Source organism: Myxocyprinus asiaticus, chromosome 12 (genome assembly GCF_019703515.2).
Source record: "Myxocyprinus asiaticus isolate MX2 ecotype Aquarium Trade chromosome 12, UBuf_Myxa_2, whole genome shotgun sequence".
In the NCBI taxonomy this organism is placed as follows: domain Eukaryota; kingdom Metazoa; phylum Chordata; class Actinopteri; order Cypriniformes; family Catostomidae; genus Myxocyprinus; species Myxocyprinus asiaticus.
The window spans coordinates 34,107,859-34,595,710 of NC_059355.1; the positions used below are offsets into that span (position 1 = coordinate 34,107,859).

Below are 487,852 nucleotides of genomic sequence, written 5' to 3' on the forward strand. Positions count from 1 at the left end.
GAGATGCGTACTTTGAATGAAAGTACTATAAATCCGACCACTCATACACTGGAAACTCCACAGACATTGAGAATCATTCACTACACGTTGTATCAGATTACAGAGCAGAGCGCTAATCTACTGTGAACCACGCAGCACATGTAAACTATATATTTCTATAATTAAATCACAGCATTTGCGCATTAATCTCAACTCAACTTTATTTATATAGCATTTAAAACAACAGAGTTGACCAAAGTGTTTCACAGTAATAAAATGTAAAGCATAACCTTTGAAAATTGTCACATACACAATCATCAGTAATCTAAAACACAAAATACAAACACTCCAAAACTGTGTCCAACATTTAATTTGTCAGAATCAGAGGCCAGTGTAAAGAGACGAGATTTCAGACATGACTTAATAGTCTCTTGGTGTGTCTGAATATCCATACTTCTCTACAATATAGTATGCCAAAAACAGTATGCCAATGGAGTAGTATGTTCTAATCCAAAGTATTCATGAAGCAGTAAGTGAGAAGTACCTGGATGACCTACTATTTCCAGTCAGATTCTGAAGTGCGGATCAACTGGACACTTTACGATCCCATAATCCCTCAGGAGCTGAGGCAACGTCACATTCAAAATGCTGGATTTAAAAGAACAGCTGTGAATCGTAAGTCGGACGGCTCTTCTTATCTGTAAGTGCTATATATACCAAGATAATTGTTCCCTGTGCTTAAATTAGAGATCAACCGATAGTGGATTTTACCAATACCAATAATTAAGTTCCTGCCGATAACCGATTAATCATAGTCATTAATCATAGTTTTTAATATTGATACTGAATGAAAAAATAAAACTCAAAGTAAAACAGTGCTGAAATGTATTACAAAAATAAACAGTACTGACTGAACCATGAAAATGTATTGTACTTTTTTAAATGATATAAATATATAAATATTAATATATATGAACTAATATTCAAATTTTAAAGTCAGCCGATTTTTAAATTGATATTGTTTCCTTTGCCCACAAGAGGGCGCAATAAATACATAAACTATTCAGCACCATTATATCATTGCATAGAACATTCCTATCCTGGCTGTTAAAAAAGTGCATTTCATTTTCAACTAATGTGCATAAAATAAATAAATAAAAAGTTTTTGTCGGCCCATATTCTTAAATGTTAAGTCAAAAGTAAAATTGGGGGGGGGGGCAATTCAATAGACAGTTCACATGGTGATACACTTGCACTGATTCCTACTACTCCAGACTCAAGCTTTATAATAACAGCAAAATACCACATTGTTTTTTATTCAGTACAGTTGTATGCAGGGTAGCAATATTCACAGATAGCAGTGGTATTCGGCTGAACTCGGTGGTTAAGCGGCTCAGACTATGGCCAGGGGCTGTTCAAATAGACAGAACACAACAGAATGGAACCGAACGCAAGGATCTCGAGACACACATTTCCAAGTTGAACATCATTCCTGACAAAGATTTAAACAACTCATCACTTAATCTGAGAAATGCTTATAAGAGAGCAAGATGCAACGGCCAAAGACCTCCACCCACTGTAAGGGGCTGTTCACACCGAACGCTATTTTTGCAAACACGTTCTAGACAAATGTCTTTGTTTTGCTTTGTTTTTGTTTATTCAGCATCTCATGCAAGAGCACTGTTTTTTAGATGATGTGTCTAATTAAAAAGAACTTTAAAAGCATATTGAGACACCTGCTTTCTGTTAAACTGTATTTGTTGCACTGTTTTTAGCCTTTTTGTGAATGTGAAGTCATTGTATAACAGTGACGATAAAAATCTGAATTGAAATCAGATGCATTTCTGATTTGTTTATACGTTTCTCTCGGCTGCATGAAGATATTAATTTGCTTTCTCACGTCACTAGCTTTAAATATGCAACTTAGCTGGCTAGCGAATGCATAAACGTGACCAGCTGGATATAAACTAATGCAAACAGATGGTAATAGATGATAACAATTGTGACATTTAAACATTTGTGTAGGACTTGCGTGTATTTTTGTCACATTGTTCAAACCTCTTGAGGTTAGCTTTAATGTTAGCATCCTCTCAGCCTTGTCAGCAAATATACTGCTGTTCTCTACTAATGCAGCATCTAGTCAACAAATTAATTACTTTATAATGATATGACAATGTGTACTGTAGTGTACTGTATACATACCTTTTTGTTGATGTTTTAAATTCGCATATGAAGTGTTCCGCTCCATGCAGATTGTAGTCTCACATGTCAAAACAAACACAAGGCATCGGTGAAGTGATAGTTTTTATTTCGCCTCTAGAGACCACTCTCATACTGTATAACAACAGCGGACCCATCCCAGCTGTTCCAGCACCGGACGCAATGGGGGAAAACTATCGGTGTGGATTTTAGCCAATAACCGATAGTTCCAGAAATCTATTATCATGCCGATTAATCAGCAAAACCGATATATTGGTTGACCTCTAGCTTAAATGGTGCTTGTTTAACAAAACCTGAGGGGACAGTTTTCACGGTTGTTGTTCTTACGTCATATATTCTGTTCACGAGACAATGCCCACATACCCAGATGAAGTATGTCTGAAATCTATTCATACTACTTGCATGCATACCTAAAAGAAAATACTGTTTTACCAGCAGATGAGTGCGTCCTTCATCAAATACACTACATACTGTGACAGTATGTGGTTTCGGATGCAGTACCTGTGTTGCAAACTGTTTATCCGCAAAGTGAAGCTTCCGACAAAAAATACACGTCATAATAAAAGCACGTTATGTATAAATATAAGCTAGAGCCCTGAAACTGAAGGAATTGTGACAACTGTATAGTAAATGTAATATTCACTGTAATGATAAGACTAAATAATAATAATAATAACTAAGCAATATATCACAAGCAAGACTGCCGTTGAATAAAAGTTTGGCAAAAAAATGCAATTACATGTTGAAAAGTTCTATTTTCACCATTTCGATGATGAAATTAAATTAAACTCTGGAAAATAGTAATAATAATAATAACTAAAAGGAAAACATGATTTGGTAAAGAATAATACAGATTCAGGGTGCTACTTAAAAACACTTAAGCAATGCATCCTTGATTGAGAAACATGAATTTCTTTTAATTTATTATTTACATTGAAATGTAACTTTTTAAATAAGGTAAACAGGTGTGTTCAATAGTACATTATCATATTAGCATATTTTTGCTGTGATATCGAAATTGGTATCGAGAACCATGAAATTTCACTGGTATCGGTACTGACTACAGAAATTTTGGTACCGTGACAACACTAGTCTCTACGTTCAAATTAAGCTTGCATTGCTTCAGGGAAACACAGCCTTGGTTGGTTAACTGCGTCTCCTGTGACCATTTGTGATCAGATTTGGAGGGGAGGGACTCTGTTTTATGACGACATACATCAATCACTATGCCACTGTGTTACTGCACGATAATGAACTGCAACAAAGTCAGAAGAGATAAAGAAAGCGCAAAATACTACGCAATATTTCTCCCAGGTGCAGAGTGTCCCTGCATGTTGATTTCAGACACTATGGAGAAGATCCGTAAAGTTCTAATGCAGGGCTCTTCAACTACTTTCTTGCGGGGGCCAGATTATTCAGATGCAAACTTTGCGGGGGCCAACATTTTTTCAGTATTCATCGTAGCTAGCACTTTCATTGCAAGTAAAGTTACTTAAAAAAAAACACCTTTAATACTGTGCATTTATTCATTAGTCACAGGGTATACTGTATATTGAATTATAATTTTTTAAGGTCTGGCCATAAATTCCTTCATAAGATCTGGCTGAAAAATAAACACAACTTATATTCTTAACTAACAAATCATTTTTGATCAACTTTACTTTGAAAAAAACAAAAAAAATCATAATAATAATTTTAGCATTTTAGCGCTATTTTTTTACAAATGATGAAAACCGAGGAGAAACATTTAGATCTGCTAAAGCCCTCTCACATTATCAACCCACACATGAAAACAATGGTCATATAGAAATATGATGTTTACTTAAGAATGCATTTAAATTCTGTTTTCTTTTTGGGAAAAAAAAGAGATAAAATGTCTATTCTTCCATTTTCTTTATAAATCAGAATCAGCTTTATTTCCAAGTATGATTACACACACAAGGAATTTGTCATGATGACGGAAGCTTCCGGTGCAAGAGAATGCAATGTATATACATACATACAAACAAATACATTTAAACATATATACATATAATGACATAAAAAAATAAGATATAACAGATAAAAAAAGAGAAATATACAATAGCGCAATAATGCTGTTAGAATATTTTATATACAGTTATACAGTTATGTGCAGGTGATGCAATGTATTGAAGAAGAGGTAGGATATGTTAAAGAACATAAAAGAAATATGGATATAAGTAGGAATGGATGGATTGAATATTCCACTACAGATTACAGAATACATGCTGTAAAATGTAATTTGAAATGTATTCCATTAGATTACTCAAGGTCAGTAACGTATTCTAAATACTTTGGATTACTTCTTCAGCACTGGTAGATTTTTTCACTTGTTTTGACTATAAAAACTCTGCCAGTACAGTAAGACAAAATACACATATTAAAAATACATTCTCTGAAAAACCTAAATATCTGATGCAGTGTTGTTTCTTAAACAAGATAAATCAAACTGATCTTGTTTTAAGGATTTTTTGATATTTGTACAGGAAAACAATTCAAAAATTATTACCAAGAATACGATTTTTGTCCTAATATCAAAGGTCTTACTACAAAAAATAAATTATGATCCAACGTGAATTTTCTTGATAAAAAAATATGATCATGCATGGTAACATGTGCATGTAAAATGGCTAGAAATAGCATTTTAGCTTAGCGTAAAGTGCTGATTGTACATGTGCTGGAGGTGAATTTCCCCATTCTCACTAGCTGCTGCCTGTCTGTCAGAAAGCTGGTGATCCACTGACAGTTAGAGGCAGGAACAGAGAGCTGGGTTAATTTATTCCATAGGAGAGTGGGGTTGATGGTGTTAAAAGCCGAACTGAAGTCAGCAAATAGTATCCTTGCATAAGTCCCTGGTCTGTCTAGATGCTGAAGTATGTAATGCAGTCTCATATTGACTGCATCATCCACAGACCTGTTTGCTCTATAAGCAAATTGAAGGGGATCCAGAAAGGATTCAGAAAGTATCATCCTATTCAGAGAAGAAAATTATTCCTGCAAATATTGTGAATTTGCACACAATAGCCAGTGCAAGAGCCAGAAATTTGTGTAGATAATCACTGGCAAATGAAGAAAAAACTGAGTTCATGCGGTTCGTGATTGAGTGGGCTGACTCACAGCTGTATAGAACCAAATATAATCAGGATATTTGTAGGTTCAGTTTCATGTATCATTGTTTTCAAGAGCACTACAGACACTGAACTGATGAGACATGCCCGTTTGACACTTCAAGAATAGTGAATAAAAGCAAACTTTTCAGCACATTTTCGGTTTTCATAATCAATTTCTCTTTTGTTGCCTATGTGCTGACAACATTTCTGTAACAACTGCGGTGATCATTTAAAATCTGTAGATTTGGTCACACATAAATACATTTGATTGAAAAAGACACAATCAAATGTTCACCAAAACAGTGCGATCCATGTTTAGTAAAGCAGCGTAACTAAACTATCGCCTAAAAAGCTTTAAGTTGGCATGAAATAAAAATTCACCCTATCTATTTTCTAAATGCATGTTATTGATCTTACTGTGAACGATTCATCCATGCATATGTTTTTATTTATTTATTTATTTATTTATTTATTTTACCTCGTAATCTTTCATCAAAATGTAATAACTCAATCTTCCGTTGAAACGACAGACTTCTCTCTGACATATGCAGGACTTCTCCAATCATTTAGTCAGATTAAACCCTGCTCCTTTCTTATAAATAACACAACCTTGTGTAGAGTTGAACGAAGCTTCAATCACATGTTGGCGAAGATGGCAAGGTGTATTTTCGTCTGTTTTCCTTCAAAACTATCGTTCCTTAACCCAAACTTCCTTGGTTACGGGTCAGCTGGCTTGAATTTACATTTATAATGAGGAGGAATAATGGCGAATTCACGTTGTGTTCGAGACATTTCATGCCTGAATTGCTGAGGTGATCACTAATGAATACAATGCTTCGGATGCCTCTGGAGTTTATTTATATTTTTTAATGCAGTTATCTTGGGATGCACAGCATGAGTAAGTGGTTTTTTTTTTCCTTTATATTTAGTGTATTGTGATTCAAAATGTTAAAATATGGTTATCTTTTTACTCACTTGTTTTTCAATGGCTACAGCCTCTTCGTAAGCAAAGACCATGATGTGCTCCTGCGTTTATGTTGTCAGTTTGATAATAAATTTGTTGAGATTGCTGCTCAATTTCACAGATAACCGGCACTGACTCCACAGTGGTAGGGGTGTGTGTCCACTGCAAACTCGCAACGCCCATATTTTCACAATCTAATCAACAACCAATGGATAAACTCAAATCCCTGCCCTACATTTTTTTCTTGTTCGATAAGCTGTTTCACTCTGAAATACGTCACAATATGGAAGTAAAGTTGGTTGCAACTTCCATTTTATGCTGACTTTAAACACGCGCTCCGGTCTGGACAACTGATGACGACTGAATGCTGTTGCACTTGCCAGTGAGCATTGTTAAACCAAAGTCTTTCTAGCAAGTCAGTCCACTGGCATCCATCTTTGGAATGCTCCTGGGAGACTATTTCCAGTCATGCCAGTGCAGCTCCTATCTACTTGAATGGGGGAACACCAAAATCTCAAAAATGGTTGGTTAAGATTACAATCAAAGAACATATTTCAAATCAGCAGTAAAATCTGACAATGCTGGTATCATAAATTGTGCTTCTATACCTCAGATTACCCTAAAAACGTATTCACATTCTCGAGATGATTGACAGGTGATGTCTGTATTTAAAAGGTGATTGGTTCTTTTACCTGTAAGGCAGGACATCCTTTCTACATCCGTTGACCATTGGGTGCTAGAACTTCTTGGTTGGGTGTTCCAATTTCTCCCATTCCTTTTAATATAAGTGTCCCATCTCTGCTAAATAGTCTCTAGTTAAACTCATCATTGATTGCTGAGGCTCATGCCTGCAAACGCTGAGTTTTGCACAGAGAGCACTCTGGTATTTCAGATGGTGAGGCAACTGTATCACTCGGAGGGCCAGATAAAGATGATTGGCAGACCGGATTTGGCTTGCGGGCTGCTAGTTGACTAGCCCTGTTCTCAAAACTTTTTAGACTGTTTAGACCTGTATTTAGTGCTGACCACATGTGATCGGATCGCCAAAAGCGCATCTTAATACCAGGTGTAAGCGGGGTTAATAAAGCATTAACCTTCGAAACCTCATCTGTTTCTCATCTCACATGTGCCTCTTATAACACAATCGGTTAGGTTACTTTTAAGGCTTAGGGTAGGGAGGGAGGTTTTTTTTTATTTAAATCTTGATAGACTATTAACCTTAAAAACCTCATCTGTTTGGGATAAAATTTTACTCGATTTTAGCACCACATAGTGAACATTTCACTATCGAAACTTCTGCAGTGTAAGGAACCACATAATGTGATTTTGCAAAAATGTCACCACAGTCACGCAATTTTCATGAGATCAACTGCCAATTTTGTTTTCATGGGGTCTTTAATTTATCGCTGTGTAAAAAAAAAAAATAAGTGAAACACGCAAGCATTTATTTTGCTCACTAAGATAACTCAAACATAGCAATGACTTCTTTTTTCCCCACAAAAAGGTCTGTTGTCCTTAATAATTATGCGAGCGTGCTGACAAAAACAGATGCTATCCAGACAAAAAGATGACCTAGTAATTTCAGCGTACGAATAGGGCTGCACTTGTTTTGGGAAATTAGTTCTGAAAAAATGTGGAGCATCAGAGGGGAAGGATAATCTCAGATTATTTTCACATGGATTGCTTGAAGAGCAGCAATTAAATCTGCAGATTGAACTGGAGCACAAACAACTTAAATTAATTTTCTAGCAAAGGAATACCCCTTGGAACAAGGCCTGGACTCTAACCCATTTCAAAGTGCTTAAGGAAAAATGACCTCGCAAATACCTCACACCACTTAATTTATCTGCTGCTTTTAGCAGAATAAGCAAGAACTATGCTATCCATTTTCAACACGTACAGTTTGGCATCATCACTCTTCTTATTGCAAGACTGCTGTTGAAATCGAGGAATCAAAGCGAAATAAGCTAAATTATTGATTTACTCACTTGACTGAGGGAAAACGATGGCTTCAATGAAAAGCTCCTGTCAGGCCAGACGAGTTCTCAACACTTCTGAGCGACACCACAGAAAGCACAGAGACTCTTGTAACTGACACAATCGTTTGAGAGCCTGAGCGTGACATCCTCATCAAAGGATAAAGCTCCTGAAATTGGCGTGAGAGCCTCTTCCGTTTCTTTTATTATATTTTTATTGCTTGTTATCGCAGAACCGAGCACAAACGCCCTGCTTGTCCTAAAAAAAATGCCAGTTTTTTGTTCCAAGACAGTATCTTTCAAAGTCACCAGGGATATCTGCGGTAGCCAGGATGGCTTTGTTGTTGCTGGGAGTTCTTTACCATGGTGACGGTATGTCAAATGCTCCTTTCTGCTTTAAGGCACTTCGGGCAGAGAGCATTCATGAGGTCTTTTTTTCTCTTATGAAGTGAGCATGACAACAAAAGAGAAATGACTTGCTATTAGAACAGGGTGAGAAGTGGGTCAGTGGCCTATTATACAGAGGTTGGCGCACAATGTAGGATGAGTGAACTCCTTCTATTGCACAGAGAGATAGCAACATATTTAAATACCGACTGCAAGAGCACTAGCATTATTTGCCAATCTGTCAGATTTTAAAGTAAATGAACAGGAAACAACTAAGTACAATAAAGATCCACATTCATTGTTGCATTTTGCAGGGAGCTTGTGATAAAAATGAGAATCGCACATTGTGCTCAAACATTTGTTTAAAACGAGCAGTCACAATTACACTGTTTTACAGGAAAAGTTTCATCAGAATGATTGGCATCACAGTCCTGAATATAAATAGTGCGTAAAACCTCTTGATGTCATCATCAGACCTGCTTAAGATGGGGCATGTGTGTGTGTTTCTCAAATTAACACTTGCACATTATCAAATAAGATATGAAAGCTTAGTTGGAGATGAAAAGGGTTAGTTCCCCCCCAGTAGAGAAGGTTCAGCAATATTGGGTGCATCAATAGTGCCCCCTAGTGCAGCCATTTATTTGGCTTGGTTCCTGCATCAACTATGAAATCTTGGGGCTTCATGACACTTTCAAGGAATAATTCACCTGAAAATGAATAATTTACTCACCCTCATGCTGTTCCAAACCTGTATGATTTACTTCTGTGGAACACAAAAAGAGATGTTTGGCAGAATGTTATAGGAACTGAGACTAAGTCGCCAAACACTTTCATTGCATCTTTTTTTGTCCATGCAATGAAAGTGAATGGTAACAGAGATGGAACATTCTGTCTAATAACTCTTGTCTTCTATGGAAAATAGAGAGTCAAATGGGTTTGGAACAAAGTGAGAATTTACATTTTTGTGTGAATTATCCCTTTTATGCTATCTCAACCCATAGCCTATGCACTATACTTTGCATTGAAAACTTACAACTTTAGATGGAGGCTGTAGACAGTGACACAACAAATCTGAACCTATGAGGTTCATTAAGTCAGGTTGTTATTGGTGTCTGTGAGTTTCGATGTTTTTCATCATCACCTCAAGCAGTCATTTTAATGGTACGTGGGTTGAAGTCTTGGTAATCAAAAACGACCTTGCTCCTCATTACACGTTGCACCACAGACTGTGTGACTAAAGGTCTGAGGACACTTTCTGGTTTAGAAAGAAGAATTAATCTTTCCAGCGGTGGAGTTTCATGTCATGCAGAAGACAACCTCAAAGCAAGATGCAAAAATGCAACTTTCAGTATTGTTTTGATCACAAAGACTTCAGTGTTTTATGTCCTTTTTGACCTGTGAACATGTCTTAAAATGAAAGTCACATTCTGCTAATGACAAGAATTACTTCTGAATTTTTAAAAGGGTACCTATTAACATACTTTACTATAGAGGACTTTGCTGTGGATCAATACGTTAATCCATCCTAAATCATTTGGAGTGCAGACAGCAACCTTATATGTGCGTATTCTATGTATGTCTATAGATCCAAGGTGTCCGCGTTTGGCTAGTCTATCATAGCCAGACCTTTGACTAAAACGGCAAAGTTTTTGCAGGATTGTAGTTTAAATTGGCCAAGAACCACCCATTTATACAGAATAGCCACCTAACTGACATGTAAATTGTCAGATGTGTATGACTTTCTTTCTTCAGCAGAAAACAAATGATGATTTTTTTAGAAAAATATCTCAGCTCTGTAAGTCTTTACAATTAGGCATGTAACGATCCATACAATAAAAAATTAAAAATAAAAAAGCGCCCACAAATGTTTCGCTCAAACTTTTTCAAGGATTCAAAATAAATGTCTTTTAAATCATAAATGGCACAACGGTGTCTGACATTGGCAACAAAAAGTAGAGCTCTATAATAAAGTAACTGAAGCAGCACTGCATTTAATTAGTTTGATTGTAGTGAGGAAAAACTCATATGAACTGAAAATGTTCAAGATATATATATATATATATATATATATATATATATATATATATATATATATATATATATATATATATATATTTTTTTTTTTTTTTTTTTTTTTTATTTAGAAAAATGTATTTGTCTACATTCAAGTCATTTATATTTGTATAGCACTTTTCACAATACACATCGTTTCAAAGTAGCTTTATAGGAAATCATGCCTTAATGTCTTAAAGCTCCTAGAAAGCAAGCTAAAGTGACTGTATCAAGGAAAAAACTTATTTTAATGTTATTTAGTAGTGAAAAAAATAAATAAATAAATAAAACATGAGAGGAACCTCACATCTGATTTTACAATATATATGTACATAACATATTGCAGCATTACCTTTTTTTTCCCAGTGTCAAAAACGACTTGTTCAATGATCCGTTCTAAAGGATTCATTCTAAACTCCTCCTTTCAGAGAGCCTACTCTGCTCTGATTGGTCAGATGTCCCAGTCTGTTGTGATTGGTCTACTGCTTAGTGTAGTGTTTGAGGGCAGGTCAAAGCTGTTCGCGAGCAGCCAATGATGACCAGAGGCGGGTTTTTTGTTACCAAATTACATAGGTTAGTACAGGAAGTAAGTCTGGAATTACTAATGACTCGTTTCAGGTGTTCAAAATCGGTTTCAGGTGTTCAGATTTTTTTATTTACAAACAGCTATATAACACACTACATGAAAGGTAATATTTGAAAAACCATAATAGGTGCTCTTTAATAATGGCCATAAAATAATATACAACAATATAAAATAAAAAACAAAAAATAAAATAAAATAAAATATAAAAATACTTTTTATACTATACTTCACACTCCTGCTGTTGCCAGGTGTAGCCTACTTCCCTTAAGATCTAATTTGTATGACAAACTCTCCTTGGGCTGACGTTTTGTGCTAGTCATATAATATTTATAATGGATGATATATGAATAGAGAGACACAGGGCTTCTTTCTCCCCTCACCTGGGTTTATGTTCATTGTATATTCTGACTTTTTTGCCATTGGCACACAAATGCCAGCTTTACAAATATTTGTTTGCTTTGTTCAGGTCAAAAAAAGAGGACGTATGGTCACCCTAGACTGTTGCATAATAATACATGCCATAATAAATTATTTCCTTTACCAATTATTTTATTTATTTTACATGAAAATAATGGTTAATTAAATGCTAAGAAATGGAGAAATCAAATAGTTATGCATGATAGGAATTATTATAATAATTACTATATATTAATAAATATATTATAATAATAAATCTCTCGCTGCTCCCAAGAACGCACCGATGATGAGAAGCAAAACAAACATATTCAGAACAGAAACAAAATCCCTCAAAACTATGGTAATAACAGATTGTTGAATGATTTTATTTAAAATAGTAAAGGTAAATACAGTATGTTGTTATGTTATCTATTAAGAACAAAAAAGTGTCAGAAACATTCTTTGTTTTTAGAATAGAATGGTGTTCTTTTATCATTTTCACATCTGCCCGCCCCTGTACGTGGTTGCTCGCTTTACATAACCATCAGACAATCTCTTCTTATCCAAGTGAGCTGTAATAATCTGCCTGTAGATGGTGATAATGCACTGTTTTAGTTTGTGATCTGCTGTTACAAAAGAAGAAGAAAGATGCTGCATGATTCTGAGCAGCAGCCAGAATACGCTGTAAGTTCGTCAGACGTTTTGCCGGCAGAAGTTTGGCTTCTACATAATAAAGAAGATTATGCGTTTGGTCACACTACACCACTTCTTGCTGGAAAAAGTACTTCGCTACTGGAAAAGCTACTCTGTTTTAAAAGCAGCTGAGCTACTGTCAAGCTACTGAAAAATGTAGTTAAGTTAGAAGCATCACTACTTGTAGTTAACTACTCCCCAACACTGGTGATTTTTGGAGCTACTATCACTTAGTAATCACTATTCACTTGCATTGTATGGACCTAGATAGCTGCTGAAGAAAGAAAGTCATACACATCTGGGATGGCATAAGGGTGAGTAAACGAAGAGAGAATTTTCATTTTTGGGTGAACTATCCCTTTAAAAGCATTCATTGCATCAATCTGGAACCTTCCCTGCTAAAAAAAATAAATAAATAAATAAAAAACAGCATTGTTGTCACCAGCTTATGTTTTGTTTTGGCTGCTAGTCCCCCAGAAAGGGATGCGGGTGTGCTGGTGACCCCACCAGGCTTTTAAACTAGCTTATCCAAGTTCTTAAGGAAGACCATGCTGGTCAAACAGCTTCACCAGCTAGGTTTTGCTGGTGAAAAGCATCGCTATGCTGGTCCACCAGCTAGACCAGCACCAAACCAGCACTAACCAGCATAAACCATGCAGCCTAGAACAGCGGGTTAAGCTGGTTTTTGTATCAGGATTGTGAACACAACTTTGTTTCTAGGCAGACTGTTAAAAAAAAAATCCTGTGTGCTTTTACTTGGGGAAGTTCCATTAAACCAGCCAAACATATCAGCACTGCCTGGTCCGAGACAGACAATTAGTGCACAGACTGTGGGTGGTACATGGGCGTGCCTGAGGCTTGAGACTAGTGGGTGAGTCTGAATCAGCAACCTTTGCTCCCTAAAAATTCCCAGAATGCACCGTAAAAACCAGGGAGCATTGTTGCTCACTATGTTCCCTTACCGGAAACGTCATCATGTCTTCTGAAGTCTGTCAAGTCATTAGAAGATGAGCACAAGGGTAAAAATATGACAAAAGCCTTATTTTCTCTTTAAAGAGATGTTGTTTGTAATATTTTACATCCATAATGACCATGAAAGGAAAAGAAACGTTGTTAAAAGGTTAAAAATACTCTTCTTTATTTATGTCCTTTATATTTCATAATAACTCTGTACGTTTGAATATCTACAGTGCATGACAGTGTCATTTATACAGAAATGTTGTTGATTAATACTAGCTGTGTTTTAATGCGCGAGCTCGTAATCGTGTCGCAAATGATTGAGTCCCAACTATCCCAATGTTAAGTGGATGAACACCCTTGCCAGTGCCTGAATTCGTGTAAACGGTATTCTGATTCATGACATAGGGAGCTGATTGAGACGCACTGTAGTGTTTAGCTTGTTAGCCTAGACCAGTTAGTCCCTGCTGGTAGATGCCATAACTACACCATCTGCACTCTACAAAAAACAGCTAATATTTCATTATAATTTAGTAAAATATGTTTTTTTCTTTTTTTGCAAGGCTTTAAAGCGTGAAATGGATTCATAGTTTTCTCTGTCTGATACTTTTGCCATTAGCCAATCAGCGTTGTCATTATGTAATTTTCCTGTGGTTTCAGAGTAATTAGACACATGCCATTTTGAGTGGCAACATGTCCCATAAGCAAAGATGGCAGATTTCAAATTGCACCCTTCTGGGGGTACATGCGCCAACCAAACAACTGCCATTGAGATGGATGGGAGTGCTGATGGATTGCTTTCTCCAGGTATTATAGACCTTCTTGTTTAGACCCCTTTGTTTTGAAATAATAGTCCAAGAAAAGATTATTTGCTGAGGTGCAATGGTTGTTCCTGAAATATCAAATTGTTAGCCTTATGTTAAGCATGGTTTTCAAGAGGTGTACAAGAGGGATAATAACAGGATTCTAGATAGGTCACCACGTGTTCCTACTTCCATGTAACCGAGAGTACATGTCATACCTCTTTAACTAGAGCTGCAAATCACTGTAGAAAATGAACTGTACATAATCACCTGCCATTTGAAGATTATTTTCCCCCTACTCATCTGTTAGCATTGATAAAGGTAACTTTTTTCAGATGGGCATGTTAAACATGGCTACCTAAACTCTAACAGTGACTTGCCTATATAGCACTTGTCAGGACAAACATGCTTGCCTTGTATACTCACACAATGACATGCAAGGATGCATGCACAAGTCGAGGGGTTACTGTTGTTGGGCGCATGCTGGGACATCTCTCTCGAAGTGTTGAATAGTTATGCATCATCCAAAGGCTGTGTCATGTATTATTCACAAGATGTCATAGGATTACCATTTCTGTGTTAATTGATTATTCATTAATACAGAATTATGCATTTCCATTGTTGGGAAAATCCTCACATTTGTAAGATGCTGAATATTGTTGATGCTTGTGGGGGATAGTTCATCCAAAAATGAAAATGTTGTCATTATTTACTCACCCTCATGTTGTACCAAACATGTCTGACTTCCTTTTTTCATGGAACACAAAAGTGTGCGAATATTTTTAATGTTCTCCTATGATGTTTTGAAACATGATGTTTAAGACATTTGCTTCAGTTCCTTTCTTGGACTACTTACCTTAGCATAAAATAAAATACCCATTACAAAATATCTTTATAGACTCACAAAAATGTTGTGTATGTGGTCGGAGTACTTTATCAAGGTTTAGAGACTTTGGCAGACTTGTTAAATAAATAAACAAACCATTCCAAACACCTAGTTGAATGCAGTTTCAATGCAGACTTGCAGTGATTGCACTTATGGTGTTAACCAAAAGGCATTGGGCATGAATCATGTGTCCTCCACTTCCAGGAACTGAATGAAATGTGTTGAGGGCAGAAGATCTGTTAACAACAGCTGTATAAGATGTCAAGGAACAGAGCACTGACGGCTCTATTGTGAGCCAACTGTCCCTCAAAATCTTAAAGCATCAATCACACTGTCACTGACGCACTGTTATAGATCCTCTGCCTCAGCATCTTAAAAGGTCTACATCAGTGCAGCTTTTTCCAGTTTACTGAGGCTTACAATATTTTCACTGTTTAACAGTCTACAAAATTGATGATGTTATCAGTAAAAAGTAATTAGGTGCTGCTCTCAGGAAAATTTATTAAGAAATGTATCAAAAGTTTAAAAGGTGTTTTAATTTAGGGATCTTCTTCAAAGCAATTACGCCACACAATTCAAGTATGATACTGATTTGGATCTAGGTTGTTAAATACATTAACTTGTGTGTGCATATGGGTGTCTTGCATTCAGAACAGGAGTGAAGAGTAAAGAATTTGTCTACACCATGCTGATGCTGGTGTGATGGTGTCCCCACAGACTGGTAACACTGCAAACAGATCAAAGGTTTTGCTGCTGAAATCGGTTTGTGCTTATCAAAATTCAAATCACTGCCCCCCAGTGGTCGAAGCTGGAAGTGTTATTAAACGTATGGACACATGTGAGCTACAAGTGAAATGTCCACAGAGTGGCGCCAAAAGCGAGTTTAATTTTTAATTGTAAATAATGTAATTAAGTCAACACGAATGCATATTTTCTTAACTCTACTCCCTAACCAAATCCCTAATCCTAAACCTACCCGTCAGTGGAGTAAAAATCTAATTTTAAAGCGAAAATGCAACTCCTGAATCTCACTCACTATTATTTATGTGAATATTATGACTTTCTGGTTCCAATGGGACCAGAATCCATGTCTCTGAGGTTGCTCAAGCGGCAACACACTATCTGTAGAACTAGAGGAAAATGTTTTCATGCATGAACTGATGCAAAAATGCCTAATAGGGGATGGTGCTTGTTAGTTGTAGGTTGTAAGTTATTAATAGGGTTGAACTTTCGGAAGCAACATGTAGATTTCCCTGTGATCATGCTGGTCCCCACCTGGATTCTTAACTAACCTAACAAGTGATAATTCCTTGGTCATCTAGTTTCCATTCTAATTGGCCAGCTTTACCAGCTAAGCTTCTCATGGCTATGCATTCACCAGCTAGACCAACACAAAACCAGAATTAATGACCCTGTGAATTCTCTTTAAAAGCATAGTTTTCTGTCCTGTGCTGACGTATTTCCTAAAGCCAATAGGCTTTACTTATGTCACAGCCACAAACCATGATTTGCTACTAGCTAGTCTCTTAGGTAGTATTAGGGGAAGGGAACTTCTTGTTGTAAAGATCATTTGATTGGACAAAAATCTGACAATGTGATCAATATTTTGGTCTGTTTTCCCTGAATAAGATTATACATTTTAAAAGTGTACTTCTAAGATTTTCGTCAACATTTTTGGAGTACACTTGCATATACTATAGGTGACCTCAAGGTAAAAGCCACAAAACTCTAATTAACCAGTCTGGACCAGCACAGAAATTCATGCTGGTGTAAGCTGGGGGGTATTCCAGAAAGCAAGGTTAACTGATTGTGACATAAACCCTGAACTTTCGGTTGATTAACCCAAGCATTGCTTACTCAAAGTCATTAGCCGCTATTCCACCATCGGGCCGAACAGTTCTCATCGCAAAACTGTACCGTTCCATGCAGTTACAGGTTTTTTTTCCACTGTGGTGTTGTGAAATCTGTTGGCAACTGCGTCAGAGGTAAACACTGGAGCAAATGCGGCGCGCTATGGAGGATGATCGCATATTCCAGTTTTTATGACTTCTTTTCCCCCTGGTTTTACTCTGCTAATAAACAGCAAAGACACACGCCGTAGATTGTAGGGTCACACGGACCATGTCACAAAAAGTATAGTAGAGAGAAAAAGGCAAGAGGTTTACCATCATTTGCTGAGTGCTTGTGTTTGCCACCAGACACAAACATGCAGAAAGGTAAAGTTCCCAGACTAGCTAAACAGGATATTTATTGACAAAATGTTCTAAGTATTATATGAAATTGTATATGAGAATATATTGATGTATTTCGAGTTTAAATAAGCTAGTAATCTACTTCCCTGATGAAAAAGGTATGTAGAAAAATAAATGTAGACTTCAATAATAGTTAAACCATCATAATAAGATCATGAAGATACACTAAATGAGTCGCCATGTACTAAAGCCACAGTTAGCTAACTGTTTCGAGAATTTCGGGCCAAGAACTTATTATAATTATGCTGTGCCGAACCGTGCTCAAGTGGAAATACTGTAACCATTCTGTACCATGCTCAAAACAATTCAGCCTGACAAAAGCAGCTACTGGTTCCAGAATACCAGTTCTGGGTTAGTTCACTCAACCATGAGTTTGAAACTCAGAGTCTGTGTGCATTCACGGTGAACTCTACGAGTCAACGGATGCTAAGAAGAAATGCGTGCCATATTTCAGTGATGTAGAACATGAAGTTTGGTTTTAATGACTGCAAACGACCATTATTTTGTCTTTAGTCATAACAGAGCGCAACAGTGCCCCACCCACTTATTCAGTGTCTGGGTTCCAGAAGTATTTTTCCCATTCTTTTTTTCCATAGGCTTTTCATAAAATCCTCCATAAAAGAGATCTAAGTCATGAACCAAACCAACCACCTTGGAAGGTGAATCACAACATCACAAACTTTGTTTTGAGGGAAAAAAATTTTTTTTAAATCAGACAAAAAGACAAAGGTACAAGGCTGTGTACTTTCCGTGTTTCACGAGGGTACAAACTACAATCCCATGAAGCATTGCGAATGATGTAATTGAATAAATAATTATGGGAATATAACAAACTATTTATTTTAGGCTGTTGGTTACAAGTATAGAAACAATATATTTTACTTATATTGCGAAATATTCTGATATGCACAATTATATGAGTATTTAAGGATAAAGGAAGACTGACTCGATTACGTCACTCAAAGTGGGTCATGGGAGTAGGCGGTCGCTCCGAGGCAAATTTTGCAGGCTTCCTTGGCCACAGTTCTCTGATTGGTGAACCGTTTTCTGCGGTACCATGGGTAATGTAGTTGTTTACCAGGAATTCCGCTATCAAACACGCTATTTAAACAGTGAAGTTGAAATAACACAGACAGATGGCTTCGACAGAAGCATATACCATCGCTGAACAACCTCGTAGCTTAAAGTAGATCTATCTTGAAATGTTTATAAGTTATCATTGAAAATCAATTAGTCTATGGAAAACTGAATGGGATTTTTACTTCTGGAACCAGACTGTTACATTCTATAGTAATAGGGCTTGCATCTGTTTAGTAGAGTTTGCTTGATGGAAAGTATATTGAATGAGTTATTTTTTTCATTCATTAAACTATAAAGTTTTACCGGACTTGTAAAAGTGTAATTCAACATTTATATTAGACCTCTCTCGCATATATTAATGTTTAGGCTAATGTCAACTGTTATGTTGTTTGTTTGCACTGAACTGATAGATAATAACATTAATATTATATTCATATTATAATAATATCCTATAAAGGTTTACTAGATTTTTTGTTTTTACGGTTAATTTGACTGGTATTTATCATGTTGTGCATGCAAATTTTATTTTACTGTATGTCATTTTATTTTTAAGACCATTTGATGTATCTAGTTTAACATTGGGGTTTCTGAAAACTTACTTTGAATTAGCATCATATTATCTTCCATTTCCCACAGTTACTGATGGTGTCATTGAATTCATGGATCTTCTTTCAATTGTAGGATCTCCCACAGTTGTCATCATTTTCCATAAATTTAATGTAATGCTTTTCAGTAGGCTTGAGATGATTATTCATGTGCATTATAAGATGAAGATCTGCTGTAACAGATGTGGACAATAATGGAAGGCCCACAGAGTTATTTGTCCATTATGTCATTTTCTTATTTTGTGTGGCATTAAAACTTGCTTGCTTTCCTGTCCCTTAGAGGCCATGTATTCTCATGTACAGTAGGGTCAATCTACCTCCAGCAACTTGGTACTTAATGAAATTATGTTGTTTTAACTGAAGATCATGTGACTGATTATACATTATAGATGTTCATGATCACATATTATCTATTTAGTGAAGAAGAATAATGAGTGATTAATTTTATTGCTTAAACTTTGAATTGACAGATATTACCTGCAAACTGATACTATGGAATGTCATTTTATAGATAACATTAATATTCATTGACTGAAGTAACTGTAAAAAGAATGTGTGTACAGTATAATTTAATTCTATAATATAGTAAAGATTGATGTATATAATAATAATGCTTTAAAAGTATAATATTAAGCATAATCTGAGCTTCCAATCAAAGGAGAAAGCATGTGCTGACAACCTCTGAAACTTATTGACATTGACCAGAAACAAACTAATCCTGGAACATAACCTGCTTTGGGGTAGGTTATGTTCAGAGAGTAAGTTAATATGGCTACTAACATACCCTGAAAGTTACCTCAGTTTTTGGAACCGCAATTTGAGATTATCCACTTATTCTGAGTAAATTTACCCAAATAAGTCGCTAAACCTACTTTCTGGAATACCCCCCTGGTCTTTTCAGTAGGGCAGACACAGATGAATCAATTTGCTGCCAGTTTCATGCATCATGTTAATATGTTAAAGTGGTCATTTAGTCTTCAGTGAAATGGTGTACAAGGAAACTGACTGGCGCCAGTGCTGAATATCAGAACCGGAGTACTGTCTGTCTCAGTGCCCCTTCCACAGGGTAAAAGCTGCTGGATACGGGGGAAGGTAGCTAAACTGTCTCCAATTTAACGCCTCATTATGCAAATTGATCATCTCAATTGACCATCACTCTGGTAATGGCAGAGCCAGACTGCAGGGGAGTTTAGATATTCCTCCTGAAAACATCAGTTAAATGTCCTGAGAGCTAAAAATATGATTTGGATGGGAATTGAAGGAGACACTCTAGATGGTTTTCAATGGGGCATGACTATGAAGAGTGGCAAAGAAGAGAAGGGTTATCTCAGTGACCTGATAGTCAGACACCCTGAAATGTCACTTGTAATTTGGTTTAAAAGGACAACATACAGGAAATTGTATGGAAAACAGATGCAATGAATGTGAATGGAGAATAAGACTAAATTCTGCCTAAAATCTACTTTTGTGTTTCACATTAGAAAGATAGTTATATGGATTTGAAAAAAATATGATGAGTAAATGATAACAGAATTTTCATTTTTGGGTGAACTATTCCTTTAAATATGATTGTTTTGTGATATCCTGTTGCTGTAAATTAATGCAAATAATGTGGAATTGTGATTATTTGCATTTTAACACAGGCACCATGTGGACGAGCTGGCTCAGGTCTTGATTGCATTGATTGGCCTGGCCAGCTCTACCTAATCTAGGATTGTTATGATACAGCTGTGACTTGTTGTTTACAAGGCATTTATCAAGTGTTGTCAGTGTAATGGGACAAATTTCCAACTATCATTTTTATCACTGACTGAATCAGCCCTGTCAGATCCAGATGATGAACCAATCTGGAAACTATCTTCAATAATCTCCTACCTACCCAGTACCTAATATACCTTATATGATCCATTTTAAATTTTGAAAAAACAATCAAATTGTTTTTATTATTATTATTATTATTATTTAGTAGAGCCAAGAATTTTATGAATGGTTTAAATTATTGATTAGGGTGCATATACTGAACAGACCGTTCAATAAAATATGCACAGTACAGAATGTTATTCAAGTAAACATGCTGTCTGCACTTTGATGTTATAATGGACTATGCATTTGTGTGTGCAAGGTCCAGGAAAGACATACTATTGTTTCTTTTAATTGACCACATATTCTTGACAAATTCCATTAAGGTATAATATTTCGTACCATAAATTCATTGAGCTTACTACTGTTAAAATTACATTAGTGTCTTAGCAATCAGTGTAATATTGGCATAAAAGCTTGTGAGGAAATGTGCGTATCAGTGTATGTGACATATAACATAATTTGAATTTTCTAACTAAATTATTTAACTGGCCATTGATTGCAATAGAAAAAGAACTCAACGAGCATATGTTGAACCAGAGAAAGCAACAGATGAAGATAAGAGTATGTGATGAGTCAGTGTGTTCCCCAGTTGTCTGAGTACAGATGCTTTATATTCTACCATATCGATTTCCACTTCTTTTTGAAGTTGCTCCCAAAAGTGAATCATTCCAATTACACAAGACAGCACTGACAGAAACATTTGAATTATTACTGCAGTCAATCCATTGGCCTTGTTTGGGAGTGAGGGGTTTGGATATTGCATTTTTGCTCAGTCTCACCGGTATGGAGGCACATGTTGTCAAAGGAGATGGCATTCAATCTGTAAATGCTTTATCTGTGCAACACCAGATCTGATTGTGGAACAATAGCTTTTTACAGGTGGGAGCAATCACTTCACATTATATTTTTCTGGCCGACAAATGGGCATAGGTTTAATATTACGGTGTTGTCAAGAACAAGAATTACCTACACACTCTGCTGTTTTTAGCTCCTTGAATCCGTGTATCATCCGTTCTTTTCATATTCAATTAAGAATCCCAAATCGGAAAAAACGACTTATTTCATTAATCATTTACAAAACCAATATTAAAAAACAAATAACAACTTGTTTTTTGTACTTTCAATTTTATGCTCAAGTAAAAAGCAGAAAATTAGAAAAATGGCCACGGGACACTGCGTTTTGATATTTTGACTGTCCATCTAAAAAGAAACAAAAAGATGTGAAAAATGAATTCACTTATGTGGGTGGCCCTGAAATGCCCCTTTTTTCTTATTGGTCATCTGTTCTTCCTTAGCGCTGTGAGACAGAAGAACGGTGCAGATGAATTTGTCTCAATTAATGTTAAATTCTTTATCATTTATTCTCCAAAACACACCACGTTTATTCCAACAGTGCTATCTCTCTCAACACAATGCATATAACACATAACAATCAAATGTTCACTGAAACAATAAAGCTGATTCTGATTCTGAATTCAGTCACTGATGAAGGGGCTTCGCCTTCGTGCCAGCATGTTCAAACATGCAACTCTGCATTGGGACAATCATTGGCACGTGAAGCAAATGATAATAGCGAGAGATATGAATATAGGCCTACTGTATTTGCTCTCTCTAAATATATTTTTATCCCTCGCTTTGTATGCCAAATGTAGGCCTATATGCCAAATGTCTTCTTACAGTGCATGCATGCCACAAAAACTGTTCTATAAATTTAAGTGGTACAATGCAGCGCAGCTGATCAGTTCTGGGCACTGCTGAATAGTCCGTTTACTACACTTGAGAATCAGCTGCAGTTGGGTATGGCATTTGCAGTTAGGGTGGCCACTAGCTTGACATCCCAATAAAACCAGGACAGTCCCGATTTTACAAACTGCATACCTGATGGACTTAAAGTTGGGATGCCTTTTGTCCCAATAATCAGTCTTAGCTATAGTTTGATTGCTTTAAATAAGCGTTTTAAATTGGCATCATTGTTTTGTGCTTTTTCAGACATGAGAGCCCAGTAGAGAGTAACGTCTCGGTTACTGTCGTAATCTCGGTTCCCTGATGGAAGGAACTCGATGTTGTGTCGATGTACTGACACTAGGGGTTGCTCTTGAGAGCCCTGAACACCTCAGATCTTTGAAAAAAGGCCAATGAGAATTGGCGAGTGTAATTTGCATGCCACTCCCCCGAACATACGGGTATAAAAGGAGCTGGCTCGCAACCACTCATTCAGGTTTTGTGCTGAGGAGCCAAGACAGGGACCTGGCCATTTCAGCGGGTAGTACAGCGTTGTGGCAGGGGGGACACAACGTCTCGTTCCCTCCATCAGGGAACGGAGGTTACGACAGTAACCGAGACGTTCCCCTTCTGTCACTCACTTGACGTTGTGTCGATGTAGTGACACTAAGGGTCCCTATACGAAATGCCACAAATAGCTGATCCGTGTTACGTGGACTGCCGGTGCCGGTACAAGCAAGCTGCTGCGTGCGTAGTAGCAGGTGCACCGGTCTGCACGTAGCCTCCCCCAACGCCCCAAAAAACGTTGTATAGTTCTCCACATCCCTGGGGGGGAAGAGACATATCTATTAAAAAAGCAGGCCTTTTCTCTCTCTGTTTTCTCCCCACAGAGTATTCAGTTATTCGGCTGGGGCCATTTTGACGCTCAATATATGCGCAGAGGAAGGTGTTCTTTTCCTATCCTATTCTTTCAGGGGGAAAAGACCCCGCGGAAACCACATCCTGCCCAGAGGGGAGGTAAAATGTGGCAAGCACGTCATGTGGGCTCAGAGCCGCATATGGAAGAGGCGCGGTGGTAGGTCCTGCCTGAAAGGGGAGGAGCTCTACAAACATGGCGACCAGGACAGAGAGGGCTCTGTCGAAGGGAGACACAGGTCTGCCGACAGGGAGACCATACAGCAGAAAATACATCACAGGGGGTTACCGGAGTAACCGGCACCTGTGGAGCACCTACCTCAGTAAGGGCATATTAGCACACGTACTGGTGAATTCCTCTGCTGAATTCGCGAGCCACAGGGCTAGGGAGGAAGGACATCCAGGGTTCACGGGTTCGTGAACTCGCATGGGAAAAGAAGCGCACATCTTCGCCTCTTTGGAGGAGAAAGGTGCTATACGCAAGCGATACACCTGGCCAGCTGTCCGTGTTCCCGAACATACCTGTTCGTACCTGACATAACATGGGACAAAACCGGCTCAACCCAGAGATTGTGAAATCTCGAAGGTATTGAGTGTCGCCCAGCCCGCTGCCCTGCAGATGTCTGCTAGAGAGGTGCCATGAGCCAGTGCCCACAAGGATGCCAGACTCCTTGTGGAGTGTACTCGTACTCCCGAAGGGGCGGGCATGGCCTTGGCCTGGTATGCCATAGCGATGGCATCCACGATCCAGTGGGCAAGCCTCTGTTTGGAGACAGCGTTCCCTTTCCGCTGTCCACCAAAGCAGACAAAGAGCTGCTCAGAGCGTCTAAAGCTCTGCGTGCGATGCGCCAAGTACGTACCGACAGGCACAGCAATGACAGGGCTGGATATGCCTCTTCCTGGGGCAGTGCTTGCAGGTTCACCACCTGATCCCTGAAGGGGGTTGTGGGAACCTTGGGCACATAGCCCGGCCGGGGTCTCAGGATTACTTGAGATTCACCCGGACCGAACTCCAGGCAGGTATCACTGACACAGAACTCTTGCAGGTCCCTGACCCTCTTGATGGAGGTGAGTGCAATCAGGAGGGCCGTCTTCAAGGAGAGGGCTTTCAACTCGACTGGCTCTAGTGGCTCAAAGGGGGCTCTGCGAAGGACCAGGAGGACCACGGACAGATCCCATGAGGGGAACAGGCGTGGCCTAGGAGAATTCAGCCTCCGGGCGCCTCTCAGGAACCTGATGATCAGGTCGTGCTTCCCTAAGGACTTACTGTCCACTGTATCGTGGTGTGCCGCTATGGCGGCCACATACACCTTCAAGGTGGAGGGGGACAGCCGTTCCTCCAGCCTCTCCTGCAGGAAGGAAAGCACTGACCCTACTGCGCATCTCTGAGGGTCTTCAGCTCGGGAAGAACACCAATTCACGAACCACTTCAGGTGCCCCATACCTAAGAAAGAAGGTCCTTCCTCAGGGGAATTCACCAGGGAGGGGCTGTCGCGAGGAGCGTGAGGTCTGAGAACCAAGTCTGGGTGGGCCAATACGGGGCCACGAGGGTGACCTGCTCCTCGTCCTCCCTGACCTTGCACAGGGTTGTGAGTTGCGACATGCGACGGGAGCGTAAGCCACCTTGGCGATTTATATACGCTACTGTCGCTGTGTTGTTCATCCGGACCAACACATGCTTGCCTCGGATCAATGGCAAAAGCCTCCGCAGGGTGAGCAATACAGCCAGAAACTCGAGGCAGTTGATGTGCCAACACAGTCGCGGTCCTGTCCAGGAGCCAGCGGCTGAATGCCCATTGCACACAGCACCCCAGCCTCGCTTTGAGGCATCTGTCGTAATGACAACCCACCTGGACACTTGCTGTAGGGGAACTCCTGCCCGTCGAAATGCAAGGTCTGTCCAAGGGCTGAACAAGTGGCAGCAGATTGGCATGATGGCCACGCGATGTGTGCCGTGGCACCATGCCCATCTCGGGACTCTGGGGGGTCAGTGACGGGGGAGGAGGGACTTTTTGACTGTCCTTGTAGTCCGTCACAACCACCTGGCCGTGCAAGGGGCCCGCGTTCACGGCGTCTAAGTCACAGGTGCTCAGTGCCCGGTTGCCGTGATAACGGTGGTCATAAACACTGGCTATGTGACCCAGGGAGTGAGGAAACTGCTCTTTTGAGAATGTGGGTACCGCAACCCATTCAGGGTGTGGCGAACATAAAAGAAAAGGAAACCAAGGATTTACCTCCCGGCCCTCCACCGGGGGATGGAGTGGTCTGGATACCAGCTCTGGGTTTGCAGCAGACATCTCGCTCCCTGGGTCATCCGTCTCAGGGGCGCTTAGGAGCCTTCCAGGTCCTCGTGTCGGCCCGTGAGGCGGGGGGCATCAGCTTCCTGTGGGGGGCTCTACGCTGGGGCCGAGAACTGGGCTCGGGCTGAAGCGGAGCCGCCTGGGCTTTCGCCGCCGCAGGAGGACGCCCTCGGTGAGCAGACGGGATATGGGATCTTGAGCTGTGCCGGGGCAAGATGTGTTGTATAGCCTCCATCTGCTTCCTCACTGCCGAGAACTGCTGGGTGAAGTCCTCGACAGTGTCGCCGAATAGGCCGATCTGGAAGATAGGGGCGTTAAGAAAGCGAACCTTGTCCACGTCCCTCATCTCGACCAGATTCAGCCACAGGTGGCATTCTTGGACCACGAGGGTGGACATCACCTGCCCGAGTGCTCGCGCCGTGACCTTCGTCGCCCAGAGGGCGAGGTCAGTCGCCGAGCACAGCTCCTGCATCACATCGGGATCAGGACTACCCACGTGCAGTTCCTTTAGTGCCTTGCAGGAGGGCCATGGCATGCAGGGTAGAGGCGGCCTGACCAGCGGCATTGTAAGCTTTGGCCATCAGAGACGACGTCGTCCTACAGGCCTTGGAAGGGAGTGCCAGATGATCCCACCAGGTGGCTGCACTTTGCGGGCACGGGTGCACCACAACCACCTTATCCACCTGAGGGACCTCCGTATACCCATGGGCCGCCCTGCCATCGAGGGTAGTGAAAGCGGACAAGCTGTGATGTCAGTTTGGGCAGAAAAAGGTGCCTTCCACGACCTCGTCAGCTCGTTGTGCACTTCCAGGAAGAAAGGGACCGGGGGGGGGGGGGGCGTGGCTGTGAGCGGCGCCCCGAACCCAGGAACCAATCATCTAGCCGCGAGGGCTCAGGACAGGGTGGAAGATTCCACTCCAACCCGACACACGCGGTGGCCCGGACAAGCATGGCGTCATCTCGCCGTCAGCCTCAGACTGGGCAGGCTGACCCAAAGGTGGCAGCCCAGTCGAGTCCTCGGCGTCTGACATCACCAGTACGCTCTCCAATGCAGCGATCGAGCACTCATCCTGCTCCGGAGCTCCGAAAGGGACACTAAGCTGGCCCTGGGGCGAGCTAGTCATCTCTCGGAACTCAACGGGGGCAAACGGGCATGCTGGGGAATGGGAGGTCTGCGGGGATTTACCCGGTGGAGCCGTGCCCATTGAAGCCCCCAAATCGCCTCCAGCACCAGCCGGGCCAGCCTCATACCCGGAGTTAAAAGACGAGGCGTGGGGGGCGGCTAGAGTGGCTTTCCCCCGGAAGAAGGAAAGCTGCGACCGCAATGTTGCCATGGTCATATTCTCGCAATGAGAACATGAACCATCCACGAACGCTGCCTCAGTGTGATCGCTGCCAAGACACGTGAGGCAGCGCCTGTGGCCGTTGGAAGCGGAGAGATAGTGACCGCATCCAGGAATCACACAAAGACGGAAAGGCATCTTTATAAAGACACATCTTTAAAAAGATGTTCAACGCCAATGTGTGTGCTCTAATAGAGAAAATATGCTCTTTGGCAGGAATATACACTCTTTTAGCGCTGTCGAAGCGCCCAGGGGAGAAATCTGCACTCGTCGTGCAGAAGGAGAGAAAGCCACAGAAAATGCACTGTATATCCAACAGCATACACTTCTTAAAAGGTGAATGGAATAGCAGTAGTATTCAGCTCGCTGATAGTACAACCGCTCGGCTCCGAAGAAAAATCTGAATGAGTGGTTGCGAGCCAGCTCCTTTTATACCCGTATGTCCGGGGGAGTGGCATGCAAATTCCACTCGCCAATTCTCATTGGCCTTTTCTCAAAGATCTGAGGTGTTCGGGGCTCTCAAGAGCGACCCCTAGTGTCACTACATCGACACAACATCGAGTGAGTGACAGAAGGGGAACGAAAGAAAAGCTCATTGCAATTTCATTAGGGTCATTTTCTTGAGCGGCTAAGGGCACAAAACTTCCCTCACCTCCACCGCCTCCCACATCTGCTGCTGTCTGTCTGCCCAGGTAACATTTTCATTACCTGCTAGAGGCCAAAATCGAGGTGAAAATGGATCTTATGCTAAATAGCGCATAATAATATAATATAATATAATATATAAATATATATATATATATATATATATATATATATATATATATATATATATATATATATATATATATATATACACTACCGGTCAAAAGTTTTGAAACACTTGACCGAAATGTTTCCCATGATCTTAAAAATCTTTTGATCTGAAGGCGTATGCTTAAATGTTTGAAATTAGTTTTGTAGACAAAAATATAATTGTGCCAGCATATAGATGGGAACTCCTTCAATACTATTTAAAAAGCATCCCAGGGTGAAACCTCAAGAAGTTGGTTGAGAAAATGTCAAGAGTACATTTCTGAAAATTCTAGGCAAAGGGTGAGTACTTTGAAGATGCTAAAATATAACACAGTTTTGATTTATTTTGGATTTTGTTTAGTCACAACATAATTCCCATAGTTCCATTTATGTTATTCCATAGTTTTAATGACTTTACTATTATTCTAAAATGTGAAAACAAATTATAATAAAGAATGAGTAAGTGTTTCAAAACTGTTTCAGTTTTTCAAGGTAGTTTATACACTACCGGTCAAAAGTTTTGAAACACCAGATGTTCGCTTCCGTACATATCTGTAATACGCGCTCATGAGAGGGATGACATAAGCTCGTTGGTAAAGTCACGTGTCCACATCTGGATGGCATGAGGGTAAGTAAATGATGAGAGAATTTTCATTTTTGGGTGAACTATACCTTTAAAAGTAATTACCTTAATTGAAAGTCAGTAACTGTAATCTGATTACAAGAATTAAAAATGTAATGTGTTACAGTACTTTTTGATTTAAAAGTAATCAGATTACAGTTAATAATTACTTAGCAATCAGATTACACACAACACTGGATGTTACATACATTACCTCTAATGATCACATCACATCCTGTCTGAAAGTTATATTAGGCTATGTCCCCTTTATAAATGGCACCTCACCTTTTTATTTTACCTTTATCTCTCTGACTTGAAATAATGTACTGTTAATACACGTGACATGCAATTTTCACCTCACCAGTATTATGTAAATGTAGAATACCTTATGTTGTGCAGTGTCACTCTACATTACATTACACTGAACATTATTATCTGTTCAGCATCCAAGCATGAGTCACCTCTGAGAAGAGAAATAAAGACATGATAACGCTTATCTAGATTAGTATATTTGCCCAGTGTCTCTGTCCTCTTTCCGACTTATTCAACGCACAAAAACCCATTGCAACAGAGCCCCACTGCGGCTGACCTTCTGAATGAGAAGTGCTCCCATGCATTGACAATGAATATGCATTAGAGAGATTACAAAGAGGTGACAAGGCAGGAGCTCTCATCCAAATACCAGCACAGCTGGCGGCCAGCTTTCCTGAGCTACTCCTCACCTCTTACATAACAGCCCAGCAAGATGACAGCACCTCACCATCCACTCATCCAAGCCAAAAGACCTCTGTTTTGAAAACCCAGGCCTTGGTGGTGATGTGTACTGATGCTGACTTGCCTTTGCTTCGACAAGACCAGTGACAGGTAGAACTCACTTGAACTGCATGAGGAAGTTAATAATTTCTCGATGTAGTAACATGTATCAGTGTGTGGATGATACAAGCTTTCATTCGTTTATTAACTCATTATTATGATGTTAAAGGAGGGTTTAAAACTAGCGCAACCCCCCTTCAGGGAAAGCTTCCACCATCTGTCAGACCTGGAAAGCCCAGGTGGTTTCAAATGTGGACTCAAACCTCTGTTGGTTGTCCTTCACTGTCAAAAATGCACCTGAGTGGAACATCCAGGGATGACCAAGTACTGGACAGGACAGTGGCATTTGCCAGCCCAAAGACTCATTTGCACCCATGATCGATTATGGTCATTAGTTGTGTTGACAACATATTATCATTGATTGTGTAGAAGTGCGAGGTGAGGGTTAGGCGTGATGATGTTGAATAGTCACAGGGAGTATAGCAGAAGCATTTTGAGCTGTTAAATAGTAAAGAAAAAAGTAATTTCTCAGAATAGAATCTCTTGTGATTCTACTGATAAAGAAATGTATTATTCATAATTCAAGTTCATAATTCAATGAGCTCCTGCTGAACAATGTATTTGTCTTTTGCACATACACATGCATAAACATGATAGGGTGGTAGGCTAATCTTAATATCTTTTCTTGGCTGATGCTGTTTTATCACAAATAATTTGAAGGCTGTAAGCTATAAAAGGTATATGCTAAATAAATTCTTATTGTTCAATTTTCTCAAGATTTATAGTGAATGAGGACTTAGCTACATTTTGGTCTGTTTCTCACCCAAACCCATCGTATCACTTTAGAAGAAATGGATTAAAACTCTTCATATGGATAACTTTTATGCTGCCTTTATGTCCTTTTTAGTCTTGAAAGTTTTGGACCCCATTGACTTATATTGTATGGACAAAAACACATCATACATCTTTCAGAATATCTTTGTGTTCAGCTGAAGAAAATCATATGAGTTCATGGTGATGATGGTGAGCATGAGGGAGAATAAATGGTGAGAGAATTATCATTTTGGGTGAACTATATCTTTATGTATTGTCATTGACCTTCATTTACCACTAATTCATTTGATATTAATATGTAACATATCTAATTCAATCTATCTTATCCTCACTCCCTGGACAACAATTGTCCATCCCGTAATTCATTTACTGTGTATGGAGACCACAAAATGTTGGCATCTGATATTTTTAAACACCTCCACTTGAAAAACAATCTGGGCACTCTGACTCATAAAGCAATGTACCAGCTGTGAGAGAGACCTCTGAAATAGTGTGAGTTTGGCATAGAACAGAGGACAGGCTTACACTGGTGAGCACCAGCAAGGATGGGTCCTATCTAAGTCCCTGCAGGACTGAGAACTCACAGTGGGAGGAATATCTCAACTCCATCTGGCCCAGCAATGTGTGTGCCTTCATGCCGAACCGAACCAAGGTCTGTAAAACTTTGGCACAATGTGTGAGGCGTTTCATAACACTAGCATCTGCAATGGAAGATTGAGAGATCTGTAAGCATATGTTTGTGGGTATCTGCATTTAAATATGCCATATGGCAATGGCATGTAGGTCTGTGGGTTTTACTGTTTTCTGAGATACATGTGTAAATGTTAGCATGGTGAGTGCAGAGATAGTTGCTGCCAAATTCAACCAGCTATTTCTCCTGGCTGTTGTGTTGTGAAGTGAAGACAATCTGCCATCTAGTGGTCATACTTAGAGCACAAGAATGTGGTTCTGTCCCAATACCCACACTTGAGGTCTTGGCCACCTGAGTGCGAGTGCACACAACAGGAAGTAATTGTTCAAGACTGTCCCATGTCTAAAACATGCCGAAGCTCAATGCACTTAACCCACACTAAATCCACACTAGCGCAAATACCGCTTCGGAGCGGTCTTTCAGGCTAAGTGTATGCCAGAGTTCATCACATTAAGGAGCCCACACCCCGCCTACCCGAGCGATGGGTGTATTTTCGCCATGATGACGTCAAGGAAAGCTTTTCGACATAAGTTATTTTTATAATCAGATTGTGAAACGTAAGTGAAGCATATCTATATAAATGAATATATTCAAAATTATATAACGTGTTTGAAATGACTTAATAGCAGCATCATAATTACAAAATATTATTTACTGTATGTGTATATTTATATATCTCTTTGTTATCCTTCTTGCCCAATAATCACCTTATTTTGTTTGTTCTTGCCTAATACTGCTGGTAATTTGTCAGCCAGTGAGGCATACAATATACAGTCTTGTAAATGTTGTTTTTTACATTTAAAATTTATTAACTACTACCACGGTTTCTTTCTAAATTTTGTGTATTTAAAATATACGTTTTAATGCTTTTTATTTGTTGTATGAAACCACGTGCTGATAAGTTGTGTAAAGCAGTCTTTGGTTGTCTTATATAACTGACAAGCCAAGCCAAATCATATCATTTATATAGTTTGCAATAGTAGCTTTTAATGGGTCACACAGGTTTACAGAATAATTTATATTTTTATTTTATTTTTTTTTAATCAAGTTTTATGCAGTGTATTGAGAAACAAAGTAGAAAGAAATGCTTATATTTGAGTGAAAAGACAAAAACAGCTGTTGCATCACAACCAGCACCAACATCGTAAAGTCTACTAGTGTCCCAACGTGCAATCAAAAATCATACACACTCAGTCTTCACGTCTACTTGCACACTAGTGGCCAAACACCGGAAATACGTAAGACAAGTATGTAAGTAGGCAAGACCAAAACCGCAAGTGGGGGTATTGGGACAGGGCATGTGAAAGCACAAAAACATTGGATAAATGGCTTAAATAGCTTTTATTTATTAATGTTTAGTTTGTTCCTTACATGTATGTCTTCGTATAATTATCAGTCCCCCTAATTAAGCAGTTTTACGAAGCGCGTGCATATACCAGACCAATATTGTGTTAGAACTTAATTTGTGGAAATAATATATAGTCATATTTGTTATTATATTGTCTAATTTACATATTTATGACCATGACTTGTTAAAAATTTAACACACAAAAATGAAACAACTCAAAATGAAATATGATCCGTTCCGAGGCTGTAAAACTAATTCGCACAACCTGTTTTAGGCCGTTTTTCCTTTAAGCAGGAGTATCCTGAATGTGTTCGTAGTTTAGACAAATACATTTATTTCCAGAAATATATCTAATAAGCGTACGTTACACTTTTGTAACGATAATGGAGGTCTTGTTGGTGCACGTCAAGCGCCTGTTTAAAACTAAAAGTTTGTGAAAGTGTACCAAAAGCTATGAGTTGCCTACCTAGACACCAACAAACGTGCGCGTTTGAAGACCAAAAATGCTGACTAACTAGGGACCTCGCTAATTTTTTTAGCCGGAGCCCTCGTGTCTTGCTCGCTGCTGGTTGCCAGTGTGTTTCGCGATTTCGCGCTCTGAATGGTATTATTTTTGCAGTAATTTATAGGTTCAAACGCACTCGTTTTTGGTACCACAAATATTAATATTCATAAGGTCTTGTTCTTTGCTCTGACGGTTGATTGTGGAGGGCAGCTGCGAGGACGAATATGTCTGGAAAGAGTTTTCGCGTTAGCGACGGAGACTGGATTTGTTCCGATAAGAAGTAAGAGATGTTGAATAATTATATATTAAGAAGTGAAATGGTGAATATAGGATTATATTTGTAGTACACAAACTCAAACGTGTGGAAACATGAACGGTGGCTGAGAGAAGCTCACACGCTACTGTTAGCATAGCTGTCTGTTAGCTTTAGCTCACGTTTATAGTGTGTGAATGGGCCTTTAACTGTTATTAAATGTGTTCATTTCTTTCACATCCAAATTTAAAATGTTCAAATCTTTGGTGAATTAATTTCCATCCAATGAATTTTTTGCACATATACATGTGCTTTGACAGTTACATACTCATATTTCTTATGTTAGCTAGTCAGCAGCTGTGTGCTCCGATTTAAACTGCCATTAAGTCGGCTTTATTAGTAACTGCAGTGCTTCTGGACCATTAACGAAACGTTTCTTTTAAAGTTTGAATGCGCTGTGTTTTACTGTGTACATCACTGAAGCTTCTCGCCATTGTTGAAAAGTGGGAGTGAGGTGACCTTTTCTTTGTGTGCACGATTCACGAATTTAGACTGATGCTAATAATAACTAAAGACCTAACAAGTCTTGTTTTTGTTTTATTGAAGGTGTGGAAATGTCAACTTTGCTAGGAGAACCAGTTGTAACCGATGTGGCAGGGGTAAGTAATGTATAGTTGTGTGTGTATAGTCATGGGCATTTGTGTATTGGGCAAGTGGGACACCAAGGACAGTTTCCACAATGTGTGCCTAAATGCTCTGTATTTTAAGACATCTTAACATTATAAAGCATAACTTGTTAATACTGTGGATCATTTTAACAGAAAAAACAGTTGAAGCAAAGATGATGAAAGCAGGGGGAACCGAGATTGGAAAGACCCTGGCTGAGAAGAGCAGAGGTCTCTTCAGTGCAAATGACTGGCAGTGCAAAACGTGGGTACTATGGTGAAATTTCTCAATGGGATATTTCACCCTAAAATGGAAATTCATCTTTTACTCACCCTCGTGCCATCCCAGATGTGAATGACTTTCTTTCTAATGCAGAACACAAACAAGAACTTTTTAGAAGAATTCAATGCAAGTGAATGATGACCAAAACTTATAGCTCCAAAAAGCACATAAAGGCAGCTTAAAAGTAACCCATACAACTCTGGTGGTTTAATCCATGTCTTCAGAAGTTATACAATCAGTTTTGGGTGAGAACAGACCAAAATGCAACTCCTTTTTCACTGTGCATGTTGCCATTGCAGTCTCTAGGCACGATCATGATTTCAAGCTCGATAGCTCTTTCTAGTGCGTGACGCATGTGCAGAATGCTAGACGGTACTAGGAAGTGTAATCAAGTTTGAAATCATGATCACAAAGGAGACTACTCATGTCAAGATTTATAGTGAAAAGGGAGTTGCATTTTGGTCTGCTCTCACACAAAACTGATTGGATCATTTCAGATGACATATGGATTACTTTTACACTGCCTTTATGTGCTTTATGGAGCTTCAAAGGTTTGGTCACCATTCACTTGCATTGTAAGGACCTGCAGAGCTGATTCTTATAAAAATCTTTGTGTTCTGCAGAAGAAAGTCATCTTGGATGGCATGATAGTGAGAGAATTTTCATTTTTGGGTGAACTACTCCTTTAATCTAGTGGACCTGTTAGTTTACACTGTCGATGTGCATTATAAAAATATTCATAATTAATAATCAATCTTGTCCTCAGAAATTATAATATTGATGATACTGCAGTGTTGATGTAGTATCAGTGTAAGGAGTAAATTCACTTGAAAATATTTGAGGCCTTTATGGTAAAGTGTACTCCTTCCTCTATGTTGCATTGATCTTCCTTGGAAAAGCAACTTGGTAATAATCTAGTCTTTCCTGTTTTGCATAGGAGCTATATTTTACTGCTGAAAAGATTTTCAAATCCAACAAGCTTTGGATTCTGCAGCTTAAAAGTTATTTGAGAAAAGGATAGAACTTTCGTACAAATTTGACATTATCAACAGATTTCTTGTTTAATTCTCAAAGGACATGCAAAAGTAAATATATGTTTTTAATTCTTATGAATTTCAAAGACAGAAAATGTGCATATCGCTCCTAAATGTTTAGGTAATATGTGTTTATTTCTGATCAGCATTCGAATGCATCTTTTGCACTAAATGGAGAAATTGTTAGACTCAGAAATTGGTAGGACTAAAGTTTTGAATTAAATAGCTCATCTAGGGGAGATACTAGTGGCTTGATTACCTATGCAAGAGAAAAGATGCAGAATATAGGCCTAATATCTATCTGTTTGCTGTTTTCGATACCTTGTGTTCCAGACTGTTACTGAGAGATGGTCAGGTCATGAACAACTGGTTTATAAAGGGATTGCCTTCCCATACTTAATAGGTTGAAACTGTTCTAAAAGCTCAAAGTAACTGATATCTACACTTTATTCTACAAATCTAGATGTGGCAATGTAAACTGGGCCAGAAGATCAGAGTGCAACATGTGTAACACCCCTAAATATGCCAAACTGGAGGAAAGAACAGGTATGTCATCGTCTTGATTTTGAAGTACTAGCTGTTAATAATTTTTTTTTTGTTTTGTTTTTGTTTTTAAAGATGTTGAGAAACAGCGCATATTATGCAATGATAAATGATTCAAACAGTGGCAAGCTACATTATGGTCACATGACCTCACTAAAGACAGTGCTGTGAAAAAGTATTTGTCCCGTTCTGATTTTTTTTTTTTTTCTGTTTTTGTGGATATCTCTTACTAAATTGTTCAAAAATTCAAACAAAATCTAGCATAAAACAAAACAATCTGAATTTTACATGATAATGTTACTTATTGATGCAAAAAAGTTATCTAACACCAACTGGGTCTGAGTGAAAAAGTATTTGCCCCTTAATTACTAAATCCCCAAACCTATGAAACTGCATTCACAATGGGGAATGGACTAGACACACCGAGGCCTGATTACTTAAATATAACTTTTTCAGCAGCATGAAGTTGGCTAAAAGGTTTCACCCAGTAGCACACTATGCCAAGGTCGAAAGAAATTCCAGAAATGATGAGGTGATTGAAATACATCAGACTGGGAAAGGTTACAATGCTATTTCAAAGTCTCTGGGACTCCAAAGACCCACAGTGAGAGCCATTATCTCCAAAAGGAGAAAACTTAGCACAGTAGTGAACCTTCCTAGAAGTGGCCAACCTCCCAAAATTCTTCCAAGAGCACAGCGACGACTCATCCAGGAAGTCACAAAAAAGCCAAGGACAACTTCCAAGGAACTGCAGGCCTCTCTCGCATCAATAGAGATCATTGTTCATGACTCCACTATCAGAAGGACACTGGCCAAAAACGCCATCCATGGAAGTGGCGAGGCGAAAACCACTGCTAACCCAGAAGAACATTAAGGCTTATCTGAATTTTGCCAAAACACACCTTGATGATCTTCAAACCTTTTGGGAGAATGTTCTGTGGACTGATGAGTTGAAAGTGGAACTGTTTGGAAGACAAGGGTCCCGTTACGTCTAGCGTAAATCAAACACAGAATTCCACAAAAAGAACAGCATACCTACAGTCAAGTATGTTTGTGGTAGTGTGATGGTGTGGGGATGCTTTGCTGCTTCAGGGCCAGGGTGACTTGCAATAATTGAGGGAAACATGAATTCTTCTCTCTACCAGAAAATCCTAAAGGAGAACATCCGGTCATCAGTCAGTGAGTTGAAGCTCAAGTGCAACTAGATTATGCAGCTAGACAATGATCCAAAGCATAGGAGTAAGTCCACCTCTGAATGGCTCAAAAGAAGCAAAATTTAAGTTTTACAGTGGCCTAGTCGAAGTCCTGACTTGAACCCGATTAAAATGCTGTGGCAGGACCTTAACCGGGCAGTTCATGCTCTAAAACCCTCCAATGTGGCTGAACTAAAGCAGTTCTGCAAAGAAGAGTAGGCCAAAATTCCACCACAGCGTTGTGAAAGACTGATCTCCAGTTATCGGAAGCATTTGGTTGCAGTTGTTGCTGCTAAAGGTGGCACAACCAGCTATTAAGATTAAGGGGGCAGTTAGTTTTTCACATGGGTGATATAGGTGTTGGATAACTTTTTTGCTTCAATAAAAAATATATATATATTTGAAAACTGTATTTTGTGTTTACTCGGGTTGCCTTTATTTTGTTATATCTTGTTTGACGATCTAAAACTATTTAGTATAAAAAATACACAAAAATAGAAGAAATCAGGAAGGGGGTAAGTACTTTTTCACATCACTGTAGAATGTTTAATGCAGCGAGTGACAATCACTTATCCTCATAAATAAATGTGGTTGTTGTGCATTTTAATCCAATTTTGTGTCAAAATTACTTTTGGCAGTCTGTTCAAACATTGAGTTAAGAAATTATGGTTGACATAGCTTATTGAAATGGATGGCATTGTGGGTTGCAGTATTTCATGCCATTTTAGATGTTGATACTTGACAGTGTACATACTGCAAACTGGATAAGTTGTATAGTTTGCCATTCTGAACATACCCATTAACTGAATGTGATTGATTATTTGTGACGTAACCAAATGTGGTTAATATTAATTCTTGGGTCATGTTAATGTTGGATGTGTTTTTAACAGGATATGGTGGAGGGTTTAATGAGAGGGAGAACTTGGTGTACATTGAGCGAGAGGAGTCTGATGGAGAGTATGATGAGGTTAGCGTTTTCTCAGTGCACATCTCATCAGTTTCACAGTTCATCTCCATCTTAAAAATCAGTGAGAAGAATATTTTACGTATGAGTTAAACTTGAATTTTAAAAATGTATGCTGTTGGTCTTCTGCACAGTTTGGGCGCATTAAGAAGAAGTATCGTGGGAAAAGCAAAAATGAGAATGAAAAGAAAGAGGAACCTAAGAAGGATGATAATAACGATGATGATGATGACGATGAAGATGATGACGAAGATGGAGATCTTTCAAAATACAAACTTGATGTAAGATGTTTTCTATAGTATTTGTGGTGGTAATGATTAACCATTTTTGGGCATTCCTTTGAATCATCGCACGCAGTAGTACATCGCTTATGCACTCCTGGGACAGAGCTGGAAAGAAAATGCTTTCAGTTATATGGTAGTGGTCCTATATTTCTGGTGCTGAAATAAAAAAAAAAACAGATACTGCCATGAGGATATTACCCACAAGACTGAAAGTTGGCACCCTGTGCAGACTTAAGACCTCTGTTGTGTTGGTACGCACACTACACAACTGATCTCGGACTGGGTGTGTCAGTTACAAGTCTATTCCTCCCCTAATGAAGCTACGATCTGAAATCCATTCTTACACAATCACACGCACTTACCAATGTGAGTGTTTATCCATGATTACTAGGGATGGGACGATATGGTTATCTCACGATTCGGTTCGATATACGATATGAGGTTCACAATTCAATATAATCTCGATTCGATATAATAACACTTAAATTACAAAATATTACAGAACATTTTACATTTTCTGAAAAACTGTTTGAGAAAAAATATATTTCTCCTCAAAATAAAGTTCTTTAATACACAAATGTGCAAAGTTTAAATAATAAGAGTTGCTCACATACCTTTCTCTATAAGAAAAGATCACAAACAAATAAGCTTTCAAAAATAGGGTGGTACATTCAGGCTGATCAGGTGCAGAACAAGCAATAGAACTGAACAGAACCTGTCCAGAAAAAAGTACGTGAAAGTGAATATTTTAATCATTTGTTTGTCATCATTCTACATTCTATTAATTAATATTATATCATGAAATGGTAAATATAATAATGATATGAGCTATCACTGTTTGAAATGTGTACAATTTACAAGTAAAACATTGAGTTTTCATTTGTGTAAGACATGATAAAAAGGTACTGTCACTTTAAGAGTTTCAACATGCATTTTGCAGTGTTCCGGTTCAGCAAACATCAATGAGAATCTCTGTTTCTTTAGCACATCCATGCTGTATGAGATTAAATGTAATATTTTTTTTAAACGTTTTTTTTTTTTTTTTTGTCTGACTATAAAGATCAGAAAGGATGTTAAAAGACACATTATTCAGTTTAATTGTGGAGTCGCGTCATCTTCGATGGACACACATTACATGGAGGATACGGTCCGTTTTAATCAAGCACTATTCATCAAACATTTCTAAAAGCTAAATTCAAGCACTTGAAGGACCTTGTGTGAACTCTGTAAACCAGGGGTTGGCAACCTTTTTGACATGGAGTGCCATTTTTTTATTTTCCTGGTCAGCGTCTGTGCCGATTTTCAGCTCTCATCCGCGCAGACTGACCGGAGCAAAGCGGGCTCGTTTTCTCACACGATTAACCGAATATGATGGGGGGAAGAATATTGATCGACAGCAGGTGGGAGACTTGGGCAGCAGGTCATTCTAGTCGTCGTCTGATATCATCAAAGACGATGAGCTTGAGTTTACTTTGAGTTGTTTTTGTGCGCTTGGCTATAGACAGTTAGATCTTTTTTGAATGATTTTAATGTGATTTTTGAACGTATTTATTTTCACCCCATTAGGATGATGATGACGACGACGACGACGATGATGATGATGAAGCAGATTTGTCAAAGTACGATTTGGATGCCAATGATGAAAAGAAAGAGAGTCAGTCAGGCTCTTCGCACTCATCCTCTCGCTCGTCCAGTTCAAGCTCCCGGTCTAGGTCCAGGTAAAAGGGTACAGGTCAAGGGTAACTCCAAGCAAAATGTCAGTATCAGCTCATCTTTTTCTTTTTTCATTAATTGTACTCTATTTAATTCTGATATGACAGTGTAAATTATACACTCGTGTTTATGTACAATAACAACACTTGAATTTACTTTGATTCAAAAATATTTAGTGGTTTAGCATTTGTTTGACAATATTACATATGAAATTTATACGATAGCTAGATGAATTTATAAATAAAGTGATTACATTTTGGAAGCAACCATCTAAAGAAATCTGTCTAAGCTGATCTTTGTGTTTTTTTAAATACTTGTATTTGATAGTGGCCTTTTCTTGCATTTTTATCAGAAGCTCTGTAACTTTCTTGGAAAAATTGGAAATGTGGTGTTTTTTTGTTTTGTTTTTTTGTTGATGTCGGTGTTTTGCAGATCCCAGTCCAGGAGCTCATCTAGTTCCAGATCTCGCTCTCGTTCCAGGTCCAACTCCAGGTGAATGAGGTGACATGCACTCTCCAGGGGGAGAGTGTGTGTGTGAAATGGCAGTGGCTGTAGTGAACTCTTTGTCTGAACAGAAGTCGACTTTTGATTACCATAAAATCCTTAGCTTATCTCTGAGATGTAGCTTTACAAATTTGTGAACGAAGGATTCTTTTTTTTTTCTGTGTGTAGCTGTTGAGAGCTTATTTTCTTTAAAAGCTGATGATTATTCAGTGTCACAAAGATCAAATTTTATCTTCCAACACTGTGACATCTAGCTGGCAATAGAGCCTCAAGTTTTACCAAACCTCTGACAGTTTTAGCTTCATTCTTGGAAAAGTTGTTGGTCAGATGACTGCAGACTTAAAAATAGTAATATTTACTTCTGGGATGGATGGATATTTCCTCCCATTTCAGTTCTTGTAGTAATGTTATTGTAGCAATCTACATAGAGATATTTGTTGACCTCGTGTGTATGCTTACCTTATCCCCTTTGAAAGATCCAGCTCCAGATCTGGCAAGGGCTCTACTTCCTCGAAGAAGAGGTCCCGTTCCCCATCATCATCGCCTGAGAAAGGCCAGAAGAGGAGTCGCTCCAGGTCGTCCTCTGGTGACTGCAAAAAAAGACGTGCTCGATCACAATCGTCTGAAAGGTTTGGGTTTCTGTGGTGTACAAAAAAGGGGTCCTGGATACCAGGCGTCCTTCTGCATTATAAACTGGGCTCTTAGAGACTGATAAAACAGAACATGTCTGAAAACAGCAACAAGCCAGATTATTTCCAAAAATGTACAGTACATTTTTTCACCTTTTTAACAAGATCTTGAACCAAATCACTTAAATGGTTGTGGTCTTTCTCTTTGTCTCTTTCTTTCTGTCTCATTGTAGGTGCAGAGGCTCATCTGGATCTTCCCACTCTGGCTCAAGCTCGAAACAGAAATGATTAACAAAAGAAACCTCTTTCTTAAACTGCATGTTGTTTTTCCAACTCCAGTTCTTTTGTGCTATATCAGCTACCCAACTGTTTGAATTCTCATTAATGATTTCCATCAAAACACTTAAACATCTGTTCAAGTAACCTCTTCTCAAAAGTTTTCTGCCTTTAAAAAAGAAATATATATATATATATATATATATATATATATATATATATATATATATATAGAGAGATATATATATATATATATATATATATATATATATATATATATATATATATATAGATAGATAGATAGCCAAATCTCTTAACCATACAACTAGTGTAAAATCTGTTTTTTGTTTTTGATTTCCGGTTGGTTTATAAAGCAGCAACATTCAAGTCTGTGACTGTAAATGGCACATAATCTTTTGGACGTCACCATTTTTGTTGGGGAAATTATGCAAATTATAATGCAGAATTAGTTTAATCCATCCATTCATTGTCTAGACAGTATTACAGTCAAAATAACCCGTTTATTAACAAAACAATGTTGCTTTAAGGTAACTTACCAGATGCTGGTTTTATAGTTCTGTGATGAGGAAAAGCTCGTAAGAAATTTTGTTGGTTTAAACATTACTTAACAAAGCCAGCATTTTTAGGGTGTAGAGACCTTGTCCTCTGAGTTGTAACATTGCCTCTTCTTATTGTGTGTGTTACAGGTAAGTATGTTTTTTATATATATATATATATACTTGTGGAGATTTTCAATTGGCCAGACAGATGAAATGAAGTGAATGTTTTTTGGTTTATTTTTGTTGAGGCTTTTTTTTTTTTTGTCTGAATTTGTAATCCTTAATTTGATGATTTATTACTTGTACTGTGCAAAGTACTGCTAACCTGAGTTGGTGGTTTGCTTATCTCTTTACTATAGTCAGCAAATCAAAATCAAATGCAACATTCAAACATGAAACATCCTCCCTGTCCTTACTGACAAGTATCATATGAAACATGAAAATATGCTGTTCATTAAAACAACATCTGTAATCAACATGAATAAAACAATTGTTAATCTGTAGATTTTTGTTTACAGGTTTGATTTCATCATGTGACTATAGAAATTAAATCTGGTTTCATATACTGATCAGCCACAACATTAAAACCACTGACAGGTGAAGTGAATAACATAGATTATCTCGTTACAGTGGCACCTGTCAAGGGGTGGGATATATTAGTCAGCAGGTGAACAGTAAGTTATTGAATTTCATGTGTTGGAAAGCAGGCAAAATGGGCAAGTGTAAGGACCTGAGTGACTTTGACAAGGGCCAAATTGTGACGGCTAGACGACTGGGTCAGAGCATCTCTAAAACGGCAGGTCTTGTGGGGTGTTCCCGGTATGCAGTGATTAGTACCTACCAAAAGTGGCCCAAGGAAGGACAACCGGCGACAGGGTCATGGGCGCCCAAGGCTCATTGATGCAGTGGGGAGCGAAGGCTAGCCCGTCTGGTCCGATCCCACAGAAGAGCTACTGTAGCACAGATTGCTGAAAAACTTAATGCTGGCCATGATAGAAAGGTGTCAGAACACAGTGCATCGCAGCTTGCTGCGTAGCCGCAGACTGGTCAGCGTGCCCATGCCGACCCCTGTCCACTGCCGAAAGCGCCTACAAATGGGCACGTGAGCGTCAGAACTGCACCATGGAGCAATGGAAGAAGGTGGCCTGGTCTCATGAATCACGTTTTTTTTTTGTACACTGATGCAGTTATTATAGTTAACAAAAACAAATTCAAAACATTTTCGTTAACTGAGATAAAGAAAAATTGAAATAATTGAGTAAAACTAAACTAAAATACTTTTTCATGACTCCAAAACTAACTAAAATAATATAAAAATAGCCTTTTAAAATGCCCTGATTAATTTTAGTTTTTGATACACAGTAGGGTGAATTTGGACACTTTTGGAAATGTTACTTTTCTTGGCACTTTTATATTTTATATTCAATGTGTCATTTCAGTTTAGTTTAGTTTTAATAAAAATAAACACTCAGAGTAAAGGCTCCTTTGATTTGTTTTTCTCCTAAAACACTAAATGGCAACAAAAACTACCACCGTTCTTTCCTAAACACCTGTTTGTCACTATACACTTCAAAATTTTCCTGTTCCATGATAAAGGATGATTTTGAGGCAATTTTGATCTAATTTTAATTTTTTTAAACATTACAAATTTATTTGTCTAATGAAAATCCCTGAAATTAACACATTTCTTTTGAGACAAAATACTTATCTTTTTCTGTTTTGTGTAAGATCATTAAATCAAACATTTTTCAATAACTGTCCAATAAGTGAAATGATAGCATTTGGGGTAAAAAGCCCCCATGTTGCAGGGGCTAAAGGCCCCTATAAAACACATTGTTTTTCTTAAGTGGGGGGGAATAGATTTTTCCTGAAAAATTTTCAAAGTGGGATCACATTGTCTCATCCAATCATTTTAGAGATTAGTTTGTTTATAGAATACTTTAGATGTAATAAAATGCCAAATGTTTTAGAAAATAACAAGAAATGGTTGACTTTTTCTGAAGTAGTTATTTTGAGTAAGCATCTTCTTAATTTGTTACTCAAAAAAAAAAGCATCTTGGTGTCTCAAAATTATTTGCATTAGTTTGTGCATTAAATTGTGCCCTATAACTATTGCCCCAAGTGAGGGAGAATTTTACCCCAAGCATGGGGTAAAAGGTTCCCTCATCAGCTTTTCTTTCTTTTTTTTTTTTCTTTTTTCTTTTTTTTTAAGAATTTTAATCAAAACAACCTTCCATTCTCATTTCTTTTCACACGAATTATGTTGCTCCATCATTATTCAATAAAAATAAATAAACAAAATTGACCGTGATACATTTTGTGACCAGAAAAAAAACTACATTTCCTTAAGGGGTGCCTTTAGCACTGTTGTACCCTACTGGGAAGAAGAACCTTAGAAGACCCTTTTATGACCAAATCCCAGAAGGCAGTGTTGGATAAGTGGGACAGAGGAAAAAAATATTTTGGAAATTATCTACAAATTATTTTGAATTATTTTTTTATAATTTATTTTACACTTTCACAGCATAAATCATCATATAAACTTACTCAACTTTTAAGTCAACTTTTGTTATGTATCACAAAGATTTGCCACAAATTTCTGTTGTTTTCTTTACACTTGCTTTTCCCACCAGTAGTCATGAAATGAGCTCTTCCACACATCCCGATGAAACTAGAAAATGAAAACTAAACAAAAACTAACAGACAAAGTGTGAAAACTAACGGAACTAAACTAAATTGAAATTACAAATTGAATATGATATCGAAATAAAAACGAAATTAAAAATCCAAAACTACAATAACTCTGAACCGATGAGCCTAATACAAATCTGGGCCCATTTCCATTCAAGAGGTGATTGACAAAATCATTGACTAAGGGTCACCTTGGCAAACACAATCTAGAGGCATGCATGAAATTAAAAACCCAACTGTAAGGGCTACCAACATATGGCTCACTGATTCTTGAGATAAGGGACAAAACATGTCTTACATACAAAAGTCATCTTTATGTTAAAAATCAAGAAATTCATAACAATAAAAATACTGGAAAAGTTCAATCTAAAGGAAATGTGTATACTCCGGGCATTTATTACTTAGGCTATATTTTTAAATAATTTAATTAAAATTGTTTAAAATGCATGCTCTTTACTTGGAAGCACATGTAACTTAACCTGTCCTCAGAAAGAGATCACAATGTTAAACTGCTAAACAAAGTGTTTAAAAATGCAACAAATTCCTAAATATAAATATCAAATGAAAGATAGGGATCTGTAAGATATCAAACAATACATAAAATAAACATACATTTTCCATTAAAAAATACTCTATCAAAGTTGTGTCCTCACTTTGCGTCAACTCCAGATTTTTTTATAATCCTGAATATACCAGACAATGTCATGGTCAGCTATAACTCTGATGTACCTCTTTCACACTTCCTGTTCATGGTGAATACAACAGTAGGACCAGTGTTGGGGAGTAACGGAATACATGTAACGGGATTACATATTTAAAATACAAAACATAAGTAACTGTATTCCACTGCAGTTACAATTTAAATCATTGGTAATTAGAATACAGTTACATTCAAAAAGTATTTTGATTACTGAAGAGATTACTTTGCATTTTATTGTCATTTGTTTCATTTAATATTTAGTCATTTTTCAGATGGAAAACATTTATACATAGAAATGATGCGATCCAAAGTGCATTTGCACAGTGGTGAAACAGTTTCTTATGATGTGTTACATTCATACAAGCAGACAGAGAAGTAAGTTTTAAGTAAGTTTGGAACAGAAGAAATAGTAATAAACCTTGTGTAAATTGTCAGCTTTACGCTAAGCTAAAATGCTATTTCTAGCCATTTTACATGCACGTTACCAGACACAATCATATTTTTTTATCAAGAAAATTCACATTGGATCATAATTTATTTTTTGTAGTAAGACCTTTGATATTAGGACAAAAATCATATTCTTGATAATAATTTTTGAATTGTTTTCATGTAAAAATATCTAAAAATCCTTAAAACATGATCAATTTGATTTATCTTATTTTAGAAACAAAACTGCATCAGATATTTAGGTTTTTCAGAGAATGTATTTTTAATATGTGTATTTTGTCTTACTGTACTGGCAGAGTTTTTATAGTCAAAACAAGTGAAAAAATCTACCAGTGCTGAAGAAGTAATCCAAAGTATTTAGAATACGTTACTGACCTTGAGTAATCTAACGGAATACGTTACAAATTACATTTTACAGTATGTATTCTGTAATCTGTAGTGGAATACATTTCAAAAGTAACCCTCACAACCCTTAGTATGACACATGGTCTGGTGCGTTTTATATTTTTTCATATATTAAACAAACAATGTTTAAGTGTCTGCGGTCACAGCTTCAACATGTCAACTACGTCATTCTCATTATTATAATTTCTGTTAGAATTGTGGGATACATTTTGGCATTTTAGTTTATAGGTTATAGAGGCCGCTTTAACTGAGGAAAAAACTAAATGGCTCCAGTGTATGTATTAACACATGATTAAGATGGAGATTCAATTTTCTCTACTCTGTCAGAATTTTCAAAATAGTGTGAAAACAGAAAAAAAAAATGGATAGAATGTATTTTATCACTTAACTACTTTACTGAACACCATTATTAGATAATTAAAGACTTTACACTGTTATTGAATGGATCAAATTAAAATAGTTTGCTTTTTTGTGTGTCTGACAGAGTTAACACAAAAGACAGTAAGATGTAAGTTATGAAGTAAATAAATGTCAGTTTTCAGAAAAAAGGCATTTTTATAAAACCTGTTCCCTTACATGGTTCCTTAGCTGACAGCTTTGTCTACAAATATATCCAGTTCAAATTAATTTAGTAGCCTATTAAAAAATACAATTTTAAACATTTTTTTCTCCCTTATCTCAAGAATCAGTGAGCTAAAAGTATATATATTCCCAAATAACCCTCAATGCCCTAAAGTTTATTTTTATATACAGAACCTATTGTGTTACAGTGAGGCACTTACAATGGAAGTGAATGGGGGTAAATTTTTGAATGATAAAATACAAATTTTTGCCACAAGACATGAAAGATATGCATGTAAAAATGATTTTAGTGTTAAAACTTACTTGCTAACCTTTTCTGTGTGAAGTTATAGCAAATTTTACAACTTCGTTACCATGACGATGTAATGTAAACAATCCATAAAACGACTGTAAAAATGACAATTTAAACAACTTTACAGCTCAAATAATACATGAGTTTTAACAGAAGAATTAATGCAAGTGCTTTTATAAAATTAGAAGCTTCACATTTCTGCCTTTAAACCCTTGAAAAATTGTCCACATTCACTTCCATTGTAGGTCTATTTCGTTTTTCCCGTCTATCTCATAGAATAGTATTTTGTATATTAATTGCCTAAAGAGCTCCACACGGACGAATGACCCCTACAACTGACATAAATACACCTGCGCTGAGGTGATAATGATGATTTGAAGAGAGTCGTTTCTCGTGCGCTAGGTGGCACTTGTTGCGTTCCAAACCAGCTCTGAGCCGGTGTTAATGCAGAATGACAGGGGTTTCTTGCTACAACATTTGTCTGTCTGACTGACGTGACTTATTAAACATGTCCTATGTTATAAATGAATACACTCCCTTAGAGTGTGGATTAAGGTAATATTTCTTATTTATTTTGGGGAGATACATAGGAACAGCATGGTGTTGGCACTGCTGACGGCACGCGGGACAACAACAAAAAAAGTAAACTAAGGGTCCAGTTTTGTGTCTCGTGCACTGCAGGAGTGACGCCGTGTCAAGTAAAGAACTTCAACCTTTAAAAAATGCGTCTCGAGACACGCACGTTCTGTTATTTTCGTTTTTAGCGCCTATAAGAGAATGCGCATACGAAAGTGAGCACCAATTCGTCTAATGTTCTTGACTTAAAACAATCTTTTCCCCTTTGTGTTTTAGTCATGCTCTTTGTGGTCGTGCGATATTTCATCTGTTGTCTTTCTGAGCATTTTTACATTTCCATAAGGGTCACGCCTCTGTTTATAACGCGCGCCAGTTCAGCGCGCGCTCCAGCAGCAGAGCGCAGAAAGTGAGACAGAAGTGAAGAAGACTTCACTGTGGGACTTTACCTGCTTCAAAACGCTACTGGGGCCATGAACACGCTCCCTGAAAAAGGATGACATCTAAATGCGAGTCTTCAGATGTTCTGCATCAAAACCTTTCTGCTGGAACCATGATGCTGGAGTCTAACGTCTCCAAACCTTTACAGGACAGCGCCGGCAAGAGTGGCAGCTGCGGATCCGTGTCCGTGGTTTTTCCCATAACTATGATGGTCACCGGAATGGTCGGGAACTCCCTTGCGATGCTGCTAGTTTATAATGCGTACAGAAGAAAGGAAAACAAAAGAAAGAAATCCTTTCTACTTTGCATCGGGTCGCTGGCGTTAGCTGACCTTTTCGGCCAACTGCTCACAAGTCCAATAGTCATTTCGGTCTACAGAGCAGGTCTGAAATGGGACCGAGTTGACTCGTCGGGAACCTTGTGCGCCTTCTTTGGGGTGTGCATGACCACTTTTGGGTTGTGTTCTCTCTTTCTAGCCAGTGCCATGGCCATTGAGAGGTCCTTAGCCATCACAGCTCCTTACTGGTACTCAAATTACATGAAAACAACCGTGACCAAGCAGGTTCTGGTCATTATCTGGTGTCTGGTTTTGCTCTTTGCCTTATTGCCTGTTGCTGGGGTTGGGAAATACACTTTGCAGTGGCCAGGCACTTGGTGTTTCATAAGTACTGGGGACAAGGACGTTACGGGAAATACGTTTTTTGCCACGACTTTTGCAGTGTTGGGGATATTTTCTTTGCTTGTCACATTGTCCTGTAATGTTGTGACCATCCGTGCATTGGTTACACGTTGCAAATCTAAGTCAAGCTCGACCCAGTCATCCAAGCAATGGGAGAGATTAACCACAGAGACTGTTGTTCAGTTGATGGGCATTATGTGTGTTTTGTTGACATGTTGGTCACCTCTACTGGTACGTATCATATCAGCTTTTCTAGATACACTTACTGTAGTTATTACATGTAAACATACAATGTGTCATTCCAGTCCAGCTTGAAGTACTGTAATGCCAAAACTTAAACGTGCTTTTTTTTATATAATTTCCTATTAATTCATATGTACACAAAAAATAGTTTAGCCTATTATTTTTAGATTAAGGCATTTCTGTTTCATAAAATTATATCAGACTGAATTCAGTAATGTTTAGCTAAATTAAATGTATAGTTATTTTATTTGATTAAATATTACTCAATTCAATTTGATGGAATTTTGTTGTGAAATTGCAATGCGTAAACCATAAAATGATTATTACAATTATTATTAAAATAACGTACTTTTTACAAATATCATGAAAGTTTCATTCAAGAATATCAAGTTTTCTTAGGTTACTCCATGTTTGTGTGTGTGTGTGTATATATATATATATATATATATATATATATATATATACACACACACACACTACCGGTCAAAAGTTTTGAAACACTCATTCTTTATTATAATTTTTTTTTCACATTTTAGAATAATAGTAAAGTTATTAAAACTATGGAATAACATAAATGGAACTATGGGAATTATGTATTGACTAAACAAAATTCAAAATAAATCAAAACTGTGTTATATTTTAGCATCTTCAAAGTAGTCACCCTTTGCCTAGAATTTTCAGAAATGTACTCTTGACATTTTCTCAACCAACTTCTTGAGTTATCACCCTGGGATGATTTTTAAACAGTATTGAAGGAGTTTCAATCTATATGCTGGGCACTTATTGCCTGCTTTTCTTTATTATTTGATCCAAGTCATCAATTTCAAAAACTTGTTTTTTTTTAATTAAATTTTAGATTTATAATGAAATAAATTAATATGTTGGCACAATTATATTTTTGTCTACAAAACTAATTTCAAACATTTAAGCATACACCTTCAGATCAAAAGATTTTTAAGATAATGAGAAACATTTCGGTTAAGTGTTTCAAAACTTTTGACCGGTAGTGTATATATGTATATATATACCGATCAGCCACAACATTAAATCCACCTGCCTAATATTGTGTAGGTCCCCCTCGTGCCGCCAAAACAGCACCAACCTGCATCTCAGAATAGCATTGTGAGATGATATTCTTCACACCACAATTGTACAGAGCAGTTATCTGAGTTACCGTAGACTTTGTCAGTTCAATCCAGTCTGGCCATTCTCTGTTGACCTCTCTCATCAACAAGGCATTTCCATCCACAGAACTGCAGCTCACTGGATGTTTTTTGTTTTTGGCACCATTCGGAGTAATTTCTAGAGACCGTTGTGTGTGAAAATCCCAGGAGATCAGCAGTTACAGAAATACTAAAACCAGCCGTCTGGCACCAACAATCATCCATGCAATTATCTAATCAGCCAATTGTGTGGCAGCAGTGCAGTTCATAAAATCATGCAGATATGGGTCAGGAGCTTCAGTTAATGTTCACATCAACCATCAGAATGGGGAAAATTTTTTATCTCAGTGATTTGGACTGTGGCATCATTGTTGATGCCAGACGAGCTGGTTTGAGTATTTCTGTAACTGCTGATCTCCTGGGATTTTCACGCACAACAGTCTCTAGAATTTACTCAGAATGGTGTGAAAAACAAAAACACCCAGTGAGCGGCAGTTTTGTGGACGGAAATGCCTTGTTGATGAGAGAGGTCAACAGAGAATGGCCAAACTGGTTCAAACAGACGAAGTCTACGGTAACTCAGATAACCGCTCTGTACAATTGTGGTGTGAAGAATATCATCTCAGAATGCTATTCTGAGATGCGGGTTGGTGCTCTTTTGGCGGCACCAGGGGGACCTACACAATATTCTATATATATCGAAATCCCATTAAAATCAGAAATGCTTGAAAACATTTTTTTGGCATGAGTAGCACAAAATAATAATAATTTTTTTCCCACATTTTCTGTATTGATTGTGGAAGAAAATCTGTAGAATTCTGCTAAATGTATTTTAATATGGAAAAATGTGTGAAATGGAACTAAAAGTACTACACTGTAGTGTCTTAAATCATGATTAAATTTACCAAAATATTCAATAAATAAACTCACAAGGAGTATGTGATGTGTGCAACACTATGAATGATGTGTTCAAATTCTGTGGAAATCTGCAGAGCATTATTTGGAATATTTGTGAATGCAGATTGCAAGGAGTTTTGAAGGCTGCTTTTTCTTTTCATTTTTAAATGAAAAATGATGACTCTATTTTGGTGTCTCCTTCCGTTTATATAGGTCCTTATGTTGAAAATGATCTCGACTCACACATCCTCACATTACTGCAAGTCTGCTGCTTTACCCTCCCCACCGATGGACTGCAACTTCTTTCTCATAGCCATTCGTCTGGCCTCACTCAATCAGATTTTAGATCCATGGGTTTACCTGCTTCTGAGAGAGATTCTCTTGAGGAAGTTCTGCCAGGTGGCCAGTGCAGTATCCAAGTGGTCATTGGAGGGGCAGAAGGAAACTCAATGCCCTCTGGATGGCCTAAATAAGAACGACAATATTCAGAAACAGTGCCTGAACGTGGAGAACAGCAATTTAAATGGAGGAAATGAGGAAGAATGACTTGAATAGTTCACAACGTACACTGCCTAAAAAAAATAGGTTCAATGGTACAGAAACTGAATACATTTCCAAAATGAGGAATAAAATGGAAAATGGGTTAGGGAGTTTCTGAATGATATATCTGTGGATTGTTATATCGATGAATGTATGGTGAAGTCAGCATGCTATCATGCAAATGCTTCACTCTTTCTGGTTTAGCCTAACTGTCACAGTCAATACATTCAAAGGGATTTTGTACATGGTTACCCAATTAGCATCCTTTGAAGTGAAAGAAAACGGCTCCAAGTCATATATATTACCAATAATGAACAGCAATACTAGTAAATTAGGCTTAATAAAATCAGAAATTGATGTTTGCCAGCTCCCATGGAGACTGATTTTTTAAAACTACAGTGTTGGTAATGTTAGTACGATATAGCAAAAACCTATTTATTCACATGCCAACTACAAGAAAAAAAGGAAAATTTCTTTATGCTAATTTATGGTCTGTTATATAAATGAGTGGTTTATTTTGCACTTGCAGTAAAGCACTGAATGGTCTCAAATTCATTTCTCTAAACTCCTGCTGTGTACATTAAGCTGAAATTTCACAGCTCGCTTTAGATACATGTTTAGATTTATTGTATGCACCTCTCAATGTCACATCTGCAAAGCACTTTTAAAGGCTGATTACAATGCTTGGCCTTTATTCTTTGAGTTTTTGGAGCTGGATTCCTGAGTTAAAACATTGAATATCTCTAATGTAACATTGTAGTGAAAAGATTTCTAACCTTGGAACAACTCCTTTTAGGGTGCCAATTTTAATAGCCAATTCTCATTTCTTGCCATACTTTGACACTCCAAAATTCATATTTAAACTGTAAAGTACTGCAATAAGGTACTGCATTTTTGTATTTGCAATATTTTTGATAGTATTAGCTGTCTTAATAATAAAACCAATGCCGTTAAACTGAAATGGAAAGCAATTTCGCCTTGTCAAGATTACGATAAGACATACTTGGAAATTGCTTTTTTCACACCAGTTGTCAGGAGGCTATTAAAACACTGTTCCACTTTTATTTCACATCCTCTTCATGGTAAATTATGTAACTTACTTTGCAAGATATATTAATCGAGTGCTCTGAGTGGTGCAGGTGTTTCATATTATACTGAACCTGCTGAAAAGATTGTTCTTGAAGCAAAATGTATCATTTTTGTTTGGCAAATTTTACTTAATTGGACATGCATAAATTATTGCCAAGGATGCTGCGGTTGAAGCTGTTCTTTTAATTGGGCCTTTCATTTGCATAATTATGCATCTTGTTGAGTGTGACTGAACATCATCTCAGCATATATACATTTGCACTGTTCATTTGGTTATTGGTAATAGTGAGGGCCCTTGGATCATAAGTTATGCTACGCAGTGCATTATATTCATGGCCCTCAGTGAATAAATGAGCAATTTATATTATCCTCGCTGAGGTGCAAATGCTTAGATTGACAGGGATCTATCATGTTTCATCCAAATTCCTATTTTAAAGCTTTATTCAAAGGATAATTTGGCCAGAAATTAGTTTAAAAAAAGATGTACTTTTTTTCTGATTAGACCACTGGGTCATCCAAAGTTTACAAAACTCTGGCCTTAAAGAATATTAGTCTTGAGAATATGCCCTTCTGACCACAGCTCTTTGAAATACTTTCAAGACACTGAAAATGTTTGTACCAATGCCTTCACACAATGCCAAATCAAATCAAATGAGCCAGGAATATGCCCACGCAGTGTTCGAAAAAGAGGGAGAGGCGTTGTAATGTATTTTCGTAGAGGTCAGATCTCTATGAAATTGGTTGATGTGAAAATGTGGTATGACCAGAAAATACATTTGGAACTCAAAGTTGCATTAAAGGGGGTTAGAAATGGCTAGTTTTCTATTTTCATCTAAAAGTGCTGCCAGCAAATCAAACAAATTAAAATAATAATAATTAAAATTAATTTTACATGAACACTTGCTAGCAATTTGACATATGTTCTCAGGGAGTGATTTCAGAGAAAATAAAATGAAGATGGCCCTAATGAGTCAGACATGCAACAAAATAAAGAAATCATTCAAATAATAAGTCATTAAAATAATAAGTGCTAGGGCTCCGACTGCACTGTCAGATGCCTAGTCTTGCTTTACTTGCTGTTGTCCACTTGTGTGCTCCTTACACTGTGAACAAAACAATGAAAAATAGGAAGACTGCTTAATCTTTTATTGCAAAATTAGTAGTCCATGTATGAGTAAAAACCAGGTCTGCTTTCAGCTTGTCCGTGCATGGAGCTGAAAAAGAAGGTCCACCTTGTGACCATTCAGTGCTTTCTATGTATGAATGTGACTGTGATTATGTCCTGAATTCTAATAAAATCTAACCCTACAGCTGTTCAGGACATTTGTGTTTCCAAAGGCATTTTATCTGAGTTTCTTTCATATAGAAAGGTCTAGAATTCCAATGGGTGACATAATGGTAGAACCAAAGACAGAGAGTCAGTAAATTCAAGACAAATCTGCATTTTGTTTTTAAGCCGTTGTTGTTTCAAAGGTCCACAACCACGTTTAAGAGCATGTCATAAAATATAAATGGAACTAGATGACACGGCCAAAGCTGATTAATGGTTTAAGATTGACCACTGATTTTGTCACTAAATCATAATTTATTGTATATGTGCATGCAATAAGAGCTGTCAGGTAATGCTTGCATGTAAAGCCACCAGCAAATTATACTGTAGATCACCCAAAAAGGAAAATTCTGTCATAATTTACCCACCCTCATGTTGTTACAAACCCTTATGACTTTCTTCCATGGAACACAAAGAGAGGTGTTAGGCATTTCTCTTAGGAGCAAACAGCCTCAGTCAACATTCATTTTCAGTGTATGAACAAAATATGTAATGAAAGTAAATGGTGACTAAGGCTATGTCCACACTTATAAACTTTCATTTGACAACGCATCTTATTCGCTATGTTTTGGTCTTCTGTCCACACTGAGACAGCGTTTTTGTCCAGCCAAAATGGAGCTTTTCAAAAACGCTCTCCCAAGTGGATAAATTTGAAAACAGCATCTTCGCGTTGTGGTGTGGACAGGGAAAACAGAGATATCTGAAAAAGATGAGTATTTGTTGTCATGTGACGCAGTCATGTGATCCATCCAACCCAAAACAATCAAGATGGTGGCACACATTGTAGCAGTGTTGTTGTGTCTGCTATTTACTTTGAAAGCATTGTTAAAGGTAAATGTTACTTTGTACAACCTTTACATTGCATTCCTTCAAATGCGACTGGAAGTTTATGTGGAATTGCTGTCTGGCAGCGAAACACGAGGACAATTGTGTTTCAGACTGTTCAAGGAAATTACGCATGGCCACGCTTCTTGCATTGTTTTCGCATGCGCAATGAGAGGATTTAAGCGTTTTTATAAGTTTCAGTCAGGATGAGCAACTTTTGGAAAATGCTTTAAAACAGCAGTGTGGACGGAGAGCAATTTGAAAACGAAAACGGCATTTTTAAATTTATCCAGATTAATGTGGACGTAGCCTAAGGCTAGCATTCTGCCTAACATACCCTTTTGTGTGTCATGGAAGAAATAAAGTCAAAACTGTTTAGAACAACATGAGTGTGAGTAAATAATAACAGAATCTTCATTTTTAGGTGTCCCTGTATTGCCAAATGCCATATCAAAAATGCCACAAGTGTGGCACTTCTGCATTGTAAACTTCAGGGTCTCATGAAGGTATTAAGAGTTTTACATTTATTTATGTTGTAAGACCATATGTCAGCTACACTAAGCTCCTGGACTCGGTTCACAGCCAGTGCTGTCATTAAGCTTGTATCCACAGATGGTCGTGGCTCTGCTTGTGTGTTATTGATAAGAAATGTTTGCAAATGCTTGTGACTGTTTGACATGCTCTGGCCAGAAATGTACTTGTCGTGTAATGGTTCTTCTAAAGTGTATCATTATTTGATTCTGTGTTGGCTGTGTTGTCCATCCACTGGGATGGACTGTGTTTCATGTCATTATGATAATTTTATTGGGGAGGGGGTTGGGGTACACTGAAGTGTTTCAGTTATTGTAAGCACCCCCATTTTCCACAATAACCATTGGAGTGGTTTGAGGTGGTTAACAGTTCCCATTAATTGTGTTATTGAGGGCTAATTTCAAATGACATCTCCAATATATTGTGTTAATAAGGGTTTATTTTAAATGGTTTCTCAAATCCATTGTGATAAAGGAAAAGTTATGTGTGAATATAATATTTTGCTCATGACCATGTGAAAATCATTGTATTCTTATGATGTAAACAGTCACCGATACCATTGAGCTCTCATTGTAATTTGAAATATGAGATGATTGTCTCGTTTGTGATCCATCTATAAACATTGAAATACATTGTCTCTATTATGGACAAATTGCCACACAAAATAAAAAATCCATATTTAACAGACTGGGATAACTCGGAGTTTGCCTGCATGTCTTGTCTTGTATTGCACTGGCTTGCATATATTTAGGACTGTTCATTTAAGTACAATTTATAAAGGTTTACTTGAAAACCATTGTATTTAAGACTGTTACAATTATAATTAGGATTGTTACCATTTTTTTTAAGCTGCATTCACATCGTTTCGGAATTACGAGATGACAACATGAAGATTCTGCTCAGAGCTGTTCACGTCCTCTATTAGTTTCTGTGGCAGCACTCACATCCCCAAAATGGCTTTGTTGTTTCCAGCATAACACAACCCTAATTTCGAAAAAGTAGGAACAGTGTGGAAATGCTAATAAAAACAAAAAGGAGTGATCTGTAAATTCTTTTCACCCTATGCTCTATTGAAAGCACTACAACAACACATTATTTTATGTTTTACCTTAAGAATTAAATTGTTTGTTTTAAATATACACTCATTTCAAATCAGATGATTGCAACAAGCTCCAAAAAAGTTGGGACAGTCGAGTGTTTACACTGTGTAACATCACCATTTCTTCTAATAGTAGTTTGTCAAGTTTTGCAAGCTGAATTTTCCCCCATTCATCCATTATGCAGATTTTCAGCTGCGCATTTGTACGGGGCTTTTTTTGCCGTATTGTGCACTTCATAATGAACAACACATTCTCAATTGGAGACAGGTCAGGACTGCAGGCAGCCCAATCTAGCACCCACACTCTCTGCTTACTTAGCCATGCACTTGTAATCCTGGCAGTATTTAGTTTGACTTCACTGTCTTAAAAACCATCATTTTTCTGTAGATATCATGACATTGGCTCAGGAATAATTTGGTAAACCTTTGTCAGTCAACACCATTTGTGGCTGCATCCACAGGTGCAAGTTAAGACTTTGCTATGCAAAGCAGAAGCCCTATATCAACACTGTCCAGAAGCTCTGCTGACTTCTCTGGGCTTGGTCTCATCCAAAATGGAAAATAAAACAGTGTAATCTTGTTTTGTGGTCCAACGAGTCCACTTTTTAAAATATATATAAAAAAAAAAAATAGCTGTCGTGTTCTCAGGGCCAAAGATCATCCAAGCTGTTATCAGCATCAAGTCCAAAAGCCAGCGTCTGTCATGGGATGGGCGTGTGTCAGTGCCCATGACATGGGTAACTTGCACATCAGTGAGGGCACCATTTATACAGAAAGATATGTACACATTTTGAGGCAACATATACTGCAACCAGATGGCATCTTTTCCAGGGATGTCTCTGCATTTTCCAACAGGACAACATCAAACCACATACTGCCCAGACTTGACCTGTCTCCAATTGAGAATGTGTGCTGCATTATGATGTGCACAATATGACAACAAATGCCCTGTACAATTGCACAGCTGAATACCTGCATAATGGATGAATGGGGGAAATTCAGCTTGCTAAACTTGACAAACTTGTGTCTTCAGTGACCAAATGCTTAGTAAGTCTTATTAGAAGAAATGGTGATTTTACACAGTAGTATTCATTCAGCTGCCCCAACTTGTGTTGCAATCATCTGATTTAAATGAGTGTATAAAAAATAATTCACAAGGTAAAACATCAAATAATGTGTTGTTGTAGTGCTTCCAATAACACAGGGTGAAAATAATTTACAAATTCACTCCTTTTTTGTTTTTATTAGCATTTTCCACACTGTCCCAACTCTTTCAGAATTGGGGTTGTATTTCTCACTACATTCATTCATTAATTCACCTCAAAGTGTTCTTGCAAAGTGTTTAAGAGCAAGGAAAGCACTCCAGGTCTCAACGGCATAATAAAATAGCATTTCAAACAGAAATACGTGCAAACTACCTTTAACTGTTATGGCCACGAACATAGTGGTTCTTTTTACATGGCGTCACAATTCGAAGCTTTCATAAAATTCAGAGTTTGCAAATTGTAATAAAAAGTTGGAATCTAGTGATTAAGGTGATTCCGACATGACGGCGTTAATTAGGAAGGTTAATTTAAGTTGTGTTTATATTCAAGTCTCTAAACTAAAATTGGGTTGAAGTCCCTTGGATTATACAGCTCTTTGTCATTTGTTTCCAGTGGCATGCTGAGCGGTTCCAGAGACTGTTTAGCCTGAGATGGACCACTTGTATTAAAATGCTTGGGAGAAATTGGAACACCCAATATGGCAGATGTAGAAAAGGTCCTGCCTTACAGGTGAAAGAGCCTTTTACATTTTTACCTTTTACCTTCACCTTTTAGATACAGACATCACTGTCAGTAAACTCGAGGATGTGCTTGTGCATTAGATGAACCAACTTGAAAAATAGCTGTTTTTTTGTTTGTTTTTTTTTGCGTGATCTGAACTAAAGAAGCCCAAGTAATGATACTGTTGTTGTCAGATTTTTACTGCTAATTTGAAAAATGTTCTTTGATTGTAATCTTGACCAACTGCTTTGAAGATTTTGGTCTTTACCAATTCAAGTAGATAGGAGCTGTACTTTTTTGCCGATTGTATCCATAGTAATAGTGGCCCGGGAGCGCTCCCAAGATGGCCGCAGGGTGGACTGACTTGCCTTGAACACTTTGGCGGTTCTCATTCAGGTAAGACTTGAAATATTCGTTGTGACTCAGTTCACACATTTCTGACAGACATTTATGTTGTGGTTTATGTCTTGTTCTGTTGTTTTCTTTTTAATTGGTGACATTTTTGCTAATATCAATTTGTTCCATTAATTACAGAACCGGTATCAGCTTTATATTTTATTACTGTGTTAATGAGTTTGTCATTGCCTCTGCAATTAACAAAAGCAGCTATGATAACATGCCCTCTGGCTGTCTTGTCATTCAGTTATGAATGGCCAGTCATTTGATTTGTTCAGCGGTCAAAGAAACTTCAACCTTAAATTAAATTAGATTTAATGAGATTAATGAGGAATCTCATGGGTTGTTTTGATAAATATATATGAGTAATAATTATTCATGTACTTGTGTATCCAAAACCTTCCAGTCTGTCTTAAAATATTTGGATTTTATACAAAGTAATAAATGCTGAATGCCTTTCAAATGATTTTTTCATTATTTTGTGTAATTTTATTTCAAAAAGCTTTCAAAACTTTTTTAAGGGAGGGAAGAGGAATCTTACAGATCTCATATAGTCATTATATTCCTTATGAAAGGGGAATAAAAATAGCCACCACAACACAAGATAAATGATCAAAAGGCTGTCCAATCCATTAGTGGATATAATGAAGACCCAACCGCTATTTCAATACCGCACAGCTAATGTGAATAATGGTTCTGGCCATCCGGATCTCTGCAATTGTATGTGTGCCAAGATGTCTATGCCAGAAATCAATAAAATTCCTTCATTTAAAATATTTTGAATTTCAAATAAAATGCACATGCTTTTTCATTATTGGTCAAAGTACATCCGTATTTCCTCTGCTATTGCATTCTTGTTAATGACATGAAAAATCCACCTCTCCCTCCTGCAATATCTTTGTCAAGCATTTGAGATCAGTTTGTAATTTGTGACTGGCAAATGGTAAGGCACACAGACATCACACTGGTGTCCTGAATTATTAAGGTATAATCTATAATGTACCAGTATGCAAGATGTTTCAGGATGGCACCATTTGCCTCAAATGAGTTGTATTATTTTGCAGGGCTCTCTAAAAGTAACAATGACCAACAGTTTGCCAGCTCTTGAGGATCCAATTTGTTCTTTCATGCAATATGCAGCCTTTAAGAGGGAAAGCAATCTTTTATCCATTGAAAACTGTTTTGACGTTGCTTCTGTGGCATGCTGTTGTCATGGTAATATTTTAATCTTCAAAAAAAAAAAAATAACATCTTTACAAAAGCTCTCAAAGGTTTAATTTGAGAATATTTTAAAAATGTTCTTAGTTTTGTAATTAAGTTTTATAAATGATAAACTAATTTCATTATCTTTATATAATGGCATTATGTGGTGTAATAAGTGATAGGACAGGTGGATCCTTTGATCTCTCTCTCTCTCTCTCTCTCTCTCATATAGCGTGAAAATGTGAGAAAAGACACTTTATTGACATATCAATTTTGTGGTAGCTCAATGATCTCAACTTGGCTAAAAAACGGCCATTAGATTACCCTGACAGGAATCTAGTCAACAAAAACATAAAATGATTTAAATGTGATCAATATTGTGTAGTTAGTGAGAGACTGGTCTGACTGAATTTGCAGAAAGTCAATATTTTCCTTCTTTGGTAGACTAAGACAACAGCAGTCATCAGTTACACTCACTGCAGTGGATCGATTGTCATGGTAACATCAGTGTTTGCTGATTACAAGAGTAGAACCTGCTTTACACTTCAGAAAACAACAGCGGGACTCAGCGGAAACTGTCAAATAGATGTGCAAGTTTGTAAGAAGTCATACTTATACTGTACATAGTCAATAATCTGAGTCATAAACTGCCACATAACTTGTGGAGATTGATTATGAACAACAACAAAGTAATATTCTACCTCTATCCTTTGCTCTTTGCAAATTAATGTCTCAAATTAAGGCTGCCTTAGAATTCTTGATTCTGATTGGTCAAACCCAGCATTTTGTGGTCAAATATGTTTGTATAATGACCTATATCATTTGTATAATAGCTGCAACTGACTGTTGTCCCAGGCAACCAATTTCATACATAGCTTCATGTATCTTCTATCACTCCACAGTCATGATGAAATAATTTCTTTTTAAGTTTATTTATTTATTTATTAACTTGCAATTATTACCTTAAGGGGCTCTTTCTTGTTAATCTAACCCTTAAAATTTAAAGTGATGTTAAATACAATTTTTGACTTGAATCAAACCAGTTAATTTAGATTTTACCACATAAGGCAAATTTTTAGGTGAAATTTTTTTCATTGTAGGAATCTGATATGGATAACCTCAGGAATCAATGTTGTAACACTAAGTAGATTTGTTTTGCATGGGCATTTCCAAAACCTTCAAAGCAATATCTTATATAATCTACATCTGATCTTGTGAGCCTCACTGTGGTTACTGAACAATGTTTCGAAAGCAGAGCTTATTGTTCAAATGGTTTCCCATAACTTAACCTGATTTGACACTCCAGTAGTCAAACTGGTGCTAGTATGATGTTGGTTAAACATAAGTCTTTTTATTTCAGGATCAGAGATGAGGGGACAGTGAATTATTGGAGAGAGAAAGGGAACAGGATTAAACATCAAAAGCCAGACACTAACTCAAATAGTCTATGATCTAGGAAAGAGCAATTCATATAAATTCGATATAACAATCTAATACATGTATCCTTAATTGGTGCTTACAGTTGCTGCAATACCACAAAATCTGTCTGTAATAATTACTTTGACTCTAATATAGTGTTTGCTACTTTTTCAGTGTTTGTTTACACAGTGATTTCTATATGCAAATGCATTTTGTTCTGTAATTGAAGAGAATGAACATGCACAAAAAGAGGCAATTAAGCTGGTGATTTATAACTGCTATCTTCACAATGTCCATTTGACTGATATAACCGTAAACTAATCAAATGAGCATTTGTCTTCTCAGGCTTAGCTTTGAATCCCATTTTTTCCCTCGTGCCAGCTCAAATGCAGGTCTGGCTTGGCATTCCAATGTCCATGCCATGCTATAATTGTCAAGCAGGGTTTACAAAGGAAGAAAAAAATATGTTTTTTCATGCATTCAGGCAGTGTGTCTGATTACAGGCTGAGAGCTGAAGCCCCAAATAGGGTCTAGCAATGCCTATGATATGTACTAGATGCTTGCTCAAGAAGAGTGATGAAAGTAATACGAAGCCATTAGACTGCTGTGCCTCAAGGCTCAATGCAGCAGAGCTGTGAACGGTCCATGCATCATTCTAATTTAACAGTTCACTAGTGGCTTTGATGCCAAAATTCCAGCTACCTTACAGTGTACAATAGTATAGGTCAGTGCTACTCAACATGTGGCCCTTGAGCTCTTTTATGTGCCCCACATGATGTCATTATCATCATGGAAACTGCAACTGCAATAATTGCAAAAATGTCTTCTATGTTACTATGGAGCAGGGCTGGGTGGCATAATCCTTGTAGCAGCATAAATGTGGTGACCGGTAGAGATTCTGCTGTAGGCTACTTTTTCCACAGTATATAAATAGTGTGAATTAAAAAATCTGACATAAAGCAGAAAAATATTGCACTTTTCATTCATTGGGCCAAACGGTTCTGAGCACAGTGAATAATGGTTTTAATAGCATTTCCACTTGAACACGTTGAGGCCCGGATTTCTCAGCACAGTTAGCTAACCGTACTCAGGGCAGAGAACTGTGCTGGTGAAACGGCTTTAGTGATGGGGTGACTCACGATTTATTATTTGCCCAGTCATTTCATTCTGATCTTGATTTCACAGCACCATCTTCGAAAAAGAAACTCTAACCATACCAACGAGCCTGTGTAAGGAACAGCACGGTTCTGCAGCCAGAAATGGTAGAAATGTACCTCTAATCTACTCTGCAAACTGTCTCTCCGATACAGAATGGGAACAATTGGAATGGGAGCAACTTCATTTTGATGCATTGTGTAGCCCTCTATAAAGATGCAGTTACTGCGTAAGAACTCAATGTTCTGTCCATTGTCAAATAAATAAATAAATAAATATGAATATAAATATGCTTTTGTTTGTTGTTAAATGTTGTACTTAGTGAGTTGCCAAAAGACCACACATGAACACTTTTGAAATTGGCTCCTTGATTACAATCAAGACAATCATAAAAACAGCAGTGGGCTATAAAATTCCTTTAATGCTGACTTTCAAGATAAATTATCCATCACACGGGAACCATTGGAAACACAGGCAGATGACCTCATTAATCAGACTTCATGGACAAATCTATTGCTCTACAGCTGTGAGGTCAATCCACATCTAAACTCTGTGTCCACGTGTACAATTGCCAAGTTTCCATTGTCCATAATTGAGTGTTACTATGCATCTCTTGGCATACTAAGAGCTAATTTGCTAAAGCTATGTTTTGTTGAAGAGTTGTCTAGAGGGACTAAAAGCCCTTTGGTTGCCAGTAAGTCTGACATAATTAGAAAGTAACACTAATTAGAAGGACAAATGGAGTGGAATTGATAGCTCATGGGGTCAGAATTAATACCAGGCTGCTAAGGGGCCCGAAAGCAATTAGATGTGGACTACAAAGACACCCACAAGTGCAGTTTCATCAAATCTGTCAAACTGTGAGGAACACTGGAAGGTGTGATTCAGGACTGGAATAGTATGAACTCAGCAAACTGCTGATCTGACACTGGACATTCCCTGGCTCTCAATTACTTTACTAGAGAAGCAAAATTAATGGACAAACACAAGAAAGAGACGATGAACGAATTTAAATGAGAGTCGATCAATTGGAATTTATGCAACAGTTAGTTCTTGTCATCTAATCTTATTGGACAATTGGCGTTCCAATTATAGAAAGAAAAACTGGCCATATTTCGCCTAAAATGTAAGTTACTCAGTAATAACTCACATTAACTATGGATGAATCATAGCTGGGCTGATATTCAGTATATTTAGCCACCATGCTTATTAATTTATAGATCACAGCTAATAATGTTTTGTAGAAATTTCACATCAACAACATTTTCCCTCACTTGGAAAAAATTCCATATCTTGGATCTAAAATACAGCCTTTTTGCAGTGGATCAGGACAAGAACAAACAGGGACCCTAAATAACTATTTGATCACTAATAGGATAGGATGTGTTCAATGGTGAATATGAAAGAGATGATGTCATAGATTGTATTAAAGGAATGTTCTGGGTTCAATACAAGTTAAGACCAATCGACAGCATTTGTGGCATAATGTTGATCACCATAAAAATTAATTTCGACTTGTTCCTCCTTTTCTTTAAAAAATTTAAAATTCGAGGTTACATTGAGGCACTTACAATGGAAGTGAATGGGGACAGTGAAAGTGAATGTGGCCAATTTTTGGAGGGTTTAAACATAAATGTGAAGCTTATAATTTTATAAAAGCACTTACATTAATTCTTCTGTTAAAACTCATGTATTATTTGAGCTGTAAAGTTATTTAAATCGTCATTTTTACAGTCATTCTAGGGTTTTAGGGTTTGTTGACATTACATCGTCATGGTAACAAAGTTGTAAAATTGGCTATAACTTTACACAGAAAAGGTAATTTAGTGATTTTATCACACTAAAATCATGTTTACACACATATTCTTTATGTTGTGTGGCTATACTTTTGAAAAAGTGAGTATTTTAAAGTTCAAAAATTGGCCTCCATTCAGTTCCATTATAAGTGCTTCACTGGAACCTCGATTTTTGCTTTTTTTTTTTTTTAAGAAAAAGAGGAACAAGTCGAAATGTATTTTTGTGGTAATAAACATTATGCCACAAATGCTGTCGATTGAGCTTTGAACCAGGAAAATTCCTTTAAGTATTTAAGGAGACCAAATTTGTATTAAATCAGCTCACAATAGCAGTGGTTTATTTATAGGTTATTAGTATACAACATTGAGGCAATGAAAACATTACTCACAAAACTATTTTTTCATTTCTTTTTAATTATTTCTGGAATTCTCCCAAGGATTAAGGAAGTCTGTGAGCATTAGAATGTGATGTCTATATTGTGACTTTGAGTGGGTGTGTGGGAATACTGGTCTTGTTCATATACCACTGAGCTCAGACAACATGCCTAAAATGAGTTAAACTGAGGACACTTGATAACAAATTTACCTCCATGTGAATTCCAGGGGAAGCATTTGAGATTGCTGTCTGAAATTAATCTGAATGTTCTGCCAGTTGTTCCAGTGGTTTCTAGCTTGGGAATGTCCTTCCATTTGCATTCTTGTCCTATTATGACATAACGTCTCTCTATTCTTCTCACTTAGTGGAAGATACACCAAATATACACTGATGGGTATTTTTTTGTTTTTAGGTCCATATGTATTCACCATGGAGGAAGAAGAATATGCCGATCCAATGTGGATGAGAGGCATAAACGTAGCACAATCAATGTATTTTCAAACTAAAATATTTTTATGTGGACTTTAGAGTGAGTCTGTTCACGAGTAAAGCCCCACAGATTTTTATATATTCAACATTGTTTGTCTTGATTTTGTTATGTCCTTTAAAGCAATGTTTCCAGATTTGTTGACATATTCCATTTTTATTTTTCCTCTCAACGAATTTCAGATCAGTTCAAATTTAAAAGATTCCTCAGAATATAATATGGTTTAGGGTACGTTAACATGACAATGATGTACTAAAAACTGAAAAGTTTTTCTTTGGCATTTTGGAAAAGTTTTGCGTACAGACGACAACATTGTCAAAACAATCCCGTTCACGCGGATCCGTGAAAATGACTAAAAACGCTGTATTATGCATGCCAGGCCAGTAGTTGGCGATGTTACTTTGTAAAGAAACACTACGCGCCTGCGCACATAAACATTCTTCCACAGAGCGGTGAATACAAACAATGAAGATCGTGAAAGCATCGAGCAATTTAGTTGGGACAGACGATGAGGTTGCTTTATTACTACAATTACTTCGCTGGAGAAGCGTCAATAAACTCAAAATCTTGAGCAGCACAAACACAGTCCTGTAGTCCGCCATTATAGTTTTGAATGTCTCGCGCATGCCTATAGACTGAACTCTCAAGATTATTCAATAAACTCTGCTCATTTTTACCATCACTTCATCTCCTGCCTTCTACGGCATAACGCCATCGTTTTCAAAAACGTGCACTTTGAAACCCGTTTTCAAAAGTTTGCGTTTTCAGGCTCCAAAACACCGTTGTCGTGTAAACGGCCGTTATCGTCTCCGTGTAAACATACAAAAACGCGAATATGTGAAAAGGATGACATCATGCGTACACGTATTACGTGTTATATAAAGAATGATGGACTGATAGGCATCAATTTGAGATGTATATTATCAATATGAATACTGGTGTTTGTGCAAAAAACAATAATCAACAATTTATTCATTTGGAGTGTTTTGTATGGCGTGTGAACATTGTACAGTAGGCAGAACCTGCAATTTGAAAATCCTGAAATTAATGTATGGATTCAGATGGGAAAAAATGTATTTGTATTTTAAATGTTATTTATTTACTTAATTTTATTTGATGTACATTTACCCTGCAATTCATTCACCCACCGCTTATGTATATAGCCTATAGACAGAGATGTGATGCCATGTACAGTATTCAATGATATGTTTAGAATATGAAAACATGAGGCAGTGAAAATGCATGTAGGATCCAGTGTACACAAGACCTCTGTCTCCGTCAGAAAATATCCATATATCAGAGTTCTGTCTGACATCCAAAACCAGTCAACATCAACAGCTTATGTTAACTTACTCTCCTACCAGCCCAAGAGTCAGCAGGGGCAATACAGAAGAAGGCAGGAGACGAAGTGATGGTAAAAATGAGCAGAGTTTATTGAATAATCTTGAGAGTTCAGTCTATAGGCATGTGCGCGAGACATTCAAAACTATAATGGCGGACTACAGGACTGTGCTTGTGCTGCTCAAGATTTTGAGTTTATTGACACTTCTCCAGCAAAGTAATTGTAGTAATAAAGTAAACTCGTCGTCTGTCCAGACAAAATTCCTCGATGCTTTCGCCATCTTCATTGTTTGTATTCACCGCTCTGTGGAAGAATGCTTATGTGCGCAGGCGCATAGTGTTTCTTTACAAAGTGACATCGCCAACTGCTGGCCTGGCATTTTTTAGTCGTTTTCGCAGATCCGAGTGAACGGGGATTGTTTTGACAATGTTGTCGTCTGTACGCGAAACTTTTCAAAAATGCAAAAGGAAAAACCTTTCCGTTTTTAGTTCATTGTTGTCATGTAAACGTACCTTTAGTCTGCTCTGCCTAATTAAAATATTTCATCCTTAAGTGACATGACAGAGTATTGCTTTTTTTTCCAGTAATTGTCATCTCAAGTCCACAATACTCCTGTAAACATGTCTGACTTTATATATCTGGAAACAAATACGTTTGGTCTTAAATGTGGACATATTTATCCTTTAATCCACATTTATCCTCTAAAAGTGAGCATGGTGTTATTTCAAGAGTATTTTATAACTAATGCAAATCAAAACAAATGTAAAGCTAATGAGCTAATGCTCTAGATTATACAATGTAATTCTAAAAGACCTCATAGAATTGCTGTCTGAATCAATGATTCATACAATCTGTGTGACACAGAACGTAACAGCTGTGTTTCTTTAATATCAACGAGGAGATCAAGAATTTGTTAATGAAGCAATTTAGTTCACTTTAGACCTTTTGTTATCCAGTGAGCACAATAATCAGTATTACTCAGTTTATTACTTCCAAAGGAGAGGTTGAAATTAAATCCAAATTTGACTATATGGCTTAAAGTCATTAGTAGTCTTTATTAAAATAGTGAACACATAATTAGACATTTCGGCACAACATAACAGAATACAACAAAAGAAAGAAACTTTAGAGAAATGTGCTACAGCATTCTAATTTGATTTATACAGTATGTAAGGGCATTTTGTTACAGGAAACATATAGTACTACTCTCAAAACTTTTTTTTTTTATAAAGTTTATTTGGCTTTGGTTTAGTTTATTTTTTCTGTAATTTGACTCTCAGCAGTATTTTCTCAGAAGATTTTTAAAAAACAGGACCATTAATCATCAGCTATAATTATTTTTAAAATATTATCACTGTAAATGAATTTAAAACAAGCAGTTGTAAATGTCAATGTACAGCAAGTTTTACTTCTGGACATCAGTTTGGCTCTGAATACAAACACTTCAGTCATCATTCTTTTGCTTTTACAATGAATGGTTGCTTAGAAGCCTTTCTAATCATTACTCTGATTTTTTCATGTTACTTTCATTTTTTGAGCAAAGTTTTGAAGCCTGTAGGGGGCAACATTAATCAGTTAATCAATTAATTATGCTTATTTAGCTTTATTAAGGACTTCAGGAGAGTAATGTGAAAGAAAAAGAAAGGCATTTATGCTCTTACTGTATATGTTTTAGTAAATGATTTTAGCCCATTGGTCCACTAATTCCAATACTTATTCCCAATAAAATGTTTGATTCAAACTTCCATTAGCTTCCCTCCTAGGCATATCACAGTGCCAGGATACTCACTAACTGGAATGAGCATGATCAGTTTTCATGTTATGGACTGTAATAATGTAATATAGAAGGTTGATGTGCATATAATGTTATTTCCAATGTGTAATGATTTTACACCCCAAGAATTCAGTAAATAACTCTCTTCAGATTCCTTTTTGGATTAAACAACAACATGACTGCATTTGGTTCATAAAATGTGTCATAATTGCATAATAGGCAGAAGCAGCATTCAGGACCAGTATATTAAATGTGTTAAGATACTTTTCTCTAGTCTATGTTATTGGAGGAATTGTCATAAATTTGCGAACATTGGTGTCACATTTACTAAGTATTTCAGTGTTTTTAATTATCATAATTGTTTCAACTTGAATTGAATATTGGATTAAAATCAGATGGTTTGTAAAAAGTTTAGAATTATTATTATAGTTATTTTTGCTATTTAAAACATATTACAATTTCTTTGTTTTCATATGTGTTCCACAGTTGCCATCTTTTGTTTTGTTTTTAGCAGTAAATGAATCATGATTATAAGCCTCTAGATTACTCCTTAGATTTAAAGACATTTAGGGATTAGTCAACTCATTACCTCTGCAAGAGAAATATTTTACTATGTTGTTATTTGACTTAATAACACCATTGTAATCTTGCAATAATAATGATGCTTTTCCAAATTTCTTGTTGTGCTCCTGTCCTATGATTCTCATAACTGATTTACCAAATGTTCATTATGGTCCTTAACTGCAAACTATTTGATTGATCTGCACTTTTCCATAAGCAAGTAATGAAAATTGAATAGGGAGTTTTAAAAGAACTAGGGTGGCCAGACGTCCCATTTTTCCTGGGACAGTCTGGTATTTAAGCTTTTTTTCTAGTGTCCTGACTAATTCTGAAAAAATCGTGTTTTGTCCCATATTTCCCCTCTCCTAAAATTTCTCTATCACCTATGTGCTTTCTCAGTCACGTGAGTATTCTAATCAAAGGTAGCCAAGGATACAGCTTGTAAAACCAATAAAATCACACTGTGTTATTTGAAGTACATGATTGGATTAAACTATCCAATCACAATCTCCTATCAATAGACGTCCAGTTAGTGAACTGATTGAAGAGTCAGTTTGAAAGGGCACACAGATAAAAACTGCGTCTGGAAAAATGTCAATGAAACGTGCATGTACATTTAATGAGGATCTTCAAAAAGAGTTACAATTTCTAAAAAAGGAGTCATAGACAGAGCCTAGTAAAGTGAGGTGTGAGATTAGTGGAGCTCACTTTTCCATTGCCCATGGAGGCCGCACCTACATCATGCAGCATGTCCATACAAAAAATCTGGATGCTGCTAAAAGTAAGTGTGCCACATTAAGTTTTAGCAATTTTTTTGTGAAGCAAAATTCAGAATCTGACAAGGTGCATGCAAGCGAAGGACTTTTTGCTTATCATTCTGTTGTGCACAGCCATAGATCTTAATTTTGGACTGGACTACTCTGCCTTTTACGATAAACTCTTGAAAGACAAGTGCACACTGAGAAAAACTGCTGCCAGTGAAAAGTACAAGGTGACAACTGTTACAGATGCGGATGCACCCTCTACTTCGCACCCTCTACATCCGCCTAAGTAAGGATACATACATTTCATTTTTGCTGGGAGGGGGCTGTCCCATTTTCCACAAGCAGGAATCTGGTCACCCTATAAAGAACAGAACTAGCCAGTGAAATAGGTTGTAGAATGAGTCTGACAATTTACTTGATTTTTAGCCCATTCAGTCCTCTTTCCAAAATGCCTCTTAAATTTCAACACAACTTTGTAAGAACCTGATTTTATTGGGGAAATTTCATTTCTCTTCCTTGCTATTATTTTAAATGTTCTCCTTTTGCGTAATGCAAAGGACGGTGCAAGGCTTCTTACTCAGTCTTCCCAAATTACACCTTCCTTTCTCTCCTGGTCTCTAAAGGTCTGTCTTGCTCAGACAAAGAAGGAAGCTCAAGGCTCAAATGTAGCCAATATGTACATGCAAGGCAATCACTCACCAGTTAAATCAAGCAGATGCTCTAACCTGGTGAGCAATTCACAGAGTAATGGACTGTAAATCCCATTTTGTCTGAGACCCTTACCGGACATTTGACTAGAATGAGACACCCAGGCCCCCTGTTGTCACATTGCTCTTGTTGTCACAGCAAAGCCCACAACACATTTTACTATTACTTTTCTCACTTACTGAGCATCCACTGTGGACAAAAATCTGTCATGCAGGACTGTGACTGAAACACAAACCAGAGATATTAACTTCACACCCTCACTGATTTTGACTAGAAATTATATGATTTTATTGGACAAGCAACATTCAGCTGACATTCAGTGCATCTTGATGGAGACTCTGAACCTCAGAATTCCTCTTGATCCTTCTCTCCTCTATCTAGGAAACATATAAGAGTTACACATAGCAAGCCACCTCAAACCATTTTTATCTGTTAGCCTCAAGTTACTGACAGCCATGGACGTCACTTTGGCTTAAGAAGTGGTGGGCAATAATTTTTTATGGGGTTAGCCACACACTGAGCACAAGAACAGTTGACCACAGCTGTGCTCATAAGGCGACCGCTTCACCTCAATGGCGTTCCATCCTCCACCATACGATGCACAACTCGTGGATTTTATGCTCAGAGGTACACTTCCTCTCGCCAAAGATGTGATAGAGGAAGTACCGACATGAGAGGCACAGAATAACTTCTACAGCCATTCATATAATAGCTCAATCGAAGGTACAAATGCGAAAGCACAATGACCTGCTGCTTGAGGCCTCAAGGGCAACTGGACAAAGAGTGTGTGAGTGCCCAGTCAGCAGTTTTCCATCCTAGGAATAAAACTCATCTTGGTAATCATGTCGGCATCTGACTGACGAATGCGTTCAGTCCACTCTCCTGCACTTGTATGTGTTAGTACCAGCGAGAACTGGGCTTAAGGCCACTGTAGCCGCCCGTCACCCTAATAGGCTTGCTACGGATGAGACCTCTCCAGTGCTGGCTCAGCCTGATGGTCCCTCATCACACTTGGCAACAAGGTCACCTTCGCCTCATAGTGACTCATCGCAGTTTAAACCACGCTAGCCATTGAGAACCTTATTTGCTCATGTTGACGTCAGCATAGGCAGAGTGCCAAGCTTCACCAGCCAATTGAATTGCCGTGATTGTATGGTCTCAAACCCTGAAGGGTTCTCCCATAGTGTCAGCTTCTGATGCAGCATCTTATTACAATCTTTCAGGGAACCAAGGTGATGTTTGTAACCAAGACATTTTCAAAACACAGTAGCTTTTTCAGTAACTAGCTACTGTCCAACGAGTAGCGGTATAGACCAACAAAACGCTACATCACTGTTTTTAATGTCACATTATTTGTACACATGAGCTAAGGTAAAAATCAAACACCCTCTCCATTGGATCCACTCTTTCTTAACGTGACTCATTGTAGTGAATACGTTCGTCCTAAATGATACTCTCATATTTTTTATTGCAAAGTCTGATTTATTCTAACAAATTGATTCATTCGGATGGTTTGTGCAAATGAACTGATGAGCTGCAAATAACCACACTGGACACAAAACTATTTTTGAGGGGTTTTATCTGTAGACTGTATATTAAAAAGGGGAAAAACAATAAAATTCTCATTACACATATTTTCAAATGTAACACATATTACACTAATCCACTAAACTGGAAAACACTCTGGGCTATAAATCATTAAATGAGACATGATTAATTCTAAATTTACATACCAAATGTCCTTTCATGTGCACCATAACATGGTCAAACTCCACACATGCAATCCATATGCATCCTTCAAAAATTATCCATAGCAAACACTCAATTTTAACATACAACTCTTCTGCACACATATTTAATGCAATTTATGAGCATTTTGTGTAAAATTGTATATTTATCCAAAGAATTCTCAACTGATGAACAAAACCTGGAGCTCTCTTGCACAATACATGTTCTCACGTTCTAACCAGCACATGTGTGTAATACAGCGGAAGTCGCAAAACTCTTAAAGGGGCCACCTCCAATTTATGACCAGAGTTAAATTACATGAAATTTCTCCACTTTGCTACATTCTCCCCTGCTAAAGTTATTCTCCCCAATGACTTAATACATATTTTATACTTCCCAGGCTTGTTAGCACCTGTGAGAAGACTTCAGGACTGAGTGAAACAGCATTGCATGCTGATTTTGGCTCATTAAACGAGTTTGAGTATATGCCAGTATTGGCTCTTTTAGTTCTTCTTGGTGCTGGTATAGGCTTTTTCATCTCTGGTTCAGACACTATAGGAGCCGTGCCAGTGTCAGGCTCAACTCTCTCTGGACCAGACACTCTAGGAATTGTGTCATTGCTAGACTCAACTCTCTCTGGTACTTGTTGTTCAATGTTCCCAGAAATCAGTACAAGTTCACCTATAACGGCTGACATGGTTTTCAGGGTTCACATTCTCTGTCTCTTGCAGACTAGGATATGTGGCCTCTTTTAAGACAACAAAATCAGGATCAGAATGCACAACCTCAACCTGCTCAGAAACATGTTCTCCCCTCAATTGTGGTGTTGTGGGTGAATGAGTTTCAGTCATCTCGGGCTCAGGAACAGAGTTAACACAAGGGCGAAAGTCAACTCTATGGACTTTCTATATAGGACCACCCTCAGTGGCTCAATGGTATGTGTGGTACCCTGCACATCTATGATGCTATATCCAGTTGGACCCATGAATCCTGTATTTTGTTCCTACCCAAAGGTATGTGATGCAAGTATACTTGCTGACCCACATCAATCACAGGGCAACAGATCTTGTCATTCAAAGGGGCAGTCTATCAGCAGCCTTGTGTTTGGCATATTCCCTGGCTTTCTCATGAGCTTCTTTCAATCTATCTTTGTAAATCACTAACAAATCATGTTTTCTGTCCACAGTTTGCTCTTGACCTAGCAGTGCATCTACTAGAAGATGCAGGTTGACTTCAAACAGCAAGTAATGTGGCAAGTATCCAGTGGTTGCATGTGGTGTTACATTATTAGCATAAACCAACTCAGGAAGGTGTTCTGACCAACGCTTTTACTTTTCAGGGGGAAGTGTATGCAATAGATAATGGAGCATTCTGTTAAAGTGCTCACACTGAGCATTACGCTGAGGTTGACAGGGTGTGGTGTGGGTTTTCTTTACACCATACATTTTACACAGCTCAGAAATCACGTCTCTTTCAAAATTTCTGCCCTGATCAGAATGCAATCATTCAGGCACACCATATTTCATGAACCACTTTTTCAGAAGGATCTTGGCAGTGGTATCAGCCCTCTGATCCTTGGTTGTAAATGCCTGTGTGAACTTTGTGAAAACATCAGTCACAATTAACACGTTCTCATGGCCATCAGAGGCAGGTTCAAGTACAGTAAAATCTACTGCCACTACTTCAAAGGGCCTTGAAGCCAGAAATGGCTTCATAGGACGATGTATCCTTGGCTGCGGCATCTTGGTTAAGATGCACCTTTGACATTTTGACACCCAGAAGCATCATTGCCTCAACAGGTTTAGCATGCACTCAAAGCCCCGATGTCCCATACTGAAATGAACACTTTCAAGGACCTGTTATTTTAGAAATGAGGGTATGAGCAGCTGTTGACATTCACCACGATGTTGGTCATTCACAATGTGATAAAGCAAGCCATCCAGCTCTCTAACACACTTCCACTGCTTTATCAGTGACAGTACAGACTTTGATAGACCAGATCTCTCGCAAGTGGTGGGCTTTTGTTTACGTTCCCAAAAGGTTCTGAAAAAACTTCAGTTCAACTGTTGTATAACCTGGCGGAGTAGGCATACTTCCGTGGGGGTTACTACCTTCCTCTACTCCACACTCTAAAGCAAGAATCTGTCTAACCCTATAGCACTTTTTACCAGCCGTCACTAAGTCAGGCTCTAAGGCTGTTCCTTTGTTTATGATATTGCAGATGGGAATACAGTCAACGTATTCTGCATCCTCAGGAGTGGCAGGCTCCCCTGCTGATGGCTGCCTAGAGAGGGCATCAGCAGCTGCATTATGCCGTCCTGGGTGGTTTTTCACCTCAAAATCAAAGACGGTTAATTGAGCGATCCATCGTGGCACAGAGGGTTGTTATCTGATTGGCACTCTGATGACCACAAAGAACTAAACTCTCTCTTTGTGACACCAAACTGCTTGATACACAGGTTCACAAAATCATGGAGGAGGGGGGGAGGGGGGAGGCAATTCTAGAAAAACCCTCAATTAACTTTCTGTAGTAACTACAAAACCTTAAAAATGAGCGTAATTCATTAAATGTACTGGGAATTTTCATTTGCTTGACTGCTTCAACTTTACCTGGATCAGTACCAATACCTCGAGCTGAGATCAGATGACCTAAGATAGTTGTTTCGTGCTGCAAGAAATGACACTTTTCAGGCTTAAATCTGAGACCTGTTTCTTTTAGTCTGTTGAAGACTACTTCCAGTCTCTGCAAGTGCTCAGGGAAAGTGGGCGAGTCCACTAGTATGTCATCAAGGTACACTAGCATGATCTGAAAAATTAGATCACCCATGGAAGCCTGCATAAGACGTTGAAACATCGAAGGGCCATTGCAAACCCCAAAGGGCATCCGAGAATACTCAAAGATCCCAAATGGAGTTGTAAATTCAGTCTCATGCCTGTCTCGCTCATGGACAGCAATCTGATGATATCCATTAGCTAAATCAATTGAAGAAAATAACTTTGCTCCTTGTAGCGCATCAAAGCTCTCATCTAGGCTTGAATGAACATCATTAGCAGGTCTTTGAGTTCAGCTGCCTGTAATCGACACAAAGCCTGAGACTGGCATTAGTTTTCCTTACTAGCACGATAGGTGAAGCATAAGCACTAGTGCTATCTTGGATCACTCCTTTCTTAAAGAGCTTGGTGATAAGTTCTCTGACTTCCTTATACTCAGTGATGGGCACAAATACATGAAAATGTATTTAAAATAAAAAAAACACCTCAGTTTAAATGTATCAAAATAAAATACCAAATACTGTGTGGAAAAAATGTATCAAAATAAAATACAGTATGTTGTATCTTGAAAATACACAAAATACATTTAAAATTGGCCATTCATTAAAGTAGGCCTATCACTATTAGGTATTATACTGTATGAGTTTATGATTACATTATATAAAATAATATAAGTATTAAATGTAAAAGGCTTTACACATTTATAGTCCTGTTGTGCAAAGATCTGGGCAGCAGAAATATTTTTCATTTAATAGTCTGTCATGATATGACATATTAGATATGTCATACAAACATACTTGTTGACTCAAAAGAGCAATAAGCTTCTCATCCAAATGCAGTTTTGGTCGGCTTTCGCAAGGTTATATTTTAAAATGGACCAAAACTGGAAAATGTACATCGTGGTTATTTTTATCCGTCATTAGTTACTTTTGCATTATTTCTGCATTGAAAAGTACCTGTTCTCACAGTCACGGAGCTTGCTCTCTTCCTGTGTCTTTTCTGCTGCAATACAAAAGAAATGATCATGAAGATGGGTTAGTGCATAAGTGCATAATTGTTTATTTAACCTATCGAGGCTTGTCGTAGAACGCATGTCCACATGCAGCTTTCAGTGAGTAAAGAAATGCATCAAATAAAAACAGACTGCTGTGGCTCATTTTATTGCATGAAAAAAACTTAGTGACAGAATCTGAGTGCGATGAAAACATTCTTATCAGCTTGACGTCTCACCCCTTCTTCAGTAAAAGAAGAAGCTCATTGGACACTTGACAAGAACACAAGACCCTTCCTCAGTGACAGAATTATTTTTTCAAACAAAACAAATGTATTTTTTCAGTCTTTGAAGCCATTAACTCAGCAGGGAGTCCTGACAGTCAAGTGATTAACACCTCCTGCTGAGGGATGCTAATGTGTGCTCTGTCTCCCTCTGCCTAGCCGGTGATTATGTTAGTGAAGCTAACACCCAGTACTGCCACTCCCTAATACGCAATTAACATTACGCAGTCTGCTTTGGGCACTAACTCCCTAGGGGGGCACCATCTTCCCTTAGGGGGGCACCAGAAACTCCACTGGCTGCCCTTACGATCCCGGAGCTCTGCGTAGGGCATAAATTTGACCAAATGTACACCAACACAGGTGATAACACCTGAAAATCATTGGAAAAATCAGCTAGAGAGACGCCGCCATAACACCAACAACCGATTAGCTAGCAAGAATGACTAGCTTGCGCTTATGTCCAGTGCTAGTGCTAACACATTTTCCCCTTGCCAGTGCTCTTTTATTTCTTCATGTAAACTGAAGGCAAAGCTGAATGATGTTCCATTTTTAGCTTGTTAGCTAGCGATCTAGCTAATGATAGCTAGTGAACTCACTAACGATAGTTAGACTAGCTCGCTAGCTGGCTGCTGACTAGTTTTGATTTCTTCACTGATGACACACATTGCTTTGGCTGGCGAGAAGTATCATAGCTACCTTAATATTTTAATGGAAATTAAATAACAGTTGCCAGCTATTATTATGCTTTTTGCGACAAGTAGAATCGACCATCACATCCTCATTCTTACCTTATCTCATTACATATTTCCTTGCAGGAACACAGAAAATTTGCTCACCCAATGCTAGATGGAGCTGTTCTCTCTGACATCTGCAGCTCGCGTGCATGAAAGATGGGGTTGGGGGGCATACCTGAATTAGCTGATACAGGAAATCAGCAGCTTAATAAAGAGGTTGACCGGCACAAAGTATTTTATGTATTTTGAAAATACACACATACCAAATTTAAATGTATTTAGAAACAAATTACATTAGATTTGTTTCAAAGACTTTAAAATACAAAGTACAAAATAGTATTTTGTATTTCAAATACGTATTTCATGTATCTGAAATGCTGCCCATCCCTGCCTATACTGAGTCGGCAGGATACGTTTATAAGGCTGGGCCACCGGTATATCATCCACCACGTGAATCTCATGTTGCACTTTGTCTGTAAAACCAAGGTCTTCATCCTCGTGAGCAAAAACATCAGAGTACTTCATCAACAAACCACACAGCTCTGCCTGCTGTTCAGGAGTACCACCAATGTGTAGCTTGTTGAGAAACTCTTTGGAGCTGTCCTCCAATAACTGACTGTCTTTTGTGTTTGCACTGACCTCTTTAATATCTGTAGAAATTCTCTGAAATCTCTCCTCACACTTCAAATTGGACTTCACAATCTCGACACGAGACAGAGTACCAAGTCTGGTTCTGGCCTGTAACCAGATACATCTTCTGGGGAGAGGTTCACAACCTGTACAGGAAACAACAGTTTCTCTGAAGACACAAGAGAGGGAACAACAATCAGACCGCCAAGTAAGGGTGTGTTTGGTGGTTCTAACAGGAAGTCCCGTGAACATTAATTAACATATTCTTTGCTCACTTGACAATTAACGTTGTAATTAATGAAGCAGGTATGTGTACCATATCTTTTCCAGGTACTCGGACTACGCTTAACTTCTCTAGACTGCTGGCACTCTGCATCTGCTGAAATGCCTCCCTCCAATCAGACTGCAACTCTCCACCTAGGGTAGTATCAAACTCTTCATGAACCATTTGTTTACATCTGGTAACGATGTTCATGCCAATGAGGGCTGGAAAAGCAGAAGAGTTTTGTGAGTCTCTGACTACTAGAAAACCACAATCTGATAGGGTAACACCCATGGTTTCAACCACCAACTCAAGATAACCTAGGTAAGATATGTCTAAACCGTTGGCAGCTGTAATCTTCAGCCAACCTGCTGTGGACAGCATATCTTCATCCTCCCCAGACAGATGTTTTCTGAAGAAACTCAAATAGTACTGACTTGGCTTCCTGTATCAAGTAAACAAGAGGCCAGTACTCCACTAATCTTTAGATTAGCGACAGGACATTTTCCCACAGCACGCTGGAGTAGTCGGTTACGACAAGTATCAGTATTGGCTGAGCCTATGTACTGCCCTCGCACTGCCGATTTAGCATTCTCTGTGACAGTCTGATTACTTTTCTTTACACACCTCTTAGTGTCTCCATTACACCATTACACCGGAAATATATTGGCTGGCCATCATCTGTAAACCTTGGCTGCATCTTGACTTTACTATGAGCTGTAGGTTCTGACTTAATGCACTGCAAAGTGAGTTTCTTGACAGCTTGTGTTAGCTCTCCTATAGCTTTTCTTTGTTCTGCTACAATTTTTAAAACTTCTTCAAGAGTAGTGGGTTTTTTTCGCAGGTACACCAACAGCAGCGCACTGAGCTTCTGCTTTCTCAGACACAACATTTCTGTTTCTGACTAAATTTGTGACAAGAAATTTAGGATCTTCTAGAGACCACATAAGGGCTTCATCTCGCACTTCAATTAGTGTTAACTATGGATTGTCTCTCACAAGCTTACGAAGCGTCCTTCTATGGCCTGCATCCCTAATCCCCTCAATGAACTGATCTCGGATTGCCAAATTCACATTTTATATTGCATTTGATGACTGCTTCAGGATAGAACTCAGAATCTGGGACAAAGCATGAGAGTAAGTATGAATGCAAAGCCAATGTTTTGAGGGGTGGTGGTAACACTGAAAAATATAACACAACCAACTTAATCAAGCACCTCCAGAAGCATCATGCTAAAGAACACGACGAGTTTAACAAAACAAAAAAAGCGGACACTTCGAAGAATCAGTTAACTTTGTCGGGTGCATTGCAAAGATGCAAGATACAAATAGGGCATTAGGCAACCCACATGATTCAGCATACATCACCTTAATACATGCTTATATCATTCACAGCATTTTATGGATTTAACACATGCTTAAATCACTCAAAGCATTCTTTGCATTTTTAACCAAGCTTCAAGGACATGTACAACAGTTCAAACAATACAATTCTCATTACACATAGTTTCACATATAACACATACTGTATTACACTTATCCACTAAACTAGAAAACACTCTGGGCTATAAATCATTAAATGAGATATGACTAATCCTAAATTAACATACACAGTGTCCTCTCATGTGCACCAAAACGTGGTCAAACTCCACACATGCAATCCATATGCATCCTTCAAAAATGATCCATAACAAATACTCAATTTTAACATAGAACTCTTCAGGGTAGGGTTGCACCAGCTGTGCATAAGGTCTCATGTAAGTTGGGACGTAGAGTTCACACTAAGGGCTTAGTAACTACTAGTTAGTTTGTAACTAAGTCAGTGCTTAATTTGGTTGCACCACCTGTTCTTAAGACAAGACTTAACTAGTAGGTCGTAAGCTCTCCATAAAGTAATGCGTAGTCACATAATATGACATTTACCTGTAATGATCCAATAAATCAAAATCAAATTTGTACACAGAACTGTTAAAAAGCCGTGAACCTTATTTTCTCATGGAACTGTCAGCTGTAATAAATTATATCCCCATTAAAATATGATACGTAATAAAAGTAGATTTGCTAGTAAATTTGCCCTGTGTAAATAACAATATATAGGAACTATATCTAAAAAAATAAGGGGTGATAAATAAATACTAATACAACAGACTGGAAAAATAGACATTTATTCATTTTAATATCCTATATATTTTGAATGTGTTGAAACATGACACCAGGCGATGCACCCTGAAAACTGCACCGAAGAGTCGCTTAAAAGTACGCTTTTTTGTTCTCTCTCTCGGAAATGTAAATAAGTGTAAATGTCAACATCATACTGTATGTTGAAAGGATTGACGCCTGTCACGCAAAATATGAGCTCAATGATGTCATAAAATATCGTCTGCTTTTTTATTCCAACTGTTACTCCTGGTCGGAGGCTTCCTTAAATATTTAGTTTATACGTAGGTTTGCGTTCTACCTAAGTTTAATGGTGCAACGCTCAAATATTTAGTAGTGCGTAAATTGTGACTTAAGCCGCCTTTTCACTGGCTCCGACATTCACATACGACTGTCGTATTTCTCCCCCTAGTGGTAGTCGTGATGAATTGTCATTTTGCTCGCAATGCACTTTGTTAATTGAAGGACATGTGTTATTTTGTTGAGCAGGTGAATGAATTCAATAAAATTCAGGATTAATATTCACTTAGTATTTATTATTCATAGTATCATTTATCATTATTACTGTTTTTATAGTTTATATTATAATAATTAACAGCAACAACAACCTTAATTCAGCAAATATGAATCAGAAATTCATAGATGTGGTTTTAAATATGAAAGTTTTGAGTGTGCAGAAATAAATGACACATGTACACATTTAATCACTTTTACTGTAATTCCAAAAGCTTTTTGTGATATTTGCAATGTAAACAATAATATCTGACTTCTACATTATTAATTGTCCAAAATACAGAAGTAGCAGGTGTTTAGAAAAAAGTTTAAGACAAAATCTATTGATATTTCTCACTTGATAGTTTTGTACGAATACATTTTCCTTCCGGTCACTTCCGGTCGGGCGGTCGCATACTGTCTAGTCCCATGAGTTGAAATATTTTAATGCAGGATCAAATCGGATCCGAAAATGTCCCATCCGGAGACGGTCGGAACCTCACTCAGCCCCCTCCATTGGAAATTAATGACTTCCGGTCTATCGTCTGTGGTTTGTCCGATGCAGTGAAAAGGCGGCTTTAGTGCCCATTTACCACAACTAGGCTAAGTTGTAACTTTCGTATACTGTAGCTGGTGCAACCGGCCCCTGAACACATTTTTAATGGAATTTATGAGCATTTTGTGTAAAATTTGATATTTAACCAAATAATTCTCAACCGATGAACAAAACCCAGAGCTCTCTTGCATAATACATGTTCTCACGTTCTAACCAGCACACATGTGCATAACACAGCAGGCGTTGCAAAAATCTCAAAGGGACCATGTCCAATTTATGACGAGTTAAATTACATGAAATTTCTCCACTTGACTACATAAAAAGCAGCATCCTAAGCAAACAAGAGATTTTTAGTCTGCTTATGGAAAGCTTTGTAAAGAATTATTAAAATGTATCCAATGTATTGTTCCAAACTGCTACATCAGAGAAACATGCCTGCTGATACAACATCCTGAATATTGATCTCATTGAGGGGTTTTTATTATTAATTATTATTTATTATTAAATTCATTCTGATTTTGATCATTCTGAACAGACCGAGGAATAATCTGCAGCAATTAAAAATATTATTGTAAATATGCATAAGAAGTGTGACTCTTAATGACACATTCATTAAAAAAAAGGCATTCTGAGTTTGTTATGTGAGACATTACACGTTCAGTCCTTCCCATCTGTTTATGCATTAAAGGGTCTCTGTTGTTTGCTGAGTGATGAGAAAGAGTTTCCTTGACAACTCCACTCCCTTTGAAAGCCAGAGGCATGTATTTCAACAGCTGGCAAATGTCTGGACACTGTCAGTGTGCCAGGAGACGACAAATTAATATTTTACGCACTGGCCAACTGCCACCTCTGCAGCATAAAATACAAGCAATCATAAATACAATATCATTTTTAATTACATGCTCAACAGGTAGAATTACCATGCCTAACCATGCCAAGACAATAGTTAAAAATTAAAGGGTGACAATTATTATTAATATTTTATATGCTAAGCGCATGAACTTCACAAACTTTATAAGCCTTTAATAAAGCTCTTCGTTTGGATAGTGTCAGTTCCAGACCCTTGCAGGCTCTGTAAGTTATAAATACATCCTTAACCCATGATTATTCATGGCAGATGGATTGTGTCAAAGTCTTATTTACTGTCATTGAGGTTTATTATTTATTTAGCGGATAAGCTGAATGTCCACAGAGAGATACAGTTATACTAAGCAATTTGTTCTCTGTCACTACATAAAGGAAATAAATCGAAAAAGAAGGAAGAAATAAACTTACTAAATAAAATGAACAGCAGGCTGTTTATGGCTTTTAAGAACCAGATTAAACTTGAAATGGGTTGTCTTATTTATATCTGTAAAATACATTTGCTGCTTAAATATATTTTTATGATCTAAAATTCTATATTTATTTAAACATTCATTCATTCATTCATTTGTTATTTTGTTCACACAGTGATTTCCTGCATGTAACAGGCCATTTGTGCTACAGAAATAACCAGATGTTCCTTTGTTGCTATGGTTACTCTGAAGGTATAATGTGCTCTTTGAAAACAGGTAGGACAAGGAAAAGATTTTACATTTTGTAAATCCCAACCTCTAGAATACTAATTTAGTGTGATATACTTTTTCATTCTATGAATTTATGTTATTATATTATGACATTATGAAAAGTCACAAAATCATGACCTTGCAGAAACCATGAATCGATTATTAATAGTTCAGTTTATTTGTGGGATGTCAATATTTAACCATGATTTCTATCAGTTTTTCAAAATGAAAAATCTAAACCTATATTTCTTGGGAGCCCTGCAACATAGAGTTTCAAAAGAGGTCAAACAAAAATGAAACATTTACACCTGTGAAACATTTATATTTATTTTATTTACTTGGAAATACAGCATGCTGTAAGCTCTAGAAGCACTCTCTATATTCATTATTTAGGTTGTCAAGATTTCTTTGAAGTTTAGAATATCTACAGTATAAGCACAATGTACCTCATAATTAGCTTCTTATTTCACTGGTCACAGAACAACCTGTCTTTGCTTTTTGGTTTCAGTTCCTCAGCATTGCCATTGACCAAGTATTTGAGGTTAACTAGAAGATAGGAACAATTTGTAGTCCCCTCTATAGAGTCTATATCTATATTCTCTGCAAACATATGTGTGAAATTTTAATCAAAACACAGAACTAAAGTGTCTATTTCTCCCTCTTTGCTTTTGCATTGATTTTTAAGAAATACTGTAGAATACAAATACATGTTCACCACAGCATGGTGTATCCATGTTTCAGATGTTTACCAGACCATCACCATGGATTATAATGTCATTGCAGAGGCAGAACATTGAACCAGCTGTAGTTTAATTATGTCATTGTGAAGAAAAAATAGAAGGTAAACTTTCTCTCCACCAACCTTCAGATTGATTTGCACTAGTACCTATTTATTTAAAAATGTATTTTTGTATAAAGGTTTTCATTCTAATGGTTTCTGGACCTGAAACGATCAATAATTGCCCTGACATTTTTAAATGTATAGAACAATATGTCATAAGCTTAAGCTCAAAAACACAAAGAACAGAGATCAAAAGTTAATCCAAAAATAATTTATTGTTATGCCCCCTTTAAAACTAATAGATATTGGATGATGCATGATGTAATACATGGCAGAGACAAGCGATACACATCATTTCAGATGTCCAATACATTGTCTTCAAAGTAGTCCATTGTAAATCATGGATAGACCCATATGCTTCTGCCCTGGAAGTGAACTGAATTCAAATGAGTCCATTCCTGGACGTTTAAACTCATAATCTGCAACCGAATGTCCTCAATTTGGAGTATTACAAGAAAAGACTCATTTGAATGATGGTTTAGGTCCGCCAGGGTCTGCATGAAAGAGCTGGGTAAGAAGTTAGCATTCATGTCATGATGATAGGTAAAGATGTGTATGTGGCAAGAATCAACTGCATACTGATTAAGCATCCAGACTAAACTTGCAAAGGTTTAAGGACTTTAGCTTTATTTATTCATCTGTTAGGTTCTTTTGAAATTTTAATTTCTTTAAATATTTTTTTCACTTTGTTTCTTTGTTATTGTGTTCTTTGCTGCCTTCTTAGCCAGTCACTAAATAAAATTTCATCTCAATGAGCTGATAAAATAAAGGTTCCTAAACTATATTAGAGAACTTTCTGACATTGCTTAGTATGGTTAGGTTGCATAGTATGTAAATAATTGTTAAAATAATTGTTAAAATACTTCCTTTCCTCTGTTATCTAAGAACAGGTGGAGCTGATGTAACCAGGAGTTCAGGGCACTGCTTAAATACATTAGTGGCTGAGGAGATCTTCAGAATCTACAATCAACAGTGGAACAAAAGCTGTCATGGAATAATTTATATAAATGTTCAGGTAGCAAGGCGAGCCTGGAATACAACAGATGGCTTGGGTAATATTGAACTCGAGTTCAGAAGGGGTGTTCTTTAGCTGGCTAATAGGATAAATAGTTAAATTCTAACCATGTTTCAAGGTCCAGTAGCTGAACTGTTGGTGCAAAAATGTATTGTCTCATTTTTAAAATGTTTTTTCAGAGATAGATTGGTAATCGGTTTAACCGATATTTTTACCGATATTCTCCCTCTTCCACTTCATCAGTTACCGATAAATGCCACCATTGTTAGGTCTCTAACAAAGAAAATTTACAATGTATTACTCTGTGTGTTCAACAGGATACAACTATGTTCATAAGTAAAGTAACATCATTTTGTAGAATATTATTTGCATAAATTATTCTTTTTTTTTCTGTTTATCAAGGCAAAGCAGTCCATTGTCCTTCAGAGGTTATGATTAATAATTTACTTAATGTGTCAAAAAAGAGAAATAAAAACAATACATACTTTACAAAAAGATTGTATTCATTAACATGAACTTACTGATCTTGGTGAATGCTAATTTCAACATATACTAATGGATTTTTAAAATGAAAATATTTATATATTAACATTAGTTAATTGAAAAAAAAAATCTTTTTAGGTTAGGTTATTTTTGTACTTTTAACAAAGCTTCTTAAGAAACATCCACTCATAACAAGGAAGTGGATGTCTGGTGTCAAAAAAGTTCAATGTTCAATAGGCATTTAATATAACACTGGCCTTAATTAAATCAAACATAATCACAATGAAACATAAACAGTTGTCAGTGTGATGAATGATCATTGCAAGTTGCTCATGCTGTACCCCTATTGAGCTGTTTAGATCTGGTCTGCTGACTTCATAAATTATTCATTAAGATTTTCAACACAATTTAGCTAAATGATGTAATCTAAATAGAGAAGCACAAGCTTGATTCGAGACACAAGTGGCTTCTGTGTGATGTGCAGACCAAAAAGCCTCTCTTAGTAGAAGACGATTTCTCTGATGTCCTTTTGAGAAATCATCGAGAAATAACTTAATGTCATGTTGATTAACATTTTTATCTTTGTTTATTCTTTTGCTCAAACAGTGAATTGCAATGTTTATACAACTATAACTGATATTTTATTTGTGTATACTTTAGAACTTTTGGGAAGTGAAACTATTACATAAAAAATGTGGTGTTATTTAACGCCTTTGCTGTGACCATATTTGGTTGATAAAATATTTCTGTGACAGAATACTCTGGCTCTGTTAACATGCACTGTCATCTGTTATCTTACAGAGTGGTTTATTCAGAGGGCATTGTCTAGACACAATAAGATGTATTCTGTTACATGTTTGCTGTGTATTTGTCTTCAGACTCTCCAATAGGCCTGTCAAAGCCCTGATGTCCATAAATAAGATTAATATTTACAGCTGGTTGTATTGAGAGTCAAGTGAATGGTGGACTTGGCCAGCTCAAATAGCTTCACTATTCTCAAGAGAAAGTCTTCATCTCTGCAGAATGTCTAAACCAATTTCAAGAAGGGGTATTAACATTTAGTGGTATGGCATATTAGGTTTTGGTGCCTCTGGCACATGCCACTGGAAGTTGTGGCACATCTGATGGCATATCCGGTTTTTAGTGGCACGTTCCACTGAATTTAGTCACATTTCCAGTCGTTAGAGGCATGTGCTGCTGAATCTGTGGCACGTCTGGTTGACTGACACATGCCATTGTATTTTAAGGCATATTGTAGATGCTGTCAATGATATGCGCTGGTTTAGTCAACGGTTGTGATCGCGCACTGACATACTTATTAAGCACGTTGCTTTATGACATTAGCCTTTAGCAGGCTACCCGCACCTAAATTGAATAGATAAGCAAAAAGGATTGTTTTACACTGTAGTTTAGGTCTGTCTCGTGTTCTGCTGTAATGCGTTATGCATGAAATGTATTTTGTTTTCTTGTAATAAAGCCACTGTCATTTCATAACACATGTTGGTCTTTTATTACTTTGCTTAAACAAAGTATTGTTTAAGCAAAGTAATAAGCAAAGTAATAAGCAAAGCATTTTTTTTTATTTTTTATGGTCACTGCTCTGACAGCTTAACTATTTAAACTGCTTAACTTTTCATTATATTTGTGTAGTTAAGAGATGTTATTGTGATCACCAATGTGTGATTGTATTCTGAGTCTATGTAGAGTGGTGGCTACAACTGTAAAATTTAAAGAGAGAAAAAGGACAATTGCCACCAAGAATTTGTAATAAGGTTTGGCTTAGATCACTTGTAGACTAGCAATGTGGAATATGACAAGATTATACAATGGCACCTTTTGTCCTTTGTCTGGAATTACATATGAAACTGTATGTAATTACATACAGTTGAAATCATAAGTGTCCTGGTCATCTATGAACTGGCACCTCACAAATCTTTGATTTATCTGTATTTTAAATTGACTTGTAATCATTCCTACACTGAGACTCCTCCATTTAGTCAACAGTACTTCCATTAATATATACTGTATAACCTATCCAGCATACACGAAAAGAAATAGGCACAAGAAATATAAATGTAAAATAATATTTCACTGGCAAAAGTGTTTGGGTGCCATGGTGTGTAAATAGTGTGTCAATAAGAACACTATACCAGTTTTCTGGGAGTCGAGGTTGAGGTCAAAGAGAAGAGAAGAAAGTGGGAGACGAAGTTTGGGACACATGCGTTTATTTATCTTCATCAGGTCACATAAAGAGAGATTATCTTCACACGGAGATGTTATCTTTGCCTTTATCTGTTCACACACACATATATGTTATGTGTGCACCTTTGTCAAATGCTTAAGAGAGAATGAGTGCTTAAATACACAGTTTTATGTACACCACCGGTCAAACGTTTTGAAACACTTAACCGAAATGTTTCCCATGATCTTATAAATCTTTTGATCTGAAGGCGTATGCTTAAATGTTTGAAATTAGTTTTGTAGACAAAAATATAATTGTGCCACCATATTAATTTATTTCATTATAAATTTAAAATGTAATAAAATTAAAAAAAAGTTTTTTGAAATTGATGACTTGGACCAAATAATAAAGAAAAGCAGCCAATAAGTGCCCAGCATAGATGGGAACTCCTTCAGTACTGTTTAAAAAGCATCCCAGGGTGATACCTCAAGAAGGTGGTTGAGAAAATGTCAAGAGCACATGTCTGCAAATTCTAGGCAAAGGGTGGCCACTTTGAAGATGCTAAAATATAACACAGTTTTGATTTATTTTGGATTTTGTTTAGTCACAACATAATTCCCATAGTTCCATTTATGTTATTCCATAGTTTTGATGACTTTCTTATTATTCTAAAATGTGAAAAAAAATTATAATAAAGAATGAGTAAGTGTTTCAAAACTTTTGACCGGTAGTGTATATTGTTGCAAAAACATGCAATGCACACAAGGTAGACATTGTTGCAGAGAGACATTAGTGCCATTCCAAATACAGAACTGTCCCTTTCACCTCTCCCTAACTGCGAGCTGTGTCTAAACCATGAACACAATATCAAATAAAGTGTTCTCTACAAGAGGAAAACAAAATGCCATCATGTCCATGTCAGCAGAGGTCTCACAGTGGTACCCTAGAAAATACAGATAAATTAAAAATGGTTCAAACAATGCACATGACAGCATCCCTGATATTTTGAACAGCACTGGAAAAACCTGCTTCTACATGAAGAAAAAAATCCATAGTGTTTTCAGGTTTAAGGCCATTTTAAGAATAAATCAGGTATTACCAAGAAATACTCCAATAAAAAAAGGTAACATTAAATTTACAACCATAAAAATGTTTAGCAATACACTATCAAACACAATAAGTTTCAAGGGGAGATATTTTTGAATGATCCGTTTTCTCCACCTGGAAAAAATGGCAAGCTTTGAAATGGTGTTAAGAATGATTTTAATTCAATTCTGTATGCATCAATCACATGGGTGCACTATTATCCAGCGATACTTCTTTCATTAGTTAATAGCTAATCCGGTTAGTTAAAACAACACCGACAGTAGCAACTTCAAACAAGCCATTTACAAAGTTTTGTGTATATGCTGCTGACATCTTAAGTGTTAGACGAACACGTTCCAAAACAGATTATTGATGGTATCAAAATGCAGCGGCATGTGTTAGTGCCACAAAATCACTGGCATGTGCCACAACTTCCAACGGCATGTGCCAGAGGCATCAAAATGTAAGATGCCATACCACAAAATGTTAATACCGCTACTGCCAAATTCACCTGATCTTTATCTTAGCAGGATGCTGTATTTTGGGATGAATATCTCTTGGGATGTATAGGATAATGTGCATGTTTACCCCATCTGTACTGGAGGGAGGAGACAACACTCAGTGTGGCATTTGAATGAATGGATGTCTCTTCTTTCAGTTAAATAAGCCAGTCATCTTTTTGTTTATTTTAGAACGATTATATGCATTAGCTGGATCAGCCTACATACATTTTCTTTTTTTTTTAAATGTTTAATTAGCATGATTTGAGCTAGAACCAAAATTTATTATGCCAATATTGTAAGATTTTATTGCTAACCATTCAAAATATGTTACTGAACCATAATCTTGACAAACAGCTTTGGAGATTTCAGTCTTTCCCCATTCAAGTAGATATGCTTATGACTGGAAATAGTGGCCCAGGGTGTGGCAAATATGGCCGCAGAGTGAATTGACTTGCCTTAAAAGAACTTTGGCATAGGGCATACAATATAAATTGGACCAGATCCATTATTATTGTGGGCAACTCTTTATCAGTGAAGTAAAGAGCCTCTGAAATCATTAATTGGATGGATTTTCTGGATCACTCCACTAGGCCATCATTCTAAAGGCTGACTGCCAGTATCAGTGTCAGCTTTCAGGTATGATAAAGGCCACAGACAAATGGCATTAGCTATTAGTAGATAATACTTTACAGTATCCTGCCCAAAAGGCTACAGCTATTGAAGCAGAACAACAGGGTATATAAACTACAGCAATCTCATACAGTACATCATTATAAAAGGCAAATCTGATTCAAATACGGTTGCTTTAGTGTGTAGTGAAGTGTGTAATTTCTACCAAAGAGAGCTGCAAAAATAATGACTGTTTTCAAATAGGTTTCCTAAACGCATCTGGGATGGCATGAGGGTGAGTAAATGATGAGAGAATTTTCATTTTTGGGTGAATTATCCCTTTAAGACTACTGTATTACCACAAGGCATCAAGAGTTAGTCATAATTTCTCTACTGACTGATATAGCTCATTACATTTCTGCTCAGCTCATGTACTTTTTAATCTACTTCAATCAGTCTTTTCATTTCTTATGTGGGATGAAAAGTTTGGTGAATGCTCTCGTCATTAAAATGTATGTGTTTACTTAGAGGAACATTTTTATATATATATATATATATATATATGTGTGTGTGTGTGTATGTATGCAATGGACTCTAGGATATGGCATTCTCCCATTTTACCCGTATCAATCAACATACTAGCTACTCTCTAATTTTAAATGAAATAATAATAATAAAAAAAAAAAAAAAAAAGAAAAAAGTGAAAATAACTGTGCTCACATACGTATTACCTTTCTGACCTGTGGTTACCTCCTCCTCTTGTATGGCATAAAATGCTGAATATAATGATAGAACAATAGCTGATCTTAAAGAATCATTCGTCAATTAAATCTCTCGGAGGCATGTTCAATATTGCATTTGTTTGCATATGATCTAAAGCCATGTTTTATGCATAAATTAAATAAAGAGTACCGGATGCATAAATAATATCATTAGAATTTTAAATGTAGCCGAGAAGTGTTAATGTGTTTTAGAAAATAACTTTGATATGTCCTTTGCTTTTGTGTCTGAATGGTTATTTGAGGTGAGGTTACGTTTGATCAGCACCAGGAATAACTAAAATGAAATTCTGAATAAAACTGGAATTCATGATTTGGAACATTATGACTCTATTTTTTTTTTTTTTTTTATTTGCACATGACAGCACCCAGCTCTTCAAAGGTTGAGCTTGTAACAATATCAAATTAGTTCCTGTATCAGCATGCTTTCCAAAAAGCTTTTGAAGTAACAACATCAGTCTCGGATATATGCTTCAATAGATGTAACATCTGATAAATTCATAGCAGAATCCAGCATACTGTAGATGCCATAAGATTTAAACCCATCCAGACAGAATCAATGTGAAGCATGGAAAACATTGATATTGAAGCAGGATTTGATGCTTGCTGCTTTGTTATGTAAAAAAATGTCTTATTTTCTGTCATTTCTCATTCCTCTCGCTGGTATCATTATTTCTCTGCTTTTTTTTTTTTTTACCCCCAATATTTTTATTGAATTTAGTATAGACAAACAATGTGCTGGTAAATTAGATACAAGAATGTGTCTACATTACTATATTAGAAATACCCCCTCCCCAAGGGAAAGAGAGAAAGGAAAAAAAAAAGGAAAAAAAGGGGGAAGAGAGAGAACATATATGTTCACATATACATATATAGAAATATGTATATAAACTTTTTTTTTTTTTTTTGAGAAAAACAGAGTATCACAGAAATTAACATCGGGAAGTATAGAGATCTTGATTTCTGGAAGAAGTGCTAGTCAGCTTTGTCCTGAGGCTGCATGAAATGATACAGCTGATAAATTAGATTGTAAACCATCAGATGTGCTCTCAATTTGCTTCACCATTTGACTCTGTCAGGAGTCATTTCAATATGGTATTGCTGAAAGCAATAAGCCTAAAAGTTAACTGATAAACTCTAATCAGAATTCATTATCCTTAAATAATCCACCCTCACATAGATCCAAACCTGTATTACTGTTCTTCTTTCCAAAACTCAAAAGGAGACATTTTGAAGAATGCACTGCTCTTTTCCAGAACACTATTCAAAATTTGTTGGATGAACTATTGCTTTAAAACAGCTAGATGAATCATTTCAAGTTTGTAAGAAGATTCTTTGTGTTGGTCATTTTGATAATTTTCCTGTTGTTGCAAGGAAAGTCTTTTGTGAAAGGTGAATAAAGGACAAAGTACAGTACTAACTCAGTGCTGCTTAGTGCAGCAGAGGTTGTATTTCATGATTTATGGTAGTGCATGAGTTAAAACTTATACATATATATGTTTTCTCCCCTCTGTCCACTGAGATAAGTGGCCCGTTTTATAGTGTTTTGTAAACACCTCACAATTTCAGCTACTGCGGCCGGTGTGACCTCTGTAGAGGTGAAATATAGGCTGAAGAACCACAGTGGAGAGTTAAGCATTCCTGCTGCTGCGGTTGTAGAATGAGGTACATTAATTTCACATTTTATATGAGCTTTAAATGCTGTTTCTGTAAATCTCTTTATAGTAGATCCGAAAGACATTTCTAATCATTCATCTGCCCCCATGGATCCATGCAAACATACACACCTCCTCAACATAAACAATTCTACATCTGTAAGCATCTGGCAGAGATGTTATATTCTCTTGGTACCACTAAATTCATTTTAAATTAATATTATTTAATAGAAAACTATATTTGTTTTGTGCTCTATAAGTTTGGTGCTATTTATTCAATAAATTATAATTACTGAAAAAAACTACTTAAAATGACCTATTGTTCTTTGGGAGTTTAGTGTAATAAATTACCTATAAGAATACTGAAGTTAGAGCCATTAGACACTCTAAAGATCATAATCAATGCTTATTTATTTATTCTATATTTCACAAGACAGCTCCATAATTACAAAGTCCTAGAGTGTGAATAAAGAAAGAATTTTCCACTCTCTTGTGTTAAAACGGTTTAATCTAGCATTCTTCAAATATTTATTCTCCTGTGTATGATTCAAGTTGATATTTGCTGTACTCAGGAAAACATGGCCAACAGCATAATTGGAAAGAAGAAAGAAAGAAATGCTCTCTCTTCTTCCACAAGAGGAAGATCTTTTCAAGTTAAGCTAAGCAAGTACTTTTCTTCCTGACCTATAGCGATACTGCCTAAATGAGTGAAGGCCCCATAATTCAGGCTGGAGAAGACTTTGGTCAGGAAAATTCACAGCATGTTGCTGAGTCAAAGTCTATGGACAAGAGCTGCCATTGGATGACACGTTCAGTGTTGTGGTGCAGCTTTTTGATTTATGACTATCCACTGAAAGTGCTGCTTATGGCATTCCTTGGATCTATTTTACACAACTGAATTGTACTGTCCAATCTCCCTTAAAGAAAAAAATATTTTCATTTATCTTTAACAAAAGAAGAGTTCATTGTCCTATACCGCAACTTTCAAAATACGAAATTTCCTCCCCAAAGACAATTTATTGAAACTAAGATGCAAAAATGGCTCATTCTTTATTTCCACAACAACTTACTAAAGTCAAACAGATGAATACAATACAGCGGCAATAATATTGGACCGTACAGCAAACCTGCAACCCATGAGTTTTTTTTAAAATGGCCTGTTTAATTTTAGAGAGTGTCTATTTGCACCCCAGTGTAAATAGCATCTGCCACACAGGCCAGCTATTTGCACCCCAATAGTCTGGTGAAACCACAGAAATATACGACAAACTAACCAATAGATGTCGTTGTAGTGGCATCGGGTGTTAAGACTGTGTGCGATTGTGTGATTGTGTGCGATTGCGTTTCGAATCCACGTTTTGTCCCACTCTTTTTCCCATCCAATTTCTTGTTTCCACTCTTAATATTTCCTTTAATACTACTTAAAATAATAGATCAAATGAATCTAAATGTTGATTTCATCACAGTGATTTGGTCACTGTGAAAGTCGGAGAGTGCAAAGAAGGGTTTGATCCAGAGGCGGGGTCTGTCAATTGCACTCGTTCCCACGTGAAACGCTAGTTACGAACGTAACTGAGGTTCAGTGAATTCCGGATGACTGCCAGAGGCAGTGCTTAAGCACTAGTTGATTAACGCAGTGCCTGCCAGATACGTCAAGAGAATATACCAGCAAAGTCACGTGGTGACGTAGGTGGAGCTCTGAGGATGATAAGCTACAGTAGCTCGGCATTCAGTCTCGGTACGCCTTTCCTGTGCATTCTGAGTGACCAAGAACTCTGGCAGTCATCCGGAATTCACAGAACCACAGTTACATTCGTAACTAGCATTCTGTTTCATTCCTCCTGACCGCCAGAGGCAGTGCTTAAGCATTAGTGGATGACTTATACCAAAATAGTCATGAGGAATACAACTCACCTGAAACTTAGTCAAGGCTGCTCCCAAAGAACTGCTGAACTCACTGCATGGGGGACAGCAACATTGAATTTGTAAAACTGTGCAAAGTTGCATGGAGAAGCCCAGGTAGCAGCAACACACATATCTGCCTTGGAAACTCCTCTAAAGGCAGCCCAAGATGTAGAAACAGACCAGGTAGAAAGACAAGAGATAACTCCAGGTGGAGGCTTCTGGGCTTTCTTGTATGCCAGAGTAACAACTTCCACAATCCAGTTTGACAATCTCTGCTTTAACAGAGCAGCACCCTTCCACACACCACCATAACAAACAAATAGCTGATCTGTCTGTCTGAAGTAGTCAGTAGCATCCACATAACACCTCAAGGCTCACACAGGACACAAAGGGTCAGCCTTTAGATCATCAGACTGAGATGAACACTGAAACACAGCCAGATCTATAGACTGATTTACAAACTGAGGACTAAAGACATTTGGAAGAAAAGATGGGTTGGGCTGAAGAATAACTCTGGATCCATCCGGAAACCAAAGCATGCATAACTCACTAACAGACAGGAACATGATAAGCAGAAATGGACGCAACATATACCTTCAATGTGGAAGCTGCCTTGCCTGCATCCAAAAGATGTTGCAAGAAACTTGGAACCCTTGGAACCTCACAGTGTATAGGATCAACCCCACAGTTTCTGCACCATGAGGAGAAGAGATTCCAATGCGAGGTATAGAGCTGACACATACAGGCAGCTCTAGCACTTCAATAGTGTGAACAACAGCAGGTTCACAATTGGTTAAAAGGGCTGGACCTAGAGGCCAAACCCAAAGCTGCAGGCAGGCTGGGTCTGGGTGCCAAGCACCACCATCCAGCTGTGAGAGGAGATTCCTCCTGAGAGGAAGCAGCCACAGACTGCCCACCAAGAGTTTCAAGAGTAGGGGAAACCAAGGCCTGGCCAGCCATCAAGGTTCTACAAGGATCACTCTATGGTTGAATAAGGAGATCCTGTGTACTGTCTCCCACAACAGCGGAAAAGGAGGGAATGCATAAAGTAGGCAGTTTGGCCATTTGTGAGACAGTTAGTCCTGTCCCAACAGGCTGGATGTCTCTGTCCTTGAAAGTCACAAGCGACAGTGAGCGATCACCTCCGAAGCAAAAATATCACCTTCTGTTTTCCAAAACCGCTGCCAGATGCTCTGCACTACATCCGAGTGAAGCCTCCATTCCCCCGGATGCAGAAGATTTCTGGAGAGAGCATCCTCTACCTAACTGCTTGACCCTGGAAGGTAAACCACCCTCAACGATGCAAGCAAGGGAAGTGACCAGGTGAGAAACTTGCGAGTGAGAAGTAGGACTTGAGGGGCTTTGTACCATTCTGATGGTTGAGATGGAACAATGTCGAGGTGTTGTCAGACCGAACGAGCACGTAGCAGGCTGCCAGGAACTGTAAGAAATATTGTAGAGCTAGGTAAACCGCACGTAGCTCTAGCAGGTTGATGTGGTCCGGGGACTGATCCAGACTCCAACGGCCACAAACCCCCCTTTGATTCCGCGTTACCCCCATCCCTTGAGGGAAGCATCGGTCATCAGAAACTCCCACTGCCTGAATGCAACGGGTTGAAACAACAATCATCCAATGAGAATGTCTGGTGGGGCTCAAACGCAAACTGTTGTTCCACCGCTGGAGAGGTCTGAGGTGGAGCAGGCCCAGTGGAATCACAGAAGCAGCAGCCGTCAGCATCCCTATAAGCTGAAGCAGCACTCTGTATGGTAGTCTTGTTCCCAGCCGGAAATGAGCAAGGAGCTGCATGCTATTGTTTGCCCGAGCATGTGACAGAGTGGCCAACATTGTACAAGATTCCAAAGTCATTCTGATAAATGTAACTGATTGTGTCAGATTCAAGCAACTCTTTGACTTGTTCACAGTTAGACCCAACTTCTACACATGTTCCAAAAGCAATCTGGTGTCGTGAACAGCCTGACGTCTTGTGGGGGCTCAAATAGCCAATCGTACAGATAAGGCAGGATTAGCATTCCCCTGGACCACAGTGGAGACAGAGCTGCACTCATGCATCTTGTGAAAACACGAGGAGCTAGAGACAGGCCGAATGGCTGAACCTTGAATTGATAGACTTGATTTTGAAAACTGAAACAAAGAAATATCTGGTGATGAACTGCAACTGGAACATGAAAGTATCTGTCCTTCAGGTCGACGCTCAACAATCAATCTTCACTTGTCACAGACCGAAGAATGTCGGTTGTGTGCAACTTCCGAAAGCGAAGAGTTTTCAGGAACATGTTCAGACACCTTAAATCTAGAACTGGGAAGAAGCCACCATCCTTCTTCGGAACAAGGAATTAAGTGGAATAGAAACCATCCCTCTGACTAAGGGAATGAACCTTTTCTATGGCTCCTTTCTTTAACAGAAAACAAATCTCGAGAGGGAGAGACGTTGAGCAAATTGTATCCCTGACAACTGTAGGGATGACTCCAAGGCTCTGATTTTGTGGCTTTCCAGTAATCCAACTGATGTAGAGAGAAACGATCGACAGCCGGCCATGGTACCTCATGCTTTATGGGTATGGCTTTTAGCGGCAGTGGGGGGCACTGACGCGGCCCTCCATATGATTGTCGGTGAGGAGGTTGATAGCCCTGAGCCTCCACAATGACCCGAGGTCTCTGATGGGGTTTGGGGTTGAGGAGTATGGTGTTGGCAGAAGCACTGCTCTGGTTTTGAAAAATGGTGACGAGCCTGAGCTGTTGGCACCCTAAAGGCAGGAGCACGCTGCACCTGTGTCAGCTGCCGAGTGACCTCTAAAATCTACACTAGCTTTTCCAATAACTCTGGGACATTTGGCCCAAACAAGTGCACTGGAAAAATTGGCAGGTCCCGCAAGGTCCTCTTACATTCTTCAGGCAGCCTTGTCTGGGCAAGCCACAGCTGATAGTGTACCCAACTCACAAGTCACGTTACCCATGGTCAGTAGAGCAGTTTGCAGAAACTGCTGAACAGAGGGTTCAGTGTTCGCTGACTCCAACGTGCTGGTGGTAGCAAAAAGTAACTGACAGATGGTGTTCTCCACTCGGGATATGTAGACAACTGACTCATATGCCTATTTCAAAAGTGAATCTGTACATCCACATTGTGCACTAGGACAGTGCACATTACCTTGTAGTGCCTCGTCAGGAGACACCACCAAATCCGCAACAGATTATTCTATCTCCGGCGCATGTTCCACACCAATGGAATCAGCTTTAGCCACAGATGTTATGAGCAGTCCTTGAACGCCATTTAAGGGCACTTGAACCCGCAAGTGCATTAGAAAATGTAAACAACAAATCCTCACATGGCGGCATAACAAAAGAATTTGACCTATAAGACTGCCTGAAGAAAACACTGGACTGGGCAGCCTGGGCAGGTGTCTTATCGAGGCCCAGCTGGGTCACTGTCTTCTGGAGTACAGCCAGTACAGTACAATGTCATCAGAAAAGGATGGAGCATTCACTGACGAATGAACAGAACCTCCACTAGAACAATCTGCCACTGTTAAATCACCAATAGGAACATTCTGAGGCAAAGGGTTCACAGTAACATCATCCAACTCCACATGATCACAGAAAAATGATTTGGAAGTACATGTAGACAAAGCATAAAAATCCAAATTATGTGTGAGATTGGGGGAATCATGAAATTCTTCCCCAGTTCCTTGATTTGAACCCTAAACATTCTCCGGTGTAATTTCTACCGCTGGTGCTAAAGGAATGGGTTGAAGCAATTGAAGGAGATGCTTAATTTCTGCCATTTCAGAAGAGAGATCAGCAACTGTTTTAGATAGAAAATGATCTGTCAAACGGTCACTTTTAGCCGTGGACTTCTTTGTTGTGGGGGCACTGGCTGCTGCAGTAGCGCGGCATTTCTGAGTGCACGGTGGAGTTAGCTCGCGCTGCGCAAGTGTAACGGATGAGTTAGGATCCAACAGCAAGACGGAGCAGTCTCTCTGACATAGGCAGCAAACTGCAGTGCAAACACGGGTTTGTGAGAGCATCTTTTTAATGCTGCATGATGCATGATGGGCAGATATATCATGCCCATCATCAGGAAGGAGGACATTTGGCACATCCTACAACTCAGGGGAAAGCCGGTAGCAAGAGCGCTGTGAGCCATAATCTGACTAAGTTGCCGTCAGCTGCTTCGGATAAAACCGTAAAATAGGATTAAGAGGATAATATCTACCAATCAACAAAACACTCACCGCCGGGTTGTACCGTGAGGCTTACAGTGTTACTGATCTACTGTGATTGTTACTAGATTTCAACAATCATCAGAGAAATAATTAAGTTAGTGGAGAACCGTAACTCTTCACAGCGGTAAACACCAACCACTGGATAGTACCTTGAGGCTCAGAGTGTTACCGACAGATGAAACAATCCCACACAAATGATGAAAAATTTAGCAAACCGATGAAAAACTTCACAACAGTAGAAAAATACAGTCCCACAAATGTAGAAAAACGCTGTCACAGCTTGAGAGGACGAAGCTTTGCTGCTCTGATAAGATGCATTTGACTGTGCAATGATGATAATTAATGAATCTATATTGGGCGAGAAAGCAAAAGAGACCTCAGCAACATGCTGTGATCATTCTCAAAGCTCCACCTACTAGGGGTGTAACGATCCATCGATCTGAATCAGCGCATCGATCCAATGACCAACAATCCATAGTTATCGATACAACGCGTAAATATCTATATAGACATTTTTTAAGATGTATCTTTATTTTAATACTCTCATGTAAGCCACGACCGTCAGGCGATGAAGCAACCTTATTACATTCATTTAACTATATGATTCATTTAACTAATATGCTTTTCATGTGGGACACGGATGTGCACGGGGTCCATTGACAGGGTCCATGTGAGCACATCAACCGGGCACTCCTTAAAATGTGAGCTCTTTTGACAAACGCAAAGCGGCTCACATGCACGATTAATTTGGGCTTCCATCGATATTGTTGCGCATGCGACCCATTTGAATTTTACATGAGAATTTGCTATTTTAAAGTACCATGGAGAAGTTCAACCATGTGAAACATCTTGACAATGCCGACATTCTTAACAGCACTAACGAGGGAAAGAGAAACACTTGCTCAGCTCCAGCATCAGTTATAAGACTTTACACATCTACACATCAAGACCTACACTTTACTACACTTTACTAATATTTATCCCAGTTAACTGTAACAGAATTTTTCATTACATCTGTGGAAGTTGTAGCCAAGAAAACCGCAGGTAGCACGGATAGTTGGAAACAAGTCATGGATATGTAAGTATTTTGAATTGGACTAAACTGAAAAATTAGCTGTCATCAAATGAGTGATGATAACTTACTGTGACTTTATTTTTTATATTGTTTAGCTGTATAATTGAAATACCTTATTTTGTTGTGGATGTCCCAATGTGGATACAGAGAGCTGAATAAAATAATCAAATTATATTTTGGTTGCATTTGAGGGCAAACATTTTTAATTGATTGTGTAAAATGGCACATAATATCGGAATAACGATCGCAGGCCCCTGAATCTAATAGTATCATGGCAGACTTTGAAGTATCAGCAGATATCGGATCGCAGGCCAAGAGAATCGATACAAGATCGTATCGTGATGAAACGTCCGATTTACACCCTGTAACAGTTTAAGGACAGGCAAGGAGGAGGCGGGAACCGGATGAACAGTAAACATAAACTTTAATGGGGGGCCTGGGTAGCTCAGTGAGTAAAGACACTGACTACCACCCCTGGAGTCACAAGGGCATGCTGAGTGACTCCAGTCAGGTCTCCTAAGACACCAAATTGGCCTGGTTGCTAGGGACGGTAGAGTCACATGGGGTAACCTCCACGTGGTCGCTATAATGTGGCACATAGTGAGTTGCGTGTGGATGCCATGGAGAATAGCAGGAAGCCTCCAAACACGATAGGTCTCCGCGGTAACGCGCTCAACAAGCCTTGTGATAAAATGCGTGGATTGACGGTCTCAGACGCGGAGGCAACTTAGATTCGTCCTCCACTGAGGCGAGTCACTACACTACCACGAGGACTTAGAGCGCATTGGGAACTGGGCATTCCAAATTGGGGAGAAAGGGGAGAAATGGGACATGCTGTCACCAGGTCCTCAACCGCTCCTCTGGTTACTGGCGGATGGAACTGCTCCTCCCCCTCCTTTTTTTTTTCTTTCTTTTACTCCCAATTTGGAATGCTCAGTTCCCAATGCGCTCTAAGTCCTCGTGGTCACGTAGTGATTCGCCTCAGTCCGGGTGGCGGAGGACGAATCCCAGTTGCCTCCGTGTCTGAGACCGTCAACCCGCGTATCTTATCATGTTGCTTGTTGAGCGCATTGCCACGGAGACATAGTGCGTGTGGCATCCACCACGGCAACCACGCTCAACTCACCACACGCCCCACCGAGAACGAACCACATAACAGTGACCACAAGGAGGTTACCCCATGTAACTGGGCCAATTTGGTTGCTTAGGAGACCTGGCTGGAGTCACTCAGCACACCCTGGGATTCGAACTAGCGAACTAGAGAACTCCAGGGGTGGTAGCCAGCGTATTTTTCCACTGAGCTACCCAGGCCCCCATGCTCCTCCCCTTCATGGCAGACAGCCGTGGTTCCTCCGGCTCTCGGATGCCGGCAGCGACCCCTCTGTCCCCAGGCAGATGGCAATGGCTGCTCCCCTGGCGGATGGCAGCGGCGTGGACTCCGTGACTGCATGGTCTGAAAATTACCTGATACAAATTTGTTGAAGACCTGATGGACACTAGGAGGAGATCAAATAAAATAGGTGATTTCAATGAAATTAAAAATGGCGGACAAGACGTGTGGCCGAAAATTGTATCACTATAGTCGGTATCACCCAAGGAATGTTAAGAGACCAGTCTCATGACAAAATGTCATAAGTAATCAAAAGTTATAAGCATTTTTTTACATTTTGACCACTAGGTGCCCCAAAATTCTCAGGTACCTTCAAGGCATGGTGCACCAAGTTTCATCTCAGTACACAAAATACAAAGACAAAATTCAAAGACAATTTAGACAAAATTAAAAATGGCCAATGCCCAATATGGCCGACATAGGAACATTCTGGCATCATCCCGATCTTTTTGCACCAAGGATTCTAAAGAGACCAGTCTTATTAATTTAAGGCTAAACAATTCAGAAGTTATAAGTAAAAAGAGCTATTTTTCCTATTTCTTGACCAGAAGGTGGCGTTGTGCCGAATCTGCTCAGGTCCCCTCAAGGCATGTTGGCTATCACTTATACTAAGGCTCTGTCCCAATACCCACACTTGAGGTCTTGGCCACTTGAGTGTGCGTGCACACGACAGGAAGTAAGTGTTCAAGGTTGTCCCACGTCTAAAACATGCCAAAGCTCAGTGCACTTAACCCACACTAAATCCACTGTATCCCAGAGTTCATCACGTTCAGGAGCCCACACCCCGCCTACCCGAGCGATCGGTGTATTTTCACCATGATGATGTCAAGGAAAGCTTTTCAACATAAGTTATTTTTTATAATCAGATTGTGAAATGTAAGTGAAGCATATCTTTATTTTAGTATAAATTAATATATTCAAAATGATATAACGTGTTTGGGATGACTTAATAGCAGCATCATAATTACAAGATATTATTTACTGTATGTGTATATTTATATATCTCTTTGTTATCCTTCTTGCCCAATAATCACCTTATTTTGTTTGTTCTTGCCTTATTCTGCTGGTGATTTTGGTAATTTGTCAGCCAGTGAGGCATACAATATACAGTCTAGTAAATGTTGTTTTAAAATTAAAAATGTATTAACTACTACCACAGTTTCTTTCTCATCTTTGTGTATTTAAAATATAAGTTTAATGCTTTTTATTTGTTGTATGAAACCACGTGCTGATAAGTTGTGTAAAGCAGTCTTTGGTTGTCTTATATAACTGACAAGCCAAATCATATAATTTAAATGGTTTGTATTAGTAGATTTAAATGGATCACACAGGTTTACAGAATAATTTATATTTTTATATTATATATATATATATATATATATATATATATATATATATATTTTTTTTTTTTTATCAAGTTTTATACAGTGTATTGAGAAACAAAGTAGAAAGAAATGCTTATATTTGAGTGAAAAGACAAAAACAGCTGTTGCATCACAACCAGCACCAACATCGTAAAGTCTACTAGTGTCCCAACATGCAATCAAAAATCATACACACACTCACAGTCTTCACGTCTACTTGCACACTAGTGGCCAAACACTGGAAATACGTAAGACAAGTGTGTAAGTAGGCAAGACCAAAACCGCAAGTGGGGGTATTGGGACAGGGTCTACGTTTCGTTTCAATACACCAAAGCTTTGCCAAGATACAGTATAGCTTCATGACCTCTTTGGAGTGCTCACTGTCAAATTCGTATACGGGAACAAATTTACATAACCGTCAGCCAGTAGTAGGGAGAAGGGGAGTGCATTAGTGTCTGCCAGCAGGAGGTAGTTAATCTTTTGACCCACAGGACTCCCTGCTGAGTTAAAAATCATTCTGTCGCTTAGGCAGGCACTTGCAGTCTTGTCAAATGACCAATGATCTTCCTTTACTGAAGATCTGACCAGATGTCAGTCTCTGATCTGAACGTTTTCATCAGCGATCGCACTCACAGCCATACATCATCACAAATGCCAAATGTAATTCATAGTCAGTAATTCTGTCATCAAGACTTTTTCTGGGGTACTCCAACATTAAAATGACTCATGAAATCAGAAAGCGGAGGCAGAACAGTTTGTTTTTATTGAAAAGAAGTCCTGTACTCACTAAAAGTACCTTCGGTAATATACAGTATAAAAATATTAGTGGATATCAGTAAAAAATAAAATGATTTCATACGACCCCTTTAAAAATGCATAGTGTTGTAAAGGAAAGGTTTGTGTGCCTTTATGTAATATTGGAGTCATTTCAATGTGCAAAGGAAGAAGCCAACTTTGATTATAACAAGACCGGGGCATGCATTGTGATTTATTTTTGAAGCACCTCATGAGTTTCTGACAAGTTTTTATATATATACTTATACTGGCTATATATTTAAACATCCTTAGAAAACTTAGTGTTAAGATAATGGGTAGAGCATGTTTGCAGTTACATCTCAGCAGGAAGCGAGGACAACATCCTATTAAGGCTTTCAAAGAGAGACCACTCTCACCAGGTCATTCTAAATTGCGTTATAACTGCTTTGTGCCACTCTGTGTATTTTGTTATGTTGTTTTCAGGACATTTTTAGCCATTTTGATGTTTTCTTGCTTATTTCATACTCATTTTACCAGATTATTACAAAACTGAAATCTTGAATCGGATTACCTTACTTAAGTGTATAAATTGTAAAAAAATACTACAAATACAAAGACATTTTTGTTGCATCAAGCAAGATGAATAGCGTACTGCATTTTCTTATATATGATAATACAAACCCAATAGTGCTCTCAAAAATATACGCTCCCATCTATGAATCACTGCTTGTGCAATTATTTTTAAGGGAACTGTATGTTCTAAGAAGTCCCATCTAAAATGTGTTCTGTCCTTTTACTGTTTCATCTATCGATCTTAAAGTCGGTGTCACCTTGTACATGGATGCACAATAATGCCTGTTTGAGGACCCAGAAGAGAGCTAAAAAAATGAAGACTAAACAGATTTTCAAGGAAATCGGGGAGAGGGGATTGATATACTGTATAGTTTAAGCAAATTACTGAGAAATTTGCAACAAGACTGGTTAAAGGGATAGTTTACCCAAAAATGAAAATTAGCTCATCATTTACTCATGCCATCCCAGATGTGTATGACTTTTTGTCTTCTGCAGAACACAAACAAAGATTTTTAGAAGTATATCTCAGCTCTGTTGGTCCTCACAATGCAAATGAAAGGTGACCAGAACTCAGAAGGTCCAAAAAGGCAGCATAAAAGTAATCCATTTTACTACAGTGGTTAAATCAATGTTTCAGAAGCGATTTGAAAGGTGTGGGTGAGAAATAGATCAATATTTAAGTCCTTTTTTACAATAGATCTCCACCTTTGTCCAGCAACAACCAGTAGGTGGCTGAATGTGAAGGTGAAAGTCACTTCCACACCAGAATGTGGAAGTGAAAGTGAAAGTGTAGATTTACACTAGAAAAGGACTTAAATATTGATCTGTTTCTAACCCACACCTATCATATAGCTTCTGAAGACATTGATTTAACCACTGGAATCTTATGGATCACTTTTATGTTGCCTTTGGCCTTTTGGACTTTCTGAGTTCTGGTCATTCTTCACTTGCATTGTGAAGATGTACTGAGCTGATATATTCTACAAAAAATCTTCATTTGTGTTCAGCAGAGGAAAGAAAGTGATACGCATCTGGGATGGCATGAGGGTGAGCAAATGAGTGAATTTTCATTTTTGGGTGACCTGCTTTGAGAATATATATACATATACACACACACATATATATATATTCTCAAAGCAGCTTTTAAAAAGAGTAGTGCTTTACATCCGCAGTGAGTTACTATTATTATAGGCCAGAGTTTAATTGAAACACTCAGTTTTATACAATATGTAACGGGGTACCTGCATCACCTCTCCATCACCTAAAAAAAAGGTTGTAGCTTAAATAAAGCACCTTGTGAACCCTCTCTTAAATGGAGAACTGTGTAATATACTGTATGAGTTATTCTACAACAAAATACTGTAATATAAAAGAAAATACTGACTTGGCTGTAGAACATTATAATGTTTCCATGAAATGGGATCTTGAAGGCAGAAAATAAGGAAGAGAATGCATACTTTTCATGTAATGAATGAGCACTAGTGCTATTACACTATGATAAAGTTCAGCTTTTAGTGCACAGGTAAGTGGTCCATCTCAGTGCAGTGATGAATATGATAATACTGACCCAATACTGATTTAGTTCCACTAAATGACAGGTAATCTTTATTCAGTTGTGCATCAGTGAAGGAGTGAATCCTCTTCTTATCAGAACTGGATGTTTCCTAGATGAAAAATCAGTCTCTGAATCAACTCCTGTGTTATGTGTGATGTGTGAGTGATTTCACTGTTCAGTATCACAAAATTTTCTTTTCAGGGCAGAGAACAAAGAATTACAAAACTGAACCTTGAGTACCTGTAAAATGTTTTCCTTTTATAGAGTTACCTGACATCACAGATGAATTAAAAGGAAAGGTTAGCGCTTAAGCGCAGCTGAAGGTTACTGTTCATGTATAATAAATTATAAGCAATAAAGGAGGACTCCTATTGTTCCTTCGAATGGTTTTATAAGACATCAGTCACGTCAGCCTTAATTCAATTGAAATAATGCACTTTTTGCATCTCTCATTTTCAAAAACATAAGAAAAAAGTGGCACGGGAATAATTTTGTGTCCCAGAGATAACACAAGATTCGCAATTCTTTCTGAGGGCTTTTGCATCCAGCAATTCAATTAGCTTGATTATCCTTTCTTTCTGAGAGATGGATACATGACATGAGTCTATTTAGTATAGTGGCACCATCACAAATTGAAGAAAAATGGATGAGGTTCCACATGTGTCATAGGGCTTTATTGATTGAGAAGCTCTAAGTTGTTTTTCAAACAATATTTTGTTTCTGCTCTTAAAAACCAATGTGATCGAGACACCAAATGACAAGGGTGGAATGAGTTTGATCTTCCATCTAGTACAAGCACATTGTCCCTGTTTGTGTTACCTGTTCATCTTATATAACAATTTTTTTCCCTGATAACAATTCCAACCATTTAGATTGTTTGATGATGTCTAATCTTTAAAGGTGAAATATTTGGTGTTTTTTTTTTTTTTTTTTTTTTTTTTTTTTCAATGTTAAAATTCTCCTATTCATGCTTAATGTGCAGAGTCAGCTATTGGTAAGCCATCTGTAGGTTGATTCCCCTGAAAAGTTTAACACTGTGGCACAAAAACATTGCTCTTTTTGAAAATCCAGACAAGCCCATCAAAGCAACATTGGCTCCACCAATGGTGTGAGTTTGGGGTGGGACTATCAGTTTGTTTGACCAACAGCAGAGAGGAGGAGTGTTCGAGGAACCTGTTCGAAAACAGATACTATTTTAGCAATTCCATTTGGAGACGCACAGAAATTACACACTTCCCTTTTAAAGCAAATTGTTTTAAAAGCATATAGATGGCTCAAAGTGGAATGAACTCATTTTACACTCGATCTGTCTGAATGACCCTATAGTGCCAGACATCACAAAGACACTCATTAAATGAGTCATCATCCAATAATAATATCCATAAAATTTCACACCCAATATCAAGCACCATACTGGCCAAAAAGTTGCAAAGTCACTTTTGATTATTTTGCACCTGTGCCTAATACGAATGGGATTGGGTTTTCATTACCCATTTAAAAGGAAGTGTAAAGTATTAAAAAAGAAACTTCAGAAGTCATTTAAGGTAGCATATGAGAGAGCAATAAATCTCAAAGAAGACGAAATGGCCTGTCTTGTTCATAGACAGGCATAGATTCTAAACTTCATGTTCTGTGCTGTAATGCCATTACTCATATAATAGAAACTTGTATAATTTTATTAAATCACAGTAGCCTTTTAAGCAGATTCTTAAAATGGGATAAATTGGAATTCCATTCCTCTCTGAATCTTATAGAGGAGTAAATAACTGCATTCAAAGTTATTCCTTGGCTTGTGCTTGAGGGTGGCAGAGTGAAAAATCTAGTGGGTGGGAGTGGGCTTGGCCCCCTTAGCGCTGACCCTCTTGCATCCATTGCTGATATAGAGTATTTGAATGTTTGCCAGATTGTGGCATCACACCGCTTACATTACTAGACCATGGTGGCTAATTGTTGCAGATCTGTTTCACTACTGAATTTGTTGCATAATAAACTGGACTGTTATAAGAATTTGACTCAGAAGAAGTCAATCTTCTGAAATTACATGTATTTAATAAACCATTAACTGGAAACTAAATCTGAGTATTAATCTCAAATTCTCAGAGTTAGAAGACATATTAGCAAAGCTGTAGTAGCAGTTTGCTGTCACCTACTTTACTGCTAAATTGTTGCAGAATCTATAAATGCTTGGTGATGATGCCAATGTCTGACCAAATAAATTTGGAAATTTTTGTTAGCACCCTTTGTGAATTACCTTTTGTGTTAACAGAAAACCACACTAAGATCCTGACATCATCATTACCCTGCTGTCACTACCCAGCCTTAACTGGTTGGTTGGTCTTAGCTGGTCACCCAGCCTGGTCAGTTGGCTGGTTTTAGAGGGGGTTTGAACACTTTTTAGCTGGACAGGCTGAAAGACCAGCATGACCAGCTAAAAAAAAGTGTTCAAAACCTCTTTAAAACCAGCCTGGCCAGCTATAACCAGGCTGGGCAACCAGGTAAACCCAGCCATCCAGCTTAGGCTGGTTTTAGCTGGGTTTTCCAACAGGATATATACAGACGTCTTTGACCGTTGTGAAGCATTTCACAGTTGTTTTTTTGTTGTTGTTTTTTTTTTTTTTTTCAAGTGTCACTTGCAGGAGCGCCGCATGTTTGTCAAATTTAACTTGAACGTTCGACTTTCAAAAAAATTTCAGCAGACTTTTTAGGTGAGAATCAAACAATATTTCTCTCCTCTTCCAGATAAGGAATGGAAAACAGCATGAAAGGAGCCTGGCAAGACCAAACATGAATTTTAATAAAGAAGAAAGAACATTGGGTCATGCAAGATGTACAGCCCTTGTTTACGTGCCTGATTTGTTCTAGAACTGGACAAGTCACAGCCTAAAGCTTCAGGAATCGCAGAGCAAGAATGGTTTTACATTAAAATCAGGCTGATCGGTTTTTAGAGAAACACAATTCTAATGGGTAACACTTTATAATAACTACACGGTATAAAGTATTTATAAAACATTAGTTTATAATTGATTAATTATAAATCATTGTTCCAACATTGTTAATATTAATAGAGTACATACAACTAGTATGTTTTATATTTTTTATGATTGTTTGGTCAGTTCATATATGCTGTTTAGTAATGGTTTTTCATCCTTAGTAAACAGCTTGTTAATCACATCTAAATCATCTATTTCAATCCCATATTCTTGATGCAAACCAGAGGTAAAAAAATGAATTAGACATGAATGCTAAATTAAAGGAACATTCCTGGTTCAATACAAGTTAAGCTCAATCAACAGCATTTGTGGCATAACACTGATTACCACAAATTATCTAGACTCGTCCTTTCTTTTTTTTAATTAAAATATTAAAGCAAAAATCTGGGTAGTGAGGCACTTACAATGTAAATGAATAGGTCCAATCTATAAACGTTAAAATACTCACTGTTTTAAAAATATAGGCCGCAAATAATATGTGTTAACAGAATTTTCATGTGATAAAATCGCTTACTACGCTTTTCTGTTTAAAGAAAGTTCTAATTTTATAACTTTGTTGCCATGACAATGTAAACCTGTAAGCCCAAAAAGTCTAAAATTACTGTTAAAACACCTATTTAAACAACTGCACAGATCAAATATTACACAACTTTTATGGAAGAATTAATATAAGTGTTTTTACTAAATTATGAGCTTCAAATTTCTGCTTTAAACCCTCCAAAGATTGGCCACATTCACTTCATACATACTGTATATCCAATTCAGTATATAAATAAATGTATATATAATTTCTTTATTAACTACGAATTTATGTCTTCATAATGTTCTCAAACACTTCTATACCACTGGTTTGCATCAAATAAAATACATAGTTAGGTGTGATAAACAAGTTGTTTACTAAGGATTTATAAATTACCAATTCACTATAAACTAATGCTTTACAAATACTTTATCCCGTGAAGTTATTATAAAGTGTTACCCATAAGGTAAATAAATATTATGGAATGAACATTACATCACTGACACTGGACCAGAGGCATTTTTGCATGTTGTGTCTGGCTTAAATTAAATGTCAGTGGCTCCCATACTTAAAATATATGGACGGTAACATGCTGAGTTAATGACTCTGGGCACAACCTTTGTCACAGAATACCTGGGTTAATGATGTTGCGTTTCCTGTGTACACATCCTTCCATTCACAATATATGATGTTTTCAAACAGAAGAATAAGCAGTCTCACTAGCAACAAATGTTAAGTATTTAAGCTATTATTCTCTAAACTAAAGAATTGTGAAAAATCGGCTGGCAGACACAAACGGCATCCATTTTAATAAAGGGATGACCTTTTTAATCATTAAATAATGTAAAATAAGGTGTTTTTTTTTTTTAATAGTGCTATAGGCCTGGTGGAAGGATGGTGGAAAACAAGAATTAAAATTTAGAGACAAACAAAAAGACATATTCAAGACATTGATATTCTTTCTTGATGGTTTTAAGTCTTAACACTGTCCCCTATAATCTTAAAGGGTTAGTTCTCCCAAATATGAAAATGATTTCATCATGTACTCACCCTCATGCCAACCCAGATGTGTATGACTTTCTTTCTTCAACAGAACACAAACAAAGATTTTTAGAAGAATATCTCAGCTCTGTAGGTCCATACAATGCAAGCAGATGGTGATCAGCACTTTAAAGCTCCAAAAAGCACAGACAATCATCTCCAGTGGTTAAATGAATGTCTTCTAAAGCAATATGATTACCTTGGATCACAAACAGATCAATATTTAAGTTCTTTTCACTATAATGGTTTACTTCCGATCACTCTTTAATGCATGTCCATTAGGGCTGTCAACTAGGCATAAAAACTAAATTAAAATATTTACCTTAAATATTTTCAAAATTCAAATAATATTCAAATTTTAAAGTCAGCTGATTCTTAAACTGACATTGTTTCCTTAGTCCACTGGAGGGCGCATTAAATACATAAACCATACAGCACCATTATATTACTACAAATAACATTCCTGGCTGTTAAAAAAAAAAAAAAAAAAGAGCATTCCGTTTTCAACTAATGTGCATAAAATAAATAAATAAAAAGTTTTAGTCGATCCTTATTCTCAAATGTTAAGGCAAAAGTAAAAGGGGGGGGTACGCTTCAATAGGCAGTCCACATAGTGTTAACATTGGCACTGATGCCACAGTATACTACCCCAGACTCAAGCTATAATAACTGTGAAATAACACATTGTTTTTTTTATTCATTACAGTTGTATGTAGGGTAGCAATATTCCCAGATAGCAGTGATATTCAGCTGAACTCGGTGGTGAAGCGGCTCAGACTATGAGCACAGGCCAGGGGCTGTTCAATCAGAAAGAACACAACAGACTGCAACCGAACGTGAGAATCTCGAAACACACATTTCCAAGTTGAACTTCTTTCAGCTTGTTTACAAGAGAACGCTGTTAACAAGCTTCACTGGTTTTGCTTTCATTTGAACATGCCAGCGCACTTACGTCATGTGAGAGGCAGCGTGAACTGAATCAGGACTGCAAGAAGGTGGTTATTAAAGGTCATGGGGGTGGCAGCTTCATATCACGGGGTGATCGACCTTTGGATCCCTGGTACACCTGTTCAGCATTTCCACTGAAGGGGCACCACAAACTTAGTTTTAAATTCGTATATCTTTTTATTCTTATTTTTATTAGTGATGTATCTTTTAAGTGATGTATCTTTTATTTGCAGCTAGATTATAACGTGATGACTTGCGACTTATTTTATCATAATAAATGTCACTGTGCATTTGTTATCGAGAATAAAATTGGCAATATGCAGCTTTATTAATACGAGAGAGTTTGTTTTTTTTTGTGAGTTAAAGATTGATCAAGGTGAACAGAAAGGTGAGAGAGGGTAGTCTTCCACCCATTATACACTGCAACAAAATACGTTTTTGATTTGTTTTTGTTTTGGCTTGTTTTCCAATGTAAATATCTAAAACTCCTTTAAAACAAAATACATTTTCTTTAGCAGATACTGCAGAAGAATAAAATGTTATCTGAGAATGTTGAAAATAAAATTAAAAATACAAATATTTTAAAACATCTAAAAATCCTTTAAAAAAAAAAAAGATGCATTCACCTGAGCAGCAGCATATAAGATCATTAGACTTGCTTTTTGAGAACAGATCTTGAATATAAGTATATTTTGTCTTTACTGCATTCGCAGAAGTATAACCAAGTGAAAAAATACACTTATATTTAAGATACATTCTCTTAAAGCAAGTCTAAATATCTTATATGTTGCTTCTCAAGTATATGTATCTTGTTTTAAGGATTTTTAGACAATTTTAAATGGAAAACAAGACAAAATCACTTGATAAAAATAGGATGTTTTGCAGTGAATTTCTTTACTGAATTAAACTTAAAGTATTGTTTCCCTTTAATTAAGTTAATGTCATTTAGAGCTATTTTTAAAAGGTGATTTCGTCCTCTTAATTGTAAGCATGTTTAGTACAACCTTTTAAGTAGGGGCACAAGCTGAATAATCGGTTAAGAGCTAACGATTAATCATTGCAATAATCGCTAAATAGTCGAATAATCGTTCTAATAATCGTTAGATTAATCGATTATCAAAATAATCGTTAGTTGCAGCCCTAATGCATTATATATTGACATTGACAGAACTGAATTAAATTGTACATCATTTGTCTATTCGGTGGGCCTGCTATGCATTGAAAAACAAATTACCATCCTAATGGAATATTATTTTTCTAATATTTGCTTTATCTAGTCTAGTGCTTCTTACAGTATATGCTAAAAATCCTAGATTGCAGGAAATGAAAGGATGAAAATTAGAGTTGTCATAACGCCACAGTTCGCAAGCAAAATAATTACTATGTCATGTCCATCCTTGACATAAAATGAAATGCTGATAAAAACTAGTCCTGAAGATAAATAATTCTCAATCTAATGTCATTGTCTTGTATTGTAGCATTATTGATGATGTTGATACACTCACACTGTGATCGGCTCAATATGATTATGATTTCAAAGAGATTGTTTATGATGCACAACCATCAAAGATGTTCAGGAAGAAGGAAAAACAGAAACAAACAGGGAAGAAGAGACTACAAATTGCTTTTAATGAATCTGGTAGCACAGACAAAGATTCAATATGACCCTTTCACAATTGAAAAGTGTCTAGCCAAGATCAATTTAAATTGTAAACAATAGATGTGATTTTAATGTTGACTAATGGTGACTGTGCATTTTCTTTGTTTTAAAAAGACTTATTGTGCATTGTTTGATGAAGGTATCTATTGTTGCACCATTTTTAGAATCAACCATATGTTGATTCCTCTCTTAATATAAAGAATAAAATAAAAATAATTATTTGCATGATGCCTGAATTCCCTTACAGTCCCAACATTTTCCTATATTTAAAATGTAATAATTGTTGAGCCTCTCTTGGTTAACATCCCACAGCCTCACCAAGCAATAATTAAAACAACAAAAAAAACAAATGCAAAAGCAGCAAAAGAGTATCTGAGTATTTTCTGAGTATCTCCAGTATTTTGAATGAAAACATGGCAAATGAGCTGATTCATAAAATAGTTTGAGCATATTTGTTTTCTGACAAAATCAATCAATGCCCCCCCCAAGCATAATTGTCATATACTTTAAGTACATTAATAATGTGCCAAAAAAGGTGTCCTGGTCTCATTCAGATGTGGGATCACTGTTGTCCTGGACTATCTTGATTTGACTCTTATTTCTTTGGATGCTGTTTTAAAGAAGAAACAAATTTTTTATAAAACAAAATATTTTAAATATTAAACATTTTTTTTAATTGTACCATAATAATCAAATCAGCATTTGTATAGTTTATAAGTATTATTTAAAGGAATAGTTAATAAAAAATAAAAATAAAAATTTAATTGTCATTAATTACTCACCATCATGGCATTCCAAACCTACATGCTGCCATTTGGAATATATGTAATACAAAAGGATATTTTCTGAAGAATTTTTATGCAGACCATGTCTGTCAAACACCAAAAAGGACAAAAAACAACAAAAATAAAGGATCATTCATGTAACTTTTGCGCTATTTTAAAAGTCTTTTGAAGCCATATGATACGTTTATGTGAGGAATAGACAGAAATGTAACAAATTATTCCATGATACTCTTCCCCTCTGCCAAAATTACGAAATCTCATTATTGTCTGCATTCAGACTCAAAAGTGGCACACTGAATATGCGGAATGGAGACTGGGATTTGGGAGCTACAGCAGAGGGGAAGATTTTCAGTGAATAACTGCTTGAATTTGATTCTTTAATGGAGTTTTTTCCTTTTTACAGCTCGACAGTTGTGGTGATTTATAAAAAAAAATTTTTTTTTTTTTTTTTTTTTTTTTTAAAACCCTGCATGAAGACTTTTCAAAAACTTTCAGCTTTTAAAAAATAAAAGAATACCAGTTTAGAACAACATTAGGGTGTGTGGTTGATGGAATTTAAATTTTTGGGTTGAACTATTCTGCCCTGAGCTAAATGCAAAGGCAAAACATAGTTACTAGAAATTTTGTTAAAATTTAGTTGTAACCAAAATTGGGTCTCTTAGAATATGATCTGTACCTTTGCAGACAGGTTTGGTTCAACAATCCTCAGATTCATAGAAAACAGAGTGAGACTATTTAACAATCAACATTTGGCAGGACAATCGCTATTTTCTCAGTTTCACTGTTTGGGCAGTTACAACATTATGGCTTTGTATGGCAATGTTCCTTTAAGGTTTCTCCTCAGTTCCATGGCTAGATGATGAGCAGTACCCCACGATCCCTACCAACTAGTTGAAATACCACCCCACCAAGGAGGGAGTCATTTGAAGCTCACCATTGAGAGTTGTTCAATAAATGCAGTGAATATTAGCATATTCAGTCATTAAAAACCCCAACAGCTCTTAACCTCACCAAAGTGCAACCTATGGTTTTCAGAGGGAATAAAAGAGACTGAAGATCTATATCTCTGCAAAGCAAGCTACGTGCCAGGACCTAATGGAATTTTCCCCCACAGACCTTATGTTATATTGAATTAAAACACACCACAAATCACAAAGGCTCTTTTTGTAATGATCTCAGGAGGATATTGGATATAAATGAGATACATGTCTTGATTTCATTTCCATCTCTACAGATGAGCAGCAAAGCACATCAAAGGGATTAGATCTGGAACTGAAAACCATAGTGCTGCTGGCATTGAATTGTTAGAAGAGTAGTAGGCCCTCACCTCTGAGACCCGATTATCAGATTTTCATAATAATGGGGCATGAGGTATACCTGTGCACAAATCTTATCGGACTAAGCTGCAGCACCTTTGCTCTCTAATAGGCATTGGCTCACAGGCCTGCACTTCTGTGATTTCATGGTCAAAGAGACCGAACACGGCTTGGTTCCCAAGAGACCAAACACAGCAAAGCCACTGCTGTAGCCTCCTCTACCCCTACCTTTATTGCACAAATGTGTTTCTATGGGAATAATTGTCAGACTCTGACCCGAGTCCATTTGTCTTTATTTCCTTGAACCTTATTTTGCAGTGCACTTAAGAGAAGGGGGTCGGGGGGGGGGAGAGAAATAGCCTGCACTCTCAGAGATGGCTCGCTGAACTTTATGGCCCGAAATGATCTCCCTGTTGACACAGGTTTTGAATCATTAAACGGGAATAAAATCAATTAACATGAGAATGCACAATTTAATGTCTGAAAGCACCTTTGGGCAGAAATTGTAGCACTATATATAGAACTGGGCACAAATTACGAATAAGATCTTCAGCATGGAAATAATACCCTTGGAGCCATTTAGAGATAATGCACTGGCCATCTGCACAGCGATTTGTTTTTACCTTGAAAGTAGATCTAGTTATGACCAGTGGGACTGGAAGTGTTTGTTTGTCCTGTTCAAGTCCACAAGTACATGTACAATGTGTTTATATGTAAACAGTGCCCCCAAAACATTTCTGGACACTTAATTTCTGGATGCCACTGCATTAAATTGAAAACATCAATCCAAAGCAAATGATGGTAACTTCACTTCAACCAACTTGTTTTAAAGTCATTTTTATTGGATGTCAGTTTCCCTCAAGTTTTCACAGGTGTCCTAGCAGAGTAACCATAGGTGTAGTTCATCACATTAAAGGGTTAGTTCACCCAAAAATGAAAATTCTCTCATCATTTACTCACCCTCATGCCATCCCAGATGTGAATGACTTTCTTTCTTCTGCTGAACACAAATGAAGACATTCAGAAGAATATCTCAGCTCTGTAGGTCCATACAATGCAAGTAAATGGGCGGCAAAATTTTGAAGCTCCAAAATCCACATAAGGTCAATATAAAAGTACTCCAGACGACTCTGGTGGTTAAATCCATATCTTGTGAAGTGATATGATGAGAAACAGAGGGTGAGACATGATCAATATTTAAGACCTTTTTCCTTCACTTTCTTCTGTTTTTGGTGATTCACATTCTTCGTGCATAATCGCACCCTACTGGGCAGAGAGGAGAATTTATGGCAAACAATTACTTAAATATTGGTCTGTTTCTCACCCACACCTATCATATCATATTAAACACATGGATTTAACCACTGGAGTCATATGGATTATTTTTATGCTGCCTTTATGTGTATTTTGGAGCTTCAAATTTTGGCACCCATTCACTTGCATTGTATGGACCTACAGAGCTGAAATATTCTGCTAAAAATCTTCATTTGTGTTCTGCATAAGAAAGAAAGTAATTCACATCTGGGATGGAATGAGGATGAGTAAATGATGAGAGAATTTTCATTTCTGGGTGAACTATCCCTTTAACTATGGACAAATTCTGCAAGAACATGACAACCAAAAAGTGACAATGCTTTCTCATTTACTTCATTTTATATATCTATTATTTTAGAATTTCAAAACAACTTCTTTGTGAAATGTTTTGCTTGAAATCTGTTTTTGTACTATATTTTTTATTTTTTTTAAATACCACTGGAGTCACGTGACGCCATGCGAGGTCATGATAAGGATGGCAATAAAACATTTACATGCCCACAACAAGCACTGTCCTTCATAAAGTCAATGGAGTGAGTCAGTCATTTGTTGATACTCATGTTGCAGCCGAGTGGACCGACTCACTGAACATTCATTTGACCGTCCGAGGAAGAGGAGCACCTTTTTTGTTTCTTTTTGTGCTGGTTCCGCCTAGCGACTGGAGTCGTTTTGTGTAGCAGCACTCCTTCGGGACAATTTTGTGGATGAATCTACACGTTCTTTATGTTTATCCTGCCTATTGTCTGGAGTTTGTTTTATAGATTATCTTCTGTGTAATTCTGTTTTACAAATTTTGTATAGAAACACCGGACTTGAGCAATCTGACGGCAAATTTGTTGCGGGGGCTCTCGTAGGCATACGTGGACTGTTTGAGTTTAGAGGGATGACGTCGGTTGGCGCTGTTGTGCGCAGGGTTAATGCGCACGTTTTTCTTTTTTCTGTTTGTTTGGTTCAGGGGGAGGCTCTGGGTTTGATTGTTGCACTAATGTGGTCTTTATAATTCTTATTTTTTGACACGCAATCTATTTTTTCTAATATGTCAAAATATTAGTATGAGTGGATTGTCTCTCTCCACATGGAATGTGAGTTGGGGCACCCCATAAAATGAAGGAAGGTTATTTCTCTTCTTAAACGTAAGAAATATGATATAGTGTTTCTTCAAAAAATGCATCTTTCCCCGCAGGAAGTTGAAAAATTTGGGAAGATATGGGGTGGACATGTTTTCTTTAATGCTGGCTCAAGTAAGAGCAGGGGAGTCATTACACTGATAAGTAAACATCTACAATTCAAATGTCTCAAACAGATTAAAGATAAATTAGGAAGAGTCAGTATTGTTTTAGCAGAAATTCAGGAGCAAAGTCTGATTTTGGCTAATATTTACGCACCTAACACTGATGATCAGGGCTTTTTTTATAGATCTTGAAGGGATGTTGCAAGCCGCTGGCACCCCTCATGATATACTATTGGGAGGAGACTTTAATATTTTGACGGACTTAATCCTTGATCATAGTGAAGCAAAAGTGTGTAAGCCACCTAGAGCAACAGTGACGCTTCATAGGATGTGTAAAAATCCTGGTCTTACAGATATTTGTAGACTGTTGAACCCATCTGGTAGGGACTATAAATTTTTTTCATCAGTCCATAAGATGTTTTCTAGAATAGATTTTATTTTTATTTTTTTTTTATATCTTAGTCCCTCATTTCATCTGTTGTTGATTGCTCAATTGGAAACATCTTAGTCTCAGCTCACGCCCTGGTGTGTTTAGAGGTATTGCCACATACGGAGAAAAAGAAATCATATAGTTGATTTAGTTGATAATGTATCACTTTTCAAATCCTGAATTCCAACAAATGTTAAAGGCTGAAATCAATGTTTATATAGAGACCAACTGGCATGGCTTGGGAGGCACTTAAGGCAGTTCTTAGGGGTCGGATCATACAGTATGCCTCATTCACCAAAAAATCCAAAGCATGAGAACTCGTGGAGTTGGAAGGGAATATTAAAAGTGCAGAGCTGAAGCGCCAAATGTCGTCTGATGGCCTCAGAGAATTGACCCAATTGAAATATAGATATAACACTATTTTGTCATGGAAGGTGGAGTTTGGGCTATTCAGGGCAAGACAGTCATACTTTGAGTCGGGGGACAAAGCAGGGAAGCTTCTGGCTAGATATATAAAACAGAAAGTGTCTTTTTCCTACCATTCCCTCAGTGAAATCTGCTGGTGGTGAAATATTTACCTCAGCCATTGATATTAATAAGGCTTTTAAAGAATTCTATCTTGATCTCTATAGTTCCAAGTCTTCCACTACTGATGAAGATATTAGAAACTTTGTGGAACCATTAGAACTCCCTAAACTGACGACTGAGCAAAATATTCTCAGGATACGGAGTTAATTGGTCTAAATCCGAAGCTTTGGCTCTGAAAGCGTACTGCCAGTAACGGCTTTCCAGCCGGGTGCCTTCCAGTGGCCCAAACAGGGCATTAAGTATTTGGGTATTTATTCCCCGCAAATTTGTGTGATTTAGTTAGAGTTAATTTTGACCCTTTAATAAAAAGGTTTGAGCAATGTGGACAGGCGGGCTTCATTACATTTATCTATGATTGGGAAGGTTAATTTTATTAAAATGAATTATATTCCAAAATTCAACTACCTACTACAGTCTCTCCCCACTGAAGTTCCCCTCTTTTATTTGAAATAAAATGATAGTATAGCTAAATCCTTTATCTGGAATGGTAAACATCTATGGATGCATTTTAATAAGTTACACAGGCCAACTGACAAAGGTGGGTTAGGTCTCCCAAGGTTTTGTTTAAGTATTATGCTTTTGGTCTCAGACATTTGGCTCATTGGTCGCTTCCACCTGAGAGAGCCCCTCCCTGGCTCTTTATTGAACAGGAGGTCCTTGCCCCTATCTTGCCATTGCAAAGTCTTTTTACCTAGCTGCCCGGAGAAGTAAAGACACGTCCCGTTATCTCGCACATGCATTTAGTGTGGACATAAGTTTCCTGCGTGTTTAGTTCGGACATTTACCTGAACATTGCCGCAAGTATTTGGTTAAACACTAAATTGTGCATTAACAAGTCCCCTTTCCGCTGGACAGAATGGATTGAGAAGGAAGTTGCTACACTGGGTGACCTGTATGAAAATGGACCATTGAGATCCTTTGAAAATATTATACAGTGGTTTGGGATTCCCAGATCTCAAATCTTCAGGTATTTACAGCTGTGCCATCTACTTTGTACCACCTTTGGGTGTAGTACGCAGTCCCCTAAAGCGGCAGACACTCTTGAGATGGTGCTTGCTGCTTTTGGAAAGGGTCACGAGGCTTCAGCGTACTATTCCTGGCTAGTTCAGAGTTTAGTGGATGGGGTTTTAACATCTCTTAAGTTATGGGAGAAAGACTTGAATTTAGTATTGGAGGATGAAGAATGGGGTAGGATTTTTAAAAATGTCAAGTCTATGTCTAGAGATGCAAGGGTGCACCTCATTCAATTTAAGATTCTGCATAGTTTTTTATTGGACTCCCTCTAGATTGTATAGGCTTGGCCTTAAAGACACACCTACTTGCCGGTGATGCCATTTGGAGGATGGGGACATAGCCCATGTTTTTTGGTTCTGTACTAAGATTCAAGAGTTTTGGTCGAGGGTTCAGAGTTATGTCTGTGAGGTCTTGAGCACTCAGATTTTATTCTGCCCCAGACTTTGTATTCTGGGTGATGGGGCGGGTATTAACGTAGGGAACAAACACATAATAAAAAACTGGGTCCTTACCAGCGTGATGATCGGCAGGAAGGTGATTCTTGGGGGATGGAAGTCGGCTGGTGTGCCCTCATTTCATGAGTAATGCACCGAGCTGGGCAGAGTGGCAGCTTTTGAAAAGATGCCGCATAGACGGCTGGGCAGTTTGGGTGCTTACGGCAAGAAGTGGGGCACTTATTTGGCCTTCCTAAAGGGTTGCCAGGGAAGAACAGTGGAGAGGGACAGTTTGGGTTATATATTTGTAATTCATTAATATGTGGAACCCTTTTTCTTTTTTGTTGGTTAATTTTTATGTCTTTATGTCATCGAGTATTTTCTTTGGACAGTCTGTTTATAGTGGGGGGGCATTTACATTTACATTTATTCATTTGGCAGACACTTTTATCCAAAGCGACTTACAAGAGAGGAAAACATAAGCGAATCATCTTAGGAGACAGTGGTATGAAAAGTGCTGTATTAAAGTATCACTAGAAAGTGAAAGTCCGGGAAAGTGTTTTGGTGCCTCTTTGTGTTGGTACAACAAGGCGACGTTCCTTAGCCGACCGCAGATTTCTAGTGGGCGCATAGCTCTGCATAAATGATTTTAGGTATGCTGGAGCAGACCCAGTAACTGTTCTGTATGCCAGCATCAGAGCCTTGAATTTGATACGTGCATCAACCGATAGCCAGTGGAGAGAGACAAGGAGTAGTGTAACATGTGCTCTCTTTGGTTCATTAAAGACCAGACGTGCTGCTGCATTCTGGATCATTAAAAATGCATATATTGATAAAAGTTGATTCCGTGTTTTCATGTGCTGTTTGTTATTTTGAGTATGGAATCAATAAATTGTAAGTGATAAAAAAAATATATATATATATATATATATATATATATATATATATATATATATATAAAAAAAAAAAAAAAAAAAAAAAAACATACATTTTTAAGTGTGGCTTAAGCATCCAAATACTTTTTGTGGTCACTGTGTGTATATATATATATATATATATATATATATATATATATATATATATATATATATATATAAAATATATATAAAATGTATAAAGTGTGTCTATAAAACGACGCCGAAGGAGACAGAAGGAAGCTGAATTTAAGGTTTAACCTAGGATGTTTTGAGACAAAGACTGCTTGTCCTCACTTCTGTTGCAAAATACTCACAGCAGCACTGAGAGCTTGTTCAAGATCAGCAATAATATCCTCCTCATCCTCCAGGCCCACAGACAGACGAATAAGTGTATCACTGATGCCCAGCTCCTTCCTTTCATTCTCACTCACTGAAGCATGAGTCATTATTGCTCTGGAAAAGAATGCACCAAAAGATAGAAAGTGCACCATGGGAAATGGAATGTGAATGAGATATTCCCCCCAAATTAGGTTATTGAACCCCTCGATTCATCGATTGATTGAAATCTGTGTTCCAGGATAAATTATGGTAACGCTTGTCATGGAAAGAAACAAAACAAGAATGACTTAGTGACCGATAATTGACAGTTCAGAGTTCTGAAATACACTACTGAGATTCTAGTGAATTACTTTTGACTGATTTTTTCTGACCACAAGTCATCTAAATCTGTCATTATGCTCTTTAATAAACCATCTGTTTATATGGAGTGCCTCGATCTTTGTATTTACATTGAAGTCCAACTGATATAGCCTAAAGATATGTTCCATTCTTTCCAGTTGAAAAACAATCTACATTGACGCAACCTGGTTAGACAACAGAAGTGTAGTTTTTGCAATTTTTCACTACAACGTTGAAGAACTCACGCCCCCTTGCGGTCATAAGAAATCAATCCCTCTTAGATTTAGACTTTTGTGTTGAGATTGTATTGAGGAAGTGATGTATTTTTTAGGACTCACAGATAAAAACACACTAATAACAACCATGAATACTTGCACACATACACTTTACAACCAAACAAGAAAACTAGTAAATAGTATACTTAAAGGGATAAGTTCACCCAAAAAAAAAAATTTTCATCATTTACTCACGCTCATGCCATACCAGATGTGTGACTTGCTTTCTTCTGCTAAACACAAATTAAGATTTTTAGAAGAATACCTCAGCTCTGTAGGTCCATACAATGCAAGTGAATGATGGCCAGAAATCTGAAGCTCCAAAAAGGACATAAAGGCAGCCTAAAAGTAATCCATAACTCCAGTGGTTAAATCCATATCTTCTGAAGCGATATGATAGGTGTGGGTGAGAAACAGATCCATCAGTATAAGTCCTTATACACTATACTATGAATTCTACTCCTTGCCCAGTAGGTTGGCAATATGCATGAAGAATGTGAATAGCCAAAAACAAAAGAAGAAGTAAAAGTGGAAATAATAGTGTTAAAAAAAACGTAAAAATGTATCTGTTTCTCACCCATAGTTATCATATCGCTTAAGATAACCACTGGAGATATGGATTACATTTATGCTGCCTTTATGTGCTTTTTGGAGCTTCAAAGTCCTGGTCACTATTCACTTGCATTGTGAGGACCTAATGAGCTGAGATATTTTTCTTAATCTTTGTGTTATGCAGAAGAAAGAAAATCGTACACATCTGGGATGGCATGAGGTTGAGTAAATGAGAGAATTTTAATTTTGGGGTGAAATATCTCTTTAATGTGTCTTGTTGGCTAAATTTTCACCAAATTCCCAACAGGCACAAATGCACATACATTTCTTGTTACGTTCAAATGTTGAGGAATTCAGATTATTCTAAATGAGGGAGTGCATTGCTGCTGTTAGCAATTAGCATAATTCACGCCCAAACCATCTCCAAATAAGGCCTCACACAGCACTCTCTAAAGAGAACAGCAAGATTAAGCCAAATATACAAATGTTATATAGGCCTAGACAAAGTGTGATCATATTTCAAAGCACATAATTTTTGTTACTCTGAAATAAGACTAATTGTAGGGCTACACTTAGTTATACAATTGTTACTGATAAAATATATCTAAAGGTCACCAAGAACTTGTGAAGTGGTTTGAGTTGGTTTTAATTTTCACACTCTAGAGTAACTCACACATACGTGCATGTGCACAGTTAGTGAATGAGAACCACTGTTATTACTTCTAGTACAAATATTAGTAAAATGACACTAAAATGACAAAGGACAGTAGTGCATTTAATACTTACGGGTGCTCAGCTAGACTCTCGTAACCACCTAGACTTTCAGCAAGTGCAAACAACTGTAATGCAGAGCACAACATAGATTATTTTAACAAAATCAGTCTCTCTTTCAAACAACATGTCACTGATCTGCCTTGAAGACTAAATTACCTTTAGATTGCTAAGGAAAGCTGTGGCGTGCTCAAGTTTTCCTTTGATGTAGAAGCTGATCATCCCAGGACAGCCTGTGCACTGTCTCTTTGTTAGCTCATGTTGAGGGTGTGATGGAAGACCTGACAGAGAAAAAGAGCTAAGTCAATCAAGTCTGGTTCAGAATCTCAATTCTGAAGAATACGGTTCAAGAATGCTCCCTAGTGGTAGTATACTGCTCAAGCACTGGTACAGGTTTTAATATCACACAGTACTATGTATTTGTTGGAATGTTTACATACTTTCTCATTAATTGTTAAATTGATAGGGGTTTTGCGGCAATTATTAATTGTTACTTAAAGTCATGATAATGGCTCTATCATAGACACCTGGGAAGATGACTTTGTCCACCCGTGGGTCGGCCTCCAGAAACTGTGCCGCAGCCAGTGCATTCTTAAAGTGCTGCTTCATTCTTAAGTGAAGTGTCTTCAGACCTCGATTGCACATATAGCAGTCAAATGGAGATGGCACAGCTCCAAGGGCTGAAATAAAAAGAGAAAAAGAAAACTGAAAATAAAACTTAAAACTTCCTCAAACAGTTTTTATAACATACTTCTGCTCTGTTGTTGATTCCAGCTTGAGATTGTGAAAAAAAAAAAAAAAAGGCATTTTATTTCCTCTGGCTTTGCATTTTGAAAATCACTTGAAGGCTTAAGGAAATTTTACATTCCGGTTCAGCAATGAGTGTACAGGTTATGACAATAAGGACATTTTACCAACGGAGTTTAGAACAGGATATTACGTTCAATTGAAAAGTAGTAACTTCTTTTCAAGTGAATGAAAGGCATTTTTATGTCTTGCAAAAGACCTCCAACAGGTCATACATAAAATAGAGAACTTAATACTTGCTAGAATTCCTTGTTTGTTAAGTTACAGCGGTCAACATAAGGCCTGTTTTTAAGTTAAAACAAATATATTTTCTGCATAGTCCTTTGCATTATAAATTAGAACTGAACCTTTAACAATCTTTTGTTATAGGCTCAGTCGCCTATGATTCCTTGGCCTTGCAATTACCCGATTAAAAAAAATAAACAAGAGCGATCTGGTTCTGACACATAAACAGACATGCTTTTCGTGCATATTAAGGTTTAGGGGCCTCCTGAGATCCTGAGGTCTTTGTGGCACCCAAAAGACAGCAGATAGTTCTATAACAGCAAATAATATGACAAAAATAAAAAAGTATTTGAGGAATCCATTTATTTTAAATTCTATATTATGTAACACTTTTTAAATGCCTTGAGATAGTCTGTTGCCAAAGAAAAAAAATTCAAAGCTATAAAAAAGCCACCTTGTTGCAAGACAAATGTGTCTACAAAAAAATATTTTTATTAGAGCCGTCTATTAATTTGGCATTACTTCAAAGGGTCATAAACTTTTCCATTGATATCACATGCAATAAACCTCTTAAGAAATACAAATTTTACAGCCCTTTTGATATCAAGTCTCAGAGTTTGACCTCCTTTCATTAATTCAGTCAGCCACAGAGCAGCTGTTTGCATGTAAAAAAAAAAAAAATAAATAAATAAAAATAAAAAAAAAATATGAGGATGTTATTGGCAAGATTATTTTACTTAAACCTGAAAGGTTTCGATGTAGATTTAGACCATGTGATTTAGTAGTGCCTTACCATTCTGCAAAAATGTCAGTCGTTCATAGAGGTCTTCACGGTTGACAGAAATCAGCCCCATGACAACATCGCTGTGACCTAGAATTACATTTATACTTTAAATTTCATCTACTTTATCTTAAATAAAAGGATCACCTATTTTGTCATTTGTGTTTTTACCATTCATGTATTTTGTTGCGGAGTACATGCAGATGTCCGCTCCAAGAGCCAGGGGGCGCTGTTAAGGTAAAACATTTTTAAATATTTTTAAAGGGTTAGTTCACCCAAAAATTAAAATTCTCTCATCATTTACAAACACTTATGCCATTCTAGATGGATATGATTTTCTTTCTTCTGCAGAACAAAAATGAAGACCTTTAGAAGAATATTTCAGCTCTGTAGGTCCATAAAATGCAAGTGAATGGTGACCAAAACTTTGAAGCTCCAAAAAGCACATAAAGGCAGCATAAAGATAATCCATATGACTCCAGTGGTTTAATCCATGTCTTCTGAAGCAATTCAACTGATTCAGGGTGAGAACCGATTTTACAAAATATTACTTATTTTTTACTATAAATCTTGACAGTATTCTCCTTGGCAATCATGATTTCAAGCTCAATTACACTTCCTAGTGCCATCTAGCATTCTGTTTATGCGTCAAGCACTAGGGAGTGCAATCAAGCTTGAAATCATGATCGTGCCTTGCAACTGTAATGACAATATATACAGTGAAAGAGGAGTTTCATTTTGGGTCTTTTCTCACCCAAAACCGCTTTGGTAGTTTCAGAAGAAATGGATTAAACCACTGGAGTCGTTTAGATTACTTTTATGCTGCCTTTATGTGCTTTCTGGAGCTTCAAAGTTTTGGTCATCATTCACTTGCATCGTATGGACCTACTGAGCAGAAATATTCTTCTAAAAAAAAATGTTTGTGTTCAGCAGTAGAAAGAAAGTCATACACATCTGGGATGGCATGAGGGGGAGTAAATGATGAAAGAATTTTAATTTTTGGGTGAACTATTTCTTTAAATCAATATCTAATTTCTAAAGTGTAATTCCATCCCTGCTATTGGATCATTTGATTAAATTAAACAAGCGCCATGTTCCAACCCAATCTCATGAACATTTTTACATAATTTACGAGTTGGCTATTTCGTATGGTCTTCGTATGGTATTCGATGTTGTCCGAATAAACTCGTAAGATTTCATCATGTGCAAATTCCTGGATGCCTAATGCAGAAGGGTGAGTTCAATGCATGAGGCGTTAAGGACATACTTATTAATATTATGCCCTTACCCAAACCCCTTATCTAAACTTAACCAATCAGTAGAGTGTGTAAACATGATAGGAAGCTGTTGTGTGTGACAGAAGCAAGTAATTGTAGCATTTTGATGGAAACGATGTCCAGCAACGTCATTGGCTGTAGTGAAAGTCGTAGGAATTCAAATGAGTGCAGTCGCACGATATCATACGAATTAGCCAAATTTAGAAAAGTCGTACGAATCCTGACGATTTCACCATGAGAGTGTGTTGTGTGTTCAGTGTTTATTAAAATGCCCTTATTTAGTGTTTAAAAATAAAGTTTGTTCCCAAGTCCAACCAAAAGTACAATGCACAAAAGTCATATTGCCAAGTATTAGAATACATGGGTAAGGTATAAATACATGGGTAAGTATTAGCTATAAAAATACATTTATATGTTTATACCTGGAAGTAGGCCGACATGAAAGTGTTGTCCACAACAACTATTGTGTCCTTGTTGTGCTCATGGACAATGTCTGCACAGGCCTGAATGTCCACTACCTTCATAGTAGGGTTTGTGGGAGTTTCAATCCAAACCATCTGCAAAAATAGGTAAAATACAATATTTAGTATCCAATTTACTTAATTACATAGTGCCTTCTTAGTGTTTTTCCAGGTTTAATCCTGCAATTAAATATTTCCCCGTCATCTCACCATCCTATGTTACAAGTCTAGAAAATTGAACACTTCTAAACTTGATTGTATTCTTTGAAAAACCTGTTTTCTTTAGTTAAAACTCCAAGGCCATGTGTACCTTTGTATTTGGTTTTAGTGCTGCCTTTAGCACCTCAAGCTTTGTGAGGTCAGCAAAAGAGATATCAAGACCAACTTCTGCAGCTATTTTTCTGAAATAGCGGTTCGTTCCTGGTGAAGAAAAAAAAAAAAAAAAAAAGTGACAAACATTCAGTATCACTCCCAGCTAAATGGCCTGTACTTTATTTTTTAAGCACGATAGTGTCATTGATTCAACTATTATTGGGAGCAATCACTCACCTCCATAAACATCATTCATTGACAGAATTCCATCTCCAGTCTTAAAAAGATGTGTGATGGTCAAAGAAGCAGCCAACCCAGAGGCAACAGCAAGGCCTATTAAGACAGACAGCTTTAAGTTTATGACACTGACATATGTACATATGGCTTATAAAATCAGATTTGTGTATTGCTGATTGATTTTGTCTCACAGTATTGTGCACCATCCAAAGCAGCAACCGCTCTTTCAAGACAGTTTCGTGTGGGATTTCCACTCCTGCTGTACTCGAAACCCTGGCAGATAAAATCAGAAAATATCGTGAAACACAAAATACTGTGCATGAATCAGTACAAATATCAGAGTGATAAAAAAAACAAAACATCAATCTGATATCAAAATTCATTGAATTTTTTGGTTAAATATAATTTAAAAAAATACACACTTTTTATAATAAGTTTGTGGAGTTTATTAAAGTAGGGTGTTATTATTAGGGTGTAGGAGTAGAAAGAACACATATATATTAGCCTAAATGTATAACTAAGAGTTATACATTTTGGAGGGGCCTGGGTAGCTCAGCGAGTATTTACGCTGACTACCACCCCTGGAGTCACGAGTTCGAATCCAGGGAGTGCTGAGTGACTCCAACCAGGTCTCCTAAGCAACCAAATTGGCCTGGTTGCTAGGGAGGGTAGAGTCACATGGGGTAACCTCCTCGTGGTCACGATTAATTGGTTCTCGCTCTCAATGGGGCGCGTGGTAAGTTGTGCGTGGATCGCGGAGAATAGCATGAGCCTCCACATGCTGTGAGTCTCCACGGTGTCATGCACAGTGAACCACGTGATAAGATGTGCAGATTGACAGTCTCAGAAGTGGAGGCAACTGCGCCACCACAAGGACCTAGTTAGTAGTGGGAATTGGGCATTCCAAAATTGGGGGGAAAAGGGGATAAAAAAAATAAATAAATCATACATTTTACATTTCATAAAATTCCATTAAATGTTTAACAAAATTGAATAAAACTTAATATTTAGTATTGATTTTATTAAAGATTACTCAACTCAGTTTGATGGAATTTTGTTATGAAACTGAAATGCGTAAATCTTACAATTATTTTTTGAGTGTACATAGGCGGGCTTGTGCTTTTATCTTAACATCTGGCAGTTCTCACGGCTGATGTAACCTGTAACTCGAGCATTTTACTCGACCTAAAGGAGTGGTGGTTTAAAAATTAAAAAGTTTATTTGGTAAATGTTGAGTTTATTATATTGACAATATGCGATGTATAAACAAAGTCCCCCAGGGATCTAAAAAAAAAAAAAATCTAGATTTTTTTTTTTTTTTTAGAAATAAAGTAGCTACATTAAGCTAAACAGTTTCTACACGAGTGTCTTGATGAGATGAAGCCTCATTTTACTTTGTGCTTAGTCACCATGACAGACCTACATAAATCTGACAACAATGATTAACAACTTTAACTCAATATCTGTTGGTCATTAAAGGAATTACCCTTGGTATAATCTATAAATATGCACCATTTAATTTTTATTTCATACTAAAAGTCCTGTGATCGTTTATTTCCACTGAAAACGATCTATTAAACCGATACTGAAGTGAGAAGGCTAATCACAGAAACAGTCGCGTGCTCTGTTGTCACTCATTCGGTTCATATCCACATCAGCTCTCAGTCTATCAACAACGGATTTAAAACATAATAACTTTTAACGTATTTGCCATTTCAAGCCCTTTCCAAATGTCCAAATGACCTACCGCATGTTTTCCGGGACTATGTTGTTTAAAAGTGGTCGACAATGAAATTGGAGGCACTACGGCCATAGAGTTCCATTGCTCCGGTTCCGAACCAACATGGATCGCATCTGTGGCGAATGACTTGAACTCATGTAGAAAGCCGGCTGAGCTGTCGTTCTGCATGTGTGAAGCCATGCCTAGTCCGGATGTGCCTGCTTATGAGATACCAGGTCCCTGAGATCACAGAAGAGTGAACCGCTCTCTCTCTTACGAAAAACGGTTTACATTAAACAGGAAGGTATGATGACAACGAAACCCCACTTCTACGCCAATCACTGTATGTGTAGTGTAAGGGAATGGAGTGATTGGCGATTACGCAGGGGCGTAGTGTGCCACGTGACGAGTGTTTGATCAGGGCACCACGCAAATGATAGCGATCTGATGCTGCATCACTTACATGGCTGTAACTTCTCATAGCTGCCTATTGAGTACTTTGCCATGTCTGTCTGCCAGCTATCTACAGTATGTCTGTAAATGGAAATCAGCTATTTAGTTTTAGTCAGAAAGTTAATTTGGACAGTTAAATCTACATCTGTTGTAAGGGATTGCTAAAAAAGGACATTTTTGAAAAATAATTTTTTCCTGTTGCGTCACAGTGTGTAATAAGTGAAGCAAGGCAAAGCTTCAGGCATTTTCTCTTATGTAGGCTACAGGACAACAGTATTTCCATCGAATGCTGAAAAATGCAAATCTGAAACCATGTAGCTGTACATAAAAGTTGGTATGACACAGTCTATTGCTGCAGACATAGATGCATGCCCAAATTTAGTCATACATTTTCAATATTACAGTTTTTCCTCAATCGATTTGACACATTTACTGAAACTTACAATTGCCAAAGCTCGAAGTACAATCCTCACATGGTTCATTCAGCACACCACTCTGTGACCTGCAAAAGGTGATTACTCAATAAGTAACTCATGTTTTCAAATGTAAATAAATCCAATCAATTAATAAATCATTCATCAAAACAAAAGGTTCCTTTATCATTACTTAGACCAAGTTAGTCAAAATGCAAAGATGCCAGTGTACTCTGAAAGTGTGATGGTTACCCACTATGTAATATTGTCCAATTGCGAACATTGTATACGTAGGCAGCTGAATAGTATTGATGTCAAAAAGTCATGGCACACACACTATACTTTCAACAAAACATTTATTCAAACACTTCATTGTAATGTACACTTACAGCCAACCGAAAATGGGTAAAGAAAGCTTGTACAGAAATATACACACAAAACAGTAATTCAAGAACTACAATGTGCAAGAAAAAAGATGATATGCTGCAAGTTCATCAACCTCATGGGTCTTCCAATCTCTCCTCTCTGTCTGGCCACAACATTTCATCTACGTCACACCCGATATCCTCCCTTGCAATGAAACAAGGGAAAAAAAAAAAAAAAAAAAAAAAACTTTTGGCATGACGCAGCCACCCCCTACAAAAATCTGCTGTGATATCCTCACAACCAGCATCCATTACACCCAGTAAGGACAACTGGTCGTTAGGACTGTGATCATAGACTTTCCATCTCCATGCAGAAAAGAACTCCTCAATGGGATTTAGGAATGGCGAGTATAGTGGGAGAAACTCCAAAAAACGTGGGTGGGCAACAAACCATTCCCAGACTGTATTTGGACGATGGAAACTTACGTTGTCCCAAACTATAACATCCGTTGGCAAGTCATTTCTTACCAACCCCCTCTCATTCTCAGGAATGAGATCCCTGTAAAGAGTTTCCAGGAAATTGAGACGTTGTGTTATAGGGCCCAATGATGGGAGAGTACACCATTCCCACATATGGCAGCACACGTTGTAATGTTCCCTCCGCGCTGGCCTGGCACATCAACTGTGGCTCAGTGACCAATAATATTACGGCCATGTCTCCTGAATTTGGTCAAGTTGAATCCTGCCTCATCAACATACACAAAAATGTGTGGGGATTCATTAGCCTCCAGCTCCATCACTCTATAAAAATGAGAGAAGCAATTTAGGAAATAATTTACAGTAGATATTGTAAATCATACAGTTACACATATCCCACATTGTGTAACATTCTGCATATACAGGTTGTGCTTGTCAATACTGAAAGACAAGGAGATTACAGCACTGTGTAATGTACAATGATGAATTCTTACCTGTACATACTGGTACCTCAGCTCCTTCACTCTCTCACCATTCCTCTCAAAAGGTACCTTGTAGAGTTGCTTTATTGTAATCTGATTTCTTTTCATCACTCTGTCAGTTGTGGAGAGGCTGACGGTGTTGACATTTTGAAAGATGCTGTCATCTTGTAAAACACTTTGAATATTTTTTTTAGTCCAATAGCATTGTTTGCTACAACCATATTACAAATTTCAAGTTCTTGAGCAGTGAAAACTGATCTTCTGCCACCACCATGGGGCAGATGCTCAATCTGAGACAGAAAATACAGCACAGTAAAGTCAATGTATTCTACATAAATTCTGAGACATGTATTGGCCAAGTTTACTGGAATACCAGTGTGAAGTAATATTGCAGTACAATATTTGATTACACACCAGTTTCTATCCTGAATGTCTGGACTATTGACGACACCGTGGACCGGCCCAGATTAGGCTGCACTCTCTGACCAGCCTCTGTCATACTTGGTTGATGACATGGTCTATAATTGTTGCCCATATCTCAGTTCTCTGTGCTTTTGCCTTTTGCTGGCTCTTCCTCTGTGCCCCGCCTCTCTCTCTCCATACCACCCCGCACTCTAATGCCCCTGCCTCTTACATGAGCAGGCTCTTGCCCCTGTCTGTCTCCTGCCTGCTCCATATTCCACAGCTGTGAAGTTCAGTCTTACCCTTGCCTTGCAGTATAAATGTGTTTGAGAACTGATAGGTTATGAGTTTCACCTGTCAGCTAAATTGGACAGCATTTGCGTTTGGTTGCTCTAAACTGTGAGGAAATTGAATTGTTCCCCATCTAGCCTAAATCTATCCATCTGACAACTATTACAACAATACCACATAACTATTATGTATCTAATAAATGTGACAGGTTATTGTGATTGTTGGTTGTTCTATTTAGCATGTAGGGATTTACACAGTGAACATGTGTATAATTGCATTTGAGAGTAATATCATTAAATTGCAAATGAATGCAAACTATTTTGATCTGCAAGGCTTACTCAATGCATTGTGTGCCAAAGCAATTATAAATGACTATTATAATAGTCAACATATGACCTAATGTTCATATACTTAATCATATAGTTTGACGAAGTTTAATAGTCATTTGACGATTGTGCAAAAGCGATTGAGAACAACTGTAACTGTCATATAGAATACATTTTATCCATTCTAATACCTAATCAGGTACTTGTATTTTTATATAATAGTCTTGTAGATTGTAAAAATTAGACATTTAAATGGAGGATATACTGTATACTGTATGTGGTTCATGAACCTTTGATAGTTTTGGGAAGGTCTAGTATGGCATGTTGTCAAACTTGTTCTGACAATATGCATGAAATGAAACAAAATGATTTGAAATTGCACTTGACAGGCAACATGGAAACAGAACACTCAGAAAGTAGATTGTTGGAAATTATGATTTAGTTTTTAGACTGTTTAGTTAGACTGTTTATTGAATGTTTCCTGACATGCTACCTGATATGAATTTATGAACATCACCAGGATGTTTAAAATTTATTTGACTACTCGCACTAGCCAAAAGAGAATACAAAAACAAGCCTATGCGTGCAGATTACATGCTGTATTGGTTTTGGGCATGGCTCCTAGGTGTTTTTAACAGTTGATTAAATGTGACAGCAGATTGTCTTCTTATCTGAAGTCTGCTTTGAGACTTTTGAGACGTGAATTACTTGACTACCTTTAAGCGATGACAGAGACCTGGTTCAGTGCTTTGCTGCTTAGTGTCACAAGTCTCGTTTTATTACAAGGTAAGTCTCGTGGGCATAATGTATGTTTGAATAAGCTCTAGCTCAACTGACTCTACACCTCTTTCTGTATAGATACATTAGATTGTACATTTGTATATATTATATTTAACAATCACTGTTTATCTATTACCATCTAGCAGATGAATGCATAGTAGGAGTGATTGGGGAGAATGCCCTCCTTCCTTGTGTCTATAATGGGGTGAAAAATTTGACCTTCCTGCACATCTCATCTGAATGGAAAAAAGGGATGGATGTAATACACTCCTCAGTCTGGACAGAGGGCCAGGTGGAATTGCAAAATGTTTCCCACAGTATCCGGACCACAGTGTCATCTTTGGCCCCAAAGACTGGAGACTTCTCCATGGAGCTACATGATATACATTTATCAGACACACATAATTACAGTTTTCATCTGAAGCTTGATGGGCAAGATAGCAGTCCTCCGATCTGCACCGTCTGCCTCAATGTAGAAGGTAAGGATAAAATAATGAATGGAACCAGATTACTTTAAAAGCATGGTTCACCCAAAAATGAAAATTCTGTCCTCATTTTTGTCAGTTTTAAGTTATTTTCAAAGTATTTGCAAAAAACAGTATGTTATGTATCCATCAACATCTCACCAGACACTGTCATATCTTGCATCATTGAAAACTTTAACAGCAACAAACTGTATCTTTATGCAGTTACAGTTACTGTATGGTCATGGCCATTTTTGCATACACCATGCAGATAATATGCTAAACAAGTGAATGCCCTTTATAACTTAGCAATACAGATGTTACAGCTTTATTCTAAATGACAACTTGCAGTTTGAGATTTAAATCCATCTGGATCAGAATTGCACCCATACAATAACTCAAAATCTTTGAGGGGTAAATGATCCGGATATAGTTTTGGAAGATAACGATGTAACTGAGTCTGTTCATTTCTTTTTGGTCAGCTGGTGTTAGGTCAATTGCAGAAGTGGGACGGCTGTCAGAGGCCATGTGGATGTTCAGCACGGCTCTTTGTGTGGTTGTATTCTTACTGGTAGCTTTGTCTCTAGGTTTCCAAATTAAATGGGATCGAGATAGAAGGAGAGAGCATCATAGATGTGGAGGTACTGAAGTTCATGTGTTTACAGACTTACAGTATATGGCTATTGAGCTTCTACTAAGGGTCTTCTCAAGTCAGATGTTGCAACTGTGCAGATGATTGTGTTATATTGAGACAATTTCTTAAATTCTTTGTTACAGATGATTCATCTAGTGAGGGAACTGAGATGATTTTGATGGATATGGAGCAATGGATGTCCCTTCCAGAAACAGATGTGTAACATTATCTGAAAATGCATTTTTGGTTGATGGTACTGACTGTCATACTTCTCATTAACACTAAGATCTACTGAATTGATTCATTGTTGCATTTCAGAGGATGAATCAGCCAGGGGCAAAAATTACACTGTCAGAGATGTGAATAAATGTAAAAAGGGACTGCTACAGGACAAATGTTATTCGTTGCCTTTGGTTAAACCTATTAATGTGCACCCCCTTGTTTTGAGCACAAGCCTTAAAGGACATACTCAAAATAAAATGGCTGTAGTTCATCCCCACATTGTATTACAGGCATAATTTAGGTCTTTTTGAAGATTAAACTTGGAAGTTTGTTGTTAAAAAGTAAAAATCAATAAAAGTCATGAAAAAAAATTGTTAGAACAGTTCACATTATTTGTAAAGTGACCAGCCATCAACTGGTTCGTTTAATGCTTGATACGTAATTTATTTATTCACGTTAGCGCCATCTTTGATTTTTAATGGGAATGACAACGAGGCTGTGTGGGATAACTTCTAGTGCGATTGCTCTGTTAGTGCGGTTCATCTGAACAAGTGTGAACGCTGTCACCCGAACTTTGGTGCACACCAAACAAGCGGACCGAGACCGCCTGAATAGTGGGTCTTGGACCGCTTCCAAACGAACTCTGGTGCGGTTCGATTGATATATGAACGCAACCTGGACCAAAGACGTCTAAACAGACCAAAAACAGGAAGTAATTTGCCTAATACTGACCTCAAGCATACATGGTTCTTCTCATCATAGGAGCTATGTTACCCATTACAGTTCGGTACAGGCATCAGAACCGCCGTCAGCCGTCCTTGCAGCATATCTTCATTTGTGTGTACAACGGAGGAATTCCTGGCACTGTTTTGACTCCTTTACACATTTTATTAGCTCTTCATTTGTTCTCAGCTGGTAAAAATACCACCATATATACATATATAAATATAACGAGTGCATTTCGCCCAGCAGCCAGCATTGTTTTGGATGATCGGCAAGTTCTGTCAAAAAATATACGTCATAAAAGCTGTCCAATCAGGTTGTGACTTTTTCCTGATGCCTTTGGTTTTGTATCGATAGGTTCGGTGTTAAAAATGCCAGTGTGAACGCTAAGCGAACCAGGACTAAATGTATCATTTTCTTTTTTGGTCCAGACCAAAAGGACCAAGAGAACCGAACTACAAGTGTGAACATGGGTGCTTTCACACTGGCAGTTTAGTTCGAAACAGAGCACGGTTCGCGTTAAAAATTGGTAATGTGAAAGCTGTCATGTGGACTGGGGAGTGCACCGTGGTACCGAACCCGAGACTACCTGTAGGAGGTGGTCTGTGTTCAGTTGCAATTCGCGTGAATGTGAAAGCAACTCGGACTCGGTTGCGCACTCGTTCAGGAAGTAAAGTAACCTGCGCATGCATTTTAGCCGATGACGACATCATTAGTTTCGACAACACACGAGGATCCACACATTCCTGAAAGTCCCAAAAAAGTAATGACACCACAATGACATATAAGTACAATCAACACTATAAATACTGTCTGTCTGTCTATCTATCTATACAGCTTATAAATACTATATATAAATGCTATTATAGGTTATAAATATAGGGTATAATAGGAGATGTCAGTGGCGATAACTTCACCTTGGACACGAGCGTAAGCGTGCAGTGTAAACAAAGATGCAAATGCATTCCTTGCAATCAGCTGTCTCCTCAAAAAACACAGTTTGCGAGCAGCGGCAAGCCGCCTTCCCCTTAGTTACTCCATGAAGAGCACATATACACAGTTGTTATTCACTCTGCTGTGCATAATGCACCAAAATGACAAAAAAACAAAAAGGTATAATGAGTCGCGTTGTGTTCTCCATGCGTGTTTGTGATGACGTAAGATGAACGCAAATGGACCGGGGTTCGATAGAATCAAGTGAGTGTGAAACCAGACCAACGCTGCAGGGGGCACCGGGAACAATCGCACTCGGAATCGGACCGCAGCAAACGTGCCCAGTGTGAAAGCCCCCTTACATGGGCTGTACTGCAGTTTAAAGTGTTTTTGGATCGTTCCGCGGACAAAACATTAAAAAAATATCTGTCCAAGAGCATTCAGTATACAAAGAACTCCAGACAACATGAGTTGTGGAAAATCATTTGTGATCTAGAAGCTTTTACAGCTTTGTACCGTTCGTGCCATTAAAAACATGGTAAGTTTATCCCTCACAGCCTCATTGTCATTCCCATTAAAAATCAAAGATGGCGCTAGCGTGAATAAGGTCTGAGGTATGCATGATGTCATAACTTCCTCTTTATCTTGATCATATTTCGACAGAGAAATGAACTTGTGCGCCTTCTAGCTTCGTGGAGGTTTGGAAATCAACTTATGAAATAATTACAACATGTCAGCGGATCATATCGCATAATTTAGTGGAAAATTTACATAATTCTTGTGCAGTAAAAATGTGAATATATCAAAATTTCCGTAAATGTGCACACTGTTGGACTAAATGTTCTATTGGATGTTGTTCAATGGAGCCTGGGACAACTCAAAGGGAGATTAGGCTACATCATTGAATAGGTACGTGCGTCTTTATAACGGTTTCATTTTCATAACTCTCGCTTTGATATTTTGATATGTTAACATAAATTAAGAAATTACTCGGGCAGTAACATTTCTATTGTGAAACATTTGCTAAATATCAAAGCTGAAGTATTAGACCTTTCTTATGATGTATAGTTTGTAACAATTAAATAAGAATTGAATGTTAATAACATACAGTTAATGCAAACAATACCAATCGTATGATCCATTTAATCCAAATTTTTTCCCAGCTAATTGAAGACATGTATTGTACTCCCTGGATACCCCAGTGAAACAAACTACATGCCTTTTCTAATAAATGTTTTAAAGTATGCACTTTGTTTTTGGTCACATTTGTAACCCGTGGGAAGCTACAGAGTTAAATTTAAATATTTTTTTACCAACTTGCAATTGTGGGGGGAAAGGGAATGTTAAACCTAGAATAACTGTATATTTCTTTTAATTTTACTCGTTTCATTTAGTATAACAAACTTTGAAATCTGCAATTTTATAATGGGAGTCAATCAGTCACCTATTCATAAATGAGGCTCACACTGAAAGACATGTCAACTTCCCAAAAGTATTTGATGTCAACAACTGTACAGTAAATGAAAATTATGTAAATTGATGTACTTTGATAATAAATCGAATTGTAAAATGATGTAAATTCATTTTAATTGAAATTTTAATATCTCCTTTGCTCCAGTGAGACGAGTACAGACTTTTTTAAACGTTCTAAACAACCTGAGAGTGATGACATCATGATATAGCAACTGAATAAGAGATTCACACAGGAAAGCAGATGCTAACATTGCTCTATAGCTTATACTTTAGATTAAATATGAGCATCCATTTCAAAACTCACCTGTGTCAGCATATACAACAAACCCCTCCTCTGACCCAGCTATTATGATTGCCTCAGCCCTGCATGAAAAGAGGCCACAGTTACCATGGTATCCCACACAACTGAATGTGTAACCTGTCACTAATGAGCCAGAAAGCACTTACAAGGTGTTAATCACAAAGCTGTGACCCAAGGCCGCATATCTGGCAGTCTCATTTGCTTTAATAAAAAAGCTCCCCTTCCATACTTGAGTTCCCAAATTGTATGGATATTATATATATATATATATATATATATATATATATATATATATATATATATATATATATATATATATATATATATATATATATATATACGCACACCTGCAAAATCCATAGGGTTGGAAAAAGTGACAGACTTTGTGACATAGTACATCTATCAATTTCTTCTTGAGCATGTATAGCATTTATGTATCATGTTACAGTAACTGAATAAGAGATTCACACAGGAAAGCAGATGCTAACATTGCTCTATAGCTTATACTTTAGATTAAATAAATGCATCCATTTATAGCATTTATGTAACAATTGGCTAAATTACTTCCAAAAGAGGCTATTTAGACTAGTCAGTAATTAACTTTTCTATTAAGGGGCAACATTTGCCCCCTGGAGTTGTTTTTAGGGGCATTTTTCACCATTATGAGGGAATTGTTAGGGCATATTTTTTTCTAACCATAAAAAATATGACAATATGACATTGTTGTGTTACATCAAATATTTCAAATTAATCAATTCCTTAAAAAACATGTTCAACCTGAATAATCAGATAAGCGGTTACCTATAAATTTAAATGAACATCAAATAATTTCATGTGATGGGTATATACTAGGTCTAGAATAAAAATAAATATATCCTATGTTACAAATAAGAAATAGAAATCATAAGTGATATTTGATTTGATTTTCTTGCCCCCACATTTTCAATTTTGGGGTCATTTTTGTCACCTTCAGTGGCATTTTTGCCCTGAGCCCTTGTTCATTTCTGACCCTGGTTCAGACCAAACATGTTCTTGTGCTAAAAAAAAAATGCATCTTGCATCTTTTCCTTGTATCCTAGAGGGAGCTGAGAGGACACAAAGAAAAGGGACAGTTTTAGAAATGGGAAGCCATAGACGAGAGTTTCTTTGCCAGTTCTGTGCTATATTTGATTGATATTTTTATTTATTTATTTTTTTGTATCAGCAACTGACAGTAAAGAACATAATAGATATTCAAATAGACATCATAAAGCAAGTTCGTGCGTTACTATAGCCAAACACTGTGGACATTTTAAATTCATGTTCTTTATCAACAAATTCTGTGGAGTATTTTTTTTTTATATTAACATTTTATTGATTCAAAACAAGATTGAAGAAACAGAACATACACACCCAGAATCAAATTATAACAATATGTCCCTCCCCCTGAACATCTAGTGGTCCAACACAAGATGAAAGAATACACACATGCAAATACATATACACATACATACATACATACACATATATATATATATAACTACAAATCTATATATATAAAATAAAAATATATATTTTTAAAACAGACAAGAGGAAACACAAATGCCACTACCCTGCCCATCTCTGTATGCCACTCTTGAAACGAGGGCACTCCAGCCAACTTCTATCCCCCAAGAATAATTTGTCTGCCGATCATAACACTGGCCAGGACCCAATTCTTTATGTATTTATACCCTATATTAATGACCACCCCATTGCCTAAAATACAGAGTCTGTGGCAAAATGAAATTAGAGCGCCCAATACGTCACACAAAAAACTATGAACCCTCAACCAACATTCTTGGATCTTAACACACCACCAAAAAACATGGGCTGTGTCCCCATCTTCTGACTGGCATCGCCAGCAGGTGGGTGTGCCTTTAAGACCAAGCCTATACAACCTAGAGGGGGTCCAATAGAATCGATGTAAAATTTTAAATTGCATAAGGCGCACCCTTGCATCTCTAGATGTAGACTTGACGTTTTTTAGAATCCTAGCCCACACTCCCTCCTCCAATACCAAGTTTAAATCTTTCTCCTATAATCTCTTGAGAGAAGTTAAAGCTCCATCCCCAGACTCTGAATTAGCAGGTAGTAATACACTGATGCCTCATGACCTTTTCCAAAGGCAGTAATCACCACTCCCAGAGTGTCTGCCACTTTAGGGGTGTGTATGCTACTCTGAAAAATAGGACAGAGCAGGTGGTGCAGCTGAAAATACCTAAAAAATTGAGACCTGGGAATCCCAAAATGTTGAACCATATTTTCAAAAGATCTCAACCCTCCACTCTCATATAGGTCACCGAGCATATTAACCTCCCTCACAATCCACTCTGACCAGCAGCAAGGGGACTTATTAATACATAATTTTGGGTTCAACCATATGCTTGAAGCAACATTTAAATAAATGTCAGAATTAAACACTCTGGACACTTTTGTCCATACTATGTGCAAATGCGAGATAACAGGGTGTAACTTAACTTGTATGGTTAGTTTGATAGAAAGGCTTTGCAATGGCAAAATAGGGGCAAGACCTTCCTGTTCAATACAAAACCAGGGAGGGGCTCTCTTGGGTGGAAGTGACCAATGGGCAAAATGTCTAAGACCGAATGCATAATAATAAAAAAAATCTTGGGTAGGCCTAGCCCACCTTTGTCAATCGGCCTGTATAACTTGTTGAAGTGTAATCTGGGATGTTTACCATTCCAAATGAAGGACTTCGTTATTATATCAACTTGCTTGAAATAAGAGAGGGGGACTGTGGCATGGGGGAGCATGGTCTTGGGCTGTCATGTTTCCTGGTCACTCCCTCTCTCTCCTCTGCCGCTCTGGCGAGCCTTATCAGGTCTGCCTCCACCATCACTTTAATGAGAGACAGGTCTTAGAGTAATTACAGCTCAGGTGATGAGCCTTACCGCTTTCCCTCTCCCGCAGACAGACACATGACCATGCCCCCCCATGCCACAGGGACATCTATAGGGAGAGATTGTAGCAGGTAGTTGAATTTTGGAATACAATTCATTTTAATAACATTAACCTTCCCAATCATAGATAAATGTAATTTAGCCCACATCGCTCGAAAACCTTTTTATTAAAGGGTCAAAATTAACTAACTAAATTACACAAATTTGCTGAGAATAAAATACCCAAATACTTAATGCCCCGTTTGGGTCACTGGAAGGTGCCCGGCTGAAAAGCTGTTTCAGGGCAATATGCTGTCAGAGACAAAGCTTCGGATTTAGACCAATTAACTCTGTATCCTGAGAATTTAGAAAAGGAATTAATCATTCTGTGGAGGCAAGGCATACATCTAGTAGGGACGGAGACTAATAATAAAATATCAACTGCTTTAAGCAAAAGCTTTTGCGCCACATCTCCCGCCACCACCCCTGGAAAATCATCCTCTTTTATCACGGCTGCTAATGGTTCCAGGGCAAGACAGAACAATAATGGGGAAAGAGGGCAACCCTGCCGGGTACCCCTATCCAAAGTAAAATAATTTGAAATTAATCCATTTGTTTGTACCGCTGCTACCGGGTGTGTATAAAGTAACTTAATCCAACCAATAAAAGAATTCCCGAACCCATACATTTCCAAAATCTTAAAAAGATAATCCCATTCTACCATATCAAATGCCTTTTTTGGCGTCATGTGAGATAGCAGCAACTGGAGTCTGATCATTCGCCAATGACCACATGATATTGATGAGACGCCTAATGTTATCAGAAGAGCTACGGCCCCGAATAAACCCCACTTGACCTATATGTATAAGAGATGTCATAACTTTACTTAATCAGTTAGCCAAAAATGTTGACAATATTTTAATGTCTAACTGGATCAGGGAAATTGGACGGTAACTCTTACACTCGCTTGGATCTTTGTCCTTTTTAATAATCAGACTGATTCGGGCTTGTGTCATGGTTGGTGGAAGCTTTCCATTCTTTAATGATTCTGTATAAACTTCTAGCAAAAGTGGAGCCAATTCTGTAGCATAAGATCTAAAAAATTTAACGGCAAAGCCATCTGGCCCCAGAGCCTTGCCTTTAGGCAAGGCCTTAATTAACTCGCCAAGCTCCTCCAAGGTTATCTCAGAGTCAAGAGAATTCTTGTGTTCAGTCATCAGTTTAGGGAGTTCTAATGGTTCTACAAAGTTTCTAATATCTTCATCAGTAGACAAAGACGTGGAACTATAGACATCAAGATAGAATTCTTTAAAAGCATTATTAATATCAATGGCCAAGGTTAATATTTCTCCACCAGCAGATTTCACTGAGGGAATGGTAGAAAGAGATTCTCTCTGTTTTATATATCTAGCCAGAAGCTTCCCTGCTTTGTCCCCCAACTTAAAGTGTGACTGTCTTGCCCTGAATAGCCAACTCCACCTTCCGTGTCAAAATAGTATTATATCTGTATTTCAATCTGGTCAATTCTCTGAGGCCATTAGACGACATTCAGTGCTTCAGCTCTGCCTCTGCACTTTTAATATTCCCTTCCAATTCCACAAGTTCTTGTGCTTTGGATTTTTTGGTGAATGAGTCATACTGTATGATCTGGCCCCTAAGAACCACCTTAAGTGTCACCCAAGCCATGCCCACAGAGGACACTGAGGACCAGTTGGTCTCCATATAGACACTGATTTCAGCCTTTAGCATTTGTTGGAATTTAGGATTTTGCAAAAGAGACACATTAAAGCGCCAACTATATGATTTCTTTTTCTCCGTATATGGCAACACCTCTAAACACACCAGGGTATGATCTGAGACTAAAATGTTTCCACTTGAGTAATCAACAACAGATGAAATGAGGGACTTAGATATTTTAAAAAAATCAATTCTAGAGTAAATCTTATGGACTGAAGAAAAAAAAAAAAAGTTACAGTCCCTAACAGATGGGTTCAAAAGTCTCAAAATATCTGTAAGACCAAGATTTTTATACATCCTGTGAAGCATCAATGTTGCTCTAGGGGGCTTGCACACTTTTGCTTCACTATGATCAAGGATCCATCAAAAGATTAAAGTCTCCTCCCAATATTATATCATGAGGGGTGCCAGCGGCTTGCAACATCCCTTCAAGATCTGTAAAAAAGCCCTGATCATCGACGTTAGGTGCATAAATATTAGCCAAAATATGACAAAATTTGTCCCTGAATTTCAGCTAAAACAATAATGACTCCTCCTAATATATCTTTAATCTGTTTGAGACATCTGAATTATAGATGTTTTCTTTTAATTGTAATGACTCCCCTGCTCTTACTCAAGCCAGCACTATAAAAAAAAATGCCCACCTCATATCTTTCCAAATTTCTCAGCTTCCTGCAGAGAAAGGTGCATTTCTTGAAGAAACACTATATCATATTTCTTATGCTTAAGAAAAGAAATAACCTTCCTTCTTTTTATGGGGTGCCCCAACCCATTCACATTCCATGTGGAGAGAGACAATCCACTCATATTAACATTTGACATTTTGACATATAAAAAAAAATAGATTGTGTCAAAGACAAGATTATAAAGACCACATTCCAACATTAATGTAACAATCAAACCCTGAACATCCATTAGAACAAAAAACAAAAACAAAAAAAAACTGAAAAAAGAAAAACATGCATATTATCCCCGCACACAACAGCGCCAACTGGCGTCCATCCCTCCAAACTCAGTCCATGTACGCCTACAAGAGCCCCTGCGACAACCTTGCCGTCGGATTGCTCAAATCCGGTGTTTCTATACACATTTTGAGAGACAGAATTACACAGCAAAAGATAATCTATAAAACAAACTCCAGCCAATAGGCAGAATAAACACAAAGATTGTGTAGATTCATCCATAAAACTGTCCTGAAGGTGTGTTATTCTTCAAAATATACACCAGCCGCTAGGCGGAACCAGCACAAAAAGAGCGCGCAGATTCTTCAGACAGTCAAACGAATGTTCAGTGAGCTGGTCCATTTGGCTGCAACATGAGTGCAAGCAAATGACTGAATCACCGCAATGACTTTGCAAGAAATACTCCACAAAATAAACTCCAGCCGATAGACAGAATAAGCACAAAGAGCATGTAGATTCATCCAAAAAACCGTCCCGAAGGTGTGTTGCTCTACAAAATAAACTCCAGCCGCTAGGTGGAACCAGCAAAAAAAGAGCACACAGAATCTTCAAACAGTCAAGTGAATGTTCAGTGAGCTGGTGAGTCACCATTCGGCTGCAATGTGAGTACCACAATATGACTTACTCACTCCATTGACTTTATGAAGGACATCGCTTGCTGTGGGCATGTGAATGTTTTACGGCCATCCTTAGAATCTATTCTCAATATGGTCGGGAATATCAGTGCAAAAGCGATCTTCCGTTGATGTAAAAGTTTCTTGCATTCCTTGAATCGATCACGTTTCTCTCTTGATGAGTTTGCAAAGTCTGGGAACAAGAAAATGCTGTGGTTCTTCCAAGAAAGCCTTCCTTTACTCCTCGCCTCGCATAACACAAGATCTTTATCGGATGATCTTAGAAATTTGGCCAGAATTGATCGGTGCCTGTCTCCCTCAGCAGATCGCCGAGCCGGAACCCTGTGAGCTCACTCAATTTCCAGCTTATGACCTGTTATTTTGAGCAGACTCGGAAAGAGCCCGTCCAGGAATTCCACCATATTCTGTCCCTCTGCTCCCTCAGGGATTCCCACGATACGGATGTTATTCCGCTGGCTATGGATTTCCATGTCCTCCAACTTATCCCAAACACACTCCAAATCCACCTCAGTTGCTATCGGATTAGCAGATAATTCCCTCCCTTATGACTCCAGATATATCCTTTTCTCAACATTCCCCACTCTTGTGACCACATAAGTAAATTTCACCTCCATGACAGTGATTGATTGACGTATTACAGCAAGATCCTCCAAGTCAGCATGACCTTCGTCAGCATTGCTGACATGTTCAACATCTCTCGTCGCATTTCCTGCAACTCTCCAACCAAATCGACTCCCTGGTCCGCAGCCTTCTCAGGGGTGTCAGCCTGAGCACATAAGTGTCTTTTAATGTCTCCAGATCCCGAGGATTTTGAATTCTTTGACATATTGTCCTCCTAGAACAGTTATGGAACAGAGTGCATCAAATCTCACCGGTTTATGTCATTAAAAGGTATTAAAACTAGCAAAGTGCGCAGAGCTCGCCGTTCACACGTCTGATCCTCACATGGCATCACGTGACTCCCTAATTCTATGGAGTATTTAAAGAGACAAATACAGTTAGAAAATCTGTTTTGCTCCATACACTGCAACAGTAAGGATACCTTCCCCCTGGTCTGGATATGCAATTATTAGAGCTTGTTGCCTGTCGACCTTCAGAGACGCACCACGTCTGTCAAATACAGAGGCAGTGGTAGCCTATGCACGCGTGCTGCTTTTATAATGGACGCGATCGGCCGAAAAAAAATGCTTGTTCACCTAACACTGAAATTTACCAAATCGTTCACATGCATGTATAGGCTTCTTCACCGACACACCCAACCCAACCCCCCGGATGTGCGCGAATCACGTGAATGGCCTATTTTGGATTAAAAACGTCAAATTTCTAGGCTACTAGTTTGCAGGTGTGAATATATTGTGGAGTTCAGGGGAAAACACCTTGACCCATTAAAAACCAGTATGTTCAATGGTGACCAGGAGTCATGGTTGAGTTTCAATAAATAGAAAGAGAACTGATGTTATACAAAGTTCTCCAGATATCCAAAGACGGAGGAGAGAAACAAAAAATGAGTTAAGGGTCTAACTTCGAGCTAACTTAAACTGCAGAAACAACAGTAATTACATGCATATGCAAAAGAATTGACATCATTTTACAAATTCAGAGTTCTAATAGGTGAACAGTACAGATGATTCTAGAAATGTCCAGAAATGGTGTTCTGTTCAATCACATGAATTCATTCATTTAAAAGATTATATTTTAAACAAGTCAAGTTGGTCAGCCAATAAGGGTCAGAGATGAGTCATGAATCAAAAGGCTCTTCTCCTTTTAGTTACCTTTAAAGGTGAAGTGTGTAATTTCTGTGCTACTAGTGGCACCAAACGGAATTACAAAGTATGTTAATGTATGTTTTCAAACAAGCTTTGCAAACACCCCTTAGACTCATCACACCCTTTCGCACTCTCTGATTGCCTATGAACAAAGGGGCCATACTAAATAAAAGGTGGTAAACGTTTAACGTTGTAATGAACAAGACCACTATAACATAAAATCACCGGACAGAAAGCGTTGCAGAGGAATCAGGTCATCCGATGACATCGTTGGATTAAATGGCAGCTGGGTGTGCGGTGCGGGGATCCAGCTCATTAGGTAGGTTGGTTCTTCTGGTAACTAGTAAGCATAACGATACATATTCAGACTATGCTACAAATTTATCTGAAGCGCAACAGTAATGAGCAAACTTGAGCTTATCGGTCGAGAAGAAACTTCCCAAGTTCGGTGTCTCCATTGAAGGAACCTGGATATACACTACCGTTCAAAAGTTTGGGGTCACTTGCCTGAAATGTTTCTCATGATCTTAAAAACCTTTTGATCTGAAGGCGTATGCTTAAATGTTTGAAATTAGTTTTGTAGACAAAAATATAATTGTGCCAACATATTAATTTAATTACAAAACTAAAATTTTATAAAAAATAAAATTAAAAAAAAGTTTTTGAAATGGATGACTTGGACCGAATAATTAAGAAAAGCAGCCACTAGTGCCCAGCATATAGATGGGAACTCCTTCAATACTGTTTAAAAAGCATCCCAGGGTGATACCTCAAGAAGTTGGTTGAGAAAATGCCAAGAGTACATTTCTGCAAAATCTAGGCAAAGTGTGGCCACTTTGAAGATGCTAAAATATTTTTGATTTATTTTGGATTTTTTTTGTCACAACATAATTCCCATATTTCCATTTCTATTATTCCATAGTTGTGATGACTTTACTATTATTCTAAAATGTGAAAAAAAAAAAAAAAAAAAAGAATAAGTGACCCTAAACTTTTGAACAGTAGTGTATATACCCTTTGAGTGAATTAAATTTAAACCTAATGTGATTAATTTAATTGTTTTAATGGAACTAATCAATATTTTCATCACGTATATCATTTTGAGCTAATGATTTATTATTTTAAGTATCTTAATATATGTTCTTTGTGGTATCATGCTCATGCAAGCAGTTTGAGACCATTCCAAATCTGTCTTTATGCTTTAGGAGACTAAGAGGCCTAGGTCACATAGGCCACTTTTCTAGTGTCTTCATGACCCAACAACATACATTTGATTATGAATGTTTCTGCCAAATTAATAAGAATACAACTTCAGCTCTCCTGAGAGAAAGTACAGTTATCTCTATGTTTTAAGTTCCAATAAGATACGACCAGTCTCCAACAGAAGCTTTGTAGTATAAGACCTTGAATAGGAGAAACTGTGTGTGTTTCTCCAAAAGTATTTCTTTTTCAGGAATTCAGTAAAGTGAGAATAGCAGTCGAGAGGTGGACAACTGGACCTCAAAGACCTACTATTGTCTATAAAGGGAAGACTGTCCATGGCCTATGACCTGACTCGGACCATTGGATCCTATATACGGAACTAAAGCGTCATGCCAACAATCAATGAGATAAACTATGTACATGATGACTATGTTCAGAAATGTTCTATAGTTATCTATGCTTGTAACCAATCAGAATTCTAGAAGCTATAGCATTAACGTCAACTTGATGCTTTATCTGACTATAAGTATTGATGTTTTTGGACCTGAGTTCAGTTTTTGATTCTCCTGTCTTCGAACTCAGAGGCTTTTGTACTGCTGACTTCTGCCATTTGATTTTGCAAACAACTGTCTTCAGTAAAATTCAACTAATATGATTGACACCTCGACATAAAAAAAAGTTACACACTTCACATATTCGGTTTCTCTGGTTCTCTTTCATCATCTCGTGTTCGAGATCAACCTATGGGAATGGCATCACAGCTCAACTGGTTTTCACATTTGGCTCTCACTCAACAGTCTGTAGAAGGACACATCTTTGGATTAGCCTTTGCCAGGCATGACTGCCAAAGGAGTTCTGGTCAGTTTGCTGTTTTATTCAGCCTGCAAGCCACCCATGCTCACTGGCCTTCATGTTTCTTTATGGCTGCCCGCCTTTCCTCGTTGCTATTTTCCCAGCATCTCGGGCTAACCGCCTGTGATTTCGGTGGATTACTACTCTGAGCTTTTCTGTAGCATGGCTCATCACAAACCCACATCACGTGTGAGCACTGGTAACCAGCATTCGTGAGCATGCCCTGTGTAGGGCTTTACTGGTTGTTTAGATCAGTGTTACTATCAGAAATAATGAATAATTATTTCTTTAGTTATTAATTAATATTTAATTAATTGAATCTAACTCATTAAAACCTCATTTGGGGCTCCAGCAAATGTAGTGCGCTACGTTTAGGAGCGGGTTTGGTTATTAGCAATAATTAATAATTATCAAAGACAATTATTAATTATTAAAATCAATAGAACATTGATGAGAATCAATGTTAGCTTTTTCTAATCCTTTAAATCAACAATTATCAAAGATAATTGTTAACATTGATGAAACATTAATTAAAATTAACACTTGCTTATTTATCATTCAAATTCAACAATCATCAATGGTAATTATCAATTATCAAAAATCAATAGAATATTAATAAGGATTAACATTGACAGGGAACCACCCTGGAATCAGGGACTAATAACCAGATAGTATAACGGTCTCAATATTAGATTGTTTTCTTAGGAAAATCAACATCCGAAGAATATCGATTTTCGGGGGGAAAAAAACAATGAAAGAAGGCTTGAATCCGAGCACTGACATCCCGTCAGCATGACACAGGTGTATGCAAAACAAACCAAAACACTTCTCTTTGTAATATAACAAAGTTTATTTATGCAGTAATATCAATTAATAATACAATGCAGTCAATAAACTTCTGACTTACAACTACAAACTAAACAGTGGTATGATTAGATATGGAAATCAAAATAATCCTGTAACACGAGGGTGTGTGTGTGTGTGTGTGTGTGTGTGTGTAAGGAGGGACGCGCACAAAATGGCGGACGTGACTCTCATGGAGAGTATGTCACGTGAGACTTCCGGCCAGAGAATATGGCCGCGAATGTGGGCGGAGAGAAACCAGTCAATGGTGTCTACCAGTTACCGCATGTATCCGCTAGCTTAGCTGAGCTTTATCACGAAGCTATCTACTAGCCAAAAATGTGTCCGAGAATGTTTGTGAGGGATCGCGTGCGTGTGCGTGCATGCGTGGTTAGTATGAGAGAGAGAGAGAGAATAAAGTGACGGCCCCAAAGCCCATTTTGCGATCGTGGGAGAGGAAGCAGCTGTTAATCACTCAGAGACGCGGTGGACGGCTCGTAAAACGTCCCGTGGTCTTTGATTCTTTAATGGATAAACTCAGTTTGCCGGTCTCACCCGCGATGGCAGAAAGATCCAACAGTCCAATGTGGTTGGACCACAATACAGCAAATCAAATTTGTGATAATTAATACCCTGAGTATTAATAATGAGCGGACATGGTGGTCTGTAAGCTGTACATGCGGATTGCTCGGCGGTCTCCTTCGGATCCGTTAGACTGTTCGGTGGAACACAGAGTAATCTCAACTCATCCAGTGAGATGGAGATTGTATGGCCACAGTTTCAAGTCGGATGTTACTTCCTTGTGCCACGAGGCTGCACCTGAGAGCAGCGAAGAGCTGCGTCTACACACAGTGAGCAAAGTTGCTGGAAGCAAATCCCGGAAGCATTTCAGAGGTATTTCTACTCCTGATGATGTCATGGTTGAGGTGCATTCTGTCGTGTACCTCATCCAATAGGAGTTGAGAGTTCGATCCTTTAGTGAGCAAGGCTTCATAGGATTTGTAGTCTGTTTTGGACTCCCTTTGTTTGATTTTGGCATGATTTTTATCAGTAAAATTTATGACTTGGTATGTGGGGGCCTGAGTTAGGTTTTACGACTGTGTTAGGCCTGTCTTTGTCTTCTGTCTGAATACATCAGGCCCAACACCTGCCACCTGCGGAGCGCTTATCGCAGCAAGAGATTCCAATCCTTTCTGCGTCATGTGCATGGGATTCAAACATGTGGAGGAAGCTCTCTCCTTCCCTGAAAATTGTAGCCATTGTATGTCCTTGCCAAGGACACTCCTGTGCCGGAGCATGACGACTCGCACAGGGGAAATGGTGACGACACTGCAACTCTGGGGGCCTCCCTGACTTCGCCTTCTCTCAGTTGGGCCAAACAAACTGAGGCTCCTTTACTCGAAGAAACTTCCCACCCTGGTATTTCTTCATTTCAGCATGAGCCTCCTGGCTTTGGGGAAGATGACGACGCTGTGCTGGAGTGCTCGGAGGACGAGGAGGCCATCCCATCGGCCCAGGCTCAGCCAGTCAGTGGTTTTACTGCACGCCATCCCGCTCGATGTGTGAGCGAGCGGACGTTCGGCTCAACATCAAATGGCTGGCCCTCCAAAATGCTGCCGATCAGGAGAGGTATGTTTCTGAAGGAAAACTGTTGGGGCCACCGCCCGGCCCAAGAAAACAGCTCCTGTCCGTCCTTCCTGCATGCACGAAGCATATGAAGCGCTATTGGAGAGACCCGCTTGACCTTAAGCACGGTCTCGCCGGCTTGGAGTTGAAGGATATGGCCATGCTTGGTATGGGTGACTCCCCCACCAAAGCGTCAATAGCCAGACACCTTAACCCCTCACAGGTAGGTTTTCTTGACCCCCCTAAGCCCACCCTCCCTAACAAGATGGACCGCTTCTCCACCTCCATTTTTCAGGGCTCGTACAGAGCGTCGGCTCTCGCCGTTCAAGCTCTGAATGTTTCCTCCCTTCTTTCAGCCTACCAGGCTGAACTCATGGAAGATATGGGTAAACATTTGGAGAAGGGCTCCCCTTCGCCCACGTTGTGGAAGGAAATTGTCACAGTCAATGGCCTCGTTCATTGTAATGCCCATCAGGCTGTCCAAGCCTCCGGCCGTGCTATGGCTCTATCTGTCATGGGTGAATGCGCACTGTGGATGAATCTCTCCGGTCTGCCCGACAGCGAGAAGAGGCGCATTGTGGGAGCCCAGTGCAAACTGGACAATCTCTTTTTGGTTTGGCTGTCGCCTTCATGCAGCAGCACTGCGATGACAAAAAGGAGGAGGACAAGGCTTTTAAATCGTGCCTTCCCAGAAAATCCACACCCCACCAGACACCAACTGTATGGCCTGCCAAGGCCCCGAATACGGACCGTTTTTACAACAAAGCTGCCCAACTTAAACCCCGCAATAAGCAGCCTAGTCAGCATCCCCCCACCCTGGGGTAAAATGTTCTTTGCTGCTGCCACGTCCAAGAAACCCCCCCAACCCGTCCGACTCCAAAACAAAGGGGCCTGCCTGATGTCCAGGTTCCCGGGTTTCCAGCCCCATGGATGTGAGTTCGGATTTTCCCATACTTACACCCAAAAGGAGGAAACCCTCATTCGGTGGGGTCCTATTTTGGATCTCAGAGTGTTAAACAGACATTTGAGAATATACAGTTTCAAGATGTTTACATACAACACTCTCTCTCGTTCAATACATCAGAATGATTAGTTGACATCAGTCAATCTGAAAGATGCCTACTTCCACGTCAGCATTTATCCCCACACAGAAAATGTCTTTGTTTTGCTTATGGCATTTGTTATGAATTCACGGTCCTGCTGTTCGGTCTCGCCCTGAGCCCGCACATATTTTGTCTGTGTCTGGAAGCAGGATTAGCACCGTTATGCCTAGCAGTGCTGAAAATCCTGACATATATAGATGATTGGTTAATTATATCCAATTCAAGTGAGAAAGTAGTGCAAGACACACAGCTAGTGCTCTCGCACCTCGCATCTCCGGGTTTCAGAGTAAATATGAGCAAGAGCAATGTCTCATCATTCCTGAATGTCACTTTTCTGGGACTGGAGCTGAATTCCACTGTGATGCACGCTCGTCTGTCAGAAGAGCACAGTCTATCTCTAATGAATTGTCTCTCACAGTTAAAAGAGGGAGCGAGTGTGCAGTATCTCAGCCCCCTGCACGATTTCCGTCGCAACGTTACAGTGACCCGCACTTACACATCAGCATTGCTCCACTGCACGAGCACAGGGTTTTATGCACACGATCGTATCGCTTTAGAAGACATTCATTTAACAGCTGGTGTCGTATGGATGAAGTTTATGCTGACTGTCTGTGATTTTTGGAGTTTCAAAAGAGAAATCTTCATTCACTTGCGTTTAAGGACCTACTGAGCTAAGATATTTTTGTATTTTCGTGTTCTGGTGAAGAAAGAAAGTCATACAAACCTGGGATATCATGAAGGTAAGTAAATGATGAGAGAATTTTTATTTTTGGGTGAACTATCCATTTTAGCAAGCTGAATTTTCCCCAATTCATCCATTATGTAGGTCTTCAGCTGCATAATTGTACCGGGCCTTTGTTGTTGTGTTTTGCACTTCATAATGCGCCACATATTCTCAATTGGAGACAGGTCAGGATTGCAGGCAAGCCAGTCTAGCACCCGCAGCCTTTGCTTACACAGCCATGCACTTGTAATCCGGGCAGTATGTTGTTTGTCGTTGTCCTGCAGGAAAATGCAGGGACTGTGCTGGAAAAGATGGCGTCTGGATGGCAGCATTTTTTGCTCCAAAGTTTTTACATATCTTTCTGCATTAATGGTGCCCTCACAGATGTGCAAGTTACCCATGCCATGGGCACTGACACACCCCCAAACCATGACAGTGATTTTTGGACCTGATGCTGATAACAGCTTGGATGGTCATTTTCCTCTTGGCCCAGAGAACACGATGGCTGTTTTTCCAAAAAATGATGGTTAAGACAGTGACATCTGAGAGATCTGAGATCACTCACATTCAGAAGTGGTTTTCCAGCAGGACAACGCCAAACCATATACAGCCCGAATTACAAGTGCATAGTTGTGGAAGCAAAGAGTGTGGGCGACAGACAGGCCTGCCTTTCAATATACTGTAGCACAGGGTGAATAGAATTTACAAATCACTCCTTTTTGTTTTAATACACGTTTTTGGAATTGGGTTTGTTCAAGAAAAAACAAAAAAACAATGGCATATATACAGTATTCATTTTCTAAGCCACTTTTTCCTAAGCATGGTCACAAAGTAGTTCTGGAGCCTATCCCAGATGTCTCTGGACCGAAGACAGGATCGATCCAGCCAGTCCATCACAAGGACCTACACATTCACACCTATGGGCAATTTAGGGTCACCATTTTACCTGAACTGCATGTCTTTATAGATATTTGCACTGTGGAAGAAAACCCATGCAAACTCCTCACAGACAGGCCACCCTGTCTAAGCCGGGACTCCAACCTGGGACCTTCTTGCTGTGAGGCGACAGTGCTAACCACTGAGCCAACGTGCGGTATATATACAGTATACTGTCAACTTTGTGATTTTGTGTGATCTTCTGTAATAACACTAACCTTCCTGTGTTTAACAAGCAGCTTTCCATCAGGTCCAAAAACTGAGCAGGTGTTACAGAACTTTCCTCCAAACAATCATGTTAGGCACATGTTAGTGGCTCATGTGCTGGTGCTTTTATCACAATAAATATGATGCTTTATGGCTAAAGACCTCACCACCCACTAAACAGATCCCACACTCCTTGGCTGCCTCTGACAACATCTGTGTGGATTCTCCTGGGATCCTTTCGGCATACTCGGCAAAGAATCTGGTTCCATAGGGGGAGTTAAAACACTCCTACAAACAAACATGGTCAGTTCTAGGTTCAATACAAGTTAAACCCAAATTACAGCCTTTGCGGCATAATGTTGATTACCACAATTTATTTTAACCTGTCCCTCCTTTTCTTTAAAAACAAACAAACATCTGAATGACAGTAAGGCGCTTACAATGGAAGTGACTAGGACCAGTGCATAAACATTAAAATACACACTGTTTCAAAAGTATATAGCCAGTAGATGAAAAAAATGCATGTTAATACAATTTTAGCGTGATAAAATCACGTACTAACTTTTCGGTGTAAAATTATATCCAATATTATGTTGTTGCTGTGACAACATAACGCCTAAAACCCTAAAATGACTGTAAAAATGATAAACAAATTTACAGCTCAAATAGCACATAGGGTTAAACTGAAAAAATAATGCAAGTGCTTTCATAAAATTAAAAAGCTTCACAATTCTGTCTTTAAACTCTCCAAAATTGGTCCCATTCATTTCCATTGTAAGTGCCTCACTGAAAGCCCAGATTTTTCCTTTTTTTTTTTTTTTTTTTTTTTTTAAGAAGGGAAGATTCTAAATTATTTTTGTGGTAATCAACATTATGCAACAAATGCAGTCAAATGAGGTTAACTTGTATTGAACCCGGAAAATTACTTTAATGCATTTATGAACGTATAAGTTTTGAATATACTGCATTGGGTGAACATGGAAGAGATTGATATATTATCAATGATTACCAATATGTCCATTAAAGTACCATCTAAACACATACATCATGCAATATAACCTAAGGCTTACTTTTTAACCTAGACTAGAAAATGTAATACTCACAGGTAAGACTACAACTTTGCACCCTGGCCTGTAGCCTCTTTCACAAGTTTTTGTGCTCTTCCCAGGTTTTCAGCCTTTATCTTTGACACTTGCAATTGCACCAAAGCCAGAAGGAACTCTAAAGTGTAGACGAACATGATTGTTTATTACCTGCAGCAGGATCAATGAATAACAACTCTTTCAACTAGATTTTGCTTTGGGACTCATTGTACTTTTGTATACAAGGTCAGAGGAGCTAGCGAGGTTATTTTTTATATTCCAGACACATTCAGCAATAAATGGCGATAACTCTAAAACGGCTTAGCAAATACTTTCCAAAACAGTATTACTGTAAAACGTGGAAAGCTAATATTGTAATGTAAAAACAAAAAATGTGGGGATTTCGTGCACTATGAACACGGAATGTGCGGGGATACTTAGTGTTGCACAAGACGTTAAATCCCACTACGAAATTCATTAAGTGGGTTTTTTACCTGATATTTTCTACACACTGGTAATAGATGCTGTTAAGACACTTGGAATAGAGCGAGGACAGTGTTAGGAGAGTGCGCACAGTTTCTGCACGATCGTGCGTGCACACGACTGTGCCTTTGCGTGTCCTGTATATTATGCATTTGCATGTCTTTGCGAGATAAATATACTCGCGCTCGCACCTCGGTTAGAAGACTTTGTTCGCTCTGTGTAATTTTTGTGCTCTCTCACTTGTTGTTTGCTTGCACTAATGTTATAAATGCAGCACTGGCCCGATCGGGCAAGTGACAGTTCTAGCAACTGGCCCGAATCTTTCTCACACTGGCCCTGGGCCATCGGGCAGTCCTTACTATCAAGCCCTGCTCTCTCTCCTTCAACAAAAAAGCTATTTCAAAAAGGTTAATTTTGGACATGCAGTTCCCTATTCAACCAGTAGGGGTAAAATGAAAGGTTGTGAAAGTTGCCCACTGTCTTCTAATGAATGACGCTGGTTTCGTGCCTCTATCTCCTTCAGCAAAAAACACCATTACAAAAAAGGTTAATTTTGGACATGCAGTTCCCTATTCAACCAGCAGGGTTCAAATGAAATTATGTGAAAGTTGCGCACTGTCCTCCTCTACTGAATGACGCTGGTTTCGTGCCTCTATCTCCTTCAACAAAAAAGCTGTTACAAAAAAGAAAGTTAATTTTGGACATGCAGTTCCCTATTCAACCAGTTGGGGTCAAATGAAAGCTTGTGAAAGTTGCCCACTGTCCTCTATTGAATGACGCTGATTTGGTGTCTTTATCTCCTTCAACAAAAAAGCTATTACAAAAAGAAGGTTTATATTGGACATGCAGTTCACACACCAAGCTATTACAAAAGAAAAAACGAAAAGAAAATTGCATTTTCTCCACGGTCCCTTACTTTCAACTCTTCCCGGGGTAACTCACATTGCGATGGCTTTTGCTGGCCACTGCTCATAATATCGAATGAAAATAATGAAAACAAGCTTGTGGAATATTATTAGCTTTCCCCGTTTTACAGTAATACTATTTTGGAAAGTATTTGCTTAGCCGTTTAAGAGTTATCGCCGTTTATCGCTGAATGTGCCTGAAAAACCGAAAACAAAACCTTAACGTCGCTAGAAGAGCTTTCGAAACATAATCAAAATTGATCACATTTATAGACAAAACATAATCAACAATTAACTCAAGTTTTTGTCTCTAGTTTCATTGCAATTTCACGTGATTGAAGTCGAAGACAGCAAACACCACATTTGCAGTCAAAACATAAAACTATAGTAGTGTGACCATACGTCCTTTTTCCCGGACATGTCCTTTTTTTCGGACCTTAAAAAAGCGTCCGGCCGGGATTTCTAAATGTCCAGGATTCGGCTTTAGTTGCATTATGATGTGCATCTGGTCTATTACTTCATTGTGTGCGCGCGCGCATATTTGTATTGCTTTGTAAATCCCGCCTTCTCGAACACCAATTGGTCAATTATAAGACGCCTGCAGCAACTATTGGCCTAATTCCTGCCTGTCAATCTCTCCGCGAACGCGCGAAGCGCTGTTGTGTTCGGCATCAAACAGTTGCTTGACAGTAGCAGCAAATGACAGCTGAGTGGAAACAATGTCCAGACGAAAGTGCAAATGTACAGAAGATTTGCACAAAACATTCCCATGCTTTCGTCCAGGTCGAGATCCGTGGGAAGCAGAATGTATGACATGTAAAGCTGGCACTTATGTGTCAGTTGCTAATAAAGGTGCAAGTGATTTAGAAACACACATTAGCTCTGCGAAGCATAAAGGGTCAGCAAAAGGTGAAAGTTCATCAGGTAAATTAACGGACTACTTTTTGCGACCAGGTAAAATTATCATCACATTGCTTCATTTTCCATGGCCATTCAAAATAATAGTAATAGTAAATGAAGGTACACTTATGACATTAAATATTTTATTTTAGTATATGGACATTCAAAATAATGTTGGAATTATTTCCCCCCCTCCCCCTTGGGGAAACCAGAATATAGTCACCCTAATTATAGTTTGTTTATAGTGCCATTGCAAATCTGACAGTGTGAACTGCTCAATGCAAAGTTAAATAAAGTTTTTACGTGCTAGAAATCACTGACTAGAAATATATGAAATAGTAAAGACTAACCACAGTTGAACTGATTCAGATAAATTTGAAAATTATACCCACTTGACACTGCTTTAAAGACACCAGACATCGACACTGTGTGCAGATACAGCGACAATAGACATATGAAATTAAACGCCAATAAAACTAGAGTATTCTGCCCACTAAAATGCATTCAAATTAAAAGATGGCGCCGCGGTTGAGGTATCCGAGCTAGGGCTGTCAAAATGCCTGAAAAACTAAATTCGAATTATATTCGAATTCTAAAGACATTATGTTAGAGGAAAAAGCCCACAAGAGGGCACAAGCGAGCGCAATGAGCAAATATAAACCAAATCAAGCGTCGCACTTTTTTATTGAAATGAAATGACATGACTTTGTTTAAAGTGCATAACGTTTTAAATCGTTCATAAATCAAATATAATTTCCTAAATGTGCACGCAAGGAAATTGAGGTAACAAAAGTGCATATAAGTGGAAGTGCAGTAATATGAGAAAACACGCTTCAACAGACAGCGTAATGTATTATGTTAACACAAAATGGCAAACTGTCTTTTCGAAACTATTCACTCACTCATACATCTACATATTGTTTGTCAAAAACACCAGACGGTCAACTTGATCTGCAGCAAGCGCTGAGCGTTTTTTGTTGACAATATTTCCAGCTGATGAAAACACACGCTCAGCTCTGACCGATGTGCCAGTAATACCCTGGACTGTTTTAATGCTGGCCCCTCGTCATGACATTCTCAAGAAAACTCTTCTGGATGAGAAGACTGCATGTGTGTTCTCAAGTCAGATGTTGTGGAGTGATATAGCAGCGGTTTCTTACACAACTTACAAATTACGTTGGTTTTGTCAACAATTTCGCCTTCGATACTCCAGAAACCGAAGAAGCGCCACACAGCAATTTTAAGATGTTTTGGTGTATGTAAGATCCTCTCCAACTCCGAGTCCTCACTCTCTTTTTCCGCCATTTTTCAAATTAAAAACGCAAGCCGTGCTGCAACTAATTGTTTGAACTGGATAGGCTAACAAACACAAACTGCGTCAGCTACGTCATCATCATGTCTCGCGCTCCTCCTGACACACCTAAAATTCGAATGTAAAATGGGGCAGCAAAAAGCAATATCTGACCACAGGTAAGAGTGTACTATTTAAACAGATTTTACAAGTGACAGTTAAAGGGATAGTTCACCCAAAAATGAAAAATCTGTCATCATTTACTCACCCTGATGTTGCTCCAAACCCATATGATTTTATATTTCCGTGGAACTCAAAAGTAGATGATAGGCAGGATATTAGCCTCAAGGCCGAAGTGTACTTAGGGTGTGCGCGTTGCGGATCACTCCATACACGGTATGCGTCACGCAAATTTCGTCATCGACACAGTCAGCGCAGACTGACGGCGCACAGCCCAGATTTTCTCGACCCGTGGGCGGGGTCTTCGTCTGTGTGCATCATCAGAGCATGTGCCTCCCATTGACTGTATTAAAAGAGCATCACAAAGCAGTTGTTTTGGGCAGGCGTTTGTATTCGCTCGTGGTTAGAAGTATATACTTTGAAGGGCAACACAGTAGACCAGGTGCAAGCCGATCCTGAATGCACAAAAACAAAGTACACCCAGGCTTCAGTCAATGGTGACTAAGGTTAACATTCTCCCTAACAAGGAATATACTGTAGGTTTGGAAACACATGAGGGTGTATGAATGATGACAGCAGTTTCATTTTTGGATGAACTATGCCTTCAAAATGAATGGGAAAACCCATAAATCCCTGAATATAAAGAATTCATCTTTAGGCAATGAAAAAAATCCTCTGACATATTGCATAAGACAGAGTTGTTCCATTTAACAGCGGCGCTTCAAATGGATGAGGCTGTTGGTCTGGTGAATACCTTGCAGAACTGGAGTGTTGTTGTCAAGATCGTCCTCTCCACCAAGATCCAGAGAAGAGGAAAATATTCGGCAAGGGAAACGTCCAGACTCTAACAGGTATATAATGCACACTTTTATTGAATGAATTGCATGTTATAGACACAAATTGACACTTTTTTCCTCTGCTCTGACAAATTGCAAAGAGAAGATCAGAACAACACCTGGGGTCACAGCTGTATTTATTGAATGGGAGTGTCTTTTCTTATCTGGCATATGTGCTCAATGGACATGTCTGTTATTGATTACAATCAGGGGCAGGTTTACAATTTCTGTGGCCCCAAGCAACCGAACAACCCCCAGGCCCCATTTCGAAAAATGTAGCTTAAATGAAGAAATTGATTTTAAATCATAATTTTAAATTCATCCTATCTGCTGTCGTAGCCAAGTACATTCAGAATATTTAATTAAATAAAAATCTAGTTTAATATAATAAATGCATGTTTTCCAGTTTTTCCACAATACAGTGATAAAAAGCAATATTTGCCTACATATATTTTTACAAAACACTTTTTTTGTTTCCTTTTTTTTTTTTTTTTGTGAACAGGGTGTGCAAAACTACTTCACCCAGTAACATTTTGGAATTCCGTTGTTACTGTATATATTAATATTATAACCCAACAATTACTTATTGTTGTCCAGTTTGTCATTATAATATGATACAGTATTATTATTATTACTTTGATGACTTGTTGTATACAATAGTACTATATTTCTGTCTTATTTACTTTCAACTGGAGCTTATATTCTAATGCTGCAGTGTATTGTTCATCATTTTGCAAAAGGCTGTATATTATGTAAGCATTGTAGACAACATTCATAACTTTAACAGTAAACATACAAGGCACGGTGGCCCCTCAGCACAATATAGCAGAAGGAAACAAACATTACCGTTTATCAAGCGCTGAAACTTTGCTTGGTGTAGAACAATCTGGAATAACATTAAACATTGTAACAGTCACCTCTTTGCAACCTGAACTTGTATTTGTGACACCTGCACTAAAAACAATCTAGATGCAGCGCAACAACTGAAACTGAACGCAGGTGTCTCAACATGTGTTTTTGAAACCTGAAGTTCTTTTTAACTTTACAGTGTCTAAAAATGTGCCAGACCTGTGTGAGACACTGAAGAAACAGCGAGACACGGTGCAGCAGTCAATGACGTTCGTCCAGCGCATTTACATAGAAAAACAATGGAAAACAGAGCAGACACACGCAAAAACACTTTCAGTGTGAACGGCAACTCATCCATTCACGCCTATCTATGTGAGTGAAAATGCATGGGCGAAACAAGTTCGGAAGGCCTGCATATTTTTTTATAAATTACAAAGCCGAACCCAAAGTCCTACTGACCCGAAACCAGTGGCTTCGTGAACCGCTCTGACCGCAGACAACAGCGTATCCGCGCGTGTACTCAGAACAATATGTCACCCCTCAAGCAGTTTTTGCGGAGCTTTCCTACCTGGGGCGGGGGGCCCCCCGACGTCTGGGGACCCACACAGTTGCATGGTTTGCTAAAACTGTTACTGGTTACAGCGCTCAACCATTGGGGAAAAAATATAAATAAAAAGAAATAGAATGCTGTGATTGACACTTTTCACTATAAGTTAATTGCAGCAGCTATAACTGTAGTCACAATTATTTTTCTGATTACTTTTGCAGCCCTACTAGTTAGTGTAAACACTAAACCCTGTATTGGACATTTACGCATCTTATTTTTTTAACATAATGTCTAACAACAATATCTTGTTTTACCATTTGAACACATAAGATCACGGCTGAGAAATGAAGTACCAAACTTAGACCAGCAAGGTGGTGGCTCAAGGTACATTAAGGGCTCAGGTAAGGACAAGAATGGGCTTTCCACACATGAAATGGGTTAACATAATTCTGGGTGATCTTGTTTTAGTAATAGTACATCTTTGGTTAAAGGGATAGTTCACCCAATAATGAAAATTGTCTCATCATTTACTCACCCTCATGCCATCCCAGATGGTTTGGCATGACTTTCTTCTGCAGAAAAAAGAAATTATGATTTTTAGAAGAATATTTCAGCTCTGTAGTTGTCCATACAATGCAAGTGAATGGGTGCCAAAATTTTGAAGCTCCAAAAATCACATAAGTCAGCATAAAAGTAATCCATATGACTCCAATAGTTAAATCAATATCTTCAGAAGTGATATGATAGGTGTGGGTGAGAAACAGGTAAATATTTAACATTCACTGGACAAGTACAGCACACCACATGCTAAACATAATACTGTCTCTTCATTACTCTAAGTAACAGTGGATCCCTTACTGTAGACTCACTGGAGCTAATATGTTTTCTGCAGGTTTGTATGATGTGCAGCAGAGGTTGTTGAATGAATGAGAGCTGAAGATCCGTTCGGCCCTGGAGCGACTTCGAAGGAAGGGGCACTTGGATCGGAATCCAACGCAAACAGAAAGATTTTACCATCATCTCTGTTATGGGCTACACCAACTGTGGTGAGGTTTGAAAAAAAAATACCAATTAATCTATGATATCAGTTTTATCAATGATCAAAAACAAATTAAGAGTGTTTTTTTCTAAAGGTAAAACAACTCTGATTAAAGCCCTCACTGGGGATGCTGGACTTCAGCCTAAAGACCAGCTCTTTGCCACCTTGGATGTTACCGTACACAGGACAGTTGCCAAGTCACATGACTGTACTGTACATAGACACCATTGTTTTTTTGTCCCAACTTCCTCACCAGCTTATTGACTCTTTCTCTGCCACACTGGAGGATGTGGCTCATTCATTATATATCCAGAGAGCATAAAGTTTTTAATTTTTTTAGCATAATTTTAGAACATTTTAACGCCCTTCCTTTTCGCAGGACCTTATCATTCATTTGAGAGACATCAGTCATCCGGAGACTGTGAATCAAAAAGTCAATGTACTTAATGCTCTAAAGAAGCTTCAGATCCAGAAAGACTTTTGAACTCTATAATAGAGGTGCACAATAAGACTGACCTCATGGAAGGTTGAGTCAGCTTTTCTCTACCTGCTTTTTGGACCAATTTAATCTTAAAACAAGTAGTAACAAAAAAATAATGGTTCAGATTTAGGTTAAGCATCACTATTATTGTTGTTCATACTTGTTCTGAACCCCTAACCTTAAGGGGATAGTTTACCCAAATATGAAAATTCTCTCATCATTTACTCTCTCTCATCCCATCGCAGATATGTGACTTTCTTCTGCTGAACACAAAAATTTTAGAAGAATATTTCAGATCTATAGGTCCATACAATGCAAGTGAAAGGTGACCAAAACTTTGAAGCTACAAAAAGTACATAAAGGCAGCATAAAAGTAATCAGTAAGTCTCTAGTAGTTAAATCCATGTCTTCTGAAGTGATCCAATCGGTTTTGGGTGAGAACAGACCAAAATGTTACTCCTTTTTCACTGTGCATCTTGCCATTGCAGTCTCTTGACATGATCAAGATTTCAAGCTCATAAATATCTGGGATGGCATGAGGGGGAGTAAATGATGAGAGAATTTTCATTTTTGGGTGAACTATTCCTTTTAAGAATTAAACAAACAAAAAAATCTGTGATTTTCTTCTGAAAATGTAAGAGTCTCATTTTAATACTTCAATCTGTTAATGTACAGATATGAGCCCTGTGATCCTGAGGTTATCCCGATATCAGCACTGAAACAACATGGACTGGGCATGTTAAAAGAAAAGATTGAAGAAGCTGTTTTTTAAAGCAAATTATGACCCTCAAGGCAGTGGCGGTTCTAGAGGGGGGGCCCCCTGACAGAGGCCCCCCACACCACTCCACCATAAGTTGTTGGAATTTTGGCCCATTCCTCCAGACAGAACTGGTGTAACTGAGTCAGGTTGTCAGCCTCCTTGCTCGCACACGCTTTTTCAGTTCTGCCCACAAATTTTCTATCAGATTGAGATCAGGACTTTGTGATGGCCACTCCAATACCTTGACCTTTGATGTCCTTAAGCCATTTTGCCTCAACGTTGGAGGTATGCTTGGGGTCATTGTCCATTTGGAAGACCCATTTGCGACCGCGCTTTAACTTCCTGGCTGATGTCTTGAGATGTTGCTTCAATATACCCACATCATTTTCCTTCCTCATGTTGACATCTATTTTGTGAAGTGCACCAGTCCCTCCTGCAGCAAAGCACCCCAACAACATGATGCTGCCACCCCCATGCTTCACGGTTGGGATGGTGTTCTTCAGCTTGCAAGCCACACCCTTTTTCCTCCAAACATACCGATGGTCATTATGGCCAAACAGTTAAAAAAAATTTCATCAGACCAGAGGACATTTCTCCAAAAAGTAAGACCTTTGTCCCCATGTTCACTTGCAAACTGTAGTCTGGTTTTTTTATGGCAGTTTTGGAGTGGCTTCTTCCTTGCTGAGCAGCCTTTCATGTTATGTCGAAATAGGACTCGTTTTACTGTGGATATCGATACTTGTCTACCTGTTTCCTCCAGCATCTTCACATGGTCCTTTGCTGTTGTTTTGGGATTGATTTACACTTTTCGCACCAAACTACATTCATCTCTAGGAGACAGAATACTTCAGTCTCCTTCCTGAGCGGTATGATGGCTGTGTGATCCTATGGTGTTTATACTTGCGTACTATTGTTGTAAAGATGAACATGGTACCTTCAGGCGTTTGGAAATTGCTCCCAAGGATGAACCAGACTTGTTGAGGTCCACAATTTTGTTTTTGTGAGGTCTTGGCTGATTTCTTTTGATTTTCCCATGATGTCAAGCAAAGTTTCACATACAGACGACAACGTTGTCAAAACGATCCCCGTTCACACGGATCTGCCAAAACGACAAAAAACGCTGTATCATGCATGCCAGGCCAGTAGTTGGCGATGTCACTTTGTAAAGAAACACTACGCGCCTGCGAACATAAGCATTCTTTCACAGAGCAGTGAATACAAACAATGAAGATGGCGATCGCTGGTCGTAGTAGTGATGCAGTAAATCTACACTTTGCTGCAGAAGCGTCAATAAACTCAAAATCTTGAGCAGAACATACACAGTCCTGTAGTCCACCATTGTAGTTTTCGCATTGTTTTGAAGTACTCATGCGCATGCCTATAGACTGAACACGTGATACAAGTGCACAAATTCTCGTTTTTGTATGTTTACACGGAGACGATAACGGCATCGTTTTCAAAAACTTGCACTTTGAAACCTGTTTTCAAAAGTTCAAAATTTAGGCCCCAAAACGCCGTTGTCGTGTAAATGAACAGCCAAAAGGCATAAAAAGTTTTCCGTTTTTAGTTGAAAACATTGTCGTGTAAACGGCCCCTGAGTTTGAACGTAGGCCTTAAAATACATCCACATGTACACCTCCAATTAGCCTATCAGAAGCTAATTGGCTAATTGCCTAAAGGCTTGATATCCTTTTCCAAGCTGCTTAAAGGCACAGCTAACTCTGTGTATGTAAACTTATGACCCACTGGAATTGTGATTATAGTCAATTAAAAGTGAAACAATCTGTCTCTAAACAATTGTTGGAAAAATTTCTCGTGTCATGCACAAAGTAGATGTCCTAATATGAAATCTGTGGAGTGGTTAAATTTTATTTTAATTTTAATGACTTCAGCCTAAGTGTATGTAAACTTTCTGACTTCAACTGTATATACTGCTTATGCACTGGTTTAGCCAGAGTGAGTAACTAAGGAAAAGCACAGTTGAATTAATCTTCTGTACTGAGTGATCAAGACCCAAATGATTCCTTGTCGACACCTAAAACAACTTGCATCTAACACACTTCGCTTTCCCAGCTCCATGATTAAAGGAGTTTCTTGTTGAGAGCAATGACAAGCTTGCAAATTGGGATAGGTCCAATAAAGTCTCCAGCTATGATGTTTAGACTTGTGGATTCAGGTCCTAGTTTCTGGTCTTCTAGCCATCTTCTCACACAGTTCCAGTTCTCCGTGGTCAGGGTCTGTAGAGACTCCCAGGGGTGCGAAGTGATGAAAAATCCCTCTGTAAAACAGAAATATGCGAATCAGAGGCCAAAAACAAGTTATAAGCATTAACTTTATGATTATTGACCTATTGCTCAGAAATGAATATACATGTGCAGACAATTGTACACCTCACCCCACGTAATCTGTCATTTGTAATGGTAAATGCAATCTATCTGTCCAACATTTCTCTCACCAGACCGGCCAAGCTGTTTCTGCCACTCAAGATACTGGAGCAGCTCTTCTGCATTTGGTTTATTGGCCCAAAGGTATGGGATGGAAGGCCACAACTCCTTATGGTGCACTGCAGACTGATCCTCATATGACAGTACCACTTGATAGCCTGATGTCCACAGGCTGCGCAAGGTCAATACTGCAACCTTTAAAAATATGTATGACATAGGCGCATACAAAGAAAGCCATATTTTAAGCCTGTTACAATCATGTATAATTTTGTACATTTGCACTAATTGATGGAGCAGTACATTATTATGCATAAAAAATCAGAATGGTTCTAACATTGTGAGGACTCAGCTTAAAGCCAAAGATTTTCTTCAGAGAATACATAAATTCCTCAGGTGTTTATGATTTAGCCCTTCAAAATGACTGCAAGCCAGGATGATAATTTCTTTGGGATGAGACTCAAGCCATGATGTAACTGTCTGTAGCATTTCCTGTAAAACTATACATGTTTAGAAAGCACAAAATAGAGAAAATAAAGAGTAAAATAGCAAATGTAAATAGCTATTTTACATTATAGTGTTTATAATTACAACGACAGTCGCGTGTGTGTAAATGATGTGATTGAAGTAAAGGTCATTGGAAGAATCATACTGTTTGTGGGCAATTTGAAGATCAACGTATCAAATGCCAGTTTTAACCAGGGCTGGATTGGTAATCTGGCATACCGGGCATTCTTTAGGGCCGATCAGGGGCGAACTGGCCATCGGGAGAACCGGGCCACAAAACGGCGCCGCGATATGCAGAAAAATACAGCGATGAGATTTTTAGAAGAATTATCTCAGTTCTGTTGGTACATTCATTGCAAGTTAATGGTGGCCTGAACTTTGAAGCTCCAAAAAGGACATAAAGGCAGCAGAAAAAATATGACTCCAGTGATTAATCCATGTCTTCAAAAGCGATACGATAGGTGTGGGTGAAAAACAGATCAATATTTTAGTCCTTTTTTACTATAAATTTTCCTCCCTGCCCAGTACGTGGCAGTATGCTCAAAGAATGTGAGTCGCCAAGTATGTGAACGTGAAAGTGTAGATTTATAGTAAAAATTTAAAAAAAAAACATAAATAAAAAATACAAAAATATTGATCTGTTTCTCACCCACACCTATCATATCACTTCTGAAGACATGGATTAAACCACTGGAGTCGTATGTATTACTTTTATGCTGCCTTTTTTGGAGTTTCAAAGTTTTGGTAATCATTCACTTGGACCTATGGATGTATGGACCTACAGGGCTGCAATATTCTTCTAAAAATGTTCTCCAGAAAACAAAGTCATACACATCTGGGAAGGCATGAGGGTGAGATGAGAGAATTTTCAGTTTTGGGTGAACTATCCCTTTAAAACTATTGTGTTTCAATGACGCTGCCTTCAGGCCCCTTGGTGTCAGTCCAAGATTACATATTAAAAAAATTATTGATAAATGTGGCAATTTATTGTATTTTCCAACCCCCTCTCATTTTAAGCATGTTGTTTACCACAGCTCAGAAATACGATGACCTTTCATCAATTTATCAACTTTGATCAGGGAAGAGACTCAAAACCCCCATTATCTTTTGATTCAGGTTAAAACTTTGATTTAAGGCTTTCATCGCACATTGATCATGGGACCATGGAGAGTAAAATGTCTCTTTCCATGTCATCTAATCCTTGTTGTCCCTTGTGTGCCTATAATGCAGCGTAAGGCTTATAGATCATCTGTTGCTTTTGATACTCCAATGAAAGTATGAAATTGTATAAACATCACTATGAACCTTTAAGAAATTCGATTTTTAGGTACCTCTAAATCTGGCTCTTTGAATAAACCTCAACAGTCAGACACTGATTAAAATACACTGGCCAAGTGTTACTACGAAATGCAAACAACTTCATAAAAATGCATCTTTTTTTTTTTTTTCTGATTAAAACAATGTCAACCATGCAAAACTTTGTGGCAGTTTTTCATTATAGCTTAATAATAAAAATAAAAAAAACTCTTGATTCATAAGAATGTGGACATTTGTATAAACATTGTTAAATTATTTATTTGAAATATTCAAATATATGTATTAGGTCCATGTCCTCTATTCAAACTGCTTATACTTGTGATTATAATTTTGTCAGTGAGAGGCAAAAACTGCTGACATATTGCTTAAATTGCATGATGCAGTTGCATTTAAATGGCATGCTACTATGGCAGAAAACATATTTGCAATTGCAGAAATATTCCACAATGTCTCCTCATGCTTTTGTTGCGAATACCATGCAGTGATGTAACCATATCTCCATTTTGTCATTCCATACAGTACAAAGTTGAAAAGTTTACATATCATAAAGAATGCACAATCCTGAGTGTTTGATTCCATTTTTGCAGGCTTGGACTGAGTAAGCTTCAGCAATCCTCATGCAAATGCTGAAATTCTGGTTCTCTGCTCACTGGCACTACAGTATGTATATAACATGTTATGCTTGTGACTATTGCTGTATTTTGATGTTGTGATAATTTGGACCATGATAATGTCCAGATCCAGGACCAGGTACTTCCAAATGACCAACATTATTGCAAGATCAGAGGTATATATTGGAAACGCTATAAATAAGCTAAATATTACAGTAAATTCAAGTCATAAAAATCAGTGCATTACATTATTCTACTCATAACTCAAAATTCTCTATCACCCTTTTACTCAAAAAGTGTAAAGTTATTTTACAGTTTAGTGACTAGTATAAAAATCTATCACAAGAACAAGAAACTCTTCTTTTCTCAAATGTTAAATGCGTTCTACATTGTGCAGATTAAGAGTCTGTCAAGGCTCTGATAATATAGTCCTGTTAAGTAGATTTTCGTTCAGTGCAATGACGGTTGGTATGAACTGGCTCTCGGCCACAAAGTCCCCAGCTATGATGTTGAGGGAGCCAGTGTTAGAGCCAGGCATCTGCTGCCGGACCCAGCTGAGTAATGTGGGATATGCGGACATCACCATATCCTTCAGTGATTCAGTGGGATGGGAGCATATGTACTTCAAATCTTCAGTAAGATTGATGCCAGTCACAAAGAACCCTCCTGTGAAAAACAGTGCACACAAGAGCATTGATTTTTGACTTATGAAAAAGATCAGAATTGCCTATGACTTCTTGTTACTGTAAACTTTACGATTAGGGTTACCTGGTCGGCCACTTTGTTTTTTACGTTCAAATTCCTCGATCAGCGCTTCAGCCTTGCATTTGTTGGCCCACCAGTAAGGTATATGGGACCACAACTCTTTGTGGCAGTTGACAATATTGTGCTCATATGAAATGATGACTTGGTAACCCTGGCACCATAAATTCCGTAATGTCACACGCTCCTGACAGACAAATCAGAGGTCTCTTTTAATTTTTTCATTACGTATTGAATTATTTATGCAGAGAATACATTGTTACTAAATCTGTTTCCAGTCATTGATTTCTACAATTTGATAATGACAATATATGCACACCGTTTTGGGGCACAGTTTGGAATCAAAAACACTCTTTATCATTGAGACAAGCAGTAAGTGGCGTTCTTGACAGAGGCCCAGGAAGTGGCTAAAAGAGAGGATGACTACTTCCTTTGGATGAACATCCAGCCACTCTTTGATCTCTTTTAATACCGTCTGCAATAACACAAGACATTTGTTAGAATTAATTGTATGCATTCACTTCTATTCTTCAAAATTGGGTTCCAATTAGAGCCGTAGAGCGCAACAGTTCTAGCTCACTTGTTTCTGGACGTATTTTTCCTATTTCTTTTTTCCATAGGAATTTCATCAAGAAGTTCACAAAACAGTTCAAAGCCATAAACCAAACCAACCAGCTTCGAGGTGAATCACAACTAACAAACTGATTTAAAGCAAAAAATATTTGAAAATCTTACAAAAAGACAAAGGTACAAGATTGTGTGCTAAACTTCTTTCATGAGGGAATGAACAACAATCCCATAAAGCATTGCAGATGACATAATTGAATTAAAAAACGACTGAAACATATAAAACTACTGATTTCAATTTCTCGATTATAACTATAGAATCAATATATTAAAAGTATATTGCAAAATATTCAAACATACAAATATATTCATATTTTGATAGTGTAGTGAGACCAACTCGATTGCTTCATTCGCAGTGCATCATGGAAGTGGGTGATCGCTGCAGAGCTCTTGCCGCGATTCTCTGATTGGTGGATTTTCCCCCTCAGAATCATTGGTAGTGTACTTTTTCACCAGGAAATCCACTACTAAATATGATATTTAAAAAATAAAACATTTTGAAAAAATATAGATTGATGGCTTCGGCAGAATCATATACCATTGATTAACAACCTTGGAGCTCACTGTAGGTCTTTCTTTAAAAGTTTACAAGCTATTGTTAATAATCGATTCCCCTATGGAAAAAAATAGTAATGGGATTTCTACTTCCAGAACCAGTCTGTTGCGCTCTATTGCTCATATTAATCATATTTTGCACAGCACTATATTTTTAAAAGAATATTCTCATAAAAAAATCTATTAAATTAATACAAATATATTAGCTGGGAAATTATACACTACATTTCGCATCATTCAAGATTTTTTAAATGCACCTCACAATGGTCCAATGATCAATTGTTGCATAGTTTTTATGAGTAGTTATTTATCTTACCTCCACAGTAACAGTGGTATAAACACCATGGTAGAAGTATAGATCGCTAGAGCTGTCATTAGGCCGATGTGCTATCCTCAGGTCACAGTATCTCACCCCGGAATCTAACTGCTCCCTAACGCTAGACTCCTGTAGTATATAATGTAAAGCACATTCATTAACAATGCAGGTGCAGCAAAAGGACTGCTGAACAGCTAGCCAACTACAAGACAAACCGAAAGTGAAACAAACATCTCTCTGTTATAATGCAACCTTTATATCTCACCTGACATATTGACAATTTGGGAAATTCTTCTCATCCATCAGAGTTTTATACAAAAACCATTAGTCATAACTATTCTATCGGATCACAGTTCAAGTTTATTGAGAAAGCAAGTGCAAAGGATCGAAAAGCCACTAAGTGTTTGATTTCTGCAGGAAAGCACACAATGTATTCCCTCTCGTGCTGATAGATTTCAGTTTCTGAGCTGAGAGACTCATGCTCTACAGGACTCTGCTGATGCACACTGACATTTATTGGTCTATTGCCCTTATGAGGGATTTGATATCATACTCAACATAATTGCATTCATTTTAACCTTTAAACTGTAATGTTTAGCCAGACACCATTATGGTGCCTTTTTCAAATGTGCTTACTAACTCAGACCATTCAGTATACTACAGCATAATACATACAGTATGTACACAGAATATGATCATGGCTTTTTTTTTTTTACATCAAAGTAGTAATAATTTCAACAACAGAAGAACAACAAACCTTGTCATGACCTCAGATGGTTTATAAATATTTGCTCATGTAAATGAAGGTGAATTGTGATTTATTCATAGGTATGAGTCTGACTTGATTCTTTTAAAATGGCTGATAGTAACCCTATGGAAAATACATAAAGTACAGCATGAAACAAGTGATGATAATTATATTCAATACATCACAGACTGATATAACATATTACACAAACTACAAAGGAACTGTGGATGAATGGCGGTTACCATACCTGTGCTATCGCCCACTTGTAAACAAACGGGCGTATGATGGGCTTCATGTACTTGTCCAGCTTCTGCAGCATATCTGGTTGAGTGAGGTCTACTGGAGAGCGGTCATTTTTATCCAGACAGTAAGTTATGGCATTATGGCTTCCTGCAAACCAAGAAAGTTGAACATGTTCTGCCTATGAAAATGTAGGGCAGCTAAGTCAAAAATCAGTACAAAAATAAGTTAATGGAGTGCTTAGAAGGCATGGATATTAAAGGAATAGTTCACCCAAAAAGACTTGGAATATGATGCACAAGTTGTATGGACTAATTTTATGATAATTTTGGGTCCTTTTTTCAGATTTTTAAGTCACAGTCAACTGCCATTGTATTAAAAGGATGAACTGCGATATTGATAATAAAAAAGTCCTTTTATGTTACGCAGAAGATGGAAAGTTATACGTGTTTAGAAAGACATGAGCGCAAGTAAATTATTTTTGGATTATCTACACATTTAAAGGAATAGTTTTCCCAAAAAAGGAAAATGTTCTCATCATTTACTCACCTTTATGCCATCCCAGATGTGTATGACTTTCTTTTGTCTGTGGAACCCAAACAAAGATTTCTAGAAGAATATCTCAGCTCTGTAGGTACATACAGTGCAAGTCAACAGGGTCCAAAACTTTGAAGCTCATAAAAAGCATATAAAGGCAGCAAAACAAAAACAAAACAAAAAATGTATATGATTTCAGTGGGTAAGTCCATGTCTTCAGAAGTGATATGGTAAGTGTGGGTGAGGAACAGATCAATATTTAAGTCCTATTTTCCTATAAATTCTCCTCCCTGCCCAGTAGGTGGTGATATGCACGATGAATACAAATTGCCAAAAACAAAAGAAGACAAACTTTTAGGAAAGTAGAGTGCTTAGGAGGGCTGTTTGAAAGTGGAGATTTATAGTAAAAAAAGGACTTAAATATTGATCTGTTTCTCACCCACACCTATCATATCACTTCTGAAGACATGGATTTAACCAGTCGTTTGGATTACTTTTATGCTGCCTTTATGTGCTTTTTGAGCTTCAAAGTTTTGGACCCTGTTGACTTGCATTGTATGGACACAGAGCTGAGATATTCTTCTAAAAATCTTCATTTGTGTTCATCAGAAGACAGGAAGTCATACACATCTGGAATGGCATGAGGGTGAGTAAATGATAAGAGAATTTTCATTTTTGGGTGAAGAATGTTGTAAAAAAAAAATATATATATATATATATATATATATATATATATATATATATATATATATATATATATATATATATATATATATATATATTATGTAATGTTGTTAGTAGTCTTAAATCAGACACATCAAGTAATGACACCTTCCTAATATAACAGTATGTGTATTCTCAGCTGTGGGAAAATTCTCAACTACATTCTCTCCATAAAGATAAATGTTCAGTTTCCAAAGTTACATAATGAGAAAGGCAGTGTTTCCATGTAAAATTTAGTACATGTAAATAAAAAGGTGAGGTTATACCTGGAATGGCCATGTAACAGAGAGGGGTGTCCCATAGTGCACTGGGCAGATGGGCCATCCAGTTGTCCATGGGCAGCTCACTCAATGGCACTTGGCTGACCTCTGATGTCATCTTGAATTTCTGTCAAAATGTAAAATGTGGGTTAATATGTTGGATGTATGTCACCATACAAGTTCAATCATGAATCTTAGTAAACATTCCAATTAAGTCAAAACTGAGCCCAACGACTAGTGTCTATTAAAAATAATAATGATAATAATAATAATTAATTCAAATCCATTTTGAGGAACCCTGGGGAGAGAGAACTTTAATGACATTTCACTGCAATGTGCATTGTCATCAGTTATAATCTTAGGATTGACCAGGTTTCAGATATGTTAAATGGAGGCTCCAAGTCCAGAAAGAATATTTCAGCATTGATCCTTTTAACTATTTCAGATGGGTACAGGTTAGTCAGGTTAGTGAAAGTTAAGGAAACCAGCTGCTTCAAAAGACTCGTATGCTGACAGGAAAAGAGATATTCGTCCAGATCATTAATTCCCAAAACACCATGATGATCGTGTAAAAGTGAGGTAGATGATACGCGGAGCCGAACTTGTCATTGACGGCATAAGGTTGCACCGGGCAGGGTATCCTGCGGTGATAAAATGATAACAGAAACAGTCCGGAAGAAACTCGCTTCTCAGTGTAATGATGAAATTAAACTGGCTTGAGAATATCCCATTTATTGCAATCATCAAGCCGATCTACGTAATGCGACACGTTTCGATAATTTATCCTTTGAAGAAGAGATATTACTGGAAAGAAAGCGCGTGCCTGTCAACTGCATCCTCCACCCGGTCAGCCTGACAGGTTCAGAAACATACTATGGTGAAGGTTTTCCTCATGAATATTAATTACGTAATGAGACGTACACTAAATTCGACGTGCTGATTTGCAGCAATGCATGCCTCTTTTTAACATTAATAAGGCTAAGTGACTTGGCGCGTCAGAAAGGCTTCGAAGCTCGTCATATTTGCATAATTAATATTTATGAGCCTAGCCTTCACCATAGTATGATTCATAATTTCGCGTTAAGCAAACACTACTATACTTTTTTACGAGATAAAGACCCGCCTTGATGTTGATACACTACTATTATCTAATGTAGAGTATGCCATCTTTCTTGGAAAGTTTTATTTGATACATTATTTAATTTAGTCGTGATCGGTGATGCTTATGCTGCTCCTCTCTGCTGGTGTGAGTGTGGCAGTTTTTGCTGACCTCAGTGCTGGAAGTAAAACAGCGTTTCGCGATGACACAGGACTTTTCTCTAATACCTCACAGCGTTCCGCATCGCTACAATACAGAAATATCTATACAAACACTATATTTTGCAGTGTAATTTTATCTATTACATGTAAAGAGATTTATCATCGTCAGAGGAAAAAACACAGTTTTAAAAGAAAGAAGTAATAGAACCAGTTCATTCTAGCAGTTCCATTGTTTTCAGTTTCACAATACCAACTTAATCCAGTTCTCTGTGGCACAATGGCTCCAGTTGACCTTCCCTTTACTTCACTGGAATTCCATAAGACCAGCATAGACTCGCTCCAAGGGCATCTTTGTCTTGTATTATGTCACAAAAACATTTGAAAGACAAACTTTAGCAAATCAAGACAATATCACTTCATCCATATCACAATGGGGCGTTTGCACATAGTCTAATTGCAAAACAGTCAAATGTGAAAACGGTCTGTGTTCATTGCATTATTACAGAATACAAGCAAATGCTATTCAGTCTTCTTTGTGCTCCAAGCTGCAATCCATCAATGCCTCTAAGAGTGTCCTCAAAGGAATTTCTGTGAGCTTGTAACCGGTCCTTCTCAACCCGCTCCAAATGGGATTCGAAGCGGCGTCTCTGGTGTAGGAGGCAGGCTCGCTAACAAGGAGGATAAAGGCTATAGCCCCTAGTGTCAGTCACTAGTGCACCTCTTGAGGCCAGGGGAGTGAGGTTTACACACTGCACAGCTACCTACCAGCTGGCTACTGTTACACACACCCCTAAACCTCACTCCCATCCGGGTCACGGCACCACTGTAACTGGTCCTGCTCGACCCACTCTGAATGGGATTCAAACCAGCGTCTCCAGTGTGAGAGGTGGTGCGCTAATGAGGAGGCTAAAAGCTACAGCAACTAGCGCACCTCTTGAGGCCAGGAGAGTGAGGTTTACACACTGCACAGCTACCTACCAGCTGGCTAGCCTTACACTCACCCCCCTAAACCTCACTCCCATCCGGGTCACGGTACCATTGTAACCGGTCCTGCTCGACCCGCTCCAAACGGGATTTGAACCAGCATCTCCAGCATGGGAGGTGGGCTAGGGGAGTGAGGTTTACATTTACATTTACATTTACATTTATTCATTTGGCAGACGCTTTTATACAAAGTGACTTACAAAAGAGGAAAACATAATCGAATCATCTTAAGGAGACAGTGGTACGAAAAGTGCCATATTACAAAGTTTCACTTGCATCAGAATAGTATTAAAAACAGATTAAAGTGCAACAAGAATTTTTTTCTATTTTTTATTTTTTAGTGACTGGTTAAGTGCTCATGGAAAAGATGTGATTTAGTCATTTTTTGAAGACAGAGTGTGAGTCAGCTTCACGGATGGAGTTGGGAAGGTCATTCCACCAACGTGGTATGATGAAGCTGAAAGTCCGGGAAAGTGTTTTGGTGCCTCTTTGTGTTGGTACAACAAGGCGACATTCCTTAGCCTTAATGATTTTAGGTATACTGGAGCAGACCCAGTGACTGTTCTGTATACCAGCATCAGACCCTTGAATTTGATACGTGCATCAACCGGCAGCCAGTGGAGAGAGACAAGTAGTGGTGTAACATGCAATCTCTTTAATGGTTCATTAAAGACCAGACGTGCTGCTGCATTCTGGATCATTTGCAGGGGTCTAATTGCACATGCAGGGAGGCCTGCAATAAGAGCGTTACAGTAGTCCAGTTTAGTTATGACAAGTGACTGAACAAGCAGTGGTGTGGCATGTTCAGAGAGGAAAGGTCTTATCTTCCTGATATTGTAGAGTGTAAATCTACATGATCTTGTGGTCTTTGAGATGTGGTCTGTGAAATTTAGCTTGTTATCGATGGTTACCCCTAGATTTCTGACCGTTTTGGAAGGCTTTACTGTAGTTGCAGCCAGCTGCACGGTGATGTTGTGTTCAACAGAAGGGTTGGCTGGAAAGACAAGGAGTTCGGTCTTGGCTGGGTTGAGTTGCAGGTGGTGTTCCTTCATCCAGGCCGAGATGTCTGCCAGGCAGGCAGAGATTTGAGCAGTCACTGTGGTGTCTATGGGCTGGAAAGACAAGTAGAGTTGCGTGTCATCAGCGTAGCAGTGGTAAGAGAAACCATGTGCCTGAATGATGGGTCCCAGTGATGTTGTGTATATAGAGAAGAGAAGTGACCCAAGCACTGAACCCTGGTTTACACATTGCACAGCTACCTACCAGCTGGCTACTGTTACAAGCGCACAAGCGCTTTTTGTCTATCTGTCAAGTGGATGCATGTTTTCAACACTAACAGTCCCTCGGGCAAAACACACACACTCCTCAATACAGTAAAAACATGTTTAACAGCATGTCCTAGCATGTCTGTTCTTCAATCCCCCATAAGTCCGCTACCATATATTAAGATTTATGATAGGACAATGTCCAGTCATTAAAGGTGAAAGTGAAATAACCACCAGGAGTCCCTGATGTCCTTCATCATGTTTGCAAGGTGGTCCACTATTAAATAGATTTAAAGGTAAACTAACTCTATGTTTCAATTCAGATAATATCTGTCCTAAATACTATAGTATGGAAGATAAGAATTGATGGATTTTCAGTGGATTTTGTGGATTCATGTTTAATTTATTTCACAGTCAGGTTATATAGTAATAGTAAGGTGAGATAAAGTGAGTAGTATTCGGCCAGTCATGTGATCTCGACATGGGCAGCCACCGTGAGTGGGGACCACCCTTGAATCAAATACCTTTTTCTAAGTTATTGAAGTGACTGGAGTTTTCATCTCATGTGAGTGTACTTTACATCATTTCATACATTTGACAAAAGTATAAAATTCTTGAGGTGTACCTTATTTTATCCCTTTAATGCATACCTTGGGTTGTAGTGACCCAGGAACTTAATCCACCCCCTTCACCTCATCCATTTTTAAAAAAAAAATTCTTATGCCCACACCTCTTTAGTATTCCTCAATCTTTGTCTTCTGAATAGCATGAAAAAAAAAAATAATTCTTAATTATCAAAAAGGCATAGCGTCATAAAAGCCTAAAATATGTAATTGTGTCACTTTTGTTTTGCACTTCCATAAACCATATTTTTTTCTATATATCTATATACATTTACATCAAAGGATATATTTTTCTTTGTTTATTACAAAGCAAATAAGTCCTATATTCATACAAATGACTACTATATCATGTTGATTTTCTTTGTGTCAGTGGTGAATTATCAGTATTCAATATGCGTGTACACAGACAAATCATACATGCTATTTGTTACTCAAGGTGGCACTGATATTTTAGTGATTAACTTGATTTATATTTGATAATGCTATTTGACAAATAAGCATCGTGGAAAGAAACTATAACTAGTGCGGCACATGAACAGTATGATTTGGCAATTGTCATTTTGGGTGTACCACTAAAATTATGCAAGTTGTGCATCTATTTAGACTCAAAAAGTGCCTAAGAAAATACAGATGTATAGCTTATACATATCTTATGATGTGTTATGCGTCTCATGAAATTTCAGTGTGGAAGTAAAACTGTTCTATCTTTGTAGCATCAGCTCTTTGATATATGAAAAATAAAACATCAAAATACATCAGAATATATTCTATTCTTTTTCTAATTGTCTTTAAAATGTTTTGAAAATCTGATGCTATCTGGGCATTTTGTAGATCCATTTGTGATAGATACTGTATATGCCGGGTCACTAAAGAACCAGTATATGTAATAAAGTTTGGCAAAACACCCATGCATTTAAGGGTTAACTCATCTAAATGTTACTATTGTCATGTGGAAAGGTTCAGCTAGTTCAGAGGGGCCCAACTCTGTTCCTGGTGATCTAGCTTCCTGCATTGTTTAGATCCAACTTTAATCTAACACACCTACCTGAACCAGCCAATCAAGGGAATAGGCTGCATCCAAAATGGTGTTCTGTCTGTACTGTATTTGATGAAGAATGCACTTCTCGGCCAGTAAAAAAAAAAAGTATGTCGTTTTGGTATGCAGAACAGTAGTGTGACATACAGGGAATGTGGGAATTGTCCTGTGACCTGAATATATGATGTAATAACAACAACCTTAAAAATATTTTACTCTGGTTTCATAAAACCAGCACAATTTAAACATGGAACAACTTACTTGGTATATGTAGCACTGACAGTTGAAATTGGCCGCTCGAATCAATGTTCTCCGCCTTTTTTTTAAATTCAGTACTTCTGAGTGGGATGGGTAGTATGCTATTCCGAACTCAGCATAAGACTATAGAGAGCTCAACAAGGAACATTCCGGTCATAAAGTGGGTAACATTTGACAGCGTCCATTTTTCACAATAATATAATGAACTACAACAAGAATAGGTAACTACAAGCTGCTCTACAAAATAATTACATACAAAGCACTTGGTCTTCATTACTATAACTCAGTAGGCTACTTGTGTAATTACAGTGTAACCTGAACACTTTGTGAGACCATGAGGTTTACATCACTAAGCCTTACATAGCTAACTAGCTTTGTTCATTATTCAGTGCTCAGGTCATGGAAGTACACTATATTGCCAAAAGTATTCGCTCATCTGCCTTTAGACGCATATGAACTTAAGTGACATCCCATTCTTAATCCATAGGGTTTAATATGACGTCGGCCCACCCTTTGCAGCTATAACAGCTTCAACTCTTCTGGGAAGGCTTTCCACAAGGTTTAGGAGTGTGTTTATGGGAATTTTTTACCATTCTTCCAGAAGTGCATTTGTGAGGTCAGACACTGATGTTGGACGAGAAGGCCTGGCTCGCAGTCTTCGCTCTAATTCATCCCAAAGGTGCTCTATCAGGTTGAGGTCAGGACTCTGTACAGGCCAGTCAAGTTCTTCCACACCAAACTCGCTCATCCATGTCTTTATGGACCTTGCTTTGTGCACTGGTGCGCAGTCATGTTGGAACAGGAAGGGGCCATCCCCAAACTGTTCCCACAAAGTTGGGAGCATGGAATTGTCCAAAATCTCTTGGTATGCTGAAGCATTCAGAGTTCCTTTCACTGGAACTAAGGGGCCAAGCCCAGTTCCTGAAAAACAACCCCACACCATAATCCCCCCTCCACCAAACTTCACAGTTGGCACAATGCAGTCAGACAAGTACCGTTCTCCTGGCAACCGCCAAACCCAGACTCGTCCATCAGATTGCCAGATGGAGAAACGTGATTAGTCACTCCAGAGAACGTGTCTCCACTGCTCTAGAGTTCAGTGGCGGCGTGCTTTACACCACTGCATCCGATGCTTTGCATTGCACTTGGTGATGTATGGCTTGGATGCAGCTGCTCGGCCATGGAAACCCATTCCATGAAGCTCTCTATGCACTGTTCTTGAGCTAATCTGAAGGCCACATTAACTTTGGAGGTCTGTAGCGATTGACTCTGCAGAAAGTTGGCGACCTCTGCGCACTATGCGCCTCAGCATCCACTGACCCCGCTCTGTCATTTTACGTGGCCTACCACTTCGTGGCTGAGTTGCTGTCATTCCCAATCGCTTCCACTTTGTTATAATACCACTGACAGTTGACTGTGGAATATTTAGTAGCGAGGAAATTTCACGACTGGACTTGTTGCACAGGTGGCATCCTATCACAGTACCATGCTGGAATTCACTGAGCTCCTGAGAGCGGCCCATTCTTTCACAAATGTTTGTAGAAGCAGTCTGCATGCCTAGGTGCTTCATTTTATACACCTGTGGCCATGGAAGTGATTGGAACACCTGAATTCAATTATTTGGATGGGTGAGCGAATACTTTTGGCAATATAGTGTATATATGCAGATAAACCTTGTAAATAAGCACTATATTAGAGGTGCACTTAGCAATTTTTCCTCATTACAAAGTGTTCCACGTAAGAAATACACTAAAAAAATATTTTAAAAATCATGTACGCTCACAGAGATGAAGACTCATATCAGTAACCTATTAAATTCGGTTTTATTTGACATGGAGCTGGGCTGCCTCATGGCCACATGATCAGCCTAATTCAGCTCATTTTCTCTTAGCTAAGCCCTTTTTATTGGACACTTTTACTCAAGGAATAAATGAATCTTTGCTGACCGTGAAAAATGCATTTCTTCAATGGCATTGGTAACTGAAAAGCATCACTTTTTAATCATGCTGTATCGACACGTTTAGGCGTCGATACAAGTCCAAGACGACTTCGATTTTGGCAATTGCAAAATAAACACAAAATTACTGAGTGAACCATTAATGCTCGGAACTATATAAAAATGTATTATACAACTGTCGGGAATACTTGATCCTGTTTGGCTAATCGTAGTGTCAAGTATTTTCATCATTGTTTTCCTGGGTCCTGATTACCCAGTATAACCGGTAATAGCCGGTTGATTGTATATTATCTCTTGTTTCCACTACTAGCTGATTTATAATTCAGTCTTAACAGAACAAGTGCTGTGCTGGTTTAACTTGTAATCAAACTCAGCTTTTTCTTAAATGATCAATAAGCCTTAGGCAGCACTCAAGTCCTGCTTTTACAGCTAACACAGCAGCTCCTCAACCAAATTAAAATCACTTGAGTCTGAACTGAAGATAAACTGTTTAAGCTTGCAAAGAACATCAGATGACATTAGAGCTCGGATTGTTTAACCATTCATATCAATATTTAGATTAAATGAAAATTACTCTGTAATAATGTGCAACTGTTGGAAGTAATATCGAATGTCTAAGACAATTGACTCACTTCATAAATACTGCTCAATGAAGAACCGCAGCAAATTAATGAAATAAGGTGTCAATACAGTTAAAGTGGGATACGTTTTGATAATTTGTCATTGGTGTTATTTTTAAAATATGATCCAAATGGCAACATCAATCTCATCCCATACTGGTTTAGGGTGAATTAATACTGATTTGTAGTAATGGAAGAATATGCACATAATGATAGATAATTAAGCTTAAGTGTCCCACTTTATCTGTATTCAACCTATTCCACATAAACCTCAAAGGTTGCACAGCTAAATGGGTAAAAAGCACAACCCCAACCACTTTGACTTAATCACACTTAAACTTAAACACCAACCGTAAGAGCGAAATGTTTGAATTTTTGTTCCACAACCTAACAGGAAGCACACACTCTAAAAATCTCCATGTATGAACATGAATGATTTCCTCATTATCGAGTTCTCTCAGTGTGTTAGCTGACAGCAGGAGACAGGTACAGCCTGAGGAAATAGCACAGAGTGTGGAAATGGTGTTTTTTGGAGCGGAGAAGATTAACAAAACTGTGGAGAACACATCTATTTGGACTAGCTAGAGGGCTCTGGGAGGCGAATGAGGTTGAGGGAAAATGACAATACACTAATTACTGCTTGAGAACCCTACACGAACATGAACTGTGACCTCATAATTGGAAGTGATGGAGGTAAAGCCATGCATACAAAGATCTCTCAAGCCCACTAGGTGTCGGAGCATGCTCTCTGGTCATTCCGGTATTAAGTTACTGTGTAAATAAAAATATAAATAAAGGTATAAAGTCGATAATATACCAAATCTTAAAGTGATTTCAGAATTTTGTTGTAATCCCGATTTATTGAAAAGTGCCCCATCCCCTGCCCCCAACTATTATCAAACCAGAAACAGTACAATGTGATTTGAAATTAGACAAATTAACTCATGTATTACCGTATTTTCTGCTGGATGCCGGTTTTTTGCTAAGTGGCACAATCAGTACAATATTTTCAGGATGTTAATGGAACATAACAATGAAACAAAATGAACATACAACACAGTAAGAAAGGAGTGTATTGCACAAATTTGTGTGTGAAACCTGTTTTCCATTTCCCCCTCAAGCCTGAGTGCACAAACTTACAGTACATGAAGGTAGCAACCTGGTGAACTGTGAAATTCACAATTTACCTATTGAATAGATTTAGACAGAAACTTTTTCTAAAGCATAGTGTTGTCTCTCTAAACCAGGCTCCATTATTATATTGTTATTTGTCCTTTACCAAGGAAATGCAGCCCTTAAATAGTTGTCATGACTTCTGTATGGTTTTAAGGGATCACAACCTTAAACCTTCCAAAAATTGGCCCCATTCACTTCCATCTTAAGTGCCTCACTGTAAGCTCGATTTTTGCTTTTTTTAAAGAAGGGATGAGTTTAAATTCATTTTTATAGTAATCAAAATGATGCCACAAAAGCTGTATTGATCTTAACTTGCATTAAACGTGGAATATTCCTTTAATTTATAAAAGTATATCTATTGATTTATCATTTAAATCTCAAACTTTTTATAAAATATTTTTTCTTGAAGTGTTCCTGGACTAGCTTTGTTTAAATTAAATGGCATTTGGTTTGATATTTTGTTGTCTAATACAATGACATTCATACATTTTTAGCAGGGATGCACCGACGTATCCACCACCAATACACTGTACATGATATTTGTTGTTTTAACAGTATTACTGCTGTATTTCCAACTACAAATTACTGTAGATACTGTTTACAGTATGTTGCTGTCATTTTGTTGCTTTGACAATATTGTTGCTGTATTTTCCACCGTGCCTTACAGTAGAAGCTGTTTACAGTATGTTACTGTCAAACTGAACTGTATTCTTTAGGAAAAAATGAGCAGGAAAATAATTACAGTAATTTACTTTCAAATTGCATGAGAAATGGCCCAATCTCAAACCTGTACATTCACAGTTTAGAGGGGAAATTTGTGGTATTATTCAATGTTCTATTAGCAAAAGGACGAAACACAGATGTCTTCTCTGCATTGGATTTACTCATACAATTGCATAAAAAGTATAATTGTATGGGAATGCACCTGGGAACCTATGAATGTTGAGCCTGCTTCTTGAGAGGAGCAGAAGCAAAGCAATCTCTTTTTGACTGAACCAGGTGAGCACCAAAATCACACAAGACATCATTTAGCAGTTTCTAATGTTTTTTTTTTTCAAACATTCATCATTTGACAATGAAGATCTACATGGAATTTTCAACGTGTAATGTTTACATTGTCAAACAGATACAAGCATTAGTTATAACGGCCATTCTGTTTAGTATTGAAGCACTTACAAGTTTTGAAGTACTAAGTAACCAAATTACCTTGTCTGTGAACAATGTTGTATTTAAACCGGTCAAATATGCGCAACTCGTCTGAGTTATACCGGCCACTTTATTTGACCCATTCATCTAAAATAAAGTTATATTATGTACAAATATAATGTGTAAATGTTTTGGTCAGAATTGTATTCGATATGTATTTAAGTAACGTCTGTCTCAGTCCTTTCTGAATGATGCACAACCTTGGTTGTTGAGAGTGTATTATCTCCCTTGTAGCTTAAATGCCATGTTGATATAAAAACAAGACTGAAGTTCCATGATATTAATTGATTTTTGTATTTTTGTTCTCTAGGTCTGGACAGGCAAAGAATTGGTGTGTTCTTTCAGTCATTTGGACATCTGGTGAACTTGATATTGAAGACGTTTATGTGTGTAGTCATAATTTTGTTTTATGAGTTACATTTATGTGATATTTGAGTTGTCATTATGTAATAAATGTTCTGTTTGCAAAAAGGCCTTAATTGTTTCATTCTTTTTTAACTTGTAATAGATAGAAGTTAGTTACTCTAACTCTGTAAGCTAAAACTGTGCTTACTGTGGTTAGTTTTACGGTATGGACACTGCAATTTAATATACAACATACAAACAATTACCGTATTTAATTTTACTGTACAGCTAATATAATGTATTTTAATATATGTCATATAAACAACTACCGTAATTAATTTTACACTACAGCACATACTGTAAATCATTATACAGTATGCTGTAAACTACTGTAGATAGTTTTACAGTAATTTTACTGTGGTATGGAATACAGCAGCTTGCTGGCTATTTGTTGCCAGTAAGTTACTGTTTATTTTATGCTCATTTTTTGACAGTGTTTGTTTAGGCCAATTATTGACCAAATTAATACCACCGGCATATCGGTCATAATCATGAAAAAGCAGATGTGAATTTTTGTTTTTTATTTAGAATAAATTATGGAAAATTACTGCATTGTATAATGTTTATATTTGTTCTGTGTAGTATAAAGAAATTCCTACCAAAATAAAATTAAATCTGAAAAGTAAAGCATGTCGAATCCATAATTATGTAAAACATTAGCTCTATTGCGTAGAACAGCAACAGATGTTTAAAAATGTTTTAGAAGTCCAAAATAGCCTTGTTTCCCCACATCAATTGTCATGTTATCATAGTTTTTCTTTTTTAATATCTCTTAAAACTTTGTCCCGTCATGTGTTCAACAGATCCAATCCATGTTCAATGGTAATTGTTTATTGTTAGAATCGGAAATCAGTATTGGCCAAAAATATTTTTATTGTGGCCTAAAAATTTTAATACATACTGAAGTTAAACACTATGTGTTAAATACTTTGGATTTATTGTGAGAGCTCAGCTTATTGTCCATATTACCAAAATACAGATAGTTTTTCACTTTTGAGCTAATATATATATATAGTAAAGCATGTCGAATCCATAATTATGTAAAACATTAGCTCTATTGCGTAGAACAGCAACAGATGTTTAAAAATGTTTTAGAAGTCCAAAATAACCTTGTTTCCCCACATCAACAGTCATGTTATCATAGTTTTATATATATATATATATATATATTACACACACACACATATAAATATATACTGAGTGTGTGTACATTCACACACACACACACACACACAAACTGTACATATATTACCGGTCAAAATTTTTTAAACACATTTATTATAATTTTTTTTTCTTTTTTTTTTTCCACATTTTAGAATAATAGTAAAGTCATCAAAACTATGGAATAACATAAATGGAACTATGGGAATTATGTTGTGACTAAACAAAATCCAAAATAAATCAAAACTGTGTTATATTTAACATCTTCAAAGTAGTCACCCTTTGCCTAGAATTTTCAGAAATGTACTCTTGACATTTTTTCAACCAACTTCTTGAGGTGTCACCCTGGGATGCTTTTTAAACAGTATTGAAGGAGTTCCCAGAGAACTCTATGTTGGGCACTTATTGGCTGCTTTTCTTTATTATTTGGTCCAAGTCATCAATTTCAAAAACTTTTTTTTTTTTTAAATTAAATTTTAGTTTTATAATGAAATAAATTAATATGGTGGCACAATTATATTTTTGTCTACAAAAGTATTTTCAAACATTTAAGCATACGCCTTCAGATCAAAAGATTTTTAAGATCATGAGAAACATTTCGGTCAAGTGTTTCAAAACTTTTGACCGGTAGTGTAGATACTGCGTGTGTATGTATACGTGTGTATATATATATAAGGTTGACATTTCTGGTTACTTCAAGACAATGATGGAATACAATTTTATATTGCACACACACTTTTTCAACAGAGAGAGCAAATCAGACAGCAAGCATGCCAGTTCTAACATTACCAAAGAAAGAAGGGAGAAACATCAAAGAAAGAGACCAAGTTACAGAGAGGGAGAAATAGAACATAGTCTGATTTGATATCTTCCAGACAGCCAAACAAATCCTCAGAACAACCAAACAAGTCACATCCGAGGTCTTAAGTCTTTATTTATTTGCATAACCATATCAGTAAGAAAGTATGATAATGTTTCAGTACGTGGAAACCATCTTTAGCAATGTGATTCACATCTTAACACAAACTACTATGTACAGTCTACAAAAACTGAGGTTCATTATGTACAGAAACATGGCTTCAAGGCTCATAAAACCTACTGTACGCCACACATGGTGTGCTCTCATTTACTGAGTCCAACTAACGCAGAAACACTATGGATTAGAGCTGGGTAGAGAGACACAGTGATGCATGTCAATCCAACAGAGAGGCCCATTATAAAAATAGATGGATCTGCATCGATCTACCAGGGAGAATATTTTGGTATATTTTAGTATACCATACTAAAAACCATTGCCCGATCATCGACAGAGGAAAGCAAAAAAAAATAAAAAAATGTTGGTCTGAGGGCAAATCTGGCACTTATGATTACCACTGGAAAGATTACAGTAATTTGTAGCAGTGGGTTTGAGATATTTTTAATGGCTTTAAAAGATTGTCACCTTTGCACCTTTGTCCTAGAGGTAAAAGATAGTTGTGCTCGAGTTTTCGCTGACTTTACGTAGTCCCCAGCAGGAGTTCTCTGGTTTTGGCCCCTACTTCCCTGCCGGCACTTCCCCTTAGCCTCAGGCTCAGAGTCACTGAGCTCTGCATCTGGGCAATAACCATCGCTGTCTTGGAATGCTCTGCTTCCACCTAGTGGCCGCTCACTGGAAACCGGCTTGGGGAATCCAGAGGACATGCGTGCATTCTTTTCAAAGGCCCGTAGATCCTCAGTTCGTACTAAACTTACAGTTGCTTCTTTGAGGGATCTACTGAAGTGCTCAAGGGAAGTTTTGTGGAATCCACTTGCTTGACCTTTCCCTAAAATCCCAATGCGTGTTTCTTGCTCAGTAGGTGTCTTACAGGAAGTGTCTCTTTGAAGTACATGCTTCTCTATAATGCCGTTGGCTTTCAGTTGATGCGTTTTCTCCTGTTCGGCTTTGCCCTTTCCATTGGGTGATTGACCATGGAGGGCAGCATGCAGAGCCAGGGGTTTGCCTGTTTTTTTCACAGCCAATGGAGGCGTTCCACTATCTCGCCGTATGTAGACAGAGGCAGGCATGAGGCCGTTAGCGCGCTCCTCTATTCGTGCCCGGCTGTGATGTAGCTGCGGTTTTCCCTGGCCAATGCCGCCCTCAACACTGTCATACACATTACTGCTGTTGTCCGGGCACAGAGGTCCATTACCAGATTTGGAGCTGGTTTTGCCATTGCCAAGTGCCACTTTGGGCATTTTGAGCTTGATGGTTATTCTGGGAGGAAGTTGGAACAGCAGGTTCTCTAAAGATGATGACACCGGAAGCCCTGTCAATAAAGCCAGAAGTCAGTAAATTATCCTCACACTGTCAAAACTGTCAAACCTTTAATTTACGGGATCTTCTTGAATGTGTGAATTAAACATGGGCGAACCGATTACAAGTGGCCAACGGAAACAGCTTCACTTTAGAAGACATTAATTTAACAGCTGGAGTAGTATCAATGAAGTTTATGCTGACTGTCTGTGATTTTTGGACCTTCAAAAGAGAAATCACCATTCACTTACATTTTAAGGACCTACTGAGCTAAGACATTTTTCAATTTTTCTTCAAATGTGTTCTGGTGAAGAAAGAAAGTCATACACACCTGGGATATCATAAGGGTGAGTAAATAATGAGAGAATTTTCATTTTTGGGTGAATTATCCCTTTAACTGTACTTCGGATGGGTATTCTTACCATTATTGTATGGTTGTTTTCCTTTTAAAAAAATCACGTAACCAGCTAATTTAAACCCTTGTTGTAGCAGAATGTTTAACTGACTGGTGAGCACTGTTAATTTTCCTATTTTTCATTTTTTTTTGGTAGTCATAATTTGTCTTTTGACAAAAATGTCTTTTAAATTTAGCCATTTTCATTCATTTTATTCCATTTCAAATGGCATATAGTTTTCATTTTAGTTGGCGATAATGTGAAAAATGACAAAAACATGTATCAAACTGTAACATACCAAACTGTAACCAAATATTCAAACATTTAAAAATTTATAAACTACTTACAATTATTTAAACATATATCAAACATATAAAACATTTATATGTTATTATGTAAGATTAAACAACATGAGCTCCAAGTATTAGCTACTTTTTAGAAGTTACACTGTTGTAAATTCCTCTCATTTATGTAGCTTAGGATATTGCATTACATGTAGCGCGTTTCTGAGTAAACAGCATATTTACAATGCAAGTTATGTATTCTGAGTAGCGCGGAACTTGGTTCAAGTTCAACTGTCCATTCGTTTTATTGTCCGAGCAGATGAAATTAGTTAAATTATGTTTATGATGTTGATGTAGCTGATTATCACACAGGTCTCTGAAATGATGATTCTAATGGTCAATGGTGCCATCTAGCGATCTGATATTTATGAGTAACAACCGCACATCCAGAGATTAAGATGTATCAGAACAGTCATCAGGGTATTGCTAGTCAACTTCTTGGATCACTGTGCGATCTCTACAATTAAGCTAATACAAAATTTCAAATCAAAACAATGTTTCATGACCATTTATTTATTTACTTGGCATGCAGTCTTGTAATAAGCGGGATAATGAGTCAAACGGTCATTATTAACAAAATAAACACCAACAGAACTCAGACGCAAAATGGAAGTGGAATCTAGTTGATCTATCTAGCTTTTTTTTTCTTCTCACATAATTTCAACGCAAATCAATGTTTTACATCCATTTATTTTTTATGTGGTTAATAGCCGTGTAATAAGCGGGATAATGTACAGTCAGCCGGTTGTTATTGCAAAATAAACCCCTTCAAGGTGATACAAGACCTGATCTTGATCGCCCGGACAGGGTTTATTTTGCGATAATATCCAGCTGACTGTACATTATCCCTTATTTAATCTCTCATTTATAAGATGTGTTTGAGTAAGGTAATTAACCCTTCAGTAAAGTTGATTGTACAGGTGTTCTGCTCTTGCAGCTCACGTGGGGAAATTCCCAACACGCCATGACTGGATTATTTGAATAAATTCTTTCAAGATTTAAATTTCTTTAGAACAAATAAATAGTGTTGAAGTATTTTTTTTCTATATATATTTTTGTCAACAGTATGTTGAAATTAAAACCTAATGTCATGATGTGTCTCGTCTTTTTGTCATTGACAAAAAAAACCTTTGTTAATGAGAATTTTCGTCAGTAATTTTTTTCTACAAAATTGAAACTGCGGTGCTTGGCTGTTGTCCAGGCCGCTTCAGGATGATTAGTGTTTACACTACAAATGCGGTGTGATGCAAATTTTCACTACCCCCGAACGTGGTTCGAGTGAACCGATCACAAATCCTTATGAACACAGTATACACTTGTATTCAATGTTGTACAGTTGTGACTGTATCATCACATATGCATGTTAATATCAGGTGCAAGCAGGGTCCTAAAATCAAAAGCTAAAATCTAAACTATTTTTTTCACTCATGTTTATTTACTTGAAAAAAATAAATACAAAATTCTGTTACCAGCAGACAACTCTTGGTTGATGAGCTTGACGTGCAGATTGAAAATTTGCTCCTGAGCTTTACTTTGAGACAGCTTCAGTTTCTCTCTCCGACTCACCATGTAGCACAAGTTCCTCACCTGAAAAAACCACAAACAGACACATACGGGTCACACTTCAAAAACTAAACACCAACAACGTGACACTGATGGCCTTAGCACACATAAATGTAAACTTGTCAACTGAACAGCACTTTTTTAATTTTAGTTGAATTTAAGGACAAATTGAAATTATTTTTAAACACTATGGGGAAGAAAAACATAATCTGTAATAAAGGCAGTTCTCACCCTCTCCAGGTCCTGCCGTAGATGCATGAACATGCGCATGCGTGTGTGGATACTGTCCTCCTGTGGCTGTAGAAGCAGGTTCTCTTCATCTTCTTTCGGTGGCAACAGGGCTTTGTTAAAGTTGCTTTTCCTCTTCATCTTCCAGTACTGAAAGATGAAATCCAGCAGGTGGACAGGCAGTCCAAGGTCCTGGGACACTTCTTCAGGATGCACGAGTGTATAAAACTCCTCCTCTAGCTCCTGAAGTTTCTGCGCCCTCAGACCCAGCTTCTCAGTATCGGTCGGAGGTTTATGACGGGCTGGGCTCAAGCCCGGCTCTCCTGCTTTGGGTTTACTGTGCTTCAGGCAGTAGGATTTGAACTTGACCTCATCACCTTCATCCAGGATGGTCTTCATCTCCAGGCTGTGCTCAAAAGCACAAGTGACGTGGAAAGGGATGGTGCAGTTCTTAACTGAGCACTAAAAGATGAGAGACAGCGTTAAAGGGATAGTTCACCCAAAAATAAAAATTCTTTCAAGCTCCATAAAAGTATTATAAAAGTATTATAAAGTGATCCAAATGACTTGTGCACTACATTTGAAGTCTTCCCATACGATAGCTTTGTGTCAGGAACAGGCTAAAATTTAAGTTGTTATTCACTGAAAATCTCGACATCCACACTAGCTCTCCTTGATGTGTTCATAAGGGTTAATGATAGAAGTAATCAAGTCCGATTTGTGAATGAATCGTCCTTATGAGCTGGATTTTTCCATTAATAGTTTGATCCAGTTTACAATAAAAGTCTAAAGGATTTGTTCCTGAATCATTGATTGACTGACTGATCATTGACTCTGTGATCTGGCCGCAATGGTTAACAGCCCGCAAGAGGTGAAGACTACCTGTGAATAATGACTTGCAGTATATTTCAGTCTGTACCCTACACAGTCATTATAAATATAAATAAAAGTCAGACCACATTTATGGTGCATTTTTTTGTCATTTCTGAGCTTGATAGCCCCAATCCTCATTTACGTTCAGTATAAGAAATGTGGCCAGGATATTCTTAAAAAAAAAAAAAAACTAAACATTAATAATAACAATAATTCACCTTTTGTACTCTATGGAAGAAACAAAGTCATATGGGGTTTAAAATGACATGAGAGTGAGTTAATGATGACATAATTATCATTTATTGGGTGAACTATTCCTTTAAACACATAGACACTCAAACACAAAGCCTTCATGTTTCTTTGTCCTCCTGCGTTACCTGTATACAGGCTCCAGTCTTGAGCTTACAGAGACTACAGATGAGGGACCAGCGGCTGGGGGGAATATGAGACACTTTGGTGATGGGTTCCATCCTCTCCGGACACGCAATGCTCACCTAAACACAAATACAACTCTTAACACTTCTCACAGTATTAACTAGACTTCTAATATTAACTTAAGTAAATGTAATTGGTGCTTGCCCATGCAAAGTTTGCCACCCAAATGTGGTGGGTGTTTGCCAGGGTGTTGCTATGCAATTGCTAAAGTGTTCAGAATAGTTTTTTAACACATTACTATTTTATCCACCAGTCTAATCGCTTAGAAAATTAATAGCATACCTTTTCTAATCATTATTATGATTAGAATAATCATTTCTGAATGATTTGAGCCAAGCAGTTATGGTCACCTCACCAACATTAAAGGAATAGTTCACCCAAAAATTCTCTCATCATTTACTCACCCTTATGCCATCTCAGATGTGTATGACTTTTTCATCTGCTGAACTCAAATGAAGATTTTTAGAAGAATTTCTCAGCTTTTTTGGTCCATACAATGCAAGTGAATGGGTGCCAACATTTTGAAGCTCCAAAAATCACATAAGTCAGCATAAATGTAATCTATAAGACTCCATTGGTTTCATCAATGTCTTCAGAAGCGATATGACAAGTGTGGGTGAGAAACAGATCAATATTTAAGTCCTTTTTACCATTCTCCTCCCTGTTGATTCAATCTCCACTTTAACTTTCACGTTCACATTCTTCTTCTGCCGTTTTTGGCGATTCACATTCTTCATGTATATCGCCCCCTACTGGGCAAGGAGAAGAATTTCTAGCAAAAAAGGACTTAAATATTGATCTGTTTCTTAGCCATACCTATCATTTCACTTCTGAAGATATGGATTAAAACACTGGAGTCGTACTGATTACTTTTATGCTGCCTATATGTGCTTTTTGAAGCGTAAAAATGTTGGCACACATTCACTTGCATTGTGAGGACCTAAAGAGCTGAAATATTCTTTTAAAAATCTTAATTTATGTTCTGCAGAAGAAAGTAAGTCATACATATCTGGGATGGCATGAGGGTGAGTAAATGATGAGAGAATTTTCATTTTTGGGTGAACTATCCCTTTAAGAGCATACAAATAGCCATCCAGCTTACCTCCGGTATCCAGAGAGCACAGCTAACATGACCCCATTTGGTGCCCGCCCTGGTGGCCTTCATTGCGCCCCCTCTTTTTGGGCACAGAAGGCACTGGGGATTGATGCCAAGCACACAAGTTCTGCAAAGCCAGTTTCCAAGTGGCACTTTCACAATGCCATAGCAGGCCTGCAACAGAATACATTATGAGTATGGTCTACATTTGAATAAAGGCTATTTTATGTCTTCAATAACAATATTACAAAAATTTTTACCAAAGAGCACATTCAGGAGAGTTAAATCTGTATCTGTATTTACTAATGAGGAACATTAAGGTCTCACCTGGTGCACACAAATGTTGCACTTGTCACAAAAGACCATGTCATTTCCCTCCTCGCTGTCAGGCGAACGACATACATCACAGATGACGTCCTCATCATATTCAATTCCCAACCCTTCCTCTGTCTCGATGGCATGGTTCATGTTTTCATGGCACTGCCTCTCCAGGGCCTCCATCACCCGTTCCATTGTCAACTCATCCACCGGCCCATCACCTGTAAGACACACAAATTAGATTTTGTTCAATATAGATTATCTTGTTTTCTTAAAGGGAAAGTTCACCCAAAATGAAACTTCTGTCATCATTTACTCGCACTCATGTTGTTCTAAACCCACACAACTCTTTTTTTTTTTTTTTTCTTCTTCTTCTGTGGAACACAAAAGATTTATGGCATAATGTTACCCTCAGTCACTATTCAGTTTCATTGCATCTTTTTTCCATACAGTGAAAATGAATGGTGACCGAGGCTAGCATTTTGCTGCCTAACATCTCCTTATGTGTTCTCTAGAATTAAGTCAGTCATTTGGGTTAGGACCAACCTGAGGGAGAGTAAATATTAAAAGAATTTTCAGTTTTGGGTGAACTATCCCTTTATGATCACCCTATGAAAGTTATAACACAAATGGAAACAAAGATTGCCTTGTTGCAGTCCATAACAAATTTGGGCACAGTCTTCTTTATATTGCCATTTTCTCTCTTACCCATCTGACCAAGCTCTGCATTGAGCTGCTGGAGCCAGTACAGGTCCATATCATCTAGGTCGTATCTGCACATGGCCTCTGCCAGCTCCTTGATGTTGACATAACCCGTCTCCGTAGAGTCCTGACTCCAGCACTGAATATACTTCCTCGGTTTGGTGAAGAGGACCTCCTTTGGCTTCTCTGCTATTATACTGTACAAAAACACGACACAATCAAATATTTTGCAAGTAGTCATTTAGTAGACCCCACTTATAAAAAAGTATTTTGTTGTTACCATGTAATGAGAGTGCATAACATACCTCACAGAGGGCTGAGCGATGGTGTCAGGACTGGCGGGTACTTGTACACCTTTTTCCCATTCCTGCTTCCAGGTGTCAGCCAGCAAGTAATAATCCTCTGGAGAGATGTGGTGAGAATCCGGCAGCTTCATTGCACTGATCAAGTCTTTTCTGAAAACCTACAAGGGAGAAATGGGAAGAGAGCCACACATTAACCTAAATGAGCGATATGACTGATTTTTTTGTAAAAAAACAAAAACAAAGCTCTATTATAGTTCTGCTGATGACAAATCAAGGGTTGCAAAACAGGTTAAGGTCTTCTGAACTTACCTCTGCCGGTTTCTTCTGAGCACAGGCGGGGGTGCCTGGTTTGCTTCCATACTTGTAAGAGGAAAAGGACGTCGAGGGACCTTTACGGTAAGACAATGGAGTGAAACAGGGAGAGAGACAAATAATATATCCCCTTCTTGACTATAAATTTATATAAAGCTCCAGCTTTACAAAGGACATATAGATATGGTTCATTGACTTCTACATTCATAAAGGATTCAATATGGCACAGTTGTCCTCACTTTCATTGTCTGAACTGTCACTGCTGCTTGAAGTCCTGAGCCGTTTCATCCTGACGTATCCTGCCATAGGAAACAGAACAAAAGGTTAACTTAAAATGCATCTTCAGCTCAACCACTAGAGAAAGTCTTTTCACCTAAACCATTCGGATACAATATTTTCAACTCATAACAGAGCTATTTTTATTCACCTGTACTAACAAAATAAATATTTTAAAGACTGGGCACTTTTTCTTTCTGAAATTGTTTCTGAGAACTAATTAAATGGCTAATTGCAAAATTGTTACTGAAGTTACATGGTATTTCCATGTTTTTTTGGACAAGACACCATGATAATATAATGTTTTCTTAAATACCTGGGAGTAACATGTAAATACCATGATAATCCCGGGTGGAATAAACAGCCTAAGCTGGTTTAAGCAGGGTTCATTTAAGCCCAAAGTATACTTCAATTTTGAAACGAACGCTCAGCGTCTGCGTACAGTTGAGCTTTGAGTTTTTACCTTCGTCTTCTGTTATTTACCAGCAATTACGTCTTCTTCTAGTGTTTCTTCGTGACAGCAATGGCTCAAATGTGAGTGTTGGTTAGAAAAATCGGGCTGCTCGCGTTTAGTGCTCGAGCGCTCTGCTGATGACGAGATTTGCATCACGCATCCTGTAAACAAAGTATACTTTGGGCTTTAGTAGTTCCATTGTAAAAATCAAAGCACCACGGTATCACAATATGATACTACTGATATCACTGTTCCATGGTACAACCACAGTACTTTTTTGTAAGGCCACCTTGGATGTTTTTCCTTTTGCTGAGCACTCACCATAAATTCAAAGCGCATGCTAGTATATTCCTCCGCCGTGCTTCTTCTGTCTCTTGCTCATGCCTGGAAAACAAAGAAAAAGACATGAACAACGAACACAAAACTGGTAATGTAGTTAAAAAGCAGGTATTAGATACCCAGCAATGAACCGCATGTACCGTGATTTATTATGCTCCAATACCTGACTGAGAGTGGCCTCCTTAAATAAATATTAACCAAGCTCACTTGGAGCAATTGTAGTCAACCCACACTAAAAAAAATATTTAGCCTATTTACACACACACACCTACATTGAAAGGACAGCTTATAAGCAAAGCACTGATGAGTTTAATTCACTCAGGCCTAAACTAAAACAATTTGTCCTTTTGTTTAAAGAAAAATAAAGAGAGAACTTTGATGCTGACTTGTCAAAGCCTTGTCTGGAAGTTTAAACTAGTTTTAGGGTCCGTCATGGTCTGGTGTGGTGTGTCACAGCACCATCGGACTGAGCTTGTTGTCATTGCAGGCATTCTCAACACTGTGCTTTACAGGGAAGACATCCTCCTCCCTCATGTGGTACCCTTCCTGCAGGCTCATCCTGACATGACCCTCCAGCATGACAATGCCACCAGCCATACTGCTCGTTCTGTGTGTGATTTCCTGCAAGACAGGAATGTCAGTGTTCTGCCATGGCCAGCGAAGAGCCCGGATCTCAATCCCAAAAAGTCGGTAGTCTGAAAGTCTGTGCCAAGTTTGGTAGTTGTGGTTTGAAAGCTCAAGGAGGAGCTAAGGCCCGAGTATATTTCGGTTGTCCGTGTTGCTGATCGCTCCACGCACAATGTGCGTGATGCAAATTTCGTCTTCAGAACAGTCTGTGCGGCCTGACCGCATGCGGCCCGGATTTTCTCGACCAGTGGATGCGGTCCTCGTCTGTGAGCATAGACCAGCCATTGACAGCGCTAAAAGAGTATCACAAAGCAGCTGTAGCGGGCATGCGTCGAACACGTTCATATTCGTGGTCAGAACAGCATACTCAGAAATGCAACGCGGTCGGCCAGGCACGATCTGATCTGGAATGCAGAAAAACTAAGTATACCCAGGCATTTAATGTTATAAATTGTGGTCTTAGTTTAGGGATTTGAAGAAAAAAACCTAGATCAAGTTTGTAGAATAACAGTCAAGCCAACATAACTAGAAATGTATAGTGCATATGATTTTGGATGATTAAGTGAACAGCAAAAATAAAAAAGTGGATGTTTGAGCTCAAGTTTCTCAATGCCTTGAGTGGCATGATATTTATTGTGGCATCTATGCTGCACTACAAAGCCAAAACGCAGTAACTATGCCATGAATGAAACCAAGACAAATGGTTTCAAAGTGATTAACCAGCCAAATCTGGATAATAAAATGGTTTCACTTCATTTTCTGTGAGTATGAACATAACTGAGCCAAACCCACATGTCTCAGGACAATATTCTAGGATAAGAGACCTGATTTCGGTTATAACTTAACTTTGATGAAAATGTGTCACTTCACAAAGCTTTTGGCTTGGCCTTTTGCATACTTTTAAATCAAAGTGAAAGAAGAGACGTAAAACAAGAAAGATGGGGTGGGATTGAGAAATTAAGCTAAATTTGAACTTGCGTAGCCCACAAGAGCTTCACAACCCATCGAGTTGGAACATGTGCACTAACTGATATACCACATATCCGAAACAACGTGTTTTTAAAACCTAGAATTATAAATATGTCATTCCACTTGTTTAATATGGTGACAATTTGCTTGAATTGGTTATTTATGTGGTAGTGTTCAGCATTCAGTGGTGGACACTATAAATACCCATAGACAGGAAACCGAGAAGACTTGAGCTGGAATCTGCCAATTTGGCAGCATGAAACCCTGCATAGTGAATTACATGTATAGTGCCCTCTGATACACACATAGTGCACTCACTACACACACACACACACAAAAAGGAACTTTAAGGTTTTACAGTAATGTCACTGTCTGCATATCAACCACAAAACCTTTCATAAGAAAAGTGCATGAAGCCTGTATTTAGCTTGTGTTATAAAGCTATAATTTCATATAATTTTGTTCAGAAACAAAAGTGCCTGTGTTATATAACAGTTTAGCATAAAGGATGGGGTACTTGTGGCTTCAAGCCAGACCCCCCAAAGTCCACAGCAATCAGTGTAATGACCTGTTCTGACAGCTCAGAACAGCTTGAAGACCATTAAAGTCAAACAATGACCAACATTCTCAATAATAATATAATACAGTAATAAAATAAAGGTTGATTCTTGTGCGATTTAAAGGGATATTTCACCCAAAATGTAAAATGCTCTCATCATTTACTCACCCTCATGCCATCCATGATGTGTATGACTTTCTTCTGCTCAACACAAAGCAAGTGTAATTGAGCTTGAAAACATGATTGTACCTAGAGACTGCAATGGCAACATGTACAGTGAAAAAGAAGTTATATTTTGGTTTGTTCTCACCAAAAACCAATTGGATCACTTCAGAAGACACTGATTAAACCACTGGAGTCTTATGGATTATTTTATGATGCCTTTATGTGATATTTGGACCTTCAGAGATCTGGCCACGATTCACTTGCATTGTATGGACCTACAGATCTGAGATATTCTTCTAAAAATCTTTATGTTCTGGAGAAGAAAAAAAATCATACACATCTGGGATGGCATGAGGGTGAGCAAATTATAAGAGAATTTTCATTTTTGGGTGAACTATTCCTTTAATCCCAGGTTCCTTTAGCAAGCACTAGCTTGGTAGTATAGTTCTAGTATGGTACAATGTAAACACTATTTATATTGTGAGCATTGTAGCAATCACCAAATCAGCTGATTTGGCATCAAGTTTACTTATCTAAAGCCATTTATTCAATGCAGCTCCTTTGTCTTTATCTGATTTTTCCATGTATAGCTTTTTATGATTTTTTTTGGTGATAATTATTGATGATGTATGTTTTAACGACAATACTGTATTTTTCAGAAAACCTTTTACGATTATTGGTGATGATTATTGATGATGGATGTTTTAAGTCAATATTATATGGATCATTCTGTATAAAACAAGCATTTTATGAATGAGAGCAAATTGATTAACTTGTCCTAGCTATGAATTTTCACAATGTAAGGGTTAGGAGAGCATACTCATGATGACTGCACACAGTAAACGGAAAAAGCTCTTAGTGTGCCTCCTCGCCCGCTCCCCGACAGACTTTTTACGCGGATCTGAAGAGCCACGCTTGTGACAGTAACAGGCCTGCTTTTTTTGCATTTTAGAAAGACCGCAGTAGTGTAGTAACAGTAGTGATGGCTGCAACTTAATCACTACATTTATAAACAAGAGCTGGGGTGGTATCTGTCGTCTCTATTTACGGTCTTTGAACTGCAAAAGTGATTCTCTATTTTTACATACCACACAACCGGAGTCAGAAATGACAGTGGTTGACTCTTGTCTGTAAATGAGGCTTGTCAATCGAGAACAAAATGGAAGGTAAATAGAAATGGCTTACATATATTTGACTTTGCATATTTAGCCGAGATACCAGAGAATTTTAACACCGACACAAATACATATCAGCTTTGAGGCATTAGTGGAAAGGGAAGACAACCTAATCTGTTTTAGTGTGGGGTGATATGTCTGTGCAGAGCATTGTGCTTCATCATGGTGCAATAGGGGTGGGGGTTGGCTGTGTCATTTTGTATCACAAAGCAAGGCCACCCAGTGACCCTTTAACAGATCAGTGACTCCTGAGAGCTACTTCACCCCACACCCTACCTCACACTGGCCTAATGTACTAGCAAATCCTCCCATTTACTAGCTCTATACAAATACATGTTGTTACCCCTCTTCTAAATTACATGTTAGCCATCTATTTTTAAATATTAAGAGTTTATTTTGTGACGTTGAATTAAATATTTTTTAGTTAAGCCTATATTATGATGTTAAATTGATCCTCGACAAGAAGCACACTCATTAAAGCCAATAGATAGCGATTTCGCGGGAAGTAGAAGTGGAACGGAAGCTCGAGGAGGGCATTCCCGCATTCCTTCAACTGTACTTCCGCTCTAAACTTTATGTTCACTGTGGACGTATCGCTTCAAAATAATAATACGATTGATTTTGTGTCAATTCTACATTTAACTTTAGAAATAGCATATCATTTCGATCACTAGAACTTTCTATGTAAAGCTGTATCTGTTCATTCATTGCGTTTATGGTTTATGCATTTCAATAGCGTTCTCTACTGAACGATAAAGACACAAACGTGCAATTGTGACGCTTTCAGTAGCAAAAAATTGCTTGTTTACATGAAAGCAGGCGACAAATTCTAGCATTAAATAAAGCAGTGTAATTATGCATCATCAAAAGCATTACACAATGCACTAAAACAAGTCAATATAATTAGAAACATCGCCTCGTTTCCTTTATAAGTTAAAAACACGATGCAACGAGGACGTGTATATGTATATTTGCACGCCTTTGTTCATTATTGTGATTTTTAACTTGTACACAGTTCTCCGTGGTCAAGTAATTTACACTCAGTCCATGCTGTATCAAAAGAGCCACTCTTCACATAGCCAAATAAAGAATAGCACGACAAACACAGTTATAGTTTACTGTAAAGCGTCCCTAAACATGAGTACTGTAGCTCTGTGTGAGCATTAGGTGGTGGTGTCCTCCATTGCTGAACGCTTGAGGGTTTCTGACGGCCTTGGCGCCAAACTCGAGCCGCCTACATGACGAACACTCTCCAGTCACTACAATCACTCCCACTGCCACAATTACACTTCCTATGTGTATATAACACAATTCCTTATGTAATCGCAAACTTTAGCGCAAATACGTCGGTATCGCTGCTACCAATATTGTCACAGTTTTCTGATATAGACGGTAAACCCCTGCCGATTAAGGATCTGTTGGAAGCAGCAGGCCGCTGCCTGATAACTGGCACACTGAGCCCTGTGTGAGGACACGAGCAGTATTGTTCGTGCTGCAGCCTTACCTCACATCCAAAAACCCACTGGGCCGATCGCACGAGGCGAAAGACTCCGCAAGACTTTCTTCAAGTCAGCTGTCCAGAGATGAGGCAAATAAGCGTGTTTTTTTGTGTGTGTGTTAATTTTTCTTTTCTGTCCCACTGTCAATATCCCAAAAGCAGCAATCACCCTCTCACCACGACACAACAGCCCTATTGTACTAGCCGACCGCTGGGTCCTAAACTCCGCTCCATTCATGGCCCTACTGACTGAGCGCCCGTACAAACTGGGCTGTTTTGCAAATTTATTTTCAAGTAAAGTTAAATGTCCCCTAGCTGTCACGATGAAAGTGTCATCAAATGTAGTTTTATAAATGTATAAATACGGAATAAACAATAATAATTTATTATGGAATAAACAATAATAAGTTCTTTCGGGTATCATCAATTATGTTGGCGCCAGGGGCGTAGCAGTCATTTTAAAAGTGGGGGGGACACAGCTATCAGTAGGTGGCTCACACAGACCCAACACTTACAGTGCAGTATTAATATATTACAGTATATATTTATATATACAAGTATGATATAATTATTATATTAATATATATGTATTATTTACTTTTAATATTTGTAGTATTTTAAAGATTCAAGTATTGCAAAATAATTGCAAAATTTTGATAAATTCGCTGTAAAAATAAAGGGCTTCTCAATTGCTTCTGTTTCACACATGACAATAAAAGACTGAGCACAAGCTGGTCCTGAATAAATGATTTAATCAGTTACAATTATGGCAACTGTGCATGTACACAATTAAAAAAAATTCTCAGTGCTTGTGCATTGTAGGATTTACATTTATCCAAGTGGCTCGAGTGTTTTGACTACATTCACCAAAATTAATTCAGATCCATTTAATGATTCAGTGACCATTTCTGGTGATACCAGAAGGTGGTGACAAATGAGTGTCTTGTGTGAAATGAGTTAGTCACTGAATCAGCGAACAAAATAAAATTTTAATCCTTTTAATCCTTTGTATGTCTACAGATCTACAAAGAGACTTTAGTAGAGGTTTTATGCATTACAAGAACAAAGCAAATCTATAATTCCCCTTCTATTGTGAGCTGCTGAGCATGACTTTTATGAAAAGACAACAGTAGTAGTCTTATAATAATTATGAATTTCAATAACATCCGTACGTTTTCATGTATAAAAAAAGCGCGTCTACATATCTATTCACTTCAGTAAAATGCCTAAGTGTTCTAAGAACACAGCAGATCTATCTTTTTCCCTACAGTTTGTCAACTGCACACCAACATAGTTAAAAAACAAGAACTGATAATAAAAACAGCTTTACATATTTAACACAGATCTAGTGACCTGATTAAATTGACAAAAACAACCGATCAAACTATTACCTCACAAACATAATGTAAAAAGCATAACTTAATGAAGACTTATGCACTGATATAAACTCGACTTACAATGTGTGCTTAAAAGAAGGATTGTCCTTTGTTTTTTTCAGATTAACAATTTTTATTTATTCACATATTGAACATAGAAAAACAAAACATATATACACAGAATCAACAATTAACCCCCACTATTACCCCTCCCAATCCCCAACCCCACCCTGGACCCCAACAACATCCCAGTGGTCGTACATATTATAGACACACACACACACACACACACACACACACACACACAAATAAAATAAATATATATATATATTCACATATCCAGAAATGTCAGATATCTGCCCTATTTCTCCACAAACAAGTTAAACTTCTCCAGTCTTCTAAATTACCCTTCTTCAAAGGCCACCACCCTCCCCATCTCCAAGCACCACTCCTGAATTGAGGGTGCTCCAGCCGACCTCCATCCCCTTAAATGTATCTGTCTGGTGAACATGACACTGGTTAGGACCCAACTCTTTATGTTTCTATTCTCAACATCGATGACCGCCCCATCACCCAAAATACAGAGTCTGGGGCAAAATGATAGTCACACCCAGTACATCACACACAAAACTCCGAACCTTCAACCAAAACTTCTGGATCTTAACACCCCCAAAAGACATGGTTATGTCTCCATCCTCTGACTGGCATCGCCAGCAGGTGGGTGTGTCTTTAAGACCAAGCCTATACAATCTAGAGGGGTCCAATAGAATCGATGTAAAATCTTGAATTGCATAAGGCGCACCCTTGCATCTCTAGATGCAGACTTGACATTTTTTAGAATCCTAGCCAAACACTCCCTCCTCCAATACCAAGTTAAAATCTTTCTCCCATAATCACTTGAGAGAAGTTGAAGCTCCGTCCTCCAGACTCTGAATTAGCAGCGAGTAATACACTGATGCCTCATGACCTTTTCCAAAAGCAGTAATCACCACACCCAGAGTATCTGCCGCTTTAGGGGTGTGTATGCTGCTCCCAAAAATAGGACAGAGCAGGTGGCGCAGCTATAAATACCTAAAAAACTGAGATCTGTGAATCCCAAAACGTTGAACCAAGGATCTCAACACTCAACTCTCATATAGGTCACCGAGTGTATTAACCTCCCTCACAATCCACTCTGACCACCAGGAAGGGGACTTATTAATACATAATTTTGGGTTCAGCCATATGCTCGGGGCAACATTTAAATAAATGTCCAAATTAAACACCTTTGTCAGTTGGCCTATGCAGCTTACTGAAAAGTAATCTGGGACGTTTCCCATTCCAAATGAAGGACTTTGCTATGCTATCAAATTGCCTGAAATAAGACAGGGGGATATCTATAGGGGAAGACTGTAGCAGGTAGTTGAATTTTGGAATACAATTAGTTTTAATAACATTAACCTTCCCAATCATCGATAAATGCAATGAAGTCCACCTGCCCACATCGCGCAAAAACCTTTTTGTTAAAGGGTCAAAATTAACTAAATAAATCACACAAATTTGCTGGGAATAAAATACCCAAATACTTAATACCCACCCATGGCAATGCCAGTTATAGTAACTCGCCAGTAATAGTATAATAGTAATCGGTTTGGTGCAAGCAAATATGAACTCGAGTCATATCACTATCCAGGATCATTTAGTTATAAGCGGTATAACAGCACCTTAGGGCCTCCAAGGGGGACCCAGCTAATGATACCTAAGGGGCCCCCCAGTTTGCTTAGGGCCCCTATAAGGCTAGAAAAGGCACTAATTATGTTATATAATTATGTTTAACAATCCAAGTCCTTAATTTATGCTTGCTGTCCATTTACAGAAGAAGAGAGACAGAACTTTCAACCAATATAAATGTACTGACAAATCACAGCTTTTGTTCGACACCACAAAATTGTCTCATTCAAATAAGAACCATTCATACTTAAGAAAAGGACAATGTGTTTCTCAAATGTACAAATATATATGTATATATATTTTTATTTTTTTTTGGTCACAGGAAAGTTGTGCTCTCTAAAACATTCCTACAAAAACAGAGAAGTGTGATGGAGCCAACTAAACCTTTTAATAGTACATTCAATTCAATTTGATAAACAAACCAGTTTGAACTGTTTACATTCTTTTTAGATAACAGTGTTGTTATCTAAAAACCCAACATGTAGGACAAATATGATGTTTATAATAGGGGAAAAAAAAAAAAACAGTACTAACACACACACACACACACACACACACATACACAAAAACAACTGAAAAATACAATTTGGAAACAAATAAATGGTCAAAAGCCATGCCGATATAACAGGAAATAAAGTATAACACTATGTGTCTATATATCCATTAAATATAAAAACCTGATTCACCACAATGAATGCTTTCTGGCATGTGACAAATATTGTGGGTTAAAATGTTGTACAGCCACTCAGTATACACAACCTAAACAACTATACAAACATGTAATGGAAACATGTATACAAGCAAGCAGAATAAAAACCATTATTTCCAGCTATGCATTTATATATAGAGAGCTATATAAAAACAAATAAATATCTATATAATCAATTTATGATTTTCAGCATATTTGACAAAAATGGCCACAGCTATGTTTGATTAGACTAAAATTCCAGTTCTGTTAGAGTTTGTTCTCTATATAAAGGCACTTGCCTTCTTGATTCCATTCAAAAAACATAAATGACTACATGCCCGTACAACATTGTGACATGTATGACATGTCAGAACACAGAGTAAAATTGTATGGAAAAGTAAATAGTGGTTAGAAATCCCCTCAAACTTTGAGATGAGTGGCTTTTTCATAGCATAACTAAAATTAACTATTCCAATTCAAGTCACAAAACTGAAATTACAAAATTTACAAATCCCACATTAAGGCAAGATTACTCTCTTCGTCAGTTTCACAGTCCCATCTGCATGTCAGCGAAGTTGAAAAAGTTGTCAACATCACGTGAGGATGTGTTTTTGCTCTCGGAAACAAACACCTGTGCAAAAAAACAAGAATAAAAAAAAAACAGAAAGCAGAAAAAGCATTAGCTGACCTGAGTACACCTGCTGTAGACTGACTTGAGAAGAACCACTTCCTCTTGTAATTACCTTAGTCCCACTGAACACCTGGTCTGCAATGGCTCGGCACGCCTCCACCACACCATCTCCATTCAACTCTAGGGCTACCACTGGACCTGATATAACAGAGTTTTATGTTACATACTGTATTTCCAAGATGGTCTACATGTTCTTACTAGTTTTGACACAATACTTTATTGCACCTTTGGTGATCAACTCTGTGAGGCTCTCTGCATTGTTCTGGAACACTCTACTCACATCCTCAGGACGCATGGAAACCTCTTTGGTCTGAATAAGGACAAAGCCTTTGCTGGTCACCTGGATTTAAATGATGGATACAGAGAAATGTTAGACAATAAAAAAAGGTTGAGACAGAAAATCTTAGACAACAAATATATATATATTACTTAAAACTTTTGTAAATTAGCTTGGTTATCCATATCCCTGCAAACTGTTGTTGGACAGGTCTGGATTTGTGTACTTTCTTTAGAACTTTAAAGGAAAACTAAGAAATTAACACACCCTAAAGTGGGATAGTAGCCAGTGACAAAAAGATCAAACACATTACAGCAATTATTTTCTCTCTCTCTCTCTGTTGCTGTATTTCTCACACCAATGTTGCAACCAGAAGGTTAACTAGATGATATCTTGAAGTTGCTGCTTAAACAGGAAACTTATATTTAGCCTTTTTTTTTTTTATTTATTCTTTTTTTAAATGTACAAACCCATTAAAAAAAAAAGAGGGCTTTTTATTTATTTATTTTAAACTGCATGAAACTCTCAATACATTTAGCTCTGCCAAGAAGTTACAGCAGAGGCAAAGAAGTTAACTTTCTATAATGTGCGATACTGGTCTTTTTTAAATTTGATATTGATAATACCACAACCCACTATAAAATATATATATTTTTTTACAACAAAGGCTACTTATAAACATGCCAGAATAAACACTATATCTGTTGTTCTCAAAGTTACTTAAGGATTATAGTTTCTGTTCATGGTGCATTGTTTTGTCACAATTATTAAAGTGCTACAGACATACTACATTTAACTGCTAGATTAATAGTGCAAATCCGCAGAGCATTTCAGTGTCACTCAGAGCAAACTTTGCTATTCACATCTGCATGCCATTCAAATGCTTGAACAGTATTTGTTGCTAAATGCCTATGGCAATTATACTGTGTATTTGCAAACCAAACCCTTACAACAGGGGTGGGAAACCTTTTTCCAATAAGGGCCATTTTAGTATTTACAAAAATATTTGCCGGCCATACAATTGCTTGCATTTTCTGATTGTGGGTTGAAATTAATGTAGGCACTCCATTACGTGTTAATGCACAAATATATATTTTTTAAAAAGGTCTTTCTATTATACAATATTTTGCGTTATTATTTAAAATGAGATTTAGCCAATATAGCAATTTATTGCTAAAAATGTAAACTGTAATCAATAAGCATATGTTTTTTTGCTTAAGCTTTCTCTAAAAGACAAAATCAATTGTTCTGCAAATATTTTGCGGGCACTCATGGCAGCATGCCCAGTAGTAAAGGACGGATAAAGTTACACATTTTATTGAAGTGTGAATAGCCTTTATCCTCTATTCTATTTCTATAGGTAGAGTGACTGAAAAAAGCCAATTTCATTTCCCAATTACCACGGCAAAACTTGAACAACATGTTTCCATTAGACTTTAGTACACATCAACATCTAATGTGGGAGCACTTGCAAGTCTTTCTCAAGAAATGTGACACCAGGAACTTCTGACTCATTTTGAAGTTCCTGCTTGAGAAACTTACAAATAAAAAAATCAAAGATTAACAAACGGTCTACACATAATGCTTGTCCAATTGGTAGATTGCCCGCTCTTGCAACCATGAAAGAGTCTTTCCATCAAGCTGTCTCTAACCTCATCAATAAGCTTGCGGGCGTTAGCAGTGGTGTAGTCTCCAGTGAAGAAAACAAACAGGCAGGACTCTTCACTCTCCTTACGCCGTCCTCCTTTAGTCAGAGGCACTATGCTTCGGCTTGCTTCAGTAGATATTCTCACAGACTTGAACTCCGACTCAGGATCCGGTAGAGGCATATGGTCCAGGACAACAGCATTCTCTGGTAGAAGACTCCAATTGGTCTCTCCAGAGACAGGTGTGAAGTCATGAATATTGCTCCAGTTGTTATTGAAGATGCTGAGGCCTGCATCTTTAAAGTGGAAAGCCAGCTCGGGGTAGTAGTATTGGTAGCAGCCAAACTTCATGCCAGTAGAAGACTCGATAATGGGCTGGGTGGCACAACACAGAAACACATCCATTTTCTTACAGTCTCTGGTGCGGAACTGCTGGCAGGCCACCACACACTTGATGTCTTTGCAGTCTCTGAAGAACACACTGCCTTTGACTGGACCTAGCATAATACAGCAGTTCACACAGTCGTCGATGTTAATAGTTGCCGAATGGTCAAATACGAAGATGTTACAGTTCTCACAGTCCTGAATGACAAACTGCTGGCCATTCAGTTTGCCTGGCAACCGGCCCACAGTCTCATTCTTGAGGCCTGTCAGCATGAAGTCTTTAGGATCGACCTGCATAAAAGTGCAAATAGCACAAAGAAAGGTCAATACATTGAGAACTCTTAAGCTTTCTGATTTCATTCACACTTTTGCAACAGGATGTCTGCTCACACAGAGGGCGTTTAGTTACATGATGATGCTAAAGGCAACTTTTAGTCATTACTATTGCTCATGTTTATGATTAGTGTTAAACTTGTGTGTAACTCATACCTCACTGTCTGTTTGTGCAACTGATACCTCAAATCATGTGGCTTGTTGAGGACTAGGTGTGCATTACTTTTCTAAGCAATCTGATTTATAATTTTCACCTTGTGTCTGCTAAACTGGGCAATATTTAGAATTCCATTGGGGGTGGGATATTTTTTGGGTCAGAAAGCAACACCCATGCAACCATGTAGCAACATGCTGCTAACAACCACAAAGAAAACCCTAGCAGCCGCAAGAAAAATCCCTAGCAACCACAAGGATCACTTCTGCATCTGCACTTTTTTTTTAGAAAATGTAAAAATCTAGTTTGTAATTTATGCTCAATTCAATATAATTTATGTTTTAATCCAATGTGTCTAACAGTACACTATTTACAGGAACAGTGTTAAGGGCACAAATGTAATAAATGGCCATAACTAAATGTAAAAAAAGGCCCCGAATATAATAACTTTTGGTCCAAAGAGTAATAAAGACCCTAAATATAATAAAGTTTTAAAAATGTGATAAAGATCCGAAATGTAATAATTTGTGGTCCTAAATGTAATCAAGGCTCTAATTGTTAGAATGATCACATTTTACACCAATGAACCATTTACCAGTTAGAGTTACAACTTATGTTTACAGCTCCTACTGGCCATTCAATAACGAGTCACTAGAAAGATGATCATAGTACATTTAATCATAAATCACTACAAAGTAAATGTAAACAATTTATCATTAAAATTATATCTTTTAAAAATATATAACCCCATATATTCATCCCAATAAAACAGAATCAAGGATATACAGTTGTGCTCAAAAGTTTACATACCCTGGCAGAAATTGTGATATTTTGGCATTGATTTTGAAAATATGACTGATCATGCAAAAAAAAAAAAAAAAAAAAAAAAAAAAAAAAAAAAATTTCTTTTATTTATGGATAGTGATCATATGAAGCCATTTATCATCACATAGTTGTTTGGCTCCTTTTTAAATCATAATGATAACAGAAATCACCCAAATGGCCCTGATCAAAAGTTTACATATCTTTGAATGTTTGGCCTTGTTTCAGACACACAAGGTAACACACACAAGTTTAAATGGCAATTAAAGGTTAATTTCCCACACATGTGGCTTTTAAAATTGCAATTAGTGTCTGTGTATAAATAGTCAATGAGTTTGTTAGCTCTCACGTGGATGCATTGAGCAGGCTAGATACTGAGCCATGGGGAGCAGAAAAGAACTGTCAAAAGACCTGCGTAACAAGGTATTGGAACTTTATAAAGATGGAAAAGGATATAAAAAGACATCCAAAGCCTTGAAAATGCCAGTCAGTACTGTTCAATCACTTATTAAGAAGTGGAAAATTTGGGGATCTCTTGATACCAAGCCAAGGTTAGGTAGACCAAGAAAGATTTCAGCCACAATTGCCAGAAGTATTGTTCAGGATACAAAGAAAAACCCACAGGTAACCTCAGGAGAAATACAGGCTGCTCTGGAAAAAGACGCTGTGGTTGTTTCAAGGAACACAATACGATGATACTTGAATAAAAATGAGCTGCATGATCGAGTTGCCAGAAAGAAGCCAATGCCACAAAAAGCCAGGTTACAATATGCCCGACAACACCTTGACACGCCTCACAGCAGTGACGAGACTAAATAGAGCTTTATGGTCACAACTATAAGCGCTATGTTTGGAGAGGGGTCAACGAGGCCTATAGTGAAAAGAATACCATCCCCACTGTGAAGCATGGTGGTGGCTCACTGATGATTTGGGGGTGTGTGAGCTCTAAAGGCACGGGGAATCTTGTGAAAATTGATGGCAAGATGAATGCAGCATGTTATCAGAAAATACTGGCAGACAATTTGCATTCTTCTGCACGAAAGCTGCGCATGGGACGCTCTTGGACTTTCCAGCATGACAATGACCCTAAGCACAAGGCCAAGTTGACCCTCCAGTGGTTACAGCAGAAAAAGGTGAAGGTTCTGGAGTGGCCATCACAGTCTCCTGGCCTTAATATCATCGAGCCATTCTGGGGAGATCTCAAACGTGCGGTTCATGCAAGAGACCAAAGACTTTGCATGACCTGGAGGCATTTTGCCAAGACGAATGGGCAGCTATACCACCTGCAAGAATTTGGGGCCTCATAGACAACTATTACAAAAGACTGCACGCTGTCATTGATGCTAAAGGGGGCAATACACAGTATTAAGAACTAAGGGTATGCGGACTTTTGAACAGGGGTCATTTTCATTTTTTTCTTTGTTGCCATGTTTTGTTTTATGATTGTGCCATTCTGTTATAACCTACAGTTGAATATGAATCCCATAAGAAATAAAAGAAATGTGTTTTGCTTGCTCACTCATGTTTTCTTTAAAAATGGTACATATATTATTTCTCCAAGGGTATGCAAAATTGAGCACAACTGTTGGTGAGAAGAAACTATTTAATGAAGACTTTTGGCCATTAAACCATACTGAACTGTATGTAAAAAAAAAAAAAAAAAAAAACTGTACCTTTACCTTTATTAACTATACTAATGTGATCAAAAACGCTAATGCTTAAACATGATATCAAAGTGTCCACACACACTTATATTTGCAAAGACAAACATAAACCGCCTTACCTTAAACACTCTCCTGGCACCTTTGTATACATTAAGGACCAAAAATTATTCAATTTAGGGCCTTTGTTACATTTAGGACCAATAGTTGATTACATTTAGGGCACTTTATTATATTACATTTAGGAGCTTTAATACATTTAGGACTAAAAGTTATTACATTTAGAACCAATTATTACATTTATGCCATCTAGAGCAACAGCAGTCTCCCACAGTGACCTAGGGTCAAGTGCCTTGTTCAGGGGCATAGTAGTGACAACTGGTACTCTTGACTTGAGTTCACCAGTTGTCCCAGACAGGTGGGGATCAAATGAGTGAGGCGTTTGCCCATATATTTACCGCCACTGCCATGTAACAAAATCTAAACGTCTAATCCATTAGATCAGACAGACACAGTCCTTGACAGACAATATAGAACGAAAATATTGATGTACTGTTGCACTTGATTCGTGCACTCAATCTGCACTTAAAAGCCTCGACCAGTGCAATATTTATGATAACTTCATAAAACGGAAACTTCCGGACACCTAAACGCTCTCAAAGCTAGTGCGATCGCAGGAGCAGACAGACACTCACTCCCTGTCATACATGTTGATGGCGACACCACTTATGTGCTTATCCCCAACACAGGGTTATCTGGACAACCGCCAGGCAAACAAGTTACGTACCCTGACTTTAAGCCGATAATAAGACCTTTCTACAGCATGTGAAAACCTATAACCAACGGGTGACTCTCGTGCCGCTGACCAATCGAAAGCAACAGCGGCTGGCAGTCATAAACACTGATCAAGAGTGGCCAAACCCTTCGCTAGCGCGATTACGCACGAAGGGAAAGGCATCATATGCACCTCGGCTTGTGTTTATGCGTTAACTAGGCGATTTTGGCTCACCCATATGTCATTATGTGTCTTCTACTCTTGTGAATAGCTGTTTTTGGTGGACTTAGGTTGTATTTCACCCTGTATCACTCCTAACGCAATTGTTAGGAACTGTTTACGCAACATAATACACTGGATCCGTATGGTTCTTGTTTGCATACACACACACACAAAAAAAGGTTATAATTCAGCTTCGTACCTTTTCTCGTTTGTCCCAACTGTATTGCTTTGGAGCCTCTTGGTTGCTGTTGCTGCCAAGCTCATTGCCCGCAGCGCTCTCGTTCCCAGCGGGCAAGGCAGAGTCCTTTTTAGATTTTCTCCTTGATTTTTTGGAGAAGAAGCACCCCATTTATGCAGACCAGCGTGCAGGTCCTTTAAAAGACCCTGCGAATACTCCGCGATATGCAAGTGCGCCCCTCCTGTCGTAAATGCCACGCGTTTCTGTAATAATCTTGATTCGTAGCTGCAGCTTGTTCTCTCGCCCTCCCCAGAAACTAATCAACCACAGGCAGACGCAACCTGTGTGCTTCCCGTTTCCTTGATCCGCGAGTCAGCCAATCAGTGTAGCGGACCGCGTTACCAGGTAACAGTTTGATTTGCGTGAAAACTCGGCATGTTAGTCCATTGATTATCTAACAACACAAGACACTCCTGACTAGTTGGTTATTTTATTTATTTATTTATTTTTTAATAGGTACTTCCGATTAATACATTTATCCTGAAACATGATTTGTTGATGAGTTCACAGTGGTGACCTTTTTAACATTTGAAAAACAGTAAATAACTCCACATTGATAATCCATTTATCAAACGTGTCAGTTTGTGGTGTCAAATAAATACCATTCCGCTACATACATTCTATGCAGAAAGGACATCTATTTCTTGTTTTATTAATATGATGTCTTAAAGAATAGTTCACCCAAAAATGAAAATTCTCTCATCATTTACTCATCCCAGATGACTTTCTGTCTTCTGCAGAACACAAATGAAGATTTTCAGAAGAATATCTCAGCTCAAGTCCATTTAATGCAAGTGAATGGTGACCAAAACTTTGAAGCTCCAAAAAGCACATAAATGCAGTGTAAAGGTTATCAATATGACTCCAGTGATTCAATCCATCTTTTTGTAGTGATCCAGTCGATTTTGGATGAGAACAGACCAAAATATTAACAATAACTCCTTTTTTAATTATAAATCTGCAGTCACCCTGGCGATCATGATTTCAAGCTCGATTACACTTCCTATAGCGCCATCCAGCGCTCTGCACATGCGTCAACCACTAGGGAGTGTAATCGAGCTTGAAATCATGATCATGCTTAGAGACTGCAATGGCAAGGTGTACAGTGAAAAAGGAGTTACATTTTGGTCTGTTCTCACTCAATACTGATTGGACCACTTCAGAGGTAATGGATTTAACCACTGGAGTCTTATGGATTAATTTTATGCTGCCTTTATGTGCATTATGGAGCGTCAACGTTTTGGTTACCATTCACTTGCATTGTTTCGACCTACAGTATAGAGCTGAGATATTCTTCTAAAAAATATATATATATTTTTTTTGTTAAATACATTTTTTCTCTCCTTGTTTTGTTCTCTCTTGTCCTCTCTCTTTCTCCTGTCTCCACTTTCCACAGGATTGGAGCAGCCAGGATTGATCTACACCTGTGATTGGTGTGGCCCATGAGACAGCTGGTGAATTTGTGATTTCCTGTTGATACTATTGCTGTTGAAAACCTGTTGTGCTAAGAGTGTTTGTTGTAGTGTGCTGTTGTTTGTTTGCTTGGTTGTTTGTTGTTGCTCGACTGTGTAACCTTTAAAAATAACATTGTGATTTTTGTGTTGATAGTTGATCAACATTATTTCTTTTTGTATATATCTGTGTAAAAATTGTAAATAGCCAATTCATCTGTGGGAAGCTGTAGGGGGTTGGTGCCATTTTCTTTTATATCTCCTTTTTCTCTTGTTTAGTGTTAGTTAGGAAGTAAGGGTGTTTATTGTATTTTTTTATTATTTATTTTATTTGTTAGTTTATTTAGTTGGATTTGGTTTGTTGTTTTGGCTTATACTCACCCATGAAGTTGTTGCTTCCACTGTGGTGTTTATAAATAAAATTGTAAAAAGACATTTACTTTTGTGTTCCAGTTTTATGTTGAGGCCTCACCCTAGATCGGGTCGTAACAGTATTAATAAACTGAGATGTTGCTTTCAACTGTAATAACAGGGTGAATATGTGTAAAGTGGGACAGTTAAAGGGAGAGTTCACCCAAAAATGAAAACTCTCATGATTTACTCACCCTCCTGGTATCCCAGATGTGTATGATTTTCTTTCTTCTGCAGAACACAAATGAAGATTTTTAAAAGAATAATTCAGTTCTGTAGGTCCATACAATGCAAGTGAATGGATGCCAAAATTTTGAAGCTCCAAAATCCACATAAAGGGAGCATAAAAGTACTCCATAAGACTCCAGTGGATAAATCCATGTGTTCAGGCATGATATGATAGGCGAGGGTGAGAAACAGATCAATATTTAAGTCAGTTTTTACCATAAATTCTATTCCATGCCCAGTAGGGAGCGATATGCATGAAGAATGTTAATCACCAAAAACAGAAGAAGGAGAAAGTGAAATAAAAGGGAGGAGAATTTGTAGAAAAAAGTACTTAAATATTGATCTGTGTCTCATCCGCACCTATCATACCGCTTCAGAGGATATGGATTTAACCATCAGAGTCCTCTGGAGTACTTTTACGTTGCCCTTATGTGGATTTTGGAGCTTCAAAATGTTGGCACCCATTCACTTGCATTGTATGGACCTATAGAGCTGAAATATTCTTCTAAAAATCTTCGTTTGTGTTCAGCAGAAGAAAGTCATACACATCTGGGATGCATGAGGGTGAGTAAATGATGAGAGAATTTTCATTTTTGGGTGAACTATCCCTTTAAGCTTGATCCCCATTTAACAGTTAAAAAATTACTAATCTAATCTTTGCGAAGTAAACAATTCACTTTTGGAGGTTTTAAGTTGATGATGTTACATCAGGATATGTGGCAGATCTAATGTCTTACTGAGCTCTTATGGATTAATTTTATGCTGCCTTTATGTGAGTTTTGGAGCTTCAAAGGTCTGGTTACCATTCACTTTGAATTGTATGGACCAACAGAGCTGAGATATTCTTCTAATTTGTGTTCTGCAGATGAAAGAAAGTCATACACATCTGTGATGGCATGATGAGGGTGAGGAAATGATGAGAGAATTTTGGGGATAACTATCCCTTTAAAAGTACCAAGAAAAGTAAAATTTCAGAAAGTGTCCCACTTTGCTCATATTCACCCTATCTGGGATTCTTAAGGAATGTGGTTTGAAATTCTGTAGTAACATTGTGCAGAAGAAAGAAATAATTTCAACAAATAAATTGTTTTTAAAAGGGGTTATGCAGGATTGGATCACAATTGCCAAGGACAGAATTGCTGAGGTTAACACCTGAGAACTGTGGAAAATTAAACTTTTGTAGTGGCATATAGTGCATGTGCACTCCTACATTTAATTGTGTATTAAAAAAAAAAAAAAAAAAAAAACCTCATCTATATGACTCAGCATTCACATATACATCTCTGCATAAAAAACAATATTGGTGCAGCTGAACTGGATTAAATTACTGCTGATTGCAATGTGCATACAGATCTATTCAAGAGGTAAAACAGCATGTATGGAAAAATACAGCAATAAGACTTCAGCAATCATACCTTTTCAGGAAGCACAGAAGGAAATTATTTTCAGATATGACTGGATAAAAGCTGATGTCTATAGCATTTTGACACAAAATTCTGGCAGCTTTGATTTTTCTGACCTGACCGTATACAGACTGAATATATATTTAACTTTAACTTTCAGTAATTATTATAGTTTTATAGTCATTACTATTCTATAAATTTAGTTTAACACTTAGAACAAGCTTTTAGGTAAGGAAATGATGACTTACCATTTTTCGTATAGCAAAGGAAGTGTGATAACATGCAGAAGAGTAAAAAGGAAATCTCAAATTCCTGTTTTCTTCAATCAATGTGACAGCGAGACCCTGGCCTGGAGGTCGACAAACAACCCCATTTTCAGTGATTTAGAACAAAACACTTTAGGCATGGGTATAGGAATGATTTAAAAAGTTGAATCAGTTTTTGAGAAGTTTATTTCAGTGGTCTCTGAAAACTAATTATGGTAAAGGTATCATTCACCAAAAATGAAAATTCTGTCATCGTGTACTCACCCACATACAGAGGAGTATAGTAACGAAGTACAAATACTTCGTTACTATCCTTAAGTAGCCTAATTTGTTTTTTTTACATTTGTACTTTACTTAAGTTGTGTATACATATTTCTTTAGACTTTTACTTTTATTTCACTACATTTTGAAGATAATAATTGATACTTTTACTCCGATAAATTTCTCTAGACCCTTTCGTTACTTTTGTGACTGAACACCGCAAAAAAACAATAACATAGCTGTACTTGTGAACTGCATGCAGATCGCATTAGTGATGTCTGATTCTTGAAAGAATCATTTGAGTCGAATCTTTTTAATTAGATTCAATTGAACTGATCAAAATGATTCAAAAAGTGGTCTGAATGATTCGTTTCGCGAATCACTAATCTGAATCAAAATCAAAAGGGAAGCGTTGTTTGTTCCATTTGTCTCCACGGGGGAAGACAAGAAACTGCTCATGTAAGTTTAAATCTGTTTTTTTGATTAATGAATTTGACACATTTAGGCTTAAACATTATGAAAGCTGTGAAATAATGTGCTATCAGTCTCCCGCATTTCCAGGAGACCTGTTCAAATGAAAGTAGAGTTGGGGTACTCGAGTTTGGACTCGAACTCGAACTCGAGTCCGACTCACGAGTCCAATTTTAATGGACTTGGACTTGTCATGGACTCGGGTGCATTTTTACTCTGATTTGACTTGGACTCGAGCCTTTGGGACTCTGGAATTTTTTCCGAGTCCAGCCGAGTTTATGACATTTGTGATGCAATGAAAAAAAACAAAAAACAAAAACAAAAAAAAGTAAGGAACACATCTCTGTCTACATGCAGCTGTATTAGCCCCTGAAGTAGACATAGCCAGAGTTGTTTCACTGTGTTTAAACAAACACACGAACACATACGCACGTGCACAAGCACACTCATCACTCAACCAATACGCTTGAATGTTACTACAGAGACTACTGTATAACATCAACTACCGAGGTGGCTGGCACGACGAAAACAGAAAGACGGGTATGTATCCAATTTAATAGAAACTAAACAAGGCAGTTTCGTAAGACACGGGACCTGACAACTGAGACAATTGCGTGTGGGGTTTGTGCAGCCAAGACGGTGCTTGCATTGCGGTTTCATCGTGGTTAAAAAATAAAGGTCAATAACTTAATTGTGTCAAGTCACCCACATCATGTCTCTCATAGTTTACTAAAAACAACATATCGAAATAAAAATACATCAAAATAGTATTCATGTTGGATATTAATTTTAGGCATAATGTATCTACACATGTAGGCTTCAGTCTCTTGTGGTCCACGCTGTGTTGTCAGCTTGAAATGACCCATAATAGCTTGATGAATTAACTGTGTAACTCTTAAACATTCTGGGGGAAAAAGCGTTATTGCTAAAGCAGACAGCAACTCTAAACAGATAAACGCACCTATTTATTCATGATTGACTATTTTCAAAGCATTGATGAGCTGCTTAAAATACACTCTTTTACAGCATTCAACCATGCACAATAAAATATTAGGATATTTTAGACAGTGAAATGTTTTGTTTATAATTTAATTATAGACTGTGAAATAAATGTGTTATTCGATGATAGAGTTTGTGTATGAAGCTAAACTTAATGTTACGAGATGAATTTAATTGGTTAAGACGTTTTTATTTTAAATGTTTATTTATTGTATTTTTATTGTAAACCACCAGGTAACTTATGCACATATTTTTTTTTAGCCTAAATCTCTGACACTTTTGAAGGACAATTCTGTTAAATTTATGACTCAAAATTATTATTCTCCATGTTTTTGCAGTAAAAGAACAGCTCAATGAAATTTTCTTTGGTTGGTATTTGAAGATTTAAGACTGATTGCAGACTAACGCTGCTGCCACTCAAGCAAACATCAGTTATTATTATTATTATTTTTATCTTCTGCAGTAGCTGCTGCGAGACGCACACGGACCCATCAGACATTTAGGTACATGAGCAGCAGGAAGAACTGCTCTGCATTGTGCGGTTTCCTGCAAATTAACTAGAAAATCATGTCCGTGACGAAATGGCCCTAATATTATCAGTGGGCTTTTCCAGTGTTTTTGGATGTAGCATTTGCAGTCAAATCGTGAGACGTAACTTCTCAGCAAGTGCTAATTACTACTGTCTTGACTCATTTGTATGTACTGTATTTTCCCAAATCAGTGGGCAGATTTAGAAAGAAATCTCAGTATAGACTATTATTTCTTAAGATAGGGATCCTTTTAAATATAACTAAATTAAATTGACAAATTGAAAATGAAGTAGAAATAAAAACTAAAGTAAAATTCGAAACATAATAACCTTGGTTGTAATGACTAACGCAGCTTTCACTTTCTTTAGTCTATGTTTGAGTGGAGGGGAAAAAGCAACAAATAATTGAAATGTCAACAGAATGCAATAAGAAGTGTGTTGAAGGATAGTTTTTTTCTTCATACACCTAAAGCATATGCTTTCAATTTGAAACCACTTCACGCAGGATACTAATCATAATATATATATATATATATATATATAAGGCAACAGAGGTGTTTTTATTACATTTATATTGACAAACTGTTTTTCTTAGTTGTGAAGTTTAAAATAATCTTAAAATATTGATATTGAGTTTACTTTTAACATTTTAATTCAGATTCATGTACAGACCTTTTGGACTCGGACTCAACTCGGACTCGATTGTTTAAAGACTCGGACTTGACTTAGACTCAAACCCAACCCTAAATGAAAGTCAATCTAATGCTTTTACCTTTTACATTTAACCAAGGTGCGATGTGTAGGAATAATTACCAGCACTCATGAAAACGTCTAACAATATTTATTTTAGAAACTAGGGTGATCTGGGTGGTTGCTTAAGTGTTCTCTTTGCTTTTTAGTACATTGATGCTACAGTATGTGTTTACAAGTGTGTTGTAGATTGCTGGGGCATGCTGTGCAGTTGTCAAGGTGATCTGCTATGTGTTTTAGAGCATTGCTTCAATATGTGTTTGCTAGAGTGTTCTGGGTGGTTGCCAGGTTGTCACTAAGTTGTTTTCTGTGTTTGTAGCACATTGCTATGCAGTTGCTAGGGTGTTCTGGGTGGTTGCTTATTGGCTTTGAAAAGAGCCCACCCATAAGTCTCTGTTCTGGTCACTAAAAATGGCTCAGGTCCCTCCTTCAATGTTTCACTTTTTATGGACTTTTTTTTTTTTCTTTTTTTTTTTTTCAATCATATGTCTTACCCACATATGTTTTACACATAGCCAATACAAACACTATTTCAGTTATGTTGTGGTTTAAACTGCATTCAAGTGCTTCTTGGAAGTTCCTACTTTCAGGTCAGAAGTTGTAATTGTGATGTAATGAGCATTTAAGTGACAGAATGAGACAGAATGTACCTGTTTTGCGATTTATTTTTTATATTTTTGTCACTTTCTGAAAAAGCAGGAAGCGTTTTTTTTAGCACAATTGCAATGACATGTTAGATGTGACTTATTTGATCATTGTTGTGTGGCCATATACTGTACTGATGGGCAATGTTATTTTGTTCCACAAGCCTGTCACCTCATATAAACTAGCTAAATGTGTTTTATTTTCTTTCAAGCTTTATTCTTCATCAATAGCAAAAAATACATTAAATCTAAACTGTACAGTCACCAATTTGCTTGATTTTCGCATGTTGTTCATGTTGTTTCCTTTTTATTTTGCACCAGATGAGTGCATTTACTTGCTTAATGATTGGTCAGAGCAGTTCTTGAGCGAACTCCTAATATAAACTCCAGTATGGCACTGCCAATCAAATAAGTTGCCATGGGATAAATGAGCTGTTCCACAATTTATGCGATTTACTTGTACTTTTGATTATTAAATACATTTATTATCAGTTACTTTAATACTTTTACTTAACCCTCTATGGCATGGTGTTGCCCTCAGTCAACAAACAACCTTTTTGGACATCACACCGCCCCTTTAATTTTTTTTTTATAAAAAGAAAATATATAATATCACCTGACATGTCTGTGTTCAATGAAATGAGGGGCTGAAGTGGGTCTGGCCTTTTGTCTGGGGGTGGAGCAGTCCTTTCAGTGCCTCCAATTGGTGAGATAAATATAACTTTTTTACATGTTTAAATTGAAATAACTTTATTCAAAAAAATATAAGCATGTGAATGAGCATGTAAAGAAGTATGTTTGATTGTTTAAATATTTATTTTGTTTTTATTTATGTACTAAAACTGTTTTTTGGTTTGTTGCCTCAGGGCAACATTGTGCAGTTAGACCACTTTTGTTCAGGCAATATCATGCTAAAGTGTGGAGATGTGCTTGGGTGCATAATTAGGACCATATCACCTGGCTGCTCTACCGAAGAGATTGTGAAGGCACTGGCATGAGAAAGAAGGAACATATGCAGCTGTATACCGTCAAGTCATACATCGCTGAAGGCCTATGAAACACACACACACACACAGAGTCATTTGGATGTTGGTTTATATGTTTATATGAAATGTGAGAAACATTTATACATGAGGTGTTAGTTGTAATTAGTAGAGGTTTGTTTATTTGATTGTTTGATGTTTGTGATTGGTTGGAACCATTTGTGGTTGATGTTTGTCAAAATAAAAGTTTTTCTAATGCAATTATTGCTTGTTCACCTTATTCCACTTATCGTATGTACTATAGAAATCCTTGGTGTTTCAGTACCCTCGTAGCACATTGTTGCCAATATCTGGTTGGGGGGGATTGGACGGACACATTTTATGATGGATATATTATCAGGGTCCCCCAAGCTCCCAAAAAATGGGGTGAATTATCCCCCCCCCCCAAAATAAAAATTCATGCCATAGAGGGTTAAGTATTTTTCTCATGAGCTAATTTAACTTTTACTTGAGTCAATTTTTATTAAATTATCTTTATTTTTACTTAAATATGACAACTGGATACTTAATATAACACTGCCATATAACACTGCCCACATATCATCCCAAACCCATAGCTCTGAAAGCCTTTGAACATTCAAACTTGCAATCTCAAGAGGCATTGGACCAGGTTTAAGGTCAGTGATGTCATTGGTGCCAATTTTGAATAGTCTCCAGCGCAAATGAGATTTGAGAGCTGTGGTAGAGGGGAAGATTCTCCGTAAAGAATCAAATGTTAGTTCGTTCCTCACACAAAGTTATTGTATGGTTTCAAAAGACTTGGAACACAACAAGTCTTATAGACTACCTTTATAGTATTTTGGTCCTTTTCAGCTTGTCAGTTTGAAAGAGTAAGTGAAAAAAGAAAGAATAAGGGTTTATATTGTCTTGAGGGCAAGGAAATTATTTTTGGGTGAACTATACCTTTAAGATCCACTATTTAGCAACCATTACTGTTCTGTACTTAAATTCATGATAATGTGCCAATTGTCTATCACAGATAATTACATGTAGAAGAGTTTTGTATTCACATTCTAGAATCTAGAGACTAAATTTCCCTGTTTTTGCTGAGTAGTGTTTCAGTGTGTGTGTGTGTGTGTGTGTGTGTGTGTGTGTGTGTGTGTGTGTGTGTGTGTGCGCGCGCGCGCGCGTCTGTCTTTAAGAGCACGAGCTGCGTTCTGCTAATTTTTTTTCCTACCGACTCTACTTGACGCAGCTGAGGCAGTGAGCGAGGGAACTCTCCGCCAGCATCCTGCACCATGGAGGTGGTCTCAGCACAAAAGCCACGGACATCATATATATTAGGAGCAAGCCCATTTCCCATTTTAATTTGCATTTTAAGCCAAGGTTATCGGATAAGAGCGGATGACGGCGGCATGGAGGAACTTGCCACGGAGAAAGAGGCAGAGGAAAGTCACAGGCAGGACAGCGTGAATTTACTGACATTCATTTTGCTTTTGACGCTCACTATCCTCACAATATGGCTCTTCAAACACAGAAGAGTGCGCTTCCTGCACGAAACCGGGCTGGCTATGATATACGGTGAGAAATGAGTCTTTTGAACGTAGCTTAGTGCATTAAAAAACATCGCCCGTGTCTCAAAACCTAGTGAGCTACTACCGACCTAGTGGACAGCATTTTTGGGCGTCGTGGGCGCGTTCAGCTGAGCTGACTCATGTTTAGGCATCACTGGCATGGCGTATTTTTTTATTGCGCATTTTCTGTCTGGGTAGGCAGTTTACAAGGTTGAGACACAGCCATCATGTAAACCATTTGCTAAGCCTCATATGAATGAGCCTGTGTAGCCTGCTAGCTTGAACGAGTGCTAATATGGACCGAATGTCATCATATTTTAATATGGTCTTTAAGTAGCCTATCACAGGCTGTCTATGATGTATTCGTATTGGTTTTGGTAAGTGACTGTTTAGATGGATGTAGAAGACACTCACATTCTGGAATGTACCATAAAATCCGACACAAGTATTAGGCTATATGCAACACACAGCTTAGGTGTTGCACATAACATGTGTCGGAAATTAACTCGTTTTTCTCAGTTACTCCAGGGCTTTACCTTGGATTTTGTGCTTTGGTTTCTGTCATAAGTCCTGTTGAGTTCCTCATACTTGCTTTGAGTAATGTGACTCGAGGTTGGATGAGTATACAGTAACATAACTGATCAAACATGTGCTTGGCATACACTGGAATGGGTAGTTTGAAGTAAATTAATGCTGCAGACTTGGCTGTACAGTATGTTGCACTAGCAGACGTGTCAGTTTTAAAAGGGAGCAAAATCAATCGTCTTCTGTCTCGTCTCAAGAGTCGACCAATATAGAGCCATATCTCACACAGTGGATTTTAATGGCACATAGGCCTAAAAGATGTGGTTGCGTCTGTAACTCACTTCATTAGTAGTCAGCTCAATGCAAAGGAAGGCCAGGGCAAAATGCTTTACCCTGGACTAGTGATCTGTAGAGAAGTAGTTGTTCTTTAATCTAACCCAAGTTCTCTGTAGTTCTTTAACCCAAATCAAATCCCTCAGCGCGATCAGCATCCAATCATAAGCATACACCTGTACGTTCATGCCTGAACATTTTCTGTTTTAAATAGCATTTTGTAAATGTTGAGGCAGTACCGTGTCAAATATGTACACGCAGCAATTTTTATGTAGGCCTGTCTCATTTGCTATCATTGCGATAAATAGCCTACATATCAGCATTATATTGGCCACCCTGCTCTTTAGATATTGGCATCGGTCAACCACTATTGGCTTGTTTTTTTTAAAAGTAACAATTATCAAGCAACAATTAAGACGAATGTAGAAATCTCTGAAAGTTATAATGGTTGCTATACCTCTGATTTCAAAGAATGTATGTATGTTGAGGCTGCCATTAAGAAAAAAACACAAGAGTTTGCGAAATAATGATCTGCCGTTTACCAAAAGTTGAAGAAATTGAAACATTTGTTGCAATGCGTTCTTAAATGGGCATCCATTGACCAGAGAATTTCAGAGAGGTTGGGTCCAGTACATTGTGTTCCCTCTTGATCTTGATGTCAGACCAATCCGGCTCTCTCCACACCCATAAAACGGATCTTATTGTACACATTCCTATCCATAAAAATTGCCCCATCATAGCTTTTTCTTGCATGTAAACACCCATGGCTTTGTATGCATATAGTAGTGTGTTGTCTTCTTGAGCATCAATGCATGTTTGCACCTTGTGTAATAGTTGTGTACAAGTCCCTCAGTTTTCCTAAGTATCAAATGCTTGATTTTTATATATATAATTTTAATTTTTAAAATACTGCCGTAGTCTTTCTTTACTGTTATCAGATGGCCACAGACACAAGAGTGCAAACTGAATGAAATCTCTGATGCAGTTTATTGTGCTACTCCAATCCCAATCAATAATTACCAGAAGAAAAAAAGTGGTACACAATATGTGACTTAATTATAAAGAAACCTGAAATACACATGAGACTTCTGAAATGTCTGCACTCCCAGTTGTGAGCTCACTGACGGCTGATTTGCTGAGAAAGTGAATCTGATTCAACTGCTAACCTGAGCTCCTGAATTCAAACACTCAGTTCTTTGAGTAATTCATGAAAAAGATCTGGTTCAAAAGAGTCATTTGTTCACGACTCTTTGTTGTTGCGTGTGGTGCAGCGAGCTCGTCAGGAACAGAATGGGTGAAAAGTGGTGCGAGACACTGGTTGTGCGCGTTCTAAAAATGTATTCAACAACTCGCAAGATATCTGATGAAACCGGATATGAACTTGCACAACCCGACTGTCGCCAGTGGCGTTGCAGTCTGGAGCCCTGCTTTTTGAGATTTTTGGTTGCAGTCTTGAGCCCTGCTTTTTGAGATGCATTGTCATACACAACCATACAAAGCAGGGTTATGTTCCATTACAAAACGTTATACAGTGCATAATAACAGTTCAAATGAATGCACAGATAAATAGAAAATCATAGTATACTCAAATATACTCTGTGTATCATATCAAATATTCAGAAAAAGGTTTCATTCAGAAACATTAACCCTTTAAGAAAAAAAACATTTGGAATACCTCCTTGTCTGCTTTCCTCACCCAGAAAGCATCAACTAATAATTTCTATGGAGAGCTTTAACATCTTCACTAACTCCATGTTCGACTCATGTGATACATTTAATGTTTTTAAAATTCATGTAGGCACGAACTGGCCATTGGGAGAACCGGGACTTTCCCTGGTGGGCCTGCTGCTAAATGGGGCTGCATGGGCCGGCGCCACAAAACGCCCCCCCCCCCCCCGCCTTCCGACTCAACTTTTGGGCCAGTTTCTATGTAAAATCCCGGGCTGAATTTTCTTCCCAGTCCGCCCCTGAATTCATACAGTAGTTTTGTGTGGGGAACAGACCTACAGACATTGCACATGTTGTCAGTCACTGACTGTTTCTTATGAGACACAAAGTTTTCTTCCTGCAGGGGGCACTTGATGCTCTGAAAACCAAATCCTCCATGCATCCGCATTTAAATCCCAGAATGTTTTATATCTTATTGCATTCTGTGGCAGACTCTGCCTTCCCTACCAAGGAAGAAGCGAGAACCGGAGTGAACAGTCAACAGAACTTAATGTAAAACGCTGAACTGAAACATAACGACACAGGCACGTGCACCCCCCCCCCCCACTGGCATCCTCGGCTCCTCTTTATCCCTCTCCAGGCTGACTGAGCTGGCACCGGGCGCACACCCTCATGTCCCGGCCACGCCCTCCTTGTCACACAGACATTTAACACTGGGTAGTTATTTTTTAACAATTAAATTTTTATTGATTCATATATACACAACAAAGAAAAACCCAACCCCCACTAATATCCCTCCCCAATCACCAACCCCACCCCAACGAACACCCCTGTGGTCCCACATAAAACGCACCAAAAAAAAAAAAAAGAGAAAAAAAAAAAAAAGAAAATATAACAAACATAAACTAAACTACACTCTCCACATCCCTTCCCTGAGAGTCCCCAAAAAACACTAAATAATTGCCCGATTTCTTAAAGTCCCAAAACCCCAGCCTTCTACTTGCCACCTCCTCGAAAGCTGCCACACTCCCCATTTCCACACACCACTCTGAAAATGATGGCGCTCCATTAGACTTCCATCCCCTTAAAATAATTTGCCTGCCAATCATGAGACTGGTCAGAACCCAGTTTTTTTTATGTGATTATCCCCCAAATTTATGACTGCCCCATCACCCAAAATACGGAGTCTGGGACAAAGTAAAATTTGAGTGCCCAAAATGTCACACATACAACTCTGAACTTTCAAACAAAATTCTTGGATCTTAACACACCCCCAAAAAACATGGATTGTGTCTCCATCTTCTGATTGGCATCGCCAGTGGGTGGGTGTGTCTTTAAGACCAAGCCTATACAATCTATTGTTAGTTATTTTTAATAAAAACTGATCATTGCAAGGATTCATACCTGTGAATGGAAATCTGCCTCAGCACTCAGCAGTATGTGTAAAACTATTATAAAAATCCTTATCCAGTAATAATAAACGACTATGACTGGCCCATCCTAGCCCCCCCCCCCCCCCCCCCCACCACCACACACACACACACACACACACACACACACACACATTCTATTCCAATGTCTCTACCAAGAAAGGGCTATCAGGGGCTTTCTGCAACCACCACCTTTGTCCCTGTAGAACAACAGACACTCCTAGTAAAGTGGTGTTTTTCTGTTGTGCTTCGGTGTACTGTAACATACTCCACAGTGTGGGGAAAGAAAAACACTAAGCTGCATTAGCCAGATTCTGATTGGACGGAATGTATCCGAGGTCACTCATTGTCTTTGCCTGGTTCTAAATGTGATGCTATTGCTTACCTAATTACTAATGCCCTGCACATGCTCATTTAAGCCTAGCAGCACACAGGCACTCAGCTAATGTGTGTATGTGCCTTTTTGTCCTTCATGTGTAAAATCGCTCATCTGTATGTTGAGTTTAGAACTGGAAATCATACCTTGTCTACACACTGATGACCACTGTAGCTCTGGGGATTTCTATGCTGTTACACTCATACACACACCCATATGTCCATTCACACCTCTCTCCCCTCTAATTCAGTTTTACTGCAGATATTAGACTTGCTGTTATGGAAATAGGAGATGCTTTGCTGAAGAAAACATGATTAATACAACAGCTCTGGCCATTTTCAGTCTCTTTCCCTCCATGCTATATATATATTACTACACTATCTTACCCTACAGCAAAGGGTCTGTGCTTGTACACAGGCTTTCCTGGTGTACCACATGTTTTGCAAAGATCCTGGCACTGGCCTGTAAAAATGCTTGCACGTATAGGGCAAATTAATTTATATACAGTTGTGCTTAAAAGTTTGCATACCCTGGCAGAAATTGTGACATTTTGGCATTGATTTTGAAAATATGACTGATCATTTAAAAAAATTGTCTTTTATTTAAGAATAGTGATCATATCAAGCCATTTATCATCACATAGTTGTTTGGCTCCTTTTTAAATCATGATGATAGCAGAAATCACCCAAATGGCCCTGATCAAAAGTTTACACACCGTTGACTGTTTGGCCTTGTTTCAGACACACAAGGTGACACACACAGGTTTAAATGGCAATTAAAGTTTAATTTCCCACACCTGTGGCTTTTTAAATCGCAATTAGTGTCTGTGTATAAATAGTCAATGAGTTTGTTAGCTCTCCCGTGGATGCACTGAGCAGGCTAGATACTGAGCCATGGGGTGCAGAAAAGAACTGTCAAAAGACCTGCGTAACAAGGTAATGGAACTTTATAAAGATGGAAAAGGATATAAAAATATTCAAAGCCTTGAAAATGCCACTCAGTACTGTTCAATCACTTATTAAGAAGTGGAAAATTTGGGGATCTCTTGATACCAAGCCAAGGTCAGGTAGACAAAGAAAGATTTCAGCCACAACTGCCAGAAGAATTGTTCAGGATACAAAGAAAAACCCACAGGTAACCTCAGGAGAAATACAGGCTGCTCTGGAAAAAGATGATGTAATGACGTTGATATTGAAGTCAACATAAAACAGCATTAACAACTCCTTTTACTTATGTAATGTGACACAAAGGGCTAGTACTTAATTTTATCAATAGGGAATTATACGGATCACCCAAAAATTAAAATTCTCTTATCATTTACTCATTTACATCCCTGATGTCTGTGACTTTCTTCTGTAGAACACAAAGATTTGAAAGGTGGCCAGAATGTTGAAGGTCCAAAAGCACATAAAGGCAGCATTAAAGCAATCCATACGACTCCAGTGGTTAAATCTATGTCTTCAGTTATGGCAAAATGATTAAATGTTACAGCATAGCTTGTAATCTTGTGATTCACCTTGGAGCTGGTTGGTTTGGTACATGGCTTAGAATGCTTTTATAAAGACCTTAAAGTAACTCCAATGGAAAAATGAGCAGGAAAAACACATCCGGAACCAAGACTGCTGAAGAAGTCGACAGGCACTGTAGCACTCTATGATAACACTTCTATTTCTATTTTTTTATATTGATATTTGGTATTATTGCTGTAACCATTATTACATAGTAAGCAAACCAGCATTAAATTACTGTGTTTACTCTTAGCAAGAGTTTAGAAACAACAGTAGCTTAAAACAATGCATAAATAGCTGTTTGGCTATTGGTTAACATTTACCAATGTCTTGTGCAGCCTAGGTGACATAAGCCATAAAGGAAAGTCGTTTCAGAGAGCAAGTTATTATGTTTTGACGAAATATTTCAAAGGTAAACATTGATTGAATTGTGCACATTAAGACCAGGAATCTGCATTAATGAAGTAAATATAGGGTCTATTTTGGTTTCTTGTTAAAGTAGGTCTATATTGTGACAATGTTTTATTTTTACAGACAAGTTATTTTTTTCTGAGCTGTAGCGCATGCTGTTTTACTGTTGACTTCCCCTGGCACTATATTAGTATGGAAATACCCTCCAACAGAAATACCCTCCAGCATAACTCCCCGTCAACACACAGAACTGGGTGTTTATTCTGATATTTAAAAGTGAAGAGTGTAATTTCTGCACCACTAGCTGCACCAAATTAAATCTGGAAAACGATGGTTTCCAAACAGGTTTCCCAAACACTTTTAAACTGGTTGTCCTGCCATAATATCATGCCATTTGTAAGCACCAAAGTGTCAAGCTATGAATGGCTGGTTGTCTCTGGGATAACCACATTATCCTGGGATAGGAGGAAGTATCAAAACAATTACATGCTACACCTTTTGTAATTTTTTTAAAAATAAGATTTTTATGCATTTCCGTGTAATAATCCCTGCCTTTTCCAGATTTCAATTGAAGGGCTCATGTTTTTGTGTATGTCAGAAGAAGTGTCATCCTGCCTGTTATTGTTGTAAAGCCGTATGTGTATGTGAGTGATTTATTGTCTGTCTGTCTGTGTGCAGGTCTGTTGGTGGGTGTTATTTTGCGGTATGGCATCCCCTCCACAAGCTATCACAATAAAACTCCTCCGAGCTGCTCTCTAAATGAGGGTCCTGTCAGCACTCTTCTCCTCAACGTTAGTGGAAAGTTTTTTGAGTACACGCTCAAGGGGGAGATCAATTCGAGAGAGATCCACAATGTGGAACAGAACGACATGCTGCGCAAGGTACGTCAGCAACAATACTCTCACAGTTATCTCCGCTAGACCTGTAGAAGAGGTTAATCAAAGGTTCGTTTTCCTTTTTGAGGTTTGTTTAATTCATGTGCCTTTTCAGAACTGTTACACTTGATGCACTTTTTGCAAGTCACTAAGAAGGGTCCTTTGATTCCTTAAAGATGTACCTATAGTTCATCATTTATTAAAGCTCATTTCGTTCCAAACCTGTGTGACTGCCTTTCTTCTGTGGAACTTAAAATTATATATTTTGAAGAACCTCTGAGCTGCTCTTTTTCCATACAATGAAAGCAGATTGTGACCAGTGGCCGACAAGCTCCAGAAATGGGCAAAAAAGCATCAATCTCATTTGTACAACTAATAACGCTAAAAGGATTTGAGAGCTGCAGTGGAGTGCAAGCTTTTCAGTGAATAACAAATTAAGTTTTGTTGTATTGCACACAAAGCTATTGCTTCAGAAGATGAAGTTTTATAGACAACTTGTATGGTGTTTTTTGTTCTCTCTGGAGCTTGGTAGCCCCTAAATGCTTTCACTGTATGAAAAGATCCGCTCAGAGATTCTTCAAAATTCTCCTTTTGTATTCCATGGAAGAAAATATGTGTTTGGAGCAACATGAGGGCAAGTGTATGATGACAATTTTAATTTCTGGCTGATATAACCCTTTAATATCCAACAAAATTAAAAGCATTTGTTTAACTATAAAGATTACATTTTTAAAGTTTGCTCAGTTGTACTGTGTATTATATGTGAACCTGTATTAGCTACTAAATATGAAAGCTTATATTAAATCTAGAGGAATGGAGCAAGTCTTTTGGCAGAAATCTTAAAAAAAAAAAGTCACCAATTACATTTTCTTTTACAGTTGACTTTTGACCCAGAGGTGTTCTTCAACATTCTGCTGCCTCCCATCATTTTCAATGCTGGATACAGCCTCAAAAAGGTACAACTGACATCATGAGCTGGGCCTTTCTTGTATTTAGCTTTCTCTATCAGAGATTTGCTTTCATTTTGCCTGTTTAGTAGAGCATTCATTCGTGAAGGCTCTTCTTTATCTCATTGCATTATGAAATTGTGAGAAGATCTAGTGTAAGCCAACCTGATCTCTTTCTCTCGCTGTTGTGCTTCAGTGGAAGTTCAACCGCAGGAGAGAAGTGTGATTCAGACCACATGCTTCTGATCAAGAGTGACTAAAAGCTGATGATGCAAACTTTCTGGCTCTTATGTTACACTGGCACCTTCCAAACTGTATCATTGTGTGAACTGAATTGTGAAAATGTTAATTTGTATTTAACATGCCATAACCCATATGTGTGCAATTAGACCTTAACTTTTTTTTAAATTTTTTTTTTTTTTATATAATTTGTATAGCCAAGTTTGGTTTCAGTGTTTGGCTTTATTGTTGCTCATGACCTCTTATTTAATAGCTTACAATATTACTTCAGTGTTTCCCATTAATTACTTAGACTGTGGCAGCCCGCTAATCGTCTAATTTGTCCCGCCAAAATTATAACAAAAGATCTCTAACATTGTGTTTTGCGCTGTTGCTTTGGCAAAGCATCTCTCACTCCCAGTCAGTCAGCCCCAGCCCCCCCCTGTTTTATGCGCGCATGCTCACACACACACACACACACACACTGGAACCACTTGGCTGCATCCGAGACACCAAGGCATTTTGAGGGCACAACATCATTTGAGGTAAGTAACGTTAACTAACTTTACAGTATCCGTTGCAGTTATCCACTAGTCCAAATACAATTTTATAATTATCAATGTACAACAGCAGTTTCTGCAGAAGTTATCATTGATAATTAATGTTAATCTAACGTTAGCTACACTGTTTAAAAAAAAAAATAAAAATAAAAAATCCTGTTTTTACAAGAAAAAAAACAAAAAACTGGCAGCTGTGGTTGCCAGAATAATTGTTAAAAATACAGTAAAAATGTAAACAACTTTACAGAACAACCTGTAAATTTGACAGATTAAAACTTGTAATTTACATGCTGGCACTTGTAAATTGCAATTAAAATCAAACTTGATATTAACCTTCTGAAACTGTAAAATTCTGCTTTTTTCTTTATAAGGTATTGTGAATCACTGTAAAAATTACAGAAGAGCACATGATGACATGAAGTTCACCAACAGTGGCTCTTCCAGGAGCAATGACCAATAAATATGACACCATTAGGGTAACACATGTGAAATTTAAACAGGGGTGTAAAGTAATGAATTACATATACTCCCAGGAATTGCACTTTAAGTAGTTTTAAAATTGTGTACTTTTACTTTAGTACATTTTAAGTGCTGTAACTGTACTTTATAATGCGCTATTTTCCCACCGTCTGTGTTTTGCTACTTCACTGTCCTGATTTTATTAATCTATCAACATGATTGGCTAGGGAGAGTCTCGTGACTCCCGTCAAATCAAATCACATGTAAAAAGAACTTGAACAGCAGCTGTAGATCTGGCGCCAACTGTTATGGATGTGGACCTGAACATCACGGCAGCACCTGAAAGGGCTTTTTGCAGTGAAAAAGCCAATTGCTTGACTGTGTCATGTGAGTTTAACTTGCTCAAGCAAGATATCAGTATTAATCATGCCTCTAATTTGAAGAAACATATTGAGGTAAATTTAATATTTCTGCTTACTAGATTTTGTGTGTCTATAATGTAGCCTGTAAATTAGTTTTCTATCACTGAGATTATTGGGTTGATGTGAGAGATTAAGGCAATGTTATCAATAGAGCTGGGCTATAAAACAATCTTGATGTTTATCTGAAGAAAAAAAAAAAAAATGTCCTCTATCGATGATAAACTTGAGTAATTTTCTATACTTAGCCTATGTTCTACATCTAGACCATGGGTGTTCATTACATCGATCACGATAGCAAGATCTAGATAAAATATAAAAGATTGACTATTTCCTGACGTCTGTAGCTGCGTGCTGTTTGACAGGTGGCTAATGTTTGTGCGCTAATGCGGGTACGCACCTAAATGGTCAAATACAGTTTATAATTCTGCCAATGCCCGTCTTGGTGAGGCATTAATGTAAACACAGTAAGTTTGGTCTAAAGTGAATGGAAACAGTGGGACAAAAAGTGTATTTGCATAAAAATGTTGGACTTGAAGGGTGCACGTAACAGAATTGAGCACTGTCTAGCAGGCTATGGCATAAAAAGGCTATTAATCAAACAACAATAACAAGGAAACAAGAAAACCACTCACTACTTTTGGCTTAATAACTTGAGTAGCTTTAAAAGTATTAATGTAGTAGAATAAAACAGACATTTTTAATATTATTTTTTTTCTAATTTCTAATACCAACCCCTGATGTAGAGTGTGTTAATTTATATAATAAATTACCAGGAAATTAGAGAGAAAATATTTTCTAATTATGCTTAGCCTTTATCAAGTTTTTACTAATGTCTGACAGAAAAGTATCAACCTTTTGTAGAGCAATACTTCAGGCAGAACATTCCACCAGTCACAAACTTCAGAAAATTGTGCATCATGCATTAGAATGAGAACACAACTATTGCTGGGCTTAAAAGATACAAGAACTAAATCAATGTGGAACATTATCTCAAAAGGAGGACAGTGTGGCCCCCCATGTGCTACTTAAATAATTCACTCAAATGAAAATTCTCATTTATTCACCCTCATGCCATCCCAGATGTGTATGACTCTCATTCTTCAGAACACAAATTAAGATTTTCAGAAGAATATTTCAGCTCTGTAGGTTTATACAAGACAAGTGAATTGATGCCAAAATTTTGATGCTCCAAAAAGCACATTAAGAAAGCACAAAAGTAATCCATATGACTCCAGTGGTTAAATCCTGACTTCTGAAGTGTTATGATAGGTCTGGGTGAGAAAAATATCAATATTTACGTCCATTTTTTGCTAGAAATTCTTCTCCCTGCCAAGTAGATGGCGATATGCATGAAGAATGTGAATCACCAAAAACAAAAGAAGTGAAAGTTAAAATGGAGATTGACTGAGCAGGGAGGAGAATTTAGAGTAAAAAAGGAATTAAATATTGATCTGTTTCTCACCCAACCTATCATGCCTCTTCTGAAGACATGGATTTAACCACTGGAGTCACATGGATTAGGCTACTTTTATGCTGATTTATGTGATTTTTGGGGCTTAAAAATTTTGGCGCCCATTCACTTGCGTTGTATGGACCAAAAGAGCTGAGATATTCTTCTAAAAATCTTAATTTGTGTTCTGCTGAAGAAAGTCATAGACATCCGGGATGGCATAAAGGTGACTAAATGATGAGAATTTTCATTTTTGTGTGAATTTAAAGCCCGATGGCCCCTGTACCAAACAGCTGCTCTACCGCCTCTATTGTGCAGGACATGATGTGCCAAGTGACCCTGCTTTTTTTTTTTAGTGGTTTTTTTTGCATTCCTTGTGTTGTTTTGAACTTGTTTTATGCGCAACAATAATTCTCTCAGTCGGCATTAAGGAAAATGTAGACCCTGCACATAAACTGATTTTAATGTAATCGTTTCGTACATTATGATATTGAAAATAATGTTCATCTTTTAATTTCTGTAATCATGTTGCTAATTTTTATTTTTATTTTTTTTTTTTTTTTTTTTATTCTTTCTGGCAAACAGCCATAGAAGGGAATGTAAATTACGGTATGTGTGCTACATATACTCAAACTACAAGTAACAGTACTTGTATTATTTTTCAGTACTCTTTCCACCCCTGAATTTAAATAATGCAGTAAACATTAACTAAACTACATTAAATATAAAACCGAACACCCCAATGTACATAACTGATATTAAAAATGAGAAGAAACATAACTATACCCATAAAATATAATGAAATATTGTGGGAATGCCCAATTATTGTTTTACTGTAATTTTAACAATTTACTGTAAAAAGTACATGTACTCTAGTTAAACAATGTAAATTTTTACCATGAATTATACAGGAAAATCATACTTTTTACATCTAAAAAATTTAATTTTTACAAGATTTTACCGTTAAAATTAGACATGTTTTACAGTGTAAGTTAGGTAACATTAGCTAATAATGTTAGCTGTCAGTCTCCTTGCTTGTGTTGCCAACTCAGCGACTTTGTCGCTAGATTTAGCGACTTTCAGACCCCTTTAGCGACTTTCTTTCCCAAAAAGCACCTAGCGACAAATCTAGTGACTTTTGGGACAAAACTTTGATACTTTAGATGTCTCTCACTAAAATATACTCCCAAAAGTATAGAAAAGAATGGGAGTTAATCCCTGAATTCAAGGGGTGACTGAAGCCCTATGTGGGCAATGACACAAGGGCTTTTTGTCTTTACAGTCCCTGACTGAAAACGGAACATCCTTCTTGTGGTTTGTTACCGTCTTGATTAAATTACTGCTAGAGCACAAAATTGTTCTTCATTGATCTAGCCTCTTTTGCTCTAAAAGTGCACCAGATTGATGCATTTAATGCACCAGATTGATGCATTCTTATGGAGGAACATGCCCCCGGACCCCCCTAGAGGGTCTGAGGTTCACCCACCACAGTCTCGCAAAATCCTGTGGGAAACACTGCTTCACCCTATTTATGGAGCTATTATAGAGCTCTTTGGCAGTAAACTTTTTTGGCACAAAGACCTGCACAGAGAAGTAATATAATGAAAAGAGTAATGTCAGCAGTTCTTATTATTAGTTAAAACTTCTCTGACGTTCTCTAGTATTTCATTCATTCCTTTTTATCACCAGTCCAGCAAAAATTATTAGGCTGACCAATTAGCAAAGTAAAAGCACACCTCTCCTCAAGATTTGAGGTGTCATTCATGACCATAGCACAAGTGGTGCTTACAAAAATGCACAAAAGTTTTGTTTATGGTTTCTTCAAATCTCTAACCCTAAATTAGTAAGTTGCCTTCAAGTATCACTAATTATTTCACCTGCTGCACCTTCAGCACATGCAGAATATATACACAGTATCTGCATGTTTCATGTGCCTCTGTCAGAGATTGATGTGAAGTTTCACATTGTGCCGAGTGAGCAGGGATGCCTTGAGGAAGTGAGAGGAATGGGTTTCTTCCAGCTGTGTGTGTGTGAGGGAGACAGAAAGACAAGGCTACATCGTTTCCTCCCTTTGTAACACTTTGGATTTATTTTTTGATGAAGCTTACAGAGAGAACCTCAGAGAATTGTTTATTTTGGCAGCTGTGAGCTGTCATTTAAGGTCGGGAATACACTAGCGATGCACCCATGTATCGGTCAATCATCTGATCAGGCATTAAAAACTGTTATCTGAGCTATCGGACCCGATCGGGGACTATCATTTCCAGTTAATCAAAAGGGGATGAATAACCTGTCAGACAGTTAGACTACAACTTGTCCTGTGCATGAAAGAAAATGTCTCTTGTGTGGAATTACTTTGAATTGGGTGACAATGACAGCAGGGTTGCAATTTGTAAACTTTGCACTACTAGAACATAAGGTGGAACTACTGTTATAACTTTTAACAGTTTTACTAATTCGATTTTTCGCCTAAAACTCAACACAGCAAGGAATTTAGTGAATTTGTTAAAGCTCAAGTGGAATCTGTTGTCCAGCTAAAAATGGACAAGCGTCATTCAGAATTCAGTTAATGTGAGTTAAAGACATTAAAAAATGAAGAAATATTAACAATTTAATGTGAGCCTGACAGGAGGCTTTGCAGAATTCAGTTAAATGCAAGTTAAGATTGTTAATGTGAGTTGATGATGTGTTTTTTTGCTTATAACTGAAACAAGTTCCTATGAAACAAGGTACCTTTTGAAACTAGGTAGCATTAAAAGCAGAACCACCAAACTATCTGTATCGGCAGATAGTTTAGGCAGAGTTTTTATTTATCTGTAGATCCATATATTTAAGTTAAGAGTGTGTGTGTGTGTGTGTGTGTGTGTGTGTGGTTGGTCAGATGCTAACTAATTGTTTTAAGGCTGGCAAGTTGGTCTGCAATGAACTATTTAAAGGGATAATTCACTAAAAAATGAAAATTCTCATGTACTCGCCCTCATCCCATCCCTGATGTGTATGACTTTCTTTTGCTGAACACAAATGAAGATATTTAGAAAAATATCAGCTCTGTAGGTCTACACAGCAATGTAAGTTAATGGTGACCAGAACTTTGAAACTCAAAGTAAATAACCGCAGCACAAAAGTAATCCATAATACTCCAGTGGTTAAATCCATGTCTTCAAAAGTGATATGATAACTGTGGGTGAGAAATGGATCAATATTTGTTCTTTTTTTTTTTTTTCACTATAAATGTCCACTTTCACCAGCCCTCCTAAGCGCTCTCTTCTCTCTTTAGAGTTCTTTTGTTTTTTTGGTGATTTGCATGCTTGGTGCATATTGCCACCTACTGGGCAGGGAGGATAATTTATAGTAAAAAGGACTTAAATGTAAACGAGTCTTATGGATTACTGTTATGCTGTCTTTATGTGCTTTTTGGAGCTTCAAAGTTTTGGTCACCATTCACTTGTATTGAATGGACAAAGAGAGCTAGATAGTTATTTTTCTAAAAATCTTTGTGTTCAGCAGAAGAAAGTAAGACATAAACACCCAGGATGGGATGAGGGTGAGAATTAGAATTTTTAATTTATTTATTTTTTTTAAATATGACTGCTGTTACAGAGCCAACTTCTGTAGATCATAGTATCATAAATCAAATGATCGATGGTTTGCCTGCCAGACTCCATTCATACATACAGTATATGATACAGTGTTCGAGAGATATACATATAATCTAATGCAAGACATTGTGTTCTTTGTTCAGGGTCTTCTACACCAAGGATGAAGGCTTGTAGAGACTAGCCTACTTAATTTCTGAAACATCGTGTCTGTAAAGAACTGCTAATAATACATTAATCGAGACATGGATAATATTACATTTGCACTTACAAAACCTTCTACAAAGCTTTAGATTTTAGATCTTAATTGACTGCAGTTTATTTGGAATGGTAAACATATTTCATTGAATGCACTTATTGTGTGTGGTGTTTTTTGTAACAATCTCAGAGCACTATCAGTTCCCGTCTAATCACTGCACAGCCTTAAAGAACAGTGTAGTTCAGCAAATGAAGAAAGCCTTTGTCAGTGAAGAGGTTTTAGCAATCTGCCAAATTATCCTGTAGTTGCTGAGTTTTTTTAGCAGAGTGACTCAGCACCCTGTGACTGATACTCACACAGGAAAAAAATCTCTCTATCTTGCTTTTTAAAGAAGCTCAGAGAAAGAAATATAGAGTAATCCAAATGGCAGCATTTGTCAAGTAACAAGATAAAGACTATGGTGAAGTCCTCACTCTCCTGACATTTCTATTCTAGTTTCTATTTTAGTGTGACCCTGTGATCTACATATGTCATAACTTCCTGGTTCAATATTGTTGCTTCTGTTCATGAGACTTTTATTTTATTTATTTTGTATACATATTATTGTATAGTACTGCTATTAATAATCACCTGTTGGAATCTTGGACTAAACTGCAAATTAATTAAAGTTTTATGAATCTCATTGTTCAGGTGATGTTTAGTAATAGTGGGCTCTTCCCTTTTCCTCCAGAGACATTTCTTCAGAAACCTGGGATCGATCATAACATATGCTTTCCTGGGCACTGCTATTTCATGTTTTGTTATTGGGTAAGTGACTGTGATTTAAGAATATTTCTGGACCATGAAATTGTGTTCACAGACAGACAGTGAGATGAGCCGTGACATGCCTCAGACAAGTTTTCTTCTGCTTAAATAATGCAAAAGACTTTGTTCACGGGGGTTGGGAAAGTCCAGGGGTATCAGCAAAAATGAGTGAGAAATGTCCTTATGTACCTATACTCTTGAGGGCATAAAAGGGAGAAGTAAATCCAGAAGGGAGGGTTATAATTAGTCATCGGCTCAGAGATGGCCCAAGTCACTCATGTCTTGATTGGAAGCATTTTACCACATTGTTAATAGAAGGTCAAGTCGAACACATTGCATTGCATACTGTGCATTTTATACATGTGGCATTCTGCAAAAATTTAATGAGTAGTATGGTATTATGCAATTCCAAACATTAACTAGGTTTTTGCGCCCACAACTCAAAGCTCCTTTTTGGTCTTGTTTTCTATTCAAGAAACCTCATGTATGGAGTGGTGAAACTGATGCAGGTTTTGGGTCAACTCACTGACAAGTTCTACTACACAGACTGCCTCTTTTTTGGTGCCATCATATCTGCCACAGATCCAGGTAGAGATAATCTCTCTTCCTCTTTTGTCTCTTTGTTCTCTTTTTGGACAGTAACAATTTGCTGCTGTTGTAAAGTGTTGAAATTTAGGATGTCCTACATGAACTACAACTGAAAGCTATTGTTTTTTTATCAAGCTGGATACTACTAAGTGGACCAGAAAAGACTTGGGAGCATTAACATTTAGTTTGTTAACTGGATGGTTCATCCAAAAATTAAAATTGTCATTTTAATCGCACTACGTTTGTTCCAAACTGATGACTTTCTTATGTTAATCCCAAAATGAGATGTTCCACAGAAAAAGAAAGTCAAATGGGTTTGGAACAACATGGGGGGTGAATACGTGATGACCGAATACATTTTTTTTGGTGAACTATCCCTTTTATACAATGATGTTTTTGCTTTTGTTTTGTGTGTTGTGTTTGTATGATTTTAGTCACTGTGCTTGCGATATTTAACGAGCTCCATGTTGATGGCGATCTCTATGCACTGCTGTTTGGAGAGAGTGTCATGAACGACGCAGTCTCTTTTGTCCTCTCATCGTAAGTTGGTTTTTTGTTTTTTCACAAATTATCACTTTCTTGTTCCCCTTCTGTGGCTTGAAAAAAAAGAAGTAAAATCAGTTTTTTCTGCAGCAGTTGGTGGGGTTTCCCAGGCTGCCAGCTCAGTGTGTATGTTGGGGAAATTTCTCAAAGTAGTGTAGTTAAAGCAACTGAAACTGCAACGCCTTTCCAGAAAATAACCTTGAATGTAATTCTGACTCCCCCTTGTGGACAGAACGATCTCTGTTTCTGATTTCCCATTTTCTGCTAAGCTGGTACAATTTCCTGAAGTCAAGACATCATAGCAATACACCTAAAATTATAGTAGGTTTTTGAGGTTATTTTCCTGGAAATAAGTACGCTATTTTTGACTAAACTGAAGTGTAAAGTGAATGCAACATCAAAGCTATTTTGTATAATCTGTGTGTCCTAAATCAGCCAATTTTTTTATTGAATGCATTGGTCCTAGAACATACTCCATTGATTTGCTTGTGTTGATTGTAGGTCAATTGTGGCGTATCAGCCTACAGGAGCCAACACGCACACATTCGATGCCTCTGCCTTCTTCAAATCAGTGGGAATCTTTCTGGGCATCTTCAGTGGCTCTTTTGCTATGGGTGCAGTCACTGGAGTAGTCACTGCCCTAATATCCTTTTGGATGTTTATAGTACAAATCAGCCTAAATATATTTGTTTTATGTAAATTAGGTTTATAGATTGTTGTAATTTGTAAAATTACATAACTTTCTAAATGGCATATGTTGATTTCTTTCGAGAGGACCATTTTTTTAATACATTATGTACATTTTGATACTTATTATACTGGTCTTAGACTGATGAGGTTTTTAGATATGTGTCTTAAAAGTCTTAACTCTACTCACGTGACAAAATTCACCAAGCTGCACTGTTTCCCTCTGCTGGAGACTGCTCTGTTCTTCCTCATGTCCTGGAGTACCTTTCTACTGGCTGAAGCTTGTGGATTCACAGGTGGGTGTTTTTGTGTAAAGTATAGTGGTTAACCATCTGGGCTGATTATCCAAAGGTCTTATGATCAAATCCTGGAAGGGGTAATACAGGAACTCTGGCATTGCTGTGCACCCTCTGTTGTGAGATTGATGAATGCACTTTACCCCATTGGGTATACTGTGTGCTGTTAGAGGGAAAGTTCACCCCAAATTAAAATGTCTGTTATCATTTACTCACCCTTATGTTGTTCCAAACCTGTATGACCTGTATTTCTTCCAAGGAGTACAAAAGGAGTTGTTAGGCAGAATGATAGCCTTAGTCACCATTCACTTTCATTGTATGGAAAAACAATGTAATGATAGTCAATGGTGGCTGACTAACTTACTGCCTAACATCTCCCTGCCTGTTGCATGGAAGAAAGAAAGTAATATGGGTTTGGAACAACATGAGGGTAAGAAAATGACAATTTTCATTTTTGGCTAAACTATTCCTTTTGAGGCCTGTTAACACTGACTACATTTACATGGACACCAGAAAGCCGTTTATTGTGAGAAAGCTGCTTAAGGCTCGATATCGGTGTATGCGTTTACTTGAGCTGTGTTTGCGGCTTTCTCTTTACTCCCCATATACATGCTACTCGATCAGTATGCAGCTTTCTCCACAGCAACGTAGTTTCCCTGCGACACTTGAGTAAATAACAAACATGGGTGTAACTAAGTTCAGTGGAAAGGAGGCGGCAAGAACCGGCTTGACAATATAAATAATAATCTAATAATAAACTTGAACAAAAAGACAAACACAAACACATGCCGGGCAGCTGCCCGTAACTCACTCTCTGTCGCACTGCTGTCTCCGGTGGCCTTTATCCCTCCACCCTGCCACATTCCTCCCTCGTTCTCTCAGGCCAGGGAGCGAGGACTCTACTACGGCGCATCCCTCCTTCCCGGGTTACGGCACCAGTGTAACGAAGTTCAATGGAAAGGAGGAGGCGGGAACCGGCTTGACAATATAAATAATAATTTAATTAATAAACGTAAACAAAAAGACACACACATTCACAAACACACAAACTGACAAACACTCTGTCGCACTGCCGTCTCCGGTGGCCTTTATCCCCCTCAGGCTTAATCAGCCTAATTAGGGGCCGGGTGTGTGGAATCACGGCCTGGCCCCGCCCTCTGCCCCGCCACAATGGGATTAGAGGAAGACTTCGCTATTTTATTCTTTGTTGCGTCACTTTTTTTCCCAGATATTCTAGAGTAGTTGCTGTGTTTGTTTCCTTAACTTTCTATCATGACCTGCAGTGGAATTGCACGGCAATTGTGGGGTTTCCCTCTTATGTCAAACTCAGGGATTCCCCCAATATACCAGCGCATATACGTGAACATGAAGGACAGTCGGTATTTTACATTGGTGTGTATAAATGGGTATAGTTTGTGGTATGTGCTTTTTAATTCATTCCACTGTTTTGACATGTTGTTGGGCTCCATCCTATTACGTTTGTTATGCGATTTGTTTACGCACATGTGCACTCCTATAAAAACCTGTTAGAATGCCGCAAATGCATTTTCATGGCAATATAAGCTGCGTTCTCTGGGAGAAACCCAGGTGTGTTAAACGGATTTCTCTTAATCTTTTAAGTGCCATAAGGAAATCTGTGTTCTTTCTTACATTTCAAAATGCCGCTTTCTGCAAAACCCCTGAAATAAAGTTTTCTTAAGTGCATGTATTTGCTGTTACAAATTCAGCACAAGGAAGACTGCATGGTTTCAATATTTGAATTCTTGTTGACCTTTTCACACTAAAGGCTGATTTATACTTACTGGGTGAACAGGCTTCGCTTAGTGCTTACAAATGATGATGAAATACAGTGTTTTGTTCTGCCAATGTGTTCATTTTGTGATATTTCTCCTGTTTGTGCACATCTCTGAAATCCTTGACCTAGGAGAACTCGGTTGGTCGAAGAGCGTTGATGATTTGTTAAAACTAAAACTGTACCTTAAACACCGTGACATCACGCTAATCCAACTAATTTTAAAATAACGTCACTTTAAGCTTTTTTCTCCTGGACGAACTAAAGCACCTTTGTGAACGAAGCCGATGTTTACACTATGTAAACATCGGCTTTGTTCGCCAAGGGTTCATTTCGTCTAGGAGGTAAAAGTTTGGTGTCTTACATAGTATAAATCAGGCTTAAGGATGAACATTTGTCTGACAGCAGATCAATTTTTTTTGTTTTTGAAATAAAAATCTGATAAATAACCATACAGTAAGTTGGAGCTGTGGCAGAGTGGGTAGTGCACAGGGTAGTACTCACAGGAACTCAAATTTGAATCAGCCCATTCCCCTACTCTTTACCCTATTTTTTTCACCCTCAACTTTTCTATAGTAAAAGGCAAAAAGACCATTTAAAAAAAAAAAAAAAAACTAGAACACATATATTTGAAATTATTTATATTAAATATCTGTTCTAAAATAGATACTTGTATTGAAACCACATCCTGTTCTCTACATGGATTAAATGTATACTTCTGTTGATGCTGGTTTCGGTTTTTGTTCCAGGTGTTGTCGCTGTGCTGTTTTGTGGAATCACACAGGCTCACTATACTTACAACAATCTCTCAGAGGAGTCAACCAAACGCACTAAACAGGTACAAGCTTTTCTTTTTTCTGCTCAGAAAAGTGGATTGTGGATTAACATTCCATCAGTTTTGCAGTTGATTTTACAGTTTCTGGTTTAAAACCAAAGCATTATAAACTGTGTGGTATTGAGACAAGGAAATGAAATCTGGGCCTCGCTCTGTATCTACATGAAATAAAAATTAAATTTGAACTGTGGTATTCTTTGAAGTACCTTGGAGTACCATGGAAATCTGTGGTACATGAGCATTGCAATAATATAGGACCGTTTTTTTTTTTTTCACTGTTCTTGTAAAATGGAAAAAGATCAGTCAACAGTGGCAATCAAAACTCTACAAAGAATTGTACAGTTGAAAAATTAAAAAATGTTCGATGATGAAAACTGAAAATGGAAAAAGTAAGGTATTGGGGAGAAAAAAGAGGCAAGGATGTTTTTTTTGGGGGGGGGGGGGGGTACTGCATAGTCTACTTCAAAAGATGCTTTGACACAGGGAGTCAAGGGATAGTGTGAAATCCCAGCATTCCTGCAGTCAGTGTGTGTTATGCAAGAGAGGGATGTGGTGGGTGCAGTAATTGACACCACTGTGGCACTAACTCTCTCTTGGGGAGCAGACCCCCTTTTAACAAAACGTATGTCTGTTTCTAAAATGGGTGAGAAGCTTTTGACTGGACTTATAGGGATTGAAGATATTGCCCTCGTTTCTTTTAATCAATGTTAAAGGGCAGTGTAGGGTATAGAGAGATTGAACATGCAATTCCAGTTAAATTCTAATAGACTTAACTTGGAAAACCTGCCATTTTGCTTGTGTGATTGTTGTTTCAGCTGCCTATGCCATATATATGCTGTTGTAAATTGCAGAAGGCTTCATGTGGCTTCTTTGCTGTTTACAGTTGTTTGAGGTGCTGCACTTCCTGGCTGAGAACTTCATCTTCTCATACATGGGACTGGCACTCTTCACCTTCCAGAATCACGTCTTCAGCCCCATTTTCATAATTGGAGCCTTTGTATCCTCATTTTGCATTTGAAGTGAAAGTTTCAGAGCCTGTCTTTCACATGAGTAGGCACTAAAGTATATTAAATGAAGCTTTTGAAATGTAATCGGACCTCTTTGTATGATCGCAGCGGTGGCTTTCTCTTGTTCACCTTCAGCATTCACATCAGTGACTGCACTGAGTTCAGCTCAATACTTTGTCTGCTGAATCAGCAGTGCAGCATTTCTGAGAGTTTAACAGCACTTTGCAGATCATGTACTTGTGGAAAAAAGGGCAAACCAAAGCACTTTCTAGGCACGGTTATCTGCAAAAAGGTTTTAATCACCTCCCTGATTTGTGTTGTACATTTTGTACAGGTTTAAGAGAATCAAAATGGATTAATCTCTCAGGAAAAAAGCAGATGTATTTCTAATCTTTGATCAGAAAACAACAATGCACATTTGTATTTCTAATCTTGGATCTGCACAATTTGTCAGTTTACGTATTTAATCATCAGGGTAATTTAAAACCTTAAACTGCCCCGTTAAAAGATTAGTTTACCCAAAAATTATACATTTCTCATTATTTACTCACCCTCATGTTGTTACAAACCAATATTACTTTCTTCAATCTTTGGAACTCAAAAGAACACATTTTGAATAATGTACTGGTCACTCTTTCCTTGCAATTACAATGAATGGGGTGTGTTCAGAAAGGACCCAAAAGCACCATAAAAGTAGATTGAAATTTAAGTTGTTATTCAGTGAAAATCTTGACACGCTTGGGACATTCATGAAAGAAGTAGTGATGTCAGTTTGTGAACAAATTGCTTTGAATCCTTTTAATGAAATGGCTAATACAATTCACCAAACTGGCATGAATGATTCCACTATTCTTTTAAGGCAAAACAAAGTATGCATGAAATTATTTCCTTCAAAGTTTAAATTGACTAATTCATGAGTAGAATTTTCTCCCTTCACCACATCCGGACTTCCAGATTGCTATCTTTATTGGCCGGGCCTTAAACATCTACCCTCTTTCCTTCTTCATCAACCTGGGCCGGAGACACAAAATTAGTGGAAACTTTCAGCATATGATGATGTTTGCAGGTAAGGTTACCTCCACTTCCTGCGCGACAGTGAATATGTGGAAGAAGTAAAGTAGAAAACAAATCATATTATTAATGTATTACTCTGTCACAATGCTTATCTGGATCAGTTTTGTTCATTGGTGTCCTTTGGTGTCAGCCTCTTTGATGTGAACTCTAAGTAGATTTCAGCACCCTACTGAAACTTATCAAGATCTAAATTGAGTCAAATTAGGCATCGGAATCAGAACACCTCTAATAAAGGCTCTTAATGTAGAGCAGCTCCCTCCAGGTCAGCAACACCACCAAACTGAAAAGGGCAGCAAAGTGCAGTGCTCTTAAATCACACAACTGATCGAGTGTGATGGTATCTATCTTTGCATTTTTACCTGTCCAAGTGCACTACCATTCTTTTTGAAGCAGCACTGTCACAGTGATATGTGGTGGACTTTTGAAATGAGGCAGAGTGCCATCTCGGTTAAATCCAGTGCTTTTAGATTAAACCCATACAAATCTGATAAGTCACTAGATGATTTTTTTTTTTTTTTTTTTTAAAGTAGGCCTATATAAAATTAGATAACTCGCATACTTAAACATAAATGCAACAACATTTCAAAATACAAACAATTACATATTAATATACAATATGTAACATGTATTTTCCTAAATAATACTTTAGTATAATCTCATTTGAATAGGCTATGTACATATATGCCCAAATAAATGAACTGTAGTTTTTAAGTTATTTGCCATATCAGCTTTCTGTATGGGAAGACATTTGAAATTCCCTTTATCTTACACTGTTTTTATATGTTCATATTTATTAAATCAAGCCAAATCAAGTTTATGCATGGTATTAAAATGAGTATTTTTACATTGTTTCAAAAGCAATAGCTAGGCCTACAATAACAAAGCAACAAACATATTTCATGTATATTTTATCTTTTTGCCTATTATTATTATTATTATTATTTTATAGTCACCTTATGTTTGGATCATTAGTCCCCTTCTCATTGGTAAACACTGCAAGTTTCAAGATGGCACACAGCTGCCACCTGTAAGAACGAGTGCTTACTAAAAACCACTCGCTGCCAGACTATTTCAAGTCATTCCAAGTTCATTTTGATTTTGATGTGACAAAAAGTGCTGTTGTCCGTGTCGATTACTTGTTTACTGTGTAAATAGTTTCTCCAATCACATCAGTTCATCCCATTCTTTGTGATCTGTGGAGACACGCTGCGAGGATGAGAGCATAAGAGGCGGGCATTATCACATTGATTGATCGAATGGCGTATTGAAAGAACCAGCGCAGCTTGGAGCCAATGTCTCCCTTCACGTAACTCTACACTGTATTTGCCAGTTATCCCTTCTCACATTCACGCCACACTTTAAGAGCTTAATGACATCACAGTGAGCTGAAGGGAGGCTTGAGAGACACTGCCGCCTCCTGACACTTTATCTGCTGGTGTCGCTGTTTGATAGAGTGACTTTAAAAAGATGACTGCTCTACACAATTTTTTTAGCTCAAATTGCGTAATATTTTATTAATGCAAAGTCTGTTTGTTTTTTTTATACTGCACTGTCATTATTACTGAACTCTATCTTAAGTTTGTGGTGGCAACTGTGTGTTTGTGTGCTCTGCAGGGCTGCGAGGGGCGATGGCATTTGCTCTGGCAATTCGCGACACTGCCACGTACGCACGTCAGATGATGTTCACCACGACTTTGCTCATCGTGTTCTTCACCGTTTGGGTGTTTGGTGGGGGCACCACACCAATGCTGTCCTGGCTACATATCAGGTCAGATTTCAAGAGGCCCTGCTTTAGTCTTGATCAATGACCTGTCTATTTGACCCTTTATTAGCGGATCTTGCACAGACAAGTATTACTATTGCTCACAATTTTTCAAATCCCCTACCCCCAAGTTGTAAACTTTGGTGCTTAAAGGTGGAGTATGCAATTTCTGTGACAAGCGGCACAACAGAATTGGATAAATAAGCTTTTTCAAAACCGCTTTATTAATACGCCACCCCCCCCCCCCCCCCCATCTGCTGTTAGTCAAACAAAGAGATAGTCCCGGCCCCAACTCACGCCATTGGTTAGGTAAAGTTGTTGGGGCAGGTCTAAGCAGGTCGCTCAAAACAAACACATTTTTATAGTGCCACAGAGACACGGTGCTTACAGTTTGAGACAATTTACCTATTTAGCTAAACCCAATGGCTTACTTAGTTGCATATTAAGCTTGGATAGGGGAAAGCATTTTAACAATGAAAATGTTACATCTGCTTTAACTTTTCCCACACTATTTGTGCAAAAGACATGAATGATACCTCAGGTCATGGAGCTTTTTGAGAAGCGTTGTGCTATTACATTTATAAGTGATCAGACTTATAATTTTACCTGGCAGACAATAAAACGACTAAAAATATCCTAAAAAATAATTTGGGCTATTTTGAGTTGGGCCAGTAGGCAATAACCTAATACACTCAGCAACTGCAAACCAACACCCTGGGAACAACTCCGAGCATCCTACCATTGTGGCGCTGAGTTTTGCATTGGCATGCACCAATCTAGTTTTTCAATTAGTAGTGTGGATTCACATGAGTAACATAAGAGAACATGCACACATAGCTGCTGAAAGGCAGTCAGTTACACATACTGTCCAGAAGGGGGTGGAAAAGCTAACTGTAAACATTTGATTTCTCACTGGAAGAATATCGAATGAGGTCACATTTGGTTGTCCTTGTAAGACCTCTTATGATAATGGTTGGAGTGTGATATACGGGTGTAAAAGACATGTAAGGGATAGTTCAGCCAAAAATGAAAATTCTGTCATAATTTCTCCCCCTCATTATGACACTTTTTTTTAATTTTTTCAATGAAACACGAAGGAGATGTTAGGCAGAATGTTAGGGACTGACAGCCTCAGTCATGTTCACTTTCATTGTTTGGAAAAAATAACTCCCATGGAAGAAAGATAGTCATACTGGTTTGAAATGACATTAGGGTGAGTAAATGATATCAAAGTTTTCATTTTAGGGTGAACTACCACTTGAATTTTTGACAGTTGCTCATTTCACATTGTATTTGTTCAAATGGACTGGTTTCTCTTTTGTACTCTCTGGTTTATTCTATAATGTGCACAGAACATGAACCAGAGATCTGCACTCCAAAGCAGATATAGACATAGTGCAGATGGGAGAGGAGTTGGAGTTGTTTATGTCGCGGGCACTGTTTGTTTTTTTTTCTGGCTGTCTCTCAGTAAGGCTGGCTGGACACACCAGGGTCATTAATAAGAGCTGCTAGTTTATCAGAATAAAGAGGATTATTGAGGGACAATGCTGATGGCAGCTGCTATAGAATGGGATTGAGAAGCTCAGGTTATTATCTGCAAAAGTTCTGTACCCTCAAAGAGTTTCAATTATGTGGAGGTATCTGTTGTAATGTTAAAAAGAAATAAGAACAAGAATGTAAGCAATGATAACAATGGTCTGTGTTGGCAGTTTGGGGTGGATTAAGCCGGTGCCACTAGCCGATTTTTCCACTGATTTTCAGGTGTGATCTTAATTTACATTACATAATCACTAGCCAGGCAGAGGGAGACAAAGCATGCATTAGCGTCTGCCAATGGGAGGTCGTTAATCACTTGACCGTCTGGACTCCCTGCTGAGATAATGGCTTCAAAAACTGAAAAAGCACATCAGGCTAGCTTGAAAAAAATAATTCTGTCGCTAAGGTGAGTTCTTGTGTTCTGAGCTTTCTCTTTTCCTTAAGAACTGAGAAGCACTAAAGCTACATATCATCACAAACACCGATTGTAATCCATAGTTATTCTGTCACCAAACATTTTTTCCTGTGTTTTTCCTCCACTAAAATGACTAATGAAATCAACAGTCTGTTTTTATTGAAAAAAAATTTACTCACTGAAAGCTGCATATGAACGCGTTCTACGGCAAGCTTCGAGGGGATAAATAAACAATCACACACATTCACAAGGTAAAGTTACTTCATGAATCACATCCTAAATCACTCTTTTATAACTTTTTACACTCCTTTTAGTTACTGTGAGTTGGAAAGTATGTCAGCCCTCCACCATTTTTTATTGGTGAGTGTGTCATACCTCCAATTTAAAGCAATATCTCAGCAAAACAGTCCACATGTGTGACACCCACGGCCAAAATCTAGTTGTTTGGATTCTGCTAGTGTGGCGGCTAGACATTAACTTTGTATAGTATGTTGAGACATATGCACGGTATAATGTACAGTCAGCAAGTCATCATTGCAAAATAAATCCCAACAGGGTGTTTTTGTATCACTCTGAAGGGGTTTATTTTTGTGATTTAATGAGTGGCTGATTGAATACAATCCCACTTGTTACATGGCTGCTTACCAAGTAAATAAAAAAAATAACTGTCCTTGAAATGTTGAATTGTGTTGAAATTGTTATTATGTGAGAAGAAAAAGACTGCGGAGTCTCCAGAAACACTGGATTCAACCTCCAGTTTGCATCAGAGTTCTGATCTACTTGGCATTGGTGTTGATTTTGCTATAATGACCGTCTTTATTATACTGCCCGTTATAAGACTGCTTGCCAAATACATAAGTAAATGGACATCAAATATTGATTTGAGTTGAGATTATTTTATTAGCTTACTTGTAGAGTCATACAAGAGAACAGGAGCACATAACATAAGTAATTGTAAAAATTACCTGCAATACCTTCTGGACCAGTGAAATATCAGTTTTTGCCCAGATGTGCCGGGGAAAAAGATTATTCAGAAATATTTAACCTTTGAATGCTGGGTTTAACAAATTAGAATTGAATCAATATAAACAGGATATTATAAAGGTACACATTAAAAATTAAGGTACACAATATACACCGTATGCACGGTATATATTACAATAAATGCACACATTTGGAAAAGTAATTATAATTATATTAGTGATTTTATTACAAGTGGAACCAGAACATTTGTGAAAGCCAGAGCTAGTTGAAATGAAATTGCACAGAACATAAAATTGGACAAACTAAAAATTGCTAATTTTGTCCTTTTAGTGAAAATAAGTCAGGGTAGTACTCGTACAAATTTAACACAGACCAAATGGCGTCATGTGATAGCGTGCACTGGTCGTGCGTAGGCTGATTAGAATTCAGACTGGACAAGAGTAAGAATAAACTGCACTCATAACTGTAATTGTCTTGAGACTCCCACTGCTACATAACACTCTTGCTGGATGCTTCTTTGTTTAGCTCAGACTGCATCCCAGCTCATGATCAAAATGCACTCATACCATTTCAGAGATATTTGCATTTCAAATGAACACCCAGCAGCCACAACAATAGCACACTGTAAATGCAAGAAGTTCTGATTCTAGGAATTTTATGTTTAAGGGATTGTTTACACCAAATTTATTTCTGTCATTCTCATGTCATTTTGTTTCCTTACACCCCTCCCCCCCAGTTATTGTATATCAAGGAGATGGTTCACTCCAAAGCAGATGTTCAGTCTCTGTCACCAGTCACTTTCATTGGATGGAAAATTGATGAGGTTCTTCCTAACATCTCCTTTTGCATTCCATGAAAGAAGGCAAGTGATACAGGCTAGACCTTTTTGAAGCTCAAAAAAAAAAATCACAAAGGAAACAGAAGTAATCCATAACCTCCAGTGGTTAAAAGCATGTCTTCAGAAGTGATTTTATAGGTCTGGGAGAGACCTATAATATCACTTCAGAAGATATTAATTCAACCACTGGATTCTTATGGATTACTTTTTGCCATAATGTGAATTATTTTTATTTTTTTTAGTTTTATTTTTTTTTGAGCTTCAAAGGTCTAGCCACCATTCATAGAGCTGAGATATTGAGTTGTGTTTTGCAAAAGAAAGAAAGTCATATACATACTGCGACTACGCACACCCGGCCCCTAGTTGCGCTAATCAGCCGAGGAGAGGGATAAATGCAGCGGGACGCGGCAGTTCGGGAGAGAGAGCGCCACATGCAGCTGCAGTGTGTGCGTTTGTGTTTGTTTTGTCTTGTTTTAATTTCTCATTAAACGTTATTTTGATGGTTCGTCGGTTCCCGGCGCCTCCTTTCCCATCCTTAACCTTTGTTATATTGGTGCCGAAGCCCGAGAAGGGGGAGGGATGCGCTGTCGTGGAGTCCTCGCCACTACCAGCCAACCCAAGAGCAGCCGCGGCCGTCCGTTCGGGGACGGAGACGTCACTGCTGGCTGCCGAGGATTGCGTTTGTTTGTTTTAATTTCTCATTAAACATTATTTTGATGGTTCATCCGGTTCCTGCCGCCTCCTTTCCCATCCTTTACCTTTGTTACGCAGGGGAAGAGAAGTACAGTGCAGAAGTGTATCAATGTCTTGTTGATGGAATGTCTGTTCACAGACAAGAAGTCGTTCAGACGCCTCAGAATTTCACACATTAGTTCACTGACTGGCACTGTTTGTATTGTCTGTGGGGTGGTGTGTTTTAAAAACAAATATGTGTTTTGTTTGTCACACAGAAGTGAAGTTGTGCCATGCATGCGGTCAGTGCAGTGGTATGACAGCTGATACAGCCATTCAAACAAACAATCAATCCTTGTACCTTAGCTAAAGGGAATTTATTTTGTTAGAGTGGCACAACAAAGCTGTTTGTTTTTTTTAGATTACATGAGGCATGTGTTGGGACAGTGTAGGAAAGCAGCTACATCTGAACCATGTGTGTGGGGGCAATCATACAGTATAAACCACTGTTTGTAGGCCAACAAGATAAATTCAGTTAGGTGTGTGTGTGTGTGTGTGTGTCTGTGTATATATAAAATAATATACACACATGATACATCATGATGGCGCTGCGGATGTCCGCCTCGGTGTGGAGCGCTCCTATTATTTTGTTGTTTTTTGTTTTTGTCCTGTGTTTATTAATCTTTTTCCAGTCAGTTTACCAGAGACGAACTGCTGAACATTCGACAGCATATACCAGTCAATCTTTTCCCGGATTTTGAATATTTGGACGTTTTGTTTGATATTTTAGTCGGAGGAGCGGCTTTGTTTAAATGCGCAATGAGACGCAGGCGAGGGAGATGAGCAGGCGCGCTGGTCAAGCTCCGACGGCGTGGCTTTCAAACAGCGCTGCCGAGCATTAATCTTGCGAATCTCCACTCTCTCCCTAACAAAACCGACGAACTACATCTCCTCACCCGCACAAACAAGGACTTTTCAACCTCTGCTGCCTTGTGCTTCACAGAAACCTGGCTGAGTGAAGCCATTCCGGACAGCGCGTTACATCTGCCAGGCTTCCAGCTGTTCAGAGCGGATCGCATCGCGAAGTTAACGGGGAAAACGAGAGGCAGTGGAACATGCTTTTACATCAAAAGTTGGTGTGCAGATGTAACAACGTTAAAGAAGATGTGCTGTCCTAATTTGGAAGCGCTCTTTATTAACTGTAAGCCTTTCTACTCGCCGCGGTAGTTTTCCTCGTTTATTCTGGTGTGTATATCGCGCCAAACGCGTGTTTGAATGCCGCGCTGCAACAGCTGACTGATCAAATCACAGACATGGAACAACAATACCAGGACTCAGTTATTATTATTTTTGGGGATTTTAACAAAGCAACTGTTAAAATACAAACAGCACATTACTTGCCCCACTAAAGACAGAAATATACTGGATCACTGCTACACAACAATAAAAAATGCATATCGCTCTGTTCCTAGAGCAGCTTTGGGACTATCTGAGCACTGTGTGGTTCATCATCTTCCAACCTACAAACAGAAATTAAAATCTGCTAAGCCTATAGTGAGGACTGCAAAGCGATGGACCAATGAAGCAGAGCTGGAACTACAAGACTGCTTTGAATGCACTGATTGGAGTGTTTTTGAAGCTGCAGACACCAATCTGGACGAGCTCACAGATACTGTAACATATCAGTTTCTGTGAGGATATGTGCATTCCTACTAGGACTTCATTGTCATTTAACAATGACAAACTATGGTTTACAGTGGAACTCCGGCAGCTTCATCAGGCCAAAGAGGATGCTTCCAGGGGTGGGGATAATGTATTGTACAATCAGGCCAGGAATACACTGAATAAGGGAATCGGAGTGGCTGAAAGAAGATACTCTAAGAAGCTGAAAAACAAGTTTTCAGCTAACGACCCTTTTAATGACACTGATGTTGCATCAGTGTGGAGTGGCATGAAGCAACTTATGAATTACAGGACTCCTACCCCCAACCCTGTGGTGGACAAACAACTGGCTGATGACCTGAATGTGTTCTACTGTAGATTTGAAAGGCCCAATCTCACACCCCACACTTACTCTGACCTTCACTTCACACAAACACCAACACCTCCTGCAACCCCCTTCCTCCCCTCTCCTGCTACTCGACCTGCACTTAAGATCTGTGAAGATGATGTGAGCCGCGCTTTCGAAAACAAAAGATAAGGAAAGCACAGGACCCAGAAGGCGTTTCACCTGCATGTCTTGGATCCTGTGCTAACCAGCTGGCCCCCATCTTCACACAGATGTTCAATAGATCACTGGAGCAGTGTGAAGTTCCACTATCATCCCCATCCCAAAGAAACCAAAAATCACAGGACTTAATGACTACAGACCTGTTGCCCTGATGTCTGTGCTCATGAAATCATTTGAGACACTGGTGTTGGCCCACCTGAAGGACATCACTGGACCCTTTCTAGATCCCCTTCAATTTGCTTATTGATCAAACAGGTCTGTGGATGATGCAGTCAACATGGGATTGCATCATATCCTCAACATCTGGACAGACCAGGGACATATGCAAGGATCCTTTTTGTTGTCTTCAGTTCGGCTTTCAATGCCATCATCCCAGCTATTCTCCGGACTAATTACACCAACTCTCCGTTCCCACATCTATCTGTCAGTGGATTACCAGCTTCCTGACAGACAGGCAAGGGAACTCCACTTCCAGCACCTGTACAATCAGCACTGGTGCCCCCCAGGGCTACTCTTATCCCTCTACCCCAACGACTGCATCGCCAAGGACCCCTCTGTCGAGCTCCTGAAGTTTGCAGACGACACCACTGTCATCAGCCTCATCCGAGATGACGATGAGTCTGCATACAGAAGGGAGGTTAAACAGATGGCTGTCTTGTGCGGTCAAAACAGCCTTGAGCTGAACACACTCAAAATGGTGGAGATGATTGTGGACTTTAGGAGGAACCCCCCAACACTGTTCCCCCTCACTATTCTAAACAGCACTGTGGCAGCAGTGGAGTCATTCAGGTTCCTGGGCACTACCATCTCACAGGACCTGAAATGGGAGACCCACATTGACTCCATTGCGAAAAAGGCCCGGCAGAAGTTGTACTTCCTTCGCCAGTTGAGGAAGTTCAACCTGCCACAGGCGCTGCTGATACAGTTCTACTCAGCAGTCATTGAGTCTGTCCTCTGCACTTCTATGAAATCGGATATCAGAAGACTACAAGGGACAGTTCAGACTGCTGAGAGGATTATTGGTTGACCCCCCCCCCCGCCCTCCCTTCAAGAACTATACACTTCCAGAGTGAGGAAAAAGGCTGGAAAAATCACTCTGGACCCCACTCACCCTGCCCATTACCTTTTTGAACTGTTGCCTTCTGGACGACGCTTCAGAGCTCTGAGCACCAGAACCGTCTGGCACAGGAACTTTTTTTTTTTTTTTTTTTTTTTTTCCAGGCTATCCATCTCATGAAGAGTTAAAACTGCCCCTTTGAGCAATAATTAATGTGCAATACACAGCTTAGTCTTTTTGTATTATCCAACACATCCTACCTCTTCTGCCATTACATTCCCTTGCACTGTACATAACCGATTTGTATTTAGATTTGCACTACGTGTGTGTGTGTGTGTGTGTGTGTGTGTGTGTGTGTGTGTGTATATATATATATATATATATATATATATATATATATATATATATATATATATATATATATATATATATATAATATAAAATATCCGTGTGTGTATATAACATATTGTGTATTCTATATATGTACTTCTTCTTTTCAATATTTATCTTTTTTTTTTATTCAATTTTAATTATTTTAAGTCTTGTTGCTGTTTTTGTATTGTTGTGTACTGGAAGCTCCTGTTACCAAGACAAATTCCTTGTATGTGTAAGCATACTTGGCAATAAAGCTCATTCTGATTCTGATATACCACTGCAGAGGTTGTTTTATACGTTTCAGTCTGTGATTGCTTAGGGATCACATTAATATTACTCATAATAAACACTCAGAATGCCTAAACAAGCATCCACAACACCCCAGCATCGTGATGGCGGGTTTTGCAGGGTCTAGCACCACTTTCGAGAATGTAAAAATAGTTAGTTTAATGGCATGCTCTGGAGGAAGTGTGGGTCCTGGGATTTTGGATGGTTCAAAAAAGGAAACAAATCTGTCGGTCTGCATAATTGTGTGTTAATAGTGACATTTTAAAAATGTGATAATCCCAGACACAATTTACATCTTGCATTCATGTTCTGACCACACAGTCACTCCCAAGCGACCAACAAGGAAGTTCTTGTGGTGTATAAACAATCATGCATTATAATCCATTGTTAATGGATGTTTTTTTTTTTTACAGACTTGCACATTTACTGGAAGGCCATTAATATGGTCTATACAATATTAGACTTTTGACTATCGGCATTAAGTCTGGTCTGATAGGCAGTTTATTCTGTCCAAGAACTGCCTACTTAAACATGAAGAAACCACCAGACGGACATAAAGTGACCAACCACATTATACCTTGTTTTTATGTAACCTTTTTTGGGCTGAAATCAATTATTTGGCAAACTATGAAATGGTAACGCATTCAAATAACTGTGCAAGTTGTATAAACACATGAGAAATTAGCGGTGCAGAGTTTGATCGGGATTTCTGTGCATCCCAAAATAGTAAGAACCGATTATTTAATAAAAATCACTCCAGTGAGTGAACAGTTTACCTGCTATACAGAAAACCATGAAATGCTGGCCCATTGCCTTTCTGTCAGATAAAACTTCTGTCCATTTTAATTCACCATAAATCCACAAATTCACTCTGTTTGAAAGGTTTTCATTAGCTATGTTTACATGTACACCAATATTCTGATTATTGCAGTAATCAGAGTATAAGGAATAATTAGATTAAGATGTGTACATGATTTGGACCAACCACTTCAATCCTGTTTACATGCTACTTGCCATTACTCTGACCAATGTGATGTTTTACAGCTTTTTTATAAATGAGTATTTATTACAAAAAACAACTTTTTGCAAATGTCACTTTACAGCTTGGCATAAGGAAAATCAGTCAGTCAGTTTGTGAGTCTTTTTGAATGATTTATTAAAAGAACAACTTCATAGAGTCATTTTTGACTACACTGGATGTGCTGTCCATTTTGATTCACTAAAAATAATCTGTTCATAAGAGTCATTTGTGTATGAATCGGAATACACGTGATGGATGTTGTTGTTTTTCGCCCACGAGCACAAACTCATTTCAAAGATGTGTTTCCTTCCTGTTATTTTGCAGCATATGGTCTTTTTATCTCCCCAACATTCAATTCAGACTGTAAACGGACATTCACAATTTGGGGAAATGTTTTCTTTTGCTGTGGGGCTGTAGATGGAGGAGCACCACAGTGCATGGAACTCCCATTTTAAATGAAGCTGAAAAGTGCAGCGTTTTCTTTTTGGAATCTGTGCTTGAGTGAAACGTGATCCATATGCAGCACTGGTGAAGGCGCACTTTGGTCAGAGTGGAAGAAATGTGATTTAAAGCGTTTATGTGCCAGTATAAAGCGATTTTAAAGTAGGAGTACTCCATATATCTTACTGCGACTATCATTACTCTGATTATAAGTATAATCGCAATATCATAATCGCAATATTCTGTTTACATGAGCTACAGTTTAATCGCAGTATTGCCTTAATCGCATTATAATCGCATTGCGAGGATGCATGCAAACGTAGGCATTGTTGTAAACTTTTCCCCCTCGTCTCTAAAAGGAACAGTTTACCCAAAAATGTAAATTGTCATTATTCACCCTTATATTGTTGATTTCCATGCAATAGCAGTGGATATTGACTGACTTTAGAGCTTTAAAAACAAAAGTGTCATAATAGTAGTCCATGTGACTTGTGCATCAGATTCCAAGTCTTCTGAATCCATTACAGCACTTTCCATGATGAACATACCAAAGATGTATTAGTTATTTACTCTTAAATCATTGATTGATTTGAATTCACAATAGTTATGGTGACATATCAATAACATTTAAACGTCGTTGGCTCTTGCGCATCTTGTGACCAAACGTTGTAACAGCATGACACAAGAAAAGAAGTTTGATGTTACTGACATGTAAAATAAAAAAAAAAGAAGAGGGTGAAATAATAATGACAGAATTTTAATTTTAGGATGAACTATTTGTCTAAGATAACTTAAAATTGTCTACCTGGCTTGATGGAAGGGGAATGCAAGTTTGACAGTTTATGCGAGTGAGTGTTTTTTTTTTTTTTTATTGACTATCTTCACTGGTCCAAGGTAATGGGGCAGAGTAGCCTTGTATATTTGGAGTTACTTCAGTTTATTAATATTACTTTTCTTTTTTGAGAAGACTGTTAACCATTACTATTTTGTGTGGTAAGTTTGTTCATAAAAGACTGAATCATGCAAGTGCACGTTCATGCAAAGCAGAGAAGTTAAGAGTTCCCGCAATAGGAAAGTGGAAATTAGGAAATGTTTCTATGTTGAGTGAAGGTTAGTCTCCAATACGCTGCGCGCGCACACACACACACACACACACAGACAATCCTTGACTGTGGTTGTCTTGTGCTTTGGGCCACTGCCGATTAATCAATGTGCAATTAAAACATGCAATCGGATAACTCATTGGGAAAAAAATGTGCAACTGTACATATGAGTCAATGAGGCTCACATTTAGCTCCAAGTAACAGATGAGACACCATTGCTGTATTCAAGCTGACCAGGTCACCAGAGATTAAAGGCTTTTGCATAACTCCCTTTTGAGACTGAAATCAATGTTGCACTTTTAGTCCCCTGATCAATATCATGTCTGAGTGCTGGGGAAAAACAGACATCAGAATCCAAAGCAAGGCCATTTTCAATTCCCCATTTAGTTCTTTTCTCAAGGTATCTAAGTGGTTTTGTCTTGTTTTCTAATTTTGAGCTTTGTTTTCATTTTGCACTTTTTTTTTTTTTTTTTTCCATTGTTTTTTGTTTTGCTTTGCATATTTGTTTTGTTTTGCTTCTGTTTTCATTTTGTTTGCAGCTTTTTTTGGTCTTCTTTTTTATTATTTTGTTTTAATAAACTGACATTTTTAATTTAAGGAAATGTCAAATCTCATGAGGCTACAATTGAATACAATGTCATGAATATGGACATACCCATGAAACTGCTTGACAGTTGTTGGAGAACTTTCTGTTGCTCAAGATCTAAGCCAGACTGCTCTCTTCAGCCTGGTTTAGACTTTCTCCCTCTGTGTTGGCCAGTTCTCCCTTTTCTAAAAACAGTCCCGAGAGGTTCTTCTGACTTTATAAACATAGAGCTCAGTGCACAGTGAGCCAATTCAGAGCTGGAATGTGAACCACCAAACCATGACCCTAACACGCTTGGTGGATTTTATATGGTAAAAGAAATGTCTGTTTTGCAGAAAGAGGTTAAATGTATAGTATTTAAAACATCATAATTTGATTTCCTCTTTCTTTATTGGGCAAAGGCGAAGAATGTACTTTTTGAATATATGGACACACACCAATCTTAGATGGTCTGGTGCAAGAAACATCAGAGATTGAAGCCATTCTTTCTTGTCTTAGAAAGCTGTCAGGATGTGTGATGGGCTGGTCTCAAGTGTTGCTGTGTTGTGTTCAGGGTTGGAGAGTCTTCCACAGCAGAGGAGGAGAGGTTGCTTAGACTTGGGAATTACGTCAGGTGATGATATGTTTTGCAGTATATGTGGCAATTTGCATATCAGGAACAGTGCTTTGTTGGCGGGTGTGTGTCACTATAACAAAATGTCCTAGTCTTATGTTTTAATCAATTGCTTATTTCCAAGCAAACATCTCCTGGTTACTCTACACTTATCTCCTACTCTACATTACTACTGCTCTCCACTCCTGTTCTGCTTCTATTCACACCCCATGTTTCCTCTTTACAAGCAAGTACTTCCGTTGCACTCAGATATCTTTGCTTACTCTTTAGTCTCCATGATGTGTCTGCACTTTTGCTAATGTTGTATTGAAAACTGGTGGGTGTCACTTTGAAGGAATCTGTATGTATGTGGGTGCAGGAAAGTTGGCGAACTCTTCAATCTCTACTGTCACTCCAGTTTTTGCATTGTGTCAGAGGGAATCTGGACATAAAACTCACTGGCAAACACTCAACACCCTCCTGGCAGAACACTACAGATGGGTTAGACCAGGGCAGCAGGAGAAACAGCCTTAGTCATTTGAAATCCATCAGCTTCCATGTATACCCGCATTCAAAACAAAGAATCTGCAGCCCTTGGTTTGCTTGGTTCCAGTACCTCTGCAGCTAACTGTGAGTTGCTTTGACTATATTGCAGGAAGGATATGCTGCGTATCCACCAAACTCTTTTGCTCTGCATATAAGCGACTGTATGCTTGCTGTGTGAACTGTGGTTAGGGACGTGGCTTGCTACTCTAAATCCGTCCTGTCTTGGTATTTCTTTGCTCCTTCTTTGCACTGCCCTTTTGTTATGACCGCCCACTGTGATGACCTTGTGACCCTTTAATGTAGCCCACCTTCCAGCCTGCAGTCCCAGTTACTATAGCAGCCAAATGTTTATCCTCTTAGCCGATTCACACCGCCAGCGACATGCAGCTACAGAGACATGACCTCATTCATTTTCAATGAGAGCAGAGCAATACACCTGCATCACTTTTACACAACCTATGATTTTTTTTAAATGCATGGTATACAGCAAATTATTAATTTGCATAAAACAAATGGCATTAGCTTGACATTAGTTGACTATAAACTGTTTCATATGTAACAAATTAATATTATTGAAATCAAGTTAAAAAAAAATAGCAAAATAAAATACATTTCTATTGCATATACAATACAGTACTCCTCCAGACGTGGTAGAAATAACAGCAGCGTGTTAAAACTCCCAGTCTGTTGCAGACATGCGTCACTGGGTTTGGCAGGAGTATGTTATCCTTTTTTTTTTTTTTTTTTATTCTTAATGTTGTCCACCTCTTGAGAAACATATATTCCTTGCTAACTGTGAAAAATAATACATTAACTAAAGGTTTAACTACTTGTGAGTGCATAAACCGATAATAAGTCAGCAGCTTCTGTTTAAATTGGCACTTGTCCTCGTGAGTGGCACTAGAGAATGCCCTAGAATGCCTGAGCATCTGCTAATCTTCAAGCCAAGTCTAACTTCACAATAAGGTCTCTGTTAATCCACTGGTTCAAAAAGCCTAAATTCATCCAAAGCATATCCACTGCTTTAATTACAATTGAAAATGAAAGACGAGATTGGATCAAGAATTGGTAAACGCATTTGCAGTCTGCTGGGTTCTCCTCGTATTTCAGATATTCAAGCTAGAATGCTAGAGCATGGCTGACTAATAACACTTCGCAGCTGTAAGAGTATCTCAACAAAAGCCCCGTTTACACCTGGGTTTAAGATGGGAACGGGATGACGTTAAAGGCATATGTAACCAGGGTCCAATTCGGATGTGGTCAAAAATTGTCGGAAATGCATGTGACCACATTGGGCTCTAAGTGATTCAAACCAATCACGCATGCATTTTAAGACTTTTTGACCGATCCATTAAAAGAACCACCTCAGAAGAGTTATTCGCTCATAAACTGGATTACAGCCTACAAAGACGGCGCTATTGATTTGTATCTCATCACATTCAGTTCTGACTGCAAACTCAAAACAACACACCTAAAATGCATTTCCTCATTAACTGCATAAAATAGCAGTGCAGGAAACTTTAAACGTTGCAATCAGCATGATCTGTGAATTGAGAAAATGATCTAGATCTCTCCATTTAAGTCAATGTTGCACTTATCTTTTCATCATGCTGCTGGTAATTTAGGGCTTTGGTAAAAGGTCACAGTGCTTTTTTGAGGTCATGTATGCAAAAAAACAAACAAACATATCCTTTCCAGAGCCTGACATACAGTTTTTATGTCTTTCAGAGTTGGAGTGGACTCTGATCAGGATCTTCAGCCATGTGGAGACAGCTTCCAGGTGCTTCAGGGAGTAAGTCTCAATATGATTCTGTCTTCCTACCACTGAAACTTTTAGAAGTGTTAGTGGTAGAACAGACATCACAGCAAACAACAGTCTGTAGAAACAAAACAGTCAGTAGAAAATAGTCCAAATACATGAATTTTGTGAGGCTTCCTGTGGCATAGCTTGAACAAACACCTTGCCCCAAGTATTAAATTTCGCACTATTTGTGCCTTGGACATTAATGATACCTCAAATCATGTGGCTTGGTGAGGAAAGGTGTGCTATTACTTTTCTAAGTGATCTGACTAATGATTTTTGCCTGCCGGACAATAAAACGGTCCAAAAAATCCAAAGACTTACATTGAATTATAGTTTAAGAATTCATACTGTTACACTGCCACACACACCCTCTTAAGACCTTACATATAGCTGCCAAAACCATAAGTACATTTGTAGTGTTAAATCTCTTAAAAAAAAAAAGTGTTGGCCTTCATATTCAACTGACATTTTCAGAGCAATGCCTCTGAACATAAAAGACTGCTGAAGGCCTTCGAAAGCAGTTGCTTGTCTTTACACAAACAACTCTTGACACCTCTTAGCTGTAAGAAATTACATCATGTCAGCACTTCTGCCAATGATGTATTTGAAACCTGGCGGTGTCTCTTTGAAGGAATGTGTAGTCATGCAGTGATGCGGAGTGACGAGGTGCTTTTTTATATATATATATATATATATATATATATATATATAATCACAAATTGTTACTTAAATTAGAGAAGCAAAGCTAATTAGGAGTGGATGCCTTGGAAACTAATGACATGTCTCTTCATCCTGGTTAGTTAGTCCTGATTATTTCCACAGAAGCACAATGACAGAAATAAGATCACACAAGCACACACCCACATGGATTATAAAATGTAGGTGGCTAAGCTCACAAACACATAGTTTCTCTTTTTTTTTATTAAGTGTGTTTTTGTTTTTCGGTTTTCTCTCTGTATTTATCACACACAAACACACATTTTTCTGTGTGTGATAAGTATCCTGGGAACAGTGGCCATCACTGCAGTATTAAAAGTAATGTATCCAGCTTTGATTGGTTGCAGTATAGTGTCTCTGTGAGCTTGCATGTGATAGCATTAATCTGTAATCTCTTTAAATGAAATGTTAGAAGCTGCACTCATGAGAAGTTAGAATACACGTACTGAGCATCTGGACTACAGAGTGAGACTTTTTCACGACATGAGGGTCAATGGATGAATATGGATATTTTGTGTTTTTAATTAATAGTTTAGGGTCACAGGTTGAGTAATTTGGTACCATATCTCCCATTACAATGCCTGCTCCATCCATAATATGAAACCTACATTCATATTCACTCTTTGTCCTTTTTCTCTCTTCAGGATGGGTGCCAATCAGAGGGCCAGAGCAAGACCAAGCAGGAGAGTGCCTGGCTTTTCAGACTCTGGTACACTTTTGACCACAAGTATCCTTTCAGGATGCCATTCAAAACAACACACAGTGGCTTTGTCATTAAGAACTCAAGCACGGGCAAGCATTACTTCTCACTGTCCACTCATGTCACTTCTGCAGTCTATTCTTCTGTGAGCTAGCCATTGACCTTACTTTGGGACCATGCAAATAACTAGCAAAAAGCATGACATCTGCTCCCGCACCATTGGAAATGAACAAAGAAAGAAACGCATATTGACAAGACTCACTGAAGGGGATCTGGATGAATAAAAATGCGGGGCGAGATTGAGGAAGTGATGAATAATTCCAATCTTTCATTCAGTAGCTGTTTTGATCAGTGATGGAGTTCCTCTGAGACATTAAAGGAATAGTTCACCCACAAAAGAAAATCATTTACTCACCATCATGTGGTTCCAAACCTGTATGATTTACTGTCTTTTGCGGATCACAAAAGGAGATGCAAGGCAGAAAAAATAAAGTGATACTGGTTTGACATGATGGTAAGTAAATGCCCATTCCAAAAAAACCTACTTTTCCCAGCTCAGTTTGAACTGCAATACAAGCCTGTGGAAATGTCATTTATGTTTGTTCTTTATATGGAATGTCAAATTAAATGACTGCAGTCCATTTAAACAGAGCTTTCAAGAAGCAAAATATAATTCTTGAGCTCTCAGTAGGGCTCCTCAACTGCAATTATTTTGTCTCGAGTAGTTTACTGTTGAAAACGTACCTTTTCAGTCTGCCTGTCTAGAGTGGTGGAAGGAACAGAATAGCATAGATAAGGGCTTTATTTAGCATGCGGTTACTGGAAATAATGCTTAAAGGTGAAAGTACCACAAACATACATTGTCACGCTCTTCTGGATCCACTTCCTGCACAGCTGTGGCTACCATCCCCACGTGTTGTGACTCAAAGTTCCTCGAAGCTTGTGTCAGACGTTTATTAGGGTCTCGGCTTGATGTGTGTGTTTCTGTGTGTTCAAGTGGGTTGTGTTACCTTGTTGTCAAAACAGGTATTCAGTTCCTTTTCACTACCCCTTTGGGCATCATGTTTGGGGTGTGTTTGTGTGCTTTGCAAAAGGCCAGTGCTATTGGATTGGCAAGCAGCCTGTTGTTCATTCCCTTTGGGTACCAGACCATGCTGTTAGACATCCTACAGGGAATATTTTTTTTTTTTTTTTTTTTTCAGAATGCATACATGGGAACCTCTCTCTTACTCCGTAGGGGGCATCCTGCTCTCTGGTCCTCCCTTCCAAATCCATCACATGGTGTTCTTGGGTTCAAGTCTTGAACACTTTATCACGATTTCTTCATTTTTATCCCCTTCGAAGACATTTTTTACTATTGCTGCCAAATGTGCACTCGCTGTCTTGGATGTGTGTGCTGGACTCTGTGTGAAGTGTTTTAAGGGTTTAATGATTTGTTTACTCCGTGTTCATGAGGCTGAGACTCAAACATATCTGTTCTCGCCAACACATTTGCTGCCATGGTAAATTAGGAAAATGGCACTTTAAGCAATGCTATTTGTGAATCATTTGCATTGGTTTGTTTTGCATAGTTCATGGTTGAACATTTGTTGCAACAGGTCATGCAGTCAATAATGATTACGGCTGGTATGAGCCGTAAAGCTTTAAAGGGTTTGTTCACCCAGTAAAGCTACATCTAGAACTTTGTGTATGACATTAGAATACTGTGGAAAAATGCTAAATTCTTTGTGCCCAGGTATAATATAGCCTATCATTAGTTAGCGTGATTACCTTCGTAAGCTGCCAGTGTATGGAGGACTTAGTCTTGTGCATTTGTGTTGATGTCAAGGATTTGTGTCAGAAGATTCCTGTCTGATTTAAAAAACCTTAAAGGAACAGTTCACCCAAAAATGAAAATTGTCATCATTTACTCACCCTCATGCCATCACAGTGTATGACTTTCTTTCTTCAGCAGAACACAAATGAAGATTTTGAGAAGAATTTCTCAGCTCTTTTGGTCCATACAATGCAAGTGAATGGATGCCAAAATTTTAAAGCTTCAAAAATCACATTAGTCAGCATAAAAGTAGTCCATATGACTCCAGTGGTTAAATCAATGACTTCAGAAGCAATATGATGGATGTTGGTGAGAAACCGATACATATTCCAGTTACTTTTTTTTTTTTTTTTTTACTACAAATTCTCCTCCCTGCTCAGTCAATCTCCACTTTTACTTTCACATTCTTCTTGTGTTTTTGGTGATTCACATTCTTCATGCATATCGCCCCCTACTGGGCAGGGAGAAGAATTTCTAGCAAAATATTTCTTGATCTGTTGACTGATCTGTTTCTCACCCCCACCTATCATATCACTTCTGAAGGTATGGATTACTTTTATTCTACCTTTTATGTGCTTTTTGGAGCAAACCATTTTGGTACCCATTCACTTGCATGGTATGGACCTACAGAGCTGAAATATTCTTCTAAAAATCATAATTTGTATTCTGCAGAAGAAAGTCTTACACACCTGGGATGGCATGAGGGTGAGTAAATGATGAGAGAATTTTCATTTTTGGGTGAACTATCCCTTTAACTAAATACTATATGAAATTAAGAATTTTCATATGACAATACAGATGTGTAAGTTCCTGGTTCATATCGGTTACTGTCTGGCATTGACACTTGAGCTAATTACATCATTATTAGTAGAAACCCTCTCTTTTCTCCTTAACCTGAGCACAGTTACCTGAAACCTATCCTGACACACAGCGGCCCTCCTCTTACTTCCACCCTGCCGGCCTGCTGTGGTCCGCTGGCTCGTTGTTTGACCAGCCCCCAGGCCTATGAGGTAAGAGCACACATTAATACACTCATTGTCAATAAATCTATTTAAGTACAAATCAAAGTTCAGCTTTGTATAGTAATAATCACCTTCCCCCTTTCTGTCAGATTTCTGTCTTTATTTTAGTGGTTGACCATTAATTTTTATGGTGGAATTGGAAAATAATATGCACACAAAATAGTTGAAATACATTTTACATAGTGCTTACAATTAAATTCAGTATAAAAAAAATGAAAATGGGCAATGTGCATTACCCATTGTCAAGGCTATCGGCAGATTTTAGGAACTAACATAAGGTTGCAAACACTTCTATTAGAGGAATAGCTTCACCCAAATGTGAAAATTTTATTGCCATTTACTCATTCTCAAGATTTCCGTTGAACACACAAGGTGAAATTTTGGCAAATATACTGGTCTTTTTTTCCATAAAATTACAATGAATGGGAACTGGGGCTTTTAAGCTTAAAGGATGCAGAAGCACCATATTAAGTATAATATAATGGTGCATCTGACTTTGTGCTATATTCCAAGTCTTCTGAAGTCACACAATAAATTTGGTAAAAAAAACAGCAAAATTAAAGTTGTTATTGACCGTCAATCTGCACAAGCTTGCTTGCCACCTTCATGAGAAAAGTATCAATCTCCAATTCATGAACAAATCCTTTTGTGTCAGATTCAGTCACAATGGTTTGTAATGACATGAGGGTGAGTAAATGATATCAGAATTTTCATTTTTGTGTGCATGACAGTATTATATCTATTGCTTTAATTGGCCAACCAGGCAAATGTATTGACCAATGCTGATCATCTCAAAACACTTCAGCCTGGCTGATGTATCGGTCTATCTGCACTTTGCTTCCAGTCTTTGTAGGTAGTAGCCCTTTCTGAGTTCCTCAGCAGCACGCTTTGGTTTTCATAGCTTGCTTTCTAATGTTATGGTGGCTCGGTAAAGCCCTGTTTGAAAAGGGGAAGAGAGAAAGGCAGACGCACAGAAGCACTGGGGCTTTTAGACTGGACACAGAGCAAAGGAAGACTCACTCAGTATGTGCCCGGTCTCAAAAGGTCCTTTCATTAATGGCACTCTGATGTTCCTGAGCCCGAGAGGCATTCCGTTTCAACATCTCAAGCATGGAGAACACCGCAATTCACAGCAGTCAGTGCCCCATTCAATCCGGCAAATTCCCCTATTCATCATAATGCATAAAGTAGCTGGGCCTGCTTGGCTGAGCTCACAAATTCCTTATACAGTCCTTCAGTTTGTTGTTGGGTCACAATGAGCTAAATGTCCTGCAGGGCTGCTTGATCACCCACTTCCCTCCCACCTAACACTGTTATTCCTCTCATAACTGCAGCAAAACCATGTGAATACCAGGAGAGCATTCGTTATCTGTTTTCAGACCAATAATAAAGATTATTACCTCAGGACATGAGTCATGATGTTAGTGTCATGTTCATCCTCTTGAACTGGGTCAGTGTGTGTGTGTGTGTGTGTGTGTGTGTCTATATATATATATATATATATATATATATATATCTCCCCTCTCCCCCTCTTGATTGTTTCTCTCTCTAGCCCTCCTAGAAGCTGCTATGTATATCTTTTATTCAAGTGAAAATGCAAGAGACAAGTCTTTATCAATTCGTTGTTCCACCACAAGTCTCGACTAGGTTAAAAACAAGTTTTGTTTCCATATTCACCTCTTTGATCTGTTTATTAGTTGGTAGCTTATTAAATTATTTTAATTTGCTTCTTTTGTTGTTTTTAATTTTGCTGTTTGTTCTTTGTTTTTCAGTTCCACAAGTTAAGTCTTTTTTTTTTTTTTTTTTTTTAAATTTAGTAAGAAATGTGAATCAGCAATTTATCACTGAAATTTCCTGTCAAAAAGTCTGTTGTGATGAACATAAAAGTATGAGTTTCTGTTCCTGTATAACTAAAATTATATAACTTATTGAAATGCAGAAGTTCTCTGGTTTATAATGGGTAGTGTATGGAGGATAAGTAAGAGGTTATTATCACAAAATAAATGGTTGACTGGGACAACTATCAGTTATACAGTTTAGTGAGGATTATACAAAAATATGTCTGCAGAATGCCATGATGGACCAATCTGAATCAAGTGTTCTAGAAAGCCATGTAAGATGAGATAAGAGACTTTCTGAGTACTATGTACTCATAAAATTACTTTTGTCTTAAAGAAATATTCCAGTTCAGTTCAAGTTTAATTGAAAGCGTTTGTGGCATAGGATTGATTACAAGAAATGTTGTCCCTCCTTTTCTTAAACTAAAATAAAAGGGAAAATCTTGGTTACAATGATGCACTTACAATGGAAGGTAATGGGGCAAATCCGTAAGCATTCACTGTTTCACAAGTAGCCACAAGACGTAAACAATATGCATGTTAACATTAGTTTAATAAAATCGCTAACAAACGTTTTCTGTGTAAAGTCGTATCCAATTTTTTAACTGTTGCTATGATGATATAATGCTGTAAACCCCAAAAAGTCTATTAAAAACAACTGTTTAAATGACTTTACAGCTCAAATAATACACACATTTTAACAGATGAATTAATGTAAGTGCTTTTATGCCACAATGGTGTCAATTGAGCTGAGATTGAATTGAACCCGGAATTTCCTTTAAGCCCCAGTCCAGTTTTTTACTTCACAGACAAAATCACACCCCTCTGCCATTAACATGGAACAGGCATTATTTAGATCCTTCTCAAAGGATTTAACAGCAGCTATATGTGAAACTCACAGTTATGTAACAGTTTAGTTTGTTTGATCTGTTGGCACTCAGTGTAATCCCTGCTGCGGTCTGGTGTAATTTTGCTTCACTGACAACCACCCCATTTATTCCAACTGCATCCAGTGACTATACAGTATGCAATACCACTACACCCAGCGATCTGTGAATGCCAAACCTTAAAAGTAATAGTTCACCTAAAGATGAAAATTCTGTTTTTTTTTTTTTACTCACCCTCATGATGTTCCAAATCTGCATTCTATTTTTTTCCTGTGAAAAGAATAACTTTGAGGAATCTTTGCACATCTCTTCCTATACAACAACAGTTCATAGTCACCATGTCTGTCAAGCTCTAAAAAGGACAAAAAGAAGCACCATAAAAGTAGTCCAAATAACTTCTAAAGCCTTATGATAGTTTTGTCTGAGAGACCAAAAGTTAAGTTCTCTGTTATTGACTCTGATAGGGACCAAGGCAGTTGCAAGGAGAGAAACACCAGGAAACAGGAAAGGTGTTCCAATAATTGTTTTATTTCGTAGAGGAGCAAAATGCAAATAAAAATAGTATTTAAGAGCAAAATAAAACCAACCCATATGGCTCCAACAATCATGCCACAGTCCAAATCACTGAGATCACATTTTTTCCCCATTCTGATGGTTGATGTGAACATTAACTGAAGCTCCTGACCCATAGATGCATGATTTTATGCACGTTATTGCTGCCACACGATTGGCTGATTAGATAATTGCATGGATGATTGTGAGCGGCAGTTCTGTGGATGGAAATGGCCAGACTGGTTTGAACTGACAAAGTCAACGGTAACTCGGATAACCGTTCTGTACAATTGTGGTGAGAAGAATAGCATCTCAGAATGCTATTCAGATACGGGTTGCCACAGTTTTTGCGGCACAAGGGAGACCTACACAATATTAGGCAGTTGGTTTTAATGTTGAACAATTTTCCTGCCTTTACTAATTGGAACATACCATTTTAATAAATTTAACCCTCACCTCCCCAAAGTTACAATTTTAATTTAAATGAGAGTTAAATGAAAATCAATACGATAGTTGGACTGATTAAAACATAATATTTGCACATTAAAACAGTTATGATTTCCTAAAACAGTTAAAATGGATGCTTCCACTTTAGGTGCGTGCTACCCTAATGGTAAAGTCCACTCTCTAAAGGAAGGAATTAAAAAACCGCCAACCCCAAATAAATACTGAAAAGATGAGTAAAATTATAAAGAAGATCTTGGAACACCACTAAAATCCCGTGATGGGAGACCGATCACAGGCTCACCATCACACTCGCGTCCGCCAAAGCTCGTGTCTAGCCCACATCTGCGTCCAGATTCAAAAATGTTGCGTGAATGCCTTAAACGGTTTTCCTTTATTGGGGAAAGGACATAAACAGTTTAAGTAAAACCAGTCGGTACAAGTACATTTTTACCCATTACCATTAAATGCCTTTTAACGCAGTTCTGATGGCTTCATCACTGTTTGCAAGTGTTGTGCGCAAGCCTGTTTAAATTTATTTATTTATTTTACATACTGCGGGAGACCTGAAACGCCTGGAAAAAACAAAACAACTATGGACAAGTTCAAGTTTGGTGACTAATCCAGATGACGAGAAGATGTGTGACCAATAGAGCACAACAGTGCCCCGCCCACTTTTTCAGCTCTGGGTTCCAGAAGTATTTTTCCCATTCTTTTTTTTTTCCCCCGTAGTCTTTTCATAAAATCCTTCATAAAACCATGAACCAAACCAACCAGCTCCAAGGTGAATCACATCATCACAAACTTTGTTTTGAGGCAAAAAATTATTAGAAAATCAGACAAAAAGATGACGGTTCAAGGCTGTGTACTTGCTGTCATTCACAAGGATACAAACTACAATCCCATGATGCATTGCGAATTATGTGTTTGAATAAAAAAAAAACAATGGGAATATTTTGAACTTGATTTTAGGTTGTTGATTACAAGTATAAAAACACCTATATTTTGTTTATTGCAAAATATTACAATATGTAGAATTAGATGAGTAGTTTAAGGATAAAGGGAGACTGACTTGATTTCTTCACTCGCAGTGCGTCATGGGAGTAGGTGGTCACTCCTACGCAAATTTGTTTGCGGGCTTTGTTGGCCACAGTTCTCTGATTGGTGAACCGTTCTCTGCTGTACCATGGATAATGTAGTTGTTGACCAGGAATTCCGCTATCAAACATGCTACAATAAAGTTGAAATAACGCAAACGGAAGCTTATACCATTGATGAACAACCTCGGAGCTCAGGGTAGGTCTGTCTTTAAATGTGAGTGATGAAATGAAGTTATTGAAAATCAATTAGTCAATTAAAAAATGTAATGGGATTTTTACTTCGGAACCAGACTGTTGCGTTCTATAGAAGAACGAAATGTCACACACTGACCTCTTGGCTCAGTACAAAGAATTCATGTTTTAAAGCTGCATGTTTTTAATGTTGCAGGAAAGTGAGTAGATAGTATAATTCAACATTTTGAATGTGATTTTATTAGCTATTTGTGGTTTATTTAGAAGTCCTCCTGCGTGATAAAATATCCTGTCCATTGCTGTGTCTGAAATAATTGTGCATGATCAAGTCTAGTGTTATCGCCCCTTTAAAGATTCTTCAAAAAGTTATTTTTGTTCCACTAAAAATGAATAGCAAATGGGTTCGGAATGACATAAATGAGTCAGTAAATGACTATTTATTTATTTATTTATTTATTTATTTGGGTCAACTATTCATTTAAACTGTGAGAGGCTTATGTTGTGTTGCAACATGCTTGTTACATATGCTTCATATGTGAACTGAGAGTTTTGAATTTGTTGTTTTACAGATGTTACTTATTATGCTCAGGTAATTGTGGGTGTGAATGCCTTTTCTCTTGTGTAAGAACATCTAAGTGTAGCTTCACTTTTTACCTTGTCTTCTTGTGACTCCACAGTGTCCCTCATAAACCTTTGTGTTGAGACTGAACAGTGTGTGCGTGTGTGTGTGTGCGAGTGTGTGTGTGTGTGTGTGTGTGTGTGATCCAAGCATCCCACCCTCCTCCCTTCATGTCCAACTTGTCACTATGCTCTGCAGAACCACGAGCCGCTGCGAGACAATGACTCCGACCTCATCCTGAACGAAGGTGACCTGACGCTCACGTATGGCGACACGGCCATCACGGCCAACGGTGCCTCGTCTTCCTCCGGCCCTGAGGGATCGGCAGGAAACTGGGGCATTAACGGCAAATGGAGAGACAGCACGTCGGAGGACGCTCTGGAGAGAGAACTGGACACACGGGAACATGAGCTCTTGAGCCGTGGCACGCGTCTTGTTTTCCCCATCGAGGACCATGCTTGACTCCGCCCCTTCACACACGACTCATTAAAGACCTCAAATTTTAAACCACACCTCCTTGTGCTCCATACCTCCACTCTTCTTGCACATAACCCCATCTGACCACCCTGGACCCCTCCAAAGATCTCATGCCGGGGTCATAAAATGTGAATGAAAGAAGATGGAGAGAAGGAGGGGTTCAAGCTCTTGGATGAAGAGTTTTTCTTTCTTATCTGTTTTCTCGGTGACATTTGAGATGCCAGGGCAGTCTGATCTCCCGACAGAAGGACTTGAGACTTGTAAGCATTGACTGTGATGTAATGTGACCTACAGGAAAATACAGCTCTCCTGTTCAGACTGAATATTGAACAGCTTTGGGCATTAAATGGCCTAAGTGCTGTCAAATATTGATTATTGATATTGATTTATGGTAAATGGATTGAAACTGAACGGTCAAAGTACCGAACGGGTCATTCTTTATGTTGGCAATGCTGCTTCAGCATTGAAAACATGGAAGAAGCTGGAAATATGACTGACAAACACACTCACAAAGCTGTTTTTTTTTTTTTAGGGAAAGTCACTCTTCAGATGTATAAATACTGAACCGGCCTGCCAGTACTACATCAGACCTTGCTCAATCATTTGCATTTAAATGATCATCTTTCCCATCAGGCAAATGAGTGAATGGCTGATGGTGTTTGTAACACACTAGGCCAGACATGAAAGTCCACAAACACAAAAACAACATTGTTCGACATGAATGCGTACTAAAACCGTGTAAAACTCCAAACTAGTGAGTTTCAGTTAAACATTTCTCCTGCAACATTTCAGCTGTGCGAACGCCGCTTTCGTTGACGGGTCAGGTTGAAGAGCAGCTACGCTCCTGACATCAAATTGGAGTTATTGGCTCCTGGCCAGTCGTTGTAAATGTGAATCTGTAGGTCTAGACAGCTATGTGAGTTTTATTTACTGCGGGATACAACCTGAGTGTATGACCCATGCACTTTAGCAGCAGTTGAGCTGCTGTCCTTACATGCATGTATTGCATTTGGAAGGAGTGTTACTTATTCTATTAGCTTACCTTCGCATCCACAAGAAGTGATGTGGAATTTTGTAATTGTCAAACCCCATGTCTGCATCAAATGTTTGTGGTGTTCCCTTCACGTCCCCACACAATATATATAATGTTCATGAAGGCGGATCTTTGCATTATGTATGAGTTGCCACTGAACGGCAGCCGATGACTATGCAATTGTGGAAACTGGAATCCATTGCATGAGATTGACAAAGCATTGGGCCGTTTCTCAGTCATTACAGTAAATGGATGGCTCCATTCCATTTACTGCCAACCTGCACTCCTACCATTCTATGCGAATTATATTCCCAATGCGTCTAGAGAAGAATTATCTTGTGAATAATGAATGCAAGTCTAAAGTACAAGTGTTTGTTCCCCCCCCCCCCCCAAGTTAATGACTATCTTTGCCTCTTATCTGTACTTGTAAAAGTTTGAAAAGTCATCCTTCATTCTGATATATCCAACTTCACAAACTTACCTTGCACTCTCTCTGTGAAATAACTGTGATTAGTAGTTCAGTCTGCTCGTCTCTGGCTGCCGTTCGCTTTTAACAGGGCTGTTTAGTGAGGAAACGCATCATCAGACAACTTTAAAAGACTCAAGTTTCACACCTCAGAATATTTGTTTCCAAGCGTGAATGAAAATGGAGGTTTGCAATATGGAGTTTCTGCTAGCAGATGACATGATGTATTGAAATTGTGGCAATCGCAGGGAAGGCTCATCCAAAAAATGACGTTTCTGTCATTTACTCACCCTCATGTTGTTCCAAACCCATAAGAACACTGAAGGAAATGTTAGGCAGAATGACCGTCTCAATCACCAAGCACTTTCATCGTATGGCAAAAAGATGTAATAAAAGGAAATGGTGATTGAGACTAACATGCTGCCTATCATCATCTTTTGTGTTCCACAGTAAAAAAGAAAGTGATATGGTTTGGAGCAAAATGAGGGTGAGTAAATGATTATAGATTTTTTGTTTTTGCATGAACTATTCTGTTTAACTACCTGTAGCAAAAGATTGAATTAACCTGGGCTGTATGGAGTCACTCTTCCCTTAAAGTTTATGACTCTCACATGTCTGATAGCTTTTTTTTCCTCACCATACAATGGTGGATTTGTATGTATATTATACAGGCTATGTAAAACTTCTCTGTAGCATAATTATTTTTCACTTGCTATTCTGCATGTCAGTGTCTGCCATATAACCAAAAAAAAATCTGTCTGTGAGGTATTGAATTACCAAAATGCTGTATTTTTCCCTTAGAATCCTCATTTTTGTCATCACTGTTACATAAGAGGCACTCAGTCTGTCAAAGACTGTGGTATGCATTGTAGTTCGACAAATTGTACATTTATAAAAATAGCTAATGTATCAAAGTGGTCTGCCGTAGCAATATGCAAAGCTATTTGATGGTTTTTTTTTTTTTTTTTTTTGTATGTCATTAAATAAGAAAATAGTGTTTACTAAAAACTTTATTTACACAAGTCTTATTTATAAATAACATAATTGTTCATTTAAGGGTTCATTTGTTAATTCCATCGCAGTAAAAGTGTTTTAAAGATGCAGCGGATTGAATAAACACTAGTTGACAAAATAACATTGACAAATTATAATACTGTCAACATTTCTGACAAGTAGCACTTCCATTTAACATCTGTTTTGGATTATGTTTTAAGTATAGACTAGATGTTCTGCCCATTTAAGTATTCAAATTGTAATCCTATTCTTTTCATTGGCCTGTTTGCATGTGTGTAAATGAACACATCAGTCTGTGTAGACTAACAGTGGCAAACTCAAGCCACCTTAATACAAAAAGAATGAATTGAATGAATTGATGATCTCCAGAGGGAACTGGGAATATCACACCTCCGTTGGGGGTTTTGTTGGAAAGAGGATACAGGTGTTTGCACTTCCTTTGGGAAAACAATTTTTCTTTTACCTCTCTTGATCTTCAGTTCACCAAATAGCACTTTGTGCTTTACACTACAGATAATGTCTGCATTAGTTTCATGGGTGGTGACACAGATATTGGATTGTTCATGATGGATAATCCTCTTCCCATATTGTTGAGGAATACAGGAACCTAGAAATGTTTTAGTTTTCTTGGAATCCTTCCAACATTCTGAGAACACTCAATGGTATGCCAAGAAATGGAACTGGAAAGTTCAAAATGGCACTTTTATTTTGCCCCTTCTTCAGGCCTTGCAAATGTGCAAAAGCACATGTGCCCTCGCACACAAAGACACAAGCGTCTGTCTCCTGTGGCTGATTAGGTGCTGCTGGGGATTGGGGCAGGGATTATTGCTGGTGAAATCTGTCTGTTAGGACACAGCAGGGACTGAGCCTTTTGTAGGTTATCCATGATCTGTTTCCATCTATGTTTCCACCCTATTATTGTTAGTGTCTGTCTTGTAGGAATTTTGTCAGTATCATTTGAGGTCTCCTATCAGACCCTTGTGTCGTCCACTCTGCGTCCCATGATGGCACTGTGAGAGAGATCGTTTGGTGTCGTTCCTCGGCTCTGTCAATGTTTCAACACCGCTGGCTGTATATTCATGTCAGGCTCTCCCTCTATTCTCGTCTACTTCCTGTACATCAGGCTCCTGAACCCAAGAAGAAAACACAATGACATAAACAGTTTGATTTTAAGCTTTGTTATTGTTATGATTTCACTGCCAGACTGAGTTGAATTTGCAATGTTTACTGAAAACACAGAAGCTGACATTTTAGTCTTAAAGTAATGTTCCGGGTTCAAAAGTTAAGCTCAATCGGCAGCATTTGTGGAACAATGTTGATTAACACAAAATCATTTTGAATTGTCCCTCATAAAAAAAGAAGCATCAATTGTGGTTACAATGCACTTACAATGGAAGTGAATGGGGCCAGTCCATAAATATATAGAAAAAAAACACCATTTCAAAAGTATTGCCACATAAACAAAGACTTAAACATTATCACGTTAACATCATTTTAGAGAGATTTACCAGTGATTACTGGGTTTACCGGTGTATGTCGTCATGTCAAAAAGTTGTAATACTGGATAAACTTTACACAGAAAATGTTAATTATCGATTTTATCACACTAAAATCATAGTAACGGATAATGTTTACAGCTTGTGGCTATCCTTTTGAAACCATGTATATTTGAATGTTTATGGACTGGCCTCATTCACTTCCACTGTAAAGTGCCTTTCTTTTTTTTTTTTTTAAATAAAGGACAAGTACATTTTTTTGTGTGCTAGTCAACATTATGCCACAAATGCTGTTGATTTAGCTCAACTTGTATTGAATTCAGAACATTCCTTTAAAGGTGCAGTGTGTAAATTGTGCCGATAGAGGCACCAAACAGAATTGCGAAAATATTTCTTGTTTCCGAACAGGTTTTACAAACACTCCCACTGTCTTTCAATTTTCTGATAAACGGGTAGTCCTGCCACAAATTTGAACCATTGTTTGAGCCAATATTGCTATATCGGGCAGCTGAAACCAACGTTTGGTGCCTTAAGTGGTGCAGAAATTATACACTGCAATTTTAAGGGCCTACCTATGCCAAAACATAATCAGAAAATATATTCAATGCATACAAGACTTTAAATTGAAACAATGCTTTCCTATAGACTTATCCAAAGTGGGGATGAAAATTCGACAACAGTTTTTAGGTTTTCAAATTCTTAGTATTGTTTGGCTTTGTTGTTCTTCTCTGAGGATTATAGCAGGTGGCCGACCATCTGAAAGCTGCACTACGCCACCTAGAGTAATGGAGGTGTATATTTCCTATTCGTTCAGCCCAGTGAATATTCATATCACTAAATATTTAGACAGTTTTGTGGGTTACTTTGTTTTTTTCTTATTTTCACAGAATTAAAAGTCACATTCTTCAGTCAAAGCAATATAAAAATAAATAGGCTTTAAATCCTTTAATAAGCTTGAGGTAAATGTTAGATCATAAAGGGTTGTCTTTTCTGGCACTGATAGACAGTTAGAGGACTGTACTGGTCAGCAGCGTCACTCTGGTGCCAACAAGTCTAAGTCACCACAAACCCTCTAGAGCCCTCATAGATTGAGCTGGTGACAGGCCTGGTCCCTCCATCTAACACAAAGATGTCTCTATTTCAGCCTCCTCCAACCATGTGTGAAAGGTCTGTGTTAGGTCATACCAGCCCCATTGGCACCATGCCATCAGATCCTAAATGGATCAATTACCTCATTCATTTTTTTTTTTTTTCTCTTTTAAAATGTTAAATGTAAAGGCTCAGATTCATTAATGCTGTATAATGCTTGTAGTTTGCTGATTCTGCAGTTAGTTAAATAACCAGTGTTTTTATGTAATTCAAATTGTCCGATGCTGTAACTTCTGTTTTATTCTATTTTTTAAATCTACTCTACTAGTGCATTGTAACAGCACTGTGTAATGCTTAAAACATAAAAAGCATAAGATAACTATTTAAAATGAATGTAAAAACACCTACAGTACAAAGCAATGATGTGGACATATTTTTGGAGTACACAAACTCAACCGTTATAACGAAATCAATCATTTTATAAACAAGTTTCCTCTCCCCAAGGGGAAGATGAGGATTATACATTCATATAATTCAGCTTTGTATATGTACATGGAGTTCAGATATGCTGCATAACAGCACATTGCCAATATAATCAATTTTTTATCTTTTTACAACTAGACTGGTTACAGTGTTGCATAATCAGTCTCTGACATGCACTGTACTCATGTAACTGATGGAACCATGAATGTATAGTTCTGCTATAGAAATGTAACTTTATAACTTTCAACAGTGATCTGTAGAAACTGTTGGAAACGCACCCCATATAATGGATGTCATTTATTTTGACCATTGCTGTTAAACCTGATATAGTTAGTAGTAACCCTTTGCAGTGTCCTTGTTACATGTATTACATGTAAATATATTTAACAACAATATTAATACTGAAAGCTGTTTGCCAGTTTCCTTTACAAAAAAGTATGATGACAGTACCATGGTACAGTGATGGTAATACCATGGAACTTCAATACATACCATTGCACTGAATGATTACCATATTCACATAGTGTACTCCAAGGTACTTCAAATTATAACATGGTGATGGTATCATGGTGCACATCCAAAAATATGGTCATGAAACCTGAATATATACCATTGTACTGAGTTGATTACCATATTCACATATCATAGTATTTACCAACATTAATACACGGGAAGTCGGCACGTTGTTTCTGAAAGTTTCAGGTACATAGGATCGGCCACATTAAGCCGACTCAATGACAAGCGGCATCTCCCAGCAGACATTTTTGCATCAGCTCAAGCGTGTTTACCTTCCCTTGTGGTGGGACCGGAAGCGCATTGAGTCAACAGCGTGGGGAACCCGGGTTCGGATACCACATTGAATCCAGGAAGTAATCGCATTCGAATAATCAGTGGCAAGCTTGATTCTGAGGTTGCATTTCTCCCTCTGACATTAAATTTTTACTCCACTAATGGTTAGGTTTATGTTTGGGATTTGGGTTGGGTTGGGTTGGGGGGAGGGGGTACAGTTTATAAAATATGCATTGCTCTTCACTGGATTACAGCCTGTACAGATGAAAAAAAACTTGCTTCACAATTCGCTTTTGGCACCCCTCTCACAAGGAAAATAGAGCTTACAAGTGTCCATACACCCAACAACACTTACCACTTGGCCACTGGGGGCAGTGTTGTGAATTTCGGTAAGCCAAGACCGATTTTAGATAGTCAACCTACTGTTTCCGATTTCACCATGAGATCAGTCTGTATTTACATGGTACTCCAATATACTTTAAAAAAAATACCATAATAATCATGGTTAATGTCCACAAAACATAGTATTACCATGGTACCATGTCCACAAAAACATGGTAAAACCAAAGGTCTAATGTACCTTTGTACTGAATGATCATATTCACATAACATGGTATTTCCATGGTTCATATTCAAAAAAAGAAGAAAAATGTAAAATAGGCAGCACTTTAATTTACAGTACTGCTCTATATTTACATACTATATAATTACAACAACTACAGTAATTACTAGGTACTAACCCCAAATCTAGCCCCAACCCTAATCTTAACCCATATTAAGTACATGAAGTTACCTAATATTACTCAGTACTTTCTTGGGTAAGTACACTGTAAGTATACTGAAAAAGTATACATACTGTAAAATAAAGTGCAACTGTAAAATACTATGGAACCTTAATATATACCACTGTACTGAATGATAACCATATTCACATACCATGGCATTTATATGGTATTGTAAGGTATTAAAATAAATAGTAACATGGTATCACGGGTTATGTCCAAAAACATTGTAATACTGTGGAACATTAATATACACAATTTATATGGATAACCATATTTACATACAATGGTATTTACATTGTACTCCAAAGAATGCCATGATATTTTCATGGTGGTTCATATATATATATATATATATATATATATATATATATATATATATATTAGGCAGGTGGTTTTAATGTTGTGGCTGATCGGTGAATGTTGTGTAGGTCCCCAACTGGTTTGAATTGACAAAGTCTATGGTAACTCAGATAACCACTCTGTACAATTGTATTGAGAAGAATAGCATCTCAGAATTCTATTGGCGCTGTTTTGGTGGCACGAGGGGGCCCTACACAATATTAGACAGGTGGTTTTAATGTTGTGGCTGATCGGTGTATATACCATTTTTACTGAAAGATAACCATATTCACATACCATGGCATTTAGCTGGTCCTCCAAAGTAATTCTAAGAATACCATAGTGTCTTCATGGTATCACCAAGGTACCCTTTGTTAAAGTTAAAATCATCACCACAAAATCATTACACATGAAGTACATAAAGTTGATTGGTATTACTCAGTGCTTATGTAAAAACACTTTAACATGGACACTTATGTAAAGTCTGCGTCCCAAAATACTGTCTAGGCATGCAGCTCACTAGGTTTTGATACAAACCTTTTTAGACAAATCTTCCTGTTGCAATTGTTTAAAAAAAACAGTTAGGCACTTCCACCTACCAGACACTCATGCTTTGACGTATTTATGTCTTGTCCATGTTCCTCTTCTGATAACCCAGCTGTCTCATGACCTCACTGCAGTAAGCTTCAACCTGGTTCACCTGCTCCACATTCAGCCTTTCCCTCCAGGCGAATATGGCCTCTTTCGCGTCCCTGGATGATATGAGGAAAGGCTTATCTGAAGAATAGCCCTGTCCATGGGTCATGTTCACCACAAACTTCTCCAAGGCTGGAGAGAGGGTGAGGTTGGAGAAACGATAGAGTATCTGGAGCTCACCCACAGGTCTCAGGACCAGATCTTCATATTTGACCTGCAAGTAGTTTCTCCTCACCCACGGCGGCGCGTTCGAGACCAGGAGCATGTCGCTGAGCCAGTTATCGCATATTAACTCCATTGCGCTCGAGACGTAGTTCTCGGCTCGATTCACCCTGTTGCTAGGCACCAGAAGGCGCTTGTATTTATCGGTCTGTTTCTTGCTCCTCAGCACCTGGATGCTCTCTTTCACCAGAGCCAGTTTGGACTTGAGCCGAGAATTATGCACAGCCCTCGGATCGCGAAACAACTGTACGATCTGCAGGTTTATCACGGGATCGCGTATGAGGGGAACCAAAACACCCAAATCTAGAACCCGCACGTCTTTGATGACCATCACCGGGTACTTTTTACACTCTCTTTCCAACTCTTTAAGATCCACGGGCTGGCATTTACCGCACACCTCGCCTTGAACCAACCCGATTTCGTGCTTTTTATACGCTTTGCACAGAGGTTCGGAGCAAATGACCTTGTTCGTTTTCCAGCCGAAAATAAGCGAGGTGCTTACGTTGGCGGAGCCCGCGTAGAGTTTTAACACCGAGAAATCGCATCTGAACAGCGAGTTCATCATATCTCGAACCGCCCCTTGTAAACTGCCCGCGTCTCCTGGATAGAGAGCCTGCCACATATTCCACATAGGCTCATATAAATAAAACACGTCAGGGTGCTGATTAAATAATTCCCCCAAAAAGGAAGAGCCTGTCCTCCAGGTTGCATGCAGGTATATATGTGTTCTGGAGTGACTCCTGTTGCCATAGTCGTCCATCTCCGTTGAGTTGCTCGTCCTGTCTCTGGAGCTGCTCCACAGGGCGATGGTGCTCTCCAGATCTGGACACTTTTGTTGTTGAAATCCATCTTTAATGTGAGACGATTTGCTTCGGTAGTCTAGCACGTAGGGAACCAAAAGCAGCGCCACGGAATATCCTAGAATTAAAATGATGTATTTCTTTTGAAGCCTTCTCTTCATGGTCTCATCGGAGTGAGGGACGCGGATCCCGGCGAGCTGCGATCTGCTCAACTCCAGATGATGAGCCGCTCTCTCTGTGAGGACTACTACAGCAGCAAAGTTTCGAGGGTGGAATCGTTTTACTCAGGGGTTGTTCACGCCCAAAACGTCCTTGCCTCTTAAAACTAGACAGAGCGCAGCGAATGGAACTGAATGCAAGTGTCTTGAGACCCGTTTTCTTAACCTGAAAAGGCGTCTAGAGAACGTGGCGTTCCAGCGCAAGAAGCAGTGACGTCCTTCTGGTGCATATTTACTTAGAAAGACAATTGAAAACAGCGCAGACGGAAACAAGACGTGTTCGATGTGAACGACCCCAGTTTTCTGACAAATCCCGCCTCTTGCTGCGGGATTGGCTAGCACGTGGAGTTATAAGCAGTCTGCGATTGGACAGTTGAGATGTCGTTCATGTAGCTGCACCAACCATTGCGCAAAGTTATCAAGTCAGGCGGAACTTAAAATAAATTACGCAATTGGAAAAAAACAGTCAGGCATCGACTGACTGACAACCAAAATAATGCCGGGTACACACATCCTCGTGAGCGGGACGTTTTCGTTTCGGCGCCCACATTAACAGTAGGAGTAAAATCTTTCCGTGACAGGGAGAGCTGCCACGCAGATCTGCCACCGCCGCAGGCATTTCTCACTCGGCTATCACTCGACCTGCCACCGTCACACAAGGCTAAAATCGGCTACTTAAACTCTCACCAGTTACATCAATTTGAATGTGAAACAATAAGTAGGAAGAGCAATCAAAATTCATTTTAAAATGCTCCAGCGGGTAATTTCATCTGGTTTAATATCCTTTTGACAACGTCCTGTCTGGTGCATTTTAAGTGTGATTCAAAGTTCAGCTGCCTCTGCGTCACTACACACTTTAAGGACGCGCAATATGTAAGCTCCTGATTTTGCGTCAGATCTAGGTGAGAGCTGCGTTTTGCGTTGACAGATCGCGTGTGAGAGCAGCCTGTGACGTTTACTGATCGCGTGTGAGAGCCGCCTGTGATGTTTACTGATCGCGTGTGAGAGCCGCCTGTGACGTTTACTGATCGCGTGTGAGAGGCGCCTGTGGAGTTTACGGATCGCGTCTGAGAGCCGCCTGTGGCGTTAACGGATCGCGTCTGAGAGCCGCCTGTGGCGTTTACGATCGCGTGTGAGAGCCACCTGTGGCGTTTACGATCGCGTGTGAGAGCCGCCTGTGGCGTTTACTGATCGCGTGTGAGAGCCGCCTGTGGCGTTTACTGATCGCGTGTGAGAGCCGCCTGTGACGTTTACGGTCGCGTGTGAGAGCCGCCTGTGACGTTTACTGATCGTGTGTGAGAGCAGCCTGTGACGTTTACTGATCGCGTGTGAGAGCAGCCTGTGACGTTTACTGATCGCGTGTGAGAGCTGCCCGCGATGTTTACTGATCGCGTGTGAGAGCTGCCCGCGATGTTTACTGATCCCTTATCGCCACAGGCAGCTCTCAGACACGATCTGTTAACGCCACAGGCAGCTCTCAGACACGATCCATTAACGTCACAGGCAGCTCTCACATGTGATCAGTAAATGCCACAGGCAGCTCTCAGACACTATCCGTTAATGCCACAGGCAGCTCTCACTGTGGCGTTAGCGGATCGCATCTGAGAGCCGCCTGTGGCGTTAACGGATCGCGTCTGAGAGCCACCTGTGGCGTTAACGGATCGCGTCTGAGAGCCGACTGTGGCGTTAACGGATCACATCTGAGAGCCGACTGTGGCGTTAACGGATCACATCTGAGAGCCGACTGTGGCGTTAACGGATCGCGTCTGAGAGCCGCCTGTGGCGTTAACGGATCGCGTCTGAGAGCCGACTGTGGCGTTAACGGATCACATCTGAGAGCCGACTGTGGCGTTAACGGATCGCGTCTGAGAGCCGCCTGTGGCGTTAACGGATCGCGTCTGAGAGCCGACTGTGGCGTTAACGGATCACATCTGAGAGCCGACTGTGGCGTTAATGGATCGTATCTGAGAGCTGCCTGTTTACTGATCGCGTCTGAGAGCTGCCTGTTTACTGATCGTGTCTGAGAGCTGCCTGTGACATTTATAGATCGTGTCTTGAGAGCTGCCAATGTCATTTACGGATCACGTGTGAGAGCTGCCTGTGACGTTTACAGATCGCATGTGAGAGCTGCCTGTGGCGTTAATTTATTGTGTCTGAGAGCTGCCTGTGGCGTTAACGGATCGCGTCTGAGAGCCGACTGTGGCGTTAACGGATCACATCTGAGAGCCGACTGTGGCGTTAACGGATCGCGTCTGAGAGCCGCCTGTGGCGTTAACGGATCGCGTCTGAGAGCCGACTGTGGCGTTAACGGATCACATCTGAGAGCCGACTGTGGCGTTAATGGATCGTATCTGAGAGCTGCCTGTTTACTGATCGCGTCTGAGAGCTGCCTGTTTACTGATCGTGTCTGAGAGCTGCCTGTGACATTTATAGATCGTGTCTTGAGAGCTGCCAATGTCATTTACGGATCACGTGTGAGAGCTGCCTGTGACGTTTACAGATCGCATGTGAGAGCTGCCTGTGGCGTTAATTTATTGTGTCTGAGAGCTGCCTGTGGCGTTAATGGATCGCGTCTGAGAGCCGACTGTGGAGTTAACGGATCGCATCTGAGAGCCGACTGTGGCGTTAACGGATCGCGTCTGAGAGCCGACTGTGGCGTTAGCGGATCGCATCTGAGAGCCGCCTGTGGCGTTAACGGATCGCGTCTGAGAGCTGCCTGTTTACTGATCGCGTCTGAGAGCTGCCTGTTTACTGATCGTGTCTGAGAGCTGCCTGTGACGTTTACAGATCGTGTCTTGAGAGCTGCCAATGTCATTTACGGATCACATCTGAGAGCTGCCTGTGACGTTTACAGATCGCATGTGAGAGCTCCATGTGGCGTTTACGGATCATGTGTGAGAGCTGCCTGTGACGTTTACTGATCACATGTGAGAGTTGCCTGTGGCGTTAAAATCAAATCAATCAAATCACTTTATTGTCACACAGCCATATACACAAGTGCAATGGTGTGTGAAATTCTTGGGTGCAGTTCCGATCAACATAGCAGTCGTGACAGTGATGAGACAGTACCAATTTACAATAACATCAAATTAACACAACACAATTTAAACATCTGTTATACACATAATTACACTCAACAATATACAAATAATAACATACACTGTACAGTATACAATACGCACTATATAGATACACATTATTCAATAAAAATAAAAAATAAAAATATATAAAAAAGTATATATATAGTATATATAGAATGTACAGTATTGTACTGTATTGACATTCAGCTGTCGGTTGATAGTCAGTTGTTAAGAGAGAATATAATATAATAATAATATAATTTATGACAGTCCGGTGTGAGATATAAGAGTAAGGGTAATAAAGTGCAGTGCTGATGTATTTGATCGTGGGAGATCAAGAGTTCAGAAGTCTGATTGCTTGGGGGAAGAAGCTATCATGAAGTCGGCTGGTGCGGGTCCTGATGCTGCGATACCGCCTACCTGATGGTAGCAGTGAGAACAGCCCATGGCTCGGATGGCTGGAGTCTCTGATGATCCTCCGAGCTTTTTTCACACACCGCCTTGCATATATTTCCTAGAGGGAGGGAAGCTCACCTCCGATGATGTGTCTGGCAGTTCGCACCACCCTTTGCAGTGCTTTGCGGTTGTGGGCAGTGCTATTGCCGTACCAGGCGGAGATGCAGCCAGTCAGGATGCTCTCTACAGTGCAGGTGTAGAACCGTGTGAGGATGTGGCTGTTCATTCCAAACTTCCTCAGCTGTCTCAGGAAGAAGAGGCGCTGATGAGCCTTCTTCACAACGACTTCAGTGTGGATGGACCATGTGAGTTCCTCAGTGATGTGGACACCGAAGAACTTGAAGCTGCTGACTCTCTCCACTCGTGCTCCATTGATGGTGATGGGACTGTGTTCTCTGTCTTTTCTCCTGAAGTCCACCACAAGTTCCTTTGTCTTACTGACGTTGAGGGAGAGGTTGTGCTCCTGACACCAGTGTGTCAGAGTGTGCACCTCCTCTCTGTAGGCTGTTTCATCATTGTCAATGATCAGACCTACCACCGTCATATCATCAGCAAACTTAATGATGGCATTGGAGCTATGTGTTGCCACACAGTCATGTGTGTACAGGGAATACAAGAGTGGGCTGAGAACACAGCCCTGTGGGGCTCCAGTGTTGAGGGTCAGTGATGAGGAGATGTTGCTGCCTATTCTAACCACCTGGCGTCTGCTTGACAGGAAGTCCAGTATCCAGCTGCACAGCGAGCTGTTTAAGCCCAGAGCCCGGAGTTTCTCATCTAGCTTGGAGGGCACTGTGGTGTTGAATGCTGAGCTGTAGTCTACAAACAGCATTCTCACATAAGTGTTCTTTTTTTCCAGGTGGGAGAGAGCAGTGTATATTGTAGATGCAATGGCATCATCAGTGGAGCAGTTGTTGCGGTAAGCAGACTGCAGTGGGTCTAGAGAGAGAGGCAGCACAGAGCAGATACAATCTCTGATTAGTCTCTCAAAGCATTTGCTGATGATGGGGGTCAGAGCAACAGGACGCCAGTCATTTAAACAAGTTATTTTTGATTGTTTTGGAACAGGCACAATGGTGGATGTTTTAAAGCATGTGGGGACTACAGACAAAGAGAGGGAAAGGTTGAAAATGTCCGTAAAAACACCAGCCAGCTGGTTCGCGCATGCTCTGATGACGCGGCCCGGAATGCCGTCTGGGCCGGCGGCTTTGCGGATATTCACCCATCGGAAGGATCGGGTTACATCTGCTACAGAGACGGAGAGTGAACTAACCTCTGTAGCTTCAGCCGCGAGAGCTCTCTCCGCGAGGGCGGTGTTATTTCCTTCGAAACGAGCATAAAAAGTATTTAGCTCATCCGGGAGAGAGGCAGCGGTGTTCATGGTGGAGTTTTTATTCCCTTTAAAGTCCGTGATGATGTTAATTCCCTGCCACATGCTTCTAGAGTTGGTGGTGTTAAACTGTCCTTCAATCTTGCTCCTGTACTGGCATTTGCGGTTCTGATAACTGGCTTGTTTATGCTCCTCCGCGTTCCCGGAATTAAAAGCGGAGGTCCGCACATTAAGCGCGAACATCGCTATTAATCCAAGGTTTCTGATTCGGATAGATCCGTACTGTTCTGGTCGGAACCACGTCCTCTACGCACGTTCTGATGAAGCACATTACGCCATCAGCGTAAAGCTCGATGTCGTCATCAGAGGCGGACCGAAACATCTCCCAGTCCGTGTGATCAAAACAGTCCTGTAGCGTAGAGTCTGATTGGTCCGACCAGCACTAGATCGTTCTGAGGGTGGGTGCTTCCTGTTTCAATTTCTGCCTGTAAGTGGGCAGAAGCAGAATGGAAGAGTGGTCCGATTTGCCAATGGTGGGCGGGGGAGGGATTTGTAGCCATTCCGGAAGGGAGAGTAGCAATGGTCTAAAACACCCCTTGTGTGTTGAAACTAATGTGCTGGTGGTATTTTGGTGCGACTGATTTTAAACTGGCTTTATTAAAGTCCCCGGTCACAATGAACGCGGCCTCAGGGTGCGCGGTTTCCTGCTCACTTATAATCCCATACAGTTCCTTGAGTGCCCGGTCTGTGTTGGCTTGTCGGGGAATGTACACAGCAGTGATAATGACCGCTGTGAATTCCCTCGGTAGCCAGAATGGTCGACACAGTAGCATAAGAAATTCCAGATCAGGAGAGCAGAAAGACTTGATAGAATGAACGTTCCTTTGATCACACCAGGATTTGTTGATCATAAAACATACACCACCTCCTCTAGTTTTACCTGAGAGGTCTTTCATTCTGTCCGCTCGGTGCATGGAGAACCCCGTGGGTTCAATGACTGAGTCTGGAATCTCTGCAGACATCCAAGTTTCTGTAAGGCAGATAATGCAGCAGTCCCTTGTATCTCGTTGGAAAGAGATCCGCGCTTTCAACTCGCAGAGCTTGTTATCCAGAGACTGAACATTTGCCAGAAGAATAGTGGGTAGCGGGGGTCGATTTGCACGGCGTCTTACTCTGATGAGAACGCCGGCTCTGTTTCCCCTTTTCCTTTTGCGTTTCCACGGCCATGCTGCCCAGACAAAGGGCTCCGCTTGCGTGTTTGTAAACAGCGGGTCGGCATTGAGGAATGTGAAGTCCGGTTTACGGTGTGAAATTGCTGAACCAATGTCCAAAAGTGTTTGTCTGTCGTAGACAATAAGGCAGACAACATCCAAGACAAAAAAACATAAGAATTGTGAACAAAACAAACAAAACATTACTATGTTGTGTCGGAGCTTGCAACGCAGCAGCCATACTCTGCGCCATCTTGAGTCCAGTCTCAGTTAATGGATCGTGTCTGAGAGCTGCCTGTGGCGTTAACGGATCGTGTCTGAGAGCTGCCTGTGGCGATAAGGGATCGTGTCTGAGAGCTGCCTGTGGCGATAAGGGATCGTGTCTGAGAGCTGCCCATGATGTTTACTGATCGCATGTGAGAGCTGCCTGTGATGTTTACTGATCGCGTGTGAGAGCTGCCTGTGACGTTTACTGATCGCGTGTGAGAGCTGCCTGTGAAGTTTACTGATCGCGTCTGAGAGCTGCCTGTTTACTGATCGCGTGTGAGAGCTGCCTGTGACGTTTACTGATCACTTGTGAGAGCTGCCTGTGGCGTTAATGGATCGTGTCTGAGAGCTGCCTGTGGCGTTAACGGATCGTGTTTGAGAGCTGCCTGTGGCGATTAGGGATCGTGTCTGAGAGCTGCCCATGATGTTTACTGATCGCATGTGAGAGCTGCCCGTGATGTTTACGGGTCACGTCTGAGAGCTGCCTGTTTACTGATCGCATCTGAGAGATGCCTGTTCCGTTAACGGATCGTGTCTGAGAGATGCCTGTTTACTGATTGCGTGTGAGAGCTGCCTGTGACGTTTACTGATCACATGTGAGAGCTGCCCGTAACGTTTATTGATCGCGTGTGAGAGCTGCCCGCGACGTTTACTGATCGAGTGTGAGAGCTGCTTGTGGTGTGAACGAATAGTGTCTGAGAGCTCCCTGTGGCGTTAACGGATTGTGTCTGAGAGCTGCCAATGTCATTTACGGATCACGTCTGAGAGCTGCCCGTGATATTTACTGATCGCGTCTGAGAGCTGCCTGTGAAGTTTACTGATTGCGTCTGAGAGCTGCCTGTTTACTGATCGCGTCTGAGAGCTGCCTGTGATGTTTACAGTTCTCATGTGAGAGCTCCATGTGGTGTTTACGGATCGCGTCTGAGAGCTTCCTGTGACATTTACTGATCGCGTGTGAGAGCCACCTGTGGCGTTAACGGATCGCATGTGATAGCTGCCTGTGGTGTTAACAGATTGCGGATGAGATCCATCTCTGCTAAATAATCTTTAATAGAACATATATTTTGAGGGACAATGACCCAAATTAGGGGAAAAAACATAATATAGGCAACTTAAATATTTAAATGCACCTTATTTTGTTAATAAATGTTTTAAGGTTATGAACTCATGTTGATGTACATATTAATATTAAAATGTAATGTGTATAATATACCTTTTTGAGTGCAGAATCTGAGTCCTATTTAGTATTGTAGGTAGCACTGTTGTTTGCAGTGATAGCCTTGATTGACACTTGATTGTAAAGTTACAATAATACAACACATGTACAGTAGCATACATTACATTACAACAGTAATATTTGTCCTCCTGTAAAGTTAGGGTTATTTTACTGAAAGCAGTGTTGTTAACAACATTGAATAAATTAATATATAAAAATATTTAGGGTTTGTATAACACATGTTTATGGAGTGTCAAGCTTTTTGTTTACACACATTATGATAATGTCAAATAAGACCATCTTATTAGATGTCTTATTTGATGGAACTAACAAAAATTATGCTACATGTCAATGCTGCTTATTTGTGTGTCTGTGTGTGTGTGAACAGTCTGTCTTTCTCTCTCACACACACTCACTCTCTCTCTCTCTCTCTCTCTCAGTTCAATTCAATTTCGATAAAAGTACTTTATTGGCATCATTGTGATTACATACAATATTACCAAAGCATTAATACACAAAACAATTACTGACAAGAAAATCAAATATGATAATAATAAAATTTGACAGAATAACAGTAAACAAAGATAAAAAATAAGGTGCCAAGCAATGAATAAAATTAAAAAACCTTTCTCCCACAATCACAAACAGACAACTATTGCAATTCTGATGTAGTCTATCTTTTGTAATTAAAAATTAATAGATACGCACACTGACACCGTGGACACAAAGCATTCTCGCTGGATGATAGGGTTTTGTTGTAGATAAGTTAGGCTTAACTGTCTCCCCATTAATTTATTACTGCACTCTGCAGCAGTCTAAGTTTAAATCTTTAAGTTGAAGTTCAAGTGCTTTTATGATCTTTTCTCTCCTGTGTGGCAGGGACAAAACACAGTGTCTTCTGAACTGCAGGTAGGCCACTGCAGTAAAGATAGTTCAGACTTTATTTGCCTATAAATCCGCCGTGCGCTGCACATGCAAATAATATCTCCTGTTATTGTTCACTGTTTGTGAATTCAGGTGACATGGTCCTCTGGCCCGTAATCTGTTTTTTTTCATAGCGACTCTTCATTTTGTGTTGCTCAAAAAGTTGTACACCTAGAAGAGTGTAACCACTTTCATCTTAACCAGTCTGATTTGTGAATTTTTTCACAGCAAAGTTTTTGTCTGTCAACTTTTGTTAAGTTCGCGTGTTGGGAAGGTGAAAAGTGAGCATAATTCTTTTAACGGTAATTCCATTAAACCCGCAGTCTGAGACCATACAAATTTAGATATTTTAGGTTCACAATCTAAAATTCACATTCACAATCACATTTCACCACGTTTTGTAATTAACATTTTATTATTAAATCATACACTAGCAATGAAATGTAAACATATATATATATATCAACATTTAAACCCCACAACCCCCCTCCCCGACCCCACCCCCCAAAAAACAACCCTGTGGTCAAACATAAGAAAATATATAGAAATAAAAATCAAACCGACATATATATATATATATATATATATATATATATATATATATATATATATATATATATATATATATAATATACATACATATACAAACATAAATACATATATATATATATATATATATATATATATATATATATATATATATATATATATATATACATATATATACACATACATACATACATACATACATACACACACATTATAATCATACTAACTATAATACACTACTCTCTCCACACCCCACCCGAGAGCCCTCCAAAAACTCCAAATACCTGCCCCATTTCCGAATAAACTTATCCAAGCCACCCCGTCTTCCCGATGACACCTCCTCATAAGCTGCCACCCTCCCCACCTCCGTGCACCACTCCGGATATGGGGCGCACCCTCAAAATAACCCCTCAAAATAACCTGCCTGGCAATCATCATACATGTCAGAACCCAGTTCTCCATATGGCCATCCCCCACATCGATGACCGCCCCATCGCCCAGAACACAAAGTCTGGGACAAAACGAAACCTGAGTGCCCACCACGTCGCACACAAAATTCTGAACCTTCGACCAGAATTTCTGGATCTCGACACACCACCAAAAAACATGGGCCATGTCTCCATCCTCCGATTGGCATCTCCAGCAGGTGGGTGTATCTTTAAGACCAAGCCTATACAGTCTAGAGGGGGTCCAATAAAATCTATGCAAAATTTTGAATTGTAAAAGACGCACCCTTGCATCACTAGATGCAGACTTAACGTTTTTTAAGAATCTTAGCCCACACTCCTTCCTCCAATGCCAAGTTGAAATCTTTCTCCCATTCTCTCTTGAGAGAAGTTAAGGCTCTGTCCCCCATACTCTGAATTAGCAGGGAGTAGTACACGGATGCCTCATGACCTTTTCCAAAAGCCGCAATCACCTCTCCCAAAGCATCTGCCTCCTTAGGGGGGTGTGTGCTACTCCCAAAAATAGTACAAAGCAGGTGGCGCAGTTCTAAATACCTATAAAACTGAGGTCTGGGGATCCCAAAATGTTGGACCAAGTTTTCAAACCATCTTAACACACCACTTTCATATAGGTCACCGAGTGTAGCAACCCCCCTCACAATCCACTCTGGCCAGCAGAAAGGAGACTTGCCAATACACAATCTTGGGTTCTGCCATATGCTTGAGGCAACATTTAAATAAGTGTCCAATTTAAACAATCTGGACACTTTAGTCCATACCGAGTGTAAATGCGAAATAACAGGGTGTAACTTAACTTTTCCGATTAGTTTGATAGAGATGCTTTGTAATGGCGAAATGGGGCAAGAACTGCCTGTTCAATAAGAAACCAGGGAGGGGCTCTTTTAGGTGGAAGTGACCAATGAGCCAAATGTCTGAGACTGAACGCATAGTAATAAAACAAAATCTTGGGTAGGCCTAGCCCTCCTTTGTCTATCGTCCTATGTAACTTATTAAAATGCAATCTGGGATGTTTACCATTCCAAATGAAGGACTTCGCTATGCTATCAAATTCCTTGAAATAAGAGAGGGGCACATATACAGGGAGAGATTGTAGCAGGTAGTTAAATTTTGGAATACAATTCATTTTAATAACATTAACCTTCCCAATCATTGATAAATGTAATGAAGCCCACCTGCTCACATTGCTCGAAAACCTTTTTATTAAAGGATCAAAATTAACACTAACTAAATCATACAAATTTGCTGGGAATAAAATTCCCAAATACTTATTGCCCTGTTTGGGCCACTGGAAAGCGCCCGGCTGAAAAGCAGTTACTGGGCAGTACGCTGTCAGAGCCAAAGCTTCAGATTTAGACCAACTGACTTTGTATCCTGAGAACTTGGAAAAGGAATTAATAATTCTGTGGAGGCAAGGCATAGATCTAGTAGGTTCAGAGACAAATAATAAAATATCATCTGCGTAAAGCAGAAGCGTATGTGCCACACCTCCCACAACCACCCCTGGAAAATCATCCTCCTTTCTTATCGTGGCTGCTAATGGTTCCAGGGCAAGTGCCCTTATTCAAAGTAAAATAATCTGAAATTAATCCATTTGTTTGTACCGCTGCTACAGGGTGTCTATAAAGTAACTTAATCCAAACAATAAATGTACTCCCGAACCCATACATTTCCAAAATCTTAAAAAGATAATCCCATTCTACCATATCAAATGCCTTTTCGGCATCAAGTGAGATGGCAGCGATCAGAGATTGATCATTCGCTACTGACCACATGATATTGATGAGACACCTGATGTTATCAGAAGAGCTACGGCCCCGAATAAATCCCACCTGATCTATATGTTCAAGTGATGTCATAACTTTACTTAATCGATTAGCCAAAATTTTTGACAATATTTTTACACATTTCACCACGTTTGATTGTGTCTTACTAACCTAATTGCCTTGTATAATAAGAACAATATAGGTTGTGTCAATAATGGTCTTTTGCCATAGAGAACTCAGTTTATCTAAAAAAACTGATGACCTAGACATTTCATACTAGGCCCAAATACCCCTTCATGATCTGTGAAATGTTTCACAGTTCAGTTAATATCAGTCAACAAATATTTCAAGTTTCTGAGACAATAACAAATTAGTGAAATCAGAATTTAGGCATTTGGTGTTTTGTTTTTTTCTCCCCAATTTGGAATGCCCAATTCCCAATGGTGGCGTAGTGACTCAATCTGGGTGGCGGAGGACGAATCTCAGTTGCCTCCGTGTTTGAGACCGTCAATCTGCGTATCTTAACACGTGCACTTGTTGAGCATGTAACCACAGAGACCTAGCGCATGTGGAGGCTTCATGCTATTCTCTGCGGCATCCACGCACAACTCACCATGCGCCCCACCGAGAGTGAGAACCACACATTATAGGGACCACGAGGAGGTTAACCCAACGTGACTCTACCCACCCTAGCAACCTGTCTAATTGGTTGTTTAGGAAGACTGACTGGAGTCACTCAGCACACCCTGAATTCAGCAGACTCCAGAGGCCTGTACCATGAAGGTCGCTGAACGGGTACAGGATTGGTTTCAGGTTGACAAATTCAAACCAATCCAATCAGACTTAATTGGTACCATGATGCAGCTCATCAACTTTTTCTGTCAACTCAGGCTTTGATCCTGACTTTAAAATAGATTACGTGCTCGTGCACATGAAATGCATTGATTAATAAATTATGTAATTGATACATACAATACAACTAATCCAATAAAAATGTTAGGAATTTTAAAGAGTGCACTTGAAAGAGATATACAGGACACTCTGAATGTAGGTGTTAGGATGAATTAAAAATAAAAATCAGTCAGCTGACTGGGAAGAAATATCATATAATACATTCTATACTACTCAATCCAGTGTTTGGAGGGAATATGCTTGGAAGATACAAATTAGATTTTTTTTATAACCCCTGTTACTCAAAGTAAATACAATAGCATGGTATATATGTGATCTATATATAATCTGTTTCAAAGCAGCTTTGAAACAGATTACAAAAAATAGTCTTAAACCAGAACCCCCACACTTTAAAAATGGAGAGAAACGATTTCGGAAATATACCAAATGGAGAAAGTAACATTTGAAATAAATAATAAAAGTCTGAATAAATGGAATTTTCTTACAAATATTATAAATTAATTTAGATAGATTATTTCCTTCAGATTCTTGATTTTTGAACACAATTAGTTAAAATATGAGGTATGATGTCCTATCTCATTTAATATTTTTAAAAAAGGAGGTGATGCCTTAACTAACTTTCCACTTTGTTTGAAATAAAATATAACGTAAATAAACGAATTACACGTTATTTATAGAATATGTTGTGAATGGTTATTTGATATGGTTATTTGGAATAACAGTTTTTTTTTTATTATTTCTCTTTCTTGATGTACAATTTGTACATTGTCTTTAGTAAAATAAAAATAATAAAAAAAATAAAAAGCATAAAAAAGGCTGCTACTGATTAATAAAAATTTAGCACTTGGAATACTGTATGTAAAAAATTGGTATGTAATAATAAGTACTTATTTTTATAAAAGATGTATTATGTGTACAGTTTATATTATTATAACTTCAAGTAAAACTGTATCTTCATCTTCAGTCCATGAAAGAAAGAAGGGGTTTGGGTGGCATTCACCCCTTTCCATAGCAATCTTGAGCTCATTTAAAAAATTTAATCCATTAATCCATCTTCCTGGCTGTTTTATAGATAGCCTAATATAATATGTTTATATTTTCAAAGATATTTTTTGCAATTAAATTTTAAATAAAATACAAACAATATCTGCTGAAAATACATTTAGATTCTCAAATAATTAATTTAGTAAAGGCAATAAATGCAATAATTTTCTGAATATTTTATATTTACCATTATATCTGTGACCTCAAAACCCATGGACCCCCACCCCCAAATGGTTTGGTCTCCACCAATGTTCAAGACATGGTTAGGTTACTGCCTTGGTTTTTACATCTGGAAGACATATTTGCACTCTTTTCAGACTTTTCACTCAGGTCAATAATTCACTCACAAAGAAACCAACTTCTTCACAATACTCAACATAACAACCACTCAAAATAACAGCTACCAGTGCTGCACACTCATTCTCTCCATGTCTTCTCTGGCATTTTTGGACTGCTTTTAAGGGCTCTCTCTGCCATCACTTTAATGAGAAACAGCTGTTAGAAATTATGCCATCCAGCTTGACCAGCCACACCACTCCCTCTCTCCCCCATCCCCTCAAACTTATTTCTTTCAAATCAGTTAAAGATTATAAAATCAGTAAGTGTATTTTAGTTATAGGTTGCTCTGAAAGCAAAAGCTAATTGGCTAAAGATACTATACCCTAAGTAGATACTTTAGGCACCTTTAGCAGCAGCCATTTTAGGCTTTCTTGTAGTTTATTAATTTAGTGATCATATATTATAAACAGTACAGTTATAAAGTTTACATAATGTTTTCCCCATATGATTTTATTTGAAACGACTTAATAATTAGGAATATACTATATGAGCCATTTGACAGAACATACGTTTTACTGTCCTTGCTCAGTCTCTTTAGAAAGTGAAGCCTTTATTTTAAAAAAAACACACAAACATACACTAAAATAATTGTGTACACTGGATGGATTCCGCATCCTGCACTCTTTTATAAGGAGGACATTCAAATGAACGCAAGTTTTCCGTCTCAGGAAAGATTTTCCTCAGCATTGTTGATGTGTTGCATCTCGCCATGTTCGGCGCCTGTCGCTAGTTGGCAGTAAAGTTCACTTCAGCGTAATGATGTTCACAACACCACAGAAGAAGCGTCTAACGCCATGGAGGCGGCAACGGTGGAAATCATAATAGATGCAATATTGAAAACGACATAACAATGAATGAAACTCAGTCCTGAATCAGACCTTCGCCGTGAGGATTATTCTTGGGAGATAACCAACATATTGTGACATATATAACCAACACCCTTGTCATCATGAGTTTCTTATTTTGCTAGTTTGCAGCTGTTGCCAAAGGCTCGCCTGTCACAGCATCATAACCAAAGCAGGTTTGTGCTTATTAAGAAGTAATTACATATAAAAGACATGTATTAAACCTGTGATAGAAAGCAGAGAACATTAGCATACATTAATAGACTTCGCTATTTTATTTGGTTTAGCCTGGATCATCAAAATGGCTCACTGGAGCAGACCTGAGAAGGAGCTGGATCTGGAGACTAGGATACTTATCTCGCATTTAACTGGCATTCAAGATGAGGAGGACAAGAACTATCAAATGGCACTCAAGTTTACCTGGTCCAATTTTAAGTAAGGACTTGGTGCATTTAATCCATATATATGTCAATTGAATGGCTTGTACATTTCCAGGTTTTTGTGAAAATGTAACTGAAGAAATTTCAATGAACATTAATTAAAGTGTATTAAATGAATAGATAAATGACGAAAAGAATAAGGACTAATAGAATAATGAAACCCTGGAGGGAAACAGAAAAATAGAAACATTTTTGTTAACTTAAAGGAATAGTTAACTCAAAAATGAAAATTCTCTGTGGATTACTTTCTTCTGCAGAGCACAAATGAAGATTTTTAGAAGAATATATCAGCTCTGTTGGTCCATTCAGTGCAAGTGAATGGTGGCCAGAACTTTGAAAAGCACTTAAAGGCAGCAAAAAAGTAATCTATAAGACTGCAGTGGTCAAATCCATGTCTTCAGAAGTGATATGATAGGTGTGGGTGAGAAACAGATCAATATGCAAGCACTTTTTTACTATCAATCTCCACTTTCACTTTCAGGTTCTTTTGTTTTTTGGCAATTCGCATTCTTCGTGCATATCGCCACCAACTGGTCAGGGAGGAGAATTTATAGTAAAAAGGGCTTAAATATTGATCTGTTTCTCACCCACACCTATCATATCACTTCTGAAGATATAGATTTAACTACTAGAGTCGTATGGATTACTTTTATGCTACCTTTTATGTCCTTTTTGAGCTTCAAAGTACTGAACACCATTTACTAAAAAAAAAAAAAATATTGTTTGTGATCTACAGAAGAAAGAAAGTCATACACATCTGGGATGGAATGAGGGTGAGTAAATGATGAGAGAATTATAAATTTTGGCTGAACTATTCCTGTAATAAGTGAGTTTGGATGTCTGGCTCGAATAAATGGGAAGTAATTTTCTTTCAGTTGTATGTAGTGTTTAGGTTTTGCACCTAAAATGAGTAGGAACTTCTCATCATATGTTTTTCCCCCCATATGAATAGGTTCCACCGTTTCCTTGATGTCAATGGCCACAATGTACAGCTATCCATAAATGGGTAGGAATGTACTTCAGGCTTTGCACAATTCTGCACACTTTCATTTAATTTTTTTCTTTTTCCTTTTCTGTTACGCTGATACAATTATGAAGTAATAATATCGCTCTCCCTCGGGATTCATGAGAAACTCATGGTCCACTCTGACTTGAGTAAAGCAGAGAGCTGGAAGCGACTAACTGAGGAATTCCTCAGTTCTCCTCTTCCGAATACTGATGGAACCAAGGTGGGATAAGAAACACAGACAGCCATACAGCGAATAACCCACCCACCATAGTAAATGCACTAAATACCTCGGTCACTCTGTGTACTTGCAGACTGATGTCCACTACAGTATGCTGGCTTTGCTACTTCGTTTGTCTGACTCACCATCCAACACCAACTTCTGTGAAAGACCCAGACTGAAAGAAATGGGTGAGACTTCACATATGTATAATGATGAAAAGAAATGTGGTGAATATTTATAGACAGTTGGTCTAAATATATTTACATTTTATTCCTGCAGAGAAAGAGGACAAATTTGATTGGGCCAAGTACCTCATGGAGGGAGAAGACATTGAAACTGGACCCTCTCCAGACACTCCAGTAAGTGAACTCTATTACACTATTATCAGATCAGTTCTGTGTTAAAATTACAGGCTATGATAATTGTCAAAGTATTTTGACTTGATACAGACAAGCAGTTCTGAATGTCATTATTTTGTGTTGGACTGATTGTAATTACATTTGTGTGCATTTATCCTGTGCCTTCCAAAATTGTACGGACCGCCAGGGTGGCAACGTTGATCTTTTTGCCCTCAGTCCGTGGGGCAGAATGTCCCTAGATCGTTTTGCTGTCAGTCAGGGTGAGGGCATCAGAAGATTCTGGTGGGGCTTGAGGCAAATCAAGGGGGGCAATGCCCTGCTGGCCCCCTCTTAGACCTGACCTTGCAGACTGCACTGTCTAAATATCCTTACAGATGATAAAAGTATTATTTAATAATTCCTGAGGTAATTTACTCAGTGCAGTCGGTTCGCTCTCTGTGTTTGCAACAGAACAGCAGAGTTTTGCAGAATTTGAACCATCCATAATTGTCAAATTTTAAAGAACACTCCTATACCCTTTGTATTTTCATTTATGAAATAAGTCGAATAAGAGTGTATCAATCTCGGCACTGTTTATCACTTTAGACCATGTTTAAGTCTGCTGATTCCATCTGGGCTCTAGAGGCCTGACCTCTCAATATTATTACTATGCTGTATATACAAGAACAGAGTGGCACGAGTCATTTGATTTTTATTTTGGCAGGAGTGGTCAGAAGATGAGAGTGAAAAGGAAGATAGCCAGCAGCCCTTGAGCAGAGATGATTCTGGTATACAGGTGGACAAGACTCCACAGGAGGACCACGAGCAAAATGACAAGACCTTCCAAGTCACCTGGACTGGTAAGGGACAGAGCCAGCAACAACAATACACATTCTTAAAGGGATAGTTCAGCCAAAAATGAAAATTCTCTCATGATTTACACACCCTCATGCCATCCCAGATGTGTATGACTTTCTTTCTTCTGCAGAACACAAATTAAGATATTAGAAGAATATTTCAGCTATGTAGGTCCACACAATGCAAGTGAATGGGTGCCAACATTTTGAAACTCCAAAATCCATATAAAGGCAGCATAAAAGTAATCCATATGACTCCAGTGGTTAAATCCATGTGTTCAGACACGATATGATAGTTGTGGGTCAGAAACAGATCAATATTTAATAAATTTTTTGTCATTAATTCTCCTCCCTGCCCATTAGGGGGTGATATGCAAGAAGGATGTGAATCACCTAAAAGAGAAGAACAATGAGACAGTTCAAGTGGAGACTGACTGAGCAGGGAAGATAATTTATTGTAGAAAAAAGGACTTAAATATAATTTGTTTCTCACCTGCATCTATAAAATCGCTTCAGAATATATGGACTTAACCACCAGAGTCGTATGGAGTACTTTTATTTTGCCCTAATGTGGATTTTGGAGCTTCAAAATTTTGGCACCCATTCACTTACATTGTATGGACCTAAAGAGCTGAGAAATACCTCTAAAAAATCTTTGATTGTGTTCAGCAGAAGAAAGTAAGTCATACACATCTGGGATGGCATGAAGGTGAGTAACTGATGAGAGAATTTTCATTTGTGGGTGAACTAACCCTTTAAAATGAAATGAAAATTCTCTCATCATTTACTCACATGACTTACTTTTTTCTGCTGAACACAAACAAAGATTTTTAGAAGAATATTTAATCTCTGTAGGTCCATACAATTCATGTGAATGGGTGCCAAAATTTTGAAGCTACAAAATGAAAATAAATGCAGCATAGAATTAATCCATAAGAATCCAGTGGTTAAATCAATATCTTCTGAAGCGATATGATAGATTGCAGTGTATGGACCTAAAGAGCTGAAATATTCTTTGAAAAATCTTCATTTGTGTTCTGCAGAAGAAAATCACACATTTGGGATAGCATGAGGGTGAGTAAATCTTGAGAGAATTTTCATTTTTGGGTGAACTAACCCTTAATGCTAATGAAAGTTCTTGTCATGACTCCCAAGTTTTTACCAAACCTTTCTCATATAGTGGGTGAGCCTGACTCCAGGGCTTGATTGGAGCAGCATATTGTCACTTCTTATTGGGTTCCCAACTCTCCCCGATTTCCACACAGCCTGCACCTGCATTCCAACCTCTACAACGTCTGGTAAGACGTCTGGACAGCCAGACACATATAGGATACATAGATCTGTCATTTCATGTTCTCTATCATCATCACCTTTGTCACAAGTCCATTGAATCTGATTTTCTTGAATGATTTTAAGGGATTTTAGAAATAAATGCAGTTCAAATGTCTTTCTTATCGTTTTGCATGCAATTTTAAGTAACTATCTCTTCTCTCCAGGGATCAGCACTTGTATAACACTGGGCCTCTCTACCTGCCAGAGGAGAAGTCTTTTGTAACAGAGACTCAAGTGATTCGGGAAACTCTGTGGTATGACTAGATCGGTTGCCATGTTTACATTTTTATAGTCTTGACACATGTTCTTATCAAAAGAAAGTACAATGCTTTGAAGATTGCATCAGTGGATAAGGAGTAGGATGACCATTAAATATTGATCTTTCCATTGAAGGCATTTGAGCGTTTACTCCATAAGGGAAGACATTGTAAGGATAGCTGATTGCTTCCACGAATGTTGTCTGATTTGGGAAATAAATTGCCAGCGTTAACCAAGATTGCAGGGATAACTGAACAAAATACTTCTACTCAAGTAGCTCAACTGTCATATGCAATCATTTGTTCTTTTCTGCCTCTCCTCAGGCTTCTCTCTGGGGTTAAGAAGCTTTTTATTTTCCAGCACAATGATGGCATAGTGCATGTAAGGAATGATGTCATAGTCACACATCTAACAAATGTGAGTGAACACTGATTCTCCAATATTCATCTCTTGTTTCATTTTTTTGTTTTTGCAGTCTACCACATTCAGCACCCCCATCAGGCACAAATTTAGAGAGATTATTGGAAGTTTAACATATTCAGACAAAGTAACATAAGGAATACGGTAGGTGGTATTCAAATTAAATAACTTCCTAAGTTATAATCTTTGTAGAAGGTGTGGAGGATATCTAAAATGGTACTAATATGAATATGGCACCAATGTTATCTAATATGATAAAAAAAATTTTTTATACTAAATATAACTAAGCTTTAACATTTTGTTTTAAGGTGAAACCTTTTAACCTGCAGAACAAAGAAAGCTGTCTGAGATTAATTTCAAGAAAGATTTACAGATAAATGTGTTCTTGGTTTTGGCAAAGTTACCATCCAAATGCTATTAGTTTAGTTATTTTAGGATATCATATTATATTTTTTAACAATACAATGGTCTATTGGAGTTAAAGGGATAGTTCACCCAAAAATATATATTCTCTTATCATTTACTCACCCTCATGCCATCTTTAGAAGCAGTATGATGTGTGGGCATGAAAAAGATCAATATTTAAGTCTCCAATTAAATCTCAACTTTCACATTGTTCTTTTGTTTTTGGCGATTCACATTGTTCATGCATATCGCCACCTACTGGGCGGGGGGGGGAATGCATAGGAAAAAAAGGATTTAGAGATTGATCTGTTTCGCACCCACACCTATCATATCGACAGAATCTGATGATTCTTGGTTTACAGTATTTTAATGTGTGATCATTCATGTTTGTGTACAGAACTGTCTTCACTCAGTATTGGAGCACATAGCAGCTTACGGGCAGGCTGTTTCCCGACTGCAGACGTTTATCGATGAAGTGACTGGCCACAGTGCAGAGCCCGGTCCTCCAGAACTCAACCCTTCGTCGTCTTCCAAGAAGAGCTCTGAGCCTCCCTTCAGGACCTACCAAGCATATGTGTGGGCCCTATATAAACACTTTACCACCTTTAAAGAACAGCTCAATACAATAGAGAAAGACATTATTGGCAAAGGTAAGTCTGTGTGTGTGTGTGTGTGTGTGTGTGTGTGCGCGTGCGCGCGCAACACTGTGCAGAATAATATGCCAACAGTAAATAATAATCATATTTTTTACAATGCGAATGCTGATTAATAGCATTGGTAATGGCACACCTCTCCTCAACAAGCATGTGATTTGATGTATCATTCATGCCTGTAGCACAAAATAAGTTTCATACTTCAATACTTTGTTCAATCCCCAACCCAAAGTATGATGCTTGTCTTGTATTAGTTTCATTATAAAAATTTGGCAGGCTTCACTTAAACAAGCTTTTTATTGTCTTCTTATCCATTGTCTTATGTATTAATTTATTATTTGAGAACATTCAATTAGGGAAGTGTATGCATTTTCTAAAATACACTTACAGTCATTCCTACAGTAGCAAAAACAACTTGATCTTTTTTGAACAACTTGAACAACTTGAAATTGATTGTTTTCAAAATCAATTCTCCACAGATGAGACTGTGACCCTGTCATCTGTGTTAGACCAGTTAAGCTCTCATTTGGCTCAGATCACAGTGCTGGACAGGGTTTTCTGCACTGGAGTTGCTGAGGTCCCACCCGGAACGCCAAACGTGTTACAAGCCTCAAACTTACTCAACACCCTTTACAAGGCCATCATAGAATATGACCGCATGGGCGAGGCCTCCGAACAGTCCGTAAGTGTTTCTGTGTTTGGCATTGATTATTATGGAAGTAATTTATTTTAAGTTATGATTACAATACGATGCAATTTTTCCACTTTTTCTCAGGTGGCACTTCTTTTCTCTCTCTGGGTAGAAACAGTCAGGCCATACCTTGAGATTGTAGATTAATGGATTGTTCATGGTCACTTATTTGACCCAGCCAAAGAGTTTATAATTCAGAGGTATAAGATACATACACTGATATACATATATGTACATACAGTGTGTGTGTGTGTGTGTGTGTGTGATACACACACACACACACACACACACACATATATATATATATATATATATATATATATATATATATATATATATATATATATATATATATATATAATATACACACACATACATATATATATATATATATATATATATACAGTATATACTGTGTGTGTGTGTGTGTGTGTGTGTGTGTGTGTGTGTGTATACGCATACACACACGTTTATGTATATAGAAGTGGGACACCCATACGTGCTATAGCATAATATGCCTAAATCATGTTTGGTGGTATTTACTAGGAATAAGGATGTACCAGTGAACCACAGGGACTTCTGGTATGCCACTTACACACTGTATAGCATCTCTGAGCCTATGGAGAGCGAGGAGAGGCTCAGTGACGCTGCCAGCGGAAGCTCTGGGGGGAGCAGGCCTCCAGCAGCAGACAGCACACCATGGTATCCTTCCTCAAGCCTGTACTCAAGCAGATCATCATGGCAGGCTAATCTATGCAGCTGCTGAAGAACCTGGACTGCAAGCAGACAGAGCAGCCAGATGGCTCCTCAAGAGGTCAGTGTCAGAGAGGATCTTGGGAAAGGAAATGCCTCAAACAGCTGAAGAGGAATCAGTTTTTGTTCCCTTTTTTTATTTTTTAAATAGTTGCTCTATTTATGGTTCTGTTTTTGTTTAAATGTGTCCTGTTTTTATAATGTTTGTAATGGCAAGTAGACTTGCTATGTAACAGACAAGATTGTTTTAGTATTTCCCACACTTCCCTTGTGTTCCTCTGCAGATGCCGAAAGGAAGAGTCTGTACATGCTCTTCCTGGAATCAGTACAGACACGCCTTCGCCATGGAGATGGGTCGCCCACGAATACGGTTAATGAGCAACAGGCTACCAAGAAGAGCCTGATCAAGATGCAGTCCATTGTGGCACGGCATCTGGAGCTGGACGACATCCATGACCCCCTTCTGGCTATCAATTTTGCGAGGTGACTGCATGCGCATATTAACTTGGCATAATGATTTGACATTGGTGAAAATTTCATACAAAAAGCAAAATGCTTAATATAAACGTAAATAATTTTTTTTTAGTTATTTCAGTCTCATCGTAACTTGTAAACAAAGACTACAAGCAGTGTTTGGTGTGGATCTTAATTTCATTAGCTTGTTTTTACCACTTGAAGTAATTCCCTTCGGAACTCTTGCAGGCTATATTTAGAGCAGAATGACTTCCATGAGAAATTCTCTGGCGGTAGTGTGATTTTGGACCGCTCCTCTGAATCTGTTACATGTCAGACATTTGGGCTCACCCTACGCTCTTGTCTGTACCTACATATTGAGAGGAGATACATCGAATGCTGTGGAAACCTCATGAGAACCCTGAAGAAAGACTATAGGTGAAATACTGCCGAACAACCTATATTGAGGTTCATGTACAAAAGGTTTGGATGGTTTGAAGAGCATTTAGTTCATCAATCTATGCTTGACCATCTCTTTTTATCTAAGGCTACTGGGATACTTGCAGGCCATGAGAAACTACTTCCTCTTGGAGGCTGGGGACACTATGTATGATTTCTACACAGCCATCTTTGACAAAGTTCTGGAGAAGGAGAGCTGGCAGCAGCTGGTGTTCCTCAAGGTTTAGCTGCAAGAGTCTGTCGGACAGCGCCACCCAGAGGACAGCAGTCGGTACTGCTAATTTTCTAACAATGCCGATTTAGAGATCCTGTGTTTTACCATTCAAACCTACCTGTTTCCATTCAATATTCTTCCTATATGTGGTTTACTTTTTGTCTTTGAATCTCACATATTTCTCACAATTCCACAGGCTGTCAATATTACTTGAAGTGATTGACCCTGCAAGAAAAAAACAGCTAGTGAATAACCTTGATGGTCTTGCGCTGAGTTATAAGGTTGCAAACCCAACATTCATTTAAAGCATATACAACCCCAATTCTAAAAAAGTTGGGACAGTAAGCAATTTAATTTGTAAATGTACTTCAAACAAAAACAGTATATATACAAGGTACTTCATGTTTTACCTAATCAACAAAGTTTTTGAGGGGCATTTTGGGACTAATAATGATCTGACGAGTTGAAATAACAAGGTGATGTAAAACAGGTGATATTAAACAGCTCCTATCTACTTGAATGGGAAAAGACTGAAACCTCCAAAAAGGTTGGTCAAGATTATGATCAAAGAACATATTTCAAATCAGCAGTAAAATATGACAACACTGGTAGTATAAACTGCTTCATCTCATTTTACACTAAAAAACGAAATTTTTCTGGCTTGTCTATCTAATGCACTTGTGCATCCTGGAGTTGATTGATAGGCAGTGTCTGTAGCTAAAAGGTGATGGGCTCTTTTACCTTTAAGGTGGGATTTCCTTTCGACAGCCGTTGACCTTTGTGCGTTCCAATTTCTCCCATTCATTTTAATAGAAGTGGCCAGTCTCTGAAAGTTCTCCAAAGACAAATTGGAAGGATTTTGGACATTTCACACTCTGCAGTGCACAATATACAGTAGTTAAAAGATTCAAGGAATCCGGTCAAATCTCAGTGCGTAAAGGGCAAGGCCGAAAACCACTTCTGAATGCGTGTGATCTCCGAACCTTCAGACATCACTGTTTTAAAAACCGTTCTGCGTCTGTAATGGATATCATGTCATGGGTTTAGGAATACTTCGGTAAACCTTTGTCTGTCAACACCATTTGCCGCTGCATCCACAGATACAAGTTAAGACTTCATTATGCAAATCAGAAGCCATACATCAACACTGTCCAAAAGCACTGCTGACTTCTCTGGGCTAGCTCTTATATGAGATGGAAAGGAGAACAGTGGAATTGTGTTTTGTGGTCTGACGAGTTTCCATATAGTTTTTTTGGGGGGAAAAAAAGCCATCGTGGTCTCCGGGCCAAAGAGGAAAAGGACCATCCAAGCTGTTATCAGCATCAGGCCCAAAAGCCTGTGTATGTCATGGTATGGGGGTGTGTCAGTGCCAATGGCATGGGTAGCTTGTACATCTGTGAAGGCACCGTTAGTGCAGACAGATATGTATAAATTTGGAGCAACTTATGCTGCCATCCTGATGCCGTCTTTTCCAGGGATGTCCCTGCATTTTCTATCAGAAAAGCGCCAAACCACAAGTGCATGACTGTGTAAGCAGAGAGTGTGGGTGCTAGACTTGGCTGCCTACAGTCCTTATCTGACTTCAACTGAGAATGTGTGGCACATTTTGAAATGCACACAATACAGCAATAAATGCCCTGTACAGCTGCACAGCTGAAGACCTGCATAATGAATGAATGGGGGAAATTCAGCTGGCTAAACTTGACTAACTTGTGTCTTCAGTGCCCAAACGCTTAAGTCTTATTAGAAGAAATGGTGATGTTACACAGTGATAAATACTTGACTGTCCCAACTTTTTTGGTGTATAATTTTCAAAAAAACAATAACATTCACAATTGTTGTAGTGCTTTCAATATAGCACAGGGTGAATAGAATTTTCAGTCACTCCTGTTTGTTTTTATTAGCATTTTCCATACTGTTGCAAGTTTTTTGGAATTGGGGTTGTATTTGATTTTGTCTTCTGCAGTTATTCTTTTCTGCTTTGAGGTATTGTAATCATATAAAGTTATATATATATATATATATATATATATATATATATATATATATATATATATATATATTTATTATTATTGCCTGTCTCTCACCAGGTTCCATGGCCTGTAGATATTGTTATTAGTTCAGAGTGTCAGAAAATCTACAATCAGGTCTTCCTACTGTTACTTCAAATCAAATAGTCTGGACACATTGCGATTCAGTGGTAAGTTATGATAGAGAAGTTCTCACTACTTCTGTTTATGTGTAATAAAATTAGAGAGAAGCAGTTAGTATGGATAATTACTCTTTATTACACTATTGTTTACACAAACAAAAAAAACAAGTTTACATTCATCTATATTCTTTGATCATACTAAAATGGGGGTCAGACCCAATACTTTTTTCATTCTTGAGTGGCAGATTAATTTTGTATCTTTAGTTCATAAATCCATTGTTAACTTCTTTTTATGCATCTGTCACAGGACTTCTCTGTCTGCACAGGAACTATATTTACTATACTGACAGATCAAGGTGGTTTCAGTTCACTAGTTCATACGTGATCTTAAAATAGATTCTTCCCACAGATTTGATGGTGACTGCCAAAAGGCAAGAAGGAGGCCAATCGGAGGAGAGCACAGCCAAGGAGCCCATAAACCAGCAGATTCACAGGATGTTTCTCCTGAGAGTCAAACTCATGCACTTTGTCAACAGCTTGCACAACTACATTATGACAAGGGTATGTGTTACATATGATGAGTACTGTAGACTAAAGTATTTGCAATAGAAAGACTAGTACCTGTTTGTTCTTTTAAAATGTTAATCAATTTCTATGTTCTTCAGATCCTTCACAGTACAGGTCTTGAATTTCAGCATCAAGTACAGGAGGCTAAGGACCTGGACCAGCTCATCAAAATCCACTATAGATACTTGTCCACCATTCATGACCGATGCCTGCTCAGAGAGAAAGTATGCTGGAATTACACTGACCCGAGATTGCATCTTTCAGAAAAAGCCCTGAAATATCTCGAAAGCATTTTAAATGCCGTGAACATTACATTTTGTTTATTTCAGTTTCCAATTCGGGTAATATTTTAGATTGTCTTTCCCATGAGAGTTGACTTTTACACTCTTACAGACATTTGTGTTATTTCAGATGCATCACTTCAAGTTACTGTGTCTTTGCAGGTCAGTTTTGTCAAGGAGGCCATCATGAAAGTGCTGAAGTTGGTTCTCATCTTCTCGGACAGATGGCAGGCTGGTTTTGGGGCCTGGAAGTAAGTTCAGAACTATTACGTCACGTGTCGCCGTCTTGAATTTTCACTTCATTTTTGATGAGGTTTCACTTATCTTTTTGCTTCAGCTGTTTTCAATGGCTTTTGGATTTTACAATTCCTTAAATGCGTTTCTTTTCTTCCTCAGAATTGAGTCGATTGACAAACTGGAGTCTGATTTTAAAAACTGTCACATGTTTCTGGTGACTATTTTAAACAAGGCTGTGTGCAGAGGCTCATTTCCTCATTGTAAGTCTTCCACTGCAGTACTTTTCAAAATAACTGGACATCTAACAAAGCCCGTGCATAACATGCCCGGTTTGTATTTCACCCCAAATTCAAAAGAAAAAATAAACGATACGAATTATAAAATGTATTTTACTTTGTTGCATAAAAAGAGTTTATGTACGATTAAGATTTCTCTGCATTTTAACATTGATGAATTAAGCACCTCCCAGTCGAGTTCTCATTACTGTAATACGAAAATTTATTGTAAAGCAAAACATAATTATTAAAGTGTTAAAGTAATTCTACATCATGGTAGTGTTATTTGTAATGCTTTAATGAAATTCTGGGGGAAATGTGCCTGTTATGAAAGTAATCTCACTATGCAAACATTCTTAATTACTTTTTTTATGCAAAATTTTGAGATCGAAATATGACCTGGGCGTGTTTTTGTGAAATCCACTCAAAAGCTTTCTCTCCCACGCTCTGATATGAACTTGATGTTTTGCTGCTTCAACCAAGCAGGAATCCTTAACCTTACGATTGCTGTGTCACTCACCATGTATGTTCCTGTGTTTTATTACAGTGGAGTCCTTGGCACTGTCCCTGATGGCTGGATTTGAACAGTGTTAACAAACACAACATGGTTATTCAATCCAAAGCGCAGAAAACAAGACCAATTATTTATTGTACTGCTGTATGATGACTGCTGTACTGTTGCTTTTTGTCTCCACCATAATGTTTGACATCATGGCAGAAGTAGCAATTGTGTCTGCAGACAGTGAAACATGTGTTACTGTAGTCTGTCAACAGCACAGACACTGCTCCAAGATTAATTAATGCTTTGAGGACAATTTGACTGGTACTTTTTCATCATTGTGTCGGCCTGTTAATGTCAGATGTAAAATGTCAGTGTCCCCTACATGAATACAATGGATATACGAGAAAAGAAGATATTCCTTCTGGAACCCCCCCCAACTTAAACTTACCTATAATGGTTTTAGCTGGTCTCCCATCCTCATCAGGCTGGTCTGTTGCTGGTTTAAGAGGGATTTTGGGCACTTTTCAGCTGGTCAGGCTGGGAGATCTGATGAAGATTAGCTTGGTCTGGATGGGAGACCAACTTTAAACTACCCAAGCTGCTTTTTTTTTTTTTTTTTCAGCAGGGATGTCAAAACTCAATATTGTTGTGTTTTACAAATGTATAATAAACTCAACAGTGAATAGCATCCTGACTAAACCTCAAAGACAACTGTACAGAATATAAAGTACATTTTGAAATTGTAGAGTAAATTTGTATGCAGTTAAAACTTTGAAAGTGTTCTTTGCTCAAGGAATGTTGATTACCACAAAGATTTAATTGTTGTAGTGAGGCACTTACAATGGAAGTGAATGGGACTAATCCGTATAAGTTAGAATACTCAATGTTTCATCAGTATAGCCACAAGACGTAAACAATATGCGTGTTAACATTATTTTAGTGTGATAAAATCTCTTACTAACCTTTTCTGTGTAAAGTTAGATCCAATTTTACAACTTTGCTGCCATGATGACGTAATGCCATAAACCCTAAAATGACTGTAAAAACGAAGATTTAAGCAACTTTACAGCTCAATTAATACACAAGTTTTATCAGAAGAATAAATGTAAGTACTTTTATATAATTATAAGCTTCAGATTTCTACCTTTAAACCAAGGGCGTAGCCAGGGAATTACTTTTGGGTGGTCTTTAATAAAAAATTGATGGGCCAAGTTTTAGCCCAATTGTTTTACTAAATTTTTCTTAACAGAGAAGCGGCACATTCAAACAGTTCTTTCACACTTTCAGAAATCAGAATTTATGCATTTTTAAAAAAAATTTTTTTTTTTACTATTTTATAAATATATGTTTGAAGTCGAAGAATAATCTCTAATATTCTGGGTGGGCCCAGGCCCACCTTAGCCCACCCTTGGCTACACCACTGCTTTAAAACCTCCAAAAATTGGTCTGTTTACTTCCATTGTAGGAGTCGAAGTCCGAAGTCGGACTCTCGTTTATCGTCGAATGAATGAGCGTTACACTGAGGCCTGTACTCTGGAGAGGGATCGATTTGGAGGTGGAGGGCCTGTCATGGTCTGGGGCGGTGTGTCACAGCATCATCAGACTGAGCTTGTCGTCAGTGCAGGCAATCTCAGCACTGTGCGTTACAGGGAAGACATCCTCCCTCATGTGGTACCCTTCCTGCAGGCTCATCCTGACATGACCCTCCAGCATAACAATGCCACCAGCCATACTGCTCATTCTGTGCATGATTTCCTGCAAGACAGAAATGTCAGTGTTCTGCCATGGCCAGCGAAGAGCCCGGATCTCAATCCCATTGAGCACGTCTGGGACCTGTTGGATCGGAGGGTGAGGGCTAGGGCCATTCTCCCCAGAAATGTCTGGGAACTTGCAAGTGCCTTGGTGGAAGAGTGGGGTAACATCTCACAGCAAATCTGGTGCAGTCCATGAGGAGGAGATGCACTGCAGTAATTTAATGCAGCTGGTGGTCGCACCAGATACTGACTGTTACCTTTGACCCCCCCCCCCATTTGTTCAGGGACACATTCCATTTCTGTTAGTCACATGTCTGAGAAACTTGTTCAGTTTATGTCTTAGTTGTTGAATCTTTATGTTCACAAATATTAACACATGTTAAGTTTGCTGAAAATAAAAGCAGTTGAAAGTGAGAGGAGTTTATATATATATACTGTGCAAAAGCCTTAGGCACATAAGATGTTTCACAAACATTTGTCTTAAGATTTTTTTTATTTGTATTTTTTATCTTCAGCTTTAGTGTGTCATTAGGAAATATACATTTTAGACTCCCAAATGTTCCTTTTTGCAAATAGAATGGAAGAACAGGGAGCCCTGCAACAGATGGCATGGCCCCCACAGACCCACCCCACTGAACATCGAGTCAGTCTGGGATTACATAAAGAGACAGAAGCAGTTAAGACAGCCAAAATAGAAGGACTTTGGTGACTTCTCCAAGAAGTTTTGAACATCCTATCTGCCAACAACCAAGAAAAACTGTGTCCAGGTATACCTAGGAGAATTGGTGCTGTTAAGGCAAATTTGGTCACAATATTAATTTAGCTTTTTTTATGTTTACTGGACTTTGTATGACATTAATTGATAAACTATTTATGGCATTATTTTTGAAGACATTCTCACTATGCAACATGTTTCACAAATGCCTAAAACTTTTGCACATTACTGTATGTACAATATACAAATCTGTTATATACAGAAGCAAGGGAATATAATGGCAGAAGAGGTATGGTATGTTGGATAAATATAAATAGACTAAGCTGTGTATTGCACATTAATTATTGCTCAATGGGGCAGTTTTAACCATTCACGAGAAAAACTTCCTGTGCCAGACGGTTCTGGTGCTCAGGCTCTGTAGCGCCTGCCAGAAGGCAACAATTCAAAAAGGTATTGGGCATGGTGAGTGGGGTCCAGAGTGATTATGTCTCTCACACTTCAGATAACTCATCTGTTTTTACAGTTCACATCTGGTTACACATGACAAATCCAACTGAAGCACATTTCCAAAGCCTACTCCTGCACTCGTGGCTTGCACTACTACTTCCTTAGGGAGGGAATTCCATTCCTGAGTGACTCTGATCCTGAACGCCCCCTGCTGGCGGTGTACTGTATCGCGGCGCTGGAGTTTCCTGTTGAATTTCCCTGTAGAGCGCAACAGGAACTCCAGTCTGAGCTCTGCGCCTGCGACAACATTCACAGCGAGCAGGATTCCTCCGTATACTTCCTCAACCACTCCAAACCGGCGCAGATTAAACACTGAAAACGGCGTTTGGGAGTTCACGTCATCCCGTCAGCCTCCTCAAACCTCGAAATAGCCTCCAAAAATGCATGTGTGAATAGTTGGAGCGGATAGTTTGTCCTGGAAAACTCAAGTAAGGGTGGGTAGAGCGCAGCCTTGACTTACTTTCATTCTGGGTGTTGTCTTTTTTCAACCAGTTTCAGTCTGGTTAGTTTTTTAGGCATAGCTTTTCGGATGGTTTTGTCCTAAATGCAATGTTTTTAGTAAGTGGAGGATAGAAGGATAAGGGAAGGTATTGTCCGATTGAATTCCTTTGAGTTGTTTGAAGTTTCACGTCGTGAGTGAGGTGGGCCTGTGCGCGCGACTGCGTGTGAGTAACTAAAATTAATACACGCAAATAGAGATTTACTGTTTGGACTGTTAAAGTCTTGTGTATGCTATTGAAGGGCATGATATTTTGGCCCCAAACGGCAATTATATAGTTTTATTTTGATGTTGTCTGTCTGTCTGTCTATCTGTCGTTTATTTTTTAATTCAGACAACTCACATTCTTAATTTACTCTTTGTCTATCTGCTTATTTATTTTTAAGAATTATTTTAAAGAATTTGAGTTCGTTCAAGTATAAGACTAATACAGTCCATTATAGAATGATCTATATTATAATTGCACATGTCTAATAATTTTTTTTTTGCCACTTAAAAATGTATAATAATAATAATAATAATAATAATATATATATATATATCTTTTTTTTTCTTTTTTTTCCAAGTGGCATTTTAAGATTAAAATGGAAAATAGTGACAGATTTTGCATGGGTTTCACTCCGGTTGAGCAACCTCTAATCAAACCAACCAATTTAGTTAGTTACATCACAGTTCAACTTTTCAGTTTGTCATCTGGAAACACTGTTGGTTTGTTTCCTGACTACAGATTAAGACTAAACTACCTGGCTTAATCTGTTCAGTCAGGGTTGCCATTCCATTTTAAATCCCTGAAAGTCCTTAAAAGTCCTGAACTGGGCTTAGTCTGTGTCTGTAAATCCTGCTTGATGTCATTTGTCCCTCGCTCCTTGTCTTTAATCTGCTGCTTGTGTGGTCAGAGGACTGAAAATACAGACAACAGCCACAGTTGTCTCTCTTCACTGGCTGGAGGTCTGTTGGATTGTTAAAAGTTCAGGCAGGAGGACATTCATGTAGCCCACACCCTTTTGAAATGCTGATAATGCTGATTTCGGAAGATGCTTGTTCCTCTGAACCTGAATGGGCTTCATGATTCAGCCGATCTACAGCGAGCTGGGCTTGAACGATGCAACCCCACAGTTGGTGACAGGAAAACAAGAACTTCACTTTGCTGTATGTTCAGATAGATAGAATGATAGAATGTTCAATCAACTCACGGCACATGCAATGTCAGCTAATGCATTTCTCCATAGTGCAGAGTGTTATGTGTTTGTAAGGTGATAGTGACAAATGTTTTGTGTATTTGAAGAGATGGCACATTAACACCGGTTGCACGTGTCACTGCTGCAATTGTTGCCATGAGAGGAAGGTGTGACTGTGCCTCCACGCTGAAGGTAAGTGTGAAGATGTGAAGATTTCAGAGACCAATCTGCAAAGTCAGCCTGATGTGGTGCAAAAACAGATCCATTTTGGAGAAGTTTTAGTGCTGTCTTAAAGTTTCTTTGCTGCAACTCTGAAATATAAGTCATCCTGCTGTTTCTCTCACAAGGTCTGCAGCTGTAGTAGAGGTTATGTCATATATGGCATGGTCTGATAAGTTAAAGGGATTGTTCACACAAGTATAAAAATTCTGTCGTTGTTTACTCTCTCTCATGTTGTTCCAAACTCATGATTTTCTTCTTCTGTGGAACACAAAAGGTGATGTTTGGCAGAATGTTATGTAAGGACAATCTCAGTCGGCATTCACTTTCAGTGCATTTTTTTCCCCCTACACATTGAAAGTGAATGGTAACATTATACCTTACATCTCCTTGTGTTCCACGGAAAACAGAAAAAAAGATTTGGTCAATCGGTATTGTCATTTTTAAGTGAACTATCTCTTTATAAGCCTGTACTTTGTTTTATTTAGCAGATGCTAGACTGGGGCAGATAGGCGGTTTTGCAGAGAGTGACAGGGAATGTCTGACCCGGTTGTTTGTGATGGAGGGAGTATGTAAGATTCCGGTGATATTTTTCTCACAGAGTTGTGTATCAAGTTTTTTGTGACATAGAGAATAGAGTAGCCTAAGTGTTTTCATTACTTTTTAAGTCATGCACACACAATACGTTGTCTCCACCCTACCTGGTGTAGGACTAGAAACAGTGTGAGGTCACAGTTGTGCAGGATAGAGTGTCTGATTTCTTCTGGAGGAATACAGTTATGTAGCAAAAAAGTTTGTGAGCAGTTATCACTATTGCAGATTCAGTCTTTAAAACAGTTGAACAGTTGATAGTGCAAAATATTACAAGTAGAGATAGACCGATGTATTAGCTTTACCGATTAATCTGTGCTGTTATTGGCAAAAATCAATGCCGATTGTTATTTGGTTTTTAAAAAAAATTCTTGTTTTGTGTTTGTGTTCCTCTGTGGCCGGCACTGGAGGAGACTGACGATCATAGTAAGGAAAGACTAAGAAATGTATTTAACATTCTATTAATTAATTTTAAAAACTATCTGCCGATTACTCTGTAATCTGCCTTTTCCACCACCTTAGTTGTTGGTATCTGCAAAATCCACTATCGGTCGACCTCTACTTACAAGTGCATTTACAGTAGCTTTGTCCATAAATAAAGAAAAACTAGATTTTTTCCATTTGTGCTTGCCTATGCGAAACTCGCCACAACGACGCTAGGGTGTTGTGGGTGGTTGCTAGGGCGTTGGTATATGGTTGCAATGGTATTCTGGGTGGTTTCAGGTGGTCACACATACCTTTGCACAGCAAAATTCCGCTGGCAAAATACAGTCATCTCAATGGGAATCTGCTCGGTCGTAAAGTTTAGTGAACTTTTACATGAGAAATCGCCACATTGGCCAATAGGAAGTTGCTTGGTTTGGTGGTGACCTCCGTGTGGGCAGTGCTTCGTAAAGAGCTACACTGAATATTAACAATGAACAAGGATATCATTTTAGCAGAGCATTTTAGAGTTAACTCTTTTTAACTTAAGTCTCAGTGAGTATAAAGTGAAGCATTAAAAAAGGCTGTTTGACAGTTATGTTTTGCACTATTTTTGATCAACGTCCGCCCATGCCATCTTCGCCCGCAGAAATTTGCCATGAGAATGTTTGTGTGAACTCACTTAAAGGGTTTACCCAAAAATTTTAATTCTCTCATTTTTTAATCACCCTCATGATATCCCAGGTGTGTATAACTTTCTTCACCAGAACACATTTGAAGAAAAAGTAGAAACATATCTTAGCTCAGTAGGTCCTTAAAATGCAAGTGAATAGAGATTTCTCTTTTGAAGCTCCAAAAATCACAGTCAGTCAGCATAAATGTCATCGATAGACTCCAGCGATTTAATTAAAGTCTTCTAAAGCAATACGATCACTTTTAGTGCGAAAAAGATCAATATTTAAGTAGTTTTTAACTATAAACCATCGCTTCCTTTAGGCTTGGCGAGAGGGTGGAGTCCAAGCTGTCTCTCGTGTGACGTATTCGCGTTGCCATGAGATAGAGGTATCAGAGGACCTACCGAGCTAAGATATTTTTCTATTTTTCTTCAAATGTGTTCTGGTGAAAAAAGAAAGACATACACACCTGGGATATCATGAGGGTGAGTAAATGATGAGAGAATTTTCATTTTTGGGTGAACTGTCCCTTTAATCTGAAGATCCTGCCATTGTCTTCCACCGGAGCTGCTTGCGGGCACGAGCCAAAAGCATTCAAAGCCGCTGACTTCGGTTGTTCATTCATACAGACAGCATTTGAACTGCTACTGTAAGCTGTTGTATGAACAGGACATTTCAAGTCTCACACCTTTGAGTAAATTCTTGTGTCAATGCCAAACACTGACTGTGTGAACGTAGCCCTTGTTTTGTTAGGGTGAGGTTTAGGGGTAGGGTTAGGGTTGGGTTATAGTTTTTCCAACCAATCAGGTAGCGCTTTCTTGATGAATATTACTGAATCATCCAGTCAGGTATCACTTTCCTTATTAATGACTCTTCCCCTGCCATCCTATGTTTGGAAAATTGCCTGCTTCACTGCAACACCGCTATTGAATCAGCAGTGCAAAATTTACAGCATGACCAGGGTAGTCTGATTCCCGAAGAATGACTCTTTTGAACCGGTTCTTTTGAATCTACAGAGCAAAAAATACCATGTGACCAGTCTTTGTTAAGGTCTGTGTTAACACACGATTTGCAAGAATATGTTCTGTTAAATATGAAATGATCCCATCATTTTGTAACAGATCCATTAAGACTTGTTTTTCTTATTTCCAAATATTTCTTTCTGAAAAGTACTAAAAGAATCATTAGAATCGGAATCATTAAAGGGTTAGTTCACCCAGAAATGAAAGTTCTATCATCATTTACTCACCCTCATACCATCCCATATGTGTTTGACTTTCTTTCTTCTGTGGAACACAAATTAAGATTTTTAGAAGAATGCTTCTGCTCTGTAGGTCCATAAAATTTAATTGAATGGTTGGCAAAATTTTTATGCTTCAGAAAGCACATAAAGGCATCATAAAAGTATTCCATATGACTCTAGTGTTTTAATCCATATCTTCAGAAGTGATATGGTAGGTGTGGGTGAAAATCAGATAGACTTTTTTGCTAGAAATTCTTCTCCTTGCCCAGTAGGGGCAATATGCATGAAGAATGGAAATCACCAAAAACACAAGAAGAAGCAGAATTTATAATAAAAAAGGACTTAAATATTGATCTTTTGGTTAAATCATTGTCTTCAGAGGGGGCCTGGGTAGCTCAGTGGTAAAAGACGCTGGCTATCACCCCTGGAGTTCGCTAGTTTGAATCCTAGGGTGTGCTGAGTGACTCCAGCCAGGTCTCCTAAGCAACCAAATTGGCCCGGTTGCTAGGGTGGGTAGTCACATGGGGTAGCCTCCTCGTGGTCGCTATAATGTGGTTTGTTCTCGGTTGGGCGCGGATGCCGCGGTGGATGGCGTGAAGCCTCCACATGCGCTGTGTCTCCGTGGCAACGCGCTCAACAAGCCACATAAGATGCGTGGGTTGATGGTCTCAGACGCGGAGGCAAATGGGATTCATCCTCCGCCACCCGGACTGAGGCGAATCACTACGTCACCACGAGGACTTAAAAGCGCACTGGGAATTGGGCATTCCGAATTGGGTGAAAAAAAAAAAAAAGAAAAAAAAAATCAGTGTCTTCAGAAGCGATATGATAGGTGTGGTCTCACCCAGACCTGTCATATCTCTACTGAAGACATTGATTTAACCACTGGAGTCTTATGGATTACTTTTATGCTCAAATTTTGGCACCCATTCACTTGCATTGTATGGACCAAAAGAGCTGAGAAAAGGGCTGCACGGTTATAGTAAAAATCATAATTGTCAATTATTGCCCTTGATATTGTAATTGCGATCATTAATGTTGATAAAAATATTAAATTACCGTGACATCACAAAGCAAGCAACCGTGTGGTTCTTCAGAGTAGCAGATTTCAATGGTGGATATGAGCTGCGCTCCAGTTTCTTTTAAGCATCTTTTAAGCATTATATTGTATTTTATATTGTAATAATGTTTAAGGTAAGGCAAATAAAAATTATTTTAAATTGATATCTATGGTATAAAATAAATTATTGCTGAAATACTGCTTAAATTATTAGTCCACATACTGTAAATAATATGGCATATTCAATATTCAAACTTATTAACAGCCGATTTAAATTGACCAAGTCACTTATTGTGTTCAGTAAGCCCTTTGGTGGCGAGGTGGGACCATTCATCCCGTTAGGTCTTCAGTGGTGATCTTGTTCATGTAAGATCATCGTTAGATAATTTTTGGCCTCAGTGGTTGCACTTTGGAAATTAAACAGTCATTTGCGATCGGAGTTTGTGCGATTCGTGAAAATGTTAAATCTACCAATACCAGTGCTGTGGCAAATGGGTCTTATTAGAGCAGACGCGATAACAATGACGGTGATTCCTGAAATATGCTATTCATGCGTACATATACTATTCTGTTGGCTACACCTCCAAAACAGACTAAGAACAGTTAAGCTGAATTACTTTATTGCTATTTTGTACAAATCAAATTCACATTGGCCTACTTATTAACATGACAAAACAAAACTGTTATTACATTTTGAATAAATTGTACACAGAAATCGAGCAATGTGACACACTCTCCCGTTACAATGACTGCTGTCACTCACTGCAGGTTTACACTGTTTGAGACCTGCATTTTGACGCGAGCTCAATGACGCTCCACACAAAGTTCTGCACTCTCGCGATGCTCTCATTAAAAATAAAGCTGTCTAATCAGCATAATAAATCAATTATTTACACCGTGTCTATGCCTTGATTAGAACGGGATCGTTTTAGTTTTGTCATGTTGCTCATTTGCAGTGTATTTAACATCTACGTTCAAAGCGAGCGGTGCAGTATTCAATGAATCCAAAATAATTCCAAAGTGCTTTTCGCTCTTGTTCTACAGCTTCTTTTCAATTGTCAGGTGATGTTTCTTCAGTATTAATTTTCGTGTGCCACGTGAACAGAGCAAGAACATAAAGCAAGCATCTGGGCATTCAGACGGTTTAAAACTTTAGCATTAGGATCAGTTGTAATTACAGATAGGACGGAGGACTAATCTAAGTGGCTCTGATTGGCCACTACCGTTTCATTGCTCAACAGACATGTTAGTTATTGGTTAGAATACTCAACCGCTGCAAAAACATGTTGTAAAAAGAAAAAGGAGCAGACTTAAATCGAACGCTTTAATCGTCAGTTTTCACGATTACATAATCGTGGCAGCCGTAATCGTAATCGCGATTAGTTATTCGATTAATTGTGCAGCCCTAGCTGAGAAATTCTTCTAATAATCTTCATTTGAGTTCAGCAGATGAAAGTCATCTGGGATGGCATATGGGTGAGTAAATGATGAGAGAATTTTCATTTTTGGGTGAACTATCCATTTAAGAGGAATTAGAACCAGAACCGGAATAGTTAACTTCCTCACGATTCCCATCGCTAGTTTTTGCACATGAATCTGAGATGTTAGAAAGGGTTATAACGTTGAAAAAATTCAGTCATTTGCAGTGCTTCAAAAGTGCAGCTGCTCAGTCAAAGGCACTCTGCAGAAGCATCTGTTGGTGTTAACCCCAGCTGTGTGAATGTGTCTGATAAGAAAAATATAAAATTTCTAGAGACATTCTGTTCCTCTTGATACTTCACTCCCAGACTCTCCTCTACACATTCAACCTATTTCCTCCAGCCCATCACTTCCTGATCCTCTTTCCTTCTCTGTTTGTCTTATGTTTATTTCCTGTCTCACAGTCTATCTCCCACACTCATAACTCTCTTTCGGTGCTCCATCATCAGATATGGATCTGCCATGTCTAGGTATGTGCTTCAAATGTCCAGAGCAAACTAATGAGACCTGTAGTGTTTTTCTGACTCAGGTTTCCGTTTGTTTATCTGCAGTAGGACCTCAGCAGCCCGACCCCACTTCCTCAGCCCTGCGTCATCTTTCATCATTTGATCTGTTCTCCTTCCAATGTCCACTGTTTCTCAGCAGTGAATATGTCAGGCATTAACAAATGTTTGGCCTTAGATTTTGCCACAAAGGGGAAGAGAGAAAACATGCAGTAAAAATGCAAATTATTCTCGTAGGAGGGCACTTTCATTCTGACAGTCAACGCTGTGAGGTGTGAAAACTTTGCGCTGCTGTTGGCACAGTAAGGAAGAGAACTTTATGCTTGTTTGTAGATTTTTTTTTTTTTTTTTGCATTTCAACAATTCAGCCTCTCGCTTTCATTTGCCTTGTTGCCATGGTTTCAGCAAACATTTTCTTTATTTGTGACCGTGCTTATCATCTGTGATATCAGAGCGATGTAGAGTGGCAGCATGTTTTGTACAGAGCTCCTGGATGAGATGGTGAGTTTTTTTTAAACTCCTTTAGTGATCGGGAGGAACTGAGTTTTTTTTTTTCTTTAGAAGTGCACAACCTTTGAAGCCACTGCTTGCTTTTTGTTTCGACAGTATTCATAGTTTTATGAGATCCTGATGGTTTATTTTGAGTTGCTTTTGTAATGGTTTTGTTTTTGTAAAGACAGTTGTGATATTAATTTTTTGGAATGCTTTTAAATGATTGAATTTTAAAGCTTGTTTACATTTACACGCTTTTATCCAAAGTGACTTACAAATGAGGAACAAATGCAATTTGTCATACAAAAGTCAACAATATCTGCAGTATTGCACTGTCAAGTTCTCTCAGTGGCTGGAGTTGTAAAGATGTTAGCGCAGAAGAAAGAAACAGACAAGAATTTTTTTTATTGTTAAATGTACTGTAGTTTAGAATCGGAAACACTACTTACTGCATACTGTATACTGCGGGCTGTTTTAGAAAGTATTTGAAATGGTGCACAACATGTAACGATAAGTGTCACAAACAGTAGCACACTACATTACAATCCTAATTATGATGCATTTAGCGAGTGGTGTCCAGTTGTCATCTCGGAAATGAAAATGGTTATTTTGAGTTGTAATACAAGCTTTAAAAATGTCTTGGAGTTAAAAAAATCATCTGGCAGTCTTATGAAATAATGAGTAAAAAGAAAGTTAAAATAAATCATGATTCATATGTTTTCAACCATTCATTGTCAAGTCAAGCATTGCATTGTGATATGAACCTTATTCACAGCAAAGCCATCTTTGATTTTTTAACGGGATCTTTACAAGAAATTTCAGTAGACAAAAACCTCAAGAAAACATGAGATGTGGAAAATTAGATTTATGCAGCATTAAATAGTGCATGCCTTTGAAGAGACTTTAAGTCTATTCCTTGCTGCCTCGTTTTCATTCCAGTCAAAAATCAAATAAAGCGCTACTTTAAATAAGGTCTAAATAGTATTCCTCCCAGCATGCTTTGTTCCTTACTGCACATTTTAGCAAAAATGTAGTAGATCGTCTGGATATTCCATGCATACTGAGAAAGTAGTATGAGGAGTACGTTACTCCAAACGTAGCCAAAGTGTGGCTTTGTTTGTGTGTCACATGTATTTCATGAGCTTTGTTTTCTCTCTTGCTCTAGAGTCATGGCGTCTACAGTGACTCTGGAAGATGCTCTGTCCAATGTGGACCTGCTGGAGGAGCTGCCACTCCCAGATCAGCAGCCCTGCATCGAACCTCTGCCCTCCTCTCTCATTTACCAGGTAACATCTCGCCCCATATCAGCTCTTTATACTCAGATGCACAATACATGCTCAACTCATGTCTTCCTATTGCAGTATACCCAATGGACTGCTAATATACCTAATACAACTCCCAATAAACCCAACATACTTGGATATACTTTATAATTTTGTCACCCTTAGCCCAACTTCAACACTAACTTTGAGGACCGCAATGCCTTCGTGACAGGCATCGCCCGCTACATCGAGCAGGCCACCGTCCACTCCAGCATGGTAAGACTTACTGATCATCTCCACACTAGTTTCTATGTCACTCAAGGCTCAGTCTCACCCCTGCAAGGGTGAATATGACTGGGCAGTTCTTGACCAGAACAGATCAGACCTTTTGCTGTTTAGTCAATGGTCTGTTTATGCGAGATAAGTTCCCTATGATGAGACACATACAAACAGGTGAGGTGAATCGCTCCATCTTCACAAGCTGCTCTGTTTTAATTTACTAAGTTGAGTGTAAACCTGACCCCATCTGACCTAACCAGTCCATCGTGCCAGCCCTCTGGAAGCCCCGCTAAAGGAGTCTGTCGGTGGCTTGAATGATTTTAAGAGGGCCCATTAAAGGCCTTTATTGTCTATGTGCTGATTTTAAGAACCTGGCCAAGCGGAGTGGGCCACACTGAATGGAGCTGTGTTGAATGTGATCCGCTTTGTGCTTTATTAGTGAGAGGTTATAGCTGTCAGGGAGTGTTTAGCATCAGTGAGGAATTAGTGTGTGTGGAAGTAGTGCCAGTGCCACACACACACAATCAGGGCACAGTGTTTCTCTGAGAGAATGAAAGGATGTTTTTGGTGTTTCTTTATACTCTAGGGGAGCTTTTCTTTTGCAGTGTCTTTTTATAATTGGTAGTGGGTTAATCTGTTATTTGGGAATACATTCAGTATGTGATGGGTGTACTGTAGACTCCATGTAATGTGTGTACACCATTAAAGGAATATTCTGGAATCAATACAATTAAGGTCAATAGACAGCATTTGTGCCATAATGTTGATTGCCATAATAATTAATTTCGACACCTCCGTACTTTTCTCTGAGACCACAAGCAAAAAATGCTTCTTTTTGCATTCTTTTTGCATTCTTTTTATTACAACTTATATCATCAGTGAAAAGTTCAATTGAAAAATGAGCATGGGATTCAGAATTTCATTATTTGGTATGCCCCCCTTTTGCTGTAATAATCCAATCTGACCTTTTGTTTAACATGATCACAAGTTTGATTACATTTAATTAGTAAAGCAATACATCAGAATGAATTTAAGAATTAACATATTACTTTATTAAATATATTAAATGTAACAAATATTTAGTCTTCATTTTACATTGTAACTTTTCTTGGTTTTACACACTTTTTTTAGAATCCCCAAATTTCGTGTGTTTCTACATTTAAATAATAATAAATAAAAAAATCCCAGTTTTTACTTATTTTATTTTATTTTTTGGTCTGAGACATTTGGACCCCACTATATGTAAAATAAGGCTGTATGCATTCAGCTGCTTTAGTGTTCATTCATTTTCATAAAGAGTGCTGTAATCATGCTGTGTATTGCAGAATGAGATGTTAGAAGAAGGACAGGAGTATGCTGTGATGCTGTATACATGGAGGAGCTGTTCAAGAGCCATTCCTCAGGTAACTAAATCACACCACAGGCACCTCACGTCACAGACTCTCCTGTAGTGCTCCAAAAGCTGTTACTTTTTCCTTTTGTAGTTTCAAGAAGAGCATATCCTTTTTAGTTTTCTTCTCTTTTAACCCTCTCTATCTGTCTCTGTCTCTCTCTCTCTCTCTCTCTCTTCTCTCAGGTGAAATGTAACGAACAGCCCAACAGAGTGGAGATCTATGAGAAGACGGTGGAGGTGCTGGAGCCTGAAGTCACCAAACTGATGAACTTCATGTATTTTCAGGTATAGCTTGTATCTGACACTATTTTGTGGAGTTGAATAAATGATGATGTGTGAGCCACTGAAGTTCTGATGTTCTCTCTTGTTTACTTCACTCTCTCAGAGGACAGCAATTGATCGTTTCTGCGGGGAAGTACGTCGTCTTTGTCATGCTGAGCGGAGGAAGGACTTTGTGTCTGAAGCTTATTTGCTCACGCTGGGCAAGTTCATCAACATGTTTGCAGTGCTGGACGAACTGAAGAACATGAAGTGCAGCGTCAAAAATGACCACTCCGCCTACAAGAGGTAATGACCACCACAGGCTTTCTCTGAGGTTCTGCCTATAGCCTTTAGATGGCAGTCAAGCTATATCTGGATTTTTTTGGTCATTTTTTTTATCAGTAATGCAGAGTTCCCATGTTAATGGAAAACCTGGAAATATCAGGGAGTTTTAAAATATCGTTTTCAAAGCATGGAAAATTCATTGATTAATAAAATCTCAAAAGCCATGGAAATTTCTCTAGTGAATGTATCTAGTTCTAGTTTTTCTCTGCTCTAAAATATTAAATGTGCTAGATAAGGCTATTCTGTAGAGTAAAACTTGCTCGCAAGCCATGGTGATGTATGATTTGTCAGTGAATTGTCCTTTGGAGTCAGATCTTATAATGAATTTGTCTAAACGGTTCACAAAATGTTTCATTTGCAAATGTAATCAAAAAGAATAAAAAAAAAAATTAAACAAAATCTGTATTCAGATAATCAGAAATGCATGGAAAAATCTTGGAAATTCATTGGTCAAAAAGGGTTGCAACCTAGTATTGGTTTAACAGAGTGTTTCCCAATTTATTTATTTTTTTTGCCTCATGTAGCCCCACAGCCCCCTCAAGTACCCCTTTATTGACACCAAATCTGAAATGTGTTCCTTTTAACTCCTATTAAACAGGATTTCCTTAAAGGTGCACTCAGTAATTTTGAATGTGTGCACTAAGAATGTTGCAGTGACTTACATTGGCTAACAGTGACACTAAGTGACCTGAAGCTGCATCGTTCAAACCCAGTACTTTTCAGTTTCCAGTGCCTAGGCCTTTTGCGATTAGTAAATAACCGTTTGATCTCAGTTGTTTAATCTAACCCTGGATATTTGAGACAACTGCGATTATTGGGCATTCAAATTCCAATCACATTTTAAATGCCCAAATAAGGGAACTTTATGTGAATATACTGTATAAATGCCATGAACGGCATGTTTGTGTGTCATTCAGTTGAACTCCGAGTCCGAGCATCACTGAGCCGCACAGCGGAGGTCAACGAGCTGAAGAGCGCGTGAAGCTCACTGATGTGCGTGCTCTCAGCAGAGGCTCGCGGCAAACTCCTGCGAAAATATATACGAACAAGTATAAACTTTGATAGTGAATGCAAAGCACTCCGGTTTCACTTTAAATGATCGTATAATGGCAAATGTTCCTGGTTCATTCATACACGCTGTGTTAGTGACATGCAGTGACAAAGAGGAGGAGACACACACTTACTCTATTTCTGTGGAGTGATACAGTGATGAAACGAAATCTCAAAGGTAGAGCCCGACCGATACTGAGTTTATAAAGGGCAAATTCACCGATTACCGATATGGTGGCCAATATAATTAATTTTTGAGCTGGAATGAAAACAGACCTTTTCTATGTGGATTGTGCACTGATTTTGCACCGATATGACTATGCAAAGGTACTCAGAAGGCTGCTTTCTTAAATATATTTATAAATAAAAATAAAATAAATAGCTTAATAAACATCAGTACTGTTATTATAAGTCAATTGCTGACCACTTAAAGAATAAATAAAATAAATACAATAAAATAAAAATGAGTACTGTATGTTTAGTATCAGTCAAATGCTGACCATTTAAATAAAGAATAAATTCATATAAAATAAATGGCTAAATAAACATCAGTACTGTTTAGTATCAGTCAGTGGCTGACCATTTAAATGAAGAATAAATAAAAATAAAATAAATAGCTAAATAAACATCAGGGGCCGGTTGCACCAGCTATACGTACGTTACAACTTAGCCTAGTTGTGGCGTAAATGGGCACTAAGTCACAATTTACGCTCTACTAAATATTTGACCGTTGCACCATCAAACTTATTTAGGACGTAACCTACGTATAAACTAAATATATACGGCAGTCTCCGACCAGGAGTAACTGATGGAATAAAAAAGCAGACTCGGGGACATCAATGAGCTCATGTTTTGGTTGACAGGCATCAATCATTTCGACCTATATGATGGTGTTGGCATTTACACTCATTTACATTTACGAGAGAGAAAAAAAATGTACTTTTAAGTGGCTCTTCGGCATGAAACCGTTCTAACGGTGCCGTTTTTAGGGTGCATCGCCCGGTGTCAAGTTTCAGCACATTCAAAATATATATACAGTATATAAAGGATATTAAAATGAATAAATGTCTATTTTTCCAGCCTGTTGTATTAGTATTTATCACCCCTCATTTATTTTAGATACAGTTCCTATGTATTATTATTCACACAGGGTAAATATACTATTTATTAAATCTACTTTTATTACGTATCCTCTTTTAATGTCTGGAAAACCAGACTTTTAAATATTACATTTTATAAATGACACGATTGGAATTGTTCGGTTGAAGGGGGTACCAAACTGTGAATCCTGAACAAAACAGTTTGGTGAATACATGTTTACATGCTGACAAGGTATGAAAGTAGCTACGTGGTTAGCTAGTTAGCTGTAAGCTCGTTGCCACAGAGAGTAAAAGATGGACTTTATTTACTTTCCAGCATTGTCTCACCAACAAGGTAACAGCGAAGCATGAAATCAACACTCACCACACACAATCCACTAACGCACCGTTGTCTGCTGAGCTGCAAAAAGATGCTCTGATGTTTATCTTTCAATCTGCTACGTTACTGACTGCACTGACAAAATGTAGCTGGCTAACAGCAAACACATGTGATAAACATGAGTGACATAGTTGTCAGGGACAGTGTTAAAGTTATATTAGTTATATAAAATGATGGGGTCATTTTTTATTAACTTTCCAGTATATATTTCACAAACTAGTTAGCAATTTTACCAGAAGAGACCGTTCAAATCTGCACCATTTAACTCCACCCTGTCTGCAGAGCAACGGTCAGTTCAGCTCTGTAAACAATGGAGTCGGAGCGTGCTCTGCTGGATAAACTACGTTATGACACCAATTCTAAAGCATTGTTTTCTGCATTATCTGTTCTGAAGAAAGTTTTCATATCGGCGCATATCGGTAAAATATACGCCGATACCGATATATCGGTGAAAGGCTAATATCGGCTGACTGATATTTAAAGGTTTTGCTTCATGACAAATAAGGGCTCGTGGGTTTAATCAGAGCATTAAAATAATGTGTGAAAGTGAAGAAAATAGGAAAGAAATTTTGTACTATTGCATAAAATAGTAAAAATATTATATAAATATAAAATATCTATAAATTTTTATTTTATTTTTTATGATAAAATATGTAAATGTAAAATTTACCAAAACTAAAGTTGACCAAAAAGAGAGATACTTCAACAGCGGTGAATGGGAGTGAATTTATTTTGCTCCAAGACCAAAATAAATAAATCCACTCTTAAGTTTTAATGACTTTCCAGAAGAGGAAAAATATATAGAGTGGTGGATTAAGACAGTAAAATGGGAGAAGATGCCAAATTTACTGTCACTCTCTCAGCAGCTGTAATAGAAACCCCCTCACAGCTGTGGAAATTAGTTTTTTTTTTTATTTAAGTAATTCCAGGGTAATATAACACAAAGCATAGTGTAAAAAATGTACGCTCAATATTTAAAAAATGTATTATATAATTTTTTTTTCGAGATGTACTGTACGCTGCTAAATAAGGTGGAAACGCATCATCACAGTCTGTGAAAAAGGTCTATAAAGGGAGTTACTGAGATTAAGCGAGTAGTATTCAGCTGGTCTTGTGATCCTACATGGCTGCCCCCATGAGCAAGGGTGGATCATCCAAAGGGTTTTATGGGCATGTGCCCAGGGGGCCTGGCCACTAGAGGGCCCACACGAGCAAAAAATAAAGCTGATGTACACACGGAGATGGTGCGCAACAGCGAAATGTGTCCGTATAGCGCATGGTCGTAGGGTAAGAATGTTCCACACCACTAAAATTACTGAGTGCACCTTTTAAAAAGTAACTTAATGTTTTAAGGTGTTCACTGAAAAAAATTATGAAATGCAGATGAGATGCTGCTTTATTTGCTCCAGTTGAGTGAATCTGCTCACTATGTAAGACAAGATATCAGTATTTATGTGCCAATGGGCATTTGTTTGACAGTGATGGATTTCTTCTTGTTTGTTTGTATAAGATTGAATAAGAGGATATTTGAGAATACACTGTGAGTCAGTCATTTAGTAAACCCTGATTCTTTACAGTAACATGATCATTAAAGCACAATGTGGCAGGCATATCAAATATTCTGTATACAGTACTGTGCAAAAGTCTTAGGCACATAAGATGCTTCACAAAAATATTTGTCTTAAGATGGTTATTTATATCTTCAACCTTAGTGTGTCAATAGGAAATATATTTATATATTTAGACTCCCAAACATTACTTTTGCCAATAGAAGAACAGGGAGCCCTGCAACAGATGGCATGGTCCCCACAGAGCCCCCCACTGAATATTGAGTAAGTCTGGGATTACAAGAAGAGATAGAAGCAATTGAGACACTCGAAATAGATAGAAGAACTGTGGCGAATTCTTCAAGAAGCTTGGAACATCCTATCTGCCAACAACCAAGAAAAACTGTGTCCAGGTGTACCTAGGAGAATTGGGGATGTTTTAAAGTCAAAGGTGGTCACATCGAATATTGATTTAGCTTTTTTTTTTATTTTTTTTATTTTTTTTTTTGTTTGCTGGACTTTGTATTACATTAAGTGATAAACTATTTATGTCATTATTTTTAAAGACATCCTCACTATGCAACATTTTCCCCAAGTGCCTAAAACCTTTGCACAGTACTGTATGTCTGATGCAGTCAAAGCCTGCACCATTTTCCAAGCTAAAGACGTGTTGTTATAGGATTTGCTTTGTGATGCATTCGTGTTATTTTGGCTTCAGACTCATTATCTCTCACATCATCACTAGGAATGCAAGAATATAGAGTGTCAATATAAAATGTGAAAAACAGAACAGAAATTCTGTGCAGAATGTGTATATTGGCAAAGCCCTAAAGAGAATGGGTTAGTTTTACACTCCCTCCTTTTTAAAGTGTGTCTGTGTGTCAGTGTGACTTGTCGATTTAAGTTTATTTTCAGTGTGCCCACATGCTGAACACACTGTTTGAAATGTTAAATTTGCCAGCCACCGATCCAGTTTCCACCTTATGAAATCTAACACTTTGCATGTCACTTTCTTGCTCATTCTCTCTGTGTTAATCATATTGTTTGTCTTTCTATTTTTGGCCTGGATAACTTTTGATTGTTTGTCATATAGGTACAAACTGCTTGAACTGTCCTCGTTCCTTTTTGTCCTGCCTCAGTCTTTTTCTCTTCTCTTATATTTTCATCTCTGTCCGTCAGAGCTGCCCAGTTCCTGAGGAAAATGTCAGAGCCTTCCTCCATTCAGGAATCTCAGAACTTATCCATGTTCCTGGCCAACCACAATAAGATCACCCAGGTACCATCACATCTTCTGTAAAATAACAATTAAAGGTGCACTCAATCACTTCATATTGACCAGGAAAACATAAACAAAAAATGACTTGAGTGCACCTTTAATACAGAGAACATTTACTGGATGTAAAGTACAGACAAACAGGTTCACAGTATCACAAGAAAACTTGCTGATGATAATAATTTGCAACTGCAATGAAAATATATTTGCGTTTTATGCTGCTGAAAGCAATTCTTGAACACTAAAACTTAACTGACACTGATTCCCTGTAATCAGCTGCATAATAAACACAAATACGAGACTCTGTGCTTCAGACATGTTGAGTGTTATTAATATTGACTGGTGTCTCTGTTTCAGTCCCTACAGCAGCAGCTTGAGGTGATTCATGGATACGACGAGCTACTGGCAGACATTGTTAACTTGTGTGTGGACTACTACGAATACAAGATGTACCTCACCCCCAGCGAGAAACACATGCTACTCAAAGTAAGCATGAACACATTTAACATGCTGTCCTCTACTGTTCAGTAAAACTGACAATTACTATGAAGTTTGAATTTATGGATTTTATGTATGCATATATATATTTATTTACAGTTTGAGTAGCTGAAGTATCTGCTTTTACATATGTACAACATGAATGTACCAAAAAGTACTATGGTATTTTTTTTTACTTGTACCATGTTCGTACTATGGTCATTTCATGGTAATACCAAGTACCTTGGAGTACCTTGCAAATGAGAGTATATTAATGTGCAACATTTTTTAGTTGAGGGAGATGATCTGTTCATAAAGGGATCTTCAGATCTAGACATGATGTGTTTGATATGACTGCGTCTTGCAGGTGATGGGCTTTGGTCTCTATCTGATGGATGGAACCAACAGCAACATCTATAAACTGGATGCCAAGAAGAGAATCAACCTCACCAAGATTGACAAGTTTTTCAAGGTGTGTTTGCTTTTGAATATGTAAATGGAGATCACTGAAACCTGAAGAAAACAATAGGGATTTATTTGCCCATGCAGTAAGGATGGAATGTTAATGTTATTTGACATTCTGCTCTCCACATTACAGCAATTGCAGGTAGTGCCTCTGTTTGGTGACATGCAGATTGAACTGGCCCGCTACATTAAAACCAGTGCTCACTATGAGGAAAACAAGTCCAGGTGAGTGCGCTAAGACACACACTCACTAAGCACTTTATTAGGAAGACCTGTACACCTACTTATTCATGAGATTATCTAATCAGCCAATCCTGTGGAAGCAGTGTAATGCATAAAATCATGCATATATGGGTCAGGAGCTTCAGTTAATGTTCAGATCAACCATCAGAATGGGGAAAAACTTGATCTCATTGATTTCAACCATGGCATGACTGTTGGTGCCAGATTTGAGTATTTCTGTAACTGCTGATCTCCTGGGATTTTCATGCACAACAGTCTCAAGAGTTTAATCAGAATGGTGCCAAAAACAAAAAACACCCAGTGAGTTCTGTGGATGGAAGCGCCTTGTTGATGAGAGAGGTCAACGGAGAATGGCCAGACTGGTTCGAGCTGACAGAAAGGCTACGCTAACTCTGATAACCCCACTGTACAATTGTAGTGAGCAGAATAGCATTTCAGAATGCACAACACATCAAATCTTGAGGCGGATGGGCTACAACAGCAGAAGACCACGTCGGGCACTTTGTTAGGACCGTAGTGTTCCTAACAAAGTGTTTAGTGAGTGTAGTCCTCCACACTGTGTCCTTATCAAGCACGAGGTGGTAAGATTCTGAAGACTAGCAATTTGTCTGTCAACACTGAAAGTGGAAATTCTGCACCACCAAACTCGCAGCCAATCAAAACAAGTTGAATGTGTGGACAAGTTTTCTCTGTTTGCACCCTTTCTCGTGCTTGCATTGCACTGCACAGCTGGAGAGGGTACAACTATGAACACGTACCTTGTATTATCATGACTTCCATGGTGCTTCCTTTTATTGTTTTCTTTCTGTGACTTTGAGAGATTAGTCATGCAATATCTGATGTACTAAACTTACACAGAAATATAAACCTGGCATTCAACAAAATGTAGTGTTGGTTTTTGCTGTCTTGGGTGGTTTGGACAGAAACTTAGCTTGGAAGAGATTTTGTTGCATGTCGTGTCAAGTTAGGTTGTGACCTTAAATGGGGACGCTATAGCTGCAGATTAGTTTGAACTTTTATTAATACTAAACTCTCTTAATTCCCTCGCTCTCCATCCATTAGGTGGTCATGCACGTCTGCAGGCAGCAGCCCACAGTATAATATCTGCGAGCAGATGATTCAAATCCGTGAAGACCACATGCGCTTCATTTCTGAGCTGGCTCGCTACAGCAACATTGAGGTGAGTGATTTTAAAAAAGTTGTCAGGGGACGAAGTGACTCCTAAACATACAACCTCTGTTTGTTCTGTGATTAATTGATGATTTTCGCAGTTTGCTTTTTGAATTACTGAGTGATAAAACCAAATGGCCTTTTTAGCATCAGATGAAACCAGTTATGCTGGCTTCTTACTAGCGGAATTTTAAATTCTTATTGTCATTTACACAGTCATTGGAGAATCGGAGTTGCTGCCATTGTCCTGCTCCAACCTGATCCAATTTCTTTCCTCATCAAACACATAGCCAGGGCTGCAGATAGAAATTCTTGGGTCTGGGACAAAACATTGAGCAGTCACTTTTCCAGTCAGATTTCAATGTGCGCTACCCGGCGGCTTTCACTGTCCTTTCTCTGTTGCGCACTGTCTCCGTGTTTATAATCATGTCTCCCACTGGCTGCGTTTCGGAACAGCCTTTCTAAGCCCAGGCCTGGGACAAAAGGTTCAGTTGTCCCCCCTTATCGCCGACCCTGCACATAGCAACATATAAAAAACGCTGATTGTTATCAATGGTGATTGTGTAACCGAATGTTTTTCCTGGGGTTCGCAAACTTCAATGACTAATATAATAAAGCAGAGGAAAAGCAGAGATGTTTATTGAATTTTGAAGATAATTCTTGTTCTCACTGAAGCTGTTCATGGATATGTGTTTTCACAATCACACACATTTACAGGGCAAAGTTGCTCCACGAATCACATCCTAATTCAGTCTATTACAGTTGTTTATGTTCACGTGATACACCTCTTTTTATTTCGTGAGAAGTCTGAGGCAGTCGTTTAGCCTGTCACTGCTCTACCATTCAGAATTGGTGTGTGTGACCAATCTCCAACAGAAGAGGATGAGATTTCAGCAAAATCAGTTGGTCTGACACCCTGACCAAAATGTCAGCTTGCAAGACGCTGCCTTTACTCTTGTCCTTATGGTTAATCTTATTTTCTTCAGCTAAATATTTGCTAATTAAAATAAATAAGATCACTATATTGGAAGCTATGAAACTAAATATCTTCCAGAATGCACTAATGGTTGGAATCATACAGCTTAATGAGGATAAGATTCCACAGGGGCAGCACTGCTGAGCTCATTTTTGCTCAAATGAGCACATTTGAATATGTAGGAATATTCATTAACCGTGGGAGGGCGGAAAGCTCCTGCTTCATACAAGATTCCCTTTTCCACAAATGATTGGTTTCATGGCCCAATTTTAGAAATTGCGAGGTCAATCAAAACTGGACAGGGATTAAGATGGAAATGTGAGAGGAGGTGGCCATTCTGGGATTGAAATAAGACTATAAAACTGTAATGAGAATATATATTACTTAGTCTGTGAATAACTGAGCACCACTATCTCTGATGGCAGCTGGGTGACAGGAAGGAAGGAGGAATTTGTTGTCTTTGCACAGCACTTGTTGTCAGGTTTTGACAGAGTGCTTTTGGCTTTTGGTGTCTTGAACTGCTGCAAGCAAAAGCGTAAAACAGGCCATATAAGGGCAAGGGTGGCACTGGTCCACTCAGATTAATGGCTGATTCACCCAACCATGGTTGTCGGAATATAATAGTTTGGAAGTAATGAGAAAAACAACAAATCAAGGTAACACTTTACAGTAAGGTTCTATTTGTTAACCCTAGTTAATGCACTAGGCATCATGAACTAAGAATAAACAATATTTTTACTGCATTTATTAACCGTAATGTTCATTTAGTTGCTTAAATGAATTTACTTCATTTAATGTTCATACAATACAAATCATTAATAGTTCATGTTAGTTCATAATGCATTAACTAATGTTAACACATACAACTTCTTAAAAAAAATATTATTACATGCTCAAATTAACAATAATCATTATTTATAAGTGCTGTTAAAGGTACAGTATGTAAGATTCAGAAACCCTTGTTATTAATGACACCTGTGGCCGTTAAGTGAACTGCAGCCAGCTACCTGTTGCTCGTGCACACACTCCATAGGGACGCGAGCGAGCATCGACCAAAACAATGATGTAACGTACAAAGAGGCCGAACGTGATTCACCGGCATCATGCTGACAGATGATTATGATTGTTTTACTACAAACTTTGAGACTAAGCTCAAACGACTTATCAGCTAACATAGCATACTGATAGACACATACAGCTACATACTACCGAACTATAACAGACAGTTTACTGTTGTATGTTTTGTATGTCATATGTTGTACTACGAATAAGAAACCAGCGTATTTGCTTAAATTTATCCTGTATACCTGACTTCTAGTATAAAGAGAAGATCGTTGAAATTATTTGAAAGTTACAAAGCAAGGTAGCTTGCAATTCGTCAGCGTGAGCAGCCAAGATCAAGTTATCTAAAATTACACTCATCAATCCTTATGCACTATATTTCACATGCTTTGCAGTTATGTAGGCTTACCTGTCCAATAAGAAGAACGCCAATTCAGGGTCGGTTTTGATCCCCAAAACCGAACGAAGTTCCTTCCAGGAATCAAATGCCCTGCCGATGTTCACTCTAGTTTTCGTTCGACCACGATCGCGTTCCCGCTTAGCCAGACGGGATTCAGTAGATAAAGGTTTTTGTTTTTTTTGTTGGCTTACTTGGAGTTTGTGTTGGAGTCGGTGTTATGCTGGGGGCTGGACGTTGCTGGATTCCATCTCTAAGATAACGTTACCTAGAGTTGCAGACTGTCTGTTGACGCTGTTGAACAGCGGAAGAGAAGCTTAGTGCTGAGGCAAGGCTCTTGGGAGTGCGCATAAACGTCACATCCTTTGGATTTTCCCGGCAAAAGCGACCCGCTCCCTTCACATGAAAATCAGTCTACAGGCTTTAATAGGCAACCTAAGTCCAGGAAGGGCTAATTTTTTAAGTTGCGTTACAAGCCGTTCACACATTGGCAAAAAAAAAAAGGCGACTATTATATGAAAATTGTTACATATTGCACCTTTTAAAGTATTGTTCATTGTTAGTGTATTTAACTAATGTTAATGAATACAGCCTTATTGGAAAATATCACCAAAATCAACTGCATTGTGTTGTATACAAAATTATTAATTGCTCAAATATATGCATTGCGGCATTTTTCTCTTCTACATTTAGTTTCATAAAGTATTTTTATTTCATATCAGAAAATGTTATATAATATTTCATTATAAACATTCTAGTTTTATTTTGTTCAGGAGAACTTTGATTTAATTTGTTAGTAGTGATAAACCGTAGGTCTGCAACGGTACACAAAATTCATGGTTCGGTACGTACCTCGGTTTTGGTGTCACGGTTCAGTACGGTTTCGTTACAGCAAGGAAAACATAGAACCTTTCTTTTAAATTCTTTATTTTGAAAACAAGGGTTTATGGGCAATAATCGTTATTGTGAAGGCTCATTTATACATGACTGCACTATGCATATTTCTTCAATGAAATTACATTAAAAAACTTAAGAGCCTCTTATATGCACATTGTATAAAATCATACATAATAATAAGTGTCTTTTGCCTTTCAGCTCACCACTTGTACTTATCACTCAATTTTCAAGTTTTTTTTCCAGCAAAATCCGAATATCCACTTTATCAGAGGAGAGGATAGTTCGTGGACAGTTACAGCGCTTGCTTGTTTATATAGAGCAGACTCTACAGAATTGCTGATGCGTTCTTGTAGAAACTATATAACGGGGCTCAAGCACATTAAGCAGATGCTTAAATCCTGTGTTCTCGACGACTGTGTATGGTCGCATATCTGCTGCAATAAGTACACTATGGTGTTCGTTATCCGAGACTAACTTGCACAGGCTGTTTATGCTTTGCTCCCGTTTATACTTTGCTTCCGTATGCTCAAGAGACACATGATTGTGTCGCTGCAAATGAGTCATCATGTTAGATGTGCTTCCTGAGACATACCTGACTTCGGTGAAACAGAGCTGACACACAGCCTTCATCCTGTTCACTGCTCATAGCCCAGTATTACTGTAGTTTACTGCGAAACCATAATGCTCCCAAACAACAGATTTTAGAGACGGCGGTGAGTCTTCAATCTCTGGCTTATTTAAGTCTGACATATTTATATTTTGTTTCGTTCCATTACAGTTGGGAAAAATAGCGAGCTAGCTAAGATAAACCTTAACATGCATTTAGCTGATCCGCAGTTTCTAGTGTACCATCTGGCACTCTGTTCTGTTAAGTTTTGGTTCTGTGAGGTCCCGTGTTGCTCCGCAATATTTTTTCATTTTAGCTATATGCGGTTTGTGTTGCTCGTTATGTTGTTTTAATATTGGTTTCATGCATGCTAAGATATGTAATCATTCGTGTGACTGCGTGTACCGTACCGAAGGCCCTGTATCCATTCGGTTCGGCACGGATACATGTACCGTTGCAGCCCTAATAAACGGATATATTGATCAGAGAACAATTAATCTGATGATATTTAGTCATTTTAAGATCATCAGCTTTGTCTAATAACTGTGCCTGATTGACATATCCGACCGCCTTTATCCCTCTCGTGGGCTTGATTAGCCTGATTAGGGGCCGGGCGTGTGTCATTGCATCCCGGCCCCGCCCTCCTCCTCCTTGCCACACACCTCCCTCCTTTGCTTCAGGTTGGGGAGCCCCCGGCATCATGTAACATAACACTGCCGAGCACACCCCTCCCGTAAAGGGGGCCCTTTACGGGAGGGGTGTGCCCTTCCGGCCAGAGTGTTATGTTACATGATATGGAAAGCAAACTACCAATATTAAATACTATCTAAATTATCTTTATTTAGGTACTTTCTCAATAAATATTAATATATGCTATTAATTAGATTAATCGGAAAAATTTTAAACGATTAACAGCATGATTTGTGTGTGTGAATTGAGTTAATCGTGTAAAATAAGTGTTTTATTTAAATTGAGCAATTTTGTGCATATCTTATTTGCTATAATATATTGGCATTATATCAGCTATTGGCCACCCTGCTCTTTAGACATTGCATTATTTGGCATCGGCCATTAAAAAAGCCATGTTGATCAATCCCCATTTGTTTGCCTATGATGAATTGAAATGGGTCACGCCATACCTCCCACTGGCTTGTGCAGGTTTTGCGTTTCATGCAGCGCTTTTCATTGGGTCAGATACTATAGTGATCTGTATTTTTGCCATCAGCATGTTTTAAGACATGCTCTCTAATTGTAGTTGTTGTATTAAATGGAAAGTTGTTTTGTTTTGTGTGTTGACTTTGTCTTACTCTCTTTCTCTTTGTCATCTTTTCCTCTTATGTTCTCAGGTGGTGACGGGTTCAGGGCGTCAGGAGGCCCAGAAGACTGACTCTGAGTACAGGAAGTTGTTTGATCTAGCTCTGCAGGGCCTGCAGCTGCTCTCTCATTGGAGTGCTCAGGTCATGGAAGTGGTAAGTGTGCCTGTCACACCCAGATTTATATATGTCACCACCAGTAAGTGAAAACCTGTATGACTTTCTTTTCATTAGGAGAAATTTTAAAGACTGTACATACTGCTCTTTTTCCATGCAATGAAAGTGAACGGAGACTGAGGTTGTCGGTCCCAAACATTCTGCTTAACATCTCCTTTTTTGTTCTGCAGAAGAATATCGCTTGCCATTATATGATTTTTTTTTAACTTGACACAGCATCTGAAAAACGCTGCGTTCATGGCATGAGAATGGTGAAAAGCTGCATGGTACATTGCACCATTAAAAAAATGTCCGCCTAGTGCATGTCGCAAAAAACGCATTCTGTGTAAACTGCTCCTGAACGGACTGTAAGCGTGCTAAACGCTGTCTGAGAAATTTTGAAATCTCACCAATCGAACGTTCATTAAAACACATATTGAAGCCTTGTGCTCACTGGAATGCAACATTGAGTCTGGTCTGCATAGCATCCAGATCTCCCTTAACCTCTTCACTTTCCTTTCACTCTCAACTGTCCTGTTTTTAAATGGCAAAAAGCCCTTAAATAATGTTAGGATCAGAACATTTCATGCTGTTGGGCTCAGAAATATTGTTGCCATGGAGACATAGAAACAAGTCAGGTTCTTGCCAATTAATAAAATTAATTTGAAATTTGTTGCTAATTATTTATGTATTTTTTTGAGATGATTGGAGATGGACCATGAAATGTATGGAATCTGAAATTTGTGGTTGGTTGTTTGATTTTAAAGCATCTTTGACACATTGGTTGCTCATTTAATATTGTCTTGAAATATTGTGAAATATGAATAGAATATTTCTCTTTTTACAGTATTCCTGGAAATTGGTGCACCCCACCGACAAATACTCCAACAAAGAATGTCCAGACAATGCTGAGGAGTATGAACGTGCCACCAGATACAACTACTCCAGCGAGGAGAAGTTTGCGTTGGTGGAGGTCAGTACACCAAAGGTCCAAACCTCTGCTGTATAGCATGGAGCTGTTTTTTTTTTTTTTTTTTTTTCTTTTCTCCCCAATTTGGTGTGCCCAGTTCCCAATGCGCTCTAAGTCCTCATGGTGGCGTAGTGGCTCAACTCAATCCGGGTGGTGGAGGACGAATCTCAGTTGCCTCTGCGTCTGAGTCCGTCAATCCGCGCATCTTATCATGTGGCTTGAGTGCATTACCGCGGAGAGAGTGCGTTGGAGGCTTCACGCTATTCTCCGCGGCATCCACGCACAACTCATCATGTGCCCCACTGAGAGCGAGAACCACATTATAGCGATCATGAGGAGGTTAATACAACGTGACTCTACCCATCCTAGAAACTTGGCCAATTGGTTGCATAGGAAGTCTGACTGGAGTCACTCAGCACGCCCTGGATTCGAACTTGCGACTCCAGGTGTGGTAGTCAGCGTCTTTACTTGCTGAGCTGCCCAGGCCCGCTTAATGCCACTGTCAGGTTCAACATGCAGTTTGATCTTCATTGCTTAAAAGCCTATTCACACCACGAAAGAATATTCTGCACAGAAAACATGAACATCAAGAATCAGTATGTCATAATGAACCCCACACGAGTCTGAAATCGAAAGATTATCCTGCAATAATCTGTCTTTTAGTTATTCAGAAGCAAGATCAATTGTTGGGGAATTTTAAATTGTGATTTGCAGGCTTGGAAAAGTCATAGAAATTAACAAAATCTTTAAAAGTCGTGGAATTTCTTTTTTTTTTTTTTTTTTTTTTTGTGAAGATACATTTTTCAAGTTATGTTCAGCTGAAAATTGAGTGGAACCTCTAAAAAAAAAAAAAAAATAGTATTATTTTTAATCAAATTAATTACATAAAATGCAGATTAAGTAATTGATTGTTTTGCATATATTTGCTGAGAAAGGTACTCGAATAAAATTAATTCAATATAAAATGATTAAATAATTATAAATAGATGTATTTAGATAATTATAAATAAAATATATAGTAATTCAGATAATTAAAATGCAATACGTTATTGTTGAAGACGAGTGAAGCATTTATAAAATGGATTTAAAAGGAAATTTTTATACGGAATATTTATTTCCGTATTATTAAACAAGCCTATCATTGAATGAATGAATGTTACATTTATATAGCTCTTTTCTGACACTACACTCAGAGCACTTTCCACAGTGAACAGGGGACTCTCCTCAACCACCACCAGTGTACAGCATCCACCTGGATGATGTACGCTCACCACACACCAGCTATTGGTGGAGAGAGTGGAGTGATGGAGCCAATTAATGGATGGGAATTATTAGGAAGCCATGATTGATAAGGGCCAATGGGGGGAATTTGTCCAGGACACCAGGGTTACATCCCCACTCTTTTTGAGAAGTGTCCTGGGATTTTTAATGACCACAGAGAGTCAGGACCTTGGATTAATGTCTCATCCGAAGGACGGTGCCTTTTTACAGTATAGTGTTCCCATTACTATACTAGGGCATTAGGACCTACACAGTCCACAGGGTGAGAACCCCCTGCTGGCCTCCCTAATACCTCTTCCAGCAGCAACCTTAGTTTTCCCCAGGAGGTCTCCCATCCAGGTACTGACCAGGCTCAACCCTGCTTAGCTTCAGTAGGCAACCGGATTTGAGCTACAGGGTGAGCAATCCATTTTGCCATTACATTCGTCAGTCTGTCCAAGATATATTTATTATAAGGGCTTTTCTAAGGATGGGTCAGTGTACACATGCGTCAGACAGACCCTGTTTTTAATACATGTTTTTTTTTTTTTTTAAATACTTACTAATCGCACTGAATTAATGCTTTAAATTGACAACCTTAATCTGGACCTTTTAATGAGAATGACAAAAGTTTGGTATTTGGACTTGGTGTCAATACTTCAGATGTGAAAATTGATTGTCCTGAAGGATATGTGAGGACATAATTGTTCTAGTGCCAAGTCTGAATGAACTTCTGTATGGTTGTGTTCAGGTGATTGCCATGATCAAGGGCCTGCAGGTGCTGATGGGCCGAATGGAGAGTGTGTTCAACCACGCCATCCGTCACACCATCTACTCCGTTTTGCAGGATTTTGCCCAGGTCACACTCAGAGAACCGCTACGCCAGGCCATCAAAAAGAAGAAAAATGTCATCCAGAGGTACAACAGAGCACTACAAATGTTATACATCTTTACTGAATGCCAATTAAAGTGCTTTCACACTGAAAGCAAAATAATGACTTGAGGTAGCCAAGTTGCTGTGCTATTGGTCTCTAATAGGCATTCCTACTTGACAACAGTATACAAATGCATCAGGAGTTGGGGCTTGTCATGTCACTGCTCATTTGCATGGTTAAACTCTGCTTAACTTTGTTGCATTCACAGTATTTGCTGTCTCTCATTGCAAATAAAAAGCTTCCATTAGCTTTGTCACTGCAAATTACTTTCAGTGTGAACTCACCTTTAAAATACATTTGTAATGGGTTCTGGGGAAAAAGCGAATAGTCTTAAAGGGATAGTTTGCCCAAAAAAATTCTGTAAATACAATGCTGAAAATTCTGCCATTACTCACCCTCATGTTGTTCCAAACCGGTATGACTGTCTTCTGTTCATTTTAGAAGATGTTAGTCTCAGTAGCAGAATGTTAGCCTCAGTCACCATTCATTTTCATTGCATCTTTTTTTCATACAATGAAAGTGAATGGTGACTGAGGGTAATATTCTACCTAACATCTCCTTTTATGTACCATGGAAGAAAGTAAATCATACAGGTTTGGAACAGCATGGGGGTGAGTAAATGATTTCCTTTTTGGGTGAACTATCTCTTCAATATTTTAAGCAATAACCTTTGGTATATTGCCGATGTGGTCATAAGTCTGTTTAGACTGACAGTGAGGTTGTTGCAGTGTCCTCCAGGCCATCCGTAAGACAATCTGTGACTGGGATGCAGGCAGAGAGCCACATAATGACCCGGCGCTGCGAGGCGAGAAGGACCCAAAAGGAGGATTTGACATCAAAGTTCCTCGTCGTGCAGTTGGTCCCTCTAGCACTCAAGTATGGCTTCCATTTGCAGACACAAAGTTCACCCAAAAATGAAAATTCTGTCATCATTTATTTACCCTCATGTTGTTACAAACCTGTATGACTGACTTCTGTAAAGCAAAAGGAGATGTTAAGCAGAAAGGTACCATGCACTTTCATTATGGAAAAAAATATCCAATGAATATGAATGGTGACTGAGGCTAACATTCTGCCTAACATCTCCTTTTGTATTCTATAGAAGAAAGAAGGTCATACAAGTTTGGAACGTCATGAGAGTGAGTAAATGAAGACAAAATTTTCATTTTTGGGGGTAACTATCCTTTTAAATTCATGCCTTTGTTACAGTCTCTGGCAGTTATAAACCTATTTCTGCCAGCGTTGGCATTTTTACATAATAGCCACTGAAAGGGTAGCCGCATTATCATCCCTTTGTTACCCCATACAACTTCTCACCTGAAACAACCTAACCAACCATCTCTGCTCAACTGATATGCTATCTCTACCTGTAACACACACACCTGGCTCCCCCAGTGTCATTCAAAAGAGCTTGTAATCTTCACCTCATTCTGCCTCAGATGTTACATGAAACATGGTTGATCCGATGTGTCGTAGAAGGGCGTCATTATTAAATGTCAGTAGTGCCGTTGGGATTTGCGCTGTAATCGCTGCAGTCTCATTGTGATTTCAGTTCTTTGCTACTGGCATTTTTTAGAGAAATTCATCCATACGTACCGATTCAAAGTCAATTAAGTTTGACAGAGTACATGGTGAGGATTCCTCCCATGCTGTTTGTTTGTTGTTGATTTAAGCGAAGTTGATTCTTGACTCATCAATGCTTCGTTCGTGTGCATGCCCCAAGCTCTATGATCATGTTCTGAGCTTCACAACAATCCACGTCAAGATGCTGTATGAACAAAACTGCAGTCACATATCAACCACAGTTAAGACCCATCATTGACACATATGAGATAAGTGCAACATCTCTTAGGAAATGTCAGAAAATAGTTTATTTTTAATTTTTTATTGAGTGGTCAGAATGTTCCCATTAGTAAATATGGTTGGCAACTCCTGAACACTGACTGTGTGAATGGAGAATCTCATTATTTGAATACATTGGTGCACAGACAGATGGACAATTCCAGATGGGAGTAGATTCTAATAGGGCAGATCATGCCTGTACATCTTTAAGGAGGCTTTTGCCACCTGCTTGCCCTCTGTCAGCACTTTGATGTGCTCAGATCAGAATGTAAAGGAGGAAGGTCTCCATTTCCACAGGGAAACCACTAGGGATGTGCAAATATACATATTTTAGAAATCGACATGACAGTGGATTGTCTGAATGACTTGTCGACGAGCTGGTCTTAAGCCCCGGCACACTCATAGCGAAGTGCTTCTTCATTCAACGCTTGGAGCCAAAAAGAAATTCGAAACAGCTGAGCAACGACATACTGTTTGTGAACATTCACACACCCGCCATGCTGCTGGAGGAGGTGTTTAGAGGAACATTTAAATATGAGGATGCTCAAGACTACATGTAAAACACCAACTAATGTGACATTAAAATGTGTTATCAATGACATCATGCCTCATTCTATGAGTACAATTCACATGAGATCAGTAAAAGAAGCTGTATTAACTACTTGATTATTTATGCAGTAGATAATGTGTAATTTGTCTTGTTTACATTCTGAATTCATGAGGCTAATGCGCTAACATGCTATACGCGGCCATAAGATTACACTGTTATTGTCATTTAGGATGACACTGATGCTGCTGCAAAGATTGGTGTGTAAAAGTGTTAATAGACAGAATACAGACAAAAGAATGATTATAGGCATACCTTAATACGGGCAGATGTGTGAATGACTTTGAAAAGATTTTATTCCTTTTGGAGACAAATCGAAAAAAAATAAATAAAATTAAACACAAAATCACGACATGTTCTCTACTCGAATGATGATACAGATGTAGGTACATTTGCACCAGCTCGCTAATAACTCTGCACGCTGGTGTGTTCAAGTAGGTGGAGCTCCAGGTCACACCTACCGATGACATGGACCAATGACAGTAAGCAGCCGGTAAGAAGTTTTCCTGAAAGTTCGCCCTTGCAAGCTGTTACGAACCACCGAAATGAACTCGAAAATACCTTTTTGGCCACATTTTATTCTAAATTACTTACCCGTTCGTTCTTCGATTTCATAGGAAGTGTGCTGGGGCCTTAAGGAAGACCTATATAATTAAGGTGATTTAGCGACTTAAGCACACTCTGATCAGGTGTGTTTCTTATGTGCTGTTGACGTGAGATGCGTTCTGATGTTAAAAACAGCTGAACAGAGTGCAACAGAATTTAACTGAATGAAGGGGTCTTGAGACATGTTATCTTAAGAATGCAATGCTCGTGGCATGAGACGCAACGTAACAGTCAAAAATGTCCATCTGCAAATGTATGCCAATGCTAAAACACAAATCAAGATAAACTAGTTGACATCACTAATTGACTACATGACCATCCTGACCCATCCCTACAAAACCTGTGGTGAGATAATGAGAGCAGAATGGAGATGTAGGTCTGAAAGAACATACTCTCTGCATCAGATTTCCTGTTTCTTTCATGTTGTTACTCTGTCGGTTCCTCTGAATAGTTGTATATGGTGAGGACGATGCTGGAGTCTCTGATTGCTGATAAGAGTGGTGCTAAGAAAACACTACGCAGCAGTCTGGAGGGGCCCACCATCCTAGACATTGAGAAGTTCCATCGTGAGTCCTTCTTCTACACGCACCTGCTCAACTTCAGTGGTAAGAAACAAGCTAGAGGACTGCCACTCCCACCTTTTACGAATAGTACTCAGTTCGAAGTGCCACATTGGAAAATATAAATAGTTGAAATGTAAATCTGCAAAGATTTTCAGTAGTGTCCAGCAGTGCTACTTTTTTAAAACATGAACCTTTTTTGCGTACCTCTATATACTGATACCCATTATTTAGCATTTGTGCACCCGCAGTGGCCCGTAACAGTATTTGAAGTACTTGGACACTTTCTGGTCGTCAAACATTGGTGCCACATGTCTGTAGTTATTGTGATGACCTACACCTGTGGTTAGTCTGCTAAGACACATGAATTCAAGGGGAACTGACCTCATCTTTTCATATAAAATGATTGTAAAATGGCGTAGAAAAGTGAGGTCAGGTTTGAGAAAATGTCTAGCATAATTTGTTTGTACCCATTTTTTCTTTAATGGCGTGAGTATCCAAATAGTTTTTGGGAGCACTGAATATAGTTGTAATATAAAAAGCCATCTTGAATGTATTGGATGTGGTAACTTAGTGTGCTAATGTTTTGGCCCTTCTTTATGCATGTTGTTTTTTTCAGAGACGCTGCAGCAGTGCTGTGATTTGTCCCAGCTCTGGTTCCGCGAGTTTTTCCTGGAGCTTACGATGGGCCGCCGTATCCAGTTTCCCATTGAGATGTCTGTGCCCTGGATCCTCACCGACCACATCCTGGAGGCTAAGGAGGCTTCTATGATGGAGTGAGGACAATTGTTTGTTTGTTTGTTTTTTATCCCCTTTTCTCCTCAATTTGGTATGCCCAATTCCCTCTACTTAGTAGGTCCTCCTGGTGGCGTGGTTACTCACCTCAATCTGGGTGGCAGAGGACGAATCCCAGTTGCCTCCGCATCTGAGATCGTCAACCCGCGCATCTTATCACGTGGCTTGTTGAGTGCGTTGCCACGGAGCACGTGTGGAGGCTTCACGCTTAACTCACCACGCGCCCCACCGAGAACAAACCACATTATAGCGATCACGAGGAGGTTACCCCATGTGACTCTACCCTCCCTAGCAACCGGGCCAATTTGGTTGCTTAGGAGACCTGGCTGGAGTCACTCAGCATGCCCTGGGATGCGAACTAGCGAATGCCAGCGTCTTTACCACCCAGGCCCCCGACAATTGTATTTTTAAATGCATGTATCAAATGGACTTCACACACACAGCAAATTGCATTTTTACATATATAAAGTATTACAGGGTTTCCACAGATCGTTAAAAAGTCTTAATGTCATAAATTCAGTTTTCTAAAATGTAAGGTCATAAAAAATATTAAATATCTTAAATTATACAACAAAAGTCTTAATTTTATTCAAAGATGTCTTATATTTCGGGGCGGAAAGACAGGAATCGTGATATGACCGAATATGATTTAATTAATTACTGCATGTACTGCATCCTTCACAGTGAAAACACGGCATTGTTGTATTTTCTCAATAAAAAAGTACGTGGGGGCTTGTGAGTGTTTTCAGCTGTTGCAGAACAGTACACGTTAAGCCATATTGGAAATTTCTGACAAAATATCACTGAAGATTATCTGTTGATGATGATGATGATGATATAGTGTTGATGAAATATGACAATGTTTACTTTTAATAGTTTATATTGTAATACAGTGTAAATTATTGTAGGAGTGCACATTTTATTTCCCTTATCTGTTTGAATGAGCAGCTGGAAGCAGTGAAGCGCAAACATTTTAAAATAAGAGTCCCCAGTGTATTTCAAAGTGCCTTTAAACTTAAAAGTTCCACGCTATGACTAAAACCTGGTATTAGTATTATGTCTGTTTTTAGTTTTCTTCACCTTAAATAATACTGTGATTGTACCGTAGTACGGTGTGGTGTCAAATGGAAGTATTATTGTACATTGAGACATGCTGTATACAGTATGTAAACTGAATATCATGGTCCTGAATTAACATGGTACTCTAAGGTACTACCATAGTACTTGGCCAAAAAACAAAGTAAAACATGGTATTACCATGGTGCTTGTCCGAAATACTGTGGTAGTACCATGGTACTTTTTATAATTGTCAGGATTTATTCAGATTTGAAAATTTACCCGAATAGTCATAGAAATATTCTGAATCTGTCTGGTCTCCACAGGTATGTGTTGTATTCACTGGACCTGTACAACGACAGCGCGCACTACGCTCTCACAAAATTTAAAAAGCAGTTCCTCTACGATGAGATTGAGGCTGAGGTAATCCAGTAAATCTCTTGTAGAATGTTTGATAGCAGAACTTGACTGTGTTGTTCATTTTATGGTTGGTTGGTTGTCTATACAGCTCAGAGATCTCTTTTGCTGGAGTTTTAGTGATAGTGCTTCTGGCTCTCTGCCCTTTTTCTCTCTGTCAGGTGAACCTCTGCTTTGACCAGTTTGTCTACAAGCTTGCAGATCAAATTTTCGCCTACTACAAGATTCTTGCCGGAAGGTAGGAGCTGTTTTGCATGCTAGTCCTTGTATACTTTAAAGGGTTAGTTCACCCTAAAATGAAAATTCTCATCCCAGATGTGTATGACTTTCTTCAGCAGAACACATTTGAAGAAAAATAGAAAAATATCTTAGCTCAGTAGGTCCTTAAAATGCAAGTGGATGGTGATCAGACATTTGAAGCTCCAAAAATCACAGGCAGTCCTCATAATTGTCATCTATACCACTCCAGTGGTTAAATTAATGTCTTAAAATGTGAAAACATCTTCCGGTCAGCAGCAGTATGTGTGAGTGACGTAATCATTTTAGCATGTTTATGCGAGAACTGACGTATGTGCGACACTCCCGGAAGAGCAGCGTTGTTTACAACTGAGGAGGAACGCTGTACAGAATCATCGTTGGTTTTGGTTTAGATCTGTATTTGTATCTGTATGTTTTTTCACAATGGAGCGTTTGTGTGCTTATCCTGGATGTCTCAACTGAGAGAAGAGCGTGAGATTGCATCCGTAACATGCCGACGTGAATACGTCACACAAGAGACCGTGTTAACTCGGCGCTCTTGTGAACGCACAAACTGCTGCTGACTGGAAGCAATTATTTATAGATAAAAAGTACTTAAATATTATTATTAATAATTAATTATATAAAATAATTATTAATAATAATTAATAATCTTTTTTGCACCAAAAGCAATCATTTAGCGTAAGAAGACATTAACCGCTGGAGTCGTATGAATTACATTTATGCTGACTGTCTGTGATTTTTGGAGCTTCAAACATCTGATCACCATCCACTTGCAATTTAAGGACCTACTGAGCGGAGATATTTTTCTGTTTTTCTTCAAATGTGTTCTGCTGAAAAAAAAAACAAAGTCATTCATGGGATGGCATATGAGTGAGTAAATGATGAGAGAATTAATTTTTTTGTTGGGTGAACTAACCCTTTTAGTCTGTCTAAAAGACCTCATTTAATCACTTGATAAGTGCTGTTTTCTTTCCTGCGTTGATGGATAACCTGTTGGAGCTAAGTTTGGGTGGGATATATCAGAGGGCTTGTGTGTGTGTATATATATATATATATATATATATATATATGTGTATATATATATATATATATATATATATATATATATATATATATATATTTTTTTTTTTTCAGTAGGCTTTTAGTTACAACACAGCCATGAACCATGATTTTTTACTGGAATGGGCCAAACTTATTCTTAAGAGCATTTGATTGACCCATGATCTATTTAGGGCAAGATGAGTCAACAATATTTTTGGTCAATTTTTTTGCGGAAGAGAAAGACTGTTAATTTTAAATGTGCATATTGTCAACTTTTCTGCGTTTACTAGCATATAGATGGCTTCAAATCTAAAAGACACAAAACACACAAATTTGTTCATGGGGTCTTTAAGTCTGTTTGTCTTTGTGTCTGTGTCTCTGTGTGTGTGTGTGTTGTATTTGTAACATGATTTCTCTCTGTAGTCTTCTTCTGGATAAGAGGCTAAGAGCGGAATGTAAGAATCAGGGCGCCAACATCCCATGGCCAACGTCCAACCGTTATGAGACTCTGCTAAAACAGAGACATGTCCAGGTAAATACGCCCACCCCTCTGTTCATTTACAACGATCAGCCACAACATTAAAACCACCTGCCTAATATTGTGTAGGTCCCCCTCGTACCGCCAAAACAGCGCCAACCTGCATCTAAGAATAGCATTCTGAGATGATATTCTTCTCACCACAATTGTACAGAGCGGTTATCTGAGTTACCGTCGACTTTGTCAGTTCGAACCAGTCTGACCATTCTCTGTTGACCTCTCTCATCAACAATGCATTTCTGTCCACAGAACTGCTGCTCACTGGATGTTTTTTGTTTTTTGATCAGCAGTTACAGAAATACTCAAACTAACCCGTCTGGTACCAACAATCATGCCACGGTCCAAATCACTGAGATCACATTTTTTCCCAATTCTGATGGTTGATGTGAACATTAACTGAAGCTCCAGACCTGTATCTGCATTATTTTATGCACTGCACTGCTCCCACACAATTGGCTGATTAGATAATTGCATGGATGATTGTTGGTGTCAGACGGGCTGGTTATAGTATTTCTGTAACTGCTGATCTCCTGGGATTTTCACAAACAACAGTCTCTAGAATTTACTCAGAAGGTTGCAAAAACAAAATAAACATCCAGTGAGCGGCAGTTCTATGGTCGGAAATGCCTCGTTGATGAGAGAGGTCAGCAGAGAATGGCCAGACTGGTTCGAACTGACAAAGTCTACGGTAACTCAGATAACCGCTCTGTACAATTGTGTTGAGAAGAATAGGTTTGGCGCTGTTTTGTCAGCATGAGGGGGACCTACACAATATTAGGCATAATATCGCTGAGCTACCCAGGCCTCCAGGCAGGTGGTTTTAATGTTGTGGCTGATCGGTGCATGTCTTGATTCTGTCCATTGATGCTCTCATGTCCACTCACCTTGTTTTGTTCTTCTCACTTGCAGCTCCTGGGTCGATCGATCGACTTGAACCGTCTGATCACCCAGCGAGTGTCCTCTGCGCTTTACAAATCCCTAGAGCTGGCCATCAACCGCTTTGAGAGCGAGGACCTCACCTCCATCATGGTGAATCATCTCAGCTTTTGTTGAATTTGCATAAACTGCAGTAGACTTGTTTTTATTCTTGATACAACACTCATTCTTACTGAGACCTTGTATTCGCTCAGTTTGTTTTAGCTGTGTAAATTTGCTGGTTAAGGTTTTTTATTTATTATTATTATTATAAAACATAAGCTGTCTCTCAATTGAAATTCAATACAGTAGAAATGATTTAGCCAAGCCTGGCTCTGCCAGAGAATGAATAATTTTATTAGTGTTTGCTTGGTGTGCATGTTTCTCTCTCTGTGTCTTGTAGACATCTGACTGTGACATGCATTTCAAAATGCCGTCAAATTGTTCCACAGCTTATTATCAGTTTTCATACAAACAGTTGTGGGAAGTCTGTGTGTGCTTGTGCATAGAAATGCATTGTGGGTAAACGCCATTGTGTTTTCTGAAAGAGAGAGTGCTTTGTGATGGAATTTGCAATGTCTTTGTTCTCACAATCTCTTTCCTTCTCTCTCTGTATGATCAGGAGCTGGAGGGTTTGCTTGACATCAACCGGATGACCCATAAGCTCCTTAGTAAGTATTTGACACTGGACAGCATGGATGCCATGTTCCGTGAGGCAAACCACAATGTCTCCGCACCCTACGGCAGAATCACTCTGCATGTGTTCTGGGAACTCAACTATGACTTCTTGCCCAACTACTGTTACAACGGCTCCACGAACAGGTACTGCAATGCACTCTCTACACCTAGTGGCATAGATGCAACATCATGCAAAAACAAAAATTCTCTGTTATCAGTATCATTGTAGAAATGTGCTATTCACCGTCAGCCATGATTAATTTTTTTTTTTGCAATTGAAAGCATCCAATTACAGGGGATTATTGAGGATCAAACAAGTAATATTCTGCTGGTCTTATGATCTCGAGAGGGCGGAGCTCATGAATTTAATGGTTTTGCTGTGAATTCCTTACTGATAGGGTTGCTCAAGAATATCAGCCAGAATGTCATAAATGTTAGGTTCTTTAAAACTACGTCATACATATTGAAATATAAGTGTGGAATTGTCTTGCGTATTCACCTGATGCAATATTTATTAATTTATCATCATTTCAGGTGACCAGACATGATTGAAAGTAAAAGACAAATTATATGAGACACTTCAGTGCAGATGGAGCATTGATTTCATCACTGATTTTATATACCTAAAAATGGGTTTGTTATTAATAAATAGTCTAGTCTGTAGGCCTGTTGCGATTATTAAATGACCATCTGATCGCGGTTATTGTGCACTTCAAATTCAATCACATTTTAATGCCCAAATAAGGGAATTTCAAGCGAATATATAAATGCCATCAATGGCGCTTTTGAATTCCGAGAGTCACTGAGCTGCACTGAGGATGTCAGCCAGAGCAGCTCTTGTCTGGAAGAGTGTGTGAAGTGCTTATCAAACGCTCTGAAGTGTGCACCATCAGTAAAGTCTTGCGCCGAACTCCCGTGAAAATATAAACTTACAAATATAAACTTTGATGGTGAATACAAAGTGTTCCAGCTTCACTTTAAACGATTGTGTAATGGCAAATTTTCCTGGTCATAACAGGTTCATATATGCAGTGTAAATGACACAGAGGAGACGACACACGCTTTATTTCTGTGGAGTGAAAAAAAACGATGAAACAAATCTCAAAGCTTTTGCTTCATGAGGAAAAAGGGCTTGTGGGTTTAATCAAAGAACATTTAAATAATGTGTGAAAGTGAAGAAATTAGGACAGAAATATTTTACTATTGCATAATATAATATAAAATAATATATAATATAAATATAATAAAAACATATGTATATTTACAAAATTTAATATTTTTTAAATGAGTTCTTAAAACAACAGTATAAATGTAAAATTGACCAAAACCAAGACCAAGTTGTTAAAATGTAAAACTAAAGAGCAAAAAGAGAGACATATTTGAAGTATTTAGAAATATTTTGATATTTAAAACTTTTTATGGCATTAATATAGTTTTAAATCCTTAAACAGAAATCATATATCCCTATTTTATTATTTGATTTATATATTTGAAGTTAAATATGTTAAAAAGACTTATGGGGGGGCCGGGAGGGCCTGGGTAGCTCAGCGAATATTGACGTTGACTACCACCCCTGGAGTCGCGAGTTCGAATCCAGGGTGTGCTGAGTGACTCCAGCCAGGTCTCCTAAGCAACCAAATTGGCCCGGTTGCTAGGGAGGGTAGAGTCACAAGGGGTAACCTCCTTGAGGTTGCGATTTAGGCGTTCTCGCTCTCAATGGGGCGCGTGGTAAGTTGTGCGTGGATCGCTGGAGAGTAGCATGAGCCTCCACATGCTGTGAGTCTCCGGTGTCATGCACAACGAGCCATGTGATAAAATGCGTGGATTGACTGTCTCAGAAGTGGAGGCAAATGAGACTTGTCCTCCGCCACCCGAATTGAGGCGAGGAACCGCGCCACCATGAGGACCTACTAATTAGTGGGAATTGGGCATTCCAAATTGGGAGAAAAGGGGATAAAAAATAAATAAGACTTAAGGTGTATGACGCACACATGCACCTTAAGAAATATGACAATTTACATGACAGTTAATCGTGAAAGCCCTAAAAGAGACCATCATCATAGCCCTAAAACTAACAATTAATCGTCATAATCTCAGTTATTTGTTTGTCAATTAATTGTCAGCCAAATTTCATAATCGGAACAGCCCTAATAGTCTGTATCTAAATGTAATCAATTAAATACATTTAAAATGTCCAGTTTATTTCAATCAGGAAAGGTTTTAATTACTTTGTTTTAAACAGTTACAAAATGTTTTAAACAATTTTTTACAGAGACACACTCTTCTACACTATTTAAGTAAGCTTTTTTTTGCAGCTTTTGAAACGAGACAATATAGACGCAAGTGGAGGGGAATCCCTTTGAACTTTTTTCTCATCACATTTACTGTCTCACAGAACAGACGCAATTAAATTTCTAAGCACAAGGTACGGTCTGACCAATATATAAATTGTTTGAAACACCACACTTCCTTTTAACGGATGCTGTCTGAAAAACTGTGAGACAGCGAGGGAAATAAGGGAAGAGAACATACCAAATTGAAATATTTGGACAGATAAGTGAGGAAATAAGCTGAATGAGGGAAGAAAAGATAAGTGTCTTACTTGGTGTCCCTGCCATGTTAGGGTGGCTCTGTGCAGCCTCCAAATGCTGCCTATGTGCTGCATTCTGTGTCTAAACTCAACTTTTTTGTATTAGACAGACTACCAGTCAAAAGTTTGGACACATACTTTATTATTACTATTTTCTACATTTTAGAACAGTAGTAAAGCTGTTGAAACACAAATGACACATAACACAAATGGAAGTATCAGGATTATATAGTGACCATACAACTAGCTTAATTTTTTATCGTCTTCAAAATAGCCACCCTTTGCATAGATTACAGCTTTTCACACCTTGCGCATTATCTCAACCAGTTTCATGAGGTGCCATCATGGATGCTTTTTAAACAGTATTGAAGTATCCAAAATATCACATAAGCAAAAGCCTTTAGACCAAAAGAGTTTAAGATTGTGAGAAGAAACATATATTTTGACTGGTATTTTATAACGCTTCAGATATGGCTTCTGTGCTGCCTTTGTAAGGATGGTTTTAGAGAGAGAAGCAGGTGATGTAGAGAGGGTGGAAATGGATAACATATTACAGATCAAACATATTTCAATGAGATGGGGGAAAGAGAGTGGCTGACTAAACAGGGAGTCTCATGAATGCAGCATTTTTTTTGCCTTTCAGTTCAGTTAGACGTGATATTGTGTCAAAGTGAGCTGGCGCCATACGGATTCAGCCTCAAAACGGCTCACAAAAGGTAGTAGGATACTATCTCTGCAGGCCAAAAGCATTTTTTTTTTTTCAGCTTCTGGAAACTCAAACACATTATTGGCTTCAGCCCAGCATGCAAAAAAGGTGTCTTCCTGCTTATCTTAGAGAAGAGATTTTTTTTTTGATTTTTTTTTTTTTTATAAGACGAGTGACTCATTTCAGACAGTGTTGTTGTCTGGGGGTGATTCTCTGGAGACCTTCAGAGTGATGGAGAGGTACCCAGAGTACATTGATGCCCATCACTCCTTACATCCTCTCATTATATTACCCTCACTCCCAAGTGACTTTATCTGGCACATTGAGAACAATAAATCCAAAAAAGATTGTCATGTCAGAGCAGATATTTGTACATTTCTGTCATTTTACCTTAAAAACTGAAAGCTATGAGTTGAAAATTTCCCTGCATTGTTACTTGTGAATTGGTCCAGAGTGGACACGCTGAGCCTAGCTTGATTGAACGGAGATTAAATAATTGGATGACCGGGCAAATAATGAAGAAACTGGCAGACTGAAAATATATATATATATATATATATATATATATATATATATATATATATATATATATATATATATATATATATATATATATAAATTAGGGATGTCCCGATATCGGGTCCGATACCGCACTCATGTACTGGTACTCGTCTGATGTACGAATGTCATTACGTAAACATTCAGCCCACAAATTAAAATCACGTTATGTCCTAGTGAGATTATTTAAACTGCGATTTAATGAAATAAATATATAGTTTCAATGTAATTCAAATGTGAGCACTTGTGAATATGTGGAGACAGTGTTGTGCTGACGCAGGCTGCTCATACCTTTTAAAGCACCTCCTGGCTCGTAAAGGGAAAACGCCGTCATGAGCATCGCAAGCTCTGATTGTAGCAGATGACAGTAAACAGAGTGCAAATTCACGTTGTAGGATGAGGCACCTACAGAGTACACACTTAATTAAATAGCAGCCTTTTGCGGTTTAATAATCACTTTGAGTTACGTAGTGACCGGCTTTTCCAGAGTGGGAATCTGCCGTCAAACGTCAGAGCTCTTTGTTCAAAACAACACAGACACTTCAAAATAAAAGCTCCGTCAAAATTAAATGTAAATTTATAGGAAAAAAGTATGACAGAAATATATCACTACTGTAAAGTTATGTAATATTCATTGTAATACTACTACTACTACTAATAATAATAAATCAGTAGTAATTGTATAATACTTAAGCAGTATCTAACATCTGTGATGCTCTGTTATGCAGCACTTTATTTGACAAAATATAACTCCAATTTTGTATTTTGCTGTGAGGTTCTGTATACAGTATAAGCACTTCATTTGATGAAAAATAATACAATGTTATGTTGAAAATTAATTGTTATATTTTGATGATAAAATTGAAATAAACTGTTGATATGGAGTTCAGGAGAAAAAAAAATACAGGTATCGGACTCTGTATCGGTGAGTACCAAAAACAACGTATCGGTACTCATTCTAAAAAAAAATGGTTTCGGGACATCCCTAATAAATATATATATATATATATTAGTTGTGCTCAAATGTTTGCATACCCTGGCAGAAATTGGGAAATTTTGCCATTGATTTTGAAAATATGACTGATCATGCAAAATCATTTTAAGGATAGTGATCATATGAAGCCATTTGTCATCACATAGTTGTTTGGCTCCTTTTTAAATCATAATGATAACAGAAATCACCCAAATGGCCCTGATCAAAAGTTTACATACCCTTGAATGTTTGGCCTTGTTACAGACACAAGGTGACACACACAAGTTTAAATGGCAGTTAAAGGTTAATTTCCCACATCTGTGGCTTTTAAAATTGCAATTAGTGTCTGTGTATAAATAGTCAATGAGTTTGTTAGCTCTCACGTGGATGCAATGAGCAAGCTAGATACTGAGCCATGGGGAGCAGAAAAGAACTGTCAAAAGACCTGCGTAACAAGGTAATGGAACTTTATAAAGATGGAAAAGGATATAAAAAGATATTCAAAGCCTTGAAAATGCCAGTCAGTACTGTTCAATCACTTATTAAGAAGTGGAAAATTCGGGGATCTCTTGATACCAAGCCAAGGTCATGTAGACCAAGAAAGATTTCAGCCACAACTGCCAGAAGAATTGTTCGGGATACAAAGAAAAAACCACAGGTAACCTCAGGAGAAATACAGGCTGCTCTGGAAAAAGATGGTGTGGTTGTTTCAAGGAGCACAATACGACGATACTTGAACAAAAATGAGCTGCATGGTCGAGTTGCTAGAAAGAAGCCTTTATTGCACCAATGCCACAAATAAGCCCGGTTACAATATGCCCAACAACACCTTGACATGCCTCACAGCTTCTGGCACATTGTAATTTGGAGTGACGAGACCAAAATAAAGCTTTATGGTCACAACCATAAGCGCTATTTTTGGAGAGGGGTCAACAAGGCCTATAGTGAATAGAATACCATCCCCACTGTGAAGCATGGTGGTGGCTCACTGATGTTTTGGGGTGTGTGAGCTCTAAAGGCACAGGAAATCTTATGAAAATTGATGGAAAGATGAATGCAGCATGTTATCAGAAAATACTGGCAGACAATTTACATTCTTCTGCACGAAAGCTGCGCATGGGACGCTCTTGGACTTTCCAGCATGACAATGACCCTAAGCACAAGGCCAAGTTGACCCTCCAGTGGTTACAGCAGAAAAAGGTGAAGGTTCTGGAGTGGCCATCACTGTCTCCTGACCTTAATATCATCGAGCCACTCTGGGGAGATCTCAAACGTGCTGTTCATGCAAGACGACCAAAGACTTTTGCATGACCTGGAGGCATTTTGCCAAGAAGAATGGGCAGCTATACCACCTGCAAGAATTTGGGGCCTCATAGACAACTATTACAAAAGACTGCACGCTGTCATTGATGCTAAAGGGGGCAATACACAGTATTAAGAACTAAGGGTATGCGGACTTTTGAACAGGGGTCATTTAATTTTTTTTCTTTGTTGCCATGTTTTGTTTTATGATTGTGCCATTCTGTTATAACCTACAGTTGAATATGAATCCCATAAGAAATAAAAGAAATGTGTTTTGCCTGCTCACTCATGTTTTCTTTAAAAATGGTACATATATTACCAGTTCTCCAAGGGTATGCAAACTTTTGAGCACAACTGTGTATATGCATACAATTTCTCCCTCCCTTTAGGTTTGTTCGTACTGTGCTGCCGTTTTCACAAGAGTTTCAGAGAGACAAGCCTCCCAACGCCCAGCCCCAGTACCTGTACGGCTCAAAGGTGGGTTTGAGTGTGTTTAAACATCATAAAGACATCAGTTATCTTCAGCATTGACATACATTCATAATAACCATAAGATGCTTTTTATTTTGCAAGACAGGCAGGCAAGATGCATTTCAATGCATTTAACACTAAACAGGGACTCAGTTCACACAGGGACAATACAATGAACACATATGCATTCAAAGTTATAAGTAATTTTATGTTTACGTTTCACTGGCACTTTCTTTTTTTTGTCTTTCCAAACGTTTTTTTTTTTTATTTATTTTTTTTGGATTTTATACTGACACTTTGGCATGAAGTTTTTATTAACTCAAATTTACAAGGCTAGTCAAGTGATCTCAATGTGGAGGCCACCATTGGGGGGGGCGACCCACCTTGTGTAGAATAAAATAGTTTTATCCAGATCACTGATATGACTGGAGTCAATAAGGCTTGGGTATACTTTTTTTCCCTTGTGCCATTCTGTCTCACACACTGTCGAGCACTTGAGCCTTTCTACTCATTTGTGATACTCTTTTAGCACAATATGTCCACTGTGCTAGAAAATTAGGCTGCACATGAACAGTCTGTACACCTGGAAAGCCAAATTATACTTTTAACTTATTTGGCAAAGGTACTATTTAAATCTTTAGGTGTAAAATTTAACTGGGTGATGATAAGTGAAAATATTTACTTGGAGCACTTTAAAGTTCTTAGGATTGTGGTATAAGCGAAAGGGGCTTCTTTTTTTTTTCTTCTTTTTTTTTATTTTATTTGGAATGCCCAATTCCCAATGTGCTTTTAAGTCCTCGTGGTCATGTAGTGATTCGCCTCAGTCCGGGTGGCGGAGGACGAATCCCAGTTGCCTCCGCATCTGAGACTGTCAACCCGCGCATCTTATCACGTGGCTTGTTGAGCGTGTTGCCACGGAGACGGCGTGTGTGGAGGCTTCACGCCATCCACCGCGGCAACCACGTTCAACTCACCACGCGCCCCACCGAGAATGAACCACATTATAGCGACCACGAGGAGTTTACCCCATGTGACTCTACTCTCCCTCTGACATTTAAATGTCAGTGGAACATCCTTCAGCCCACATGTTCCACTGCGCAATTGCTTAGACAATTAGGGTCTCATTTCCTCAAAATGGTTTCTACTCCAGTGATTGTCCTCATTGTGTAAGTTCTAATAGTTTGAACTTTTGAGGTCATTACATTAGTGATGGTTTTACAGGCCTGTTATTCTGACTCAGGCCCGAAGTTCAGTTTGCTGCTCTGTGTTCTAAGTTCACGACTTGGCCCATTTCCCAGTTCTCTTTCTTGCTCTTCTCGAAAAGGGTTCTCAATCACTGTTGCATTCAGAGCATCCTTTTCGCTACAGCTTGGCATGTAGAGATGTTTTCTTCCCTCACTTGCCACATCCCCACCCATGGGCATCAGAGCCAGGTGAGGAGGGTTAGAACCTGGCTGGTTGTGCTGGTCTGTGTCTCTCTTTGCTGGACACATAGTGTGGAGACATCCCCAAAGCAGAGCCAAGGCAATGATCAGAAGAAGGATACTGCTGGCCAACCAGACTCCCATGGCCAGCTCCCTACCGTTCTCTCCAAGCTCTGTTCCCTCATCCAGGGTACTGAAGACCTGGCACTGCTCTCTGGTGGGGTTGGCAGACTGGCAGGTGACGCACAGGATGTAAGTAGTCTGTGGACTGAGGTTGCCCACACTGGTTGAGGTCTGGCTCACAGGAACCCTGTCCTCACGCAGGAAGCTCTTGCGCGTGTAACCCATCGGAAGGCTGTTCCAGTTTAGGTTGTACATGACGCTGTAGAACGTGTCTATGCAACTGGGGGATGAGGGCCAGTTGACGATGGCAGAGGTGGCAGTGACGTTCTGAATGGTGATTGTCATGTTGCGTTTGTGTGTTGGGGCTTAATGAACAGTTGTATGATCAAGGCGTTTGATTAGACATGCAGAAGAATCTGGAAGAATAGAGAAAATATATTTATTCAGATCAGTTCCAACCTTGAACATGAATTGGCACAAAGCAACCCTAACACTTTTATAATGGGCTTGCTTCAGGCATGATAGTGGGGTTTTAAAGAGCAGAGAACCTTCAATTGTTCAGTTTAGGGCTGACATTGGATTTTTAACTGAAGTACTTTTTGTCCAAAGGATTTCATCGGTAACACTGATGGCTGAGGTCAGGGATATAAAAAGAACTGCAGCTTTGCTATAAAAACTGCAGATGTTTTGGCCTGAAAAGACCCTTTTCAGCTCATCCAGTCTTACATTGTGTAAAATCAGGTTTGACAATAACTGATTTTTCATTGGGTTCTTTTCTGTCTAATTTGACTTTAAAGGGATAGTTTACCCAAAAATAAAAAATAAACTGTCATCAATTGCTGACCCTCATGTTGTACCAAACCATATTACTTTTTCTATTGTGGAACACAAAAGGAGATGTAAGGCAGAATGTTAGGGGCTAATAGTCTCTGTCACCATTCTCTTGCATTGCATCTTTTTTCCTTGTTACCATTACCATATTTCCATTAGTTCACCATTTGTAGGTGAACTATCCCTTTAAAGTGATTCTATAATATGGTTAAGCAGCTAACTCAAAATATGTTTTTGTTTCTTTGGTTATATCCTCTTGTATTTTCAATTTTATTTTACATTCATGTACAAATGCCCTGCTCCATCTCATTGTTAGCTAAAGCAGCTTTATCTAGTGGGGAAAAGCAACGGGTTATTGAGTACGAGAGAGAGAGTACAAGAACAGATTTTATTTATTTAGCTGCTTTGATTGCTTTGTAGCTGACTTTCAAAACAAGGTATCAAGTTATCTAAAGCAGGATTAGGTGAATGAGTTGGAGAGAAGTTTCCAATTGACATTGCATCCATATAACTGCTTGCCAAGAGAAAAGTTCTTAAGGGATTCTCTGGAGTCATAATTATTGAATGACACTACTCCCCCCATCAATCTGAATATTATTTTGAGATTAAAATGATGTAAATGTCATGGTACATATATGACATAAGAAACGTTTGATCTAATAATTGTTTATTCTCTCTGTACTGTTTTAAGATCAGCCATGGATTAAGCTTGAACAAACCCAGTTAGATGGATTAACGCTGCATGATTTATCTCATGAATAAGAGAGTGAATTTTAGCTTTAGCAGCAGCTGTTTTCTGTTCATGTGTAATGTTTTTTTTATTTTTTATATTTTAAAATATAATCTGCTTCAAGAACTCTGCTGCTTTGAAATTCCTGAAAATGGAAATTCACCTTTTACATTTTTTTTCTGTTGTAACAGATGCAGCACACCATCTGTTTTGTTTCTCTTGCCACTCAAGGCTTTAATGTGTTGGAAGCCCATTAACTCAAATAATCAATGAATCACCACATTACATTTGTGTAGATGAGTGGTGACCCTGTACGCTACACACGCACACTGTAATTACTTGATATGAACCATACAAGAGTTTGAGCATTTTGATATTTCAGAAGCAAACAGTCAATAACACTCACACAAGGTCTCTCATATGTGAGAAAAACAGGACACGTATTCTGTCACTCTTTAAATTTTTTTCCAATCCAGATAGCTGAAAATGATTTTAGTAGTAAGTCAAAAGACTTATCTGAATTTAAATCTTTCACAACACTTTATAGATAAACCACTCATAAATTTCTTTGGGAGTCTAAGAGACTGATCCTTCCAAAAAAGGTATGATGATGGTGTCAGATGCTTAAACCATGGTACTGAAAACCATGTACCATGGTATCGAAATGGTACACCATGGTACTTCCAAGAAAACCATGGCGCTACCATGGTACATGTCCAAAAAAATAACATAATAATGCCATAATGCATGTCCAAAACAAAAAAACATTATAGTGCCATAGTACGTGTCCACAAAACCATAATAATACCATGGTAAATGTGAAGGAAAAAAAAAAACTCATTGTAGGAGTGATGGAGATAGAAATGAGTAACAGTCTTACCGAAAGAGATGAGAAGAGTCACCTCATGGACAGATCGGTCTTGCCGTTGTGTTATAGACAGAAACCCCCTGGAGCATTCGGAGATTCTGATCTGTTGCAGCCTGTTTGGCATGGCTCAAGTCTCCCGCTTCAAAAACTCCACATCCACACCGCTGCACAGGAAAAGCTCTTCTATCTGATTAGAGTAGCAGACAACACATAAAGCAGAGAGAGGTGAGAGAGAGCCTATGGGGAGGGGGAGACAACACATCAGCGCTTTCTGTAGAGTGAATTTTAAACAGCATTACAGCTTGAACTCAAACTCTCTCGCTCACCCTTAGTCTCTTATGCATCCTTGCTCTCTCCATCATTGGTGGAGCTCATGGCACTATTCCTCCTCCATCTCATCTGAATTACTCCCTCGGACTGGTGACCTGTCTCCCCTGAGTCACTGACACACCGCCTACAGCCTGTATGCTTGTGAATGTATGATTAATCTTTAATCACTCATCGGACTACTACTGCACACTTATTAGAGGAACAGACAGAAACTTGATTTTCTGCAGTCTTGTTTTCACTCATAACAGTAATTTGATTTGATAAACCATGAAATGTAGTGCTGTTTTTGTTTCATTTTGTTTCAGTAATATAACACTAACAAAAGGTGAATGAAACTTATGAGCAGTCCCACACAGAATATGCACCAGCAGAAAGCTCTGCAGATTTCCACAGAATTAAAACAGCCATCATTCTCAGTGTTTTATACAGTACACCCCTCACCCCTTGTGTACTAAATTTCTTTTTGAAGCTTTTTACAAAGAAGCTTTTTTCTAGCTATTGTTAATGCTTCATCTGTCAATAAAAAAAGTGTAGTACTTTTAGTTCAGCCTAGCATTGTCAACATGTTTAAATCTCTTCTGGATAATTTCACAGATTTTCATCCACAATGTAGTCTTCAGATTGAGTTTTATTGATATGTTGTACAGTATGTTTAGTTTCACTGGTCAGTTGACTAACCCTAACACTTCAGAGCAGGGGTTAAATTTTAAACAAAATATGTGGAGATGGGTTAAAGCTGGGTTAACACTGTCACCCAAAAACCTGGAAATATTAGGGAATTTAAAAATTCGGGCCTGGAAATGGAAGCCTAAGCGATAATTATCATAGAGGACTCATAGTAAGCATTACGTCATACATCATTAATCCAGCATCTCACCCAATCATGATCAGCCTATGCCTTATAAGGTCCCACAGCTGTTTCTCATAGCTCATTACGTCTGTTGCTTTCAACCACCGCCACCCCAACACCACCAGTTTAGGTCCCATCCAGCTGTAAGGGGTAAGCTCCTCTCCCCTGCCATCATTGCCTTCTGGCAGGATCTGATAGTTCAAGTGAGAATCCTGACCTTGAACTGTAGGATGGGGCTTACACCAAGGGAAACTAATCTATCACTAACTCATGTTATTCCATACTATCGAGTCCTCTGAGAGAAAAGTCTTATTGCACTTGTATAGATAAAACATGCTCACAAGCCATAGTAAAGTCAGATTGGTGAGTGAATCGTCCTTTGAGTCATTTCTTTTAATGAATCTGTCTAACCGGTTAACAAATTGTTCTGAATGATTCATAAGATAAATTTGAATGATAATTCAGTAATCACAAACAACTGGAAAAGTTATGGAAATGACACACTGCTTCAACATGAAATCATCAGTGTTGCTTGCAACATTATATTAACTCTTTTCTTTCGAATGTGATGGCAGGCCTTGAATTTGGCATACAGTAGTATATATGGACTCTACCGGAACTTCCTGGGACCCCCACATATCAAGGCTATTTGTAGACTGCTGGGATATCAGGGCATCGCCGTTGTGATGGAAGAGCTGTTAAAGGTCGTCAAGAACCTGGTATGTGCATGATCATGCAAGTGCACGTTTGTTTTTGGGGAGGAAAGATCTTTTTAAGACCCTAGACGTATACTATGTTCTTATCAATGGAGTATTTATGTATAGCCACAGTCACCCAAGTAACTCTCCCGTGATGTATTAGTTGTAGCAATTTTTTAATCTGGTGTAAACCTTTTTCTAAAAAAAAATTTCGTCTTTTGTTTCACATAGATTGAGGAAAAAGTACGCACTCAAAAAGTGTTTTTAATTGAGCCCACGCACAGACCTACTTTTGTAGAAAAAAGGGGAAGCCTCTTTTCTTCCCAGACTTAAATGGCTTCTCTCTTTTTACTAAATTGATTTAGTATAAATGGGCATAAAAAATGCTTTGACACATTCACTGGGTTTCCATCCAAAATGTTTAGCATTTTTTTAAACGCATTTCAAAAAATTAGACTTAAAGTACGAATTATTGCACGTTTCCATCCACTATGTAATGCGCATTATCATAAGGGAGCCGCCTCGTCATGATGGAGCAGCTGAATGACCTGTCCCTGCTTTGGGGACAGTTTTATTTGCAAGACTGGAGCAAGTATCTTATTTTATGAAATGCATCCACGAGACACCGCAGAATAAGTGTAATATCTGATATAATGTAGGCTGAAATAGCTGCGATGCCCACCAACTACCAGTTTCTGCATACCTGGGAGCACCTGCTTTCAAACTGTTCTGGCGGATTGTGAGGACCCATTTTAACGACCAGCTGTGGATTAAACACTTCCGAATGACAAGCACAGTGTTCAGAAAATGTGTGTGCCAAGGTCAGACCTTTCGGTGGGCTAGTCAAATCAAGCTATCGCACACTCCTAACACATGCACGAATGGTCAAAACACATCATCGTTTTGCGAATAAACTGCTTCCATGACCTTAATGCACATTTTAACTAATGCAAAACTCTAGAAAATCCACCTCCTCTTAGCGCATTAAATTTTAAGCGAATCTAGAAAGTTTATTCGCATATCAAGCGTTTCCATTCAGGATATCTTATGCGCAATTTCAAAATGCGCATGAAAATAGTTGGATGGAAACCCACATATAATGATGCATTGATCTGACAGTAACAATTCAATGCATAGGTTACATAATTTAACAATTGAATAAGTACTGTAATACCCCATGTATTAAAGACCATTCAGACCAATTGAGTTCTTGCACTAAAAAAAAGTGCAGGTGTTTCAATGCAGGTGTTTCAAGACTCGTTTTTAGGGGGGCTTGGGTAGCTCAGCAAGTAAAGACGCTGACTACCACCCCTGGAGTCACAAGGTGAATCCAGCCAGGTCTCCTAAGCAACCAAATTGGCCCGGTTGCTAGGGAAGGTAGAGTCACATGGGGTAACCTCCTCGTGGTCGCAATAATGTGGCTCCTCTCGGTGGGGCGCGTGGTGAGTTGTGCATGGATGCCATGGAGAATAGCGTGTAGCCTCCACACGCGCTATGTCTCCGCGGTAACGCGCTTAACAAGCCACGTGATAAGATGCGCGGATTGACGTTCTCAGATGCGGAAGCAACTGAGATTCGTCCTCCGCCACCCGGATTGAGGCAAGTCACTATGCCACAACGAAGACTTAGGACACATTGGGAATTGGGCATTCCAAATTAAAAAAAAAAAAAAAAAAAAAGACTCGTTTTTAGAAGTTTAAAAGTTATTTTTAACTTGACACTGCGTATTAAAAGCACCACACTCCTGCGTGAGATGCTTAAAAGCAGTGAGATGTGGCAAAGCAGTCAAAGACATCCATCTAGTGCACGTGTACATGGAAAAACAATTGAAATACAGCGTAGACAAAAAAAGTGCTCGGTGTGAACAGCCCCTTACGCATGTAATTCTCAACCAAAATGCAATTCTTGACCTATTATCAGATATAAAGTTTTCCCTAGCAACCGGGCCAATTTGCACCAAAATAGTCAAATCAAACCAACTTATGACCAAATTTCACATTTCATGATGCATCTCATAATTTAGTGTAATCAAATCTGTCAGAGCAAATATTTACAACCCCAATTATAAATCTTTTAAGGTGGAAGAAAGCCATATTGTCTGGGTATTTTAAAAAGATTTTATTCAACACAATACACAATCTTTTTACGTATCTCTCTGGTGCAGCTTCAAGGCACCATCCTGCAATATGTGAAGACCCTGATGGAAGTGATGCCCAAGATCTGCCGTCTGCCTCGCCACGAGTACGGCTCTCCAGGTGAAAATTACACTCATCAGAAACTCTTAACAAGCCTTTTATTCTCTGGCCCAAGAGTGCAACTTTGACCCTCTGTAAAAAATCAGCTTCCGTTAACACACAGCAGAAGATAACCACTAAATGATTAAGCTTTCGTAGGTCCAGCTGGGCAGACTGGCAGGGCGCAGTGTCTTGTAGCTGGGCAGATGTACATGCTTACGTGCTGGGTACATTTTATAAGCCTTAATCAGACCCCTCTTGACTTGATAAGGCTTGGTAATTGCCACGCACTCATTCTCGCAGAGACTCTCTTTCTCTCCATGTTTTTTTTGGGGGGGAGGTCCACTCCACACTGAAATCATGACTGTGATTATGTGGGCTCCAGACAGCTTGGAGAAAAATAAATTAATGGAAGAATTAGATGTAGGACCATGAGCCAAGAAAGGGTAGAAAAACATAAAAGAAACAGTATTTCGTTAAAAGCCTGTGTTTGGAAGAATATTAATTATTCTTTGATGCTGAAGTCACTGCTGAAACAGTATGACAAATGAGAAATCCAAGAATGTGCAATTAAGTAAAAATCCTTCTGTTCTTCAGCAATGATGCCTTATTTGACTGTAGTGAAAAGACATAGAAGCAGTGGCAGTAGAAGACATAGAATCAAGGGAACTGCACAGTTGGCTCTCAAAAAAGTCAATGGATCAACACATTTTATTGTAATTGACCTAAATAGAACATTGTTCCAGGATCATCATCTTTGTTGGTCGTAGAACAATATTTGTCCTTTAATTTTAGGTTCAGGGTTAGGGTTAGGGGTGAGTCTTGGGTTAGTGGAACAAAAGAGGATGTTGATCCAAGAACGTGTTCTACTTTAATCATTGTGCAATTGGCAAAGTAAGTTGTTATAGAAAAATACTTTTAATCAATTAAACACTAAAAGCTATCATTAAACTGAAACCATAATGGGGTCCCTTGAATGTAGGTATTCTGGAGTTCTTCCACCACCAGTTGAAGGACATTGTGGAGTATGCTGAGCTGAAGACCGTGTGCTTCCAGAACCTAAGGGAGGTTGGGAACGCTTTGCTCTTCTGCCTACTGAGTGAACAGAGCTTGGTAAGACAACAAACCCATCATCCTTGATCATATACACCATACTGACACACAGAGCATTGTCCTTACTGCAGACTTAACACAAACAGTCACCAAACAGATCAGTTACTTCACAACCCATACCTTCTTCATCGGATGGATGGATGGATAAAATGAGTGTGGTGTGGACAGTCAGCATATGTCATTAACGGCTAATTTCATATTCTCCTCTTTGTACTGTGCCGATTGACACGAGGCGCCTTTCACACAGGAGTCGCTTAGCCTCACTTTGGTCTTCAATCCAGAATCTCTAGATGTTTTGACTTATGAATAGTTTAGAGAGCTCATGACAAGAAAAAAGGAAATATATATATATATATAAAAAAAAAAAAAAGAGTACACCGCACAGATGATTAAAGATATAAAAGAGACTTCCACACTGTCATTTAGTCTGCCACCTGCTCAGTATTTAGGTTGTCTGACTTTGACAGGAGTTACCTGCAGCAAACACACTGTTGTCCAGAGAACACGTTTGCAATTGTGTTGCATGTAGCAGCACTGTCAGTTTTTCCATGTCAGATTTGAACCCTTTTAAAGTGCAGATCAGCTTCACTTAAACAGTGCTCACTGTGAAATCTGTTATTATTTTATATATTGATTTTGGTCCCGCCCCCCCCATGTCAGGCCATTTGGCTGCTCAGTAATGGCCATTTGGCCATGTCTTCTCTACTGCACTTAATGTATTTGGGTTGATTTGTTAATGAGTTTATCCTCTTTAGGGCATGAATAAGTCAGCATAGCTTGGTGCTCACAGTAAATAAGCTGGGGTGGTTGAGTGCAAAGACTGAGATCAACTATACTTTTATACTATATTTAAAAGGGTAATTGACCAATAACATTGTTTTCAACAAGATTTTGGGTTACATTTTAAATGCATAAGGGAAAGTGTATGTGCAATGTGACAAATGTATTTTTAAGTAGATATTCCATGTAGTCAATATAATAATATATTTAAATAATATTAGGTCATATAAATGGCAATTATAATAATAATTAAACAAAAATTAGAAAATTTTTATTTAAAGCTTCCCCCAAAGTATTTCATGTCAACTACCAAAAAATATAAAATAAATGTCATCCCCTTTTGATTTCACTACCTCCTCCAAGCATCAAATCAACAAATAATAGCTAGTCATGTCAGTGGTTATCATAAACCAATAACTGAAGCTTATCTGAAATCTAAAAGCACACGATCATATTATTTTTTCAATCTTAGGTGAAGCTTGGATCAGATTTTCATTGCATTATATTTAGAACATCTCTTGAGCATGATTCAGAAAGAATAACCTGACGTTCATCCAAGCACTCAACAGGCTCTTCACTGATGTGAGCTGCAGGTTAATTATTCCAAACATTAGTCACAGTTACAAAAGTTACAGTGGGAAATGTGGTCTTCCATTACCTTCAATCCACATTAAACCTCAAATTTCAGTGTCAACAATTAAGCGTTGTTTAAATGAAATCTTACTAGAAAATCATTATTCTGGTGTAAAAGCACCTGCTGTATTTCCATCTGTATTCCTGATGGCAAGGTCAGTGCAATCAAAGCTGGCAGTTTTAATTCTCAAACATGAACAACTTCATCTGTAAGTGGTGCTCTTGTGTGTGATTGCATGGCTCCATCTACTGGACCTGCACCTGGTAACCATATAAATCTGTGCAGAGGACTTATAAAAGGCTGCATCAGATGTGCTTTAAAGAGTCCATTCTTAATTTTTAAGAGATGTTGTTCCAGCCCCTTTCTTCCATGGAACACAAAGATTTGTTAGACAGAATGTTAGCCTCAGCCAACCCTTTACTTTCTTTGTATGGGGGAAAAAAATGCAGTGAAAGTGCATGGTGACTGAGGCTAGCATTTTGCCTCAGAACAACATGAGGATGAGTAATTGATATCAGAATCCCTTTAATGGTTTCAGTCTCCTGATAGTTAACCAGCCTGGGCTGCTTTTTTCAAAAGCATTGTAAGCCTATGTAGATCGTAGAAACCATTGCCACCAATAGTCTCTATGACCAACTTAAGCTTGCTAAGCTTTTGGGGAACGCAGCCCTGATTAGTATTTGTTATCCTGCTAATCTTTAAAGTTAAATTAATGCACCAAGGCTGATTATGTGTGTATACGTGTCGGCGCAGCAATGGACACTTGTCTCAGATTGCTTATTTTAATTTAACTCAGGCTTTGAACCAGCAGTTCCATTGATTACTTGGCTTTTTGTCGCTCATGAGAACTGAAATTAAATGTTATCCCTCTTTAATGCAGTCTCAAGAGGAAGTATGTGACTTGCTTCATGCAGCGCCTTTCCAGAACATCTTGCCAAGAGTTCATGTTAAAGGTATGTACAATAGGGTTTTCATGGTAAAAGCAATATTATATATAAACACAGCAAAAAAAGAAACATCTTCTCACTTTCAACTGCTTTTATTTTCAGCAAACTTAACATGTGTAAATATTTGTATGAACATAAAAAGATTCAACAACTAAGGCATAAACTGAACAACCGAAATGGAATAATGTGTCCCTGAACAAAGGGGGGGTCAAAATCAAAAGAAACAGTCAGTATCTGGTGCGACCGCCAGCTGCATTAAGTACTGCAGTGCATCTCCTCCTCATGGACTGCACCAGATTTGCCAGTTCTTGCTGTGAGTTGTTACCCCACTCTTCCACCAAGGCACTTGCAAGTTCCCGGACATTTCTGGGGGGAATGGCCCTAGCCCTCGCTCTCCGATCCAACAGGTCCCAGATGTGCTCAATGGGATTGAGATCCGGGCTCTTCGCTGGCCATGGCAGAACACTGACATTCCTGTCTTGCAGGAGATCACGCACAGAACGAGCAGTATGGCTGGTGGCATTGTCATGCTGGAGGGTCATGTCAGGATTAGTCTGCAGGAAGGGTACCACATAAGGGAGGAGGATATTTTCCCTGTTACGCACACCGTTGAGAATGCCTGCACTGACGACAAGCTCAGTCCGATGATGCTATGACACACCGCCCCAGACCATGATGGACCATCCACCTCCAAATCGATCCCGCTCCAGAGTACAGGCCTCGTTGTAACGCTCATTTCTTTGATGATAAACGCGAGTCTGACCATCTCCCCTGTTGAGACAAAACCGCGACTCATCAGTGCAGAGCACTTTTTGCCAGTCCTGTCTGGTACAGCGAAGGTGGGTTTGTGCCCATAGGTGACATTGTTGCCGGTGATGTCTGGTAAGGACCTGCCTTACAACAGGCCTACAAGCCCTCAGTCCAGCCTCTCTCAGCCCATTGCGGACAGAGCACTGATGGAGGGATTGTGCATTCCTGGTGTAACTCGGGCAGTTGTTGTTTCTATCCTACTGATCCTGTGCAGGTGTTGTTACATGTGGTCTGCCACTGTGAGGATGATCAGCTGTCCTTCCTGTAGCACTGTCTTAGGCGTCTCACAGTACGGATATTGCAATTTATTGCCCTGGCCACATCTGCAGTCCTCATGCCTCCATGCAGCATGCCTAAGGCATGTTCACACAGATGAGCAGGGACCCTGGGCATCTTTCTTTTGGTGTTTTTCAGAGTCAGTAGAAAGGTCTCTTTATTGTCCTAAGTTTTTAAAACTGTGACCTTAATTGCCTACCATCTGTAAGCTGTTAGTGTCTAAAAGACCGTTCCACAGGTGCATGTTCATTCATTGTTTATGGTTCATTGAACAAGCATGTAAAACATTGTTTAAACCCTTTACAATAAAGATCTGTAAAGTTATTTGGATTTTTACAAAATTATCTTTAAAATAGTTTTCTGAAAAAGGGACGTTTCTTTTTTCGCTGAGTTTACATGTCACTGTTTAACAGCTATAAACTTCATGTAAAAAGTTCATGTACGATAACATTCATGTGAATGCCGGCTTGCATTGTGCTAAATAGATAAATAGTTCACAGATCTGTATTTATGCTATGATTTTAGCATACTAAATGTGAGTAGTTCCTCATACATACCAAATAATCCCTCTACAACCCCCACCATTTGCAGAGGGTGAGCGGCTGGATGCAAAGATGAAGCGGTTGGAGGCCAAATACACAGCGCTGCATATGGTGCCTCTAATTGAGCGTCTGGGAACCCCACAGGTGGGAGGAGCATCACTGTTGACAGGCGCTTTAGACTGAGCTCTGTTGCTTTACCGCCCACACAACACACATCTACTTATTGTCATTAGCATCAGCAATTACACACTAAGCTGCTGCTTTGATCTCATCCCTAAGCATTCCAAATTTGTTGTTTATTGATGAGTTATGTCAGCGGTACTTTCAGTTATATTTCAGAGTAAATTAATCATAGAGGAGAAATACAACTTGGATTTGGGTATTTTAAACAGTTGCATCAAAAACCAAAATTGTGATTTTGTGTGATAGGTAGGTGTCAGTATAAAGTCCAAGACCACTACTGTATCAGTTGTTTAGTAAAGGCCAAACAAAGGAGCTCTGAAATACCAGGACAAAGCTATCCATTAGCATTCCCATTCATTTCAATGGCATCTGCTCAGCTAGTGCAGGGCTTCCTTGAAGTATGCAAATATTTGCTCATGGGCACTCAGTTCCTGAAATGGCTGTCACTGATCACTTATCAATGGAAACAGATAGGGTAAAATAGAGGTCCATTTCACATTTTTAAGAGCCCTTCAAAAACAATCTGTCACTGGAAAAGATGCACTAAAGTGAAATAATTGTGAATAAAGTAGTCTAAAAATAGTTTTGAATGGCTGTTGATGGAAAAACATGCTTTTTGCCATCATATGGATGTAGTTCAAGAATCTACCAGCAGGGACCTGCCCCCGTGGGCCAAAGCTTACTTTGGTTTTCCGTAGGGCTGGATATTGATACAGATATCCCGATTCCGTTCGATTCTGCTTCACAAGCTCTCAGTTCGATTTCCATTTCGATTCAATTCAATATTGATTCATATGGGTTTATTTCCGTTATAATATCCCTTTTGCTTACATATAAAATAAATTACCTCCCAGCTAATGCTGTTAAGTAAACAGGGGACCTTTTAACTAGGTACATTAGGAAAATAATAATGTTACTAATTAAATTTGATTACTTTTTCATAATTTTGGTCACATTTAGGCTTTTTTATAAATGAACAAATAAATGTATTCAATCAATAAATAAGATATTATATTTCATATATTTTGTTACATATTGTTAAATTGCATAATTTGAAATCTTTACAAATATTTACATTTATTTATTGAAAAAACAGTACTGTCTCTTTAACAAAAAACGGCATTTCTGTATACAGGCCTTTAAAGAGCGCATGTTAACTACTGAGGACTTGAATGGTTTTACCTCATCTGTGCGATTGGTTTTTTTTTTTTTTAAACATTTTTATCCACAACTGACACTAAAGAACAGAAAGGGTATTAAAAGAGACAGTATTCAATGAAAATGGGTTCCATGGACAGGGTTGTGAGGGTTACTTCTGAAATGTATTCCACTACAGATTACAGAATTCATGCTGTAAAATGTAATTTGTAACATATTCTGTTAGATTACTCAAGGTCAGTAATGTATTCTAAATACTTTGGATTACTTCTTCAGCACTGGTAGATTTTTTCACTTGTTTTGACTATAAAAACTCTGCTAGTACAGTAAGACAAAATATACATGTTAAAAATACATTCTCTGAAAAACCTAAATATCATATGCAGTGTTGTTTTTAAAACAAGATAAATCAAATTGATCATGTTTTAAGGATTTTTTTAGATATTTTTCATAAAGAATATGATTTTTGCCCTAATATCAAAGATCTTACTAGAAAAAAAGAAATTATGATCCAACGTGAATTTTCTTGATAAAAAAATATGATCGTGCCTTGTAACATGTGCATGTAAAATGGCTAGAAATAGAATTTTAGCTTAGCGTAAAGCTAACAATTTACACAAGGTTTATTACTTTTACTTCTGCTCCAAACTTCAAAATTAATTCTGTCTGCTCATATGAATGTAACGCATCATAAGAAACTGTTTCACAGCTGTTCAAGTGCACTTTGCATCATTTCTATGTATAAATGTTTTCCATCTGAAAAATGACTAAATATTAAATGAAACAAATGACAATAAAATGCAAAGTAATCGCTTCCATAATCTAAATACTTTTTGAATGTAACTGTATTCTAATTACCAATGATTTAAATTGTAACTGTAGTGGAATACAGTTACTTATGTTTTGTATTTTAAATACGTAATCCCGTTACATGTATTCTGTTACTCTCCAACCCTGTCCATGGATCTCATCTTACACGGAACAACTTTTACTCTCAACCCGCTGTGAAAAGATCTCGCTACTGAACACTTCACGACTAACCTACACAATTACTGGTGAGTGAAATGTAAACATTTACAAGCCAGTTGCCAAATATATTCACTTTAGCCGCATAGCGTGAAATTTGGTTGCAAATGCGAGTGATTTTCTCTCATTGTAGTGAACTGTGAACGATCATTCTTTGGATTTAAGAATCGATATCGTTCAAATAAAGATTGCGATTAATCGGAAAAACAATATTTTTACTCGCCCCTAGTTTTCAGCGTGCCACTATGCCTCGCAAACTAGTGCACGTGATGCAAATTTTGTAATTTTTTTGTCAGATTTGCACATGTCCGTATGGGCTTGCGGTCAAGTGTGTATACTTTAAAAGGCTGAGCGGTTGACCAGGCGTGAGGCATAACGGCACGCAAGAAAATAACATATACCCTAGCCTTATGAGAAAAAAAAAGCCAGCGAAACAGAGAATTACTTTGTGTGCCTTTCAGTGATGTGATGCAATTTAATGTATGTAAAAAGATTATCACTGTTTTTATTAGAAATCTTCGTTTTCAGAACAATTACTTGTTGCAGTCTGAGAATTGTTGTGATGTCTGATTTCTGTCATTATCCTTTACCATCTCTCATCAGCAAATTGCCATCGCCCGTGAAGGTGACCTTCTGACCAAAGAGAGGCTGTGCTGTGGTCTCTCCATGTTTGAGGTCATCCTGACTCGTGTCCGCGGTTATTTTGATGACCCTATCTGGCGTGGCCCTTTGCCCAGCAATGGCGTGATGCATGTGGACGAGTGCGTGGAGTTTCACAGGTTGTGGAGTGCCATGCAGTTTGTGTACTGCATTCCTGTGGGAACACACGAGTTTACTGTCGAGTGAGTGACTGAATGGAAACTTTTCATATCATCTCATAGTATTTTAACAGTTGTTTGAGAGGCTGTTTACAGCGAGATGTCAGTGTATAATTTAACAACAAAAGGTGCTGTCTATTGCAGCAGTTAGAATATAAGTTTATTGCATTGACTAAAACTTTTGATATCATGCAGTTTTTAGAGCATTTTGATCTTCTAGGCAATGTTTTGGAGATGGACTGAATTGGGCCGGTTGCATGATTATCACGCTATTGGGTCAGCACAGACGCTTTGATGTCCTCGACTTCAGCTATCATCTCCTGAAGGTGCAGAAACACGATGGCAAGGATGAGGTCATCAAGAGTGTGGTGAGTTTAACGTCATTTTACGGAACTGTAGCGTCTCCAAACAAAAAGTCAAGCCATTAAGCGAAAAGTGATCAAATCTAGATTTTTCATGTTAGTGCGAGTTGTCTTAACCAGCCTCGAGTAGTGAAAGGACATTTTGTTGATTGTTTGGTTTTCATCTGTTGCATCTTGCTGAGTAGCTCCGCCCATGGAGAAATCTCATTGGTCTAAGATCCCACTCATAACTGTGGATTAAACATAAAATATTTTCTGATAGGCTGTTATTGAGCTGCATCGTAGATTATTTTCTCTTTCAGTGTGGACATAAAAATGACAAGGTTCCCATGGTCAAATCATGGAAAACCTGGAAATATCTGGGATTTTTTTCCATTTAGATTTTCAGGTCATAGTAAAGTAGGAATGTCACAAAATATCGATTATTGACCAGCATGTTATTTTCAAGAATACGTTTTTGAGGCATTGATATATTTACATTAGTCGACATTTAAAGTAGAATCCTAATTTGTGTGCTTTCCAATTCACTGTCAGTTGGCCTTCCGTTTAATGTAGTCTGGTGTAATAGCTTTGGGAGACCACAAGGGGGTGATATAAATTTACTGTACTTAATACTTAAGGACATGTTGATGCGGTGCAGGTGGGAGTCCACGGTTGTGAATCTAGTCACCATACACCAGGGCTCTTTAACTACTTTCTTGCGGGGGCCAGATTATCCAGATGAAAACTTTGTGGGGGCCAACATTTTTTTTTCAGTATTCATCTTAGCTAGCACTTTCATTACAAGTAACATGTTACTTTAAACACCTTTAATACTGTGCATTTATTCATATTAAAATAGTCACAGGGTGTACTGTATATTGAATTATAATTTTTTAAGATCTGGCTGAAAAATAAACATGACTTGTACTCTTAACTAACAATTTTTTTTTATCAACTTAATTTTGGAGAAAAACAAATGAAAAAAAAATAAATAAAATAATTTAGCGCTATTGTTTACACAATATGAAAACTGAGGAGAAACATTTAGATCTGCTAAAGCCCTCTCACAATAACCACCCACATATGAAAACAACAGGCATATAAAAATGTCATGTTCACTTAATGCATTTTCTTTTTGGAAAAAATAAATAAATAAAAAATACATATATATTCTTCCATTTTCTCTATAAAGTATTATCCTATTCAGAGAAGAAAATTAGTCTTGCAAATATTGTGAATTTGCACACAATAGCCAGTGCAAGAGCCAGACATTTGTGCAGATAATCACTGGCAAATGAAGAAAAAACTGAGTTCATGCTGTTCGTGATTGAGTGGGCTGACTCACAGCTGTATAGAACCAAATATAATCAGGATATCTGCTGGTTCAATTTTATGGATCACTATTTTTATGAGCACTATAGACCCTTAACTGATGAGACAAGCCCGTTTGACACATAAAAGCAAACTTTTCTGCACATTTTCATTGAACGTTTGGTTTTCATAATCGATTTCTATTTTGTTGCCTAAGATGTGCTTATCTGCTGATAACATTTCTGTAACAACTGCGATGATCACTTTTTACATCTGTAGATTTGATCACACGCCACACAACTAAGCAATTTATATAAATATATTTGATTGAAAAAGACGCGATCAAATAAATGAAGTAAACTGTGCGATCCATGTTTAGCAAAGCAGTGTAACTAATCTATTGCCAGAAAAGCTTAAACACGATCTCTGGTCTGGACAACTGATGACGGCTGAATGCTGTTGCACATGCCAGTGAGCATTGTTAAACCAAAGTCTTTCTAGCAAGTCAGTCCACTGTCGTCCATATTTGGAATGCTCCTGGGAGACCATTTCCAGTCATGCCAGTGCAGTTCCTATCTACTTGAATGGGGGAACACCGAAATCTCAAAAATGGTTGGTCAAGATTACAATCAAAGAACATATTTCAAATCAGCAGTAAAATCTGACAATGCTGGTATCATAAATTGTGCTTCTATACCTCAGATTACCCTAAAAACGTATTCACATTCTCGAGATGATTGACAGGTAAAGGTGATTGCCTCTTTTACCTGTAAGGCGGGACTTCCTTTTTACATCCGTTGGGTGCTAGAGCTTCTTGGTTGGGTGTTCCAATTTCTCCCATTCATTTTAATAGAAGTGGCCCGTCTCTGCTAAATAGTCTCTGGTTAAACTCAACGTTGATTGCTGAGGCTCGCGCCTGCGAACACTGAATTTTGCACAGAGAGTGCTCTGGTGTTTCAGATGGAGAGGCAATTTTATCAAAATTACTTGGAGGGCCAGACAAAGATTATTGGCGGGCCACCAGTTGACTAACCCTGCCATACACACAAAAGTTACGAGGGTTTTTGTACTTCAAGAATGAACAAAGTGACATTGTTGAGTGTAACTGTGTAAAAGTGAACGGTTAGAATTGTCTACATTTATTATGCAGTTTCTCTGTATGTAGCCTTGAATAGGTTTCAGTCAAGCTCTCAAAGCACAAAAAGACATTCTTGTAACTGAAAATACATTGTTTTGGCTAAATAAAAGATACATTTACACAGTATATCATCTAGTGATGGCTAGAGTAAATAGTCTGTCCTTTGATAATGATTTGAGTCGAAATAAATGGAAAACTATGCGAGTTGCACTCCCTGGCACTGCAGAATTTTGAGCAGCCTCCCGAGTCAGGATGCAGAGCGGTGACGGCGGTGTGCGTACCTTCAAAGAAAATAATTGTTTTGAATTTAAGCATCATGTCATCCACCAGTTTGGTGTGCGACTCCCTTTAAGCTACCCTGCCCCTCATACTTTACCAAAGTTGTGTTAAGAAATGTGTATGACGAGACAAAAACTATTGTGCAACGAGTAGCCCTATTTATATATAAAAAAATGCCGATATGCATCGATGATCATCAGGAAAATGTTCTGATTATCGATGCGTAGTAAAGTTATGGAAATTAATAAAATCTTACAAAGTCATGGAAATTTCTATAGCAAATGTTTCTAGTTATTTTAAAATATTTGTAAATATTAATCCTTATCCATTTATCACAATTGACTGAAAATGTATTGGTGTGGTAAACCTAGGATTACTTCTCACTGGCAACTTGGTTAGGACCATTGTTTAACTAATATTAGTTTATCACAATGTTTTGATTTGGTTATAAAAATCGGCTGTTTTATCAGTGTATATTTAGTATAAATTTATGTGCAATTTAATGTCTTCATCCTATCTGTTTAACCCTCATGGAACTGTGGTTTTACTTTAGTAATTTTGCAGTTAGAATGGCTTTACTAGAAACACCATGGATAAACTATTGTTACTATAGTAAAACCATGGTTTATTTTTGTAAAGGAATGTCACCCTAATTAAATGTATAACTATCAAGTGATATTATTGAATTCTGCAATGTTGAAAAAGTTTCAGAGTAGTTAGCTGTTTTTTTGTTTTTTAATTATTTTATTTTCTCCCCAATTTGGAATTCCCAATGTGCTGTAAGTCCTCGGAGTGGCGTAGTGACTTGCCTCAATCCGGGTGGCGGAGGACGAATCTCAGTTGCCTCCGCGTCTGAGATTGTCAATCCGCGCATCTTATCACGTGGCTTGTTGAGCGCGTTACCGCGGAGACGTAGCGCGTATGGAGGCCCATGCTATTCTCCGCGGCATCCACGCACAACTCACTTCGCCCCACCGAGAGCGAGAACCACACATTATAGCGACCACGAGGCGGTTACCCCACGTGACTCCACCTTCCTAGCAACCGGGCCAATTTGGTTGCTTAAGAGACCTGGCTGAAGTCACTCAGCACGCCCTGGATTCGAATTCGCGACTCCAGGAGTGGTAGTCAGGGTCAATACTCGCTGAGCTACCCAGGCCCTTAGCTGCTTTTAGTTAGTAGCATGTAGTTTAGCCAACTAATTGTTTTTTTTTTATAGAGTAGCTTGACTGTAGTTTTAACTACTTTAAGTTCTGAGTAGCTTGTTGTTTGGAAAGCTACAATTTCAAAGTAGCTTCCCCAGCAGTGGTATGGCACTAGTATAAAAAGTGGCCTTTTTTGTCTCGGTCAGCTTAGTGTATTTTGTAGTATTATCAAGACTAACCAAATCCCAAATCTGTATTGTCATCTTCTCTTTCCCTCCATAGCCTCTAAAGAAAATGGTTGACAGAATTCGCAAGTTCCAGGTTCTGAATGATGAAATCTTTGCCATTTTGAACAAGTACCTGAAGTCTGGGGATGGAGAGAATATGCCAGTAGAACATGTGCGATGCTTTCAGCCACCCATCCATCAGTCACTGGCCAGCAACTGAGATTACAGTACATTTCCATGAGTAACATGATAGTGGGAAACATATTTAGCGACCAGATTCACTGTCACATTCTACTTTCTTGCATAGGCCTGCAGTGTTCACAGAGCCAGTAAGCTGCCTTGATTTGTCAAGTGATTTGGTATGCACCAATCATTTGTAACATCATTGATAATGCACATGTCTCAGGCTTTGGTAAATTAGGCCAAAATTTATTTTAAACTGATGTCCACAAAAGTGGCCCGGTTTCACTTAGTGTATTTAAGGTTGATTTTGTACACACGTGTGCCTTATTATAGACAAATGACTATTATCTAAGTGTTAATGATAGCACAGTCCTTTTTTTATGTTTTATACTTAAAGCTGGGAATGAGGGTATGAAAATGGCCTAGTGGGTTTTATCGATTGATTATTTAAGGTTTGCTGTGGTGAGAGACCAGCACATCTATTTTCTGTGTGGTGTTTTTGAACGATTTTATGGTTGATTTCTTTTATTATTCTGAATAAATCTTTAAGCATAACCAAGTTTTTACTCTTTATAAACATGTGCCTTTTTGTATTTGAATTATGTAATCAGATTTTAATTCAATAAATATGCATCAAATAATGGTTTCTTCAAGATTCCTTCTTCACAAATAATATATATAGGTCACAAGTTAACCCAAAAATTCAAATTGTCGTCATTTATGGTGCATCAAGAAATATTGTGCCAGGTTTGACATCAATGAAGAGACGCACATGTGTCTTTGCCTCATCATATTTGTACTTAATTCAATTGCAAATTAGATTTGAGCGCTATAGCAGAGTGGAAGACTTATTTTTAAGAGTTGGAATATTGTGCACAAATTGTATGGATTGCTTTTTTGGAGGTTGACAGCCTTGGTCTCCATTAATGGAATAGTTAACCCAAAAATGATAATTCTGTAATTTATTCATCCTTATGCTGTCTCAAGCTTCACTGACATTTGAGTTCTTCTGTGGCACACAAGTGGAGACTACTGATAATGAAGATTTATTGTGGAAAAACGAGTTACATTTTGGTCTACTTCTAAACTAAAACCGATCGTATCCCTTCAGAAGACATAAAACCACTCGATTACCTTTATAGATGAACTTTATTCTGCCTATATTTCCTTTTTGGAGCTTTAAAGTTTTGGACCCATTGACTTGCATTGTATGTATACACCAATCAGCCACAACATTAAAACCACCTGCCTCATGCCGCCAAAACAGCGCCAACCCACATCTCAGAATGCTGTTCTTCTCACCACAATTGTACAGAGTGATTATCTGAGTTACCACAGACTTCGTCAGTTTGAACCAGTCTGGCCATTCCCATCCACAGACCTGCCCCTCACTGGATGTTTTTGGCACGATTCTGAGTAAATTCTAGAGACTGTTGTGCGTGAAAATCCCAGGAGATCAGCAGTTACAGAAATACTAAAACCAACCCATCTGGCACCAACAATCATCCATGCGATTATCTAATCAGCCAATCGTGTGGCAGCAGTGCGCTGCATAAAATCATGCAGATACGGGTCAGGAGCTTCAGTTAATGTTCACATCATCCATCAGAATGGGGGAAAAATGTGATCTCAGTGATTTGGACTGTGGCATGATTGTTGGTGCCAGATGGGCTGGTTTGAGTATTTCTGTAACTGCTGATTTCTTGGGATTTTCACACACAACAGTCTCTAGAATTTACTCAGAATGGTGCCAAAAACATCCAGTGAGCAGCAGTTCTGTGGACAGAAATGCCTTGTTGATGAGAGAGGTCAACAGAGAATGGTTAGACTGGTTCGAACTGACAAAGTCTACGATAACTCAGATGACCGCTCTGTACAATTGTGGTGAGAATATCATCTCAGAATGCTATTCTGAGATGCGGGTTGGCACTGTTTTGGCGGAACGAGGGGGACCTACACAATATTAGGCAGGTGGTTTTAATGTTGTGGCTGATCTGTGTATATAAACCCATTATATCCATGAATATATATCTTTGTGTTCTGCAGAAGAATGCAAGTCATGAGTTTGAGACGGCACAAGAGTTGAGTAAATTATTTTTGGGTGAACTATTCCTTTAAGAAAAAAAGAACTCTGGACATTCTGCAAAACATGTTTCATATTCTACGGAACAAACAGGTTGGAAAAATTTAAGCAAAACATTATACTGGGTTGGAGTGACTTGAGGAGGTGTATATGATAACTCATTAAATTAGACTACACTGTTGATAATTTACATAAGGTCTTCTCGTTTCACTTGGATGTCTTTATTACAAAATCAAAGCAACTACTGATTTTTGTAGAAAGAAACTCAGTGCATGTAAATTCAGATATCTGTACATAAAATATAAGTCTCTTAAAAACATACGGGTGTATATTTACAGTGCTACATGAGGAATGAGATGAAGCCTTACCATGTAGTCTAATCTGAAACAAGGGGGGTAAGGCGAATAAAACAAAACTTTTAGTACAGATTGGTCCATTTTTTTTTAATTTTTTTTTTACCTCGTGTTGATTGTCTTGGGTTTTATCTCATTGCGAAAAAGGGACAAAAAAGGCTAAAAAAACAAAAACATTTTCATCAACTGCTGCACATTGGTTCCTTTTTGGCCCTAAGACACTGTCATAGTGCCATTTCTTCTGGAGATGCTGTCAAATGGCAATCCCATCTCTCTATCGTCAATGTCCTCTGTGACTTCATTATGTAGCAGCTCATAAGTGGAGTGGTTGTGAGCTGCCATGCCATTTGATACAGGCCCATTCTTCTCCTCCTTCCTAATGGACACAGCAAGTGTAGCCAAGCTAATACTAATGTCCTTAAAGGCGTGCAAAAGGAAGATGCCAACGATAATAGTGACAAAGCCACTCAATGTGCCGATGATGTCATCAGCACCCATGTGTTCCCATTCTTTGAACAATATGGCTGAGCATGACAGCACCGAGGTGGTGAAGAACACATAGTAGATGGGTGTGACTAGAGAGGTGTTAAATATGTCCAGTGCTTTGTTCAGGTAGTTGATCTGTGTACTGACACAGGCTATCAGGCTCAGGAGCAGCAGCCAAGCCAAAGGGTTTCGCGCTACTGGCTTTCCAGCAATGGCCTCCTTAATGGCAATGCCCAATCCCTTTACGCAAGACACGGAAAGGGCACCAATCACAGAGCAGATAGTGATGTACACCAGGATGTTGGTCTGCCCGTGGCGTGGGCCCAATACGAAGATGAAAATGAGAGCTACGATGATGACAGCTGTCGCGAAGACCACAAAGCCTGGAGACAGATGGAGGTAAGATAACAAATACGATTAGGTTACATAAAGCAATCTTTTCGTAAAATAAAAATAACTCAAACGGGTCCCTGAAGAAACATACAAACTATCAATAGAAATATTTATTTACCTGCACTTTCTCAAGACTGCAATAGTGCATGTTTATATTATATATGGGTAAGATTTCATGTCCCAGGGGTTGATATTTATTAAAAGGAACAGATTTTAACTTTTAGCCTTGTCCCAGATTTTCAATACTAAACTATGAAAATCCATTATATAAAAAACTAAAAGTCATACACATCTGTGATGGCATGAGGGTGAGCAAATGAGAGATTTTTTTTTATTTTTGGGTAAAATGTTCCTTTTAATGGTGCAGGGTATGAACAAAAAAGGGAGGGTCCTCTTGCCATCACCTTGTACCATTGGCCCTTGAGAATTTAAATATCAGTAGGGATTACGAGAGTTGTCCTGTATTGTAGCTTGTTTTCATACTTCTGAGAAGTTAACGCTTTAACACTTTAAAAATGCTTTAAACATCAGGAGATTTTTCACTTTGATAACAGTTGCAACCATCAACCAAGTTAAGATAAAGACTATACTTTTAAGCATGTAAGATAATCTAAACAAAGAGTTTAAAAAAAATACCAATTAAATGATTTAGCTATTTTGTCAAATAATGCAAAAAGTGTGCAATTTTATGTATCCTAAAAAAGTGTTTTTAGGATACATAAAATGTTTGCTATGAATCCAGCCTTAGCAAGACAAACAAGCCTGCCATTTTAATCTAAAAACATTAAAATGCCATTCCATCACCGTCATTTCCACTATGAAATTCTATTAAAAACAATACAAAATTTGAAATGTGGTGGAAATGACGCTGGTGGGAATTAAAAAAAATAAATATTCTAGAGACTGTTGTGTGTGAAAATCCCAGGAGATCAGCAGTTACAGAAATACTCAAACCAACCCATCTGGCACCAACAATCATGCCACGGTCCAAATCACTGAGATCACATTTTTCCCCATTCTGATGGTTGATGTGAACATTAACTGAAGCTCCTGACCCATATCTGCATGATTTTATGCATTGCACTGCTGCCACACAATTGGCTGATTAGATAACTGCATGGATGATTGTTGGTGCCAGATGGGCTGGTTTGATTATTTCTGTAACTGCTGATCTCCTGGGATTTTCACACACAACAGTCTCTAGAATTTACTCCGAATGGTGCCAAAAACAAAAAATATCCAGTGAGCGGCAGTTCTGTGGACGGAAATGCCTTGTTGATGAGAGAGGTCAACAGAGAATGGCCAGACTGGTTCGAACTGACAAAGTCTACGGTAACTCAGATAACTGCTCTGTACAATTGTGGTGAGAAGAATAGCATTCTGAGATGTGGACTGGCGCTGTGTTGGCGGCACGAGGGGGACCTACACAATATTAGGCAGGTGGTTTTAATGTTGTGGCTGATCGGTGTGTGTGTATAATATATATATATATATATATTAAAAATCTCCAGTGATGCATGTACAAACACAGCTGAGCATTGTCAGTAGACAAATAATTTAGTGAGAGTGTGGAAAAATATTTTAAAGACCAAGTCCACAGTGGTAAAATTGTCAGAAGTTGAAGAAACAACCATATATTGCTTTAGCCTTTAAACTATATTTATTTCATTTAACTTAATATACCTTATTCACTATATTTCCAAGCTATTTAAAGTAGTTACTATAAATGTAGCACAGAAGTGTCAAACTCATTTTTTTTTTTTCAACCTTTGTGTTCTTATACAGAGCACATGCACAACACATGCTGTTCTGAAGCTTAAGTCCAGAATCAACTTGAAGCTGTTTATTAATAACTAATACTGAGGTAAAACAAAAGGGAGCACATGGAATTTATTAATTTAATTGGCCAGACACCTTTAGATTACATATACATAGAGAATAGGTAAATAGGCAAAATTATAAATAAGCAATATTGACCAGAAATTATAAAACCACTCAGTGCTCTCTATGCCTCACTTTCGATTTTGTAAGCCATCTAAAACTTAACATTAACCTAAAAATGCCATTAAAAGAATGGTTCCACCACTTCAAGATACGAGCTACATGTTGCAACACAAATGAAAGAATATATTGTGAATATATCCAACCAATTTTAATAATTGGATGAATTTAAGCAAATTATACTTTATACCCCCACCCCCCACCAATCATCCCATGGGCTGGGTTGGATTTCACCAATGGCCATTTTCAGCCTGTGGGTTGCTGCTTTATTTGAATGTGCCTGCTGAATGATAACAAGCGTCACATTCCATAGGACACACTGTTGTCTTAACATGAACTCATTTACCTGGATCGACCAGTTTTTTGGCCATATCTTTCAGGCTGTCGATCTCCTCCTCTTTAGGTGCATGTATCACCATGGTAGTGGAGCCCAGAATACTGAGCAAACAGCCAAGCTTCCCGTGAAGATTCAACCTCTCCGTCAGGAAGTATGAAGACAAGACCGCACTGCAAGAACAGGCACACATTAAACCTAACCTCTTGAAAATGGTCATCATTTACTCACCCTCATGTCGCGGTGAACCCGTGTGACTTTCTTTCTCCCATGAAACACAAAGTTATGTTCTTGTCCGAACAATGAAAGCAAACAGTGACCATGGACCCTCAAGCTCCAAAAATGACAAAAAAAGCACCATAAAAGTAGTTCATACAACTCATGTGCTGTATTGAGTCTTCTAAAACCATTTAATAGCTTTGAGTGATTACCAAACTGAAACATGATTTATTCACTGCAAATTCTTCCCTCCACCGTAGCTTTTAAATCTCATTCGCACTTGCGCATATGCAAACTTGGCTTTTCACAATCTGTTCTGACACACATGAAAACCAATGCCGTTTGTTACCATTGACATCAAACCTGGTGCGATCCTGGTGACAAGTCTGAATATGCGCAAGCGCAAATGAGATCCAGCGGAGGGCAAGATTTTTAAGTTAAATTTCTCACACAAAGCTATCATATCGCTTCAGAAAACTTGGAATATACCAGATTTGGAATGAGTCAACTTTTGGTATTTTTGGTCAATTTGTAGCTTGACAGCCCCTGTATGCTTATGTTGTATGGAATAGAACAGTGCATACATTCTCCTTATGTGTCCATTGAAGAAAGAAAGTCATAAGGGTTTGGAATTACGGAGGGTGAGTAAATGATGACCTCCAGCACAATAGTCATGACCTAAGTCACTGAATTAGTGTGAGGCACGAATGTGCTGTTACATCCATGCATTATACCAATTGTACTGACAAAATGGAAAAATGAATCAATACATAAATTCCTAACTGTTTTCAGAAGATAGGAAACATGGTACAACAAAGCTGTGCCTGAATAGTTCACCAGAAAATGAAAATTCTCTCATGCCATCCCAGATGTGTTTGACTCTCTTTCATCTGCTGAACTCAAATTAAGATTTTTAGAAGAATTTTTCAGGTCTGTAGGTCCATACAATGCAAGTGAATGGGTGCCAAAATTTTGAAGCTCCAAAAATCACACAAGTCAGCATAAAAGTAATCCATAAGACTCCAGTGGTTAAATCAATGTCTTCAGAAGCGATATGATAGGTGGGTGTGAGAAACAGATCAATATTTAAGTCCATTTTTACTATAAATTCTCCTCCCTGCTCAGTCAATTTCCAACTTTTAACTTGTATTTTTGGTGATTCATATACTTTATGCATATCGCCACCTACTGGGCAGGGAGTTATTGAAAATTGGAGTTATCAAAAATATTGATCTGTTTCTCACCCACACATATCAAATCATTTTTGAAGACATGGATTAAAACACTGGAGTCGTATGAATTTAGACATGTAACGGTGTTTGGTTATATGATATCACGGTAAATAACATGCACAATATTGTTATCGTGGGCACTACAAAATACCGTAAATATTTCTAGATAACCTTTTGGCCAATTTATTTATTTTTCTGATCACTCAGTAGTTTTTTTTCCCTATCAACGAATCAAGATTCTCAACACTGCGTGCACATGCACTCTGATGTAAACAAACCAGCGGGGAAGAGAAACGTTGCTAAAGGAGTAATGCTGCCGACCCTTTATCCACATTCTAACAGGGTTAAGTTGGTAGTGTGGAAGTATTTTGGGTTACATAAAAATGCAGAGGGATTGTTGGTTGGAGATGGTTTCCCAACCAACGTTTCGTTTGAGTAAAACGTGCGAGAAAAGTGGCAGCGAAACTGCCGTGGACATGTCCGCTCATCCGCGGAACAATCATTGCGTTCAAATCAGCAAGATAAAAGGTTAGTTGTGACATTTCTGCTTGTTTTTCCAAACTGTTTTTGAAAACTGAGAGACAACCCTCTTGTTGCCCTTTGCAGATAATGTGTATCTTGCTTTCTAGTGGCCAGAGAGTCGTTCGCTAAAACTCCGCTGGCTACACAGTAACGTGTGTCTTGTTAGAATCAGATAATAATAAGTCCTGTATTTAATAACGGCAGTGTGACACAATGATGATTAAAATATTAATTAAAGTTGGAATGCCACGCAATCGTACGTTGTCATTCAGTGAGAGTGAACTTGCGGTTATTAAAGATGTAGCTAGCGCCTAGCTACAGTATATATTAGCAACTGGCTTGCTATCCTGAAAAAAAAACATGCACTATTGTTGTTGCCTAGTAGCTGGCTCGATAAAATTAGTCTAGCCTTACTTTAACATTAGCCTCAACAAGACAAGGTTTGTCCTGATCTGTAATGATCAGAGGCCCAGTGGCAGAATGACCACTTAAATAGCCAAACATAGCATTTAGTTGATGTTTTAATATGTATATATGTTGTTGATAGTAGTTTTTTAAATGTTCAGATTTTTTTCAAAGTTCTTTGTTATCTGTTAATTTAAAGGCCAGTTTGATACTGAAAATGTGATTCAACTTTTTATAAAGAGAACAACAATAAAGTTTGTTTAACCCGTTTTTGTAATGTAATTTGACACCGTAATAATACCATATACCGTGATAAAAGCTTTAGTAACTATCGTGACATGAAAATTTTATACCATCACATGCCTATATGGATTAATTTTATGCTGCCTTTGTGCTTTTTGGAGTGTCAAAATGTTGGCACCCATTCACTTGCTCTGACTGGACCTACAGAGCTTAAATATTCTTCAAAATAATCATAATTTGTGTTCTGCAGATGAAAGAAAATCATACACATCTGTGATGGCATGAAGGTGAGTAAATGATGAGAGAATTTTCATTTTTGGGTGAAATATTCCTTTCAGTGGCGCAGGGTATGAACAAAAAAGGGAGGGTCCTCTTGCCATCACCTTGTACCATTGGCCCTTGAGAATTTAAATATCAGTAGGGATTACGAGAGTATGTTTACGAATTGTCCTGTACTGAAGCTTGTTTTCATCCTTTTGAGAAGTTAACGCTTTGACACTTTAAAAATACTTTAAACATCAAGAGATTTTCCACTTTGACAACTTGGTTGATGGTTGCAACTGTTAAGATAAAGACTACACTTGGTTTAAAAACAACAAAAAAGGAAACCACAAAGCTTACTGCTAAACCACTAGCATGAATCACACTGAAGTTCTCAGTGCAAAAATACCTCCCAAGTTGCATTCTTTAAAACTTTTCTACAGTATTTCCCACCTCCCATTCCAGTAAATTCCATTTACATATTCAATAGCAAATATGATTGTGAAATTCTTAGGAATTCACAAAAGGTTTACAAACCTCACTAGCACACTGAGGGCCCCGAGAGGAGTGACGAGAGTGGCAGGGGCAAAGGCATATGCAGCGAAATTGGCAGCTTCACCAGCCCCCACTGTCAAAAGCAGACAGAATTAGAATTGTTATAGCAAAACAGTGTACAGAGGAGCAAAGCCACAAAACATGATAAATATTCACTGTATGTGAAATACTGCTTGAAACCTGTCTTGACTATGTCACTTACTTGATAACAAGCCGGCCCACCAAAGCCATTCTTTTAAGTATGCATGACCACCTTGACCTGGAAACAAGATAATGAACATTTCAAAATGTATAGAGCATTATGCTTGACACTAGTGATTAGGGATGTTAATGAATAATCGATGATAGATTATTCTTTGTTAATAATTTGATCGATTAAAGCTGCACTACGGAAGCATTTTTGGATAAAAATTTACAAAATGCCATTGTTGACATAAACAAAACAGTGTTCAAAACGATGTACTTACCTTGCCATGATTCACTATGGTAAGCCTACAAAAATTACTTGGATTTGGCGCGAAATTGCAAGCTTGTCATTCATCCTTACGTCATGTCCGAAAATACAGAAATGAAATACCGGCTTTCACGTGTTCCAGTGGGGAAACTACACTGTTCAGTTCAGTTCAGACAGTCAGTGGATATGTTTTCTGGTAGGGTTGTTGAACTTACATTGCTTGTCATGCTTGTATGAATCGAACAATATTCATGTGTTAACTGATCGAGATGTATCTACATTGTCCGGTGAGGTTACTGTAACGTGTTTACTAATATTCATGACTTCTGTGTATTTTATAACATTGCTGTAGTTTCCAGGTTCCCTAAGAGTGTTTGCTGCTGTTTTCTCATTTCTTTTGCCCGTTGCAAAAACGCACAAGCTATCGCTAATTGTCCCTTTAGCAGATAGTCTTTCTGTTTAAAAGCCACTATAGGTACAAGGTAGTTCCCCATGAAATGTACAATCATCTCAAGCTGTTTAAATTGTATGTTCCGATTTTATAGCACAGTAACTTACATCTTATTTTTTTTTAGTGTCTATCTAATATAACTTTACTGCTAAATAAATTATTAATTAATCATATTATTGTAATGTTTATATTGCATGTTTAAAAAAAAAACATATTTCATCCCCATCATTATTGAATCCTCATTTTGTTTTTAGTTTACAGTGTTTTGCGCAGTGCATAGATGTACTATTGTACGGTTTTACTTGCATTATCAACTGAGGCTGTACAATATAATATAAAATAATAAAGTCTTCCACTGAACTCATATCAGTTCATGAATTTCACTTCTTAAATTCATAAGAGTAGTAAAATACAAGCATTAATAGAAGATAAAACACTTGTATAATCATAATAAAATATGCTGGCAACTGATGGTGGTTGAGGAGAGTCCCCTGTTCTCAATGTTGAAGCACTTTGAGTATAGTGTCAGAAAAGCGCTATAAGTGTAAATCTCATATTCATTCATAATATGTAAATACAAGTGTTGTTTATTTTAATCAAAGCAAGCAATTTTTCTGTTTTAAATGTTTAATAGAATAACATATCAAAATGAAATACAACATTATGACTTCCGCTTTAAAAATCTCCCAGTCATGTTCACACACAGGCGATGTCCAGTTAAGCTCAAATCATGAGATTCATCCGCACACAAGAGCAGTGCTGAAACACAACTCAGGTAAAGCGTTCTTACGCAAATTGCTTGCACTTTTTAGTTTCAACCACAGATGTCGCTAAAGAGCACAAAGTTCAGTAGTGCAGCTTAGAGCTTCTGAGCTCGGCGATTAATCAACATTTTCAAGTTTGAATTTGAACGGCTGGTCAGTCAAAAAAATAAAACAATAAAAAAAATAACAAAAAACAAAAACAAACTTTGTATAAATAAAGATTGATTGAAGAAAAATGAGTCTAGTATTTTTTTTTACATTCAAGCTGTTCATCACTTAAGTTTATTATTCTTATTGTTGATGATTAATCGATGAATTAAATGTTAACAATTGTTGATTAAGAAAATGTCTTAATATTTGCAACCCTTCTAGTGATAGACCTATATATTAACTACATTATAGTTATATATTATACATGTTCTATTTTGACTAAATATTAACAGATGCCATGTCAATGGATAATGCACATTTCTGAAGCCAAACATTTTTGAGTGGTTTAAAAAACAAAAAAATTAATTACTTTGTAAATTGTTCCATTAATGCAAGTAATTCTGTGTTTGTCTCATTTGCTATAATTAAGTTGCATTACATATACAGTATCTGGATTATAATTTCATTGACCAGCCTACTCTGGAGATTTCAGCATTGGCTTTGTCAATTTGATAAAATTAGTATCAGTTGACCACTAGTTGAAACAAACATTACTATCACTCAGAAATAATTTTAACTGTCAACAGTCAAACAACTTCACTGCTACAACAAGGTTAAAGGTAAATGACATCACATCGCCAACCCTGAACTTTGTACTGACGCCAAACATAGAATGTTTATGTGTTCCATTAACCCTGTATGTCTATTACTGTACATACCCAAAGGTTGTTTGAATTATGTGGCTTTTTAAAAATGCAAATGTCATTTATACATGATGGACCACAAAGGTTAACATTTTACAAGTAATTGCAAAAACCAACTTCTATGTCCTAGATTTAGTATGCATCAGTGTCAAAAATGGATTGTAAACCTCTTTGAAATGATTTTTCTCTGTTTATTTTCATTCGTTTGTTCATTGGCAAGCCCATTTTGTCAATACATTAGGTTCAACCACAATTAAAAAAAAAAAATAAACGTCATCAATCATTAAAATATCATATTTGGACTGAACAGACACAAATTACTTTCATGCCTGTTCAATATCTACGTGGGAACAAATTCAAATATATCAATATTAACATATCAATAATCATATTTATCAATACTGGTTAATGTAGCCTAAATGTAACCTAAAAAATATATTGCCATTATGGGCCATTGTTATTTATTCATGAAACCCCCTTTTTTTTTTTTTTTTTTATCTCCTTTTCTCACAATTTGGTATGCCCAATTCCTACTACTTAGTAGGTCCTTGTGGTGGAGCGGTTATCCTCCTCAATCCGGGTGGCGGAGGACAAGTCTCAGTTGCCTCCACTTCTGAGACAGTCAATCCACGCATCTTATCACGTAGCTCATTGTGCATGCCACCGCGGAGACTCCCAGAATGTGGAGGCTCATGCTACTCTCCGCGATCCACGCACAACTTACCACACGCCCCATTGAGAGTGAGAACCACTAATCGCATCCACGAGGAGGTTACCCCATGTGACTCTACCCTCCCTAGCAACCGGGCCAATTTGGTTGCTTAGGAGACCTGGCTGGAGTCACTCAACACGCCCTGGATTCGAACTCGCGACTCCAGGGTTGGTAGTCAGCGTCAATACTTGCTGAGCTACCCAGGCACCCGGAACATTTTTTTATTCATTTAAAAGCCAAAATGTTTTCATTACTACACATAATAAATGTTACTTTTATTAAAAACATTTTAAAGAAGCAGAAACATTATTTTAATTCGACTTTGTGGTATTTAAATACTTTCAAAATGTCTCAAATGCTTGCATTGCTTTTCTGTTTTCTGATCAACCAAATAATTCTATTGCACTGCAGAATATAAAACTAGGGTTGAACAAAATTGTGAAAAGCGACCGCTTATTGTTACGTGTATATATATATATATATATACATACACACTCACACACACACACACACACAGTATATATACACCAGTAAAAGCTTAGAGACATTTTAAGATGACATGGGCCCATAGATAAATATCTCAGTATGGCGAGGTGTACATGGAAACACTGTTAATGATTTACAAAAAGTGAGTGGTGACTGACAGTGTTCTGTATCGAGCTGCACCTTTACGTTTAAACAATGACTATCGCTGTAGACAAGCAGGTGTGTCGGAATAAAATCTCTCAAATACTTTACCTCCCATACCAGTTTAACCTCTCTGAAGGAGTTGCGTATGTTTTCCAAACACTGGTTCCATGACACCATTAAATCAAATATATAAAATATTACCTTATAGAAAGGAAAACAACACATACCTGCTCGCATAGAGCCTTTTCTGGCCAGTCGAAGGAGTCCTTTCTTCTTTAAGATGAAACTACCTCCGATGAATATACTGGAGCTTATGGCCAAGCCGAGACCTATATAGAAATCATACTTCCCCCTGTCTTGACCCATAGTGGTGTCGGTAGAGTTTTCTCCCTTCACATTGACAGCTACACACAAAAGATTCAGTCCAGAGTAGCAGTCCTGGCCAACTGCGATACCTATAAAGAAAAGAAAACAAATAGTAATAATGTAACATAATAACAATTCTATTGATTCAAAGTCAAAGTTTCTAATCGAACAAAAGCCTATACCATACCATTTTCATAAGAAACACTACACACATTACAGCTCATAATATCTGAGGATACACTCATGACAACAAAACACACACAAACATACACACACACTGCTCAGAGGAAGAATGAGGAATGACAATGTGTGTAATGCAGCATAAGTGACATGATGACATAAGCAGAGGAGTGCAGACAGTGACTCTATAAGCTCGAAGTCCTATTACATGAGGCTCATGTTGACATTCAGAAATGTATCTGCTCGGATCGATAGGTTAGTCACCCCGTCTGGTCTCATTTTAGGGCGTGAGACGAGCATTCAGCTGATCCGTCAAACTTTACAGGACTAGTAAAAGCATTCACTAACTCGTTCAACACCCCGTGTGCTATTCAATCAATTGTAAACCAGCTATTCCCAAAGTGTCAACATCTGTGTCGCGAGATCCTCTTGACGTGTCAACATGACAATTACCTTATTCACACAACCAAACCCAGCCGGATAGCCTAGCCAATTAGCTCCATGAATCACAGCAAAACAGACATCGTAAGAGCACGCATGCCTAACGAAGGTTATGAACTCATTTAGTACCTAGTCGTATTCCAGCGATCAGCTCGGCATCGTGTCTGGTCCCTGAAAATTTCACGGTTTTGACTTTCACGTTAGCTCGCGACCATGAAATTCAGACGCGGTGCTGACGCGAACCTTTGCGGATCTGCCTACACGGTGAAAGAGGACGCGCGGACGCATGCGCAGAACCTCTCATACGATTGGCCTTTGTTCTTCTTACGTCTTGTGTTAGGGGCACTTCACACCGAACACATTTTAAAATCCGCCCGCGCTGTTTTTCAATTGTTTTATTATGTCTACGGTTTGTTTTTTTCAGCGCCTCGCGCAGAAGTGCCGCGTTGGTTTTAGATACCGTGTCAAGTTAAAAGAAAGTCTATTATAAACGTGTCTCGAGAGTTGCGTTCTGTTATGTTCGTTGCTCTGAGTCTTGCATTTGTTTTTTTAGCGCGATACGCGTTCGGTCTGAACGACCCCTTAAAGTCTCCTTTTTATGCGGATAAATATTTTAAGAGAACGTAAAAGGCTTTTCGATTGGATTATTGAGCTGAAAATCGTTTTAGTTATATATTTATGACAGCCAATTCATCGCCTTTTAAAACATTGTTTTCTCATCTCTTGAGATAAAAGTATGGGTAAACATAGTGACGTAGTTGCCGATAGGTAAATACACTTTGTGGCAGATAGAATCATAACCTGAAATAATACGATCGAACAAATAAAATAAAATGATTCAGTTGATAAGTGACAGTATGAGCAAAACAAACTGATTTGTCGTTTTCAGTTTCTGGTTTGAACCCGACTTAAAATGTATGTAAAACTTGTAAAGGTTTATAGATGTTCTCACAACGATTTATGTCAACAACCGGCTTGTCATTGCATGCATTCGGAGTGATGTAAGAAATAGTTACTCTAAAGACATTTTAAAGCGCTAACTGTAACTACAATGGAAAAGTAGACACACAAAAATATGACTTAGTAGAACTTACACTGGGGTTGAGTTAATTTCCGTGCACTGCTGGGATAGAATCAGGATGCAAAAGGAAAGTCCAGCTACTAGGAAGCAATTGTTGTGTACAAAGGTGGGATAAACAACCCCTGCTGGCAGTCATCTTACCTCGTTTACAATTACATTTAATTATTGAAGGTAGACCATATTAGTGGCCATCTAGCTGAGTGTTTAATTTTTTAAATCGACAGTTTTTACAAGGGTACTTTATTTGCTAAATAAAACAATCAGAAATAAATGCAAAAGTATCATTCAATTATATAAATAAAAGAGAACTGAATATTGGCAACAAAGGGTCAAAATAAAAATACGAAAATAAACAAATGGAACTTTTCCAACAAAATAATAAATAATTCTAAGTAAATTAATAAGTAATATAAAATACATAAATACATTCGTTCACTATATTAAATTATATTAATATAAATTAATAAGTAAATTAATAAGTAATTTAGCTAACAGCAAAAAATATTCACAAACGCAGATATTAATATAAATTACTCGTTTTTATTTCCAGTGAGCAATCAACCTCTTTTTTAGCCTAATTTCTACTAAATAAATAATATAAAAAACACAGTAGGCACTTACAACATTAATAATTCAGTACATCAACATTAATCAATAATTTATAACATCATAATGAAAAGCAAGTATTAATGAGTTAAAACTGACCAATAACAATAAAGCTAATTCCCATATTAAAATATTAATTAAGATTTTTATTAATGTAATCTAGTATATATATATATAAAAAAAAGTACTCTCAAGGGACACATAAGTCCTTCTCTCAGACAAATAAAGCCCTTTTATTTGATATCTGCAAGGGTTAATTATCTTTCACACATTCATTTTAGTTAACTCCTTGATAATATGTATGTCTGAGAAACCAACCCTGCCAATTAATGATATAAAAATTGAATGTTTAATGTTTAAATCTAATGGGTTACTCTTCTTTAGCTTTAGTTTGGCTCCAAGCAAGTGTAGCTTCTTGAGAGATGCGTAATAATGCAACACCCACAGATATTGTGATGAACCCACACAAAATTCCCAAACAGTCCACAGTTCCAAGTGCTGTCCATTCCCTAAAAAGAACAGCAGAGGCCAGGATGACACAGGACGTGAAAGTCACATAGTAGACGGCCTCAAACATATTAGAGCTAAAGCTCTCCAGGGCTTTGTTGATGAAGGTGAACTGGATCAGAATACTGACTATGAGAATCCCCAGCAAGAGCAGAAAGAGGTAAAGTGCTCTGTTATCAGGTGTAGACGTCCCACTGAAGGCCTCTTGAGCAGCCAGTCCCAGACCTTTGCTACTGGGCACAGTGAAACTCCCAAGGAGAGAACAGATGCCCACATAGACCATAATGTTGGATCTTCCATGAGCCGGAACCAGCCAGCCAATCAGTATGATCAGTAACAGGACCACCATTAAGATATAAACTAGGAACACTGAAAAATTAATGGAATTATCAGAAACATGGCACAAAAATTTGCTAACTCATGTTCTGTGAGTTTCTATGCCAGCTATGTATCAGAAACTGCTATGGTAAATACAAACATGCAAGAGAAAACTGTTATTTGCAATAGATCCTCCAAAGCAATATACAGTACACTATTTGCAGTAATATAGTACCCCTAGAGCTACCAGGTGGGTGTTAAGTGATTTGCACAAAAGTAAAATGAGCACAGATTTCCATAAACCTTAAATGAATCTATTTCAGGTTTCCCATGTTTCTGCTTGGTATTGAATGTATGACTGTTGTTATCAGCTCTAAGCCTTAACGAGTGGGCAACCATTAAGAATGAATGAATTATATAGATACACCAGACATGTTGATTATTCATACCTGGGTCCATCAGTCTCTCCTCTAATTCTGCTCTTGATGTCACATTCTCAGACTTGGGTGAGTGAATGATGAGCACAACTGAACCACAGCAGCACAATGTGCAGCCAAGTTTCCCAATGAGATTTAAATGTTCCTGTAGCATCCAGGATGCCAGAATTGCCCTGGTTAATAATGAAAGAAAAAGTAGAGTAAAAGATAAAGGTCAACCACATAAATCACTCCACATCATTGCACAGATGTCTTGATACACAATGGAATTGTGATGTCAAACATCTTGCTAGTGTTCTAACAAAAAATCTATAACCAATGTTCGCTTACAATTCAGTAAACTTGACACTGCATCACTAAGTTGATGCTATGGGGAGTTGATGCTATATCTAGTTGAAACCTTTCTACAATCCTGATTCCCCGCAGCACTTCGGCAGGAGTTTTGTTTCCTTAAAAGCTATTGTTGATATTGTGTGTATATAAATATATAACTAAAAGAGACGCTTTCGTGTTCACATCTTTTTAAAGATGTCATTCCATAAGTGTTCCTTACGCGAGGGACACATCCCGGCTCACTGTGAGGGCAAGAGTCTCAAGACGCTTCGCTTGCGAATCGCCCTCGTTCTGAGGAACGATTCAGCCTCCCGCGCCCTCCCGAAGGGATCACACAAGGAGGCACGGCGGGGCCGCAAGCTCGAGCAGGATGAATTTGAGGTGGACCTCATGCCGGCAAACGCCCGCGAGCCCCTCAATCTCCATATATTGCATCTATGCCTATACAGTATGTGTGTGACGTGCTTCAGCCCTCTGCAAGAGCAAACAACCTCGGCACGTTTGGCAGTTCTGATGCTGGGGATGATGATGTTATATCTCTCGCTGCATCTGGCAAGTGGTCAATGAAGGACGCTGTCGCCCCTTCCCCCAGCAAGGGTGAGGAGCGTGCACACACCACTGACAAAGAGATGCTTTGCGTCCTTTCAAGGGCATTCAAAGAGCTCGGTATCGAGTGGTCTCCTCCAGAGGAACCTGGAAAATCTCGCCTTGATGAATGATTCTTGCAGTCCAGATGCCGTCAAGCGACTGCGTTCCTTAGATTTGCCCCGTTCTTCCCGGAAGTTTATAATGAACTGACAAAATCCTGGCGCGCCTTATTCAGCTCGCTCGAATAGTGATTCCACTCTCCTCACTAAAGTGGACCACAGGGAAGAGGCGTTAGCGGCCCATCTCTGCCCGGCAAGTAGCAGAGCGTGGAAATCACGCCCCGTTCATCCTTCCAAGCCGTGTCGACCGACGTCCGCACTGGCTGGAAAAGCATACTCAGCGGCGGGCCAAGCTGGTTCAGCACTCCACGTGATGGCAGTGCTCCAAGTTTTCAAAGTTAAGCTCCTCAACCAAATGGATGAGCAAGAGCTCCGCACCACTACGGATTTAGCGCTGCGAGCCATGAAAGTCACTGCATAGGCCATTGGCAATGGGCAACCTGGTGGTTTTGGGTAGTCACATCTGGCTGACCCTCATGGAAATGCGTGACGCAGAAAAAGCCGCTCTATTTGATGCTCCGGTGTCTCCAGCAGGCCTTTTCAGCGACTCTGTGGATAGATTTGCTGAGCGCTATGTCACGACTCGGCAACACTCACAGATATTTTGTGCCAAAACGGAACAGTACTTTATCACAACCGGCTCGCTCCTGCTCCATCTCGGGCCAGCGCCCGGCTAAAAACCCCATGCCTGCTGCCTCAGCACCACCAAATGTCACAGCTGAGCCGTCGGTAAAGCCACGCAAGCCGTGGCCCAAACAAAGGCAGCCGCCTTCGCCACTGTCTGGCTGCTCTAGAACCATGGACAGCGCCAGCCTTCTACCAACAGGGTGTTGCTGGGTCAAAATTTCAGAAGAAAGTGCTGACCACAGATGCATCCAACACAGGTTGGGGCGCAGTGTGTAATGGACGCCCAACTTTCGATACCTGGACAGGTACAAAACAGGCGTGGCATGTCAACTGTCTAGAGCTACTGGCTGTCCTTCTAGCTTTGAGAGCTTTTCATTCCGACATCGTGAATCACCACATTCTGATTCGTTTGGACAATACAACAGTAGTGGCGTATATAAGTCACCAGGACGTGCTGGCCCACATATGGCCGGCAAAACGCAAGTATTCATTCTGTCATCAGCAAAGTCCAAGTGGACATGGAAACAATTCTGTTAATTGCGCCGAAATGGCCAATCAGTCCTGGTTTCTGGAGGTGGTGGAAATACTGGATGGGCCTCCATGGGAAATACCACTGAGGAGAAACCTTCTCTCTCAAACACAAGGCACAATTTGGCATCCCCAGCCAGAGCTGTGAAGCCTACATGTGTGGCCTTTGAATGGAGCACAGCGGACGAGCCAGAATTGGCTCAGTCGGTTATCAACACCATTTTACAGGCTAGAGCACCGTCCATGAAACGCCTTTACGCACTGAAATGGAATGTGTTCACTAATTGGTGCTTTTCACATGGCAAAGACCCAGTGAACTGCCCCATATCTGAAATTCATACATTTATTTAAGAACGATTGGACACACGGCTCACTCTGTCAATGCTCAAAGTTTATGTGGCGACTATATCTGTGTATCACGCACCTGAAGCCGGCACATCTATAGGCAAACATGATTTAATCATAAAATTCCTTAAGGGAAACTTTGGTCCTAAAAGTGCTCACGGGGCCTCCCTTCGAGCCTCTGGACTATGCTGAATTGTGTATGCTTTCTCTTAAGACCGCATTACTAATGGCTTTGGCCTCAGTAAATGGGTCAGTGATTTGCAAGCACTGTCAATTGACAATTCATGTCTGAGTTTGGTCCAGGTCTTTCAAAAACCACTGTCAAACCCAGGAAAGGCTATGTGCCTAAGGTTCTAACTACACCCTTCAGAGCGCAGGTGCTTCACCTTCAAGCCTTTTTCCCCTCCTCCATTTAATTTGGATGAGGAACAGTCCTTGCATTTGTTATGCCCTTTGCAAGCACTACACACATACGTTGAGCGCACCTGCCAATTCAGACTGTCTGACCAGCTCTTTTTGTGCTATGGAGGACGTATAAAAGGAATGTCCATCTCCAAGCAAACACTTTCTTACTGGATCATTGATGCGATCGCTCTGGCTTATGAGTCGCAGGGTGCGAATTGCCCATTTGGTGTTAAATTACACTCAACTAGAGGCATGGCCTCTTCATGGGCATGGACGGGTATGTTTTGCAGCAGGATGATCTTCTCAAAACACATTCTCAAAGTTTTACAACCTAGACGTAACGTCTCTCTCATAGCAAGTCATCTCTGTCTAGAGCGCTTGCTATTTCATTGGCCAAACATATACTTATGCCCCTCTTTTTAACTACGGGCTCCCTGTCTTTTTACACAACCACCTGCATTCAGACCGTTGTATTCCCAAAAGACACAGGCACTTTCATTACAAATAAATTTCCTTCCTGACTGAGTTCATGAAGGGGTTAATTCATACTATATGACCATAGTTCGTATATATATATATATATATATATATATATATATATATATATATATATATATATATATATATATATATATATCTGAGTGTTCCCCTCCTGGCTCACCATGAGGGTCATTCGCTTGTAGCATACTCTTGTTGGTTATGTCATTCAGTGCGGCGTGATGGGAATCTGTTCCTCATAGCGTCAGCTTAGTAACGCATGTCAAGTGTACTGAATCACAAGGGAAGGTCTCGTTACATATGTTACCTCAGTTCCCTGATATGAAGGGAACGAGACATTGCATAAGCTGGCCACACTACAGACGCAGGTTTTTTTTGAGGTGCGAGAAATGCGCTCTTTGTCCCTCAATCAGAAAATTCTGTGGAATGGTGTTTGCGCACCCGCTTTTATACCGGACAGCTTTGCGCCTAAAAGGGCAGGGCTTAAACACCATAGCCAACACTGCCGTTATTGTAGAAAGGTTTCAACTAGGCCTTGAAGAAGGACACTCCCCATCCACCTTTTTCCTGACTTCTCCATGGGTGGTGCCATTGCAGCGAGAGACTTCCTCTTGGATGCTCCACACTTCCGCTTTGTTGTTGTTATCAGCTAGACTAACGTTACTGGTGATGGCGAGCAGCTAAGGGTCTGGATAATTATGCGCTGTTATAGGGTGTTATAACAACTACAGGTGGCTTAAAGACTACTGGAAAATTAATGTCACAACGATAAGCCCCCCAAAAACTGCCAATGCTGAAACATTCCGAGTCTAACCAGATTTAATAATTAGAGGTTGCATTAAACAAATTCTCCGTCACTTGCCTTTTTTTTTTAAAACATTGACAGATAATTCCAAATACTGTCCGTCATTTTGGAAGATAACAAAGATGAAAAACATTTAAACCAAGCCTTTTTTTAATTAATCATCTTTACAAGGTTCATATCTCATGTCGCGCTGTGAGTGTATGTGAATGAGTGAGAGAGCAGAGTTCGTGAGAGGGCGGCTCTTGTTAATGCAGAAATAATGCAAAGGTACCTGCCTCAAATCTGAAGATTTTTTAAATGGAACCTATTATGACCATACGTCCTCTTTTCACGGATGTTTCCTCTTTTTTCGATCCTTAAAAAGTGACCAGTCGGGATTTCAAGATTCCCTAGAATTTCTAGTTTGTGTACTTATCTATTCAGGGATTGCCGTCAAAACCGAATGTCAACACAGGTCCTTTAGTGAGAAAGGGATTTACATTAAGTAAACAGAGACTGTTCACTCGTTTTTGACTGTTGTTAGTGATATTTCAGTGCTTGGTAAAGGGAATAAGCTGCAAAGCGGAAGTGTGTAGCATTTCCCATTGGAAGAATGCGCTAAGCATAATGGGTAATTTCGCTGCCTGTGAAAAAGGCGGACAGAGTCAGCTTAGTGACGCAATGTCTCGTTCCCTTCATCTCAGGGAACCGAGGTTACATACGTAACCGAGACATCTGTAATATTTCTTTCTAGACTGCTTACACAGAATTTTGATTATAGAATATAAAATTCCTCATAATAACTCACCCAAAGAGGACACCCAGGGCTCCAAGGGGAGTGACCACAACAGCTGGAGCAGCATTGTATGCTAGAAAATTTCCAATCTGTCCCACAATCACTATAAAACAGGCATCAATATACACTTTTATAAAATCATCATTAAACATAAGAGAATAGGCCATCATGTCTACTTAACAAATTCGTAGTTACAAAGGAAATACTCACTTGCAAGTGTACCACACCACCACACACAGTCAGCCAGGTAGGTCCGACCTTGAGTAATACGAAGGCACAATAATAAATTACTTTTCTTTGGGACTGTAAAGGACATGAAGGTCCTCTGATTTGAAATACCTGATTTGCGGGCTCGTAGTATCCCCTTTTTCTGGAGCACAAACGTTGATCCATTGATAAAACTGGACACAACAGCAATCACAACACCAACGACTGGGAATGAAGCCTCTTCCATATATTTGACAAGTTGGGCTTATGAATGTAATATCAATATATAGACCCGATCACACTTTGGTTACATTAGTGTTGGAGCAGCCCATTTAGGCTTGTTATGTTGTGGACTTTGTCATTCGCCTGGAAAGGCACGCAAATACAAGAGCTGAGAGAAGGAATGGAGGTACATGAGATCCCGGAAGTTCCTTCACAGGAGTTAGTTTGCTAAACTAACGACCTCTGCTGGTTAAGGCGAAGTATCAAACGTGTAATCTTACTGATAAAGTTATAAGAAAGGAAAACTGTGCATATTCTCAATAAAAGTATATAAAATTATTGTGCTGCTCTCCATTCATTAGTTGTCGTTTTACGTAAATAACTTCCAAAGCATTGTGTCATTATAGCTGCTTTTCACGGCTGTGACCAGCAGATGTCCTCAGCGCGACGTGTCTCGAGAGATTCGAAACAGTGAATCATTTAATGAAGCAATTGGTTCATTAAAGTTCGAAGTTTCTCCTGTCGTTAGTTAACCCTTAAATGCATGGGAATTTCACCTGGCACATACAGGTATATCTATCACAAATGGATCTACATAATGCCTAGATAATGTAAAAATCTCAAGATAATTAGAAAACAATCAGGACAAATCTAGAACTGGATTAATTACTTTCACACTGAAATCTGCTGTCAAATGCATATTAAGCTACACATAACATATAAGCTAAACATAAGATACACATAAGCTACACATCTGTGTTTTCTCAGGCACTTATTGAGTCTAAAAAGATGCACAACTATCATTTCAGTAGTACATCCAAATGACAATAGTAATATCATACTTTTCATGTGTTGTACTTGCTATAGTTTACTTCCATGTTGTTTCTTCATCAAATAGCAATCTCAGTATGTACATATGTACACTCATATGGGATACATTCACCGTTGTTGCACAGAAAATAATTGTTGTTTAGTATTTATTTGTATGAATATAGTAATAATTTCTCTTGTAATAAACAAAGAAATCGAAATCCTATGATAGTAACTTATATATATATATATACAGTATATAAGTTTCCTATCATGGGATATATACAGTGTATATATATATATATATATATATATATATATATATATATATATATATATATATATAAAATCTTAAAATATATTTTATGGGAGTGCAAAAAAAATAAAAAAATAAAACAAAATAAAAAATATTACCCATGGGTCTCTAATGACCCTATACTGTACACTTTTGGTACTTAAGCCATTATAATATATACATATATAATGTATATGTATATACTGGCTTTTTTAAAAAGAAAAAAAATTCTACATTATTTGCAAAAGAAAGATTGAGGAATACTAGAGGTTTCTGCATGACTCCAACAAATGGATGAGGTACAGGGGTGGAATAAGGTCCCAGGTCACTAAAGACACAGGGTAATCGTTTAAGGGTTGAAAAAACTGTTCAACCAAAAAATTAAAATTCTGTCAACAAATATACTCACCCTCATGCCATTCCAGATGTGAAGGACTTTGTTTCTTCTGTTGAACACAAACTAAGATTTTTAGAAGAATATCTCAGCTCTGTAGGCCTAAAAAAAAGCACATACAGGCAGGCTCCAGTGGTTTAATCCATGTTTTCAGAAGAAATCCAATCAGTTTTGGGTGAGAACAGACTAAAATGTAACTCCTTTTAAACTATGGATCTTGACATCTGCAGTCTCCTTGGCGATCATGATTTCAAGCTCGATTACACTTCCTATTGCCATGTAGCATTCTGTGCATCTGCCAAGCAGTGGAATTTTGGATGGTTCTTACCCAAAACCGATTGGATCACTTCAGAAGACATGGATTAAACCGCTGGAGTTTAGTGCAACATTTATATGCTTTTTGAAACTTCAAAAGTTTGGTCACCATTCACTTGTATGTATGAATGAATGTACATTACACTTATAAGATGCTTTTCTGACTCTACACTAAAAGCACTTTTCTTAGTGAACAGCCATTACCATCAACTTCCACCAGTGTGCAGCATCCACCTGGATGATGCGACAGCATAGTACACCCATCAAATTGGCCATAGAGCCAGTTCATGAATGGGGATTATTAGGAGACCATGATTGATAAGGGCCAGTGTGGGAATTTGTTTTCCCCAGGAGGTCTCCCATCCATGTACTGACCAGTCTCAACACAGCTTAGCTTCAGTGGACAACCAGTCTAGAGCTACAGGGTGATATGACTGCTGTATGGACCTGCATAGCTGAGATATTCTTCTAAAAATATTTGTACGAGTTCTGCAGATGAAAGAAAGTCATACATATCTGGTATGGCATGAGGGTGAGAAAATGATGAGAGATTCTTTTATTTTTTTGGTTGAACTATTGCTTTAAGAGTAGGTGGCGTTATAATACTTCATCAAGGCACTTTCTACAACGCGTATAATATTCCTATTTAATTTACAGATTTTTTCCCTAAAATACTTTACAGCCCTGTAGCTAATCGCTGATACGAATATATGTGTCAATAAATAAAAATATGTAGCCTATATACAAAAACAATTTTAGTGGAACATATTAGTGATGGTCGTGCTTCATGTGTGAAGAGCTGTTAACAGCAGGTGGCGTTGTAATATCAAAAGTACAGCATGAGAGCTTTTTATTTATTTATTTATTTATTTATTTATTTTATTTTTATTTATTTTAAATATTTCATCAGGCCACCTTTCACTTTCTGCAACTCTGTAATATTGCAAAATAATTAGCAAATGTTTCAGTAAAAAAAAAAAAAAAAATATGAATTTGGATCTCGTAGTTTAAGTGGTAAAACAGACGAAATTGACTACTTATTTATTTGATTCGAAATTTGATATAGTCTCAATTTTAGTGAACGTCGTGATCCATGTGTGTGTCCATCCCAGTCTGTGATTGGCCCGTGTAATGTCCCGCCCTCCGGTTCGTGTACGTCAACTGATTCTTCTATATTTGTTTGGCTGCTGATTCTGTCAATCAACACACGACATGGCCGACGTTAAAGTACAGCAAAGCTGGTGGTTGTAGCGAAGAAGCGACGATTCAATAAAACAACCGATCAGGTAAATAGACGCGTTGATTCCTTTATGTCATATTGGACAGGAAAAGATAGCTGGGTTGTGGTATTAATATGCTATTGAATATAAAAGAAAGGCACAGCGGATCGCGGTTAGTATTTGAGATTGTCCTTTCATTTAGCGGCTAGCTGCTGACAGCCTGAGTTCCATCAACAACACACCGATCACAGACAGCAACTTGCAGCCTTACAGCTCACATCTGTTGATTAACAACCATAGTTGACACCAATCCACCTCTTAATACCACAAATGGATGGATGCAGATAGAACAATATGATTAGACCACGCCAACATCCAGTTGGTTTTTATAAATTATTACATAAACGCGCGATGCTTCTCTCATAGTCGACCAGTTCTGGATGCTTTATTCACAATTATGTAAAATATTTCATATTTTTATGCTTTTATGATAAACGTTGCACGTCTGTCTGCTTTTATTTAGTGCTGGATAAAGTGGAAGACACATTTTAACATTTTAAGGTTGATTGCAGAAGTTAAAATGAGTTATTATGATTACCAGGCCTATTTCAACCTGGTTTGGCCTATTAGTAAAGACTTCAGAGGCTTATTAGGATATGTGTTATGCCATATGTAATACCGAATGTAAGATGAATATGGTTCCCAACTATCTGAATCAGTTATGGTGCATCATTATCCACTCTGCACTATGAACTGCTGTGCCTTTGGGGAAATCCATAAGGAAATAATCGATATTAACTGGTGGGTGGACTGTTTTAATGAGATAGATAGCATGACGTGATTTTGTTCATTAGAAAGCAGCTGGTCAGAGTTGCACCATGTAAACTTGTTGTTCAATCTGTGAATGTGTCCCTTTAGGCAAGGCTGCATCTGCAGCCTGGAGAGACAAGGGGAAGGATGCAGTCTCCATCTTTTTCCCTTGATGCCCAGCTGCGCTTCCACGACAAATGGCTGAAGATAGATCTGCAGGTAAATTGAAATGAATTTTGTCACGGGGCCCAAATATTGTTCTTTTGTTTGCCCCAGCCTTAATGCTAAATATAGAGTGTTTATGATTGGGGGGGAGAGATATATTAAAGCCCCTGTGTGACAGTGCCAGCTTGCACTGCACTCTTGGTCAACATCTGCACATGTACAGCTGTGTTCAGTGACATGTGAACTACAGTTACAAAGCCCCAACAGAAGCAGGACTTGTTTGTTCATGCTGAAGATCTTTTGTATATGTCTCTCGGTGAGTATTGAAGCGGAATTACCGAAGATGGATTATTTCTTCTGATTGGTGGCATCTTGAAAGTATTGCTTGAGGGATGGAACTGTTTAAAAGCTTGTTTTGTGAGTGTTTTTAAAGACTGTTCCCTTAGCAATGGGTGAACACAACCTTTCACTCAAAGTGCCTTGCTGTCTGAGCTCTCAAAATAAACAGAAGTGTCTTTATGCTGATTTTTCTGAAGTCCTGCTGATGTTTACAAGGTTTTCATTTAATGAATATTGTGAGGTTGCCAGAAGCTGTCTGAATTGGAGTCCCTTTTTGTTTGTGAGAAATATGAAAAAATATTTTTTTTAGGAGTGCTGAAATTCATTTTTGCTTGACTCGCTAAAAAGTTTTAGTTTGTGTGAGTTCATTGCCTCCCCCCAAATTGTTTTTTTTAATTTTGTGAATCTGATATTATTACACAGAAAAACCATCTTGAATGTTTCATTAGGTTTTTTTTTTTAATTAATTGCCATATCAGCATAATCATTCTTTTAACTAGTTTCAAATTTAGGGTTGTTAAAAGTTAGCTTGACCAAGTAAAAATTTTAGTTGTTACTGATTTGCTGCTGTTTGTGAAATGAAAGATGCACTCACATGGTACGAAAAACCATGGAAGTACTTTTTGGTACATTTTTGTTAGTGGTGGTTGACATGACATGCTTTTTACTAGGATTAAGGACAGTACACTGTTTAAAGTAGGTTTGTGATTGTAGATTACACTATTAAATTTCTATCCTGATATTTTGAGCTGAAAATGTCAAAATTCTAAGATAATGTGACTCCCCATGAAATGACCATCCTAAAATGTATTTATTTATTTTTTCTTCAATATTCACACCAAAAGAACTAGCAGGGTTCCCACGCATCCTGGAAATCCTAGAAAAACTGGAATTTTGCAATACAGTTTTCCATTCATGGAAATGAGAAAAATACCCAAATGTCTTGGAAAATAATTATTTGTCCTGGAAAATATTTTAGTATAATAAAGCTGTTTGATTGTGTCACTGACAAGGTTCTCGTTACATGTACAATTATTGATATTGTGCAAATGTTATTCATTCCAACACTGCTGTAGTGTTAACTTAAAAACCATTTGAGTTGTAAACTTAAGACAACGACGAAGGTCAGACCCCAGAATTTTTGAAAATGAATTCACATTCTGAGGTGGTTGTATGGGGATGCAGCCTTTACACCTCTGTATGTAAATTATTTTTCAATGATATTGATTGGAGTCTGCTTGTACCGCCGTTATCACATATAGCGCCCTATGATTTCCGCGATGCGGAAAACACGGATTGACTCACTGAATCCAGACCTGAAAATTACTTTAGATATAAAATGTGGAATGTCTTGGAATTTGACATATTTGGGACGAAAATGAATGTTTGAATGCATAATTAATTAAAATCTAGAAATGTTCAAGTGTGATTATAAAACTGCAAAAGGCTGTGATGTAATTAATTGAATATAATGTGCATGTGCTGCATGCTTCAAAATGAATGTGTGAAGCCAGCCGGTCGTACACTGAAAACGCCTCATCATGAGCATCACGCATGCTCTGTGTGTGTATGTATGTTTGTAGTACATGATAGTGAGCAGAGCGCTCTGAAGCATGCAGCACATACAGACAATATACTTATTTAAATAAATCACAGCTTTTTGGGGTTTAATAATCACACTGGGCCATGAAGCAAACTGCTTATCCAGAGGTGAGAAACTACTGTCAAAAATACACAGAAATGCCAAAATAAAAGCTTGATTTAAATGGATTCCTGACATGGGGAAACAGCTTATGTTTAATGCAATTAAATAATAATAGTAATAATAATAATGTATTAAAGCGATATCTCACATCTGTGATGTTCTGTTGTGCAGCACTTCATTTGACAAATACACTGGCGGCCAAAAGTTTGGAATAATGTACAGATTTTGCTGTTTTGGAAGGAAATTGTTACTTTAATTCACCAAAGTGGCATTCAACTGATCACAAAGTATAGTCAGGACATTAGTGATGTAAAAAGCAGCACCATCACTATTTGAAAAAAGTCATTTTTGATCAAATCTAGACAGGCTTCATTTCTAGCAGCCATCACTCCAACACCTTATCCTTGAGTAATCATGCTAAGCTGCTAATTTGGTACTAGAAAATCACTTTATCAAACACAGGTGAAAGCTGTTTGGTTCGTTAAATGAAGCTTAACATTGTCTTTGTGTTTGTTTTTGAGTTGCCACATACGCAATAGACTGGCATGTCTTAAGGTCAATATTAGGTCAAAAATGGCAAAAAAACAACAAAAAAATAGCTTTCTCTAGAAACTCATCAGTCAATCATTGTTTTGAGGAATGAAGGCTATACAATGCTTGAAATTGCCAAAAACTGAAGATTTCATACAAAGGTGTACACGACAGTCTTCAAAGACAAAGGACAACTGGCTCTAACAAGGACAGAAAGAGATGTAGAAGGCCAGATGTACAACTAAACAAGAGGATAAGTACATCAGAGTCTCTAGTTTGAGAAATAGACGCCTCACATGTCCTCAGCTGACAGCTTCATTGAATTCTACCTGCTCAACACCAGTTTCATGTACAACAGTAAAGAGAAGACTCAGGAGTGCAGGCCTTATGGGAAGAATTGCAAAGAAAAAGCCACTTTTGAAACAGAAAAACAAAAAGAAAATGTTAGAGTGGGCAAAGAAACAGACATTGGACAACAGATCTTTGGAAAAGAGTGTTATGGATCTTAACCCCATTGAGCTTTTGTGGGATCAGCTAGACTGTAAGGTGCATGAGAAGTGCCGACAAGACAGCCACATCTATGGCAAGTGCTACAGGAAGCGTGGGGTGAAATATCACCTGAGTATCTGGACAAACTGACAGCTAGAATGCCAAGGATCTGCAAAGCTGTCATTGCTGCACGTGGAGGATTTTTTGATGAGAACTCTGAAGTATTTAAAAATAATTATTTTTTTAAAATTGTAATAGTAATTTTTCACGTTATTAATGTCCTGAATATACATTGTGATCAGTTGAATGCCACTTTGGTGAATAAAAGTACCAATTTCTTTCCATGAGAGCAAAATCTGTACATTATTCCAAACTTTTGGCCGGAATCTCCAGTTTTTTTTTTTTTTTTTTTTCAGATTTTGCTGTGAGGATTTTGTAGAAACGCACGTGATTCATGTGATTAAAAACAATGCAAAGTTATGTTGAAAAATGTAATTAAAAATAATCCTTTTTTCATTTGATTAAAATTTTAACAAATTAATTTGATTAGACACGATTTTGTTGATGAAATTTAAACTGTCGATACAATTTTAATGACCTCTCGTGTGTTTTTGCTTGAATATTACAACTGTGTGGCACATACGTTTCCTGGAAATGCCTTGGAAAATTGTGCCCTGAAAAGACTGGGAACCCTGACCAGGTTTGGCCTAGAGAAATGTGACACATCAAGTTTAGATACAGATAAATATGCGCTATACAGCTAGACTGTATAATTATTGTTTGCAAACATTTTCTCATGGAGATGCTTTCAAGAATTGTTCAGCAGCTTCCGTTTCAGAACACTGGCTGAAATTAATAATGATTCCTGGTAGTAGTGTAATAATGGCTTCTGAAATCATCACCCCAAAATGCTGAATGTGTTTGTCTGCACGCTTGGGTCTTGTGACATTTGATTTGATTATTGCTCAAGGAATGCTAGAAATTGGATTTAACATCAACTCAGTGGTTGTGAAAAGCATCTCTGCTGTTCACAGGTTGAGGTCTGGTGTCTTTATTTATTTTATGTTGGCATTTGAAACTTGAGTCTGGGCTCTGAATCTTGGTAATAATTGCTCAAGTCCTCTACGAAGCTTTTGACAGTTTTGCCTGGTGTAAGACAGGTGACCTGTAGAGAAACATTACAGATACTAATGATAACCGAAAGTCCTCAAAGGGAAGAGTGAATTGCTTTGCCTGAATCTTATTACCACTGTCATTGAGACTGATACAAAACTGTTATGGTTGTGAATTTTAAAACAGGGTCTCTGAAACTTTTGCAGACTATTTGTGTAGTTACACAATTGAAATTCAGTAAAGTATTATGGGAATAACACATTGGTGAAATATAATTGCTGAGCCTGAGACTTACAGTATCTTGTCTTTGTTACAGCGTGCCTTCTCTCCTGAAGGACTGAGCGAGATGTGGAACGAGATGGTGAAGGATGAAGAGATTGTATTTGACAGAGAAGAGTCCCCCAATCCAGGTAAAACCACATTACCAATATGTCAAGTAATCATTTTTGTTTGAATAATACTTTTCACAATATAAACTGCTTCAAGGCAGCTTTACAGAAAATACTACTGTAATATCTGTTATGTCTTAAAGTCCTCATTGAGCAGTTTCATTGTAAAATGTCATTGAAGATCATGCCTGAAAGTCTCTAGGCCCCCATAGAGCAAGCCAAAGGTGACAAATATCCCAGTGGATTATTCTGTAGTTGACTTTCATGATGTTCTTTAGTTTGCTAAGTGCACTTTCGCACTATAGAGCTTTTGGTGCGGACTTGAGTCGGTTTGACAGTTTCTTGGTGTAAAAAGTGTTTTTCCAAACTCCGATTCTGCTTGAAAAGGTGGTCAGGGATTTGATTCATATGAACTTGGGGACGGTTCACAATTACTAAGAAAACAATCTGGCCTAACCCGCAATGTTCCCGGTCACTATTATCACTGTAAACTGCTTTTTTAAAAAAAATTTTTTATAGCTGCTTGTTTCTGCACAAAAACGTATACTTCTGCGCTATTCTACAATATTCTACACCTTTTTGTTGTGTAAGCAGTGCAAGTAGTAGTTAAGTAGTAATAGTGTAGAAGTAGTAGTGGTATGGTAACCATGCGCTTGCTGCTTGCCCTACGTAGCTGAATGGGTGGGGTTACCTGGCCAAAACTTACCATCTCCAACGGCCCCATTAGCCATCACGCAAGTATCCGTCAACACCAACAGGTGGAAAATTACTAATACCCTACTAATTAAGAACTAAAGAAAATTAAGATAATAATAATAATCATCATAATAAATAAGCCTAATAAATTCCCTTGTGTTCCCAAAATAATGCTGCCAAATCTTATCGAATGTGTTTGTATTGCATTTTGTTAATCCAGTTAATGCTGCTTAAAGAAAAGAAAATAAACTCAATTTAGGTTGAAGGTGAACGTGTCTTGTATTATTTTATGATTTAATCACTTTCTTCTTTGTTTCTTTAATACAAAGATATATGTTACCTAACTTGCAGAGTTGCATTCACAATGCATGTTAACCGCGAACTGCTCTGTGGAAATAAAGCGAACTAAACTCACAGCACCTCCTGAGTTGATTGGAGATCATTTGTAGCATTATCATAGACGACATTATTCTTGCAAACAGTTTTCGGACAAATAAAACAGAGAAAAAAAGAGTGAACTCTTTACATGAGCCTATTCCATGAGACAGCGCTGCATGCCTCTGAACAAACAGTGAATCAGACACGGGCATTGACGGCTTTTCTTTTGTCTGTTCTTAAAAATATAATAAAGTTGTTTTCTTCAAGCACTTGTCTTTGTGTCTAACATCATGTGTGAGTCCGAGACATCTTGCAGGTCGTTCGCCTGTTGCGGGTAGGTGAGCAAAATTACCCGTGGTTGAAATACCTGCATTTTGACGAGGAGCTTGTGAACTGGATTCAGCCTCGTCGCATTTGGTGATGGTGGGTGCTAATTTTACACACTGGTTTACCGTTTAAAATATTAGCCGACTTCTCAGATCCATGGATTTGCCATTTCCCAATATAGTCGATCGTCTTCTGTCAATGAGTGTCGCAAATTGGCATCGGGATATTTGTAAGATATAATCGATATCCGATTACATCGTCCTATCGCCCAGTACTAGTATTCCATTTGGGACAGTACTACACTTTAAACATTTTCACCAGATGGTGGAGTGCATAGTGCATCATTTAGGACCCAGCTATACTGTGAGCGTAAAGTTTTGGGGATAAATCTAATGGGACTAAAAAAGTTTGTTTTCATGCGCAGTTATAGTCAAGATACAGCGAGTTTTTGCGTAGTCGAGTCATGTGTCTGTCCAAGTTTACATGACACAATGTGGATTTGAATAATTGAAAGGACGACAAATACACCTGGTAAAATATACATCGTGCATTGTCATTAGGAGCAGTCATGTGCACTAAGGATGTGCACGGTTACCGCTTTTAACATTCAGTTAACCACGAGGTTTCACAAACGGTTAATCGGTTATTCGAGTCGGGATACGGGATTAAAGAACGTTTATTGCAATGGAATTTCCTAAAACACTACTCAAAATAGCAGCAAATAAAGTGCACAGTGAGCTATGGTTTTAAGTCAAATAGCATTGAACTTCTAATTATTGGACATAAATATGCACACCAGAGCAAAAGAGAAAAAAATCAATCTTACACTTTATCAAGCGCTGAAACTTCACTCGGTGGAAAAACAGCCTTTGCAACCTGAATTTCTTCAGAATGTAGCATAAGGAATGAAACAACACAGGTGTTTCAAGATTAATTTATACAAATGAAAGTTCTTTTAAACTTGGTGTCTAAAAATACGGCAATCCTGCGAGAGACGCTGCTCTGAGATTCGGAGCAACAGTCAAAGACGTCCCTCCAGTGCGTGTTAACTGTATATAGAAAAACGGCGCAGACGCACACAAAGCATTTTTGAACAGCCCCTAACTTGCCCTACGTATACTTGGAAAAACGGTCCCAAATCCAGCTGAAAAACCAGACGGTTTGTCGCAACTCGTGGAGTTCTTGTCGGGTTGAAGACCTCTATTGCACGTCCCTAATGTGCACAACTCTGAGGCCAATTGTGGTCTGGTTAGTGTGTATACATGCGAGATGACACCAAGCTACAGTCACATGATCTAGAATTGTTAATTTGATTCTGACTGCTGCGATTTCAGTCTGTCTAAAGTGTTTGGATAACTTTTTAACAAGATGAATTATTGTTTTTGTCTGACTAAAATCCAACTTTCAAAGTGCATGTAAACATACTGAGTAAAATTATCATCTTCTCCTCCGGAGTTACCTAGTTACAGTGGTAAACACCTGCCGCTAATACTCATGGTGGTGCTTACACAAACGCACTGCATAACGCAAACATACTGCATTTCGGACCCAAATAATGCAATGTGAACAGAAACAGAGGGAGAAGTGTGGAATCAAACTCTGGTTTGGTCTAAGCAATCAAACCATGTGTGAAAAGTCTAAATTTCAAATTTATTTATTTTTTTTTACTTTGACTTTCAGAGGACTGTGCTGATTGCACCCAAAAGAAAGATGACACAAATGACAAAGAAAAGAAGGAAGAGGAGGAGGCGTCGGCTTCATCCGTCCATCACTCCATCATTGAGACGTGGGACTGGGGGAGGCAGCCAGGTGGGTGGTGATGCTTAATGACATAGAGATGCTTCTCTGTAGACAGAGAGTGCTGAACTCAACATGCTGATTACTGCGGTCAACGACAGTGATTTTGCAAAGTCATCCCACTCATACCTCATCAGCTCAATCTGCATGTGTATTTAAAGGTTTTTCTCACAAGCTCCTAGAAAAAATATTGTGTCCTGCAAGGCCACCTTCTCACACACACACTCTCTCCTCTTATTCCGGTCTCCTCGGCACATGACACCCAAATGCAAACCCTTGAGCAGTTTCCAATGGCAGTGTTTCTCCTCAGCACAGTACTGTAATGTAGGATAGCAGATGGATTTGCAATGTCTAAATGTGGCCCAGTTATTCAGCCCTGTCAGCACATGAATGACCTACTCCCTCTCAGGCAGGCATGTACCCAGTGTGTGTTACTCTCAGTGTGTCTGGGTTTGTGTGTGTGTTTTCTGATGAGGTGTTTGGAGCTCGGGTGACTGTACAGACTGTCTGCGAGAGGTTATTTTTACCTCATTGGTTGTTTTTGTATGTGGTTGTAGGCCCTGTGTGTTTACAGATGAGTCTAGGTGGAGCAGCTTTCTGGTGGGTTGTGATAAGAACATGCTAAAGAAAAGGCACATTGGAAACATCACATTCTAGTAAAGGGGTGCAGTCACTCCAAGACCCCTCTGATTTATGAGCCCACACAAATGCCCTGTTACTTAGTAGAATTATCATGAGTTTGATACACAGATCTCTTTTAATAGAATCTCTTTCTCACATCCATGAATAATACGCACAAAGTAAGCCATTTGTAGTTTGACTGGAATCAAAATACACTGGTATCCCTGTGAGTTTTATGCTGTAGACCCAGTAGAGTGCAGCATTGCTGCTGAAATGCACTGCTTAAAACTCTCTTAGAGTATTTTTGTAAGGTGTTCCATCCGAATCAGTGGAAAATTGCACGTTGAGGAACTGTTAATGGAACAGAAATTCATGAAGATTGTACGGTTTAGGTTTTTTTTTTTTTTTTTTTTTTTTTTTTTAAAGAAAGGAACCGGTTCTGAATAGGAACTCAGTCCTACTCATAAGAGTAATTTGTTCAGAAATCGGACTATACCAGAAGCACTGCATGTTTCAAGCTGTACATTCAAAAGAACTGGCTCATAAAATGTATTCATTTTGGAATCGGACTACATTGGGCATGCTGTGGGTTTCACGCAGTAGATCCAGTTGGGGGCAGCGCTGCAGGAAAAACTGTCCATCCGGATTGGTGGAAAATTGCACCTACGGGAACCATTAACGGTACTGGATGTTGTGAAAATCAGATGGTTCTGCTATTTAAAACATTTTTAAACCGTTCTGAACATGAACTGGTTCTCGGTACCCAACCTTAAAGAAATTCCTATGAAAAAAATTAATAGGGAAAAGCCAAGATGGTTGAAGAAGTGGGTGGGCACTGTCTGTTTGGACAACCAATGGGTACATTTTCTGGAATCTGTTTGTAAACAGTGATTGTTTTTGAATTTTCCTTGGGTGATGCTAGTGGTGCAGAAATTACACTTTTCAGCTTTAAAGTATAATAATTTCTGCACATCTAGTGTCAGCAAATGGAATTTCAAAATTAATGATTGCTTTCAAGCAGGTTTCCAGAACACTCACCCCATCTACCACTGGACGGACAAACCGATAGTCCTGCCCCAAACTCACACCACTGGTAAATGTTGCTGAATTGGGCTGGTTGGGATATTCAAATAAACGCAGGCCTGTCTCATGAAGCTTGTTTAACAAATTCAGAGTTTCGGAGTAGGTTTCAGGTTGACAAAACTAAACTAGAAATGTCATAAAATATTGATACAGCGATTATTGATCGTCAGGTTATTTTCTCAAATCTTGAGGCATCGATATATTAACATTTAATATATTTAAAGGGGGTGATATAACATTTACTGTACTTAATACAGAAGGACGTGTGATGTGGTGCAGGTGGCAGTCCAAAGTTGTGAATCTACTCGCCATACAAGTTACAAAGGTTTTTGTAAGTCTTCAAGAATTAACAAAGTGTTGTTAATGAGTTTGCAGGTGTATGAAACTGGTGTAACCGTGCAAACTGAATGACTGGAAATGGCGACGTTTATAATGCGACTTCTCTGTATGTATCCTTGAATAGGTTTCATTCAAGCTGTCAAACCACAAAAGACATACTTGTTACTAAAAATACATTGTGTAGGCAATATGAAAGGTACATATAAACAATATATCATCCAGTGATGGCTAGAGTTACCAAAAATACATTGTGTAGGCTATATGAAAGATACATATAAACAATATACAGTTGAAGTCAGAAGTTTACATACACTTGGGTAGAAGTTTTTAACCACTCCACAGATTTAATATCAACAAACTGTAGTTTTGGCAAGTCATTTTGGACATCTACTTTGTGCATGACACAAGTAATCTTTCCAACAATTGTTTACAGACAGATTGTTTCACTTTTAATTGACTATATCACAATTCCAGTGGGTCAGAAGTTTACATACACTAAGTTAACTGTGCCTGTAAACAGCTTGAAAATGACAATTAGACAATTAGCCAATTATCTTCTGATAGGTGTACTTAATTGGAGGTGTACCTGTGGATGTATTTTAAGGCCTACCTTCAAACTCCATGCCTCTTTGCTTGACATCATGGGAAAATAAAAATAAATCTGCCAAGAAATTTGTGGACCTCCACAGTCTGGTTCATCCTTGGGAGCAATTTCCAAATGCCTGAAGGTACCACGTTCATCTGTACAACAATAGTACACAAGTATAAACACCATGGGACCACACAGCCATCATACTGCTCAGGAAGGAGATGCATTCTGTCTCCTAGAGATGAACGTAGTTTGGTGCGAAAAGTGCAAATCAATCCCAGAACAACAGCAAAGGTCCTTGTGAATATGCTGGAGGAAACAGTTAGACAAGTATCTATATCCACAGTAAAGCAAGTCCTGTATCGACATAACCTGAAAGGCTGCTGCTCAGCAAGGAAGAAGCCAATGCTCCAAAACAGCCATAAAAAAGCCAGACTACAGTTTGCAAGTGCACATGGGGACAAAGATCTTACTTTTTGGAGAAATGTCCTCTGGTCTAATGAAACAAAAATTGAACTGTTTGGCCATAATGACCATCATTATGTTTGGAGGAAAAAGGGTGTGGCTTGCAAGCTGAAGAACACCATCCCAACTGTGAAGCATGGGGGTGGCAGCATCATGTTGTGGGGGTGCTTTGCTGCAGGAGGGACTGGTGCACTTCACAAAATAGATGGCATCATGAGGAAGGGAAATGATGTGGATATATTGATGCAACATCTCAAGACATCAGCCAGGAAGTTCAAGCTCAATCGCAAATGGGTCTTCCAAATGAACAGTGACCCCAAGCATACCTCCAAAGTTGTGGCAAAATGGCTTAAGGACAACAAAGTCAAGGTATTGGAGTGGCCATCACAAAGCCCTGACCTCAATCCGATAGAAAATGTGTGGGTAGAACTGAAAAATCGTGTGTGAGCAAGATGGCCTACAAACCTGACTCGGTTACACCAGTTCTGTCTGGAGGAATGGGCCAAAATTCCAGCAACTTATTGTGAAAAGCTTGTGGAAGGCTACCTAAAATGTTTGACCCAAGTTACAATTAAAAGGCAATGCTACCAAATACTAACAAAGTGTATGTGAACTTCTGAACCACTGAGTATGTAATGTAAGAAATAAAAGCTGATATAAATAATTCTCTCTAGTATTATTCTGACGTTTCACATTCTTAAAATAGTGATCCTAACTGACCTAAGACAGGGAATATTTTCTATGATTAAAAGTCAGAAATTGAGTTTAAATGTATTTGGCTAAGGTGTATGTAAATTTCTGACTTCAACTGTATCATCCAGTGAAGATTAGAGTAAATAATCTATGTCCTTTGATAATGATTTGGGTCATTTTGTGGAAAATTATGTGAGTTACGCTCCGTGGTGCTGCAGAAATGTGAGCAGCCTCCCGAGTCGTTGGGTGCCTCCAACATAGAAATTATTTTTTCTAAGTTTTGAATCAGCCAGATGTGCCTGGTGTGTGTGACCCTCTTTAAGTTAACCTGCCGCTCACACTTTACCAAATGTGTGTTGAGAAATGTGTATGAAGGGACAAAAACTGTTGTTCAACGATTAGTCTTATATCTGAAAAGAATGACGATATACTGTATGTGTATATACTAATATATATATACATACATACAGTATATCTCAATTATCATTGGGAAAATTTTCTGATTATTGATGCGTGAAAAAGGCCAAGCCTAAACTAGACAGATCCAAACCGGTTTCACAGTGGTCTCACAATGCTCGCTATAAACCTTCTCTGTCAACTCAGAGTTTGATCCTGAGTTTATGATTAAACCTGAAGCATGTACAGAGGAATGAGTGACATTTGCCCCAAACAGCCAGTCTTGTGGAGCATGGGGAAAGTCAGAACGATTTACTTCTTGCAAGAGATTCAGCCTGTTTACTTCTCCACTGAAAATGAAGAGATCATTATGAAAACAAGAAGAATTTAAACATTCACACAGTGAGAAGGAACACTGCTGCTGACGCAGATGCTTGATGAATGCATTTGAATATTAAAAACTCTTATTTTTGGTTGTTTTTTTTCCCCCCAAAACCTATTGAATGCCTTCAGAAGAGTTGAATATGACGCACAAGCCCAAATGTGGACAACTTTTATGACACTTTTAGGTCTTTTATTAAGCTTTAAAGTGAGGAACTGCTGACTGCCATTGTGATGAACAGACACACTAGAATATTCATTAAATATTTTTCCCATTTTCCCTTTTGGTGCTCCATGTAAGAAATAAAATCATAGGGGTTTAAAACCGCATTAAGTAGAGTCAATTATGAGAGAATTTTGAGTGAACTAATCCTTTAAGTTAAATGTGAAGTTTGAACTGAAGGAGCCTCTTTTAGGACATTACAAGTACTGATAATGCCACCAACCAAACACTAGACGCAATATTGAATTGCAGGAAATGAAAGAATGCCAGTCCTCTTTAGCTCTGCTGTGGGAGCCTGTTTAAAGAAATAAAATGTCAGGCAGTGTTGTGGAAAGAAAGAACGTCTCTCCCCTTCTCTTATCTTTGTCTCGCATGCTCAAGCCCTTTCTCTTTCTCACTCACACTCGCGCTGTAACCTCTTGTAAAGACTGCCCTGCTTCAGGCCCTGTGAGGGTTATGCAGCTTGGCTTACATAAGGCTTAAGTGGATTTTAGATCGGCTATTTTAATTCACCCTGTCTGCATGTATGAGGCTTTTATCCAGGACAGGACAGAAGTGAATGCATGTACATCTACAACAACAGTCATCTAGAGCTAGACAAAGCATAATGAATGAATGCAGTTCAAGGACTCATGTTGCAGGAAGCAAAGTATGTTATAAATCTGCCATTAAATATGGAGCTTTGTGGCTCTTAGTCCATGCCTGTTATGTTTTGAGGCCATCTATATGCTAGTATATGCTATATGCATTAGGGCTGAAATGATTAGTCGACGTTATCGACAACGTCAACAAAAACTTGTCAAATTTTCGTTGTCAAATAATCGTTTGATCTCATTAGATGAGATCACATTAAACTCTAATGATGGTGTACGAGAGTATCACTGCAGCACACGCCTGACTGAGGAGAGGAAAAATTACACAGCTCACAGTCCAGATGCACTCTAAACTTTCCAAACAGCTTCAGGTGATATAGATCGCAAAGTATGAGGGAATTTTAATGCAAAAATACAAAATAAGTAAATACAGAAGCACTCTCGTTGTGGAATAAGTGGAGCTGGAGCTGGAGCTCCCCTGAAGCAAAACTTGCTTGTCAAACCTCTTTAAAGAAAACACCCCTGCGTTTCATCTTAAATGCAGTTCCCTTATGACTCAGTACATTTGACATTGCGTTTGCTAACACATATGTGGAGTGTCCTTCCACACGACCTAGTTAAATCCTCTCTACAATAATGGCAATATTCTAATATTGGGTATGGTGTTTGAGTCCCACCCTTTTAGGCGTGAAGCTGTTCGCTATAAAAGCAGGCGAACAGCAAACACCATTCCTCAGAATTTTCTTCGTTCAAGACAGCGATTCATCTCTCATCTAGAAGCCCTCTATTGCTTCGCTGTTGACTACACGAGTCTGCGGGTGGGATCTTCACGGCAACGAGAAGACATTCCCCTGCAGTGTTCCAGGGAACATCACTCTGCCTCGCCACTTGACGCTTCGTTGGTGAATTGGCCGCTTCAACATCCTGATTCCCCGCAGCGCTTCGGCAGGAGTTGTGTATCCTTATAAGCAATTGTATATTGTTAAAACTGAAAAAAAACATTACCACTGAAGTCATTTCATTTTCATGTGCATTGCAGTAACTCTCCACTGTCTGGCTGCTCTAGCACCATAGACAGCGTCAGCCTTCTACCAACAGGGTGTTATGCTGGGTCAAGTTTCAGAAAGAAAGTGCTGACCACAAATGCGTCCACAAACACAGGTTGGGGTGTGGTGTGTAATGGACGCCTGACTTTTGACACCTGGAAACAGGTGCAAATGGCCATGACATGTCAACCGCCTAGAGCTACTGGCTGTCTTTCTAGCTTTGAGAGCTTTTCATTCCGATATTGTGAACCACCACATTCTGATTCGTTCAGACAACACAACAGTAGTAGTGGTGTGTATATGTCGCCATGTCGTGCTGGCCCACGTATGGCCGGCGAAACACAAGTATGCTCTTCCCCCGGTGTGTCTCCTTCATTCTGTCATCAGAAAAGTCCAAGTGGACATGGAAACAGTTCTGTTAATTGTGCCAAAATGGCCCAATCAGTCCTGGTTTCTGAAGATGGTAGAAATACTGGACGGGCCTCCATGGGAAATACAGCTGAAGAAAGATCTTCTCTCTTAAACACAAGGCATGGTTTGGCATCCCCAGCCAAAACTGCGAAGCCTACATGTGTGGTCTTTGAACGGAGTGCGCTAAACGTGGCAGAACTGACACATTCAGTTATGAACACCATTTTACAGGCCAGAGCGCCATTCACGAGACGCCTCTACATGCTAAAATGGAATGTGTTTACTGATTGTTGTCTTTCACATGGCAAAGACCCAGTAAACTGCCCCATACACGAAATTCTCATATTTCTTCAAGAGCGATTAGACGCAGGACGTCAACACGCTAAGTTTATGTGGTGACTATATCTGCGTATCACGCACCTGAAGCCGGCGCCGCTACAGGCAAACATGATTTAATCATAAAGTTCCTTAGAGGAGCAAGACGATTAAATCCACCTCGGCCAGCTGCAGTCCCGACTTGGGACCTAACTTTGGTCCTTAAAGCGCTCGCAGGGCCCCCCTTGATTTGTGCATGCTCTCCATTAAGACCGCACTACTGCTGGCTCTGGCCTCAGTAAAACAGGTCGGTGACTTACATGCACTATCAGTTGACAATTCATGTCTGGAGTTTGGCCCCGGTCTTCCAAAGCCACTGTCAAACCAGAAAAGGCTATGTGCCTAAGGTTCTAATCATGCCCTTCAGAGCACAGGTGGTTCACCTTTAAGCCTTCTTCCCTCCTCCATTTAATTCAGATGAGGAACAATCCTTGCATTTTTATGCCCCGTGCAGGTGCTACACGCATACGTTGAGTGCACCCGCCAGTTCAGACTGTCTGATCAGCTCTTTGTGTGCTATGGAGGATGCACGAAAGAAATGTCCATCTCCAAGCAAAGACTTTCTCACTGGATCGTTGATGCAATTGCCCTGGCTTATGAGTCGCAGTGTAAGATTTGCCCAATTGGTGTTAAAGCATGCTCAACTAGAGGCATGGCCTCCATGGGCATGGACGAACAGTGTGTCTTTACAAGACATGTTTTGCAGCAGGATGGTATTCTGAAAACATATTCGCAAGGTTTTACAACCTAGACATAACGTCTCTCTCTTCACAATTCCTCTCTGTTTAGAGCGCTTGGCATTTCGTTTGCCAAACATATACTTATGCCCCTACCTTTAAGTATGGGCTCCCCATCATTTTACACAACCGCCTGCATCAGGCCATTGTAATTTACCATAAAGTCACAAGCACTTTTATTATAAATAAACTCCCTTTCCGCCTGGATTCGTGAAGGGGTTAAGTCATACTATATGACCATAGTTCATATATTAATTCTGAGTGCTCCCCTCCTGGCCCAACATGAGGGTCACTCACTTGCAGCATACTCATGTCGGTCGCTGGCCCGCGGGACTGCGGTGTCATGTTTCCTCTCTGGAAGGTTATATCGTGCAGTGCGGTGTGATGGGATTCTGTTCCCCATATACGTTAGCAAATGCAATGTCAAGTGTACTGAGTCATAAGGGAACATCTCAGTTATGGGTTCTCAGGGAACCGAGGGTAGGTACGTAACCGAGACATTATATTTAATGCATTATGGCTTTATTAAAGTTCAAATAATACAGAAGCAGATGATGTAAATAACTACATACTCCGAAACTGGCATTTCTCTGTGTGGTCAGCACCTCTTCTATGAGTGCTAAGGGGGAGAGATTTAAACTGCACCCGGCTGAGGCACACTCTGTCGTGGGGACGCTCATCCCTCGCGCATGCACACTTAATGCAGCTAGTTTATAATGTGATGGCTCGCGACTTATTGAATCGTAATATATGTCACTGTGCATTTCTTATCGTGAAGAAAATTGGCAATATGTGGCTTTATTTATGAGAGAGTTTGTTTTTTTGTGAGTTAAAGATGGATTAAGGTGAACAGAAAGGTGAGAGAGGGTAGTCTTCGCCCCATTATACACTGCAACAAAATACGTTTTTGATTTGTTTTTGTTTTGGCTTATTTTCTAATATAAATATCTAAAACTCTAAAACAACATACATTTTCTTTAGCAGCTATACTGCAGAAGAAAAATTTTTTTTATCTGTGAATGTTGAAAATAAAATTAAAAATACAAATATTTTAAAATATCTAAAAATCCCTTAAGAAAGATGCATTCCCCTGAGAAGCAGCATATAAGATATTTAGACATGCTTTTAGAGAAAAGATCTTGAATATAAGTATATTTTGTCTTTACTGCACTCGCAGAAGTATAACCAAGTGAAAAAATACACTTATTTAAGATGCATTCTCTTAAAGCAAGTCTAAATATCTTATGTTGCTTCTCAAGTAAATGTATCTTGTTTTAAGGATTTTTAGACTATTTTAAATGTAAAACAAGACAAAATCACTTGATAATAGGAATTTTTGCAGTGAATTTCTTTACTGAATTAAACAACCTTAATTCAGTGAATGTCATTTAGAGGTATTTTTAAAAGATGATTTCGTCCTCTTTATTGTTAGTAAGCACATTTGATACAACCTTTTAAGTCGGGGCACAAGCAGAATAATCGGTTAAGAGCTAATGATTAATCGGTGTAATAATCGCAGAATAGTCAATTAATCATTCTAATAATCATTAGATTAATTGATTATCAAAATAATCGTTAGTTGTGGCCCTAATATTCATCTCTGTTAATATATGCCAGCCTCATTGTTGTCCTTAACCCGTATGACTTCCTTCGGTGAAACACAAATGGAGATGTTACACCCCATCTACACGTGGTGCATCCGTTGATCCGACGCAACGACTGGAGGCTGTCTACATTGGACGCGTCGAAGTGAACGTTCAAAACCATTTATTTGTGTTGTTGGTAGTAGTAGCGCCAGCTTGTGCAGTGCAAAATTGAACGGGACACCCGTTTACTGTCTGCACGACACGACGCGCTGCAACGGATGCTTCCAGTATAGACAGCATCATTGATTAAAATGAGTTCTATTGCTTTTGATGCGACGTGCCACCCACATCCTGTGTAGACAGGGTGTTAGGCAGAATGTTAACCTCAGCCATTCACCATTCACTTTTACTGAATCTTTTTTTCCATACAATGAAATTGAATGGTGACTGAGGATAACATTCTGCCTGGAGCAACATTTGGGAAAGTAAATGATGAAAGAATTGTAATTTTTTGAGTAAACTATCCTTTTTTAATGAGGGACAAATTACCAAGTGCAATATTGTAATAGATATTCCTTCATTCTGGAGTGAAACATAAAAGCATGGAAATGGTTTTTTGTTCATTATTTGGACAGAGCCTGGGGAGCTGAAGGACTGTCTGATGGCTCTGGTAGATGACCAACAGAAGATGTCTTCACAGACAGCTAAGAGCACCCTCTCTGCCCTACGTCTCAGCCAGCGACTGGTGATCCTTGAGCGCTACCTCATCTCCCTCACCCACAGCATGATGGAAGAGAAGTACAAAGTGCGCTGGAAGAGCCCCCCCAGCCCTCCACTGTCTGCTGTCGATAACAAAAGGTATAAGAAAAGGTTGTCAGGAAAACAAGATGTCAGTGATGGTTGATTACAAATTAGCAAAAATTATGAGGCAAACATGATGTTTCTGTGTCCTCAGTGCTCGGCCAGTCAGTAAAGGAGTGGAGGGTTTGGCCAGGGTGGGATCAAGAGCAGCTCTTTCCTTTGCCTTTGCCTTCCTCCGCAGAGCCTGGAGATCAGGTGAGCTGACTATGTGGGATTCTTGCACATTACACAGATATTCAACATTCACAATGTATCCTCAAAGATTTTGATGGCCATTTGCTTTTTAATTGCCCGTTAAATTTCCTAAAGAGCATGCCATTAGGGTAGTTTCTTGACACTTCCTTGTCTCGGAACTTGCGAGTATGAGAGCTTTAAGACATGTTTTATTTGCATCTCTCACTTGAACCTTAGTAGCAAATGTGTTGTTAGAGTTGGTAAGTTTGATTCATTTCCCTGAATCCGTTCAAACTCTCCTTTGCAAATGAATAGATTCCAAATTTAATGATTTGTTTGCGTCATGACTCACGGATATCTCAGTGTGGCATTTTTTTTTTGTGTAAAATGTTTTAGTAAAAATGTATGTCGGTTAATATTGCTATTTATTACTTTGTTGTTATAATTTGCTTTAGGGTTGCACAATTAATCGAAATAAAATCAAAATCGCAATATGACCTTGTACGATTATTAATCCACAAATGGCTGGCATTTAATTTAATAAATAAATAGTTTGGTCACATTGCTCTGTCCTGTCTGTATTGTTGTGGTGCATCACTACAGTGTTTTCAAAACAGTTTTGTGCTCCACAACTCCATTTCATGCTCAGAGTAACAGTAACAGATGTGCTACGAGTTCGGTTCCATTTACTTATGTGCACTGAGCTCGTCGTTTTTTTAAGCTCTACAGATTCATTTCAGTTTCAATTGTGCTTCATTCCAAATATGTTTGGTTGCTACAAGTTAATAAACAAATACAAATAATACACCCCATGGCACCGGGTGTTTGTGGACAAAGGAGGAAAACACATTATACAGCTGTTCTGAATTCCGCAACAACAAACTCATGCCATTGTCTGCCTAAATAAAAGCTTGATGGTTTAGAACTCGTTGATTTAAATGGATCGGATTGCAATGCCCTGTGCAAGTTAAGATAAAATATATTACTATTGTATATTAAGAATTATTATAATAATTATAATCAATGTAATATTATAATATTACAGTAATATAATCTTCAAGTTGACTGGGTTCCAAAAAATAAAGTGGACAGGTACAATGTAAATATTAAGAAGAATATTTTTTTTTTGCTGTTTCACTGCTTTATTTGTTTTGCAGTTTAAATCGCAATCACAATATTTTTCAAAATCATTGTAATATGACTTTTTGTCCAAATCGTGCAGGCCTAATTTGTTTCATATAAATTGTAAATTATTAAATCTTTTTCTCTATTTCATTGTGTTCAATTAGTAAAAAATTGTGAGAAAACATGCACTGATTATTTAAAACTGGATTTTTAAAAATCTATTTTACTTGCACATTTTGAATCTCCTTGGCAACAATGGCTGTTTTGTCAATGATGGGTCTTCCCTAGCCATTTCAGAAATAGTAACAGATTGATTAAATCTCATCAAAAATATTTAGATTTTTTTAGCTATATTACTCCACATCCGATATCCATAAAAGGCTGTTGTGATAGCTGCCCTTCTATTTATAAAGTTTAATGGCATTCTGAGCTGTATTTCTTAGAGTTCCCAAACTTGAAAATCGAATTCTTGGAAATAGTGGTTTCAGGATCTAATTTAAGCAGAGGATTTGCTGCTGTTTGCAACTATTTCCTATGTCACCTGAACCTCTGATTGTTCTGTGGCTCATATGATGTAAGATACAAAGATTACTGCTATCACCTGTTCTGAAATCCTTCTAATGTAAAGGTCACAGAAGCTTTGACCGTGTGAATATTGCTCCATAATCCCCATCACAGTTATGCAAATTGCTTTGCTACTCCCACCCACAGTGAAACGGTATGCAAATACAGAATATTGTGTTGGAATCCATAATGCAGGTCTTCAAAACCAGGGGCCAGATTCACAAAAATGTTCTTAAGAAAAAAATTAAAGTTATTAGGAACATTCTTATGAACGTAAGAAGTGCAGTTCTTGAAAAATTCTTAAAAGGTTCTCAAATATTTTCTTAAGAACATCTTAAGAAAAAAATTAAGAATAAAAAGCTTTGACATGGTCTGATCAGCATGGTCATGGAGTTGCCTTGTTTAATAGCTTATAACATATTCAGTACTTCAGCACTGGTAAATCATAACGATAAATGTATCTTAACTTTTTTTTTTTAAGTAGCAAGCACCTCACGAAAAAGTTTTTTGAATGTAAAGTGCGTGCGATGTGTTAGTTTAACAAAACTACCCGTCATAGGAGAATTTGCTTGGTGGTAACCATTTGATAACTTTTAATTTGACATGGAGGAAAGGAAAAGAAAGGAAACAAAAACTTCCGTAGACAAGAGCTGGATGTTCGGGTTGAGGAAATTACTTTTAAGGGAAAAGATCTCCTTGAGAAGTAAGAGGCAGGTAAATGGGAAAGGGTGGCGGACTCTGTCTCCGCTGTGCCCAATTCCAATAGGGATGTGGATGGGGGGTGAAAAAGGAAGTCTCAGCTTACTAATGTTATAATTATTATGTTTCTATGAACTTTAAAGATCACGGAGCGAGCATGCTATGCAGCACATCCTTTTGAATAAGCATGATTGGTCACCACATTAAGAAGCTTCAAAACATTTGTTTAAATTTGGTGATAACATTTACATGGTTTGAAAGCTGAAAATAAAAATATAATTAAACACAAAACAGTCAAAAATGTTTTTTGGTCTAAAATCACATTTCTACGTAAACAGCCCATTGCGACTTCAGACTCGACATGAAAAATCCAGTAAATTCATTAAACATCTGACCTTTTAGAATTTAAGACAACTGTGAGGTTATCCTAACTTTATGATGTTATTAACAATGATTTTTAAGAACATTTGTTTCGAGAATTTAAATGCTTATGTTTTTTTGGGAATACAAAATATTCTTAACTTTTTTTGTTAAATAGAGTAGATAGTAGATAAGAAGAAATTTCGTTTTTGAATCCGGCCCCAGGTTCTTGGAAATGATTGATAGAAACAGCCATAAGCATGAAGCATATGAAAGCAGCCAATGGTTTTACTGATCTATTGATCCTGTATATAGCATATTAATGCTATATACAGCATATTCTCTGAATTGACTAGAAGTTCTTGTCAAACCTTCCCATTATACCTGAATTTTATCAATTGGAGCACGTTGGGGGCCTGTGTAGCTCAGCTAGTAAAGACGCTGACAACCACCCCTGGAGTCGCGAGTTTGAATCCAGGGCGTGCTGAGTGACTCCAGCCAGGTCTCCTAAGCAACCAAATTGGCCCGGTTGCTAGGGAGGGTAGAGTCACATGGGGTAACCTCGTGGTTGCTATAATGTGGTTCGCTCTCGGTGGGGCGCGTGGTGAGTTGTCCGTGGATGCCGCGGTGGATGGCGTGAATCCTCCACACGTGCTATGTCTCCGCAGTAATGTGCTCAACAAGCCATGTGATAAGATGTACGACTTGACAGTCTCAGACGCGGAGGCAACTGAGATTTGTCCTCCGCCACCCGGATTGAGGTGAGTCACTACGCCACCACGAGGACTTAGAGCACATTGGAAATTGGGCGTGCCAAAAAGGGGAGGGAAAAAAAAACAAAAAACAATTGGAACATGTTGATTCAAATAAGTACTCGACTTAATTTGCATGTGAAACATTATTTTCCTGTTGGGTAGTTCTTCAGCTCATTTTGGAAACGGTGGTACAAAAGGTTAACTTTGCAGTTTGAACTGGAGCTGACAGCAAACGTGAGGAGAATTTCTTGCTCTTTAATGGTTGTTGCTGAAACCCTGAGCCTGATCAGAAGGTTACACACTGGTGAGAGATCTAGATGTGATGTGTTTTGATATTGAGAGCAATTCGGCCCAATGTCCTGAGGGAATGGGTGGATACAGCTTCTCTGGCCCTGGAAAGAAAAGGCCTTCCCACTGTTTTTACAAGTGCCCAAACTTCTCAGATGAACTTGGAATAGTAGTTTATAAAAGACATGATTTTAAACTAAGTTTTAATTTCCCATTTGATATTGTAATGTTTTGTTATATTTTTATAATGTTACAAAAAAATCTGACAAGTGTCAGAGTTTATGAAAAGACTAATAAGGGTAATTAAAGAAGGTCTTAACCTTTACCTGTCATAAAATCACTTGATCTAGCTCTGCATGTCTGATTTAAAGGGATAGTTCACCCAATTTTTCTCAAATTAATTTACTCCCTCATGTCATCCTAGATGTGTATGTGTAACTTTCTTCTGCCGAAGAAAAATAACTTAAATATTGATCGGTTTCCCACCCACACCTATCATATAACTTCTGAAGACAGGGATTTAACCACTGGAGTCATATGGATTACTTTTACGCTGCCTTTATGCTTTTGGAGCTTTAGAGTTTTGGTACCCATTCACTTACAACCTTTGTTTGTGTTCAGCAGAAGAAAGAAAGTCATACACATCTGGTATGGCATAAGGGTGGGTAAATGATGAGAGAAATTTTATTTTTGGGTGAACTATTCCTTTTAAAGGAAGCTGTTACAGTTGAGATGTTGTGTTTTTGCTGTTTCAGGCGATGATGCAGACCTGTGCAGTGAGTTATTGCAAGAGTCTCTAGATGCTCTACGAGCTCTCCCTGAAGCCACTCTGTTTGATGAGAGCACTGTGTCGCCCGTCTGGCTAGAGGTGGTCGAGAGGGCTACCAAATTCCTCAGGTTTACCATTCTTCTCTATGCCTGATTGCAAAAAAAAGTAGTAATATTATTCAGAAGTAGTACTTGCATTTCCCATGTAAAGGCCCGTTCACACCAAGAACTATATCTATAAAGTTTTAAAAATCGTTCTAACTCTAAGAGAATAGCTGAGTCCACACCACAACTATAACATTAACGTACCTGAGGAACGATATTGTTTGGATCATTTTCAGAGTGATTTTCTTCTAGCTGATGAACGATAAAAACATTGACAGCCAATCAAAATCCATCCAACTTTAAAGGGCTCGCGCCACAACAAGGACTCATAACATTCAATATAACACACTCCAGCACTGGATTGCCACTTGCAACACACACAAACAAAATGGAAACTCCTGATCAAGAACCGGCAATGTTCCTTCTGCATTCTTCTTCAGTATTAACGGAGATGAGATAATGAAAAGCTAATGCAAGCTGGATGTATTCAGCGCTAATGTCGTCGACATTGTCTTGTATCTGTCTGCTTTTATTTTATTTTTTTGCGAAACGTAGAGCAGTAGCAGTTCATCTACATCCATTTTCTTGACTGTGAACATAACTGCAGCGCGCACTTAGAAAAAGCAGAACATTATCGTCCGTTGGTGTGGATGCTAATATAGTTATCAGTACAGTTAATGTTATAGCTATCATTCTTGATGTGAACGGGCCTTAATAACGTTTTTTTTTTTTTTTTTTTTTTCCTTCCCAATTTGGAATGCCCAATTCCCAATGTGCTTTAAGTCCTCGTGGTTGTGTAGTGACTCGCGTCAATCCGGGTGGTGGAGGACGAATCTCAGTTGCCTCCGCATCTGAGACCGTCAGTCCGCGCATCTTATCACATGGCTTGTTGAGCGCGTTATCACGGAGACAAAGCGTGTGTGGAGGCTTCACGCTATTCTCCGCAGCATCTACGCACAACTCACCACGTGCCCCACCGAGAGCGAACCACATTATAGCGACCATGAGGAGGTTACCCCATGTGACTCTACCCTCCCTAGCAACCGGGCCAATTTGGTTGCTTAGGAGACCTGGCTGGAGTCACTCAGCACACCCTGGATTTGAACTCACGATTCCAGAAGTGGTAGTCAGCGTCTTTACTCGCTGAGCTAAACAGGCCCCTAGAATGTTTTGTTTTAATAAAGCTAATTGGTTGTTTGAAGATGTTGTCATACATCTTTATAATCCAGACTTATAATTCAATACTGTTGAAGCTCATTTGATATTTGTGATTTTGTTCAGTGATATTCATGGAAGTGGCAGTGGTAAAGCACCCAGTAACATTCCCCTGCAGGATCAGCACTTGGCCCTGGCCATCCTACTGGAGCTGGCAGTACAGCGAGGAACTCTCAGGTACCTGGAGTCCTGCTTTCACTCAATCAGACCTTGGTCCAAAATTAACTTTTTCCACACCTGTCAATGCCTGGTGAATTGAGAAATTACCTGTCATAAATAATTTGGTAACACCTTCAATAATACAACAAGTGTTGTATTCATTAACTCATTAGTTAACATGAACTAGCAGTGAACAATGTTCATTTTAACATATACCAATACATTTTTAAGATTAAAAGTTGTATACGTTAACATTAGTTAATGTAGTATGAACTTAAAATGAACAGTTGTGTTTTTATAAATTAACATTAACCAAAATTAATAACTGCTGTTAAAAATATCGTTCATTGTTATGTTAATTCATGATACCTAATGCATTTACTAATGTAACAAATACACCAAAAATTCTTAGTGGTCATTCTTATAAATCAAATTATTTGTAAGCAAAAGAAATGTGTTATTTTGTTAAAATTATTTTTTCTGTCTCATTTACTGATTAACTTTTTCCTTATATTTTGTGTCATGCACCACATTAATATACTGCCCAGTCTTTTGATGAAATCATGAATTGGCTCCTTGTTTTCCTTGTGGTGGCTAAATGCCAGGAATTTATCTTCTGGGATTCTGAAAATGAAAGTGTGGGAAAACTTTTCTGGTGAAACTTATTATGGTAAATTGTGTAATGCAAAGTGAGATGCACGACTGTCACTGCTTACATCATTTACATCTGCTAGGGGCAGACTTTTATTAGAAAAAAAAAGAAGTTACAAACCAGCTGGTAAAACTGGCCAATGCTTATTTTGGGCCCTGCTTGTAAACTTCTTAGAGTATTGTTAAATGGGACCCTTTGGATAGACCAGAACTATTCATCAACACTCTCTCTGAGTCCTGCTCTTGCATGTTGTTGTCCTGTAGTCAGCTGCTGTCTGCGGTTCTGCTGCTTCTACGGCTTTGGGACAGTGGAACCAGAGAGATGGATAATGAGCGCTCCACTCAGGGCACCAGTGCCCCCTTACTGCCCCTCCTGCAGCGCTTCCACAACATCCACAGCAGTAAGGAGGAATCTGTTCCTGAGGAGGAGATCGAGGTGAGATCAAAACTCTGAACAAATTAATGCAGATTTCCCTTAAATAAAGGACTGTTTTGGTACTGGGATGGTATCATATGGTAATATCATGGTATTTTGTATATATAATGGTACTGAATGATTACCATGTTCATGTACCATGGTATTTACATGGTTCTCCAAGGTTATCAAGGATAGTACTTTTTTTGTTAGTGTTATGTCTTTGGTGCTAGTTGTTCGCGATGCTGTATATTTATTAATTTGTCCCTTTTAATGTCTTGCTACTCATTCACAGATCCTTTCGGCCCCTCTGAGCCCAAACGAGAGTTTCCTATGCTATCTCACCCTGCCTCAAGACAATGACCTGGCCATTGACCTGCAACAGACAGCTGTCGTTGTCATGGCACACTTGGACCGCCTGGCAACCCCCTGCAGTCCCCCGCAGTGCAGCTCACCCACCTCTAATAAGGTACTGCAGCATGCTTCTTCATCCATGCACTTACAGTTATTTGTAGTAACACACCTGTAATAACAGTGGCTCAGTACTATTCATTTAATGTCGAAACATTTATTTATTTAAAAAAAAAAATTTAAATCCTAAAACCATTATTTCCAGGTTTAAATTAGAATGTGACTTTAGAGCTCCACTGTATTTCCTTTTTTATTCATTCATGCATCTTAATAATACTACCTGGTAGCACAGTGACCCACTTTTTTGTATTCGTTTTAAATGAAGCTGCTCTACAACTGTAGAGCGCACTGTCTCTTGTGGCAGCCCGAGGAATCCCAATTTAAATGCAGTCATGATTGTGTTTCTGTGCTTTCAGTACTCTGTAATCCCTCCAGGAGAATAATCAGATCGTTCTTGGCAGATCCATGTTTTTCATTCTTGCATCTTTTTCCAATTCCAGGGTACATTGCAGGAGGTAATTGGTTGGGGTCTGCTTGGATGGAAGCCTTACGCTAATGTGAATGGACCAATCCAATGCAAGGCACTGTCAAACCTGGGTGTCACTCAGATCGTCTGCTCCGAGAAGGGTTTCCTCATTCTGACCATCACTGGTGCTGTCTACATGCAAAATTACAAAAGCACCACCCTAGTAAGCCCCTCTTTTTGTTAGCTGACTGTTATATTAAAGAAATATTTTGTGTTCAATACAAGTTACGCTCAGTCGACGGCATTTGCGGCATAATATTGATTACCACAAAAAAAATGTCGTTCATCCTTTTCTTTAAAAAAAAAAAAAAAAAAAAAAAGCACAAAAATCTGGGCTTCAGTGATGCACTTACAATGGAAGTGAATGGGGCCAAGCTGTAAACGTTAAAATACTCACTGTTTCAAAAGTATAGCCACAAGCAATATGCATGTTAACATGATTTTAGTGTGATAAAATCACTTCTTAACCTTTTCTGTGTAAAGTTATAGCCAATTTTACAACTTTGTTGTCATGACGATGTAATGTCAACAAGCCCTACAGCCCTAAAAAGACTGTAAAAATTCATTTAAACCACTTTAAGCCTCAAATAATACACACGTTTTAACAGAAGAATTAATGTAAGTGCTCTTATAAAAATATAAGTTTCACATTTCTGTGTTTAAACCCTCCAGAAATTGGCCCCATTCTCCTCTATTTTAAGTACCTCACTGTAGCCTTGATTTTTGCTTTTTTTAAAGAAAAGGATGGACGAGTCTGAATAAATTTTTGTGGTAATCGGCATTCAGTCTGGTGGAAGTTAGAATGGCTAAAGTCAGAATATTCCTTAAACAGGTCTTACAGGGTGTTTTTTTTTTTTTTTTTTTTGGTTTGTCTTTTGGTCTGGTTTGTTGTTTGTTTTTTTTTGTTTTCTTCTTTGGTTTAATTTTGTTTTCCAAAAATGGGTTGATAGGGAGTTCTCCTTGTTGTTTGGCTTTTGCTGACCCAGTAGACCTTAATTTCTCTCTTTGAGTTACTACTTGTGTTTATTGTTTGGCAAACTAAGCTAAATACAAGCTTTTTCTTCTGTAGCATCTAACCAAAGTTCTGTATTCCCATCAGTCCCCTATGCTAGTCCATGCACTGTCATCCAGGAAAATAATAAAGCTTGCAGCACATCCAGATGGGCAGCACTACTTAGCTCTTTCAGTCAATGGGGAGGTGTTCTCCTGGGGCTGCGGAGATGGAGGCAGACTGGGACATGGAGACGCGACGTAAGAACTCCACACAAACATCATCAAACATGCAATATTATTTCTCAGACTCCATAAAGGCCTATAGCTTAAAAAAGCAAATAACATTGTTGCTGTTTAATTATAAATTAGTATTACAGTAACAAAAAGGTACCAGGAAGAACCATGGTATTGGCATGTTTTTGGGCATGTACCATGGTAATACCATGGGATAAGAATGTACTGTAATGTACATCAAAGTACCATGTTATTACCATCTGATACCATCACTGTACCATGGTACTGCTGCAGTACTTTTTGTAGGGAAAATGAAAAATCTCCTCCACTCACTTTTATATGTAAAGGGGATTGTCATACAGTCTCAAAGAAATGATGCTAAAGCATATAATGCTATATGTAGAAGAGCAGTAGAGTAATGTATCTATATTACAGAAATATACATGTTTGCTGCAAAAGGTGTAATTATATTTCATCTCCTACTATCTCTGCAGGTATTTGGAGGAGCCCACCATGATTGCAGCATTCTCTGGGAGACCGACAGGGAAGCAGGTTTTACACATTGCATGTGGCAGCACTTACAGTGCAGCCATCACAGCTGATGGAGAGCTATACACATGGGGCCGAGGAAACTATGGCAGGCTAGGCCACGGTAACATCTGTAACCACAACTACAGAACTGCTTTAAAAACCAAGTAAATCCATAGCACCCTTACTAAGCACAAAAAATGAAGTGTGTATTTTTGTCTGAAAGGCTCCAGTGAGGACCAGACCACCCCTATGCTGGTGACTGCTCTGAAGGGGCTTAAGGTGATAGATGTAGCCTGTGGCAGCGGAGATGCTCAGACCCTCGCTGTGACTGAGAATGGTAGGACTTCTCAAAAAGGCACTTTATCAGTGAACTTATGTTGATGAGTTGATGATATGATAGTCTTCTTTATGACTCGCTCTTTAGGTCAAGTGTGGTCGTGGGGTGATGGCGACTATGGTAAGCTCGGCCGTGGGGGCAGCGATGGCTGTAAGACACCAAAACTCGTGGAAAAGCTACAAGATTTGGATATTGTTAAAGTGTGCTGCGGGAGCCAGTTCTCTGTAGCGCTTACTAAAGATGGACAGGTCTACACCTGGGGCAAAGGAGACAACCAAAGACTCGGCCATGGAACTGACGAACACGTCCGCTATCCCAAACTGCTAGACAGTCTACAAGGTTCAGAGTTTTTAATTGTTTTCAATGGTTTTGTTTTAAAATTTGGGGTTTCCAAAGTTTGAAGTCAATATGAAATAAAAATTTACTTTTTTTTTTTTTTTACTTGTTCCACTTGGACATGCGTCACATAATGGAGGTAAAATGGGCTGTGAATAGCCTAACTTGGTTGTTAGTTTTCATCATCTTATCTACAAGTTTAGGATTTCAAATTGAGGGGATCAAAGTCTGAGTGGGGTTTGAATAAATGACAATTTCTCTGTCAATTCAGGTAAGAGGGTGGTGGATATAGCGGTGGGCTCTACACACTGCTTGGCCCTCACTGAGGAAGGGGAGGTGCACAGCTGGGGCAGCAATGATAAACTACAGCACTTTGACACGCTGTTCTCCAATAAGAAGCAGCCTAAAGCCCTGCCAGGCCTTAACTCTAAACACATAGTGGGCATCTCCTGTGGCCCAGGACAGGTATGATCATGTATCAGTGTTACCAGGAAGTGATGCGTCGGTTACTGTCTTTGACTGTGCATGTTAAGTGTATTTGAAACATTCTGTCTCACTCGCTCACAGAGTTTTTCATGGTCCTCGTGCTCTGAGTGGTCCGTGGGACTCCGTGTACCATTCGTGGTGGATGTGTGCACTATGACTTTTGAGCAGCTTGACCTGCTCCTGCGACAGGTCAGCGAGGGCATGGACGGCACCTCTGATTGGCCACCACCACAGGAAAAAGAATGCATGGTTGTGGCTGCACTCAACCTGCTCAGACTGCAGGTCAGCTGTCTAGATCTCCAGTCATTTTATTTGTTCTTTTTGTTTAAACAACAATATAGAGTGCAATTTTCATTCTAAAATAATAGTTTGAATGGCAACGCACAAATATGCTTAAAGGTATACTCAGTATTTTTTCCAACTTAAAGGTTTTAGACCTAAATAAATGTATACTACTTTTTAATGATTGTTTGATGAAGTAATGTACACTGATTTGAGACTCAAATCAGTCATGTAAGTGGCCAAAAAGACATTTTATTCATACCATAAATTACCCTCATACAGCTTTGTTGCGAAAATGACCAGCATCTCACCTTGATAAAATGGTTACCCCCCATTACCTGTGAATAGGGTATTTCTACAATGGAATTGGTGTGTGAAAACCTTTACAAGATGCTGCATCCACATCGATAGATGTCAGTGTAAAATTCAAGAAAACTGTCATATCGACCAGCGATAGAAATGTCAACTTGGAAAGCTAACTGATGTTATGACTGTTCATAAAGAATGTTTTTGTTACCGTGTGTTTTCTGTGTCTCCAGCTCCATGCAGCCATCAGTAACCAGGTTGACCCTGAGGAGGTGGGTCTGGGCTTGGGCAGTGGACTGCTGAATAACCTCAAGCAGACGGTGGTGACGCTGGCCAGCAACGCCGGGGTGTTGAATACTGTGCAGGCGGCCGCCCAGACCGTGCTCCAGAGTGGCTGGTCAGTGCTACTGCCCACTGCAGAGGAGAGAGCAAGAGCCCTGTCCTCACTGCTGCCCAATGCAGGTCAGTGCTGAACCTGAATTCTGGACTGTAAAAACAACTGGATCGCTTTGATGCTATTTTAATCACCTCTCTGTGAATATTCTGTGTTACTTGATGAATTCTCCAGAGCAGAGGTTTGCAATCTTTACAGACCCAGGAACCCCCAGTAAATAAAAGCTATTTTCTTGGTAACATATTATAAGAACCTTCATTATGAACATTACATGATGCTTAACAGGATGGTTAGATTGTTAGAAATTTGTAAATGGTTAGAAATGTGATAAACTTAGTATATGTTCTATATGTTTTATAAGCTGTATATTCTCCATGGACCTCTGGTTTAAAACCCTGGTTCTAGAGTAAAATTTAGTTTGCCATTTCTCCCATGTTGCTGCACGGTTAGTGGCCATTCACACAGGACATCATCTTGGGTTGGTCAGTGCTATTTTGCATTTCCAAGTAAACATGCAGTAAATGGACACATTTAAATGTCATGGTGACACGTTTTTTATAAAGCTCTGTGAAATGATGAATTAAAGGGGTCATGACATGAGGAATGACATTTTCCTTGACCTTTTGACATATAAGAGGTCATTGTACTATAAAGACATACTGTAAGTTTCAGAACTCAAAACTTCCTTCTCACAGCAAAAAGAGCATTTGTTGAAACCAAGCTGCCAAAATGACTCATACTTTTATACATTGTAATGTTACACTGTGGCAGTCATTAGCATCTGACCGCATCCACAACAACACATCAACGCCTACTTTACCTTATAACTTCCGTAGCCTCACCCAGTAGTGTTGAGAAGTGAGATGGCAAGAAGAGCGCAGGTCAGTCAAGAGCAGAGAGCCAATTATAACATTGGGCATTTACTGTTATGTCTTAAAGGAGAAGCAGCACCAAATCCGAGCGTATCTGACAGAGGGTCAGAAAGAGGGTGGAAAATTATCATGTTTTAGGAATACAGTGGCTAGAAAAAGTTTGAACTCTTTGGAGCTGGTTTTCTGCATTAATTGGTCAGAAATTGTGATCTCATCTTCATCAAAGTCACAAGTATAACACTATGGTGCTGAAGCTAACAACACACAAACCGTTATAATTTTTCATGTCTTTGTTTAACGGGATGTGTTCAATATTCACAGTAAGTGAGTGAACCCTTGGATTTAATAACAGGTTGATCCTCCTTTGGCAGCAATAACCTTAACCAAGCATTTCCGGTAGCTGCGGATTAGACGTGCACAATGTTCAGAAGGAATTTATACCATTCTTCCAAAAAAACTGCTTCAGCTCAGACATATTCTTACAATGTCTGCTGTGAACGTCATTTCACAGCATCTCTATTGCGTTTGGGCTCTGACTGAGCCACTCCAAAAGTTGGATTTTCTCTCTTTAAGCCATTCTGTAGTGAATTTAATTTGATGCTTAGGGTCATTGTCCTGCTGCATCACCCAACTTCTACTGAGCTTCAGCTGGTGCACAGCCACCCTGACATTATCTTGTATAAACTCATTTTTCCCTTGATGATGGCAAGCGGTTCAGGCCCCGAAGCAGCAAAGCAGTCCCAAAACATGATGCAGCCTGCACTGTACTTCACCGTTGGGATGATGTTTTCATGTTGGTATGTAGTGCTGCATGTTCTTCCCAAACAATTCAACCTTAGTTTCACCAGTCCATAAAATATTGTCCCAGTAGCATTGTGGAGTGTAAAGGTGATCTTTGTCAAACTTCAGGCACACAGCAATGTTTTTGTTGGAAAGCAGTGGCTTCCTTCGTGGCTCTGCTTATTCTGCAATGAGAGTGCTTCTGTATTTACTTATTTTGTATTTTTGTATAATTCCCTCATACTTTGCAATCTACTTCACCTGAAGCTGTTTGGAAAATTTGGAGTGCATCTGGACTATGAGCTGTGTTTTCTTCCTCTCAGTCATGCGCGAGCTGCAGTGCTGCTTTTGTGTGCAATCATTAGAGTTTAATGTGATCTCATGTTACATTAAATGAGATCAAATGACTATTCGACAATGGAATTTTTTGTTGACAATTTTTTATTGTCAACATTGTCGATAACGTCGCCTAATCGTTTCAGCCCTAGTCATGACACCTTTAACATATTTCCACCTTAGCTGTTTTTGTATGCTGGAATGGCCCCTTTTTAAAAATGTTCATGCAATTGGCTTCCTTCGTGGTGTCCTGCCATGGATACCATGCCTGTTTAATGTTTTCAGTATAGTAGACTCATGATAAGAGATGTTAACCAGTTCCAAGTCTTTTGCTGTAACTCTAGGGCTCTTTTCTTTTCTTTTTTTTTTTTTTTTTTTTTTGCCTCATTGAGCATTCTGTGGTGTGCCCTTTGAGACATCTTGGCAACGAAGTTCACTTCTAGGGAGAGTAACCACAGTACTAAATCGTCTCCATTTATAGACAGTTTGTCTAACTGTGGACAGATGAATATCTAAGCTCTTCGAGACAACTTTGTAATCCTTTCCAGCTTTGTGTAAAGCAACAATTCTCTTTTTTGTGAGGCAAGGTCCACATCATCAGATGCTTCTTGTGAGTAGCAAACCCAAAATGTTTGAGTCAAGTCAAAGTAGCTCTAACCTATGCCTCCAATCTCATTTCATTAATTGGATGCCAGGTTTGCCACTCCTGACTTTAATTAGCTTTTGTTGACGTCATTAGCCTAGTTCACATTCTTTTTCCAACCTAAACTGTGAATGTTTGAGTGGTGTATTCAGTATGTACAAGAACAATACAATAATTTGTGTGTTATTAGTTAAAACAGATTGTGTGTTTGTTCATTATTGGAACTTAGATGAAGATCAAAACAGATTAGACACGTTTTAGACAAATTTATACATGAATGCAGGTAATTCCAAAGGGTTCACATGCTTTTTCTTGCCACTGTATATGACGGTTTTTTGTGCCAAAAAACTTTTCTAATATTATAAGTGAACCTCTTGGAACATATTAAAAAATGCATGTCATTAGGGTTGAAATGATTAATTGACGTTATCGACAACATATTAGATTTTTTAATATCCTTCTAAGAATCATTAGATTAATCAATTATCAAAATAAATGTTAGTTGTAGGGCTGCAACTAACAATTATTTTGATAATCAATTAATCTAATGATTATTAGAACGATTATTCGGCTATTCTGCTGATTATTGCAACGATTAATCATTAGCACTTAACCGACTATTCAGCTTCTGCCTTGACTTAAAAGGGTGTATTAAATATACCTCTAAATGACATTCACTGAATTAAAGGAAAAAAATACTTTTTAAGTTTAATTCAGTAAAACATTCACTGCAAAAAATCCTATTGTTATCAAGTATTTTTGTCCTGTTTACCATTTTAAAACGGTCTAAATCCTTAAAACAAGATACATTTACTTGAAGCAACGTATAAGATATTAAGTCTTTAAGAGAATGTATTTTGTATATAAATGTGATTTATCACTTGGCTATACATCTGCGAGTGCAGTAAAGACAAAATATACTTATATTCAAGATCTATTCTCTAAAAGCAAGTCTAATTATCTTATATGCTGCTTCTCAGGTGAATGCATCTTTTTTTTTTTTATAAAACGATTTTTAGATATTTTAAAATATTTGTATTTTTAATATTATATACAACATTCTCAGATAACAATTTTTTCTTCTGCAGTATCTGCTAAAGTAAATGTACATTGTTTTAATGGAGTTTTAGATATTTATATTGGAAAACAAGCCAAAACAAATCAAAAACGTATTTTGTTGCAGTTTATAATGGGGCGAAGACTACCCTCTCTCACCTTTTTGTTCACTTCAATCCATCTTTAACTCACAAAAAAGCAAACTCTCTCTTATTAATAAAGCTGCGTATTGCCAGTGTTCTTCACGATAAGAAATGCATAGTGACACATATATTATGATTCAGTAAGACACGAGCCATCACGTTATAATCTAGCTGCAGCAAGTGCGCATGAGGGGGACGAGCGTCCCCTCGACAGAGTGTGCATCAGTCGGTTGCAGTTTCAATCTCTTCCCCTTAAATCAGGACACCTTGCGCAACTCATAGAAGAGGTGTTGACCGCACAGAGAAATGCCAGTTTTGGTGTTTGTTGTTATTTACATGACCTGCTTCCTTATTATTTGAACTTTAATAAAGCTATAAAGCATTAAATGTAACTGCATGAAAGATGTAACGCCGGGGTGTTTCATTTAAAGGCGCTCTGATATGCAAGTTTTACTTAAGCGGAGCAGCAACTCCGGCTCTGCTTATTCCACAACGAGAGTGCTTCTGTTTTTACTTATTTTGTATTTTTGTATAATTCCGTCATACTTTGCAATCTTCAAAGTTAGATTAAATGAGATAAATGACTATTCGACAACGAAAATTGTCAATTTTTTTATTGTTGACAACGTCGACTAATCGTTTCAGCCCTAGTCATGACACCTTTAAAACAATTCCACTGTAGCTGTTTTTGAATGCTAGAACGGCCCCTTTTTAAAATTTTGTATGCAATTGGCTTCTTTTTCAAAACACAACATACTTTTCCAGCAACATTTTGGTGCTACATTTCAGTTTACCATCACTGTATGAGCTGAGATGTGCAAAAACAATCTTCCATCTGCTTTTGAAGATGATTATTTCAAGCTCACGGGGGTTAATGGTCAAAAGCATTTCTGTGTTTTCCAGCATCCGGAAATGAGATGAGTGTAAGTCCTGGCCGTCGCTTTATGATCGATCTCTTGGTTAGCAGTCTGATGGCGGACGGAGGGCTGGAGTCAGCTTTGAACGCTGCCATCACAGCTGAGATCCAGGTCAGCATGTTTTATTCATCAGTTACTTCATCATTTATTCACCCTGCATGCCTCATATCTACTACACCCAACAGAACACTGCCAAAAACCTGACAGAGGAGGAAACAGATTCATGAGCCCTAAGGGGAAAGTGTCAAAAACCATTTACACTAAAGAAAGGTGTAAATTGTTACTATAAATGTAATGCTGTTGAATTGTTTCGGTTTCAGACTGATACATTTAAAGTTGAAGTCTCTTTATTGTAAAATACTTTTTTCTATCCCATCTTAATATGCAGAGACCACTGTAAGTAAGCCCCTATTTTAATCTTTCCTGAAAGTGTTTGTTTGAGCATCCTGTCCCGCCAAACGTGGACCTTGGCTCAACCAATGGTGGGAGTTTGGGATAGAAATTCCATTTGGTGTCACTAGAAATGACACATTTCACCTTTAAACACGTATATGGATATTCGATATTTGAATGTTTTACACATCTGTTTTTTTTCCATTACTCGGATAGTTTCAGAATTTTGTACCTTTTTGTATCTTTTTACTTCTGACTTTCCAATTAACTGCATTGTTTCTCTGGTTATCTTAAACTAGGACATTGAGGCAAAGAAGGAGGCGCAGAAGGAGAAGGAGATCGATGAGCAGGAAGCCAGTGCCTCCACTCTGCATCGCTGCCGTACCACCCTGGACAAAGACCTGATCAACACAGGCATTTATGAGTCTGCCAACAAACAGAGCCTCCCATTGGTCCAACTGGTGCAACAGCTGCTCAGGTACAACAGACAATGTTCAATGCAACAATCACCTATAATCTTAAGGAGCGTTTTAGCAAAAGAGCTGTTTGCTTGGTTGGTTGCTTTCACTTAAAGGTGCTGTAAGCGATTTTAGCACTTTGAAGCTTTCACGTGACTGAGCTGTTGAATTAGCCATGCCCCCTCATTTCTAAACCCTGCCCCCCAAAGGTAATTTTGTGACCAAAACCGAGCAAAAGTGCAGCATCGTTTGTTCCTATGGCTGTCAAATTCAACAGTGTCACAATAGCGCCCTCAACTGACAAACATTATGAATCATGGCCTCAATGATCCACTTCAAATACAACACTAAGAGAGTGAGCAAAATGGTTGACAGCTGAAAAGCGTCACTGTCCGCGGACACATTTTTGTTTGCTGTTTACAAAGTCTACAGCTGTGACAGACCGGTGAGATATCTCAGGACACTTTTTTTTTTTTATTAATATCTTTAAGGGAGTAGGAACATTTGCATACTTTCCATATAAAAATCGCTTACAGCACCTTTAATTATAAAAATGCAGGTTATGGGTTATGTCCTATTGTAACACTTTTCATGGTGATCTGACCTTATGTTTTGCTCTGTAGGAACATTGCCTCACAGACCGTAGCTCGTCTTAAAGATGTTGCACGACGCATTTCAAACTGCCAAGACACAGAGCAGGTCAGTAAGGAGCGCTCGGCCTCTCTGGACCTGTTACTTCGCTTTCAGAGGCTGCTGGTCTGCAAGCTGTATGTGGGTGTCAATGGCACTGTGGGTGTGGGAGGATACAGTAAGTAACACGTTAAGCATGACCTTGTTTACAAGCACTTGCACTCAGATCAAGTTAATGGTAAGTCTTGTTATCCACAGCTCTGAGTCACTCTGAAATTCTGGGAGTGGGGTCTCTGTTGAAGAAGTATATGGCTTTGCTGTGCACCCACATTGGGGATATCCTTCCTGTGGCCACCAGCATCGCCCTCAACAGCCACCGTCACTTTGCAGAGGTGGCGCGTGTCATTGAGGGAGACCTCACAGGTAAAAATGTTAGGTCATAACATCCCAGCATTTCCCATTTATTCATTTAAAGCTTCAGACAACATTGTAGTATGTGTTAATTTGCAAACCGCCCTATTCCTTCAATTCTCCAGGTGTATTGCTACCAGAGTTGATCGTGTCCATTGTGCTGCTGTTGACCCATGATGCTGGTCTGATGCAGGAGACTGGATCCATTCCTCTGCTCGCTGCTCTCCTGGAGCACCTGGACCGTTTCAACCATCTCTCTCCTGGTACAGAGAGAGACGACAATGAAGATCTTGCCTGGCCAGGACTCATGGGTATGTGGGAAATCTGTCCACACACTCATAAATTATACTAATTAATTATAGTGTACACAACATACAGTAAATTGAGTAATGATTCAATTCAATTGAACTAAAATGTAATTAACTTAATGGATGGTTGATATAGGTTTTTATTTTGAATGGTTGATGACCAATACAATTGGTAATTTGAAATGATTGAAAAAAGAAATGTCCCACAAGGGCTGGTCGGGCTTCGGCTGAGCGGGCCAGTTACAGTATCTGCCGATTATCTCAAAATGATGCGATATTAGTCTGGCATCACTAAATAAACCACAAGATACAGACACAAATGTGATCTGTTTTTCTTTACAGGTTCCTTTTTCAATGGGCCGAGTTCCAAGAACAACGAGGAAGTGTCGCTTATCCGCAAAGCTGACCTGGAGAACCATAACAAAGATGGCGGCTTCTGGACTGTCATTGAGGGGAAGGTCTATGACATCAAAGACTTCCAGGCTCAGACACTAACTGGAAACAGCATCCTCGGTATAATGATTTAAACTTCTGAAATGGCTGAAATATTTCCATCCTATTCACATCTCAGTTGGTTTTGTAGTGTTTTTAAGTAAAGAGTCTGTATAAGTTTGTTTGAGATTTGTTTTATTCTCCACAGCCCAGTTCGCAGGTGAAGACCCTGTGGTAGCTCTAGAAGCAGCTCTCCAGTTTGAAGACACCAGAGAGTCCATGCAATCTTTCTGTGTGGGCCAGTACATAGAGGTCTGTCTGACTTTATATTCACTTCTTAGTTTAAATCCACTTTATAATAAAAATGATCTCAGCCTTCATTTTCTTCTTCTTATTGGTTCTTTCTGTCTCCAGCCCAACCAGGAGACTGTGACGACACCTGACTTGAGCAGTCTGTCCTCTCCTCTGATCGATGCTGAGAGAAACCTGGGTCTGCTGCTTGGGCTGCATGCCTCATATCTGGCTTTGAGCACCCCTCTGTCCCGCATAGAGATAGAATGTGCTAGTGAGTATATTCATTTGTATTTAAGTATAGCAAAAGTCTAGTTGTGTCTATTAAATAGACTAAATCAACCTTCAAATAGTAATAATAATAATAAGACAAAACACATTGGCTTAAAACAGACTTAAAACAGTAAGCAAAAGTACTTTTTACACCTTTATGCTTTCTATCTTCCAGAATGGCTGCAGTCATCGATCTTCTTCGGTGGTCTGCAGATGAGTCAAATCCACTATAATTATAATGAGGAGAAGGATGAGGACCAATGCAGCTCTCCAGGGACCACCACACCAGACAAAGCCAAACTGTACTGCCGAAGAATCACCCTTAGTGATCATGCTCAGCCCTTCCTGCAGGCCATCGCTGACAACAACACCCAGGACCATACTGTGAAGGTCAGAGGCAATCAAAGATGAATAATTTAAGATATTTGAATTATCTTTTGTAATGTAGCCCATCTTTGTGAAGCTGTCCAAATTGAAAATCTAAAAAAATAAAATAAAACGAATATATATATATATATATATATATATATATATATATATATATATATATATATATATATAAAATGATTAATTGGTCAGAGTCAGATTTAAGTCAGTGACTTCACCATGGTTAAAGGGATAGTTCACCCAAAAAACCAACAATCATTTACTCACCCTCATGCCATCCCAGATGTGTATGACTTTCTTCTGCAGAACACATGAAGATTTCTACAAGAATATCTCAGCTCTGTTGGTCCATACAATAGACAGTGAATGGTGACTTAAAGTAATCCATATGACTCCAGTGGTTAAATCCATGTCTTCAGAAGCAATATGATAGGTGTGGGTGAGAAACATCAATATTTTTTTTTTTTTTTTAATTTTTTTTTTTACTATAAATCTCCACCTTTGACGAGCCCTGACCAGTAGGTGGCAATATGCACAAAGAAGGCAAATTGCCAAAAAACAAAAGAAGAATGTGGAAGTGAAAGTGAAGGTGGAGATTTATAGTGAAAAAGGACATTAATATTTATCTGTTTCTCACCCACACCTATCATATCGCTTCTGAAGACATGGATTTAACCACTGGAGTTGTATGGATTATTTGTATGCTTTTTGTAATCTTTGGAGATTCAAAGTTCTGGCTACCATTCACATACATTGTATGGACCTACGTATTCTTCTAAAAATCTTCATTTGTGTTCAGCAGAAGAAAGTCATATACATCTGGGATGGCATGGGGTGAGTAAATGATGAGAGAATTTGCATTTTTGGGTGAGCTATTGTTGTAAGGGGGTTGTAAGGCACGACACAAAGCTGAGTGCTTTTATAAATGCCAGGAAAAGCAGTATAATAATACTGTACACCAGTATTCAATAAATTAATTTGTTAATCATTAAACCTTAATATCAGAAAAATCAACTGCACATTAATATAGAATTAAATTAATGTGTGGTGGCAGGTGTGTACGTTTAACAGTTATTATACAATAGCTTTAAACGTGTCTCATTCAGTCAGATTTGAGTCGGAGCAATCTGTTTTATAAATATTTTGACTGGGATGTTTTCTTAATGATAATGATTATGACATGTTGGATGCTTCCTCTTTTTTTTTTTTTTTTTTTTTTTTGGTGTTGCAGGATTTTTTATGCCAAATCGAGCGGTGCTGTAAACAATATCATCTCATCACCCCCATCATTTTTCCGCTAGAACACCCTGTAGAGGAAGTGGGCCGCCTGCTGCTCTGCTGTCTTCTCAAGCACCAGGACCTTGGTAATCTAGTAACCACCATTCACTAAAGTAAATGCTTAGTGTTTAGTATATTCATGTTTTTTGTTTGTTTCAAGAATCTTGCTCAATCAAACTGGTCTAGCCGAAATCCTTACCTCGATCAGTTTGCAACACAGTGTGAATATTTTTTAAGTGTGTAATTCCATTAAAAGATTTATAATAATTATAATTTTTTTTACAGGTCATGTTGCCCTATCACTTGTTGATCAATGTGCCTTGGGTGTGGACCAGGGGAAACAGAGGTCCCTCCCCAAATCTGTGATTGATGTGTGTCGAATGGTGTACCAGGCCAAGTGTTCTTTGATAAAAGTGAGCAAAGAGTTAGCAATTTGAAAATGCATTTTGACATTGTCCCTATTTCCTTTTTAGATATATAGTTGCTGGATAAAGGTATGTGAACCCTTGGATTTATCTGGATTTTTGCCAAGCTGTCTAAATTGATCATAAACTTTTATCTGATTTTCAACCAAGTCACAGCAATAGACAGACAGACTGCTTAAACAAATAGCACACATGATCAGAGATTTTCATGTCTTTATTGAGCACACCATGCAAGCATTCAGACTGTAGGTTGGAGTATATCATTGTTTGTGTGTTAAGCGGACTGTCAATTTGTCTCTTATTGTAATTTATTTGAAGATCTGATCAAATTTATGACCAATTTATGCAGAAATCCATGGTAAATCCAAGGGTTCACATACTTTTTCCCATGACTGTGAATGATTTTTCGATTGTGAATGATTTTGAATGATCATCATCAATTACTTTAAGATGACTTCATGACCTGCCCTTTGACCTGTTCCTTTTCCTCTCTCTGGCACAGACGCATCAGGAACAGGGCCGCTCTTATAAGGAGGTGTGTGCCCCAGTGATCGAGAGGCTGCGTTTCCTGTTTAATGAGCTCAGGCCTGCGGTCAGTAATGACCTGTCCATAGTGTCCAAACTGAAGCTGCTGAGCTCTCAGCCTCGTTGGAAGAGGATCACACAGAAACTCATCAGAGACCGTCGCAAAAAGAGAGGTAACGAATAATTATGGGTTGTTAAATATAAACATGGTATTCCATCTGTGTTAAAGCATGGTTTTGCTTCATCTCTTAGTGCCTAAGAAATCAGAGTCAGCTGATCTGGAGGAGTGTAAACTGGAGAGGGAAGGGACCAATGAGGAGTCACCTGCTCCAATCAACCCCATCCCTGTGGACAAGAAACAAACCACTGTCAAATCCTCAAAGGTTTGACGTTCTCCAGACAGCTTGCTTGCTGTCTCTCTCGTGCATATGTGCACACTCTCTCTTGCTCTCTATCTTCGCACTAATTGAATCACGCTTATCTCAGTGACATCTAATGAGAGTGTATCACAGCTGTGGTGTGTGTCTATAAATAACTCTTGCATGTCTGGCTCTGACATCTTAGTGATGTGTTCTGTATGTTTTAAGCCTACAGTTGCTCTATTTTCAAAGTTACTTTAAAAACCTTTCACTTTCTACAGAGCATATTTTTCATTTACATGTTACACTTTGATTTGGGGATTCATATATGCCTTTTATAAAATGTCACAAAATGTTAACTTTATTTTATAATGTATTTTATGAACTTTATTTAATAAAGCCTCTATAATTTTAGCATTCATTTTGGCAACAATCAACAAGGCAGACACATCGGTAGAGTGTGTTATTTTGGTACCTTTGGTAATGTAATGCTGCTTTGTGCTTTGCGCACGGTAACCTGTTTGTGTTTGTTGCAGGATAAGTGGCAGCCTCTGCTGAACACCATAGGCTGTGTTCAGAAGTATCGCTGGTTGAGATACAGTGTTCAAGGCTCCTTCTCTCAGTCTAGCCTCATGAGCACCATCGTGGAGTTTGCTCTGAAAGAGGAGCCACTGGATGTGGAGAAGATGAGGAAATGCCTCCTTAAACAGGTAGTTAAAGGGTTTTACATGGCTTGGTTTTGCATGTTACCTGTAAGAGTGGTTTTGAACATAAAAGGGACCTGTGTATCCCCCCCCCCCCCCCCCCCCAAAAAAAAAGAAATTTCTAACACCATTCCACAAAGAACTATAGCGATGGTCTAACAGTATATCACTCTTGCATCCAGCTGGAGCGTGCTGAGGTCAGGCTGGAGGGAATAGATACCATGCTGAAGCTGGCATCCAAAAGCTTCCTCCTGCCCTCTGTACAGTACGCCATGCTCTGTGGCTGGCAGAGGGTCATACCTGAAGGGGCCAATATTGGGTAAGTACAAAATAAATGTTTTGCATGCACTGCAGTAAGTTATTTATTTTAAATCTCATGTTATTGGGATTTCAGATCAGTTTTGTCTGATGTACTATTGTGTTTTGTAACCTCAATAGGGAGCCTCTTTCTGACTGTCTGAAGAATGTAGATCTAATTCCTCCATTTAACCGCATGCTGCTGGAGGTGACCTTTGGTAAGCTCTATGCCTGGGCCATTCAGAACATCCGCAACATCCTGCTAGAGGCCAGCGTCAAATTCAAAGAGCTGGGTATGTTTGAATTCAAAAACTCTGATAAAATTCCATTACGCAGATACTGTAATTAAGAGTATCTATTTAGTGCAGTATTGCTAAGTGTTGTGTCTGCTTCTCTTCTAGGTGTGCAGCCGGTTCCTCTGCAGACTATCACGAATGAGAACCCAGCAGGCCCCAGTCTGGGTACCATCCCTCAGGCACGCTTCCTGCTGTCCATGCTCCACATGCTCACTCTCAAACACGGAGCCAACAGCCTCAGCCTGCTACTGAATTCTGGCATCCTCGCCCTATCCCAGAGTGTCCTCAGACTCATCGGTCAGCATCATCCTTAGATTAGCTCTTTCTAGAGTCTGATTAGCTCTTTTCTTAGAGTCAGATGGTCTCTTCTGTAGGGTGAGATGAGCTCTATTCTGTAGGGTTAGACTTTTTTGTTGGGTCAGGTGGGCTCTGTTTGTTTTAGCTTTAGATGGACTCCCTTCTATAGGGTTAGATGGACTCTTTTATATTGTCAGATAGGCTGTTCTGTAGGGTCAGTTGGACTCTGTTGTATAGGGTCAGATGGGCCCTGTTCTATATGCTTAGATGGAGTCTCTTCTGTGATAAGGCTCTATTCTATAGGGTCAGATGGTCTCCTCTATAGGATTAGATGGACTCTAGGTTCAGGTTGTCTGTATTCAGTAGGGTCAGATGGGCTCTTTTGTATGGTCAGATAAGCTCTTCTATAGAGTAAGATGGGCTCTATATGGTTAAATGACTCCCTTGTATTGGACCAGATAGGCTGTCTTCTATAGGGTTAGAAGGACTCTTCTATAGGGTCAGATGCGGTCTTCTATAGGGTCAGATGGAGTCTCTTCTATCATGGGGCTCTATTCTGTAGGGTCAGAAGGGCTCCTCTATAGGGTTAGATGGACTCTAGGTTCAGGTGGTCTGTATTCAATAGGGTCAGATGGGCTCTTCTGTAGGGCCAGATGGCTCTATTCTATAGGGTCAGATGGACTCTCTACTATTGGCTCAGATGGGCTCTATTCAAAATGGTCACATGGACTCTCCTATGTAGGGTCAGATGGGCTCTATCCTATAGAGTCAGATGGACTCTACTATAGGCTCAGATGGGCTTTATCCTATATTGTTAAAGTGATTCTGTTCTTTAGGGTCAGATGGGCCTTATAGAAGAAGACATTTTTGTTCTTCTTTGTATATGAATGTGTTGGTGGTGTTTCACAGGTCCCAGCTCTGACAGCAGTGAGGAGGAACTGAGCTCTGGAGCTCATGGAGGCTCTGCTACAGTGCTTGAGGAGTCCAGGAAGGAGTCGACCCCCACTCCTCTTCCTGCCTCTGGCCCTGAGCTGGCAGCTATGATGAAGATCGGCACTAGGGTGATGAGAGGACCTGACTGGAAGTGGGGAGACCAAGTGAGTTACGTGTGTTTATGTATATGTACTTCATGTATGAATTATGCATTCAGTGGGTGGATATGGGCATCTAGCAGTTTAGCAGTCTAGAACCCTGATAGTGGTAAGTCGGTTCATTCATGTACCTGTATGATGTGTGCTAGGATGGCCCACCCCCAGGCCTGGGCCGTGTGATTGGGGAGTTGGGGGAAGATGGCTGGATTCGAGTCCAGTGGGACACCAGCAGCACCAACTCCTACAGGATGGGAAAAGAGGGTAAATACGACCTTAAACTGGCTGAGCCCCCACCTGCCACCCAACCCACCACAGAGGACTCAGACACTGAAGATGACACAGGTTAGTGCTGTCCTTCTGCTTTGGCACAGTGCCATTCCAGAGAACGTAAAAGACTTGATCTTTTGCTGCCCTGTCTTAACTGTTTTACTTCAGTCTACCTGGTCATTCATTGATTTTACATGCTCTCTTTCTCTCTGGTCTGTCTCAGAAGGGGAGGTGATGGAGAAGAGTGTTCACCCCACTGCGATCATGTTGACCAGTACAGTTAATCTGTTGAAGACACTCTCTCTGTCTTCTGGGATTCATGCTGAAGTGATGCAGGCTGAGGCCATCAGCACTCTGTGTGGTTTGCTCAGGATACTGGTGGAGAGTGGAGCCAATGGGAAGACTGGTAACTCAGCATTGAGTCCTAAGATGATGTTACATACAAAACATGCAAATGTTTACAGTACTTGATGTGAACATGTACGAATACAGGATTTCAAACAGCTGTAGCAAAATGTAAAATTATAGAACTGCCACATTCAAAGTTGCCAAGTACAATTAAGCCATAAAATATGCAGTAAGCATTGGTGTAATTAGACATGCTTAGTATTTTAGACATGATTGGACAAAGTATCCCTATGTCCCTAAATGCAGCTTGAGTTTTTTTTTTTTTCTCTTATATTTTTGTTTTCAGGTTGTTCATCTTACAAGCTGGTGTCCCGTGAACAGCACAGGAGCTGGTGCACTCTGGGGTTTATTCGCAGTATAGCTCTTATGCCTCAGATGTGCAGTACTCTCAGCTCCTCTGCCTGGATCAATCTGCTCATCCGCATTGTGGAGGGCCATCAGTCCTTCACTGCCGTCACACTACAGAGACAGGTATCCGCCCAACATCTTTGTAGATACCACATTTGCTGTGTGTTACAGTTTTGCGCTGCTCACAAGATCACCATTGCACCACATTTTAACCCACCCATCCTCCCTGGCAGATTCTTGCCCTGCGGCTGCTGCAGGCAGTGTTGCCATCATGGGATAAAACGGATCGCTCTCAAGATATGAAGTTCCTAGTGGAAAAACTCTTTGGCTTCCTGGGCAGCCTGCTGAGCACTTGTTCCTCAGATCTGCCCCTTCTCAGAGGTACCATACATTTGCCTAAAACACTCTTTTTACGAGCTATTTTGCCCGTGTTACATTTCTGATTATGGGCTATGATGAGCTATATGCTCTGAAACTCTTTGATTAGAGATGGTGTAGAGCAGGGATGGGCGACTTTGAAGGTGGCGAGGGCGAACGTTTTTTTTCTTCTTTCTACCAAGGGGCTGGATTACAAATATGCACTCGCAATGTTCACCCCTTACTCAATTTCCTCATTGTGGATAATGCACAACTAATGCACAACTAATGCAATGTGCTTTTTTATTTATATATATATATATATATTTTTTATCCTCTTTTCTCCCAATTCGAAATGCCCAATTCCCACTATTTAGTAGGTCCTCGTGGTGGCACGGTTACTCACCTCAGTCCGGGTGCGGAGGACAAGTCTGTTGCCTCTGATTTTGAGACAGTCAATCCGCGCATCTTATCACGTGGCTCGTTGTACATGACACCGCGGAGACTCACAGCATGTGGAGGCTCATGCTACTCTCCGCGATCCACGCACAACTTGCCACGTGCCCCATTGATCGCAAGAACCACTAATTGTGACCACGAGGAGGTTACCCCATGTGACTCTACCCTCCCTAGCAACCAGGCCAATTTGGTTGCTTAGGAAACCTGACTGGAGTCACTCAGCATGCCCAGGATTCAAACTCACAACTCCAGGGGTGGTAGTCAGCGTCAGTACTTACTGAGCTACCCAGGCCCCCCAAAGCAATGTGCTTTTAAATATTTTGTTAACTATATTATGTTTTTTTTATTTAATAATATTTATAAAAACATAATTATTTTTGTTTAAATTGCATATTTACTAAAACATGCAGTTCAAATATACCAATTCATTTTCAATTGACAAGTAATAGATTTCAAACTGAAATGTTCAAGAAAATGTATCTCATTTGCATTGTCTGTACATTTGCAACACGCGAAAACATTTTCAGCCCCATCTCATAAAACAGCTTATGGGTATTAAAATCTAAATATTATCGTCAAAATACAAATATTATCATCAATAACAATACTGGATACAAGAACATAGCATTTCAGTACCACACCGGCCCCGCAACACGCACTGAGCGAACAGTCCCGTGCGTCAGAGAAGCATTCTCACTATTCGCAAGACTTTTCAACAATCAGACAGGCATCTCAATAGCGAAATAGCGAAACTTTAAAGTTTCTTCATCTGACAATGACTTTTTTGTTTTACGCAAGCACGAGTGAAACAGTATAGTGTCTTTGGTGATCCTTGCGCTGTCACAGATTTTGTAAAAAGTTTTGATGCTGACATATTTTACCCTTACATCTGTGTGAAGAGCAGCTCTGGCAGCACTGGTGTACGTATCTCATACTGTACGTCTCTTTGATCAGTTGATCAGTGGTTTTGTAATGGCAAATCATATTTAAATCTTTAATGACAGATTTTGTATCCAAGCAAACAAAAGGCATGGGTTTACCCTGCGTACATTAACGTTAGTGCGCACTAGCTCGCTGAATAGCTGAGGTAAAATTTTGCTCAATTTACCTTACAAATGATGAACAAGTGTAAGATGTTGCATGCTAGAATCCTACAGTGATCAGCAGGTCTGCTAAGAACAAGCGACCTCTTCTGGTGGATAGTTGTAATAACTTTATAGCCTGAATGCAATCTTTACATTATCTCTTTTTCAGTTATCTAAAATCAATCCTCAGTCTTGTCCGACGGGCCATATTCAATGGGGCCGCCAGTTGCCCATCACTGGTGTAGAGGTTGTGTGGCGTTGTTTTGTCAGTTACTTTAATATTGCCTCATTTTGTGCTTTGCAGAAGGTTCTGTGCGTAGAAGGAAGTCCCGCCCTCAAGCATCTCTGACAGCCACTCACAGCAGTACACTAGCAGAGGAAATAGTGTCCGTACTGCGTACACTTCACTCCCTCGGCCAATGGAATGGCCTCATTAACGAATACATTAACTCCCAACTCAGCGGTATCAGTGATGTCATGGCAGGGAGACACACAGAAGTGGTACAGATCCATATTTTGATGTGTTCTCATTCATTAGTTTTAAAACTACAGGAATGTTAATGTTTATGAAAACTTGATAATGTTCTTAGGATTTGTAAACAGTGTCATCTCTTGTGACTTCGCAAAGCAGATTAAGTAGAGTTCTTCCATACTATTTCTATCAGGCTCATCTTGAAGACTTCCTCCCCAATGCAGAAGCCCCAGCGGTGGGCAGTCTGATGGCTGTTTTGGCCGTCATTGGTGGGATTGATGGGCGCCTGCGTCTGGGTGGGCCGGTTGTTCACGAGGAGTATGGAGAAGGCACTGTAACCCGCATCACACCTAAAGGACGAATCACTGTGCAATTCCACGAGATGAGGACCTGCAAAGTGTGCCTGCTAAGTCAGCTCAAACCGGTACATATGCTTTAACATGAAAGATGCAGATGGAGAGCAGGCTGTAATTTGTGGCATGACCACAAAAAAAGTCTTATCTTTGCAAATGCATCCCAGGATGCCAGGACTTGTTGAAAGACTTATTACATTGATATGCCTACATGGAATCTGCTCCTGCAGGGCTCTTTTCACAGATTTCCTGTAGATTTTTCAGCAGAATAGTAAATATTTAAATAAATTTTGGCTAATTTGATAATGATTTCAGCTTCCAATATGAGTATGGTACTCCTATAGTGGTGGCTGATGGTTGATATTATGTAATATAATACTGTTTTACACGCGCGCACACACACACACACACGTATGTATATATGTATGTATATGTGTGTGTGTGTGTATATATATATATATATATATGTGTATATATATATGTGTGTGTGTGTGTGTGTGTGTGTGTACACATAGTATTGTGCAAAAGTTTTAGGCTCTTGTGAAAAATGTTGCATAGTTAGGATGCCTTAAAAAATAATGACACAAATAGTTTTCATTTATCACTTAATGACATACAGAGTTCAGTAAACATAAAAAAAGCTAAATCAGTATTTGGTGTGACAACCTTTGCCTTCAGAACAGCACCAATTATCCTAGGTACACCTGGACACAGTTTTTCTTGGTTGTTGGCAGATAGGATGTTCAAAGCTTCTTGGAGAATTCACCACAGTTCTTCTATTTAAACTCAGCAAAAAAGGAGACTTTTTGCCAGTCCTGTCTGGTCCAGCGAAGGTGGGTTTGTGCCCATAGGCGACGTTGTTGCCGTTGACGTCTGGTAAGGACCTGCCTTACAACAGGCCTACAAGCCCTCAGTCCAGCCTCTCTCAGCCTATTGCGGACAGTCTGAGCACTGATTGAGGGATTGTGCATTCCTGGTGTAACTCAGGCAGTTGTTGTTGCCATCCTGTACCTGTCCCGCATGTGTGATATTCGGATGTACCGATCCTGTGCAGGTGTTGTTACACGTGGTCTGCCACTGTGAGGAAGATCAGCTGTCCTTCATGTCTCCCTGTATTGCTGTCTTAGGTGTCTCACAGTACGGACATTGCAATTTATTGCCCTAGCCACATCTGCAGTCCTCATGCCTCCATGCAGCATGTCTAAGGCACATTCACGCAGATGAGCAGGGATCCTGGGCATCTTTCTTTTGGTGTTTTTCAGAGTCAGTAGAAAGGTCTCTTTAGTGTCCTAAGTTTTTATAACTGTGACCTTATTTGCCTACCTTCTGTAAGCTGTTAGTGTCTTAATGACCGTTCCACAGGTGCATGTTCATTAATTGTTTATGGTTCATTGAACAAGCTTGGAAAATATTGTTTAAACCCTTTACAAGTTATTTGGATTTTTACAAAATGATCTTTAAAATACAGTGTCCTAAAAAAGGGACGTTTGTTTTTTTTGCTGAGTTTATTTAGGCTGTCTCAGTTGCTTCTGTCTCTTCATGTAATCTCAGACAGACATGATGTTCAGTGGGGGGCTTTGTGGGGGCCATGACATCTGTTGCAGAGCTCCCTGTTCTTCTATTCTAATCTTTTCTATTTGCAAAAGTAATGTTTGGGAGTCAAACATTTATATTTCCTATTGACACACTAAAGCTGAAGATATAATTAACCATGTTAAGACAAATGTTTTTGTGAAACATCTTATGTGCCTAAGACTTTTGCACAGTACTGTATATATACATAGTGTATATATATAAATATATACAGTATATAAATAATACAATTAAATTATTTGCAAATTAGACATTTGAGAAATTTTTGAAATTAAATTAACACTTATTTTACACAGTGTTTACTTGCATTCTTCATTTACAAGGCTGTTGGTAAATTGTGGAACTGGCTTAAGGGAGAATGTGCAAAATGTGCATTCTTTTAATCAGATCAAGTGCAAAATGTTGAAATATCAGACACTTACTTAGCCTGGCAGATATATATTGATCTATCACTAATATTCTGTGCTCCATGTAGAACATTTTATGATGATTTAATAATTCTGTAAAGATTCCACTGATTTATTTTTTTACTCCCAAAATCAGTTTAAAAAAAAAAAGAAATTCAGCAAATTTAGTCTGGTCATGACGATATGTAATGTCAGTGATGTTTTTTTTTCTCTGTGGTTGATTTAATATGTTTTTTTTCTGGATATGTTGGCAGCTTCACATGGTACCATTCAGTGTACAGAACCTGCCCTTCACTGAGCCGATGTTGACTGTCTGGGCTCAGCTGGTCAACTTAGCAGGGAGCAAGCTGGAGAAACAACACATGAAGAAATCCCTAAGCAGAGGACTTACGGGTACAGCACTCGAACTGATTCACTCAAGTTCACACACACACTTATTATGATGTGATCTGATGGAAAGCAATAAAATGCTTCCAGTTTGTCAGAAGGAAATCCAGAAAACATTCCACACATTTGATCATGTGAACATCCTCCTTGTTCCGTTCAGTCAAATCATCAATATTTTCATTTTATTTTCATTTTAAAAGACAGTGGAAGAGGCAAAAAGAGGTGTATCTGTTCCACACTAATATATTTTCTGCTTTGTTTGTTTACCATTGCAGCAGACCAGGTGGATGTGCATTTGTTGAGGTGTCAGCAGCTCAGGCTGTATGTTCTGAAAGCAGCGCGGGCTCTGCTGTCACACCAGGACAAACTCCGGCAGATCCTCTCTCAGGCAGCTGTCATAGACATCAGCCCCAACCCCACCGGTAAGACCAGAATCCTCTTGTCTGCATGTCTATTCTGTTGCTCTCTTGTAGGCTACTTTTAGATCGCAGGCCAAAGTGTGCTATTCCAAATCTATGCATTTTTGTATTTTTTGCTTTGTTTTTTTGTTTTTCAGATTTTTTTTGTAACTGTCATCCACCATTTCCACATATGAAAGTGGCTGAAATTGAAATCAAATTTTTTTTTTTATAATAATACTTACATAGCATTACTCTTAGACATTCTCACTGTCCACTGACATTTCCATGCTGTTGAATGTCTTTGTGCTTATCAGTGTTTATGTGTGTTTGTGTTCAGAGGATCAGTGTGTGTCATCTCCTGATGTGGGGGATTTGTCTCCTGAGGGTCTTCAGCCACCTCTAATTCTCCTCCAGCAGCTGCTGTCAGCGTCCACTCAACCTTCCCCCATCAAAGCCATCTTCCACCGGCAGGAGATGGAGGTCAGTTTGCACTTTTTAAATAGCTTTAATTCACTTGAAGTAACTTTACATTAAAGTGTCTCCCAAATGCATAAATGTTAATGTAAATGCCACAATAAAAATAGCTCATGGATCAGTTAAAAAACTGCAACCATTTTCAGATTTTTTTAAACACTATGCTCCACCACAATTCTACTATTTTCCTAAATTTGTCCTCACTAAGTCTTGTGTGTGTTTAGGCAGCGGCTCTGGCAGTTTGTCAGTACCTGGCGGTGGAGTCCACACACCCGTCCTCCCCTCTGTTTGAGGACAGCAGCTCCAGCGAGGCCACCACACCCATCACTGTGCAGCACATGCGTCCACCCAAGCAAAAGAAACAAAAGACCTCACCAGTGCCCCCTGCACCCATCGTCTTGCAGCTCATGGAGATGGGCTTTCAGAGAAAAAGCATAGAGTTTGCCCTTAAATCACTGGCTGGAACCACAGGCGCCTCTGGAGTGCCAGGTAATGCAGCACCAGCTTAGATTTTTTACATTTGTTAAATTGTCCTGTCTTGCTCAGAGGTCTGAAGCAAGTCTTTAAAAGCAAAAGAGTCATTCATAATTACAGTATTCAACTTAGTCAGGTGTGATGTGTGCTTGTGTTTTAGGTGTTGAAGCTTTGGTGGGCTGGTTGCTCGACCATCCAGATGTTCATATTACTGATCTCTCAGATGCAGACACGGTGTCAGATGAATATTCTGATGAAGAAGTGCTGGAAGAGCTAGAGGAGCCTGAGCCAGCCTTCCATGTGGTGGGTTTATAATATAATAATGATTAGGGCTGTCAAACATTAAACATTGTCATGGTTCCATTTTTAAATGATTACTTTTTTAAATAATTAATTGTACTAAATTAACATCCCTAAATATGTCATATGTTTAAATACACATGCAGACATAGCCTGATCCAAAAGATTAGATATAGATTTACTTTTCCTTTAATAGGTGACTAACATTCCTTTTCTCGCATGCCAGCCTCCTGGGGTTGTAGTCACTGAGAGTCAGACGTTTAAAAAGAGATCTGATTTTCAGAGCAATGACGATTATGCTGTATACATAAGAGAAAACATCCAGGTGAGGAACTACGCCCTTTTTAAGCCACTAGTTTACATGCATTTCTGTCCCAAGGATTGTGTCTGGTAACATAAATGATATGAGCTGATCTGAGGCTGGTGTGTGTGTTATAGGTGGGCATGATGGTGAGATGTTGTAGGACATATGAAGAGGTGTATGAGGGAGACGTGGGCAAGGTAATTAAGCTGGACCGAGACGGGCTTCATGATCTGAATGTTCAGTGTGACTGGCAGCAGAAAGGAGGCACTTACTGGGTCCGTTACATCCACACTGAGCTGCTGGGTAATACTCATTAGATCCTACTATAAAAACATACTCTTTATAAGGTCTGTATAAGTCATAATTAAATTTTTATTGGTTCAATAATGTTTGTTACTTTCTAATTAATCAACTCAGTGAGTTATAGTGGAGGTGTGTCTTTGATAGAATGCTGTAATAGAATGTAGATCTTGAGGCAGCATGTTCTCTCTTTAACATTTGTTCGGAATCTCAGTATGACCACATTTACATGCACTTATAAAAATGGTTTATTCCAAGGATTTTGCAGAAAGTGGTGTTCTGACACGTCATGTAAACAAGAACACAGCTTTCCTTACTACACTTAAGGGATTATACACACAATGTAAAACATCAACTGTCCATCATTTTTGAGTATATGCGCTCGTACATTGAGGGAATCCTGGAGTTTTAGGTAAGAGGGAAACCCCATTATTGCAGCACAATTTCGCTGCTGGTCAAGATGGACAATTAAGGAAACAAACACAGCAACAACTCTGTAATGTCTGTAAATAAAGTTAAGCAACGGAGAATAAAATAGCGAAGTCTTCATTGTATGCCATGTGTGTTAGTTAAACAAGCATCACAGGGAAATTACGCTGCTTTGGAGAAAGCTGTTTACTGAACAAGCTGCATGTGTATGGGAGTAAAGAGTACTCCGCTTATACAGTGCATCTGAACAGGAATGCAGAGTTCTCGCAATAAGCCACTTTCTTGCAATAAACTGCTTTTTGGTGTCCATGTAAACGCAGTCTATGGGAACACCTCATGCGTGACTTATTGAGGAAGCACCAATCACACCGCTTCTGTCAAAAGTTGATAGACTGATTGTTGCTGCGATCGTAGAGTTCCACCTCCCCAATATAAACCGCAGCTACCTGCAACTGCCTTGTTCTCGCTCTTCCCTGTAGAAGAATCAGAAGCCCTCTTCAGATGCACTGGGATTTATTAAAACTGTTTGACGATGGAGCCATTAGGTAACGTCCTAAATGCATTAAATCTTCTCTGCAAATATATTGAGTGGCTATTTTTACAATATAGCAGAGTGAACTAACTTGTCAATGTGAGTTTACCTCTTATATAGTAACTCTCAGCACTTTTCAGTGTTTGCCTGACTTTTTTGTGGCACTCGCCACGCTTCAAATAGAATGAAAATAAAAAGAATGAGTTTTTTTAGGCTTGTGCATTTTCTCTGTAAGTTTTCACTTCATGGTGGCAAAGATTCACACCGGCTTTGCGTTTTGTGCCAAGGTGTTAAACACACTCAAGCTACAGCTCCTTGCTTTGCCATTAGAGGGTGTGGTTGCACCACTAGTTAGCGAAGGGAGCCAGGCTCCTCTTGCTGCTCAGTTGGAGAACTGACATGCATGCGCATTTCTTCCCTGGAATTTAACTACAGTGTAGAAAGGGTACAGGCTTTAAAGTTGCCATAAAACCACCTCTTTTTAATGGAGTTTTAATATCAGTGGCAAAAGGAGAGTCTGCTAAGATTTTAGAAGAAAAAATATCCTCTTTGCTGAGCAAGGGAGTGATAAGAGCAATACCGTTGGAAGAAAACCAGCAGGGTTTTTATTCTCGATATTTTGTAATCCCAAAAAGAGGGGGAGGTCTCTGTCCCATTTTGGATTTGCGGGTCCTCAACATCAGTGGATCTCCAATCCCCTATTTTTTTCCTGCAAACAGTAAATTTCACAGGCGGCTCTGACTCCGTTAGAAATTTGGGAATCAGAGTGTCTAGTTATCTAGATTATCTGCTCTTGTGCATGCCATCTCAACGGCAAGCGGAGAGAAACAGATGCACTAGTGACATATTTGCAAAGTTTGGGATTCAATAGTCACCAAGCAAAGAGCTGTCTGGTTCTCCCAAGAAATTATTTACCTGGGTCTCATGTTGAACTCTGTATGTTTTTTGAGCATTCCTGTCAGAGAAGCGCATCAATTCGTTTAGCAGTTGCATTTCTCTTTCAATGTGGGAGACCAATCTCTCTCAGGATGTGTCTTCCGCTGCTGGGCTTAATGGCCTTGACAGTAGCATTCGTTCCCTTGGGGTTGCTGTGAATGAGGGTATTTCAGTACTGGACAGCGACACAGAGCACACCTCAGACGCCGACTCAGTCGCAGAGTGAATGTCTTCCCAGATGGCATGAGCGTTCTTTGTCATTGGAAAACATCTGTCTGTCTTTTCTCAGGAGGGTTATTGCTGAAAAATGTGGTGATGACGGACGCATCACTCACAGGCTGAGGCACTGTGTTCGAGGGCAGAGCAGTAAGGGGAGTTTGGTCTTCTGCACTGATGTAGAAGCTCGTACTTTTTCTGGAGCTTTTGACAGTGTTCTTGGCTCTGAAACATTTTGTGCATTTCCTCAGGAATCATTGCATGTTGGTTTGGATGAACAACACAACAGTGAAGGCTTAAATCGAAGGGGGATTTTGTTCACCCCAGCTTTACAGTTCCTGATGGGTGATGATGCGTTGGCTCACCGATGGCCAAACTGCAATACGCGTTTCCCCCGCTGAGCCTCATCGGCCTGACGCTGCAGAGAGTGAGGGAGTTCGGTCATTCAGTGATTCTGATCGCCCCATATTGGCCAGGTAAACTGTGTGTGGCAGAGATAGTCCAGTTGCTTTACGACCTGCACAGAGATCTCCTCTCCCAAGCACAGGGGTGAGATATTTCACCCCTCAACTCAAGAGGTTAAGATTTCAGGGCCATTCTGTGAGAGGCTGAACTTGGGCATCACTGGTCTTCCCCTAGAGTTATTGAAACAATTCAGAGCATGAGGGCCGTCTCGACTAGCTTATTGTATGACCACAAACGGGGAGTTTTTGAACGATGGTGTGTGTTTTCTTCAAGACCGTCTTCTACGTTTAAGGTCTATTTACCCGACTATGTGCCAACTCAGCTAGGGGTATGGCTGCGTATTGCATTACGATATGCGGAAATTGAGGCAGCTGCTGGTAGCTGTGGTTATGTTCAGGAGGTGGGACTCTCCGTTCGCTGCAGCGATTCAGTGTCATTGTTTCCAAATTTATTATGCCTGAGGCGTTCCCATAGTGAGATACCTCACTTCATGTTTTTTTTTTTTTTATGTTTAAATGTCATTCTTTATGTCTATTAGGGTTTCCTCCACAGAGTTCTCCATCTCATATAAAGATTGGTGATAAAGTGCGAGTGAAGCCCTCAGTCACAACGCCAAAGTACAAGTGGGGATCTGTCACTCACAGGAGTGTGGGTGTGGTCAAAGGTAACATGATGATATTTAAACTGCATATTTCTGCCAGAGATTAGATTTTTTTTTTTTGCTGTGTAACTCTAACCTGTAGCACAGGACTATCTTTTCAAAGGTAAAATGAGAACAAGTGTGCTTGGATTCTATCGGAGTGTGTAAATGTGTAACGTGATTGTGTGTCCAGCTTTCAGTGCCAACGGGAAAGATGTGATAGTAGACTTTCCTCAGCAGTCACACTGGACTGGACTGCTGTCTGAGATGGAGCTCGTGCCCAGTGTGCATCCTGGTGTCAGGTACAGTCTCTAGGTGTTTGTGTGTACTGACATTCACGTTAAGATGACGAACAGACAAATCATTCTTATAATTATTTTGCCACTGTTCTTAGGTGTGATGGCTGTCAGATGTTCCCTATAAATGGGCCAAGGTTTAAGTGTCGAAGCTGCGATGACTTTGACTTTTGTGAGAGCTGCTTCAAGACTCGTAAACACAACCCCAGACATTCATTTGGACGAATAAATGAACCAGGTCAGTCTCAAGCTCATTTCTGAAATGCATAACTTGAAAGCTATTCACTTTTTTTATGATTAGTATTACAACAATTCGAAAATGGGGACATTTCTTGTAGTATGTATCCAGTTGTGTTTGTGTAAAGTGCTCTTTGAACTAATCCTTAACTTTTGATGTTTAGGTCAGTCACCCACTTTCAGTGGGCGATCAGGTAAACAGCTGAAGAGGCATCACAGCAGTCAGCGTGGCATGCTGATTGACGAGTGGCCCAGAGTGGTGAAGAACCTCAGCGTGTCGTCATCTGTCAACCAGGCGTCTCGCCTCATAGACTGTGGAGAGCAGTGCTGGCAGTCTTCAGGCTCTCAGGGCAAGGTCAGTCTGAATATAAATATGCTCAAGGTTCAAGAGAACTGATTGCGAAGCTAGTGGATTGATAAGAAAAAAATGACAATGAAGTTCTTTGAGAATGAATGAATACAGGTGCATCTCAATAAATTAGAATGTCGTGGAAAAGTTCATTTATTTCAGTAATTCAACTCAAATTGTGAAACTCGTGTATTAAATAAATTCAGTGCACACAGACTGAAGTAGTTTAAGTCTTTGGTTCTTTTAATTGTGATGATTTTGGCTCACATTTAACAAAAACCCACCAATTCACTATCTCAAAAAATTAGAATACATCATAAGACCAATAAAAAAAAAACATTTTTAGTGAATTGTTGGCCTTCTGGAAAGTATGTTCATTTACTGTATATGTACTCAATACTTGGTAGGGGCTCCTTTTGCTTTAATTACTGCCTCAGTTCGGCGTGGCATGGAGGTGATCAGTTTGTGGCACTGCTGAGGTGGTATTTGACAGGTTTCTTTGACAGTGGCCTTCAGCTCATCTGCATTTTTTGGTCTCTTGTTTCTCATTTTCCTCTTGACAATACCCCATAGATTCTCTATGGGGTTCCGGTCTGGTGAGTTTGCTGGCCAGTCAAGCACACCAACACCATGGTCATTTAACCAACTTTTGGTGCTTTTGGCAGTGTGGGCAGGTGCCAAATCCTGCTGGAAAATGAAATCAGCATCTTTAAAAAGCTGTTCAGCAGAAGGAAGCATGAAGTGCTTCAAAATGTCTTGGTAAACGGGTGCAGTGACTTTGGTTTTCAAAAAACACAATGGACCAAGACCAGCAGATGACATTGCACCCCAAATCATCACAGACTGTGGAAACTTAACACTGGACTTCAAGCAACTTGGGCTATGAGCTTCTCCACCCTTCTTCCAGACTCTAGGACCCTGGTTTACAAATGAAATACAAAACTTGCTCTCATCTGAAAAGAGGACTTTGGACCACTGGGCAACAGTCCAGTTCTTCTTCTCCTTAGCCCAGGTAAGACAACTCTGACGTTGTCTGTGGTTCAGGAGTGGCTTAACAAGAGGAATACGACAACTGTAGCCAAATTCCTTGACACGTCTGTGTGTGGTGGCTCTTGATGCCTTGACCCCAGCCTCAGTCCATTCCTTCTGAAGTTCACCCAAATTCTTGAATCGATTTAGCTTGACAATCCTCATTAGGCTGCGGTTCTCTCGGTTGGTTGTGCATCTTTTTCTTCCACACTTTTCCTTCCACTCAACTTTCTGTTAACATGCTTGGATACAGCACTCTGTGAACAGCCAGCTTCTTTGGCAATGAATGTTTGTGGCTTACCCTCCTTGTGAAGGGTGTCAATGATTGTCTTCTGGACAACTGTCAGATCAGCAGTCTTCCCCATGATTGTGTAGCCTAGTGAACCAAACTGAGAGACCATTTTGAAGGCTCAGGAAACCTTTGCAGGTGTTTTGAGTTGATTAGCTGATTGGCATGTCACCATATTCTAATTTTTTGAGATAGTGAATTGGTGGGTTTTTGTTAAATGTGAGCCAAAATCATAACAATTAAAAGAACCAAAGACTTAAACTACTTCAGTCTGTGTGCACTGAATTTATTTAATACACGAGTTTCACAATTTGAGTTGAATTACTGGAATAAATGAACTTTTCCACGACATTCTAATTTATTGAGATGCACCTGTAGATGTTACACATATATAGAGAGTTTTTCTGACACTACACTTAAAGCGCTTTACCTAGTGAACAGGGGGTTCTCCTCAACCACCACCAGTGTGCAGCATCCACCTGGATGATGCGACTGCAGTGGTAGTGCGCCAGAACACTCAACACACACCAGCAATTGGTGGAGAGGAGATAGTAACGTGAACCCATGGACGGGGATTATTAAGAGGCCATGATTCAGGGGTTACACCCCTAGCCTTTTATGAGAAGTGCCTTGGGATTTTTAATGAACAAAGAGGGGTCAGGGCAATGGACCACTGGGTGAGCACCCCCTGCTGGCCTCACTACCACCTTTTCCAGCAGCAACCTTAGTTTTCCCCAGGAGGTCTCCCATTCAGATACTGACCAGGCTCAACCCTGCTTAGCATCAATGAGCAACCAGTCTAGAGCTACAAATTCAGGGTGATTTGACTTTGACTTACCAGCAAAATCTCAAGGTAATGTTGACAAAAAACTATGTTCTGTGTTGTTTTGGTTTGCTGTTTTTCAATAGCACTGGATCCGTTTGGAGCTTTTCCCAGATATTCTGGTCCACAGGCTGAAAATGATAGTGGATCCAGCTGACAGCAGCTACATGCCTTCACTGGTTGTCGTATCAGGTAAAAAGCCATTATAACTTTCTGCAATGAAACAGCACACACAGGTTATTGTCCAGTAGTCCTATATGGGTGAATTAATCAACTCTGTTAACATTTTCAGGTGGAAGCTCTCTGAATAACCTGATTGAGTTGAAGACCATCAACATCAACCCCACAGACACTGCTGTTTCTCTACTGAATGACTGCACCGAGGTTGGTTTGGAGTTCATCACAAAGGTCTATGAGAAGTTCCTTTAGGGCTCTTGAGTGCTGAGTGGGCTCTTTTTTTTTTTGTGCGTTCAGTATAACAGGTACATCGAGATTGCTATAAAACAGTGTCGGAGTTCAGGGATTGACTGTAAGATCCACGGCTTGAGTATGGTGGGTCGTGTCCGTGCTGAGGATGAAGATCTGGCTACTGTGCCTTTCCTGGCATCTGACAATGAGGAGGAGGAAGATGAAAAGACAGCGACTGGAAGGTGTGACTTTACAAGGGTTTTGTAACAAAGGAAATGCATTAATGGAAAGGGGGTGTGCAGTCTGGAGACATTGGCTTTCATTATCTCAGGTTTCTGACAACTGCTTGGTTTTATGATTCGCTACAATCACTCGGTTTCTCTTGTTGCAGTCTTTCACGAAAGAGGTCATCAGGACTCGAGTCTGCTGCGACCATTAGAACCAAAGTCTTTGTCTGGGGTCTCAATGATAAGGACCAACTTGGAGGACTAAAGGGATCCAAGGTAATGTGTAAAACATCATCAGTGCATGCTTGAGAAAATGTTGGGCTATTTTCCCATATTTTCTTTCATGGGAGGGGAAACCCTGTTATGATCAATTTTAAAATTAGATAAAAGAACTTTCTAAAGTCCTTCAGTGTGTAGATGTATAACTTTCATTTACTGTATATAAAGCTTGTACACTTCTTGAAATTACAAATCTGAGTTGAAATGTTTCTCTTTTGTCTTGTATTGTCTCAGATCAAAGTCCCATCTTTCTCAGAGACTCTGTCTGCTCTGAATGTAGTGCAGGTGGCAGGAGGTTCTAAAAGTCTTTTTGCTGGTGAGTTATTATGTCTACACTTGCAGGCCTTTGTGCAGAGAACAGTGAATAAATGCCTGGTGATAGTGATAATTGTGTTGTAATAAAGCAAAAAGCCACTCGAGGCCATGCATAACAGTGACTTTATCACATGGTTTTAAGGGATGTTGTAAAGCATGGTCTTGATTTATTGCTTTTATGAAATGACAGCAACAGCGATATGACATAAGTGAAGCTCAGTGTCTTATAAATAAATGTATTAATAATAGTAAGCATGACTAACAAGCCTAACTGTTGGTGATTATTATTCAATTGATGTGTGATCACAGGTATATGTAGCTATTGGCTTTTTTTTAATACAATGGCTTGAAACATGGCTCATCTAATCAGATTTTGTAGCCTGTTTTATGAACATAATTGTTATAATGTTAGATGCTGCTTTAATATTTTAGTGTAAAATGCCAAATTCTTTTTACCAAATGATTGATTCTTTGTCCTAAAAGTGACTGCTGAAGGTAAGGTATATGCATGTGGAGAGGCAACCAATGGAAGACTTGGTTTAGGACTGTCCAGTGGAACCATCCCCATACCACGACAAATATCTGCCCTGAGCAACTATGTGGTGAAGAAGGTCGCTGTGCATTCAGGTCTGTCACCCCCCCCTCCCATTTTTTTTTTTTTTTTTTTAAAGAAATCATCCTATGTTGTCCCTCAGAACTTAACCTAACACAATAGATAATGATATATTTTTACGTGCAGGCGGAAGGCATGCCATGGCGTTGACTGTGGATGGGAAAGTGTTCTCTTGGGGTGAAGGAGATGATGGAAAGCTTGGACACTTCAGCCGAATGTAAGTTTGCCCTAACAGGAATACAGAACCTGAAGAACATCTTGCATAAGTATCTGATGAGATAAATCTTTGTTGTTTCACCAGGAACTGTGATAAGCCACGGCTAATCGAGGCATTGAAAACAAAGCGTATTCGAGATATCGCCTGCGGCAGCTCTCACAGTGCAGCAATCACCTCCAGTGGAGAACTGTACAGCTGGGGTCTGGGGGAATATGGCCGTCTCGGCCATGGGGACAACACCACCCAGCTTAGACCCAAACTGGTATGTTTTACTCAACCCAGTTAACTTGCATCTCTCCTATCAGAACTGCAGTACATTTCTTTACATGGAGACCTCTTACCCTCATTATACTTTACAGCATCCAGTTTAAAGTGTCATATAATGTTGTGTGCCTCATAGTGCTAGATTAAGCTCGTAAGTGTCTGGTTTGCAGGTCAAGGTGCTTTTAGGTCACCGGGTTGTCCAGGTAGCTTGTGGAAGCAGAGATGCTCAGACTCTTGCCCTTACAGATGAAGGTAGATGCTTTTTGTTTTGTGGATTTAATGTAAGGAGTTGTGGGAAAGGAATATGTGTTACTGTTGCTGCAGGCATATGAATGTGTGTGGGTGTTTTGTAGGACTGGTGTTCTCATGGGGAGATGGAGACTTTGGGAAGCTGGGCCGTGGGGGCAGCGAGGGTTGTAACATTCCTCAGAACATTGAGCGTCTGAACGGGCAGGGCGTGTGTCAGATTGAATGTGGAGCTCAGTTCTCCCTCGCCCTCACCAAATCTGGAGTTGTCTGGACCTGGTATGACGTTCACAGAAAAAGTTTTTGGATTTGGATTTTAGTATTTTAACAAATTTAAAATGAACAAATGCTATGATGTTAAATTAATACCAAATATTTACGATTCTAAACTATTTCTAGGTCACTAATCAAAAAAGCAAATTTGTGACACGTTTGTGAAAAGATGCTCTTCGGAACATTTTCAAATCATGCTTGGATAACATCAGGTTTTGCTAATTGTTATGCTGATCATATAATTTGGAATAAAAAAATTAGATTAGAAGTATTTCCACTTCTCAAAAGTTTTGAACCCTATGTACATCATAAATATAGTACAGTAAGAATTTTTTTTTAGGGCTGTCAATTTAACGCGTTAATTCAGTGCGATTAATAATACAAAAAATCAAGTGTAAAAAAAAACCTAACGCAATTAATCATGTCCCTGGACCGTAATATAGAATATTCCTTCCATCAAAGCAATTCAAGCTTAAACAGCCACCTGTTTTCAGCAGGGGGCAGTAAGCAAAAAACAACACGCAGCTGTACAGACAGATATCAGAACTGCACTTAGGCTTGCTTGACACGTGAGGATGCGTTCTTGCATTTAAACAGCTGGATGGATCACAATTCCGAATGCTGGGAGACATGTATTTCTAAGTTTTAAACTATGTTTAACTTGACATAGCAACCTACAACCGCTGTTTATATGACGTGACACAACCAAATTGAGACTCTCCAAAAACATCTGTTTAACACGTTCATTGATTTGTCCTTTGACGAGCCCTTATAAGAAGTTAATCTCGGACAGATTGACGAATTAAATAGCAAAATGGTATGCTGTTGAATGTTGACTGCAGGCCAATGATACACTTATGTTTAATAATATGTAAATAAACAATATATTGCCTTCTAAAACCACTTTTTGTAGTGTCTTATTGCATTGGCTTTACTCAACTGCCACATTAATGTAATGCATTATAAATATTCAAGTTATTATATTTATAATATACTGTATAATATATTTATAATTATCTAAATATAATTATAATTTTTTAATCATTATAATATTGACTTGTTATTTGTAATTATCTCAGCAATTATTTATATGTAATTAATTTGATTTAGAAATATTAATTGACAGCCCTATTGTATTTATTTATTTATTTATTTATTTTGTCATAAATTGTTTTTATTATTAAAAAAAAAATTTCAAGTCCAAATCTATAACTGAAAGTTATATTCAAGTATATGCTGGTCTCCAGTATACCATTTTAACATGCTTTTATTGCATTGTACAGGGGTAAGGGTGATTACTTCCGGCTGGGTCACGGCACAGACGTCCACGTGCGTAAACCCCAAATGGTTGAAGGACTCCGTGGGAAGAAGATTGTTCATGTGGCCGTAGGGGCACTGCACTGCTTGGCCGTCACAGACACCGGACAGGTAGGGCACATTCACTATCATCAGGCTTGCGATTTCACATTTAGCTGCGTGTACCTCATACCTCCTGCTTTGCTTTTTGAAATTCTATTATTTTGGCACATTAAAAAGATTGTGATGTGTTGTAAACAAAATTCACCTTCTGTTGATGGAAAGCGATATTAGTACCCGTATAAGGTGAAGTGTCGTTTGGGCAGGTGTACGCATGGGGAGATAATGACCACGGGCAGCAAGGGAACGGCACGACCACGGTCAACAGGAAGCCCACACTGGTGCAGGGTCTGGAGGGGCAGAAGATCACTCGTGTGGCCTGCGGATCCTCTCACAGTGTGGCCTGGACAACTGTAGATGTCACCACACCCTCCGTCCATGAGCCTGTCCTCTTCCAGACTGCCAGGGACTCTCTTGGAGCCTCTTACCTTGGTAAAATTTGCCCCATCATTACTATTTCTTCTGCTGTTGTGTTTGCCTACCTGTATCCCTGTTTGCAGTCAAAATTATGGGAGTTTTTTTTTTTTTTTTGCAGGTGTACCATCAGACAGTGACCCATCTTTACTGAGTAATAAACTTAACGGTGTGAGTAGTGCGAAACCGAACAGGCCATCTTTGGCAAAGATCCTGCTCTCTCTGGATGGTAATCTGGCCAAACAGCAGGCACTGTCTCATGTGCTCTCTGCCCTGCAGATCATGTATGCCAGGTATGACCTTAACACTACTGTACTTTATTGTGCTTTAGAACTTTATATACACTGTCAACTATACTCCTATGCATTTAAGAGATGCCTTTAAATTAATACTTTCCATATCCTATATATAGTTACTTATTCCATAATAGGACAATTCTGTCATCACTTAATCACCCTCATGAAATTTGAAACCTTCTGTGCCTGTGTGTGCAGGGATGCTGTGGTGGGAGCGCTGATGCCTGCCTGTATGATGCCTCTTGAGTGCCCCTCCAGCTCCCCTGTGCCCTCTTCAGACTGCTCATCAGTGTCCAGCCCGTGTGAGGCTGAGGGTCCAGCCCTGACCTCTGAGACAGAGGAGCGGGTCAGTCCACACCCCTGGATGGACAGCAAAAGAGGAGAGGTGTGGGGAAAATGCCTGTACAGGACTGTATCAATCACTTTCAGCAGACTCCTTTCAGTTTACTTTACAATGATGTGATCTGTAATATTAAAATTCAGAATGTTTCATTTTTCCCATAAAGAATAGTACATTTTGCATTAAACATCCAATGACAAACATGTTAAACATGGTTTTGTGTGGTCTATAGGTGACCATGTCTGAGGATGCCAACACCCCGTCATCGGCTGTGACCCCCTCTGCGGCCTCTGCCTCATCTCGCCCCTTCATACCTGTAACAGACGACCCTGGTGCTGCAAGCATCATCGCTGAGACCATGACCAAAACAAAGGAGGTTAGTTAGAGCCAGTCGGTTTTCTGGGGAACTGTTAGGGGTGGGCTAAAACATTCTTAGTTTGTTTAAATTAAGTCAAAGTAAATTTCGAAATTCGAATATTCGTTGAATTTAAGATAAAAATGCACAATTTTGGATGTGTGCCTAGCACTGATGATGACGTACATTCTTGGGCTAAAACGGAAGCAGTACAATTAATAAAACAGAATGCGAGTGTCTCGAGACTTGTTTTAAAGGTTGAATTTCCTTTTAAATTGACACAGCTTCTAAACAAGTGTATTGTTACTGCACGAGACACTCAAAAAACAGTGAGACATGGCGCTACGATCAAAGACATCCATGTAGCGCAAGCTTTTTACATAGAAAAAGATGGACGCGTTCGGAGTGAACGGCCCCTAGAGATGGAGGTCTTTGGCGGTTGTGTCTTGACTATGCCTTGCTCTCTCAATAGCATTTTGCTGCATGAAAAACACTGTTGCACTGCTGGTATTATGAAGCTTGACTCCATGGTAGTGCTATGGTACAGGTATGTGCTACTGTGCAACACTAAGTTAACGTAGAACCGTCTATTGAAGAGTTTTGTTGTTTTTTTTTTTTTACTTAATATTTGAGAACACAAACTGGCTAAATCTTTTGACTTTATCATTTTACGCACATTTGTTAACAGCCAGATATTTTCTTTGCTATAAAAAATTGTTATATCACGGTGCTGATTGGTTTATATTGATTTTTGGCGCCTTCTTCTGGACACAACGTCTGATTGTCCCCTTACCTGAAATAATGTCTTTAAAATGTAAATATAATTCAAAATTTGGTAATATTTCAGTTAAAAATGTTGAATTTAGTTTCTCAGCCAACAGCTGTAGTATAAAAAAAAAAATCACTTATTGATTTTATGTTCAAATTTACAGCCTCTTGCTAATTTAATTTGAGTAATATTCTGGGTTAAGTATAATTTACGCTTTACTATTGATTAACACAAAAATAATTTGTTACCCAGTTTGTAAAAACAAAACAATGGAACCCTATAGGAAAAGTCTAATACACCGCAATTAAATGTATAAAATATGTAGCTGTCACTCTGTTTCGAAAAGATAACCGTAACTTTTAAACATTTAGATTGTTGGAATTAGACTGCTGATGGAATATCTTACCAGCCTGGTCTTTGAAAACTGGTCTTGTTTGTTTTTATCAAATATCAAATAAAATTGTAACGAATGGGTACATCCTTTGAGTACTATGATCAGGAACATTTTAAGTTACTCTGGAATGGACATCCCCTGTATCAGAAGTGTGATAATGACAGTGGGCTGATTTGATTTGTTGTAACAGGACTCGGAGAGTCAGAGTAAAGCAGTGGGTCCAGAGCCACAGTATCTGGATGAGTTCACCAGTCTACTTGTTCCCGATGACACACGTGTGATGGTGGACCTGTTGAAACTGGCCGTCTCTCTGCGCTCAGGTGATAAAGGCAAAGAAGTGCTGTCTGCTGTGCTCTCTGGCATGAGCACTGCCTACCCACAGGTATAAACCAACCTCTCCCTTAAATATACTGTAAAACATGAATTCCTAAATTTCTAATATGTAATCAAGTTTCACTGCACATACCTCATATCTATGTGATCCATTTTTATGTTTGGAACACAGGTGGCTGGTATGCGGCTGGAGTTGTGTGTGACTGAGTTAGAGGATGTGGCCACAGACTCTCAAAGTGGACGGCTGTCCTCTCAGCCAGTGGTGGTGGAGAGCAGTCACCCGTACACTGACGACACCTCCACCAGCGGAACTGTGAAAATACCAGGTCACTTTGTGTTTTTGTTTATTCAGCATTTCAGCAGCCTTCATTACCTCAAGTTATATGTTTTGATGGGAATAAGCTGCCCCATTCCCTAATAATTATTTACAATGAAGTAGATGGTTTACCAGATGATCTGTAATAAATAATTCATAATATTTGAGATCTGCATTTTTATTTTATTTTTTTAAAGAAAACGATGTGGTGTTTTTTTTTTCAGGTGCTGAAGGGTTGAGGGTGGAATTTGATCGGCAGTGTTCTACAGAGAGGAGACATGACCCCCTTACCATCATGGACGGAGCCAATAGGATTGTGTCTGTTCGATCAGGTGACAAATGCTCATAATCACGGTTTTATTTTTAATTCAACACCAAATAAAATTAAAAAAGACCCATTGCACACCTGAAGTAGGTGCGTAGTACAAGAGCATTGATAAATAAACAAGAAAAGGTCCGGCACACCTGTAAATGTCTGATGAAGGTTGTAAGACAGAAACGTTGCAGTGTTAATAAATATTAAGTATTCTTTGCAAGTAGGGCAATAATCAAGATTACAATTACCGCTACCTCTGTTAACTAATCGTGTAAAGTGTCAATTATAGCAGTCCATAGGTCTACCCAAAATTTTACATATCACTTTCTATTTAACGTATTTTTTTTTTTGCAGTGGTTGATTATCCAATTAGAGGTATGTCCCTTGCTCGCTTCTGTGTGTGATTTATTCAAAATTTGAATAACAGCTTCGTTTTTTATGCTTTTGAGAAGGCCAATGTAAAGTTGACCGTTTAGGTAATTAGTCTTGATTTACTGATGCATAAAACAGCAATAAAGTAATTTAAGAGTACTGTTCTTAGCTTGTTTTGGATGTGTAGCTGACATAAAGAATATGGCATCGAGTTCATCCCCTCCAATCTAAATATTTTAATGTAAATTCTATTATTCAAAATTAATAGCAATAAAGAGCATTTGGGACCTTGTCCTGTTTCTTCGATTCAACACCAGTCAAAATAGTGCATAGGATCTGACATGTTGAGTCTAGCTCACATCATGTTCCCATCACATTCCTTGCTCTCCTCAGATTTCCAGTCATTTTGTTACTATAAAATAATCGTAATTCTCTATAACATAAAATGTGGCATGAGCCAATCAAGTTTGAATCATTTCATTATCAGACACATGAGATCAGCCAGTATAGCTCATTAATATACAGTATGAGGGAAAGAGTGTTTTTATAAGTGTGTATGTAAACATGGCTAACAGTGTCTCCTCCATTTCAGGTCGAGAGTGGTCTGATTGGTCCAGTGAGTTGAGGATTCAAGGGGATGAGCTTAAATGGAAGTTCACCAGTGATGGCTCTGTTAACGGCTGGGGCTGGCGCTTCACTGTCTATCCCATCATGCCTGCTGCTGGTATATCGTTTTAAGAAGACATCATACTTCATAGCTGATGCTTCATATGTGACATGATATTCTTAAGTGGTTGACCTTTTCATTGAATTGTTCACAGGCCCTAAAGACCTCCTGTCAGATCGTTGTATTCTGTCCCGCCCCTCTATGGATCTAGTAACATGTTTGCTAGACTTCCGCCTGAACTTCGCTTCCAATCGCAGCATCGTGCCGAGGCTGGCAGCCTCACTTGCTGCTTGTGCCCAGCTCAGCGCCTTGGGTAAGATCAGAATCTCATGAAATATGCATGCTTTTAATGAATTGGCAAGACTGGCCCATATTTTGGAATATTTGGAGAGGCTAGTTTTAACTTTCTAGATGTTTATATAAATTAATTTAAGCTCGGGAGTCTTAACGATCGAAACGCTGATTCAGTGCTACCCTAAAATGTTACGTTCTAGGTTTTATAATCAACATTTTCTATGTCTCTATCTCTGTGTGCGTGATCAGCGGCTGGTCATCGGATGTGGGCCCTGCAGAGGTTACGCAAGCTCCTGACCACTGAATATGGCCAGTCCATCAACATTAACCGCCTCTTAGGAGACAGTGATGGAGAGTCTCGCTCTATGGTTAGTACATTTTCTATATACTACTGCATGTGTTAAATATATACTATGATTTCCAATCTGACTTTTGGTTGACTTTGCAACCTTAAAAATATGAAAATATTTGCTGTAATTAACTTTTAGCACAACTATTGCTGAAAATGTTTTGTAGAGCTTCACAGGAAGTGCGCTAGCAGCTCTGGTGAAAGGACTTCCTGAGGCTTTACAGAGACAGTATGAGTATGAGGAGCCAATAGTCAGGGGAGGCAAGCAACTGCTCCACAGCCCTTTCTTCAAGGTGTGTTGTCTGCCTAACAGAGAGAAATAAAGTGTTTAAGCCGTGAGTTTGCCAGGAATAATATTTCCTTTTCTGTGTAGGTGTTGGTGGCACTTGCATGTGATTTGGAGTTGGACACTCTTCCGTGCTGTGCTGAGACACACAAGTGGGCGTGGTTCCGCCGCTATTGTACCGCCTCCAGGGTGTCAGTGGCTCTGGACAAGAGGACCCCTTTGCCCCGTCCTTTCCTGGATGAGGTTGGGAGTTGTAACTGCCTAAACACATTTTTGATTATTGGTTTCAAACTGAAACCCTCCCACCTCATATATGAAATTCTAGACAAAACCAAGTGCAAATACCTAAAGTTCAGCATGTTTGAAATCATGTAAATCTAATTTTATGTTATTTATGTTTATTATGTAAATTCATGCTCAAGTAATGTTTTAAGTGCATTTTGCAGTTTTTATTTTTTTATTTATTTTTTAGTTTTTTTACCATGAGCAATTACTGAAATAAATTGGTCCATAAATATAAAGTTTATGTAAGCGTTTTCCAATTTATGAATGTAAGTTTATACCAAGTAGTTGTATAAAGTCAGAAAATACAGTATATCTAGCAAGTCATATATTTCTTAAGAGCAATACTTCCTGGCCAATGAAAATGATACTGATCCTTACAACTCTTATCACTTTTTCCAGGTGGCAAAGAAAATCCGTGAGCTGATGGCAGACCATGAGAACATGAACACACTTCACGAGAGTCACGATCTGTTCAAGAGAGAGCAGGATGAGCAACTAGTGCAGTGGATGAACAGGTAAATCGTCTTTATGGGTCATCCAAACACCACAGATTAGATTGCAGATTACCCAGCAGCAATGCTGCAGGCAGTGCTGAACATCAATTCTCAAATCCTTTCAGTCAGAAATGTAATAATGGTTGAAATGGAAGTTCCATGCTTTTAGTAGTTGTTACACATTGATAAATATCAATGGCCTTGAAAAGGGAAATTTTATTCTACATAAGGATGGTCCACCAAGATGGTCGCCATGTTTAGATGACAACCAGCAGCTCAGTGCTACTTTATCTCAGTAACCCCAATTATCAGTTGTGAAATCAATCATGAGTGACAAATGCACCTAAAATAGGGTATTTATCCAATCACATCCGTTTTCAATTTTGAGGGATACTTCATCCATGCTGATAGGAGTAACCACTGTTAAATCAGCTAATAAAACAAAACTCTTAGTGCATCTGTTCCTATGTGTCGTTTTAGTAAAATTTCTATGAAAATTTGTGAGCTGATGGCAGACCATGAGCACGTGAAAATTTTTCATGAGAGTCATGACCTGTTCAAGAGAGAGTAGGATGAGCAGCTAGTCAAACTGTCAAATCAGCCAGTGAAACATATACACATTTTCATTATTTTTTTTACTGCATCTGTACATGTGTCATTTAAGTAAAAATTTCTATGTATAGTGATTGTTCCTGGTACATGTTGGCTCTCTAGGCGGCCGGATGATTGGACGCTCTCAGCGGGCGGCAGTGGGACCATCTACGGCTGGGGACACAACCACCGGGGTCAGTTAGGTGGTATTGAAGGAGCGAAAGTCAAAGTTCCCACGCCAACAGAAGCCCTGGCCACACTGAGACCTGTTCAGCTGATCGGTGGAGAGCAGACCCTGTTCGCTGTCACTGCAGATGGGAAAGTAAGGCTTCAACTGCTTTTTACATTTAAAAGAAAAAGTGCGTTTATTTCTGCACCACTAGTGGCACCAAATGGAATTGCAAAAATTGCTGTTCACTTACAGGTTTTTCAAACATTCCACCAATCTTTCTTTGGTCGGAAAAACAAATAGCCACACCTTTAAACTCACTCCATCGGTTGAACCGATGTTACAATGTTAACATCGAAAAAACTAGATGCTTCTCCTTTAATATTTTGATAGACTAATCAACACCCAAAAGAGTCACCCATCAAAATATTGTCCAAGTAGATGTTTAATTTACTGCAACAGTCTGTACTGTTTGTTAAAAATGTGCATTTCATTTCTATTTTTCTCTCAGCTAATGCAACATTTATGAAAGGAATGCCGATGTTGTATATTCAGCATTCACTCTAATATCAGTAGTTTTGTCAGTGGAACAATGTCCTTAATATCTTTGTTGTCCTCAGCTGTATGCTACGGGATACGGTGCAGGCGGTCGTCTGGGAATAGGGGGCACAGAGTCCGTCTCCACCCCGACCCTGCTGGAGTCGATTCAGCATGTGTTCATCCGGAAGGTAGCTGTGAACTCTGGAGGGAAGCACTGCTTGGCTCTCTCATCTGAAGGAGAACTGTACTCTTGGGGAGAGGCTGAAGATGGGAAACTGGGCCATGGCAACAGAAGGTCAGGACCCTATTTTTTGTATTATACACATATTATGGTATTGCCATGTTGTCTTTGGACATATACCATGGTAATATTATGGTATTCATTAAAGTGCTTTGAGGTACCATATAAATACCATGGTACAGTTGAAGTCAGAAGTTTACTTACACTTAGGTTGAAGTCATTTAAAACTACCACTCCACAGATTTCATATTATCAAACTGTAGTTTTGGCAAGTCATTTAGGACATCTACTCTGTGCATGACACAAGTAATTTTTCCCAACAATTATTTACAGACAGATTGTTTCACTTTTAAATGACTATCACAATTCCAGTGGGTCAGAAGTTTACATACACTAGGTTAACTGTGCCTTTAAGCAGCTTGGAAAATTCCAGAAAATGATGTCAAGTCTTTAGGCAATTAGCCAATTAGCTTCTGATAGACTAATTGGCTAATTGGAGTCAATATGAGGTGTACCTGTGGATGTATTTTAAGGCCTAACTTCAAACTCTGTGCCTCTTTGCTTGACATCATGGGAAAATCAAAAGAAATCAGCCAAGACCTCATAAAAAATTTTTGGACCTCTGAAGGTACCACATTCATCTGTACAAACAATAGTACGCACATGTAAACACCATGGGACCACACAGCCATCATACCGCTCAGGAAGGAGACGCATTCTGTCTCCTAGAGATGAACGTATTTTGGTGCGAAAAGTGCAAATCAATCCCAGAACAACAGCAAAGGACCTTGTGAAGATGCTGGTGGAAACAGGTAGACATGTATCTATATCCACAGTAAAATGGGTCCGATATCGACATAACCTGAAAGGCTGTTCAGCAAGGAAGAAGCCACTGTTCCAAATGCCAAGTGCACATGGGGACAAAGATCTTACTTTTTGGAGAAATATCCTCTGGTCTGATGAAAAAAAAATTGAACTGTTTGGCCATAATGACCATCATTATGTTTGGAGGAAAAAGGGTGAGGCTTGCAAGCCAAAGAACACCATCCCAACTTTGAAGCATGGTGGTGGCAGCATCGTGTTGTGGGGGTGCTTTGCTGCAGGAGAGACTTATGCACTTCATAAAATAGATGGCATCATGAGGAAGTAAAATTACATGGATATATTGATGCAACATCTCAGACATCAGCCAGGAAGTTAAAGCTTGGTCACAAATGGGTCTTCCAAATAAACAATGACCCCAAGCATACCTCCAAAGTTGTGGCAAAATGGCTTAAGGACAACAATGTCAAGGTACTGGAGTGGCCATCACAAAGCCCTGACCTCAATCCGTGGGCAGAACTGAAAAAGCATGTGCGAGCAAGGAGGCCTACAAACCTGACTCAGTTACACCAGTTCTGTCTGGAGGAATGGGCCAAAATTCCAGCAACTTATTGTGAGAAGCTTGTGGAAGGCTACCTAAAATGTTTGGCCCAAGTTAAACAATTAAGGCAATGCTATCAAATACTAACAAAGTGTATGTAAACTTCTGACCCACTGGGAATGTGATGAAAGAAATAAAAGCTGAAATAATTCTCTCCACTATTATTCTGACATTTCACATTCTTAAAATAAAGTAGTGATCCTAACTGACCTAAGACAGGGAATGTTTTCTATGATTAAATGTCAGGAATTGTATTAACATGAGTTTAAATGTATTTGGCTAAGGTGTATGTAAACTTCTGAACTTCAACTGTATATGCATATGTTAATCATACAGTACCATGCTTCATAACAAAGTACCACTGGTATTACCATCTGACACCATGTTCCGTGATACCGCCACGGTAGTTTTTGTAAGGGAAATCCATCATGGGTAATCTGTAACAATTTGTCGGTTTATTTCACAAACAATACTGAAGCCCTATAACAATCAACATCAGAACAGAACAACTTTGAAGCTGTAGTTCCTTGTGGAACCAAAAGTTATAACCCACTCAAATATGTGTGCCAGAGTGTCACTGATTCTGTTGAGCAGCTTTAACTAAGTACAGTATGTGTGACTGGCACTGCTGTTCTTTTCCCAGCCCATGTGACCGTCCACGCGTGATTGAGTCTCTGAGAGGGGTGGAGGTGGTGGACATCGCTGCTGGAGGGGCCCACAGCGCCTGCATCACAGCCAGCGGAGAACTCTACACATGGGGCAAGGGCCGCTACGGGCGTCTTGGTCACGGAGACAGTGAAGACCAGCTTAAACCAAAACTGGTGTGTTCAAGAAGCATTCAACACTTGGAGACAGTCTATAGACTATTGTAATTCTGTTTACTCGTGATTTCTGAAGACATCTATTAGAAATGTTTTGAATAGGTTGAATAATCAGTGTTGGGTAGGCTAATTGTAAAATTGTGTCAACATGATGCTCATCAATAAAAGCTGTTAAACTACAATCCCAGCTACCCTTTTGAAAAAGTAGTTAGCTACACTACAAGTTACTAAAAAAAAGTAGCTAACTCAATTGCAACTATTTAAGGGGGTATTATCTTTTGAGTTTTATCAGATTATTTTATTTCATAAATCAGAGCAGTATTTATCTGGCACAAAAACAATAAGAATCTCAATAAAGATGATAGCATCACATATTTACAGATAAGTTTACAACTAATAAAACTAAAGAATGTTTAGTTTATTTAATCAAAAACATGGCAATAAAAAGCAGTAGTTCATTAAATATTGATTACAAAATATAAATATTAATAAATACTAAATATTTATAATATACTAAAATAACAATTTAAATTTTTGATTTAAAAATTGTTTTTATATTTTATAATATGAACGTTTTTATTTTTTTAAATGAGGTGTAAAATATCTGTAATGACTCAGAACACATTTTCCTTTTTGTTGATGTTGTTCACCAGTTTAAACAAAACGATTCACTTAAAACAATCAAGCTTCCCAACACTATTTGACAGGGAGCGGATATTCTCAGGAAGGGAGTTGGATGGTTTTAAAAGCAGCTGTGCTACTCTCACACTTCTGAAAAATGTAGTTAAGTTAGTAGTGTTGCTGCTTGTAATTAGTTACTCGCCAACACATTTCATGTTTAATCTGCTTTGTGTGTGTGTGTGTGTGTGTGTGTGTGTGTGTGTGTGTGTGTACAGGTGGAGGCTCTGCAGGGTCACCGGGTGATAGACATGGCGTGTGGCAGTGGTGACGCTCAGACCCTCTGTCTCACTGATGATGACATGGTGTGGTCATGGGGGGATGGAGACTATGGCAAACTGGGGAGAGGAGGAAGTGACGGATGTAAAGTGCCTATGAAGGTGAGACTGCTGCTTTACTTAAACTAGCATCAAAGGTTCAGTGCCTCAGATGTGACTCATCTCATCTCATCTCTCTTTGTTTTTTAGATTGACTCATTAACTGGATTGGGTGTAGTAAAAGTGGAGTGCGGCTCACAGTTCTCTGTGGCTCTCACAAAGTCTGGTGCAGTTTACACATGGTAATTAATCCCACATTGAAGTGGTACATAAATTGTTTCCTCACAAAAAAAAGGATTCCATGTTTACATTTTGTGGTGTGTTTTAGGGGGAAGGGTGACTACCACAGATTAGGACACGGCTCGGATGATCATGTCCGCAGACCCCGGCAGGTCCAGGGTTTGCAAGGCAAGAAGGTCATTGCCATAGCAACGGGCTCTCTTCACTGTGTGTGCTGCACTGAAGATGGTATGACATCAAACACTTGTTTGTTTGTAATCTTTTCATTCAACTGCTTTCATTGTTTAATGTTAGGCAGAAATTTGTAATGTCTATATAATCCTTTATAAAAAAAAAAAGATTATAACGTATAATTTTGTTCAAAATCTTTAGTGTATAAAATCTTTGTAGCATTTTGTAGTTGTTTCTCAGCAGGTGTTTGTTAAAGTTGTCAGACACAGCCCAAGTGTTTAAGTTTACAAAGAGATTGCTTATAAGTTGTATTTTGGTGAAGTTTTTACTGAAAGTGTGAATGTAAACTCACAGGGGAAGTGTACACATGGGGTGACAATGATGAGGGTCAGCTCGGCGATGGGACCACCAATGCCATTCAGAGACCCAGGCTTGTGGCAGCTCTGCAGGGCAAAAAGATCAACAGGGTGGCCTGTGGCTCAGCACACACCCTGGCCTGGTCCACAAGCAAACCCACCAATGCTGGAAAACGTCCTACTCAGGTACCACACCACCAATTATAGCTCAATCACTTGGGATCACAAAAAAATCTCAAGGATGTAAATATTTGCAAGTTCTACTTTTTTAAAGTGATATTTTACCCCAAAATATCAATTCTGTCATCATTTACCCAGCCCATGTCCAAATCTGTATGACTTTCCTCCAAGGAGCACAAAAGGAGATATTAGGCAGAATGTTGGCCTCAGTCGCCATTCACTTTCATTGCATCTTTTTTTCCAAACAATGAAAGTGAATGGTGACTGAGGATAATATTCTGCTTAATATCTCCATTTGTGCTCCTTGGAGGAAAGTCATACAGGTTTGGGCAGAACTGGCAAATATTTAGCTCTTTAGTAACATTTTGTGATTAATATTTGTGTGAACTTTCCCTGTAACTAAATATGTTTGTGGATTTTAGGTGCCTATGGAGTACAACCACCTGAATGAGATCCCCATCATAGGCCTGAGGAACCGGCTCCTGCTGCTGCACCACATCTCAGAGATCTTCTGCCCCTGCATCCCCATGTTTGACCTGGAAGGACGACTGGGCGAGACGGGACATGGCTTCTCCGTTGGCTTCGACACACTTCGTGGAATCCTCATATCGCAGGGCAAGGTGAGAATATGCATGTGTGCATTCTTATAGCTACATAACTGAACACTGTCACATGATGGCATTTGTCTTCATGCAGTTGACCTCTGAACATTCCTCTGTTTTTCTTTATCTTTAGGAAGCTGCATTCCGTAAGGTTGTGCAGGCAACCATGGTTCGAGACCGACAACATGGGCCAGTGGTGGAGCTGAACAGGATACAGGTATACTTGTATATGAAAAAAATAAAAATAAACTCCTGAGATGCTTAAAAATATCTTGATAGCTAGCTCTCTAGATTCAGAGTAAGAGCCTGTGAGATTGTATATGTAGCTTGATGATTCCAGTCAACTGGTACCTGATTTAGCCTAAAAAATGTATCTCATCATCATAATGAACAATTTAGTTGTAATGTACTAAAACAGCTACTGCTGTGTGATCTTATTAGTGCTTACTAAGGCAAGCATCAATATTACTATTACTCATGATTAGGGAGTTGAACAAGCGATCAGACGTAAAAAAAAAAAAAAAAGACTTGCATTACAGAAGGGACCTGAGGCATGTCTAAGCACAAGAATATCAAACAATTGGGTGTGGGCTCTTTTGACTTTGTCCAGCAAGTAAGCACTCGCATTTTCTTCATAAAAAATATTATCTTCATTTAAGGATTATCCCATTTTAACTAATCATAGTAGTTACTGATGCAGGTTGTTCTTTTTTCATTGTTTGATACAGTATGTCAAAATCGATAAACAAGTGCTATTATTAAATATTTGACATATTTTGTATTTGCTTATTGTAAGGCATTTTAGTTACTACTTTTGAATTTTTTTTTGGTTGTTTTCGGTGGTTTGTAATAGATCAAACTTTTAGGAAAAATTCTTCCCAGCTGCTAAACACCTTACTGTCATTGGTCCACATCTTCAGTAGGTGTGACCTGTAGCTTCACCTACTTTGAGGCCGACAAAGGGATAGTTCACTCAAAAATGAAATGTCTCTCACCATTTACTCACCCTCATGCCATCCCAGATGCGTATGACTTTCTTTCCTCTACAGAACACAAATGAAGATTTTTAGAAGAATATTTCAGCTCTGTAGGTCCATAGAATGCAAGTGAATGGGGGCCAAAGTTTTGAAGCTCCAAAATCCACATAACGGCAAAATAAAAGTACTCCAGATGACACTGGTGGTTAAATCCATATCTTCTGTAGCAATATGATAGGTGTGGGTGGGAAACAGATCAATAATTAAGTCCTTTTTCCTTCACTTTCACTTTCTCCTTCTCTTTTTGGTGATGCACATTCTTTGTGGATATCGCCCCCTACTGGGCGGGGAGTAGAATTTATGATAAATAATTACTTAAATACTGATTTATTTTTCGCCCACACCTATCATATCATGTCTGAACACATGGATTTAACAACTGGAGGCATATGGATTACTTTTATGATGCCTTTGTGGATTTTGGCGCTTCAAAATTTTGGCACCCATTCACTTGCGTTGTTTGGCTGAAATATTCTTCTAAAAATCTTCATTTGATTTCTGCTGAAGAAAAAGTCATACACATCTGGGATGTCAGGAGGGTGAGTGAATCATGAGAGAATTTTCATTTTTGGCTGAACTATCCCTTTAAGATCAGGCAAAATGAACACACCAGCATGCAGTTATTAGCAAGCTGGTGCAAATTTACCTACATCTGTACGATCGTTTGAATAGAGATATTTTCCAAGACCATGTCACGCGATCATGTTTTTTGTTTGTTTATTTAATTAGTCTACAAAAGGAATCAAATCTACTCAGATACTAAAAAAAAAGTGCAGCGAAATCATTCACACATCTGCCCATAGTAAGGTATGCCTATAATTATTCTTTTGTCTGTATTCTTCCCATGAACACTCTTACCAATCTTAGCAGTAGCATCAGTGTCATCCTAAATGACAGTGTAATCCGTGCATATTATGGCCGCATATAGTGTGTTAGCGCATTAGCGCCATTAATTCAGAATGTAAACAAGACAAACTACACATTATCTGCTGCATATATATTACTTTAAATAATAAAGTAGTGAAGCCGGAAAACATAAGAGTGGAGTTCATGCCTCAGGGCTGAAGTGCTGTATAAAGAGCAGCCCAAAATAATTTAACTCCTCTGTCTCTTTCTCTGTCTCACTCAGGTCAAGCGGTCTCGCAGTAAAGGAGGGCTGGCGGGGCCTGATGGCACTAAGTCAGTGTTTGGGCAGATGTGTGCCAAGATGAGCTCTTTCAGCCCAGACAGTCTTCTGCTGCCACACCGGGTGTGGAAGGTCAAGTTTGTGGGTGAGTTTCTATTGAAACATAAGGCGTGGGATAATTCTATATGAGATGGCGAAAGTGTGAGGGAAAGACAGATAGGTCATGTGTTCTCCACATTTCTTGCATCCAATCCAAATGTGGTTTGATATCTGATTAAAAATGTATTATTTTATTTATTTAGCTAGATTTTTTTTTATTTGTATTTTTGTTTTTGAATGTGTCTTAGTCTTACAGCAGACCAACAACCTTAAAGATCTGATTTGAAAACCAGATTGGATTTGTGCAATGTGAACAAAGCCTGTATATGTTTGTAGGCGAGTCAGTGGATGACTGTGGCGGAGGATACAGTGAATCTATCGCAGAGATGTGCGAGGAGCTTCAAAATGGGCTCACTCCTCTCCTCATCGTCACTCCTAATGGCCGAGATGAGTCAGGAGCCAACAGAGACTGTTTCCTGCTCAACCCAGCCGCCAAATCCCCTCTGCACATGAACATGTTTCGCTTCCTAGGTACCCAGTCACAGCCCTGCTTGTGTATTCCACACTCAAAATGCTTTCAAGTCTCGATTAAAGAGTCCATATTTTCATCTGTAGCACTCTCCTCCAGTAGATCTTGATATAACGTACTTTGATGTTCTGTGTGTGTGTACATAGGGGTGCTCCTGGGCATAGCCATCCGTACAGGAAGTCCTCTGAGTCTGTATCTGGCTGAACCTGTGTGGAAGCAGCTCGCAGGCATGAATCTGACTATCGCTGATCTCAGTGAGGTAGGACTATGTGTTTGTGTGTGGTTGGACACTAAAGCCTAAATGAATGTATGATGATTATTTTTGCATCTAATTTCTAATGCCGGTTGCATACATTTTGCTGTGATTTTGTCATCTGATGATAATTTGTAGGGATTGTAAAAGATATCTTTTTGTCATACTTCTGATGTGTGGGTTATTTTGATACTACTTGTCCATCAGACTTGAGAAAGGAGCTTTTTCCAGGGCAATAAAAGAAATGAGTTTCATGCTGTTATTCAGTGCTCTGGGATAATGCCTCATTGTAAAAGAGCTTGTTCTGTTTCACTCTACAGTATGAGTATGTTTGTAGTTTAAGCTTATGCAAGGCCTCTCAGATTTGTTATATAAATTAATGGAACGGGATCACATACCTTGTACATTCTTTACATTTGTCCTGGTGGAAGTCAGCTAACTTGAATTGTAGTAATAAATCTGCCGCCTGTAATGCAGATATAAGCCACTTGTATCTCTCTAAAGCTGTGTGGTGCATGTATACTACAGTAATATTGCATCACATGCAATTTACCATCTTTTACCAGTGCTTTAATCCAGGGGTTCCCAACCTTTTTATGCCAGCTGAACCCCTTTGACCTAAAACATGGGTTTTCAAACATCCAAAAATCTAAAGGCAGCAGTATATTTTCATGAATAAAGACCCATTTACACTTTGTGGGAAACATAGTTAGCATGAACAGGATGTTTGCTAAATTAAATTGGTTTTTATTTTGTCATTGAACTGAAGCTGACAAAAATGATTAAAATATTAATTGCATTTTCCTCAGACCCCCTAGCATGCCCATAGGGGTTCCCGGACCCCAGTTTCAAAAACCCCTGAACTAAAATATTTAAAGGGATAATTCACCCAAAATGAAAATTCTCTCATCATTTACTTACCTTCATGCCATCCCAGATGTGTATGACTTTCTTTCTTCTGCAGAACTCAAAGTTTTTAGAAGAAAATCTCAGCTCTGTAGGTCCATACAATGCAAGTGAATGGTGAAAAGGGACATAAAGGCAGCATAAAAGTAATCCACATGACTCCAGTGGTTAAATCCATGTTTTCAGAACCAATATGATAGGTGTGGGTAACAAAACAGATCAATATTTACTGTATTTTATTGATTTTGACTGTAAACCTACACTTTCACTTCCACATTTAGCCACCTACTGGTTGGAGCTTATCAAAGGTGGAGATTTATAATAAAAAAAGGACTTAAATGTTGATTGATTTTCTCACCCACACCTATCATATCACTAAAGAAGACATGGATTTAGCCATCATATGGATTACTTTATTACATATGGATTACTATTATGCTGCCTTTAAATTTTGGATCTCCTGAGTTCTGGTCACCATTCATTTGTTTTGTGAGGACCAACAGAGCTGAGATATTCTTCTAAAAATCTTCACTTGTGTTCTGTAGAAGAAAGTCCTACAGGGATGGCAAGAGGGTGAGTAAATGAGAAGAGAATTTAAATTTTTGGGTGAACTATCTCTTTAAGTACCCCCTAAAATTTTAGGTAATGAATTCAATTAAAAACGTGTACAAATTTGTAAAATGTGCCAGTCAAAACCTAGTTAGGAAGCCCTGCATGACAAAGTGTAGAAAATAAAAGTAAAGGAATAAAGTAACTTTGAATAAACAGAATAATCTTGGCTGTGTGTGACATACGTAATGGAGTCATCAAGTGAGTGTGTGCAAACGTGTCATGTGTAATAATGAATATGAGAACCCTCTCCTGCGTTCAAACTTGGATCATGTGTTGCTGAGCCGTTTGCAGTGATGGCGTTTCACAATGCAGGATGTCTTGTGTTCACAGAGCATCTGTTGTTTCCTGCCATTTGCCTGGAGATATCAGAAAGGTTAAAGCAAAGATTATCAAGCACAAGACAGCATTGAGACACTGACCATGCGTGCACACACATCCCTGTACTGTAGACAGGTTTAGATTCTCCAAAGTGGTCTTCGTTGAATGATTATTGAATAACCGGCCTACCTACAGTAGTGTTAACAGGATACCAAAATTTTAGTAGTCAATACCAATGCTAGCAAAACTGAAATGCCATTAAACGTTATATTTGAAAGGTTTGCATACATAATACAAAAAAACCAAAGCAATAGCATACAGTCTTCAAGCCAAAGTACTTCTAAGCCCTTCCATAACCTGTGGTGAAGCCTTGGCCCATGAATATTAATTAGGTCAGGTGACTGGATGTTTAAGTATGACTTACAAAGCAACACAAGCCTTGGCCAAAATATGAATTGTAACTTACAGAATTAAATCAAAACCATAGAGATTTTTTTCTTGGTGTTTTTTTTTTTTTTTTTTCACCCAATTTGGAATGTCCAATTCCCAATGTGCTTTTAAGTCCTCGTGGTCCCGTAGTGATTCGCCACAGTCCGGGTGGCGGAGGGCGAATCCCAGCTGCCTCCGCGTCTGAGACCGCCAACCCGCGCATCTTATCACGTGGCTTGTTGAGCGCGTTGCCACGGAGACATAGCACATGTGGAGGCTTTACGCCATCCACCGCAGCATCCACGCTCAACTCACCACGTGCCCCACCGAGAACGAACCACATTATAGCGACCACGAGGAGGTAACCCCATGTGATTCTACCCTCCCTAGCAACCGGGCCAATTTGTTTGCTTAGGAGTCCTGGCTGGAGTCACTCAGCATAAATGCCCTGTTTTATTGGACTCTGACCCTCAACCATTTCTTTCTTTTGTGTTAGGTGGACAAGGACTTCATCCCTGGTCTGATGTATATCAGAGATAATGAGGCATCTGCAGAGGAGTTTGAAGCCATGCCTCTTCCCTTTACTGTGCCCAGTGCCTACGGACAGGAAGTGCAGCTCAGCTCCAAACATTCCCACATCAGCCTGGAGAACCGCAGTGAATATGTGCGGCTAGCAATAAACTACAGGTGTGCCTACAGTTCTGTAAATAACAGTTTCGTAAATCTAGCAAGCGTCGCACATAATTAATAACGTACTGCAAATACTGAAGACAAATACTGTGATATAATGCGTAGATACTGAGGTATTCATCTCCACGGAGTGCGTTTTGACATGTTGATCGGCTGAAGGAAAGTCGGGCGGTTGCTCCCAGGCCCTTGTGCCTTCCGCATGCAAGCTTTGTCAGTGTGACTTACACCATCTGTTTTTTTTTTCTCTCAACAACGCGACTTTATTTTCGGAAAATACGGGATGTCCATATGCTCACACATGTTCTTTTGTTCTTACAGACTGCACGAGTTTGATGAGCAGGTATCTGCAGTGAGGGAAGGTATGGCACGTGTGGTACCTGTGCCTCTTCTCTCTCTCTTCACTGGCTATGAGCTGGAGACCATGGTGGGTGCTTTCACCATCACTGACATAAATGCACATTGAGCCTATATGTCGTCTTCATGAATATTTTCTCAAGGCCACTGTTGTGTGTGTTGTGTAGGTGTGTGGAAGCCCAGACATCCCACTGCACCTGCTGAAATCAGTGGCCACCTACAAAGGTGTGGAGCCCACCGCTCCTCTCATCCAGTGGTTCTGGGAGGTGATGGAGTCTTTCTCCAACACTGAACGCTCCCTCTTCCTCAGGTTTGTCTGGGGACGCACACGCCTGCCCAGGACCATTGCGGATTTCCGTGGACGGGACTTTGTGGTGCAGGTAAAAGAACTTGAGACTATTTGAAAATGTCTTTCAAGTATTGTCCACCCACTTCTGTGGAAGTGGTTAGTAACTAGCAAAGGCAACATTTTCAGGGAATAATTATTTTAGGGACAACATGATAGTGAGTAGATATTTGGGTTGAACAATCCCTGTTAATGTCTCAATACGAAGATTTTGACTTTGTTGACATTTTTTCACAGGATAGTCATTGCTGTATTTAATCATATTCAAACTCTTAATCACACATTGTTTAGACAGAAAGGAAAGTTTATATAATAGAAACGTCTTTATTCTTAGAAGTGCTCATTCAGTTTCTGCTCTATTTGACCAGGTGCTGGATAAATACAACCCACCTGACCACTTCCTCCCCGAGTCCTACACCTGTTTCTTCCTTCTCAAGCTGCCACGTTACTCCTGTAAGCTGGTGCTGGAGGAGAAGCTCAAGTATGCCATCCACTTCTGCAAGTCCATTGACACGGACGACTACGCACGCATCGCTCTAACCGGAGAGCCTGCCGCAGATGACAGCAGTGACGACTCTGATAATGAGGATGCTGACTCGTTTGCATCAGACTCCACACAGGATTACCTGACCGGGCACTGAGCTCTAACCCCCTGGTTAAACCCCCAGTGTCTCAAACACGCACATACGCACATACACACACACACACATACATACACACAGGCACACTAATATGGTGTGGTGAGTTGTAGGAAGTCTTCAAAATAAGCTGCCAAGAAGTTTAAAAAAAAACTGAACTGAAGATGTCCGTTTTAACCTCACTTATTAATGTGCATAGGTACAAATACAACTAAGTGAAGAGAAATAAGTGTATATCATTATGTGCAATTAGCTTTAAAGCACTATTAAGCTGATGAAGAGCAAGTTGGAGAGAATTTTATTTTAATCTTTGTTGTGAAGAGAAACAGGACGACTGGAGAAACTGCACATCTCTGTGCGTTAAACATTGTGTTCACGTTTTATTACAGAGGACAGACCGTTTAGCCTAGCACTGTGGTAGACTACTCCTGACAGGTGTTTCTGTAAAGATCTCCACATCAGCTTTATTATGTGTTAAACTGCTAGTATTATGAACAGTATCTCTGCCTCTTTATTTGAAAATGGCAGTGTTTCTCAATAAGATCTTTTTTGTTTACTTTGCGAGGTTCATATGTTTTGTTTTCTGTTTTTTGATGAGTGGAAGCCTGAACAGGAGTTGTTTTTAGGCCTTTGGTCACTGTATCCTCGCCTCCTCCCATCCGTGTCTGCACTGTTTTCCTTATGGAATGTATATAATTTGATTGTGCCATGTCTTTATGAGCTGTCTCATTCCCACATATAATAAATGTTAATTTCTGTTAATAAATTTAAATCACAATTTCTCTGGTAAGTTTTTCAGATTTTTATCACATTTTGTTTTCTTTTTGAATTACATATATTTATAAGTTTCAGTGTGTTTGTGGAGTTTTTATAGCAGTTAATACTTTTTCATATCAGGGATTCCATACTGGCAGAATCGTGCCAATTCTCATAATTAAAATAAAAACGCTGACGCTGGCCAAACCCGATATATTGGCCGATATATTTTTTTGTAAAATAGCCACCGTTTTTTTTTTTTTTTTTGTTCCAATTTAAATGTACATATAATAACTATACATTTTTAGTGTGTTTGTAGAGTTATGTGTTAATAGTTAATGCTTTTAAAATCAGGGTTTCCATACTGGCCGATTTAGGTCGATTCTCATAATTAAAATAAAAATGCTAAGGTTGGCCAAAATGGATATATCGGCTGATGTATGTTTGTAAAATAGCCAGTTTTTTATTTTTATTTTTATTTTGTTTTGAATTTACAAATAATTCTACATTTTTAGTGTGTTTGTAGAGTTATATGTTAATAGCAGTTAATACTATTCATATCAGGGTTTCCATACTGGCCGATTTAGGCTGATTCTCATAAATAAAATAAAAAAGCTACGGTTAGCCAAAACTGATATATTGGCTGATATATTTTTGTAAAAGAGCCACAGTTGTTTTTTGTTTGTTTTTTTCTTTTCTTTTTTTTAAAGTTTACTTTATTTCACATTTTTAGTGTGTTTGATGAACATACATAGCACTTATAATAGCATTTAGTGTTTTAATTCCCAAATGGTGCAAACTGTCATTGTTACCTTTTTTTTTTTTTTGTCATCCAATTAGACTTGCCATTTGCTGATGTAAACATTTTTGCCAATACCACTGTAACTAGGTATTGTGCTATACTTTCCAATGCGTTGATGTAACTTGCCATATAAATAAAAATGTACTGCTCTAATTGAAGGAAAAAAAAAAAAATCCTGATGTTATCTGCTTCCAATATCGGCAGATTCAGATCAATACCGACAAATAAATATAACCAATATAATCATGCATCCCCTCATCTACTTGAGTATAGGACAGGAGCTGGTAAAGTAAAACAAAAGTTAGGCAGAAGAGGTGCAAATTGACACTAGTCCTCAAGCCCTTCAATATCACCTACTTTAAAACTGATATTAAATTACATTAGAATAAACCAAAAACATTCTATAAGTGCATTTTTTAATATTTGAATTACAAAATAGCAATTTGCCATTGTTTAAGGTTAATACTCTTCTTAAACTGTAATTTCTTCTATGTATTTCTACTTTGGCTTTGAATGCACAACATTCATCTCATCTGAGATTTCTAGACCCCTATAAGTCTCATTATTCTCAAACACTAACGTAAACGGTTTAATAAAATTTCTCATAATTAATAAAATGACCCATACTAGCTTATGTGTTAAAGAGTGAGCGCTCCCACCCCCTTTTACAGGTCTCACATGCTGAAAAGTCAAGTGATGTTTATCCATGGACTGGCTGGACCGTGTGGCTTACTAAACATTACTTTTGGTTCACAGGGTTTCTTGTTAATGGGCTGCAGTAGTAAGCCCAGAGGTCAAAGGTTACATCGTAAACCCGCCTCCTCTATCCGCTGCCTACACCAAAGAGTGACGTAGAGTTGAAAGGATCTTAGGGCTGTTTGACAGAGAGGGAGGGGAAAGTATTTAATGATGGCTTAGAAATCAGGAGCATTCTTCGCCGTCTTAAAGGTTTTTCTTTCTTTCGTAATCAGAAATCACAGAGCACATTATGCTGGAGTGGGTCAGGTGCTCCACTCATGTTGGGTTGGCTCCAGGCAGGCAGGAGAAATGCGCAGTGAGAGTTGTAAAACATGTTCTTCCATTTCACATGGAACTAACGTCCCATCAGGTTCTGACTTTAATATTGTCTATTCTCTCATAAATTGGTCAAACACCCTATGGAAACTGGCACTTGTGTTGAGCAAGTTAAAGAACTCCGGTTTTATTGACCTGCAGAGACCCAGCAAATGAAATGTTATGTAAGATGAGTTGAATTATGAGTTGAAACTGTAGGGAGGGATTGTGTGCGGTCAATTTTTTTCATAGCTGATTTTAAGGAATTTGTGATTAGGAGAGCTCAGACAGGCAGTATCCTTTGATGGCTGGGTCAATTGGATATTTTATGGGATTCCAACAGTCACATACTGGATAAAGCTCTCTTTTCTGTACCTCTGGGTCTCTCCTTTCCTCATTGTTAACTGAAGACTCTGTTTGACCCCAGAAAGTCCAATTATGCACTTCACTGGGTTTCACAGTCTCTATCATGTCTGATATGTGTACACAAGTAAAAATCATCTCCCACAGGATCACCCGGACCTGATGCTACATCATAGTCTTTCCAGGGTTTATTCTGTGAGAACTGAGCAGGAAATGATTAGGAAATATGAACTGGTCGTATAGCTATGGAAGCCTGTTTCTGCCACCTCATTTAAAAAATAAATAAATCTAGTGCATTCTTTTTAAGATAACATGAAATTTTTTGACGTGCTTATATTTACTTTAATTTGAGTATCTCATTATTTAGAGAAATAAATTATATTGAGCATTTATTTGCAGATTGAATTGATTGTCCTCAGTTCAGTTCTCTCTCATCAGTATCAAACCACCATCAGTACATGCAAAATCAGAGATATATTTAAGCTGGGATTCATAAGGCAAGAAGACCGTATTGATTATAAGTGTTAGGGGTTTGTTCAAATACTAAATTTAGGTGCGTAATTTCTCTCACCACATTTGTGTTAAGGACATAAATGGTACTCAGTTGTGCGACTTGTTGAGGAGTGGTGTTCTACTACTTTTCTAAGTGATCGGACTCTAGATTTTTGCCTGGCAGACAATAAAAAGGGAGAAAAATTCCATAGGCTTGCATTGAAGGGTAGTGACACTACAGCCGTATCTGTGGATGAGAATATCATACAGAGTTGGGGGTGGGCTCTTTTGACCTGGGCCAGTAAGAAACCACCCAAAATACCCAAAAAACCTCAGCTCACAACCACTCAGAACACCTTAGCAAACACAAAGTCCTGGTCAGGGGTGGATTTAGTGATTTGGGGCCCCTAGGCAACGTACAGGATTCAGTCGATTTTCTCTTAAAGGTGCTGTAAGCCTTTTTATTATTATCATTTCATTTTTTATGGAATGGTATGGAGAAAATATTCCAACGCCCTGAAAAATATCACTGACTATGGTTACATGGACACCAGAAAGCGGCTTATTGCAAGGAAGCGGGTTATTGCGAGAAAACAGCGTTCCCGTTTACATGCACTGTATAGGTGGCGTACGTTACTCCCATATACATGTGACTCGGTCAATAAGCAGCTTTCTCCTCAGCAATGTCATTTTCCTGCAATGCTTGTGTAAACTTGTGGAAGACTTCACTATTTTACTCTCTGTTGATTCGCTTTATTTCCAGATATTCCAGAGTTGTTAATAATGTCTGACAACACATTATAAAAACACAATCTGGCTACTATGAACTACAATACTGTATAAACCACTACAATACCTTTCTTCTTTCTCACTCTCCCTCTTTCTTAATGCACTTTTCCTCCATCAACTTGACCTTGAATTAACTATATCCAAATTATTAGACTAAAAGTTGATTTTGCATGTTTTCTTGAATGCTTTGATCAACTTTTAAATGTGAAAACATAGTTTGCTAGATTTACGCTGCTAAATAGGGCGAAAACATGTCAACAGTCAGAGATTTATTTATTTATTTATTTTCATTTACGAGTGTCAACGCCCAGATCATAATCATCATCAGCACTGTGTATTGGTGACTATAGTGAGTGCTATGCTTGTGGAAGCAGCGGCAGGTGGCGGTGTAGGCTGTGCAGCAATCTGATCCATTTGGAAAGACAGTGTTACCTTAAGACGTCTCGGTTCAGTTACAAATTTTTCTCTCCACAAATTCAACCTAAACTGAACTAGCAACAATGTAGCTTAATTAGTAACTTGCAGCAGAGTATAAGGTGAAATCACACAGAACTGTCCGAGCGGTTTGGCTAACGTTCACCTGTTTACGAACTTGTGTAGATGCATAAAAACCTTGGAATATTCCACTACAGCCTAATCTGAGGGGGAAAGGGGTTGCATGCATTGATGGTGGTGAAAATAACAGCAATATCAATCAAATCGGTGTTGTAACAGTGATATTTAACATTTCAGCACATTATTTAGCATTAATGATAAAAACAAAGCATATTATTTGTATTTTTAGGGGGCTCTTGGCTTCTGGGTGCCCTAGGCAGATGCCTACCTTTGCCTAGTGCTAAGTCCGCCCCTGGCCCTGGTAAGCACCCAGAAAACCGAATCATGGTGGTGAGATTTGCAAGGGCAAGCAGCACTCAGAATATGTTAAAATCTAGTTTCATATATAAACGTACATTTTGTGGACATATGTAAAGTATATAACATACAGTAACATCATACATATGTGTAAAGTCTGTGCTTCTATATTAGAAGTTAGCCAAGATTATAGTATAGATCAGAGTATAGTATTGAAAAGTGAAAGAGCATGCACTATGTAGCTACAGTACACTTGGCTAAAACCCAAGATTAACTAGAAGTCACATGAAAATCTCTCTTACACTTTCCTCTTCCCCACAGCGATCAGCGACACACTTTCCAACCCGTGCATGTGATTCATCACACCACCTCCAGAATTGTTCAGCACTTCATATTCCACAACACTTAATTTGATTATGAAACGTGATGCAATTAAAACAGTGGGAGAATCAAAGCAAGTGTATGATTTTAGTTGCAAAACAACATGCCAACATTAAAGTCCTCAGAGCTGTGCATCAGAGTAAAAAGTTGCCCATCCACAATTCTTACCAGCTTTTGGTTATTTTTGGTAATTCTTTTAAAACTTAGAAAAAAAGGATAACATTATATCTGACCTCTGAGTTTAAAGTTAATGGCTAGTTTGATACCTCTGTGATATTAACGGTTTACTCTGTTTATCCACCTCTGTAACCCTCGACATAGATCCTTTTGATATTTCTTCTCATTCGTGGTGCTTAATTCATATGTGTTTGTAATTTGAAGCCTGCAATGCCCTTGAGATTTTGATGTTTGGGGCACAAAATGTATATGTAATTGACCGAATTCACGAAGCAGTTGCGCAACTTTTTCCAAGCAGTATTTCAGTGCATAAAACTTGCATTTTACTCACTAACCATTCACAATTCAGTGTAACCAGGATGCTCTGCACAGTTTCTAAATCAAAGGGATACTGTAGTCCCTTAAAAAATGAAAATACTGTCATCATGTGCTCACCCTCATGTTGTTCCAAACCCATAAGACTTTTTTCACACACCTCAGTGGAACACAAAAGGATGCGTTGGGCAGAATGTTCGTTTTGTGATGTTGTCGAGATTCCCAGATCACTTTACAACTCTATTATACAAAGCTCTTTTCTGAAACTAGAGGAGATGTGTGTGATTATGAGTTATTTTCCTTAAAGGGAATATTCAGGAGATTTAGAAGCAAAGGTATGCTCTCAATACTGTGTATGAGAAACAGTTAAGATAATAAAGAGATCCCTTTTCTACTGTAAAAGTCTTACAATGGAGAGGAAACAGATTAAACTACTCCTTGTTAAATCAAGTCTGGGTCAGTAAGACAGGGATGTATTTTAGGGCAGTGAGACTCCAGCCTTTGTAAGAAGGGGAAATCTTTAATCACCAACGTCATACATATTAAGTCACCAGTGAGTATTATGTGTACAAGTATTTAGCTATAGTTTTGAAGACAAAACTGTCCTGAATAGTGAGCTAAATCTGATAAAACTGCCTTTTGGGGACATTCAGGGACATCCTCAATTGGGAGAAAAAAAAATATTCATAAGAATTAGTTTATACTAAAATTGCAAATGGTTTTCATTTAAGGGTAGGGTTAGGGTTACTCTTATTCTTAACTTTTTATAAAAACAATA

At 38.6% G+C, this 487,852-nt stretch overlaps 14 protein-coding genes, 2 long non-coding RNA genes and 3 pseudogenes across 30 annotated transcripts; 9 read left to right on the forward strand and 10 right to left on the reverse strand.

Moving 5' to 3' along the window:
- The first annotated feature begins 32,654 nt into the window (after positions 1 to 32,654).
- Positions 32,655 to 42,122, forward strand: LOC127448723 (zinc finger Ran-binding domain-containing protein 2-like). Of its 4 annotated transcripts, none has more exons than XM_051711483.1 (10): positions 32,655 to 32,998; positions 33,417 to 33,485; positions 33,578 to 33,630; positions 33,793 to 33,901; positions 35,417 to 35,499; positions 37,580 to 37,656; positions 37,788 to 37,934; positions 39,504 to 39,655; positions 40,083 to 40,142; positions 40,631 to 42,122. In XM_051711483.1, exons 4-10 carry the CDS (start codon positions 33,813 to 33,815, stop codon positions 40,857 to 40,859), a joined length of 837 nt encoding a protein of 278 aa, XP_051567443.1. In that variant the 5' UTR covers positions 32,655 to 32,998; positions 33,417 to 33,485; positions 33,578 to 33,630; positions 33,793 to 33,812; the 3' UTR covers positions 40,860 to 42,122. The 4 variants fall into 4 exon arrangements, with proteins under 4 accessions (XP_051567443.1, XP_051567439.1, XP_051567442.1 ...); XM_051711482.1 differs by lacking the exon at positions 33,417 to 33,485 and having other exon boundaries at positions 32,685 to 32,998; positions 40,631 to 40,783; positions 41,017 to 42,122; XM_051711480.1 differs by lacking the exon at positions 33,417 to 33,485 and having other exon boundaries at positions 32,746 to 32,817; positions 32,929 to 32,998.
- Positions 42,123 to 47,805: 5,683 nt separating this feature from the next.
- Positions 47,806 to 51,291, forward strand: LOC127448719 (prostaglandin E2 receptor EP3 subtype-like). The gene is made up of 2 exons (XM_051711474.1): positions 47,806 to 48,660; positions 50,946 to 51,291. The coding sequence occupies exons 1-2, from the start codon at positions 47,806 to 47,808 to the stop codon at positions 51,276 to 51,278; spliced, it is 1,188 nt and encodes a 395-aa protein (XP_051567434.1). The 3' UTR covers positions 51,279 to 51,291.
- A 59,873-nt stretch (positions 51,292 to 111,164) lies between these two features.
- On the reverse strand, positions 111,165 to 127,668 carry LOC127448718 (cystathionine gamma-lyase-like). Of its 2 annotated transcripts, XR_007898575.1 has the most exons (13): positions 127,370 to 127,668; positions 125,814 to 125,895; positions 125,623 to 125,718; positions 125,384 to 125,493; positions 125,035 to 125,169; positions 123,507 to 123,564; positions 123,348 to 123,425; positions 122,050 to 122,202; positions 121,682 to 121,803; positions 121,538 to 121,590; positions 119,561 to 119,699; positions 118,408 to 118,582; positions 111,165 to 111,827 (listed from the first exon to the last, which is right to left on the reverse strand). XR_007898575.1 is itself a non-coding variant. In XM_051711473.1 (12 exons), the coding sequence occupies exons 1-12, from the start codon at positions 127,541 to 127,543 to the stop codon at positions 111,813 to 111,815; spliced, it is 1,215 nt and encodes a 404-aa protein (XP_051567433.1). In that variant the 5' UTR covers positions 127,544 to 127,661; the 3' UTR covers positions 111,165 to 111,812. The 2 variants fall into 2 exon arrangements, 1 of the variants encoding a protein (XP_051567433.1); XM_051711473.1 differs by lacking the exon at positions 118,408 to 118,582 and having other exon boundaries at positions 127,370 to 127,661.
- A 913-nt stretch (positions 127,669 to 128,581) lies between these two features.
- LOC127448725 (uncharacterized) lies at positions 128,582 to 152,808 on the reverse strand. The gene is made up of 5 exons (XR_007898577.1): positions 152,700 to 152,808; positions 151,764 to 151,884; positions 136,085 to 136,143; positions 129,545 to 129,822; positions 128,582 to 129,374 (listed from the first exon to the last, which is right to left on the reverse strand). It is a non-coding gene; the product is annotated as an uncharacterized LOC127448725 (long non-coding RNA).
- Positions 131,193 to 136,003, forward strand: LOC127448724 (uncharacterized). Of its 2 annotated transcripts, none has more exons than XM_051711484.1 (4): positions 131,193 to 131,337; positions 131,475 to 131,810; positions 132,278 to 132,436; positions 132,573 to 136,003. In XM_051711484.1, the coding sequence occupies exons 1-4, from the start codon at positions 131,277 to 131,279 to the stop codon at positions 132,650 to 132,652; spliced, it is 636 nt and encodes a 211-aa protein (XP_051567444.1). In that variant the 5' UTR covers positions 131,193 to 131,276; the 3' UTR covers positions 132,653 to 136,003. The 2 variants fall into 2 exon arrangements, with proteins under 2 accessions (XP_051567444.1, XP_051567445.1); XM_051711485.1 differs by having other exon boundaries at positions 132,383 to 132,436.
- A 3,594-nt stretch (positions 152,809 to 156,402) lies between the features above and the next one.
- LOC127448788 (putative GTP-binding protein 6) lies at positions 156,403 to 163,030 on the forward strand (annotated as a pseudogene).
- Positions 163,031 to 164,155, reverse strand: LOC127448789 (PI-PLC X domain-containing protein 1-like; annotated as a pseudogene).
- Positions 164,156 to 165,499: 1,344 nt separating this feature from the next.
- On the reverse strand, positions 165,500 to 171,442 carry LOC127448722 (PI-PLC X domain-containing protein 1-like). 2 transcript variants are annotated; one of them, XM_051711477.1, is made up of 7 exons: positions 170,963 to 171,442; positions 170,600 to 170,720; positions 169,081 to 169,223; positions 168,086 to 168,214; positions 166,907 to 167,062; positions 166,594 to 166,774; positions 165,500 to 166,491 (listed from the first exon to the last, which is right to left on the reverse strand). In XM_051711477.1, exons 2-7 carry the CDS (start codon positions 170,709 to 170,711, stop codon positions 166,235 to 166,237), a joined length of 978 nt encoding a protein of 325 aa, XP_051567437.1. In that variant the 5' UTR covers positions 170,712 to 170,720; positions 170,963 to 171,442; the 3' UTR covers positions 165,500 to 166,234. The 2 variants fall into 2 exon arrangements, with proteins under 2 accessions (XP_051567437.1, XP_051567438.1); XM_051711478.1 differs by having other exon boundaries at positions 171,399 to 171,441.
- Positions 171,443 to 183,458: 12,016 nt separating this feature from the next.
- On the reverse strand, positions 183,459 to 197,626 carry LOC127448717 (protein Jade-3). Of its 2 annotated transcripts, XM_051711472.1 has the most exons (13): positions 197,456 to 197,626; positions 192,439 to 192,501; positions 192,127 to 192,278; positions 191,627 to 191,686; positions 191,385 to 191,464; positions 191,076 to 191,233; positions 190,777 to 190,967; positions 190,078 to 190,289; positions 189,757 to 189,924; positions 188,597 to 188,713; positions 187,350 to 187,808; positions 187,025 to 187,142; positions 183,459 to 184,829 (listed from the first exon to the last, which is right to left on the reverse strand). In XM_051711472.1, the coding sequence occupies exons 4-13, from the start codon at positions 191,673 to 191,675 to the stop codon at positions 183,982 to 183,984; spliced, it is 2,400 nt and encodes a 799-aa protein (XP_051567432.1). In that variant the 5' UTR covers positions 191,676 to 191,686; positions 192,127 to 192,278; positions 192,439 to 192,501; positions 197,456 to 197,626; the 3' UTR covers positions 183,459 to 183,981. The 2 variants fall into 2 exon arrangements, with proteins under 2 accessions (XP_051567432.1, XP_051567431.1); XM_051711471.1 differs by lacking the exon at positions 192,127 to 192,278.
- A 1,435-nt stretch (positions 197,627 to 199,061) lies between these two features.
- On the reverse strand, positions 199,062 to 208,693 carry LOC127449415 (protein XRP2-like). Its single transcript, XM_051712822.1, has 5 exons — positions 208,388 to 208,693; positions 203,844 to 204,512; positions 202,140 to 202,254; positions 201,967 to 202,052; positions 199,062 to 201,854 (listed from the first exon to the last, which is right to left on the reverse strand). Exons 1-5 carry the CDS (start codon positions 208,535 to 208,537, stop codon positions 201,771 to 201,773), a joined length of 1,104 nt encoding a protein of 367 aa, XP_051568782.1. The 5' UTR covers positions 208,538 to 208,693; the 3' UTR covers positions 199,062 to 201,770.
- A 9,326-nt stretch (positions 208,694 to 218,019) lies between these two features.
- On the forward strand, positions 218,020 to 270,105 carry slc9a7 (solute carrier family 9 member 7). Of its 2 annotated transcripts, XM_051711691.1 has the most exons (17): positions 218,020 to 218,403; positions 225,326 to 225,528; positions 226,401 to 226,478; positions 234,105 to 234,181; positions 234,654 to 234,766; positions 235,201 to 235,306; positions 235,811 to 235,952; positions 236,187 to 236,292; positions 238,834 to 238,922; positions 239,803 to 239,916; positions 240,881 to 240,992; positions 242,615 to 242,768; positions 254,862 to 254,921; positions 257,175 to 257,238; positions 258,612 to 258,694; positions 261,388 to 261,493; positions 267,336 to 270,105. In XM_051711691.1, the coding sequence occupies exons 1-17, from the start codon at positions 218,121 to 218,123 to the stop codon at positions 267,597 to 267,599; spliced, it is 2,154 nt and encodes a 717-aa protein (XP_051567651.1). In that variant the 5' UTR covers positions 218,020 to 218,120; the 3' UTR covers positions 267,600 to 270,105. The 2 variants fall into 2 exon arrangements, with proteins under 2 accessions (XP_051567651.1, XP_051567652.1); XM_051711692.1 differs by lacking the exon at positions 254,862 to 254,921.
- Positions 270,106 to 270,242: 137 nt separating this feature from the next.
- On the reverse strand, positions 270,243 to 277,485 carry chst7 (carbohydrate (N-acetylglucosamine 6-O) sulfotransferase 7). The gene is made up of 2 exons (XM_051711690.1): positions 275,708 to 277,485; positions 270,243 to 271,254 (listed from the first exon to the last, which is right to left on the reverse strand). Exon 1 carries the CDS (start codon positions 276,985 to 276,987, stop codon positions 275,731 to 275,733), a length of 1,257 nt encoding a protein of 418 aa, XP_051567650.1. The 5' UTR covers positions 276,988 to 277,485; the 3' UTR covers positions 270,243 to 271,254; positions 275,708 to 275,730.
- Positions 277,486 to 291,320: 13,835 nt separating this feature from the next.
- LOC127449369 (uncharacterized) lies at positions 291,321 to 292,269 on the forward strand. The gene is made up of 3 exons (XR_007898723.1): positions 291,321 to 291,620; positions 291,732 to 291,879; positions 292,142 to 292,269. It is a non-coding gene; the product is annotated as an uncharacterized LOC127449369 (long non-coding RNA).
- A 293-nt stretch (positions 292,270 to 292,562) lies between these two features.
- LOC127449368 (gamma-tubulin complex component 5-like) lies at positions 292,563 to 304,671 on the forward strand (annotated as a pseudogene).
- Positions 304,672 to 307,149: 2,478 nt separating this feature from the next.
- On the forward strand, positions 307,150 to 373,352 carry LOC127448842 (cytoplasmic FMR1-interacting protein 1 homolog). Of its 4 annotated transcripts, none has more exons than XM_051711680.1 (31): positions 307,150 to 307,370; positions 316,463 to 316,583; positions 316,746 to 316,835; positions 318,164 to 318,241; positions 318,415 to 318,516; positions 318,617 to 318,798; positions 324,093 to 324,189; positions 324,544 to 324,672; positions 325,031 to 325,135; positions 325,262 to 325,353; positions 326,434 to 326,551; positions 331,827 to 331,949; positions 332,797 to 332,922; positions 334,931 to 335,097; positions 335,843 to 335,990; positions 338,621 to 338,774; positions 339,349 to 339,505; positions 340,907 to 341,003; positions 341,159 to 341,235; positions 342,723 to 342,831; positions 343,747 to 343,866; positions 344,375 to 344,574; positions 350,949 to 351,036; positions 356,762 to 356,905; positions 359,049 to 359,139; positions 360,101 to 360,231; positions 362,526 to 362,598; positions 364,270 to 364,364; positions 367,191 to 367,429; positions 367,626 to 367,773; positions 371,905 to 373,352. In XM_051711680.1, exons 2-31 carry the CDS (start codon positions 316,467 to 316,469, stop codon positions 372,067 to 372,069), a joined length of 3,762 nt encoding a protein of 1,253 aa, XP_051567640.1. In that variant the 5' UTR covers positions 307,150 to 307,370; positions 316,463 to 316,466; the 3' UTR covers positions 372,070 to 373,352. The 4 variants fall into 4 exon arrangements, with proteins under 4 accessions (XP_051567640.1, XP_051567641.1, XP_051567643.1 ...); XM_051711681.1 differs by having other exon boundaries at positions 307,150 to 307,364; XM_051711683.1 differs by lacking the exon at positions 307,150 to 307,370 and adding an exon at positions 314,953 to 315,107.
- On the reverse strand, positions 351,097 to 356,755 carry LOC127448844 (fibronectin type III domain-containing protein 9-like). Of its 2 annotated transcripts, none has more exons than XM_051711689.1 (2): positions 355,333 to 356,755; positions 351,097 to 355,193 (listed from the first exon to the last, which is right to left on the reverse strand). In XM_051711689.1, exon 2 carries the CDS (start codon positions 352,920 to 352,922, stop codon positions 352,257 to 352,259), a length of 666 nt encoding a protein of 221 aa, XP_051567649.1. In that variant the 5' UTR covers positions 352,923 to 355,193; positions 355,333 to 356,755; the 3' UTR covers positions 351,097 to 352,256. The 2 variants fall into 2 exon arrangements, with proteins under 2 accessions (XP_051567649.1, XP_051567648.1); XM_051711688.1 differs by having other exon boundaries at positions 351,097 to 352,993; positions 355,019 to 356,755.
- A 962-nt stretch (positions 373,353 to 374,314) lies between the features above and the next one.
- Positions 374,315 to 387,140, reverse strand: LOC127448843 (magnesium transporter NIPA2-like). Of its 3 annotated transcripts, none has more exons than XM_051711687.1 (6): positions 387,066 to 387,140; positions 385,212 to 385,439; positions 381,322 to 381,378; positions 381,102 to 381,192; positions 377,695 to 377,855; positions 374,315 to 375,337 (listed from the first exon to the last, which is right to left on the reverse strand). In XM_051711687.1, exons 2-6 carry the CDS (start codon positions 385,348 to 385,350, stop codon positions 374,682 to 374,684), a joined length of 1,104 nt encoding a protein of 367 aa, XP_051567647.1. In that variant the 5' UTR covers positions 385,351 to 385,439; positions 387,066 to 387,140; the 3' UTR covers positions 374,315 to 374,681. The 3 variants fall into 3 exon arrangements, with proteins under 3 accessions (XP_051567647.1, XP_051567646.1, XP_051567645.1); XM_051711686.1 differs by lacking the exon at positions 387,066 to 387,140 and adding an exon at positions 386,101 to 386,247; XM_051711685.1 differs by lacking the exon at positions 387,066 to 387,140 and adding an exon at positions 385,538 to 385,702.
- A 451-nt stretch (positions 387,141 to 387,591) lies between these two features.
- Positions 387,592 to 394,576, reverse strand: nipa1 (NIPA magnesium transporter 1). Its single transcript, XM_051712153.1, has 5 exons — positions 394,283 to 394,576; positions 394,154 to 394,201; positions 393,956 to 394,046; positions 388,933 to 389,093; positions 387,592 to 388,534 (listed from the first exon to the last, which is right to left on the reverse strand). Exons 1-5 carry the CDS (start codon positions 394,395 to 394,397, stop codon positions 388,029 to 388,031), a joined length of 921 nt encoding a protein of 306 aa, XP_051568113.1. The 5' UTR covers positions 394,398 to 394,576; the 3' UTR covers positions 387,592 to 388,028.
- A 2,808-nt stretch (positions 394,577 to 397,384) lies between these two features.
- On the forward strand, positions 397,385 to 482,485 carry herc2 (HECT and RLD domain containing E3 ubiquitin protein ligase 2). Its single transcript, XM_051711761.1, has 93 exons — positions 397,385 to 397,472; positions 398,325 to 398,435; positions 402,875 to 402,968; positions 406,029 to 406,157; positions 416,319 to 416,541; positions 416,639 to 416,739; positions 421,265 to 421,406; positions 422,664 to 422,774; positions 423,672 to 423,843; positions 424,118 to 424,291; positions 424,734 to 424,922; positions 425,859 to 426,010; positions 426,481 to 426,638; positions 426,741 to 426,854; positions 426,942 to 427,193; positions 427,462 to 427,655; positions 427,758 to 427,958; positions 428,498 to 428,726; positions 433,392 to 433,516; positions 434,098 to 434,276; positions 434,880 to 435,064; positions 435,145 to 435,309; positions 435,423 to 435,608; positions 435,948 to 436,118; positions 436,246 to 436,349; positions 436,452 to 436,602; positions 436,777 to 436,991; positions 438,220 to 438,352; positions 438,552 to 438,679; positions 439,194 to 439,389; positions 439,469 to 439,599; positions 440,112 to 440,285; positions 440,462 to 440,598; positions 440,718 to 440,869; positions 440,978 to 441,169; positions 442,079 to 442,266; positions 442,410 to 442,602; positions 442,751 to 442,933; positions 443,222 to 443,406; positions 443,517 to 443,664; positions 445,489 to 445,685; positions 445,850 to 446,080; positions 448,264 to 448,402; positions 448,672 to 448,818; positions 449,135 to 449,277; positions 449,496 to 449,760; positions 449,906 to 450,048; positions 450,272 to 450,370; positions 450,484 to 450,652; positions 453,766 to 453,891; positions 454,061 to 454,169; positions 454,262 to 454,401; positions 454,565 to 454,755; positions 456,977 to 457,082; positions 457,183 to 457,274; positions 457,365 to 457,540; positions 457,690 to 457,801; positions 458,039 to 458,120; positions 458,603 to 458,746; positions 458,859 to 458,949; positions 459,034 to 459,211; positions 459,384 to 459,465; positions 459,567 to 459,738; positions 461,016 to 461,160; positions 461,355 to 461,580; positions 461,684 to 461,855; positions 462,057 to 462,243; positions 462,431 to 462,574; positions 463,907 to 464,098; positions 464,222 to 464,375; positions 464,590 to 464,697; positions 465,646 to 465,777; positions 465,875 to 466,033; positions 466,264 to 466,382; positions 466,531 to 466,656; positions 466,737 to 466,892; positions 467,334 to 467,449; positions 468,143 to 468,341; positions 468,809 to 469,023; positions 471,036 to 471,213; positions 472,110 to 472,271; positions 472,359 to 472,450; positions 472,537 to 472,676; positions 472,974 to 473,161; positions 473,578 to 473,775; positions 473,891 to 473,974; positions 475,924 to 476,065; positions 476,356 to 476,550; positions 476,695 to 476,807; positions 479,563 to 479,753; positions 480,075 to 480,180; positions 480,278 to 480,490; positions 480,825 to 482,485. The coding sequence occupies exons 2-93, from the start codon at positions 398,364 to 398,366 to the stop codon at positions 481,095 to 481,097; spliced, it is 14,487 nt and encodes a 4,828-aa protein (XP_051567721.1). The 5' UTR covers positions 397,385 to 397,472; positions 398,325 to 398,363; the 3' UTR covers positions 481,098 to 482,485.
- Positions 482,486 to 487,852: the final 5,367 nt, after the last annotated feature.

Bases quoted from the DNA above. Each gene is read 5' to 3' on its own strand.
- LOC127448723 (XM_051711479.1), top strand. From the start codon at position 32,943: ATGTCTGGAAAGAGTTTTCGCGTTAGCGACGGAGACTGGATTTGTTCC. The intron at 35,500-37,579 runs GTATGTCATCGT...TGTTTTTAACAG, and splicing joins CAAACTGGAGGAAAGAACAG to GATATGGTGGAGGGTTTAAT. The intron at 37,935-39,503 runs GTAAGATGTTTT...TCACCCCATTAG, and splicing joins TTTCAAAATACAAACTTGAT to GATGATGATGACGACGACGA.
- LOC127448719 (XM_051711474.1), top strand. From the start codon at position 47,806: ATGACATCTAAATGCGAGTCTTCAGATGTTCTGCATCAAAACCTTTCT. The intron at 48,661-50,945 runs GTACGTATCATA...CCGTTTATATAG, and splicing joins CATGTTGGTCACCTCTACTG to GTCCTTATGTTGAAAATGAT.
- LOC127448718 (XM_051711473.1), bottom strand. From the start codon at position 127,543: ATGGCTTCACACATGCAGAACGACAGCTCAGCCGGCTTTCTACATGAG. The intron at 125,896-127,369 runs GTAGGTCATTTG...TTTATCTGCCAG, and splicing joins ATAGTCCCGGAAAACATGCG to GGTTTCGAGTACAGCAGGAG. The intron at 121,804-122,049 runs GTGTCTATGATA...TTTCTCTGTCAG, and splicing joins GGACAAAGTCATCTTCCCAG to GTCTTCCATCACACCCTCAA.
- LOC127448724 (XM_051711484.1), top strand. From the start codon at position 131,277: ATGACAGAGACCTGGTTCAGTGCTTTGCTGCTTAGTGTCACAAGTCTC. The intron at 131,338-131,474 runs GTAAGTCTCGTG...ATTACCATCTAG, and splicing joins AAGTCTCGTTTTATTACAAG to CAGATGAATGCATAGTAGGA. The intron at 132,437-132,572 runs GTACTGAAGTTC...TCTTTGTTACAG, and splicing joins AGAGCATCATAGATGTGGAG to ATGATTCATCTAGTGAGGGA.
- LOC127448722 (XM_051711477.1), bottom strand. From the start codon at position 170,711: ATGACATCAGAGGTCAGCCAAGTGCCATTGAGTGAGCTGCCCATGGAC. The intron at 169,224-170,599 runs GTATAACCTCAC...CTTGGTTTGCAG, and splicing joins CTGTTACATGGCCATTCCAG to GAAGCCATAATGCCATAACT. The intron at 168,215-169,080 runs GTATGGTAACCG...TATATACTACAG, and splicing joins ACAAGTGGGCGATAGCACAG to GAGTCTAGCGTTAGGGAGCA.
- LOC127448717 (XM_051711471.1), bottom strand. From the start codon at position 191,675: ATGAAACGGCTCAGGACTTCAAGCAGCAGTGACAGTTCAGACAATGAA. The intron at 189,925-190,077 runs GTGAGACCTTAA...ATTCTGTTGCAG, and splicing joins GCAACATTTGTGTGCACCAG to GCCTGCTATGGCATTGTGAA. The intron at 188,714-189,756 runs GTAAGCTGGATG...ATTTGTGTTTAG, and splicing joins GTGCTCTCTGGATACCGGAG to GTGAGCATTGCGTGTCCGGA.
- LOC127449415 (XM_051712822.1), bottom strand. From the start codon at position 208,537: ATGGGGTGCTTCTTCTCCAAAAAATCAAGGAGAAAATCTAAAAAGGAC. The intron at 202,053-202,139 runs GTGCAATAAAGT...CTGTTATATCAG, and splicing joins CACAGAGTTGATCACCAAAG to GTCCAGTGGTAGCCCTAGAG. The intron at 201,855-201,966 runs GTAATTACAAGA...TTTTTTGCACAG, and splicing joins AGGTGTTCAGTGGGACTAAG to GTGTTTGTTTCCGAGAGCAA.
- slc9a7 (XM_051711691.1), top strand. From the start codon at position 218,121: ATGGAGGTGGTCTCAGCACAAAAGCCACGGACATCATATATATTAGGA. The intron at 234,767-235,200 runs GTAGAGATAATC...GTATGATTTTAG, and splicing joins CATATCTGCCACAGATCCAG to TCACTGTGCTTGCGATATTT. The intron at 236,293-238,833 runs GTGGGTGTTTTT...TTTTTGTTCCAG, and splicing joins TGAAGCTTGTGGATTCACAG to GTGTTGTCGCTGTGCTGTTT.
- chst7 (XM_051711690.1), bottom strand. From the start codon at position 276,987: ATGAAGAGAAGGCTTCAAAAGAAATACATCATTTTAATTCTAGGATAT.
- LOC127448842 (XM_051711680.1), top strand. From the start codon at position 316,467: ATGGCGTCTACAGTGACTCTGGAAGATGCTCTGTCCAATGTGGACCTG. The intron at 316,836-318,163 runs GTAAGACTTACT...TGTGTATTGCAG, and splicing joins CCACCGTCCACTCCAGCATG to AATGAGATGTTAGAAGAAGG. The intron at 367,430-367,625 runs GTGAGTGACTGA...TTGATCTTCTAG, and splicing joins ACACACGAGTTTACTGTCGA to GCAATGTTTTGGAGATGGAC.
- LOC127448844 (XM_051711689.1), bottom strand. From the start codon at position 352,922: ATGACAATCACCATTCAGAACGTCACTGCCACCTCTGCCATCGTCAAC.
- LOC127448843 (XM_051711685.1), bottom strand. From the start codon at position 385,595: ATGAGTGTATCCTCAGATATTATGAGCTGTAATGTGTGTAGTGTTTCT. The intron at 385,440-385,537 runs GTATGGTATAGG...TTTTCTTTATAG, and splicing joins TAGTGTTTCTTATGAAAATG to GTATCGCAGTTGGCCAGGAC. The intron at 381,193-381,321 runs GTAAGTGACATA...TGCTTTTGACAG, and splicing joins GTGGGCCGGCTTGTTATCAA to TGGGGGCTGGTGAAGCTGCC.
- nipa1 (XM_051712153.1), bottom strand. From the start codon at position 394,397: ATGGAAGAGGCTTCATTCCCAGTCGTTGGTGTTGTGATTGCTGTTGTG. The intron at 394,047-394,153 runs GTGAGTATTTCC...CCTGTTTTATAG, and splicing joins GTGGTGTGGTACACTTGCAA to TGATTGTGGGACAGATTGGA. The intron at 389,094-393,955 runs GTGAGTTATTAT...ATTATTAACCAG, and splicing joins GCCCTGGGTGTCCTCTTTGG to GGCAATTCTGGCATCCTGGA.
- herc2 (XM_051711761.1), top strand. From the start codon at position 398,364: ATGCAGTCTCCATCTTTTTCCCTTGATGCCCAGCTGCGCTTCCACGAC. The intron at 446,081-448,263 runs GTACATATGCTT...ATATGTTGGCAG, and splicing joins TGCTAAGTCAGCTCAAACCG to CTTCACATGGTACCATTCAG. The intron at 464,698-465,645 runs GTGACAAATGCT...CCTCCATTTCAG, and splicing joins GATTGTGTCTGTTCGATCAG to GTCGAGAGTGGTCTGATTGG.